The sequence below is a fragment of the Triturus cristatus genome, chromosome 5_2 (genome assembly GCF_964204655.1).
Source record: "Triturus cristatus chromosome 5_2, aTriCri1.1, whole genome shotgun sequence".
Classification (NCBI taxonomy): Eukaryota; Metazoa; Chordata; class Amphibia; order Caudata; family Salamandridae; genus Triturus; species Triturus cristatus.
Genome location: NC_140588.1, coordinates 939,764,882 through 940,341,597, shown reverse-complemented (window position 1 = coordinate 940,341,597; position 576,716 = coordinate 939,764,882). Strand labels below are relative to the sequence as shown.

The 576,716-nt window shown below is 44.2% G+C and overlaps 1 long non-coding RNA gene across 1 annotated transcript; it reads right to left on the bottom strand.

The window, feature by feature from the left end:
* Positions 1-390,353: 390,353 nt before the first annotated feature.
* On the bottom strand, positions 390,354-402,396 carry LOC146829451 (uncharacterized). The gene is made up of 2 exons (XR_014961985.1): positions 402,081-402,396; positions 390,354-390,973 (listed from the first exon to the last, which is right to left on the bottom strand). It is a non-coding gene; the product is annotated as an uncharacterized LOC146829451 (long non-coding RNA).
* Between the last annotated feature and the right edge of the window lie 174,320 nt (positions 402,397-576,716).

The window sequence follows — 576,716 nt, the reverse complement described above, 5'->3', positions numbered from 1 at the left end:
CTGCTCCGCTGCCTCCATTGTACTTGGGTGTAGGTCAGTTTGGGTGTGGGTGTTTTTTCTACTTTTATGGTGATTTTTTCAGCCTGCCAGGTGTGTGTTGCAGGCCTGGCGCTGCTTATCACTGATTTCTTCATCTCGCTTTGGCCCATTACGTTTTTTTTGGTGTTGTAGTTTTATCTCCGTGGTGGACATAGTCCACGTTGTCGGCGGACTATCGCATGGTACCGTCAAGTTGTGAATTCCACGTTGACACAGGGTTATTTTCCCAAGATGGGCTGCATTATTGGAAGTTGCGTTACGCTACTCTTGTGGTAGCTATCACACGTTCTTGTGAATATATCCCTGAGTCAGCCGAGAAAACTCAGCCATAATGGATGAAAAACACACACCCTGAAGAGTATATTACAAGCCAGCATGTGTTCGCACTTGCCAACTGATACAACCACGCAGAATCACAGTTGTGCAATGCATCGCATAACTAGGATGGAAATATAAGCTAAGAATAAATTAATTCAGAGCAAGACATATATTATCTCCCACATACAAAGAAAAAAATGAGACAATGCATGCGACACCCACACGGATGCATCTGCCAGGAATAACAATGCACAAAAGAGCTCAGTTTACAGACTAGCCAAGCTGGCAGAACAATCAGTACGAACAGTCTTAATTAGAAAGAGGCTTCATGCCTCATTGCCAGGGAGAACTTGAAACACATTCATCCACCTTTCCTATTCACAATTGTTGCATACCTGTCCATAATCAGATACACCTTTTAATAGCTTGAAGGGGCTCCTTCTCTTACAAAATCCATTGAGAAAGAGCTGAGTAAATCACCCAAATAAATACATAGATTCACTAAATGTATGCACCCAAATAGGGGAGATTGTTTCAGGGTCCTTTAAGCAAGTAGGAAGCTGTATGGTATACCAATCTGCATACGACTAATATTTCAGCATATCGCAAGCCTATGCCGGCATGCATCTTCCTAAACGCTGACTGCAGAATCGTAATGAAATGCATCAACTAGAAGGGATACAGCAGATATTCTTAAAACCGTAATGTCCCATTAAAAAGTATGCGCCTGCCAGCCTGAGGCACCTCAGCACACACCTGCAGATGTGCCTGATTAGCAAATGACGATTTCATGTATTTATTTAAGATTTCCATATAGTACTGCTCTACCCCAGTGTTGTCAAAGCACTTTACAATCAACAAATGCCCATAGTTGAGCTGATGAAAGGACATCCAGTAGAAAAGAAAAGAAATGTAAAGAGAAAACAGCTAGGAGACGCCCGCATTATGCAGAGAGTACACTGTGCCAGGTTGCACAATGGCTCACCTTTCGAAATGTGCACCTAGCACAGAACGGGAAAGTGCACCCTCATAGCATGCCCCTGCTGCCTCCAGGGCAGCTGCAAACTCGCCCCTGGACTTGGGGCAGTGCATTCAGTAAAAGAGGGGTGACTGCTTACAATCCTCTCCGTGTTTCATTGTGCACTTTAAAGGGAGGACAGAGATCCACCTGCAAGCGGGTGCAGTGAGTGACTGGTACCTTCTTTCATTCTTGCAGAATGCTGCTCTCAGGGGACACACTGGCAGTAAATCACCCCTTTGTGATGGGCTTTTAGCGCACCGCCCTAATGGCCTATTTGCCTTTGTGCTGCATCTGTAGTAGGTTGCCAACGCATAGGCAAAATGATTCCATCATTGGTCAAACATGCTCGGATGGGTGGCCGGTCATTCGAGTTCCTTGCCCCTAAGTTGTTGAGTGCCCTCCCAGAATCTTTGAGAAAGTGTCCTTCATTGACAGTCTTTCGAAGACAATTGAAGACTTGGTTGTTTTGAAGTGGGACAATCGACAGAGACCTGACCTGATGTGTTAGAGCCGGGATGGGAAACCTTAATGAGGCAGCTGAGAACTTTTTAAAACTACAAATTAATCCCCTCATTTACATGGGACCACGGCCCCATGCAAAGGAGTGAATGTCATCTCTGGATAGTGCTGGGGCTACGTGTGTGCCAGCACTATCAGTATTACAGAAGGGGACGCCCACGTGTCTTGTGGCCCCTTCTGTAATACTACAGTGACTCGAGGGCAACAAAATTGGCGCACACACCAGTTGCCTCCAAGGGATATTATTCATCATACATTCCCCGGTGTCTCATGTTTTCTGGGAGTGAATTCCTAAAACATGGCGGAGCATCAGTTAAAGATGTATATACATAGCTGTGTATGATTTTAATATTTTGATGTCCAGCTGAAAAGTTTGTTTGTTTTGAAACTTTTAGACCCATGAAAAGATAACAGAGGTAACTGAGTTATGTTAATGACTGAGGAACGTGAGTCAGGCAAGCTTGGAATGCATTGTCGCCTCGAGGGATAGACAGTGAGTGTCAGTCAGTATTGGCGTCACATGGCAAGGATTTTGGGATTTAGCTATCTACCCAGCAGCTGAGTGTAACAGAGTGCTGATTGGAGCAAGTATGTTTGAGAGCGCTCATAAGAAGGGAATCTCCATGGGGGCCAGGATGTCAGCGAGATGGTTGCTTGCTAATTGTGTTCCGCTGGCCCTCCAAGCCTGACAGCCATCGATATGAAGCCTGCCTTGAACCACATGCTTGGACCCCTCTCCGAGTTCGATGGCTGTTCCTGACACTTGCGTCTTTTTTCCTCAGCACTGACTGGGTTGTAGCTCCGTAGGAGGCAGAGGCCTGGAACTGTGCATGTCTGGAGGGCCTTGGTGGCAGCAAGGCCTGGGAGGGCAGTGCCTGGCTCAGAGGGAGTGGAGAACTCGTTTTTCAGCAGTGACCCTCGCTAGAGGGGAGAGGGGGAGCCGCATGCCTTGACATTGGAGTTGGCTGATTGAGCTCCATAATTGGGGTGACCTATTCCAGGCCCGAGGCAAGATTAAGGGTCGCACCGCAGCATGGACGAGGGTGTTGCAGCCTGGGGATGATGGTATTCTGCTGGGAGCGAAGTTGCCCTTCCCTGCAGTGGAGGGCACCCCTGGACTAACTGGCAGATGGGATTGACTCCAACTACTGTGCCCCCCCCTCCAGGAGGGGGTGTACACCCAGACCTGCATTACTGCCAGACCTTCCTCGAGGGTCCAGCGTACATGCAGAGATGCTGCGCCCTGATTGTGATGACAGTGCATCCAGCAAGCTCAAGGACCTCGAACGAAGTGACTATGCGCCTGCACCCTGGGTTGCCTTGAGTGGGAACCCTCTTCCACTTTTCAACTTTGTCAACAATATAGCAAGTGCTGCAGGGTAAGTTCCCCCCCTGAATCCTTAAATGTTTAACTGTGGGTGGGTGTTTGACACAGGGAGCTGGTAATGTCGAGGAGCAAACGCATCAGAGGACAATGCCAGGTTGACGAGTAACCAAGGACAATCATCAGGGCTGTGACTTTGCTGTGGGGAGGCGAGCGAGTGGTCACCTGTAGCAGCAGCTTTCTGTAAGTGTACCGGAAAAACAGGATTGCATGCTGGCCATGCCCCCGGGCACATACACTGTGCTGGACCGCGGCATTAGGCAACATAGGTGGAAAGACACTGTGCTAATGGTTTACTCTAGTCTGAGTTCCTTATCGTTCCTTGCTCACAGGGCCTGGTATCTGCAGTGTGGACTTGATCTGCTGTATGATGATGAAACCCAAATCTGCAAAGCTAGTGATGTCTAATGAGTTCTCTGCCACCATGACCAAGCTCTCAGCACCATGGACCCCTGTCACAGGTGGGGCCAACACTGGAAGAACACACAAGTAAATTTGACCAGATACTGCAGACTACTGATGATTCCAAAACCGTGCTGAAAACCAAGATAGATGTGGAGGCCATAGAAGATGGGTCTTATAGGAACTAGTATACAGAGTCGATAATACAGACTCCACCCTCACAGCGATGCATCCAACTGCCAAGGAGCTTCACTCTTAACTGAGGCCCTAAAGGAAGAGGTCAGAGCCCTCAGGATCAGAGCCAAAGATGTGGAAGGGCGGTCCCGCTGCAACAACATTCGAATTATCAGCCTGCCTGAAAAAAGGAAGGGCCGCTGCATGGAGCTTTCCCTGGAGAAGTAGCTCCTGGATACAGTCCTGGTAGGCAAGGTACCTAATTTCTTCTCTATTGAGAGAGCACCCTGGGTCCTAATGTATCTCACCCCCACCCCCCCTTTTTATCGGCAGACGCACAGGGATGGACAGAAGACTGAGGGTCCCACCTATGGCATATTAAATGCTTACATGGAATGCATGGGCCTTGGCTACCCGCACCAGATGGTGCTAAATTAACAGATACCTTCAAGGTCGACATGCACACAAAGCATACATGCAAGAGACAGACATGATTAATGCATATGCGTTGGAGGGGTCAATTTGTGGGTACCACATAATCCACATTTTATAGGGGGTTCATTAATATGATAACCTGAATAACAAGAAAAGGAATGCCATTCAAGTTGACCAAATATAAGAAACATACTTTCCATCAGCTCAAGACGTTGTTCACTATAGAACCTATTCTGAGACACCATGAAGTCGTTTTTAATTAATTGTAGAAATCCTCTTTCACCATCCGGGCAGTGCTATCTTAGGGAGATAAGAAGTTAGAAGAATTACATCCAGTTGCATATTGTTCATAAAGCTTGTCTAAAAACCAAAACGAATTATATACCATATATGATTGATTAAAAACAAGCCTTTACACATGGGAAGTATTATTGGACTGACCATAATAATTGTAATATTTGATTTCAATGAGATATACTAATGCTCGGCACACTAGAAAGACATTCTTCTCCTCCCGTTATTACATTCTAATTACTTATCATCCAGGCAAGAGGCATGGAAAAGCAAAAGGCATTGAAGTTACTGTGGATTCTACTAACATTCTTTGCACCAGCACAGGAATGGTCCTGATAGGTGCCACCATATCTTTGAAAATATGGTGCAGTTCTGCTCTGTTTATCTCTCTCGGGCAACGCAGTGCAGCAACTTCCTTCACTGCGTTGCGTTGCAACGCCAGGAAAATCTTAGTACATCCAGGCCTAAGAGCATAGAAAGTCAAATGTCACCTGTAGACTACAGCACTCATATTGCCATTCATTTAGCTAACAAGGAAAACATGGCTTCAGGTCTACAGTATCCTTACTTAAGTAGCTTTTAAACCTTAAGTAGCTTTTAAACCTGTATGTGAACCTATCAAAATAATCTTTTTTGTCAGGAAGGCACTGTAGCTGACAAGTTCGGGTGACTGGTATTTTAAACATGTAAAAGTGTAATGTGTGCAAGTTTCTACAGTGTCTAGACTTGAGGTAATTTTTCACTGTTAGGGTTAAAACTGGTTCTAAGGAGAAAAATCTTCATACAAAAAAGAATAATTTAGAAGTTAACAACCTAGACAGGGTCAGCCTCCTTTGCGTATCTAACCACAACTCCCTCATGGTTGGCCTGAAATTGCACCTCGGTGCCTTTCAACAGCAAACAGTGGTTTCTGATTAGCACTTCCATTTTTCTTGCCACATTTTACCTTAAAATTTAAAAAAAATCACATCCCCTGTCCCCCTCATTGGAGTTTACTCATTGTGGTGTCACTCTTCCAATTAAATTATCCTTAATTTTCGGAAATTATTAGTAGCATTTTTATTGCCTAACTGGTTTCACATTTTCACTGTTCGAGTGTTTATAAATAGTTTAGACATTTTCAGCAACGCCTGTCATCTCTGTGCCATAGCTACCAGGAGTTAAGGTGCAGAAATTGTGTTTTTGTCTTGACAGGCTTATAACTTATTACTTGGGTAGGACTCACATACTTCCCAATTTAGAACCCATTTTTGGACTTGCTATTAGGAAGGGGCGTTCCCTCCCTAATAGCTACCCCACAAGCCATGTAAAAATGATTTACGATCGCAATTGGGGTCGCAAAACACTCGCAATTTACCGTCCTCTTCAAGAGGGTGGCAATGCAATCGCAAAAGGGAAGGGGTCCCTAGAGGACCACTTCCTTCCCCTTAAAAAATGACACGAAAACGTTTCATTTTTCTTTTTTTTTAAATGCATCCTGATTTCCTTTATGGAAAACAGGCTTGCATTTTTTTAAGAAACTGCTTTATGTAAAAGCAGTCCCAGACATGGAGGTCTGCTGAGCTCAGCAGGCCACCATACTTGGGAGGGCCAGCCATTCCCAATGGGGTCGCAAATTGCGAGTGCCTCGTGAATATTGATGAGGCATGCAATTTGCGACCCCATTGAGAATCGCAAATAGTGTCTCTGACACTGTTGTACATGTCATTTTGTGAGTCGCAAATTGAGACTCGCAAGGAAGCGCAATTTGCAACTCACAAAATGACATGGTCGTACATCTGGACCTAAATGAGGGGGGTAAATATTTTAAGTTGATGAAAGGTGTACTCCATTGTGAGAGAGTACCCTTTCCGCCAACTTCTAAATCAGGCCCTAAGTCCGAAGGTAGAAATCTTGACCAGGCAAAACTTTAAAAAGTAGCCACCCAACGAGAATACTTCAGCTGTTGCAAAATTAGAATTTGTATGCTCACAGATTTTCTGGTCAAAACCAACAACTTTAATAGGACCTCATCCAAGGGCTATCCAACTTCAAGAGGACTTCCCAGACACAGCCTTTAATCTTGCACCGCTGGAAGATTTTGATCTTCATAAAAAAAGAATGTCAGAAGTTAACAACCTAGACAGGCTCAGCCTCCTTTGCGTATCTAACCACAACTCCCTCATGGTTGGCCTGAAATTGCACCTCGGTCCCTTTCAACGGCGAACAGTGGTTTCTGATTAGCACTTCCATTTTCTTGCCACATTCTACCTTAAAAGTTTAAAAATTCACATCCTCTGTCCCCCTCATTGGAGTTTACTCATTTTGGTGTTACTCTTCTTATTAAATTATCCTTAATTTTTGGAAATTAGTAGCAGAATTTTTATTGCCTAACTGGTCTGACATTTTCACTGTTCGAGTGTTTATAAATAGTTTAGACATTTTCAGTTAAGCCTGTCAGCTTTGTGCCATAGCTACCAGGAGTTAAGGTGCAGAAATTGTGTTTTTGTCTTGACAGGCTTATAATTGATTACGTGGGTAGGACTCACATACTTCCCAATTTAGAACCCATTTTTGTGCATAAGCACTTTCCACAATGTTTATAGAACTGAGGCTAGAAGCGTAAATATGTCCAAACCCAAATATGTGCCCTTTTCCCAGTGCTAACAGGGCTAGAGTTAGGATAGCAAATTTGATACCACCCTTCAAAATAGAAGCATTGTTCCCATTGTTTGGTGTACTGTAGGTATAATGGCAGCATAAATTACTATAAATATGTGGTCTTTCCCCAATGCGTCTAGCGCAGAGTTAGAATAGTACATATATCCCCCAAAGGCAAGCATTATTCCCTCGCTTAGTGTGGTCAGAGCAAGAAACCTTCACCAGTGTTTGCATGACTTTCATTAGAATAGTAAATATGCCAGCAACAAATATATGTCCCTTCCCAGTAATACCCAGTATTAGTGGGATTGGAATTAGAATAGAAAGCATGATGCCCATCTACAGGTAAGTGCTTTGCCCAAATGTTTATATTTGTAAACGCATGTTTGATGTACATATAAACAATAATATAACAACATTTTCACTGCTTCAAACTTTTAGGGCCTATTTAGGTGTATGTAAAGTAGAAATTTTGTAGCACTCTTTTATGTACTCTTAAATGGCTTTTCGATTGGACCAAAGACATATAGGGTTCTGTTCACAAAGCCATTTTGGAGGATGTAAAAAATGACTACTGTGGTAATCCTTTACGAATTCATATTTGCCTTTTTGAATTGGCCGTACAATACCAAAAACATAATTAAACTGTAAGGGGTTCATTTTGATGTAGGGCGGTGGGACTACCGCTGCGCTGGCGGTGCGTAAAAATGCCTTTTTCTGCCCGCTAGCAACAGATATCACGCCCGCCATATTAGTATGGTCAAGCATAGGCCAATTTCCAACCACCGCGGTGCAACGCGCACCGCCATCAAAGTGCGGCCGCCACCGCGGTGGTGAGAGCCAATGGAGACCCTCCGCCATGCCGAATTACATCCGCCCCGGTCCACAAATTAGGATGACTCAAGCAAGCAGACGCACCGCAACGGAGAGCCGGTCGACACCACCCGGACACGACCGCATTGGACCGAGCTCTACATGCCTTTCCGGTGCTGTACCTGCTACATCACCAGGAACTCATGAACCGCAGCGGACGATGCCGCAGGTACGCAATAACACAACACACAACACACAACCCACGGCCTGACACAGGGTCCAAATCCATATCAGACACCCTAGGGGGGATAGGGACACATCCCCAAGGGCACCCACACATCACCCACCTGCCACAAATTTACCCCGCTGCATCCTGGACACACAGCTACTGTCACCATGCAGCAATGTCCCGGTCACGTCACTGCAGCGGCAAACAAAAGCAAATACATGCGCAGTGCAGAAGGCAGGGCCAGTGCCAGGCATGGGCAGGGCACAAGGACCACAGGGACACACCCACACCCTAGCACACCCCATGAAGGCACATGCCATGTGCCCCCCCTGTGCACCCCATGCACAACAACAAGCCAGGGCAATACATACCCTGCACCACACAACAAACAATCATGGAGACACACAATGCAGGAGTGGCTGCACAGGAACAAACAACACACAGCACAGTAGCACAGGGCCAGGGAAACACACACAACACCACACTCAGGGAAAAAGCAATGAGGACAAGCAACAAATGAACACACGCAAGGAATCAACATCCAAATGGACACAAAGCCTGCGCAGTCACACATACATATCACAGACTGACACACACACACACATACACACCCCACATGCCAACAGCAATGGAGCACAACAAATAGGGAAACCAAAGTGGGCTGCACACAAATGGAAGGCTATGGAGACACACAAAAAGCATGTGTACATCACATCAACACAAGGAACAGAGCACTACACCCTCACACCATCAAAGCACACATGGCTGGCACAGTCAGTGAAATCAAACCACAGACAGCTCAGTGCAACAACACAGGGAGTCAGCAAGGCAAACCATGTATAGGCACTAGGGGTGGGCGGAATTTGCGAAATCCACTTTCGCAAATTATTGTGAAAATGTTTAAAATTATCGCAAACAAACGGAAATATCGCGAAGATGCAGAAGTTTTTTTCCCGCATGTTCGCGAGATTTTCTGCATGGTTGCGGGTCGCCAACTTACCCATCTGGTTGCTCGCGGGCGCGGCCATCTTGTTTTGAGTTGTCTCGCGGTGCATGATCGCGAGAAGAAAGACGTGATCGCGCGACGCATGACGTCACTGCGGGCGCGAACTGTCGCGAGACAGTGCAAATGGCTAAAAACAATACAACATCTCATGGAGAACGCGACCGGATCAAGAAAACTTGTTGGCGAACGCAGGGATCCAGGTAAGGCGATCGCGCGCGCGCGAGAATGGATTATTTTACAGCGCGAGCAAGAAACAAATTATCGCCAAGCTGCGGAAAGCGGAAATTTTGACATTTTCGCTCTCTCCGCGGAACGCGAAAATGTCAAATTATCGCAATTTCCACGAACGGAGCGAAATTTTAGCCCAGGCCTAATATGCACAAGGATTAAAGGAAGGCCCTGAAGTCAAACTGGGAACAGCCACACATCCATACAACTACTTCACAGGAGTACACCAGCAGCACTACACACAGGGACCATCTACACACCTCAGGACTGACAAACACCAGTAAGAATCTACACACATACCCCCCTCACACCAGCAGCACACAACACCAGTGCCAAACAAACTGAAGGCTGGCAATACTTGACAGGCAATACACACACAAACAACCACACACCCTGGGCTCAGCCACAAACATCACACACACACAGGGATGCCACCACAAATGTGGAAACAAATACAACAGACAAACACATAACCCAACTGAAACACACACAGAGCCATAACAACAACAACAAACATGCCCTGTGCAACTAAACTGGGGAAAGGCAATGGGAGCACAGACACAACAGGAGTGCACAACCTCATCACTCAGGAACAATGCACAGACAACATTTCACAACACACACAAGAAGTGCACCATAACTGAACAACACAGCCACAGCAAACAAACAACAGATGCACAGGGAGAACAATCACATAGCAAACATAGCACGACATCAGGGGATGCCCACCAGGCAATCACAAGGCAACATACACACAGCACAGCAAGCACAACAAGCTGTGTGTGCACACCAAGCATACCAGACACACACAGACATCAGTGACAGAACAGCAACCCACACAACACCATACAGCACAGCATAAAGACAACAGCACACCCAGGAAGTGAAGCAATAACACAAACAACACACATACATCCAACACAACACCCAATAGATGCACAAGTCTGGGACACAAAGGTGGAAAAAACGTGACCACAGGACAGGGCAGCATACACAGTTGAACTGCATAGCAGCAACCATGACTAACAAACAGTACCAGAACATCACACATGACCCATTGGGGAAATGCACTGAGTGACACTTTGACCCTGGACAAAGAACTGCAGCACAAAGCACAGTGGCACAAATTAAGTCATGGGGAGGCACACACACATTCAAACCAAGGGGACAGATCACACCAAAGTGAAGTGTACTGCATGTCAGTAGGAGACATGGCAGGAGTGTACCATACACAAAGAGAGGGAGTGCAGACCCACAATGGGTAGGCAGCTGAAGCACAGATAGGGGATGGCATGACAACACACACACAACATGCCACACTGGAGGCAAGAAGGCACCATGGGACAGCAAGGCAAGAGAAAACACAACCACAATGGCAGTGTGGAGCAGCAGGTCTGCACAGACCCCACAAACAGCCACCAGACACAGGGATGTGCAACAAAACACAACACTGAATTGCCAGTAACACCCTCTGCTTACTCACAAGCGACAAAAACAACAAGTAGGAGTCAGACAGAACTGCTAGGACACACCAACACACTGCACAGTGCACAACATACAACTCACACATGAGCATACAAGCACATCCACAGGGATGAACACTCAAAACAACAGGCACACAACTCCTGGATGACACATCTGTAGTTGACATTGCATAGGCATGCACACATCAACACTCCCCACAAACTCACCCCTTCACACTGCACAATACTTGGCCATCCAAGAGCACACATGGAAAGTAAGCCATGGGACTAGGATGATTGGCCATCACAAGATGATCACACACATACACCACTGGGCACACAAATAGGAAGAACACACACATGATGACCATGGACAGCCTGCCCGCAATACTGTGTGCAGAAACCCACCCTGTGCTGGCAGTGCCCCCCAACCTGACATGTGTACAATAGAGCCAACATGAACTAATCAAGTAAATGACTACTGCTAACCATTCGAAATTGACACCATTGCCACCACAAGTATCTGGGCCAAGAAGAACTGAAGACCCTGTCACCCCTGAAAAAAAAAGAACAAGTGAGCCCAAACATTGACCATGTTGAAGTGCCACACAGACCATGTGGCACAGTAAACCATTTACACACAGCAAAATAACTTTATTCAGTAAGGACACTGACAAAATATACAACTGGACAACTGTCTTTATTCACAAATTGCACAGATAGGCACCATGAGAAGAGAAGAGTAAGGCACAAAATGCAGAGCATGTCCATGAGAAGCTGCACAAGTAAGGGCAAAACAGCAGTGAACAACAAGGCCAGTGGCCAGGGCAGAGTGCAGAGTATGTCCATTGAGAAGCTGCACAGGCAAGGGCAAAATAGCAGTGAACAACAAGGCCAGTGGCCAGGGCAGAGTGCAGAGCATGTCCATGAGAAGCTGCACAGGCGAGGGCAAAACAGCAAGGCCAGTGGCCAGGGCAGAGTGCAGAGCATGTCCATGAGGAGCTGCACAGGCAAGGGCAAAACAGCAAGGCCAATGACCATGGCAGAGTTCAGAGCATGTCCATGAGAAGCTGCACAGGCAAGGGCAAAACAGCAAGGCCAGTGGCCAGGGCAGAGTGCAGAGTATGTCCATGAGAAGCTGCACAGGCAAGGGCAAAGCAGCAGTGAACAACAAGGCCAGTGGCCAGGGCAGAGTGCTGAGCATGTGCATGAGAAGCTGCACAGGCAAGGGCAACACAGCAGTGAACAACAAGGCCAGGGCAGAGTGCAGAGCTTGTCCATGAGAAGCTGCGCAGGGAAGGGTCCAACACATCAGTGAAAGGCAAGGCCAGTGGGCATGACAAACTGCAGACTGAGTCCATGAGAAGCTGCAAAGGGAATGTGTGCGACTGTACCTTTCCATGGCCAGAAACACAGTCAGGGGGCAACAATGTGCAGTACAGGCCCTCCTGTGTGAGACACAGGTGTGTGAGGGTGACTACCACTCAGACTTGGCTGTCAGGCAGACTGGGAGCTGGCTGTGCCTCGGGGACTGTCGGGGCACTTAAAGGGGGAGAGAGCGGAACAGCTGAGCGATCAGTGTCTTGGCAAGCTGGAGGGCTGCTTGGACCAGGTGGTGTAGTGGCATGTGGAGGTGGAGTCATGCAGACGAGAGTCACGGTGTGGCTGGGAGATTGTGGAGGGGTGCCCTTCCACTTCTTGGGGATCCTAAATGGCTTGACTGGCTGTGGATCAATGGGAAGTGGTGTGGGCACAACAGGCACACTCATCACCACTGCTGCATCAGGTGCAGGCACTGGCAGCCCCTCTGGTGATGTGCTGGACCCAGCGGAACGCTTTGCCTTGCTTTGCCTCTGCCCCCCCTTCCTCTGTTTGCTAGGTGTCACCCCTACAGTCCCCTCCGTCCCCTGCTTCACTGGGCTTGGAATGGGAGTCCAGGTGGTTGGTGATACTGCCTTTGAGCCCTTCCTAGGTGTACCCTTGGCATGCACCACCTCCTTGGTGGGCACAGACACTGTACGATTATCTTTGTGCGATGCTTTAGCGGCAGGAGAGTCCTTGGATGGGGATGCCACTGAGGCATGTGTGCCTGAGGTCTGCACCTTTGCTAATTGTCCATTGGTGTCGCCTGATGGACTTTTCTCCCTGCGCTCTGGGGTGCCTTTGGTCTTCTGTGGGGATGGTGTCTGTGCCCGGGACCGCTTGGGTTGCTGCTGCTGTGTGCTCCGTGTGCTGTATCATGACTTTAATGTATGTGGACTGTGGTCACTATTTTCAGACGTGGCCACTGCCTGGGTGGTGGACAAAGGGACTGGAGTATGACTGTGAGAATGTGCCTGTTGCAGGGCAGACGTCACTGTTGATGACAAAGCCTGGACTGTCCGGTGCAGCCCACCCACGTCGGAATGTATGCCCCCCATGAAAGCAACCACCTGGGCCAATTTCTTGTTGTGGTCAATGAAGGCATTTAGGAGAGCTGTCTGGCCTACACACAGCTGGCGCAAAAGGTCCACAGACTCAGCACTGATGGCAGCATCGGGGACAGGGGCAGGGGCAGCGGTGCCAGGGGTGAAAGACACTCTTCCCCTCTTACTGAGGCGGACACGGGCAGCACCAGAGGAAGTGGCTGGGAGGGTGGGCAATGGCCACTGTGTGGTGGAAGTCAATTCAGAGTCCCCGTTCCCTATGCCCTCCAACATGGATGCATCCCCGCTGGCATCGGATGATGTGGTGATTTGCGTCTCAGGATGGGATTCCTCCAGCAGACTCCTGTCCCCCTCTGATGCGCTGGTGACATCTGGGCTCCTGGGCAGCTGTGGTGCTAGTTTCAGCCCCACTGGTGTCCGTCTCCTGTCCCTCCGTAACCACAGGTGATGCTGCATGGGAGAGAGAGATGTAGGGTCAGGTCAGTGGCAAAAACAGAACAAACATATGGAAGCAATGCATGACAAAAGTTGAGCAAATCTACACGTTGCACACCACCCTGTGCAATCACATTGTGCCAACTCGCTACATAGACTCAAACAGTGCATGGAAACTGGAAACTCAGGCATGAGTGAGCCATGTGATGATCACACGGCACAACACCCTGCTTGTGTCTCTGTTCAAACAGACACACAACTAGTTCTGAGCACACCTAGGGACATGATGGGGCACCCCACGTGTTGCCAATGACAGAACTGGATGTAACAGGAGGGGACAACACAGATCCAGACTACAACATGACAGTCCACAATGGACATTAGCCCATGCCACCCACCAGGTCGTACCTTGGGGACAAGAGAATGCTGCACATTGCTGTAAGATATCTAGCCCTCCCCAATATGGGTGCATGCAATGGATGCATTGTTGTACGCACAGACAGATTGGCCACACTACCGTTCCCTCCCATGGGATTCCCAAGACTGCACCAATGCAGAAGAAACCTGAAGAGCACAACTCAGAATGTAATGTGAGGCACAGCTTCCAAATCAACTTTGTAAGTACAGGTAGGGCAAATGCATGCCACAGGCACCCAGGCCAGCAGCCACTTACATGCCAGAGCATCACACTACCAACATCACCGAGGCCAGCGCTGGCACAGGCTCTGTACACATGCAGCCACTCCCGTCCAAAGTCAGACTCCCCAAATGCTCACCCTGGCTTGCTGCTGATGCTCCTTCAAACATGCATCCAGCTCAGGCTGTGTTACCGCCAAGATGCGCCCCATTAGTGGTGTCATGCTGCGCCGTGCCAGACGCCCAGTGCAAGGAAGCAGCCCCAGGGTCATCTCCGCCACATTCTTTGCCAGCCGGCAGATGTCATCCCATCTCTTGTGGCAGTGGGTGCGCCATCGGTTTCAGACCCCCAGGGCTCGCACCTTTGCTGCAATAGTCCTCCACACGGCCTTATGCTGGTGTACCTTGAGCTGCAGGCATGGGAGACAAGAGGGAGAAATGGTCAGGTACACAGTGCCATGTACCGACATCTATCAGTATAGCAGCAAGATACAACAAAATCACATATCCAACGATAGATTAATCAGAGACTATAGTACAGCCCACATGTGACCCCTGCATGGGAAAAGCTGATGTTAAAGCATGCAGGTGTGAGGGGGAAGACAGTCCCTGCACATTTCACACACATGCAGGATGCCAGCACTGAAACCTGCCTGCCCACATCTCCAGTCAATTGTTGGGTTGAGCAACACATACATCACATATCAACCTGTGTTTGGGGGGTGACCCACTGTGTCCAAGACTGCGCAGCCCTCAATGTCCCTGCCCTGTGAATAGATAACTGTGTCATGGATGTCACATTGAGGGACATGATCTCACAAATACAAAATGCCCTTCACAAGGGCGGTCGAGTGCAATCTACAGTGCTGAGATGGCCCACAGCTGGAGTGCAATGTGAAAAGACTGATCTCATACTCTGTAAGTGAAGTGATGTGTCCTTGTCTTTGTAGACGGGAACTGTGCTGTCCAGCTGGGCTCACACTGAGATGGACTACAGGGGCACACACAGCCATCCAGTCAAGCAATCACTGTCCTGACTACAGCATGAATGACCTTCTGTGTCACTGTATGGCTGACAACACAACACAGGTCACTCATACTTACATGTGCAGGGAGGCAAAGCTGTGGCATTGGGTACACACACCCTCCCACTGGAGACAGCATGTCAGGTAGTGCATGACACTACCCCACACTCCCAGGCACATACTGCATCAGTCCACTACATGTGTCGCCCCCCTGCCCTACCACAACACTGTTTAAGACTCACCACGACATTGGAGGCAACATATAGACTTGGGTACTGTGTGAGCACCTCGTCCACCAGGACCTCCAGCTTCTCGCTCGTGAAAGGACTGGCACGGATCTTCTCTGTCCTTGCCATCACTGTGGACGTGAGACAACAGCAGGGGATTTTGGTGGCGAGGGTCCCCAGGCAGCAGTCCCTGGAGGCAGCAGCAGGTGAGGGGTGTCAGGCAGCAGTCCCTGGAATCAGCAGCAGTTGAGGGGTGTCAGGCAGCAGTCCCTGGAGGCAGCACCTGGAAGCAGCAGCAGGTGAGGGGTGTCAGGCAGCAATCCCTGGAGGCAGCAGCAGGTGAGGGGTGTCAGGCAGCAGGTCCTGGAGGCGGCAGCAGGGGAGGGGTGTCAGGCAGCAGTCCCTGGAAGCAGCACCTGGAGGCAGCAGCAGGAGAGGGGTGTCAGGCAGCAGTCCCTGGAGGCAGCAGCAGGTGAGGGGTGTCAGGCAGCAGTCCCTGGAGGCAGCAGCAGGTGAGGGGTCTCAGGCAGCAGGCTCTGTGAGCAGTGGCAATGTGAGGCTCACTCCCACATATATAGCCCCATGGGGTCGTTTCAAAGGTGCCAAGCGGCAGCAATTGGTGGTCCATGTCTGCCTCTTTCAAATGCATCCAATGAATGCCTCCTGGGTGGCGGAGCACGCATACCGCGACCTTCAAAATTGCATCATGTCACCACTATTGAGCTTCGCATTGGCTCTAGGGCGAGCTCCATGAAGGTGTAACACCGCTGGGGCACGGGGTGCGCTACCGCGATGGTGCATCTTTCAAATGCAGCCAATGACCGCCTCCGCGGTGGCAGAGCACGCCTACCATGTCCTTCAAAATTGCATCATGCCACCGCTATCGAGCTTCGCATTGGCTCTAGGGCGAGCTCCATGGCGGTGTAACACTGCTGGGGCCCGGGGTGCGCTACCGCAATTTTAGTGGCGGAGCATGCCAACCGCCATTTCCACATGTCTCCATGACTATGACTACTGCACTGGTGTGAATGGGGGTGCTGGTGACACACCGCCGGTGCCAGGCGGTAGCTACCGCAACATGGGTGCCATGCATTGACACGAGGCACCGCCATTCTGGTGGCAGAGCATGCCAACCACCATTTCCACATGTCTCCATGCCTATGACTACTGCACTGGTGTGAATGGGGGTGCTGGTGACACACAGCTGGTGCCAGGCGGTAGCTACCGCAATATGGGTGCCATGCATTGACACGAGGCACCGCCATTATTGCAGCGGAGCATGCCAACCGCCATTTCCACATGTCTCCGTGCCTATGACTACTGCACTGGTGTGAATAGGGGTGCTGGTGACACACTGCCAGTGCCACGCGGTAGCTACCGCGATATGGGTTCCATGCAATGGCGATGGCCATCTGTCAAACATCAACAGTGCATAGTGCCAACATGTTCAATGGCACATCATTTTGCACACGATGCCAATGTTCAGTTTACTCCACTGATGGCTACACATGCCATGTTTGTGTGTGTGTAACGTACATTTGTCTGTACCCACTCACATGTCACTTGAGGATTTGATGTTGGTGTAGGCAGGACAGTGTAGTCCTGGACTTTACAATGTGTACACATGTCAATGTGTTGAGGTCCAGTGACAATCACAGCAATGCTCGTTTCAATGAATGTTGATCTAATTAGCATTGCCACTCATGTCTACTCATGAACACATTCATCATTCCAGCGCCGACTGTGGTCATTGTGTGGTGGATGTGTGCCAGGTTGTAATGACGGATCAAGGTGTGACCGGTACAGCAGCTAGTTAGGAGACAGTGGTTTTGATTAGTTACACATATGCTGGATGCTAGACTCTCAGGCATGCACATGTGTACTATGGCCATATCCCTATGGTCATTCACATAGCCAAAGGTGGTGTTTGAGGTACTTGTCTTGTGTAAGTTGACACGTGTGCCCTTTGTGTAGCTGAAGGTGTCCCTCCATGTAAGCTGGTCTGTTAGTCACTCTAGATGTCAGTCATTGTTGTTGTTGTGTCATCCAGAATGTGATTTGCTGTGCACATCTCTTGGTGTATTGTATTGACATGTGTCCACTATCATCTCCAATAGGAGGAGGCCAAATTTGATTTGTCACTTGATGGTGCTGGAGGACATGGAGGATGTTGCGATCATACGCAAATGCCACCTGGACAGAGCCACCCTGAAAACCCTTTGTGATCTGTTGGAGCCCCACCTGCAGCCACGCAGGACATATCCAACAGCCTTCACCCCTACTTATAAGGTGATGGCAGCCCTGCATTTTTTTGCCACAGGATCATTCCAGGAGACTGTGGCCAGTGCTGGTGGGATGTCACAAACGATGTTCAGCATGGTGCTGTGTGATGTACAGTCTGCCATGATGCTATACAAGGACAGATACATCCATTTCCCCAGGGGTGCTGAATTGTCAGCTGTGAAGGGAGACTTCTATCCCCTTGGACACATCCCCAATGTTGTTGGGGCCATTGAATGCACCCATGTCGCTCTTGCACCACCACAGGCAAGTGAGCACATTTACCGCAATCGCAAGCATTACCACTCCATCAATGTGCAGGTGATGTGCCTGGCAGATATGACCATCTCGCAGGTGTGTGCCAAATTCCCAGGCTCGGCCCACAACTCCTACATCCTGAGGAAAAGCATAGTGCCCCAGCTGATGGCTAACCTTCTTTCAGAGTGTGCATGGATTGTGGGTGAGTATGCCTATTCGTGTGGCGTGCTGTGTGTGTGACCTGCTCCCCTGAGCCTCTGCAACATTGCAATGTCTATTTGTGTTTGTCATACCTAGGTGACTCTGCATTTCCCAACCGTCCGTGGTTGCTGAGCCCACTGCGGAATCCCAGGTCCCCGGCTGAAGTCCGCTACAATGAGGCACATGGGAGGACACGTCGTGTGGTGGAGTGCACTTTTGGCCTGCTCAAGTCACGTTTCCGGTGCCTGGACAAGACTGGAGGTGCACTGGCATACTCGCCCGGGAAGGTGTGTCAGATTGTTGTTGCATGCTGCATGCTCCACAACCTAGCCATTCGCAGGGAGATTCCCCTGCTCCTGGATGATGGTGAGGACCCAAGGCCCCAGCTTGCAAATCAAGCCGTGTCCAGTGATGAGGACAGTGGAGAGGAGGAAGGTGTTGACCTGCGTGAATAGCTCATCACCCGCTACTTCACTTGACGGTGGGTGGCAATATGCAACATACCCATTGTCTGATGAGATTGCTGTTGTCGTGAAGGGGCATGTGAGAATTGTAGCATCAGCCAGTTGTAGACTCAGTGGTGGTTGGAAATGTTTCTAGGACATGTCATTTGGGATCATCAACGGGACGTGTATGTTGACACTTGGGGGCCATTGTGACATGTGCATGTTGGGTTATCCTGGTGTTAGGGCTTGTGTGATGTCTGTGATGCCACACCCAGACCAGTGACAGTTGTTCTGTTGTGTTTCCCTAGGTGCCTTCGACTTCTCCTTGCCTACATGCAGTCCATGGTCCTGGTACATTGTGATCATGTTGAAGACTGTACACCCTGCAATAAAGACGGAGCAGACACAACAACATGTGTGTGAGGATATTTTATTTACTATGGTGAGATGCAAGGGGGGTGTAAATTTCCATTGGGGGAAGTGAGTTTACAGTCGTGGTAGATGAGATGGTCGAGTAGTCACCACAGGTGAGGTGACCCAGTCCAACAGGCAGATGCCATTCAGAAGGCAGTGTGGGGAAGGACAGTCCAAAGAGTCAATGCAGTGGTGGAGAGGGTTGCCATCATGGCTGGCTCCGTGACATGTGTCTGGCAGGTGCTTGGCCTCCAGATACTCCCAGGGTCTTCTTGGGACAGCCCCTTCATCATTTGACAGGGGGGGGCCTGCTGCAGGGCCAGTGGGTCTTAGGACTCACCCTTCTCTGTGGGCGCAGGGGAGGATGGTGAACTGTCATTGTGCAGCCCACCAGGGGGAGGCGGAGGTGTTGTCTGGGGCACATGCCTATCCCTCCGTACCGCCACTTGCTGGCCCAAGAGGTCCACAATTTGTTCCATGCATTGGTCAATGGACCTCATCAGCAGGATGAGCTCGTGGAACAGATCATCTGACCGGCCCGTTCGTCCCTGGGCCTGTTCGTAGGCACCCAGGACTCTGGTGATGTGTTCCAGGGAGTGGGTCCCAGCCTCCTGGTGTCCCTGGGTGACCCTGCCACTCCCACCTGCCCTGCTGCCACGGACCTGTTGCCTCACCACTGTGGGCACCCGAATCCTCTCCCTGCCCTCCGCCATGGGTGGTGTGTGTGGGGCATCCTCTGGGACAGGGAGGGTGTTGCAGGCAGCACTGGTGGTGGCAGTGGCCGCACAGGCCATGACAGCAGGGGTCTGCTGTGGAGTTGTTGTTGCCACAGATGTGGTGGGGGGACACTGGGGTCCTGGGACCTGGCACACCAGATTGACCTGCCTCAAGCTCATCGTCCACTGAATCCTGGGAGTGAACATCCGAGAGTCCTTGTATCGGGGGTGGATCCTGGCTCTGCAGGTTGCTGGTGTTGTCCTCGGCAGTGAGTTCTTGGTGACCTGTGGGTCAGATGGGAAATGGTCATTGCAGTGCACCCGGCAAGCTTTGGGTTAGCTGTGTGTCATTCACTTTTTGTACACTGCACAATTGACATATCATCACATTGTTGACTGTGTGCAGTACTGTGCTCCCTGACATGATACAGTGGTACAAGCGTTACTTGTCTATGGTGCGAGGTGTCAGGGCATACCATGCGAACCGTTTCCAATTGAGGTTTACTGGGACTTGTTGCCAACATGTGTTTAATTGTGGACTCATGGTTTAGTTGTCTGACCTAGCAGATGTCACATCTGGCCATGGACTGGCGATTGTCATCTCCTGCCTCCCTTTCTCCTGTCATGTGCATATCTTGATTTGTGCCACCACACATGCTTTCATATTTTGAGAATGGTCCTTGTTGCACTTGCCCCATGGTGATGCACATGTAACTAGTTGCTGTGCATGAATGTGCCCAGACTTTCTTCTACTTGTGCATTGGTGTGTCACACTTTGGTGGTTGTGACAGTTTCCTTGGCTTACCTGTGTGCACACTGTGCTTGGCAATGGTGTAGGTATGGCTCTTTGTGTAATGTGAGGGCTGGTGTTGTCATATGGCACCATTTAATTTGTGAAAAATGGGTGGGTGCATGTACTGGCTACCTACCTGTAAGTTTGTTTGATGTACTGCAATGGCTTCCAACTGCTCCTGGGTGGGGTGGGAGAGGGATCCATCCTGCTCAGGTGTGGGACAGGGGGCATGGTGGGAGTAGTAGTGCAGCCCTCCCAGACACAAACACCCTCCCAGGGAAGATGGCTACCTACCTGTAAGTTTGTTTGGTGTATTGCAATGGCTTCCAACTGCTCCTGGGTGGGGTGGGGGAGGGATCCATCCTGCTCAGGTGTGGGCCAGGGGGCCTGGTAGTTGTTGTAGTGCTGTCTGCCTGTACACATGCCCCCATGGTTATGTTGTTAGCTATGTTTGGGGTGAATGGGAGTGGGTGAATGTTGGATCTGTGAGCCATGTTTTTGTGAGTGTGTGGTGCAGATGAATGGTGTGTGTCCTAGGTGGGGTAGCTTTGTAGTTGTGCAAGGCAGTACATTGCAGAGTGGCGGTTTGTTTGTACTTATCAGCTTCCACTCCCCTGGCTACTCCTGTGAGACTCTCTGGATGCAGTATGGCAAGCACCTTCTCCTCCCATTGTGTGAATGTTTTTTGTGGAATGGGAGGTCCACCGCCAGTCCTCTGAGCCAGCTCACGGTTCTTGCTCCTCCTCTCCTTGACCACCCTCTTCAGATCATGCCACCGCTTCATGATCTCCTTTTTTGATCTTGGGGTGCTCCCTACTGTATTGACCCTTTGGACTATCCTAGCCCACATTTGTGTCCTTGTGGCTAATAGTGTCTGTTGGACCAGGGTACCAAAAAGCTGTGGTTCCACTCTGACTATCTCATCTACCATGACCTTCAACTCACTCTCAGTGAATTTGGGCATTTTCTGTGTGGCCATGGTGTGTGGTGTGCAAAGTGATTGTGGGTGCAGGAGTGTGAGTGGTGGTTGTGGTTGTGCTGTGTATGGTGTGTGTTGTGCAGGGGGTTAGTTGTGCTGGTTTGGAGGTGGTGGTGGTGCTGTGTGTGGTGTGGCTGGTGATGTTGTGTCCTTTGCCTCTCCTGTCAGCTGGGGTATGTGTCCGTTCTTGCCTGGAGTTTTGCAAGGGATTGTTGTCAGTGAAGGGGCTGGTTTTATACACAGCTATGTGGATGTGTCCAATTGGGGTGTTGCTGACAGGTGTATTGTCCTGGGATTTGTATTTTTCGTTTTGCCATGTGGTTGTGTCATTGGGGTGTGTTTTGTGTATTTGGGAGGCATGTCTAGTTTTCTGTGTGCACTTTTTGGCCTTCTTTTGGGGTTTTGGCTTCGTCCGCCATATTTTTTACGGTTCGGCTGCCGCGGTGGCTGTGCTTCTAGTCCTTATGCATGTTGTTTTTGCAATTTTTATTTTTAAATGAATTCTTCTGGTTAAATCTATAAAGCCAATTTTTAAAGGAATTCTTTTTACTTTTTCAGGTTTGGTTTGCATTGTTTAATGAATTATTTATCAGGTTTTAAAAGGAGATTGGTGTTCACTTATAGTATTTGTTTACAGTTGGAAATGCATTTTTGGGCTTATTCAAATTATATTGTATCTTTTTATATGTATATTTGCATTGAATTCATAATGCAAGTTATAGATTTCTGTTATTAAATTAAAAAAAAATATTATGTAGGTAATACACAAGTTATTATTATTTATGATATTAGGTTTGTTATGTTTTGGACTTAAATGTTGTTTAGTCATAAAAAACATTTTTTGTTTATATGCGTTATTGTCTGGAATGGTTCTTTTTTGATAATATTTTTTTGTAAAGACGTTTTGATTTACTTTTTAGTGAAGAGGGTTGGTAGGATATTTTCTTATACGTTGGATTATGTTATTGAACTAAAACGATGTAATGGAAAAAAGAAGTTTGCTGTTTACTATTGTTTACTCACGTAAACCTAGTTTCTTGTAATTGCCTTATATTAAGCTGCAGACAATAACAAGCATTTGCAATGCAATCGGTCTCGCCTTTGGGATCTTATATGTATTTAGCTATGCAGCACATTAGCCTGGGTGCTGAAATATCTACTGTTCTTTAACATGGAGGGAAAGTAAGCACCAAACTGCGTGACATGCCAGATATGGGAAACATGGAGGGAGAGAAATATTGCTTTTCAGCGGGAAATGGTATACTCCAAAGCTCTGTTGTTAATACAAAATCAGGTCCTTCGGTGGTCATATCACTGAAAATACAAGATTTGAAAAACATATTTTTTCTACGGGTGCTTGTGAAAGACAATTTCTATGGACTAGAAACTAGGGAATGCTAAAGTGATTTTTGTATTTTACTGACCTCTGCTTGTCGTTTTCTATCAAGAAAGTTAAATAGAGTCAGTTGCCAGAAAAATTTAAATAAGAAAGTCCCTCGGCAGAAAGCAATTCTGGTATTTAATGACCTCTCCTGGTCGTTTTCTATCAACACAGTTAAATAGAGGCAGTTAAACAGAAAAAAGTCCCTAAGCGGAAGCAGACAAGTCCTAGGGCTGATCTCCAGAGCCCACAAAGTACATACACATATAAGTATATACTAAAGTATATACAAAAGGTCTCAGATGCTCAACCTTAAAATGAGGTAGTGAAGGCCTTGTCTTGTGTGGCATAGTGGTAATTCAATACTTATCAATTCATTTATATGTTGAGTTTATTTGGAAAATTTGATTTTAAGTTTCTGATGTTGTTTGAATCAGATATTATGATAACTATGTTTCTTTGGTTGGATTTCTATGAATTGATACAATGTTGGGGCTTATTTTACTGTTGCTGCTTGAAAGAAATTTTGCTACCCCAAAACGAATGTTAAATGTTAAATGTTAAACAAAAGCACTGTAAAGGGAAGAGTTGTACAATCTCAGCTAGGAGAAGCCTATTTCACCAATGTTATGGAATTAGGTACTTTATTAACTGGAATGACAAGAGCAGTTTTGGTTATACAGTGGAATACAATCAGAATAGTAGTGGCTTGTGTAGAAATAGGAAGTTCAACAATGAAGTCAATTTATATTCAAGTCTAAAAAGAGGCTGAGGGGCTGATTTATAAGTTATCAAGTGGAGCAATTACTGTCACTATGGTTGAGTACTTCACTACCACCACAGCAAGGGCACTCCACAGGCTGTATTTAGAGAGGCCTGCTGCCCCTGCAAACACCTCTAGCATTTCCTGTAAATGCCTTGTAAGTTTGACTGATGGCTCCGTCAATATGACAGAGCGTACGTCACAGTTACGACTTTATTTTGGTATCAAAAATAAAATCTCAATGCAGGATTTTCTTTTAGAAACTAAAACATACTGTGATCCGCTCACCATGGGAGCATACTCCCATCATGTGGTGGCCATTGTAAAGTTTTCACTGCCCCTTACCTCATGTTTTTCATGGCGGTGATGAGCAGTGAAAACTGTCCATGTGTAAATAAAGCAGGTGGACACATAGCCAAACATCTGACGGCCCTTGCTCCCTCAGGCCATTGGAGGTGTGTGTAGGTGGCAGAGACAGAGTAGTCTCTACCCTCCATACACTGAATGTCTACCTGACTTTAAATGAGGAGGGTGGACCCTCTGGTTGACGTGAAGCTCCAATTTGGTAAGGGCCAAGATTGGAATATACCTCAGGGTTTAATCTGAGGTGTTTGTGCTCTGGCAGAGGTGGCACAGTGGTTTATGTATTTCTTCCTATCATGTCTTGATCCATTCTATCCCATCATAAATGCTGTTTAAGACGTTCAACTGTCTTTACCACATCCTACATTTGAGTGCCATTACAAAAGTACTGACAGTGTTGAAAGGTTTTTACAGGTGTTTTTCATGTCACACCAGACCATTTGACTTTTTCCTATTCAAGGGATCCTTGGTTATACATTCCTGTAGATTGGGAACACTATGTTTATCTTAAGTGCTATCAATAACGAATGAGCATCCTTTTCTTCCATCAACTGAAGAGCTTAGAAGGTAGGTAGTTCCACAAGTATTGTTTCCTCTTGTGTGGGTCAGGATAAAGCAATTGCTTCACTGTGGTGATTTCCAGGCTTGTAAGCTATTCATATTGGAATCTAAAGAAGAAAAGGGACCACTGTGCATATTGAGGATTGCAGTACTTCATTGCCTTGAGATAACTCAGGTCCTTATGGATTGTCCAGACCAACATCCTCCAGATAATGTCACCAGGTTTGCAAAGCATCCTCTTAGGCTAACAAGTCTCTTTAATGTATCATGTAATTTCACTAAGCAGGATTTTAAAGTATGAGAATAGAAGCCTACAGGATGCAGGGCTACAATACTCTGATGGCTTCTTGTCATAATAGCATGAGTGGCATGAGATGAGGTGTCAGGTACCATTATGAAAGGGAGTGAATGAGCCTGATGCCTTAGTATTGAAGCTAAAGCATAGAATCTCTGTAACTCATTGACAAAAGAACAGGTCATTCTTGTACAGGTTTAATTTTATCTGACTCCAATTGTACTCCTTGATCGGTCTGATAGAACGCCCCAAAAGATTGACAGTGTTAACCTCACACAGACGCTTCTCTGCTTTTGCCTGTGTGGAGTCGCCTCTCAGTCTCTGACAGATGTTTTTAACATGCTGTTGATATTCTTCTTTGGTTCTGGATAATAATAACATGTCATACTATAACAAAAGAGTCTAGTAGATCCCTGAAGATGTTAATTGAGTGCTAAAAAGCAGCGAGTGCATTACAGGAACAGAACAACATTAGTAGACATTCATATTGTCCATAACAGGTGTTGAAGGCTATCTTCCGTTTGTCACCTTCCTGGATGCACTCGATTATATGCACTGCATAGATCCAACTTTGCATGGACCATGGAATACCTTAGATGATCTAACAATACTGAAATAAGGGCTATTGGATACTGATTTCCGATGGTAATTTGGTTCAATGTGCAGTAGAACACACAAGTGTGAATTCCCTCCTTGGTTTGGTACAAAGAAAATTGGTGCTCCTGCCGGGGATGTAGGGTTCATTACATTCTCACCCATGTCCACTTTAATTAAGTGATCCTCTTGAGGACTTGGAGGATAAATTCTTCCATGCTGCATCTTAGCATCAGAGACCAGACCAATGGCACAATCATAGGATTGATGGAGGTGTAATGCATTGGCCTCTTATTTGTTACATGCTCCAAGAATCTGCATTGTTTACTCCGAAGGCTATTGCGTAAGGCACATCAAGTTGTGCTGTATCACAAAATTAGCACAGGGTAAGACTTTATTTTTGATGTAGGAGGGTATAAACAGAAAGTTTGCTGTTGCCATTAAAGTTGTCATTGGTGTCAATGTAAGTTTCAAATATATTTGTGACAGCAGGGAACTCCTTTAAATCAATCATTCAAATTTTGACATGTCTATGTAACGTAGCTATGATTAAGTTTTCTGTTTCCCAAGCAATCACTACAGAAGTCAATTGTTTATCTTCAATACCTATAATAAGTTCCTTTTGTTCCTCTGTCTTTTATAGTCTCTACCTTTCTCGAAAGGATTGGGCATAACACATCTTGTGGGTCCTGAATCAGTAAGGGTCAAAATTAAGAGTGAGGCCGAATGAGTGAAAAAGTGGTAGCCACCAACGAACACCAACCCTAACCTGGCAGCAGGGGAGCAAGCTGTGCCACATTTTGTCTTCACCGCACTGCTGGGGACTTAGAGTCCCATGAGCCCTTGCGCCAGCACACGCACTTAAAAAGCACCAGCAGTCCTGCGGCCAGTGTAGTCGCCAACGATCACCAACCCTAACCTGGCAGCAGGGGAGCAAGCTATGCCACATTTTGTCTTCACCGCACCGTTGGGGACTCGGAGTTCCGTGAGTCCTTGCGTCAGCACAAGCGCTTAAAAAGCACCAGCAGTCCCACAGCGAGGGACGTGCGTGGGGGCGGGCCCTTCCACGTCTGTCGGAGCCCGGAGGAGGCTTGGTCCCCCCTTCTAACAAATGGGATCTGCATATGGTACTTTTTATTATAATTGACTGCATTTGATTGAGAAATGGTTAAGTGGAAGGGGACACATGAACAAACAGGAGGAGTGGTAATAAACACTCTCAACGCAATCCTAACAAGGGCAGCAAACGTCCTTTCACATGAGATAGAACACACAGAGCAATGTCTATCACTGGAACCTCTGCATTCTGTGAAGCGATGTTCTCTAGGGGGAGATAGTTCAGATAATATCCCCAAGCATCCCTCATTGTCAGTCCCATTAGATCACTCAGCAAGTAGGGCCCCTGAAACTCCTCCTGTAACAGTCAGTAGCCTCGTAATACCTATGACAGGCCCTGTATCTCCCCCCAAGATGAGGACACATGGATAAAACTAGAAAACATGGTAACCCTGTTACTGAACCCTCTCCTCCTCAAACCAACAGAGATTGAAGGGAGATTATCTTGCCTCGAGGATCAGGGTGTAAACAACTTACACCTCTTAAACAATCCACACCCTGGGACTATTAAACAACCCCAGGCGAGGAACCAGATAGGGGAAGCTGATCCACACTGTGGAAATATGGATTTTTATGGTCGGTTATGTCCCCTATCTTGGACCCCAACGGTTTCATGTATAAGTCACAAGTACATGTATGTTCCCTCCAGTTCCAGTTATGAAGACGCAAACACATGTGCGTCCACCGTCAACATGTCCTCTTTCAGATCCGCCATGAATGGGCCGGATATTCTATTCCTAAGTATGAAAGGCCACCGGCTTTATATGGTTCATTTATCCCATTTTACAGTTCAGGCGAGTAGGCCCTGATTCTGCCATTAAGCCTTTTCCTGCCTTCTGCCTCTGAAAGCTCCAGTCTGAGCTCGCATCTGTATCCATGAACTTTGTCCCACTCCCTGCGCGGCTAACGGTGCCTGACTCGGCCTGTCTGCCTGCCAAAAACTGTATTTCACCTTCAAGATTATCTGCTCTGCTCCGCTCCTCATCCAATGCATTCCTGTCTAGTAGCTTAAGTAAACATTCTTCCAGCTACCGAGGAAAGGGCCCGGCTTCTCTGTCTTTATGCAAGTAATTCATAGCCCTGTTACTATGGAAGATTTCTGCCCTTGCATCTCATGTAGACACTTAGACGCTTGTACACGCACTCACAGTCAGTATAGTCAGTATAGAATAAGATTCTATCCTAAGAGACCTCTCTTTTTGGATAACACAGTTCTTTAAACATAGGATATTAGATATGATTTGGGATTAGGTTGACATAACCCCAGACTTTTGTCTCCACATGTAGAGCTAAATGTCAAGTCCCCTTCTCTCTCTAGTTGCACGTCAATCACACGTCATGCTGCTGCGCGCGCATCTCTGCCAAGTATTTTTGCTGACATTGCGAAATTCTTTCATGGAACCACCCATTTGTGACATCATACCTAATGACGTTCTTTAGTTACGCCTAGTTACACCCATTTTAGTTACGCATGTATGTCTTTATCTCTGTTATCAACTGTTACGCCTCCTGCATCTGTTTCACTGTAATGCCTCTTCTATAAAAATGATTACCTGTCAATAATGTATTGTCCTTCACTTCCTGAACCTTCGTGGTGATGGAATATGGAGCCCACAATTCGAATTGTTATTGGAATAAAGCCCGTTCCGAATCTCTAATACCACGGATTCTGCCTCTTATTTTACTGAGCTATTCTTATTAATTTTCCGCATCAAATTACGTACCGGTAATTAAATTATTTACCACATATATGGCGCCCGAATAGGGACACTTTCTCATCTCACGCGCCGGAGGTGCGTTGCAGGCCCGGTCTCCTGCCACAGCTGGACGGACAACAACGCGTACCCACAGGATTTCCTGTATCTCCCTCCTGCCGAGCGGGGGTAACTGAGGCTGCAATCAACACCCAGACGAGGCGGTGAGAAGTGCGAAGTATCCCGACCAGAGCCTAGCTGAGAGAGCAAGATCCGAGGTATACAGAGGCCCACCAGGTTCCGAAGTTCCGAAGTTTCGAGTCGAGTCCAGTCCGGTCCAAGTCCAGTTCAGTTCAGTTCCGAGGCCTTCCGTTCCGAGCTACCCGGTGAGTACCATTGCCGGGGAGGCGTTCTGACGTGCACATAGGTTGTGCCGGTCAAGACGGGTTTGGGTACACAAATCCGGTCTGCACTGTTTCAGCAGTGTATCTGTACTGTTTAGCAGTATATCTAGTATGTATAGTATATAATTCAGAATTACCTAGTTGGTGCCGAGTATTATGCTTAGTGACTAGTTCCCTAAATGGCCATCATTGTTGTTCATTAAATGTTAAATGTTAAATGTTTTAAATACGTTCTGCATATTGTGGTGTGAAGGACTGTTCATTATTGTGTTTTGTTGTATTAAACGTGTTCAAAATTAGGTATCAGATCAGTTCTCAATATGCCGCTCTTTTCGAAATTAAGACAGATCAAAACTAGAAAAGGGGTACTCGAAGAAGCTGTTCCCATTCCTCCTAGGGACACTCCAGGGTACTTCATGTATCATAAACATGGCCTAGACGCCATATTATTTCTTGATTTATGGGTAGACTACACCAAGGAATTACCAGAAAGTCAGAGGTGGCCCGCAGCTGGGACCTGGGATGCAGATTGCATCATGAAAATAGAGGAAGAATTATGGAAAAAGAAAGCTAGACAATCACAGAAAGATGCCATTGAATTATGGCGTAAAGAATCATATAGACGTACAGAAAAAGCACTCAGACAGGAAGAGAAAAGTAAGGAGAATTCAAATAAAGTCCGAGAAAATTTATTAATTGAAGAAGGTACCCGAGTAAAATCAGAACAAGTAGACAGACAAAGAAATGCCCTTATGAATGGTATGTATCCTCTTCTGGCCGAAGGGTTACCTAAGGCTACTCCGGAGATACCAAAAGACTTGCCACCTCCATTGTTTCCGATAAAAGCACATCCCAAAGGGCATCCCAGAACCGCAGAAGATGTTTTCCTTTCCTCTTATTTAGACGACGCAGCTCCCGAGTATGCTAATACTGCACCACATAGACCGCCTGCCGAGGGGGTTCAACGCCAAGACCCTCCGTCTGTACCTCCGCAACAACAAACTCCGACACAAGTTCCGGCAAGCACATCTGTTTCTACAGCTGTACCCACACCTATGGTTGCTATATCACGGTCGACGAATCCTTTCACATCCAGCACCCCAGGCGGTGCTACAGGAGGTACAACAAACATTTTTTCCACGCCACCCAGAGTAAATAAACTTTCCTTTCAAGAATTAGCCCACCAACGTACGCCCAAACTAGTAACTCCCGACATGCTTAAGGAACTTCTAGTAGATTGTAGATATGACCCTGTGCCCGGCAAAGAGGACGAAATGCTGCTGGCATCATTACGTATCCGACGAGCTGCAATATATTTAGGGAGGCTACCAGGAATGACTACACATTTAGAATATATATATCACTTTGTCCAGTCAGGGCGAGATTCTGAAAGTATTAATAGAGCCATGGAGTACCAGAAAGTGGAGATACAGGGGGAACTGTTACGTTTCCTCATAAATTGTGTGATCAGAAATCAAGACCGACCAGGGGTAAATCCGGAAGAAATGCGAATTCTTACCACATGGAGTCGAAATATATCAGAGGGGAGACATGATAAACTATTAAGTATAGTAGCTATGTGCCGAAAGATCCGCAAAGAAGTAGAACGAATACACGAAGAAAGATTAGCGGTAGACCAGCCTGAACAAAACGAGGAGGAGGAAGAATTAGAACTGCCCACAGGACAGTTAGAAACCATGGCCTATGTAGGTAGAGGAAGATCTTGTAATAATACTAGATGCTTTACTGATCCGATACGTCCGATACGTCCAGATAATAACAGAAATTTCCAAACCCCTATAATAAATATAAGGTCCCCCGAACATTCGTTCCAAGCCGCTGACAAATTACTCCGAGAACGAAGGGGTTATCATATACTCGATTCTATGGACGAACAAGAATTAGCCAGGTCAGCCGTTCACTGGGTTGACAGTCCCGGAAAATATAGTGATGATACACTAGCGCACACGTTTTTGAACCTCACCCCAGATGAACAGCGTTTAGCTGGTATCTACATGATTCAACAACTCCTTATATTATATAAAAGCCAACACTCCGATCCTGGTCCCCTACCTGATATATTGACTGAATTACTCACGAATAAATGGAGAGGTTCAGGTACTGAGTTAATTAGAGAAATACTAGAATCCAGAAAGCAGTACATTCTTTTTGTATGTCCCGAACATGTCTCACTGCCCATCAAAGAAAGAACGACGTATTATATGGATAGACAGAATCCCTTACGCGAAGTGCACCCGATAAAAGGTGATGACAATCAGTTTAAACGTGTGTTTGTATACACACCCATATCTAAAATGGAACTATTAGAAATGAAGAAAGTGGTACCCAGTCATGACAAAGACCCAGCGGGTTTCCACCGTGAAATTAAAGACATGTTGCTCATGGGAGAGTATACCTATCCCGACATTATGAAAATATTAAAGGTATTAATGCCTGCGGGCATTTACGAAAAACTCAAAGAAAAGGATTGGGAGGTGGGAGACCAAAAGATAGATTGGACAGCATTAGAAAACGAAGAAACAGCTCGAGGTCCAGGTTTAGGGCTTGGGGAAAAGACCAAAATACTACCAGGTTTACTAGTACAGGTACTGCCACGTTTATTAACTACGAAAAAGGTAGACTGGGGTGCAATCTCAGCCTGTAAACAAAAGCAAGATGAAGACACTAGTGATTTCTATGCCCGATTCGAAAAAGGTTTTGGTATAAATAGTGGAATAAAAGCAAGTAGCGAATCGTATCCACATCTGTTTGTGACAAAATTAGTTGAAAATGCCTTGCCCCAAGTTAAGAATAGAGTATTGAAATTCGAGAGTACCTGGAAAGGTAACACTCCGTCACAAATGTTACAAATGCTACAGTACCATCACAATAGAATTAGAGAGGAACAAGAACATGAACAAAGACGCATGAAAGACACGAAAATGAAAATGCTAGTTTCCCAGACAGTTCCAGCTGACGGTCATAAAAAGGGTATGACACAGTCCAGTGTTTCAGCAGGTTCTGTAAAAGGGACATGCAACTATTGTAAACAGCCAGGTCATTATGTACACGATTGTCCAGTTTTAAAACATAATATCGCCATAGGTAATACAAAAGAAAGACCACGGCCACTTAGACAGGATCATAACCAACAAGGAGCCCCGCAGCATGCACAGTCCATGCCAGCTCCGCAACAGTCTATGCCAGCTCCACCACCGCAGCCTATTGCTGCCACACAAACAACGACACAACAGATGTACCAGACCGCACAGTATGACTATCCTGATTATCAACGATACTCATGAAACAGCCTAGAGAGGGAAGTTGGCTTACCCCTTATCGAGGTCCCTGTAGATCAAGAAGGACCTTATGTACACAGTGAACTATTAGGCCAAGATAGAAAATTTTTACTTGATACAGGGGCAAGCCGAACAACCATAAAACGTAGTGAAGTTCCAGGGGCACCCCTCTCAGGCTCACAGAATATTTCCCTTGGTTTTTCAGGAAAACCTATCATTAACGAAGTATCACAGCCTCTTCCACTTACGATTGGTCCCTTGACACGAACTACAGATTTATTGCTTACTAAATCATGTCCAGAAAACCTGTTAGGTATAAAAACATTGAAAGCTCTAGGAGCTATAATATGTTGTTCTCCGGAAGGAGTAAGATTGTTTTTACGTGATTTCAAAGGGCACTATGTGTCCCGAGACATGGATCACCGACTGCAGACTTTACCCACACATTTATGGGCACAAGGCCCTACAGATGTTGGTTGCATGAACATTACACCATATCGAGTCACACTAAAGACAGGAGTGGTACTACCACGAATGCGACAATACAAGTTACCCCCAGATGCTGTAGTGGCTTTACTGCAAATCATTGACGAGCTTATTACCCAAGGAGTGGTTGTGGAAACCGACTCCAATGTATGTAATTCCCCGATAATTCCGATTCTTAAACGAACTGATCCAAAAGCCCCGCCAGTATATCGATTGGTTATTGATCTGCGCGAATTAAATAAATGTATTGTACCACAATACCCCGTAGTCCCAGACATTTCTTCATTACTGACAGCCATTGATTCCGAAGCAACATTCTTTACTGTAATTGATCTCAAGAATGCCTTTTTCAGCGTCCCAATAGATCCGGAAAGCCAATACTTGTTCGGATTTAGTTTAAATGGACGAAGCTTTAAATTCACACACGCACCTCAAGGATTCACAGAAAGCCCCAGCATCTATAGCCAAGCACTAAAACGAGAACTTGACAGTATCCACATGCCAGTCAACACTGCCCTGCTTCAATATGTCGATGATCTGCTGATCACCGCTAGAAGCGAACCTGAATGTGAAAAAGCCTCACTGACGGTTTTACAATCTTTGGCCGAAAAGGGGCACAAGGTGTCCCCTTCTAAGCTGCAATTCTGTGTCCAGCGAGTTGTTTACCTTGGGCACTCGCTGTCCAAGGAGGGAAGGCAGCTTACGTCAGATCGCATCCAGTTAATTGCTAACATGCCAATACCCAAGACACAAAAGGAGGTACGGGCTTTTATAGGCCTCACTTCATATTGTAGGCAGTGGATCCCTCAGTATGCATTTCTAGCAAAACCACTCATTCAGTTGACAACACAGGAGGCAGCCACATCGACTGTCCTCCCTTGGACTCAGGAACATACACAAGCTTTTGAAAGCCTAAAGAAAGCTTTATGTCAAGCACCTGTTTTAGCAACACCATGTTACAATAAACATTTTACGCTCTTTGTTACAGAACGCGAAGGTACTGCCTTGTCAGTACTCACACAGGAACAAGCAGGATCACACAAACCATGTGCTTATTTTTCTAGTACATTAGATCCCGTAGCTCAGGCTCTGCCTACGTGCCTGAAATCAGTGGCAGCAACAGCTTTAGCAATCAGACAAAGCGATGCCATAGTGTTAGGACATCCATTGACAGTACAAGTACCACACGCAGTAGAGGTTCTTGTGAACCGAACGCAAACACAACACTTGACTATAGCAAGACTCACCGGTTACGAATTAACATTGTTTCAGCCACACATAGAAATCAGACGTTGTAATACGTTAAATCCTGCCACACTTTTGCCAAAAAACGGAACAGACCCACTAGCACATGATTGTATTGAAGTTATTACTGTCACGACGAAACCCAGACAAGACTTGACAGACATCCCATTGTCAGATCCAGACCTGACGTTGTATGTAGATGGTTCATGTATGAGAACAAGTACAGGAGAGCTAGTGGCCGCGTATGCAGTCACAACAGACACTGAAGTCATTGAAACAAATTGCATAAATACCTTGTCAGCTCAAGCAGCAGAGCTCATCGCTCTGACACAAGCCTGTATTCAAGCCACAAATAAAAAAGTCAACATATACACTGATTCACGTTATGCATTCGGAGTTGTACATGACTTCGGCGTGCTGTGGCGAGAGAGAGGTTATTTAACTTCTCACGGTGCCCACATTCAGCACGGACCCCTCATTCATGCTTTATTAGATGCAATACATCTACCCACTGCAATATCAATTATGAAATGTAAAGCTCATACGAAAGTTACTGATATCATTTCCCAAGGCAATGATCTAGCTGACAGAACAGCTAAACAGACTGCTCAAACTCACACATCTGACATGACAAAGACAATAGTTCCGACACCAACACATTGCATGACGGTTAAGGATCCCGCTCTTGACGTAATTGACATACAGACACATGCTACACCAGATGAAATAAAGAAATGGACTGAATTAGGAGGGATCCAAACGGATCAAGGATGGATGACGAAGGAAAAATCTGTATGGTTCCTTCCTGACTCTATGGTTCAAGTTATCATTAATACAATACATAGTCCAGCGCACCTAGGAGAAAAAGCTATGCTAGACAGCATTCAACACATTTGGTTCAACAAACATTTACGAGCAGCAGCTAAACAAAAAGTTCGTACCTGCATGATCTGTTGTCAGTTTAACCCAGGTAAAAGCATTCCCGTAGAACAGGGTGGATTTCAGCCTCCTGATCACCCTTTTGAAGTCCTCCAGATGGATTATATCCAGATGGAACGATGTCGAGGATTCAAATATGTTCTTGTAGTTGTCTGTGCTCTTTCCCGTTGGACAGAAGCCTACCCGGTCTCAGATTACACTGCCCCGACTACTGCCAAACAGTTGGTTCGAGAATTCTTCCCACGGTACGGTTTACCACGTGTTGTCTACTCAGATAACGGCCAGCCGTTCTCATCCGAACTAATGAAACACGTTTCACTTTTGTTAGGCTATCAATGGAAATTTCACTGTGTCCGACACCCCGAGGCAGCAGGTCTCGTGGAACGACATAATCAAACTCTGAAAATTAGATTGTCCAAAATATGTAGAGAGAAAGGTGTCGATTGGGTAGTAGCCTTACCAGTTGCACTCTTTTACATGAGAATGGTAGCGCACTCTCGAACAGGGCTATCCCCTTATGAGGTGATCTTTGGCAGACCACCAAATATGTGGGGGACGCCTATACCACGCAAAATAACTGATGTTGACTGTAATATGCTGACAGATTACCTGGCTTCCTTGATGTCTGCACTACAATCTTGTCGTTCACAGGTAGCTGCAGCCTTTCCCGACAACACCGAGGTGAAACCCCATGACGTAGTTCCCGGGGACCTGGTGTTAGTGCGGAATTTTGACCGGAAGACTCAGCTGGATCCTAGGTGGAAATCGCCTCAACTTGTACTACTCACCACGAGGACGGCCGTGAAGATCGAAGGTCGCAAAGGATGGTTACATTCAAGTCATATCAAGAAATTTCATGGACTACCGTCTGATGTAAACGTTACACCTCGCGTGTCTTCACCGATTGACTCAAAGCTTCCTTTGGTTGAACGAAGCGATAAGGAACTATGCAAACTAAAATTACGGTCTAATAAGTCAGACAATTTGATTGTTTAAGTCCTCTCCAAGGTGAATCGGTCGAATTTGTCTCTGACATGTATCCTCTAGACCTGAACAGAGAAAGAAACCGAAAGATGCAGTTGAAAAAGCATGCGTACTGTAAATCACTGCGTAGTCATTGCACAGGGACGTTATTAATTTTGTTTTTCTTAAGTCTTTTAATAATCGCTGCAAGTATATTGTTGCACATATATTATCCTATTTCTAAACATGTTTACAATGTTACTGCTGAACATTCTTTTAGTGAATTACCCCCGCATGAGTTGACCTATAGATTTGCGCTGCGCAATAACACTTTCATTAGTATGCTACATCATTCCCATCAAACCAGCAATGCCACAAATTGTTGGATATGTGGCCGACTCCCTCCCTATCAGAACTATAAGGGAGTTTTGCCCCTCTTTCCATATCCGTTCACACACAATGGCTCCTGTGGAGCATGGTTTAGTTTAATTAATTCCTTAGATTCAAACTCAGTAGCTTATCAAGACAATTGGGTATGGGGAAACCTGAACCTAGTTTTACTCAAAGTCTGCTACCCTGACAAGGAGGGACTTCCCAAAAGAACAGGAACTGATCTAGAAAATGAAGTATACGGATTAGGTAATTTCACGCTTAATCTCATGATCCTGAATGTTGAATCCGAAGCTGCACCAATTTTGCCCGCTATGTCAGTATTTTCAGTTAAAGGTGAATTGTGTGTAAGAAAGAATGGTTCCATACATATGGGCCATAGTAGATGCACCACTGTAATAGAATTCAGTGATCAAGGCAAGTCCACATTTAGAGCTTCCCGTCATTCCTACTTCATATGTGGCCAGACCGCATACATACGTCTACCTTTAGATTGGGATGGTACCTGTTACATAGCATTCCTCCTACCACCTGTTTTCCTAGCTCCTCCTGATTATCATAGAAATACTCATTTAGTACACAATAGACAGCAGAGAGATCTCCCAATCGTCGATTACACTGAAACAGCATGGGAAAAATACACGGATTTCAATAAAGGTTTCTTCCCCTATATAGGTACAGTCACTAATAGTAAGTTGATACGTAGATTAACCAGAACCCTTGAAGCAGTAGTGAACGAAACTATTTCCGCCTTAGGCAATTTAACAGAAGAACAGTCTGCTATGCGGATTGTTGTGCTTCAAAATCGTCTTGTCCTTGACGTCATCCTGGCCGATAGGGGCGGAGCTTGTAGGGTCATCGGATCAAGTTGTTGCATTTTCATACCAGAAAATTCGCCGTCAGTATATAAAGCCATAACGCGCCTTCATAAGATTGTAAGCCAGATACACCAGAATCCAGGCACCTGGACTTGGTCCGGTTGGTTTTGGAGTGTATTGTCAGCCTGGGGATGGAGGGTCCTATCCTTCCTAGGTATTGGCTTTCTCATCCTATTCAGTTGCTGCTTATGCCTACAATGTGGACCAGCGATTTGTGGTCTGTGTGCCACATCGTGTATTCCACCACCAAGATTTCATTCATCCCGGAAGAAGAAAGAAGAACAAATGATGCTATATGAACAGATCGACGGATTGATGAAGATTGATATCTCTTAAGGGCCAGTAGGGGACAAGGAGGGAATGTGGAAATATGGATTTTTATGGTCGGTTATGTCCCCTATCTTGGACCCCAACGGTTTCATGTATAAGTCACAAGTACATGTATGTTCCCTCCAGTTCCAGTTATGAAGACGCAAACACATGTGCGTCCACCGTCAACATGTCCTCTTTCAGATCCGCCATGAATGGGCCGGATATTCTATTCCTAAGTATGAAAGGCCACCGGCTTTATATGGTTCATTTATCCCATTTTACAGTTCAGGCGAGTAGGCCCTGATTCTGCCATTAAGCCTTTTCCTGCCTTCTGCCTCTGAAAGCTCCAGTCTGAGCTCGCATCTGTATCCATGAACTTTGTCCTACTCCCTGCGCGGCTAACGGTGCCTGACTCGGCCTGTCTGCCTGCCAAAAACTGTATTTCACCTTCAAGATTATCTGCTCTGCTCCGCTCCTCATCCAATGCATTCCTGTCTAGTAGCTTAAGTAAACATTCTTCCAGCTACCGAGCAAAGGGCCCGGCTTCTCTGTCTTTATGCAAGTAATTCATAGCCCTGTTACTATGGAAGATTTCTGCCCTTGCATCTCATGTAGACACTTAGACGCTTGTACACGCACTCACAGTCAGTATAGTCAGTATAGAATAAGATTCTATCCTAAGAGACCTCTCTTTTTGGATAACACAGTTCTTTAAACATAGGATATTAGATATGATTTGGGATTAGGTTGACATAACCCCAGACTTTTGTCTCCACATGTAGAGCTAAATGTCAAGTCCTTTTCTCCCTCTAGTTGCACGTCAATCACACGTCATGCTGCTGCGCGCGCATCTCTGCCAAGTATTTTTGCTGACATTGCGAAATTCTTTCATGGAACCACCCATTTGTGACATCATACCTAATGACGTTCTTTAGTTACGCCTAGTTACACCCATTTTAGTTACGCATGTATGTCTTTATCTCTGTTATCAACTGTTACGCCTCCTGCATCTGTTTCACTGTAATGCCTCTTCTATAAAAATGATTACCTGTCAATAATGTATTGTCCTTCACTTCCTGAACCTTCGTGGTGATGGAATATGGAGCCCACAATTCGAATTGTTATTGGAATAAAGCCCGTTCCGAATCTCTAATACCACGGATTCTGCCTCTTATTTTACTGAGCTATTCTTATTAATTTTCCGCATCAAATTAAGTACCGGTAATTAAATTATTTACCACAACACCCCCACATAAAAATTTGGTGGAGATCTCACATCCCATTGATCTCACTGAATCAGGACCTCAGGTTCCTGCACATATGATCTCCTCCCAAGCTACAGTAGACCTTGAGAAGACAAAGGAAGACATGACGATAACTTCACACACTACCATTCCCCCAAAGAGACCGACAGTCCCAGTGATGGGGGGTTCAAGGAGGGATGAGCTTCAGAGGCGGAGTAGGGCTCTTACCCTTACCAGTCACTGAATCTCTCTTCAGTGGCTTGCCCGCTTGTATTGGTTTTGGCAAATGTTCCAATCCTGCGGGAGGATCAGCAAGATTTAACAACCCAATTAATGGACCAAGCTTACACTGGCTGTTGAGACATTTGAACCATTTTGGTGGTGGGGGGGTGGCCTTCTTCCTAAGCAGATTATCATGGCCAGGAGACTAGGGTGGATTGACTCTTCTAGAAAATCTATATCGGGAGACTGTGTAGTAATACATTTCAACAATAGGTTTGTAGTTAGATCCCTCTTAGGTCATCTACACAAAGTAGCCCTCCAGGGTACACAGATTTCTGCCTTACCTCTGGAGTATTTCTATAGCCACATCTCACCCCCGGGAAATGAACATAGAAGACATCCGATGGAAGGTCCAATAGGAGGCAGTATGGATATAAATATGGGCATCATGGGGTTGAGATTGGAAAACAGATATGCCCCCTTGACAGACCTAGAAGCATGTGAATGACTACCCTTGGGTGGTAATGATCCTGCAGAGCAATTGGAAAGCTCGGATGTTGATACTCAATGGAGTGTAAAAATTACTGACATTCAGAATACGGCACATAATGAATCTACTATATTAGCCTCACGGAATGTGGCTGGTATGGGCCAAAAGTTAGGCAATGTACATTGGCAAACACAATGGGAAACTCAAGATATTATATGCCCACACTAAACATGGGCAATGGAGTGTGTTTTTTTAATTGGTTACTGCTCATTCCAGACAGAGGCAACATCGTCATTATCAGGTAGAGCAAAGGGAGGCCTTTTAACTCTAATCCCAAACAACCTACCGATAAAAATAAAGACATTTGAATGCCTGAGTGCCCAATTCCACCTGCTCCTGGTAGAGGATGATAGTGAGGGTGCATGGCTCCTAATAAACTAATAAAATAATAATTCTGGGGGGAACATGCACTTAGTGGTAGCTGAGCTGAACAGAGAGATAGATAAATTTGCCAGGTTTGTCAACAATGGAGCACTTAGTACTATATGGGTGGGTGACTGTAATGCACAACTCTGCAAGCATAATCAAGATTGTGTTTGTGGTTTAGAAGATATACTGGGAAACCCTATCTACCACTTTGCTTACAATCAATACGGAAATAGTTTATACAGGATGCTACATACTAGGAATATGGCAGTAGCCAACAAGCCAAATTCATTAACAGGCAATTTAGGGAAAAAGTTTAGATGGAATGGTCATGAATCCACTATCAATTTTATACTAGTGTCCAACTTTTTTAGTGATAAGGTTACCCATGTAGATAATCTATTTACTAGTTTTATGATCACGCCATTTTATTTATACAGCTGAGTTTGGACAGCAGGAAAGTGATGCAGCCTCGGAAAACAAAAAACTCAATCCTGGCCAGAAAGAACGGTTACCAACTAAAGTGGACCCAAATTGATAAGTTGAAACTGATTCCAGTATTATACCAAATATACTGGAGAATATCTTCAACTGCCTAGAATTGGAGTTCAGCTCAGCATCACTACTATCACAGTTTATAGAACTGCTAGGGAAAGTAAAATTGGCCCTCACCCACTATAAACCAGTGGACAAACCCACATCCAACCGCTGGTTTGACTCCCCCTGCACAAAAGCTGAAAAAGCTCTTCATAAAGCCCTGAAAAATCAGCCTAAGAATGTCACCCAAATAAGATCATTACGCAGGGAATACAAGATAGCAAGGAAGAAAAGAGAAAGGGATGTGAGGGAGTAGACCTGGCTTGAATATGATCATGCAGCCAGTACAGGAAATGAATGCCCCCTGTTCCAAAATCCCAAAGATCCCACGCTGGACACTCATGTAGACGAAGAAGCATGGGTGGCACACTTTGAACATATCTTTGCCTCCAGTATGCCTCCTGTGATACCCCTAACCAATACAGATTCCACAACGCTGGTTAATTTATCTTTCTCACTCTTAGAAATAAGAAGAGGGCTGGCTGCTTGTATTGCTGGGAAGGCTCCGGGCCCTGATGGGCTACCAATAGATTTGTTTCAGGAAATTCAAGATCTGTGGGCCCCTTTAATAAACCAATGTCTTCAACGGTATAGCTAAGGAGGCCCTCCGCCTTTATGGAAGACCAGCGTAATTGTCCACTATACATAAAAAAGGGGACAGGGAAAACCCTCAGAACTATAGGTCTATCTCCTTGTTAGACACAACTGCTAAGCTCATGGGTCAACTGCTTCTATTTAGGCTGGAAAGGTGGGTGCAAGAGAAGAACATTTTAATGCAGGGGCAGTATGGGTTTCAAAGAGGCAAGGGCACGATAGACCAGTGCTTGAATCTATCATTAACCATAGATAAATATACCTGAGTGAAGGGTGGCAAGATCAATTTGACCTTTATGAATCTATCACCAGCATTTGACTACATGAGCCACTCTAAACTATGGTACATAATGGAGTAGATGGGGATTGACCCTGCTAAAATGAATTTTATTCACTGATTATATTCCCATGCCAACACGTGTTCGCTATGGCAAAAACCGAGAGTGCACCCACTCTTTCAAGTTTGGCAGGGGTACGTCCTTGCCCTGGTTCATTTCTCCATCTATACAAATGAGGTTGAGGCAACTCTTTTGAACTCATCTTCAGATGTTCCCGTGTTCGACACCTGCTCCCTACTAGTATTGGCCTATGCTGATGACGCAGTGCGGATTACCAGAACAGGGGTAGCCCTCCAACAACTTATAACAACATATACATATTTTATGGCATCACTGGATTTGAAATTTAACTAAACAAAATCCTTTGTCATTGTAGCAGGGGTTAATAGAGGCTGTCATTTTTAATTAATGGATCTGCCAATACCAAGGTGTCTAGTGTCTTTTGTCAAATATGACTGATTGACAGTAGGCTTGGATTGGGCTGTCTGAAACAGCTGAGACCAAGCCAAGAAATATAGATACAAGAGCCAAAAAGGCTTGAAAGGCCTTGGGGTCTCTGGAACATCGATCTGGAACAGCCATCTCTGAGATAGGAATGGTTGCAAGTACAAGTTTAGTTTGTGAGTTTTACCCTGTTTTTGTTACACCTATCAAAGAACGGGTGGAATGTGACTGTAGCATCTTAAGGGTCTCGCATTGGAGAACTGTACCTGATTGATCCTTGTAGGAAAATTGGGTTACTTGTCAAAATGGCAACTACCCACCTTGAGTAACAGACACAATCTTTCTCAGGGTACATTTTCAAAGTTACCAAATTAACTAACTGCGCTCAACCCCCTGATAGCTATGGCACAGAGAAGGCATGATTTTAACACCGGGCAATGTGTAAAGTATTTAGGCAATACCAACACAGTAATAAAACTGCAACACAACATACTAGAAATCCCAAACTGAATTTTAAAAACAAAGTATATTTTAACCCATCAAATGACAACAACATTGCAAATATTCAATAAGGAAAACTAGAGATATGGGATTATAGCAACAAAAGCACTAAGCACCAACTATGGCCACCTGGTCATGGCAATTTAAGGCTGACAGTGATGAAGCATGGTTCAGACAAAGATACCAGATTCGACCAAGTGGGAGACTTTACCTAGGACTCCAAAACGGGAGGCTAGGCAGCGGGCTGTAAATATAGAGTACTCCATGAGGTCAGACAGCCATTGGATACTGATCCAGGAAACTGGTTGTTTTTTGATAGGATAGTTCTGAGTGGACGAAATTTGAATTTTGCACCCAGGTACTTTTGGCACTTTTTTGCCCGGTCAACAATTCTACATTCACACATAGGGCCATATGTAGGTAATTTCTATTTACCGATTCCTAAATACCGAATTTTACCGATTCGGTATTTAAGAATCGGTAAATAGAATGTAGGTAAACAATCGGTAAATTTTACTGATTCGGTAATATTCGTTATTACCGAATCGGTAATAGGGGGAGCATATTCAAGGGTGGCAGGGTGTCACATTGACACCCTGTTGCACCCCTGAATCATGCATGTGTGCACATGTGGCGCAAATACATGCCCTAAGGGCATGTATGTCTGCCACATGGCACTTTTAACAAAGTACAAAATTGCTTTTGGAAAGGTATTCAATATTTACCACCAACTTGTAGTTGGTGGTAAATAACAAATCCTTAAACCAAAAATGCACTCACTTGAGTGCTCCCTACATAGGCTTTAAGGATTCGGTAATTTACCAATTCCTTAAATTAAAGAATCGGTATTTTACCGATTCCATAAAATAACCAATCGGTAAATTACCGAATCCTTAAATCCAGCCTCCTACATCACAAAGGGCTAAATACCGGTCAGTAACAGGAAATTTACCGATTTTCGTCCGTTACCGACCTGTATTAGCCCACCTACATATGGCCCAAAGTCACTTTTTCAGAGCACAAATTCCTTCATTGGGGTAAGCTGCAGGCTGTAGCCGAATATGGGCTGCACAAAGCTGAACACGGTCTCCGGGATTTTACCCTGAATCGGATTTTCTGCTGAAGACAAATGTCCAGAGGGAAAAACCTAAATCTTTAGCCCCTTTACAAAGCACCTTAGCCAGATTGGATTGGCAGACTTTATGTGCTGAGAAACATGTACGAATCCGTCAGTGCATTTCACAGTGTCTGTTTTTACATATGCATGCACATAAAAGGCACATGCAAATCAAAATGTACAAAATTAAATTTAAAAGCAGTGGACAGCATGCACATACAATAAAGTGAGAAAGAGGATTTTGAATGTGCACCTGCATGGCCAACGTATCAGTTAGACATCATAGGGTATGAGTGAGGGACGGTCCCTGTAGTCACACACTGTCAAGAGAAACAGAATCTCAGGAATCCTATTGCCGTTTGCCTGGATTTAGAATCAAATAAAATCAAAATAAGGAGACCTTCTTCACTTACTTCATCAAGGGTCTACTTCCGTAAGCATATCTACCTCTTTCCCCACAAGCGCTGCTCGAGCTGAATTGCGTTTTCCAAAAGAGTAGTTGAGAACACATGATTGCACCAGGAGCATGTGCTTTAATGCCGTAAATAGTGTAGTCAGCAATGTTACAACTCATTAACATTTGTGGTGCTTGCTCCTTGTTATGTGGCCTTGAGTCCCCCACGCTTGTAATGAGTCTATACTAAGCATCAAAATTAGGGTGGGTGCCCCGTGAATTTAGATTTAGCATGGAAACGCATGTGTACATCTTCGCCACTTGCAGTCCTATGCCTACTGACTGAAACATATCAACCTTAGATGTCTAGGGCCATCATACCCTTTGGACATCTCATTGTTTTTAATCCTGCTTAAGGGCCCTTTCAATAAATACAAAGTAGGATCCGGCAGGTAATTTTAACCACTTCTAATGCCTAGGCTCTAGGTTAAGGGATTCGCTTACAAACTCATTGAGCAACCCCACTCATACTAGGTGAGGAGGGTGTGGGTCCGATAATGAAGCAGGTCACAGGTGGGACATGTGGGTGAGGACTCAACATAGGTATCCAGGAGATGTACTGATCACACCAATTTACCAGAGTATAAATCTCTTACACTTGTGAGATGAGAATATGTCCTAAAATGGTTCTCCTTATTTCTACATAACCGCTCCCAATTCATAAAAATCTAAAACTCGATGTCCGACACCTCTCCTTCAACTCGAGGTGTCCCTCAAGGCTCAGTCCTCTCCCCCACACTTTTCCTCATTTACATGGAACCTCTCACTACCATTCTAAAACAAGCAAACATCGCCTACCACCTCTATGCTGACGACACCCAGCTGTACCTCGACAAACAAAAATCAAGAAAAAAGCAAAAAATAAACCAAGTAGCTTATGCTCAAATCGTCAACCAGGGTCAAGATAATATCCAGGCAATAGTCAGGCGGCATTGACATGCAGACCCAAGATGATTTACAGTCAATGGGTTTTCACCTAATCAGCTAGACTCTACACAAGCGATGACAAGGGAATGAACACAGTACCTCAAGAGACAGGTGCCAGTCCGCAGCAAGGTCCACAAGCCAGATGGAAGGGGAGTGGCCCTGCTCTGCCTTTTCCTGGCAATGACGGGCCAAGGGTTGTACAATCAAGCACAAGATGCTTTGGGAACAAGTGGCAGAGCTGAAGAGGGCCTGCCAGAGGCCCATGGTATTCATACATTGAGTTATCAGCGTGTTGGTGTTAATGTTGAAGGGAATTAATTGGCGGATGAAGCCACCAAGGCAAGAATCTGTACTACTGCTGTTGCTGCAATCACTCATTCTAGTACGAGCATAGATGGAACAACTATGATAGCTGTCAATGCCACGCGTAACAGCTCAGCACTGTCGAAAGGCTTTTCACTCAAGTACTCCTACAAGTTAGATGCACAAAATATTCCACATGCTCACATTCCAGGAGTGGGGGATAGAGTAATACCAAACACTGAGGCTTACAAGTACATCTTGGTGGCAGTAGATTCATGCTCTAGATTCCTATGGGTTTGTCCCTTTATCGGGACATACGCAATTGGCACAGGGTCCGGCGTTCAGCACTCAGGTTTACAAAGAAGCCCGGGTGTGGCCTTGCGGTAATCCTCCCCCTACCATCATGAGGGAAATAAGGTCACTGAGAGGAAGAACCGGGACTTAAAGCAATCCTTAACAGCTAGGGTACTAGGCTTGGGTGGCAGTCGGGTCAATCCCCTATACGTGGTCCAGAGGGCATTTAATAACATGCCAAGAAATGTTGTTTAGTTCCTATAAACCTATATACAATCTGCGTGTTTAGACAACATTTACTGTAGGATTGGAGTCAGACTGATTCTGGACACCCCTACCGAATATGTCAGCCTGTATACTAGCTAGCTCACAGTGCCACTAGAAACTCCTTTTACCAAGGAGAGAATAGTTCTTGGCAACTATTGAACATGACAACCCTTATCCCTCAGAATAGTGGAAATAGTGCCACTTCGTGCTCAGTTACTCGTGCTCACTTTGTCTCAGAGAGATACACAGAATAAACGGTGGGGAGGTGTTCCAATAAACATCTATTGAACCAGTGTCATTCTAGTGTAAAATAGGTGTGCTGAAACAACCATTAGACAGTAACAGATATAAAAGATAATAAGCACTAACAACGTAAAAGGATGGTAGATTTCTTCCATTGTGCTAAAATAATTAATACAGGCAAGTATATGAAATACATAACAGTAAAATGCGTACTCCTACGATGCCTCCCTAACTAGATGTACCTAAGTGTACCTCGCATGTATGTGTGTGTAAAGCCAGTAATCGCTCTAGGATAAACTAAACCCAATTACCTGAATTTAGAGACTGTGGGAGCCCGTCTCGGTCTTGAGTTGAACACACCGCAAGGAATATTAGACCACTGCGAGCTGGAGTGTCTGCATGCAGGAGCCTCAGCGTCTTGCACCAGTGTGTCGGCAGGGAAGTCCTTTTCTCCTCTGACTACCTGAGCAAGAGATGGCGTATATATACCCAAGTGTTAACCCCCTGGGGATATACCTAGTCATGTCGGATTGGGATGACGGAAGATATGACCCTTGTACATAGTTTTTATGCAGGAGATGGTAGGCCTGCTGTCCTGCTGTGATTCCAAGAATCAATCAATCATCAATTTGTAAAGCGCGCTACTCACCTGTGTGGTTCTCAAGGTGCTGAGGAAGGGGGGGCAGCTACTGATCGAACAGCCAGGTCTTGAGGAGTCTCCTGAAGGTCAGCTGGTCCTGGGTGTGTCGCAGGTGGGTGGGGAGGGTGTTCCATGTCTTGGCGGCGAGTTGGGAGAATGATCTGCCGCTGGCATTCATTCTGCGGATGCGTGGGCCGATGGCGAGGGCGAGGTCGGCAGAGCGAAGCTGGCCCTTCGGGGTGTAGAAGGTGAGTTGGTTGTTGAGGCATGCTGGTCCGTTGTTGTGGAGTGCCTTGTGAGCGTGGGTGAGGAGCTTGAAGGTGATCCTCTTGTTGATGGGGAGCCAGTGCAGGTCTCTCAGGTGGGCAGTGATGTGGCTGTGGCGGGGGATGTCGAGGATGAGGTGCACGGAGGCGTTCTGTATGCATTGAAGTCTTTTCTGGAGTTTGGCTGTGGTTCCCGTGTAGATGGCATTGTTGTAGTCCAGCCTGCTGGTGACGAGGGCCTGGGTGACCCTCCTTCTGGTTCCTGTGGGGATCCATCTGTAGATCTTGCGAAGCATTTGGAGGGTGGGGAAGGAGAAGGAGGACACAGCATTGACTTGCTGGGTCATAGACAGTGATGAGTCCAGGGTGAACCCCAGGTTGCGTACGTGGTCAGTGGATGGCAGCGCAGCTCTCAGCGAGGCTGGCCACCAGGAGTCGTCCCAGGTGGAGGGGGTAGAGTCGAGGATGAGGACCTCCGTCTTGTCAGAGTTCAGTTTCAGGCGGCTGCTCTTCATCCACTCGGCGACTGCCTTCATCCCTTCGTGGAAGTTGGTTTTGGCGGTGGCGGGGTCTTTGGTGAGGGAGAGGATCAGCTGGGTGTCGTCGGCGTATGAGACTATGTTGAGGTCGTGCAATCGGACGATGTTGGCGAGCGGTGTCATATAGACGTTGAAGAGGGTCAGGCTGAGGGATGATCCTTGGGGTATGCTGCAGGAGATCTTGGTGGCTTCGGATCGGAATGGAGGGAGGCGGACTCTCTGGGTTCTGTCAATGAGGAAGGAGGTGATCCAGTCCAGGGCTTTATCGTGGATCCCTGCGTTCTACAGACGTGTGCGGAGGGTGTGGTGGCAGACGGTGTCGAAGGCAGCTGAGAGGTCCAGGAGGATGAAGGATGCGGTTTCGCCGTTGTCCAGCCCTAATGTCATCGGTGGCGGTGATGAGGGCAGTTTCGGTGCTGTGGTTGCTGCGGAATCCAGATTGGGATGAGTCCAAGGTGTTGTTCTCTACAAGGAATTGGGTCAGTTGTCTGTTGACGATCTTCTCAATGACCTTCGCCGGGAACGGGAGCAGGGAGATGGGTCGGAAGTTCTTGAGGTCCTTTGGGTCTGCCTTGGGTTTCTTGAGCAGGGCGTTGATCTCTGCATTTTTCCAGCTTTCTGGGAAGGTGGCGGTCTTGAATGAGCTGTTGAGAATCTGACAGAGTTGGGGTGCGATGATGGAGCTTGCTTTGTTGAAGATGTGATGGGGCAGGGGTCTCATGGTGAGCCGGAGTGGATAGTGTTCATGGTCTTGATGGTGTGTTTGTCATTGAGGTGGTTCCAAGAGGTCAGGCAGCCGGTGTGACTGGGGGACGGTGGGTCTGGGATGTCGGCGGCTGTTGGAGGGGTCTGGGAGTAGAAACTGTTGTGGATGTCTGAGATCTGGCAGTGGAAAAAGGTTTCTAGAGAGTCACAGAGGTCTTGTGATGATGGGATGGCGTTGGAGCTGGTGTTGGAGAGTTCCTTCACGATGTTGAAGAGCTCCTTGCTGTTGTGTTCATTGTTGTCAATGCGTTCTTTGAAGGAGGTCCTTTTGGCCATTTAGATGAGTTGGTGGTGTCTGTGGCTGGCATTCTTGAGGGCTGCATGGTTGTCCGGTGTTTGCTTGTGGTGCCATTTCTATTCTAGTCTTCTGCAGGTCTGCTTGGATGTCTGGAGGTCAGCGGTGAACCAGATGGCTCTTCTGTTGGTGCATCTGTTTGAGGGTTTCTTGATCGGGCACAGGGTGTTGGATCAGTCGATGATCCATTGCCTGAGGTTGCAGGTGGCTGTGTTGGTGTCGGTGTGGTCGGTAGGTGGGTTTCGGGTGAGGGTGGTGATAAGCTGGTCTTCGGTGACCTTGTTACAGCTGCGGTGGGGGATTCTTTGCTGGTGGTTGTGTGCGGTGGTTTTCATGAAGGAGTAGTGGATGCAGTGGTGGTTGGTCCAGTGGAGTTCGGTGGTGTGGCTGACAGAGATGTGGTTGCTGGCGGAGAAAATGGGGTCGAGCGTGTGTCCGGCGGAGTGGGTGGGTGTTGTTGTGACGAGATGTTTGAGCTCGAGGTTTGCGAGGTTGTCCAGTAGTGTGGCGGAGATGCTGTCATTGGCGTTCTCGAGGTGAAAGTTTAGGTCTCCGAGGAGGATGTAATCTGTGGAGGCCAGGGTGTGCAAGTTGACTGTGCCCGGGGTCGAGGGGGTCTGTACACGAGGGTTCCTCTGAGGGTGGCGTTGGGATCAATGTGGATCTGGAAGTGCAGGTGTTTGGCGGTGCTGAGGGTGTCTTAGGTGTTGGTTAAGATTCTGAGGGTATATCTGTGGACGATGGTGATTCCCCCTCCTGGTCTGTTGATGCGGTCCCTGCGTGTGATCTTGTAGCCATCCAGGATGGCTATGGCAATGTCGGGTGCCGATGAGGTGTTCATCCAGGTCTCTGTCAGGAACGCAACGTCCGGGGAGGATGAGTCGAGCAGATCCCAGAGTTCGATGGCGTGCCTGTGGACGGAGCGGGTGTTGAGCAGTAGCATCTGAGGTGGCTGTTGCCTGCCTTGGGGGGGGGGAATAGGGCGTGCTGGTGTACGCTGGCTGGTGAAGCTGCAGTTTCGGCAAGTGAATGGTACATGGGTGTACATCAGAGTGGCCTGGAAGCAGGCGGTAGATCGGCCGGCGTTGAGTGTATGGAGGAGGTTGGCATTGTACCGGCTTCGGTTGTCTTGGCACTCGAGGGGGCCAGGGGGTCTGGCACTGGGCACGGTCCTGGCGCAAACGGGCGCAGATGGGCTTGCCATAGGTGTGCCTTCGGCACGTTAGTGGCGCAACCGTGCAACGGTCACCATAAGTAGGGGAGGGGGCAGGAGCAGAGGTCGGGAGTCGGGAGCGGGGCTGAGTAGGGGGCGGGGCCGCAAGGTCAGCAGTGGCAGGAAAACACAGGCAGAAGCGAGGGTAAAATGAGCGTTAGGGAGGGGAGGAAGAAGTAAAATTAAATTAAGCAGAAGGCAGAAGAAGGGGTAAAATTATATTAAGCAGAGGCAGTGAACAGATAGCAGGGGCAGCAGAGGGAATGGTCAGAGAGCGCGGGAGCGGGAGATGACGGATGGCACACAGGTGACCTGAGGCGCTGGGACGGGCTGCTGGCTCGAACCCTGCTCGGGGGTAAGTCTCTGTGCTGTGCTGGCGCGGTGATCAGATGGCGGAGCTGCTGGGGATGGTGCTGGCCTTGGCCCTGAGGTGAATGAGACTTAAGCTTTTCGGAGAAAACCCCATGTCATCTTTGTACATTAGCATAACTAGGTAAAAGGTCAGTACTAAGAATAGTTATGTAGTGTAATGGTAGGTGAGAATATAGGTGAAGGGTTAGGTGACAACCTGAGCCTATATTAGGGTATATTAGGGTACCTATGAGAAACATAACAGAACATCCTGGGGGATCGTACACCCTATGAGCTCCTGTTTGGGGTGAGAACCAGACCTCGATAGTGTCAGCACAGTGGCGGCTGAAACTCCATTTGACATCAATGATCGTTTTGATGTTTTAGTGGACCTGAAAGAATACAGAGCTTTACAGAGTAACGTCCAAGTTAAACACCCTCCTCACTGGGGAAGTGAAAGCAGTATTGGCAAGACATGCCTGTGTCCCAAAGATTGGGGACCTGGTCAGAGAAAAAATAGTGGACAAGGAAGAATTTGGGCCATCTTGCAGAGCGCCTGTACATGTCTTGACTGTTGAAGGTCCCACAATTGTACTTCTTCTGCGTGGCTGAGACAAAAGGGTTTTCTCCATTGACCTGATGAAAGTACACTATTTGGATGATTCTGAGCTGCAGGCCGCTTGGGCTCCTAGGTAGCCCCTGATATCCTACCTCTACCATACAGGAAGCTCAGATGGAAGCTTTAATATCAAATGAAGACTCTGAGCAAGACCTCTGACCTCTGGTCTGATACCTGCTCTCTCCCCAGCAGCTCCGCGGTGTGTGCTTCGCCTCTGAATCCATTCTGCTCCACATGGTAGGTGTTTGAGGCCGCTCATTTCCACTCCTGTTGCTATGCCTGTTTTTTAGCCTGGTCAGTGCCCCTTGTTGTGCCTTGTACTGCTGTTGTGCCTTGTGCCTTGTGCCTTGTGCCTTGTGCTGCTTTTAAATTGTTGTGCCCTGTGCTGTGAGACAGTTTTGCCACTTTCTGTGCCCCTTGCCCAGTTCTTCCCTGCCACTGCTGCCCCTGCTGCCCCTCCCCGCTGCCAATTCCTGTACCTGCCTCCCAGCTGCACGTCTGTCCCCCTCCTGTACTTAATGGTGGCTGCTGTGCAGTTGTGCAGCAGACGCGTCACTGGCATGTCGATGGCGCGCCAAAGGCAAGCCTGTCTGCACCCGTCCACGACCCGACCACGACTAGCGCCAGGGACCCTGGATCTCGGACCTTCCACCGCTACAACTCAGCTGCCCTCCTCACACTAAACCCCGGAAGGAACAACAACTGCCAGCTGGCCATACCGAACACCACCCACGGCCAATTCTCCTGCTGCCACCACTGCCAAGCCTTCACCACCGACCCAGCTGCCAACACTGCTGATGTCCTGAGGTGCATCCTTCTCAACATGCGTTCCCTGCAGAGACATTCTGTAGAGATCTAGAACCTCCTTGACACCCTCTTACCAGACCGTTGCCTTCTTTCCAGAAACCTAGACCAATGCCTCCTCTGCCCCTGACATCACCATCGCCATCCCGAATTGATATAATATCCTGAGGAAGGACCTCCCCAACCACCCGGGAGGAGGATTCGCCATTGCACCCAAAAACTCCCTCCGCCTCTCCACCTTGTGTGATGCCTTCTCTGCTTCCGAACACCTTCACTTCCAGGTCCAGACCAGCCCTAGAAACACACTCCATGGTACCCTCACCTACAGACCACCCGGCCCGCGCCCCATTCACCTACACCATCACTGACCTCATCGCACCCCACGCAATTGCCTCCATAGATTACATACTCATCGGGGACCTGAATTTCCACCTCAACAACCTGAGCGACCCCAACTCCACCACTCTGCTGGATAACCTCGCCAACATCGGACTGAAACAGATTGTCACCATACCTACCCACAAGTCAGGACACACCGCGACCCCATCTTCGTAAACAACATGCACTTCAGCCACACCACGCAAGCCCTATGGACAGACCACCACTGCGTACACTTCCTCGTCGACAAACCCAAGATGCCCAAACATGCTCCGCGCCCTACAAAGGAACTGGAGCAAAGTCACTGAGGATCAGCTCAACTCCACCTTCAACCATGGCAGTCCCACCACCATGATCGACGCCAACCTTGCAGCCAGAGAACTGCACAAATGGATCTCCAACTGAGCAGACAAGCTGGCACCCCTTCGCAACTCCGACAGACAGCGACCCAAGAAGGCCACCTGGTCCACCACCAACGTCCAAGAAGCCAGACGCACCTGCAGACACCTTGAAAAGAACTGGAGAAACAGCAAAACATCTGAAGACCACACCACCTACAAGAACGCCATGACAGAATACCACCAATGCATCAGAACCACCAAAAAGACCTTCATCCAAAACAAAATCCTTAGCAATGCCAGCAACTCCAAGGAACTCTTCAACATCATCCATGTCTTCACCACCCCCCCTAGCGAAACCATGGACATCACCCCTTCCCAGGACCCCTGCAACAAGCTTGGATCCTACTTAAATATAAAAATTAAGAGCCTCTCCAACAATTTCAGGAACCGGACTCCGCAAACACTCCCTCCTCCAGCAACGCCAGTCAGCCCCCCATCTCCATCTGGACACTGGTCACACTTGAAGAGACCGCCTCGACTATGAAAAGCATCCACTCGGGGGCCCCCACAGACCCCTGCCCACCACACATCTACCACAAAGCCGCCATTGCGCCAGAACTATGACTCACCATCAACACAACCCTCAAGTCCGGCACCTTCATCGACGACTAGAAATGCACAGAAGTCAGACCCCTGTTCAAGTCGCACTCAGCAGATCCCATGGACCTCAAGAACTACCGGACCATCTCTCTCCTCCCCTTCGTGGCAAAAGTCGCTGAGAAGACCGTCAATGCACAAATAACAAGGTTCATTAAAGACAACTCCATCCTCAACCTCTCCCAATCCAGATTCAGCAGCAACCCCAGCAACGAGACCACCCTACTCACTGCCACAGACAACATCCGCACCCTCCTTGACCAAGGACACACCATGGCCCTGATCCTACTTGACCTCTCAGCAGCTTTCGACACCGTCTCCAACTTCACACTCGCCGCCAGACTCCATGACCCCAGCATACAAGAAACCGCCCTCGACTGGATCCGCTCATTCCTCACAGAACCCAAAGAATCAGACTCCCACCCTTCCTCGCCGAACCCATGGAAATCAACTGCGGAGTACCCTAGGGATCTTCGCTCAGTCCGACCCTCTTCATTATCTACATTGTTCCCCTTGCTGCCAACATCAGACAGCACGGCCTCAGCATGGTGTCCTATGCCGACGACACTCAGCTCATCCTCTCCCTCACCAAGGACCCCACCACCACTAAACTCAACTTCCAGGAAGGAATACAGGACGTTGCATCCTGGATGAGCAACAGCTGCCTGAAGCTCAACTCAGATAAGACAGAGGTATTCATCCTTGGAACCTCTCTGTCAGAATAGGACAACACCTGGTGTCCCACCGCCCTAAGCAGCCCCCGACCCCCATGGACCACGCCCGAAACCTCAGCATCGTACTCAACTACTCCCTCTCCGTGAACCGACAGGTCAACGCCGTCACCTCCAGCTGCTTCAACACCCTCTGCATCCCCTGAAAGATCTTCAAATGGATTCCCCTGAGTCAAGGAAGGCCTTCACCCACGCACTCATAACCAGCAGACTGGACTATGGAAACGTCCTCTATGCCAAGATCAACAAGTCTCTACTCCACAAGCTCCAGACAATGCAGAACACCACAGCCAGACTCGTCCTCAGCATCCCTCGACACGAACACATCACCCAACATCTACAAAACCTCCACTGGCTCCCCGTCAAGAAGATAATCACTTTCAAGATACTCACTCACGCCTACAAATGCCTCCACAACACCGGACCCCAATACCTCAACAAGAGAATCTCCTTCCAAGTACCCAAAAGAACCCTCAGATCCACCAACCTCACCCTATCCGAAACACCGTGCATCCGCAGAGCCAGAACAGGAGGAAGAGCCTTCTCCTACATCGCAGCGAAGACCTCCCGATCAACATCAGACGCTCCCCACCCTGAACATCTTCAGGAAGACACTCAAAACCTGGCTCTTCGACCGAACGGAGTTGCTTAGCCCCCCAGAGCCTTGAAACCCTCATGGGTGAGTAGTGCACTTACAACTCCCTGATTGATTGATTGATTGATTGATTGATTGATTGATTGATTGATTGATTGATTGATTGATTGATTGATTGATTTTACAAAGAGAAGCAGTAAATAACAATGAAGTGATACTTCTCCCTATTGAAATTCCTACAACTGTACAGTCAACAAGCTCAGAAGTTTCAAGTGGGAAAATTGACGTTGTCTATGTCAACATGTCACAGATCGAGTCATCTCCCGGTACTGCAAACCCTATGAGCTGCTAAAAATAGACCAGACAACGTCTGGCTAATTTGTGAATTATAACGACTTTTCATCGGATCCAAGTGAACCTTAACTGCCAACACCGCCACTCCCTTTCAAGCTACGAGTTTATTCTCTCTATCTTTGGCTGAAAAAGACTTACCGTGTTGCTCCCTGGATACATCTCTGGGTTACAATTGGATAACTTTTTTGTAATTCTGAATGGATATTATCTCCCAGAATTCTCTGCAGTCCAACATGTGATCTTGCTTCTAAAACCACATGCATCATCCCACTGTGAACTGAGGGACCTGTCCCTGGTGAACATTATAGCAGTTCCGGTTTCTGATGGAATAGTTTGGGACTGTGTATCGTACGATGTGTATGGTCCTACTGAACATTTGCAATTTCCCTATTTGTTTAAAATTTCTTTAAATTGTATCATCACCTCTAGTACAGTCTCTGATGATTGAGACATTGAAACGGTGCATAATTTGCTTTCAGACCTAGAGCAATCAGCAGCATTTTCTAATGATACATTGTGTAATGGCACAAGTAATTGTTCTGTTAAAAACATTATGGTCACCATTTTTTTACACAAATCTAGTATCCCACCCCCGTAAGGTTGTTTAAATACATTTGCAAGAAAGTGTGCATATTTGTCTGGTTTTGACACATCAGACCCAGCCTTTTATTACTATAGGCTTGTACCTGGTTACCAGAAACTGTTCGCTCCATGGTAGGCTTGGGGGGCTTACAGCAGCACTGTGATCTAGCTGGTCAATAGGCCAACAAATCCTGTGAGGGTGTCCGGAATCATTCTTGTCACCAAGCCCTCAATCCATGTTGTCTAAAAATTGTGCAGATCCTGAGGATTGGTAAGAACTACACGAGAGGAAGAAAAATACTGTGGCGTTATCCACTTTCACCTCCCCCAGCTTGCTTACCTCCTTGGGACAGTGTCACGATCCCTGTAAGAGGCAGAAGAAAAAGGGTCTAGGACCTGTCCCCAGTGGCGGATGGCTCACCAGTACTCAATGGGCCCTCTCAACAACAAAGAATGGGGAGAGTGCACCTGCTGGTAGTAGGTCACGCAACCATGTCTCAGTATATGCCACTGCATCCGCTCCTTCTGCTCCCTCGGGCAGACCCACCACCCACACGTTCTTCCATCGGAGCAGCCCACACATCCTCCGCTCTTCTTTCTAGTGACTTCACACATGTCTAGCTGCTGTACCTCCAGGTAATAGGGTTGACTTTGTCCAGTTCTTGGCAGTGTTGTGTACCTTGTTAGTCAGCTTGCGGCCCTCAAGAGAAGTGTGTGTTTGTTTGAGGAAGGTACCTATTTTCTAGGGGTGGGCGGAATTTGCGTAATCGCGTTACGCAAATCTCCGCGAAACGGTAAAAAATCTCCGCGAACACGCAGAAATTCCGCGAACACGCGGAATTGCTTGTTCGCGATACTTTTTTCCTGTTCGTGATCGCTGTTTGCGTGCTCGGGGTGAAATAGCTCGCGAACACGCATATTGAGAACGCGAACAAGCAAAAAATTTCGCGAAATCGCGGAACGCAGGTTTTTGGGCAATTTCGCGTTCTCCGCGGAACGCGAAATTACCCAAATTCCGCAAATTCCGCGAACGGAACGAAATTTACCGGCCAGGCCTACTATTTTCTCCACAGTTGGGCATACAGAGTCTAGTTTGAAGTCCAGGTTGTATGCTGTCACCTGCCCCTGTGGCCAGTGAACCCCCAGCCACTTGGTCCGCTGATGCAGAGGAGCGGGCAGGTGTTGATGCGACCTTTTGTCAGTACAAATCGACCATACACATCCACCTCTGTCTCATCGGGTGTAAACAGGGTCTCTGGTTTAACCCAAAGTAAGGCCGCCCTAGCATAAGATGAATAGCCTGTGGCAAGTATTTGTCCTTTCCATCTCTGCTGCAACTTACGGATCTTTGGCTGCGCTATATGTGTCTCCTGTAGCAACACCACATGAATGAAATGAAATGAATGAATGAAATGAATTTTGTAAAGCGCACGTAGCTGCCCTGGGGCGTCCAAGCGCTGGGAAATACCAACTGAGGCTAAAATTGCTTGAGGGAAGAAAACCAACCTAACTATTAATTAATAAACAAAAGCGTTTTCAGCTGTTTACGGAACGAACTAAGGTCGGGGTTGGATCTTAAATGTTGGGGAAGAGCATTCCACAATTTGGCCACGTTAAAAGAAAAAGAGCGGCCTCCCGATCTTGATTTCTTTATCTTCGGAACAATAGCCAGATTGGCAGAGGATGAGCGCAGATGTCTGACAGGCTGATAAGGTGTAATAAGGGGAAAGTTAATTGCTGGGCCTGAGGACCAAAAGGCCTGATGTGCAATACAAAGTGATTTGAAATTAACTCTTTCCCTAACGGGAAGCCAATGCAGTCTCCTTAGGCCGGACTTTACTGATGATCTGCGGGGGATTTGTAGAAGAGTCCGTGCTGCGCAATTCTGTATCAACTGCAGTTTGCGTAGAGTAAAGTCCGGAGCTCCCAGAAATAAAGCATTCCCGAAATCCAACCGTGATTGGATCATGCCCAGAACCACGGTCTTTCTTGCTTCGAAAGGGAGTAGAGGAAGGACCTTCCTGATGACTCTAAGAATGCCGAAACAGATAGCAGATAGTCTTATTGCCTGCTGATCAAATGACAGGGACCTATCCAGCCAAACACCAAGGCTCTTGATGGTATCTTTAGGCACCGGGGCCGGTCCCAAACTGGGTGGCCAAAGAGTATCAATGGAAGAAGGAGCGAGACGACCTAGGAGCATGAGCTCAGTCTTGTCTCCGTTGAGCTTGAGACAAGACTTGGTCATCCAACTCTTAACCATCTCCAGACAGACTGCAAGATCCGCACACACTAAGGATCTCCCTTCCTGTGCCAGAGAGACCACCAGCTGAGTATCGTCCGCGTAGGTAATGATCTTAATGCCATACGGCTGGACGATCTCAGCTAGTGGCCTCATGTAGACGTTAAATAACGTCGGGCTCAACGATGATCCCTGTGGGACTCCACATCCCAGAGGCTTACTGGTGGAGGTGACAGTGCCCTCATATACCTGGAAGGATCTATCACTCAGGATGCGTGTTGCTTGAGATATGCATAGATTTCGTATCTACAGGCCGGCGTGTGTAACCGCCTAACATTCCAAGTGACTACATTTCTAGGTGGCATGTGTCATAGTCACAAGTTAGTGATGAGTGTAAGCGATTTGGTGCGTTGAAGGCGAGGTGGTGGTGTGGCAGTCGTTTAGTAATTGTGGATTGCATCTGCGGTATTCGTAGGCTTATGGTCGCGTCACCTCGGTCAGCGACCAAGGAACGGAACCATGTGGGGTTTAACTGAGATAGAGCAGAGGGACAACATGTGTGTGCCCAAACAACAAACAATGCCATGTAGCAACTCTCAGCTTTGCCCGCCGTGCTGACTGGAATAAGGGGGGGTGGGGTAGAGCTTGCGAGAGGTGGGCTGGCTCCAGGGCCAGTAATGCATGTATATGTGTGCGTTCTCTGCCATTGCCTATGTGTTGTGCAGTTCCCCTGCCACCGGGGAAGAGATGAAATGAACTGTCAGTGCCTGTGGCTCTTTTAACTGTAACTTGTGGCTCCCCATGAGGATTGTGCGCATATTATGCAGATCGCCATGTGCGCACATGCACGAGTATACACTTGCATGACATAGGGGTTTGGCGAGCTGTTACATTAAATCGTCTGCAGTTTGAGGTGTTAATGTTGGCTCAGCGAGGATGTATTGGCCTTTGGTTTTGAGCCAGTCCCATGCTTCCTCTGCTTTATTGAAAAAGTGAGTGGACCCATCCGCGACCAATAGTAGTCGGGATGGAAATATGAGGGAGTATTTTATGTTTACGTGCCGCATTATCCTCTTGACCGCTAGGAATGTACTCCGCTGTCTTTGTACACCCAAGGCATAGTCTGGGAAGAAGAGGACCTGAGAGTTATCCACCTGACCACTTCCATTTTTCTAACTGCTCTGAGTATCGCATCCCTATCTTTAAAGTTTAGAAGGTGGAATCGGAAGGGCACAGCACCCGGCAATGGGCGGCCCGTGGGCACTCTATGTGCTTTCTCCACTGCAAAGAAAAAGGAGAGTGAATCCGTTGGCATCAGGGATTTCAGCTAGTCATCAGTAAATGACACTGTACTGCATTCCCTCCATACCTTCCAGCAACCCGACCACTCGGGCGTTATTCCTGCAGGAGCGGCCTTTAGCATCATCCACCCTACGCTCCAGTGAACTCAGTCATGTCGTGAGCTCCCTTATTTCAGTGGTCATAGCCTTGGCGACTAGGATGCCTTCTTTTACTTCTGCCGCTAACTCATTGACTTTCCCAGCTAGCCTCCCGTCGTCCGCATGTAGAAGCGTGAAGTCTGATGTGATTTTGTCTATGTGGCCTTCCAGTGCCGTACAGCTTTGTGTCAGCGCAACTCCTATTTGCGCCACTGCTTGGAGCACAGAGTCTATTTTGGACTCCAGTGTGGAGGTTCTGGAGGATTCTGGTGCTTTGGGTGCTGATTCTTACTGTGTGGTTGCTGCACCCATGCCTGCACGCTGTCTGCCCATCTTAGGGGGTTAGCGATACTCAGTCTATGCGTATTCTTGATGGGAAACGCAATTTATAGTGCCACTTTGTCTCTTCGACTCCTGAGGAGGCTCATTCCACTTGGCTCAACAGGTGATCATTTGTGATGCTCTGGATTTCCGCGTATGGCTAGGGCCTCTGCGTTCTTCACTCGGAATTACAGCATAGACAGGCACCTTCAGCCTAGGCCAGGCCTTCTGCGCCTCCTCTTTGCTCCCCAACGGCGTGACCACTAGTGACACATGCTTCACTGTGTCGGTAGGTTTAACACCAATAGAGGTCCGATCACTTTAGCTGGGTATACTGTGCCTGCATCACCCCTCCATGTTGACTGTCTCCCAAGTGATCGGCAGGCACATCGTGGATCCCCCACGGTCGACTCCAAAGGGGGCCTTCACCCGTAGGCCTAGGCTCTGCGCGTTTCACAGTTGTGCTGCTATGGAGGCACCACAGTCCACTCCCTCTGATATGCTTCCCTCCGCAGTGGATGGCCGCACTGTCTCGTTGCGTGTTCCACTCTGTGTGTATGACGAGATCACTGCCCAGCGTCACATAAGGCGGCTTGAATGGCAACTCCTACAGTGGTGACCTGCTCAGCCTAGATTTCTTCTTCCCCCGCGCCACTCGCAGCCTCCGCTGTGGGGCGAGCCAAGGCACGAATTATGGATTCTGAGTTGTGCCGGCCCGCAATCAACAGTGGAAGCGTGATCTCAGTGACTCCAAGAACGGGTCAGCTGTCAGCTGAATAAACTCCAACCCCTCTCGCAGGCCCCGCGCCAGCTCCATGGCAGATGTCTCTGCAGGCTGCCCTCAATCAAACCGGGCCCGGCACATCCCCCGGGCCTCTCGCCAGCTATCCCAGCTCTGGGGTCTCACGGCCGCAGCTTACTTGTTTCGGTGGCGTTCCGTAGCTCACCACCCCAATTCACTCCAGACACTGCTCACTGCTTCTCTCTGCATCGTCGTGGCTGGTGTTCCGCAGTGCTGCGGTGATCCCTGGCATCTTTTGGCCACACTTGCAAGGAGCCCTCACCAGCGGGTCTGCCTCTGTGCACCAGTTTGGTCTCGGCTCGGCAGAAGTGCAGTTTCTGCGTGTATGGGGCCTCACTTTGGCCTGAATGGTCCCCGGCATCTCAAATTTCTCGGCACCTGCGCTCACGGGTTTACAGTGCTCGGTGGGCCAGGTCTGACGGCTCGATGGCAGCAGTGAACGTAGATTTAATGCCACATTACCGAGCCTTCTCCGAGTGCGTCCGCCACCATGTCTGGCTAGCCGCACCCTCCTTAGCTAATTAGCCCCTTAACACTATTCCAATCCCATATACCCCAGAAGGCTGTTATTTTACTTAGCCCCCTCCTGCAGCCTAGATTTTTAATCCTCTGAACTGACAGTAGCCAGTCATAGTGCATTGGAGGATTATTTTGTATCCACTTTATACATATTTCCCACCTAGCAAGCAAGACTAGTATAAATGGCAATCTTTTTTGTCTGTTATTTAATCGTGGTAGCCTGAATTCCACAGTGTGTTCTGCAGTGGCCCCAAAGAAATTTAGTTCTGCGCTTACCTATATGTCTTGTCTCATCACCTCGTTTAAGACCTTACCCACATTGGACCAGAACGGTTGAAGTGAAGGACACTGCCAGAACATGTGGATGTCATCAGCTCTCTCTTCTCCACATTTTGGACACATCTTTACCTCCCCACTATTCATCTTGCATAACTTTTTCAGAGTATATAGAAAAAGAGAGGAACCCCTTATTACCAAAGGAATAGGGTTTAATACAATTATGTCACACAAGCAAGTTTCCTTTGGACTGATCCGAACAACCTGCAAATAATGTCAACACCCACTATTGCCAATACATCACAAGTCTATGCACTCAAACACCATTTATTCACCATGCATACAAAGGAAGAGTAATGGTCTATGTGAGATTGTATAAGCAAAACAGAAGTAAAATATAGACACTTTTAAATTATTATTTTTTCTTTTTTTTTAATCCAAATACAAAAAGATCAATTTATAGTTTTAAAAGTCATGGAAAACCATAGTTTTCACAAATGTTAAAAAAGTTTATACTGATCACACCACAATACATGGAAAGTGCAACACTAGTATAAAACAGAACGGAGAGTACAAATAAAGACAACACAATTTGTCATGAAAAACATACACATCTGAGTTATTATAGTAGTTGATCTGGAACACTATTTGAATTTTAATACATGATCTATAGTTCCTGACACTTCACGGATTATGTTACAGACTAAAGCGTTGACGCATTTCGATGGATAAACTTATATCACCATCTTTTTCAAGACCGTATATAGTAACTCTTTGGGACATCTACACATGCCTGTGTGATAAAACATAAATGTCAATATTCATGACTAAGATTATATATATACTCCCAAGATTACTCAAACATTTTGTCTAATCCAACCATACCTAAAAATTCCTAAAGGAATAATGACAGCCTAGAAATTCCTTAAAAACATGATATTTTTCACCCTATTAAAATTAAGAACAGAAAAAACCACCTTGTAATACATATCATTGTTTATAATCGCTGTTCGCTATTGCATCTCGTAGAGACATTTTTTACAAATAGAACACTCTATAAGCAGAACATTCTCTGATCCTCCTAGAGGAAACAATCCCCTAATACATATAGATTACAGGTCCCTTGTTGCCAAACAGCAACCACACATACTCACAGTCAATTGTATCTTTCAATAAAGAAACCTACTGCGGGCTGACCCACTCGAGCCCACGTCATACCATCATTCTCATCATTTTCATTTGCCATACTGACCATTGTTCCTCACCTCGTAATTCTTATATCCGGGTGAAAGGATGTATCATATTCTTGGAATTGTATTATGGGATGCCTACCTCCGTCTTCTTCGGGTATAATTTGACTTGAAGTCTTTAGGAAGTTATTTCTAAAGCTATAATATAGTAACATGAATGATACCCTACTCTCACTAGGTATAATTTTTCTCTCTCGGAGGTTACCAACCCATATTTTTTATTACATATCCTCACTTTGGTTCTTCTTAGATATATGATAGTAGAACTAATTCACTCCAAGCATGATTCAATGTGTTACATCAATTGTCCATGTTCTCATATATTTAAAATTGTCTGTCCAGTCTGTTAAAAGATACAATCCGTTATAACTTACAGGAATATGCACTACTCTAGTAAAGGTTATTTTATAAAATATATTAAAACAAGATGAACTTCCATACCTATAAAATAGAGATAACCAAATACACTCTATGTATGTATTATTTCGCTATTTGTTCATGGCATCACCCTTCACAAATCGGGTCTGCAGGAACAAAGGAAAAGAGAACATTATCTAAATGTATTAATACAACTACTCATCTTCCTATGCCAACAGTAAAAACTTAGCTTAATACGGAAAAATAAAGACTTAATCAATATTCTCCCGACCTACAAGTCTGAGAAGTGTTTTGGGAGCCCAAACCCGGCAGCAAGACTCAAGGATAAATCATTCCATATGGCTTCGGACTTTGAGGATAGTTAAGAATGTTAGTCCTAGATAGAATCCCCCTGTCTTCTTGTTTATTTTATTTTATTTTATTGAATCTTGGAAAGGATATATGGTTCGAGTAACCAAGAGTGACAGCAGTGATATTAGGCTTCTTACGTTACTCTGAACGAGAGTCCCCAGAACGTTCCTGCCAATGCCCCACCACAGAAAAGAATTGTACAGTCTTCCTGCCCCCGGGAGGCAGATGGGGGCAATAGCCCCTTATCTGTCCTCCCGGGGAGCGGCAGAAAGCACCCTAGACACCGGTGATTTTTTTTTTTATAGGCCAGGGGAGGGGGATGCCCTGAATGGGCATGCCAGTGCCCCCACCCTTTCCACCCAAAAAAAAGTAAAAGTCTTTCTGTTGCCCCAGGAGGCAGATGGGGGCAGAAAGCCCACTGGGCACCAGGGATTTTGGGTTTTTTTGTACGTAGGCATGGGGGCTGCCCAGATTAGGCAGAAATGTTGCTACAATCTTTCTGCCCCTTAGAAAGTTCAGGAGTGGGAGCTGCCCAAAATGGGCATGGGCACCCCCCCAAAAAGCACAATCTTTCTGCCCCTCCACCAGGCAAATGGGGCAGTAGCCCCTGATCTGCCCCCTGGGGGGCAGAGAGCCCATTAGGCGCCAGTGATTATGCAGGCTTTTTTGTATGTAGATGTTGTTTCTGCCAATGCCCCCACCCCTCCCAAAAATAGCCACAGTCTTTCTGAACCCCCTTGGGGGCATATCGGGGCAATAACCCCTCGAATCTCCTTCCCCCCCAGGTCACAGAAACCCCACAAGGGCACTGACTTATTTTCACAATGTGCCTACCTGTGGATTTTGGTTCCTAGCTCAGCCGGCACCTAGGGAAACCTAGCAAACCTGTACATTTTTTAAACTTAGACTTCAAAGGGAATCCAGGATGGCGTGACCTTTGTGCCTCTCACCAGGTTCTGTTACCCAGAATCCCTTGCAAATCTCAAACTTAGTTAAAAAAAACAGATTTTCCTCACATTTCTGTGATGAAAAGTTCTAGAAGCTAAGGGGAGCAACATACTTCCACCAACCAAGCATTCCCCCAAGACTCCTGATAAAAATGGTACTGCACTTGTGTGGGTAGGCCAGGTGCCAGCAACAGAAAAACAATCCAAAACGCAATGTGGACACATCACATCTTTCCAGTGAAAACTGACCCTTTTTTGCAATATGCCTAGCTGTGGACTTTGGACCCTAGATCTGGCGGCACCTGAGAAAACCTCACACACCTATACATTTTTGAAAAACAGACACCCAGGGAAATCCAGGATGTGGTGACCTGTGTGGCTCTCACCAGGTTCAATTACCCAGAATACCGTGAAAACCTCAACTATTGTCAGAAAAAACACATTTTCCTCACATTTCTATGATGGAAAGTCCTGGAATCTACAATGAGGCACAAACTTCCACCCACCCAGCATTCACCAAAGTCTTCCAGAGGATTCTGGGAAGGAAACTGTTGGAGGATCAACGCAAGTCATACCTCCCGGGACTCCCACGGGTGTCTAGTTTTCAGAAATACCTGGGGTTTTTAGGTTCCCCTAAATGTCTGCAAACCCGGGACCAGATATACAGGTGCTCAGCTATCTATCACAAAATTACCTGGTTATTCAAGGGGGTCACCTGCGTTTTTGGTCCTGGGCTCAGCGGGCATCTAGGGAAACCCATCAAACCCAGACATTTCTGAAAACTATACAACCACGGGAGTCCAGGAATGTTTGGCTTGCATGGATGTCCCAACATTTTCCTACCCAGTAACGCCTACAAACCTTAAATTAAGCTAAAAGAAATCACATTTTTGTCACTTTTCTGTGTGGGAAAGCTGTGGGATCACCAGTCTGCCACAAATTTCCTACCACCCAGTGTTGCTCCAGTTCTCCTGGGGGGTTAGTTTGGCCTGTGGACACAAACCGGTATCAATCTAGATTCCTGGGTAACACCGAAGGTTTTTGAATCAATAGGCCTGATCAGCGATGGGTACAATAGAATACACTGGGGTAGTGACATCATATAGTGTTGGGAAGTTATGCCTAGATTGGCTATAAACCTCAACACTTTCTCTCTTGAAGCAACACTTGTCGCTCCTTTCTGATGGCATGGATCTTAGGGATTTTTATTAGCTCCCTGGAACCCACGCCAATCAATCAGGGGGTTTATATAGCACGCTACTCACCCGAGAGGGTCTTAAGGTGCTGGGTAGGTGGCTCCGGATCAGTCGAAGAGCCAGGTCTTGAGGTCCTTCCTGAACGTGTGCAGGGTCGGGGAAGTGTCTGATGTTCACAGGGAGCTCGTTCCAGGTTTTGGCTGCAATGTAGGAGAAACCTCTCGTGCCGGCTCAGTTTCTGTGGATGCGGGGGACCTCTGCCAGGGCGAGTTCGGCAGAGCGGAGTTTCCTCTTGGGTACGTGGAAGGATACTCTCTCATTGAGGTATTTGGGTCCGATGTTGTGGAGGGATATGTAGGCCTGGGTGAGGAGTTTGAAGGTGAGACTCTTCTCAACGGGGTCGCCACTGGAGGCCTCGTAGGTGTTGTTTCATGTGCTTATGGTACGGTGTCCCGAGGACGAGTCTGGCTGCGGCATTCTGGATGGTCTGGAGTCTGTGCAGAAGAGTTTGTCGATTCCAGTGTAGAGGGTGTTGCCGTAGTCCAGTTTGCTGGTAATGAGTGCGCGGGTGACAGTCTTTCTGCGGTCAGGGGGCTCCACTTGAAAGTCTTACAGAGGATGCGAAGGCAGTGGAAACTAGTGGAGGCGACAGCGTTGATCTGGTGGTTCATGGAGAGGGAGGAGTCAAGGATGATGCCAAGGTTCCGAGCACGGTTGTAGGGGTGGGTGGGCTCCCGAAGATGTAGGGCCACCAGGTGTTGTCCTATGGTGGAGGTGCAGGGCCCAAGGATGAAGACCTCGGTCTTCTCTGAGATTAGCTTCAGGCAGCTGTCCTTCATCTAGCTGCCACGTTCTTCATACCTTCCTGGAAACAAAGTCTGGTGTCTTCGGAATTCTTCATGAGCGAGAGGATGAGCTGGGTGTCATCGGCATAGGATACGATGCTGAGCCCATGCTTTCTGACGATGGTGGTGAGGGGGGCCATGCAGATATTGAAGAGCGTGGGGCTAAGTTATGATCGTACGGAATATACAACAATCTGTCAAAAGTTTCTCTACAGGAAACTGCTCAGAGATTGAGTGAGATTAACAGGGTTAATTTATAAAAGGCTTTGGCTGTGGTTGACAACGGTTTGACCACTTTATCATCCATAATTTATTTACCGGGCAAGATAGTGTCTTCTGCAATTGACATAATACAGAAAGACATGTTTATTTTACAGCATGGACAGTCATAATTACGGTCCATCGTAATACTAAGTTTGACGTTACAAACATTATGTTCTGGCCATGTGCCATGGCCTGAAATTAACATTACTAGTCTGATTTATGAATATGATTTAACAGATACACATATAAAAATGGCATGCAGAGATTCAAAATATACCATGTGGCACGTTGAAAAATTAGATCAACTACCTTTCACTGTGGCTGATACACTATCCACAGACTGCATAATTCATGGTTACATCACCCTACCTGTCACAACCTTCCAGGTCCAATACTGTCTCCAATACCAACAGGTAAGCCGATATGAAGCGCTAGGGGAAGTTTATGGGCATGAGTATTGGGAATTACCGTTCAGGTTTAGATGCAGGAATGGGGACACTGAAGTTTTTTTTAGTGACTCCGACTGTGAAGATGCTTTAAGTGGATCGTTAGTTTGCAAAGACATTTCTCTCCACGGAGCATGCAGTGCTTTGGTAGTGAACTTGTATTGTTATATGAAGGGTTCGCCAGCTGCCATGATTCATCCGGTGTTCAGGCTGCTCTCTAATGGGAGCTATTTTATGACAAATGAACAAGGTTGCTGCGGGATGGAACCGGGCATTGTTTATCTGGTGACGGTTAACTCCATAGTGACTTGTTGTATACAAGCCCTGTTTCCACCTGCCGCACAGTTAGGGAGGCAGCGCTATGGCCTTTGATAAATGTTTCCAACATGCGGTTTGATTCTCTGAGAAAACTGAAAGCCATGCTTTTTGAAAAGGATGTGGCCTTAACTTCAGCCAGAGAGACGCTTGATCTCCAGATTTCAAGGCCCTCGTCTGAGATACAGACACTACTCCACTCTAACTTCCTGCTGCATTTTGGTGAGCTGGGCCATCGAATCTTTAACATGTGTGATACGAAAGGAATAGTGCACTTTTTAAAATGTAGCGGCTCTGTTCTGGTTAGCACCTTTCAGACGATTTTTAGCGTTATGCCATCTTTCATACACTGCGTGTTGGGAAGCATTTTTAGAGGACTCCTGCTTGTCCTGCTATTTGCACGAGGATCCTGATTTAATTTTTTCTGCTCTGCAATGGACGTCCCAGTTCAATTCGGAACGGCGACAGCACAGCTTGTGCTGCATTGCCATGAGCGCATGGTACACTGCTTTGGCACACCTCGGCTTGAAGAACTGAATGAGCACTGGTTCTTATCCTTCAGGCCTGTGTGGCTTGACTGCATACAACCTGTTTTCCGCTGTCTGCTTTGCAGCCACAAATGCGTCCTGAATATATGTCTGGGATCACAATTGGTTGCACCACCGGAGATTGAGGTACTGATAGACCCCATGTGTATTGTAGTGGCCAGCGTATTCCAATGATGATGAATTAATTCTTAGAGCCACCTTGGGATGCCTCAACAACTAGTTATGTGAACAGCGTCTCTGTGGAAAACCTATGGGCTACAATGCCTCCTTGAGCGGCTGCTGTAGGAACTGGATGGAATCAAATTTGCTCCATAAACATGGTACGAGGTGTGCCTCTGGGATCGTCATCTGTAGTTGTGGGCAACAATAATGTTGCATCTACCACTCGGAACACATACAAAATTGGCTTTATTTACAAGGGATTATGTACACATGACAGGGCCACCTGGACAACTGTCAGAACCATCACACAGTGAACTTAGTAAAGGTAGAATTTAACAGAAACATAAAACACAACCAGTACTACTGGTAATCACGGCACTTAGCATCAGCCTGTAACATCAACTACATTAGGCTCAGTCTTACATTAGGTGCCAAACGCATTGTACGCCAACCTCATCAGCATAACCACATTATACAATTCTCTCACAAGTCTAAACACATTAGACCCTAACCTCCTAAGCATAACTCATTTTAGGGAATAACTTTCACTAGCATAAACCATTATATGCAACCCAACCTCATAACCATAACGCACATCTAGAGGCATCAACACAGGTGCGTAAATCATACTAAATGAATAACATTTCCGGGCACCACATCATATTTAGTACAAAAGTCACATTAGAAGTCTAACGCATTGGACACCAACATCCTAATCATTTCTCACAGTAGGCATAATCACATGAACATAAATCACATTAGGGCCTGGCACCCTACACATCTAACAATCCCCCCTTGGCCAACTGGCCATCACAAACAGGGGCTCAAATGCCCTATGTCCCGAGAGTCAGGGCTGCTGCTTAGGCAGCGAAAGTCAAGGGTGCGCCACTGTGCCAACCTAAACGTGGCAGCTGCCCACTACTTGCTGGGCAGCTGAAAAAGTGTGGGGCAAAGGAGCGCATCTGACCCCTGACTTCACAAGACCCCAAACGAATGGAGCACCTAAACGATTCAGCTGCCCACTACTTGCTGGGCAGCTGGGACTATAAAAATGAGGCACAGGCTCTCAGTGGCCCTTCAAACAAGTGTGCCCACCGGTGGAGCCATCTGGCTCTAAAACAAATACTGTGGGGCGTAGGAGCCATCTGGCTCTTAAAATAAATCTGCCCCCGTGGAGCGCACCGGCTCCGGCAATAAATATGCCTGCCTTGTTGGAGCCCCGTAGGCTCTGAAAATAAACATGTCCCCTAGCACCGGGGAAAGGACATGGGCCCCACTGGCCCTGTAAATAAGTATGGCCCACGTTGGAGTGCCGTAGCACTCAAGACAAGCAGGTCCTAACCGTTGGAGCCACCTAGGCTCTAGATCCCAAAAGAAAACATGCCCCCCTTCTCGCTGGGGCAGCCCTCTCGCAACTGGGGCCGCCCAGGCGCTGACACCGCACCTCAATATGGCCCCCGACACAGGGGCCAGCACGGGCCCCTCTGGACCCTTAAACCAGAAGAATGCCCCTTATGGTAGCCCCGGGCCTTTAAATTAACTCGCCCCATCGTTGGAGCCACCAAGGCTCGGGAAAACAAACACGTGCCCGCCTCGTTGGAGCGGCCTGCTGCCATTCAGGCCGCTCTGACAATGGACTTACCGGGACAGGCGATCTCCAGGTCTGCCGGGTCACGCTGCAGCTGCTGTGGGGCTCTCCTCACCAACATGGGAGCCCCGCCTTCCTCTGGCAGCCTTCTCTCGTCCCGCTCGATATCCTCTCGTCTCACCGGTCTCAGATCCAGCCGCTTCCTCCGCTTCGTGTGGCTTCCGCCGGTTGAGCCCCTCAGTTGACAGGCAACGCCCACGGTTGGGTCCAATCCCAGCGTGGCGGGCTTCTGAGGTCAGGGGCACAGCGAGGCAGCACTTTGGGAGACCAGGCCAGCGGCAGTGATGCGGGGTAGGCACCCGCTCTTAATTAACGCAATAGGCGGGGGGCTCCCGCCATAAAAAAATAATCATAAAGCGGGGTGGGCACCCGTATCTAGACATCAAAAGAAGCGGGGTGGGCTCCCGCCAATCCGCATAGAAATACGAACAAAGCGGGGTAGGCTCCCGTCATCATAGGCACCACAATGCGGGGTGGGCACCCGCTCCCGGAAGCATCACGGGGGAATCCCTCCAGTAGGGACTCCCTCAGGCAGCATGCAGCGGCACGCTGCAGAGCTCCAGCGCCTCTTCAGGAGCCCAACCTCAGCGCTCCCAGGGCGCACCAGCAAGAGGAAGCAACAAAGCTCTCACCAGACGCTAGAAGCAAAGCCGCCAGTCCCTAGGTACAAGGAAACAGCAACCCAAGGTCCCCAAAAAGTATTCATCCAGGCATCCAGGGGCAGGATAGGGCCCAGGGAGGCAAGCCTTCCCCTGGGCCCCAGCCGCAGCACCCCCCTGGTAGTTTCAAGTCAAGAACAAGAACATTTTCTTGGGGTCACAGCCCCTTCTTTTATACACACATTTCCCTTTGTGACACAGCACAGGTAAGGGGGGAACCAGATACAACTGGTTCAGGAGCACTTGAGCACTTTGTTTTGCTCAGCCCCTCTCTTCTATTTACAGGACAGGCCAGGGACATCAGACGCACCACGGGGGGTGGAGCCAGCATTGTGGAGGAAAGGCCCAGCCCTATTCAGGGCCCAGGTGCAACTCCTCCCTCCCATCTACATGCAGATCTCTCCATTCACCACCGGGCAGGCTCACCCTGGCTACTGGAATTCCCCAGCCCTGTCACTCAAACTCCAGACAGGCAATTCACATCAGACAGCACACAGACATGCCAACCTCTAGAAGTGGCACTTCTCCTATAGTTATAATAAATCTGCGCACATCATTGCGTAGCATTTATTCTCACGAGTTCGCACATACCAAACTCGCCCCTGCACTCCTGTCACATCAGGAACTACCATGGACACACATATCCCCGATGCATTCCTATGGGAGGGCAGGCCAGTCTCACTACATGTAACACAGAGCGCACGCACTTTACACTGGGACACAGTGCTAAAGTGCCTAGAGACCTAAAACTACTAACACTACATAGGAAAAAAGGCCGGGATAATTGCAAAAAGTTTAGGGGTGAACCTGCCAAAAGAGCCAGGTCCAACAGTGAACAAACTCTTGAAGCACACATACTCTCAGCATGTGCACACTATTCCACATTGCAGCCTTTTTGTTGTGTGTGTCTTGCACAGGCACCTGTGTTCTGCACAGGGTGTTATCATGCATACATATTTTTATGAACATGATGTCGGGCAGGGGTGAGAGTGACATACAGCAACAGATCTTTGAAATAGGTAAGTGAGCCATTAGGCCTCACTACAGTGAACCAGGGTCAAATTATTATGTACATTATGGATGTTCAATAAACATCACTATTCCAAACATACATGATCTCTGTCTTACTCTTGTCAAAGGCAGTAACCATACATCTACTGTGATGGTATGTCTTTGTGCGGCCCTCCTGGTCTTAGAAGACAGCATTACCTGACATAGGACTCTCACGTGGCACATACTCAAATGCCATTACTCCATTGGGATGATACAAGATTTGTGATCTCCTCAACTATGCACTTGTACACTCAGGGCAGACATAAGTTTTTATCCAAATTCCTCCATCACACCATGTTCAGTGAGTTAACGTGTGTACACATATGGTTTTGTCTGACTCTTGACAGGAAAAAATCACACTCTTGACAACTCTGTATTCTTCAGGTGTTGTGATGCTTGCAAAACCCATCTCCATTGCCATACTTCTCTGGGTAATTACTCACAACGTAAACTCATCTGCTCATATTATTGTGTTACAGGACTTTTAATCTCATCACATTGCTGTGCAATGCCTGTGAAATATGTATTTTGACGACTGTGGCCTAAAGTGGTATATATGACTATGAGGCAAGAAATTGACTCACATGTGTAGTGTTTTGAGGATCCCCAGACAAGCGTGAATGCATTCTGCAGAAACACATTTTTATTTTATATACATCATACTTGGCATTTGTCCATGACAACTATCACTCATGATATGTGAAGGTATGTGCAACAAAATTTGCTCCTGCAAAGTGCTGCCATTGTGCATGCTACCATATCGGTTGGATACACTACACTGAGTGGCTTGTCAGGTATGGACATATTGGCTATCATACAAGGCACACTTTGCTGCTGCAGAACACAGAAAGACTGCTAGCTGTGCAGCAATACTCTGCTCAAGAGCATAAACACAGAAATGTACTATTTAGATGTGGATATGTTGCAAGCCTAGCCTGTCCCTTACATACAGGACACTGCTTCATATTGCATTTCAGTATAAGTTGATTGAATAATACGATCCTTTGACCCCCATGTTGGTCAACGGGTCTGACATGATTGTTACATTTTGAGACTTACTTCTAGTTGAGAATATATGAATGACTTGATGTTTACAGTGACTGTGACATAAAAGCTAACACAAAGAATACGTTCAAACATTTATCTAAATGTTGCACATTTCAGTTATATTCTGACATTTGGTCCATCAAGTAAGCAGTATATTAAGATGACAAATTCTGCACAATGTGGTCACGTTGCCACCTACCAACTATTGTGTGTTGGATTTCTCCTTCATCCTCCTCCTCATCCTCCCTCTTCATAGGTTTCTGCTCCTCTTAGTCCATGTCCTATGGGACATTTGTATGAAAGCAGATGTTGTGGAGCATGGCATAAACCAGGATAATCTTGTACACCATCGGAGGCGAGTATAGCAATCTACCCCCTGACATGTCCAAGCATCGGAACCGGGAATTCAACACACCAAATGTTTGTTCCACGATATTCTCGGTCTTTCCGGCTTAGTCTAGTGATGTGCAATTGGGTCATGACCCATGGCTGCAGACAATATCCTTGGTGAGCCGAAAGTAGAAAAAATTACAACTGTTAATGATTATGCTCATTGTTACTGCATCATTCCTGTCCATGTGTGGTATAGGTACTGAATAACTCTTAAACATTTCTTACAGTATATGACGATTTGTGTGACATATACATTTGACCATTGGTTTACATATGTATCTTCCAGTTCTCTGTCTAATCGCAATTAATGAGCATGACCTCATACTTTGGACAATTCTACATGCTGTCATTCAAGTCTTGCCAGTAGCTTACTGTGATAGGTATTTTGAGCGGTTCTTGAACACTCTATGTTATATATATTCACTGCGTGTGCAAATTGACAGATTATGGATCAGAGTTTTGGCCATTCTGCCATCCTTAGGTAGGTTTTGACAGTGCTAATATGTTTGACACTCACACATACATATGTCTCTGTGATGTTGTTACTGGCCTACATGACATTGAAACAGCTTTTGATTTGTTCACTTACTTTATCATATGAATTTGGTGCATACATGTGTTCTGTTTCTAACATTAAAGATGGATAGTTGTCCAATTTGTTGTCAGCCTTCAGCTATTGCTTTGTGACAGACAAAATTGTCATGTTGCACTTGGATTGATACATAGGTTTTGCAATATGGGCCATCTTTCTATAGGACACACTTATGTTGTTACAAGTAGCAGTCGGCTACAGACCTGGACCCAATATTTTGGTTTTCACATGTATGTGTATGACTCTAACTTGTAGGGGATTGTGTACCTCTATGCCTTGATTCTGTCATCATTGCAGTGGCGATTGAATGTTGAGATTGATATCCTGAGTACACTGTGCTGCTTTGTCCAGGTTGCATGTTATTCTATGTTCATGACTGCTGTATGACATGTTTGACAGCATTGTGTTTGTGAGTTTCACATAGCTGAATTCATATGTTTTTTTATTTGGGCAACTTGCACCACAAAACTGGTGATCTATGACATTGTTTACATATGTCAATGTGGCTTGATACCTATGGGTATGTGTATACTGAGCCAATATTGACACACATGTCTGGGGTCTACACTAACATTGCATGCCACACATGGTCTTCCCAACTACTTTTTCGAGTGTTGCTCCTGAAACTTTGGTCAACATACATGTATACTCACACGTACTCATTTTCACAGTATTTGTTATGACACCATTGAATTTGTGGACCTTTGACTGATACCAAGAGTACATAAGCCGTTGAGGAGACACTCATCTCACACTTATCTATTGTGTAGCCTTTGTACTCATATTTATTTGTCTGCAATACCACATGGTTTTTGTTGTTATTCATTTACCAGTATAGATTATGTAGTTCCGTCCAGTCAAACAGAGTAAAATGGCACATTAATACTCACAGATGTTCTGTAGCTACTGCCATTGACAGATTAGTGAGGGAAAGTCCATATGGGAATTCATTAGCTACATATTACAGTACATTGTTCCCACTATGTGCACATGACACAAGGGGCCAGATATTTGGCAAAGTGGTACAGTGCAGCACAGCTACTCACCTATCTACGCTGCACTGCGTCACTGGGAAAGGGTAGTGGTGCAAAGCATTTTGGCCAGACAGCACATTCCTGTCCTTTCACCCTGCACTAGCACACAATGGACTGCCTAACACTAACACAGGCACACTTACGCCATGGTGCATTGGTGCCTGTGTTGCATGCGGGATTGTCTTTGTGCAGGAAGGGGCATCTTCCTGCACATAATGAACACTTAGAGACATAGTTGACAATGTATTTGTGCCACGGAATGCAGCCCACATTGTAAGCAGGATCGGCTTAGATGACTTGAGTTTATTATCCTTGTTAAAATCACCTGGGGAGACCTAATAATTTGACGCATTCCCAGGTTTACCTGTTGTGGTATACATGACATGCACCAATAACCAAGGGAGATGCGTGGAAACACCCACACAACGCCAATGAAACCCCTCCCTTTCACACAGTGTTGTGACACAGCATTTTGAGCAGAGTTGTATTAATCCCAATTCTTACCTTCTTCAAAGCCACAAAAAGAAGCTTTGCATGACTTAACCTATTTGACTTAGGAATTTGCATTATACATGTACCATGATGCATGGTGCAAATATGAGGCCCACTTCTCAAACGGATGCCCTTAGCTCCATTGACAAACACAAAGAGAGCTATTATGGCATACATTTCCAAATTCTTGATGGTCTGTTGAGCACTTCAGATTTCCTTACCAACAAGTAGACTATTCCCATATCGCCCATTCTGGAATTGCTTGTTAATGATGCTGTGGTTGAAGATGTAGACATCATGCGCGCTTCCCCTGTATTTTGCTAGCACATTGATGAACAACCCCAGATGGACCATGACGGCCTGGACTTTGATTGAGAAAGTGAGCTTCCGGTTCCTATATAGGTGTGATGTTTCTGCAGGGGAACCAGTTGCACATGTTTGCAATCCATGACACCTAGCACAGGGGGAAATCCTGCAATGGCATTGAAACCTTGCTTTTTCCCCAGCTGCTGTTGTTGGGTCTTGGGAAAGAGGAGGTACTGGGGAATGAAGTGGATGTGGCATCCAGGACAGAGGTAAGGAAGGCAGAAAACAATGGTTGTGATATTCCTGCCACTGTGACTGCTCTGATCTGGAAGGAACCTGATGCCAGCATTTGGAGGACTGCCATCACCTTGACCTACAGAGGGATATTATTGGGCCTGGCAGGTGGTGGCTGGAGCCTTCGTGCAATCTTGTTTAACAATTCTATGACGTAGCTTTTCCTGAGTCTATAATATCTGATGACCTCGTCCTCCCTGAGGTGAATGAGGGAAATCCACTGCCGAAAAACACGCTCTCTGCTCCTGCACTGCCGGCATGGTGGTGGTTTCCTCACGACTCCCATCTGCAGAATGACATCCTTCATGCATATTTTACTGTGTGCATACCACAGCCAGTTTTCGTGCCGCTATTTTCCTATATAGGTGTTCAAAAACAGACGTATTTGGCCATGTGGAAGCTTGTAACTATGTAGTACTGCTTGCGCCGCTATCAAATCAACATTAGTGGCACAACGGCGGTGGAAGCCTCTCATAAATATGCCCCTGAATTTGACCAGGTCCTGCGATACAGTGGGGCTGGGACCCAGAGGATCACAGATAACTGTTTCCATGAAGGAACAATTTGGATATAATTCAAGATTTCTGTGCAGTCCAATGAAATATGTTAGTGCTACTCTTTTGTTGTTCATGTTTGCTCTGTTTTTATGAGTATATCGGAAGATAGGCAGTTACCACGCCAGGCCTCCGTCATGATGCTTATGTTCTGCTCAGACTATTGTCGAGCAAGAAATACATGAGCTACAGGGATTAGCTAATTCGTATTAGTTCATTCTTGCACCTGTGTAAATGGTCTTGATGGTGGAATCATTAAACCCATAAGTAACACTCCACAAAGTTCCATAATAAGACATATATCAGTGGTTAAGAAATTGCCCACAAAATACCTGTTGTGCACACCGAATAAAAACATGACGGCCAGAAGCTGTGAGCAGAAATGCTCTAATGTGAACAAAGTCAAGCTTAACATAACTGCAGGTGTTTTAGATCATTTCGTTGTAGCTCAGGTGTTTGGCAACTACATTACATCGCAAGAACTGTGGAACTGCCTGGGATGCGAACAAATAATCATGGGCGAGTGCTGGATTTACCGCCCAGCAGGGTGCTGTGAAATTGTTCACCACCATGTTTAAAACACTGGTTAAAAATGAGTTAAGAGATTTACTTGCGCATTCAGAGTAGATAAAATGTTACAGCCATTATTCGACTGCAGCAATTAAGCGCCTGCACATCCTAATGCATGCAATTCATACTTTGTGTGGATCAATTCTGTTAATTAAAGCCATGTCATACACAGCTAGTCGCCTACGACCAAGGCGGCTGAAAGCATTGCTGAGGCATTTTAAAAGTTAAACATGAATTAATCAAACAAACAACTCCATTCTCCTTCCATAGAAGTAACTAAGTGGTCAGTATCGTTGGTATCTCAGATCAGCAAGGTTTTGCACATATAGTGGAGTGTAAGATCAGGTTAGTGCCTAACTATTCGTAGGGGCAATTTCAGTAACCAGGTGTAGCAGCCTCAGGTAAGCCAGGCATGTCGGCTCACCGAATTCAGAGGAGAGAATGTGAATGAAAGGCACCCACAGATCAGAGTAGGAGTTGTGTCTTGGGTCAATCGATAGGGACAGCTTCCCCATACCTAGGATAAATAACAGCTTGTGGAGCCAAGAGGTAGACTCGGGAGTCTTGTCAGCACCCCATAGGGAAAGACTCACCTGATCGGCTACCCCAGGGCCAAAGCTATTTGCATCCCTCTCAAAGAGCAGAGCGGGTAGGTCAGAGGTTCAGCAAGTCCGAGGATAGTGTATGCAGGGAACCTTGAGATTGAGGTGCTGAAGGCAAGATCAATGCCAGTCACGATTTGATCCCAGTAGTGAGTTAATTTTGGGTAGTGCCATAGAAGGTGGAGTAATGTTGCCATGTCCCCGCACCCCTGCCAACATTCCTTCGAATGCCCTGTGTTCTATGCCTGGAGCCTCGCTGGTGTCAAATACCAATATGACACTATTTTGTATGCAGCCACGGCGCTTGCCATATTAAGTGCTGTGTGTCAGATTCTGAAGCACATATCTTCCCACCAATTGGAAGAAAAAGTTCTACCCAGCTCAGCCTCCCATCCCAAGTGTCTTTTAGATTTAGCCGGTGGAAACCCTTTACCCAGTTGTGCAGAAAGTTCTGTGATAGGGTATTTATCGTTTGTCTTAAGGAGTATCCACTTTTCGAAGGGAGTCAAAGCCCATCTTACATGCAGCCTAATTTCAGGTTGCATTGTTCATTTTCTTATCTGGATGTACTGTATACGGTCTTTTTCTTCCAGGGACCAATCGGATTTTAGCTGTTCAAAGGGGCTGATCCCTTGGGTGTCAAAGAGGCATCCAATACATTTTCAGCCAACGTCCTGGCAGCACCAAAACCCTTCCTGCTGTGTTGCTGGGGTAAATTCTGGATAAGCCAAAATTAGAGTCATAGGGGAGAGGAAGGTCATCAAGCCTGTCCTAACCGCTATAGAGTCCCATACTTTGAATGTGGAGTTAGTCACCGGCGAGGAGTAGAAGTCCCAAGCTCTATGCTTGCGGGTGAAGCTAGGCTGCCTTCCATATGTTGGAGCCTGCTACAGCTTGGTCCATAAAGGACCAGTGCTTTTCCGAAAGCCGTTGATTCCATTCTAATAGGATTCTGAGTTAGGAGGCTTGGTAGTCGCGCAGTAGCATGGCTACTGCCATCCCTCCCTCTTGCATCGGGTGATAGAGTAGGTCTTTATGAAGGCGGGATTTCTTCCCATCCCATATAAATTTGTTAATTTCCAATCGATGGGAATGCAGAGTGTGGTGTGGCGGGGTCAAAGGGAAAGTCTGTAATATATAAAAAATGTGTGGCAGTGTTGTCATTTTAACCACTGCTATTCTGCCCATCCAGGAGAGGCGGAGGCAACTCCATGTGGACAAATCTCCACATATTTGTGAGGTGAGACTGGGACTTCTCCATATTTACTTTAAATCCAGAGACCTCTTCAAAAACTTGGAGCTCCTTTATGTGTGGGGCGCGAAGTCATCTGATCAGTCATGCACAAAATTACATGATCTGCATAAAGGCTGATAAGTTGGTGATCTCTGTCAAAGGAAATCACAGAGACTGCTGGATTGTCCCTCAGCTTTTGTGCCAGAGGCTCCATGTACAAGGCAAAAATAGGTGGGGACAGGGGACACCCTTGTCGTGCACCCCATTGGATAGGGAAGGGCCGGGATGTCACACAATTGACTGTCACTGAAGCCCACAGGTAGATGCAGTTGCCCCATCTGCAAAATCTGTCGCAGAGGCCAAATACTTGTAATGTTTCAAATATGTAGTGCCAGTGGACTCCAATAAATGCCTTTTCGGCATAGATGGAGGAAGTAAGGCTTCTCTCTGTGATCTTTGAGTCTTATGCAACAGATGCAGGATGCGTTTGATATTGTCGCCGTACTGGTGGGTGGTAATGAAGCCTGCTTGACCTAGCTCAAGCAGGCTAGGCGTTAGTGGGTTGAGGCAATGGGTCAAAATGCTTGTGAAAAATTTAGCATCTATGTCCAGGAGGGAGCTAGGCAGTGCCAAATTTGAGCCAGGGCTTTCCAGTGCTCGGCATTGGTACTTGATTGGCGTGTCCGCCACATGGAGGCGCTGCCTGTCTAATTTAAAGATAAGCACAACAGCAGTTGTTTATTAATTCACTATTCATTAAAAATTACTATTGACTGCCACCCAAGGTATTCTAATAGCTTTGGGGGCCTGGAATAGACTGAACTGTCACACTTGTAGGAGTGTGATGATTAGTAATTGTGTTGGTATGGCCATTGGCAGCACTGGGAGGGCCAATGTGTGGTGCAAGCTGCCAATGGCCCCCTGATGAGGGCCTGCAAATGAAGCACTGGCGATAGGTTTATAGGACCCACAGAGTGCTAGGTCTATAATGGGCTTCGGGATTACAGAGATTGCGGCGTCGAGCATGGAGTCAGTAAGGGAGGCTGTGTCAGCAAAAGAACTGTGAAGGAGTGTGAGCAAGGGAGCCACATCCTGGCAGAAGATTTTGCAAAATTGTAGGGAAAAGTTATCGAGCCCAGGAGACTTCATCAGTTTTAAGCAGGTGATGGTTGAGATTACCTCTTCTATTTTGATGGGCTGCTCTAGTTCCTTGGAGTCCCGGTCCTGGAGGGAAGTGAGTGTGACATTGTGTATGTAGCTGGAGGGATCTCCACCAGAACCAACAGAGGCTGCATATAGAAACCCATAGAAAGTTTGGACTGTGGACACTGTTTGTGAATCAGTGTGCACCTCTATTGATGGGGCAGCCAGTTCGTATCAACTTTACTGACCCAGAGTGGACTTTGGCTTGAAGGCGATGCGCTAACATGCATCTGTAGCTATTACTCCTCAAGTAAAATATATGTTCCAAGCACAGAATTGCATATTCCATTCAATCAAGATTTAAGCATTCGAGGAGTAGCAATACCTGTTCAAGTTTCCTCTGTACTCTGGGAGCCCCAGTCCTTTTGTGTATAGCCTCAAGTTCTGAGACTGTTGCAGGTTCTGCCTCTTTCTTGTCGGCAGTGGTTATCTGCCGCAAAGATAGCTATGTGTTCCCCCCTCACTACTAACTTGAAAGCTTCCCAGAGGTAGGCCAGAGATGTCAAGCCTGTATCATTATTGTGAAGAAAGTCTGTAATCACCTTGCAGAGAGAATCTACCGCTCCAGTTTGGTCAGAGCATTGGCCTGAGCGGTTCATGTCAGTATCCATAACTATATTTATATTGCCACCAATCAGAACGGCTGCATCAGGGGAGCGGAGTACAGGTGTTAGGGCGTTAGTAGTAAATTACTCCTGGTGTTTATTGGGTGCATGGATATTGACAAGGGTGAAATGAAAGGTACCTCCCCAAGCCTATACACTAAAAGGTGTTCCTTGACTTCAGCTACTTTAGATAGTATTTCCCCTTTGAAACCTTCTGAAAAGAGAATCACTACCCCACCCTTTTATCTGGGCTCCAAAGCCCAGATCTGGCGTGGGAACCATGGGCAATGAATTCTAGGGATGTCTTTGGAAATTAGGTGGGTTTCCTGTAAGCGGTATATGTCACTTTCCAATTGCTCTAGAAGGGAAAGGACAGCTCCTCATTAAATGGGATTGTTGATGCCTGGAACATTGAGGCTGATCACCTTAAGTTCCATGAAAGCAAGGATGAAGGGCAGAGCATGGGGGATACTTCCAAACCCAGGTGAAGGGACATAGAATATTAGAGTGGCTCAACAGTGTGCAGACCAGTGAGGTGTGTCTTAGAATGCCACAAATAGACCAGGAAAGCAGAAGAAGGGAAACCCAACAAAGAACATCCCCAAGAACCAAAAGAACAAAATTATAAACTGTAGAAGTCCAATGTTAATGGCAGGCAGCATATGGAGCATGGACCAATGTGGTCAGGGCAGGTAGTCAGAGCTCATGTTGACAGGTGGATCCCCACCTCCAGAGGCCATTTGAGATAGAGGGTGGCCCAGTCTAGTGGGAGATGATCATGCACTTACCGCTGGCAGGGAGACTCTTAAGAAGTGGCACCTCCGGTGCCCGAGGCTAAGCTGTCTAGCAGAGCTTGTAGTTCCTGAGCCCACTCCTCATGCCCAGGGTGGGAGTGTTTCCTGTATCTGCTTACCCTCTGCCATGATGATGCATGGGGCAGCAACCCCAGGGGGAGCCAAGAGTAGAGTGAAGATAGAGATCCTTTGGAAGGCCAAGAACACAGCGGGCAACTGTGAGCAAATTGAGTTGGTGGAGTTGACCCTCCAATCAAAAGACTAGTCTAGAGGGATGTCCCAGCTGTATGACAGCTCCTTGGAGAGCAATAGTCAGTTACAGTTTTAAATCCCTGTGGCGTTAAAGAATGAGAAGGGAGATCTTGAAAAAGTCCCATGGTGTGGCCACGAAACTGGATAGGTTTTTTGGTTCTCACTTTCCAAAGAATATCCTCTTTGGTCTGAAGGTCATGTACACAGGTGGCATTTGCTCCTCCTAGGTGGGCCGACCAGTTGCAGGTCAGCGTAGCCTTTGGAGTCCAGGACATATCGGAGCAGCGATTGAGTGTACTCTTGGACATTTGAGCCCTCTACTCCTGTGGGGACATTGAGTAGGTGAATGTGGTTGTGGCGGCACCAGTTTTAAAGATCCTCTACCTGGGCCTTGAGGTTGTCATGTTGATCATGAAGGCGGATGATCTTCTGGCACAACTGCTTCCCTGCTTCAGTTTCATTATCTTCCAGGGAGGAAACTCGTCCGCCTACTGAGGTCAAGTCATGTTGCAGTTCTTTCAAATCCTGTGCAAGGTCTTTCTTGAGGTCTTTGATGTATGATTTCAGGGAGTCAAAAAGGGAGGCCAAAAAGGCCTGGGTCACTGGGCCCAGGTTTGATCTGGATGAGTCTGCGATAGGGGCTGTAGGTGGGAGACAGAGTCTTTTGCAGGAGCTGGAGTGGAGTAGATGAACATCTCTTGGACCGACTGGTCACGTTTACTTTTAGCCCCAGCCACATTTGGAGGTCTTTCTGCGCATTGGGGTCTTGAGTGTCACAGGGATCGACCAGGGTCTCCCTTACAGTTTCCCCCTCAGCCAAGATATTTGATATGACCGGGGTGGAGCCTAACAACAAGCTTATGTGCAGCAGTTAAGGGTGCTGTAATGCATGGCAAAGCAAGAATCTGACAGGAGAGGCCTGGAGGCTGTGGAGCGGTGCAGCATAGTGCCTGCGGAGGCTACATATAATGGTGGACTGGTTGGACGTGGTTCACAGGCTCAGGGCCTGCCCACAGTTCAGACAAGAATGGGCCGTCTAGGACATAGGGTCTAGCCCCCAGGGCCCCTAGTGTCATACTCTCTGCGCTCGACATGAACCCACTCCTCCTGGTCAAAGTTTTTGGGTGGTAAGGTCAGTATTCATGGATCCAGGGCGTCAAAGTAGCTGGGGAGAAGCAGCGGGCCTCCCAAGGTCTCTGGGATCATCGTAGAGGGTTGTGGGATCTTGTGCAGGAGTTGCAGATCCTCCAGAGCTTTAATTTCAAAGAGTGGCCTAAGTCCCTGAAGTGGTCTATGACGTCCTGGGCCCAGGGCCCTGCACCACTGAGGAAGGGCTGCTCTGTCACTGTTCACCCCACTGTGGGTAGCTGCACTGACTCCTTTAATGATGCCAGGTGATGCAGTGGAGGAGTGTCCAAGGAAGGGCTCCCAGCACAGGGCAAGTGGTGATAGGCAGCGCTGCTGGCACCTAATGTGCTTGGCCTGCCAAATGAATGCAGTGCAGCCAGTGCCGTAACTACAGGTGATTATCCTCAGAGCAGCTTGACGTGCCTCCAGGCAGCTGCAGGTTTTTATAGGGCAAGTTAGTGAGGTATATAGAGTCCTGGGCCCCCGTAGGTTTAGGGGGCAAATCAATGTGGTATATAGAGTCCTGGGCCCTCTGACACCACCACAAAAGCCTGGGACCCTGCTGTGACACTGGGATCCTCACTCTCTGGGTTGCGCACTGAAAGATGGCGCCCCAGCATCAGGAAATCCCTCTATGACTGCAAGGGACAGTGCTGCCGTAAGGATTCGGCCCTTGGACTGGCAGCCACTTTCACCGCAAAAGTACCTACGGTGTTCTGCCGCTTTACACAGTTCCTGCAGCAGCGGCACCAGTCGTCCAAGAAATAGCAGCCAGGCAGTCACCATTTTGCGGGAAGCATTACTCAGTGCTCCGGAGAGTCGCAGGTGCCCTGGAGGCCATTTTCCACCCGTAATTGGTCTCTGTGTCTGCCAGGTATCTTAGCTACATAGGCATTAGAGCTCATCTGTAGAATTATTGGCATGGCCACCACTAATGACTGCTTTGTACGACCTGGGCTGCGGAGGAGCACGAAGTGCAACTTACACCGTCGCCATTTTGGCCATGCCTATAAATCATAATTTTTAGACAAACATTTCTTCCACAGCACCACTGTTTAATTTCTATTTCAGGGGCCATCTGGTGAATGATGTCATAATAGATCTAATAACTAAAGTAGGTAATATCAAACAAAGGAACATTCTGGAAGGCCTGTTGTTGGTGATTGTTAGAGATTACTTAATTGGTAATGAGAACTTTTTTTTCTTCACTGGACGGGCCATATTAAAAGTTCCATGCACAGCATTGGTTGAAAACAGAAATGATTGTTTTATTTGTTTGCTACAGTACTATGGCTGGCCGCACATCTATTGAACAAGGGCTATGGTTTCAATTTTCTGCCCACTTTCTACCACATGCCTGCCCATTGTCAGGTGGAAGAGCTCACCAAACCACAGCACAAAATTGTGGCTTTAGGTAAGAAAGAAAGAAAGACTGCTTGCTGAGTGGATTGTTCAATATTTCTCATGTTCAAGGAAAGGCTTTTTTAAAATATAAAATGTTGTCAAACACTTATGCTTTTCTCCCATGCCCTTGAGAGCTAGTCTGCACTTTTTAAACCTGTGCACATAAACACATATGTTAAGCATGGATGGGGCATTACCTAATGTACAATGGAAGCGTCACAAAAGCATATTCATTACGTTACACCCACCCACTCCGCTGCCATGCATATTAAGTGCCACCTATCACAACTAATGTGAATACCCCTTTGCAGCACTAGTTATACAGGCAATCACATGTTACAGAGACATCCTGACAAAAGAAGAAATGAACATGTCAGTATAATGCTCACATTACTGTCCAACAACTTCAGCAACCTCCAAAAGATCTGAGAAATCAGATGAATCAGGTCTGGTGCTATCATCAAGAGGTATATATGATGGAGATGGTAAGAGCAAAGAAGTAGAAGGCTACCAGACAAGAGGCTTGGCAAAACTACAGAGCAACTGTTCAAAACAAAATGAGTTTGCGTAATACCAGACGGGCATTTTGGTGTTCATATGCAAGGCATGAACGAATGAAAATAAATTTGTATCGCGCAAACTCAGCCCAAAGGGCATCAAGGCGCCTAACATAATATAATTGAATCACCGTGCACGGCTTAGTAATAGGCTTTCAGGAAAAACCAGGTCTTAAGAGCTCTCTTAAAGAGGGGCAAGGATGATATAGCCTTGAGTTCAGAAGGAAGAACATTCCATAGTCGGGGGGCCACTGAAGCAAAGGCTCTACCTCCCCATCTTGTCTTCTTAGTGAAGGGGATAACAAGGAGGTTCTGTTGAGAAGATCTAAGACATCTGCTGGGTGCATACTTAAAGAGTAAAGATCCCAGTCCATCGGCCGATCCTGCTGTAAGGGCCTATGGACTAGGCAGATGATTTTAAAAGAGATACGTTGCTCAATGGGCAGCCAATGGAGATTCTTCCTTGCTAATGTGGCAGAGGCAGAACAGGGAAGGTCCAGAACAAATCTCGCTGCTGCATTCTGTGTTACCTGCAAACGAAGTAACAGTCCCTTGTTAATCTCAGTATATAGAGCATTACAATAATCTAGGCGAGATCCAACCAATGCTACGATTGTTTGTTTTCTTGCCTGTGGTGATAAGTAATGAGCTATTCTACGAAGGATTTTTAGGACTCCCCAGCAGGTAGCTACCGTTCTATTAATCTGCAGATTCATGGCCAGCTCAACATCGAAGATGACCCCCAAATTTCTTGCCGACTGTGAAGGAATCGGACAGGTCCCCAGTGATGTCGGCCACCATTCACTCGACCAGGCGTCCCTGTCCTTTCCGAAAATCAGCACCTCGGTCTTATCGCCATTCAGCTTCAGAGAATTGAGGGTCATCCAGTCAGCAACCGATTGCATACAATTCCTGAAACTGAACGATGTGGTGCTGACAGACCGTGACAGGGACACCATGATCTGAGTGTCATCTGCATACGACACTACCTCCATCCCCTGAGATCTTACTAGTCTAGCAAGTGGGGCCACATAGATGTTGAATAAGGTCGGACTTAGGGCCGACCCTTGTGGCACCCCAAATTGCAAAGACTTTACAGGGGAGAGGTATTTACCCATTTTGACCCTCTGTTCCCTTAGCTCTAAAAAGGAGGATAGAAGGTCAAGGGCGGGCCCCTCCACCCCAAGCTCCCTCAGTCGAGATGTTAAGACTGAGGGAGAAAGAGTGTTGAATGCAGCGGTCAGATCCAGTAGGACCAGCATCGTGGTCTGTCCTTTATCTACATTCGTCCTAATATTGTTGGTCACAACGGTGAGTGCAGACTCAGTGCTGTGAAGTTTTCTAAAACCATGTTGAGTCTGATCAAGGAAACCAGAGGAGTCCAAGAATGCAGACAGATGATGGTTCAGATGCATCTCAAACATTTTGGCTGGGGCAGGTAGAAGGGAAATTGGTCTAAAGTTTTTTAACACTTCTGGATCCAAAGAGGATTTCTTCAATAGTGGCCTGACAATGGCCACGCCGAGGGAAATACACTGTGCTGTATAGCACTATTCATAACCTCCAAGATGTAGGGAAGAAAGGTGTCCCTACATTCCTTCAGAGTTTTGAGCGGACATGGGTCCAAGGGACAGGAGGACTTCGTCCTATTCAAAAGGAGGTTAAGATTTTCCAAAGTGACAGGAGGGAAATTATTAAAAGTCTTATCAGGATCCTTTGACCATGTTTCTAGAATTGACAGATCCATGGCTATATGTGGTCCCAGCCGCTTCATCTGTATTTCCAATTGCATGGAAATGTCTACAATTTTCGTATGGAAAAAGCTGGAAATATTATCACAGAGCTCCTGGGAGCCTATTACCGGATCAGGTGTCTGTAGTGAGCAGTTCTCTCTGGATGCTGCAAAAATAGTTTCAATGGGGAAGGCAAAGTTCAGTTCAGGACAGTGGTCTCTGCGACCCCTCTTACTCACAGTTCTGAGATGCTGGCAAATAATCCACAAGAAATGTCACTCCGGCGGGTTAGCGATGTTTTTCCTCACGCTCGGGTCACGGCCGCTCGCTAACGGGGTTAGCGTCGATTTTCCGGATGCTCAGCAGCTGTAGCGATGATTTTCGAGCCGCAAACGTGCAGGGCGATGATCAGGCCAGCGAGCCTTCAGCGGCAGCGATGCGATGATTTTCTTTACGCTCTGTAGTTGTAGCGATGATTTTCTTTACGCTCCTCGGCTGCGGCGGCTGGCTAACAGGCCTTAGCGACGAAAATGAAGTCTACTGGTCCTGAGACTTCAGTCAGGTGGCTAGATTAAAAAGTTCTCTTACAGCTCCTTTTCCCTCCTTTTTCCAGTCCAATGAAAACTACTGAAGGCCAATCCAGGGAACAGCACACAACACCAGGACAGTCCTCTCCTGCAGCTTTCTTCAGTTCCACGGACAGAGGTTGGTCTTGAGATCCAGGGGCAATAAAAATTGTAGGGGTTTCAGCACAGATATTTATACCACAAAAGTCTTTGTTCTCAGAAGCTACAAGTCACTGAACCCAGCCAGAACCAGTTCTGCCCAGCCCTTGAGCACTTTGTTTACCAGGCTGCATCCTTCCTTTCAGAAAGAGGGGGTCTGCCCTCAGACGCACAGTGGGAGGTGGAGCCAGGATTCACCTTGCCAAGCACAGCCCTATTCAAGTGCAGGAGCTACCCCTCCCCTCACTCCTAGGCAGATCTCTCTATTCAGCCTAGGTCTGACTCAGCCTGCCCTGTCCCTCCAAAACCAGACAGCCAATACACATAACAGCAGAGCACACTGGAAGGCTTAGGCAAGAAAGTACCTACTTTCTAAAAGTGGTATTTTCAAACACAGAATATAAAAATAACCTTCACTAAAAGATGTATTTTAATATTCTGAGCTCAGGCATACTAAATTCGTTTTTCTACCATGTTCTATGGGTCAGTTAAGACTATAGAATGTAATAGCCAAAACCTCCCATTCTGGCCTATGAAGAACAGGTAGCCTTACAGTAGTGAAAAACGAAATTGGGGGTAATTCACTACCAGGACATGCTACACACATCAGAGCATGTCCTACCTTACACATACAATGCACCCTACCATAGGGGTGGCTTTCATGATGCCAAGGGAAGGTTCAGGGGCTGGGAAGTGGGTGCACTTCACAGCCAAGATGGCAGTGTTAGACTGCACACAGACACTGCAGTGGCAGGTCTGAGACACACTTTACAAGCTGCTTCTGTGGGTGGCGCAAATCAGCGCTTCAGGCCCACCAGCAGCATTTGGGTTACCAGCCCTGGGCACACACAGGCCACATTACTAGGGACTAACAGGTACACCAAATAAGCCAATCAGGGATACGCCAATTCATATGTCATCTTTACACAGGGAGCATCCTCGCTGCGGCACTGAATGGCAGTGGTGCAGTGCCCCGAGCATCTATCACCAGGAAAAGAGAGGAGGCACAGTGAAAAAAATGGAACGGAGACTCACGCCAATGGTGCCAGGTCTAACACTGTTGAATACCTAATTATTATCGAAACCTACTTGACTTTGATTCTCCTTCGATCTATTCACAGCACTAAGAGACTCTGTTTCTGGGTAGAAGTAGGCATAATAAATGCACAAATCATAATAAGTGAGTCCAGTAAAGGGTGAAGAACAATGTTAGATTTAGGGGCAGGTAATTTCAGAGTTCGAGCACATAGCAGTAAAAGTTTGTTTCAAAGTTATTTCCTTTGGTGCACTTTGGATCTCAAACTGGATGATTTTGAGACAGAAGACTGGTGACCAGCTACCAGAGATTGCTAGCTTGTCCACATGGTAATCTGGAATGGTACAGCAGAGGGATTTCTATAAGATTATGCAAGATTTCAAGTTGATGAGTATTTGGCTTAAGCAATCGGTGCAAGAAGCAGAGGACTGGGGTGATATGACCATTTTGTGAGTGAGACGGGTGGTAGTGTAATGACAGCCATCATAGGGATGGATGTTTATTCACTTAATCAGTGTGGAAGAGCAACAAATCTCAAGGGGAAGTTGAAAAGAGCAGGATTTCAATTGAATTCTCCACTATTATTGTGCCCTGAAGCAGTCCATTTGTATATGGATGAAACACATTGGCTGCTTTTTCGCTGAATATATATAAAGGTGCCGATCACGATCCTGTAAAAACCGGGTACGAACCGTCGGACGGAGCAAATTCTCCGTCCGACGCGTACCCGGTCGTCAAAATTTACAAACAAGGAATTACGATTCGCACGGAACACCATTTCCGTACGATTCGTAAAAAAGCCCGACCGAACAAAATAAACCTACCAATGCGATCCGGGAAAGGGCCGACCTGACGTCGGGACGCTCGCAGCCTGCCATTCACGAACCAGGAATCACGATTCGCACCGACGTCATCCCGCACGGTGAAAATTTTCCGGCTGCCAAAAACTGCCGGGAAATCAGGACGACGCGAACAAGGACCACCAGTACGCGACGGACAGACAGGACTCCGCGATCAAGGAGGACCAGTACGCGACGGACACACAGGACGACGCAAACAAGGAGGACCCGTACGCGACGGACAGACATGGACCCGAACCTACGTGTCATCCCGGCCCTCATAGCAGTCCACCTCCTCTACAGGTTCCGACGCAGACGCCGCAGAAGGTCAGAACAACTAAGGGAGGGGGGAAAGGGGGGGGGTGGGGTGGCAGGACCAGGGCAGGCCACAAAACCCCCACCAAAGTCACACACCACACATGCCCAGGACATACCTGACACCCATGCCCTGGTCACTACGAGGGGGTGGGGGCGTGTCCAGCTAAGCCAGCGACCGCCACAACGGAAGTCCGTCACCACGCGAACCGGCAACACAACCAGACCGGTACGTCCCGTACCCACGCCTCAAGAGCGTGGGTACGAGACGTACCACGCCCACACCCACGTCACCCCAACAATGGCGGGACGGATCGTACCCACGTGGCAAAGGCCTGGGTACGGCCCGCACAAGCATCACATAGCGTGGGGACGGAGATGTACGGACCCTACCCCCACCCCCCCTATGCATGGAGCGTACACCCACCCCACCAGTGTAAGTACGACTCGTACCCTCACCCGCGTATGCATGGAGCGTACCCCCACCCCAACCGCATATGTACGTACCGTACCCCCACCCCAACAGTGTAAGTACGACCCGTACCCTCACCCTCGTATGCATGGAGCGTACCCCCACCCCAACAGTGTAAGTACGACCCGTACCCTCACCCGCGTATGCATGGAGCATACCCCCACCCCAACCGCGTATGTACGTACCGTACCCCCACCCCAACAGTGTAAGTACGACCCGTACCCTCACCCTCATATGCATGGAGCGTACCCCCACCCCAACAGTGTAAGTACGACCCGTACCCTCACCCTCATATGCATGGAGCGTACCCCCACCCCAACAGTGTAAGTACGACCCGTACCCTCACCCGCGTATGCATGGAGCGTACCCCCACCCCAACCGCGTATGTACGTACCGTACCCCCACCCCAACAGTGTAAGTACGACCCGTACCCTCACCCTCGTATGCATGGAGCGTACCCCCACCCCAACAGTGTAAGTACGACCCGTACCCTCACCCGCGTATGCATGGAGCGTACCCCCACCCCAACAGTGTAAGTATGACCCGTACCCTCACCCGCGTATGCATGGAGCGTACCCCCACCCCAACCGCGTATGTACGTACCGTACCCCCACCCCAACAGTGTAAGTACGACCCGTACCCTCACCCTCGTATGCATGGAGCGTACCCCCACCCCAACAGTGTAAGTACGACCCGTACCCTCACCCTCGTATGCATGGAGCGTACCCCCACCCCAACAGTGTAAGTATGACCCGTACCCTCACCCGCGTATGCATGGAGCGTACCCCCACCCCAACCGCATATGTACGTACCGTACCCCCACCCCAACAGTGTAAGTACGACCCGTACCCTCACCCTCGTATGCATGGAGCGTACCCCCACCCCAACAGTGTAAGTACGACCCGTACCCTCACCCGCGTATGCATGGAGCGTACCCCCACCCCAACCGCGTATGTACGTACCGTACCCCCACCCCAACAGTGTAAGTACGACCCGTACCCTCACCCTCATATGCATGGAGCGTACCCCCACCCCAACAGTGTAAGTACGACCCGTACCCTCACCCTCATATGCATGGAGCGTACCCCCACCCCAACAGTGTAAGTACGACCCGTACCCTCACCCGCGTATGCATGGAGCGTACCCCCACCCCAACCGCGTATGTACGTACCGTACCCCCACCCCAACAGTGTAAGTACGACCCGTACCCTCACCCTCGTATGCATGGAGCGTACCCCCACCCCAACAGTGTAAGTACGACCCGTACCCTCACCCGCGTATGCATGGAGCGTACCCCCACCCCAACAGTGTAAGTATGACCCGTACCCTCACCCGCGTATGCATGGAGCGTACCCCCACCCCAACCGCGTATGTACGTACCGTACCCCCACCCCAACAGTGTAAGTACGACCCGTACCCTCACCCTCGTATGCATGGAGCGTACCCCCACCCCAACAGTGTAAGTACGACCCGTACCCTCACCCTCGTATGCATGGAGCGTACCCCCACCCCAACAGTGTAAGTATGACCCGTACCCTCACCCGCGTATGCATGGAGCGTACCCCCACCCCAACCGCGTATGTACGTACCGTACCCCCACCCCAACAGTGTAAGTACGACCCGTACCCTCACCCTCGTATGCATGGAGCGTACCCCCACCCCAACAGTGTAAGTACGACCCGTACCCTCACCCGCGTATGCATGGAGCGTACCCCCACCCCAACCGCGTATGTACGTACCGTACCCCCACCCCAACAGTGTAAGTACGACCCGTACCCTCACCCGCGTATGCATGGAGCGTACCCCCACCCCAACCGCGTATGTACGTACCGTACCCCCACCCCAACAGTGTAAGTACGACCCGTACCCTCACCCGCGTATGCATGGAGCATACCCCCACCCCAACCGCGTATGTACGTACCGTACCCCCACCCCAACAGTGTAAGTACGACCCGTACCCTCACCCTCGTATGCATGGAGCGTACCCCCACCCCAACTGTGTAAGTACGACCCGTACCCTCACCCGCGTATGCATGGAGCGTACCCCCACCCCAACCGCGTATGTACGTACCGTACCCCCACCCCAACAGTGTAAGTACGACCCGTACCCTCACCTCGAATGCATGGAGCGTACCCCCACCCCAACAGTGTAAGTACGACCCGTACCCTCACCCGCGTATGCATGGAGCGTACCCCCACCCCAACAGTGTAAGTACGACCCGTACCCTCACCCTCGTATGCATGGAGTGTACCCCCACCCCAACAGTGTAAGTACGACCCATACCCTCACCTCGAATGCATGGAGCGTACCCCCACCGTGTATGTTCCAAGCGTACATATCCAGAAATAGGAGGTGTGTGTGCAGAGTCCTCCCAGCAGTGCCCTGAGACAGGAGGGGTGGGTGTGGAGTCCTCCCAGCAGTGCCCTGAGACAGGAGGGGTGGGTGTGGAGTCCTCCCAGCAGTGCCCTGAGACAGAAGGGGTGTGTGCCTATCACTCCCAGCAGTGCCCTGAGACAGGAGGTGTGCAACACATGTGTGTGAGGCTGGAAGTACCCACATGCATACTGCCTACAAGGGAACATGTCCCCATGAACTCATGTCAACAGACTCCACACACAAGTACAGTGATCACCAAGGATGCCACGAATGTTGCAGGTGGAGACATGGCCCTGCATGCATGGCCAAAGTAGAAGGGCTCCGTCACACACACAGCTCATGTAGACACAGCTCTGCGCTAAACATTGGGAACACCCTGCAGGGAAGATATCAGGGTACACAGAGGAAGGAATACACCCTGGGACAATTGCACCATGCAGTAACTGCTTACATGAACAAAGAAAGTTAGTTAACACCTTGTGATGGCACACAGATCCCAGGGTCCCCCCAATGAGCAGCACACTACTACATATCCCACACACCCAACACATAAACACCACCCAAAACCATGTAGCAGCCCCACCAACACCAATACCAGCATAGCAGTAGTGTTATAATGAAATAAAAATTAAGCTTTATTCAGCATGAGCACAATGTCCGTGGATCGCAGGCAGTTCAATATTCACAAAGCCCATAGGGCAGTCAATGAGTCTCAGCTGGATGGGGGACACAGTGGGATGCGTGTCCCCTACCTTGCCTGCACAGTTACATGCCATCGTCTTCCACAGGGGTGAGGGCATCATGGGGGGGGAAGCAACAGGCACCGCAGGGACATCAGGGCAAAGGGGAGGCGTTGTGGGTGCAGGGATGGAGGACTCCACCACAGGGGGTGGGGCAGGGCCAAAGGCGGAGGCCAGGATGGCACTACACACCTTTGCAAGGTCCTCCAGCGATTCCCCTGCACCCGAAGGATCCACAGGCCCCAAGGAGGGGGGGGGTCAGAGGGATGGGTCGCAGCGCCACCGGGGGAGGGTGTAGACAGGGGGGGAGAATCAACCACCCTGACCGAGGACTTCCTTGACCACTTGCGGGGTGGTGTCACTGTGGGGCTCAGGGACAGAGCGGCCATGAAGGAGTCCTTGGGGGAGATGTGGCCAGGAGAGCTGAGGGGAGGGGATTTGGAGGGAGTGGACTGGGTGGAATGCGGACTCCCACTATGGCTGCGTGTCACACGTTTGCCCCCCGACCCAGTGGGTGTGCCTACCTCACCCTGTGTGTGCGTGTCAGGAGGAGTGCGGTGGACCTTCCCTGCTGGTGTGGTGCCTGTGTCTGTTGATGTGGGTGCATGCCGACGTCTGGGTGTACGTGGGACAGGCATGGGAGTGGGAAGTGTGGATGGGGCAGGGGTAGGTGGGGGGAGGTCGCGCTGCAGGAGACCCACTGCTGCAGTCAGTGTGGAGTCTATGGACCTCAGCAAGTTGCGTTGGTCAGCCTGCGATGAATGAATGCCCTCCAAGTATGCCTCGATGTTGGTGAGGGTTTGCCCGTGGGCATGGAGGACATTAAGGATCGCAGCCTGACCAACCTGCAGTTGCCGCTGGATGTCCACAGACTCAGCATTGGCGGCAGCAGTGGAGACAGGGGCAGGGGGTGCGGTGCCTGGCATGAAGGAGACATGCGGTGACCGGGCACGCTGGGAAGGGACACGAGCAAGTGGGAGGCGGCTGATGGGAACTGAGGGGGCGGTGCGAGGTGTTGTTCCGCTGTCAGCTGCTGGTGCAGCCTCCGCCCACTTGGAGACATCCTCCTCGGACCTGTCAGCTTTGTATTCTGATGTGCCAGTCGACAGGTCCTCGGCCGCACTATCCTCCGCCTCTGTCCTACTCGATGTGCCAGCCCCGATGTCACGGCTGGCACTGGTGCTCGGTCCCTCCGCCTGGTCTGTGTCCATGTCTCCCTCTGTGTCCCCCGACGATGCTGTGGGCAGGGTGGAGAGACATAAATTAATCAGACACCTGTACACATCTGTCACATGAGTCCAATCTACATAGGTAACATTGCATAGCCTGAAAAGGAAGATCCCTAACATCTACTAAACAAGGTACCGATGTAGGGCATGAAACACACAGTTGGTTGAGCCACCATGCCACTGAAATACCATGGAGAGCATGAGACAATAGCTAAAGACAGGAAACGGAGTCTGACATAGCACCCAGGCCCTGGGGACAATCCAGCACTGCATCTGCACCACACAGCGTTGGCGAAAATACCGATGACCAGGGACCATATCCATGAACTTGAGACACATGCTGCATAGGTAATGCTGAAAACATGCACAACATGACTCGGTCACTGCACCTTGCGTGTGTGTCCAGACAAACATCACACACTGGCCAGACCCAGCAAGTAGAAATCTGGATTTGACATATAGGCTTTGCCCGCCCCAACCACCCCCTACACGAGGCAAATAGTTGAGACACAGGTGGCACCAACATCTCATAGTCTGGGTGATAAACACAGGGGCAGGCAAAATGCAAGATTGGACGCCAAACAGCCAAGGTGCGCCTGTACAAATAATGAGGTACCAGTGCCCATCCTCAGATGAGTATAACAAGACACACAGGCACTAGCAACTGTGAGTATGAAGAAGGACATTCAGGTCAGGCTGCACAGTGGACACCTGTACAAAATAGCACGTCTATATACATGGTGCCAGGGGACAATGGCACAGAGCACAACCTACGCTGTAGACACTGAGAGTGTCCACGTTTATGATGACACATACAACACCGATGAAAAGGTGCCCCAGGGGACAGTAGTGGCCACGCAACTCCATGCTCCTGAATGGTAATGACTGCAACACACGCCACCATCCCTGCACTATGCGTATCGCACACTCATGCACATCATGTCACAGGCCACTACATAGGACATGCGCGCTGTAAGGCATGACACATGAGAGACCAACTCCCATGTCTGGAGTCAGCATCAGTGCCAACTGACATGGAACCCACATGCAGTGAACTTGACAGGGCACAGCCAAGGTCCCAAAACCTGTTACACACCACCCCCACACATGATGCTACAGGCATAGTTCTCGTGGACAAAGCGCCAGCCTACATTACCTTGTGAAGGAGTGACTACACACAGACCAGGGAACACATTGCAAGGAGGGGAAGGGTGGCAGGGGCGCAGCGCTATACTGGGGCAAACTGGATCTGCACAGCACCTTTAAACCCTGGCAGTGAATTCATGCTACTGTGCCCTTACAAATGCCGGTGACACACAACAAACACACATGTACCTACCCCCTTCCGGCTGCTGCTTCGCCTGTAAGCGCCTATCCAAGTCTGGAAAGACCACCGGCAGCACACGCCTGTGGAGGTGGCTCAGACGGCGGCGGCCGCGGTTCTTGTGGCTCTCAGGTGAGTCCCCCAGCAGGACCCGTGCAATCCTCCGCATCCAGCACCGGATATCCTGCCAGCGTTTCCTCACCTGGGACAGGCTCCGCCTCCGACCATCCACACCCCTCACGGTGGTCAGCCAGATCTGCTCCTTGGCAGTGGCGCCTACCTGTGAGGAAGAACAAGTGACACCACATCAATACACCAGCCACATGTCACAGAGAGACATTTGATAACAAATTAGCTGGTAACAACAAGGCATGTCATGCAGCCAACGCATTGCACCTTTGTCATAGGGACATGATCCTCTGGTGAGGGAAAAAGCAGTACGTGCCATAGTGGGTACACAGGTGGAATGATGGCAATGTCACAATCAATGATCAAGGCTCACACTGTGCATCACACCCACCCCTCCTGTCTCAGGGCACTGCTGGGAGCACTCTGTACCCACCCCTCCTGTCTCAGGGCACTGCTGTTAGTGATAGGCACACACCCCTCCTGTCTCAGGGCACTGCTGGGAGCACTCTGTACCCACCCCTCCTGTCTCAGGGCACTGCTGTTAGTGATGGGCACACACCCCTCCTGTATCAGGGCACTGCTGGGAGCACTCTGTACCCACCCCTCCTGTCTCAGGGCACTGCTGGGAGCACTCTGTACCCACCCCTCCTGTCTCAGGGCACTGCTGTTAGTGATAGGCACACACCCCTCCTGTCTCAGGGCACTGCTGGGAGACATCAGGCATCCCCCCCCTGGGACCCCCCAACAGTACATGGCATGTGTGTCACACCAGGACACAATGCCAGAAGTCACAGTCACAACATAGGGACAGTCTGTGCCAGTGGCCTATGCACTCACCTGATACCCTGGTCGCCCATACAGCATGGGGTACTGTGGGAGGATCACATCCAGCAATGCCATGTTCTCCTCCAGGGTGATTGGCTGTGACCTCTCCACAGCCCTTGACATGGTTCCAGGGAATCAATAGCAGCAGCTGGGTCGACGAATTCAAAGATGTGCAGGCAAGTACTCCCTCATGGGACCTGGCTGCCTTATATGTGCCTTTCTGCCCTGTCTCATGCACAGGAGTACAGAGTGATTGGTCACTCACATTTGCATCCTATGTTTCCACCAATCCCTTCAAACCTAGCAGTCTGTGTGTACTCTATCGGTTTCATTCTCCTGCATGATGTCAGCTCCACAAACACATTGCAACAAAGTATTTTAATTCCAACTGACTTCTGCTGTTCACCTTCCATAAGAAATTCGAATTTTGAACTTGGTCTCCATGACAACCAGCATGCATGTAGGCCTTAATACTTGTCCCTCATGTGTCCCCTATGTAATTTTGAGCTCCACACACAGGTACGGTGCGTTCCGGGGCCCTAGGGCACCCCAAATGCATTGCAACGGCCCGTACACGCGTGACTACGTTCACTATCAGTATGGGTGGCCTCGCGTATGCTTACTCGTAGTGATAGGGAGCGTACAGGCGTGTGTACGGCCCGTACCACTACGAGTACGCATACGCGAGGCCACCCATACTGATAGGGAGCGTACAGGCGTGTGTACGGCCCGTACCACTATTGGGTGGCCTCGCGTATGCGTACTCATAGTGGTACGGGCCGTACACACGCCTGTACGCTCCCTATCAGTATGGGTGGCCTCGCGTATGCGTACTCGTAGTGGTACGGGCCGTACACACGCCTGTACGCTCCCTATCAGTATGGGTGGCCTCGCGTATGCGTACTCGTAGTGGTACGGGCCGTACACACGCCTGTACGCTCCCTATCACTACGAGTACGCATACGCGAGCCCACCCATACTGATAGGGAGCGTACACACGCCTGTATGCTCCCTATCAGTATGGGTGGCCTCGCGTATGCGTACTCGTAGTGGTACGGGCCGTACACACGCCTGTACGCTCCCTATCAGTATGGGTGGCCTCGCGTATGCGTACTCGTAGTGGTACGGGCCGTACACACGCCTGTACGCTCCCTATCACTACGAGTACGCATACGCGAGCCCACCCATACTGATAGGGAGCGTACACACGCCTGTACGCTCCCTATCAGTATGGGTGGCCTTGCGTATGCGTACTCGTAGTGGTACGGGCCGTACACATGCCTGTACGCTCGCCATCACGATGGGTACACATACGGCAGCACTCCCATAGTGATATGGGAACGTACACAGGCCCTCTTTGCAGCAGTACAGCGGTATTCACACATCACAGTGGTGACAGGCGGCACACAGGTAGGGATAGGGCGGACATACTTGTCCATGGATGGACATACTTGTCCATTAATTGACATCGAGGCATTGTCTGTGCATCACTACATGTGTGGGGCACAGGTGTGAAAGGCCTGTGATGTGGAACATTACTCCTGAGTCGAGAAGGTACCAGATGTATGATGAGATGTCTACAGATGTACTGTGTGATGGTGCGATGTGTGCCAGGCATGCCCTTGACTCCTTTGACATGTGTGCATGTCGTACTGCGCACTTGGGGTGAGCGTCACTGGCATGGCACGGACACCAACACACGGAAGTGTCCCCTGATGCCCGGTACAGGGGTTATGACACCTGACTTGTCACTACCCACGGTGCACAATGTGACTATGTCATGTATGTGTGGGGGCTTCCCATCAGGTTGATGTTGGAGCACCCTCAAAAGCTGCAGCCGTTGCAGCAACCAACATGTGTCTGTGTGTAGATTGTCATTGCACACTGTTCCGCACACCATGCCACATGTGGTATCGGATGTGAGGTGCACATGTATGCATGGGACACGGAGTAGCGTGACAAGGACATGTCAGCATCCTCACAAGGTATGTGTGGTGAGTCATGACATGTGCACCTTCATGGCAAGGTGTGTGGGCTGGCCTAGTGTTATGTCATGTGACCTGTGGCTCCAGTGTTCCGCTACCAATCTCTGCAATCGGCATCCTACTGCTGCTGATGTGTGGGCGTATGTCACTCCTGTGTTGCGTCTGGCTGTTCACTTGCACTGGGACACAGCTATTCCCATGGCATGGCATGGGGACGTTCTCAATCTCCGTGTGTAGCTGGGTCTTTGAAGGAGTGTCACCTTGCATCCATACGTGTCCTGGCCATGTAGCACATACCTGACTCCCTATGTAGCATGTGTGTATTGACAGATTAACATGTGCTCAGTACACATGAGTTGTTGTCGTAGTGCACTCACTCTTCCTTGTCACTTCCAAATTACTGCAGAGCGCAGCCTCTTGCCCGAAGAATTCCAGACTTGGCTGCCATGCAGGAGAATGACAGCATCCGGCTCTACCGCTTCACCCAACCGTTGATTCTGGAGTTGACGGCGAGACTGGCACCACACCTGCAACCGCAGCACAGGTATCCCACGGCACTGACACCCCAGCTGAAGGCAATGGCTGCCCTACATTTTCTTGCCACGGGTACCTTTCAAAATACCATAGCTCATGTTGGTGGCATGTCCCAGAGCACGTTCAGTGGTGTGCTGCATGATTTCTTAGAGGCCATGTTGATTCACCTGGATGACTTCATCAAGTTCCCAACCCCTGAACAGATGACTGAGGTCAAGCGTGGATTCTATGCCCTGGGAGGGATGCCCCATGTCATTGGGTCCATAGATGGGACACATGTAGCTTTGGTACCACCACACGCACGGGAGGTGGCGTACCGCAATCGGAAGCACTACCACTCCATCAATGCCCTTGTGGTGTGTCTGTCCAACATGGTGATTTCACATGTCTGTGCTCGTTTTCCAGGATCAGCACACGATGCCTACATCATGAGGCGTAGCGGGATGCCTGATATGATGATGCAGCTGCGCAACGAACGGGCATGTGTTGTTGGTGGGTACAGTCTGTCTGTCCTGTATTCAGTATAGCCTACCAGCACGACCGCTTCACCAGTTCTAACGATGACCATGTGCTTTCCATGTAGGGGACGCTGGCTATCCCAACATGCCTTGGCTGCTCACACCACTCCGCAACCCCATCACGCCGGCCCAGCTCCGCTACAACACCGCCCATGGCCGGACAAGGCGAGTGATAGAGAGGACGTTTGGCATGCTGAAGAGCCGATTCAGGTGCCTCCACAAGACCGGCGGCGCACTCCCATATGCCCCGGCGAAGGTCTGCAAGATCTTCATGGTCTGCTGCATGCTGCACAACATGGCAGTTGAAAGAGCAGTGCCACTCACAATGAATCAACATGACGAGGACCATCCACCCGTGGAGGACGAAGGGCTTGGCAATGGGGCTAGTGATGTGGAGGATGTGGAGCCGCAAGAGGACATCCGGACTCGGCTCATACGCGACTTCTTTGCATAGTGGTGAGTACCAGTGTCTGAGTGTGCACGCATTGGTCCCCGTGTGGCATGCGTTGTGATGTGTGTCTCCACCTGCATGTATGGCACGTGAGTCAGAGGTGTGTGTGGGTGTGTCACTGGAGTGATGGTGCCAGTGATGGTTGTACTTCCCCAGTCATAATTGTGACATAGCATGTTGTCATCCATACATGTGTCGAGTTCATGCACATGCAAGTGGCTGTGCTTTTTGTGGCTGACTTCTTGTGTGTCTCTCTTCCCCAGGTACCTGCGCATGCCGTCTGCTGGTTGCATTGTTGTGGCACTGCTATTCCTCATGGACATGACATCGTGGGCTGACTCAGCGTTACAGGCACGGACACGTTTGGAAGTCTCCATGGGGTAAGGGATGCATCTGGGGTGTATTGGGTGTGGCAGTTGTTCACAATGTGTGCACACTGCCCCTGTCGGTGTTTGGTTCCTCTGCAGCCATGTCGCATCCCCATGGGACACGACATGCAGCTGTGTACACCTGAATAGATGGTCTGCCTGGTTGACAGTCATCAGTGATGGGATAGGGGATTGTGATGATGGCATCAATGTGTGTGACACTGCCCTCGGACACATTCGGTTAGCATTGGCTTGACATGGTGTGGGACTTCGACATCCGCGGATCTATGGTGTATGGCAGGCTCTCCGTGTGCAGCTGTGGGTATTTAGCTGTTAGCCGACGCTTGTGTGCCAGTTCCATGGCGAACACGCATGTGTGCTGCTGAAGGGGGGTGCCAGTGTTGGACCCACATGTTACTCCACATGATGTGTTCATGTGTACTTCGAGTTGCCTCTGCAATCCCGAATACATGACTAATAAAAGTGTCCCTATGCCTCCAAGGTGCCTCTTCTCAGTCAATGCTGGTGTGTTGCCACGGTGCATCTTGCTTGTCTGGCATGGTATTCCCTGATTGTGGCTATGTGTCAATGTGTCGAGTGGCAAGATGCAAGCTGTGTGTGTGGGCTGAGACTGTGTATTGGGCATGATGTCCATGACTGTGTGGGTATTGTGACATGTGCCATCCCCATGCATCCAACGTTGGACAGGCCCCCATTCTCTGCATCCACCGGACTCAAGCTTGCAGGACATGTTTCTGCCACCTGTCTACACAGACCTGGGTGCCCCCCAGGACACTGGACTGGATCCCTGACCTCTGCGCATGACTGTTGCTGTACTCAATGTGTGTGTCAGCACGGTTGTTCTGTAACCCCCTCAGCTGGTTGGGCCCATCACGGGTGTGTATGGTGCTCCATGTCTGTCTTGCCTAATACACTGTGACCCATGTGTCCTGTGCCAGACTCAGGCCCCAGGGTGTGGGTGGTTGAAGACAAAAGATGACTCAGGCATGTTTTGACTTTACAAGACACATGTTAGGTAATAATGCTACCAGCAGGCATCTACTCTTCATAGTGTGATTTATTATTGGGGGGGGGGGGCAACAAAGTGAGTGTCTTTCCGGGAATTTGGAATCCAAAGTTCAGTAGGGGAGTTGGTGTCCTTGCCATTGGATATCCTCAGAGTCCATGCCACAGTCTTTGTCAACATTGGTCAGCCAGTGACCAGCAGGGCCATGTGGCAGAGAATGTCTCTTGATGCTGTGATGCTGTTGCTCCAGTGGGCCAGGTGCCAGGCCAGGTGTCCTGGGAGATGGTGATGTAGCGCCGACCCTCACGGTCCTATCCGTGGACGACCCGGCCTCCTGCGGGGAACCTCAGCAGCAGGCCGTGACGACATCTGGGATGCTCCGTCGGATGTTTCCTCCTCCTCCTCCTCCTCCTGATCCCTCCCTGTGGGTGGTGATGTTCTCCGCCTTCTGGCACAGGGAGGGTCGGCCATGTTGTCGGCCATCCGACGGAGTGTAGCGTGAATCCCCTGGAATGCCGTCACTTGCTCAGCCTGTCTGTCCTCCATCCTCCGTTGGTGTACCAGTAGACAGGCATGTAGCTCCGCATGTTGCTGGGCCTGCTGGGCCTTGATCCCCTCGAGGACGGACACAACCTGGGCCATGCCCGTGGTGTCCTGCCGGTATGAGTCCAGGATGTTACGGACATGGGAAAATACCGGATCCCCAGCCAACTGGTCAGGCTCGTGCCTCCGCCGTCCTCCACTCCCACCACCCCTGCCCACTTGCGCCTGGCCTGCCCTTGTGGGCACATCGGGTCTCCAGGACCCCTGAGGGGTGGCATTGGCGTTGTCGCCTGCCTCCTCCTGGGTGCCCGGGACACCGTGTCCCTCCTGGCCAGCCTGGCTGCATTGTGGTGTTGGGGCAGGGATCCTGGGTGTCTCCTGGGATGTGGCAGGAGTGGGGGTGGTGGTTGGCACAGTTGTACCTGACGCAGGTGCTGCAGGCGGTTGGACACCAGAGGGGCCAGGTCGGTCGGGGTCGTCCACAGAGTGGTGAGAGTGGTCGCTGCCGGTGGGATCGGGCTCCTGCAGATCCGGGTCCTGTGAGTCTTCCCCCCCAGTGTTGGGGGGTGCACCACGACGTTGACCTGTGTGTGAGAGAGACAATGTTAATTTTGGTCCATGCAACATCCATGTTTCATCATTTCCAAAGTTGGCACATTTCCTCTTGGAATTAGGATCTCTCTTGCATTCCACTCACAGTGCACTTGTGCATGGGTGTGTCCCTTGGGCACCACTTTGGCCCCTTTAACTATGTGTGGCACAGTCTTACTTGCTGCGTCAAGTGTGACTGCAGTCAGCAGTGGAGTGGGCAGGTGTTGCGAGCCATGCATTGGCGCCTTCCGTGTAGCACTGTACATGTGCACATGGAGTTGTTCCACACACTTATGTGATGCAGGTAGCTGTCATTGTGCTCGTGCACAGGTTGTGACATGGCCCTGTGTTTTGCCATGGAGAAGAGGGGGGGTTCTGGCACGGGCCACCCTTGGCTACATGCACGCAGTCTACCTGCTGACGAGCAGACATTCCCACACACCACATGGCTGATTTGCTCTCCCTGTGTCTCCCTCCCTCTCTGTCCCCCTCTCCCTCCCTCTCTGTCCCCCTCTCCCTCCCTCTCTGTCACCCTCTCCCTCCCTCTGTGTGTCAGCCTCCTCCCTCTGTCCGTCTCTCTGTGTCTCCCTCCCTCTCTGTCCCCCTCTCCCTCCCTCTCTGTCCCCCTCTCCCTCCCTCTCTGTCCCCCTCTCCCTCCCTCTGTGTGTCACCCTCTGTCACCTCAGCCCAGCTTCCTGGGCACACACTGTTAGCAGATCTTTGAGTGGCCCTTGGCTTGTTGATGTGAGTTTGTTTCTGATCTCCAGGCACCCATTGGGTGTGATGTGTGTCTCTGCGCTGCTGCTGTGGTGGTGTGTGCTGCCACTCTTTCACAATGTTGGCTGTTCATTAGCTGCTGTCATGTGCAAAACAGTGCCTTCACCCCCATGTGTTGATGCAAGGCGTCCGCTATTTGCTGGCAAGTCATTCCTGTGTTGGGACACACTGTTTGTCTGGCTGTGACCTAGGCCATATGGGCAGAGTGCATTGTTGTCTGCTTCGGAGTCGCACTATGTGATTTTTGGGGCCCAGCCTCCTGCCATCCGGGTTACCGTGTCATGTGTTGTTGTCTTCTGTGGCCTGTGACTTGACATTGTCCAGCTGGGTGCATGGGGCATGGTGGCAGCAGTGGCATGTGCGTGCTCATGGAGTGTGGTTGAGTAATGCGATGGCTTGTGGTGGTTGCGTGCCTGTTAGTGATTTTGGTTGTGGATGCCGTTCCCCCCATGTGAGGTGCGTTGTTTGTGTACTCACCCGGGTCTCGGAGTCCTTCTAATCCTTCGACTGCCTCCACCGGCAGTATGGCCATCACCCTCTCCTCCCAGGGATGGTACTGTACGGGTCTGCGGGAGGGCCTCCTCCGGTGGCGTTGGCCTGGTCGTGTTCCTCCTGCCTCTTGGCTCTGACCCTCCTCCGCAGATCGTACCACCTGTTCTGGCATTCCTGCCTGGTCCTTCTGGTGTCCGCAACAGCATTCACAGCAGCGACGATGGTCTGCCACATGGCTGTTTTTGCTGCCAGGCTGGTGTTTCTGACCAATGTTCCAAAGATCTGTGGCTCGACTCTGAGGATTTGATCAACAAGGACCTCCAACTCTCGGTTACTGAACTTTGGATTCTTGGTAGTGGGCATGGTGAGGGGTGTGGGTGGGGATGGTGGGGGGGTGTGTGGATGTTGGGGGGGGGAGTGTGGATGGTTGTGTGTGTGTGTGTGTGTGAATGTGACCGCCTGACGCAGGTGCTGCAGGCGGTTGGACACCAGAGGGGCCAGGTCGGTCGGGGTCGTCCACAGAGTGGTGAGAGTGGTCGCTGCCGGTGGGATCGGGCTCCTGCAGATCCGGGTCCTGTGAGTCTTCCCCCCCAGTGTTGGGGGGTGCACCACGACGTTGACCTGTGTGTGAGAGAGACAATGTTAATTTTGGTCCATGCAACATCCATGTTTCATCATTTCCAAAATTGGCACATTTCCTCTTGGAATTAGGATCTCTCTTGCATTCCACTCACAGTGCACTTGTGCATGGGTGTGTCCCTTGGGCACCACTTTGGCCCCATTAACTATGTGTGGCACAGTCTTACTTGCTGCGTCAAGTGTGACTGCAGTCAGCAGTGGAGTGGGCAGGTGTTGCGAGCCATGCATTGGCGCCTTCCGTGTAGCACTGTACATGTGCACATGGAGTTGTTCCACACACTTATGTGATGCAGGTAGCTGTCATTGTGCTCGTGCACAGGTTGTGACATGGCCCTGTGTTTTGCCATGGAGAAGAGGGGGGGTTCTGGCACGGGCCACCCTTGGCTACATGCACGCAGTCTACCTGCTGACGAGCAGACATTCCCACACACCACACGGCTGATTTGCTCTCCCTGTGTCTCCCTCCCTCTCTGTCCCCCTCTCCCTCCCTCTCTGTCCCCCTCTCCCTCCCTCTCTGTCACCCTCTCCCTCCCTCTGTGTGTCAGCCTCCTCCCTCTGTCCGTCTCCCTGTGTCTCCCTCCCTCTCTGTCCCCCTCTCCCTCCCTCTCTGTCCCCCTCTCCCTCCCTCTGTGTGTCACCCTCTGTCACCTCAGCCCAGCTTCCTGGGCACACACTGTTAGCAGATCTTTGAGTGGCCCTTGGCTTGTTGATGTGAGTTTGTTTCTGATCTCCAGGCACCCATTGGGTGTGATGTGTGTCTCTGCGCTGCTGCTGTGGTGGTGTGTGCTGCCACTCTTTCACAATGTTGGCTGTTCATTAGCTGCTGCCATGTGCAAAACAGTGCCTTCACCCCCATGTGTTGATGCAAGGCGTCCGCCATTTGCTGGCAAGTCATTCCTGTGTTGGGACACACTGTTTGTCTGGCTGTGACCTAGGCCATATGGGCAGAGTGCATTGTTGTCTGCTTCGGAGTCGCACTATGTGATTTTTGGGGCCCAGCCTCCTGCTATCCGGGTTACCGTGTCATGTGTTGTTGTCTTCTGTGGCCCGTGACTTGACATTGTCCAGCTGGGTGCATGGGGCATGGTGGCAGCAGTGGCATGTGCGTGCTCATGGAGTGTGGTTGAGTAATGCGATGGCTTGTGGTGGTTGCGTGCCTGTTAGTGATTTTGGTTGTGGATGCCGTTCCCCCCATGTGAGGTGCGTTGTTTGTGTACTCACCCGGGTCTCGGAGTCCTTCTAATCCTTCGACTGCCTCCACCGGCAGTATGGCCATCACCCTCTCCTCCCAGGGATGGTACTGTACGGGTCTGCGGGAGGGCCCTCCTCCGGTGGCGTTGGCCTGGTCGTGTTCCTCCTGCCTCTTGGCTCTGACCCTCCTCCGCAGATCGTACCACCTGTTCTGGCATTCCTGCCTGGTCCTTCTGGTGTCCGCAACTGCATTCACAGCATCGACGATGGTCTGCCACATGGCTGTTTTTGCTGCCAGGCTGGTGTTTCTGACCAATGTTCCAAAGATCTGTGGCTCGACTCTGAGGATTTGATCAACAAGGACCTCCAACTCTCGGTTACTGAACTTTGGATTCTTGGTAGTGGGCATGGTGAGGGGTGTGGGTGGGGATGGTGGGGGGGTGTGTGGATGTTGGGGGGGGTGTGTGGATGGTTGTGTGTGTGTGTGTGTGTGAATGTGATGAGGGGGTGTTTGTGAGGGTGGTTGTGTGAAGGTGTGCAAGTGTAAGGTGTGGTGTAGCTTGTTGTATGGTTCTGTGGTGTCTGGCAGCAGTGAGTCTGTTGTAAAGGTTCATGGTTTGTGTGTGTGGGCCCTTTTTATTGGTCCATGGGTGGGTGTGGCAGTGTTTGAATTTTGGGTGGGTGTGTTATAAGTAGTGGTGGTGTTTTGGCCCTCTGTTTGTCTTTGGCAGTTGCAGGTCAGTGAAGGTGTATTTGTAGTGTTTGTTGGCCATGTTTAGTGGCTTTGTGCCATTCGAATAGTGTCTTCTTGTGTTGTTTTGTTTTGTCCTGGTTGTGTACGTGCGTTTTGAGCGTGTGTACGGTGTGTACATGGGCCATTTGGTTGTACGGTGCTGTCCTTGTGTGTGGGTTGGTACGACTCGTACATGCGGTTGTGATGTTGGGGCCTGGGGTGCGCTCCGTACTTAGGAGGTTGTGTTGGGGGTAGGACCGGAACGTACTGGGGTGTACATAGACGGTGGTACGACACGTACTGGGGTGGGGGTACGACTGGAACGTACTGGGTACACGGTGGTGCGACACGTACAGGGGTGGGGGTAGGACTCGAACGTACTGGGGAGTACATAGACGGTGGTACGACACGTACTGGGGTGGGGGTACGACTGGAACGTACTGGGGTGTAGGTACATGGGGGTATGACACGTACAGGGGTGGGGGTACGACTGGAACGTACTGGGTACACGGTGGTGCGACACGTACAGGGGTGGGGGTAGGACTCGAACGTACTGGGGTGTACATAGACGGTGGTACGACACGTACTGGGGTGGGGGTACGACTGGAACGTACTGGGGTGTAGGTACATGGGGGTATGACACGTACAGGGGTGGGGGTACGACTGGAACGTACAGGGGTGGGGGTAGGACTCGTACGTACTGGGGTGTAGGTACACGGGGGTATGACACGTACTGGGGTGGGGGTATGACTGGAACGTACTGGGTACACGGTGGTGCGACACGTACAGGGGTGGGGGTAGGACTCGAACGTACTGGGGTGTACATAGACGGTGGTACGACACGTACTGGGGTGGGGGTACGACTGGAACGTACTGGGGTGTAGGTACACGGGGTATGACACGTACAGGGGTGGGGGTACGACTGGAACGTACAGGGGTGGGGGTAGGACTCGTACGTACTGGGGTGTAGGTACACGGGGGTATGACACGTACTGGGGTGGGGTTACGACTGGAACGTACTGGGTACACGGTGGTGCGACACGTACAGGGGTGGGGGTAGGACTCGAACGTACTGGGGTGTACATAGACGGTGGTACGACACGTACTGGGGTGGGGGTACGACTGGAACGTACTGGGGTGTAGGTACACGGGGGTATGACACGTACAGGGGTGGGGGTACGACTGGAACGTACATGGGTGGGGGTAGGACTCGTACGTACTGGGGTGTAGGTACACGGGGGTATGACACGTACTGGGGTGGGGGTACGACTGGAACGTACTGGGTACACGGTGGTGCGACACGTACAGGGGTGGGGGTAGGACTCGAACGTACTGGGGTGTACATAGACGGTGGTACGACACGTACTGGGGTGGGGGTACGACTGGAACGTACTGGGGTGTAGGTACACAGGGGTATGACACGTACAGGGGTGGGGGTACGACTGGAACGTACAGGGGTGGGGGTAGGACTCGTACGTACTGGGGTGTAGGTACACGGGGGTATGACACATACTGGGGTGGGGGTACGACTGGAACGTACTGGGTACACGGTGGTGCGACACGTACAGGGGTGGGGGTAGGACTCGAACGTACTGGGGTGTACATAGACGGTGGTACGACATGTACTGGGGTGGGGGTACGACTGGAACGTACTGGGGTGTAGGTACACGGGGGTATGACACGTACAGGGGTGGGGGTACGACTGGAACGTACAGGGGTGGGGGTAGGACTCGTACGTACTGGGGTGTAGGTACACGGGGGTATGACACGTACTGGGGTGGGGGTACGACTGGAACGTACTGGGTACACGGTGGAGCGACACGTACAGGGGTGGGGGTAGGACTCGAACGTACTGGGGTGTACATAGACGGTGGTACGACACGTACTGGGGTGGGGGTACGACTGGAACGTACTGGGGTGTAGGTACACGGGGGTATGACACGTACAGGGGTGGGGGTACGACTGGAACGTACAGGGGTGGGGGTAGGACTCGTACGTACTGGGGTGTAGGTACACGGGGGTATGACACGTACTGGGGTGGGGGTACGACTGGAACGTACTGGGTACACGGTGGTGCGACACGTACAGGGGTGGGGGTAGGACTCAAACGTACTGGGTGTACATAGACGGTGGTACGACACGTACTGGGGTGGGGGTACGACTGGAATGTACTGGGGTGTAGGTACACGGGGGTATGACACGTACAGGGGTGGGGGTACGACTGGAACGTACAGGGGTGGGGGTAGGACTCGTACGTACTGGGGTGTAGGTACACGGGGGTATGACACGTACTGGGGTGGGGGTACGACTGGAACGTACTGGGTACACGGTGGTGCGACACGTACAGGGGTGGGGTAGGACTCGAACGTACTGGGGTGTACATAGACGGTGGTACGACACGTACTGGGGTGGGGGTACGACTGGAACGTACTGGGGTGTAGGTACACGGGGGTATGACACGTACAGGGGTGGGGGTACGACTGGAACGTACAGGGGTGGGGGTAGGACTCGTACGTACTGGGGTGTAGGTACACGGGGGTATGACACGTACAGGGGTGGGGGTACGACTGGAACGTACTGGGTACATGGTGGTGCGACACGTACAGGGGTGGGGGTAGGACTCGAACGTACTGGGGTGTACATAGACGGTGGTACGACACGTACTGGGGTGGGGGTATGACTGGAACGTACTGGGGTGTAGGTACACGGGGGTATGACACGTACAGGGGTGGGGGTACGACTGGAACGTACAGGGGTGGGGGTAGGACTCGTACGTACTGGGGTGTAGGTACACGGGGGTATGACACGTACTGGGGTGGGGGTACGACTGGAACGTACTGGGTACACGGTGGTGCGACACGTACAGGGGTGGGGGTAGGACTCGAACGTACTGGGGTGTACATAGATGGTGGTACGACACGTACTGGGGTGGGGGTACAACTGGAAAGTACTGGGGTGTAGGTACACGGGGGTATGACACGTACAGGGGTGGGGGTACGACTGGAACGTACAGGGGTGGGGGTAGGACTCATACATACTGGGGTGTAGGTACACGGGGGTATGACACGTACTGGGGTGGGGGTACGACTGGAACGTACTGGGTACACGGTGGTGCGACACGTACAGGGGTGGGGTAGGACTCGAACGTACTGGGGTGTACATAAACGGTGGTACGACACGTACTGGGTGGGGGTACGACTGGAATGTACTGGGGTGTAGGTACACGGGGGTATGACACGTACAGGGGTGGGGGTACGACTGGAACGTACAGGGGTGGGGGTAGGACTCGTACGTACTGTGGTGTAGGTACACGGGGGTATGACACGTACTGGGGTGGGGGCACGACTGGAACGTACTGGGTACATGGTGGTGCGACACGTACAGGGGTGGGGGTAGGACTCGAACGTACTGGGGTGTACCTAGACGGGGGGGGTATACATACACGGGGGGTACGTGTCGGACGTACGGGGGCTGGGGGGAGTGTTGGGCGCGTATGCGGGCACATGTCTCCATGGTTGCTATAGGAGTTCGGTGCGGACGGTGTTTTTTCCATACGGTTGTAAGCTCGGACGCACGGGATGGATCGTGATTCCTCGGTCGGACTTGACTTTTCACGTTTGTAAGGTAAATCGTCCGAGGACGTGTCGGACACATTTTCCGACCCGAGGACGTGTGGGGAATGATTCCCAATGCGGTTCGTATGGACTTTTTACCATGCGAATCATGATTGCCAGTTCGTACGGCACTTGTACGATTCGTACGGTAAAAAGACCGGATACGAGTCGTACGGGGACATTTTTTACCGGATCGTAATTGGCACCAAAGTGTTTTAAAGAAAAAAGAGAAGAAAGAGAAGATTTATATAAATTATTAAATATTGTGGAAATATTTCTTGAATTTTGGTATTGTTGTAAAGTGGTGCACTTCTGCAAATGTATTTTTACTGATTCACCCTACAGTCAGGGTGGCACTTTGTTGGTCGGTGTCTGCAGGCCATGGACACAATCAAATACTCAATTTGATTGATTTTGGGAGATATCTGGTTAGGTGTGGTAACCTTAGTCTGCTCTCACCTTTTTGTTATATAGCATTTTGCATCTTGTCTGACCTTGATAATGTGTAGAAGATAGGGAGTAGAATGAAGGTCATTAATAAACTTGAAATAATGAGCTTTGACCATTGAGATATTTAGGACACTCTGCCAAAGAAATTAGTATACTGGATGTCGTCCAAGGTTATCCCTACCACTTATCTGCCCCAGGCTGAAAGGAATCAGCCCTCTGCCCAACCTCAGCTCAGAAATCATTTTGTAGACCAGGCTGATATTCCCCTTTATAGGGCCTTTCATCAGGTAGTCCAGGAAGATACTCTGAGAGCAGCAGACGTCTTCCGGTTTTATACTTACTAAGAGATGTTGGAGCTGTAAATATTTAAAGAATCCCAGCATGGGGAGGGAAACCATTGCTGCAAAATCCCATAGGAGTGAAGAGAGCCATCCTCAAATAATTGCCCTAATGTAAGACGTTTGGATCCTTCCGAACATTCCAGAAAGCTCTCATGAACCTGCCGAGGCAGATTGGGATTATAACACAGACATGTATATGTGTTGTTTAGTGATAACTGGTAGCAAATTTCTATGATAGGACCCAATAGAATGATGCACCCACAGAGTCTTCAACTTGATCCTTGGGAAGTCGATCATATTGATGATACCGATACAGGGCATGATCGACTCACTCCATGGTATGCACTCTGGAAACATACAACCCAGGAGCAACGACTCCCTACTGAGAAACCTGAATAACCTGGACACGAATGCCACCAGGTGGTGAAACCTGCAAACAGGGTAAAGAGAGAACCCTGCTCTCCTGCGGCAATTGAAGAGACCATATATTGGACCTAGGTTTCCGATAACTCCGGAAAAATTTCTACCAAGACACCTAAGTCTTATGAAAGAAAGCTTTATGAACATAGAGAGGTATATACACTTTAAAAGGTAATCGTAGTGAGGTGAAATGATCATTTAATAAGGTTACACCGCATGATAATTCTAAAGTGTAATCTTTTCCACTTATTAAAGGTCTCTACAGTCCTCATGAAGATTTGACCATAATTAAGCTTGATAATCTCTTCCATTTTTAACGAAGATTCAGCACCAAGATATTTTACCTAGTTAACCTAATGCCTGTCTTGTCCCAGATCAAAGACATTATTGAAGACCTGAGTCTTGTCGATGTTAAGCTTATACAGCGAGACAGAGATATATTCAGTCGCAATTGCAACTATTGCCATAAAAATGATAGCTGGGGTAGAGGTCAGAATGGCCACATCATCCGCATAAACTAGAACAATCAGCTTTAGTCTATGTATTTTCAATGGGCAAATATCCTTGGTCATTCTCAATGCTTGAATGTAGGTTCGATATGAAGTGCAAAAAGCTGGGATGAAAGAGGAAACCCCTGCTGAGTGCCCTTGCGATTATTATAGGATCCAAAAGAGCACCCAAACCAAGAACTCCGGCCTCCAAGCCTTCATACATTTGCTGAACCTGAATAATAAACCAGGGACCAAATCATGAGTCACCCAAAATTGCCCAAAGAAACACCCAGAAGACCCAGTAAAATACCTTTTCTTGAGTCAAGCAATAGCATTCCTCCATCGGTCAACCCAACTTCCAGAGCAGTGCCGAGCATATTAGTGTGTCTCGTTCCAGTATGAACCCATGCTGGTTCAGATCAACCAAGCCAGAGATTCCAGAAGATAATCTGTTGGCCAGAATTAAAGTATAAGATTTTTGAGTTGACATTAATCAATAAAATCGGTTGATATGATCGACACATTATGGGTCTCTCCCTTTCTTGGGAAAGATGAAATGCTAGTTTCTGACCAAGACTCAGGCACCTGTCAGGGAGATTTAAAAGATTTAAAGAAATTGCGGATGAGAGGTAAAGGAACACATAAAAAGGCTGCGTAAATTCAAGAGGGATTTGGTCCGTACGCTCTCCCCCTAGCTAGTTGACTTACTGCAGTCTCAACTTCAAGCAGAGTAATTGGGTCCTCCTGATTGGACCGCTGTATCCCAGTCAGTTCATGGTATCATAATACATACTGATAAATCGATTGATAGCGTCTATAGAGGCAACCCCATCTTACCAATAAATCCTTTCATAAAAGCTACAGAATTCTCTCGGATGAGGGCTTGGTCTTTGATCTGCTCTCCCTCATCATTGAGAATTTCTGAATAATATTGACACTAGCTCTATCCTTGACCCGGAAAGAGAGTATTTGCCCAAACTCTTCAATATTTTCAAAAGTAGTTAATTGATTAGCTCAGATCTTTTTTACTGACCTGTCCCAAAGTCTCTCCCTGGAAGCAGCCTCAGTGATTGTGAGTTGATCTTGGAATGATTCAAACATTCCCCAGTACTGATTAATTGCACACTGTGCTAAGTGATATTCATGGGGCCAAAGGAGGACCGTATATGAGCTCTTTCCTTGACCTGCTCCTTCTTTAATACAACAAATATTTTAGAACGCTCCCTCTTCAACTAGTTTTGAGTGCACCCCAAACTGCTAGAGTAGAGGTGGAGCTGACACTGAAGTCCCGATAATCCATCAGTTCTTTTCAGAAAATGGATATACTCATCATCATGTAGGAGCCTCCTATCGAAGGTCAGGTGCGAGGCCAATAAAGCTGAGAGGTTCGTTACTTTGAGGCAGACAGAGAAAATTTGTTATAATCAGAGATCACCCTTGGATTCAGCTGGATACAAAGAATGGATGACAAGTAACATGTCAATCCACAAAAGTGAATTATGAGGGGCCGAGAAAACGATAAATCTGGACTCCTTAGGTTACAACTCCGCCAAAGGTCTATAAGTGTGTAGGAAGCCATTAGTTGTCTCAGAGCGTCCCAAGGTGTTTCTTCACATTAGAGGTTTTGCTCTGCCCCCAAGATGTGAAGAATCAAACCAGGATGAAGAGTGACATTAAAATGACAACTGAGTAACATCGGCTCATGCCATTGATGCAAGTCGTCCAGTAAACAGTGGATCTTCACCACTAGGAAACAAATATGCACGTAGTAAATTCAACATTCGAATTAAATCTATACACTGCAATAGCTCAACTCTAATCCTGCACCAAGAGAGCTACTCCTGAGGGAAAGTGAACAGGAGATACAAAGAATTTGATAAGCCAAACAGGAAATATGCGGGTGTTGATAAAGCAATTCCTCCTTCTTTAATTTACATTTGTGGGGAGCGTTGATGCCATTTACATTCCAAGAAAGAATGTGTAAGTGCTGGTCATGACTATTAGCAATTCTAGTCAATATCATGTTCCGTCCTCACCCCGATGCACCCTGTAAAGAACCAGAAATGGAACCCAAACTCGGCCAATAACCATGCATGTGATCGCAAGACTGATGATTATCTCCAATTTTTCTTGTTCTCCCAGAAACTGCTGCAAACATATACCTTCTCATTTTAATGAAATGACAGAGAAAGGCATTTCTGATGACACATTGTGAATATGTGTTCATTTAACCTGTTTGGCCCTGTCCTTGTGCTTATTCTGCATCCATGATATTTTGGTTATGTCTGGGAAAAACCTGGGGGCATATTATCAAGAAACGGCGTTAAAATTATCGCCGCTTTAGCGGCAGAAAACTGCCGCTAAAGCGGCGATAATGGGCTTGATAATATGCCCTTGAGAATTCCCATAGAAGCCCATGTTCTGGTGTCAACATGGGCTTCTATTGTAATTCTCTGCGGCATATTATCAAGCCCATTATCGCCGTTTTAGCGTTTTCTACCGCTAAAGCGGAGATAGTTTTAATGCCGTGCTTGATAATATGCCCCTTAATTCCAGTTCATATCACTACCTAGTCTTCAATCTCAACCTACAGTACTGCTCTCTACTCCACTGTTGCTCAGTTTGTGGATGCTGTGCCATCACATCCTCCTTCTCATTGCCTATGCTAGAGTACAACGGGCTAAGAGCTTTAGCCCTCATCAAACAATGATGCCAGTTGGAAACATATCTAGATTTTTAATGGATGATGGTGATGGCTATGTTGGTGATGCAGCACATAGACAAAAAACTTCAGATGGTCAATCAATCAATCAAATAGTACTTTAAAGCATGCTAATCTCCCTGTGGGGTATCCAGGCACTGTGTTAGTTGGAGCTACTTGAACAGCCAGCTCTTGAGTCCATTTCTGAATCCGGCGAGGGAGTTAAAGGTTCAGAGGTGGAATAGGAGGTGATTTCAGACCTTGGTTGTGAGGTGGGAGAAGGAGCGTCCTCCGGCTTGGGTACGATTGATGCGGAGGGATGGAGGTGAAGGCCACGAAGGCAGACCGCTGGTGTCTGGTGGACCGGTAGAAGGTCAAGCGGTTATTCATGTATTCTCATCCATGCTGTGGAAGTCTTTGTAGGCAGGCATGAGCAGCTTGAAGTGGCATCTCTTCTTGACGGGGAGCCAGTTCAGGCTATGGAAATGGGGGCTGATGTTGGATCATCTGGGTAGGTCCAGGATGATTCTTGCTGCTGCGTTCTGGATTGTTTGGAGGTACTTGAGGAGGAGGTTGGTGGTTTTGGCATTTAGGACGTTCCCATAGTCAAGTCGATTGGTGATTAGGGTTAGAGTGACGGTTCATCTGCTGTCAGTTGGGATCCATCTGAAGGCAACCGACATGGTGAAAATCTCTTCTGAGCTCGATCAGCCCTTCACAGTAGAAGATGTGTAGAATATTACCATCTTTCGCATGATTTCCACCTAATTTTTTACTGTCTGTTTTTGGGAGCTTAGAACTCTGTGTACTTTACCTCTGCTAAACATGAGTTAAGTGCTTATGCCCCTCCTTTAAAAATGGTACATTGGCTTAGAAAATGCACCCATGGTCTGAAAGTAAATTGCCGCCAGTGGACTGAAGCACCTATTGTGCCATACTCAGAGTGGGTCTATAAAACATGGCTTCAAGCCTACCATGTGTCTCCTAACTGCAGCAGCCTAAAATCCTGCTATAAACCTGGCACAATAACCCTTTTTAACTAGTGGGAACCATTGCATTAAATATTAAGAAGTCACATATGAGCATACTTTGTTACCCACTGGGTAGGGTGCCTGATATTTAAAATTGGAACATGTGTGACTAGCTCTAAAGTTTATTCTTACTGGAAGCGATATAGCTGACTCTTAAAAAATGTCAAAATACAGATTAGAAACTTTAATCTCTAACTATTGACAGGAAATTGCTAAAATGGCTAATCAGAGTCTATTATTTAAAGTTATTAACACCCAATTAATTTATGGAATTACATGTTTAATAAATATTTAAGAAAGTTACTTTTAGAGAGTTTGCATTAGCCTGCCAGCAGCTGTCTAACAAGTGCTTGACCTTAATGAAAGAAATGCAAGCTGTGATGAGGTGTGTGAAAAAGATCATTGGAGTAATACCATCGCCAGCTCAGAAGACAGTGGTTCAAGCCTTAATTCTCTCAGGAATTGGTTAGAGCAACATCTTATATTTGGAAGCAGACAACGCAGCCATTCGATCCTGTTAGACCTTTCACCATTGGCGTGGGTCTCCATTCCATTTTGTTGCTGTTGTCTCATGTGTTTTTGCTGGTTATAGATGCTTTGGGCACTGTGCCTCTGCTGTTCAGTGCCACAGTGCAAGTGTTCCCTATGGTAAATTGATGTATGGATTAGTGACTCCATGATTGTCTTGATTGGTTTTCTTGTCAGACCCTAGTACAGTGCACTGCGTGTGCCCAGGGCTTGTAACCAATGCTGCTGGTGGGCTTGCATCACTGATTGTGCCACCTACCGGAGCAACTTGTAATGTGTGTCTCAGGTCTGCCATTGCAGAGTCTGTGAGCAGTCTGGTACTGCCATGCTGACTGGGCAAGTGCACCCACTTGCCAGTGCCTAAACCTTCCCTTTTATACATATTAGTCACCACTATGGTAGGCCCATGGGCAGGGTGCAGTGTAGGTAAAAGGTAGGACATGCCCTGGTGTGTGCGGCATGTCCTAATAGTGAATTACAGCCATTTTTGTTTTTCACTATTGCAAGGCTACCTGTTCTCCATAGGCCAGAATGGGCAGTGTGATTATTACATTTTATAATCCTAACTGACTCAGGGAACATGGTAGAAATTCGAGTTTAGTATGCCTGAACTCAGTATGATAAAATACATCTTTTAGTGAAGTTGGTTTTAACATTCTGTGTTTGAAAATGCCACTTATAGGCATTTTCTTGTCTAACCATCCAAACCTGCCTCTGCTAGGCTGTGTATTCCTTGTCGGGAGTTTGAGTGACAGTGGCTGGGGGATTCCAGGGGACAGGGTGAGTCAGCACAAGGCTGAATAGAGAGATCTGCATCTAGATGGGTGGAGGGGTTGCACCTGGGACCTGAATAGGGCTGGGCCTTCCCTTCACAATGCTGGCTCCACCTCCTGTGGTGTGTCTGATGTCCCTGCCCTGCACGGTGAAAGGAAAGTAGGAGACATGTCAACAAAGTGCTCCAGGACTGACCAGAACTGGTTTGGACTAGGCAAAGGCCTCTCTGCCTTCAGAGAACAAAGGGAAAAGCAGTATAAATATTGGGACCCAGACCCAAGAACTTTAGATCACTTCTGGGAATCAAGACAAACCTATGCTGAGGAGAAGAACCAGGAAGCTGAAAGACGAGACTACTCCTGTGCTGTGTGTTTTGGGGTTGGCCTGTAGTGGTTGCTTCATTACCAAAGAGAGGAGAAAAGGACTGAGTGTGCTTTCTATCAACTTGAAGAAGAATCTCCAAGGGCTTGAACTAGAACTTGCCTCCTGCCTGAAGTCTCAGGGATACAAGACTTCACCAACCAGCTCCCCCCCTGAATTCCTTTGCTGGGAATTGAAGTGCCTTCTGTTGTGCTGGGCCTTCTGAGAGACTGTGTGTCGCTGGGAGCTGGAAGCGCGACGCAACAACGAGAAGTGTGTCGCCGCCGCAGCCGCTGTCATCGCATCGCAGAGGAAGCGAGCCGCGGCTGCCGCTGTCATAGTCGCATCGCCGAAGCACGGCTCATCGCCGGAGAAGCGGGATGCTGCCACAGAGGTCATTGTCGCATCACTGGAGAAGCGTATCGCAGGGACTGTCGTGGCTCCAAAGATCATCCAGTCCCTGCACGGCCATCGGGCGCGCACGCATCACACCAACGCTGTTGCATCGCATCCAAGACGTCATTTTGTTGCATCGCACCGGAGAAGAGTATCGCATCAAGGTGCCAGCGTGTCGCATCGCACCGGAGAGCAGTAAGAAACCGACGCATCAACTCCCCACACAGTAAGGAAGTGAGCATCAACTCCCCTGCACAGCTGTAAGGAACCAACGCATCCACTTCCCTGCGTGTAAGGAACCGACGCATCAACTTCCCTGCGACCATTTTGTTTTCCTTGCGTTACGCATTTAAGGTACTTTGAGCATTTACAACTTTAGAGAACTAAGCTATTTTACAACATTTAGGAGACTATTTTTGAGTACAGTATTGTGGATTTTTGTCATTTGGTCTTGTGTTAAGTCCATATAAAAATACTTATTTTTATAATACAACCTGTGTGGTGTCAATTTGTAGTGTTGTCAATCAATCAATCAATCAGGGGAACTTGTAAAGCGCGTTACTTACCCGTGAGGGTCTCAAGGCGCTGGGGGTGGGGGGGGGTGCCGCTACTGCTCGAAGAGCCAGGTCTTGAGGAGTCTTCTGAAGGCGAGTAGGTCTTGGGTCTGTTGTAGGTGGGTTGGGAGGGTGTTTCAGGTTCTGGCGGCGAGGTGGGAGAAGGGTCTGCCGCTGGCGGTCGTTCGTTGGATGCGGGGGACGTCTGAGAGGGCGTGACTGGCGGAGCGGAGCTGGCGGGTGGGTGTGTCACTGTATTACTATATGTGTTCACAAATGCTTTACACACTGACTCTGAGATAAGCCTGCCTGCTTGTGCCAAGCTACCAAGGGGGTAGGCAGGGGTTATTTTAGGAGTGTAGCCCCTTACCCTGACTAGACGCAAGGGTCCCTATTTGTCACAGGTATCTACCTATGCCAACTAGAGACCCCCCAAATCTAACAGATCCCTATAGAGGTGCCGATTACGATCCGGTAAAAAAATTCCCCGTACAAGTGCCGTACAAACTGGCAATTACGATTCGCATGGGAAAAAGTCCATACGAATCGCATTGGGAATTATTCCCCACATGTCCCCGGGTCGGAAAATGTGTCCGACACGTCCACGGACGATTCACCGTACAAATGTGAAAAGTGAAGTCCGACCGCGGAATTACGATCCAGCCCGTGCGTCCGATGTTACAACCGTATGGAAAAAACACCGTCCGCACCGAACTCCCATAGCAACCATGGAGACATGTGCCCGCATACGCGCCGACCCCCCCAGCCCCCGTATGTACTCGCTGACCCCCAGCCCCCGTACGTGCGTGTCGAACCCCCCTGTGTATGTATACACCCGTGTACGTTCGAGTCGTACCCCCCGTGTATGTACACCCGTGTACGTTCGAGTCATACCCCCGTGTATGTACACCCGTGTACGTGTCGTACCCCCCCGTGTATGTACACCCGTGTACGTGTCGAACCCCCGTGTATGTATACACCTGTGTACGTTCGAGTCGTACCCCCCGTGTATGTACACCCGTGTACGTGTCGTACCCCCCGTGTATGTACGCCCGTGTACGTGTCGTACCCCCCCGTGTATGTACACCCGTGTACGTTCGAGTCGTACCCCCACCCGTGTATGGACGGTGCGTACCCCCAGCGCTACGGGGGTACGACTCGAACGTACACGGGTGTACAAACACGGGGGTACGACTCGAACGTACACGGGTGTATACATACACGGGGGGGTTCGACACGTACACGGGTGTACATACACTGGGGGTACGACTCGAACGTACACGGGTGTACATACACGGGGGGTACGACTCTAACGTACACGGGTGTATACATACACGGGGGGTTCGACACGTACACGGGTGTACATACACTGGGGGGTACGACTCGAACGTACACGGGTGTACATACACAGGGGGTACGACTCGAACGTACACGGCTGTATACATACACGGGGGGGTTCGACACATACATACGGGGGCTGGGGCGGGGGGTCGGCACGTACGTACGGGGGCTGGGGGGGTCGGCGCGTACATACGGGGGCTGGGGGAGTCTGCGCATACATACGGGGCTGGGGCGGGGGGTCGGCGCATATGTACGGGGGCTGGGGGGGGTCGGCGCATACATACGGGGGCTGGGGGGGGTCGGCGCGTACCTACGGGGGCTGGGGGGGGGGTACGGCGCGTACCGGGCCACCTACTCTGGTTGTTTCGCGCAGTACTTCGCTTTTCCGGCACTTTTTGGGTGCCGTGAAAATATCGCCGTCCGGACTGCTGTCGGTTCGAATCGTACTTCCTGGGTCGTGAAACGCTGCCTGAAAGCATCCCGACGTCACGTCGCAGCATTCCCGGATCACATTCGTATGTATATTTTCGTCGGTCAGTGTTTTTTACGATTCGTACGGAAATGGTGTTTACGTGCGAATCGTAATTCCATGTTTGTAAAGTTTTACGACCAGGTACGAGTCGGACGGAGAAAACTCTCTGACCGACGGTTCGTACCCGGTTTTTACCGGATCGTAATCGGCACCAGAGTGTCCGAAATGCCATGGCCAGGCTACTCTATTGCCTACTTAAGTGTGTTTTGGTGTCAAACCTTCTCCACAATCTTAAATGGTTGACCATGGATAAGCGAATATGGTTCAAAGCTTTGTGCTATATGCACACTTCCACATCCAGGACAAGCCAACAATATATTCAAGATCAGGAGGTGCCTTACCACCCTCTGTGCACTCTTTGTGCAGGCAATCAGTTATTCTGTAAAGTGCCTAGAATCCATCTGTTACACATTGGAAGCCATTCCTAAGCATACCTATGTCCGAAGTTATGGAACGACCTCCTGGTAGCTTCACAAAGTTGTACCTCTTCCACTGTGATCTGCAAAAATATGAAGACCTGGTTGTTTTAACTTAGGGGCCGACCTATCCTACCAGTTTCAGTGCTGAAAGCCCTGTGGGGTAGCTGTGCACTTTACAAGGTTCAATAATAATAAAATTAGTAAGGGAGTAAAGGTGTAAACACTGCAGGACAATGGCTTAGGCTTGGGTAACAGGATTGGCTGTGTGTGGGACTTATGATCCCTATTATCTTAGGAAGAACATCTTGGGAGGTTTGAAGAACTTTATTACCTTTAAAGGGCAGAGGAGATGCCTGCCCATCCATAGATTAGTGTAAGAAGAGATATGGGAGGGGAAAAGCCGTTATTCAAAGGGCCCACATAAACATGGCTGACTTCAAACCCTGTAGGATGGAAGCTACTCTCAGAGCCAGTTTGGAGTGAACACAGTGCACTTTACCTCTGCTAAATACGAGTAAAGTGCTATGCCCCCTTTAAACATGGTTCATTGGCTTAGAAAATGCACACATGGCCTAGAGGTTAAATGGCAACAGTTGACTGAAGCACCTATTGTACCAGACTCAGAGTGGGTCTATAAAAGATGGCTTCAAGACTACCATGTTTCGCCTAACACAGGGAAGGGACTGATCATTAATCTAGCAACAACTCTGTGTGGACCTATGTACTCTGCACAAGGGAGGAAGGGTAAATGCACTTTGGATTTTACGAGTAAGGTACCCTGTGGGGTTGTTAAAGGTAGGGTGGGAGAGCAAACAGGAACTGTTGAAAAAGTGGATGGTTTTTGTAAGACCTGGCACCATTGGTGTGGGTCACCCTTCCATTTTGTTGCTGTTGCCTCCTGTGTTTTTGCTATGTGTTTTGCTGGTTTAGATGCTTTGGGCAATGTGCCTCTGCTATTCAGTGCCACAGTTAAAGTGCTCCCTATTGTAAAGTGTTGTATTGGATTAGTGACTCCATGATTGGTTTATTTGATTTACTTGTCAGACCCTAGTACAGTGTACGATGTGTGCCCGGGGCATGTAAATCAAATGCTGCTGGTGGGATTGCAGCACTGGTTGTGCCATGCACAGGAGCAGCTTGTAAAGTGTGTCTCTGGCCTGCCATTGCAGAGCCTGTCTGCAGTCTGTGACTGCCATGTGGACTTGGCAAGTGCACCCACTTGCCCGTCCCTAAACCTTCCCTTTTTTACATATTAGTCACCCCTAAGGTAGGCCCAAGAGCAGGGTGCATTGTATGTAAAAGGTAGGACATGCCCTGATGTGTGTAGCATGTCCTGATAGTGAATTACAGCCAATTTCGTTTTTCTCTATTGCAAGGCTACCTGTTCCCATAGGCCAGAATGGGCAGTTTGATTATAACATCTTATAATCCTAACTGACTCAGGGAACTAGGTAGAAATTAGAGTTTAGTATGCCTGAACTCAGAATGATAAAATACATCTTTTAGTGAAGTTGGTTTTAACATTCTGTGTTTGAAAATACCACTTTTAGAAAGTAGGTATTTTCTTGCCTAACTGTCCAAGCCTGCCTCTGCTAGGTTGTGTATTCCATGTCTGGTTTGTGAGTGACAGGGGATGGAAGATTCTGCTTGTAGAGTGGTGGGAGGAGCTGCACCTGAGTCTGAAGAGGGCTGTGCCTGCCTTCCACAACGCTGGCTCCACCTCCTGTGGTGCGTCTGATATCCTCACTGTCAAAGGAAAGAAGGAGCCCTGTAAACAAAGTTCTCCAGAACTGCACAGAACTAGTTTGGACTAGGTACATACACTCTCTGCCTTCAGAGACAAAGGATTTTGATGTATAAAAGGAGGGACCCAGACCCCAGAACTTTAGATCACTTCTGGGAATCAAGACGATCCTTTGCCAAGGAGAAGAACCAAGGAAGCTGAAGGAGGAGACTGCCCCTGTGTTGTGGTGTTGGGGTTGGCCTGCAGTGGTTACTTTATTTGCCAAGAAAAAGAGAAAAGGAGCTTTTTGTGTACTTTTGCAATTTTGAAGAAGAATCTCCAAGGGCTTGAACTGAGCTTGCCTCCTGCCTGAAGTCTTCAGGATACAAGACTTCACCACCAGATCCCCTAAATTCCCTTGCTGTGGAATTCTGCCTGCAGAGAGGGGCCTACTGTTGTTTGGGCCCTCTGAGAAGACTTTGAGTTGCTGGGAGCTGGAAGCGTGACACAACAAGGAGAAGCACGTCGTCGCCGCCTCAGCAGTTGCCGTCTCATCGCCAAAGAACCATGCTGCCGCTGCAGCTGTTCGCTGTTGCATCATCTACGACTTGCGTCGCATCACCGGAGAAGCGTGTCGCCACCGCAAAGGTCACCGTCGCATCACCGGAGAAGCACGTCGTAGGGCCTGTCACGGCTCAGAAGTTACCGAGTTCGCCGCACGTCTTTCGGGCGTGCACGCATCACATCCAACGTTGTTGCACCACATCAAGACGCCATTTTCTCGCATCGCACCGGATCGTCACATCGCATCGAGGTGCCATCTTGTCGCATTGCACCGGATCACAGTAAGAAACCAACGCATCACCTCCTCTCTGGTAAGGAACCGACGTATCACCTCCCCTGCGCTGCAGTAAGGAACCGATGCATCACCTCCCCCGTAGCAAGGAACCAATGCATCACCATACCTGCGACCATTTTGTTTGTATTGCGTGACGCATCCAAGGTACTTTGAGAGTAAAGTGTTGCATTTACCATCTAAATTGAACTAAGCTATTTCTACCATTTTAGAGACTATTTTTGATTACAGTATTGTGGATTTTTGTTGTTTGTTCTTGTGTTGAGTCTAGTAAAGATTGCTTATTTTTCTAAACTGGTGTGGTGTCCATTTGTAGTGTTTTCACTGTATTACTGTATGTGTTCACAAATACTTTACACACTGCCTCTGAGATAAGCCTGTCTGCTCGTGCCAAACTACCAAGGGGGTGAGCAGGGGTTATTTTAGAAGTGTACCCCCTTATCATGACTAGAACCAAGGGTCCCTATTTTGTCAAAGGTACCTACCTCTGCCAACTAGAGACCCCCAGTTCTAACAGTTTTCTACTGGGAATGTTTACCTCATTGGTTAGGGAGAGGCCATGAGTCAACCTACCAACAGGCTTGTGCAAACCATGACGCGGGTGCCCCAATAACCATCCTAAGAACACTTGCTCGACCTGTGATAGAACAGAAGAGGACTGGACCCTGATTGGTGTAATTTGAGAGTGGCTCTGAAGGAATGGACCTGCACTGTCCTCTACCAAGGACAAAGAAGTAGACTCCAAAGGTCTGTTTTCTAATCTCTTGTGTGTCTACAGAGAAACAACAAGCTGCAAGATGTGTTTGTGTTAAATCGCTTCTGCTTCCCCTTTTCAGATTTTTGCCGTTTTTACTCTAGTTTTCTAATTCAGTTTTTTGTTGTTGTTTGGTGTTGAGGTTCAGTTCAGGTTAGTGTGCTTTACAGGTCACCCGACCACCCAGCCCAAATAATAATCTACTTTCTTAAAGGCGGTAATTGGTAATATTATAAGGCTACTATGGGAAGGAGTCTTCCATCTAAGTTTTAGAATGTTTTGATTGATGTGATGGCACAATCATCGCTGAGAAGAGCAATAGATATGTTGATGGGATGCAGTCAACTGCCTGATGGAAAGAGATTAGTACAGCAATCTTTCTGAAGAAAAAGAAAGACCGAAAATGATGTGGCTTACACCACACATATCTTTGTTCACTTCAGATGCCAAAATAAAAGGTAGAAAACTTTGAGAAATTGCTTAACTGAGAAAATTCCACGTGAACATTATCATTGAGAATTCAATATTAATTCCACAACATTGAGGATACACAAAATAATGCTGTTGTGTGCTGTGGAAGCATTAAATCGGGGTTTTAAGGCTTTTCTCTGGTTGGCACTGAGTTAAATGGTGTTTGAAGCCCATTACTTGGAGAAATTCAAGTTCTGTTTAGGACGCCCACAGAAAAGATTGTCATTATGGGGCTGAGCTCTCCATAATTTGTAATATCTCATGACAAATTACGAAGATTCCTTTTATCACCACTGCTGTTTGTTTTACATTGTTTTGGAATCTGGAGAAACCAAAGCACATCTCTCCAGAGTTTCTAAAAATTGGGGTGAAGCACATCGCTCTGTGGACGACATTGTAATCTGTATCAGCATTCCTCCTAAACTGTAGGGCCACCTGAACATGTGGCAACACTGTTTAAGCACTTCTTTAACACTTCCAGTGATAATTGCTAAACGCCAACAAGACTCAAGTCTTTGTTTGAGATCACGCCCACGGTTAAGTCTAATAGAACTGAATTATGAACCACAACAATCTGTTTCTATCATGCATAAATATAAAGTCCTCCTAGAGGAATGATGGGGTACTGTACTGTTATTAGCATATTGTTTCTCCTGAGAGTCCTTCAATTTTTAGGGCCATACCATGCTGTAGTTTTTGTTTGGATTCATTTCATTATGAGTAGTATTATAAGGTGTTATAGGAAGCTTTGTTGTTCACTTCTCACAAGCTTCTCTAAGTCGTGGGGGATGGTCTCTTTGAGATGTTACATTTAATTATTTTTTTTATTGAGATTTTTGAATCTCGGGATGGTGAGTGGTCATTATGGGGTTGTATCACATTTGCCACGCCGTTAAAGGATATTGGTTTTATTTTCCCATTAATTTTTTTTTATAGCTCAGTTTATAACCTTAGATTTTTTTTACAATTGTTGTACAGCGCTGAAATATTTTGACATCCCTAATGTAATTAACAAAGTGCTGCCATGTGACAATGCTACTCCTCCAGAAATCTTTAATGATTATTAAGCATTATGCCGGCCGCAGTCAACAATACATGGGCAAAGGCTGCTATTTTGTGTTTTCACCATGGATTCCTTCTCTGAACTTCAAAGTCGATTTTACATCTTGAGTGTGGTAGTCTTTAATTATTTACAGTAAAATAATTTTTTTTAAGGAACATTGAGCCTAGGAATTTTTTGTAAAACCTAGGGCCTTATTTACCAGAAACTGGTGCATCAGCATTAATGCGTCCGTTTCCTTGCGCCTGAAGCCCTTGCGGCACCATGGATGCGCTGTATTTACTATACAGGGCTCTATGGCAAAAGGATTTTACAGATGCGTCAGAAATTCTGACACATCTGTTGGCCCGAAACTGAAGCAACTCAAGCAATGCATGAGTTCACATAGGCAAGTCCCATTGTAAAAGCCCTTCATCAATCCTCAAGCCTGGTCGGAGCAGGCATAAGGAGTTTGAAGTAGTCAAGTCGTAGAGTAACGCAGTGAATTGTTGTTCACTACGCCACTTCTATGTAGCTTTTTTGCATGAGACTGCCCACCCTGCATTCATTATACATGGCGTGGGTATAATGTGACACAGGTCTCTATAAAGTGACACATTTGGCCCAAAGTGTTAGTTTGTAGATATGGAGCAGTGCCGGTGCTGCGTCAAAAAGAAAGTGTCGCAGTAGCGTTGCAAGGGGCTTGTAAATGGGACCCCTAGTGCTCTTTTGGGTCTCATAGCAGGTATGTGTCAAAAGTGAATGAATAGAGGATGTTATTCCTTGTTTTGGATAAAGTTGAAGGATACTTTTAGTCCACTTGATGGTGCCTGTTATATAGGCCCACTAATAGTCAGCCCTAGTCGTGTTAGAATAGCGCATTTTCCCCTAGAAACAACAGCCACCATAGCAGTCATTCACGAAGAGAAGGGGATGATTATGTGAATACTTCCATCCTACACAATGACATTATTCCCACTTCTGGTGAGGGCACTGGTGGCATTTTGGGCACTAATATAAACAACACCAAATGTGAGATCATGTTTTGGAACGTGGCTGGTTTGAAATCAAAAGTGACTAACACTGCGTGGGTGGAGTATGTAAGCAAATATGAGATATTTGGCTTACAAGAGACCTGGGCCGAGAAACCAATCCATCTGATGGGCTATAAAACACTGCATACCCCAGCAATTAGATCGGCACATGGCAGAGCGAAAGGGGGTCTTTGTACTTACATCTCCAATTATTTGAATATCAGGAAAGTCGACATGGTGGTTAATAACAGCTATTATCATATTATTAGGTTACATGTGGATAAGGCTTCCTGTGTGATTATTTTGAATTTTTAAAATAATGCCCCTGTTGAAATGGTGGAGGAGGTACTAGGAAATGTATGTAGTGATGTGAAAGACTTATTCAAGCAGACATCCAAGGATGTTTTTGTAATCTGGGGTGAGGACTTCAATTGTCCCCTATGTAACAAGGGAGATAGGGGAGTGTGTGGGATTAGTTTTGGTAAAGATACTGGTCTCCTGCACTTCTCACATTCATTGCAGGGGGATCTCCTGAACGACATTATATTCTCTTGTGATTTGGGGTTTGCAAATAGTCTGTGTTCTCCTGAGGTTCCCTTTAGCCCAACTTTTAACGGTAGAGGTGTTTTTTCAACTATTGACTACATCCTGATATCCTGTAGTTATTCAGCTCGTGTCAGGAATTTTATCACCCATGACAACGCCTCAAGTGATCATTTTCCGTTAAGGGTTGATATTTTAGTGTTTAACCAAGACTTTAATAGGAAAAATAGATCCACACAATTTCTGAATAATATCATCCTGAGTAGACAAAATGGATATACTTTGAAGTGGACGAAAGTGATACCAGAGGAATTTCTCTCTAAATTACTGATGACGTGTAAAAACAATTTCAGTGTTTGTTTAGATGAAAACTCTTTCCATTCAGTAATAATAGAGAACGTTATTACTATTACATCCCAAATTAGAAATTATCTTTGGGTAAATGCTAAAAGACGCGGCAATAATAGTGAAGGATGATTTGACTCTATCTGCACTAAGGCCTACTCTAGACTTAAATATGTTTTAAAAGCCGGAGTAAAGGATCAGAACCTAATTAGAGAAGCTAGAAGGAACCACTAGAGGGCTCTAACAAAAAGAAAAGATGAACTAAAAGAGGAAGCATGGACTGCCCTGCATAGGGCCTCGAAGAACCGCGATTCCGCTGCATTTTGGAAGGCGGTTAATGCGCCTTTCCATATTGATAAAACTAAAGCAGTCATTGATATTGCCATCCCGGAGGAGGAGTGGGTATTACATTACTCTAAACTCTACACCAAACAATCATTAAATGATCAAGCGTTGCTGGAGACAGAGGTGGACTTAGAGTTCCTTTCCTCTAGAAATAGTTTTAGAATGGATTTCACTTTGAGTGAGGTCAATACGGCCATTATGGCGAGCATGGTTGGCAAGGCACCAGGCCCGGATGGTGTCCCGGTTGATCTGTTTAAAAACAATGTGACAATATGGGGACCACTGCTTACTCAACTTTTCAATGCATGTTGTTCAATGGGTCTGCTTTCGACAATGCCCTGGAACCTACCCTAAAAAATGCCCTGAAACCTACCCTAAAAGATGCAACTCTTGACATCCCACGTGTAGGAGATCTTGGAATTCCAGTTCTCCTATACGCTGATGATGCCGTCTTGCTTTCACGTACCTGGGTGCGTCTCCAAAGATTATTGGATGCATTTGAGAATTTTATGGGTTCTTTGGACCTTAAGATTAACGCTAAAAAATCTCAAATTATGATAATGGGAAAGAGTAAAAATAGCAAACTCTCTAAGATATTCACTTGTGGGAAGCAAGAGCTGTGTAGAGTTGCCACGTTTCCCTATCTGGGGATCACATTTGATGAAAGAGGCACTTGGGGTCCCCAGATAAAAAATAGAAATATTGCCCTTGCTAGATCATCCTCAGCCCTCCAGGGATTTAGTAAAAAATTAGGAGCTAGGCCAATAGTATCAATAATAAAAATCTACAAGGCAAAATGTCTGGCTGTCGCTACATACGGAAGTGCGATTTGGGGTAACTGTCAGACAGAAAGTATACAGACCACTGAGAATAAATTTTTAAGATCTGTACTCTCTGTACCGCAGTCTTCTGCAACATATATTGTTCATACAGAACTTGGAGTAGGATATATTTCAGATCTGATCAAAGTAGCCCCTGTTCTGGCCTGGATAAAGATCTGGCTGAACAAAGAAATCCCCCTTAATCATATTATTTTAAAAGATTGTTTGCAGTTGGACAGAGCACATAAAATTCCGTGGTTAACTTATATAAAAAATTGCTTGGTGAAGGTAGGGAGATCTGAACTTTTTTCTTCCCCGGAATTGATAACTGCTAAAGATATTGGTCTGATAGAGGGGATGATGGGAGAGTTGCTAAGTGCAGAAAGGGAACAAGTAGAACTCAAAAAACCATCAGTCCGACTTAGTATTATCTTGAACACTTGTGTGGGCCCTGAATTATATTTAACCATTGTAAACCAACCTTTTCATCGTTTTCTTTTAACCCGCTTTCAGATTAACATGATCCATTTAACCCTGGGACATTTTCCTACCTGGTGCACCCCTGAAAATGCTATGCCGTGTAAATGTGACAATTTTTCGATCCAGAACACAATGCACTTTTTTATGTTTTGTGCCACTACACGGCACCTAGGAAGAAATATTTGATCCCAATTCTAAAAGAGGCAGGGTTTATACAGGTTAAACCTGCAATTCTGTACTTACAGCTTTTACAGACCCCCAGGATTATGTTTTATGTCGCTTGTTTTCTAGTGGGGGCTGTTAGGATTAAGAAAAGGATGTTGTTTAATAATTATACAAATATGGTTTTATAATGGTTAAACTGCAAATATTGTCCATAGGAATTGGCCTCACCCGGAATTGATGTATATAAATGTAATATATAAGTGATGTTAATAGAATGTTTTATTTTACTGACCTCTTTTTAAATATTTTAATATTTGAATTTTTTATGAAATGATGATTGTATGAAATTGTGTTGTAGTGTCTTCATGTCTTTTTATGATATTTATTTATCGAAATAAAAGTATTTTGACTGACTGACTGACATGGTATGAATCCATTATTGTTCATATCTTTAAAAAGGGCGATAGAACAAGTCCAGCCTGTTACCGCCCTATATCTTTATTGGATTCCACTGTCAACATAATAGGTCATGTGGTTTTAAACAGACTCCAAACGTGGACGGAGGAACAATCAGCTATCAGTGATCTCCAGTATGGTTTTCGCAAAGGTTTCGGCACTATTGATCAGTGCCGAAACCTTCATATTCTTTTAGACAAATATACGAAAGCTAAAGTGAAAGGCTGTTTTTAACTTTTGTTGATTTGACATCAGAATTTGATTGCGTTGTCCACAATAAGCTCTAGGCAATTATGGAAAGGCTGGGGGTGGATGATCATATAGTTTCCTTCCTTAGGCAGCTTTATTCAGGGGCGAGAGCGAAGGTTCGCTTTGGACAGAATGGGGACTGTACCAGGGACTTTCAAATCTCGAGAGGAGTACGGCAGGGGTGCGTCCTTGCTCCATTCTTGTTTACTTTATATATCAATGGTTTGGAAGGTATCCTACTTAAGGAGTGCAGGGATCTGCCCTCTGCTTCTGCTTGCCCAATCCCTGCACTCCTCTATGCAGACGATGCGGTTTTGCTGGCCCGCACGCCCATTGGTCTTCAAAGTGTTGTAACATCTTTCTCACAATTCATGATAAATTTGGGCCTGACAATCAACTGCTCCAAAACGTTCTCGATGAGATGTGGGCCTGGGGCAAATAAAAAGAAAAACTCAATATTTATTAATTCGAAGGCTTTGGAAAATTCTAATACATTTTCCTATTTAGGAATTCTGTTTGATCAGTCTGGCTCTCGGAGTAATGCAATTAAGACTAGAAGGCTCTTATTCTGTAAGTCACTGATGGCTTTAACAAATTTTAGGAAGAAAATGGGTAGACATTTGCCAGGGGAATTATTATGTATTTACAGGGCAACATGTGTAGTGATTGCCACCTATGGCGCAGGCATATGGGGGTATGTTAATGTTAATTCGCTACAAAAAGCTGAAAATACTTTCCTTAGGTTTCTTCTGGCAGTACCGGACAACACGTCTACACTTATCTGCCACACAGAACTTGGCTTACCTTACCTCGAGGACGTGATAAAAGCACAACCTGTCCTTCTGTGGCATAGGGTCTGGACCAATGAAGAATCTGCATTTAACCGTCTAATTTTAAAGGACGCATTGGGTACTGACGGGGTTAACAAGATAAGATGACTATGTTAAGATGTTTTTAACTCAAATAGGTCATAGGGATTATTTTAATGAACCTTTTTCTATGCGTCAGGTACCCAGAAATGATCTAAAGGATTTATGTATGTCATATTTGAGTGAACTTAGATTTACTAGTGAAATGACTAAATCCACGGTGGTGGCACATCACCTTACATTGATCACAGTCAAAATACAGCCTTACATTTTGTTAACTACTAAGGATTTTGACAGGTACCTGCTAACGCGTTTTAGACTTAACATCTTGCATAGAACCCTGAGCTTCACTGCGGTAAAGGACTGGTCTAGATCACTTTGTAATTGCCCTTGTGATGATATATCAGCCCAGTCATCTATACATATTCTGTTTTTCTGCAAATTTTATTCTATATCCAGGAAAAGATGGATAGTCCCAGTACTAAAGAGAATGGAACTGAGACGCTAGCGCCCGGCATTTCTGGCGTTACAGAACTTAGATATTGTATTTACTGTTGCTTCTGTCACTGCCTTTTTAAAAACTATTTTTAAATTTCGTAAATCAATTGTGATATGAATTCTCATTTATCTGTTTTTAGCTGTATATATCTTTTTTATCTCAATTATGGAAGTTGTCTATGATTTATAAATTGTACTTTTATGGTTACTTGTATTATTCAATAACCGAATAAAGTTTTTGATTGATTGATTGAGGTAACTTGCTGCACTCAGCGAATCGAAGGACAGCGAAAGATGGAGAAGCAGTTTAGGTGGCAGATGTGGAGGGTAGAATTTATAAAGATCACAATACAGCCAATGTCAAGATATAACATTATACATTCACCCATGACATGTATTATACTTCGCAAACTTTACATCAGTGGGTATAGGGTCAAAATTCCTGCTGGTTTAGATGTGGATCTGCTCCTCATGCTCAGACTTTGCAGTGGGTTGCAGGAACACTGGTCTCGGGTTTTCTAAGAACTCTCATTTTTCACTAACTAAAGGCTTTCTCCTCAGTGACTATTATAATTATGAAATACTCTGGAAAGACCTCTCTCCAACACGGAGGGGTTGTTTATACTGAGATTATAAGAGCCAGGTTATACATTGCTGAATGTTGGCTTCAGAAAACACCACCGTCTCTTTACTTTTGGGGCTTTTGCTATTGATTTTGGTGGAATGCAGATTGCAATTTTAGAAAATCTGGCAGAGAATAAAACAGGTTGTGCACTTTTCAAATGCTGCCTTGAGATAGTATGTTCTTGATGTGGAGGGAGCTGAGTCATGTTTTTGTGTTTTTTTTGTTTTCTCTACATTCGTCTCCTCTAATGCGTATTGTGTTGTACTTAATTTAAAAATCTATATTTATTCATTATTGTGGTGTTATGCTGACGCCTGGCATCTCTCTTATTTTGAATACTATTTCAAAATTTTGTGCCGCTTTTCCACTAGAAATATCAACAAAGGTTACCCCATTTACCCCCTTAACTTTAATTCCTAATACACATACTTGCACATCCAGCTGTGGAAAATAAAGAGACATACTTATGCATCTATTTTTAATATACCCTTTTATGCTGCATAAGTAAACTCTACCCTCTATAATAGAAAGGAAAGAAAATTTTATTTTATAACTGTACAGAGTATTTCACTGGTGCTTAGGTCTGTGCAGCATGGTTACAAGCAACCAGGGAGGCAGGATTCTGCATAGGGGAGGGAAAAAAGATATGGGGGCAGATTTACAAGCCCCGTGCGCCACTTTGCGTCACTTTTCCCATGTTAAAAATGACGCAAAAGTGGCGCAAGGGGCTTGTAAATCTGCCCCCTGGTGTCTACGGCAGAGGTACCGTCCTCGAAACCAGGAAACCAGGTTCCTGTCTCAGAAGAGGGTTCACCATCCTGTGATTCTGGGCAAACCACGTAATCTCCCTTTCCTTAAAAAAATAAGGAATGTGAAATTATGGAATGTAATTGGTTCTCCTTCAAAGCGCTAAAAAATAAAGAATGCAAAGCTGCGGAATGTAACCAGTGCTCGTGAAAAAACGTAATAGCTTCGGGTTGAGTTGGTGCTGTAAAAAAATGCCAACAAAAGAAGAAATAGTACCTCAATCACAGCACGAGCAGCGGATAGACACTAATTAACATTAATTAATCTGTACTTTGTAAATGCACTCCCAAACTAAAGGAAGTGACGAATGGCATATTAAAAGGCAGCAAAGAAGATCGTAAGTAATGGGTGGGCTAAAAGTCCCTTTTTAGAGATTTTGATTTTACTAGACTCAAGAGATCATCGCCATAGTGACTGTGCTGTTGAGTGGCATAAACCATCAACTGACCTTGCTAAGAAAATTCCCACCAGTAAAACAAGCCAGCCATTAGTGAAAATGACAAGGGATCTAGTAATGGACTTTCCGGACTGCTCAAATATGGGGGCATACTTATCAAACTTTCACGCAGCCCTATGCATAAAGCCACCTTGCTGCACTGTGCTGCGTGAAAGGGAAAGGACAGGAATGTGCCGTATTTAACATCATACTGCGCATGCCTGTCCTTTTCTAGCAGTGGCGCACCTCTTGCTGCCTAGCGCCAATGCAGACACACTTGTGTCGTTTGCAAAGGTGCCTGCATTGTAGGCAGGATTGTTTTTGTGTAGGTAGGGGCACCTTCCTGCACAAAAACAATTCTGAGAGGCTTTTTCACAGAACACATAGAAAGAGGAAATAACTGGGGGAAATATTTTTCTTCTTGTTACACCTCACCTGTGGAAGCGTAGCATTTTGACTCATTCTCAGGTCTACAACTAACGGTAAATATGGGAATGCACCAAAATATATGGGTGAATGCATGTGAACAAACCATGCTCCACTCATGGAACGCCTCCCAGCAGCAGAGTAATGCAAGTTAGCAATTTTCTCTGCCTTGCATTGCTCTAGCTTTTTTAAGCCACTCAGAGCCACCCAAGGTCGCCTTGCATGGCTTGATAAATCTCACTTAGGTTTTGCATCGCCCTTGCACCCCCTGCATGGCAAAAGGGCAAAGCAAATTCTTGATAAATATGCCCCGTAATCTATACAAGACTACCAAATCCAGTTAGAGTGATTGCAAAGGTATGTAGCCAGCTGTTGCCCCAAACCTGGAAACATAATCATGCAGCCTTGAAAAGCACTCTACTGGCTCCAACACTGGATGAAGCGACACTTATGGGCTTATGGGCTAGTTAGCCACACCTTACAAGAAAGCTAAGATACTCTGAGCCATATTTACAAGAACTGACACATCAGCATCAGTGCGTCAGATTTATTGCACCTGCCTCAAATGCCCTAACAATGTCGTTGATGCACTGTATTTACAAGACAGGGCTCCATAGCGCAAGGATACGTGGATGCGCCAGAAATTATGACCCATCTTTTGGGGCTAAAGTGATGCATTCCTTGAGTTGGTCGTAAGCCTGACGCAAATCTTGTGTTGGAAAGTGGGTTACTGGCAGTGTTAAGTACCACCTACCACTAGTAATAAGGCCATCAACACTGGTTAGCAGAGCCCAGAGTACAGTCAGAGTCACTTTCCACCAATATAATTCAGCAAAAAATATGGGGGTGAACTGGGCAAAAGGATGACTATCTAAAACCCAGCAATGCATCAAGAACACAGAGGCAGGTCCCATGGTAAAAGCCCTGAGTCAATCCTTATGCCTTGTTTGGGATCACTGACAGAATATAGAATGCCAAAATATCGACCTGCCAAAATATCGAGGAAAAAATATAGAATGCCAAAATATTGTATCCCTATCTACAAACAGGTAAGTACAAAAATATCGAATCCAAAATATCGTTGTAAAAAATATAGTTAGTCAAAATATCGAATTTTTTAATTGTATTAAAAGTAATGTAAAATTGATGAAATAATAAATATAATTAACTAAAACATACTTAAGAATACTTAAATAACTTTAAAATTAATAAATAATTAATGTAAGTTAAAAAATAAACATACATTTTTATTTTTTAATACATATATATATATTAACGTAATATTAATAAAACAATATTCAATATTTTTAGCATAGGATAGCAAGAGGGTAAAATTTACTAATACCACTCCAGTAAGTGCAACAGTAGGGAAAGCGTTGGATAGCGGGAGGGTAAAAATTACTATTCCCACTCCAGTGAGTGCAACAGTAGAGAAAGCATTGGATAGCGGGAGGGTAAAAATTACTTAGCCCAATCCAGAGAGTGCAAACGTAGGGAAAGCGATGGATAGCAGGAGGGTAAAAATTACTATTCCCACTCCAGAGAGTGCAACAGTAGGGAAAGCGTTGGATAGCATAGGGGTAAAAATTACTATTCCCACTCCAGAGAGTGCAACAGTAGGGAAAGCGTTGGATAGCGGGAGGGTAAAAATTACTATTCCCACTCCAGTGAGTGCAACAGTAGGGAAAACGTTGGATAGCGGAGGGTAAAAATTACTATTTCCACTCCTGAGAGTGCAACAGTAGGGAAAACGTTGGATAGCGGGAGGGTAAAAATTACTATTCCCACTCCAGAGAGTGCAACAGTTTGGAAAGCGTTGGATAGCGTAGGGGTAAAAATTACTGTTCCCACTCCAGAGAGTGCAACAGTAGGGAAAGCGTTGGATAGCATAGGGGTAAAAATTACTATTCCCACTCCAGAGAGTGCAACAGTAGGGAAAGTAATGAATTAATAGTTTAATAAAAATGAATGAATTATCAATACCAATAAAAAATGTATCTAAATTAATTACCAATTACAAAATATTTAATAATTATTTAATTATAAATACCAATACATATTATGTATTAAACATTAATTACCTATGAAGAATTAATTAACGAACAATTAATGTTTAATTCCGAAAATTAATAAATAATAAAAATACAAATTAATAATTAATTGACAATAAATTAATTATCAATACACAAAAATATTTTCAATAATTAATTAATTACAATTAAATTAATTCCCACCCTATTCCCCTATAAACCCACAACTTGCTACGAATAATAAATTAATACAATTAACATAATTATCAATTAATCAATTAATAAAAATTAATTACCAATTAATAAAATCAATCTCCATTGGTCTTAGGAAGCCGCAAAAACGTTTTTGATTAAACGACAGCTGCAATATGAGTATGGGGAGGCAAGTGGCAGGTGCCTCGCCCAAAAACTTAGAGCAAGAGCGGCAGCTCAAAGAATTGACAATATTTTAGATCAGAATGGAGGCTTGGTCGAGAGTGCAAGTGGTATCTTAGAAGTGTTTAGACAATTTTATAGCAGCCTTTACCAAGGTGAGGCTTACGATGATGACAAAGTCTGTAATTTCCTCCGGCAATATTGCATATTAGAGCTTTCTCAGGAGGAGGCAGCAAGATTAGATGCTCCAATTACACTTGAGGAATTGGAAATGGCAGTGAATGGGTTGGCTAAAGGCAAGGCGGCAGGTCCAGATAAATTACCACTGGAAGTGTATAAAAGCTTCTTCAGTGTATTGAAATTCGATTTGTTAGCAACAATCATAGCGGCCCAGAAGCAGGGTGCGCCTAAGTCTTGGGACGAAGTCGGGATTGTTGTGTTTCATAAAAAGGATAAGCCTAAAAATCTGCCTGGCTCTTATCGTCCCATATCACTTCTAAATGCAGATGGGAAAATCTATTCGAAGATATTGGCCGCTAGGTTGTCATCAGTCATTACCCCATTAGTTTCCAATATTCAACATGGATTTATTCCGCATCGCGGCACGACTAATCATGTCAATCGGGTAATTACACTTTTTGACCATGCTAATATATCAGGGGAGGCCTTATCTTTGATCTTATTAGATGCTGAGAAGGCCTTCGACCGAGTCTCATGGCGTTTTTTATGGGAAGTATTGAAGTTACGGGGCTTTGGCCAAGAGTTTATAGCTTCGTTGCAGACTTTATATCGTCAACCTGTGGCCCGTATCTGCACCATGGGACTCGAGTCGGAGGTAGTACAGATTCAACGTGGTACTAGACAGGGGTGCCCATGCTCCCCTTTACTTTTTTCATTATAGATCGATCCGTTTTTAAAGATGCTTGAGTCAAGTACTAAGATACAGCCAATAAACATCCAGAACTATCAGTTCAAGGTTTTTGCGTATGCGGACGATGTGGCTATTGTTTCGCCAAGACCGACGGCCGCAATGCAGGAAATAGAATATTTAGCTTCTGAATTTGGTGCAGTTTCCGGCTACAAGTTGAATGCATCCAAGACTCAGATTTTGCGTACCAACTTACCGACCTATTCTGACCCAAGGGTTTATGAAGAGGTTACTTATTTGGGTGTGAAGATCAGAGCTTTAGCAGCTGATCTTGTTTAGACAAACTGGGATGGTATTATGACTGGTGTACAGAAACAATTAGATCGAGCCGAATGTTTACACCTTTCTCTTGTAGGGAGATGTAATCTACTCAAAATGATGATTTTGCCTAAAATTCTGTATTTCTTTAGATGTCTGCCTTTAGAAATTCCTCAGGCAAGTTTGATGCAATTACAATCCATTTGTATGCGCTTCTTATGGTCCAGGGGGAAGGCTCGCCAGGCTATGAGATATATGGTCTTACCTCGGTTAGTGGGGGGCTGGTCGGTACCGGATTTTACCCTGTACTATTATGTATGCATGATACAAAGAATGAATATACTACTTACAGGTGTGGGTCCTTTAGATATGTGCCCTTCTATTTATGAAATGCTATTGGGTATTAAAGCAAAGAATTGTCTGTTTTTAAATTTGGACTGGAGCTATTACAAGCGTACTAGATTCAAGGTTTTAGGGGCAGCTTATAAAGTGTGGAAAGTCATTAGGAAAATGTATCAGTTTGGGAAAATCTCTTGGTATATACCATTAGCCGCTTCAACTTTTTTTCCAATGGTGTTTTGGGATCGGGTGGTCTAACTATGGAGAATAAAAGGCATACGGCTGGTGGGAGACCTATACTCTACAGAGGGTTTTGAATCATTTGATCAACTACGTGAGCATTATCAGTTACCTAGGGAACACATCTACAAGTATCTACAAATCAGACAGTATTTAATGCAGGTTCATGGCAATATCTCACCTAACCCCTTGCTGGAAGCAAATCGGAAAACTGTAAGAATAGGCACTTTAGTTAGTCTAATGCTTAGCACTAAGTCTGATGATCTAGAAGAGCAAAATCGAAAATGGGGGATCAGATTGGGAAGACCTGATATAAATTTAGTGGTTTCTATTAAATTGGCAATTCAATTATTTCTATCTGCCAAACTGTCGGCTCAACATTTTAAGTCACTTTTCAATCTATACTATACTCCAGACAAGGTCTCAAAGTGGAGTGGGGATTATTCAGGGGAATGCTTCCGATGTGGGCATCCCTCTGCAGACGATATACATATTTGTTTTTCTTGTTCTTCATTGGTTAGACTTTTGCAGCAGGTGCAGCAGTTCTTAACAAAAATTGTTGGTGTTCCTATACAATTAACAGTTGTTCGGATTCTATTGGGGGTGGAAATGGGTACTGTGGCAGAAGGGATACCAAAGAAGCAGGTTTTCCTAATAATTCTCGCTACTGCTGTTTTCAGGCTAAGTATAGCTTTGTATTGGCTCCAGAAAGAACCGCCCACATTTGAGGCATGGCGTGCACAGTTTTATTATGTTTATAATTTGGAGTATAGTTTGTATGCTATTAAAGGCCAGCGTAAAAAGAAGTTGGGGCGGCAAATTTGGGGTTTAGTTAGGCAATACTTGTCTTCGGATCTCTGAATACAAACCCCCATTAGTGTTTATGATTCTGTAAAAAAGCTCTTTGTTTAGGAAGTGTTGGCACTCATCCTAATTGTATATTATGCATTTATCACATACGTTATTTGGCTATTAATGATTTTAATTGTATAGCTTACTTGTATAATTTCGCTGTACATTGATTATTTGGAACCAACTGACTCATGTATTTTCAATAAAAAAAAATAATAAAAAAAAATAATAATGTTTAATTCCGAAAATTATTAAATAATAAAAATACAAATTAATAATTAATTGACAATAAATTAATTATCAATACACAAAAATATTTTCAATAATTAATTAATTACAATTAAATTAATTCCCACCCTATTCCCCTATAAACCCACAACTTGCTATGAATAATAAATTAATACAATTAACATAATTATCAATTAATCAATTATTAAAAATGAATTACCAATTAATAAAAATGAATTACCAATTAATAATTAATTAAAAATAAATTAATGATCAATACCAATAAAAAAAAAAAATATTTACTCAATTACAATTAAATTACTTCCCACCCTATTCCCCTATAAACCCACAACCCGCTACAGAACTAAAACGCAAAATTAAATTAAAAATAATTAATAATTCCTAAAAATTACTATTTAATTTATTATAATTAAATTACTTCCCACCCTATTCCCCTATTCACCCACAACCCACTACGGAATTAAATTACGCAAAAATTAAATAACATAAAAATCATTAATTTAAAAAAATTAAACATACATTACAAAAACTAATATACACTTTTAACACATATACTAACATACAAAACACTTAAACAATTAAAAAAATTCTATATTATTAAAAATTCGATATATTTTAAAGCCTATGTTATGTACTTCAATATTTTGACAGTCGATATTACTTACCTGCATTTTGATATTATTAACCACTATATTATGTCCATTCGATTTTTTGTCCATTCTATATTTTTTACTCAATATTATGTCCATTCTATATATTTTTTTCGATATTGTGTCCAGTTACCCTTGTTTGAGTAGGCATAATGATTTGACACAGTGAAGTCATAGGTGATGCAGTGAAAAGTTGTTCATTTCACTGCATCAGTTCTACGTGGCTATTAATGTGGGAACACCTACCTTGCATACTGTTATGTCTCGCAGATGTGTTCAGAATGTTAGCCTGCGTGGCAAGGTTTGATGGAGAATGTTCATGGTGTTGCTGGGTGATGGGGTCAGAAGATTCTATGTTTTTGAATAGTGCGGAGACGTTTTATGAGGGTGGATGTTTCCTGTCTCGTCTGTTGCCTCCGCTGTGTAGATTTGCCTAATAAACTACTTTCAGTGATCCCCGGCTCCCAGGCTGATTACTACAATTTGATTGGCGACGATCTACTGTCTACACGGCTGCTTCACGAACTCCACGCAAGATACCTCGTCAAGCCACGATCGTTCAGATTGAACAGAGGTGGTGACTGTGAGCTTCAGTTTATCAAGACTTTACTCCAAAGGTACACCCTTACGTAGAAAACAGCTTTAAGGTAAGGGTGTCTACAAATTTACAAGCTGAACGCCAACCGTTTGGAAGTTGGATTTAAACTTACCCCGCTTCGCATAGCTTCGTCTCACACCGGTCCCTGCTGCTGACGTCTGCCGCGGTGTGCCATCTCGGAGTCTGATGTCTTTCCGTGCGTTTTTGGGGCATGGTCGTTGTTTTCGCGTCTGGCGCGCATGCGCGAAGTGAGTGGTGTGTCCTCTTTCCACTGCGCATGCGTGAACCAGCAACGTATCTTTTATCCACTCTACGGTGACGTTCATCTCCATTTCATGTTGCCAAGCAACACAGAGCTTTCAAGGCATCGCACAAGTGAATTGCTTTTGTGATTCACACACACGCTACATTCCATTTGTCTCCCTCTGCATTGCATGTTGCCAAGCAACACAGAGCTTTCAAGTCTTCCCATCAATGGATTGCTTCTGTGATCCACACACACACGTTATCCCCTGCTTGTTGTTTCTGTGACTCGCTCACATTCTTCGCATTTGCTCAAAGTTGGCAGATTCTTCCTGTGATCTGCACACAAACTAAGTCTTGGTGCAAATTTCGACAATTACATTTTAATTTTTGTTTTTATTGATTTGTTATTTTTTTGTTCAGATTGGCCATATTTCCTACATATTTTGATACATTTTTCTTTTTGTGTGGAAAAATATTCAAAGGGTTGTGTCGCATTCGTGTGCATACTATATTTTTTTTTTGCTCCTTGAGTGTTGTTATCAATATGCCATCCGTCAGTCCACCTCCTGCCTTTTTGGAATCTGCTGGTGATCCACCAGTCAGGTGGGAACTATGGTTTGATGCCTTCCAAACCTATTTAGGTGCCATTGGAGCATCTAGATTCAGCGATGAACGTAAAAGGTTTTTACTTCTTCATTCTCTTGGTTTTGAAGGGAGATCTATTTTCAAACATCTTCCTGAAATCACTCATGTTCCGGGGGAAGATATTGATTTGTTTCAAGATGCTGTGACTAAACTTAGAACAAGGTTTCACAAGCAACCTAGTTTAATGGTTCTTCAGCATAAGTTTTTCAAGAGGCAACAGAAAGACGGAGAAGATGTTGACGCTTATATTTCTGCATTAAGAAAGCTCGCTTCGGAATGTCAGTTTGAGACATTTTTAGAGCAACTGATCAGGGATCAATTAGTCTGTCATTGCAGTGACAAGCAGATACGTCAAAAACTTCTTTCCCTCTCAAATCCAGGTTTGGATGAAACCATAAAAATCACCAAAAGCATCGAAACGTCTCAGATATCTTTAAAAGAGTTGGAAGATAAACTTCCAGACTCGGTGAATTCCGTTTCGTCCAGCTCAAGACTTAAGCGCAATGAATCTAAACCTGAAGTCAGAGATAGTGAGACTAAGAAGATTATCTCAAAGAAAAATGTTTTTCTCTCACAAGACCCCAAACACATGTGTAACAGATGTGGCAACAAACAACATCAGAAGGGAGCTAGATGTCCAGGAACAAATGTTGTGTGTAGTTATTGCAAAAAAACAGGACATTTTGCAAAAGTTTGTTTTAAAAAAAAATTTCATGAGCAAAAAAGATCTGTTGCGTGTGTGCAAGAGTCAGACTGTGAATCAGATTCCGAAATAGTTGCTGCTGTTCTAGATAATCCAGATCATGTTTTACAGATTTCTGATGAAATGGACTGCGTAGATCCCATTGTTGAGATTTTGGTGGGGGACAAGGTATTAAATTTACTTGTAGATTCTGGAGCTAGAATAACAATGTTAACCAAGGAACTGTTTAAGGAAACTTGGGGAAGTAGGAGTTTGTTACCTCCCGATCGCTCACCGGTATCTTACGAGGGTCGTAAGATAGAACTGTTGGGATATTTTGAGGATGATCTCGAATTCAATGGAAGGGTGATCAGAGGGAAAGTATATGTGGCTGTTAAAGGGTTGAATATCCTAGAATGGTATCACCAGGGGTTATTTGAGATGATCCTCAAACCAGGTTGCCGGGTGCAAGTCTTAACTGTTTCAGATGCTGTCTTTGATAGTAGTGTTAAATGGGAGCAACTTTTTCCCACGGTCTTTTCAAGGGAATTAGGAACTATTCGAGTGTTCAAACACCGGATCATTGTGAAAGAAGGTTCGTTACCGGTGAAACACAAATTAAGGGGTGTCCCTTTCAGTGTTAGGGAAGACCTTGAAGTGGAAATAAAGCGCCTGTGCCGAGAGGGAATTATTGAGGCAACAGAGTCTTCCTTGTGGCTTTCTCCGCTGGTCGTAGCACGCAAGAGATGTGGTAAGTTGTGTGTCTGTGTGGACCTCAGGTCACTCAATAAGGAAATCTGGGTGGACTCGCATCCCCTGCCAAAAATTGATGATCTATTTGCATGTGTCAGGGGTTCGAGGTATTTTTCAAAGTTAGATTTGGCGAGTGCGTATCACCAGATTGAATTGGAGGAGGAGTCTCGCCACTTTACGTCGTTTATCTCACCTCTGGGCACTTTCCGTTATAAACGTATGCCGTTTGGTTTGGCTTCGGCGGCGTCAGTATTCCAACGTGTGATGCAGAGTACGTTGGGTGAGATCAAAGGTGTACTAGTATTCCAAGATGATGTCCTCGTTCATTCCAGAGACATTAGTTCACATAATATTTTGCTGAGAAGGGTTTTTGAGACGTTCAGAGATGATGGTGTTGTTGTGAAACCTGAAAAATGTAAATTCCTATGTGATGAAGTCGAGTACTTAGGACACCACATTTCGGGCGAAGGGATTCGACCTAGACAGGGTCTGTTAGATGCCATTGTCAATGCTCCTATTCCGGTGGACAAAACAGGGATTAAATCACTGTTAGGTTTGCTGGAATATTATTCTAAATTCATTCCCAATTATGCCTCTGTAGTTAGACCAATCAGTTATTTGTTGAGAAAGGGTGTTTCGTTCAATTGGGCGGGTCAGTGTGATGCAGCTTTGGGAACTGTGAAGGTTCTATTCAAGAACAGTGAGGCGCTTAAACCGTATGATCCTACCCTTTCCACTTGCATCACGGTGGATGCAAGTCAGGTGGGTTTGGGGTGTGTGGTTACGCAGGATGCCCGGGGAGGTGAAAATACCATTGCGTTTGCATCCAGAGTTCTAAGGGATGCAGAAATACAGTACTCGGTGATCGAAAAGGAATTGTTGTCTTGTCTTTGGGCAGTTAATAAGTTTTGTTCGTATGTCTGGGGCAGACGTTTAATTTTGAGGACTGATCATAAACCATTGGTCAACATTCTTAGTGCAGGGACTAGCAAATGTTGTTCACCAAGGATTGTAAGGATGGTTTCGAGACTTATGCAATATCAGTTTGATGTGGTCCATGTTTCTGGTGGAAAGAATACGAGAGCAGATTTCTTATCTAGATTTCCTGTTGGTACAGACCAAAAGGTCTGTTCAGATGACAATGATGGTGATGATGATTCGGATGATTGTTTCATTGCTGCAGTTGATATTTCTCAGTTTAGTGTTGGAGATGAGGGAAGTTGGTTGGAAGCCATTGCTCAAGATGAGGTTCTCCAACAAGTAAGTCAATATGTGATGAATGGTTGCCCAAGAGAGAGTACTTTGCCGCATTATCTACAACCTTACTGGAAAATACAGTCAGAAATTTCCATTGAAGGGGGAGTGTTGGTTCGTGGAGAAAGGCTTATTCCTCCTCTTGGTGTGAGGAAAAATATTATTCCCAGAGCTCATGAGGGTCATCTAGGTTCAACTCTTACTAAACAAAGAGTTTGTGATGGTTTCTGGTGGCCATCTATGGATACTGATGTCACGGAGATAGTTGATGTGTGCTCCATATGTACAAACGCAGATAAAGGTTTGAAGGTAAAGACTCCACCACTGTTGCCAGTTGACTGCCCGTCAGCTCCTTGGAGTAAGCTGGGTTTAGACATCATGGGTCCTATAGAAGGTTTGCAGAATGGAGGTCGTTTTATTTTGGTGTTAATTGATTATGTTTCAAAATGGCCTGAGGTGAGAATTGTTAGGGACATCTCTTCTTCTACGGTGATAACATTTTTAAGAGAGGTGTTTATTCGAGAGGGGTTTCCTGAGACATTGGTCACAGATAACGATACCCAATTTGTCAGTGTTGAATTCGAGTCATTTCTGAGTTCTTGCAATGTCAAGCATGCACGAAGTTCACTGTATCACCCACAGTCTAATGGTCAAGTGGAGCGTATGAACAGGGTGGTGGGAGACTGTGTTAGATGGGCAAAAGGTTTGAAAGTTAATATACAAGGTTCCATCGATAGTATGCTTTGGTTTTATAGAACGACTCCCCACTCCACTACTAAGATTTCTCCTTTTGAGCTATTAAGGGAACGTAAGGCCAATACTTGCTTTAGACCAGGGTGGATGAACAAATAGATCAAGTCGTTACATGACATGAATAGTCTTATGGAAATAGTGAAGAGAAATGTTCAAAGTGCTCAAGTTAAACAAAAGCAGTGGTATGATAAGAAAAATTCCACTAAGTTGGTTGAAGTGCATGTGGGGGATCTTGTTAGGATCAAATCTTCCACACATGTCAAAAAAGGGGAGAGTAAGTTTGGATTACCTATCCGTGTCACACAAATAGGTAGGAATGCGGTTAAGGTTGAAGGGGGAAGTTGGTGGAATGTAGGTAAGATTGTTAAAGTTAGGGAAACTGGTGACACAGGGAAGGGTGGTAGCTCAAAGCCTTCCTCTTCCAAAACTGTGGATGCTGATTTTACTGGTTGTAGAACTGGTGATGTTCGTTCTCCTGTGAGAAGGAGTAGTAGGACGAGCAGAATTCCCAAACGTTTTTGTGACTGAATTTCTGTTACAGTGTTTATGTTTAACTTCATTTATTTTTGTTTTAGGTTATTATTTTTTGTACATTTTGGTTGTGCTCATTTAAAAAAAAAAAAAATGAGAAAGGGGGATATGTTATGTCTCGCAGATGTGTTCAGAATGTTAGCCTGCGTGGCAAGGTTTGATGGAGAATGTTCATGGTGTTGCTGGGTGATGGGGTCAGAAGATTCTATGTTTTTGAATAGTGCGGAGACGTTTTATGAGGGTGGATGTTTCCTGTCTCGTCTGTTGCCTCCGCTGTGTAGATTTGCCTAATAAACTACTTTCAGTGATCCCCGGCTCCCAGGCTGATTACTACACATACATTATACCTGGTGCAGGTATAATGTGATGTAGGCCTCTACAAACTGATGCATTGGGCCCAATTGGTCTGTTTGTAAATATGGATCAGTGTGGATCACGGTTTGCGCGCCACTGCGTAAAAAAATGACGCTGCTGTGGCGCTAGCTCCTTGTAAATATGCCTCTCTGATTGATGATTCTGCAATTCCGACAAAAAACGTTCAATTGACAAAAACATGGCAACAGATTATTGAGTGGCTAGAGCCGGAAACTGTGCTATGCATTAGATCAGTCCCAGAACGGTGCCTAGTCAGTCCCTTTTCAGAAATCTGCTAGAACTGAACCCTCTCAAGAGGCATCCGTCTGATCATTGGCATTCATACGAGCACCAGTAGAATGGTGTATTTTAGGGATGCCATGCTTCACCTCGCATTTGGTTGCACTTTTAACCCCTGCCTCGACCAGTCCTGCATTGGAGTCTTCAGTAAATGTAAATGTTGTAGACTTGTAAAGCGCACAGCTGCCCCAGCAACGGGGCGTCCCTGCGCTGTAGACCGCTGGGGAACCCGTCCTGGCTATCCCTGTGAGATGGTCCCTTTCTGGGTATCTCCAAGGTGAAACCAGGCATCCCCGGTGTCTGTGGGGGACCATTGTAGAGATGAGGCAAGCTTAATGCCCAGAGTTGCCGAGAGTGTTCCTGGTTAGAGTAGGTACCGAGGCGAGAATTATCGAGTCCGTTTTGACCCTGGTCCACGACCCTGCCGCGTCGGGTATTGAACCCTGGTCCCTGGCCGATTCTCTGCTTACGGGTCTGCCGCCTCTAACTAGTGAGCCACACCTCTCCACAACTAGTGAGCCACACCTCTCCTAGCCACGAGCCTACGCATCGAGCACTTTAGAAAAGCCCCAACTACATTAGGAACTGTTCACCAACACCTGATTGAACGGCTTTTTGCCTAGTTGCATCTCTTCGGATGACTATCACGACAACAATTATTCCCCTGCACATGTGCAGTGCTGACTGACACCTGCCGTGCAAGGTTCTTTAATCCTAATCAGTGGTAATAATCAGTGCACACCCTTCTGAAGAGGTTGCACCCCACATTCACAAGAACGCCATCAGAGAGTTGCGACTAGAAAGAGGTCAAGCCAAATATGGGACAGGGCACCAGACACGAAAGCAGCCTCCCTCAGAACTAAGGGTGGGAGACTGCTATATGTGCCGTCAGAGGCGCAACTAGAGCCAAATTTCGGGGGGGGGGGGGGGGTGGGGCAAAGAAAACATTTCGGGGGGGGGGGGGGGCTGAATCTTTTAAGCCATAGGCAGAGTGGAACTGCAGGGGCTCTTAGAAGGGGTGAAACAACTGCGAGGCCTCATTAACATGCAAGTGGTCTTTTAAAGACCTGTGAAGTGCTCGGGTGCAGCTGTGTGTGTGCCCGGGAAGCTGTCTCAGTCCGGGCTGCCACACACGACGGGGGGGGCTGTAGCCCTTTGAGTCCAATGGGTGTTGCGCGCCTGTCTGCCGTGCAGTGGGGCTCTCTGGGCGCCGGTGCCACTGCACGCGCTGCACTAAAGGCAGCTACCCTTTTCAGGTGGAAGCAAACTCTGTTTCTGTGACCTTACACATTATCTGAACAAGAAAAAAAACTGAAAAGCGGATATATAACTAGTTAAGATAATTTACGATTGGACCAACATAATACAAAAGGGAAGCGAGAAGCAGCTAAATATTTAACCGAGCAGCATCCTTTGCCGCAGGCTGCAGCAGGCCATGGTGTTTTTGCAGTTACCCTTGCTCCATTGACGTTGGCAGCCGCTGTTTTATGCAGCTCTGTTTTCTCAAGCAATTATTTTAGTTCCACAGCAATTGTCGTCTCCAGTGACAGCAGGAATATCAGAGTCATTCCACCTCCTGTAATCTTACCGAGCAGGCTTTTTAGTGATGGGCGCAATTTGCAATGCGCATTTCTGTGCCGGTTTTCAGTCTATTTGAAGCTCCATGTCTGAACTGCCGGCAAACCCAGCCTGGCGCTGAATACCGAGCCGCTTTACATTTTAATAGACATTATTACTAGACTTCAAATTAAAAGCTGTCAGGAGAGATAAAAGCTTTGGGATTCGAATCCAAAAGAATTTTAATTAGACTTAAAGGTCAACAATAGTAGCGAAACGTCGATGTGTCTAAATTAAGTATATACTCGTGATAAGAATATGTAAATCTTTTATGCAAAGTACTTTTTAAGAAATCCTAGGCACACGTTTCCTCTTAAACTGTTTTCTATGGAGATATTGTAACACGCGTTGATGCATGATTTATGCATGTAGAGAAGATGGAATATTTTTCTCTACAAGGGATTATTTCAGTTATTAAATAGAATTAGCGCGTCTATAAATACTCCGAACTGCACTGTTGTCCTTCGTAGAATTTGGGTACCTTTGCTTCAATTAACAGTCTGTCTTTTACTTCCGAAAACAAAATGTGCACGCCGTGTGCATGTGTGTAAAAACGGCAAATGAATGGTGCTTTAATTACACCCTTCCTGCAGATGAGCACAGATACCATATCTGCTAATATTTCTCAAAGCCATATTAAGATTCTGCTCTGTTAGTGGGAAAGCTCATTACAGACACAAAAGGCTGCCAGGATAAAAGAGGATTTACATTTGTAGAAGACCCTGTAAAATCATTGGAAGTGACAGGTTCTGTTTTTTGATACCGGAATCAAGGCTGCGCGTCTAAACCACAGTGACACCTTGGGTGAATTCTGCGGAGCCGAGAACTAATATGAAATTAATAGAGTGTAATGTAAGCCCATTGAATCGAGCATCACCCTGCTTCTTTGATGTGCAAGAACAGAAGGCCTGATTCCAGTCTTTGTTTGGTGTTCAGGACAGCCGGCTCCTCTGGCAACTGCTGCAAGCATGGCCGGGGCTGGACATGTGATGGATAGCGCCTCCGCTCCCCTTTGACAGCTCTTCTGTTCAAATACACTTTTCTGTCAGAGCCGGAACACATTTGAAGGAGCATTCCGGAATCGAATGTCTTAGCCACCATAGGCCTGTACGGGGCTATTAAGTTTTCAAAGAAAAATAATCACAAATAGGACGTCTCCCAAGCACATATACGCATTAATAATGTTCATCAAATATGCACTAGGATAAAAGAAGGAATGCTATGGAGCAAGAAGGCCTAAGTTCACTTTGGCAAACAATCTGTGAGAGTGAATGATAATGAAAGCGCTCAGTTTCATATTTCTGGCAGAGACTTTAGTTAAAAATACAGATAATTACTGACAGGTAATGTCGACCTTCAGCCAAGGTGACTTGAAACGTTAGATAGACCAAATGTTGATAAAAACAATCAACATCTTTTACTAGAGGTTTAAAATCTACAACACGTACATAGAATTCTAGATATTACCAGCCACATACAGATATGACGCTGTATTCAGTGTGACGGTGTGCAGGATGTAGCAAGCAATTTAAGAAGAGGACTGAACATTATAAAATGACCACTATTTGCAAAAGGATCGATTGTGCATTTGTGATTTTCCCATCACTGAGGGCATTCGGCTTCTCGCTCTCTCATTGGTAGACAGAGGTGGCGGTGAGACCTGCCATCATTTTGAAGAAAATCAAATTATCTCCTCGTTGACCCATGAATCAGCAACTATCCGGAGTCTTGGCACAATTCGAACCCTGCTTAATGCAGGTGCTATCTTTCTCCTAGTGCTGCTGGACCTTCTAGCAGCATTCGTCACCATCCCCATCATCCTTGAGACCTTACCTGATATTCTCACATCCAGAGTGTGCTTAGAGGGTTCAGGGCAGCATGTTTGTTTCCCTTATCACATCCAGAGCTCAATTCGTAACAAGCAAAGGCAATGCCGATAGGTCTTGCCTTTGCAACCATCCGCCAACCTATTGCCTTTGGTAGTATTTTTGGGTGTGGCTAGACAGTGCAGCTGTCACCTCACTTCATGCGATCACCAGAAAAGAGATGCAAGAAGCACTACTGAGAGGGGTTCATGTTCCTTCAGAGCACACACTAGGGACTGAATTATCCATTAGCAATTTCATTGGACTTTAAAAAAACTTTCAGTACATTAAATCTGTACCATTACAGGGGGTATCGAACAGGATGGTGTTTGCATGTGACATTCTCCAGTGGAATTCACTATTACACACAAGGGTTCCAACTGGTGGTGTGACCTCTGTCCCGTCCAGGTTGCGTAGTCGACCATGCCGGGGGAGACCCTTGTTTCCAATGCTATTCGCATTGGCGTAGTCGACCCTTGTTTCCAATGCTATTCGCATTGACGATAGAAAGCTCTGTCGTGTAGATCTGTTTTATGAAATGCATGTCACCTCACTCTGCCTTCGATCTTCTATTTCTGCAAAGTGGGCCCATGGGATATAGCAACTCAATGGAGGTCCTTGAGGCGTTTGGACAAATATCAGGCTACAAACCAAACTTGTTCTGGACCTGTGCATGCCCAAACATATTTGGAGATAGTGATGTGCCATTTGGGATCAGTAAATTAGTTGTCAATTTTTTTACGTTACGGCGGCTTTTTTTATCGCCTTATTTGCAAGTTGCCGCTAACAGCAGTTAGCGGTACTTTTCCAGTGTAAAGTGAATTTTCAAGATCGCCACTTCTGTTAGCAGGACTTAACGAAAATGAGATGCAAAGTAGGCGTTCCTGTGAAAAAACTGCCACTAAACACACTTGGCGACATTTACAAGGAAATTCCAGTACGTCGACAACCCCCCCCCCAAAACTGCCGCTAACTCAAATTAGAGGCAGTTTTTTAACTTGGAAAACAATCCTTAGCACACGTACTACTTATACAAATTAAAGGTGTAACGTGTTTTCACAGTAAAATTCAATCAAGTGTACAAAAGAAATGAATTAGTCTTTTTCTCTTCTTGGTGGTTCTTTTATTGGTTGCCGGTCTTCTCAGTGGTTCGTAACAGCCAACACGTGTTTCGTCGCTACAGGGGAATGTAGTTCCGCGACTTTGATGAGCTGAAATTCTATGACTCTAATCGCGATGGAGAGAGCTAATAACGTGCATTTAGTGAAAAAGTTCAATAAATACTATTCGAGTCCTTAATTGTGAACAACACACCCGCATTGTAAATATCAGAAGGAAGTGAGGTGGGTGTAGTTGGTGTTCATAGGTTCTAGGGAGTGTGAGTTCGCGCATTTCAAGTGGGTAAAAACTCGTGCTGCACATTGGTGCCAGACCTGTGAGTAAAACAAAGTGCATTTGATCATAGCTACCTATTCTTGGCTTGGTATATATATCTGGAAGGAATAATATCAACAATATCAGACTGACGTCAAAAGGAAAATAATCTTAAGAGTTCAGAAAATAAGAATAAATATATCATAAGTGAAAGACCTACTTAGTAAGTGGTGATAATTCCAAACCACCTATGGTTTCTGAGGTTGTGGCGTCACTTGTTATCATAGGATACTGCAATCCTTGGTGAAATCCTGTTTCCCTTTCAGTACTGTGAATAACAAGTTAAGTCCAAATTAACCCATAGCCATGGTCTTCAACCTGTTAAGCTACAGATAATTATTCAGTAATGTAATTTGTTATTCTAATCTAATGGAGCATAATATCCATGCAACGCTATTCTAACATTGTCCCATTGTAAGAAGTTGGGTAGTATAGTAGCAGTATACCGGGGGACTAAGCACGTACCGATACCATAGCGCCAATATACGTATCACGTGCGTGAAATCAGATTCTAAATACACCCCCCGGTTTATGAGCAGTCGTGTCCTGATCACAATTTGAAACTTTCCAATTCCGTTGATCTTTAATATCATAAACGCTAGAGTAACTTTGTCTCTACTGTGGATACTCGATCAGCTCAAAAATAACAGGCTACCAACATACAGACTAGTATAAATCTTCCGGAAGGCAAACTAATTACTAAGACCTCCCCTATGGTCTGTACCTTTCGGCAAGTCTCCATCCCTGCCAGACTATTGACATAATCATGAACTAAATGTCATAGCTATTACCGTATAATGGGAACAAGTTCAGTATGCAGTGCTCAGTTTCTTTAATTTAATCGAGCAGGACGTGGTTCTCACTTGGTAGAAATACACTCGGCGAGGTAACCTATTTCTATCTCTCGTTAGTGCATTCCTTAATATGAAATAAACCGCGTTTGGCAAAGCTTACCTTATTCGACTGAAAAGTGATTCGGACGTGACGCCCGTCCCTGATATTCCAGTCTCGAGTGCGTGCATGCAAGAGGTTTCCCTTCTATTTATTAAAAGTTTGGAGGTCAGGGAAGTGTGTTCCCGTGTGTGACTCGGTCTCGTCCAAACTCTCATAACGTGAATAAAAGAAGGACTACAGAAGTCTGACTAATACGGCGGCCATTTTAAAACATGCTTAGTTGTCACGTAATTCTATAGGTTTCAGCGTATAAGGTGAGAATTGAAAAAGTGCACCTATCTCGTGCTTTGTGAATATCGACAAATCTTTAAGAGCCTATTGTTCTCTCCATCTATTAGACTCAGTACATATCCATTCCATACGGTATAACGTGAAATTAAAAAACAATTATTCTCTGGTTCAGACAGTTTGAGAAAAAAGACTAAATGTCACATATGTACAAAAATACAAAAAACAAGTATTATACAACTGAGAATTGAAACGAAGGTTGCTCATTAGAAAAACAGACATGTCTAATGCATTCATGGTATAAAACCCATTCGAATCTGTCAATAGTATTTACTGAAATTCTTTTCTTTCTAACAGGAGTTACAGTAAGTAGTGATGTGCCCAGTCTGTATTGTTCTTTTGGCCCTCTGTCAGATTGGATATAATCAATAACGAACTTACATATTAATCAATCTGATAAAGTCCTACAGAACTGACAGTGGGGGTCTTATTTGCCCAAAAAATAGTGTAATTCGTGGTCCATGTTAAGACCCTGTTCCACACTGTGCATTCTTAAAATCCAGTGTGCCTCTTTCTGTCTTAGTGTGAGTTCTCTGTTCCCCCCCCCCTTGGGTTTCTTGGGACATGTTCAATTCCGTAGAATTTAAACGTGCGATTGGGTGACTGGGCAGAACAGATTGACATGTGTGCTGCCAACGGGTATCTCATGTCCCCCTGTTTGACTGCCCTATGCGTTCACGTAATGGCCTGATTGTACTACCAATGTATTGTTTTTTACACTTACACTCAATTATGTACACCACACATTTTGTTAGGCAGTTGATGTTAGAGTGTATTTTGTATCTTCTGTCTCCTGGCCCTGCGAAGTCAGTTTTACGGTCATCTGCCCATTTACAGAACTACAGTGACCACATATGTAAAAGCCCTCTGAGTGTTGTCTTAGCCAATTTGTTTTGGTTATTGGTTTTGGATAACTTGGACTGAGTAAGTTCCTCAGTGAGACTCCCCTCCTGGATGTGATGTTAGGTTTGTCTGTTATAAACTCCCTGAGAGTATTATCCGCCTTGAGTAGATGCCAGTGCCTGTTAAGGCTCTTTCTCAGGATTACTGCCCAGTTGTTATAGCCAGTGATTAGTCTGATTTTTTGGTCTTGTTCTTTATGTTTGGGTTTGTCCCTTAGGGTTTCAGTCTGTGTGATTTTGTCTATTCTCTCTTCAGCTCTGGTAAATAAAGACTTGCTGTAACCCCTCTTTTTAAATCTAGTCAGTACACCTTTTTTGTGAGTTTGGAATTCATCATCCCTGCTGCAGTTGCGTCTAGTTCTAGTTAGCTCTCCATATGGGATTGAGCGTATTTGGTGAAAGGGATGTGCGCTACTTGCATGTAATAAAGAATTACATGCTGTTGCCTTACGGTACAGTCTACTCTCTATTTTGTTGTTGTGTATGTATAGTTCTACGTCTAGAAATGAGATGTTAGTTTTGCTGTGTTCCATGGTAAATCTAATGTTGCATTCATTATCATTGAGAAATTCGAAAAAGCTTAAAAGTTTCGATTGGTGCCTGTCCAAATCATGATGCAATCGTCTATGTATCGACCCCAAAACAGTATTAAGTCGTTCCATTTGGCGCCCAGTGAGCCCCAGATTCTCATCTCCTCGAACCAACCCATGAACAGGTTGGCATACGAGGGAGAAAATCTGGAGCTCATTGCTACTCCCTGTGTTTGTCTATACCACTGTTCCTTGAAAAGGAACACATTATTGTCAAGTATTAGTTCTACCATCTCAATTAGCATCTCTGTGTGGTTCCAGGAGCTAGCAGCCCTTCTGTTTAGCATCCTCTTCACTGCTGTTATACCAATGTCCCTTTTGATACTAGTATAGAGAGCTGTTACATCCAACGTGACCATTGCCATGTTGTCATCCCAGTTTAAATCAGCTAAAGTACTCAAAATGTGTTTAGTGTCCCTTATATATGAAGCTAGGTTGGTTACTAGTGACTTCAAGAAGATATCCACATATTCTGATATCCTTTCTGTGGTTCCACCTATTCCAGATATGATGGGCCTACCAGGCGGAAAAGGAAGGTTTTTGTGTACTTTTGGTACGGTGTAAATACAGGGATATCTCGGTCGATCTACCTTCAGATAAGTTACTTCATTATCGTCAAGTAGTCCCTGTCCATGCCATTGTTTAAGTTGGTTGTTAATATAATTAGTTAGTGTCCAAATTGGGTTGCCTGATATGATCTCATAACATTCTGCATCATTCAATTGGGTCAGTATCTCATGTTCATAATCTGTGCTGCACATGATCACCATATTTCCTCCTTTATCGGCCTCCCTGATTGTTATGTTCCTGTTGGAGCTGAGTGTTCTGAGTGCTATTCTTTCTTTATGTGTGATGTTGTCTTTTTTCATACGGGAAGCAGTGTTCCTAATGTCATGTTTGTCTAGCTCAGAAGTGACCAATTTGTAAAAAAGATCTATATTGTTGCCCGTTGTTAGTGTGGGTGTCCATTTGGATTTTTCTTTGAGATTACTAGTGATAGTATAGTCCATGTTGATGTTTAAGTCTCTCATGATCATATCTGATGATACAACCTCATCTTCACAGTCTGTCAAAGACAATAACAGTCTAGTGTCTAATACATCTTGTATTGTTTGTTCGTTACATATTAATAAGCCAAGATTTTGCTGCATGTCTTTATTTGCAAGTTTGTTTAGTTCAAAATGTTTCTTTAATTTGATACGTCTCATAAATTTAAACAACTCAATTTTTGTTTCACAAATGTCCCCAATACTACTAGGACAAAAGCTCATCCCTTTAGATAACACAGACAGCATATCATCAGTAAGATCAACACCAGTTAGATTCATAACAGATAAGTCATTCACTTTCTCACATTCCACGATCTGGTCCTCACCCCGGGGCGTTCCGTTTCTCTTGCCCGCTCGTTTTCCCCTCCTTGGGGGCAAGAGAAACGGAACGCCCCGGGGTGAGGACCAGATCGTGGAATGTGAGAAAATGAATCACTTATCTGTAGTATTGGGGACATTTGTGAAACAAAAATTGACTTGTTTAAATTTATGAGACGTATCAAATTAAAGAAACATTTTGAACTAAACAAACTTGCAAATAAAGACATGCAGCAAAATCTTGGCTTATTAATATCTAACGAACAAACAATACAAGATGTATTAGACACTAGGCTGTTATTGTCTTTGAAATACTGTGAAGATGAGGTTGTATCATCAGATATGATCATGAGAGACTTAAACATCAACATGGACTATAGTATCACTAGTAATCTCAAAGAAAAATCCAAATGGACACCCACACTAACAGCGGGCAACAATATAGATCTTTTTTACAAATTGGTCACTTCTGAGCTAGACAAACATGACATTAGGAACACTGCTTCCCGTATGAAAAAAGACAACATCACACATAAAGAAAGAATAGCACTCAGAACACTCAGCTCCAACAGGAACATAACAATCAGGGAGGCCGATAAAGGAGGAAATATGGTGATCATGTGCAGCACAGATTATGAACATGAGATACTGACCCAATTGAATGATGCAGAATGTTATGAGATCATATCAGGCAACCCAATTTGGACACTAACTAATTATATTAACAACCAACTTCAACGATGGCATGGACAGGGACTACTTGACGATAATGAAGTAACTTATCTGAAGGTAGATCGACCGAGATATCCCTGTATTTACACCGTACCAAAAGTACACAAAAACCTTCCTTTTCCGCCTGGTAGGCCCATCATATCTGGAATAGGTGGACCCACAGAAAGGATATCAGAATATGTGGATATCTTCTTGAAGCCACTAGTAACCAACCTAGCTTCATATATAAGGGACACTAAACACATTTTGAGTACTTTAGCTGATTTAAACTGGGATGACAACATGGCAATGGTCACGTTGGATGTAACAGCTCTCTATACTAGTATCAAAAGGGACATTGGTATAACAGCAGTGAAGAGGATGCTAAACAGAAGGGCTGCTAGCTCCTGGAACCACACAGAGATGCTAATTGAGATGGTAGAACTAATACTTGACAATAATGTGTTCCTTTTCAAGGAACAGTGGTATAGACAAACACAGGGAGTAGCAATGGGCTCCAGATTTTCTCCCTCGTATGCCAACCTGTTCATGGGTTGGTTCGAGGAGATGAGAATCTGGGGCTCACTGGGCACCAAATGGAACGACTCAATACTGTTTTGGGGTCGATACATAGACGATTGCATCATGATTTGGACGGGCACCCAATCGAAACTTTTAAGCTTTTTCGAATTTCTCAATGATAATGAATGCAACATTAGATTTACCATGGAACACAGCAAAACTAACATCTCATTTCTAGACGTAGAACTATACATACACAACAACAAAATAGAGAGTAGACTGTACCGTAAGGCAACAGCATGTAATTCTTTATTACATGCAAGTAGCGCACACCCCTTTCACCAAATACGCTCAATCCCATATGGAGAGCTAACTAGAACTAGACGCAACTGCAGCAGGGATGATGAATTCCAAACTCACAAAAAAGGAGTACTGACTAGATTTAAAAAGAGGGGTTACAGCAAGTCTTTATTGACCAGAGCTGAAGAGAGAATAGACAAAATCACACAGACTGAAACCCTAAGGGACAAACCCAAACATAAAGAACAAGACCAAAAAATCAGACTAATCACTGGCTATAACAACTGGGCAGTAATCCTGAGAAAGAGCCTTAACAGGCACTGGCATCTACTCAAGGCGGATAATACTCTCAGGGAGTTTATAACAGACAAACCTAACATCACATTCAGGAGGGGGGTCTCACTGAGGAACTTACTCAGTCCAAGTTATCCAAAACCAATAGCCAAAACAAATTGGCTAAGCCAAAACTCAGAGGGCTTTTACATATGTGGTCACTGTAGTTCTTGTAAATGGGCAGATGACCATAAGACAGACTTCGCAGGGCCAGGAGACAGAAGATACAAAATACACTCTAACATCAACTGCCTAACAAAATTTGTGGTGTACATAATTGAGTGTAAGTGTAAAAAACAATACATTGGTAGTACAATCAGGCCATTACGTGAAGGCATAGGGGAACACACCAGGGCAGTCAAACAGGGGGACACGAGATACACGTTGGCAGCACACATGTCAATCTGTCCTGCCCAGTCACCCAATCGCACGTTTAAATTCTACGGAATTGAACATGTCCCAAGAAACCCAAGGGGGGGGGACAGAGAACTCACACTAAGACAGAAAGAGGCACACTGGATTTTAAGAATGCACAGTGTGGAACAGGGTCTTCACATTGACCACGAATTACACTATTTTTTGGGCAAATAAGACCCCCACTGTCAGTTCTGTAGGACTTTATCAGATTGATTAATATGTAAGTTCGTTATTGATTATATCCAATCTGACAGAGGGCCAAAAGAACAATACATACTGGGCACATCACTACTTACTGTAACTCCTGTTAGAAAGAATAGAATTTCAGTAAATACTATTGACAGATTCAAATGGGTTTTACACCATGAATGCATTAGACATGACTGTTTTTCTAATGAGCAACCTTCGTTTCAATCCTCAGTTGTATAATACTTTTTTTTTTGTATTTTTGTACATATGTGACATTTAGTCTTTTTTCTCAAACTGTCTCAACCAGAGAATCATTGTTTTTTAATTTCACGTTATACCGTATGGAATGGATATGTACTGAGTCTAATAGATGGAGAGAACAATAGGCTCTAAAAGATTTGTCGATATTCACAAAGCACGAGAATGGTGCACTTTTTCAATTCTCACCTTATACGCTGAAACCTATAGAATTACGTGACAACTAAGCATGTTTAAAAATGGCCGCCATATTAGTCAGACTTCTGTAGTCCTTCTTTTATTCACGTTATGAGAGTTTGGATGAGACCGAGTCACACACGGGAACACACTTCCCCGACCTCCAAACTTTTAATAAATAGAAGGGAAACCTCTTGCATGCACGCACTCGAGACCGGAATATCAGGGACGGGCGTCACGTCCGAATCACTTTTCAGTCGAATAAGGTAAGCTTTGCCAAACGCGGTTTATTTCATATTAAGGAATGCACTAACGAGAGATAGAAATAGGTTACCTCGCCGGCTGTATTTCTACCGAGTGAGAACCACGTCCTGCTCGATTAAATTAAAGAAACTGAGCACTGCATACTGAACTTGTTCCCATTATACGGTAATAGCTATGACGATTAGTTCATGATTATGTCAATAGTCTGGCAGGGATGGAGACTTGCCGAAAGGTACAGACCATAGGGGAGGTCTTAGTAATTAGTTTGCCTTCCGGAAGATTTATACTAGTCTGTATGTTGGTAGCCTGTTATTTTTGAGCTGATCGAGTATCCACAGTAGAGACAAAGTTACTCTAGCGTTTATGATATTAAAGATCAACGGAATTGGAAAGTTTCAAATTGTGATCAGGACACGACTGCTAATAAACCGGGGGGTGTATTTAGAATCTGATTTCACGCACGTGATACGTATATTGGCGCTATGGTATCGGTACGTGCTTAGTCCCCCGGTATACTGCTACTATACTACCCAACTTCTTACAATGGGACAATGTTAGAATAGCGTTGCATGGATATTATGCTCCATTAGATTAGAATAACAAATTACATTACTGAATAATTATCTGTAGCTTAACAGGTTGAAGACCATGGCTATGGGTTAATTTGGACTTAACTTGTTATTCACAGTACTGAAAGGGAAACAGGATTTCACCAAGGATTGCAGTATCCTATGATAACAAGTGACGCCACAACCTCAGAAACCATAGGTGGTTTGGAATTATCACCACTTACTAAGTAGGTCTTTCACTTATGATATATTTATTCTTATTTTCTGAACTCTTAAGATTATTTTCCTTTTGACGTCAGTCTGATATTGTTGATATTATTCCTTCCAGATATATATACCAAGCCAAGAATAGGTAGCTATGATCAAATGCACTTTGTTTTACTCACAGGTCTGGCACCAATGTACAGCACGAGTTTTTACCCACTTGAAATTCGCGAACTCACACTCCCTAGAACCTATGAACACCAACTACACCCACCTCACTTCCTTCTGATATTTACAATGCGGGTGTGTTGTTCACAATTAAGGACTCGAATAGTATTTATTGAACTTTTTCACTAAATGCACGTTATTAGCTCTCTCCATCGCGATTAGAGTCATAGAATCTCAGCTCATCTCACGAATTCACAATGTATTGTGACTATGACAATTGGTCGTAAAGTTATTTATCCAATTGGATATAGGCTTCACCCATATTCAGTTGGGGTTCGAGTTCCACTACCGTGTTGTTGTGATATTATCATTAAGTACAACATGTTTTTCTTCAGGATAGATACTTTAGTTCTTTTAATCTTTTCAGTAAACACAGCCTTGAAAAAGTCGCGAGACTACATTCCCCTGTAGCGACGAAACACGTGTTGGCTGTTACGAACCACTGAGAAGACCGGCAACCAATAAAAGAACCACCAAGAAGAGAAAAAGACTAATTCATTTCTTTTGTACACTTGATTGAATTTTACTGTGAAAACACGTTACACCTTTAATTTGTTTAAGTAGTACGTGTGCTAAGGATTGTTTTCCAAGTTGTACTGGGCCAAGGCCCATAATTCTGGGAAGTAAGGTGGTACTTCTCACCTTGTAGCACCGTCAATCAATAAGCTCAGGACAAATAATACATGTAAATTTCCCCTGTGACGCCTTTACCTAAAACCTAAAACCACCGTTTACAGCATTTCAGCAGTTTTTTAAGACCAGAAAATTGCTGGTCTTAAAATTGGTGCAAACACTTTGGTCCACATATAAGATGTCTGGGTGCTGGACAGCGCTTCAAGAAATATTGCTACGCTGACCTGAGCCACAACAAAAGGTCAGGAATGCGCCCTGTCAATGAGATAGGGCCCATTCCTGGGTCCCATTCATGAAAAGTGTTGCATCATTAAGATAAAACAGCGATTGGACATGTTTCACTGCGCCCTCCTTTCGACACCATGGCTGCGCCATATTTACTGTATGGCGCTCCATGTTGCAATCAATGACAGATACGTCAGGAATCCTGATGTATCTGTCAGCGCTAAAGTCACACATTGCTGAAGTTGTGTCACAAGCATGACCCAACTCCAGGAATGAAAGGGGCCAGCATATCCCCATGGCACTGAGGCAGGCGTAAGGGTTTAACACTGTAGTGTCCTAGAATTGTCGCAGTGAAATCTGATAGATTTCACTGTGCCACTCCTACAACACTTTGATGCATGGGAACGCACACCCTGAATACATTATACATTGTATATGTCAATTGATCCATATTGGCTGATCCTGAGCCTGATCGCTAGGATGTCATTATTATCTGTGAGGAAGGCCTACATTTTAAGGCCAATATCTTGTTTAACCCAGATTGTGAGTCCTTCCGATGGCCGACCTCTAGGGCCCTGGATTTCTGGGCTATAGAAATTAAGATATCGGGACTGGTGGATAGGCTCATTAGTCCAGGTTTCCTGGAATGCACAGATTTCATACTCGTCTATGAAATTATTCCAGTCCGGAACGACACTCCTGTGCCTCAAACCGGCAATGTTCCAGAAAAGTACCTTGATGATGCATGGCTTTGAGTTGGCACCTGGCATTTGGCCGGCCATGGGGGATGTGGGACCAGGCTTCTGTAGTGGCACACACCTAGCAATTATAGGGGAGCTAGGGTGTGTTAGGGATGTGTTAACAGATCTGAGAGCAATAGGCTCACTGGCAAGAGTTGGTTTAATGGCCTGTGGGCTTAAGGCGGGCGGCGGAGGACATCTTCAATCAATCCCTCTAAGTGGGGACCTCATAATTTGGGAGTCACGGGGATGTGTGGGGGTTAAATTGCTGCTTTTACCTGGGAGGGTGTAATTTAGGCAGATGGTAGTTGCAAAAAGGTGTTGGGTCCGAAGGTCGAAAGCCACCAGACCATCCACTAAATCACGGCGTGTCAGGGTCAGAGTGATGGAATCGGAGTCACATCCCGAAATGGTATACCTTGTTGCTCCTAGAATGTCGTCCCTTTATGATGGACTGACACCCCCTGACTCACCGAATCCATTGGATGGACTTATTGACCAAAGTCTCCTCAGATTCATTGAGTGTCATAGGTGGTAACTGGGGTACATTTGTCAGATATATTGTCCGCTTCTTCAGCAACTATATATCTGTGCTGGAGAAAATAGTATGCCCGGTTACCTGCAAATGCTGGGTACCTAGTGCAGGACCCAGCGCCTCTTACAAGCTAGGAGAGTGGTGTTAGGCCATTTGATTATGGTGTTCCCCTCCCAGGTTCGCCGGGTCTTGGTGGACTCCCTTAGAATTCCCATGTTGAGCTCTAATGTAATTGGCACCTGTAATGGCAACCCTGAGATTTCCATGTTGTATTGCGAGAATTGGCCGATCCTCCCTTAACAATTGCCTCAAAGATAGTCTGAAGGCATATGGTATTTTTAAGGGATTTAACATCTTTTAACACCCTGCTTAGGGATTCAGAGAGGTTACCTACTGCTACCTTAAGCGTTCTAATTTCCTCAGCCAGGTTTGTTATTTGCATTGGTAGCGTTTTTTGCAAATAAAATTTGCAAATAAAATTTATTGTGTGCAGGATTAATAAGGGTGGCTATTCTTTCACTAACTTGAGAGGCTTCCTTACTAGCCTGGGGGACGATACCTAAGAGGGCAAGTGCCTCCATGTCTAGATGTTTTGATGTCTTAGCTCCCCCTGTCAGTGCCTCACTTCTCGAGTTGACGGGATTATCTACTAAGTCTGCTAGGTCGCTGCACACATAGAAAAAGTGAAAAGAAGAGGATAAATGAATACATTTATCCTCATAGCACTTCCCAAATATCAACCTTGGGGTGGTATTAGATTCTGGTGCATTCTGAAGGTTTACAGTTTCTCGTAAACCTGGGAATGCTTCAGATTCCATTGGTTTGGCGTGGGAATAGCAACGCCCATTGAACTAGTGGTGGCACGTCTGCTATGGTGGAGGAGCGTTGCCCCACTGCTTTCAAGTAGCGCTAGAAGTAGAAACATAAAATGATAATAACTAAAAGTTATTTTCATTTTATGTTTGTGCTGCATTGCGGGCGGGCGGGCTGCTCTGCTCTTGAAGCAGGGCAGGGGAGGAGTAGTTTGCTGCCAAAACCAGTCATGCGCACCTATCCCCATTCTCTATGCAGGCTGCATTACAGCCTGCTTGGAGAACATACCCAGGCACCATTCCCTGTTTAAGCATCAACCAGGATGCTCAAAACCAATCACAACACTGCATTACAGCGTTGTGGTTGGTCAGTAGGGCCTGGCTGTGCTTCCTGTTCCTTGGGAAGAGTAGGAGCAGAGATACAGGATCCGGCGCCTAGCTAAGTTAGATATATATATATATTTTTATAATGGGCACCCTCCCTCCAATTGTGACCCCGCGACTCCCCCATGAGCCCCTGCACCCTCCCTCGCCTCACCACCCGCAAGCCATGCTGTCTGCCACTGCATGGAACGCCCCTTTCACACTGTTTAATGCGTGAAAGGGGCCCATATTTACAAGCGAATGCAAAGTCATATAAAGTCGCTTTGCATGGCCTTGTAAATATGCTGTGGCAAACTGTGCAACGGGAAAGTCAAACATGTGACATCACAGCATTGCGAGAGTGCTGCTAGGGCCTTGGATAATCAAAGAACTCCCACAATTCATCTTTGGCAAGGTTGGCAAGGTCAACAATGCCATGGACCTCATGCTATTGCAGCTAGGATCACCAAGGAGACCACTCCCACCACCCCTGACATGCGTCACTCACCTGGACAACTGCTCTGTTCCCTTTGGGTGACGACTGGACCTGATCCCCTCTAAGTGCTGACCTCGGTAGACCAGAACTTCTTCAACCGGAATCTGGAGACCATGGACTGCCGAAGGCCAGAGACTCTCCGGAGCTGTCTGTAACCGTGGAAGAATGAGAGACACACAACCAGTCAACATTAAATTAGGTTATCTGCCATCTGAGGAGTCACATCCGGGGGCTGCACAGACTCTGCACCAGATGACCACCTTGCAGTGGAGCCCATGTCGCTGGGGAAGCTTTCTGTCTATGAGTGTGATTTTGCATCATCTGCACCACATGCAGCTCCTTCCTCCTTTCTTGTACAACCTGCTGCAGATTGGGGGTGGCTTGTTGTTGTGGTGGTGGGGATGCCTGCTCCTCCTATCCCTCCCAGTACAACTGGCTCCACAAATAACAGCTTATTGCACAGACCCTTCACTTCCTGTCTACAGCACCTGGCGACCAGTAGATTGCAGCCAGGTCCGGCACTGGTCAGCGGCGTCAATGATTTGCGTGTCAACATCTGGGATCACATCACTTTCCGCAGTACCTCCACTCCCTGCAGCCACCCACTTCGGGTCTCATGCGCAGGCCCAGCGAGGACTCCAGGCCCTGGAGACTCTCTGCACTTCCAGGCATTGGCTGCCATGGTGTTGCAAGGATGGCGCTATGAAAAGTGCTGCATCACTGGCTTTCCCCAGCGATGCGCCATGTTTTATAAATGAGGCAATGATTCTGCATTTCCTCTTCCTCTGGGACACTAGCTGGTCATCCTGGCTTTTGGGTGGTTGTGGGGGTTGTTGACCTGTGCTGAACCTGACCCTGGCTGCTCCATTCTGCATTCCAGTGTTTTTTTTTTCTTCATTAGAGGTGTATTTCTAGGTAATTTTTGCCTCTAGAGGCTGAAAAGTGATGTTAGGCTGACTAACGTGACTTTTCTGGCCTTTCTTCACTTTTCTCTTGCTAACGTCAATTTGTTTATCACCTTGATGCTAGTGTTAGTGGCAGTTTTCACTACGGCTAGCTGATACTATCGCCATGTAGCGATGTATTGTAAATACGTTGCTAACAAGGCGAATGTTTTCGGCAATAGACCACGTAAAAAAAATTGACGGTAACTGCCACTAAAACTGGCTAGCACCATTTCTTGCAAAAATACCCCCAAGATGCTTAGGAGTCCAGATTTATTGTTCTGACCTATTAGAGCAAAAAAGGTAAGATTATGACAAATTTGAAAGGCTGCGTAGCATCTTCAAAATAGTAATGCTTCCCGTATTATAATACCTTGTTAATCTTCAAGATTTCAAATCAAGATTCGTTTCCAGGGATCTGGATACATTATTGACTGATTTTTTATGAGGAACAGAGATGCATTGGGTGGCCCTAAGTAAACTAAAATTGATGGGGGCTTCCTATGGGTGCCTGATTCGACCTGCATTTCCGAGCCTCACAGCTGTAATAGGTGGAGATGTTGATAGAATGCACCTATGCGACTACGATCGTACTCGCTACCCAAGAACTTGATAAGGGGCTCCTAAATATTTTGACAGTGGAGAGGATCCAATCCACAGGGGACAAGCCAAATTACACCGAGGGTCTGTAAAGATGTCTCAGGGATCCCACAAGGTACTGAGATCACACTAGTGGGGCTGCTTGGTGCAATGGGATATTACACAGCAGAGCTGATGACTGCTTGGATAGCAACAAGAGTAGAGGCAGTGGAAAAATGCACTATCTATGATTGTAATTAGCAGTATTGCCTCCTGCTGGAGCAATTTCTTCAGTACAGGGTGGTGAAGGGCACATTGCACAAGCTATGGGGCCTGAAAGAGACTAAGGGGCACATGCATCAAGCTAGGCAATTGCGATTCCTTAACAGCGATTATTAAGTAATTATTAAGTAATCCTGGGGCATATGTATCAAATACCGTTATTGCGATTGTCAAATAGTGATTTTTATAGAATCGCAATTTGAGAATCGCAAAACGGAATGTAACAAAAAATTCGCAAATATTTTGCGATTCCTTTGCATTCCTTAATTGTGATTAGCAAATTGCGAATCGCAATTAAGGAATACCTTCCCAGTCATTCTTATGGGCCTCGTGGGCCCATAGGAATGAATGGGAATACATTCTCAATTTGCAATTCGCAATTATAGAATCGCAAAATGAGAATGCAATTTCAAGAGTGCCAGGGTGTCAAAAGGACACCCTGTTGCCCCCCTGAAATATGTATGTGTGCACATGTGGCGCATATACATGCCCTAAGGGGCATGTATGTGTGCCACATGGCACTTTGAAAAATGCAAAAAAGTGAATTTTTTAAAGAAATTGCAAATTATCACCAACTTGAAGTTGGTGGTAATTTGCGATCCCCTATGGCCAAATCGCACTTTTTCTGTGCTTCATACATTGCATTTAAGGAATCGCAATTTGCGATTCATTAAATTCATTCACAAAATAGACAATCGCAAATTTTGCGACTCTCTAATTTGCGATGCCCTTTTGGGATGATACATCCCAAAAGGCCTTTTCCCATTCGCAAACGGGACGATTCTGAGAATCGGTCCACTTGCGAACGGGAAAAGGGCTTCATACATATGCCCACTTATTCCTTAAATGCGAATCTCTAATTGCTATTCCCAATTAAGGAATGCCTTCCCATTAAATCCTATGGGCCTAGAGGGACAGCAGTCACAATTTGCGAGTACCAAATAGGTTTTCGCAAATTGCGAATGCAATTTCAAGGGTGCTAGGGGGCCTAAAGGCCACCCTGATGCACTCCCAAAGCATGCATATGTGCCCATGTGGTGCACACACATGCCCTGAGGGCATGTGTGTGCACCACATGGCACTTTGAAACATGCAATGTTATGCATTTTTCTAAGGAATTGATCATTACCATCAACTTGAAGTTCATGGTAATTTGCTATTCCAAAATGCAAAATCGCAATTTGCGAATGCATAACGCATCACATTTAGGGAATTGCAATTTGCGTTTCCTAAATGCATTCGAAATTTAGGTAATCACAAAAAATTGCAATTACCTAATTTGAAAATGCATTTTGTTTGATGCATCACAAATTGCATTTTACTGGTCACAAGTTTGCAACCGGTAAAATGCTTGATGCATGTGCCCCAAGTCAAATGCACACAGGCTTTTATAATCATGATTGGAGAGGGTCAATATTTAGTAAGATGGTTCTATTGGGCACTACCTAATGCCAGTAAGAATAACTTGAACAGGGTGATAAATAAGTGGGAAGCGGATCTGGAGAGGAAAATGGAAATCAATGAATATCACAGGATCATTGCATAATGTCTTCAAAATATCCAGGATCTCTCAATTAAGGTAAACCCAACCCAGCTACTCACACGAGACATATCTATCTCACCGAAAAATGAGGATATTTTTCAAGACAACTGCTTACTTATTCCCCAGAAGTTGTAGGAAGGAAGGAGGTTTTTACCATGTTGTGTGGGAGTTCCCAAACACGAGGGATTTGTGGGGTGAGATCACAGAAGAACTGATTACATCTACAGCAAGAGAGGTATTATACACCCCTAACTAACATTTGCTTGCTTATATCATTTCCACTTCCAAAAACCCAAGAAGGTGGGTACTACATTTATCAGCTTGGTCTTGTTAGTGGCTAAAAGGTAATTCACAGTTCCTGAAAATCCATTACTGATGCCTCATCTGAAAGATGGTTTCAGTGGGTCAGATATGGGTGGAGGCTGAACGCATGGACCTTCTTTGGGAAGAAAGTAGAGTCATATGTAAAAATCTGAGAGTCGCTCTGTGGGATGAAGTGCCGCGCCACATCCAATGCCCCCTGATCTATGAACTTTACGCACACATGATAAAGGACAAGGCAGGATCCAATTAAGAATTACATTGAAATGCAGAAAGGAAACAATATACTATTGTACTAAAAAAAAACTCAGACACATTTACAGAAGACCGTCTCACTCATTTCTTTGTCCTTGGGGCTTTCCTTTCTCCACCTGGAAAAACATACCACAATCCATAGTAGATCTTTCTAAGATTCATGAGTCCATGACCGCAAAGATGGTGGACGTGTTCTGGCCAGTGTGTACCCAGGGGGGTGGGATGAAGTTGAAGTGGACCTGGTTCAATGGTAGTTGTCGGAGGCAAAGAAGGCCCTGATTGAGGCTACAAAATCTAAGTGTAAATCCAAAGTAAAAACAGCAAGGACCTTTTACAAAGCCAGCATTGCACTTGCAAAAACATCATGGAAAATGGACCAATGGGAAAGCCTGAAACTGGCCCTTGTGGACAAAGACATGAAAACATTTTGGAACATTGTAACCACAGATAGCAGCAATGGAAAGGCGGCTCTGGAGCCAAACATAGCGGCTAACAGCTGGACAGAGCATTTTCTAGCTCTTTATGCTTCACCGTAGGTCAAGGCTAGTAGCCAGACCCTAGCCACCTTGCAAACCCTGAATTCTAATCCAGTTGCCCCGGAGATTACCCTGGCAGACGTTACCAAAGCCCTAAGTAGAATAGCTCCCGGTAAAGCTGCCGGTTTGGACAAGATACCAGGGTATCTTTTCAGGGCCGAATCTAAAATCTGGGGTCCTACAAGGGATGGCACTCCCTGCTACTTGGGCTGGAGCTGAGATCCTCACGGGACACAAAAAGGGATCTCCTCTATTACCCACCAATTTACAGACCGATTAGTTTGACCGATGTATCGCAAAAAGTCTTTGCCAGGATCCTACTAGATCGCCTGCAATCTTGGTTGGAGGAACATAGGGTTCTGAGCCCCCTGCAAGCTGGCTTTAGAGAGAAAACATCAACTATAGATCCGATTTTTAGGCTCCAACTCCTTTATTGGAAATCAGTGTATTTGGAAGGTGGTAGTCTCTATCTGGTCTTTGTGGATCTCAAACGTGGTTCCCAGAGATGCCCTCTGGATGGTGTTGAGTGAACTGCAATACCCCATTATCTTTTGAATATGTTGAGGAGACTCCACGTTGGCAACTATGCCCAAATTAGGTATGGGAGGAAGGGGGAACTCACCTCGCCTATTTCAATCAACAGGGGAGTTAGAGATGGCTGTGTGCTCGCCCCTACCTTGTTCTGTATCTACATCAACGGACTGGTAGGCATGTTGAGTGAATTGAGGAACATAGATGCCCCCAAGCTAGCACACAAGCTTATTCCAGCAATGATGTTCGCAGATGACACCTTACTGCTTTCTAAATCCCCGATTGGCATCCAGAGAATCCTCGATGGGTTCTGTGAGTTCTGTAGGCATAGGGGTTGGAGATCCACTTACAAAAGACAAAATATATGGTCTCAACCCCGCTAGCTCAACCCGCCCTAATCCACACAAGAATGGTATTCCCCCGGAGCGGGTATCTGTCTTTAACTACTTAGGCCTCTCTCTAACCGAAAAAACGGCCTGGGGGCCCCAAACGGATAAGTCAAGATTTAAACTGGCTCAGACCGCTGGCGGCCTGGCCAAGTTTTATAGAAATTCTTTCCACAAGCCTGTAAGCCCAGTCATAGAGATCTATAAAACTCAACTCAGGAGTGCTGCTTTGTACGTGGCTGAACTCTGGGGACATTGTCTGCCCAGGGTCATTATTAAAACTGAGAACAGTTTCCTAAGGCAGCTGTTTGGCTTACCAGTGAGCTCCCCACTAGCCCCACACTGCTTGGATCTAGGGATGAGACTTATCGCAGAGGAAATAGGTTGCAGACCCCAACTATTTTAGCGGTGCTTATGGGTGACCTCTGAACTGGCCAAGTATAGGTCTGAGCTCCTAGAACTTCTGAGACTCCCTGGTATATGTAAACTGGCTTAGTTTGCACACATCAGGGAGGGTCTCAGTATTATTGGTAGAGACAACTTATGGAACAACCTGGAGTGGGCCTGTGTGGCAATTACGCACAACCGATTAATCAGTAGTTACAGGCGGGGCAAACTTGCCCAACTTCACGAAAACTCTGCCACTGGTTTCCTCACTGTTAATTTTCTGGCAATAAAGGATATGTATAACATAGAGCCATGCTTAGATGAAACACGACCGGCTCTAGCCAGGAAACTGTACGTGCAATTCAGGCATGGCTCTCTCCCTTTGCGCTTATTCACTAATAAATGGTCCAGTAGCGCTGCTCTGGGGTGCCCAGCCTGCAGTAGGGGAGAGGAGACTGAATTTCATGTATTCTTGTTCTGTCCGGGATATTACAAAATCAGACAAAGATGGTTGATCCAATTGTGCAGGAATTTAGGCACACAACACTGTAAAGAAGCATTCAGGCTCCTAAAATACAATACTGAACTCCAAATTGTTTATGCTGTATCCCGTTTTTTAAGTTCTATGTGGTGGGCACAAAAAGTTTTTTTAGGAACTAGCAATGGATCTAATATTGACTGATCTTTTAATCTTTTTAAACTAATGTCATCTATTATCCAATTCTTTTTTATATGGGTTTAAGCTTTTTTAATCTGTTTTTGTATAGATTGTATATATTTGTGTATGTTCTTTTATGGATCAATGCTTCTCAATCAATCAATCAAATAGGATTTGTAGAGGCTGCTTATCACACCTGAGGGTATCCAGCACTGCAGACTGTTGATAACATCTCCAGGAAATCCCCCATTCGTTTTCCGCACTCAGGCCTTCCATCAAATCCTGCATGGTCTCTAGATTTTCATCCTGTAGCTCAACACTTTTCACTTTTACTTTCACAGGGTATTTTTTTTTAAATTTCTTTCATATTGTACTTTATTTTTGAGAAACGTGAGCATTTCAGAAGGTATTGTTTAATTTTTGGGAACTGCTTGCAGGGTTCCCCTTGAGGGGAGAAAGTAATTTCAGATCCTGTCTATGAGAACAGGTGTGAAGAAATAGTGAAGTGCCAATCAGGAGTCACTGTTCACGTTGACAGGGACTTTGGGGCAATTTCAGTCTGACAACAACGGAAAGCAGGTCAGTTATTCCAAGCAGATTCATCCCAATCAAAGATTTTACTTCAGGCGTATCTATATTAAACAAAATTGTATTATTTTCATATAACAAAATACAAATGACATTAGCACTTTAAAAACAGAGAATCATTTATCCACTGTGGTAACATATCATACCAAGTGTAGCTATGAAGCACGCGTTCACCCGGAGGCATCTTGGCGCTGAATAACAGATGTGTATTATGGTGACCCAACTGAATGGTACTCATTTTATCAACCTGAGATGGATGAAAGGCTAAGTGGACCCACCGGGATTTCAACCTGTGACCATAAGTTCAAACATAGGCCGCTGCATTGGACACATTAGTCCACTGAGCCACCAGACCCGGCTGGTAGTACAGGACACCAGAAACAGGCAATGAGCTATGCCTAGTAGCACAAAGTAAAACAGGTTACAAATGTGCACATCTTTCAAACTTGTACAGCCTGAGTGCATACATATTAAAACATGCCATTTCTCCTCTTCAGCTAATAACTAATAAACAACAACACCCAACTCCCCCATCTTTAGTTACTCCTCACCAAGCTGTCATATATTTAGTTATTATTAATATTATTACATTCTTGTATAGCGTAAAGCTACCCATAAGGTTTCCCAGTGCTTATCATTTTTAGTGGCCAAGTGTGACCTAGAATAACTGGGTTTTTAGTTCCTTGCAGAAGGTAGACAGGGAGGTGCAGCATTTGAGCGATTCAGGGAGAGCATTTCACAGTTTAGGGCCCAGAAAAGAAAAAAAGAGTTGGCTACCTATCCAGGCGCGCCTAATTCTGGTCACTGTGAAAAGGGATTGGTTGCCCAGAGCACAAAGAGAGTGGGGGCTGGTAGGGGACAACTAGTTTTTGTGGGAACCGAAGTCCCAAGTTTGAGTTTATTTTCTACATAAAACAAAGTGCATTAAAGTAGCCTGTTTGTCCACTGTGTGCCAGTGGAGATCGCAGGAACGGCCAGATGCAGAAGAGTATTTTGAAAGCCGGTATAGGAGCATGGCTACAGAGTTCTGAACTACCTAAAGGCCTCTAATCAAAGTTTTCTTTGTGAAATGGGAGAGAAATCATAAAAATTGCTGGTCTGCATGTGTCAGCCGGACACGACAATAACTGCGATTAAACAAAGTCAGAATCCTGCAGGCAAGGTCTGCCCCCATTCTTACGAAATCCCTTCTAGTTTATAGCGCATTATTCTAAGCTGTATCAGGAGGAGCTGAACAAAAGTATTGTCAATATTAAGGACTACGCAAACTAGATATTAGTAATACAGATATGCTGGATATGGAGTTCTCAGGGATTGAGCTTAGACAGGTGATTGCAAGCCTACCTTCAGTGAAAGCACCAGAGACGGACTGCATTCCCTCAAAAGTATATAACATTTTACCACCCATAATCCTTCCATTCATGTTGGAAGTGGTAAAGGGAATTTGGATCTCTGGTGAAGTTCCTGCTGCCTGGAAGTAAGCTGTGAATACAATATTTCTTAAATGGATAAGGGCCGTACAGATTGCAGTTCGTATCGGCCGATCTCACTTCTTAACACTGATTCTAAAATATTTATGAAGCTTCCGACTAATTGGGTTAATAAGATTATATTCCAGCTTGTATCCACTGAACAACATGAGTTCATCCCATGGAAGGATACGACTTCTCACACCAATGTAATTACTGCTCTAATTGAACATGCTGAGACTTTCCAGGAGCCCCTGAGTGATACATTCCTTGATGCTGAGAAGGCATTTGATCGGGTTTCTTGGAAGTTTCTTGGGAATTACTGGTTCAATTTAATTTTAGCTCCAGATTTATTAACATAATCAAGGCTATTTACAAGGCTCCAAAAGCCCAGATTAGTATAAATCAGGAGGTAACATCTTTTATCTCTGTCTTGCATGACACTCTGCAAGGTTACCTGCTTGTTCCTGCTCTTTATGCATTATATATGGATCCATAAATTAGGCTATTTCATAGAAGCATTTCAAGAAACCCATACTTGATGTTCTCTTCTGCCCTGGCAGTCTATGCAGGCTATATTTACATTTCTTCGCAAAACTCCAAACCTAAAATGTAATACTTGGAACATTTAGCATTGGAGCTGGGCCATGTGTCAGGTTACAGACTAAAATACCCAAAAACCGCAACTCATTCTTGTAGGGGGAGCAAGTAGTTATGATCAAAGGGTGACATCTCAAGCCAAGTACTTGGGTATTATTTTGCCACCTACCAACAAGCAATGCTATGAATTTAATTATACGTGGCAGCCACAACGGATCCGGTTATTGTTGGAGAAATGGATTCATTTACCTACCTCCCTAATAGGTCGTACTAACATAATTAAAATTAATATTATGCCTAAAATACTGTACCTTTTTCGTGCATTACCTCTTTATGTTCCGTATAATTAGTTTAAAATGCTAGACTCTGTAATTTCTAAATTTATATTGAAAGGGAGGAAAGAGTGAAGATCCTTAAAAATCTAAAAACTCCAAATAAGAGAAGGTGGCTGGGCACTTCCTGACTAGCATTTTTATTACTGGGCCAGTATGACCAAGAGCTTTGTATGATGTATGAATCTCACCCAGAGAATCGGCTTAAAACTATATCATTTGTGAAGGATCCTAGTTCTAGCCGTTTTAAATTTCAAACTAGAGAATTCATCAAAATTTGAGACTCAAGACCACTTCTGCTTTGGATAAAATTCGGAGCAATATGAGGAGGTCTTTGAAAATCCCTTCCTTTCATGCTTTTACTCCTCTGCCGGATAACCCGGACCTTCCCGAGTGTTTTAGTTTGGTCTATCTTGGTACTTGGAGAAACTCGAGTATTAAGTGGCTGAGAGATCCACGGATAAGTTCAGGGTAAAAGATATTTGGGATTCGCAGACTAAATTTACTATACTGCGAGGCGATTTATTTAAGTGCTTAAAGATTAGAACATTTTTACTGAGTAGGGATACTACAATCACGTTTCCTCTGACCCAATTTGATATTGCATAAATGATGTTTGACAAGTGTGCATACAGCATTTTGCATGTATATATCGCTGTCTTATGGAGTCTAACTCAAATGATCTTGGAACATGGACCGATAGATGGACTCACAGCCTAGAAGAGTAGGCTATGAAACAAGAGATGGGCTGCATTTTAGGGTATTTCTGTAATGTCATAACTCCCACAAGGCTGAGATTTATCGTGCTTTGTTTGAGTTTATATCAGCCTGCCAACCTGAATAAATGGTATAACAGTTCGTATAGCTATGCCCGCTGTTCTGTGGAAGCTGCTGATACTGTTAATGTGTTTCTCGCATGTTCAAAATGGTCATCATGTTGGTCATTGACATTGGCAGAGTAGTAAATATTACAGGTTCCAACTTTTCGAGTGATTAATTCTCTGAAGATGAGGCTACAAGGGTATAGACTCTGCCAACTGCATCCCTTATGTTATTTCGCTGGCTAGCCTAATTATCCAAAGAAACCGGAAATCTGCCCTCCCATAAAAATGTGATGAGTGGTGGAAAAAGGTTATGATAGCGTATGAACTATAACATCGGATAGCTGAGATTAGAGGATCTATGGTGAAATACCTTCGTGTTTCGGGGGATTTAAAAGAGTATATTGAGCAACTGTAGACACTGTTGTATACTCTTCTTATGTGGACAGCTCATTGCTTAATAACTTAATTTATTTTGCTACATATTTTTCTTTGATGATTTAGATAATCTATGAGATTAATGATATATCTGAATGCTTTTATGGTTTTTCATTTTTATTTAGACTTCCAAGACTGATATTCTACGTGCTGTATATGTATTGTTTGCACTCTCAATAAAAAAATAAAAAGTTGCACAAGGCCAGATGCCTTCCTCTGAGGACCTTTTGAAATGCATATGCTGTTGTAAAGCAGCTCCAAGTGGGAGAAACCTGTTTCTCCAGACCAGGATAGTTGTGCCTTGGCCAGATCATAGTTTTTCAGAGATTGTAGGAGAATTCCATTTAGACACAGTCAAGATTCCCAGAACCTCAGGGAGAGTACTTAAGCGTCACGACTCACTCAGGAGAGAGCATCAACTGGGTCCAGTTCAGGCCCTGTTGTAACTAGCCCAGTCGCCACTTCAGGTAAAAGGCATCTTGCAGCTATTTATGTCATTTTAGCCACAAGGTGATTAGCCAACTGACCCTTTGAGTCAACTTCCTTGCCTCGGGTATACGTGGTTGCAGGGCTAGCCCGTCGGGTCTCCCCGGAGGACTCAAACTGCAGGTGCAGATCATCTTCTGTTATAGCACAGGTCCAGTAGGTGATCTAAGCAGTCTGCCTTGGTTGCCACATTTATGGTTTATACTATCTATTAGGTGTGGGTAAGTCCTGGCTCCTCCCTTACCAATTGGGTAAAAGTCCCAAGGGCAACCGTATCCACTTTTGTAGCACTTCCTGTTTCCCCTACAGTATACAATCCCACAGTGCACCTTACTTCAAAAATCCAAAATGGAGTGACACCTTCTACCTTGTACAGAGCCTGCAGGCCCACTCAGAGACATGGCTAAGGATATGAGCAGTACTCTATGGTCACTCAAAATAAACTTGTTCTGGGGCTGCTCCTACTCCACTGGTTTTAGAGCGAGCCTGGTTGGGGAAACAAAGGTTTTATGTTTTTTAGGTCTCACCTTATATTTACTTGTAAAAGGGCAGACCCCTTTACAAGTAAATGAATTTGCTGGTCACCCTAACTTGTCAATCAATCAATCAATCATTTGTAAAGCGCACTACAGACCCGCGAGGGTCTCAAGGCGCTGGGGGGGGGGGGGAGGCCGCTACTGATCAAACAGCCAGGTCTTGAGTATCCTCCTGAAGGTCAGCAGGTCTTGGGTCTGTCGTAGGCTCAGTGGGAGGGTGTTCCATGTCTTGGCGGCGAGGTGGGAGAAGGATCTCCCGCCGGTGGTTGTTCTTCGGATGCGCGGGATGGTGGCGAGTGAGAGTTTGGCGGAGCGTAGCTGGCGGTTGGGGATGTAGAAGGAGAGCGGTCTGTTGAGGTAGGTTCAGCCGCCCTTGTGGAGTGCTTTGTGTGCGTGGATGAGGAGCTTGAAGGATATCCTCTTGTTGACGGGGAGCCAGTGCAGGTTTCTCAAGTGGGGGGTGATGTGGCCGTGTTATGGTACATCGAGGATCAGTTGTGCCGAGGCGTTTTGGATGCGTTGTAGTCGTTTGATGAGCTTGGTCGGGGCTCTCGCGCAGAGGGCGTTTCCGTAGTTTCCCGCAATGGGAAGAAAAACCCCTATCCACACACAGGCCATTGTCTCTGGGCTGGGAGCAGTTTCCAATCCTCATTAAGGTCAAGCACAGGATGGGCAGTTGCTCAAGAGCTAATACAATGCGTCCTCCAAGAGCTTCAGTCATGGCAAAGGGAACTTTTTAAACATTACTTTGCCTAAACATGCAATAATAATCCAACTTTGCCACTGAACTGGTGAAATACTAAAGCAAAAACAAATATTCAAAATCATGATTTTACTATTCCTCGAGCTTGTCCCAAATTCACGCTATAAGAATAAAAATGTAATATGGCTGCCCAGTTATTCTCTATGAGCCAGCCAGTTCATCTACATTGAAATAGCTTTTTATTGCTAGTCACGGTAGGAACATTTTATACATATATTTCTACATATTTTCAAATACCATGTAAACTCCATATATAGAAGGTCTATATAAGAGTGACTTCATAATATTTCAAAGAAAAAACAAATCTCTGTCAAAAGGGTTGTTTTGAAAGGGTGGGCTGCTGGTTTAAACTGCAACAGTCAGACACCAGACATAGGCCTGTAGTCATGCTTGCCTTGTCACACTAGTGGATAGCTGTATTCCACAGGTGATATTTCTGAACCATATACTATGAACTTACTGGAACGTTAACTAAGCCTTTTAGGAGTTAGCCAAATTAACCTTATTTTACGGGTTAGTGCACAAGCATTGAGCGTAGTTAGCAGTGTCTGAGTGCAGAGAGTCAAAAAACCAATAATATCAGTCCAAAAACACGCCAGTGACCATGCAAAAATAGTACCTTTCTCACATCTATTATTCTACATTGTAGGTATGTATGTGTATACATAACATGAGGTCACTGACAGACTACTAGATCTGTCTGTAGGCTAGACATAAGAAAACACTTTGAAACCAGCTTACAAAAAGCATTTCAAGGTGCTCTGGTATTCTCATAATGTTAGGCATGCTCCCCCTGAACTCCTTCATAGCGAAGTGGCAGAGGGTTCCCCATGAATAAAAGAAGAGAGGTGGGCATTCACAGGCACTGCAATGCTGCAACATACATGGCAGCCCACCATCCACATCCACAGGTACAAGTTTTATGTTTCCAATAAAACAGCCACAGAAAAGAACCCTATAGCATCTTGGATGTGGCAGTTTAATAAATAACATTGAAACTGCACAATGACGTGAAAGTAGTCAGCAATAGGACACGAGATTAGTATACTATAAAAAGATGCAATAGGGAATGTATAAAACTGTGGCATAAACTTGCTAAATTGTGGCAGTAGAACACAGTTCAAACTAATCACATTCCTTAACACCTGGAACATATAACAAAAAAACTCTTACTGTATACCCACTAGTAATAGTGGAAAATATCCAATAGTCTTTCGGTAATCAGGGAGCAAAGCAACAGCAACACCATCTCTTGGCTGAACTTAAAAACATCTCTTTCAGAGTAGACAGTGTCCCGCATTTCTATGATGACCAGCAGTGCTAATTACACCATAGAAATAAAACATTGTGATACATGCTATGGCCTAAAACCCATTTATATGTTTGTATGCATGTATGTATATATGTAAGTACGTATGTGTATGGAATGAACCTAGCCAGAAGACGATGGATTGCCATACAGAGTCAAAGACAAGCCTAAAGTCAACAAGAGATCGAGGTAGCAGGGTTGTGGATTGTTAATGGATCATGATCCTAAATTGGAACAGCACTAGAGCAGTCCTGATGGATAAGGGGATGTTTCTCATGATCTTGGGTGCATAGTTGAAGAAGGCCAGCTGCCTTGTTTTTACTTTCTTCAATTCCTAGTCTGCAGTCAGAAGGAATGCTACTGCTGCTTTGCTGAGAAGCACCAGAGGTGGTGAGCTTGACTGCAAGATGAGCAAGAGTGCTGGCAATGTTGCTGCTGGCATGTGTTAGTGATGGCTGGAGTAAAGAGAGTATTTGCTTCACCAGCATTTGGTGAAATAACAAGCGGAAGATCTCTATTGCCTTACAGTGGAGTATCCCACTGTAGGATTTGAGCCTGTGGCTTCCTACTTTTAACCACAGACCAGTGAAGCTGTGTCCAGCCCACTGAGGTGTCTTTACAATCAACAAATGTAGTGAGGCTTTGAATTTAAACCAGGCTCTACTACTCCTGCAAACAAAGCCACATGCTGTGTATGTACTGAAAGCAACTTTTGGGATGTCTTGTCAACTAAATTATTGCTCCACTTTACGGTCTAATCACATTTCGGTGTTTTCCATGCAGGAAGAAATAAAACATTTCAGAAGTCCTGATAACTGTTAAACTAACTTCTATCATGCATTCAATAAAAGCCTGTATCATAACACAGAGGTCACAGACATGTAATTGGGCATACTAATGCAACATGATAGACATCAAAAATCCCTCATATGTTGCAATATTCTGCACCATAGACTTTGACATATTACATCCAGATATATTATAGAGTCACAAAATGCAGTTTCGGAGCCAAAGAAACCATTATGCATTACTTTGCTGGGTAAAAATGTTACTTTCACCTGCCTTGCATAAACATTTTCTGTATCATCCATTCCATCTCTGACAATAGGTGCACCAGTAAAATTATGCTTTTTGCCCCAATTTATTTCAAGTTATGAAGATCGTGCTGGCATAAGCGTGTTGTCATATGAAAGAAGTGGTCACATCCTTAGAGGATGCCATGGGGGAACATGCATGTGGGAAACCCACCAATCAAGGGCAGCAGTCTTAGTCCAACTAACTAAAGTGGTACACAGTTTGACCAACAGGAACATAGAGGTGAAACGAAATACGAAGGGTCCTCCTGGCAAAGTACAAGCAAAGGACACTCCATGCTTCGGACCTAGTCTGGAGCTGTCAGGCCAGGAATCTGCCAGTGCCTGGGAGGGGACCGGAGGTCAGCCCCACCACACCACAGGGGCTGCGTGAGCTTTTGTTAGGCCACTGCAGGAATATCCAGGGCCAGATTTATGATTGTGTTGCCCTTGTATCACCTAAGGTGACACAAGGGCCAAAAAATCCTTAAGCCAAAATTTACCAAGCTACGCAAGGCCACCTTGCACATCCCTGGGTGGCTTGGGAAATCCAAAGTAAATGAATGCATCACAAGTTGTTACCTTGCATTACTCTGCACCAGGAATGCGTTACATGGGTGGACGCGTGGGTTTTTTCACACATCCACCCAATGTACTTTGGCTTATTCCCATATTTGCCAACACTGGTAAACCTGTGAATACATCTAAATAGTATGCCTGCCCGATAGAGGAGCAACAAGGAGAACTATCTTTATTTCTCATCATTGTTTCCTCTTTCTAAGAATGCTGCATTTTCCAGCATACTTAGAAAGATGAAAACGCCTTCCGGCAGAAAAAACAATTTTGCCTGCAATGAAGACATTGGTTCCTGCATTGGCACTCGGCAGCACTCAGTGAGCCAGTGCAGTGATATAGCTGCAATAAATGTAGGGATGGGGGAATATTTCATTCCCCCTGTAGAATTGTCAGAATTTGGCGACTCCACACTGCTCTTGTAACACAGACCTTCCGCAAAATTCTGCCAATCGCAGAATGGCTGAATCTTTTCCTGCAAGTCCGATTTGGCATCCCCTAGTGCTATTTTCAAATGCAGGTGTTTGCAGTCAAAGGGCTGCATCTCGAGTAGATTTGCTGTCGCTCTAGTATATTTTCTGCTCGAGTGGCAGCAAAATCAATTTGAATGGGCACGTGCTCTTGTGCACCGCACGGTACCATTCGTTCGGATTTTTCTGAGCTGCTCGCACTACTGGCGCTAAATTGCAGCATGAGTAGCGCAACATGCATTGCTACTGCCCATTGATGGACCACCTCAAAATCTTGTTTGCTTTTTATGTAACTCTGTGAAGGACTATGGCATGAAATTCAGAGACATCCGCCCATCCATCATCAAATAATGATAAATCTGTCCACAGTATCCACCCTGGAAAATCTACACACATGGGCCTGGGTGGTGGAGAATCATCACACAGACACTACTCATTACTGTTACCAGGGAAGAAAAAGGCTGAGAACATCTTCTTGCGTGGTACTTTACTTTCACTTGTTGATGCAATTCGCACTGATTTGTAGAGGGAAAAAAACAAGACAGTAGCATGAGGGATGCAACTCTGCCCCACATTTTTAGCACTTACCCTGAGGCCCAATATCACCGGGTCCCTGCACTTAGCGAAATGAAGCACAACCTGAGCTCTGATTGTACCTACAGTAAATTGCACTTTTATCTTCTGTAGCTGTCAGAGAGCAGGCAGTCGGTTTCAGGAGGGAGTCCACAAGAGCAGCATTCACCTCTCTGGGGCTGTCAAGGAGGAGGCCGTCAGTGGTGGAAAGGAGTCATCAAGGGCAATATCTACCTTTCTTAGTACAGCAGTTTTGTACTTCTGGATAGCTCACATGGGACACCTTTGGAGGTCCATTGCCACATCCATTGAAAACGGGTGCAGTGGCTCAGTGGAAATGATTGTTATATGCTGCATGTTTATCTATCGCAAAAACTAGTGTGATGAAAGGAGCACCTTCTCACAGCCTAACACAACAAAGAGCTGTCCAGAATGGCCTTCTATCCATGTGCTGCTTTTTAACATTCAACTGCCCACCCTAGCACCTGCAGTTCTCCTTCGATGCTGAGGGCGTTACTTCTGAATGGAGTCCTTGTATAAACAAGATTGAAAGCTTTTTGGCAGACAAACATAGTGCACCCTGGTGGGGTGGAAGTTTCTAATAAAGAGAGGGGAGTGAGAAAGGCGAAGGGAGCATGGAGGGGGCCTGGTAGCAGAAAGGAAAGCTATTGATATCGCACAAAAGTCTCTAAGATGCACTGAAATATAAGGTCACATTTCATCAGGGGAAGAATACATTATTTTTCAAAAAACGTGGTGAGACTGAAATGCTTCTGGGTGGGACAAACATGAGAATGGGGAGGAAAGCCATCGAATTAGGAGCTGGGAAGTGATATAGACAGTAATAAAGAGTCAGTGCCCACTTTAGGGTGGTGCGACCAATGCCGTTGATGGAGCAGGTAGTGCAAGATTTTGTATACCTCCTCTATTTTTGCATGAAAATACTAATTATATATTCTATCAATTATAATATTATTAAACGAGTTTTTGCATGTTTACTAATCAACATTATTAATACTAAAATATACATGGGATTTGCTAGTTGCATGGCTAAATAACTCTTATAACTAAAATCTGTACGCATATTAACAATAGTATATGTGGTAACAGAATATTGCATGATATATGTTGCTTTGTGATGTTTGCGTTCCTGATTGGATCGAAAAGGTGAATATAATGGCTTTAAATGTCGCTATATGCTAGAGAAATACAAGCACATAGAGGGATTAGCAAGGGGTTAACATTAGAATCACTATTTCTATGAATTAATTATTCTTTTGTGTTTGTTTCGCTTAAGTTAGCGTTTGGGCCTCAATCCAAGATGGCCGCTGACACCACACATCGAAGTGGCCACAGTCTCATGAGGCGCGGAGTGAGCTGCGCATGTGCAAGAAATCTCCTAAACCTTGTAGCGACCTTTCCACAGACTGTCCCTGGTCAAGGATGGCAAATGGGACTTTCGCCAAGAAAGGGGAACAATCAACTTTACAGTAAACCGGAACAATCCGACACTTGGGCTAACAAGTGACATCACCCCTCGAACTGTACAGAAAATCTGGGAATAAGAATCGGGCGATCCCAACCAGCCAATCACCACCGTTCTTTGCCTAAAAATTGTATCATGTTAACCTGGCTTTTATTATAAAAATGAGGGGTGGGTTAGAAGAGGTTTGTTTGTTGGTTCGTCCGTTCATTGGGTTTGTGACGCTTTTCCTGATGATCCAGATGCTGCCCGATTGTTTGATGACTGCTAACTTTTCCAAAATCTACGGGCTATGATAGATGCTTGCACGGCTTCTGGTCCTTTGAAATCTGGGACTGTAGCGTGCAGAGCAAAGAACTTTGGACTTTGAGTTTTGAGCTGCTTTTCGGACAATTTACGACAAAGTTTGGTGATGCAGAGGCAATGAATTAGAGGACTTCAAATAGCCAGATTAGGTAAATATGATGTTCTGCGATTTATTTAAATTTATATAAAACCCAAAATTTTGACGAGACAAATGCAAATAATAATCATTATGAAAATTTAGATAAACAAATATTGATTAACAAGAAATATGAGTTTGTGGTTTCATTAAGGGAAATAAGAATTCTGAGTCTTAAATTGTGTTTTAGCTGGTTCTAAATCACCGTCAACCAATCCGACTAAAATAGTCCATTGACCAGGTGGGTGGAGTGCCTTGATGTTTGAGACTAGAGATCAATAGGCGAAGGATATTAATGTATATTTTGTAAAATAACTTTTCTCTCCCTATAGGTTATATAAGGTATTTCCTCCACATGTCCGGCGCTTGAATTACTCATCCCTCCTGTGTATGCAGACTCGTGAGAGAGATGTATGCATGTTGGTGTTATGGGCCCCACCAATGACTGCGTGAGTGAATGAGCTAGTGTGACGTCGGGTCTGCAACGCAGGGAGGGTATCGGTAAATGTTATTCCCCACTCTTCCCGGTCTTGCGCAGGATCAGTTTTTCTGGTAGCAGTATGATGGTTTTTATTGTTTTGGTGATTATTGCTTGTAAATTGCTTATTGATTATTGACTGTGGAAAGTATTGGTTTATGTATTAACACTCTATGTTGAGTTGCGTCGAGTTTTATGTTGTTTGACGGCTTCTGGGATGTAGGAAGTCGGAAGTTTGTAACGGTTCCGTAGTAGAGCAGAGATAAGCGCTGCTCTCGGGAAAGACGGAATTGTTGTTGCCCTGTAGGTACACGGGGAAAATGTGTGACGATTGGAGTCGCACAACGCATTGTCTGGGTTTGATTCGGTAACATTGTTGTGTGTTGCTATTAGGGATATTTTCTGTATGAGAGAAATGTATATTAGCGAAGGTCACCTGTGAAATTATGGTCTTAGGTACCCGGAGTCCAAAAGGCACTCTGATTACGCTTATCACTGGAAAGGTAATAGGTGTTCCCTGCGCTTGCTAGAAGGAGAAAGTAGAGGGAAGTGCTACTTTGTTAACGAGTGTTATAATTCTGTAGTAGGAGAGGTAAGCACTGCTCTCGGGAAAGTCAGAATTCTGTGTGAATGAACTACATTTTCCATATGAAAGTGCGTGAATGAAATAGCATTCAGGTTAATTGTGAAACTCTGGTTTTATTTCTCAGGAGCAGAGCATCTCCAACTAGGTGTCTTAATTCTGGAGAAACGGTTAGCTAATGCTTGCTAGAAGGGTAAAGTAGAGGGATGTGCTACTTTATCAACGGAAGTAACGATTCCGTAGTAGGGCAGAGGTAAGCGCTGCTCTAGGGAAAGACGGAATTCTTGTAAGAAAGGTCATTAACTATTCTTTTGTTAGCGAAACAGATAATGGTGGCGTTTTTATGTCGTTACTAACGAGAATTTTAGTAAAAAGGGAATGTAAAAAGTTTGCCGAAAAATGTTGTAAAGGAGGGGTCAGCAGAAGCAGGAGTAGCGAGAAAAGCTGACGTCAGAAAGACCCCACTAGGAGACTGGTTGGGTGAAAATTGACAGGATTCATCAAGAAGCTAAGGAGTCGGTACATGCTTATTATGAGAGTTAATCCTCTCCTTTAAGCAGTTTAGTGGTGATGAAAATTTGAGTGAAAAAGATTTAAGTCATTTCGTATACCGATTTGTGTATGGGCTGCGTCCAGAAATAAGTGAAATGATTAAACAGCATACAGAAGACTGGCAAAATAAGAAAATAGATGAAGTACTGAGACATGCAAAATATTTTAGTGATGAAATTGAAACCAAACAGCTTAAGTTAAAAGAAAAAGCTATGTGGGCACAGGTCAAAGTGGCAGAAAGACAGGAAGCTCAATTGATTGAACAGGCCAATGGTGCAGGTATGAAATCAAAATTTAATAATGGTAAAGGAAAGGGACAATTTAATATAGAAGAAGCCAAAAAGAAGTGACCATGTCATAATTGCGGAAGAATAGGGCATTGGAAATTCGAGTGTAAATTTCCCCCGAGTACTAATGGTGATAATGCATCATTGAATTTGCAGGTGCAGAAAGAGGTGAGTTGTCCACCACAGTGACAGCAGCAGGTTGTTGCCCAACAGAATCAGGCGGCAAAACCGCCTTTTCCACAGAGCGTAAATCCTCAGAAATACAGTAATGAGACAGGATTCTACAGCGAAGAATGGGTTACTAAGCTGCCGCGCCCTAGTGCTGTTTCGCAGTATTGGCTACAACGCGATGAGAGTGAGTCAGAAGAAAGTTATTGATGGTGCCGAGGGGAGGAAGAAGAGTGCGTACTTGGTGCAACTCTAGAAGTAGACCAGACAGGTCCTTTTGTGGTTTGAAAGGTAAATGATTAAAATATTACTTTCCTAGTAGATACTGGTGCTACTCGATCCACAGTCAGGTCAGCTGATGTTAAAAACCTTCCTCTCTCGGACGAAACAATCCAAGTAGTTGGAGTATCCAACAGACAGATTAAAACGTATCTTACAGAACCAGTAAAGGTTAACATAGGGATATGTTCTGAAATGCACCGCTTTGTCGTGTGTGATTCAAGCCCTGTAAATCTGGTAGGAAGAGATTTGTTGTGCAAAATGAATTGCACCATATTTTGCACTCCCGATGGTATAGCATTTGAGACCCCTGACGAAGATGTATTGTATAAAATGACTATGGCCAATATGGAAACCGAAATTACTGAAGCATTTTCTGTATTTAACCCTGAAGAGCTACCAAAAGAACTGAATAAGACAGTAAAGGCAGAAGTCTGGGATTTCACAGGAGAAGATGTGGGATTAATGAAAAATGTAGACCCTGTAAAAGTGACAGTGAAAGAAGGAATAAGTTACCCAAATATTCCTCAGTATAAATTGACACCCAAAATAATTGAAGGAATTACTCCCATAATAGAGAAAATGATTAAACAAGGTATTTTGAGAGAAATAATGAGTAGTCCATGTAATTCACCAATTATGGGACTGAAAATGCCTCATGGAATGTTCAGAATAGTGCAAGATTTGAGAAAAATAAACAAAATAGTTGTGTCATGTTGTCCTATTGTACCAAATCCATCAGTAATTTTGTATCAGATTCCACATGATGCAGAATGGTACACAGTGATTGACCTGTGTCATGCTTTCTTTTCCGTCCCATTGCATCAAGACAGTCAGCAGATTTTTGCGTTCCGCTTTGGCAACCGTATTTTGGCATGGTGCCGAATCCCACAGGGGTATACATAGAGCCCCTCAATATTTAACCAGATATTGAAAAAGTCCTTAGAAGATCTAGAGATGTCCGACTACACAGTACTTGGGAAACTGAGAAGACCAATTGCATATTTTTCAGCTATGCTTGACCCAGTAGCTGTAGCATTACCTGGTTGTCTGAAACCAGTGGCTGCCACTTGTAAGAGTCTGGAACAGAGTGAAGGAATTGTGATGGGATATCCTGTGCGAGTGTTTGTACCTCATGAGGTGGCAATTCTTCTCACAAGGAGCCGCACTCAGTTCATGACACATAGTCGGCTGACTAAATATGAAAAAGTCATATTAGGTGCCACAAATGTGAGCCTTGTGAGATGTCTGAATGTGAATCCTTCAACGTTATGGCCGGATGCTGAGAATGTGGAAGTCAGAGATGACGTGGATCATGACTGTTTGGATGTGCTTGGTTTCTGTACCAAACCACGTCCTGATATAAAAGACGTACCATTGACAGAAAGTGACTATGTGATGTTTGTGGATGGATCCTGCTTGAGAACAGATGAAGGAAATCTGAGTGCAGCATATGCAGTATGCACAGTTGCAGCAGTGATGGAAGCATCTTACCTAAAGGGAGTAAAATCAGCTCAGGTAGCCGAGCTCTTCGCATTAACAAGAGCATATAAATTGGGAAAGAATTTCAGAGTGACTGTGATAACTGATAGTCAGTATGGCTTTGGTGTTGTGCATGACTTTGGCCAAATTTGGTCACAGAGAGGATTTTTGACTTCAAGTGGAACCCCTATAAAGAATGCTGAAGTGGTTGGGAAATTGCTTGAGGCGATACAGCTGCCTAGGCAATTAGCTGTTGTGAAGTGTGCTGCACACTCCAAAACTGGAGATTATGTAGCAGTAGGGAACAGGTATGCAAACGATATGGCTCAATAGTGTGCGCGAAACCAGAATTCGGTGAACAGGGCAAAAGAGATGGAAATGAATTCATGTCCTTTGTTGTTTACTAACATTGTGAATACCTGGGAAGAGGTGAGGCAGTTACAGGAAGAAGCAGGAGATGAGGAAATGAGACAATGGGTCTATCGGGATGGAAGACCAGTTATGCCTGATAGCATGGTGTCAGCCATGGCCCGGATGTATCATGGACAAGCACATGTAGGGAGAGATGCCATGCTTAGACTATTTAAGCAAACATGGTACAATGCAAAATTCAGACTTGTAGATGAGAGTCTTTGTCAACGATGCCTTATATGTCAGCAGTTCAATCATGGAAGAAAAACAGTGGTAAGTCCAGAAACGATAGGTCGAGAAGGAGGGCCTTTCACCAAAATGCAAATCGATTTCATTGAGATGCCTCCCTGTAACAGGTTGAGGTATGTTTTAGTAATTGTCTGCCTGTTTTCTAGATGGGTAGAAGCATATCCCACAAGAAGAAGTAATGGAATAACAGTAGCAAAACTGCTTTTGAGGGAGTTCATCCCAAGATTCAGGTTTCCAGTCACAACTGAGTCAGATAGAAGAAAACATTTCCATAATGAAATCATGAAGCTAATTTGTGAGGCATTTAATGTACAACAAAAACTGCATTGCGCCTATCGGCCAGAGGCTTCTGGTGTGGTAGAACAGGTAAATGGTACTATTAAAAACAGATTAGGAAAGATGTGTTTAGCCACAGGACTGAAATGGCCTGATGTCTTGCCTCTGGTACTCATGACAGGTTTGAGTCCCCACGAAATTGTAATGGGGAGAGCAATGAGGCATGTATTCATTCCAGTCAACAAGTTATTGCCTATCTCTGATGACTTGGTGTTGGATTACTGTAAGGGGCTGGCTGACGCCGTACATTCTGTGTTTCATCAGGTTGGATTGGGTGCCACCACCCTTGAAAAGAAGCCAACTCATGATCTGAGCCCAGGTGACTGGGTGAGAATTAAAGTGCACAGAAGAAGGAACTGTTTGGTCCCACGTTGGGGGAAACCACGACAAGTGATTTTAACTACAACAACAGCTGTAAAGTGTGCCGGAATAAAGAACTGGATCCATGCTAGTCATACCCTGCGAATTCCAAATCCAGTAGACAACAAGGAAGGAGAGTATTTTGAAGAATCAGAATCCAGCTCTGAATCTGATACTGAAGACGATAGAACAGGCAAAACTCTGAAAAGGGGGAGTCAGAAACAAATTTGACCGTTGCCCCAGAGAACATTCCTTTGAGAAGAAAGTTGCAGATATCAGACACCAGCTCAGACTCAGAAACAGAACAAGCACAAGTACATACTGGACAAGAGAAAAACAGTGAAGAGTCAATAAAAGAGGTTCTTGATAAAGAAATTCCTGATGGAAAGTTGAGAGAAATTCCACCTGAAGTAACAGAAACAGATGGTCAGGTGCCAGATATAGAGAGTGAGGGAAAGATTTTTGCGGAAGACCCCCGAGGAGTTGTAGGGAATTCAAACATCCAGTTAGAGGAAGGGACAGTTAGTCAGCAGGAAGATTGTGTGCAAGAAACACGAGGAGGGACAGAAGTAGGGAGAATTGAAAAAGTGGTGGAAAGAAAAACAGTTGAAGGTAACAGTCAAGTTGAAACAGAATCAGAAGACAGTGATGAAGAGGTCGAGTTCTGAGGAAAAGAGCATGAGAGCTGAAAAGAATGATAAAGGAAATAAATGGAAAAGACCAGCAAAAGATGAAATTTGGCCAAACAAAATAAAGAGATTAAGATACCGATTGACACAAGTGAATTCACCTAGAGCTGAATAAGTGAATGAAGTATCTAGTCAAGAAAAGTTAAAAGACGAGAGAAAAACGACAACAGAAGAAAATAAGAGAACAAGAAAACCTAACCAGAAGTATAAGTCGTCAGAATGGTCATATGTGGTGCTGCCTGAAAAAAAAAAAGAAAAGGCGGATAGTCAAGAAAATCCAGATGTGACTAAACCAGAAGTGGTTGAGGAAGACGAAGAATCAGAAATCCTGAGAGTCATCTTGTCCGACATTGGAGAAGAAACGGATGTTCAGGAAGTTCTGTATCAAGATTGTGAAAGAAAAGTGAAAGACGATCAAATGCCGAACTGAAAAGACCAAAAGAGATACCAATGGAAAGACAATAAAATTACTGGAAGAGACATAACTGATAGAACCAAGTAGGTGCTTAGAGCCTTGGGTTAGACAAAACTAGTTGTGAAGTAGAAGAGGCTAAGTCAAAAGACACTGATCATTTTTCGAAATGGCAAACACAGAGAATAGAAAAACTAAATGTATATCTCTTAGAAGGTGGTTAAAAATGTGTTGTTGTTGTACAGGATTACTAATGCTTCTATGGAGTGTTTTGTCTTTGATGATCTCATTTAAAGTTACACTAGATACAACAGAAGGACATAGTGGGAATAAAACTAATGTAGAAAAGTTTCAGAAAGTATATCCGACTAATATAGATAGAAATTATTTACATAAAGACAGGTCTATAAATGATTTCTCTCACAATGTTTTTTCAAAACTATTATATGAATATGTAAAGAAAATGGATGTGAGGGATTGCTAGGTCTGCATGCAGTTACCTGCATCTGTATCTGAGGGAGTGACCTATCATCACCTCCCAGTAACATATGGAATAACATGTAGTGTAATAGCAAGTTTTTTTTACAAAATAGGGAAATTAGAATATTATTTTTCTCATGTAGATAACATATTTTCACAAGTACCTGTAATTAACAAATTGAATAAAGTAAAACCTGCAAAGGTATTAGGTGAATTTTTCTTAGAAACTAAAGAATTAACATTAGAGTCTATATTTAGGAATAATCTAACTTGTAGTTTAAAAAAAGAGGAGAAAGTGTTCTTGGATATAGTTGAAGAAAGGAGATTAAAAATGCAAAATAAAGTATCTGAGGTTAGAGAGGAAAGGACAGTCTGGGATGTTGAAAAGGAAAAGAATTTGAAAGGAGAAGCTAGTCCAACAATGGCTTTAGATTGGCCTCAGAAAGGAAAGTTGTGTATTAGAAGGAATCAAACTGCATATGATAATTATTTTGTAGGTAACAGTGAGTGCGATGATACATATCGAATCAAGGGTGGATGGGGATTTAAAGGAGGAAAGGATCCAGTTTTTCCTGGATTATATTTTACCTGCGGGAACAAAGCATATTATCGATTACCAGATCACTGGTTTGGCACATGTTATGTGGGCCTGGTTTTCCCAAAGATATTCCATGTGGGAAGAGGAAGAGATGGTGTACATGAGTTAGGTAGACAACTAACTCATAGAAAGAGAGAATCTTCATCAGAAATTGTGGGAGACATTTTTGGAGGATTGATACCAGCAGTGGGAATATCACTGAATGCACATAAAATTAGAAAATTATCAACAGTAGTGGATCGCTTGTCAACAAGCACCGCTGGAGGATTTTTATTGGTAAACACAGAAATGGTTGCCATGCGCGCCATGCTAATGCAAAATCAACTTGCCCTTGATATAATTTTAGCAATAGAGGGTGTAGTCTGTGGAATGTTGAAAGTTCAACATTGTTGTACTGATATTCCAGACGAAAGTCAAGATCTAAAGTCATAAATTAAAAATATAACTGATTTGCATGAGGAAATTGCACCACTGGAGGTTGAAGGTGTTTGGGAAAAGATTGGAAAGAAATTATCTTCTATTAAAGATTTCCTATTAAAATTAGGTAGTACATTTATAGGTAAAATCTTATTTCCATTAACCTGTGTAATTTTTCTAGTATTAGTTTTAAGACTAGGGTGTTTATGTTGCAAAAAAAAGAAAATACAAAACAACTTAAAAAGAGAAACACTAAGAAAGAAAGAGAATAAAAGACGAGAAAGAGAATTTGAAGAAGTAGAATTAGAAGAAATGAAAGATAGTATGTAAGTAGAAGTAGATTTTGGGAGAACAGAAATGTGAACTAAAATTCAATGAATTCATTTTCTTTTAATTAAAATTTTTTGGTTATTGTGGTGATAAAATCACCAAAGGGGGGATTGATGGAGCAGGTAGTGCAACATTTTGTATACTTCCTTTATTTTTGCATGAACATACTAATTATATAATCTATTAATTATAATATTATTAAACAAGTTTTTGCATGTTTACTAATCAACATTATTAATACTAAAATCTACATGGGATTTGCTAATAGCATGGCTAAATAACTCTTATAACTAAAATCTGTACGCATATTAACAATAGTATATGTGGTAACAGAATATTGCATGATATATGTTGCTTTGTGATGTTTGCGTTCCTGATTGGATCGAAAAGGTGAACATAATGGCTTTAAATGTCGCTATATGCTAGAGAAATACAAGCACATAGAGGGATTAGCAAGGGGTTAACATTAGAATCACCATTTCTATGAATTAATTATTCTTTTGTGTTTGTTTCGCTTAAGTTAGCATTTGGACCTAAATCCAAGATGGCCGCTGACTCCACACACCAAAGTGGCCACAGTCTCATGAGGCGCGGAGTGAGCTGGGCATGTGCAAGAAATCTCCTAAACCTCGTAGCGACCTTTGCACAGACTGTCCCTGGCAAGGATGGCAAATGGGACTTTCGCCAAGAAAGGGGAACAATCAACCTTACAGTAAACCGGAATAATCCGACACTTGGGCTAACAAGTGACATCACCCCTCGAACTGTACAGAAAATCTGGGAATAAGAATCGGACGATCCCAACCAGCCAATCATCACCGTTCTTTGCCTAAAAATTGTATCATGTTAACCTGGCTTTTATTATAAAAATGAGGGGTGGGTTAGAAGAGGTCCGTTCGTTGGTTCGTTCGTTCATTGGGTTTGTGACGCTTTTCCTGATGATCAAGATGCTGCCCGATTGTTTGATGACTGCTAACTTTTCCAAAATCTACGGGCTATGATAGATGCTTGCATGGCTTCTGGTTCTTTGAAATCTGGGACTGTAGCGTGCTGAGCAGAGAACTTTGGACTTTGAGTCTAGGCCTGCTTTTTGGACAATTTACGACAAATTTTGGTTATGCAGAGCCAATGAATTAGAGGACTTCAGCTAGACAGATTAGGTAAATATGATGTTCTGCGATTTATTTAAATTGATCTAAAACCCTAAATTTTTACGAGACAAATGCAAATAATAATCATTATGAAAATTTAGATAAACAAATATTGATTAACAAGAAATATGAGTTTGTAGTTTCATTAAGGGAAATAAGGATTCTGAGTCTTAAATTGTGTTTTAGCTGGTTCGAAATCACCATCAACCAATCCAACTAAAATGGCCCATTGACCAGGTGGGTGGAGTGACCCCTAGTCGTGCTCCCGGAACGGATAATATTCCAGGAGATGTGTTTATAAATTACAAAACCTCATGGCGTTTGTACATAAAATATTTAACAAACGCCATTGCTTGCGGGGCTCCAATCCCGGCCTCTTGGAAAGGGGCCGAGATAATACCGGTTTTTAAAAAGGGGGATAAATCCGTTGCTGCCAACTATAGACCAATAAGTCTTATAGATTCCATCCAAAAGATCATGGGTAGAATGATCTTACATAAGCTGCAGTTATGGATGGATGATGAACATATTCTTACCCCATTGCAGGCGGGTTTTCGCCCCCTTACAAGTACCATCGACCAGGTCTTCCGCTTTATTAACATCTATTGGAAAACAGTCGTTTTGGGGAAAGGAGCCCTGTACGTGGTATTTGTTGACTTGAAAGCAGCTTTTGATCTGGTGCCACGTCATAGGTTATGGGGTGTTTTAAGTGAAATGGCGATGCCTGTTGATCTGCTGTCTTTGGTCACTATAACAGTTGCTGAAAACACTTTCTTGCGTAAGGTTATCGGCGTCCCAAAAAGTACTCCCATGTGTCCATTATTGATAGACTTGAGAAGGAAAAAAATAAGGGATCTGGCCAAACTCCGCCCTTTATTATATTGGCGAAGATTGTGGTGTACAGTCGAACTTTCACATTACACAAGAGGGTTAAAAGATGTTATAGACACAGATTGTTTCCACAGGATTAAATGGCTAGGGGAGATAAGGTTGTTGCTGGTGAACCTAGGTCTGAGAGAACTTTGGGAGGATCCCCAAAATGCTTCTTTTCCCTCTAAGAAGATATTGAAGGAGAAGTATTGGGACATGATAATGGCATCATCTGGAGCACAGGGTGCAGCTAAACAATTGACAGGTCGGTTCCTTGAACTAAAGTCAAAACCTGCATTAGAACATTATTGGGATATTATAGAAAAGCCTTTAGACAGGAAGTTATACTTCCAAATGAGGATTGGTACCCTACCCGTTAGATCATTTACTGGCAACTGGGTTGGGGATACTAAGAAAATCTGCCCAAAATATTTAGATAAAGAAGAAACGGTTAGTCATTTGCTGTTTTTTTGCCCACTGTATAAAAAACCTTGTGCCATGTGGGTTATACCTATTTGTAGACTTCTGGGTTTTAGGAAGCATGATGAGGCCTTAAGAATCCTCTTAACGGATTAATCGCAGCCAATAGCAATTGCTATGGCCAAGTTTTTAGGCTGGGCTTGGTCTATCAGATCTAGGGTGTTGCCTCAGGCTATCTGATTGTATGGTCTCAGTTATGAAGACAGGTTAAACCATGTTATGAATTGTTTGGAATAATTTGAGCGTATATGTATCCTAATTTTTTTAGAACTAATTTATTCGGCAGTATTCATTGTTTAATTGTTTTTTTGAATGTTTTAGATTCAGAATATTTATTGTCTTAACACACTTGTTATAATGTACGTGTTTCGCTTTTATGACAAAACTGTCGAATAAAGCTATTGTTATGACTTGATGTTTGAGACTAGGGATCAATAGGCAAAGGATATTAATGTATATTTTGTAAAATAACTTTTCTCTCCCTATAGGTTATATAAGGTATTTCCTCCACATGTCCAGCGCTTGAATTACTCATCCCTCCTGTGTGTGCAGACTCGTGAGAGAGACGTATGAGTGTTGGTGTTATGGGCCCCACCAATGACTGTGTGAGTGAATGAGCTAGTGTGACGTTGGGTCTGCAACGCAGGGAGGGTATCAGTAAATGTTATTCCCCATTCTTCCCGGTCTTGCGCTGGATCACCGTCACACTTGGCCCCAGGAATCAAGGGGGCACCCACTGTGTGACAAGCAGAACTGTGATCAGATCAGTCTGCAAATATCTTTGTGTGTGTCGCATATTTTAGGGAAATGTTACAGCAGATTTATAACCCCTGTGATTAATGCACACGAGGGAAATATCTGTGATTTGTCTAGTCACTGTTTGACTCATTAAGTAATACCCTAGAGGGTAAGTGTACCTGCTGCAAAGCACAACATGTGACATACATATCACAGATTAGGATTTAACATTAATAGCTCAGTGGATTATTGCTTTTATCACAGAGATCCATTTGTTATTTGGAGTTCATAAATTACAATCTCTCTATTATAGTACATTGACTCATACACTAGCATCAAAGTGCTTTATGAAAATTGAAAGGCATGGATTTAGGGCCTCGTTTATGAGAAGTGACACATCGCTGCGTGAAAGCAGCAATGCGTCACTTCTCAGTGCGCCCTCCTTGCGACATGATGGATGGTCATATTTACTGTATGACGCATCATGTCGCAAGGAGTCGGTGTTTCTGATGTATCTGTAGACGCAAAAGTGACACATTGCTGGAGTGTGTCACAAAAGTGACGCAACTCCAGCAATGTGTCCTTTCACATGGGGCAAGCCCGTTGTGAAAGGGCCTGCATCAGTCTTACGCCTGTTTTGAGGCAGGCGTAAGATATTGACGCATTTGCACCCTTGAAGTGGTGCAGTGAAATCTCGTAGATTTCACTGCGTCACTTCTACGAGGCTTATTTACGTGGGGAAGCCCACCCTGCATACATTATACCTGATGCAGGTATAATGTAGCGCAGGGGTTTACAAAGTGACGCATCTGCTTAGATGCGTCACTTTGTAAATAATGCACAACAGAAGGCATGTTTTAGGCCACCAATGCGTCACAAACAGTGACGCAACGGAAGCGCAAAAGTATTGCAAGGCCTCATAAATAAGACCCCTAGTCTTTATTGTTTACCCCCTTAACCTCTTGTTATTGCTGAGAAGTGTTCTTTTGGATAGCAATACATTAGTATGACACTCCAGCCATTGTATTACATTTATGGGATGGCTATGCATCTGATTTGCATCACAAAAGTTATGCATACCTGCTGCAAATCCTGAATTGTGTTGCACAGTAGCCCTAACGTAACCAAAGTAGCACTATGTGTTTCTTTACATCAAGCAGGTATACCCTGGGTAGTACATTGACTTCCTGTGCACTCACTCATGAATTCTGATGCTAATCCCTATCTGCTAACTTTTGCAGAAAGGGATTTAGTTTTTCCTAATTCTTTTAGCTTTGTGTGTGTGCTGAACCGTACAGCACACATACTTAGTCGTAAAGTATTAAACTTAGTCAAAGCATAACATTTTGTGCTGGAAGCGTATATCCTTCCAAGATAAAGCTATGGTTGATATCATGCAAACACCCTTGCATTACGGTGCAATGGTGTGTGTATTAGCACATGATAGCCTAACTAGGACAGGACTAGAGGAGAGAGCAACAGAACCATATCTTAATAGATCTGGTGATTTTGTGCTCTCTCTCCCTCTCATTTATGTACAACACAGTGTATGGTAGCTCAGTAAATTTGGTTACTGAGCTTTAGAAAAACGTAGTTTTTTTCCAGCTTTTATTTAGAGATTTTTTCCCCAGCAAAGATAATCATATCATCTTGAAATCCACAATTATACACAACACACCATCACATAATATTTAACCCTGGGCGTAGTTTGCGAAGTAGCGCTACGCGTAGCTACGCAAAGTGCACTTCGCACTACACGAGCTACGCGTAGCACTTCGCGAACTGCGTAGTACCCTGTTCGCACTGTGCAAGATGCCGTTTTCAATGATTGCACAGTGCGGACAAGCATCCGGCACTGTGCAATCATTGAAAACGGCATCTTGCACAGTGCGAGCTGTAGTTTTTTGCCACTCGAGTAGATTTTTACTCGAGCGGAAGCTTTCTCAATACGGACTGGTAGTTTCTCATCACAAGCGGTTGCAAGCCTACGCGACCACTCGCAATGAGAAACCTGACCTCCCCGTGTTGAGAATCTCGCCGGGAGGTTTATTTTCCACGCTCGCGATCGGCAACTTGATGCTGCTGATCGTGAACGAGGAAAAAGTCTTGCCGGGATGTCATTTTGCTTGCTCGCGGTTGCCAACTTGACGTTAAGGACCGCGAGCAAGCAAAAAATGACCGCTGCACTACGCTACTCTATGCGTGTTTGCACTGTGCTACGTGCAATTCGCGTAGTGCGAAGTAGCTCAAACTTCGCAAACTTCACGAGCGTAGCGTAGTGCTTTGCCCAGGCTCAATAATATTACATTGCATACTGTACCCTGAGTACATACATGGTAGAGAAAACTCAGTTAATCTGCCCCTTCGTTTCTTCATAATAAGCCCTCTTACCATATAATGCCTACCGGTATGGATGACTAGTGATTCTTATACCTTTTTAAGTAACATTTCCTATACATTGATTTAAACTCCTGTATGCCTCATTGTCTGTGTATAACATTTTTGTGATTTAAAACGCTCTGCATTGGGATAAATAGCACTAAAAAATGAATGAATGTGAGAGAGGGGCTAAGCAGAGGTTAGGGGCATGACTGGAGAGTGGTAATGAGGAAATTCATGAAGAATGAGGTCATTGTGGAGGAACCAACAAAGATTGTTGCACCTGGTGCCACCAATTGACAGAGTAATGGGAAGACACATAGTTAGGGTAGCTGGAATTATGCAGTAAGGGAGGACCAAATTATGCGGTAGGGTTGATTGTAATATGTGGCAAGACAATGCAAAGTATGTGGTGGAATGAGGTACCTTCTGATGCAGTATTACTTCACTATTTTCTCATTTTTACACATTTAAACATTGCATGGGCAAAGGTGCTACCTTAATAATAAGGGTTTAATACCTAAATATAGCAATCAGCAAATGAAAAGTAATCAGCCTCTGTGTGAAAAAAGGCCTGCCACTGCTTGACAACACTTGTGGCAGCATTTATTTGTCACTTTTTAGCCACATAAGCAACAAAAATTGCTTCTTAAAGTCTACAAATTATACAGGAGAAGACGGATTATATAGCAAATTCATAATTATGAGGAAAAGACAGTGGCCACAGAATTAAAAAATTCCAGCGGCCCTGCCCAAAGCCCACTCTATAGCCCTATTTATGAGCGGCTCGTTAAATTCTGTCCTGTGCATAAATCCCTCTTTTGTAGATGTGTTATATTACCCAACATTCATTAAATTTAAAACATGATTAGATCAACCTCGGCACTCAAATCAATTCAATAATGTTTGATAACTTTATGCCCTTCTTTTTGTGCTTATGACTTAAAACCTTTTGCTGCCTAAATTTGATTTGTTACGGTACGCGGTGGATTGCGCACTGTTAGGGGCATATCATAGCCCTACACCTTTGTCTATCAAAATATGACCAACATTTGATTAATTTGAGAACATTGGTGCATACTTTTGTTCTGGACCAGATTACAAGTCCAAATAGAATCTTATTGTTGTGCTAAGAAGATTAGAACTCTCATGGATTAATCTTTGGGAGCTATCTACCATATATTGAAGCCTTGAAAAAGTTATTTATAACGAAACACGTGCCGGCTGCTGCTTTGATGACCGATAAGAAGAATACTTAACCAAGTCTTATAATATGGAAATTTAGTGCCATTACTTCTTAATATATGGTCTAAGTTGTATATTCCATATGTGTATTAAATTGTACAGCAAATTTAAAAAGATTTCTTTGTTCTAAGTCATAAGCACAAAAAGAAGGGCAAAAAGTTTTCAAACAATATTGAATTGATTTGAGTGCCGAGGTTGATCTAATCATGTTTTGATGTTACTACAAGGTCCTTTGGGCCTCAGTAGACCAACACCTTAGGTAGTGGGGCGTATGCTTTTTAATCTTGAGGGGCACCAAGATTATGATGTCAATAGTCAATGCACACAGAGAGTGATGTGCTACCGATGATACCACCACTACCATTTGTAAATATATTAATTAAATTTAGGCATGTCAAAGCTGCCGAAATTTAACAGGGGGAAACATATGGTATTTATCGTACCTTGCAGATTTTGCACAGTCTGAAGGTTATTCGCCATAAAATCATAATGGTGATGGTTATTGCATTCGATAAATAACTTACCCCATGGTATTGTTATTTATCAGGGGTAATAAATGATTCTTCAACTGATAGTCAGGCCCTAAGTATTGTATTGTTCAAGAATGGTCTTTGGCAACAGAGTGCTAAAGAGACCTTAATATGGACTCTTTTAAATTCTCTTTTGTACCTATTCAATTTGGCATACTCTTTAGCCTAATCCCTCTAATATGGTAGCACAAGGCTTAATCCTGCAAGATAAAAAAATTATGTCATACATAAATATTCTGAAAATATGCAACGTTACATCAAAAATCTCAAAATGGAAAATCTCTACATAAACTGAGCTATTCCTCCCTTAACCACCAGACTATTTACCTACTATTCAAGGAAGGCTTGGAGCAATCACTAAACGTTGTATGCATCATACCCTCATCCAAATATGAATATCACTTGATTCCCTCTTTGTTCAAAAAGTAAATATTGCAACAACAAAATCTCCAATGCCTTCTCCCAATTACTACTTATAAAGAAGATGAATTGATGAATTGCTCCAGTAGATTCCAGAACAGATGTTCAATTATTGATTGATTGTCATCTAGATAATAGTAATCAATGCTATAGCTTCTGAAGTACTAAAACCAATAATATCACCTCTCAAGGATATACTTCATGCGTCTGCTTGTCATGTTACATGCATTAGGAAATAATACAATATAACTCAAATCCTAATAGAGTTCCTTTTGCTACACTTGGTACTTAGCTTTCACTTCAAAATGGATTATGTAATACACAGAATCTTACACCTCCTTCTCCATTTTTACTTGAAAGACAAATTGAATGTAACTGAAGTTTAATGAGACACTAGAAGTCCATTTCACCTAATAATGGTAATTCAGAAAGGAATACTTTGAAGACAATGAATCAGTCCTGCTCACACCAATAATCAATTCTCTAGAACTGCCTTCCAGATACCATCATCAAAAATTCTTTTTTTCAGCCAGTTTGGCCATAAAAGAGTACAGAGTAAAACAGAAAAGGGAAGAAGGGGGAAGGGAAGGCAAGTAACATTTAAAATTAATTCATATACACATGGCAATTTTTTCGTACAGGCAAAAATACCCTCTCATCTGTAAAATATTTAAAAATGCGTCAGATTCCAAACACTCATTTCAAAAACATTAGAGCTAGCAGTCGATATCGATTAATTTACGCCTCTTGTACCACATAGCTAGCAAAAATTTAGAAAGTGCAAAAACAATAGGGCTCGATGTACTGGTTTTAAAAATTCTAAAAGCATTCAAGCAATGTTTAAAACCCAAATTTCTGCACAGTGGCAACAACCAATATTTTCTTGGTTTGGTATATGCTGGGCAAAAGAAGAGAACATGAAGCTCATCTTCTAAATCACCGCTGCAGCCCGGGCAGGACTTATTAGAGGAGGCCGTCCACTTACTTGTGACGGCCTTGAGGGGTAAAGTGCCATGTCGCCATTGGATAAAAAGTTTACGCGCTAAAATCGGGAAGACAACATCCATGAAGTCCTCAAAATAATAAAAAAATTTAAATTCTAAAAATGAGTTAGTGAGGGAACCTGCATTAGGGGCCGTAATTAAAAGTTCCAGCTTTTGCCCTTTGTAGATTTTAGTAAACATCTTTCGTGATATCCGGCCACATGCCCTATCTGGATCTTCCCACATAGACTGTAGTCCTAGACTTAGAAGTTCATGCTTAACGATCGCAAGCCAGGGGATTTTGCTTACACAATTAAAACTAAGGATCTGTTTAAGTTCGTCCCTATAGTTTGAAAGGTCTGGAGTGGTCCATAGTCTATGCCAGAACTTTAGGGGTTTTACTGCTAGCTCGTTTGCAATAGGCGGCAGTCCCAGATCTAACCTCAACGGTGTTAATGGAGTACCCTGAGGAAGCGATAGTAAGCGCCTTGCAAATTTAGACTCAACTTTAGTGATTTCAGGGGCAGCACAGTGACCCCAAAGCTCACCCCCATAGAGAGCAGCTGCCCTTGCTTGCGTCTTATAGACCTCCAGGGCAGGACTCACTGGTCTAAAGCTTGATGAGTCAGAAACCCTTAAGATAGCACCCGACAGCTGTGAAAGTCTCATGTGGGATTTGGCTTTTTGCGGACCCCATGACAAATTTTCATGAATTGTAACACCCAGGTACTGAAAGGACGTAACCCTTTCCAGACATATAACACCCAGTGATGGATTTGTGCGAGTATACACTGGCGGGTTAAAGATCATGAATTTTGTCTTGTCAGCGTTAATCTCAAGGCCTCTACTCCGACAGAAGTCCCCAAAGCCATTCAATATCCTCTCAATCCCCATGGGAGATTTGGAGAGTAGGAGGGTGTCGTCCGCAAACATGATCGCCGGCATCCTCCTACCAGCCAGTCTTGGTGCGTCATTATCAGGGACACTGTCCAGATGAGAGATTACCCCGTTGACATAAAGGCAGAACAGGGTCGGTGCTAAGACACAACCCTGTCTCACCCCCCTGCCAACGGGGAACCTTGGTGATAGCGTCCCATTCTTGCCACAGCGAACCTGGGCAAAGTTCCCCTCATGCAATCTTATGAGTAGCACTAAAATCTGGTGCGGGAGACCCAGATCCTGAAGGACAGCCCACAGTTTACCCCTAGGAACTAGGTCAAACGCGGACCGGAGGTCCACGAAGACCATATAGAGGCTGCCACCCTCTACCTTTACCGTCTTCCAGTACAAAAGGGTCAGTCGGAAGATTTGGTCCATAGTGGACGTATTCCTTCTGAATCCCGCCTGGAAGGGGCTCAGTACGTCGTGATCCTCCATCCACATCAACAAATGGTCCAGGACCAATCTTGCAAATATTTTTTGTTGAACGTCAATTAAGCTGATTGGCCAAGTACTGGGAATTTCCATGCCCCTCGAGATAGCGTTAAATACGACAAGGAGATAGGGGCCCCGGATCTCAGGTTGATGTCTAAAAAGATCCCCCGGTAATTTATCCAGTCCTGGGGCCTTTCCCACTGGAAGTCTGCCTATTACACTTATTACCTCCCCCAGGGTAAACTCCAGGGGCTCCTGCTTGTCTACTGGGACTCGTGAGTCGGGCAAACTACACAATGCGGCTTCCCCCTCATATAAGCCTTTAAAATGGGCCTCCCATTGTTAAATGGTAGCTGCACCTTCGGTCGATAACCTTCAAGTATTGCCCAGCGGTAATCGCCTCTTATACCATTCGATGATTAACCAACAAAAGAGGCAGGCGCCGGAGGCTGGAAGGCAGGAAACAAAGTTTTATTCCGTCGGAGCAGAACACGTCAGATCGGACAGCAAGGTATCGTTTCGAGGTGCTCTGCCCATATCTCTGAGGCCTGGCTTCTTATACACAGGTTTATTGCTTTATTACACGTGATACATTCTTGTTGAGACTTTGATGTACGGAAAGACACCCTTGGAATCCCCACTTCAAGCTTGTTCCCACCCATATCTACAGTAGAAGTCCCCACCCCACCCACAGTAGGAGATGGCTATCACACAGCTGGACATTCCACCAATTTCCGGGGGTGTGTGCGACTGGTCGGGTCTCAGGGGGTGGGGGCCTTGATCTACTGTAATCCCTTTGATGTGAGGTGGTTCCCTTACAGTAGGGGCAATAAACTGCATCCGCAGGGCTAGGTGATGGCCTGGGATCGGTTCGGACAATCGGGCTGTGGTAAATATTCTTTTTTACCTTGACTGAATTTCATGCGGAATCTAAAATAAAGTAAAATAGCTCAGAATAACAAGAGGCAGAATCCGTGGTATAAGAGATTTTCTGAATGGGCTTTATTCCAAAATGGCCGACTCGAGTGGCGGCCTTCAGGTTCCGTCACCACGAGGGTTCAGGAAGTGAAGTACAATACTTTATTGACAAGAAGTAACTTTTATAGTTCATACATTACAATGAAATGAATGCAAAAGGCGTAACAATTGATAAGAGAGATGACATAGTGGTACGTAATCGAAACTAGGCGTAATAAGGAGCAGAAAGAAACATGATTGGCTCTGATTATCATGCATAGGTGGATCTATAAGATAATACTTAACATAGATGCGCGCGCAGCAGCATGACGTGTGATTGACGTGCAACTAGGGGGTGAAGGGGACTTGACATTTAGCTCTACATGTGGAGACGAGAAGTCTGGGGGGTCAAGTCAACCTAATCCCAAATCATATCTAACATCCTATGTTTAGAGAACTATGTTATCCACAAGAAAAGACTCTCGGACAGAATCTATTCTATACTGACTGTGTGTGCGTGTACAAGCGTCTAAGTGTCTATATGAGATGCGAGGGGCAGAAAACTTTCCATGGCAACAGGGCTATGAATTACTTGCAAGAGGACGGAAAGGCCGAGTCCTTTGCTTGTGAGCTTAGAGGAAATGTTTACCTAAATCACTGGACAGGAATGCATCGGCTGAAGAGCAAAGTAGATAATTCGAAGGTGAAATACAGCTTCTTGGCAGGCAGGCAAAACTGGCCGAGGCAGGCACCGTTAGCTGCACAGGGAGTAGGACAAAGTTCATGGATACAGATGCGAGCTCAAGCTGAAGCTGTCAGAGACAGAGAGCAGGGAAGGCTTTAAGGACAGGATCGGGCCTACTTGCCTGAACTGTAAAAATGGAGTAACTGAGCCATATAAAGTCGGTGGCCTTTCATACTTAGGAAGCGAATATCCAGCCCATTGATGGCGGATCTGACAGAGAACATGTTGACGGTGGACGCACATATGTTTGCGTTTTGGAAACTGGAACTGGAGGGGACATACATGTACTTGTGACATGCACATAGAACCGTTGGGGTCCAAGATAGGGGACATAACTGATCAGGAAAATCCACACTTCCACATTCCCTCCTTGTCCCCTACTTGCCCTTCAAGAGATATCAATCTTCATCATTCCATCGATTTGCTCATGGAGCATCATTTCTTCTTCCTTCTTCTTTCGGCATTTTGAACGAGAACCTTGATATGGAATGCATGATGTGGCACACAGACCACAAATCGCTGGTCCACATTGCAGGCATAAACAACAACTGAAGAGCATAAGAAGGCCAATACCTAGGAAGGATAGAACTCTCCATCCCCAGGCTGATATCACACTCCAAAACCACCCGGACCACGTCCAAGTGCCTGGATTTTCGTGTATCTGGCTCACAATCTTATGAAGGCGTGTTATAGCTTTATATACAGATGGCGAATTTTCTGGTATGAATATGCAGCAGCTGGATCCGATGACCCTGCAAGCTCCGCCCCTATCGGCCAGGATGACGTCAAGGACAAGACGATTCTGGAGAACAACAATTCTCATTACTGATTGTTCCTCTGTCAGATTGCCTAGGGCGGCTATAGTCTCGTTTACTACAGCTTCGAGAGTCTTGGTTAGTTTACGTATCAGCTTACTATTAGATATTGTACCTATATAGGGAAAGATACCTTTATTGAAATCTACATACTTGTCCCATGCCGTCTCAGTATAATCGACAACTGGGAGATCTCTTCGCTCTCTATTGTGTACTAAATGAACATTCCGATAATAATCAGGTGGAGCTAGGAAAACAGGTGGCAGAAGGAATGCTATGTAACAGGTACCATCCCAATCTAGAGGCAGACGCATATATGCCGTCTGACCACATATAAAGTAAGAATGGCGAGAAGCTCTAAATGAAGATTTACCTTGATCACTATATTCTACTGTAGTAACGCATTGGCTATGGCCCATATGTATGGAACCAACTTTTCTTACACATAATTCACCCTTAACTGAAAATACTGACATAGTGGGCAGAATTAGTTCAACTTCGGATTTGACATTCAGAATCATAAGATTAGGTGTAAAATTACCTAATTTATACACTTCATTTTCTAGATCAGTTCCTGTTCTACTGGGGCGACCCTCCTTATTAGGATGACAGACTTTGAATAAAACTAGATTCAGATTTCCCCATATCCAATGTTGTTGATAAACTGCTGTGTCTGGGTCTATGGAATTTAGTAAACTAAACCATGCTCCACAGGAGCCGTTGTGTGTGAACGGATGTGGAAAGAAAGGCAGAACTCCTTTGTTATTCTGATAGGGAGGGAGTCGGCCACACACCCAACAATTGGTGGCATTACTAGTCTGATGGGAATGATGTAACATACTAATGAAAGTGTTATTGCGCAGCGCAAGTCTATAAGATAATTCATGTGGCGGTAGGTCGCTAAAAGAATGTTCAGCAGCAACATTATAAACATGTCTAGAAATAGGATGATATATGTGCAAAATCACACTCATAATAATTATTAAAACACTCAATAAAAACAAAATTAATAATGTCCTCATACAGTAGCTACGCAGTGATTTACAATACGCCTGTCGTTTCAACATTTCTCGGGTATTTTCTCTACTCAGGTCCAAGGGATACATGTCGGAGACAATTCAACCGCTTCACCTTGGAGAGGACTTAAACAATCAAATTGCTCGACTGCTTGGGCCTAAGCTTTAATTTATAGCACTGAGAGTCATTTTGTTCAACAAAAGGAAGTTTTGAATCAGTCTGTGAGGGAGTGCAGGGCACAGTGTCTATATCCGAGGATAGTCCATGAAATTTCTTAATATGGCTGGAGTGTATCCAGCCCTTGCGGCCCTCAACTTTCACGGCTGTTCTTGTGGTCAGCAGGACTAGCTTCGGTGCTTTCCACCTGGGCTCCAACTGGGTCTTCCGATCAAAATTTCTCACAAACACCAGATCCCCCGGAGCAACGTCATGGGGTTTCACCTCAGTGTTGTCAGGAAAAGCTGCAGTTACCTGTGAACGACAAGATTGTAGTGCAGACATCAAGGAAGCCAAGTAATCTGTCAGCATATTACAATTAACATCAGTTATTTTACGTGGTATGGGCGTCCCCCACATATTTGGTGGTCTTCCGAAGATCACCTCATACGGGGATAGCCCTGTTCGAGAGTGTGCTACCATTCTTATGTAAAATAGTGCAACTGGTAATGCTACTATCCAGTCAACACCTTTCTCCTTACATATTTTAGACAATCTGATTTTCAAAATTTGATTATGTCGTTCCACGAGACCTGCTGCCTCGGGGTGTCGGACACAGTGGAATTTCCACTGATATCCCAACAAAAGTGAGACATGTTTCATTAATTCGGATGAGAAAGGCTGGCCGTTATCTGAATATACAACACGTGGTAAACCGTACCGCGGGAAGAATTCTCGAACTAACTGTTTGGCAGTAGTCGGGGCCGTGTAATCTGATACTGGGTACGCCTCAGTCCATCGGGAGAGAGCGCAGACAACTACCAGAACATATTTGAATCCTCGACATCGTTCCATCTGGATATAATCCATTTGGAGCACTTCAAAAGGATGATCAGGAGTCTGGAATCCACCCTGTTCTACGGGAACACTTTTTCCTGGGTTGAACTGACAACATATCATACAGGTACGGACTTTTTGTTTAGCTGCTGCTCGTAAATGTTTGTTGAACCAAATGTGTTGAATGCTATCTAGCATAGCTTTCTCTCCTAAATTCGCTGGGCTGTGAATTGTAGCTATAATGGCCTGGACCATAGAGTCAGGAAGAAACCATACAGATTTCTCCTTCGTCATCCATCCCTGATCTGTCTGGATCCCTCCTAGTTCAGTCCATTTCTTTAATTCCTCTGCAGTAGCATGTGTCTGTATGTCAATTACGTCAAGTGCGGGATCCTTAATTGTCATACACTGTGTTGGTGTCTGAACTATTGGCTTTGTCATGTCTAATGTGCGATTCTGAGCAGTCTGTTTAGCTGTTCTGTCAGCTAAATCATTGCCTTGAGAAATGATATCAGTAACCTTCGTGTGTGCTTTACATTTCATAATCGATATGGCAGTTGGTAGATGTATTGCGTCTAACAAGGCATGAATGAGGGTTCCGTGCTGAATGTGGGCACCATGGGAGGTTAAATAACCTCTCTCTCGCCACAGCACGCCGAAGTCGTGTACAACTCCGAATGCATAACGTGAGTCAGTGTATACATTAACTTTCTTATTTGTGGCTTGAATACAGGCTTGTGTTAGAGCAATAAGTTCTGCTGCTTGGGCTGACAAAGTATCTATACAATTTGTCTCAATAACTTCAGTGTCTGTTGTGACTGCATACGCGGCCACTAAGTTTCCTGTACTTGCTCTCATGCACGATCCATCTACATACAACGTCAGGTCTGGATCTAACAATGGAACGTCTGTCAAGTCTTGTCTAGGTTTCGTCTTTATTTCAATAATTTCAACACAATCATGAGCTAGTGGGTCTGTTCCAATTACAGGTAATAGTGTAGCAGGATTCAATGTATTACACCGTCGGATCTCTATGTGTGGCTGAAACAATGTCAGTTCATAACCGGTAAGTCTTGCTATGGTCAAGTGTTGTGTTTGTGTTCGGTTCACAAGAACTTCTACTGCATGTGGTACTTGTACTGTCAATGGATGTCCTAACACTATGGCATCGCTTTGTCTGATTGCTAAAGCTGTTGCTGCCACTGATTTCAGGCATGCGGGCAAAGCCTGAGCTACGGGATCTAATGTACTGGAAAAATAAGCACATGGCTTGCGTGATCCTGCTTGTTCCTGTGTGAGTACTGACAAAGCAGTACCTTCGCGTTCTGTGACAAAGAGTGTAAAATGTTTGCTATAACATGGTGTTGCTAAAACAGGTGCTTGACATAAAGCTTCCTTTAAGCTTTCAAAAGCTTGTGTATGTTCCTGAGTCCAAGGGAGAACAGTCGATGTGGCTGCCTCCTGTGTGGTTAACTGAATGAGTGGTTTTGCTAGAAATGCGTACTGAGGGATCCACTGCCTACAATATGAAGTGAGGCCTATGAAAGCCCGCACCTCCTTTTGTGTCTGGGGTATTGACATGTTAGCAATTAACTGGATGCGATCTGGTGTAAGCTGCCTTCCCTCCTTGGACAGCGAGTGACCAAGATAAATAACTCGCTGGGCACAGAATTGCAGCTTAGAGGGAGACACTTTGTGCCCCTTGTCGGCTAGAAAATGTAAAACTGTCAGAGAAGCCTTTTCACATTCAGGTTCGCTTCTCGCGGTGATCAGCAGATCATCGACATATTGAAGCAGTGCAGTATTGACTGGCATGTGGATACTGTCAAGTTCTCGTTTCAGTGCTTGGCTGTAGATGCTGGGGCTTTCTGTGAATCCTTGGGGAGCGCGTGAGAATTTAAAGCTGCGCCCATTTAAACTGAATCCGAACAAATATTGGCTTTCCGGATCTATTGGGACGCTAAAAAAGGCATTCTTGAGATCAATTACAGTAAAGAATGTTGCTTCGGAATCAATTGCTGTCAATAATGATGATATATCGGGGACCACAGGAAATTGTGGCACAATGCACTTGTTTAGTTCCCGCAAATCAATAACCAATCGGTATACTGGCGGAGCAGTAGGGTCAGTTCGTTTAAGAATCGGAATTATCGGTGAATTACATACATTGGAGTCTGTTTCTACAACTACTCCTTGGGCAATTAACTCATCAATGATTTTCAGCAAAGCCACTACAGCATCTTGCGGTAACTTGTATTGTCGCATTCGTGGTAATACCACTCCTGCCTTGAGTGTAACTCGGTATGGTGTAATGTTCATGCAACCAACATCAGTAGGGCCTTGTGCCCATAGATGTGCTGGTAAAGTCTGTAGTCGGGGATCCATGTCTCTAGACACATAGTGACCTTTAAAATCACGTAAAAACAACCTTATTCCTTCCGGAGAACAACATATTATGGCTCCTAGGGCTTTCAGAGTTTTAATTCCTAACAAATTTTCTGGGCATGATTTAGTAAGCAATAAATCTGTAGTTCGTGTCAAAGGTCCTATCGTAAGTGGAAGAGGCTGTGATACTTCGTTAACAATAGGTTTTCCTGAAAAACCAAGGGAAACATTTTGAGAGCCTGAGAGGGGTGCCCCTGGAACTTCACTACGTTTTATAGTTGTACGACTTGCCCCTGTATCGAGTAAGAATTTTCTATCTTGACCTAATAATTCACTATGTACATAAGGTCCTTCTTGATCTACAGGAATCTCGATAAGCGGTAAGTCAACTTCCCTCTCTAGGCTGGTTCATGCGTAACGCTGATACTCAGGATATTCATACTGTGCAGTCTGATACATTTGTCGTGTGGTGGTTTGTGGCAGTAACAGGCAACGGTGGTGCAGCTGGCACAAACTGTATTGGCTGTTGTGCGGCTGGCATGGCCTGGGAATGTGGCATAGCTCCTTGTTCATTCTGATCTTGTCTGAGTGGCCGTGATCTTTCTTGTGTTTTACCTATGGCGATATTGTGTTTTAAAACTGGACAGTCGTGTACGTAATGACCTGGCTTTTTGCAATAATTGCATGTCCCTTTTACCGGTCCTGCTGAATCGGACTGTGTCATACCCTTTTTATGTCCTTCAGCCGGTACTGTCTGAGACACTAGCATTTTCATTTTTGTATCTTTCATACGTCTTTGTTCGTGTTCTTGTTCATCTCTAATTCTATTGTGATGATACTGTAACATTTGTAGCATTTGTGACGGAGTGTTACTTTGCCAGGTACTCTCAAATTTCAATATTCTATTCTTTACTGGAGGTAATGCATTTTCTACTAATTTTGTCACAAATAAATGTGGATACGACTCACTACTTGTTTTTATACCACTATTTATTCCAAAACATTTTTCAAATCGGGCATAATAGTCACTTGTGTCTTCATCATGCTTTTGTTTACAGGCCGTGATTGCACCCCAATCTTCCTTTTTCGTAGTTAACAAACGTGGCAGTACTTGTACTAGTAAACCTGGTAATGCTTTGACTTTATCCCCGAGCCCTGAACCTGCAGCTCGGGCCTTTTCTTCTGTTTCTAATGCTGTCCAATCTATCTTTTGGTCTCCCACTTCCCACTCTTTTTCTTTCAGTTTTTCATAAATACCAGCAGGTAAGAGCACCTTTAATATCGTCATAATATCAGGATAGGTATACTCTCCCATCAGCAACATGTCCTTAATTTCTCGGTGGAAACCCGCTGGGTCTTTGTCATGACTTGGTACTATTTTCTTCATTTCTAACAATTCAATTTTTGATATGGGTGTGTATACAAATACACGGTGAAACTCATTGTCTTCGCCTTTTATTGGGTGCACTTCTCGTAAGGGATTTTGTCTATCCATATAATACGGCGTTCTTTCTCTGCGGGGCAGCGGGAAAGAATCCGGATTTACAAAAAGGACATACTGTTTACGTGACACTAATATTTCTTTAATCAACTTGTTACTAGAACCTCTCCATCTGTTCGTGAGTAGTTCCGTTAATATATCAGGTAAAGGACCAGGGTCAGCATGTTGGCTCTTATATAATATAAGGAGTTGCTGAATCATATAGATTCCAGCTAAACGTTGTTCATCTGCACTAAAGTTAAAAAACGTGTGTGCTACGGTCTCATCACCGTATTTTTCAGGACTGTCAATCCAGTGAACGGCTGATCTGGCCAATTCTTGCTCATCCATGGAATCGAGGAGGTGGTAACCCCTTCGTTCTCGTAGTAGTTTATCTGCGGCTTGGAACAGATGTTCAGGAGATTTTAAATTTATTACAGGCGTCGGATACGTTCTGCTATTATTTGGACATACAGCGTGTATGGGATCAGAAAAACATCTAGTATTATCACCGGATCTTCCTCTGCCTACGTATGCTATGGTTTCTGACTGTCTTGCGGAATTCCCTGATTCGGAGACTTCATCTTGCTCGAACTCGTCTGTTTCCAATCTTTCTTCGTGAATGCGTTCTATTTCTCTACGGATTTTTCGGCACATGGCTATTATACAGTTTTTCTTATCGTGTCTCCCTTCTGATATATTCTGGCTCCATCTTGTAAGAATAAGCATTGTATTCGGGTCTACCCCCGGACGGTCTTGATTTCTGATCACGCAGTTTATGAGGAAACGTAACAGTTCCCCCTGTATCTCTACTTTCTGGAATTCCATAGCTCTGTTAATACATTCTGGGTCTCGCCCTGTTTGGACAAAATGATATATGTTATCTAGATGCGTAGTCATTCCTGGTAACCTCGCTAAATACTCTGCGGCTCGTCTGATACGTAATGATGCCAGGACCATTTCGTCCTCTTTACCGACCACCGGGTCATATCTACAATCTATAAGGAGTTCCTTAAGCGTACGTTCACTTACGAATTTGGGTGTACGTGAGTGCGCTGATTCTTGAAAAATAAGTTTATTTATTCTAGGTGGCGTAAAAGTATTGCTTGCACCTCCCGTGGCCCCTTCAGGGGCGTCGGGTGTGAATGGATTCGTCGAACGTGACACAGCAACTATAGGTGTCGATACCACTGTAGAATCGACTGCGGGGACAGATGCGGAAACAGACGTGCTTGCCGGAGCTCGTGTCGGGACTTGCTGTTGCACGGGGACAGATACCTGATCCTGACGTTGAACCCCTCCGCCAGACGGTCTATGTGGTGTGGGGTTAGCATACTCGGGAGCTGCGTCATCTAGATATGAGGAAAGAAAAACATCTTCTGCGGTTCTGGGATGCCCTTTTGGATGTACCTTAATTGGAAATAATGGGGGTGGCAAGTCTTTTGGCATCTCTGGAACAGCCTTAGGTAGTCCTTCGGCTAGGAGGGGATACATACCACTCATAAGAGCGTTTCTTTGTCTATCTACTTGTTCTGATTTTACTCGGATACCTTCCTCAATTAATATATTTTCTTGAACTTCCTTTGAACTCTCTTTACTCCTCTCTTCCTGTCTACGTGCTTTTTCTGTACGTCTATGAGATTCTTTACGCCATAACTCAACAGCGTCTTTCTGTGACTGTCTGACTTTTCTTTTCCATAACTCTTCTTCCACTTTCATGATGCACTCTGCATCCCAGGTTCCCGCTGCGGGCCACCTTTGACTTTCCGGCAATCCCTTGGTATAATCTACCCATAGATCAAGAAACAATATGGCATCTAAGCCATGCTTGTGATACATAAAATGCCCTGGGGTGTCCCTAGGAGGAATAGGAACTGCTTCTTCGAGCACCCCTTTTCTGGTAGTAATCTGTCTTAACTTCGAGAAGAGCGGCATCTCGGCAACTGATCTGATACTTACTCTTGAATTCACTTAATACGGAAAACACAATAATGAACGGTGAACAATGAACAATCATTCATACCACAATATGCAAGACATTTGAACACTTTAAACATTTAAACATTAAACATTTTAAAAATGACCGACGATGATGACAGTCTGCATGACTAATCACCAAGCAGAATTCTTGACAATAACTAGATACTTCGGAATACTTGATATACTGCTAAACAGTACATATACACTGCTAAACAGTGCAGACCGGATTTGTGTACCCAAATCCGTCTTGACCGGCACAACCTATGTGCTGTCAACACGCCTCCCCGGCGATGGTACTCACCGAGTAGCTCCTTGAAACGGAAGGCCTCAGAGAATGAACGGGACTCGATGACTGCGGACAGCGGACCCTCTGGACATCGGGATTTCGAAAACCTGGTGGGCCTCTGTATACCTCGGATCTTGCTCTCTCAGCTAGGCTCTGGTCGGGATACTTCGCACTTCTCACCGCCTCGTCTGGGTTGATCGCAGCCTCAGTCGCCCCCGCTTGACCGGAGGGAGCTTACAGGAAATCCTGCTGGTACGCGTTTATGGTCCGTCCAGCTGTGGCAGGAGACCGGGCCTGCAACGCACCGCCGGCGCGTGAGATGAGAAAGTGTCCCTGTTCGGGCGCCATTATGTGGTAAATATTCTTTTTTACCTTGACTGAATTTCATGCGGAATCTAAAATAAAGTAAAATAGCTCAGAATAACAAGAGGCAGAATCCGTGGTATAAGAGATTTTCTGAATGGGCTTTATTCCAAAATGGCCGACTCGAGTGGCGGCCTTCAGGTTCCGTCACCACGAGGGTTCAGGAAGTGAAGTACAATACTTTATTGACAAGAAGTAACTTTTATAGTTCATACATTACAATGAAATGAATGCAAAAGGCGTAACAATTGATAAGAGAGATGACATAGTGGTACGTAATCGAAACTAGGCGTAATAAGGAGCAGAAAGAAACATGATTGGCTCTGATTATCATGCATAGGTGGATCTATAAGATAATACTTAACATAGATGCGCGCGCAGCAGCATGACGTGTGATTGACGTGCAACTAGGGGGTGAAGGGGACTTGACATTTAGCTCTACATGTGGAGACGAGAAGTCTGGGGGGTCAAGTCAACCTAATCCCAAATCATATCTAACATCCTATGTTTAGAGAACTATGTTATCCACAAGAAAAGACTCTCGGACAGAATCTATTCTATACTGACTGTGTGTGCGTGTACAAGCGTCTAAGTGTCTATATGAGATGCGAGGGGCAGAAAACTTTCCATGGCAACAGGGCTATGAATTACTTGCAGGAGGACGGAAAGGCCGAGTCCTTTGCTTGTGAGCTTAGAGGAAATGTTTACCTAAATCACTGGACAGGAATGCATCGGCTGAAGAGCAAAGTAGATAATTCGAAGGTGAAATACAGCTTCTTGGCAGGCAGGCAAAACTGGCCGAGGCAGGCACCGTTAGCTGCACAGGGAGTAGGACAAAGTTCATGGATACAGATGCGAGCTCAAGCTGAAGCTGTCAGAGACAGAGAGCAGGGAAGGCTTTAAGGACAGGATCGGGCCTACTTGCCTGAACTGTAAAAATGGAGTAACTGAGCCATATAAAGTCGGTGGCCTTTCATACTTAGGAAGCGAATATCCAGCCCATTGATGGCGGATCTGACAGAGAACATGTTGACGGTGGACGCACATATGTTTGCGTTTTGGAAACTGGAACTGGAGGGGACATACATGTACTTGTGACATGCACATAGAACCGTTGGGGTCCAAGATAGGGGACATAACTGATCAGGAAAATCCACACTTCCACAGGGCGCAGAGGAAGGGGGTTATCAAAGGGATGTATGACCATGTATGGGATGAAAGGAGGTGTTGGTCAGGCGCGGGATGTGGTTCCATGGCAGGGTCGCGCAGAAGGAGAGGGTTTATGGCCCATGTATGAGAGAGCGGGGGTGGCCGGCGCGCGGGGGACATTTGCCGTGCCTGAGGGGCACGCTGGCGCTCGGCAATGAGACCATGGTGCCTAAAATGGCCGTCGCGCGTTTTCTGCGTGTGGCGCTTGGGGAGAGACAAGATGGCGCAGATAATGTTCAGATACAAACTAAATTTCCACAGTCCTCCCTTTTAACATATCTCGCCAGCTTGTTTAGTTCGGATCTATCCCCATAATATCACGTACTTCTATTTCGTACAGGGCTTTCATTCGTTCCGCTTCAAAGTTCAGAGTCTTAGGGCAGATGTAGTTCGTGAAAAGGGAACATAAAGGTGGCAAGCACTGAATCCCCAGGCAACATCCACATAGAATCACAATCGGCATTAGGATAAACGTAAACAACCTCCACCCCCAGTTCTTTATTGAGTCCCAAAACCAATTCCCAAGCGACCATCCTTCTTGTTCCTGATGCACCTTTGAGGAAAGTCTGTGGAGGTGTTCGATCGCCTTGTAGACGGAGGGTGAGTTGTCCGGTACGTAGGACCCAATGATGCGGCATGCTCCTCCACGATCAGCCAGAACCACATCTAGAACGAGGCGGTTCTGGAGAGCCACCAGGCGGACGGCCTGAAGCTCGGCGGTGTTGTTGGTGAGGATGCCAGCCGTAATGTTCATTGTTGTTTCGACTGCCTGGGTTAAGTGCCGGATGGCACGGCTGTTCGCCATTGGACCCCAAAGTGGGACAAGTCCTTTTACTGCATCCATGAACTGTGCTCCGGTGGAGTCGGCTTGCACAATGTCCTTGGCACGTTTCTGCCGGTGGTGGTTTGCTGGAGCCACATATGTTGGAGGAAGGATAAAAGCGATGTAACAGGTGCCTCCCCAGCCTTTCGGAAGCCAGGTGTAGGCCTTAGTACCACAGACGAAGTACATATTTGGGGAGGTAACAAAGGAGGGTGGGTCGACTGAGTCCAATGTTCGGGTGATGAGACAGGAACTGCGGCCCACCGGCTGTGTTCCCAGACCTTCGAGGCACACAAGACCTGTGATGTTGATGACGGACAGAGCCACTGTTAGGGTGGCGGCCGTTCGTTTCCGGAGGTAAGAGAAGGTGGGTCTGGCTGGGTTGTTGAACACATGCATTTCAACTCGTTCTTTGGCAGGGATGTCCATATGAAAGGAAGTGTTTGATCTTAGAGGACAGAAGGGAGCAGAAGTTTTTCCAGTTTTGTTCAGCCAGAACCCATGGTAGAAGTGTGACACAGTTTTGCTGGAAGTGGCATTGTCCTTGTAGCTTTCTTGCAGGAGGATTAGCCAAGCGAGGCAGGAGCCATGGACAGAGAAAGGTGAGGGGATGAAAGGGATAGAGTGTCCAGTGGCATGCGGTAGCAATCCACAGATCCAGCAATTAGTGGCATTGGCGGCAAGATTGTGTTGGTGGAGCAACTGCACGAAAGAGTTATTCCAGAACTCCTTACGCCTTTCTCGCAGTTGGGGAGAAAGCGAGATCAAATGGTGTTCTTTCATGGTGGTAGGTTGAACAGTGGTCAGCAATGTCTTATGAGCGGGTAAGCTCTCTTCCATGATCCAGAAGGTGGCCATGAGGAGAAGGCAAAAGAGAAGGGTAATAAAAAGCGCGATAGTCTTTGAGCTGTGCATCTTGTCAGTCTTTGGGTTTAGATAGTGGATCTTCGGACATCCGGTTGCTTCCATCACCTTCATGTCGGGCGCTTCCATCATCTTCAAGGGACTCGGTAGCGGGCAGAACCACTGGCTTTGTTTAGTTTCTCTCCTGGAAGCCTTTTGAGGTGATTAGGCTACCGATCTGGGATCTCAACTTAGTTTGTGGTCTGCTTAGCCGAAGTTCCCTCCTTTCGTCGCAGGTTGTACCCTTCTTTGGATGGCACAGTGGGGTCGGGATATTTCGTTAACTCAAGTGTCTCTGTATTCTGGTAGCAGCTCAGGGATGGTCGGTCTTTGTCTGGGGGTCCTCCTTGGCCGGTGATGTTGTCGGTTGTCGTCAGGGTCGGTGATACCTTCTTACAGTGATGTGCGTGCAGCCAGTTGCGCTTCCCCTCCACTCGAAGAGCTGTTCGGGTGGTGATCAAGACTTGCAGGGGGCCCGTCCACCGGGGCTCCAGACTCCTTGCACGCTGGAAATTACGCACTAGGACGTAATCTCCGGGTCGGATATCGTGTCCGGGACCCCTGGAAGCATCGGGAATGGCTTGCAGCACCTGCTGATGGATAACAGACAATGTTTTAGTTAGGTTGTACAAATAGTCAGACATGAGGACGTCCGGGACGTCGCGAATGGATGTTGGTTTCGGTGCAGTCCAAAGGTTCATGGGCCGCCCGAAGACGACCTCGTAGGGGGTTAAGTGGTGTTTGGTGGGAGTGGCATGCATTGATAGCAATGCTAGCGGGAGGGCGTCTGGCCACTTCAATCCTGTGGTGGCAACTATTTTGGCTATTTTGAGCTTCAATGTGGCGTTATGTCGCTCAACCAAGCCTGCAGATTGGGGGTGGAAAACCGCATGGAACTTTTGTTTTACACCCAACCCTTTTAAGATGAGTTGGATAACTTCGGCTACGAAGTGGGGGCCGTTGTCGCTCCATAAAATTCGACAAAGACCGTAACGGGGGAAGAATTCCTTCAGTAGTACTTTTGCGGTAGTCATGGCAGTGTTGTCGCGGGTTGGGTAGGCTTCCACCCATTTGCTGAAGGCGCACACAACGACAAGTACGTACTTCAGGCTCTGGCACCTTTCTAACTGGATGTAGTCCATCTGTAGGACCTCAAAGGGATGGTTAGGAACCCCAAACCCTCCCCGGGGTACAGCAGTTCCTTTACCAGGGTTGTGTTGGAGGCATACCAGGCATTGTTGGACCAGACGTTTGGCTGAGTCTGGGATCTTATCGTTGTGCCAAACTTTGGAGATGAGTTCGATCATGGGGGCAGACCCTATGTGTGCGGGGGAGTGTGTCATGATCAGCATGGGAATCAGGAATGAGTCAGGTAGCAACCATTTGTTCGTGTCTTTAGTCTGCCAGCAGCCTTCATCGTCTTTCAATCCTACCTGTCCCCATTCAGTCAATTCGTGTGGTGTGCTGGCTAATTGGATGTCCCTAATCGTTTCCCTGGCATCCTTCCATCTCTCAGTTTGTGACCTGGTCACATACATACGTGTCGTGGACCTATTCTCGGCTGTGGTTCGGGCAGTAATGTCAGCCAGAGCATTTCCCTGTCCTATAATGTCTGTCACCTTCTTGTGTGCCTGGCATTTGATCACAGCCAGCCGTGCAGGGAGGAGGACTGCTTCGGTCAGGGCAGAGACTAGATCTCCATGTAGGATGGGTGTGCCATGGGAAGTCAGGAATCCCCTCTCCTTCCATAGGAGTCCAAAGTGGTGAACCACCCCGAAGGCGTACTGACTGTCGGTGTAAATGTTTGCGGTTGTCCCTGCTGCTAGGATGCATGCTCGTGTGAGAGCAATCAGCTCAGCCGCCTGTGCGGATCGCTGTGTGACGCGGGCTGTTTCAACAACTGTTCGGGCCGTGGTGACTGCATAGGCAGCTGAGGTGGTGCCGTCGGGGAGCTTGATGCATGAGCCATCCACCCACAGTTCTCCGTCAGGGTCCGGGAAGGCAGTGTCTCAGAGGTCAACCCTACTCTTGGTCTGGTCATCGGTGAGGGTCACGCAGTCATGTATAGGGGACGCATTGGGGTCAGTGTCAGGGAGAGGCAGCAGAGTGGCAGGATTCAGGGTGGTGCATCGCTTCAGCGTGATATGGGGTGCAAGCAGAGTCAGCTCGTAACCAGTCAGTTGTGCGCTAGTCAGGTGTTGAGTCTTGGTCTGGTTCAGGAGGGTGTCAACTGCATGGGGTACTAGCACGGTGAGGGGGTTTGAAAGCACGATCCCCTCACTTTGTCGGATAGAGACAGCAATGGCGGCTACTGCTCGAAGGCAGGCGGGCAAGGCTCTGGCTACAGGGTCGAGAGTGGCAGAGAAGTAGGCGCAAGGGCGTTGCTTGGGACCTATGGACTGTGTTAGGACAGACAATGCGCACCCCTCCCTTTCGTGCGTGAAGAGGGAGAAAGGTTTAGTGTAGTCTGGGGTCCCTAGGACTGGTGCTGAACAAAGGGCATCTCGTAATTCCTTGAAGGAGGATTGGCATTCGGGCGTCCAGGGGAGGGGGAAGGGGACGTCTTTGGCCAGCAGGGAAAGCAGAGGTTTTACGATAAGACTGAAGTTTGGCAACCACTGTCGGCAGAAGGAGGTGAGGCCTACCAGGGACCGCACTTGCTTCTGAGTTTTGGGAACGGGGGCATATTTTCCACCACGCAACCCAAATGAAGAGCAACCCATATAGCCAATCCCCCAGAAGGTCTTCCTTTCCCTCCCCACCTTGCGGGTACATGATAAGTGGCAAATCCCACTCTTGAGTGTTCCTCCCTGGCCCAAGTCTCCTGGAACAAACATAAATCCATCTGGTCTCCCAGGGCACCCCACTCTGGGCAATGTAGCTTGTTTGTTATACCCGCCACGTTCCAAGACAGTATTCTAATTGAGGTCTGTGCCGTGGCTGCTTTGGTAACTGCAACACTTCCTAGTGTCTCACCTACACTCTGTGCCCCACAATCAGGTTGAGCTTGGTGCTGTAGCACCACACTTTCTTGAGTCACAAGCCCCTCTACCGTTTTAGGAACCCAGGTCTGGATAATTGGAAATGCACTTTCTGAACCACCCTCAAATTCCTCTGCACTTTCAGTAATCTTTTTAGGGACCATGGACTGGGAATTACCCACCCTCAGCTCCCTATCCACATGAAGTCAGTCCACCATTTCAATGGAACTAAACCTATTATGGGTCACAGGGTAGTTTTGGGTGATTAGGTCTTTGTGATAGCCCCTGTTTACCCTTAGACCCCGCTTTTGCATCGCCAGTGACCAATCCGATGCGCAAACTGGCGTTGCAGGTCGAGGCTAAAAGAAGGACAGGGGATATGGTTTGATCCTTGAGCCTACACTATTGTGAGTCTAATTGCAAATATGTTCTACTGTGCGTGGGTCCCTGAAATTAACCAGAACACAATCGCCTGGGATGGTTTTTCTACTGCGTCCCACCCAAGCTATCCTACGTACCATCAGTACTTCACTTTTAACATTATGCGGTAGGGGCCGATTATGATTGAGCCACTGGGTCACTTTATTTTTTAAAGACATAAATGATTCCTGGCCTGGGTTGCTAATTTCAGGAGTGCCTGTCAAAATCACCACATACGGACTGGTTTCAGGCAGTAAATCAATTCTTGTCACAACCTGAGGTGTAAAATTAGGTAGAGACTCTCCCTCCTCTGGTGCTATCGCGTCTAAAGTGTGCGTGCTCAGATTGACTGCCAATACTGCCCCTGCACCAGCTCCTGCGGCCGCAGCTGACTTATTTGCAGCTGTGATAGAAGGCGCGGCAGTAGGAGAATGAACAAGACTCGCAACCCCAGTAGGCACAGAACTGATTTGGGCTGTATCCGCCATCTGCATTTTTTCCTTTCTTTTTACCCCATTCCCAGCCATAGCCTGTTGTAGCTGGGAGAGCTGGGTTTCCATGCGAGCTAATCTCTGATCTAACGGATCAAGCGCTATCTTTAGTAAGGACCCCAGACTCTCTATAAGGATATCGTACTCGCCCTTGGCCCCACCCATGCACTGAACCTCCGGGGTCATGGGTCCTTTTGCAGCTGGAGGCGGCAGGGATAAGTCAGTGTCCGCGCCAATCGAGTTATTCAAGGTAGGACCTCCCTTGTGTTTTAAAGATGTGACACTGCTAGTCCGGCCCTTCGCTGTTCTGGTCTTCCTGTGACAATCCACTTTAGAAGCAGCCCGCTTCCTTTTGCATTTTGCCGCTCCTTGATTCCCCCTCGATGGATTTGCCGGTGATTTCACAGGCGAGGTAGGGAAAGATGAAACCTCTGGTACCACAGTTGTCACAGTTGCCTCTGGAATTGGGGAGCCTATAGTTGAAGAGATGTGACCGTCGTCCTGAGGAGCATGTACCAGGGTTGGGACACAGGTAATATTAATAAGATTGTCATGCACAGGCGTCATTGGCAAGGTGGCCCAAGGAAGATCATTTAGCCATTGCAAGGTCCTGAGACACTCTGCGCTCCATAAGGATAATACCCTGGTCAATCACTGAGTTTGCTCTAACGATAAAATTGTCTAAAGTACCAGTAACCAACCTTCTGTTGGCCATTGTATTGCTCCTTGTCCCTCGGGCAGCCATATTAATGAAATCCCCAGCAGTACTTACTGTGGCAGATGTAATACAGTCCTAGAGCCACAGGCGAAAGAGGAATGGCCCAGCCCGGCCTCTCCGGCCCCGGACGGCCACAGACGGACCCCGCCCTAGTCCCGGGCTGTTCCCGCGCACTCCTGCAACGGAAGTGCTACTGGAGTGACTAGCGTCAATAGGGGAGGCGTTGCTCTATCCCAGGAGCAGGTGTGTGCAGCAAAAAGGATTCCTGGGACTTCGAGTCCTCAATTGAGTAATTCGCCCCTTTGCGCCCCTTTGTCTTTCGTGCAGTAGACCCCCCGTGATCTCCACTGACCTCCGTGTCAGGCAGTCACCTCAACTCCTCCTCGCTGGCCTCCTAGCAAGCGTAGGGGGCACACGCTCAGACACGATCAGACACCAAGCCCACGAGGAGCCGCCCCAGACAGCAGATGGGGACCCGGAACCCGGGACCCCCACCACGACCCGAACTGCGGCGGCAACCGCAGCGACACTCCTCCACGGAGTGATACTCCTCCACGCAGGCACCTGTAGCTTTCCCTCACAGTATCTGGGGGTCTCTCTAACGTCCGGGGCCACAGTCAAGGGGTGCGTCTAATTCACTGTTGGCCGTGGGCCTCCTGAGGCTAGTACTCCCGGGAGTACTACCTGTAGATATAATGACAGTCCGAGGTGACAGGAATTCCCAGCCCCGACAGCTAGTCCAGGAAACAGAAGGTCGCAATCAGCAGGGCACAACAGGGTGCGTAGCACACCCCACCGAGCAGCAGTCGACAGAGTAGGCATACAGCAGGGGCACAAATGGCGGCCAGTGGATGAGGCAGCGCCTGCCCTGTAGTGTACAACCGGCACTGAGCGCTCTATGAGTCCAGGGTCCTCTGTGATACCAACGAGGACCGGAGCTCAGCCCAATGCTCCGTCACTCCCTCGCGCTCACCTTCTAATCAGTCCAGACCCCTCCGCAGGCCTCGCGCTATCGGCGGTCTCCCGCTGGAAACCGTGGCTCTGCACCCGCACGGCGTATGCGGGATAGGAACCCGCACGTCACATAACACTGCCACCCAAGGCGTTAGCCCGCAATTCCGCACAGCGCTGCTCCAAAGCTCTGTCCGGCACAATTCAGCAGTACATCTCAGCCAGCCTCCACTTCCGGCCGGCTGGACAGCGACGCGAGTTCGGGGATTAGCAGCCCAGCTCACTCGTCGCTCCGTCTCACTCGTAACTCCGTGTGCACAGAGCCCACACTCGCGCTGATCAGTTCCTTCAATAGCGGATCACGCCAGCCTCACGGGGCAATAATTTTCCAGCAATGAGTGCCCCAAGTTAATGCAGGATCCTTGAAGGATTGTAGGTTGAAGCACACTGTGGATCCACACCAACATCTTATCATTCTGGTAAGCCTTAAAGACAGACATCTTCACATTGTATCTTAACGTTTAACCTTTTAATTTACTCCTTTGTTAATCTGAGTCTTAGCTAGCGGCGTGCAAAATTCACATCATTTGTTTTTGTCTAATTACGTGAAATGTAGGTAAAACTGTATGAAATTGTGTGTAATTATGAGAAATGCAAACCTGGCATTTGGTGCTATTTTGTATCAGAGAATGCAACCTCTCTTTTATTTTGGACACAATAGAGCATGCTGTACTAAAATATTGTGCCAAAAACCCCAAAGCAGCTCAAACAAATGCATATAACAGGAATAATATAACATCACCAAAAGTACACTTATTACACCCATGCAACACATATTTTGCCCAGACCTAGGCTTAACAATAATTTACAATCTTCATAGTAGGCTAAAGACAGATTTGCCCAAAATGTATCTGGTTCACTCTAAGCTCTCTCATATTTTACTGTTTCAGGTTAGCATGACATACTCAATTGCTCTTGTGTCTAGATCAGTGCTAACTAAATGCTTTAAATAACACAATTAAGTTGCTTGAATTCATACCTTTACAAATAGTGATTAAGTTGTTTCTGAAAGACCCATCATACAAACATGCTAATGCTAGAGGCAGGAAGGAACATGTGTATAGCATTTAGAAGGAGATGTGGCAGAATAGCCAGGGCAGCCCACCTTGGAGCTGTAGAAACAGGTTTGAGTTTGAGCCTCAGCTCAACATTCTGTGATTTTGGACAAATCACTTAATCAACCTGTGCTAAAAAACTGTATTGTAATCTGATGCTCATGTAAGGCTCTCTATTGCACTTTGGTCAAGTTCACACTATACAGTACTGTAAAAAAGTCTACACATAGGACATTTCAGATCCTTACACTGTAGAGTTTCAATGGTGCTTAGTACACAATGAAAGAGTCTGGCAATGGTAAAGCTATTTAAAAGCAGTAAGGTCTACATAACATAACGCAATAGTTTCAAACTGCTTCTACTTTGGCAGACAGGTTGGACACAAGGTATGCACAATTGCCGGACGAGGTGTCAATTAAAATTCTATACTGAAATTATTCTTTACAAATAAACAATCAGACCCTAGTGTGTGAAATATCCCTTCAGGCTCAGGGATATTCAAAATCTACATTTTGTTACAGTTTTCAGATACTTTGAAAAATGTTGTGAATGCGTAATCAAACTGCAAATGGGAAGGGCCAAAAATGTGTAGACACTGAAGGGAAACCAAAACTGGTCCAAGAGGGCAGTAATTTAAATATGTTTTTGGCCTGACTCTGCTTTGGGCACCCACACATTTGAGGAGTATTTTTTATCAGGAGACTGTGGGGAACCCTGGGTGGTAGGAAGTTTATGTCCTGGCATGGTGATTCCTCACAGAAATGTGAAGGAAAAGTGATTTTTTAGCTAAGTTTAGGGTCTGAAGGGAATCTTGGGTAGGAAAACATTTGGGGATCCATGCAAGCCACACCTCTCTGCACTCGCCCAGGTGTCTTGTTTTCATAAATGTCTGAGTTTGGGAGGTTTCCTTAGATAGCTGCAGTGCCCAGAACTCAAAACCCAGGTGCCCACCTTGCAAAACCAAGTCATTTTGTGATAGATACTTTTGATGTCTCCGCAATACGTTTTGGGCCCTTTCCTAGTCGTGGGCACATGGTTCACCCACACAAGTGAAGTAGCATTTTTATTGGAATACCAGGGGAAAAGTTGAGTGGTTGGAAATTTGTATTGGCCCAGTGATCCCACAACTTTACAACACAGAAATGTGAGGAAAATGTAATTTTTATTTACCTAAATTTGAGGTTTGCAGGGGATTCTGGGTCAGAAAATCCAGGGGGATCCATGCAAGCCACACCTCCTTAGACTCACCTGGGTGTCTACTTGTCAGAAATGTCTGTTCTTGGTAGGTTTCCCTAGATGACCGCTGAGCCTAGGACCAAAAACCCAGGAGACCCCCTTGCAAAACCAGGTCATTTTGTGATAGATTATTTTGATGTCTCCACAATATGCTTTGGGCCCTTCCCTAATGCAGGCACTTGGCCCACTCACACAAGTGAGGTACCGTTTTTATCAGGTGACCTGGGGAAATGTTGGGTGGTAGGAAATTTGTGCCGAACCCCCATTGATCCCACAACATTCGCACACAAAAATGGGAGGAAAATTGTATTTTCTACATAAATTTGAGGTTTGCAGAGGATTCTGGTTAAGAAAACGTTGGGGGATACAAAAAGACACATGTCTGTGGACTCCCTTAGTGTCTAATTATCATAAATGCTTGGTTTTGGTAGGTTTTTCTTCATGGCTGGCGAGCCCGGGACCAAAAACGGAGGTGACCGCCTTGAAAAACCAAGTTGTTTTGGGATCGAAAACTTTGATGCCTCCAAAAACATTTTCGGCCCTTCCCTGTCACAGGTACTTGGCTCACCCACACTAGTAAGGTAACATTTATATTGGGAGACCTGGGTAAACACTGGGTGACAGGAAATTTGTCTTCCATGTGATCACACAACTTTCCCACACAAAAATGTGAGGACATTTTTATATTTTAGCTAAATTTGAGGTTTCCAGGCAACTAAGGGCAAGAAAATGTTCTGGGGTCCACGCAAAACACACATCCCTGGACTCCCCCAGGTGTTTAATTTTCAGAACTGTCTGGGTTTGGTAGGGTTCCCGAGTTGGCTGCCGAGCCAGGGATCAAAAACGCAGGCAACCCCTTTGGAAAACCAGGTCGTTTTGTGGTTGTTCCCTGTTACGGGCGATTGGAAATTTATGGATTCTGGAACAATATGGTACAGAAATGCAGGGAAAATGGCAGATTTTATTCACATTTTGAGCTTTGTAGGGCATTGTAGTTAAGAAAACTTGATGGAATCCACAAGAGGCAAACTATCCAGTACTCCCCTGGGTGTCTAGTTTACGAAAATATCTATAGCTGGTTGATGTTCCTTAGCAGAGAAGGACAAAAAATTATAATTTTATTTACAACCGTATATTCCTCAAGCACACACACATACTGGTTGGTTTTGGCACGAAGGTGAGTGAAAGCTTCAAAATTTAAATTTTATTGACAACAGATTTCAAAAAATTAAATACATTGTTAATAATTGAAAGGTCAAATAATAACTCGCAGCTCGTACTAACCGATTTACAGGCCATTCAACATCTTTCAAACGTGACACACAAAAGACCATTCCGGCTGGCGGCTGACTGAGTGTGCTGACTGGCGTTTGGCTAGCAGTGTGTGTTGTGACCAGCAGCAAGTCACTACTCACCCACCGCCAGCCAAGCGCCAGTTCATGAACACCACCAGCTTAACACCAGTTCACAAACACCGTCAGCGAAGCAGCAGTGCACGCACACCACCAGCCAAGCACCAGTTCAAGCACACCACCAGCCAAGGGCCAGTCCATGCACACCATCAGCCAAGCACCAGTCCATGCACACCGCCATCCAAGCACCAGTCCAGGCACATCGCAATCAAATTTGTTTAACAGAAATTAGAACCAATTGGAAGTAGGTACAAAACTATAACTATAAACACAACAGCTCAAACTAAAAACATCACACTATGCCAACCATGAAATCCGAACAAAAATATAAAATGATACAGACCAGTCAGTTTGCTTTTACACTTGGTTGCACCCAATAACTCTTTTGCATGTGGTACAATTTAAAACATGTGGGCATTTACAACCCAGGTTTAGAAGGAGCAGTAGATATGACTCTCCTTCTGCAAAGCACACCTCTTTGGATACAGACTCTACATCTCCTACTGGGAAAGACTTTTTTGGACTTTGGAGGAATTTAATCAGGATAGTGGTGATCTTTCCATCTAGCCTCAACCTCCACCACTCAAACTCTAAGAACATTTGCCTGTTCTGCTACAACAAGCCTGCCTATCACAGACTGCTAAATCTGCAATGAAAGTTGCTAAATGGAATAAATGGATAGCCAATTTCCTATACCAAATGTAAGCCTTTTGAATAACAGTGTAAGGTTCCAACCTCTGATCTACTCTATCTGCACCACTTATTGAAGTCTAAAATGCACACAGGGTTACACACTTCCGCAACCTTACCCCAAACAGTCACGGGTGAAGTAGTTTCATCATAGATGGTAGATAGAATGAAGACATCTCTCCTGTCTGAACATTTCTCAGCTAGACGTTCATCAGTAGGCAAGGCACTGCACTGTGCCCTCTCTAGATTCTTACAAACAAACTCTCTTGGGTAAACTTCATGGTTAGGGCAGATTGGGCCATAAGCAACAGTGCCGTCTTTGAACAATTCCTTGTGAAAAAGTCCTCTGCCAAATTCCCACACAATTTTCTCACCATCAGGATTAATAGTGGAATCCCTACATTCCCTACCTGTGTACACTCTGAATTGAAGTTCAAGTGTATTTCTTTATTTCGGCCGATTTGGCCATAAAAGATGCAATGGTACAATATCAACATAAAACATCCACTACATATAAAAATCATTACTAAAATCCATAAAATCAATATACATAGCATTTCAGATCACAAGGGACAGTTGCAATTCATTACAACAAAAATCAATCTTTAAGTGATTTGGACCTTATCCGCCAAATAGCCGTTAAAAATTTGGCAATTGCAAAGACTATGTGGGGAGTGGTACTCGTTTTCAATATTCTATACGAGTGCAGGTGACTACTTATACCCAAATTTCTGCAGAGTGGAGCTAACCAGTATTTTCTTGGTCTATTATAGGCTGGGCAGAAAAACAAAAGATGAATTTCTTCCTCATCATGGGTACAGCATCCTGGACAAATTTTATCATCCCTTTTTGTCCATTTGTAGGTAAAGGTTTTCATGGGCAGGGTCCCTAACCTCCATTGAATGAACAATTTTCTTGATATAATGGGGAAGATAATGTCCATAAACCCTTCAAACCGATATGAATCCTTGAAAACCAAAAATCAATCAGTCAGAATACCTTTATTGGATGCGGAAACGAGGGAAGCAAGACTTTTCTCCTTGTATATCCCCACAAGACATTTTCGTGAAACCCTATGGCAGCCTTGTTCAGGGAACTCCCATAGTTCAGGGAGTCCCAACCGATAGAGTTCTTTCTTTATAGAGGCCAACCATGGGATTTTATCACACTGGTTCAAACTCATTACGTGAGTGAGCTCTTGCCTGTAATGGACAAGCTCAACAGTAGACCAAAGCCTGTGCCAAAATCTTAATGGCATTAGTTCCAGATCATCTCTTATGGAGGGTAAACCCATATCTAATCTTAGGGGGAAAAGGGGTGTACCACGAGGAAGGGCAAGGAGATGCCTGAGAAAATTATTTTCTACATTAACAATTCCTACCCCCGCTTTATACCCCCATAGTTCTCCACCATAAGATGCGGCCGCTTTAGCTTGGGTTTTATACATCTCCACTGCCGGACTAATGGGTTTGTAATTGGAGGAGTTTACCACCTTCAGAATTCCCCCAGTCAATTGGGACAGCTTTAACCGGCTTCTCGCAATTTGGGGTTCCCATGATAGATTCTCGTGGAGGGTTACCCCCAAGTACTGGAAGGTTTTTACCCTCTCCAATCTTACTAAACTCAAAGATGGGTTAGGTCTAGTTTTGGATGATGGATTGAATATCATGAACTTGGTCTTCTCTGTGTTGATCTCTAGACCATATTGACTACAGAAAAGACCAAATCCATCTAAGATCCGTTGAATCCCCATCGGGGATTTTGAAAGCAGGAGGGTATCGTCCGCAAACATAATGGCTGGTACCCTCCTGCCTGCCAAGGATGGAGCATCGTTGTCCCCAATAGTGTCAAGATGTGATATGACATTATTGACATAGAGGCAAAACAGGGTTGGCGCCAAGACGCAGCCCTGTCTTACCCCTCTGAGGACTGGGAATTTTGATGACAATGCTCCCTCCCTCCCACACCTGACCTGTGCAAAGTTGTTCTCGTGGAGCCTGGTTATGGCATTGAGTAGGTGGATCGGAACGCCCAACTCCTTTAGAACCTTCCATAGTTTCTTCCGGGGAACCAGGTCGAAGGCTGACCTCAGGTCCACGAACACCATGTACAGCCTCCCCCTCTCGATACTCACGGTTTTCCAGTAAAGGAGAACGAGACGGAAGATCTGATCCATGGTGGACGTGTTTTTCCTGAAGCCAGCCTGAAGGGGGCTAAGGATTTTGTTTTCCTCCATCCACTCTAAAAGGTGGTTCAGGAGGAGGCGAGAATAGATTTTTTGGGGAACATCTATGAGACTAATCGGCCTGTAGTTGGCCGGGAGAAGAGGAGAGCCCTTTTTAAAAATAGGCACTATCTCCGCCCCCAGCCAAGTACAGGGAATCTCCATTCCTGCCGCAATAGAATTAAAGAGGATGAGGAAATAAGGGCCCCATATCTCTGGATGGAGGCGAAAAAGATCACCAGGCAATCTATCGAGACCTGGGGCCTTCCCCCTCGCCAGACCCTCTATTGCACTGACCACCTCACCAAGGGTAAATTCCAATCCAGCTACAGGGATAGATAAAACAGTGGAGGCTACAACATTGGCATATCCAAATGGTTCTTGGTACAGTTGGCCAAAGTGGGCCTCCCAAACAGATGCTGCAATATTTGGCTCCACCGCAGCTTTTGGTTCTCCTGCACCGGTATTTACCAAGGACCAGAATTTTCTCGGGTCCTTCGCTTCAAGTGCTAATGTGAGGTCCTGCCATCTATTCCAGTCCCATTCCGCTCGCGCTAGTGCCATAGCTATCCTATAGTTCCGCCTGAGCTCAGTAACCTTACCCTTATCAGAACCTGTTTTTATTGTATTTATTAGTTCTGACTTGATCTTTTTACAAGATGAATTGTACCAGGTTGGGGTTCGAGTCTTTTTTTTCCGCAGAGGTACCACTGGGTAGAAAACTTCACCTAAAGCTCCCACTAGGTCTTCATGAATTGAGGCTAACTTCTCATTGAATTCCAAGGGTATTGGCTGAGTAATTAATGTGTCCAGTTCTTTTAGCTTGGGGAGTGCTAGCTGATAAATTTTACTTATAGTCTCTTCTGAGCTTGCCAATTTCCCCCATTTGACCCTACGTCTATTAGAGCTGAGGACCAAGTTCCCAAGATCATCACTAGACTCAGCGGAGAGTGATCCAACAGCACATATGGGATGCACCATATCCAATAGAAGTGCATTGTGGTCACTGTCCATTCTTGCTGTTACTCTGAAGTCCAGGATCTTAGACCAAAGGCCGGTATCTACAAAGATATAGTCCAACCTAGATTCATGATTCTTCCTATTAAAGGTGCAAGATGAAGGAATATCAGAGGTGGTACGGCCGTTACAGGCCCTTAAAGAAAAGTTTAATGTTAGGGACATGATTTGTACAGCTAGAGGGGACCAAGATTTAACATGGGGAGATTGACATGGCGGAACACCCCAGAATTCATCTTCAGCCGTAAGGGCACCTTCCTTTAGACCTTCCAAGGGTTCAAAGTGGCAGTTAAAATCACCACCCAGCACTATCTTGTAGTCATTAGGGAGATGACCCAAAAAACACGAAAGATCGTCTAGCATGGGGGATTCCATAGCCACACTAACTGGGCGGGAATACACATTAATAATTGCTAAATTTAAAACATTAGGCCACTTGAGTAGGACACACTGTATGTCCTGCGAGAGCGTTGGTACACTCTCCGCGTTACACCCAATGTGACTGGCTACCCAAATCGCCAAACCACCAGATGGCCTCCCTCTGCCAGTCCAAATTGCATTAATTTCAAACACTGCGTATCCTACTCTACACAGCGGTTCCCTCGCCCAGGTCTCTTGAAAAAGGCAGATATCACTATTGCCTATTAGGGAGTCCCAATCACTAATTTATTAGCAATGCCTGCCACGTTCCAGGAAAGAACCTTTAGGATTTCAACTGGCGATTCTAATCCTAATCCCCCAGTTTTCTCCGGCGCAGTGACCAATGTTAGAGCCATGGGCACATGCAATGGTATTTCCAAAATAGGTGGGACAATAGGGGCAAATTTGGAAACAAGCGGGACTATCAATGTTAAATTGTTATTATTATAACCCAGTAAACTCTGAGGTGAATTAGTTACTTGACCATGGGAGCTAATAGATGTTAAATTCTCCCGTCGGAGGGCACCAAATTCTCGGATGGTGATATCTGTCTCACCTCTGACGAACCCCTGTCCCTTATAAAGTCAATCTACCTGGTCAAGACAACTATATCTATTAGGGTGTGTATAGTTGCCATAGTTGGTAAAAACATTGCAAGTGGGCCTAAATCTAGACCCATCGTCAACAAATCCCACCCGGGTCCAACCGTCATCCCTATTCATAATCGAATTACATGTGTTGGGGTAGAAATGTGACAGATGGACCACTTCAATAGGTGTAACTCCTGTATTCCCAGACCAGTTGCAGATGTAAGACACAACATTCGGGTTCTTAAAACTTACAATTATGCAGTCCCCCACGCTTTTCTTGTCGGTGTATCCAACCCATGGAACCCTTCTGACCATAAGGATTTCTCCTTTAAGATTAGGGGGTAAGGGCCTGTGAATGTTTAGCCAACTAATAACTTTATTATGTAGAGAGTCATGGGGTTCCACCATGTTACCGCGCAGCACAGGTACCCCCTTCAAGACCACAGTATAAACTGCCGCCTCCGGGGGCAAATTTACTACTTTTCGCCAGTTGTGGGGGCTAGCTTGCCTGGCTGAGCAGTTTATTACATCATTTACTTGTTTCTCCTGGCCGGATGTAGAGGCCAGGGCAACTGAATTCGACCTACTAGCGGTTACTATCAGGGGTTGTTGCCTACAAGGTATTACAGGGGCAGGTTTTGACAGGGGGACTGGAATAGTGTTTTCTAAGGGAATATCTGTTAGGAGTGCAGGGGACAGAGTAACTGGATTAGTAAGTGTGTGGGAGGTCCCAGCAATAGTCCCATGAGCTCCGTGCGTACTTGCTCTTTGGCCTGCTACTAAATCTAAAAGTCCCTTTCGCAAATCCAATAAACATATTTCCATGTTTGCCAGACGATCTTCCAGGGGAGTAAGCATTTCCCTCAATAGGGTGCGAAGGCCTGGGAAAGTGGGATCCTCCACCCCTGCAGGGATATGTTGGCTAGGAAGAATTTTTGCCGAAGTCTGGTGGGACAAGGCTCTTGTTTTACAAGACAAATTTAGCCCTTTACTGACTGGATCCGATTGGTTTCCCTCACCCCTAGAGTTGGGTTTGGAAGCCTTAGGTTTTCTACCCCCTATCGTATAGGCCCTTTTTTGCATTTTCAGAGTAGCTCCCTCCTTGTCTCCCTGTAGTAGCTGCAAGGGCTCCCTATTAATACTTATATTCATGTTAGAGACACCTCCTTCAACATTAGTCTGAGGTAAGGAAACCTTACGTGATGGAAGGGGTAATATGCTAAGCTCTACATTGCCAGAGTTATCACAATCAGTAGAGGGAGTAACAGAGCAGTTACGGTCAGGTGAGGCTGATAGCACAGACATGCCATTTACCCCCCTGCGACTACTGATGTACAATTAGGCGACTTTACGGGAGTAGTGGCATGAGCAAGGGGTCCCAGGGAAGATCTCCTAACCCAGTCAATTTCTTGCGAGATGCGCCTTTCAAGGATAGAGATCTCATCAATAAGAAGGGACCCAGCTTTGGCAAAGTACGTATCCAGAGTACCTGTTGTCCTCCCGGTCGCCAAAGTGCTCTTGCTCCTCGTTTCTCTAGCTGTCATGGTCACACACACGGCACCAGATAAGGTAAGGACTTAAGGCAAGTGATGGGGGCCCTGGCCCTAGCTCGCCCCTGCTCGAACGGCCTCAAACGGCCCGCTCTTTGCCCGGTCTGCGCCCCGGTCTGCGCCCCGGTCTGCGCCCCGGTCTGCGCCCCGCTCGCGTCCCGCTCACGCGATAGAAGGCGTGAGCTAAATAACGGGAGGAGGAGGGGCCGGGAAGAGGCACCAGGTGCGATGTGCAAGAGCGTAGCAGGGCACCCTGGGCCTCGCAGTCCCGGTGTCGATGGCAGCCTTCAGGGGTAGGTAGCGCTAGATAAAGAGTCTCAGCAACTCCTCCAAGGCTTAAGAACAATTAAAATGCAAAGTCCAAAGTCCCCGCCTGCGAGCGGCACCCTGAATTTATAGACATATCCAGTACAACTCTCAGGCAGCATATATATCTTAATTCCATACCGTGCCCTCTTGGTAGGAGAAAAAACAAACACTCTTGAACATGACCAAAGACTCATCCACAGCTATTTCTTTCCATAGGACATAGATCTCTGAAAATTGATCTACAAAGGGACCAAGGACAGGCCTAATCTTAAAAAGAAGGTCACAATAAAGGTAATCTTGTGGCAACGCTGAAGCATTATCAACAAAATGCATCTTTCGAAGAAGAAGCAAATACCGATCATGACTCATAGTTGGAGGAAATATAGCCATTGCCATCAAAAGACTAGCAGGCCAATATGAAGACAGCGATGGCTTCCTTATCAAGCCGATCAAGAAAGTTAAACACAAGAACTTCTTCAACTCGTCCATATTTATGAGAGTCCACAGGGTAGCTCTAGAGTGGGGCTTAAGTCTGGCCCTGTTGTCCCTCAAATAATGTTTAGCATACAAATTAGTCTGGTCAACAATCTCATTAAAAAAGACATTGTCCTTAAACAACCGAAAGACATTTGTAGGCAAAAAGCTTTCAGTATTCTCTCTACACCCAGCAAGATCACAGAAAGCAGGCAATGCCGTCTGCAGCATGTTTGGGGCAATCTAGAGTTCTGCTCTTCCATTCAGAAGTCTTTCACCCCCAGGCTGCAATCCAGATGCCTCTTGCTGCACTATCAGCACATCAGTGTCCTTCTCTGAAAGAGGGACTACCTCTGCACTGAGAATGGCTTCATCGTCATATGATTCCTCTCAGACCAAATTCACTGTCTTCCTCCTTTGCCTCAGATGCAGAATCAGTCTCATAATCATGGTCATAGAAAGACCTGAAAAGCATACCAACAACCTGCTGAACTGTAAGCATGCCGCAGCTAACCATAATCCTTACTATGAAAAGTAACTTGATAAATAAGTCAACAATACCCAACACTGATTAAAATAAGTAATAAAGAAAGTGGAGCTTTATCAAACACAAAGTAAAACTACTGCCAAATATCAATTGCAAGGTAAAGCCAATCAATACAAGGCATACAATGACCTACATATTGTAAGAAAATATAACTCAGTTGCCAGAGACAGCTGGACTCACCAGGACATACTCTGCACAGACAAAGCAAGCACCAAAAATATCCCACTAGAATGGAAAAACAAAAGGAAATTACACACAAGACAACACAATACATAGTGTGCACAAATCCAAGGAGAATTTCACGCACAATCAAAGAGAAGCTAAATATGCTGCTATTATTACAGCATTTACAAAAAAACACATTCAAGCAGGGCAATGAGAATCATGAGGATTAAACAATACAAAAACCTTTTTCTTACCATACACATGGAATCACACAAATGGATCTACCAGTGCCGAAACTGATAGCAAGAGTAGCAGCAAAGGAAAACAAAAGCTTTGCACTAGAATATAAAGGAGAAATAAAACATTATAATCACAAATGATGGAAGAAAGAAAAAAGATAGCAAGTGGTGTAATACTGCTACACCATTGCCACTCCATCTGCGATCATGGAGCAGGAATTAACTCTATAAAGATGCAGGTGGAAAGTAATTTTCCCTTGCGTCTGTAACCCTGCAACCCCACCTCAGGAAAGCACTCACCTAAAATGTGTCCTTTCTATGGATATGCTGGATGCAAATGGCTTCCAGGGCATCTGCAGCAGCATGTGATGATGTTGGCATGCTGTGAGCACACCAAAGTCATCAGATCACCAACCGGGGAAATGGAGGTGGCAGCGGGAGGGCTGGTGCTGCCATTCCTTGTAGGGGGTGTAAATGGGCAGCCTATGCAGGACTGCCAGTGCTTCCCCCATGAAAATGTGTGAGGATGGAACAGTTCTGTCATCATCAAACGTCCCTGTGTCTGAGGACGAAACCGTTCCATCATCAGCAAGGAATGGGTTAATGTCTTCAACAGCATAGGTATCTATATTGTGCATGATATATTAATAAGATACTTCAGTACATAATCAATCTTATCATTTTTACATTTGGCATACACTTTAGTTACTTGAAGTACGTATTACCATTGTGAAATGGTCAAAGAAAGGAAACAGACTTTCAGTTTACATAAATATCCGTACAGCATTGCATCATTTGTTGGCACACATTGATTCTTATTTTACGTTTTGGGAAAGAAGCTAATACAGATTTGAGGTGCCTGCTCTGCCCACTAGATGCCTGTTCCTGAGAAGGGTCCCCATGGCAGTGAATTAGGAGGCACGCTGTGTAAAATCCCACAACAGTGCATAAGACTTTTTGGGCACTATATGGAATGCCAATTGGCTTTGAAGTTATATTGAGAGACTTATCTCATTTTTGGAATAAATCCAATTTTTTTATGTCACCAAATTAGTCCTGGCATTAATGTCCCTTTGCAATTGTTTCATTCCTAGCAATGTTTCTGACTAACATGTGAAATACTTATTCTTCTTTACCATGATGGTAGGTAATACAACAGATTTTTTAAATGTCTACTTTGTTGAGTGCATACACTTGTTAACATAGTATGTGATGGTCATTTGAATTTGGGTGCAGGCATTCATCAAAGTAATGGCCACTTGCACCAACTAATTAATGTTTGAAATAGTTTTTGGGATGTGTTACTACTACAAGTGTGTTTGTTTCACCTTGATTACTGATCAGTGTGAGTACATATGCATCAAGCCTTATAACATTTTGGGTCAGGGAAGGGCAGAGTCTTGCGCACTACACAGCCTTTCTTTGAAGTCTCGCCACTTCAAAGGCTAAAATGGGTATAAGTACTGGAGTGCTGACACCATGTACTGGACCTGAGGAGACTGTCAGTAAGACGAGCTGCATTGCAGGAGAGACTGCCACTTTGCTAACTGCTCTGCTGTGTTGACCTGCTGTCTGCTGATTGCTGTGATGTAAGAGGGATTGCCACTCTGCAACTTGCCCTGCAGTGTTGGCCTGCCACTTTTTGACTGAGAAGGACGTGATCTACTCTCTGCATCCTCTACAAAAACAACTTAATTAACTCCAAGTGTTTTTTGGATTGCCCCCTGTTGAAGATGTATCAGGGTCATCAAAAACTTTGTTCCTACAAACAATTTTGCAGGATCTGGCTCTCCCGGAGCCCTGCCCAGCTGAGATCACTCAAAACCAGTCCAGGTCATCAAACCAGGGTTCCTGAAGAGGTTTGTCCATACGCTGCCAGAGATCCCTGCAGAGATTTTTACACCTGCCTGCCTCACCACAGCTCCACTCAACAACAGCCCAGAGCTGCTCGGCAACCCTGAGGTGAAGGGTCATCACCAGTGCGGGACCTATCGAGGGAGACTGCTGTGTCTGCCTACTTCCCCCAGACTACCAACGCTACTGCAACTGCTGCTGCAGCGCTGTGTTAGGACTACTCAGAGCAGGTCACCACACCACCTCAGACTACCCAAAGGAGGAGATCCTGACACCGCAAGCTCTGTTCAAGAGGTCTTTGACCTCACAGCTTTCCCATCAGAACATCGCTGTGTGCATTGAGACCCACAAGGTATCCGTAGTTGACTTGTGCGTTATCCCAGGCAGCTGGATGTGCCTGAATTCCAATGGTCTTGCGGGTCCTGCAGTTAACTTACTGTCTTCCTGACTATCGAAGCAACATGTTCATTCTAGCACACTGAGATTGCTTATTTACTGATCCTCAACTTGGTTCGCCACCATTTCCCCAGCTTTACAGTAAATGGCCTACTAGAATCACATATGTTTTCAACACTGTATTTGCATTCATAATTGTGTACAATCATAACTCATGAACCATTGTTGTTTTTTTTTGTCTTGCTGGTCTTGTTTCAAAGAGTAAAAAAATCACAGTTTTTCTACTATGTTGAGTCTTTTTGAAAGTGTTTTCACTGTGTTACTGTGTGTGTGTGTGTGTGTGTGTATGCGTGTGTGTGCTTGTGTGTGTGTCCCCACACAAAAACTTGACATATTGCCTCAGTTTACCCTGGCTGTTCTGTGCCAAGCTACACGAGGGTGAGCTCAGGTAAACCTTTAGTGTATACTACACTTAACCTGACTAGGACTGTGGTTGCTGCTTGGACAGGGTGCATACCTCTGCCAACCAGAAACCACATTTCTAACAGTATGCCACTCTGCAAGGGACTTATAAGTAAATGAAATATGCCAATTTGGTATAAGCCAATTTAACCATGCTTTACAGGACTGAGCACAAGATTTTTAGCAGTCGTAAATTGCACAGAGTCCTAAGGCCTAAATGGAGGATGAGAGGTTCAATGTTAGGCTGGGAGACCACCCTAAGGCTGACAGGTCTAACTGCGACACACTAGGAATCGCCATTTGAAAAATGTATGGTTTTCTAACATTAGGAATTGCGATTTCCTAATTACGATTCCTTAAGAATCGCAATTATAGATTTTTTGACATATGGCCCAAAAGCCATACACATACCGCCGAAAGCTACGAGATACAATGCAGGATATGAGAGGCCTACAAGTCGCAAAATTAGAAATGAGTCTTGCTGTTTTGTATTAGAGTCCCCTGAAGCAATCCAACAAAGTTACATGAACATGATATAAAGGAAATGAAATACTGCATGCACAGAGATTGCATGAAATATAGGAAATATAGGAATAGAGAATCTGGGGCCACCGTCACAAAAATCTTTAGTAGGACCTCGCAAGAAGTACTGTGTCAGATGTATGCAACATCCCCAGAGCAATGAAAACTGATGAAATACAGTAAGAGGGCGGGCTCCTTAAATAGTATACCACAAGTTATGTGAGGAAGCCGTAATTCCATCAGTAAAGACTGACACCACTCTTTGCGAAACGTGCCCCTTCCAGTCCCCCTGGTTACAGCCTGATGACCCTGTTTTATTTTGAATGAATGTTTACATTGGTCATTTAATCCTCTTTGGGACCCTATAAAAGGTGCTATATCAGAAATGCAATGACGTTCGGCTATTTTCCATTGCCGTCACTAAAGAAGAAATGTCAGGCTACTTGACGTGGTTAAACCATAGCAAGTGTCACATTTAAAAAAAAAGTTTCAAAACTTTGCCTACTTTCTTTTCAGAGCGAGAAGCGTTCCAGCCTGTCGGAAAGGTGATTGGTAATGCTCATTCCACCCTGAATCTATTACAGCAGATATGCCTGCGCTTCTCGGCAGCGTCAGTTTCCAATTACAAGCTGATGGTAAAAATGGGATGCAGTCTACAGACAGAATGGTTTGCTCCAGTAATATGTGTGTAGTTCCCAGAATATGGCGCCCTTCGACATCACTCATCCCTCCTCCCTCTCATCTTTCAGCACGCGGCTCGGTGCTCTTCTGCTGGTGCTCTGCGTTCCCTGCCCTCCGACCCCTCCCTGTTAGCGTGATGAATATTAAAGGCAAATAATACCGTGCCTAACTGCTTGCACAAACATCTTCTCCGGTTTGATTATCAGAAAAACACTGATGGAATTACACACGTGCATTAAATGAGGCAGTGCTTAGGTTGTAAAAGAATCAGTGCTGGCGACCCAAGCTCCGCTCATAAGCCTGGGTGCAGCGCTATAAGTGTCAGCTCACCGAATACCAAGGCTGATAGTCTTGAATTACCCTCATGCCTCTTTAATACTCTACCTGACACTTCCTGCCCTTCCTCTCACGCTTGCAGGTTCCTTCTTTCTGCCTTCGTGATGATTTTTCTGTCTTTTTCTTCCTACTTCTTTCCCCTTCTACACTTTTTTCCTCTATTGCTCTTGTTAAGTACCAATGAGGAAAAATAAGTGCTGGTCCCCAACAATGAGTGCCGGTGAGCCTCCGTGTCAACAACCGGCTAACATTAATCACTGAAGTCAAGCACAAACAGAGTGTTGGGCTAATGGACATTTACCTCTGTTCATCTTTAGAAATATTCCGTCATTCTACTCTGAAGGAAGTGGAATGCTCATCAATCAAACAGCATATGTAAAGCACAACACTGTCACCCCTAGGTGTATTTGGGCTTTGTGTCTCATTCGAAGAGCCAGGTCTTGAGTCTCTTCCTGAAGTCTTCCAGCCGGGAGGCTGTACGAAGTTGGAGGGGAAGATGGTTTCAGGTTATGGCAGAGATGTAGGAGGAGCGGCCACCCCTGTAGCTGCGATGAATGTGGGTGTGTGTGTTAGGGTGAGTGAAGAGTGTCTAGCGGGTTGGCGGAAGTTCAGTCAATGGTTGTTGTAGCCATGTCCTAGGTCGTGAAAGGCTTTGCGGGCATGTATGAGGATTTCCAACTGCCATCTCTTCTGGATGGGGAGCCAGTGGAGGTATCTCAGGTTGAGGCTGTTGTGGGTTAGTTTGGGGAGGTCCAGGATGAGTCTGGCTTCAGCGTTCTGTATGGTCTGGAGTCTTCTGAGGAGCTGGGTGGAGATGACGGCGTAGAGGGTGTTGCCATAGTCGAGGAGGCTGGTGATGAGGGCCTGAGTGACGGTCTTTCTGGTGTTGGTTGGATCCATCTGAAGATTCTGCAGAGCATCCAAAGTGTGTAAAAGCAGGAGGAAGCAACCGCACTGGCTTGTCGTTTTATGGTCAGTTGGTTGTCGAGGATGATGCAGAGGTTGCCTGCATGAACAGTCAGTGTGGGTGTAGGTCTGAGTTCTGCAGGCCACCAGTTGTTCTTGCCGAGGTGTTCTTTCCAAAGATCTGTACTCACTTTTGACAGAGTTGAGTTGCAGGCAGTTGTCTCTCATCCATTTGATTATGTTGATCATGGCGTTGCAGAAGTTGATTTTAGCATAGGAGGAGTCCTTGGTGAGCGAGAGGGTCAGTTGGGTATCATCTTTATAGGAGATTATATTGATTCCGTGAGATCTGACAATGTCTGCAAGGAGGGTCATGTAGATGTTGAACAGGGTGGGGCTGAGGGATGATCCTTGTGGTACAACTCATATGATGTCTTTGGGTGCAGAGTTGAACGGATGCAATCAGATGCTTTGTGTGCGCCCTGTATGGAAGGTGGCGATCAACTTAAGGGTATCTAACTTTATGCCTATGCTGTTGAGTCTGTTGATGAGGTTGTTGTGGGAGACGGTGTAGAACACTACAGAGGGGTTGAGGAGGATCAGGGCCACAGTTTATCTGCGATCAAGGAGTGTTCTGATGTCACCTGTGGCAGCAAGCATCACAGTCTTGTAGGTGTGGTTGGCATGGAATCCCGATTGTGAGACGTCCAGTATGTGGCTATGTTCCAGGATTCAGTGAGCTGCCGGATTATGGCTTTCTAGAGTTCTTTGGCTGGGTAGGGGAGCAGGGAGATCGGACCATAATTTTTTATATCTCTGGAGTTGGCGTAGGCTTTCTTTACGAGGGGTCTGACATCCACATGTTTCCATCAGTCCGAAAGGTTGCTGTGGAGATGGATGTGTTGAGGATGCTGATGAGTTGGTGTAGGAAGATGCCTCTTTATATACTATACCAAAGTAAGGTATAGAGTCCAGTGGATCCCCAAAGGCTTAGAGAGGTAAAAGAAGATAATACTTTACTCTCTATTTGTGGTAGTGTGGGCAAGCAGGAAGGCTTTGTCAGAGGGTAGTGTCAAGCATTTATTGTACACACTAAGGCAAGAAATGATGTCACACACTCAAAGGCTGAACTCAGACCAATTGTTTGTATAAAAAATATTTCTTTAGTTGTATTTTATTTTTATAACCAAGCAGGACTTGGAACAGGTAAGTAAAGTTGTACTTTTCAAAACAGGTTGTTAAGAATATGCAAACTGGATGAAATTGTAAAACATTTAAAGACAATAGATATTTGTAATGACTTTTTGATTACTTTTCAGATTACTCTTGAGAGTACTTTTTAGATTACTTTTCTTTCTATCACACTAGTACCTTTCCTAGACCAAGGTAAGTAAAACACTCTTGCATTAAAACAGTTGCTTCAGTTTCTATACAAGCACAACTCCACACTTAGAACTTTTTCAGAGGAAAAACAGTCAATGCAATCTGATGGAGATAAATGTGATTATGGTTTTTTAGGTAAGCAATCGCTCTTAAGTGTTGAGTTTCTGGGGTTAGAACAAGGGTTTCCCCCGGGTCAAGGATGAACTCAAAGCGCACCCTCAGTGGCACTAGGGTGGCCGGGTGGCTGGGTGCAGAGTGCTAAGGCCCAATGTTAGCCCATGGGGCCGTATTTTGGTGGCTGCTCTCGAGCAAACCATGGGAGTTGAGGAAGCATAGCTCGTAGGGTTAAGCTCAGGGCACAGCGGGATCTGAGTTAGCCCACAAGGTGCACCCACAGCAGCACAGTGGCGGCTGGGTGCAGGGTGCTAATTTGGCATCAGGTGCCCTGTTGTTGTTTTTATTGGGAGATCTCCAGTTGTAACACAGACTGCAGGTTCGGACAGAGTGGCTTCCAGGAGGTGACCATCAGTTGGAGCGGTAAGTTGGGGTGCAGGGGGATGCCTGTACACCGTCAGTTGGGCCACCCAAGGCAGTGGGGCATTGGGTGCAAGGGTGTCTTTAGGTTTTGGGTTTCCTTACCAGCTCCGGTTGCAGTCGGGGCGATCCTCCAGATAGAGGCTGAAGGCATCGGTGGGAGGCTTGAGGTAGGTCAGGGATCACCATATCCCAGGTCAGGTTCAATGGGGGACCACCTCGGGGTGTTGGGTAACTCAAACTTGGGCCATAGGCATTGGGAGCAGAGTGGTGCAGACTTGTGGATTCGGCCTGAGGCAGAGTCTGGTTCATGAGCAAGTCTGTTGCTCATGGAAGAAAGAGTCTTTTCAGGGAAGGCAGGGCAGGTCCTCTGGGTTCTGGGGGACTGCAGGCTACTGGACATGCCAGGATTCCGCTGCAGCAGGTCAAGGTCAGGACAGGCCGGTAGGGCTGGGTTTAAGACAGTTTGTGTCCTCCTCTTCTTCCTTCAGCATGGTTCTTCGGCCCTTCTTCTTTCTTGGCTGAGGAGGAAAGGTTTGGGGCAACCCGTAAATACAAAATTTAGGGGTGTTTCAGGTAGGCACTGGTCGGGACCAATGGGTCCCTCCTTGGGGTGGGTACACCCCCTATTATGCCACTCTCCAGTGGGAGGGGGGCATAAGCCTCTCTTCTGGTTGGCTGGGTTCCCCATCTTCAAGATGGTGGTGACTGAGAGTTGGGCTTCGCCTCGCCTCTTTCACCTGAGGTGTGGAGTTGGCAAAGGTGGCACCTGAGGGGTGGAGTTGGCGAAGGTGGGCACACCTCTCCTCCTATCTTGGTATTCCAGCTGATTCTCCCTCCCAAAATAGGGGTTAGAACCAGTGGGGGCAAGATGCTGGGAGCAGCAACAGGCAGGGTCAGCTAACAAAGGTGTCAAGCTTTTGAAGCTTCCCCTTCGTGGACCCTGCCCATCCTGGTGGAGGAGCCTTGGCATCTTTGCCCAGGATGTGCTTTGTTTCAGGACCCCGAGAGTGGGTGGCTCTCCACCCAGGGGTCCAGAAACATGTCTGGGATTGGCAGCTGGCAAGCAGCCACTGAGCCAGGACACTAGAGTTAGGTAGTTTTTCAGGATTCATCTCTAAGATGTCCTCTGAGTGCATTTTATATTAAATACTACACTGGCATCAGTGTGGGATTAATGGGCTGAGAAGTTTGATACCAAACTTCTCAGTCTTCACTAATTCTATCATGGAGCTTTGAGTTCGGGGTGCCAAACTCCCAGCCCATGGTCTAAAATGACTTCACTGCACTTACAATATCTGTGAATGGCACAGGTACTGTAGGGGCCAAGGGGTCATGCCACTGTGCCCTCAACACTAGTATAGTGCACCCTGCGTTAGGGCTGTAAGGCCTGCTAGAGGGGTGACTGACCTATGCCACAGGCAGTGTTTTGGTGGACATGGCACATAGGGATGTGTGTCATGTCGACTTATAGTTTTATGGTATCCCTCTGGCACACAGACTGCACCGGTAGTGTGTATGGGTCAGGGAAGGAGTCTCTGAGGGCGCCTAAATATATGCTTCAGCCCTCATAGACTTTCTCTGGCTACAAGGCCCTGGGTGCCCCAGGACCTTTTACAAGGGACTTATATCTAGGCCAGAGGAGTGCCAATGTGGGAGCAAAGGTACAGTGTTTGGGAAAGAACAAAGGGCCTAGGTACCTGATTAGCAAGAACCTACGGCATACTTAGTCAAGAAGCATCAAACATCAGGCAAAAAGTGGGGGGTAACCATGCAATAAAGGGGCACTTTCCTACAGTTGGGTGCTGATTGGGTTCCATGAGAGGTTGTAAAGGTGGTGGGGGCAGTGGTTGGTGGGCGCCCCAGAGTGGATGAAAGGCATGATGGCTGAGGTGGTCAGGGTGATGAGTGGAGACCAGGTGGTAATGATTTGGATGATGTTCTTTGGTTGGTTGAGATTGCTGGGGTTGAGGGTGGTCGGTGTGAGATTGAAAGTTTTGTAGATATTTGAGATCTTGCTGTGGAAGTAGTTAGAGATGGTGTTGCAGAGTTCTCGCGAGGGGTGGGTGTCTTGGTTCAGGAATGCTGTATTGATTACAGCCAATTAATTTAACTGTTCCATCCAATAAGGAGATGGGCCTATAGTTTTTCGGCAATGATTTGTCGCCTTTCTTATGTATTGGTACAATAATTGTCTTTTTCCCTGAGACAGGGGGGCCCAATACCCCGATTACATAGAAAACATTCGTCAAGAATGGGATACAAAGATCCAGGATTTCCAAAAAGATGTCGATCGGGCCCCGTCCAGGCCTGGGGCTGCAGTTCATTGGTTTAAACATCAACAGATAGATGTTTTCTTTCCACATCCGATTCAAATATATTTGTGTAATGGTCCACCCATGTATCCTTTCCCACATGCACACTTACAGAAGGTCCTGTGTCTTGGTTCAGGAATGCTGTATTGATTACGGCCCAAAAGTCTTTTGAATCTATTGAAAATGCGGCGAGTTGTAATTTATCCCAAGCATCTTCCTGTAGGGTTTTAAGTCTAACCCGCCTACTTTCCTTATATTAGGAGCGGAGATAAGTGACCAGTGCTTTATCTCTAGGCGTTTCCTTTAGTGCCATTTGTAGAGTACTGAGGTGCAAACAGCATCAAACCAGCATGGGACCACGGTTTGCTACTTCTTTTTCGGAGACCGTAAATTCCATTCCATGGGATTCAGCAATGAAACAAAGGCCTGCGCTATTTTTATTGGTTCACTATAAAAGTCTAAGCAGGTCAATAAATCCTGTCGAGTGAAGCCAATTATATTTGGTATTAGTAAGGCTTTATTTATCTTTGCCCATATAAAGACTACACCGTTCCTTCTTATTATGGTTGGTGCAGTGATTCTCCTATCCGACAAATTAAAACCAATTTTCCAATAAATTTGGAAAGTTATCGCAGCATGATTGCTAAATTTCATAACAAGGGTTTCTACCTGGTTAAAAGATGATTTTAAAGGTAACGCAACTAAGAAATAGTCTATCGTAGTGCCATCGATATTGTCCCCAAATGTTTTTTATCAAGGTGCCCGTAGGTTCATCGATGGGGTTGAGCATTATTAAATTCCTTGGGATCAGAAGCCTATTTAGTTCATTTTCATATGTTCATAGTTCATAGTTCATTTTAAGTGCAGTGGTACTACACCTTCTTCATCAATCAACCCACATAGTGGTGTTTCTAGCCTACAGCAACTATGAGCATTAAAAACGCCCATCCAGACTATATTCAGGGGATTGTGATGATTTGTTATAGCCCTATCGATTGCACACTCTAAGGAGTCAATTACCTGGAACATATTGCCCTCAAAGTTGTTATTATAAAAAATAATTTGCAACATGTCCTCTATGCCTGGCCCACTGCACACAATAAGGTGGTAATAAGAGAACTGCACGTCACTCCTAAAGATTTTTACACATAATGTGTATGGGATCAAGGTCAATAATCCTCCTCTCGCTCTACCTGACATTGAGAGGATTGATGGGGATTGGATTGCACGAAAACCATCAATATGGACAACATCAACTGCCCATGTTTCTTGCATTCAAACTAAATCAGAACGCTGAATTATCATGGTCCAATCATCATTATCCAGCTTAGATCTAAGCCCAGCTATATTCCAACTTAATGATTTCACCAGGTCTCTACTATCCACCACAGAATGTTTAACTATTATAGTGTTTGACACCTGCTGGACCTGGCTGTGCTGTATATGGTAGGCCTCCCTAGTGAGGCACATGATTATAGCACAGTAAGAGTTAATAAAGTAATTTAGACCGAAACCAAACCAAACCCCCTCACTGTTGTGCCTAGGTGGACACCTAGACACATCTGGAGACCAATGCTGGTGTCCAGCAGGAGGCAGGGCCCCAGAGCTGACCGCTCTCTGGCAGCACTGAAGCTGGTGGCCAGCACCCAAAGCTGAGTTATTGCAAATGGTCAACGAGCGCCCAAGAACCTGTTGCAACAAAAGTAGGAGCCCACCTGGCTACCACTCCCACAATATCCGTTCCTGCACAGAAAACCTGTGCAACCCAAGGGGAGCTACTCCCTCTTCCACCCTTGATCTTGGGAGCAAAAACCTGCCACTACTCTACAACAAGGGGCTAAACTTGCAACTAACCAACCCTGAGGAGGGTGATGCCGCGTCAGTTTTCACAAAAAGATGTCCGATCTGGCAAAGCCTTCCACCCTCTGCTCCTCTCAATGGATGAAGCCTCTGAATCCCTCTCCTTGGCCTGGGAGTCTCCGCAGGCAACACAGGGCACTGCAAATACACACCCTCCCTGGTACACCGTCAGCCAGCTGCTGTTTGGCACCAAAAGGTCACTGCTTGCAAGGGGAAATGCAGACGGACGCCCTCTCCAGCGTGTGCAGGAGAAGGTACAGCTCAGGAACTATAATGTAGAGTAAAATGCACATTAGAGAGAAGAGCAGGGTCTGGCAGCAGAGCCAGAGGCAAACATCACAGGCAGTGGAAATTGACAAGCCCTTTGATACTACAGCCAACACAACTAAGTGAGGTCTGACCTCAAACAGTGGCAAAGTCTTCAGCCAAGTAATGACAGCCCGAAAATATATTACCAAAGCTACAAAAAGCATGCAAAAGAAAATGACAAAGATAGCTGCCACCACAACCATTTAGTCTTTACAAAGTAGGAATTAAATTTAAGCCATTGACAACGGTAAAGAGAAGAAAGAATGGATATATAATATTCCCAAAAAACATCCATCTATATGTGCTGAGAGGGAAACCTGGGCAAAGTAGGAGCAAAGTAGCAAGAGCAGCCAGAGACATGACAACTACCCACTCACGGTTTGCGAAAGCATTTAGCCCCAGAGCGGAGGGAGAGATAGAGACTTTGAAGGCAGGAAAGCATAGTGGTCAAGCCTCAAACTTCCAAACGAGGGTGAAGGCAGCAGTCCAGCGGTTGCAGAAGTCAGGGATACTGGTGCCACATTCTCACACCAAATTTAGAAGCTTAAAGAAAAGTCATAAACAAACAATACCAACTCTCTGTCAGCACATAAGATGAATAGAATTTATTATAGTTTAACAAGATAAGGCAAATACGTGCAGCATAGAAACAGTCAGCATAGCCACTGTGTGTCTGAAGAGGGGAAGCTTCTGACAGCGTTTATTGACCACAGAAGGAAAGAACGTCATTATGCATGTAATACAGATTAAGCATTAAATATTTGGCCACTCAGAGGATGCCTATGCTGCTTGATACCATTTATGGTCTGAGATATCCTGTTGCTGCCAACGTGTTGTGAGTACATGACACTTTTGGGACTGTCCAACCTAATGAAATTTACCATCTTAGTACTGTTCCATAGAAATGATTGCAATATCTAGCATGTAGCAGTGTTACTTCTAAATATGAAATGCTGAAGCGCTTGTGGCCAAGCTAGCATACTGTACTGTTCGAATGTGGTTCTTGAGTAAGCCTTGATTTGCGAGAGCATATTTATTTCTGTGCCATGGAAAAGTACAAGCATTTGTCTAATGATTTTGTGCCAACTTTGTGCAGGCCTGTACATAAGACATTTGGTATCAACTCACAAAGATGGTTTCCACACTCTAAGGTCCTTGTCCATTGCCCATATTTTTCAATGTTCAATTAAATTCCGTACATCACCTACAAATGGCACCAAAATCAAATTTCATAACCATGCCGATAACACCTAGGTGGTCCTTGAAGTCTCTGGGGCTATAGAGAATGATTTTTTGGCCTAATTCAGGAATGGATAGACATAACTCATCTAAATGTAAACTGAGACAAATCAAAGTTTCTAATCATTGGTCTAGACACTGAGTGAACAAGACTAACAAGCAACTCATCTAGTTTAAGGGACAGAAGTTGCAATATTGCTGCTAAAAAGTTAAAAAGTTAAGATGCCTGGGATGATCTGTATTGACAAAATGTCCCTGACATAAAAAGTGTTCTGTGATCTGTTTTGCTAGTGTCTTTCAGTATTAAAGACAGCAGCCATTAGAAGAGACATTATGGGTGCCAAAAGTGACTGCTACAGCTCACTTTAAGTTGAGACTGTAAAATCTAACCTGTGAAAGTTCAAATAACGTCATAATGCCACAGTTATTAAGGTTATTGTTCCCATACATAGGAGATATGAAATCTCACTGACTTTGGATGTGACGTACTGGCCGCAAGCTGCAACAGGGTAATTTTAACATGCTGTCTCTCCTGTGTTGGTCTGTTAATGGGAAAGAAACAGAATATTAAAAAATAGAGCAAGGATGTACAAGATTTGGTAAGAGAATTGCAATCGCATGTCAAGTGCTCTTGTATTCACTGAAATTCCAGATCAAGCTACTATATCAAACTACATTCTCTTGTGTCCACAGCTTTGTACCAGTTTTCTTTGCTATGAAAATATGCATTTTCAAATTGGTGACATGAAATCTATCCCACACCTGTATACCCTTCATTATAAGCAAGTTATAAATAAATGATGATGATGATGATGGAGTGGTTTCCATCCAGTTTGCTGTGTGCATTTTCAATCTGGAGATGCATTGACCTTACTGCTGTCTGTGCGTACATAATGTAGATTCTTCCTTTAGTCCTACCATGTTTTCAGTCCCAGAGTCAGCTACAGCCTCCTTCATTGGAAACTGATCCCTAATGGAATTAGAAAGGACCTCTCTGTCCCTACTCCTGGGAATCCTCCACACTCTGTCCCTATGTAAATCTTACATCTGATCTCTGAACATGTGTTGCATAAAATAAAACTTTGGCATAACTGTAAAAGGGGTGCCTTCCCACCCATGGGTGACACAGGAGAACTTGGTTCAAAGCACCAGCAATGAATGTGAAAGACAAGATGATGTAGCCCCACAAAACACTATTCAAAGTGTAATTGACAAAGAAGTATTGCTTTTGTGTTACTAACAATTCCATGAAGGGATCAGAGGCGCAGTTGAAACATAAACAAACTGTACTTCTTTATTCACAGTATCACACACACTGTACTAAGAAGATTGAACACTTTTAAGTAAAAAGTATTTATTACTCCAGCAACAGTCTGTTTCTCAGTACATCAAAAATAATTACACAGAATTTCATAATTTACAGAAAGGAGACTCATTATAAATAACGAGAATAAAACAAACATTTCTAGTATAGCTTGAATATAATTAAAAATTCAATCTAGAACCTGACACCCTAATGTATACTTCTATGCGCTATACTGTGAGTTCACAGAAGACAGAGTAACTTGCAGTCTAGAGCTTCATAGGGAGAAGACACACACTGCATACATTGTTGACAGCAAAGGCTGTCTTTATCAGCGGAGGTGCAAAGACAGTGGTCCCTGTGAAGGGCAAACACACACTGCAGTAGCAGCCAGCCCGTCTTCCTCTGGGACTCGGCATTATCAATTTCAGGCTGCAGGTGAGATGTAGCATCCACAAGTGCGAAATGTGCTGGCAATGGGTGAGACCATCTCTGGTAGGATCTCTGCAATAATCTGGATGAAGGACCTCTACGTAGAAGTGGTCAAGTCATTGTCCTTATATACTAATATTTATCAGAATTTGGAATTTCTGAGATAAGTTTAAGAATGCCTAACAAAGGTCATGTACATCATGGCATGCTTCCTAGACATTTCCTTATGAACATATAAGGTACAAGGATGTCAATTCAGACTAAATTGTTTTGGTTATATGTCTGTATGTATTCTTAATTATCCTTGAAATGGTGAAAAGTAGACATTAGACCCAGACAAATGTTGCATTGATGGTCGTATCTGTGTCATTATTCAAATGACTTGACTCTTTCCCAGTTCTTAGAAAGATACGGTCAGGTGACATCTCTGTGGAATAGCGGACATGACAATGATTCAGCAAAAATCGGGCAAGCTGGAGACTCTCATTATGTGAGAGAGGGAAGATGGTGACCTCCTCTAGTCAAGATAGAGTTGGGCCTACATCAGATGGAGTCTGACCTTAGAGGCTTTATGTCACTAGTCTGTTCTGCTGTTCACTTTGCCTGTATGGGAGCACCCTCCAAGCCTAGGGAATCCAGTGACATAGACACATGCCTTGAGCACATTCTGGTTCCCACCATAGACCAGATGTGTGCTTCCCTAGAAACCTAGGACTTTAGGTGAGCTGTGTACCTGCCTGCACCAATTTTTACTATTGCTCTGGACTTCATAGACCATGCTTTTGTTGAGGTGACTGATGAGCAAGGTGGACTGTGAGGGGCCTGAAAGGACTATAAGAAACCCTTGTGAGGACATTCTTTCTGAGGGTCAGACAAATGGTTGCCCTGACATCATTAACATTTAGTTGGATTCTGTGAGTGCAAGCCCACTCACCTTGGGCGTTTAATGTCCTGTGTAGTGAGGTATCATCGTTAGCAGCCAAGCAAAGTAACCAAAACCTCACAAGTTACACTTCTTTTCTTGGAGCTAGTAAACACACTCTTCAAACTTCAACACATGTTTCCCTTCCTGTGCAGGTAATCAGATGGGCTGTCAATCAATTCCACTGTGTTTACTTTTTTCTGTGCTGCCTTAGGGTTGTAAACTAAATTTTGACAGCAGGATAGAAATCCCCTATTTAAAACATAGGTTTTGTGGTTAGCTAGAGATTTCTTTGCAAATTGTACATTACACTTTATTGAGTTAATATATTGTTTTAGGCCATTGCTATATTGTGCATTGTGTGATTTGAACTTTATATTTTTGTGCCACAATGTATACTGTCTTTAATACCTCACAAACATATACATTTATTTACATTATACATCATACTATAAACATATGTATGTGTTTGTTACTGATTATTAAATAGATGTCCACTCATGACTATGGCAAGGTGTTCCCTTCTGTATTGAACATCTGAGGCTCTTCCTACATCAGCTGCATCAGCTGCTTTGAGCTAGGTCTTGACTGTTTTTCCTTGTCTACCAGAAAGTCAAGGCGGCTGAGTGAGGCTAACATTTTATCACAGAGGTTAGGAGGGAGCCATGGCATTCTCACTTTGCGAGTGCTTGCTGGTACATGTAACTACAGATTCCAGAGAAAATTTGTGGGAAGACTTCAACCATCACGAAGTGAATAACATGAATTATAAATAATACAACAAATGATCCATGCTCATAACATGCATTATCTTTTTTGGATAAACCTGTCTTATTCTTTACTAAGGGGTCGATTTCGATGTCGGTCAAGAGCATTCCAACCGACTTGGAATGTTGTCCAACCGAATCTGATTCGGGGAGTCCAACCGACCAATTACAAAGCTTCTGAATACAATTCGGTCGGATCCCATTGACTTCAATGGAAGCCTGTGTTCCGACCAAATACACAGGTTCCCATTGAAGAAAGGGGTGGCTGGGGAAATTTTCGCACCCTTTGGCGGACACCCCTTGGCCAGAGTGTACATGGACGGAGAGGGGGATCTCATGAGAACCCCCCTGGCCCTATTTGGAAGGCTCTGGTACATGGAGGCCTGCTATGGGCCCCCAAAGTCAGATGACAACAGTCGATCCATGTCGGAGCAACTGATTCGGAAAGGCTGTCTGAATCTGAAATCGTAATCGCTCGGTCGGAAACGCGGTCTGCAGAGCTGTATGAGTCACCAACTCCATTCCTCTGAATGCCATGCAGAACCGAGTCAGAACTGACTCGGAAAGTCCGAACGCTTAATCGTAACCGGTTGGTCAGAAAGCTTTCCAAATCGGTCGGAAAGATGGGCTCCGAAGCGGATATGGCAGACCCGAATCGGATTTAGTGCCTTTCCGACCAACATCATAATCGGCCCGTAAATCTGTCTGAATAGCCTTGATTCAGGGCCACACAAGATGGCCTTGGTGACATGGTAAATCCCACACTAGGTTTTGCATCGCCCAGTGTTGCTTTGTGTGGTGCAAGGGAGCATAAAACCTTGATAAATTTGGCCCTCAGAATGGAGAGCTGACCATATGTTATAATTAGGCTCCCAGTTTTCTACCATAAATGTATGTTGACATGCTGTTATTTAAAAAGAAATTTCAACCTGTTTTTTAATTTCCCGTGCTGTCCATCTGCTCAGCTGCTGGCCTATAATTCATGAAAGACAACACGGAGAATCACTTAAAAGAAGCACAATTGTCTGTATTTATCCACTTTTAAAAATGAATGCAGACAGAAAACATATTGTTTTCTGTCTGTATTTATCTGTAAAAATCCGTAAAAACAAAAAAACAAGGATCCTTAGTTATAATGCTGGTGGCAGACGAGGCTCCTCAAATGCCTAAAGTAACTCATGAAAAACAATGCTTCAGTTGCCCGATGTTGATAAAATATATTTTTTAAGCTGAATTAATGCTTTGCAGGTACACAAACCTTAAGACCAAGCCCAAAAACATACTGCTCAGAGTGGATAAATGTGTTGCTGACCTTTTGAGAGGACACTTGTGAAATTGTATTTTGCCAGTTAACCACCTTTCAGAGAAATAGTTTTTCCTGTCGCTTGATTGTTTATCAGAATTTATTTTAACTTGTCAATCTTTATTTTGGCAAAAGGAATTGCGAGCACACGTTTCTTTCCTAGCAACCTGATGGGACTATTTCCGCCGGTTCAAGGCTAATGTAGTGCCTCTTCAATCTATCACAATGGAAGTACTCCCTTCTTTTTAGACTCTAGCTCAATTTCTTCCCCATTCAATTACTGTGGGATCCATCCTTCCAAATCATAAACTAATGCATTTATTTCTGACCCAATTTCCAAAGGAATGCTTTTTCATTTCACACCCTCATTTTCTTCCCCTCAATTCAGTATCATTGACAAGGCCCTCGGGACAGGTTTTGACAGTCAGGACTGGTTGCCAATGTTGCAGTCGCGAATACCACTGGCTGCCTGTGGGCTGGCGGTGTCACCTGGGTGGCCGGCAGGGGTGGACAGGTGAGCTAAGCAGTGGGTAACCTTACCTATTGGCCACCTTCCTGCCTGCATGGGGCTGCGGGCCGCTGATGCACCAAAAGACTGGGGGATTTCCCATGGGTCCCAGACAACTGAAGCAGTTGATGCCACAGAGGATCGTACCTGAGGGTTGGTCAAACATGAATCTGACAATGTTTGGTAGAACTGAAATAGCATTAGTTGCCAGTAATGCTGATGTTTTGTAAATAATCTGATATTTATCTTTATGGCCATGTCGGAATGTTGTGTTTATTATGGATAATAAATACAGCATGACAAGGGAATCATTTCTCTAATGCAGAACAGTGTTTATTGTATTTTATTTTATTTATTTAGAGTGTTTTTTTAAGCACAAACAATGACCACCAAGGTATCAGAGCGCTGTAGAAAAAGAGCTGAAGAGGGTTGCAGTACGGTAATGCACCTAACTCTTATGATACGATGTGTTGCAGGGATTCTGCGAAGTTACAGAACTATGCTTGGGACTATAGAATCTTAGTAGGCAGGGACTGAATTATTCTACCACCTTAGTACACATGAGGCTAGGACTGGCTAACTATAGTGTCTCACTTGCCCTCCTACTCACTCACAGGGGAACAAGTGATTAGACATCCCAGAACACAACACTCCTGACTCTCTCAGGAATTGCAGTGACAGGAAAAGAATAAAATATTTATTTTAACTATCATGCTCTAGTATGTAGTATACGTGCTACAATAAGTAAGAGAATGTCTAACACAAATACAGAAAGCATAGTAAGCAATACATAAATCATAAAAGGAGCTGTCATGGTATTAGACAGTGTAAACTAACCCCCCCCCCCCTTCTTCAGAAGCAAGGTGATTATATATCAGAAGATTTTTGGGTGTTTGTAGTTGACCCCGTATCTTAGCATGCACAGATGAAAGTTCTACATATCAGGTGTAGTCACAATCTCTTCTCTGAAAAAACTCTCTCCAAATGTGTATTTGCATGTCTGTGCACACCTATATCACAAAGAACAGCTGCATTTTTGTGTTTTGTCTAAGTGCTAGAGCCTGACCAAAACAGAATAACAAGGAGTATTGTTGCTTGACCTTGTCTACAGTGTTCAGACTAAATCCTAGGAAAGAAGAGAACGCAGAAACAACAGCAGGTTCTGTGTGAAAGTACAATGTGGCACGAAGCAAAACATGTCTGTATATGCGTTTGTATAGTAATGTGCACAAAGCAGAGAGCAGCCTGGAACTTGCTAACATATGGGAAAAACGTCAATGGACCTGGCCAGGACATATGACACCTCCCATTGGTTAGGATGGTAGCACCAATGTGATCGCAGAATTCAGGACACAAGCAAATCCAAAGCGTATGAAGCTCAGCACAGTCATTGTATTATAGAGGAAGGGCATAATAATGAAAACAAAATTATGTTGAATCATAGGAGTCAATTAAAGCGTGTTGTCGGTACCCAAAATGAGGGATGCCAATGATTCCAATAAGAGATCCGAATCTTTACAGGTACAAATATCAGTCATCCAGTTGAGAAGGACAAAGGAACAAACATGCTCTTCAGTGGCAGTTGTTGATAAAATCTTCATGTGGCAAACTGCATTGATTTCGATGAAACTGAGATCCAGAAGATGCCGTGCCATTGCACAGAGCAGAATGCTGGCCAATGGCCTTAATGCCAGATTTTGAATGAGTCACATGCCCAGGGAACAGTCCTGGTGATGAGCCACAAAAGGACTCATCAACAGTTTGAAATCTAGGGCAGCTTGTGGTGGCATAGACAGGCAGATGTCCAGAGCCCATTGAAAGGGGCACCAGATGCAATGAAACACAAGTTGCAAACAGGGAAAGTAGGTATAGCAGAAGGTTAAACAGAACTCAGCATCCAGGGCATCCAGAGCCACGACTCCAAAGAGCCGTAACATTCGCTCATGTTACAACTGCAGGGATGCCTGCCCTGGAAGGACCACATAGGGAACATCCATTGAGGAACAGCAGGAACAGAACTGTAACAGCCAAAACCAAGATCAGCGGCAGCAGGAACCCACTGAACACACTGAAAAAACTAGAATGTATGAAAGCTGGTATTATTCCAAAGATAGTTTGAAAAGTTTTTAAAAGTGTGCCAGGCCCGTAGTATCAGAAGCATTTATTATTTGGTGTATCAGTTCACCAAAATGTAGGGGGAGATTTGTGTTTAACAATGATTGTATTTCACTGGAAGTTATCACCACCTGCAATTTGAATGTTTGGTGAGCTGAAGTGAAAGTCACTTGTTGTTGAAACAATAACACTTTGAGCCTGCTAAGCTTATAGAAATCAGTTTTTTAAAGTTGGAATAGAATGCCATAACAAAGTAGCTACACTCCCTTGCGGAGTGGCAAATAGGCATTGTTGCAGTAAGTGACCAACTGAGAAACATTCCATTTGAAAGCAATGTAAGAGTGGTGATCATTGCAGGAACTGGAGTTCCTTTTAAATACCAAGCCAAATTCAGGGCAGTCACATTACAAGCACCATGAACTTTTCCATGTTGACAAACAAGGGATTGACTGGCAGTAGAGTTGCATTCCTCCCCTGTAAGATAAACTTCTCTCTCAGCCCACTGACAATTATATGTAAATGGCAGGGAACACCACTTATCATGTAGTTGCACCAAATGGGTTCATATCTACCTATTGGGAATTGTTTCATGCAGGCAGTGAACTGAAAGGTCAAAATGAGCAATGAAATAGCCCTGTGTATTAACCAGACTGCTGAAGGTGCTTCCGCTATAGTGAAAGAAAGTTGTTCAAGTTTCTCTGCATGTAACAAGGTGTACCGAGCGTCTTTCATAGCCATTGATTACTGTTTATGGGTCAAATTAAAGGGTAAGAACAAAGTGGTAGAATTAAGATAATGCCAAGGAATGCTCCTGTTCTTAAGTGTTTGGAGTGTCCAGCTAAATTGCATAACTGATCGAATTTGAGTCTGACCATGATACAATGTAGATACATCACTTTGCACAATATCAATTACAGACAATACGATATTATCTAAACTTTAAATACAAGATGACAACAGTAGTAATACTGTTGTCCACTATAGCAAGCACTTTATCCAAATTATCTTGATCAATTTGGAGAAAATGTACATCAAAAGGGGCAAAGGAGGGAATAGTAGGAGTATTTAAATCTTTAATTCTAGCCAATCCCATGCAATTAGTCTGTTTGATTGTGTCATTTAGAAAAATTATTTGTGTAGGTATTAGACATGCTCGAAATAGAGATTCTGTAATTTGGACTTGCCAGGATTTAGTGCCTCAAACTGGTTTCAAGTCAATGTTGTCCTTCTAATAATCATAGCTTTTCAGGGCTAGTTCCTTAATGAAGGACCCTGTATGGATCAGCTTGGTTTGAGTAAGCGTATATTTCTTTAAGGTAGTAAGAACCAATTTAAAATAGTATGAGTGCTGGTCTGTAGCATTATAACTGGTAAAATATGTATATTTAATTCTTTGTATTTTTGAGCTGCCCTGAGGTGGAGTTGGACAATGCTCCCATTGAGTGTAAATATATTTGGGATGCTGTCATTTTTTTGTATGCAAAAAAGAAGGTCCATAACAGAACAAATCGGCATAGTGAGCAGAATTAACATATACATCCCCAGTCCGTGAAATATAGCAATTCAGAAAACATGGAATTTACAGTATCAACATCCAAATTAGCAGAATGTAACCCGGTACTATGACATCACCCATGGAAAGTCAGAATCCATATGGTATCTGCAGGGTGTCTGAACATTGAATGGAACTTTACCCCATACAATTCCATCAGTGACTGGGACAGCTGAAATGTTAACAAGGCACTGGTCTCTTTTCATGTTATGTGAGCGAGAATGCGGGGCCAACACACCATCAACCAGTTCTGTAGCAGAGCATTCTGGGAGGGAATGGCCATAGATCAACAGGAAAAGCAACTGTCACAAATCCAATCCACATCAACAAAAATGCCATTGAAAACACAATCCAGATATAAATCCATGGTGGAACCAGATAAGTGCATTTTAACCAGGAGATGAGAACACGAATTTGCGCTGGAGGTGTGGGCAATACTGAAGACAATGAAGAACTGTCCGAAGAAAAGTTATCTTGATCGATATAGTAACCAGAGGAACTCAGCTGGAATAAAGGGGACTGTAATTCTGCATAGAGACTGGAGGCTTGCATGGCAGCAGGGACCTCAACTGAAGGATCAGAATAAACAATGTCCACTACGGAGTGTGAAGAAGGTGTAACATGTACCAGGTCTACTGAAGACACAATATCATCCTCTGGCAGCCGGGGAGAATCAGCAAGAATGGTGCTCACAGGCTATAAAGTGACATTCTGCGTGTGGACACCTCTAGGCATACTACTTATAATTGGTCATGTGGTGTAACCTGACATGTTTATATTTGTAGCCTGGAAGTGGAGACAAAATCACAGTTCGGGTAAACTGAAGACCAAGCACTTGAACAGGAGCACTGTAGGAGGGACCAAATTCTTTCTTGATCGCCATTTTTTCAACGAACGAAATCACCAACTTCAGGAAGCCAGGCAGAAATAGGAATCTGCACTGCTGCATCCGTTGGGAGAGTTTTTGTAGATCCTCTAAGACAGCACAGTGGTTATCTACGTCAAAAGTTGTGACTATCGCCACAAAGTCTACACCATCAAGTTCTGGAACATACGTCTTGATGCTAAATAGTATTTCATAAGGGGTCCGCCCACCTACAGATCTTTTAGAGAGGTTATGTAAAGCCCATTGAGCCCCATAAAGATGCATTAACCAGCCAAGATCCGTACTTAATAACCTCGCTGTTAAAGACTGCTTTACGTCACAGTTCATCTGCTCCACAACAGAATTTCCCTAAGGCCTATTTGTAGCCAAGAAATGCATCTACATCCCCAAGGGCGTCATTGAGTCACAGAATACCTTGGAGGCAAAGGTCGGAACCTGGTCTGAATGGAAAGTGCCACAGGCAAAAGTCCTGACAAAGACCTGCAAATCTTTAGTAACAGTTTGAGTGTCAACTGAGCACTGTGACTAGACCCAGAGGAATCTAGAGCAAGCATCTACTGCAACCGAAATATATTTGAATACATTATATGAAACATGGGGGCCGCAATGATCAAGATAAATATAACTGAAAGGCTGGTTTGAAATATATAGATGTGTCTGAGGTGGATGGGACACAGTAGAACACTTAATTTGTTGATACGTGTCACTACACAGGACATAACAGCGAGATTGCTGGTATTAGCCTCACCACCAATAACGCTGGTGTAGGAGTGGAACAGTGGCAGCAACTCCTGCATGCGCAGAAGCTATACCCTCATGAGCGGCCACTATTAAAAAGTTTCTGCGGTCCAAAGTTGGGTATCAAGCAATCACCAACCCAGGAATTGTGACAAAGGGAACCTTGTCAGCATTTAACTGATACGTGTACTTAGAAGGGAAACCCTGTGGAAAAGCCGTACCATCCCACGATGCGGCGATGTCAGTCAGAATGTCACCATCAATTTCCTTCATATAGCGTGTAACAGCTGCAACTATAGTTGTTGCTCCTGCACATTTGGCTGCTTCATCAGCCATTGAATTTCCAACAGCATGCTCTCCCGCACGTTGATGGCCCAATGTATGTACACCACGTGTAAGCGGTAGGCGATCTTTAAGATTAGCCACATTGAGCCAAAGCGTTTTATGCTTTATTTTGCTACCTTTAGAATCCGAGAAGTCATTTTGTTTCCAATACTGCAAGTTGTCATTAAAAGGTTGTACACAATAAAAAGAATCACACACCACAAGGGTGAGAGACTCAGGATCAGAATGCTCAAGAGCCAAAAGCAAAGATCAGTTACCAAGTGGCTGTGTATGAATCAAAGTATAGTGAAAAACTCCATCAGTCAAAGTGCCTACAACAATAGCGCATGCCACAGAATTAATCTGCTTAGAACCAATGGCAGGTTGTGCTAAACCATCAATGTAAATGATACATTTATACTGATGAAAAGGAAGAAGTGAAGAAGTCAGAGGATGAACATGTTCATAATGAGGAAACTCCTGCATTTGCAAGGAAGGGTCAAAAACAAAGGTAACATCAACGGATGTCAAAGACATAGCCCATTGAATCCAACGGAGATGAAGGGCCTTTGAATTAGGAACGCTAGCCTTTGTGACTGCCTCTAAGGCAGGCACAGGCGAAACGACAATGATGCATTTACCTGGTCATAAAGGATGGCCATCTGTACCACAGTCAATCTTTTTTTAGCGGAAGAAAAACGCCATGTATTTAGGACCAGAACTGTGTACAGCTTTGTGCAATATGCATGCAACCTTCAGTTGGATCCTAGCTTTACCTGGGAGTCAGGTGAGGGCTCTGAGTGATGGGAAAATTTGATCATAATGCCAGGTACCTGTTTAGTGTCTTGCTGTTCCATTCAATATCACTTTTAATTGAGGCTAGGCTTGTTTTAGGAATACATATGAGTGTGGCATTCCCATAGTCCTGCATTTAGAGCAGCAGAGATTGAACCCTCGTTTTGAGGTCACTAAGCGGTCTGAAATGTTTTATTTTTCTTAGGAGTAAAGATGTAGGTTAGCGCTTCTGGTTGTAGATTGTGTGTGAGCTCACATGTTTGAATTAGAGTCTTTTGTGATGCCTAGTCATTTTACAGAGTTGCAGATGGTTGCGGTGCAATTTAGCTAATTGAATTTATAGACCATAGTTGTGTTGTTGGGTTCAAAGGGATGGGGAGAAAAGAACTCAGAAATCAGTCATCAACGGATTTAGTTTTAGTGTGCCTGCCACAGCATGGAGTGATGGGTAGTTTTTTGTGATGGGTTTGTGATGGGTTTTCCACTAATGATACTGATGTTCTCATGGGGTGGGACTGGTCTCAATGTAGTCACCCACCTGTGGGATCACTGACTCCTTAAACACCCTAATTCAGTTACTCACCTTTCAAACCCCATTGAACAGGCTCCTCCATTTTATGGCCTAATTTGTTCCCTTTCCATTTAATTTCCAGGCCATCACTTCATCCATTGAAGACCCAAATTAGGTCCCTCCCTAATCAATATCCATTGATTAGTTTCACCCTTTTCTCTATTTCTTATCATAATTGAGTTCACACCTTTAACCCTCAGTCTCACACACTTGTATAAAAATAATATGGACTGCTCTATGTTATTAGATTGGACGAGAAAGGCTAGCGGTCTACAATAGAAGAAAAAGCACAGACATTAATGCTTCTACCTACAGTGCTTTCAAAGAGAAGGGCAACACTTGCCTGAATGTTAAGACTAATATATGGATAAAAGCTTAAAAATTGGAAAATTATGCACATTTCTTTGAAAATTGATTTTTAATGCAGTGTTATAAATTGAAGATCTATTTATGATGTGGCGAAGGGGTGAGTGCGATAGACTTTGTTTCTGTGCTGTTATCCTAATAATGACATTTTTCGCTCTTAATGCTGTGCTGCCTGCTGTGCCAATGGCATTCAGTGGAAAATTCATTTGCAGCCAGCTTTTTGACTCGGTATCACACTGAGATAAGCACAATTATCAAGATCGATTTTAATTCTGGAACCTTTGTCTGTATTTATTAAAATTAATGCAGTTTTGCGATTTATTCTAATATTATGATAAAGCATGGTGAAGATTTCTGAGGTTTTCTATTGAATGTAAACCTCCTGTGATTAAAGAGATGACCTAAAAAATAGTTACGTTTTTGACAAATAGAAAAACTCTCTCAAAGGGACTTGTGAGTAATAACCATAATAGTCTCTAGTTATTTCTTTTGTGGATACTCCTAACTAATTTCTTGTAAATCAAAAAATAACACCGAGAGTTGAAAAGGGCCTATGCTCAAATTACATTCCAGGCAATAAAGAAGAAACATTTAACAAATTACACATTTCGGTTTGAATTATACCGTGACTATTTCTTACTGCCCGCAAGAGCTGTTTGCAGAGTTGTGCTGTACTCGGAAACATAATTTACGACGGCTAATCAACGAGATACCTTCCGATATTTTTTTACGAGTATGCCTTTACCACGTATTGCCTTAACAACGAATATGGATGTAAAAGCATGAATGGTAAAGGTATACTGGTAGTAAAAACAATCACGTGTAAATGTAAGTATTAAAGGTAAGTCTTAACTGTATTATAAATATATATATATATATATATATACACGTTGGCTGGTGGAAGGAGCGGGTCTTCAAAACCATCCCAAGACTAAGTATTAATCACATATTCTCCATTGGTGGAGATTCATTGATGACGTGTGTGTCATTTGGAAGGGGTCATAGAAGTCCGCTTTACTATTTGTTAGCGAAATTAATAACAACAATTTGAGTCTAACATTTACTGCACACATCAGTACTAGCTGTGTCCAATTTCTAGATGTGAAGCTTTATGTTACCAACAACAGTATTGAAACTAAGCTGTCCAGAAGGAGCACTGCTGGCAATTCCATTCTGCATGCCAGCAGTGCGTACCTACCCCACCTTATTCGCAGTATTCCTTATGGCGAATTCCTGCGTATTAGAAGGATTTGCACTTCTGAGAGTGACCTCACCTTCTGTCAAACAGAAGCCTTCCAAAGGTTTTTGGTTAGGGGTTACAAGACTAAGGGCCGATACACAGAACTAACTTAAGACAAAATCCTAAACTTACTACCATTTTCGTATTCACAAAAGGCACTTACTCATTTTGGTATTCACAAAAGACACTTACTCACTTCGGTATTCACAGAAGGTAGGAGTCCTAACTTTAGGACTCCTAAATGCCTTCTGTGAATTCCGAAAGTCTTAAAATTAGAATTTTTCTCAGTTTAGGAGTCCTAAAGTTAGGACTTCTAACTTTACTACTACTAAACTGAGAAAAATCCTAGTTTTAAGGCTTTCGGTATTCATAGAAGGCATTTAGGAGTCTTAAAGTTAGGAGTCCTAACTTTACTACTACTAAATTGAGAAAAATCCTAATTTTAAGACTTTCGGTATTCACAGAAGGCATTTAGGAGTCCTAACTATACTACTACTAAACTGAGAAAAATCCTAATTTTAAGGCATTCGGTATTCACAGAAGGCATTTAGGAGTCCTGAACTTAGGACTCCTAACTTCTGTGAATACCGAAATGAGTAAGTGCCTTCTGTGAATACCAAAATGAGTAAGTGCCTTCTGTGAATACCAAAATGGTAGTACGTTTAGGATTTTGTCTTAAGTTAGTTCTGTGAATCGGGCCCATAGGACTTAGAAAAGGCCCGGGTTAGGGCCAATAACATTGACAGACAAGAGTTCCTACAGGGCCAAACAGCTGCAACTAAAGCTATTAAAAAATCCTCTGGGCAGTTATCCAACACCACTGACTCAATCAGGCTAATAACAATATACAGCTGCCAGGACAAACAGGTAAGGAAGATTATTTATAGAAACTTGCTGATCAAATAATTATCTGATTTGACAGATTGTGCCTAATCTTCCTACCCTCGATGAGGGTTGCGCTGGTTAGAACCAGCCCAGAGGTAGTGGTTTCTAACACCTGGTCGTCGCCAAGGTCTGGTTTTTTAAATGCACAAGCTGCAGAGCCTGTAGGTTTGGAAGAAATGTTACGGAATACACCACTGCCTTTGGAGATTTGACGGTTACAATTCAGGGTCACCTTACGTGACGCACCGAGTATGCAGTATATGTATTAGAGTGCACATGCCAACTCCGATACGTGGGAAGTACGAAGCTTCAGGTGTTTAACCGAACCCTTCAGCATCTGAGGGCGTTGGTCAATTCCGATCCGAACTACCCAATGGCTCGCCACTTTAAACTTGTGCATAACAATAACCTGAATGAGTTAAGTTATTTTGTAATTGGATCGGTACCTAAGTTGGTTCGAGGATGGAACAGAGAGAAATTATTGCGCAAACTAGAATCCCACTTTATTGTACTGTTGGATACTAAGATGCCGAATGGCTTGAATACAGGGTAAGAATGATATAACTTTCTTTAATGGGTTTTTTAAGCATAAAAAGAGTGTTCAAACTATACATCCTATTTTAACAACTGTTTCATGGATTTTGTATCAACATTTTTTAAGTATTTATGATATGTTTTTAGGAATTTTTTATGTAAAATCATTTTGTATGAGATTTTTGGACATAATACCCCACTGCAGGTATCCCCTGTGTGATTTCAGTTTAAGTGGATATTCCCCATGTAACATCAGCATTTGTTCCCAGTGTGATGTTCTCTAGTATACTCGGACCATCTAATGTCCCTCATTATACTGATCTGCTGAGCTGAGGATTTTAAGTCGACTGCTGTTTTAACGACTTGTATCTGAGATTTTGAAGGTTTCCCATTATTGTCTCTGATTAACATTGTGTAACTATTTTTACCATCTAACGATAGTTTATCAAATTTGAACCTTATGTTTATGCCGAGTTTGTACTCTACATCATGTGATTGTGCACTTGCACTTTACTTTTCATGACAAGCAGGAATGAGATCAGCTGCTGACATGGCTGACATTTTTTTTAAATCAGCATTTTTTGCACATATGATAACTGGCACTTTCTCTGCACTTGCACTTCATGTTTGATATTGAGTAGGATGGCAATATTAGTATTAGGGACTCCCCGTCTTGGTGCACAATGGTTGTAAATTTCATTGAGGGTACTAGACTATGTTTTATGATTTTTTGTAGGCACCTCTTAGCTTTATTAGCAGCAGCCATTATAAAGCATAAGATGCTTATTCCCCAGTGTTTCACGGCATTATAATGTATATATTATATTTGCATGTACAATACTCATATATATAATTTTTTAGCTGTGTAGGCTAAATTGTAGTGATAAAGATACGAACATTGATTGTAACATGGTTTTATGTGCCAAATGAATGGGGTTGTTCTGTTTTAACATCAAGTCTTTTTACTATTGCTATTACTCTAGGGAGTGGCTTTGCTTTTTGATTTCACTATCTTTATGTCTGTATTGGTCCATTGCGTCAGGTGAACAAGACCGCGGCAACGCGGTCGAAACACGTCAGGCTGGACACTTGTCTCTGCACTATGGGTGCTGCTTTAATTTATCTGCAATAAAAACGTCACTTTAACGAATGCGCTGTAGTCTGTTCCTGCTTTCTCGCCGAGCATTTGGGGAGCAAAGAGTTTGGTTCTTTCATATATATTTCTATATATATGCCGTTGTGCAGTCGAAACGTGTCAGGCTGGGCACTTGCTTATAATGAAATATGCACTTGCACTTTTAAATCTGCAAAAATAAAAAAAGAAATTTTTCTCCCCGCTGTGGTCCGTACCTGCTTTGGATCTAGACAAGGATCGCTCCAGGATTGTGGCTACCATATATATATATATATTCAATGAAAAAACCAAAGGTTTCACACATGTTATAGTTAGCTGGACATTTCACTCGTAAAAAAACAATGAAATTCCCCCGTTATAGTTAGTTCAGCTAACTATAACTCGCGCGCCCGCAATGCACTGCTGATGACGTCACATATTACATCACTCATGACATGGTCAGTGACATCACTCATGACATCACTGATGACATCTCAAATGACATCACTGATGACATCACTGATGACATCATCCAGTGAATGTGTGTTTTTCTGAAAATTAAATATGTTTTATATATGTATATCTAAAGGTCGATGGAAGAAAAAATGGGAATATAAGTATCTAAATGGATGATTTGTTTTTGAAAAATTGATTGTATAACTGACTGATTAAGTGTATCATAGTGAATACATGGCTTAGTAAGTAATGTTAAATATGTAAATATCTGTATCAGTCTCTCACTTTGTGTATAAGTGGCTGCATGGGTTGGTGAGTAGCTACATGGGTGTCCATAAAGGTTATTAGTTGGTTTTTTGAGTATCAGTCTGAGTGTCTGCATGGTTCGGTGGGGGGTATTACGTAGTGCATAGTTGCATGAATGAGTGACTCACTGTTTGTATATGTTGAAGACAGCATGTGTGCAGGACTGTATGGGTGGATGAGTGTGTGTATGGGTGTGTTAGTGAGTGAATGACTGTCTCAATAGTGTCTTTATGAGTAACTACATATGTTTTAAACTAGTATATGTGACTATTGGTGTATATAAGTGAGTATATGTGAGAGTGAAAGATTGAAAGAGTTCCTATATGAATAAATATGTGTTTCTATAAGTGATTGTTTAAAAGACTAAGTATGTGTACGTTTCCGTAGAAGTAAGTGTGGTGGTGTGTGTATAACTGTATATGCAAGTAAATGTATGTTTGATTCTTTATTAGCATGAGTGACTATGTGTGTGAGTAACTCTATGGATGAGTGGCATTGTGTAACAGGATGTATAGGTGTATGAGTACATATGATGAGTGAGTACATGTATGAGTGACTGTATAGGACTGTTGGTGAATGAGTGGATGTGTATGTGGATCTTAGAATTACTGAAGAGGTTGTTGTAACTGGTATTGGTATGTCCATTGTTTTGAAAATTGTAGTCTCTATTTTTGAATGTATGTATCAAAGGTTATATTAGGGTGAGAGGAGGTCTGCCACTCTATCACAAGGATGATGTCATCAGTGATGTCATCAGTGATGTCATTTGAGATGTCATCAGTGATGTCATGAGTGATGTCACTGACCATGTCATGAGTGATGTAATATGTGACGTCATCAGCAGTGCATTGCGGGTGCGCGAGTTATAGTTAGCTGAACTAACTATAACGGGGGAATTTCATTGGTTTTTTACGAGTGAAATGTCCAGCTAACTATAACATGTGTGAAACCTTTGGTTTTTTCATTGAATTTCTAAGGTTTTTTAAATGCTAATTCCTAACTATAACGTGTGTGAAACCCATGGTTTTTTCAGTGAATTTGCAAGGTTTTTTAAATGCTAATTCTTATATTTACCTTTTTTTTTTGCAATGTTTTTTACATATTTTTATTTTAATTTTATATCCTTTTTTAAAGACTATGGTTAAATTTTAAAAATTCTACAATATATTTTTTATTTTTACCTTTTTTTTAAACTAAACAGGTAAGATTTAGTAGTATAACATAGTGAATCTTTTTTTCCCTTTTCTTTTTTTTTTTTTTTAGTAGTTTTTTAACGTGCGCGTACGGTAAGCGCACGTCATGCTTTTAGTACGTTAGATTTCTACGCTGTTTGCGTTCAGTTACGCAATTTGCGTAGACGTGCGTCACGCGCACGCGGCGCGTAACGCGTACGCTGCATGCGCACGTTACGCGGAAGTGAAGGGGCCTGCCTGTTTTGCGCATGTTGGGTCATGTGATCAAGAAACAACACTTTTGATTGTTTTTTACTACTTTCAGTTCTAGAACTCTCCTACACCACACCCATTCCCCTCATTTCTGCTTGTGAACCCTTAGGAGAAGGAGCTGAGTTGTCTTTGTGATACGATGGCAGAACAGCAGACCTCTTCTGAGAGTGAGGCTAGCAGCACTACCATGAGGCAGAGAAGGAGGAAACAAAAGACCTCTTTCATATGGGAGTATTTTTCTTTTCCAGAGGGCCAGAAAAAGGTAAATGCACCTTTAGTGACTTGTAAGCTTTGTGACCGTGTACTTTCAAGAGGGAATCCTAACAAGAAGTATTCCTTCGGGAATCACACTATGTTGAGACACCTTCATGATGTACACGGTAGGACATATGCTCGACATACTGGAGGAAACCCTTCAGTAAGTCAACCAAGCACATCCACAGCAGCTCAGCCTGGTCCATCATCTGCAGGGCCGAGTCCATCTTCGGCAGGTCAGCTGAGCCCTTCATCTGTGGGGGGAGCATCTCCTTTTTCTGGTCCTCTGGAAACTAACCATCGGTTTGCGAGGGTTACAATGCGGTGCGCCACTTGTTATGGTCTAATTTGTCATAGGGAGACCAGTGTTGCCCTAGTTAACAATAAAATAGACCAGCACATTTGTCCTACCGACTAATATTCCCATTCTTTCTTTCCTCTGTCCCTGTACGAACACAACGGCTCTTTTAAGAGCCAACCTTACCTTTCAACTTTTTTTAAAATATTTTTTTTAACTTTTTTTTGATTTATTTTTTTTACTGTACGCGTACGGTACACGTAATTTATTTATTTTTTTTTTTTTTAAAAACCACTAAAAATCAATTATCACATTACAAGGTCCTTGAGAGACTACAATGAAAAACTGAAAATGTGATTGTGGAGAAGTGGAAAAAAGGGACCATGAAATTTCTGACTTACCATACCCACTCAAAAAATTATTTATTAATTAAAATATAATTTTAATTGCTAAAAAAATGGTTCAAGTTTTCGAAAATTTTCTTTCTCAATCTGAAAAAAAAGAAAAAAGTATTAATATTTAATAAAACATTTTATAATACAGTACACATATTTACATATTTTCCAAAAACAATTTTTTGCCTTTTTTTTGCTGTTTTCAGAATATATTGCATTTCACTATAAATCGTGAAAGCGATTGCATTCATCACTTAACAGCGGGCAAAAAAAAAATAACAGTCTCAAAGATTGTTTAAAAAAAGCCCAGAATCTCTTCTCAGTTAAACATAACATTATCAAAATGCAAAATATTATTCATTAAAAATATCATCTAATAACAAAAACTATTTCTAAAAAATACCGTCTGACAATTTTCTTACAGAAGCATAATCTCAAAAATAATATATCTCAAATAAATCCACTATACATCTAGTTTCCTTTCTTTTAGGCCAAATGTTAATTTTTGAAATTATTTTTTGATTAAATTTCCAACGATAATCCAATAAAATTCCAAAATTTAAATTGTACAGATGTTACCGATTCTCTCTAAAATTTTGGTTTCCGAAAGATTAATTAGGATTTAATTAAGTCCACAATACAATTGGATACCTTTCCTTTAGGCCAAATGGTAATTTTAAAAATCTTTTTTGATTAAATTTCCAACGGTAATCCAATAAAATACAAAAATTTAAATTGTACAGATGTTACCGATTCTCTCTAAAATGTTGTTTTCTGAAACATTAATTAAGAATTATATAAGTCCACAATACAATTGGTTACCTTTCCTTTAGGCCAAATGATAATTTTAAAAAAATTTAAATTTGAAAATTCCAATGGTAATCCAATAAAATGGTAAAATTGTTTTGTACAGATGTTGCCAATTCTCTCTAAAATTTAGGTTTCAGGAAGATTAGATAGGAATTTGCTAAATCAAACGGCAAACGTTGCTTAAAAACCAATTGACAATCATTACACATTGTCCAGCCTTTTTTACATTTTAGATAAACTGTGTAATGACCAGAAGTTACAGTAGGTCCATCATGGAAAATTATTGCAACTGTTACAAAAGTTTTTCCTGAAATTGATAATTTCTGTCCTGTAAACTTCTTTATTAATTTTGAACCATCAGCTCTACATCGTTGCATCATTAAAATTACATACTGTCCGTATTCCTTTAAAATTAACGTTGAAAACATGTCAAATTTACACTCACCGCATTCCATGCTATGATTAGCATCTTTAACTAATTTAGCAAAAGTGACTGTTTTACTCTCTGGCAATGTTAAATAAATAAACCTTTCAGAATCAACATTAGAGCCACATGTATTGAAACAGTTTTCACAACTATGTTCCCATTTATAAGAGAGACCAAACACATTTTCAATGTGTACACCTTCTTCTTCCAGTACCTGAAGAAAATACAACAAGAATTCCTGTGCGTCTTGCTGTACATTTTGAGAAAACTGTGTACATCCTGAACATACATCTAAAAGTTTTCTAATTTCAGTAGCACTTTCTATTTGAGTTTTATCATTACTCAGAGGAGACTCAACTCAGAACAGAATCTTTTTCTCTGATTTACTATTATCTGCTCTTGCAAACTTTCCAGATAAAATGCAACATTCAGCACTACATTAGCGTAGCAGTTGACACCAGAGCTATTTTCAAAATGACATCCTACAACCTCTTCTTCATTTTCCTTTTTCTTTTTGCTTGCAATTACATCACTCCTCTTTTTTTTCCTCCTCTCTACATCCTCATTACAGATATTCTCATTTCTCCTTTTACGAGAAACTACACGTTTCTCTAACACAGGATACTGACCTAAATGAGGAGCATAGGTACTTCTTAATCTATTGTACTCCTTTACACAATTTGCATCAGCACTAACTTTTGAATCATCAAAGTCTATCATGAATAAACCAGATAATGTTTTCACTCGTGACAAAGCTACATAAGCCATACCTTCTTTGAACACAGTTGAACCAATGTTTACAAATGCACAATCTACAGTCAATCCTTGAGACTTGTGAATAGTTACAGCATATGCTAGAGAAAACGGAAACTGTTTCCTTTGTACATATAAGTCTTTTACAAGCATGAAACGAACTGAACAACGACAAATGTCTATAACTTCTTCTATCTGATCAAATTTTATTTTTAAACATTCAATTCCATCCTTTTTCTGATAATTAATAAAACTCACAACTCTTCCCATAGCTCCATTAACTAAACCTTTTTCAACATCCAAATTTCTCCTTAAAAATACTCTACAGTTCATGCAAACATATAGATTTTTTTCTAATCCAGCAGTTTTGGAAATGTTCTTCTCTAGTGAATCCAATTTATTTTTCAGTTTGCCTGTTAATGTGATAGTAATTCTTCCATCCTGAATTTTGTCCACTGCTTCCAATTTCCTGATATCTTCCTTTTCCAATTTCAAAAGCTCCTCATTGAATATTGAGCATTCACGTAGAGTTGGCATTAAGCAGATGACACTTTTCTTTTCTGCAATGTTCTTGTATATCTTCTCTGCAACTATTTCTTCCTTTGGAAATAAATTATGTAGCAACCGACTCTGTAATGCTTTTGTGCCAGCTTCAGTGAGTAGTCCAATTCTGATATCTTTCAGAATACTTCCATATTCTTCATCGTTTGCTTGTCTCATATTAGTAGTAAGTTCCTTGTACTCAAAGAAGGACCAAATATTTGCATTACCGATGCTTCCCAATGACTTCTTTGTGTCTTCATGTGTCACAGTATTAAACACTGGTTGTCCTTTAACTGGAGTAAGCTGTAGAAGATCCCCAAAACTATGACATGTTTTCCACCAAATAACACGTCATAGTCTGTCCTTAGAGTTTGCTGCATTCTTAAATGCACAAAGGCAAGCATTAAGTTTGATACCATGCTCACCTCATCAATAATGAGAACTTGCATCTTCTTCAATACTCTTGAAACTTCCAAGCATGCTTCTCCAGTTAGCTTGTGGTATTGTATTTTGTTCTCATGCTCCACTGGTAACATTAGCAAACGATGTAAGGTGATTCCTTTTATGTTATATGCTGCTAACCCAGTTGGAGCAGTAACCACACAAGACAAAGTAGAATCCGTTTTTTGCTGTAGGTAGCTTCTGATGACTTTTATTAGGAAACTTTTTCCAGTTCCAGCTTGTCCGCTTACATACATCCTGATTGGATGAAATGATGTGCATGAGCACTCTTTTTTTTCATGTAGTAATCCGTGATCAATTTTGTTTCTGATTTCTTCATAAATTTGTTGCTGCTCTTCATTCAGCTGTCTTTCCAAATTTGGTAAGTCTATAAATTCTTCTTGAGCTTGATTCATAGCCGTTTCCACTTCATTCATGGCTATTGCAGCTTCATTTTCAACGATTGGTTGTCCTAGGGGATCTTTACTGAGTGTTCCTGAACTTTGGCTGTCTTGAGAACTGTCTCTAGCTACTTCAGCTGCAATTGTAGTTTCCTGTTCAATTTCATCATTTAACATTTCCACATAAGTTGTGAATGTACTGCATTGTATGCTGTCTTTGCAAGCATTAAATGAATCTTCATAGCTTTGAAATTCTCCCAGTAGTTCGTCCTCTGTACGCCATGGTTTAAACAGCTGTAAAAGAGCCAAGTAGTAAAATTCCTTTTTGTCAGTAGTGTCGCAACTCAGCTTCCTGTGATTAATCAAACTTCCTTTTGTTTGCTTCACCAAACACCTTTCCTCACCAATGACTTTATATTTTCCATTGTTGATGTCTTCTGCGGCTTTCCGTGAATAAATGTAGTTCTGCAGCACTTCATAGAGACACATGTTCTCCAGATGATGACTTCTCTTGGGATAATATGTGTCCAACATGTTTGATTTCAAAATACCTGTACTTTCTGGGTCATTCTCGGCCAAATATTCAATTTCTCCAACAGATTTCAGTACCCGATTTCTCATTGCTGCAAGGCCTAAACTTGCCCAAATTATTCTTCTTGATTTCGAGTAGAGACTTGCAGAAGATAACCTATCTGAACATTCGTAGGATCCAATTTCTCGATGCGATAACATCTTTAAACTGAAACTGTACAGCTTCTTACTGACAGTCTTCTCGTGAGAAATCTCTTCCCACATTTCCTTCAATTCACTTTTTTCTGATTTAGTAATGTAAGACGTTACATATCGAGCAACAGCAATGGAATTGTCAGCTACATACTGTATATCCATGTTAGCATTCCACATGGATAAAATGACTGGGTTGTAGTCATTTATATTTTTTGATTCTTCTTTTCTTTTAAGGTTGTAGGTATTCTTAGGTGATTTTCTTGTAATAGTATGTCTCACAGATGACATAAAACTGTTTACTCTTCCATTTGAAAGAACAGGTCTAGGAAATCCAAATCGACATTTAGTATAGTATTTATCTTTGCTCTTGTATTTCCGTCAACAGTATTTTCCACACCGATGACTTTGGAAACGTAAAACTTGCTCCTTTAACTTTTTCTCTTCTGTGCTTTTTGGTATAGCACATGTTGCATATTCTTCAATGAAAGATAACACTGCTTCATCAGTATCTGTTCCAAACTTTGGGGCATCCTTGATCCACAACAGCATATGAATATGAGGAGCACCTCTTGCCTGGTACTCTTTTCTCCAAAAGAAATCTTCTACAGTTCCAAGAGGTGGATTTTTTTTATTGCAGATGAAGGACATCATAGCCTCAAATCTATGATTGAAATATCTGCAAACATTAACTGGATCCAATGAGCACAGTTCTCCAGCTGTCTTGTATTCGATGTTTTTAATGTTTGAATTTGCCTCTCGTAGAAAATCCAGTAAATCATCCCAAGCGTACTCAGCACAGCTTAGAGTAAGGAACCATGTTGGTGTTCCTAAATTTCGTAACATGCATTTTAATTCACCATGGCGTCGGTACCAATATTCATTTGTCCCACGCTGACAAGCCATCAGATTGATCAGTTGTGTTTCCAAATGATCATCTCGGTGCTGCACTTTCTCCATAAAATCCTTAGCAGACACATTTTGTAAATGTACTCCATTTTTTAAAATGTGATTTACTGCATATGATAATGCAGACAAGTCGCTTTCAAATAAAAGATGGAATAAATAAGGAATACTTTGTCGAAATCTTGGATCTTCTGCATATAGTCTTGTAGTCCGATACTCAGAAGCTGGAATCTGTTCTGGACGTTCATCGTATCGTCCTCCTTTTCCTGTAGGAAACAGCTGGGGAAAACATCGAGCTTCCAAGCTCTCCTCCCATACACTCACAGGAGTTCCTTTTGCTTTCTTCATCTGAAACAGATCAATATTGTCTCCTATAACTTCTTTTGAATGAAGAGGATGTATGCTAAAATGTTCATAAACTTCTTCTTCCTTTGACTTGTCCACTTTTTCAATTTGTCCAGTTGGTGTTTCTGTGTCTTCTTGTAAATCTTCTTCTTCTTCTTCTATATAAATTGATTCATACCATTTGTTATTCCTTTTCAAATACAAATTTGCTCTTTGTACTTTCCGTACGTCTACCAGCTCCTGCCAAATCTTCTTATTATTTGTAGGTACACCATTAACCAGAATAACTAATGGTTCAGTTTCCAAAGTATCTGCATTAATAGTTTCCATATTTTTTTTCAAATCCAAGGGCAAATACACCACTCTTCCTTTTAAACCTCTTACTAAATCTGAAGGAGGTAATTTACCAGTTTTTGGCTCCATACGCACTATGGTCTGGAACGGATGAACACATTGAATAAGTATAGACTCATATGTATTTAATTCAGAAAGTTCGGCAGGAATAGCATCCAATTCTAAATTATTATGTACAGCTCTGGTCGGCATTCTATTTTCTTCTAATTTGTTGTAACAGTATTTACAAATACGCTGATCTTCACCCAATTCAAAACAATTTTCAAGAAATATATATGTGGCAAAATCCTTCCACTTATAATTATCTTCATTTTCACTTTTTCTGTAGAGATCAACATACCTGGTTTGTTTTCTATAATGAGTTCTGCGGCAACAAATACAAGTAATATTTGGTCTTTCATTAGAGATTATTGCAAATTTTGTTATGTGATCATTAAATGTCTTACTTACAGAGGGTTCTACATTCTCTTCCACTTCTTCCTCATTTACTGTGTCCTTTTCTGCACTGTCTTGTTCAGGACCAAAGTAACAAAACTGAATTTCATCAATAACCTTCTCTACATCTGATACCGATCCACGGAACAGAGCCCTATTCAATTCATCTAACTTTATTGCTGGACTTTTAGCAAAATACAACCGTCTCACAAACTTTCTCATTTCAGTATGATGAACAGCCAGCATCCTAAAATGATGAAAAACACTTTTTACACACTTTTCTAGATAGACAAGCCAGAGAATGACCCTGCAAACCAGTATTCTCTCTCACTCTGCATGGATCTAGACTTTGAAGCACCTTAATCTTCTGTTTTACACTTTTTTTACTATATTCTCTTAGAAACTCACGAAATTTATCAATAGATTCCTGACGCACAGTGCAAATACTACTACAATTCCAAGTGTACACTGGGGCTTTAGGACGTCTCCCCATAGCCTCATCCGCCATCACTTGTACCTCATCTCTTGGAACCATTTTCTCCTTCTCCATTATACAACCATTTTTCACTTCGTAAGCATGACCTCTGGTGTCAACTGCATGCAGCAAACTATTACTTTGAAAATAACTCTCTTCATTAAAAAAAGGTTCACTACTTGAACTATGCATCCATTCTCCTAAAAACACTTTACAAAAGTTTGTTCTTTTCACTTCTCTTTTCCTTTTGGTTTGTGATTTCAGTACATTAACCATTTTATCTAATGTACGCATCCTATTCAAAATTAAAATGAATAGTTTCATTTTTAATTCTAATGCCTTAGCTGCAATGGCTTCAATTTCTTTTTTTCTCTTATAAAATTTAGCCTTTTGCTTATATTTCTTCACGTCCTTTATCAAATTGGACATAACTCTTCTCTGAAACATTTTTCTACGTATCTCTTTAAACGCTGTTTTTCTGTTTAAATTAATCTTTATTGTTTCTGAAGGTATATTTGCATTAACTAAATGCTCAATTTTTTCCTGTTCTTTTCTATTTAAAACATTCTTTCCAGTACAGACATTTTGTACATTTTTCCTTTTTTTGAAGATGTTCTTTAAAAAATATTTTGTCTGCTTATCAGAAGACTTTCTCTTTTTCCCAACATGAGCATCTCCAGCTAACTGAGGTCCTCCAGTTGTCTTCAAATATAGTTTTTTTTTGTGGTTTTTCCTTAGTCTGGATTTTGTAGGCATCTTAAATTTTGTTCACTGCTCTTCAGCAATACCTGAAAAAAACTAAAAAAAAAATTTCTTTATTTTATTTAAATATATTACTACATTTTTTATGATCTTTTCAAATCTTAAAATACTAAGTACCCCTTTCCTACAAGTGAAAATCACAATAACACCTTCACAAATTAAATATCTAAAAACAATTCCTGTGTGCACACAGAGTCATGGTTTGAAATTAGGCAAAAAACGAAATTTCTTTGCCAATTGGAAAGCACACTTCCAGCTGCTTTTTGGCAAGTGATAAGTACTTTTACAAACTGACACATTTCTAATCCACTTTTCAGATTCTCAAAAAAGCACATGTCCAAACAGCTTTTTCAGACCAGAAACATCTATAACCTGGGTGACTGACTACACTCCAGCAAGGGCAACCAGCCTTAGTAATGCTGAATGTATTTGCATTACTAACTGCAACCTCAAACCCCACTCGGTTGTGAATACTGTGCATGATTCCACAGGATAAGCAGCTGGCTGTGTGCTAAGAGTCTGCTTCTGCATAAAAAAAATAGTTCCCCCTTTCCTACTAATGCAACTGTAAAATTACCAGAGCAATACGCAATAAATCTCTGTCTGTAATTCCTCTTTGCACACAGAGTCATGTTTTCATATTAGTCAGAAAACGAAATTTCTTTGCCAATTTGAAAGCACACTTACTACTCTTTTTTTTGGCAAGTGATAAGTACTTTTACAGTCTGACACATTTTGAATCCACTTTTCATATTCTTAAAAAAGCACATGTCCAAACAGCTTTTTCAGACCAGAAAAATCTGTAACCTGGGTGACTGACTACACTCCAGCAAGGGCAACCAGCCTTAGTGATGCTGAATGTATTTGCATTACTGACTGCAATCTCAAACCCCACTCGGTTGTGAATACTGTGCATGATTCCACAGGATAAGCAGCTGGCTGTGTGCTAAGAGTCTGCTTCTGCACAAAAAAAATAGTTCCCCCTTTCCTACTAATGCAACTGTAAAATTACCAGAGCAATACGCAATAAATCTCTGCCTGTAATTCCTCTTTGCACACAGAGTCATGTTTTTTTTCATATTAGTCAGAAAACGAAATTTCTTTGCTAATTTGAAAGCACACTTACTACTCTTTTTTTTGGCAAGTGATAAGTACCTTTACAGTCTGACACATTTCTAATCCACTTTTCAGATTCTCAAAAAAGCACATGTCCAAACACCTTTTTGAGACCAGCAACATGTGTAACCTGGGAGACTGACTACACTCCAGCAAGGGCAACCAGCCTTAGTAATGCTGAATGCATTTGCATTACTGACTGCAACCTCAAACCCCACTCGGTTGTGAATACTGTGCATGATTCCACAGGATAAGCAGCTGGCTGTGTGCTAAGAGTCTGCTTCTGCACAAAAAAAATAGTTCCCCCTTTCCTACTAATGCAACTGTAAAATTACCAGAGCAATACGCAATAAATCTCTGCCTGTAATTCCTCTTTGCACACAGAGTCATGTTTTCATATTAGTCAGAAAACGAAATTTCTTTGCCAATTTGAAAGCACACTTACTACTCTTTTTTTGGCAAGTGATAAGTACTTTTACAGTCTGACACATTTCTAATCCACTTTTCAGATTCTCAAAAAAGCACATGTCCAAACAGCTTTTTGAGACCAGCAACATGTGTAACCTGGGTGACTGACTACACTCCAGCAAGGGCAACCAGCCTTAGTGATGCTGAATGTATTTGCATTACTGACTGCAACCGCAAACCCCACTCGGTCGTGAATACTGTGCATGATTCCACAGGATAAGCAGCTGGCTGTGTGCTAAGAGTCTGCTTCTGCATAAAAAAATAGCTCCCCCTTTCCATCTAATGCAAATGTAAAATCACCAGAGCAATACCAAACAGCTTTCTGAGACCAGCAACATGTGTAACCTGGGTGACTGACTACACTCCAGCAAGGGCAACCAGCCTTAGTAATGCTGAATGTATTTGCATTACTGACTGCAACCTCAAACCCCACTCGGTTGTGAATACTGTGCATGATTCCACAGGATAAGCAGCTGGCTGTGTGCTAAGAGTCTGCTTCTGCACAAAAAAAATAGTTCCCCCTTTCCTACTAATGCAACTGTAAAATTACCAGAGCAATACGCAATAAATCTCTGCCTGTAATTCCTCTTTGCACACAGAGTCATGTTTTCATATTAGTCAGAAAACGAAATTTCTTTGCCAATTTGAAAGCACACTTACTACTCTTTTTTTTGGCAAGTGATAAGTACTTTTACCGTCTGACACATTTTGAATCCACTTTTCATATTCTCAAAAAAGCACATGTCCAAACAGCTTTTTGAGACCAGCAACATGTGTAACCTGGGTGACTGACTACACTTCAGCAAGGGCAACCAGCCTTAGTGAAGCTGAATGTATTTGCATTACTGACTGCAACCTCAAACCCCACTCGGTTGTGAATACTGTGCATGATTCCACAGGATAAGCAGCTGGCTGTGTGCTAAGAGTCTGCTTCTGCATAAAAAAAATAGCTCCCCCTTTCCATCTAATGCAACTGTAAAATTACCAGAGCAATACGCAATAAATCTCTGCCTGTAATTCCTCTTTGCACACAGAGTCATGTTTTCATATTAGTCAGAAAACGAAATTTCTTTGCCAATTTGAAAGCACACTTACTACACTTTTTTTTTGGCAAGTGATAAGTACTTTTACAGTCTGACACTTTTTCAATCCACTTTTCATACTCTTAAAAAAGCACATGTCCAAACAGCTTTTTCAGACCAGAAACATGTGTAACCTGGGTGACTGACTACACTCTAGCAAGGGCAACCAGCCTTAGTGATGCTGAATGTATTTGCATTACTGACTGCAACCTCAAACCCCACTCGGTTGTGAATACTGTGCATGATTCCACAGGATAAGCAGCTGGCTGTGTGCTAAGAGTCTGCTTCTGCATAAAAAAATAGCTCCCCCTTTCCATCTAATGCAAATGTAAAATAACCAGAGCAATACCAAACAGCTTTCTGAGACCAGCAACATGTGTAACCTGGGTGACTGACTACACTCCAGCAAGGGCAACCAGCCTTAGTGATGCTGAATGTATTTGCATTACTGACTGGAACCTCAAACCCTAAAAGTATTCCTTATTTATACCAGTACACCTTAATTTATGGTGAAAACATAGTCCATATTATTTTACATGTTCCTCACATTTAAATTTCTCCCAAAACACCAATTGATAAACACAACTTCAACAAAAGGAATTCCAATGCTATTATTCATTTCTTAATTTACCATATACATCCCCTCTCAAACTCTTAACTCACCTTTAAAATTAGTTAGTTGTGAAAGAAATGTGGCACTCAAACAGCAGATTATCAGAGCCAGGATCTCTGTTCTGTACACCTCTCTCCTCTCAGCAGAACCAGATAATGGCAATGTTTCCCTCTCTTTTTCCACACATATACATGTTAGTTTCAAATCTCAGTGCTTCCCCCTTTTTTTCAAATGTAATCACACATTTCTATTGGTTGAAAACCAACCCTTTTCAAAAAGTACCCTTCCCCCAACTTGACTTCTGCCTAGTACCCTTCCCCCAACTTGACTTCTGCCTGCTACCATAGCAACAGCTCATGGAACACTGCTGTGTGGAGTCAGGTCAGAAGTTCAGCAGACAATGTTTCATTTTCAAAGTGCAAGAGTGCTTGACTTTTCAAACCTAACAGCAAATCCATAGTACTGTTCTTTGGTAACACATTTTTCTTTACCAATACAAATCATGCTTCTATAAATTGACACACACAGCCTAGTTTTTAGTGTAGAATGGTATGAAACAGCCAATGAGTTCATTTTATTTTATAAAAATATGTGTGCCTCCATTTCCAAACTGTCTTTCATTTCTTTTTACCATTCTACTGAATTACACCTCCTGAGTGCATCCAGATCTCCTTGGAAGATGTTCACAGTGTGGATTGTAGGGCACAGCTATGTCTTCTGGAGTGAAAAGTATGCAGAGAAAACAGGTATGGTGAGAGACCTTGCTTTGCCAAATGTAGACATTAAATGGATTGGTCAGAGAGGGTTAAAGTGGCACCAATTGATGCCATTGGTGAAATCCTTCATGCAAATCCAACACCCTGACCTCATAATAGTGCACTGTGGTGGCAATGACCTAGGCACTTTGACTGGGGTAGGTCTAGAAATGCTTATGAAGGAGACCTTTGCACAACTGTTTTCACTTTTCCCTAAAACTGCCTTTGTGTTTTCTAACATATGGCAAAGGCAAAAATGGAACTGGTCCAATAATTTTTGTCCACAGATTGACAAAGCAAGAAAGCACGTCAACAAATCTGTTTCTGCTTTCCTCCGTGACTATGGTATGGGTTCCATTTACCACAACAACTTGCGTTACGACATGCAAGACATTTATAGAGGAGATGGTGTACACTTCACTGATGAAGGGAACAGAGTCTTCCTCTTGAACCTTAGACTCTGCATCGGTACTTACTTGTAGGTACCACTAAAAAATCACTTAATAAACACAACGGCTCTTTTTAGAGCCCCCTAATATCTAAACACTTAAATCTGCATTTCATTTCATTTTTTTTTTTTTTTTACCGTACGCGTACGGTGAGCTTACCATACGCGTACCCCGCAATTTTTTTTAAAATTAATAAATGTTTTTTTTATATTTTTCTGTCCTTCTTTGACCCCCTTTCAAATGTTAGGGGGTCTGTAACTCTCTTCCTTGCCCCCTTTTCAAATTATCACCCTTTTTTTTCTGAGTGAAACACACAAAATGGCGGCCGCCGCTTCCTGGTTTCGACTGATTCGAATGTTTACTAAGATCTAACAGCCAATCAGAATCGCGCTCGCGCACGTCACCGTACGCGTACGGTAAGCGCACCGTAAGCTGGCTCAGATATATATATTGATTTAAAGGCTATTTTCTCAGAATCTACTGAACAGATTTACACCAAACCTACAAAAGGCACTTCCTTGACCTGTAGACTACCTCTCTGCCAAATTTCAAGGAACTCTGTTCAGCCGTTCGGGCTGTAGCTGTGTCTAAAGGTCCTATGGAAAAATGCATGGGAAAAACGCGTTTTGGGACCCCCCTTTTATCTCAGCCCCCGCTTGACGAATCCCCCCGAGACTTTCAGGGTAGGAGCGGAGCGTAGCGCCCCATTAGTTTTGAAACTTTCGCGAGGATTCGTCGACCGGCGCCAAAGTTATTCCAAATAGAATGTTGCGGTTTTCCCATGGAAACAGGGTCCTAACTATAACTACCTACTGGCGACCGCCAGTAGGTAATATATATATATATATATATATATATATATATATATATAGTATATGCAGCAGCTGTGCTGAAACTGGCATCCGAGTGAGAAGGCGAGACAGAGTTTAACAGCAGCCCCTCTCCCGCCTCTTGGAGAACTTCTCCGATGCCTCTGCCATAATCAGTAGAAGAATAGGCGAAACCAACCCTTCACGGTAAGCCCACAAGCGTAACATAGGGCGCGACCGACCGGAGCTACAGCCGGAATCCTACATTGTTCGGAGGGAGCACTGAGGAGGAAGCGCGGGTCCCGTGTTCAGCTGCCGTAACTGGCAGCGAGTGCGGATGTAGCCAAATTGGGGAGGGAGGAAGTTCTGCTGAGAAGGAACACTCTCTTGTCACACAGTCTTACTGCGAGTAGTACGGCAGGACTCCAAATGCCAGTATTACAAACTTAAGACACAAGGCATAGCTCGGATTACACGCTCATGCTGACAACGTGAGCAAAGTACGGGGGTCACTAAAGTTGATGACAAACAGAATAAGCCCAGTGCAACCTGGGAAATTGAGTCTTGCTCAAAAATGGCAGAATGCAGACAACGTAGGAACCACAAAGCAAATGAGCTATTGAATGAAGATAATATGGCACCATCCCACAACCCTGAAAAGCGGGTTGAGGATGAGAACAGAACTGCAAGCATAATTATCAAGGAATTGGAAAGAGCTTGAACAGGTGAGCTAAACAAATGGTGGGAGATGACATCTTTAAGGAAGTACATAGAATATAAAAGGATACCGAGAGGACTAAGAATTTTAATCCGCTCACTCTGAATGACCTAGATGATGATCTTATCAAGACGTGGCAGGATGACACAAATGAATTATTAATCACAAAGGACATCCTTGGGGGCCAACTACCCCAGAGATTACCCACAGAGCAGGATTGTTAGGTTCTCATAGTAGGACACGCCCCCTTTGCCCACCATCCTGCAAATGCACTCCCTGGTGCACTCTTGGATGGAGATTGAAGTCCCCTTCACTGCTCGGGGTCCTTGGAGATCAACTGGCCTACCCGTTACCTCCAGGAAGCCCCACACAGTGGGATTGCTGAGAGGTGGTTGCAGGCCACGCCCCCATTCTCCACCACTCTGCAAACACGCCTCCCGGTGCGCTCTTGATTAGGGGATGAAGTGCCCTTGGCTCTTGAGAGTCCCTTGTGTGATCTCCAGTAAGCCCCACACAGTGGGATTGGTGAGAGGTGGTTGGAGGCCATAAGTATATTTAGAAAAATAATAGTGAGTGTATGTAAGGTGAAAGAAAATGTATAGCTTATAGACAGCCTGTTCGAAGGGAAAATAGAAGGCTGCTTAGATGAGAATATTAACTAAAAATACAGCGAGCCAGAAAGGAGAAAGAGGAATTGCTATACTCAATGTATATTTATTTTATTATGTTAGTATGAATTAATGCATTTTAAATTAGAGGTGGGTGTTTGCTTATGATATGTAATTTAATATTCTGTAATTTGCACATGCTTACACAGTCAGGGAGGCACTTACAGATCCACTTATACTCTCACAAAGCAGTTATGTAACCATCACTCATGTAGTCATACAGTGACTGCCACACTCACTCACACACCCAGAAGACAATTCACACACTCATTTACTCATCTCAACATCCAGGTTTGAGTACTAGTTCACCCTTAGAGCCTTGGGGTATATCCTCAGAATGCAACCTGCACCACAACATTTTTTTGAAGAAGACTACTTTGGCACTCTTCAAAAGGGAGTACAATGATTGTAGTTGACCTCAGACTCAGGGCCCCAAAGGGTAGTGGGTTTCAGAAGGAAGGAGAGGAGTGGAGAAATCAGTGGGTAAAGTTTCCTGAGGAGAGAGGGGATCCCCCAGAGAGAAACTTCTCTATTGGATACAGTGCAGGAAATACTATCTCCTCCCAAGCCCAGTACTCTGAGGATCTCAAGGACATACAGGCTGAGTGGGACCTGAGGCTGCAGCTGGCCCAGCTGGGTGCAGAGGAAGAAAAGCTGAGGCTAAGACAGCCTTGGAGTCAAAAATGGTCTTGCTGGTTGGAGAGTGAAGGAGGTAGACTTGAAGGCAAATAGCTGTTAGAGTGTTGCAAAAGTGGTGTGAGCACCACTACTGTGTCTAATGCAGAAGGAAGAGTTCATATAAACAGGGTCTTAGTGTTGGATATGGCCCTTCTTACACAGTGGAAATGAAACTCTTTGTTTATTTCCTCCTGGTGAAAGCACACACGCCCCTCCTACACATGCTAGGAAGTGGTGATTACTTGATTGATTTTGGTGTTGTACCTGTGAGGGCCCTGTGAAAAGGTACACCACATACCCAGGGCTGGTACCGCACTGGCTAATAGGGGGACACAGCACTGATTTTGCCATCCACCAGAATAGCCTGTCAAACATGGGTGCACAGCTGTGCTTATGCTCAGGTTGGTATTTCTCTCTCATTAGACAGGCCTAAGTGGGCCTTCCACTACCACTAGGGCACTCCTAGGGTAAACCCTGAGGGGCAGAGCGAGCGGTAGGCAAAAGGCAGGGTAGGTACGTAGGAGGTCAGATGTTCCCATGGAACACCACCAGGTTTTGCTGATTCTCTGCTTGTTGCCTTAGGGCCCTGTGCACTTCTCCAACTGTAAATGCAGGATGAAAGTGTGCATGTTTTTTTTCTACACTTGTTAGGAAGTGGTACTTACTTGATGTTTCTAAACATGTCTCAAGCCTGCCATTGCAGGCCCGTGCATGCACACTTGCACCTATGGTATTTTTAAACATGCCTCAAGCCTACCATTATAGGCCTGTGTGTGTGCGCACACTTGTATGTATTATGTTTTTAAAACATGTTTCAAATCTTCATTGCAGGCCTGTGTGTGCGCACTTGCACCTAAGATGTTTTTGAACATGTGTCAAACCTGCCATTGTAGGCCTGTGTGTGTGCCATTGCACTTATGCTCAGGTTGGGCTTTCTAAATCACTGGGCCATCCAGAGGGTACTTTTCACGACCACTAGAGCACCCCTAGGTTAAGTCTTAAAGGGTGAAGTGAGAGGTAGATGAAAGGCAGGGCAGGCACACATGTGGGTTACTTGCCAAGGTAGTGAAGAGTACTCATGTGTGTTTTAACTACCTATGAGGTTTGCTCTTTCCATAGGTTAACAAGGGGGAATGGTTGCCAGTACTTCAAACTGAAATAGCTGCTTACAGTGGAGCAGCCTCATTGTGTTTCCTATCATTGGATTCACAATGACAAACCCTCTCCTGTGGTAAAGCTGAATGTGTCATTAATAGTTTAGAAAAGCCATTTCTAGAAAGTGGGAATTTCTCTGCTACAAAACTCTTTTTGTGCCTTTTGGTTTGACTCCAGTCCACACTGGAGGCTGGAGGAGCACATGTGTGCATTCCCCAGTGACACCTATAAACATGGGGCATGCAACTGGAACCAAAAGACACACAATTGATGGACGGAATGCAGAACAAATCAAAACATTCACCCCCAGTCAAGATATCTGGGTTAAATCCATCATTCTTTTGCTCACCATGCCACCCCAGTTTAGAACTGGCTATATGCAAATCAGTCTTGACCCTGTGCCTCATGGGAACAGTCCAGCCTGAACTGCCAATTCGGTAAATTCCGAATACAAAAATGAGATGTAGGGGGAGTGTGTGGGTGATGTTTTGAGTCGGTATTTACCACCAACTACTAGTTGGTGGTAAATAATGTATGGATGTGTAAACGCATGTGATAGCGCTTAGAAGTGTGCAATGTGGCAGACATACATGCCCTTAAGGCATGTATGTGTGCCACATGTGCACACATGGCCGAATTAGGGGTGCAACAGGGTGTCAATGTGACACCCTGCCACCCTTGCATGTGTTCCCCCCATTACCGAATCGGTATTTACCGATTCGGTAATGAGGCATACCTTCCCATCAATGGGAAGGTATGCCTCATTACCGAATCGGTAAATACCGATTCGGTAATTACCGAATTTTACCGATTCGGTAATATTTACCGAAGGATTACCTACATACGAGTTACCACTTCTTAAATACCGATTCGGTAACGTTCGGTATTTAAGAAGTGGTAACTTGTATGCTACCTACATGAGGCCCATAGTGTGCAGTTATTTTTACTACAATCTATATGGTTGTTTTTTTCGCAACTGATCAAAGAACATTATTTCAACAGTACATCAGTTGTGGTGTATGAATGTATTACCTGAGAACAGTAGAATGGAAAATGGAACCACAGAACACATTTTCTCAGCGACAAATGTGGCATTTTGCACAGTGAGTAACCATCTCACTCATATTTTCACAGGCTTCTGGTAGTATGATTACTGCAGATGACGAGATGAAGGTTCTACTAAGAGTGCTGTGGACGTGGAAACACTAACCTCACTCCCAGCAAGTGGGATCCGTCAAACTGCTCGCTGAGAGTGGAGTTTTCATCTGTTTCCCTGCCTGCTGTCATGTGGCAGGGAAACAGATTAAGCATTTTCTCCAACACACAGGGAGCTGCATTTCTAGCAGCTCCCTGGGTGTGGGAGCAATGCTGCCTCTTGCAGAAGGTAGGGAAACATCTGGAACCACTGGGGCCTTCAGTCTTTATGACACGGTCCCCAACAATAAACACTAGTTGCCCTAGTTGAGGCCAGGTCACCAGGGTAGATGTGTCTGGGCCCAGGAGGATGAAATCTCTGGGGCCAAGATCGGCCCGGGATGGGTCCTGCACTGTCCCTCTCCCCCATTGGATTTTTCAAGGCCCCAAAGCACTGAGCTTGAGTGGAAGAAATCAGTCTGGGAGGGCATGCGGTCCTCATCCTCCCTTTTCAGAAAAGGGAAAAATAGGGCAGAAATATGAGCAGAAAAGCAGAGCAGAAAGGGAAAACATGAGGGAAAGAAAAATGAGTAGGAAAGGCAAAACAGAGGGCAGAAAAACAAGCAGAGCAAAACAGTGTGCAGAAGAAAATAGCAGAAAGGCAAACAGATGTTAGAAAAAGGCAAAACAGAGCAGAAGAGAGCAAAATAGAGGGCAGAAAAATTTGCAGAAAAGGCAAGAGAGAGCAAGAAATGAGTTGAGAAGGCACAAACAAAGGGCAGCAGGTAGACAGGTAGCAAAGGGTATCAGACTGAGGACAAGCCGGACATGAGAACTGTTGCAGGGAGAACTTACACGAGGGCCTGCTTAATTTTACAGAACTTACCCACAAAGTTTGGAGCTGAAGTCTAAGTTTAGACCTAAAGTCTAACTTTACTACTAGTAAAGTTAGACTTTTGGTCTAAGTTTAGACCAAAAGTCTAACTTAGACCAAAAGTCTAACTTTACTACTACTAAAGTTGGACCAAAAGTCTAACTTTACTACTACTAAAGTTAGACTTTTGGTCTAAACTTAGACCAAAAGTCTAACTTTAGTAGGTGTATATGCTCTATATAGGAACTGCTCTCCACCTCATTTGGAACTACTTAGAGTTCTCTGCTTCCTATTTTGAATGTATATATATATATATATATATATATATATATATATATATATATATATATATATAAACCAAACCCTCTCCTTCATGGAAAAGCAGAGCCGCACTCCCAACGGTGATGAATAATTCATTTATTTTTCATATGGCAGTCCTGGCGCATTTCGGTCACCTGTGACCTTTCTCAAAGGTTAGCCTGTGCATATATTGACATCAGTACCACAAACAAACAATTGCTTACATTTATACTTTTCGCCCCCTGGTGGGTGCCCCATTGGGTTGTCATTTGCAAAGCATGCTGGATCTTGTGGTGCATCCTACAAGGATACTCAAACCCTCCGGTGGGTAATGTCTTAATATGCTTTAATTTTTTGCTTGCTCACCGTTGTTTCATAGCAATACCACAATATAAGTATTGCTTGAATCCATACCGAAGACAGTACTCGGCGGCGCGCCACTGAACCCTTTTACGTTTTCACGGATATCAAAGAACGGTTCAATCTCGGGCAGTGAATGCGCTCTTGCTGGTGGTGCGATCCTCGCAGCAGAAGCAAGCCGCTTAACCTAAACCAAACCCTCTCCTTCACGGAAAAGCAGAGCCGCACTCCCAACGGTGATGAATAATTCATTTATTTTTCATATGGCAGTCCTGACGCGTATATAGTTGTCAGTAGGTAGTTATATTTAGTTAGTTAGTTAGTTAGTTAAATTTAGGACATAGATATATTTAGGACAGAGTTTCCATAGGAAAAGGATTTTTTGACTTGGCTATAACTTTGGTGTCATTTGACCAAGCATCATGAAATTTTCCCCAAAAAAGTAACAAAGTAGGTTCTGGTTGTCATGGAAATCTTGGGGGTGATCTGTTTAGTGGGGACCGAGAAATAGGGGTGCGATAAAATGGTTTGCTGTGATGGTAATTCCCATAGGAACGTGTTCTCCAACCAACAGCCCGAACCGCTGGACGGAATTTGGCAGAAATGTAGATGTTCTTACACAGATTTTGCTTTTTGTTATTTAGTGCAAATCTGTCCAGTAGTTTTGGGTAATTTAAGCTGAAAATTACAGATATATCTCTGGCCACAAATATTTAGCAGCGCTTTTGTGATGAACCGTGAAGGCGCATGCCAACGGGAATGCTTTGATTGGCTCGACGCTACCTGAACAGAAAGTTGCAGCTGCCATTTTATCATCAGGGAATGGTTCCTGGGGATGAAAATTTGTGGGAAAGGTAACATAAGGGGTCAGGGTGCCGATACTCTGACCCCATGTTTGAGAAATGGGTGTGATGGAGATACAAGTTATAGGCCCAAAATAGAATTTTTTTATCATGCATGATATTTGCGATGATGCTGTGACATCCAGCACATCCCCCCATGTACCGTTGCAGGGTCGTCACAAATATCACGACGTCCTTGTGAATATTGTTGGAAATATTAAAAAAAAATCACTGCGTCATTAATACACATTGTTATAGAGATATTGAGATTGTGATAAATGTTTTATTGAGTTATTTGGATATTGAGTTATATAGGGTGATGGTTAGAATGAATTACATATTTATAATTAATGAATGTGGTGCTTATTGAATTCCTTCTTTTGCTTTCCGATTTTGCGACGTAATCGTGGGAATTGAGATGACCAAGGTTATCACAATCTCTGGCCACACCGCAAAAATGGAAAATAGGATTTAGAGATGCTTGTTCTAGATATTCACTGGAAAAAACTTGAGTTTAAAGTGTACAATAATAAACCCCTAGTGTGTAAAATACTGTAATATGTGTGCATTTATGTGTTTTTCCCTTTATGGAAAAGTCACCGGAAACTGCTGTTATCTTGGTGACCCTATTGGCGTTACCACTAATAATGATGCCATAAGCATAAGTATCCTGACTGTATCCTGCTATTGTTTCCAAATTGAGGTGCTTGCTACAGGTTGCTGGGATGTACCGCACCTCACATTTCACTACGGGAGCATCCATTATGGCTGGTTTACGGCCGTAATGCATGCTCCCATAGTGAAATAGAGGCATGCGACTGAACTCTGTTCGGTCACATCCTAATGGGGCAGTTGGGTTTGGTGACTGGGTGTCTGTCAGTTCCATGACCGAGTCAGTGTCGGGCGGAAGTGATTCCACCCGACATTGTAATGACCCCCACAGTGTCTTTCTCTTAGTGCAATACTGGTGTGTGATATTATAAAGTACAATACTGTGTTTGATTTATCAATACATCTCTGAACTCTTTTTAGGGACTATTTATAACCCAGAGAGTATGACACCACTTTAATTATGTTTTGAGTGGGGTTTTGCGGGACTATAATAACCTCTTCTTTCACATTCAAGTGTTGATGAACTGAGATAAATTCAGGCATCCATAGGTCTGAAGCAAACCTTGTGGAGCTAGACCAGAGTGTTAGTTTATGCAACGGAACTTTAGATACTAATTCTATCAATTTTAGCTATCAAGTTGGAAGTATTGTCTACTAAAGGAACAACATTCCAGTTGGAGTGAACACCTTAAAGCATGGCCCAATCTCTTTTAACATGGACTCACGTGGACTGCTTAGCAGGCCTAGAAAAGACATAATTTTACTTACTATTTGTTAACAATTCATTGGGGTCACTGACGGGTGGGCGGGATGCAAATCTATTAAGTAAAAGTTAATTGCTGGTTGCTGAAAGTTCCTGTTCACATTGAACAGTGGTAAAACCTCCAATCTCCTGCTAAAGGTGCTACAAAATCACAAGGGCAGAGGAAAAGGCTTTGAATTGTCAACAGTAGAAACAGTAGAGGCTGATATAATTGGTGCAGAGCATACCTCACTAGTATGTCTGAGCTTGTGAAAGATTAGTAGGTCTTCATTCTCTAAGGATGGGAGCTCAGGAAATGCATCTAAAGATAATTAGATTGAATAGGTAGGCACTAATGCCTCTACAAGAGTTGCAGTTGTCTGAGTTGACTACGTCAGGATTTCCCGTGTGGTTCCACCCTTAAAGAGAGTCTTCAAGATAGAAATCAACATATTTAAGGGTTACTCCCATGTTGCTAATTGTGTTGTCATTAATTCCACTATTGATCTTAGGGTGTTTTAGATAGACATTATTTTGGCAGAAATAGGGGGTTCAGCAATAAGAGACTGTCGAACATTATCTCAATTAAGTGACGGGTTTCAAGCTAACAAACAAGCATGCATATTTCATTAATAATTATCCATTCTAATAATCAACTTCCTGCAAAGGAACATGTCTGTCTAAAAAGTAATTGCTTAGCGAATTAGCTTATTAATAGTTTTAGCTTGTTGAGGTTCCTGTGTATCATATCCCAAAAACTGTTCACCTAAGTGTGTCATCATGTTCTGCAGAAGAGGAGAACTTGATTTCAAAGGAAACACATTCATAGCTTCAGTTTAAGGAAGGATAGGCTCCATAGGAATCCCTGGTGGTATTTGGTGGCACACTCAAGGCGCCATCGATTAAACTGGTGGGGCATGCTACACATGGCAGTAGTAAGGACTATGAGTGTGCATTTGTTTGCACAGGCGTTTGTGGAATGCAAGGGCAACCAGTGGAAGAGTGTTTGTCTCATTGCCTAACCTTCCATATACTAGGCTTTGCTTTGGTATTTCTGCATGCTAAGAGTGTCATAAAGTGCTCTGCTCTGAAGTGACTGTAAAAAAGCATGTTAAATTTCCATAACATACCTATCCAGAGAAACAAACACTGGCATCATTCAATGGCATTCAGCTAGAATATACTCTCAGTACATATGGTCTGCAACTCTCTTCCGATCCTCTAATAGGTGTGGCCAAACTTTAAATGCAAAGTAGTAGATTTCACTCCCCCTTCTGGTCTTTAGCATCGGCCATCAAAGGGCTAGTAGACTGGGAGCTGAAGGCAGTCTACTATTCTCTGGCCATCATCACACTAACTCTTTTTGAGCTCAGGCTTGGGGAATTTGGCTTATTACCATAATTGCAATTTTTCACAGTACAGGAAGCAGACTTTCTTGGTGCAGTATGGGTTGGCTGTGAGATGGCATTTTATGGCCAATTAGGGTTTATGCACTCCAAAAGCATTGCATCAGCAACTGTGCAATACGGTTCTAAAATATTTTTTACATTAGATTTGTAAAATTACTTGAATTTCATAAAAATGTGAACCATATTCATGAGTGAGAATGGTGTTGTATCTGTCAGTAAAACAATTGAGGTGGCAGACTGAAATAACCTTTTGTGGGTTTTAGTGCAGGGCTTATTCTAATACATGTTTTGCCAAACAGGTGGTTCAGTCAGGGTAAAAAACACCAAAATCAAGGGCTAGTCTCGATAATCAGGGATATATGGATACATTACCTACGCAACACCCCACCTTGCCTTTCCAGTTATCATCACCCCTCTGAGAGCATGCAGGCAGCCTGTACACTGTAAGTCCCCTATGCTTTGTGTTTATATTTACCTTCAGTTACTGATCCAGCTTGGTTTTACCTTTGAGACTAATAGTAACAGTATCAAAGACAGGTTCCTACAAGAGGATTTTCTAGCCCGGCCTACATATACTTTACATCGTTCGCCCTGACCTGGCCATGCCAGTTTGGGCATAACTGTTGTGGACAACTCACTTTGTTGCATCTTGGACAGTGCACTTTTTCCAGTCCATGGGTTATATAATCAGTGACATTCAGAATGAGTCCAACTAGTTCAATGGAAAAATACTACACCTTCAATACCTAGAAAGCACTAGGTTGTCAGAACCATTTGTTGAAAAGAACACAAGTCCCATCCCATGGAGCTGTTATGGTATTGCATGTGCTGTGTCACAGTCCATTGACCTTCACCACTCTAGGTTTCTTAAATATGTCAAACACCTTCACGTTCTCCACAATTCATCCCAATGAATTGGGAACATACACTTTTGATGGTAAGACCACCACCAGGCACAACGTAATCAATGGACCATGAAAAGGGACTTTCAGAGCCTGGTGTTGTAAAGGTGTGGGGCCATCAATCTCTGCAGGGCATTGGGTAAGATAGCTAGGTGTGCTAATGCATCTTCTGTCTTCAGGTTATACGTCTCAGGCATTAATAATAGGGCAATCAAGTTTAAGTCTGTGAATCGGGTTTGCAGCTGGTTCGAGCTGTAGGCTTCATGGACATGGAACTCAAGGAGCATTGGCTCAGTGAGTGCATACGTGAGCGTGCCAGGGTACACCAGAGACACGTCTATGCTCTTCTGCACATTGGAGGGGCGAATAGCCAGAAGCACTGCTGGTTTTACAAGCACTATGGGCATTTCTGATTCTGTCATTTCTGGGAGACACTCCTCTAAAGATGTATGTCACTCACATCTAATATATTCTTCTGCTCAACTTTGATTGTGTAATCATTCCTGAAATCCTGATTTTCAAAGTATGCAATGTTTGTTTAAATGAATGTTATATATAAATAATCTGTGTGTAAAATATGAGGACCCTTTGCTCCTCCGCTACGAAAGCAAAGCAGCTAATTTAACATTGATGGAGCAAGGTTTTCGAAAAAAGAGACTTGCTCGGATAGACACCCCCATAATATGTACTAACAGTGTGAAGTGGTACTAACCTACAAATCAACTGAACACAAGGGAAAACGCTATGCGCATGTGTGCACTAATGTGAACTAATGCATAAAAGAACTAGGCCGCATATTACAATGTGTTTTGAAAAAAGCTGAATTAATGCATGTTTAGGCTGCATTTTACATTTCAAATCTTGCATCTTGCTTTTAAAATAATGTTGCCCTAAACTTATGCTAGGAAAATATTAACAGGCAATAGTGCAAACGTGGGTGGTAAACAGTGAAAAGTGCATTTCCATGTAATTAATGAATGTTTCTATTTAATTTGCCATAGGGAGCCAAATGGGCCTGAACGTCTCCTTAAGTTGGCCGGACAGATGAGGGGCTGGAGATGGGAGGAAGAATGACATAACAAAAACAGACAGAAGAATGAGCGCTGCAGAGAAAGAATAAAAGTTCAAGGTTCCTCAGCACAGAGAGTGCTGTTCGCCTGCCAAAGGATGAGGCTGACCGTGGGACCCAAGACTTCTTCCGGGGATGTGGCTGAAGAATTATATGTGAAAATGTTGAAACGTATCAAACACTACATTGAATAAACTGGTCAATTTTATGTAATGGGAAAGGATTTAGTACAATGGGCATGTACAAATTGTGGAATGAAGTCACCATGGCGTGACAGACCCCCTCCCGAATCCACCAATGGGCTGTCGTACATCGTGAATTGTTTCAACTAATGTGGGATGGACATGTAGGTTACAGGTTATAACTGGGGTACATTTGGGGGTGTGGTTAGACCATGTTGTCGTCGTCGATAGAGAGAGAGAGGGGTGATGCATCACTGTCCATCGGTTTGCAGAGAGGCCTAGCTAATCCTGTCCCTGTTTCGCTCCTGGGTTCTGAAGTCTTTGTTCCCTGACTCTATTTCAGGGGACCCCCACCATCTCCTATGCCAAGGGGGTGGTATTTCACAGATCCTTTGGGTTTGTATTATCCTTCTGACTCGTACTTTGCATAAGTATTTGCAGATGTATTTTTGTCTCTAAAACTGATGTCTCTTGGTCTATCCACTCCGTCATATGTAAATTGTTTCGCATTATTTTGCTGAAACTGATGTCTCTTGATCTATCCACTCCTTCATGTGCCTGTCATTTAATGATGATGAGTATGACACTGTTTGCATCAGCTGATTATTTTTATTCTCTATCTTTTGTGAATTTCATGGTTTGCATTTGTAACCGTATGCAATGAGCATTAATATTTTACATCAATTTGAGATACATTTTATTAATCTTACCGAGATAGTTAGTTTGATAGTGCTATCATTAACATCAGCTTCTCAACTAATTGGTCCGTCGACCGAGAGGAAAGAGAGTTGATATAAGGTTTATTTATATATTTAGAGATGTTAAACATGAACTTGCGAAGGAACAAATTTTTATGTCATTAGGGGCCATATGTAGGTAATTTCTATTTACCGATTCTTAAATACCGAATTTTACTGATTCGGTATTTATGAATCGGTAAATAGAATGTCGGTAATATTCGGTATTACTGATTCGGTATTAACCGAATTGGTAATAAGGAATACCTTCCTATTCATTCCTATGGGCCTCATTCCGATTCGGTAATAGGGGGAGCAGATTCAAGGGTGGCAGGGTGTCACATTGACACCCTGTTGCACCCCTGAATCATGCATGTGTGCACATGTGGCGCACATACATGCCCTAAGGGCATGTATGTCTGCCACATGGCATTTCTAGAAAAGCACAAAAGTGCTTTTTAACAGGTATTCAGTATTTACCACCAACCTGTAGTTGGTGGTAAATAACGAATCCTTGAAACAAAAAAGCACTCACTTGAGTGCTCCCTACATAGGATTTGAGGATTTGGTAATTTACCGAATCGGTATTTTACCGATTTCTTAAAATACCGATTCGGTAAATTACCGAATCCTTAAAACCTGCCTCCTACATTGGAAAGGGCTAAATACCGGTCGGTAACGGGAAAATTACCGATTTTCGGCCGTTTGCTGACCGGTATTTAGCTATCTACATATGGCCCTAAAACTTGACCTCCAGCACATCAGGGATTTGGGTGAATGTGTATCGGCCATTGAATGTTATCAAGTATTGATCCCTGATTAGGTTTTGCGCTGGATCAGCTTCTGGTGGCAGAGGACGGTTTAATTATTGATTAGTTTAGTAATGATTATTCATTATTGATTATATATTCTTAACATGAAAGTTAGTGTTGTGATCTATGTTGTCTAGAAGTACAGGTACGAAGTTACCTGAGGAATAAATTTAGCCTGGAGTAGGCAGAAGAAAGGTGTGGATAAATAAATCACACTGCAGAAGTACTTTGTCTGTAATGCCTGTAATACCGAAGCTACGGAGGGCTTTAGGTGTTATATTTAGGGACAAATTCGTATGTAAGTAGCGTGTCTGAAATAGCGAAGGGTCCACTTTCGAAACTCTGACCTTATCCCCAGGGGAGTACCAAGACCTCTTTTTATTCCAAAAAGTCCACCTGTAGCTTGTTTGAAAGGTAAAATAGCGCTGGTCGTTGTTTTACTTGCAGTGAAGGAATTTCTCTTTGGAAAGTGAAAACTATCTCTTTATTTAGTGGAACAGACAAAGTAGCATTGTTTTTGTGTTGTTACTAACAGAAATTTGATTGAGAAAACCTTAGAAATATTGCTGTATTATTTTATAAACGGAGGGTCAGTAGCAGGAGTAATACCGACGTCAGAAAAGGCTGCGCTGGCATTGGTCAGGCAGTGGGCATGAACTGAGCCTTGATTGGTTGGTTGGTGTGAGCCGCGCTGGTATTGGTTGAGATAGCAGATATGTAAAGAGCCGTGATTGGACGGTTTGCGTGAATTGCGCTGGCATTGCACAAGAACTGACAAATAGAATAGGTAAAATTTCAAAAGGGTTTCCTTGTTTGTTTGCTGAAATATATTAGCGTAGAGTCAGAAAAATGAAGTTGCTTAAGAAAATAAAGAATTTCTTTAAAAAAGATTAACCAATTGTGACTAGAGAGGGAATTCCTATTCCACCTCCAAGAATGCCTGCATCTTATATGATTTTGGAGCGAGGATACCATACGTGTATGTGGTTAGAGAATTGGGTGGAAGATACAAAGGATGATGGTGTTATAGCTTTCCCACAGTATGGTTAGTTTAATGTAAGACTATTGCAGAATTTGAGAAATCGAATGAATTCAATAGAGCCGAATCCAAGACTTACACAGTTTGAAGTCTTAGAGGAATGGAAAGTTGAGGCATTTGAAAGAGAGAAATATAGAGGCAACAGAAGATACAGAAATATGATGTTTGGATATCATTTTGAGAGCAGGGAAGATAAGTTGAAAAGGTGGAGGATAGCTGTGATAACGGAAGGTTTGTTCCCAGTTTTAGTTGCGAAAGATTAGACCGTAGGCAAATGTAAGGAGGAAAAGAAAAATATAGAGACTTCCGATGATGAGTTGTTGGAAGACATTATGACCAAAAGACCTCTGCCATATGAAGAAAATTCAGGGGAGGTGACTCCAAGTGTCCCACAATAGGAAACCCATTAACTCCACAAGTCACGGAAATAGCTAGAGTAGTTTGAGAAAATAAAATGAACTTGTTAAATAAGGCAAGAATAGAGCAGGTTCAGAAATTAAATCAGTTAAGTCTGAAAGCGGAAGCATTGACGTACCAGTAACAATTGGTCCCATAGTCCCATTGTTTGGAGAAAAACAGAATCTATCAAAAGTACATACGTTGGCAGTTCCGAGAAGTAGTGCCAGGTGTGGAATAGTGACAATAGCGAATGAGGATGGACAGGCTGACACGAATACTACATTGTTAGATCTTCCAGTCTGTGAGATGATAACAGACACCCCTAAAAGAAGTATACAAATAGACCCAAGGAGAATAGTGTCACTCCAATGACAGGGAGTTCAGCAGGTCCTTCACCAGAGGAATTAAATGATTGGATAAAGGAAATGGAGAAGCAGAAACCCCAATCAGTATAAATGTAAGCCAATTGAAAGTAGATTTGGAAGAGATGATTATTGGTAAAATAAATCCAGACAGACTAGGAACTTTCTGAGATGAAGAACTGTTGTTTTTGTGTAAAAGTATTACGTGGAGAGCGAAGAATCTTCATGAGAAAATATCAGAGGCTACTAGTTAGTATGGAATAGACATAGAAAAGTCAAAGGTGTTGCAGAAGTCGTACAGGTTGGTCTTTACTGATAAGGATTTAAAAAGTTTGAATGCGTCTGGAAAAAGGTTGCAGATAAAAGAGTTGATGAACATTTTGAAGAAATGGGGAGATGTAGAACGATGGAAAGGTAGATGGATGAGAAAGAAGGAAGAAGCAGCTGGTAAAGGAGCATCTATGTTTCCGTTGATAGAGACAGAACAAGTTGAAAGGGTGTGTCTGATGAGAGAAGTTCCAGGTGGTGGATATGTTCATGTTCCCTGGACAAGACAGTATATATTATCTTTTACAAATGATTTTCCCAGGCTAAGGGAGAAACCAGTTAAGTGGTATAAACTGGTAGAGAGGTTTGTGAAAGTTTCAAAGGTTTTGCTAAAGAATCTAAATGGTTTGTTCGAGATTGTCATTCCAGCAGATTTGTGGACAGAGTGTAAGATCACTGTCGATTGGCCAAAAGAAGAATATACTTGAGATCCTAAAACAGGTGCACTATCAGAAGAGGTAATGAAAAAGTATAATCAAGTAATCACCTTTTTGAAAGGAAAATTTCCCCTAAAGAAACAGATTGGGTTAAGATTGACAGGACAAACCAAGAACCAAAACAGTCAGTACATGCTTACTATGAAAGGTTGTTGATGGTATTTAAACAGTACAGCAAATTTGAGAATATTGGAGACAAGGATATGGGACATTTTGTGTATCGGTTTGTATTTGGATTGAAACCGGAGATTAGCAATATGATTCAACAGCATTTGATTTGTTGGCAAAGCAAAACAATTGATGAAATTTTGAGGTATGCAAAGTATTGTAATGATGATATTGAATCAAGACATAAAAGTTCAAAGAGAACATGATGTGAGCGCAAGCGACGGTAGCAGAACAGCAAGAAACAAACAGAAGTTCTCAAACAGGTTATCAGATGAATGGTGAATCAAAATGGACAAGCACCCAGTGGAGGCAGAGGAAGAAGTAAAATTAGTGAAAAGGAGGCTAGGAAGAAATTTCCCTGTCATGCGTGCAGAAAGTATGGACAGTGGAAGAACAAGTGTAGATCTGCTCAAAAGAATAATGAGGTAAATCAAAATTTAAATCCACAGATGCAGAATAAGGTGGTTGTGAATCAACAGCAGCAGCAGGTAGTTACTCCACAGTTACAGGTGCCACAAGCTCCCATGCCAAATAATGTGAATGCTCAAGTGCAGAGGTACAGCGTGAACACTGGATTTCACAGAGGTGATCAAGTTGGCAAGAATCAAAGTGTGCAAATGGTTCCACAATACTGGTTGCAATGCAATTAGAGTGATTCAGACTCATCTCAATGACGGTGCCTGAGCGGGGAGGAAGAGTGTTTACTTGGCCCATCTTTGGCAGTAAATCAGACAGGTCCATTTGTTGACGGGAAGGTGGAAGGGAATGACATTACATTCTTAGTGGACTCTGGTGCTATCCGTTCTACTGTGAGAGCAGCAGAAATTCCTAACCTATCCCTCTCGGGAGAAACTATCCAAGTTGTAGGAGTTTCGAATAAGCACATTAGAACCCCAGTCACAATTCCAATAGAAGTTCATATTGGAAGTTTCAGAGGCATGCATCATTTTGTGGTATGTGACTCGAGTCCAGTAAATCTCTTGGGTAGAGATTTATTGTGCAAAATTAATTGTACCATCTATTTTACGCCAGATAGAATTGCATTTCAGACACCTGATGTTGCATTTAAAATGATGCTAGCAAAGGAAGGGACAGAGGTGGATGAGTTGTTTTTACTTCTCACAGAAGAGAATCTGCCTTTAGAGTTAAAAAGTGCAGTACGGTCAGATTTATGGTATTTTATAGGAAAAGAAATTGGTCCAAAGGTGCTATATATCCAAACACACCTCGATACAAAATGTGTCCGGAAGTGAATATGGGAGTCACACCTGTGATTGACCAAATGAATCAACAGGGAATTTGGAAAGAAATACTGGGCAGTCCTTGAAATTCGCCTATTATAGGTATCAAAAAGCCCAGTGGAAAATACAGAATAGTTCAGGATTCAAGAAAAATAAATAAAATCAAGGTACCCTGTTGTCCAGTAGTGCCAAATCCAGCAGTGATGCTGTATCAGATTCCCTGCGATGATGAATGCTACACAGTGATTGATTTGTGCCAAGCATTTTTCTCAATTCCTTTACATCCAGAAAGGCAATATCTTTTTGCTTTCCGGTTCGGAGACTGTGTTTTGGCATGTTGCCGAGTTCCTCAAGGGTACACAGAGAGTCCTTCAATCTTTAATCAGATTCTGAAAAAAGGTTTGGAGACTTTATTCATGCCAGGAAATTCAGTTTTGGTTCAATACATTGATGACCTGTTAGTGGCATCATAGACACGAGAGGCATGTGTAACAGATACCATTGCCTTATTGAACCATTTGGCAGAAGGAGGACACAAAGTGTCACCAGGAAAAGTAACATTTTGTAAACAGGAAGTCCAGTTACTTAGAACACAAAATAGAAAAAGGAGTCAGAACAGTGGCACCGGAAAGAATTAATGTGATCAAACAAATGAGCCCGCCTAAAACACAGAAATAAGTCTGAATGGTTTTGGGAATGGTTGCATACTGTAGGCAATGAATCAGTGGTTTCTCCTTAATTGAAAAACCTCTACAGAGGCTGACACGAAAAGATGTGAAAGATCCGATTGTGTTGGATGAAGAAACTATAGAAGCTTTTACTAAATTGAGAAGAAGTCTTTGTGGAGCACCTGCATTGGGAATGACAGAATATGCAAAGGATTTTGCATTATACTACTGTGAATGAGATGGGTGTGCATTTTCAGTTTTAACTCATAAACATGGAATGGCACGATGTCCAGTAGCACAGTTTTCTGCTAAAATGAAACTTGCTCGAATTGGCATCCCCATAATAGGTACTAACAGTGTGAAGTGAAACTAACCTACAAATCACATGAACACAAGGGAAAACGCTATGCGCATGTGTGCACTATTGTGAACTAATGCATAAAAGAACTAGGTCGCATACTACAATGTGTTTTGAAAAAAACCGAAATAATGCATGTTTAGGCTGCATGTTACATTTCAAATCCTGCCGATTCAGTGGCCACAGCATTACCAGCCTGTTTAAAAGCAGTAGCTGCTACTTGCTTGAGCCTGGAACAGAGTGAAGCGATAGTGATGGAATATCCAGTCAAAGTGTATGGGCCACATTGAGTTGAGATCCTTTTGACCCAGACCAGGACACAATACATGACCTCTAGTCGACTGACTAAGTATGAAAGAGTGATCTTGGTTGCTGAAAATGTGACAGTGGTAAGGTGCACAAGTGTGAATCCGGCAACCTTATTGCCAAACTCGCATTGTGAGGAAGTGAGAGAGGAAGCGGATCACAATTGTTTGGATGTGACAGAATTGTGTACAAAACATAGGCCTGATATTGAGGATGTTTCATTGGAAGAATCAGATTGTGACATGTTTGTTGATGGATCATGTTTAAGAAATGGGAAAGGTGAACTGTGTACTGCCTATGCTGTTTGCACCATAGCAGGAGTTTTGGAAGCATCCTGTCTAAACTCCGCCCAAATTGCTTAATTGATAGCTCTGATTAGAGCGTGCAAAATTGCCAAAAGCCAGATGGTGACCATATTTACTGATAGCCAATATGGTTTCGGTTTTGTACACGACTTCGGTCAGCTATGGATGCAAAGGGGATTTCTGACTTCTTCAGAATCCCCTATAAGAAACAGCAAAACTGTAAAAGATTTATTGGATGCCTTACAATAGCCCAAAAGGATTGCAGTGGTCAAATGTTCCACACATAAATCAGGAGATGATTTTGTGACGAGGGGCAACAGATACGCTGCTCAAGTAGCGCGTTTCTGTGCATGAAAGTTTGTAGCCCTAAACAGAGGAATTGAAAAAGAAAATAACAATTGCCATCTTATGTTTTATGACAGTGTGACTGTTGCAAAGTTGATTCTGAGAGAACTGATACCTAGATTTGAATTTCCAGTCACTTTAGAAACAGATAGAGGAACCCATTATAATAATGAGATAATTTGAATGATTTGTGCAGCATTACAAATTGAACAGAAGATGCATTGTGCCTATTGACCTGAAGCATCTGGAGTAGTCAAGCAGATCAATGGCAGTATAAAATCTAGGTTAGGGAAAGTGTGTGCATCCACAACACTGAAATGGCCTGATGCTTTACCCCTTGTATTGATGAGTCTTAGAAGCATTCCTGACAAAAAGATGGCATTGAGTCCTCACGAAGTCCTAATTGGAAGAGCAATGAGAAAAGCATTTATACCAGCGAACAAACTGATGAATATATCTGATGATCTAGTGCTAGATTATTGCAGAGGATTGGCTGCTGTGGTGCGTTCTGTGTCTCACCACGTTGGAGAAAATGCCACTACAACACAGCCGAATCAAGCTTATGATCTGAGTCCTGGTGAGTGGGTTCTTGTCAAGAAACACACAAGGAAATCATGTTTAGAATGCAGGTGGAACGACCTCACTATGTGATACTGGTGACGACAACAGCAGTGAACTGTGGTGGCTTGCCAAATGGGATACATGCCAGCCATACCAGATGATTTCCAAGTCCACTTCAAAGACAAGAAGAGCAGTAGCTGGTAAACCAAAGACATAGAACAGAAGCTGAAGTGTGTGAAGCTGAAGAATCTAGAGTGACAGAATCTGAAGAACATATTGATGATGAACAGCCAAGCACAAGTCAAGTACAGTGGGCACCAGTAACTGGGTCTTGTGACTCTGCTGTTGAACCAGAAGAAAGTGAGCCTACTATTGAGCCAGAAGAAATTGAGATTACCGTTGAATCAGAAGAAAGAGAATTTTCGGAATGTCAAGAAGAAGAGCAGATAAAAGAAAGGCCACCAGCTGGCAGGAGTTGGAGCACAGAACACTTTACCCGCACGCTGTCACTTTAGTGGCACCGGGACCACATTGCCCACCAGTCTTTGCACCAGGAGGTGCCAATGCGTATCGTTCGCACCAGGCGGCGCTCCTAAGCAGCTGCGGGCTCCCGTGGGGTGGGAGCCTCTCTCACCAGTTGGCAGCAGTTGGAGTTGGAGCACAGAGCACTTTACCCGCACGCCGTCACTTTAGTGGCACCAGAACCACATTGCCCAGCAGTCTCTGCACCAGGAGGTGCCAACACTATTGTTCGCGCCAGGTGGCGCTCTTAAGCGGCTGCGGGCTCCCACGGGGCGGGAGCCCCTCTCACCAGTTGGCAGCACTTGGAGTTGGAGCACAGAGCACTTTACCCGCACGCCGTCACTTTAGTGGCACCGGGACCACATTTCCCAGCAGTCTCTGTGCCAGGAGACGCCAACGCATATCGTTCGCACCAGGCAGCGCTGTTAAGCGGCTGCGGGCTCCCGCAGTGTGGGACGCATGCAGGTGTGCCTGGGTCGTGCCTGGGCTAAGCCCAGGCCAAGGGCGGGCCCATCTGCGCCTGTCCATGACTGAACAAGGCTGGGCTGGGCCAGGTCAGGGACATCATATTGGCAAAGCTAGTCCACCTAAAGGTAAGGAGATGGGGAAGCGCAAAACCGTTATGCCCTCTGCAAAGGATCGCCCTCTTACAAGATCAATCACTAGCTTTCTGACAACAGCAATGGGGGAGATAACAAACAAAATAGAGTCTGTGGAGGAGAGACTGGGAGCAACACAAAGAGCACTACAAAGTGGCACACTGCCTGAGTTAGACCCCAAGCATGAGCACATGCTGGAGTGCAATGCTGATGGCGACAGTACAGAAAGTATTGATTACGCTGTGGGGGCCCTAGCATCGAATGAACCTGATACAGGCAGGACTGTAGCCAATACTAGTACCATACAACAGGGTTTCTTTTAGACACTTTATGTCCCCCTCCATCAAAAAAACCCAAGGCATGTTGTAAGGCCAAGAAAGACGCACTGCCCCCTACTACACAAAAGAAAACTCTGGTACCCCTCACAAGGAGAGCAGCAAGGGCTCCAGTGTTAGATACTGCCCTGGGCTCTGCAAACATCCAGCCTCTGGGGGAGTCTGTGCCACCTATACAGCTTACCAGTACACTGGAGGTCATCATGAAGTCACTCCTTGAACAATTCTGGGAGTGCTGAACAGCACTGATATGTCTATAAAAATATGAATCGGCTCCAGCGTTTCCAAGCTAAGCTCCAGCCCAGGTACTGCTTCCAATTCTACTACTAACTTAAATCAGGACATACCCAAAGTAATGTCTTCCTATCTGGTACCCCCAGCTAAAGACTGTTCCATCAATACCCCTCAGACTGTATTGCAACTAGCAACACCGCTAACAGCTGAAGTTCGAACTTTGGGTGATGGTCGGACAGGTAAAACATCCAGGCATTGGGAGACTGGAGGGTTTAACCCCACAGGGAGACAATTTAACACACGCCTAGGTGGCAATCGAAAAGACATTAAAAGAACACTTCATCTCCCGCCCGATGCTACTCCGTATGTCATCGTCCCCAAAAAGTTTCCATCCTTGCCAACTAATAATGAAGAGGACTGGAAGCAGCTCAAGCACAAAACTGTTCACTGATTGGCAAACGCTGCGGATTTGTCACGTAGCAAGGCTTATATTGCAGCATAAACAATGTCGAACGGGTCTCATGTGTGGGCTCACTGTCAGAAACAGGTGTTAATGTTAATGGTAATAATGATTTATAGAGCGCACGTACACCGGGTGGTTTCATGGCGCTATGAAGGCTCAGAGATTATCAGCAGACAACTTTAGTTATAGGCTTGTGCAAATAGTCACGTTTTAAGGGACTTCCTAAATTGCAATAGGTCAGTGCATGAGCGGTCCCAGCGGGAAGGAGTTCCACAGTCCAGGGGCGAGTGGCAAATCTGCAGCCGCCCTGTCGTACTCGTTTGAATACGGGGGTAGTAAGAAGTGAGAGATGAGCAGAGCGAAGGTTCCGAGAGAGAGTGTGCCTGAATATCAAGGTGTTAATACATTTGGGGTTGTTGCCCTGCAGGGATTTGAATATAAGGCAGCCCACCTTAAAAGCACAACATTGAGGGATTGGGAGCCAGTGCAGTTTCCTCAGCAAAGGAGTAGCTGGTTGCCATCTAGGTTGATGAAGGATCATTCTGGCTGCCTGATTTTGTGCCATGTGTAGCCATTTGAGCAAGTAGATTGGCATGCCCAAATACACAGAATTAGCGTAGTCCAGAAGAGACAGGACAGTGGCTTCTACCACTTGGATCAGAGCTTCCTGTGTAAGAAACCGATGTATCTTTTTGATCTTCCTCAGTTGAAAGAAGCATTTAGAGATGACCGTGCCAACCTGAGTTTTCAGTGACAGGTCATTGTTGAGGGTGACTCCTAATGTTTTGGCCGATGGAGAGGGGGAGGGAGAAGGGCCTACCTCTGATGGCCAGTAATGAGGGCCCCAGAATTTATGGCTGTCCCCTGTAAGAACAAGCTCCGTCATACCAGGGTTTAACTTAAGATGGTTGTGGTCCATCCATTGTTGGATATGTAGCATGGTGGCCTGAAATTCTGTGATGGAACTGTATGAGTTATCAACCGAGAAGACTAATTGCAGGTCATCTGCATAATTAAAGACCGTCACATTGCTGTCTTTAAGGGACTGGATCAAGGGGAAATATAAAGATTAAACAGATGGGGAGAGAGAGCAGATCCTTGTGGGACACCACAGTTGGTTTTGCGTGGTGGGGCCAGAAAATGGTCTTGGCGGACGGCCTGGAAACGGTCCTCCAGGAAGGAGGAGAGCCAATGAGCCACCATACCTAGAATGCCAGCTTGTTTGACACAGTCGACCAAGATAGTGTGGTCGACCGTGTCAAAGGCAGCGGAAATATCCAGTAGCGCCAGTGCTTGGGAGGAACGTTTATCCACGTTGTCACGGAGAGTGTCCAGGATTACAGTTTCAGTAGAGTGGGCTGGCCAGAAATCTGTCTGATAGGAGTTGAGGTATTTGGATTCTTTCAGGAAATGGGACAGGCATTTGGCTACGTGGGCCTCTAGCACTTTTGCCAGAAACGGGAGTAGGGAGATGGGATGGTAATTAGGTGGAAGTGTGGGATCAGCACCAGGTTTCTTCAGTAGGGGGACCACTATGGCTTTTTTAAAGGCTTTAGGGACTTGACCGGAGGTGAGTGAATCGTTCAGTAGCGTGAGTGCCGGGCCGGGTAGACTGATAAGCAGTCCTTGAGTATGTGAGGTGGGCAGCAGTCAGAGGGAGCTCCTGATTTAACTTTGACAAGGAGCTCCTGAAAGATCTCAGTACTAATGGGGGGAAGCAACTGAGAGCACAATTGTTTCTGTGCATGGTGGTGACGGGCGACATGGGGGGTGCAAAGGAATGCTGGCTTTGATGGTGATGATTTTTTCAATGAAATAATCGTTTAGAGAGTAGGACAATGCTTGAGAGGGCATGACCTTTGTGAGGACCCTGTCTGGGTTGGACAATTCATTTATAATAACAAATATTTCTTTAGAGCTTTTGTTAGAGTTGAGAATATGTGAGGAGAAGTGAGCAGCTTTCGCTGTAATGATGGCCTTCATATATTCTTTCTGGGCTGAGGTGTATGGAAATTTCTTGTCAGGGGAGTATTCCCGTCGCCACTGCCTCTCTAGTTGGCGCAAGGCCAGTTTCTGAGTTTTAAGTTCAGAGGAGAATCATCTCTGGGTGTCGGCACGTCGGGCTAATTTAACTTTTCTAAGGGGTGCGTGCTTGTTACTGGCCTCAAGAAGCCATTGGGAGAGGTTTGCTTCAGTGTCATTGATGTCAATGCCCGAAGACAGTTTGGTGTTGGTCAGGGTGTCAAGAAAGTCTTTTTTATTGGAAGTTTTCCATTTCCTGGCAAGGCCGCCTTCGACTGTGCTAATTTTACAAAAAGTCGGAAGTATGAGTGTGAATTTTAAGAGATGATGGTTGGACCAGACACAAGGGTCAATTGTAGGGGTTGAAGTGGTCATGCCACTAGTCCAAACTTGGTCTAGGATGTGCTCCTTCAAATGGGTGGGAGAGGAGACCTGCTGGGTAAAATTTAAGTTAGTAAGAAGGTCAGACAGCTCAGCAGATTGTGGTCCTTCGTGAGGGTCATTGTACCAATAGTTAAAGTCGCCTACGAGAAGGACCTTAGCGTGATCAGTGGGGAGTTTCGCCATCTGCTCGCTAAGTAAAAGGGGGCAGTGAGTCATTTGAAGTGGTGGCCTATAGACTAATACTCAGACAAAGGAGTCAGTGGTGGATTCAAGTTGTATTACTATGTTTTCCACCTCATTGAGGGAGAGACAGGGTAGGGTGCTGAACCTGAAGTTGGTGAGAATAATGGCTGCATCTCCCCCTCCCGATTTACCTGATAAACGGTTGGCATGTATGCTATAGTAGTTAGATGGTATAGCCGCCAGCAAATCATGGGCGGTGTCTGCAGTGAGCCATGTTTCTGTCTACAGTAACAAATCAGGTGTATCAGTGATCAGGAGGAGAAAGATGGCAAGCTGGTGTTTGACAAGGGAACGTGTATTGAGATAGTAGATTGATAGAGACATGGGCTGGGGTTTAGCCAGGTGAGGCGAAATATGCCTGGGGGTGGTGGAGATCTGTATATCTGGGAATGCACATCTTTTGGTAAGGATTCCTTGTTCAGGGATCAGAGACTGTTTTTCTCGGGTAAGATTTAAAAGGGGGGAGTGCATCAATTTAAGGGTATCCAAGGTGTAGGTGATAAGACGGGCATGGTGCCTGGCCCCCTTGCCCGGATGGGCGCGGAAGGGCCAGACGAGCTTGCCTTTGCTGCGCCTTCGGCTGCATTTAGTTCTGGTCCCCGCCCACAGCTCCGCCCTCTCACCGCCTGGCTGCTACAGGGAAAGTCACTCGGGGCAACAGGGAAGCCGGAGCAGGCGACTTACACGCAAGTTAAATTCAATTCAATTGTTTTAAAAACATCAGAATACACAGTAAAATGAATCTATCAGTTCAATTTTCTAAAATACAAGTTAAGGTAGCGTTTTGGCAGCCTGTAATGCGATCTGATAGCTCAAAGCCTAATAGCGATCTCCTGCGCTGCTGGCTGCTTGTAGCTCCGGTCCCCGCCCACAGCTCCGCCCTCTCATCGCCTGACTGTATTGTTGTCAATTCTAGGGATAGGTCCCTAGTGTACTGGCTCATGGATAGGCTCCTCTGGAGTAACAACGCGTGTGGCCCCATTGAGGCGGTACCACTGGGGTACTTTTATAAACCGCTAATAAATAAAGGTCCTGGGTTTGAACCTAGAGCTGTTAATACATCTTCTGCTTTTGTTATTCCAACTTTTAATCGTTACTCTCCTTTGGTTCATGTGGATTGACTGCATTCCTCGGTCTTGAATGTGTCTAGAGCTAAATGTAGCTCATCCCATACAATGCCTAATACCCAATTCTCAGTTTAAGAGTCCTAAAGTTAGGAGTCCTAACTTTACTACTCCTAAACTGAGAAAAATCCTAACTTTAAGACTTTCTGTATTCACAGAAGGCATTTAGTAGTCCTAAAGTTAGAACTCCTAACTTCTGTGAATACCGAAATGAGTAAGTGCCATCTGTGAATACCAAAATGAGTAAGTGCCTTCTGTGAATACCAAAATGGTAGTAAGTTTAGGATTTTGTCTTAAGTTAGTGAAGTTAGTTGCCTGCTCACGTTTTAGAATAAAGGCTCGTCTCGTCGCTAGAGCAGTTAAAAAATGAGCCCAAAAGTCTCCTCGTTGCAACAGTGAAATTTAAAGTACGTTTAAAAAGGGTGGCTAGAGCCCTGTGGAGTGAGTTGCCTAAGCGCCAATTTGGGGTGGCACGTCAAAGTTAATCAAGGGACCCAATTAGATCAGAAGCAAGGGGGCCTGCGACATTCACCCCTGCCACGGGTACATCCGTTAGTCTTAATGCTTATTTGAGCGAAGAGCTCCGTGTATGAGCCGTGTCCAGCGCCGTATCGTCCTGGCAGGAAAAAGTAGTTGTAATGGGTCATGCCGGGTTCGGTCTAAGTAGGGCACCCGTACAGGACTTCCGGGTTGGAAGCTGCTTCCTGTAAGATGACTAGACTGACAACCTTGTATCAAATGGCCGCCATGTTGCTGGTCTACATATCGAAGAGCTGGATGGGAATTAGTGGTGCTCTATCCGTCGAAGTGCATGTGGTATAATTAAGTAAAATATGGAATCTTATTGAAATCAAAGCAAACAGCGCTTCCATAGTTCATTTCTAAACCTAACAGAATCTTAACCAGATCCAAGCTGACAGCGCATCAGATGGACGCAAACTGTATTCAAACAAGGTGAGAGTGGGAGTAGTAAAGTTAGGACTACTAACTTTAGGACTCCTAAATGCCTTCTGTGAATACCGAAAGTCTTAAAGTCAGGATTTTTCTCAGTTTAAGAGTATTAAAGTTAGGACTCCTAACTTTAGGACTCCTATACTGAGAAAAATCCTAACTTTAAGACCTTCGGTATTCACAGAAGGCATTTAGGAGTCCTAAAGTTAGGACTCCTAACTTCTGTGAATACCGAAATGAGTAAGTGCCTTCCGTGAATACCAAAGTGAGTAAGTGCCTTCTGTGAATACCAAAATGGTAGTAAGTTTAGGATTTTGTCTTAAGTTAGTTCTGTGAATCGGGCCCATTGAGAAAGGCAAGACATACGTTGCAATTTCCCTGGATTGGTATCAGAAAGGAAAGATACGTTTGCTCAGAATGAAAACTAACTATAATAATTATTTCGTTGGTTCTAGTGAATGTGAGCATACTTTCCAAATTACTGGAGGTTGGGGATTGAAGGGTAGAACTTATCCTGTTTTCCCAGGTGTCTATTATGTGTGTGGTAAGAAAGCCTATTACAGGTTGCCTGCACATTGGTATGAGAGCTGTTATTTTGCAATTGTTTTTCCGAAGGTCTACCATGTAGACAAAAATAACAAAAGAATCAATGAAATAAAACAAGGACTTACATGTAATAAGAGAGCGAATTTTTCTGATATAGTAGGTGATTTTTTGGTGCACTGATACAATCAGATATAGTTATTGAATGTGAATTGAATTCACACAAAATTCTTGACGATTGACACAAAAATGGTTGCAATCAGTTCAATGGTTTTGCAAAATCGACTTGCCCTTGATATCTTATTGGCAAACAAGGGTGGAGTCTGTGGCATGTTGAAAATCCAACACTTCTGTACCTATATCCTTTAGAAAAGTAAAGGTATTGAGGGATATATAAAGACTATTATGAAATCACTTGAAGATTTGACCCAACTGGAGGTTGACGGTGTCTGGGAGAGACTTGGTAAGTGTTTCTCTTCTGTAAGTAAATGGTTTTCTACTTTTGGAGTTAGCTTACTAGGAAAAATAATAATGCCAATCATTTCAGTAGTCATAATAGCCTTAGTAATAATAACAACATATAAGTGTTGCGAGTGTAGATGGGGAAGAAAAGAAGTGACAGAATCCAATAAAAAAAGAAAAGCAAGAAAAATAAAAAGAGAAGAGATAGAATTAGAAGATATGAAAGGAGATTATCATGATCAAATGAAAGATTTAGACAAAAGTATGATAAAAAGAGAGAAAAACACTGAATTTTAGATAAATGAAGATGGCACTTGGTATGGTGGGTGTAGCTCCAGGAAGCCATCAAAGGGGAGATGGATGGAGCAAGGTTTTCATTGCAAAGGTGAGTGGTAAACAGTGAAAAGTGTATTTCCATGTAATTAATGAATGTTTATATTCAATTCGCCATAGTGAGCCGAATTGACCTGAAAGTCTCCTTAAATTGGCCGGATAGATGAGGGGCTGGAGATGATAGGAAGACTGACATAATAAAAACAGAAAGAAGCACTGAGCGCTGCAGAGAAAGAATAAAAGTTCAAGGTTCCTCAGCACAGAGTATTGTTTGCCTGACAAAGGATGAGCCTGACCGTGGGACCCAAGACTTTTTCCGGGGACATGGCTGAAGAATTATATGCAAAAATGTTGAAATGTATCAAACACTACATTGAATAAACTGGTTACATTTATGCAATGGGAAAGGACAATGGGCATGTACAAATTGTGAATGAAGTCACCATGGTGTGACAGAAAACCTCCTGAATCTACCAATGGGCTGTTGTATTCTGTGAATTGTTTCAACTAATGTGGGATGGACATGTAGGTTTAAGGGTATAACTGGGGTGCCTTTGAGGGTGTGGTTAGACCAGGTCGTCGTCGTTGTTGATAGAGAGAGGGGTGATGCGTTGCTGTCCGTCGGTTTGCAGAGAGGCCTAGCTGATCCTGTCCCTGTCTCGCTCTTGGGTTCTGAAGTCTTTGTTCCCTGACTCTATTTCAGGGGAACCCCACCATCTTCTATGGCAAGCAGGTGGTATTTCACAGATCCTTTGGGTTTGTATTATCCTTCTGACTCGTACTTTGCATAATTATTGGTAAATGTATTTTTGTCTCTGAAACTGATATCTCTTGATCTATCCACTCTGTCATATGTATGTTGTTTCGCATTATTTTGCTGAAACTGATGTCTCTTGATCTATCCACTCCTTCATGTGCATGTCATTTAATGATGATGAGTATGACACTGTTTGCATTAGCTGATTATGTTTTTTCTCCCCCTTTTGTGAATTTCATTGTTTGCATTTGTAAACGTATGCAATGAACATTAATATTTTACATCAATTTGATATAAATTGTATTAATCTTACAGAGAGTCTGTGAATATTTAGCTTACTAGATAGTTAGTTAGTGCTATCATTACCATCAACTTCTCAACTAATTGGTCCGTCGATCGAGAGGAAAGAGACTTGATATAAGTTTTAGTTATGTATTTAGAGATGTTAAACATGAACCTATGAAGGAACACATTTTTATGTCATTAAAACTTGACCCCCAGCATATCAGGGATTTGGGTGAATGTGTATGGGCCATTGAATGTTACTGAGTATTGATCCCTGATTAGGTGTCACGCTGGATCAACATTATAGGCTATTCTGTACAAATGTCTGATATGCCGTACCATACCACCAACATGTTTGTGAATTAATTGAGCAATATCAAATAGACCTCTATGGTTTAACTGAAACCTGGGATAAGGATTACGGGAATCCTTTTCGTGATTAACTGGTTCATGTGGGTTTTCTTGATTTTTCTTAACACAATGGACTAATGACCGAGGAGGGGCGTGGCAGTTTCAGTTCAATTATGTATTCCCATTTAGGTAGGATATTTTGAAATAGAGGGAAATATATGTGCAATGTCTTTGTCTGTAAAACAAAAAAAGACAGCATCTATTTTATTTTAATATATCATCCTTCAAATACTTCAAGAGATGTTTTAAACTCTTTAATAGCAGATTTTGGCCCAAGAATCCCCCTTCAATATCATTTGATCATCTTAGTGGACCTAAATATTTGGTTTGATATTTCTGCTGGACCTTCATTACAATTTTTAAGTGCGGTGGAAACCTTCAACCTAGGACCTTGCTTGTAAACTCCTGCAAATGCCTTTACCATACATGTCTTTACAACAAAAATGTTATATATATGTGTGTGCATGTGTGCGTGTGTATACACACCTGCCTATGGAGGAGGAGCCGAGAGACCATTTTATAAGGAGTGGTCTTTGAGTCCCAGAAACACGAACCTACCTGTGAAACCGGCACTGATGACGGCCATTTCCGGCCAGAAACGCGTCTGCCCAAGCGTTTCACGTACTGAAAGGACAGCGCTGGATTTGTGCTCAATAAATCCTTTGTTTTACCCGGAGCAAGTGTCCCGCTAATTTTTATGAAGATTAGCATTGGGTGTATATATATATATATATATATATATATATATATATATATATATATTACCTACTGGCGGTCACCAGTAGGTAGTTATAGTTAGGACCTATTTTCCATAGGAAACCCGCAACATTCTATTCCCAATAAGGCGGGCGCCGGTTGACGAATCTTCGCAAAATTTTCCAAACATTTGGCCAGCTCCGGTCTGCTCCTATCCTGAAAGTTTCGTGGTGATTCGTCAAGCGGGGGCTGAGACAAAAGGGGGGTCCCAAAACGAGTTTTCCCCATGCAATTTCCCATAGGACCTGTTGACGCAGCTACAGCCCGAACTGCTGAATGGAATTACACCAAATTTAGCAGAAAGGTAGACCTTGGTTCAGAGTCATGCCTTTTACTTAAATGGTGTAAATCTGTTCAGTAGTTCCTAAGAAAATCAAAAGTAAAATTACATATATATCTGGGCGGAGCCTAACCACACATCTCATCGTGAGATCTGATTGGCTGTAAGCACTTCATCCAAGAAGTGTTGGCAGCCATCTTGGGACCAATATACATGATAGCACCTCATTAAAAAGCATTGCAGTTAATAGAAGGTTTTAAGACTTTAGTTACATTATAAATCATTTGTTCATGGTACCATACTCATTTTAGGAATTGTGGTATGTTCTAAGGTGATTTTACCATGTGAAAAAGCCTTTTGCTGGGATATCATGAATCATGTTTCAGAGAAAACTATTTTCGCATGCTATTCCCACAGAGGTTTGGAAGGTGATCTATAAGCTAAACTGAGAGCATATTTTCTGTAAATTCACATTATCTTTCTTAGTCATGTGAGAATGAAGTCTGACATTCTCAGTAAAACATGTACATCCAACAAGGGCAGAGACTGTCAGTTGATTCCTTTGTGTTCTACTGCAGCTTCCCAGAGTGTTGCAGAGAACAACTAGAGCGCTAACACTCCTACTTATGATAAACGTATGGCACACCTGAAGCCATCTTGATTGGAATAAAGTGGTAACTCTTAAAACATTTAATTTAAAAAGGAACAAAATGAGGGGGTTCATTTTGCCATAGAATGTATGATTAGTGCTGCAGAAGGAAAAATTAGGGCACATTTTGAGTGACTTCTCAAATCCTTTTCTATTTCATTAAAAAATTCTGACATGCAGACTGAAACATGCACTTTGAATACCAGCAGCAGAATTCCCTGGTGAGCAGTAGCTTTACTACGGTGATCTAATGAGCAACTAGAGTGCTACCATTCAGAATTCATGGAAAATGTGTGACACATCTGAATGCCTTCTTGATGGAATCAAAGTAAACAAGCATTGAAAATGCAATAGGTCTCGCCCTCGTTTAAGTTAAAGCAATTCTGTTTGTAATTAGGTGGCTTTTTAGCTTTGCTTGTATTAGAGTTTTTCAAACTTTCATGTATATACCATGCATATATGTATATGTATATGTTTGCATGCATTTATATTTATATAGATATGCAGATTATATTTATATGTTTATATCGGTATATATATATATATATATATATACACATACATATATATAAATGCATATGCATATATATGCAGGGTCGGCTTTAGTGCTGGTGGCGCCCTGTGCGACTATGTTTGTTGGCGCCCCCCAATGACCACCTCCACCATGGATTCTCTCACTAGCAACCTTTAACAGTGACTCCAGGGCATATTATCAAGGACGGCGTTAAAATTATTGCCGGTTTAGCGGCAGAAAACTGCCGCTACAGCGGCGATAATGGGCTTGATAATATGCCCTGGAGAATTCCAATAGAAGCCCATGTTCACACAAGAACATGGACTTCTATTGTAATTCTCAAGGGCATATTATCAAGCCCATTATCGCTGCTTTAGGGGCAGTTTTCTGCCGCTAAACCAGTGATAATGTTTAACGCCGTCCTTGATAATAGGCCCCCAAGTCTCCATAACCACACTCTCTCAGATGCATTGAATTAGTTATATAGCCCCACTCATACCAGTGTAGGGTGTCCGAGCACTTTGCATCACACACACATTACACTGAGACAATCAATCATACCTTTGTAAATCAGTGTATAGGAAATGTTACATAAGCTAAATGACTAAGGGGCATATTAACTGGCCCCTCATAGCGGTAGAAATATTATCACCGGCTATCGCTGAAAATTATTGCCATGATAACGCTACATTCACAATACATAGCGCTATGGCGATAATATTTCAGCGATAGCGGTGTTTACCATGGAACATCGCTGGTTTTCCAGCGATGTTCCATGGAAAACAGCGATAACATTGCTGATACGACCCTCCACCTACCATTATTAGTTTGCCTTAGTCTGGAATTTAACAGATGTTAAATTCCAGCGTTAAGGCCGAGGTAGCGCGATTTTTTTTATCGCTGCACCTTCATGTTAATATCGCGAAGCTGTCTTCGCGATACTTTCATGTGTTGTTTTCACAGCCACGCCTCCTTTGCATCTCATTAGCGATGCAAGGCGAGGCTGTGAAAAAACGGGCTCTACATCAAAGAAACACCCGCGTCCTTGATGATATTGCGATATAATTATTGCCCGAAAACGGACGCTAAAGCGGCGATAATTATATCTCCAGCCCTTGCTAATATGCCCCTAAAAGTGTAGGAGTCACATGTCATCCATACTGGTAGGCAGTATAGTTTAAGAGTGCTTGGTGTGGAGAAGCACAAACTCGGAGTTGAAAAAGAAACAGCATAGTTGGGGGTTTTCTTTAATAATAAGAATCGATTTCTAGCCAAATTATCCCTTTTTGCAACATTAATCAATGATCTAATAATGTATACTTTGCAGAGTGTATGCAGTTCTAGGATGAAAGTTAATAACTCTCTATTCTATATAAGGACTTTAAGTTATAAATTGCAAATAACAAAAAAGATGTCTCTTTTGAAAGCAGTAACCTGCTGATCTGTTTACATTATATGCACTCTGTAATCTACTTGGTACACGTTCTTTGCAGCAGGCATATTAACACTCTGCACTAACTTCACCCAAGTCAAAACCTCAACTGTACAAAATGCTCATCTCTCTCCAGGAAGATAATTAATCACACAAGTCATCTTGACATTTATGTGAGGCCTGGTAATTGCTCAGGGAAAGAAATGCTGCAGCAGTTGCTTCAAAAGCATAATAAACTTTCAAACACGGCGCCCCCAGGAAGCCAGCACCTGGTGCGGTGGCACCGGTCGCACCGCCCTAAAGCCGGCCCTGCATATATATGTGCATATGTGTGCATGTACAGAGAGGTAGAGAGGTAGAGAGGTAGAGGTGTATAGGTAGAGAGGTAGAGGTAGAGAGGTAGAGGTAGAGAGGTAGAGAGTAGTGGAGAGAGAGGTAGAGAGAGGTAGAGCGAGTAATAGAGAGTAGAGAGTGAGTAGTAGAGAGTAGTAGAGAAAGTATCAGAGTGAGTAGTAGAGAGTGAGTAGTAGAGAGTGAGTAGTAGAGAGTAGTAGAGAGTGAGTAGTAGAGTGAGTAGTGGAGAGTAGTAGAGAGTAGTAGAGAGTGAGTAGTAGAGAGTGAGTAGTAGAGAGTAGTAGAGAGTGAGTAGTAGAGAGTGAGTAATAGAGAGTAGTAGAGAGTGAGTAGCAGAGAGAGAGTATTAGAGAGTAGTAGAGAGTGAGTAGTAGAGAGTGAATAGTAGAGAGTAGTAGAGTGAGTGGTAGAGAGTGAGTAGTAGAGAGTAGTAGAGAGAGAGTAGTAGAGAGTGAGAAGTAGAGAGAGAGTAGTAAAGTAGTAGAGAGTGAGTGGTAGAGAGCAGCAGAGAGTAGTAGAGTGAGTAGTAGAGAGTGAGTAGTAGAGAGTGAGTAGTAGAGAGTAGTAGAGAGTGAGTAGCAGAGAGAGAGAGTATTAGTGAGTAGTAGAGAGAGTGTAGTAGAGAGTGAGTAGTAGAGAGTAGTAGAGTGAGTAGTAGATAGTGAGTAGTAGAGAGTAGTAGAGAGAGAGTAGTAGAGAGTGAGTAGTAGAGAGAGAGTAGTAGAGTAGTAGAGAGTGAGTGGTAGAGAGCAGCAGAGAGTAGTAGAGTGAGTAGTAGAGAGTAGTAGAAAGTGAGTAGTAGAGAGTGAATAGCAGAGAGTGGTAGTAGAGAGTAGTAGAGAGAGAGAATAGTAGAGAGTGTAGTAGAGAGTGAGTAGTAGAGAGTAGTAGCGAGTGAGTAGTAGAGAGTGAGTAGTAGAGTAGTAGAGAGTGAGTGGTAGAGAGTAGTAGAAAGTAGTTGAGTGAGTAGTAGAGAGTGAGTAGTAGAGAGTGAATAGTAGAGAGTAGCAGAGAGTGAGTAGTAGAGAGAGTAGTAGTAGACAGTGAGAAGTAGAGAGTGGTAGAGCGTGAGTAGTAGAGAGTGAGTAGTAGAGAGTGAGTAGTAGAGAGTAGTAGCGAGTGAGTAGTAGAGAGTGAATAGTAGAGTAGTAGAGAGTGAGTAGTTGAGAGTGAGTAGTAGAGAGTGAGTAGTAGAGAGTAGTAGAGAGTGAGTAGTAGAGAGTGACTAGTAGAGAGAGAGTAGTAGAGAGTAGTATTGAGTCAGTAGTAGAGTAGTAGAGAGTAGTCAGTCAGTGTCAGTCAGTGTCAGTCAGTCAATCAGTGTCAGTCAATCAGTGTCAGTCAGTCAGTGTCAGTCAATCAGTGTCAGTCAGTGTCAATCAGTGTCAGTCAGTGTCAGTCAGTCAGTCAGTGTCAGTCAGTCAGTGTCAGTCAATCAGTGTCAGTCAGTGTCAGTGTCACTCAATCTGTGTCAGTCAGTGTCAATCAGTCAGTGTCAGTCAGTCAGTCAGTGTCAGTCAGTCAGTGTCAGCTAGAGCAGCTCTGCTGACCTTGTTCTCTCTCTCTAAAGCAGCTCTGCCGACCTGGTTCTCTCTCTAAAGCACCTCCGCTGACCCAGTTCTATGGCTCTGAAGCAGTACTGCTGACATGGTTCTCTGGCTCTAGAGCAGCTCTGCTGACCTGGTTCTCTCCCTCTAAAGCAGCTCTACTGACCTGGTTTCTCTGGCTCTGCAGCAGCTCTGCCGACCTGGTTCTCTGGCTCTAGAGCAGCTCTGTTGACCTGGTTCTTTGGCTCTAGAGCAGCTCTACTGACCTGGTTCTCTGGCTCTAAAGCAGCTCTGCTGACCTGGTTCTATGGCTCTAAAGCAGCTCTGCTGATTTGGCTCTCTGGCTCTACAGTAGCTCTGCTGACCTGGTTCTCTGGCTCTAAAGCAGCTCTGCTAACCTGGTTCTCTGGCTCTAAAGCAGCTCTGCTGGCCTGGTTCTCTGGCTCAAAAGCAGCTCTGCTGACCTGGTTCTCTCCCTCTAAAGCAGCTCTGCTGACCTGGCTTCTCTGGCTCTACAGCAGCTCTGCTGACCTGGTTCTCTGGCTCTAGAGCAGCTCTGCTGACTTAGTTCTTCGGCTCTAGAGCACCTCTGCTGACCTGGTTCTCTGGCTCTACAGCAGCTCTGCTGACCTGGTTTTCTACACTCACGATGCACGCACCCAACTTCACGAAAATATATTTAAAAATAATATAAGTTTATTATAAGTACAAATATATTATTTTGATGAATATCTTACATAATCTCTTGCCTTAATATGTATATTAAAGACACATACATATCATTTTGGAACATACATTTTTTTTGCGTGAGTCGTGCACCCAGCGCGCCCCAGCACGTATAGGATGTCACGGGGGACCCGCAACCGAGCAAACATCTCATACCGTAATGCGGATGTGTTGCGAATGCGCGGGAGCAGGAGTCGCAGACTGGTCGCATACCAATCGCGCATATCACGTGATATTAAATGTATTTGATGTAACTGAAAAACACGGAGCCGTCGCACACCATACGCGGATCCTTCATGACTTTTCTAAAATGGCGGCTAGAATGCGCGCACCCACCGTGATGTGTACACTTTTTGTGCGCGACTCCAAAAAAAATTGGAATTTTCTTTTAAAGAAAATAATATAAATATATTAAAATAAAAAATGAAAACAAGAAAATTAATCAATATTTCAGTTTTAATTAAAAAATGTGTTTTTTGCAATTTTCAGAAAAATATATATTATTATTTAATGAATACAATATTTATAAATAAACAGTTAAAAAACTGTAGAAAATCAGTACAAAAAAATAGATATAACTACTATCACACTTAAAAGATAGCATTTAAAAAACCTTTGAAATTCACTGTAAAAAACATAGGTTTCAGAGACGTTATAGTTAGTAATTAGCATTTAAAAAACCTTAGAAATTCACAGAAAAAACAATAGGTTTCAGGGGTGTTATAGTTAGCTGCTCATTTCACTCATACAAAACCATAGAAATTCCTCCGTTATAGTTAGTTCTGCTAACTATAACTCACGCGTCCGCAATGAACTGCTGATGATGTCACATATTGCATCATTCATGACAAGGTCAGTGACATCACTGATGAAATACTAGACACATAAGTATATGTGCTGTCTTGAAAGTTTGGGGTGATTCATCAAGCATGCGTCGATCAAAAGGGAGTCCCAAAATTAAGCTTGGGCGGAGACCTCTGCTCCGCCCGCAGAGTGTGCGGACATTTGCCTTCTCCCCGTTCCGCAGAAAAGGCAAATCTCCACACACTTCGCAGTGGAGCACAGTTGGCCAGCCCTGGCCTCCAACCCTCCGACCCCCCTATATTAACAAGTAATTCTACATTACTTAAATCCATTAAAACCACTTAACTTCACTGTGGCGCCCCCGGGCTGCCCTCCTCCTCTTCCTCGCCGTCTGGATAAACCTTGAGAAAACGTCGCATGCGCCTGCGAATGTGCATTTCTTGCAAGAATATATATATATAGATAGATCTGCTCATCTCAAATGTCTGCTTTTCTATCAAAGTCTTTGAGCATAGGATTAGCACAGTGCTATCCACGCCGAGATAGAAAAGGACAACGTTTTTTGACATTTTACAGCAGTCTTTAAGCATAGTCCTGCACAGTCCTGTCAATGCCGAGCTGTAAAATGGCAAAAGCCAATTACCACTCTAGGCACAGTATCACAGCTTTGAATTGGTAAAATACCAACCAAGCCAACCTGAAATGAGTAAAAGCAACCCCTGACACAGTGTTTCGCTCTACTTAGAGCACTTCAGAGAGGTACAGCTTGGTCCAGACACAAGGGTGCAACCAGTATAAGTCAAAACAATACCCTTTCAGGCATAGAGTGATGCATACATTATGCACAAAAAAAAGCAGGGAACTCTGGGTAGTTCCCAAGTTTAGGTGGAAAGCAGCTCCTGTATGGAGCACTCTCCACACCAGCGACACTCTAGATCTGCTCACCTCACATGTCTGCTTTCTATCAGTCTTTAAGCATAGGATTAGCACAGTGCCATCCACGCCGAGATAAAAAAGGACAAAGTCTTTTGCAATTTCTACAACAAAGTCTTTAAGCATAGAACTAGCACAGTACTGTCCATGCCGAGCTGTAAAATGACAAATGCTAATTACCACTAAAGGCACAGTATTGCAGCTTTGAATTGGTAAAATAACAACCGAGCCAACCTGAAATGAGTGAAAGCAACCCCTGACACAGTGTTTCAATCTACTTAGAGCTCTTCAGAGAGGTACAGCTTTGTTTGGATACAAGGGATCACCCAGTATAAGTCAAAACAATACCAATTCAGGCATAGAGTGAGGCATAAATTATGCACAAAAAAAAGCAGGGTACTCTGGGTAGTTCCCACGTTTAGGTGGAAAGCAACTCCTATATATATATATATATATATATATATATATATATATATATATATATATATATATATATATATATATTCGTCATCTAATTTCCTCCTGGAATTAATTGGCACGCACTCACGGGTTCTGAAATTAATATCCCAAATTTCCTTTTTATTCAGCTCGCAGCATCCAAAATTGAGGGACAAACCAACGCGTTTCGCTATCAGCCGATAGCTTGGTCACGGTTAGTGAACCTGATTCAAAACGCCCAATAAAAACAAATTGATGCATAGTCATGTGATTAGCGATGTCATGTCAACATTTCCCATGGACTTATGGTCCTCGTAGTTTGCACTAACACACAGTTTTTTTGGCCATTACTTATATGTTTTTAAAACAACTGTCTATGTGTCCTGATTTATTCCGCTACCAATCCTTTATGTGGAGCAAGTCCCAACAATCTTATTTAAAACACAAACATGTATATAACAATCAGAAACATTTTTACTTTAGCTAGTGAGAAATTATCCTCGTGTGCAACTATATATTTCTGTTGATATTGGAATTTGCACATGTGTGTGTCTAGGAACCGAGATTTTAATGGTCATGGTTAGTTTCTTTTTGTTACCAATGTTTTTTACGATGGTAATTGGGCTTTTATTCATGAGCTCATTAAACCCTATATTACTGATTCTGCTCCATGAAGGAGACAAAAAGGAGCTCCGATTTTCATTTGTCACCACCTTATATGGTTTCGAGTGATAGTGTGATTACACTTTCACCTATGGTGAGCCCGATTACAATTGTGTTGATTCGGTGGGCTTACTCTCCCTGTATATTATAGGGAATAGTTTTGAGATTTATAATGATTTGTTGGACATTTGGACCCAATTAGAAGGACACATGAATTCTTAATGAATTGACACATTACTAATATGGCGAGTGTGATGTGCATACTACATCTATTCCAACTAGCATTCTGACATCTACACCCTTCTCCCTCACTTCATAGAGAACATCATTATAATATGGACATACTAATCATCTAGAAATCGTACAGATGAACATATCATTCCTCACTTTGGTTCAAGCCCCATGGGGTATAGGTCCTAAAGTTCAGAATTTGTCGTGACTCACGACGTCTCAAGTTTTTTTTACGATCTCCTCCTCTCTCATGTGCAGAAATTGTCTCTAAAGCATAGAAACAGAGTAGTTTCCAGTCACCTCCATGGTGGCTCTCCATATGTTTAGCAACAGCGTTGCTCCTATCCTTGTTAACCGTCGCTCTTACATGTTCAAGGATCCTCTTTTTTAGCTCACACTTGGTGCTACCAATGTACTTCAGTGAGCACGGGCATTCGATTACATAAACCACAAACTGGCTTTTACAGGTGATGAGTTCTTTTATTTGCCATTTTTTATTATTGTTATCCGGGAGTGAAACCTCTGTCATGTTTCTAGCAATTTGGCAAACCTTGCATGAGTGGCACTTCTTGAATACCTTGGTTGTTAGCCATTGTGTTCCCTTCTTTTTAGTATTATCTTGATGGTGACTGTGCACTAGTTTATCTCGTAAGTTCTTAGCACGGCGAAACGTGATATTGGGGTGTTTCCCCATAATTTCACTTACCACTGGGTCTAGTTGTAAGAGCTTCCAATTCATGCGTAGGATGTCTCCTATTTGTTTTGCTTCTTTAGAGTGATCCAAAATTAGTCTTACAGGGGTCGATTGATTGGTCTCCGTGTTCTTTCCTTTGTAGTTTGGGTCCAGGATGGTCAGTCTCTTCTTATCATTGGTGCACCTCCAGCATCTTTGGATAATTCCTTTTTTATATCCACGGTGTTTAAATCTCATTGCTGAGTTTTTGCTATGTTGTTCCCACTCATGTTGTTCCGAGCAAATACGGCGTAGCCTCAGAAATTCTCCATATGGGATGTTGTCCTTAACTGCTGTCTGGTGGAAGCTATTTGCATGTATGCTGCAAGCTGAATAAAAAGGAAATTTGGGATATTAATTTCAGAACCCGTGAGTGCGTGCCAATTATTTCCAGGAGGAAATTAGATGATGAATTCATGACGGCTTGGCTCTGCTGGGTTCCGCACCGGAAAATAGAAGCGCCAGGGGTCCACAACACGGAGCCGCTTTTGTAACAACATATATATACATATATATATATATATATATATATATATAGATAGAAGAAGGAAACATCCTTGGGACATTAAAGTGGCACTTTACAGAGATGGTTAAATTGTATTCTTTTTATTATTTCTCACATCTTTTCATCAACACGTTTGGCTGACACAAACAGCCTTGTTCAAGATGAAAACATGTCCCCTATATGAATCATTTTAAAGGGGTCTCTTGTCTCAACAACAGTGAGGACAGACAAAACACCTCCTAACAGTGAGAGGCAACTTTGACAGTTTTCATCAGCACCTTCTTTGAATGTGCAAATACAGCAATTTTTAAAGGCTCACATCTTTCTCTATGTGAGCATTGCAACACATATGAGTAAAAACAATGCTATAATAACACTCAAATGAAATGAATCTACTCCTTAATTCATCATTTATTTTTGGAAAGGTTTATCAATTGTAAAAGGTGCCTTAACTTTCAAATGTATAGCAATTCTTCCTTTCGTTGTTGTTTTCTTTATCCTAATTTTAACAAGGATTAAAACATTTATGACCTATATCATTCAGCAATTGCCCCAATAAACATGCTTAAAAACACCTTGATGGTAAATATCTCATACCTTCCCTTTCAAAGACTAAAGTGCTGTAGTGTCTTATCACATGGCCTGTGCCCATAGAATAAAGTTCTTTTGTTACTAACTTTTCACTGAACTCTAGTACCCTGCAAACATACAAGGCTCAGTAAAACCAATTCTTATGCTTAGTAGATTCTACCCAAAAGTAACCTTGTGCTCCTCTTAAAAATGTAAAAGATTTTTTCGTCTTGTATTTGAGTATTCACGAGGAATACGTTCATTGGAGGAACATCCTAACTTATACGTATGTGAATAATTCTTCATCGATGTTAAAACCATTGGGATCCATGGTGTCTAATTCTAGTATATAAAAAGTTTCTAGTCTCCTTAAATCTTTCACTCTATCCCCCTCTTTTTTTCTTCAGGGTTTGTGCAATGCCACTGTTTTTCAATTATGCGGGGTTGCTTTGATGACACTTCTCAAAATGTCTAGCTATTGGATAGCTACAATCATTGTTCGATATTGTACGGATATGGTGTAATATTCTCATGTGTGCTGGTAGGGTGGTGCTCCCAACATACAGTTTTTCACAAGAACATTTAAGGATATACACAGCAAAGTTAGATTTACAGGCTTAATTGCCCTTGATTGTTATGTTCTTTTGAAAAGGCGTAATTATTGATGTCAGGTTTTCAATATTCTTACAGGATTTACATTTAGAACACTTTCTAAACCCTCCTTGGGTATTGAGCCATGTTCTATTCATTCTTCTAGAAGAGAAGTCACTTCTAAGCAAATGGTCAATCATTGACCTCGGTATTCTGTAGGTGACCTGTGGTCTTTTTGTCATAACTGTACTCAGAACTGGATCATTTTTCACTAGGTACCAATGATTTTTTCAGAATGGCTCTGACTTTAGTGTGTTCTTGATTGTATGTAGTTATAAACCTGTATGGTCCTTTCTTTAGGGAGAGTTTCCTTACAGCAGCATTGGAAGGGTCAAAAAGGTTATCTTTCCTTTTAAGGCCCTAGCCTTTTTGGATGCCACTCCCAAGACAGATTTTGGGTATCCTCTCTAAATGAATCGGTTTTTAATTTCCCCTTCTATTCTGTCAAACTCCTCCACTGTGCTGCATGCTCTTCTCGCTCGGTAAAACTCTCCAAAAGGTATACTTCTGATGAGTGGGGATGGATGAGAACTTTGAGCATATAGGATGGTATTTCCAGCTGTAGGTTTTCCAAAAACAGTGGTTTTATTTTTTCTTACCCAACCCGAACCTGAATGTCTAAGAATTCAATTCAGATTCAGATCATTAGCATTAAGGTCATGTATAAACATTCGTGCCTCTGTCTCTGTGCCCTGCCACAGCACAAAGACGTCATTTATATACCTAAGCCACATTATGATCTGTGCAGTCCACTGTCCCATTGTCGTGCCTCCGAGCTCTGAGAAACATGAAGATGTTCATAGTTAAACACCAATTCATCATTTCCAACAACATCTGGTTATGTTTTGCAAATCCTATAGGTCTCATTCGCAAAAAGTGTTGTTGTCTCCCAGGCAAGGTAGGTAACAACCTGTATTTATTAAAGCAAGCGGCTTCCCATCCCGTTTCTTGTGTCCTTTAGCCTTACGCGTTTCGGGAATTCCTTTCCCCTTCCTCTGAGGCTAGTGTGGGCAGCTTCAATTTCTGTATACGTGCCATGTCCCCTGCGTGCTCTTTATATTATATTATATTAAGGTGCTCACAACATTTTAAGGACCAATTCAAGCAGCCGTCCATTGAGCCTCCGAATGAGACTCTGCTTGCTGCTTAAATTCAATGGGGCGGTGCGTAAACTCCACGGCCTGGAGCCACCGTGAACATGTTTTCCAAAAGTTCGCTTCAGAGACGAGTCCGCACTCCCAGGCAAGGTAGGTAACAACCTGTATTGAATTGGTCCTTAAAATGTTGTGAGCACCTTAAACCCACTGGAGGGTGAAAAATACATGTAAATTACTGCAAGTCCCAGCGTGCATTGGGAATGCTCAGGAAGCGAAATGGCACACCGGTGGCCAATTGCGAATATAAAGAGCATGCAGGGGACATGGCACGCATACAGAAATATATATATATATATATTCACAGAAAAAACCATAGGTTTCAGGGGTGTTATAGTTAGCTGGCCATTTCACTCGTACAAAACCATAGAAATTCCTTCTTTATAGTTAGTTCTACTAACTATAACTCGCACGCCTGCAATGCACTGTTGATTATGTCACATATTGCATCATTCATGACATGGTCAGTGACATCACTGATGACATCTCAAATAACATCACTGATGACATCATCCAGTGAATGTGGTTTAGTTTGAAATTTAAATATGTATTATACATATACCAATCTGTATTGAAAATTGAGTGGATATATAACTGTCTGGATGGAGGATTTAGTAGCTGTCTGAATGTCTGTTTAAGTGAGTAATTAAAAGTGTCTCACTTAATACATGGATTAGTAACTAAACTATGTGAATGTGTGCAGCACTGTCTCTGTTGTTGTATAACATGCTGCATCAGTTGGTCACTACCTACATGAGTATGTATATTAGTTATTGATTAGTTGGGTGAGAATTTGTGTGGGACACTGAGTTTGTGAGTGGTTGGATGGGGTGTGTGTAACTATGCATAGATGTGTGAATGGTTGATTGACTAGGTTATAGGTGTAAGAGTACATGTGGAAACAGTTGTTTGGGTGACTGAGTGTATTTATTTGTGTGTTGGTGAGCGAATATATGTTTTAGTTGTACATCTTCAACAAAGTAAAACAATAAAAGGCATTGTATGTGAGAGTTTGTGTATATAAAAAGGTATTTGTAAGAGTCAGTGATTGTGAGAGTAACTATATGAATGAGTGCATAATTATAATGGTGATTTTTTAACATATTAGCTATGAGTTACTATGTGTTTGAATAAATGAGGTGTTGTTGGATAATTGTGTAAGTGAGTAAATGTAAGTATGATTAATTTTTTTCATGAGTGAGTAGGATGACTGCATAACCAACTAAGACTGCTGATGTGTCAATGTCTATATATGTGTATACGTGCATTTGATAGTGTTCTATTAATTAGTGACTGCATGTATAAATGATTCTGTTGTTGAATGGGTAGTTGTGTGTGTAGTCTTAGGAATCAGTGAGTGGGTATGTAGTAACTGGTATTGGTGTGTCAATGGTTTCAAATATGGTACTCTATATTTTACAGTGAGTGATGAAAGGTGATACTAGTGTATGATGAGGTGTATCAGATTGTCATGTGGATGATGTAATCAGTGATGTCATTTGAGATGTCATCAGTGGTGTTACTGACCATGTCATGAATGATGCAATATGTGACATCATCAGCAGTGCATTGCGGGCACGCGAGTTATAGATAGCAGAACTAACTGTAAAGGAGGAATTTATATGGTTTTGTACGAGTGAAATGGCCAGCTAACTATACCACCCTTGAAACCTATGTTTTTTTTCCCGTGAATTTCTAAGGTTTTTTAAATGCTAATTTCTAACTATAATGTCTCTGAAACCTATGTTTTTTTCAGTGAATTTCAAAGCTTTTTTGAACACTAATTTCTAACTATAACGTCTCTGAAACCTATGTTTTTTTTCAGTGAATTTCAAAGGTTTTTTAAATACTAATTTTTAAGTGTGATAGTAGTTATAACTATATTTTGTACTGATTTTCTACAGGTTTTCTGAAAATTCCCCAAATTTAAAAAAAAAAAAGATTCAAACTGAAATATTGATTAATTTTCTTGTTTTCATTTTTTCTTTTAATATATTTATATTACTTTCGTAAAAGAAAAAAAAACAAATAATTTTTTCGGAGTCACGCACTCAAAGCGTACACATCACGGTGGGTGCGCGCATTCTAGCCGCCATTTTAGAAAAGTCGTGAAGGATCCGCGTACGGTGTGCAATGGCTGCATGTTTTTCAGTTACATCATATACATTTAATATTACGTGATGTGCGCGATTGATATGCGACCCGTGCGCGACTCCTGCTCCCTCGCATTCATGAAACATGCGCGTTACGGTACGAGATGCTTGCGCGGTTGTGGGTTTTGCGTGACGTCATATACGTGCTGGGACGCGCTGGGTGCTTGACTCCCGCAAAAAAAAACTATGTTCCAAAATGATATGTATGTGTCTTTAATATACATATTAGGGCAAGAGATTATCTAAGATATTCATAAAAATAATATATTTGTACTTATAATAAAATTATATATTTTTTAAATATATTTTCGCGAAGTCGGGTGCATGCATTGTGAGTGCAGAGAACCAGGTCAGCAGAGCTGCTGTAGAGCCAGAGAAAACAGGTCAGCAGAGCCGTTGTAGAGACAGAGAACCAGGTCAGCAGAGCTGCTCTAAAGCCTAAGACACAGGCCAGCAGAGCTGCTCTAGAACCAGAGACCCAGGTCAGCAGAGCTGCAATAGAGCCAGAGACCCAGATCAGCAGAGCTGCTCTTGAGGCCGAGAACCAGGTCAGCAGAGCTGCTGTAGAGCCAGAGAAACCGGGTCAGCAGAGCTGCTTTATAGGGAGAGAACTCGTTCAGCAGAACTGCTTTAGAGCCAGAGAACCCGGTCAGCAGAGCTGCTCTAGAGCCAGAGAACCAGGTCAGTAGAGGTGCTTTAGAGCCATAGCACCAGGTCAGCAGAGCTGCTCTAGAGCCAGGGAAACCAGGTCAGCAGAGCTGCTTTAGAGCCAGACAACCAGGTCAGCAGAGCTGCTCTATTGCCAGAGAACCAGGTCAGCAGAGCTGCTTTAGAGCCATAGAACCAGGTCAGCATAGCTGCATTAGAGCCAGAGAACCAGGTCAGCATAGATGCTCTAGAGCCTAAGAACCGGGTCAGCAGAGCTGCTCTAGAGCCAGGGAACCAGGTCAGCAGAGCTGCTGTAGAGCCAGACAAACCAGGTCTGTAGAGCTGCTTTAGAGCAAGAGAAACAGGCCAGCAGAGCTGCTCTAGAGCCTAAGAACCACGTCAGCAGAGCTGCTGTAGAGCCAGAGAAATCAGGTCAGTAGAGCTGCTTTAGAGGGAGAGAACCAGGTCAGCAGAGCTGCTCTAGAGGGAGAGAACAAGGACAGCAGAGCTGCTCTAGAGCCAGAGAACCATGTCAGCAGAACTGCTTTAGAGCCATAGAACCGGGTCAGCAGTGCTGCTTTAGAGCCAGAGAACCAGGTCAGCAGAGCTGTTGTAGAGCCAGAGAAACAGATCAGCAGAGCTGCTCTGTAGCCTAAGATCTCAGTCAACAGAGCTGCTCTAGAGCCAGAGAACCAGGTCAGCAGACCTGCTGTAGAGCCAGAGAAACCAGGTCAGCAGAGCTGCTTTAGAGGGAGAGAACCAGGTCAGCACAGTTGCTTTAAAGCCAGAGAACCAGGTTAGCAGAGCTGCTCTAGCTGACACTGGCTGACTGACACTGACTGACACTGATTGACTGACACTGACTGACAATGATTGACTGACACTGACTGACACTGATTGACTGACACTGGCTGACTGACTGACTGACACTGACTGACACTGACTGATACTGACTGACTACTCTCTACTACTCTACTACTCACTCTCTACTACTCTCTACAACTCACTCTCTACTACTCTACTACTCTCTACTACTCACTCTCTACTACTCACTCTCTACTACTCTCTACTACTCACTCTCTACTATTCACTCTCTACTACTCACTCTCTACTGCTCTCTACAACTCTCTACTACTCTCTACCACTCACTCTCTACTACTCTACTACTCACTCTCTACTACTCACTCTCTACTACTCTCTCTACTACTCACTCTCTACTACTCTACTACTCTACTACTCACTCTCTACTACTCTCTACTACTCATTCTCTACTACTCTCTACTATTCACTCTCTACTACTCACTCTCTACTGCTCTGTACTACTTGCTACTACTCTCTACCACGCACTCTCTACTACTCTACTACTCACTCTCGACTACTCTCTCTCCACTACTCACTCTCTACTACTCTACTACTCACTCTCTACTACTCTCTACTACTCACTCTCTACTACTCTCTCTCTACTACTCACTCTCTACTACTCTACTACTCACTCTCTACTACTCTCTCTCTACTACTCACACTCTACTACTCACTCTCTACTACTCTCTACTATTTACTCTCTACTGCTCTCTACGAATCTCTACTACTTTCTACCAGTCACTCTCTACTACTCTACTACTCACTCTCTACTACACTCTCTCTCTCTACTCACTCTCTACTACTCTACTACTCACTCTCTACTACTCACTCTCTACTACTCTCTACTACTCACTCTCTACTATTCACTCGCTACTACTCTCTACTACTCACTGTCTACTACTCACTCTCTACTACTCTCTACTACTACTCTCTACTACTCACTCTCTACTACTCAATCTCTACTATTCTCTACTACTCATCCTACTACTCTCTACTACTCTACTACTCACTCTCTACTACTCTCTACTACTCACTCTCTACTACTCCCTCTCTACTACTCACTCTACTACTCTCCACTACTCACTCTCTACTACTCTCTCTCTACTACTCACTCTCTACTACTCTCCACTACTCACTCTCTACTACTCACTCTCTACTGCTCTCTACTACTCTCTACTACTTTCTACCAGTCACTCTCTACTACTCTACTACTCACTCTCTACTACTCTACTACTCACTCTCTACTACTCACTCTCTACTACTCTCTACTACTACTCTTGACTACTCACTCTCTACTACTCACTCTCTACTAGTCTCTACTACTCACTCTACTACTCTCTACTACTCTCTATCACTCACTCTCTGCTACTCTAATACTCACTCTCTAGTACTCTCTTCTACTCACTCTCTACTACTCCTTCTCTACTACTCACTCTACTACTCTCCACTACTCACTCTCTACTACTCTCTCTCTACTACTCACTCTCTACTACTCACTCTCTACTACTCTCCACTACTTGCTCTCTACCACTCACTCTCTACTACTCACTCTCTACTATTCACTCTCTACTACTCTCTCTTCTACTCTCTGCTACTCACTCTACTACTCTCTACTACTCACTCTCTACTACTCTACTAATCACTCTCTACTACTCTCTCTACTACTCTCTACTACTCACTCTACTACTCTACTACTCACTCTCTACTACTCACTCTCTACTACTCTCTCTCTACTACTCACTCTCTACTACTCTCTCTCTACTACTCACTCTCTACTGCTCTCTACTACTCTCCACTACTTTCTACCAGTCACTCGTTACTACTCTACTACTCACTCTCTACTACTCACTCTCTACTACTCTGTACTATTACTCTCGACAACTCACTCTCTACTACTCAATCTCTACTACTCTCTACTACTCACTTTACTACTCTCTACCACTCTCTACCACTCACTCTCTACTACTCTACTACTCACTCTCTAGTACTCTCTACTGCGCACTCTCTACTACTCCCTCTCTACTACTCACTCTACTACTCTCCACTACTCACTTTCTACTACTCTCTCTCTACTATTCACTCTCTACTACTCTCTTCTACTTTCTCTACTACTCTCTACTACTCTTTCTACTACTCTCTCTACTACTCACTTTCTACTACTTGCTCTCTACTACTCAGTCTCTACTACTCTCTCTACTACTCACTCTCTACTACTCACTCTTTACTACTCACTCTTTACTACTCTTTACTACTCACCCTCTACTAGTCTCTACTACTCTTTACTACTCACTCTACTACTCACTCTACTACTCACTCTCTACTACTCTCTACTACTCACTCTCTCTCTACTACTCTCTCCTACTCACTCTCTCTCTACTACTCTCTAGTACTCACTCTGCTACTCACTCTCTACTACTCACTCTACTACTCTCTACTTCTCACTCTCTACTACTCTCTACGACTCCCTACTACTCTCTCTCCCTACTACTCACTCTCTACTACTCTCTACTACTCATTCTCTACTACTCTCTCTCTACTACTCACTCTCTACTACTCACTCTCTACTACTCTCTCTCTACTACTCTCTCTCTACTACTCTTAACTACTCACTCTACTACTCTCTACTACTCAATCTCTACTACTCTACTACTCACTCTCTACTACTTTCTACTACTCTCTCTACTACTCTCTACTACTCACTCTACTACTCTCTACTACTCTCTACCACTCACTCTCTACTACTCACTCTCTACTGCTCTCTACTACTCTCTACTAATTTCTACCAGTCACTCTCCACTACTCTACTACTCACTCTCTACTACTCACTCTCTACTACTCTCTCTCTACTACTCACTCTCTACTACTCACTCTACTACTCTCTACTACTCACTCTCTACTACTCTCTCTACTACTCACTCTCTACTACTCTCTCTCTACTACTCACTCCCTACTGCTCTCTACTACTTTTCTACTACTTTCTACCAGTCACTCTCTACTACTCTACTACTCACTCTCTACTACTCACTCTATACTACTCTGTACTACTACTCTCGACAACTCACTCTCTACTACTCAATCTCTACTACTCTCTACTACTCACTTTACTACTCTCTACTACTCTACTACTCACTCTCTAGTATTCTCTACTGCTCACTCTTTACTACTCCCTCTCTACTACTCACTCTACTACTCTCCACTACTCACTTTCTACTACTCTCTCTCTACTGTTCACTCTCTACTACTCTTCTACTCTCTCTACTACTCTCTACTACTCTTTCTACTACTCTCTCTACTACTCACTCTCTACTACACACTCTCTACTACTTGCTCTCTACTACTCAGTCTCTACTACTCTCTCTACTACTCACTCTCTACTACTCCACTACTCTCTACTACTCACTCTCTACTACTCACTCTTTGCTACTCACTCTTTACTACTCTCTACTACTCACTCTCTACTACTCTCTACTACTCACTCTCTCTCTACTACTCTCTAGTACTCACTCTGCTACTCACTCTCTACTACTCACTCTACTACTCTCTACTTCTCACTCTCTACTATTCTCTACGACTCCCTACTACTCTCTCTCGCCCTACTACTCACTCTCTACTACTCTCTACTACTCACTCTCTACTACTCACTCTCTACTACTCTCTCTCTAGTACTCCTTCCCTACTACTCTTAACTACTCTCTCTACCACTCACTCTCTACTACTCTCTACTACGCACTCTCTACTACTCTCTACTACTCGCTCTCTACTACTGTCTACTAGTCACGCTCTACTACTCTCTACTACTCACTCTCTATTACCCACTCTCCACTACTCTCTACTACTCACTCTCTACTACTCTCTACTACTCACTCTCTGCTACTCACTCTCTACTACTCACTCTACTGCTCTCTAATACTCACTCTACTGCTCTCTACTACTCACTCTCTCTACTACTCTCTACTACTCACTCTCTACTCTCTATTACTCATCCTCTACTTTCAACCTCTCTACCTCTCTCTACCTCCCTCTCTACTACTCTCTACCTCTTCTGCTCTACCGCTCTACCTCTACACCTCTACCTCTCTACCTCTCTCTACCTCTCTCCACACGCACACATATATATATATATATACATTTGCATTTATATATATATTCAATGAAAAAACCAAAGGTTTCACACATGTTATAGTTAGCTGGACATTTCACTCGTAAAAAACCAATGAAATTCCCCCGTTATAGTTAGTTCAGCTAACTATAACTCGCGCGCCCGCAATGCACTACTGATGACGTCACATATTACATCACTCATGACATGGTCAGTGACATCACTCATGACATCACTGATGACATCTCAAATGACATAACTGATGACATTATCCTTGTGACAGAGTGGTAGACCTCCTCTCACCCTAATATAACCTTTGATACAAACATTCAAAAATAGAGACTGAAATTTTCAAAAAAATGGACATACCAATAACAGTTACAACAACCTATTCAGTAATTCTTTGATCCACATACACATCCACTCATCCACCAACAATCCTATACAGTCACTCATACATGTACTCACACATCATATGTACTCATACACCTAAACATCCTGTAACACAATGCCACTCATCCATAGAGTTACTCACACATAGTCACTCATGCTAATAAAGAATCAAACATCCATTTACTTGCATATACAGTTATACACACACCACCTCACTTACTTTTACAGAAATTTACACATACTTAGTCTTTTAAACAATCACTTATAGAAACACATACTTATTCATACAGGAAGTCTACCAATCTCTCACTCTCACATATACTCCCTTATAAACACCAATAGTCACATATACTAGTTTAAAACATATGTAGTTACTTATGAAGACACTATTGAGACAGTCATTCACTCACTAACACACCCATCCACCCATACAGTCCTGCACACATGCTGTCTTCAACACATACAAACAGTGAGTCACTCATTCATGCACCTATGCACTACGTAATACCCCCCACCGCACCATGAAGACACTCAGACACTCATACTGATACTCAAAAAACCAACTAATAACCTATATAGACACTCATGTAGCTACTCACCAACCCATGCAGCCACTTATATACAAAGTGAGAGACTGACACAGGTATTTACACATTTAAACATTACTCACTTAGCCATGTATTCAAAAAGATACACTTAATCAGTCAGTAATACAATCAATTTTTCAAAAACAAATCATCAATTTAGACACTTATATACTCATTTATTCTTCCATCGACCTTGAGATATACATATATAAAACATATTTAATTTTCAGAAAAACACATATTCACTGGATGATGTCATCAGTGATGTCATCAGTGATGTCATTTGAGATGTCATCAGTGATGTCATGAGTGATGTCACTGACCATGTCATGAGTGATGTAATATGTGACGTCATCAGTAGTGCATTGCGGGCGCGCGAGTTATAGTTAGCTGAACTAACTATAACGGGGGAATTTCATTGGTTTTTTACGAGTGAAATGTCCAGCTAACTATAACATGTGTGAAACCTTTGGTTTTTTTGTTGAATTTCTAAGGTTTTTTAAATGCTAATTCCTAACTATAACGTGTGTGAAACCCATGGTTTTTTCAGTGAATTTCAAAGGTTTTTTAAATGCTAATTCCTAACTATAACGTGTGTGAAACCCATGGTTTTTTCAGTGAATTTGCAAGGTTTTTTAAATGCAAATTTTTTTTTTTTTCTTCTTTTTTTTTTTTACATATTTTTATTTAAATTTTCTATCCTTTTTTAAAGACTATGGTTAAATTTTTAAAATTCTACAATATGTTTTTATTTTACATTTTTTATAAAATAAACAGGTAAAATTTAATAGCAATACATTTTTTTCCTTTTTTTTATTTTTTTTTTAGTGCGCGTACGGTAAGCTTACGGTAAGCGTACGGTTTACGCAATGTCCGTAATTTATCTACGCTGTTTGCGTATAGTTACGCAATTTGCGTAGCCGCGCGTACTCCGCGTGGGGCGCGTACGCGTGTACGCTACACGCGCACGTTACGCGGAAGTGTTGGGGAGTGACTGTTATGCGCATGCGCGCGAGCGCGTGTCTTTTTTACGCGCATGCGTACTTTTGCCGTAAGCGCACCGTAAGCGTACGGTGGGTCATGTGATCATGAAACACAACTTTTGATTGGTTGAAACTACTTTCAGTTCTAGAACTGTCCTACACCACACCCATTCCCCTCATTTCTGCTTGTGATCCCTTAGGAGAAGGAGCTGGGTTGTCTTTGTGATACGATGGCAGAACAGCAGAGCTCTTCTGAGAGTGAGGCTAGCAGCACTACCTTGAGGCAGAGAGCGAGGAAACAAAAGACCTCTTACGTATGGGAGTATTTTACTTTTCCAGAAGGCCAGCAAAAGGTAAATGCACCCTTAGTGACTTGTAAGCTGTGTAAGCGTGTACTTTCAAGAGGGAATCCTGACAGGAAGTATTCCTTTGGGAATCACACCATGATGAGACACCTTAAGGATGTACACAGAAGGACACATGCTCGACTTACTGAAGGTAACCCTTCAGTAAATCAACCAAGCACATCCACAGCAGCTCAGCCTGGACCATCATCTGCAGGGCCGAGTCCTTCTTCTGCAGGTCAGGTGAGCCCTTCATCTGTGGTGGGAGCATCTCCTTTTTCTGGTCCTCTGGAAACTAACCCTCAGTTTCTGAGGGTTGATATACGGTGCGCCACTTGTCATGATCTAATTTGTCATAGGGAGACCTGTATTTCCCTACTGAACAATAAAATAGATCAGCACATTTGTCGTAGAGACTAATATTCCCACTCTTTCTTTCCTCTGTCCCTGCATGAACACAACGGCTCTTTTAAGAGCCAACCTTACCTTTCATCTATTTTTTATATATGTTTTTAAAACTTTTTTTGGTATTTTTTTTTACCGTACGCGTACGGTACGCGTAATTTTTTTTATTTTTTTTTAAAAACACTAAAAATCAATTATCAAATTACAAGGTCCTTGAGAGACTACAAAGAAAAACTGAAAATGTGATTGTAGAGAAGAGGAAAAAAGGGACCATGATATTATTGACTTACCATACCCACTCAAAAAAAGATTTACAGACTGACACATTATGAATCCACTTTTCAGATTTTTTAAAAAGCACATGTCCAAACTGCTTTTTCAGACCAGCACCATTTGTAACCTGGGTGACTGCCTACACTCCAGCAAGGGCAAACAGCCTTAGTGATGCTGAATGTGTTTGCATTACTGACTGAAACCTCAAACCCCACTCGCTTGTGAATACTGTCCATGATTCCACATGGTAAGCAGCTGGATGTGTGCTAAGAGTCTGCTTCTGCACCAAAAATGGCTCCCCCTTTCCATCTAATGCAACTGTGAAATCACCAGAGCAATACGCAATAAATCTCTGCCTGTAATTCCTATTTGCACACAGAGTCATGTTTTCACATTAGTCACAAAACGAAATTTCTTTGCCAATTTGAAAGCACACTTACTGCTCTTTTTTTTGGCAAGTGATAATCACTTTTACAGACTGACACATTTTGAATCCACTTTTCAGATTTTTTAAAAAGCACATGTCCAAACTGCTTTTTCAGACCAGCACCATTTGTAACCTGGGTGACTGCCTACACTCCAGCAAGGGCAACCAGCCTTAGTGATGCTGAATGTATTTGCATTACTGACTGAAACCTCAAACCCCACTCGCTTGTGAATACTGTGCATGATTCCACATGGTAAGCAGCTGGCTGTGTGCTAAGAGTTTGCTTCTGCACCAAAAAATGGCTCCCCCTTTCCATCTAATGCAACTGTGAAATCACCAGAGCAATACGCAATAAATCTCTGCCTGTAATTCCTATTTGCACACAGAGTCATGTTTTCACATTAGGCCCTTAAACGAAATTTCTTTGCCAATTTGAAAGCACACTTACTGCTCTTTTTTTTGGCAAGTGATAAACACTTTTACAGACTGACACATTATGAATCCACTTTTCAGATTTTTTAAAAAGCACATGTCCAAACTGCTTTTTCAGACCAGCACCATTTGTAACCTGGGTGACTGCCTACACTCCAGCAAGGGCAAACAGCCTTAGTGATGCTGAATGTGTTTGCATTACTGACTGAAACCTCAAACCCCACTCGCTTGTGAATACTGTCCATGATTCCACATGGTAAGCAGCTGGGTGTGTGCTAAGAGTCTGCTTCTGCACCAAAAAATGGCTCCCCCTTTCCATCTAATGCAACTGTGAAATCACCAGAGCAATACGCAATAAATCTCTGCCTGTAATTCCTATTTGCACACAGAGTCATGTTTTCACATTAGTCACAAAACGAAATTTCTTTGCCAATTTGAAAGCACACTTACTGCTCTTTTTTTTGGCAAGTGATAATCACTTTTACAGACTGACACATTTTGAATCCACTTTTCAGATTTTTTAAAAAGCACATGTCCAAACTGCTTTTTCAGACCAGCACCATTTGTAACCTGGGTGACTGCCTACACTCCAGCAAGGGCAACCAGCCTTAGTGATGCTGAATGTATTTGCATTACTGACTGAAACCTCAAACCCCACTCGCTTGTGAATACTGTGCATGATTCCACATGGTAAGCAGCTGGCTGTGTGCTAAGAGTTTGCTTCTGCACCAAAAAATGGCTCCCCCTTTCCATCTAATGCAACTGTGAAATCACCAGAGCAATACGCAATAAATCTCTGCCTGTAATTCCTATTTGCACACAGAGTCATGTTTTCACATTAGGCCCTTAAACGAAATTTCTTTGCCAATTTGAAAGCACACTTACTGCTCTTTTTTTTGGCAAGTGATAAACACTTTTACAGACTGACACATTATGAATCCACTTTTCAGATTTTTTAAAAAGCACATGTCCAAACTGCTTTTTCAGACCAGCACCATTTGTAACCTGGGTGACTGCCTACACTCCAGCAAGGGCAAACAGCCTTAGTGATGCTGAATGTGTTTGCATTACTGACTGAAACCTCAAACCCCACTCGCTTGTGAATACTGTGCATGATTCCACATGGTAAGCAGCTGGGTGTGTGCTAAGAGTCTGCTTCTGCACCAAAAAATGGCTCCCCCTTTCCATCTAATGCAACTGTGAAATCACCAGAGCAATACACAATAAATCTCTGCCTGTAATTCCTATTTGCACACAGAGTCATGTTTTCACATTAGTCACAAAACGAAATTTCTTTGCCAATTTGAAAGCACACTTACTGCTCTTTTTTTTGGCAAGTGATAAACACTTTTACAGACTGACACATTATGAATCCACTTTTCAGATTTTTTAAAAAGCACATGTCCAAACTGCTTTTTCAGACCAGCACCATTTGTAACCTGGATGACTGCCTACACTCCAGCAAGGGCAACCAGCCTTAGTGATGCTGAATGTATTTGCATTACTGACTGAAACCTCAAACCCCACTCGCGTGTGAATACTGTGCATGATTCCACATGGTAAGCAGCTGGCTGTGTGCTAAGAGTCTGCTTCTGCACCAAAAAATGGCTCCCCCTTTCCATCTAATGCAACTGTGAAATCACCAGAGCAATACGCAATAAATCTCTGCCTGTAATTCCTATTTGCACACAGAGTCATATTTTCACATTAGTCACAAAACGAAATTTCTTTGCCAATTTGAAAGCACACTTACTGCTCTTTTTTTTGGCAAGTGATAAACACTTTTACAGACTGACACATTATGAATCCACTTTTCAGATTTTTTAAAAAGCACATATCCAAACTGCTTTTTCAGACCAGCACCATTTGTAACCTGGGTGACTGCCTACACTCCAGCAAGGGCAACCAGCCTTAGTGATGCTGAATGTATTTGTATTACTGACTGAAACCTCAAACCCCACTCGCTTGTGAATACTGTGCATGATTCCACATGGTAAGCAGCTGGGTGTGTGCTAAGAGTCTGTTTCTGCACCAAAAAATGGCTCCCCCTTTCCATCTAATTCAACTGTGAAATCACCAGAGCAATACGCAATAAATCTCTGCCTGTAATTCCTATTTGCACACAGAGTCATGTTTTCACATTAGTCACAAAACGAAATTTCTTTGCCAATTTGAAAGCACACTTACTGCTCTTTTTTTTGGCAAGTGATAAACATTTTTACAGACTGACACATTATGAATCCACTTTTCAGATTTTTTAAAAAGCACATGTCCAAACTGCTTTTTCAGACCAGCACCATTTGTAACCTGGGTGACTGCCTACACTCCAGCAAGGGCAACCAGCCTTAGTGATGCTGAATGTATTTGCATTACTGAGTCCAACCTCAAACCCTTAAACTATTCTTTTTTTATACCAGTACACCTTAATTTATTGTGAAAACATAGTCCATATTATTTTACTTTTTCCTCACTTAAATTTCTCCCAAAACAGAAAATAATAAACACAACTTCAACAAAAAGAATTGCATTTCTATTATTCATTTCTTAATTTACCATATACATCCCCTCTCAAACTCTAAACTCACCTTTAAAATTAGTTAGTTGTGAAAGAAATGTGGCACTCAAACAGCAGATTATCAGAGCCAGGATCTCTGTTCTTTACACCTCTCTCCTCCCAGCAGAACCTGATAATGGCAAACTTTCCCTCTCTTTTTCCACATATATACATGTTAATTTCAAATCTCAGTGCTTCCCCCTTTTTTTCAAATGTAATCACACATTTCTATTGGTTGAAAACCAACCCTTTTCCAAAAGTACCCTTCCCCCAACTTGACTTCTGCCTAGTACCCTTCCCCCAACTTCACTTCTGCCTGCTACCATAGCAACAGCTCATGGAACACTGCTGTGTGGAGTTAGGTCAGAAGTTCGCCAAACAATGTTTCAATTCCACAGAGCAAGAGTGCTTGACTTTTCAAACCTAACAGCAAATCCATAGTACTGTTCTTTGGTAACACATTTTTCTGTACCAATACAAAACATGCTTCTATTAATTTACACATACAGCCTAGTTTTTATTCTAGAATGGTATGAAACAGCCAATCAGTTCTTTTTTAATGAAAAAAATATGTATGCCTCCATTTCCAAACTGTCTTTCATTTCTTTTTACCATTCTACTGAATTACACCTCCTGAGTGCATCCAGTTCTCCTTTGAAGATGTTCACAGTGTGGATTGTAGGGCACAGCTATGTATTCTGGAGTGAAAAGTTTGCAGAGAAAACAGGTATGGTGAGAGACCTTGCTTTGCCAAATGTAGACATTAAATGGATTGGTCAGAGAGGGTTAAAGTGGCACCAATTGATGCCATTGGTGAAATCCTTCATGCAAATCCAACACCCTGACCTCATAATAGTGCACTGTGGTGGCAATGACTTAGGCACTTTGACTGGGGTAGGTCTGGAAATGCTTATGAAGGACACCTTTGCACAACTGTTTTCACTTTTCCCTAAAACTGCCTTTGTCTTTTCTAACATATGCCAAAGGCAAAAATGGAACTGGTCCAATCATTTCTGTCCGCAGATTGACAAAGCAAGAAAGCACGTCAGCAAATCTGTTTCTGCTTTCCTCCGTGACTATGGTATGGGTTCCATTTACCACAACAACTTGCGTTACGACATGCAAGACATTTATAGAGGAGATGGTGTGCACTTCAATGATGAAGGGAACAGAGTCTTCCTCTTGAACCTTATACTCTGCATCGGTACTTACTTGTAGGTACCACTAAAAAATCACTTCATAAACACAACGGCTCTTTTTAGAGCCCCCTAATATCTAAACACTTAAATCTGCATTTCATTTCTTTTTTTTTTTTTTTTTTACCGTACGCTTACCGTACGTGTACCCCGTGATTTTTTTTAAAATCAATAAATGTTTTCTTTGTACTTTTCTGTCCTTCTTTGACCCCCTTACAAATGTTAGGGGGTCTGTAACTCTCCTCCTTGCCCCCTTTTCTTGTTATCACTCTTTTTTTTCTGAGTGAAACACACGAAATGGCGGCCGCCGCTTCCTGGTTTCGACCGATTCGAATGTTTACTAAGATCTAAGAGCCAATCAAAATCGCGCTCGCGCACGCCACCGTACGCGTACGGTAAGCGCACCGTAAGCGCACCGTAAGCTGGCTCAGATATATATATTGATTTAAAGGCTATTTTCTCAGAATCTACTGAACAGATTTACACCAGACCTACAAAAGGCACTTCCTTGACCTGAGGACTACCTCTCTGCCAAATTTCTAGAAATTCTGTTCAGACGTTCGGGCTGTAGCCCTGTCTAAAGGTCCTATGGAAAAATGCATGGGAAAAACGCGTTTTGGGACCCCCCTTTTATCTCAGCCCCCGCTTGACGAATCCCCCCGAGACTTTCAGGGAAGGAGCGGAGCGGAGCGCCCCACCTATTTTGAAAAATTCGCGAGGATTCGTCGACCGGCGCCAAAGTTATTCAAAATAGAATGTTGCGGATTTTCTATGGAAACGTGGTCCTAACTATAACTACCTACTGGCGACCGCCAGTAGGTAATGTATGTGTATATATATATACATACATATATAAACATGTATATAATCTGCAAAGCTATATAAATAAAAATATAAATGCATTCATACATATACATATATGCATGCATATGCATGTTATGTATATGAAAGATTGAAAAACACGAATAAAAAGCAAAGCTAAAAAGCCACCTAATTACAAACAGAATTGCTTTAACTTAAACGAGGGCGAGACCTATTGCACCTTCAGTGCTTGTTTACTTTGGTTCCATCAAGAAGGCATTCAGATGTGTCACACATTTGCCATAAATTCTGAATGGTAGTACTCTAGTTGCTCATTAGATCACTGTAGGAAAGCTACTGCTCACCAGGGAAGTCTGCTGTTGGTATTCAATGTGAATGTTTCAGTCTGCATGTCAGAATTTGGTAATGAAATAGAAGAGGATTTGAGAAGTCCAAATGTGCCCTAATTTTTCTTTCTGCAGCACTAATCATAATTTCTATGACAAAATGAACCCCCTCATTTTGTTCCTTTGCAAATTAAATGTTTTAAGTGTTACCATTTTATTCCAATCAAGATGGCTTCAGGTGTGCCATACTTTTGTCATAAGGAAGACTGTTAGGGCTCTAGTTGTTGTTTAGAACACGCTGGGACATTCTGTCATTGAGCTATACTTGGGCTACATCCGGGTAATATTTGTGCTACATTTGGTCTCTTTTGTCTCTGGTGGCCATCTTGGGAACTTATTTGTTATGAAGTTTCCTAATTTCCTCATTTACTACAGTCTCCTCAGTAGGAATACTTTCAGTTTTTTACTCACCAGGGAAGTCTGCTGCTGGTATTGAAAGTGCATGTTTCAGTCTGCATGTCAGAATGTTTTAATACAATAAAAGAGGGGTTGAGAAGTCACTCAAAATGTGCCCTAATTTTTCTTTCTGCAGCACTAATCATACTTTCTATGGCAAAATGAACCCCCTCATTTTGTTCCTTTTTAAATTAAATCTTTTAAGAGTTACCACTTTATTCCAATCAAGATCGCTTCAGGTGTGCCATACGTTTGTCATAACTCGGACTGTTAGCGCTCTAGTTGTTCTTTGGAACACTCTGGGAAGCTGCAGTAGAACACAAAGGAATCAACTGACAGTCTCTGCCCTTGTTGGATGTACATGTTTTACTGAGATTGTCAGACTTCATTCTCACATGACTGAGAAAGATAATGTGAATTTACAGAAAATATGCTCTCAGTTTAGCTTATAGATCATCTTCCAAACCTCTGTGCGAAAAGCATGAGAAAATAGTTTTCTCTCAAACATGATTCTTGATATGACAGCAGAAGGCTTTTTCACATGGTAAAATCACCTTAGAACACACCACAATTCCTAAAATGAGTATGGTATCATCAACAAATGATTTATAGTGTAACTAAAGTCTTAAAACCTTCTATTAACTGCGATGCTTTTTAATGAGGTGCTATCATGTATATTGTTCCTAAGATGGCTGCCAACACTTCTTGGATGAAGTGCTGACAGCCAATCAGATCTCACGATGAGATGTGTGGTTAGGCTCCGCCCAGATATATACAAGATTTTACTTTTGATTTTCTCAGGAACTACTGAACGGATTTACACCATTTAAGCAAAAGGCACGACTCTGAACGAAGGTCTACCTTTCTGCCAAATTTGGTGTAATTCCGTTCAGCAGTTCGGGCTGTAGCTGCAACTAAATATCCCTATGGAAAATTGCATGGGGAAAAGATGTTTTGGGACCCCCCTTTTTTCTCGGCCCCCGCTTGACGAATCACACCGAGACTTTCAGGATAGGAGTGGACCGGAGCGGGCCACGAGTTTTGAAAATATCGTGAAGATTCGTCAACCAGTGCCAAAGGTATTCTAAATAGAATGTTGCGGATTTCCTATGGATAATAGGTCCTAACTATAAATAGCTACTGGCGACCGCCAGTAGGTAATATATATATATATTTTTCTAATTTTAGAAAACCAGTGATATTTATTGTTTTTAATCTTATTTATTATGATGAGATTTTTAAGCATAACTGGTCTTTTCGAAAATGGACTTGTCATTAAATGGCCGTATACAACTTAATGTGTTTTTGCATAAACCCATTTCCTCAATGCCTAGCAATATTGGTTGGGAATGTATAACAACTATTCTCTGTGCATTCTATGAGTGGTACTACACATTCCTCATAATATATAACAAAAGACATGTCTAGTATGTTTTCTATGTCTATGACCCAACAAATTTCACCTGCATGTCACTTTAAGAAAAAGTCTAAAAAATGACATTTAAAGGTACCTCACGGTGTGCATGCGCGTCATGTGATCAAGATCCTTGGAGGATCGAAATGCATCATGCTGGTGGTGTTTCTGTGGCTGAATAAAACATAATAGCTACACTAATCCTGTGGTCCGCGCTCCGTTCTTTGGCAGAAGCGACAATGGCTGCTCATGGAGACAAAGCGTCATATATATATATATATATATATATATATATTCACTGAAAAAACCATAGGTTTCACACATGTTATAGTTAGCGGAAATTTTACTGATAAAAAACCAATGAAATTCCCCCGTTATAGTTAGTGCAGGCAACTATAACTCACGCGACCGCAATCCTCTGCTGATGCTAATACTGTATTTAGACACTTATTTGCCCATGTCTTCTTCCATACATTTTTAGCTATACATATATTACAAATATTTTTTTTTCATAAAGACACATATGTCATCAGCAGAAGATTGCGGTCGCGTGAGTTATAGTTGCCTGCACTAACTATAATGGGGGAATTTCATTGGTTTTTTATCAGTAAAATTTCCGCTAACTATAACATGTGTGAAACCTATGGTTTTTTCAGTGAATTTGCAAGGTTTTTTAAATGCTAATTCCTAACTATAACGTGTGTGAAACCTATGGTTTTTTCAGTGAATTTGTACGGTTTTTTAAATGCTAAGTTACTTTACGCCATTCGTGGCGTGCGCGCCCACTTAACGCAGTTCGTTCCGTGCGCGCACGGTGCGCTTCGCGCACCGTGCGCGCACAGTGAGCACGCGGTGCGCTTCGCGCACCGCGCGCCCACTTTACGCAGTTAGTGCCGTGCACGCACGGTGGGCACGCGGTGCGATGACAAAGCAAGAAAGCACGTCAACAAATCTGTTTCTGCTTTCCTCCGTGACTATGGTATGGGTGCCATTTACCACAACAACTTGCGTTATGACATGCAAGACATTTATAGAGGAGATGGTGTGCACTTCAATGATGAAGGGAACAGAGTCTTCCTCTTGAACCTTAGACTCTGCATCGGTACTTACTTGTAGGTACCACTAAAAAATCATTTCATAAACACAACGGCTCTTTTTAGAGCCCCCTAATATCTAAACACTTAAATCTGATTTTCATTTTTTTTTTTTTTTTTTTTTTTCCTACCGTACGCTTACCGTAAGCTTACCGTACGCGTACCCCGTGATTTTTTTTAAAATCAATAAATGTTTTCTTTGTACTTTTCTGTCCTTCTTTGACCCCCTTACAAATGTTAGGGGGTCTGTAACTCTCCTCATTGCCCCCTTTCCTTGTTTTCACTCTTTTTTTTCAGAGTGAAATACACAAAATGGCGGCCGCCGCTTCCTGGTTTCGGCCGATTCGAATGTTTACTAAGATCTAAGAGCCAATCAGAATCGCGCTCGCGCACGCCACCGTACGCTTACCGTAAGCGTACGGTAAGCGTACCGTAAGCGGGCTCAGATATATATATTGATTTAAAGGCTATTTTCTCAGAATCTACTGAACAGATTTACACCAAACCTACAAAAGGCACTTCCTTGACCTAGGGACTACCTCTCTGCCAAATTTTGAGTAATTCTGTTCAGCCGTTCGGGCTGTAGCTCGTTCTAAAGGTCCTATGGAAAAATGCATGGGAAAAACGCGTTTTGGGACCCCCCTTTTATCTCAGCCCCCGCTTGACGGATCCCCCCGAGACTTTCAGGGTAGGAGCGGAGCGTAGCGCCCCACCTATTTTGAGAAATTCGCGAGGATTCGTCGACCGGCGCCAAAGTTATTCAAAATAGAATGTTGAGGTTTTCCTATGGAAACGTGGTCCTAACTATAACTACCTACTGGCGACCGCCAGTAGGTAATATATATATATATTACCTACTGGCGGTCGCCAGTAGGTAGCTATAGTTAGGACCCCTTTTCCATAGGAAATCCGCAACATTCTATTTTGAATAACTTTGGCGCCGGTCGATGAATCCTCGCGAATTTCTCAAAATAGGTGGGGCGCTACGCTCCGCTCCTACCCTGAAAGTCTCGGGGGGATTCGTCAAGCGGGGGCTGAGATAAAAGGGGGGTCCCAAAACGCGTTTTTCCCATGCATTTTTCCATAGGACCTTTAGACAGAGCTACAGCCCGAACGGCTGAACAGAATTACTAGAAATTTGGCAGAGAGGTAGTCCCTATGTCAAGGAAGTGCCTTTTGTAGGTTTGGTGTAAATCTGTTCAGTAGATTCTGAGAAAATAGCCTTTAAATCAATATATATATCTGAGCCCGCTTACGGTACGCTTACCGTACGCTTACCGTACGCGTACGGTGGCGTGCGCGAGCGCGATTCTGATTGGCTCTTAGATCTTAGTAAACATTCGAATCGGCCGAAACCAGGAAGCGGCGTCTGCCATTTTGTCTCTCGCACTGAGTGTTATTTATCAAACATGATGCCCAAAAACATGTTACGGGGCTGTTTTGACAACTCCCTCCCACATAGTCATGTTGAGGGAGTCCCCAAACATCCCCCAAGAGCAAAAACGGTTTTATTTTTTTTTCGGCAATTTCGCCGAGTACGCTTACCGTACGCTTACCGTAAGCGTACGGTAAAAAATAGAAATAAAAAAACACTATCCACACTTACCCCACCCCCTGTGCTTTTGGTGGCCGTAGGCCACCAAATGTACAGGGCTTATTACATCAGTAAAAAAACTATATTTTGGCAACATGAAATTATAAAATCGAAATAAAAAAAACACTATCCACATTGACCCCACCCCCTGTGCTTTTGGTGGCCGAAGGCCACCAAATGTACAGGGCTTATTAAAGTTGATAAAAACCGTGCACGGAACGCACTGCGTTAAGTGGGCGCGCACGCCTCGAATGGCGTAAAGTAACTTAGCATTTAAAAAACCGTACAAATTCACTGAAAAAACCATAGGTTTCACACACGTTATAGTTAGGAATTAGCATTTAAAAAACCTTGCAAATTCACTGAAAAAACCATAGGTTTCACACATGTTATAGTTAGCGGAAATTTTACTGATAAAAAACCAATGAAATTGCCCCGTTATAGTTAGTGCTGGCAACTATAACTCACGCGACCGCAATCTTCTGCTGATGACATATGTGTCTTTATAAAAAAAAATATTTGTAATATATGTATAGCTAAAAATGTATGGAAGAAGACATGGGCAAATAAGTGTCTAAATACAGTATTAGCATCAGCAGAGGATTGCGGTCGCGTGAGTTATAGTTGCCAGCACTAACTATAACGGGGCAATTTCATTGTTTTTTTATCAGTAAAATTTCCGCTAACTATAACATGTGTGAAACCTATGGTTTTTTCAGTGAATATATATATATATACACACACAGATCCATTCTGACGCCCATACATATGATCTCGTACACACTGTGACACCCAAACTGAAGACACTCCCACATACAGTCAGACACCCAATAACTCTCACACTCACTTTGATGCCCATAGAAACACTCTCATACTCAGTGACGCACACAGACACTCTCTCACCCACTGTGATGCCTTTACAGACACTCTCACACTTACACACACACTCAAACTCTCATACCCATTCACATATACAGACAGACACACTCACACCCTTTCTGACACCCATACAGACATACTCACACCAACGGTGACACTCAAACAGATACTCTCAACCCCAGTCAGACACCCATAGAGACATTCTCACACTCTCTTTGATGCAAACAAACAGCCATACACAGTGACACACAAAGACACTCGCAAAAGCACTCTGGTGCCTACATAGGTACTCTCATACCCACTCACACAACCAAACAGGCACTCTCACACTTATTCTGATGCCCATACACTCTCACAACCATGAAATATAGACATACACCCTCACAACCACTGTGGTTCCCAAACACTCTCACATCTACTCTCACACACAGAGACTCTCATACCCATTGTGATGCATATACAGACACTCTCACACCCACTCACACACACAGTCTCACACCTACTCATACACACAGACAGAAACTCTTAAACCCATTCTGATGCCTGTAAAGACACTCCCACACCCACTCACACATAGACAGATACTCTAACACCCACTCAAGCACACACAGACAGAAACTCTCACACCCATTCTGATGCCCAAACATTCTCACACCCACTCACTCACACACACAGACACTCTCACATCCACTCACACACAGACATTCTCACTCTCACCCTGATGCCCATACAAACACTCTCACATATAGTGATACACCCAGTCGACACTCTCATACCCACTGACACACTCAAACACTCTCACATCCACTCATGCACCCAGACACTCTCACTTGTACTCTGATGCCCATACAAACACTCTCACATACAGTGACACACCCCATTAGACATTTACTGCCACACCAACTTTGAAGCCTATTCAGACACTCTCACACCCACTCAGTCACACAAATAGGCACACTCAAACCCACTGTGACACCCAAATTGACACCGTCACACCCACCCACACACACAGACAGTCTCACACCCACTGTGACACCTATACAGACACTCTGGGCCCGATTCACAGAACTAACTTAAGACAAAATCCTAAACGTACTACCATTTTGGTATTCACAGAAGGCACGTACTCATTTTGGTATTCACAGAAGTTAGGAGTCCTAACTTTAGGACTCCTAAATGCCTTCTGTTAATACCGAAAGTCTTAAAGTTAGGATTTCTCTCAGTTTAGGAGTAGTAGAGTTAGAAATCCTAAATTTAGGACTCCTAAATGACTTCTGTGAATACCGAAAGTCTTAAAGTTAGGATTTTTCTCAGTTTAGGAGTAGTAAAGTTAGGACTCCTAACTTTAGGACTCCTAAATGCCTTCTGTGAATACCGAAAGACTTAAAGTTAGGATTTTTCTCAGTTTAAGAGTCCTAAAGTTAGGAGTCCTAACTTTACTACTCCTAAACTGAGAAAAATCCTAACTTTAAGACTTTCTGTATTCACAGAAGGCATTTAGTAGTCCTAAAGTTAGAACTCCTAACTTCTGTGAATACCGAAATGAGTAAGTGCCATCTGTGAATACCAAAATGAGTAAGTGCCTTCTGTGAATACCAAAATGGTAGTAAGTTTAGGATTTTGTCTTAAGTTAGTGGGCCTCGCTAAGCCCTACTCTGTTCAACGTTTTCGTGTCTTCCCTGGCTGGAATCGGCAGAAAATGGGGTGTTGAAATCTGTTCCTATGCGGATGACACCCAACTCACTGTAATCCTGGACGAAAAGAACAACCCCAAGGACAGGCTTCTAAACTGTCTCTCTGAGTTGGCTGAATGGATGCACAAGCACTACCTTAAGCCAAATGCAGACAAATCAGAGATACTGCTGTTCGGAGGCCACACTCAACTGTGGAACGACACCAGGTGGCCCGAAGCCCTGGGCATCCCTCCTGCCCCGACATCAACAGCAAGGAATCTTGGAATAACTATTGACACCTCTCTCTCCATGAAAACTCATGTAGCCGCTATATGCGGTAAAGGCTTTGCAACTCTGAAGATGCTTAAAAGAGTCTTTCCATGGATTCCATTAGAGTGCAGAAGGATCCTAGTTCAGTCTCTCCTGATGAGTAGGCTGGACTATGGAAACTCCCTGTTCGTAGGCATGGCAGAGTACCTATTCATCAAACTCCAAATGGTGCAGAACGCAGCAGCCAAGGCTATCTGCATGAAAAGAAAATTCGACTCGGCCACAAATTGTCTGCGTGATCTACACTGGTTGCCAATGAAGCAAAGAGCAACTTTTAAAATGTTGTGCATCACTCATAGAGCACTGCACAAGACAGGCCCTCTCATCCTTAGAAACAGGATTCAGTTCTACACTCCCACCAGAAACCTCCGCTCACAAATCTCGGCGCAAGCCAGCATCTCCTGGGTAAAGAGAGCCAGGATGGGTGAACGAGCCTTTTCCCACGTCACTGCAAGGAAGTGGAACGAACTTCCCGTGGCCCTCCGACTCACAGAATGCCACCTGGCATTCAGGAAACAACTAAAAACCTTCCTTTTCCCCCACTCCGACTAAACCACCCAACTATGCCCACTGCACCCACACTTTAGCAATCTCAGCGCCGTGATATCCCTTTGGGATGATTGTTAGCGCTCTATAAGAAACCTAAATAAATAAATTAGTTAAGTTAGTTGCCTGCTCACGTTTTAGAATAAAGGCTCGTCTCGTCGCTAGCGCAGTTAAAAAATGAGCCCAACAGTCTCCTCGTTGCAACAGTGAAATTTAAAGTAAGTTTAAAAAGGGTGGCTAGAGCCCTGTGGAGTGAGTTGCCTAAGCGCCAATTTGGGGTGGCACGTCAAAGTTAATCAAGGGACCCAGTTAGATCAGAAGAAAGGGGGCCTGCGACATTCACCCCTGCCACGGGTACATCCGTTAGTCTTACTGCTTATTTGAGCGAAGAGCTCCGTGTATGAGCCGTATCCAGCGCCGTATCGTCCTGGCAGGAAAAAGTAGTTGTAATGGGTCATGCCAGGTTCGGTCTAAGTAGGGCACCCATACAGGACTTCCGGGTTGGAAGCTGCTTCCTGTAAGATGACTAGACTGACAACCTTGTATCAAATGGCCGCCATGTTGCTGGTCTACATATCGAAGAGCTGGATGGGAATTAGTGGTGCTCTATCCGTCGAAGTGCATGTGGTATAATTAAGTAAAATATGGAATCTTTTTTAAATCAAAGCAAACCGCGCTTCCGTAGTTCATTTCTAAACCTAACGGAATCTTAACCAGATCCAAGCTGACAGCGCATCAGATGGACGCGAACTATATTCAAACAAGGTGAGAGTGGGAGCGTGTAATAAAACGTAAAGTAGCAGATACTACGGGAATTGTATTTTGTCACGCCTAAGTGATAAGGGAATATGGTAGGATATATAATGAATATCACTGAAGGTACAAGTAAAAGTTCAGTACCATAGCGGCCATCTAAAAAGGAACTGTGTTTTATCACGCATAAAGGAGTTTTACTAAAGGCAGGAGCAGACAATAGAGTACCATAGCGGCAATTATACACGGATCCTTGTTATTCCGCGCATTAGTGTAATATACTGTGGCGCAGACAGGAGAAAGGTTGTAGCGTTAAGGAGAAAAGGTGACATTAGTGACATTAATCAATTCTGAACAAAAAATGTTTTTTAGGACACACAGTTTGTTACGTTACAAAGAATCAGAAACATCCTGTGTCAGAAAACAGTCTAGTGTTGGTTTAGCGACGTCATATCACAGGTTGTTGCATTACAAGGAATAGGTACACTTCCTGTATCAGAAAACAGTCTAGTATTGGTTTAGCGACGTCATATCACATTTTCATTACATTAGAGAAGGGTACCATTGGATTCCATAAGCTCAGCACAGCACTCGGAGAGCAATTGATATGTACAAAGGGTATGTTATACAGTCAACTCAGGGGTTTATACATTCCATGGATAGCAGGGACAAATTTCTAGGGACAAGGGCAAACACACAGTCATTGTGGAATGTGACACCATTGGTTTTAGGGGAAAGGACACATAGATCTGAAAACGCCCAGCACTAAAATATCAGAGGCTGGGCTGTGTGTAAACACATCTCAAGGACATTGTGAGTATATTGCAACATCATAGGGAGATCCCAGTGTGGTGTAAACAGATAACTGTCATGTGGGGATTCTAATGCTAAATGAAAAGCACAACTACTACAAAAAGTAGTGCATCTCATTATCGTTGTTGAGACCCAGAGTGGAAGGCTTCAAGTTGTCTCAGATTCATTTCTCTATTTCCGCCCCATTTACTAGGCAACGCCACATCAATGCCATGAAAGCGAAATTTGGATCTGTCAATCCCATCCCTGCAGTCATGTGAGACTAGGGCATATGAAATGTCTCCATTCACGACTGGTCTGCGGTGTTCCTGGATGCGGGTTTTAAGTAGTCTTACAGTGCTTCCAACATATATATTTCCGCAACTGCAAATCAGTATGTATACCACAAAGCTAGTGAGACAGTTGATAAATTGACGTATCCTGTGATGTGTGCCAGTGTAGTATCTAAAGGTGGTGGTTTTGTTGCATCCAAGATTACAAATGTTACATGTGCTGCTGGTGTAAAATCCTAGAGGTTTGTGCAGCCAGCCTTGTTAATGTGGTGTTTTACAAAGTGTATAGCTGGGACACAGAGAGTCCCTGATAGTTTTGCTCTTTCTGAAAGTCATGGATGGTCTTTGAATAATGATGTTGTTTACTCCTGGTGCCCCCTTCAATAGTGGCCAGTGTTTAATTATGATCTTGAACACCTCATGATTGAGCCTAGAGTGTGTTGTAATAAGCGATAGTCTCTCATTTCCCATTCTGCTGTCTTTACACCTACTCTTAAGTGAGTCCTTTCTCTTCAGGTTCCTAGCCCTATCTCTGGCTCTGCACAGAACACTTTGTTCGTAACCCCTTCTACTCAGTCTCTCCATAGTGAGTTTGATCTGTGTTTCAAAGTTGTCATCCTCACTACAATTTCTACGAATGCGTACCATTTCCCCATATGGAATAGCCTTCTTGGTTGATGTTGGGTGGTAGCTGGTGTAGTGTAAGTCACTATTGACTACAGTATCTTTTCTATACAATGTACTGTGTACTTTGTTGTTCCGGACATATAGCTCAAGGTCAAAGAAATGTATTGCTGACTGTGACATCTCAAGGGTAAAGGTGACATTAAGAGTGTTTTGATTGAGAAAGTTAAAGTATTCTGTCAGCTCAATTCCCATACCAGTCCATATGATGATGATGTCGTCAATGTAGCGGCCCCAGAACTGGACGTGTCCAGTCCATTCTGAGGCCGCTCGTTACCATGCGTGGGTATGCTCCACCCACCCCATGAAGAGGTTCACGTACGATGGAGCAAATTTGGATCCCATCGCGGTACCCTGTTCCTGTTTAAACCAAGTATGGTTGAACATGAAAAAGTTGTTGTCCAAGACGATGTCAATCATTGTCAACCGCATGGAATTGTGATCAAACAAGGTTGCCTGTCTTTTTGAGAGAAAGAAGTCAATAGCTATTTTTCCTAGGTCCTTCCTGATGCATGTATATAGTGATTCCACACCAAGTGTGGCAAACCACATTCCGTCCTCCAAATCTAGATCCTCAAATTTATTAAGTATGTCAGTGCTGTCCCTGACATATGATGGCGGGTTGATCACTAGGGGCTGTAGAAAAGAATCTACAAACTTGGACATTGCTTCAGTCATGGATCCAATGCCTGAAATGATTGGACGTCCAGGTGGAAAGTGTTGTTTCTTATGTATCTTCGGTAGAAGATAGATACAAGGATACCTTGGATTCAGGATGGAGTTGTACTCGGTGTCGGACAGAAGGCCCACTTCCTTCCAATGTAGGAGCTGGCCACTAATCAAAGTAGTGGCTGCAGGGCACTGGTTGTTGATGAGTCTGGTGTAGTCTGTACTGTTGTTAAGTTGTCTCAGTACCTCGCCATCGTATTCTTCCCTATTCATCACCATTACGTTGCACCATTTGTCTGACTCTCTGATCACTATTGAATCATTGTTGCTAAGGCTGTAGATTGCTTTTCTCTCTTCCCAAGTGAAATTATCCTTAGTGTATTTCTTAGTTTTCCTCTGTAGTCTGTCTTCAAGACAGTGTAGATCTTTTGTCACCAGATCATAAAACACCTCAATGCTGTTGAGATGTGAGCCTTGTGGAGTAAGTTTGCTACGTGTGTGTAGTCCACTATCACAGGAGTAGTCTTGTGTGATATTGAGAAGTCTGCAAGCACGCTACTAAGTGAGGACTCATTGTCCCCATCTAGAGATATTAGTGTGGCAACATTTTTAACATGTGATACAGTGATGTCAGTTCGAGTTACAGGCAGATTGGCTACATGGTGTTCAAAGTTACTCACAGAAAAATGACATTTTAGCTTGGCAGTTCACACAAATTTGTACAAATCTATGTGTAGTTCAGAAAAAAGACCCTGAGATACAGGGCAGTATCCAAGTCTTTTATTGAGTACATTCTTCTCATGCACAGATAACGGGTAACTTGACAAGTTAATAACCAGATCAACAACAAATGCAGGTACAGTCATGTTAATCGTATCAGCATACAATCCATCCACTAACATTTGTTCAGTTGACTCTTTTGGTAGCGCGTCAGGACCCTGTTCTTTTCTGCCATTTTTCCTCCTCCCCCCTCTCCATACACTCTCACATGTACTCTGATGTCCATACAAACACTCTCATACCCAGTGGCACATACAGACAGACACTGTCACACACACTCTGACACCCATACAAACATTCTGACACCCACTCACACACACAAACAGACAGTGAGATACCCTCTCACAGTCTGACAGAAACAGTCAGACATCCACTCAGAGATCCACTCAGATTCTCACATGCCTACTCACAGACCCAGACACACCCATAAACATCTACTCTCACACACTCAAATTCACTTGCACACCTAGTGTTAGAGTGACACACCACAAATATATCCAATAAGACATTCTGTAGTGTTACTGGTGTGTATTGGATGAGCGCCTTTGGTTTGTGAGTCCTCAACAGATCTGCAGATCCACTAAGATTTAAGAAGTTGGAATTGAAAATAAAAAAATGTTGTCTTTAGGGAAAGGGTTTGTGCTGAAAAGAGCTTTTGTGTTTATGATGTATAGGTGATAACTACACATAATACAGGATGCAGTATTTGAAGTTCTTGAGAAACACCCTGTTACCTTTCTTTGACAAGTGAATGCCATAATTTCTATATACACCATTCATGCCAAAGCGTAAAATCTTGTTATAGATGGACCCCATGTTGTTTTCTGTGAGGAATACAGAAACAGTTTTATTTATAAGTTCCTGGCTTTGTTAATCTATGGACAGAATGTGTTTGAACACTTCCATGTCTGCCTTTGGGAAACGTTAGAGAACACCAGTGCAGTGTCAAGGAAAAGTGCCATTAATTGACCAAAGGTATCCTTCATTAGGATTCCCAGTCCTACCCCAGTCGTTTGCCTAGTTCATAACCACCACAGTGCACAATCATGAGGTCTAGATGTTGGCAATGCACAATGTTTTCAACCAAGGGAAGCAATTGATGCCACTTTAACCCTCTCTGGCTAGCCCAAGTAATATCTATGTTAGGCAAACTCAAGTCCTTGACAATACCACTCTTTCTAGCACACTCTCTAGCACAAACTTAACGCCATGACCCACAATTCACACTATAACCACTTTGAAGGAAAGGAGGAGTAGCACTCAGGAGAAAGCTAGAGGTGAATGAGACAATTTTCAAAATGGCACCTAATCTAAAAAAATGTCATTAAAAACTAAATTGATTAGATGGTGTCAATATGCAGGTAGCTAACAGTAGGTTGAGATTTTGAGTAAAAAGCAGCTAGATATGTGATTGGCTCTGGTAAAATTAAAACATGTTCTGTTATTTGGAATAGGCTTATATTTCCAAACAGTTAACCACTCCTGCTAGATATGAAATTAAAGCTAGTATGCTGCTTACAGAAAGTGTTTTGAACTTTTCACTTACTGGTACAAGAGAGTGTTCCAAAGGTGATTGCTATGGAAACTGAGCTAAAGCACTGTGGAGGGAAGGGTTCTGAAGAGACTGTGCTTTGAAACAAAAATATAGAGTGGTTTAGATACATTTCTTATTACAGAGGAGTTATTTTAGAATTCAGTACTATCTTATAAAGTTAAATGAAAATGCAAACATATAGTAGTTTAGGTTAAATGGTATACCGGACTCCCACATAGATTCCCAAATCCACCGCAGAATTATATGGGGTGCAGTGCTTGGAATGCAGAGGATTCGCAGATTTGCGTGAAAAATATCCCAACCAAATTGGTCTTCTTCCCAGGAAACATAGAAAAGGTTAAAGAAATACTGACCCTTTAGAAGTGGTATAGCAAAAAAGAAAGAGGAAAGGAAGCCTTTGATTTGTTAACTTGAGCGGCATAAGTAAGAGCACATGGTGAAGGGTAGCCATTTTACCTGCTTTTCTACTGAGAAAAGAGGTGGTTTGCAGGAGTTCTGACTGGAGGTTTCAAATGAAAACAAATGCTAGCAGACAGAGAAATAAAACTGAGAGAACAGCACAGAGCTTTTACAGGTATGTTAGTTGGGTTGTAGAATATTTAGGTACATTTAGCAAAAGAATAGTGAGTATATGTAAGCTGAAAGAAAATGTGTAGCTTCTAGACACTATACTAGAAAGGAAAATAGAAGGGTGCCTAGATGAGAACATTAACTAAAAATGCAGTCAGCAGGAAAAGAGAAAGAGGAATTGGTATTTTGAATAAATATTAATTTTGTTATGACAGTATATATGAATGTGTATAAAATTAGATGTTGGTGCTTGCCTATATTAAGTAATTTAACAGTATGTAATTTGCACACGCTCATAAAGTCAGGCAGGCACTTACAGACCCGGTTACACTCCCACAAAAGGGCTTATGTACCCATCAGTCATATAGCCGGAAGTAACTGCCACAGTCACTCACACCCACATACGACCATTCACACACCCATTTACTCACCTGTACCTTCAAGTTTGAGTACTAGGATGCCCTGGTAGTCTGGGAGGCAATGCACAGAATGCAATGATCACCACAGGAAGAGTTTTAGGAAGGTTACTTCAGTACTCTTGAGAAGGTAGAATCCTGATTGTAGTTGAACTTAGAATCAGGGACCCTAAGGGTACTGGCTTCGAGAAGGAGGGACAGTAGTAGAGAAATTATTGGTCAAAGGTTTCAGAGGAGAGAGGGGATCCCCCACTGAGAGAGTGTTCCCTATGGGATTCGAGACAGGAAGAAGTGTCTCGTCTCAAACTGAGTACCCTGAGGAGTCCAAGGACAGACAGGCTGACAGGAACCTGAGGCTACAGCTGGCTCAGGTGGCTACAGAGGAGAGAAATGCTGAGGCTGGGAGAGCCTTGGAGGAGAAAACGGTCTTGTTGGCTCATGAAGTGCCTGTGAAGGAGGTGGACTTGAAGGCAAAATAGCTGTCAGAGCCTAGCAAAAATGATGGGAGCAATGAAGGACATCATACTTTCCAATCTGTGTTTAAAGAACCTGCAATCATTTGACAGATGCAAACAGCAAAGTTCTCCTTGTGTCTTAAATTTGATGCCTTAATGATACAGCTTGTTTGTGTGAAAAAGTCACTTATGTCATCCCATTGATACTCTACACAGCTCAGACTTAGAATCCAAGTTTGTTTGGAACAATCTTTATGATTGTTTTTCCCCACTGTTCATCGATGATTTTTTCGAAACAGTTTAGAATCTGAGAACATAAAGTGTATTTGTAAAGTGCAGGTTCACTCATGGTTATCTTGGTGCTGAATAACAGATGTTAATTGTTACCCAACTAAATGGTACTGATTTTATAGACCTCAGAAGGATCAATGGCTGAGTAGACCTGCCAGGATTTGAACCTGTGACTATGAGGTAGAACACAAGCCCCTACAGTGGATGCATTCATCCACTAAGCCACCAGATTAGTAAAAAGAGGAAATGCACCCACAGAAGATCATTGTACGGTGACAAGCACATGGCATTTTGCACAGTGAGTAAGCATCTCATTTACATTTTTGAAAGCACATGCTTTTATAATGACTCCAGCTGATGGTGGTTCTCTCAAGGGTGGTGTACAGGTGGACTGCCCTGCTGCACTTACTTTGTCCCACATAATTTAGCTGTGGCCTCTTTCTGGAATTGTTTGTAAGTGCTTCTGCATGGAAGTTATCCAATGTAAAATATTCTTTGTAGTGCCCCAGGATAAATTTTTCCGCAAATATTACAGTTCAGATATTTATATGTAACTTTCTTTTACCTTGCAGGTATTGTAAGATGCTTCAAAACATCACTTTCTTTTGTGCTTCCTGATTGTTTTGTTTACATTGTTTAGTAATGTGTAAATAATATGTATTTGTAAAGCTTTAAAAAGGTGTATTAGTAACTTTAGTTATGGGTCACAAACACACCCATTCAGTTACTCATACATGAGCTCGCACACCTATAGAGTCATTTACAAAGGGACTGACACACTCACAAATACACTCTTGCAACAATTCAGAATCCTATACAGTCATTCACATACCCATTTACACAAGCAAACTGCTAATTAGAGAGACTCATACACCCATACAGCCATCACCACTCACACACTCATACAATCACACACCAAGCCACACACTGATATAGTGACTCATATACCCAGTTATACACTAATACACGCACTCACATACCCAAACACATACACCAGTACAGCTACTCACATATCCAGTCATACACTGTTAAAACCAGACACCGACTGACACATCCGTGCACAGAATGATGCAGCCACTGAGAGACCCAGGCTCACACTGATACAACCTCTGGCACACCCATGGACACACCACTACAGCCACTGACATAACCCAGACACATACTGTTACAACTACTGATATACCCAGCCACACTCTGATACAGAAACAGACACACCCAGACACACACATGTGCAGCCTATGACACACCCAGTTACATATTGATACAGCTACTTAAACATTGATCCAAGCACTTACACAGCCTCTCAAACATCCATACAAATACAGATACAGCCGGTGACACAGCCAAGCACACACTAATACAATCACTAACACTCCCAGACAAACATTAATTCATCCAATGAGACACCCATGTGCACATTGATGCACAAACCAATACTCCAAGGCATACACTGATCCATAGACTAATATACCCAGACATACAGCATTACAGACACTGGCACACCCAGCCAAACACTAATGTATCCAATAACACACTTAGGCACACACTGACACATACACTGACAGACCCAGGCATACGGTAATGCAGACACTGACACACAAGCATACACCAAAGCAGAAAATGACACACCCAGCCAAACACTAATGCATCCACTTACACACCCAGGCATACACTGTAACATACACTGAAACAACCAGGCATAAACCTGTTAGAATAGCAATGTTGCTGTTTGCACATTGTCCTATGTAAGTTAACATTCTCTGCACCATTTTTTCATCCGGCGCCATTTTAGGCTGTTCGAAACTGATCTACATCAATTCCGAGAAATGCTCCACTGTAAATTTTGTTGCTACATTAGACTTGTTCCCGTAATGAGAACACTGTTCCTAGTAGTACATACTTTTCTCACTAGATAGAGGCCCTCTCCCACTAGTCTGGTGGCGGGCCCGAATGGAACGACCAGGGAATTGAGATATTTTGTAAATGATAGAAGCGCTGAAACAGTTTTTTTTATTTTTACTGTTTAGCTGCACCTGCCTGGAAAATTCCACTGTATGCGTGTTCTAACCCAGTTACAAAATGTACATAATGTATCTTTATGGTTGTTGATTTCAGCCCTCCCTGCAGCACTCCTAGGGATTGGGCAGACCGAGCTCCGCTCTGAGTGTATATTAATAAACAGTTATTGGTTTGTATTCTCCACTGTCTGACCGACTCCTCATTTGGCACAGAAGGCCGAGTGTTGGTTATTAGTGACCCTAATCGGGCCACTTCCTTCACACCGATACATACACTTACCCAGCCAGGCATACAACAATGTAGAAACTGACACTCTCAGACACACACTGATGCACACACTGACATGCAGGCATACACTGGTGCATAGACTGACATACCTAGGTGTGTAGCAATGCAGACACTGGCACACCCAGCCAAACACTAATTCATACGATAACACACTTAGCACACATTGACACATACACTGACATACCAACTCTCACACTGAAACAGTCACTGACACATTAAAAACACAGAGTTAGCTTTTTGTTTGACCAGATGGTAGTTCTAAAAATGACAATCTTTTTCTAGACGGGTTTTTTAACAGTTTTTTTTTGTTTTCTTGTTTTTTACTTTGAACAGAAAAGTAAACAGGGTACCGAAAAGTATAAAGTTGGGAAAATGCAAAGAAGCAGCTGGCTTCAGTAACAACTAACTAAGTAACAACTAGCAGCAATGCTTCTTCACTGTGTCCAAGAATGCAGCCACAGAAGACATTATTACAGCAACAAGCATGTGGCATATCTCACAGTAAATTACCATGTCACTCAATTCTTTGCTGGCAGATAGTATTTTAATGACTGCATCTGATGACAGTTCTCCCAAGGCTGCTGTAGAGGTTGACTGTCCTGCTGCACATGCTTTCTCCCACATCATCCAGTTTTAGACTCTATAATGAATTGTTTTTAGGTGCTTTCCCATATGAATACTTCTTTCCAGTGCCTCTTGATAACTGCTTAACGTAAATATTGCACTGCTTATATTTTGAGGTTACTCTCTTTTTTCTAGAAGGTATAGAAAATTGCTTTCAGACATCACTTTCTTTTCTTCAAGGTGGTGTTTCTTCCTCCTCATTGTCAACAGGTAGTGGATGGTCATCCTGGAGGTTAGATGTAGCTTCAGCCTTTGTGCAAAAGCAGAGCACCAATGCTTCTCAATCCTCCTTCTAGAGACTTCACTGGAGAAGTAACTGGTTTTAGGTGTGGTGTTGCAAGTGCATGGGTGGGGTCAACATATATCCAATCAGAAGACAGGGACCATGTGTAGTTTTGCGAATCCAGCACGTAGAATTGTGGATTCCAGAAAGTTGTAAAATGGGTAATTTTGCTGAAAAAGCGATATAAGGTGGTTTATTTTTACATGTAAATATGTTCACACTGATGTCATTAATGACAATGGAGTGGTGTACATATTTGAAATAATTTACGAAATATATGGCAAATCTGCTGTTTTGGACTTGTGGATTCATTCCGATCGGGATTAAAAACCATAGAGTATTAGTATAAGAGTATTAGTCCTGTCTATTCTCACAGAACTACGGAGGTACCACAGTATTCAAACAAATTAAAAACAAAATAAAATTGAATAACAAAATATGAATTTGTGTTTCTATGTATGATGTCATTTGAGATGTCATCAGTGATCTCACTGACCTTGTCATGAGTGATGTAATATGTTAGGTATTCAGGCGTGCATTGAGGGGGCATAAGTTATAGTTAGCTAACTATAACTGATGAATGTCAATGGCTTTGTGTGAGTGAAACCTGAGCCTAACGCTAATGTCCCTGTAACCTTTGTTTTTTTCAGTGAATATATATAAATATACATACATGCACACACCCTTACCACCAAAATACCCACACTCACCCTAAACCCTAAAATCACTCTTGCCTTCAAAAACCCACACCAAACCCAAAAAATATCCTTGCCACTCAAATACCTACAACCACCCTTGCAACCCAAAAACCCACACCAACCCTACACCCTAAAATTCCCTTTATTTATTTATTTAGCCATTTGACATTGCGAGTGGCTTGATCCCAAAGGAGCATCTCGATGCTGCACTGCACGAGAGGAAAAAAATACAGTCTAAAACAGTCTGGTTATAAGCCCATTCTTGATGAAAGGGAAGTTTGTGCAAGAATAAAGACCAAAAGGAAGTTTGTTCCAGTGATAGGAGGAAGTGTAGGAGACAGATCTGCCTCCATCTCTTGAGGTGCAGATGCGTGGAATCTCCAAAAGCTCCATATCCGATGTTCTCAAACATCTAGAAGGAGAGTAGGATTTAGCCAAAATAACAGATAAGCTGGCCATGACTTAAAAAGAGCTTTGTGTGTCAAACAACAACGTTTAAAGACTACAAGCTTCCTAATAGGCAACCAGTGAAGCTTTCTAAGGATCGGAGAAAAAGGCAAGTGCGAAGGAAGGTTACAGAATAGTTACGCACCAGTATTCTACACCACCTGCAGCTTCGACAACAGGGTATCATTTACTGAGATCAGTAGGGCTATTCCATAGTACAGGCGACTGGTGATTAGTACCTCGACAAGAGTCTTCTTGGCAGTGTCTGGAAGCCAAGGCAGGGTATTTTTTAAGTGTCTCACGGTAGCAAAACATATGCCGCATGTGGAACTGACTTGATCTTTCATGGAGAGCAATTGATCTAGCCTCATGCCATTATTTTTTTACCTGCTTACGAGTTGGAGCCGAACCAAGTTGCATGGGCCACCAATCGGCTGACCATATCTTGGTTGCTTTACCAAAAAGCATTATCTCTGTCTTGTCGCTGATTAATTGGAGACAGTTGTTACTCATCCAGACAGCTACTTTCATCTTGCAGTTTATGAATTTGCCATTCACCTTGTCAGGATCAGAACCAAAGAACAGTAGTTGAGTGTCATCTGCATATGACATGTTTTCCACACTGCAGGCTCTAACGATTTGGGCTAATGGTGCTATATACATGGTAAACAAAGTAGGGCTCATGCATGATTCCTGGGGGACTCCCTTATCCATATACATCAGTTGAGACTTGGAAAAATCCTAGCAGACTTGTTGTGTTCGGTGGGCAAAGAAGCACCCTGCCATACAAAACCCCAAAACAAACACGCACCATAAACCTTAAAATTACCCTTGCCAACTCAAAACCCATACCCAGCCTAAACCGTAAAAATACCCTTCCCTCCCAAAAACCACAACTACCCTAAAACCTAAAATTACTCTTGCCACCCAAAAAACGATATCCACCCTGAACCCTAAAAATACCCTAGCCACTCAAAAACCCATAACCATTCAAAACCCCAAAATACCCTAATACCTATACCCAACCTAAACCCTAAATTACCCTTGCCACCAAAAACCCATACCCACACTAAACCCTAAAAAACCCTTGCCAGCCAAAAACTCATAAACACCCTAATCCCTAAAAACACCCTTGCTACCCAAAAGCCCACACCCACCCTAAACCCTAGACATCAACATTGCCTATCCCAAATGTCGCATCACTACGTTTTGGGCCCTTGCCTGCCGCGGGTACTTGGGCCTCCCACACAAGTGAGGCACCATTTTTACCGGGAGACCTGGGGGAACGCTGGGTGGTGGTAAATTTGTGTGAGCACGGTGATGACACAACTTTCCCACCCCAAAATGTGTGAAAAAAGTGATTTTTTCTGCTAAAATTGAGGTTTGCAGGGGATTCTGGGTAAGGAAACGTTGGGGGATCCACGCAAGCCATACCTCCCTGGAAGCCGCCGGGTGTCTAGTTTTCAGAAATGCATGGGTTTGGTAGGTTTCCCTAGGTGCCGGCAGAGCTAAGGTTAAAAAACTACAGCTCGTCACTTTGCCAAAAAAGGGTCATTTTTCACTGCAAAATTGAGGTGTGACCACGTTGCATTTTGCGCCGTTTCCTGTCGCGGGCACTATGCCGACCCGCACAAGTGAGGTACCATTTTTCTCGTAGGACTTTGGGGAACGCGGGGTGGGTGGAAATTTGTGGATCCACGCAGATTCCAGAACTTTCCATAACAGAAATGTGGGGAAAATGTGTTTTTTTGTCAATTTTTTACGTTTGCAAGGGATTCTGGGTAACAGACCATGGTGGGAGGCAGTCAAGTCACCCCATCCTGGATTCCCCTGGGTGTCTAGTTTTCAAAAATGTATAGGTGTTCTAGGTTTCCCTAGGTGCCGGCAGGGCTAGGGTTCAAAAACTACAGCTCGTCACTTTGCCAAAAAAGGGTCATTTTTCACTGCAAAATTGAGGTGTGACCACGTTGCGTTTTGCGCCGTTTCCTGTCGCGGGCACTATGCCGACCCGCACAAGTGAGGTACCATTTTTCTCGTAGGACTTTGGGGAACACGGGGTGGGTGGAAATTTGTGGATCCACGCAGATTCCAGAACTTTCCATCACAGAAATGTGGAGAAAATTTGTTTTTTATGTCAAGTTTTTACGTTTGCAAGGGATTCTGGGTAACAGACCATGGTGGGAGGGACTCAAGTCACCCCATCCTGGATTCCCCTGGGTGTCTAGTTTTCAAAAATGTATAGGTTTGCTAGGTTTCCCTAGGTGCCGGCAGGGCTAGGGTTCAAAAACTACAGCTAGTCACTTTGCCAAATAAGGGTCATTTTTCACTGCAAAATTGAGGTGTGACCACGTTGCGTTTTGTGCCGTTTCCTGTCACGGGCACTATGCCGACCCGCACAAGTGAGGTACCATTTTTATCGTAGGACTTTGGGGAACGTGGGGTGGGTGGAAATTTGTGGATCCCCACAGATTCCAGAACTTTCCATCACAGAAATATGGGGAAAATGTGTTTTTTTGTCAATTTTTTACGTTTGCAAGGGATTCTGGGTAACAGACCATGGTGGGAGGCAATCAAGTCACCCCATCCTGTATTCCTCTGGGTGTCTAGTTTTCAAAAATGTATAGGTTTGCTAGGTTTCCCTAGGTGCCGGCAGGGCTAGGGGTCAAAAACTACAGCTAGTCACTTTGCCAAAAAAGGGTCATTTTTTAAAGCAAAATTGAGGTGTGACCACGTTGCGTTTTGCGCCGTTTCCTGTCGCGGGCACTATGCCGACCCGCACAAGTGAGGTACCATTTTTCTTGTAGGACTTTGGGGAACGCGGGGTGGGTGGAAATTTGTGGATCCACGCAGATTCCAGAACTTTCCATCACAGAAATATGAGGAAAATTTGTTTTTTTTGTCAATTTTTTACGTTTGCAAGGGATTCTGGGTAGCAGACCATGGTGGGAGGCAGTCAAGTCACCCCATCCTGGATTCCCCTGGGTGTCTAGTTTTCAAAAATGTATAGGTTTGCTAGGTTTCCCTAGGTGCCGGTAGGGCTAGGGTTCAAAAACTACAGCTCGTCACTTTGCCAAAAAAGGGTCATTTTTCACTGCAAAATTGAGGTGTGACCACGTTGCGTTTTGCGCCGTTTCCTGTCACGGGCACTATGCCGACCCACACAAGTGAGGTACCATTTTTCTTGTAGGTCTTTGGGGAACGCGGGGTGGGTGGAAATTTGTGGATCCACGCAGATTCCAGAACTTTTCATCACAGAAATGTGGAGAAAATGTGTTTTTTTTGTCAAGTTTTTACGTTTGCAAGGGATTCTGGGTAACAGACCATGGTGGGAGGCACTCAAGTCACACCATCCTGGATTCCCCTGGGTGTCTACTTTTCAAAAATGTATAGGTTTGCTAGGTTTCCCTAGGTGCCGGCAGGGCTAGGGTTCAAAAACTACAGCTAGTCACTTTGCCAAATAAGGGTCATTTTTCGCTGCAAAATTGAGGTGTGACCACGTTGCGTTTTGCGCCATTTCCTGTCGCGGCCACTATGCCGACCCGCACAAGTGAGGTACCATTTTTCTCGTAAGACTTTGGAGAACGTTGGGTGGGTGGAAATTTGTGGATCCACACAGATTCCAGAACTTTCCATCACAGAAATGTGGTGAAAATGTGTTTTTTTTGTCAATTTAATTACGTTTACAAGGGATTCTGGGTAACAGACCATGGTGGGAGGCAGTCAAGTCACCCCATCCTGGATTCCCCTGGTTCTCTAGTTTTCAAAAATGTATAGGTTTGCTAGGTTTCCCTAGGTGCCGGCAGGGCTAGGGTTCAAAAACGACAGCTCGTCACTTTGCCAAAAAAGGGTAATTTTTCACTGCAAAATTGAGGTGTGACCACGTTGCGTTTTGCGCCGTTTCCTGTCGCGGGCACTAGGCCGACCCACACTAGTGAGGTACCATTTTTCTCGTAGGACTTTGGGGAACGCGGGGTGGGTGGAAATTTGTGGATCCACGCAGATTCCAGAACTTTCCATCACAGAAATGTGGGGAAAATGTGTTTTTTTTGTCAATTTTTTACGTTTGCAAGGGATTCTGGGTAACAGACCATGGTGGGAGGCAGTCAAGTCACCCCATCCTGGATTCCCTTGGGTGTCTAGTTTTAAAAAATGTATAGGTTTGCTAGGTTTCCCTAGGTGCCGGCAGGGCTAGGGGTCAAAAACTACAGCTAGTCACTTTGCCAAAAAAGGGTCATTTTTTAAAGCAAAATTGAGGTGTGACCACGTTGCGTTTTGCGCCGTTTCCTGTCGCGGGCACTATGCCGACCCGCACAAGTGAGGTACCATTTTTCTTGTAGGACTTTGGGGAACGCGGGGTGGGTGGAAATTTGTGGATCCACGCAGATTCCAGAACTTTCCATCACAGAAATATGAGGAAAATTTGTTTTTTTTGTCAATTTTTTACGTTTGCAAGGGATTCTGGGTAGCAGACCATGGTGGGAGGCAGTCAAGTCACCCCATCCTGGATTCCCCTGGGTGTCTAGTTTTCAAAAATGTATAGGTTTGCTAGGTTTCCCTAGGTGCCGGTAGGGCTAGGGTTCAAAAACTACAGCTCGTCACTTTGCCAAAAAAGGGTCATTTTTCACTGCAAAATTGAGGTGTGACCACGTTGCGTTTTGCGCCGTTTCCTGTCACGGGCACTATGCCGACCCACACAAGTGAGGTACCATTTTTCTTGTAGGTCTTTGGGGAACGCGGGGTGGGTGGAAATTTGTGGATCCACGCAGATTCCAGAACTTTTCATCACAGAAATGTGGAGAAAATGTGTTTTTTTTGTCAAGTTTTTACGTTTGCAAGGGATTCTGGGTAACAGACCATGGTGGGAGGCACTCAAGTCACACCATCCTGGATTCCCCTGGGTGTCTACTTTTCAAAAATGTATAGGTTTGCTAGGTTTCCCTAGGTGCCGGCAGGGCTAGGGTTCAAAAACTACAGCTAGTCACTTTGCCAAATAAGGGTCATTTTTCACTGCAAAATTGAGGTGTGACCACGTTGCGTTTTGCGCCATTTCCTGTCGCGGCCACTATGCCGACCCGCACAAGTGAGGTACCATTTTTCTCGTAGGACTTTGGGGAACGCGGGGTGGGTGGAAATTTGTGGATCCACGCAGATTCCAGAACTTTCCATCACAGAAATGTGGGGAAAATGTGTTTTTTTTGTCAATTTTTTACGTTTGCAAGGGATTCTGGGTAACAGACCATGGTGGGAGGCAGTCAAGTCACCCCATCCTGGATTCCCTTGGGTGTCTAGTTTTAAAAAATGTATAGGTTTGCTAGGTTTCCCTAGGTGCCGGCAGGGCTAGGGTTCAAAAACTACAGCTCGTCACTTTGCCAAAAAAGGGTCATTTTTCACTGCAAAATTGAGGTGTGACCACGTTGCGTTTTGCGCCGTTTCCTGTCGCGGGCACTAGGCCGACCCGCACAAGCGAGGTACCATTTTTCTCGTAGGACTTTGGGGAACGTGGGGTGGGTGGAAATTTGTGGATCCACGCAGATTCCAGAACTTTCCAACATAGAAATGTGGGGAAAATTAGTTTTTTTTGTCAATTTTTTACGTTTGCAAGGGATTCTGGGTAACAGACCATGGTGGGAGGCAGTCAGCTCACCCCATCCTGGATTCCCCTGGGTGTCTAGTTTTCAAAAATGTATTGGTTTGCTAGGTTTCCCTAGGTGCCGGCAGAGCTAGGGTTCAAAAGCTACAGCTAGTCACTTTGCCAAAAAAGGGTCATTTTTCACTGCAAAATTGAGGTGTGACCACGTTGCGTTTTGTGCCGTTTCCTGTCGCGGGCACTATGCCGACCCGCACAAGTGAGGTACCATTTTTCTTGTAGGACTTTGGGGAACGCGGGGTGGGTGGAAATTTGTGGATCCACGCAGATTCCAGAACTTTCCATCACAGAAATATGGGGAAAATGTGTTTTTTTTGTCAATTGTTTACGTTTGCAAGGGATTCTGGGTAGCAGACCATGGTGGGAGGCAGTCAAGTCACCCCATCCTGGATTCCCCTGGGTGTCTAGTTTTCAAAAATGTATAGGTTTGCTAGGTTTCCGTAGGTGCCGGCAGGGCTAGGGTTCAAAAACTACAGCTAGACTCTTCGCAAAAAAAGTGTAAATTTTCAGTGTGAAAATGTGGTGTGTTCACATTAGGTTTTGAGCCACTTCCTGTCGTGGGCACTATGCCTACCCACACAAGTGAGGTACCATTTTTATCGGGAGACTTAGGGTAGTTCAGATTTGTAAAGCAACTGTTATTACCTATTGATTTTTGATGCCTTTCTCCCTTCCAAATGAAAGACATTGTGTAAAAAAAAAGTCATTTTGAAAAATGACCAATAATTGTCATGCAAGTATGAGTATTCCCAATTTCGAAAATGTCCAAATATGCACTGTTTCTAAACTCTGTAATTTGTTCCCATTTCAGAAATACATAGGTGTCTTTTATACCAATTTTTCCATGTATACAATTTCCCACAATAATTGCTATATACCCGGAACAAAAAAAAAACCCATTACAAAATGCTGCTCAGTTTTTTACTCTGGGTACGTTGGGCTCTTGGTGAACCTACAAGTCCTATATATCCCCACAACCAGGAAGGTCCACCGGATGTAACGGTACATTGATTTCAAAGAGATGTCATAATTCGAAGAAGTTACAGGTGAAAACGTTGACTCAAAAGGCTGCTTTATTCAACAAATTTTTTATTTTTCCTATATTTACCTGTTAGTTTCTATAAAGAAACCTTGATGGATCTACACAAATGACCCCTTGCTGAATTCAGAGTTTTGTCTACTTTTCAAAAATGTATAGCTTTCCAGGATCCATTATTGCTTTTCTACCCATTTTTACCATTATCTGGAAGGAGGTTGAAAGCACAAAAAATAGCAAAAATAGGGTATGTCCCAGAAAAATGTCAAAACTGTGTAAAAAAATGTTGGATTTCTGACAAAAATCTGTCATTCCCTAAAAGCTGGAGAAATTGTGATTTCAGCCCCACAAACCCTTTTTTGATATCATTTGCAGAGAAAATCCCAGATGCTTTCATTTGCAGCCACTTTTCCCCATATTTTGCTGTATTTTGACTAATTTCTGGGAACCCTCTAGGAGAATCCACAAACTCTGGGTACCTTTAGAATCCCCATGATGTTGGAAGAAAAGGACGCAAATTTGGCGTGGATACCTAATGTGGTCAAAAAGTTACAGGGGCCTAAGCGCGCACTACCCCAAATAGCCCAAAAAAGGCTTAGCACAGGAGGGGAAAAGGCCTAGCAGCGAAGGGGTTAAACTACATTTGAGGTATCCTAAACGCAGATGGTGGAGATCTTACAACCTCCACTTTTAGGACAGGCTACTCACATTAGTTGAAATTCTGTCAAGGAGAGAATACCTAAGAGGGCATATCATTCTGAGTGGATAGTAAAAACCCTCAATGTTTCTAAATAACCTTTTAGGACTCTCAACAAACTTCAGTCACCTGTAAGTTGCTCCCCTACAAAGATACCATCTTTAGATTTTGTGAAAATGCAGCTGCTTTTTATTAGAACAAAATACATACCTTTAGAACAGGCACTGATTTAGAACACATATTGAATTCTAATTGCCTAAGCAACCTTTTGGCAAACGTTAGGCTGACCTAATCATGTAACCAATTTCTGCCAATCACCACTCAACAATAGGTATAATAGCTAATGCAATGCATGCCTCTGATATTCCCGATGACATATGGCTAGCCAGTTGCATGAAAAGACTTCTGCTAAGTACCCTTGGTATATATTTTCACACCTTCAACATCTCTTTGGAATAAGGAATAGTCCCTTTGGGCTTGGAGATGGGAATAATGAAGCCTTTCCTGAAGAAGGCCAATCAATCTTGATGCTGAAATGCGGACCAACTATTGTGGCATCTCTTTGCTTCTGTCGTCATCACCCTGGCAAGAGGTGATTCGGAGGAATCTGACCAATCTATAGATGACCACTCCCTGCGCTTTGAACATTTCATATGTCTCATTCAAAAGCCTTTTACGGAAGACCATAAAAAAGCAGTCAGCAAAAACGACATCTTTACACTGAAATCCAAGTCAACATCCAATCAGTCAGTCATTCTTTATTCGTTGATTAAAAAACACCATAAAAGCACATATATACAAACAGTTAAAATACAATTAAATCTTTTTCAAGACCCTGACTGCTATTACATACAAAGTTAAAAGAGGAATTAGAAAAAATGATTCATTATGATGATGACAATCCCGCTTACTCTCTTGTTACCCTCAATCGCACCGCAACTTTAATAAAATTCATAATACAGCATAATGTCAAGGGGTCAACCGCTTTTGCAAAAAAATTAGAGCCTCTTTGGCATGTTTAAATTTAGCTTGTTTTAAAATTCCTACCAAAAATCTGCGACTAGGCATTGAGTAAAAGGAACATAGGAGTACAAAATGAAGGGTGTCCTGCGGAGATCTATTGTCGCAGCCGCAGGCACCCTTCTGCTCAATTGGGAGTGTAAAACCTGGGGGATCAGCCAGTAAATAAGGTAAAAGATTGAGCCTAAAACGAGACATTAAAAATCTATCCTGGGCATTATGCATGAGATAAAGATACGGCTCCATTCCCTCGGTATTTTTTACAAAGCTATAGGCACTCACAGTACATTTGATCCCTACAGCCTCTGCTCTGTTTGTGGTTATCTGGGCCAAAAAGGATCTCTTGATGGAAAACCTTTCTTGAGATACAATTGTTATAGGATTTGAAAAAAGATCCTTGCGGCCAAGGCTTTCCAAGCTGGTCAACACATATTTCAGCCATGGTATGCTCATTCTTTTGTCCCTTCCCATGCAGTCGCCTAAAATTTGTCTGCTTAAAGTAGCCTCGGGATTTGACCAGATTTTTAGCCATGCCAAAATAGGTCTAAATTTAACCAAGTCTTCTAAGTATGGCCTCCCTAATTCTCTATGGGCTTTTACAGCTGGGGTGCTCTGCGGTATTTTCAGGATTGAGCGTAAAAATTTGTTTTCCTCCCGCTGTAATTGCTGGATGTTAGCAAAGCCCCATACTTCTGCACCATAGATGGCCTTGGAACAACAGATAGAGCCATAAAGATTCATTGTTTGTTCAGGGGACCATCGGCCCACTCTCCGCCCATAGCCTGCAATAGCACCATTGGAGGATATCAATTTACAGCAGCGTTCCTCCACCAGGGGCTTAAATTGTAAAGAGCCATCAAATAGTAAGCCCAGATACGAGAAGGACTGTACCTTTTCTAGTGTGTGGCTTCCTATCTTGTAAGAGAAGCTGGTGCAAGGTTTATTGCCTGTCAACATCACATATGATTTACCCAAATTGACCGACAGGTCTAAAATTTCCATAAACTTTACAAATCCGTCTATTAGAATCTGTAGGCTCTTAGGGGTACGTGCAAGTAGGACCGCGTCATCCGCGTATAAAAGTACCGGGATGGGACGCGATCCTACACTTGGGCAATCAGTTTTTAAATTAATCAGGGACATCTCCAAGTTATTGTTGTAGAGTGAGAACAAAAAGGGGGCCAGAATACAACCTTGTCTCACCCCGCTAGTGCATGGGAAAGGTTCAGTCAGCCCCCCATCCATGTTGTAGCGTACCTTTGCAGTGTTGTCCCTGTGTAACTCCCTCAAGATATTAATCAATCCCAGATCTATCCCCAAATGAGTCATCATAGTCCAAAGTTTATCCCTGTTCACGTGGTCAAAGGCAGCTGCCAGGTCCATAAACCCCAAATAAACAGCTTCATTACTGGCTTTAGTGTATTTCGCTACCAGCATATACAGGTTCAAGCATTGGTCACTTGTGGATCTACCTGTTCTAAAGCCGTACTGGATGTCTGAGATAATATTGTTCTCCTCAGTCCACTCAGTAAGGCGATTTAGAATTACCCGGCCCAGTATCTTAGCTGACACATCAATAAGTGAGATTGGTCGATAGCATTGTGGATTGTCCCTGTTCCTCTTTTTAAAAATTGGGACAATTATGGCCGAGGACCAAGTTTGAGGTAAGCCACACCTAATGGCGGCATTTATCACTCTGGTGAGTATTGGGGCCCATAGCTCAACATTACTCAAGAACAGATCCGGTGGTGTCCCATCGGGGCCAGGGGCCTTGTTTTTTGTCAAACCCTCAATTCCCACAATGATTTCGTTTAGGGTAAAATCCACTGCCTGCCCCTGCTTTACTGTCTCCCCCTCCTCTGGTGCGGAAACTATTCTGTGATTATACAGACCCTTGAAATGTGTGAGCCACTGTTCCGGGAGAATTTTTGTCCCAATCTCAGGGACATTACTGTCCTGGAAGCAAAGTTTATTAATTATTCTCCAGAACTTCGTAATGTCTCTCCTTTCTGCAGCCTCCCTTAAATCGGACCATGCTTCTCCCTGTAGGATAGCTTTCCTTCTCTTAATCTCCTTCTTATATGTGAGTCTACACTGGGCTACTTTTTGTTTGTCCCTTGGCCTTTTTTTTAAGACTACATTTAAGTTCCCTTAGAGCACGTGAACAGTCCCTGTCAAACCATCTCGGGCAATTATTTTTCCTTATTGAGCACTTGATTTTAGAAGCCCGTCTACCAGGCTAGTTATTTGCCCGAATGAGTCAAGTAATAGTGGCCCCTCTACTGTAGTATCAAGGCACTCATCAAATGCAGTTTTCCCTATGTCCATGAGAGATTTATAAAAATTTTCCCCATCTATTTTTGACCACCTAAGCCGCCTCCCCTGGTCTGTTACACTCTAAGAGGTGCCACCCAGCTGTTCCCTCCTGCACTGGGTCAGGTGAAGAAGCTCCATTACAACGGGGTTGTGGTCACTGAATGGGCTCCACTCAATCCCTACAGATATGATCCTCTTTTTTAGGGAACTGGATATTACAATATAATCGATAAATGACGAGCACCCTCGCCCCGTGGGGGGGAGCATCCCGTCCTTCTCCAGGTCCATCATGTTCATCGTGTGCACCAAATCATGATTGTCTAAAAATTTGGTGAAGGCCATGCCTTCTTGTGTGTGGTCAAAGTGGGGTCCATTCTTGACTGGGCAATGTGACCATTCAGCATCAGTAGGAAGTAAAGCTGGGCAAAGATGGCAATTAAAATCGCCCATGACTATAATAGTAGGAGCTGGTGCCCCCTTGCTAGCTTCCATCTCTTGGTTTAATCTGTAGTCCATTTCCTGGAGGAATTGGTTATATTCTCCTGATATCCCCGTGTCATAAATATTAAACACAGTCAGCCTTAGCCCTTTGCCCTAAACCTCGCGGCCTGAAAGTTCTAGGAGGACCAGGTCATTGTCCATGTGCCTTGAAGATTTAAATCAACATATATGGACAGACCTCCCCTAGCTCTGCCTGATCTTGACTTTTGTGCGGGAACAAAAAAACATTTATACCCTGGCATATGGAAGGGACTATTATCAACCTCCCAGGTCTCCTGTAGGCTAATTATCTGGTACTGGTTTATATATTGCCGCCACTCACAGTTATTGAATTTATTTGCCAGTCCGGCTATATTCCAGGAGATGAGTTGTAAGCCTTCCGCAGAGTTATGTGTGCCAACTATGCCAGCAGGGATAGATATTGTGTTAGACAGTCCTTCCATGATTCCTATATGCCCTGATACTAACCCACTGCTCAATAATATTTGGTCATTTCCCCTATCCCTTATCTCACTCTGATCTAGGATATCTCCCCCCTCTGATATAGTTATATGTACTGGAATTTTAACTGTGCTCTCCCCCATACATTTTCGTGGTGTGTCAACCTCCTCCATAGGCCAAGGAACTTGGGGAGCATTGTTTTGTGGTGTATCTATCCCTACCTCTTTCAATTCCTGAGAGATCGTATTCCTCCCTTCTCTTCTTTGGCAAGAATCTGCTGGGGATGAGGAGCTAATAAGTCAATCATTCTCCTCTAGCATTGCCAGGGGACTGAACCTATTTCTCCAACTTGGTAGTCCAAGGTTCCTCGATATGGGACCATCACAAGCATGCCCTTGGACCCTATGTGAGTTAGGTCTCTCCATAAATCTCCCAGATTGGGATGGAGCATCATAAGGTACCGGGTGTCTGGGGTAAAAATATCCCAATGGCAGTGATTTTATGCGGCTGATATGATTAACAGACCCACATGCCGTTATGTGTTCCACTACTCTCTTGTCCCTGAAATTGACTATGATACAATTGCCCACAATATCTTTACGTCTAGTACCTACCCAATTTACCCTTCTGACATGTAATATTTCCCCATTTCCGTTTTCATTACCAGTCAAGGGTTTGTTATTATTAAGCCAATGTGTGACCTTATTATGTAGTTCCAGATGTGTCTCATTCTGATCTCCTTTTAATTCAGGTGCTCCTGCAAGGACTACTACGTAGGGGCACGCTTCCGGTGGTAAATTAATTGTGGGCAAAACATTAGACAATGTCCTGGGGACATCAGTATCAGACTGATTTGTTGATTTCTCCTTTGGGATTAGGGGCTGTTTTGTTAATTGTGATACAGGTAACAATTGCTCAGATGAGCCCTGACCGATCTGTGGTACCCTTACACTTGAAGTCGTGGCTCTGTCCTGGTGCACAGGGTGACCTAGTGCTTCGGGGATCTGTCTCCCTGAGAATTGCCCATCATTCTGCCCCCTCAGTTGAGTAGCCGTCTGAGGGCCTATATTAATATCAGGGGTAGCTATAGTGTTATGCGACTCCACTGTTGTTCCCAGGGTCCTGCCTCTATTCTTTACCTCGTTCAGGATTTTATCTAGCCTACTAGTCAATGGTTTTATTTGACTTACTAAAAATGATTCAAGATGGGTTTGTAAATCTAGCACTATTTGAGTCACCCATGTGGGCGTGACTGATACCAGGGGCACCTTATCTGCTCACCCCTCCCTTGATCTGCTTCTTATTTTACCTTGGGGGTTACTGGATCTACTTTTCCTCACATTCGGCTTTTTTAAACAGACATTCCGTTTCCTATTCCTTTGAGGTGGATTACTAAGGACCGATACCCCCATGTTTAGCCCAATATCCGGCTGCGCACAAGGAAGATCTTGATTCAAATTTTCTGGCGAGCAGAAAGGTGAGTTAATCGTTACTTCACTTGGTGGACCTAACGTTGAGGCAGGTGACTCCAACGGTGGTATTAGGGACAGGCGTCTCTCGGTGCGCTCAATCTCGCATGATACCGCCCCAATTGCTTTCTGTAACATGCGATCGATTGCCGTTGGCTTTGAGACTAGGTGCGGGTCTATGCTTTTATCTGGTGATTGTACCTGTCGCAAAGAGGGTGAGTTAGGCTTTGCTCTAACCGAGCGAGTTTTAACCTTGCGTACCATACTGTTGACACAAATGGTAAAACAGAAAAGCGAGAAAAAATAAAAAAGCACATAAAAGCAATCTATCCCCAAGTCAATAAATCACTTGCGTTTTTTTGTGGGTCCCAAGTTTCAATACACAAGATCAAATGTCCTCCTCCTTTCTCACAGGCAGTGGTAAATTCATGTCCCCTACTTGATGATATAGCCACCAAGGGGGGCCCGGCTCGGCCTCCTTCGGTCCCTGACGGCCACAGACGGCCCGCCCTTTGCCCGGGCTTAGCCCGGCTCACGCCCGCGCGCGTCCCGTGTTGCGGGAGGCGCGAGGCGCTGATAAACAGTTCCCAGTGTCAGAGGGCGGGGCCTCCAATGCTCTCTGTGCCCCTAGGGCTCCTGGGGCTAGTAGTCCTTAGTTGTGGCACTCTCTCTTGTCCCACAGTGCTGCGAAGCACGTCCCGCGAAGCGGGAGGCGCGAGGCGCTGATAAATAGTCTCCGGTGTCAGGGGGCGGGGCCTCCAATGCTCTCTGTGCCCCTCGGGCTCCTGGGGCTAGTAGTCCTTAGTTGTGGCACTCTCTCTGGCCCCACGGTGCTGCGAAGCGCTTCCCGCAAAGCGGGAGGCACGAGGCACTGATAAACAGTCCCCGGTGTCAGGGGGCGGGGCCACTCTCTCTGGCCCCACAGTGCTGCAAAGCGCTCCATTCAAAAGAAATACTCCGTGCTCTGTGCTCTCTGCAATCCGGTGAAATGCCAGCTCCCCACTCTCTACTCCACCCGGTGAAATGGCCGGTAATGTCAGCTGAAGCAAACTGGTTTTCCAATGGCCGCAGCTTCCCTTATAGCAATGGCACCACAAAGCAATTCCCCCCCAAAAAGTTTAAAAAAAAATACCGCTCTGTCTGCTTCATGCAAATCTGCCATCGATTCTGGATGCCCCCGTCCGTCCGCGTCTGACTCCAAGGGCTGCCACAGGCTCTTCCACCAAGGAGAAACTGCTTTGAAGCCCGACATACGCCTCAAATCTTCAAGCGTGCCTGGAAGGTTGCGGGCAGCCGAGAAACCAAGAAAACAGAGGATTCCTCTCAACGTGGTCATCTGCACGCCAGCCAGGTACGTCATCACCCTGGCAAGAGGTGATTCGGAGGAATCTGACCAATCTATAGATGACCACTCCCTGCGCTTTGAACATTTCATATGTCTCATTCAAAAGCCTTTTACGGAAGACCATAAAAAAGCAGTCAGCAAAAACGACATCTTTACACTGAAATCCAAGTCAACATCCAGTCAGTTTATAGTAGTGACCTATGGTGAGGTGAATGCGCAAACTTATCTGCAAGTGTCTTTGTCAACATCCTATAAATTAAGGGGCATATTATCAAGGAGGGCGTTAAAGTTATCGCCGGTTTAGCGGCAGAAAACTGCCGCTAAAGCGGCAATAATGGGCTTGATAATATGCACTAGAGAATTCCAATAAAAGCCCATGTTGACACCAGAACATGGACTTCTATTGGGATTCTTTGCGGCATATTATCAAGCCCATTATCGCTGCTTTAGCGACAGTTTTCTGTCGCTAAACCGGCGATCACTTTAACGCCCTTTCTTGATAATATGCCCCAAAGACTTTAAAGTCTAAGGGGCATATTATCAAGGACGGCGTTAAAATTATCGCCGCTTTAGAGGCAGGAAACTGCCGCTAAAAGCGGCGATAATGGGCTTGATAATATGCCGCAGAGAACTCCAATAGAAGTCCATCTTCTGGTGTGAACCTGGGCTTCTATGGGAATTCTCAAGGGCATAATATCAAGCCCATTACCACCGCTTTAGCGGCGATTATTTTAATGCGTCCTTGATAATATGCCCCTAAGAAAGGGCCTTTCGATGAGGCAGAACTAGTTGAAAGATGAAAATTCCCTGCCGCTTCTGCCCCTACCTGAAGGAATCACTGGCTCGGGTATTGTGCTCCTGCTCCGGGTTGGAATAGGAAAGACAATTTTGGCTTAAACTATTATTTTAGGAACTGAACATTTGCTTATGTCCGGATGTGATCGAGCATTGTTTTCAGGCAGGGCTCACAGGTAGACAGTGCGTTGTGTGAGTGAAGTTTATGGACGCGTTGGCCACAGGAAGGGCCTTATTACCAAACGGTGTGATCCCTGAAATGTAGCATAGCAGAGACTTCTGAAAAAATATACTCAGCCTCCCACCGTGGTTAACATTTTATTCATTTGACTCCTATACAGTTCCAGTTGCGCAACCTCTCAATAAGAGTTGGATTGCTTTCGAAGCCATGATTACAAGGCTTAGAACTGTTTAGTAAAACTTACTTGAGAAATTCTCTTTTTATAATTGTACTAAAGTATTACATTCAGCACATGCCTGTCATCTGACCATTCCCAAAACATGACTTTGCAATTTTAATGACATGGCTATTTCAGTCGTGGCAGCAGAGGTATGGAACTCCTTTCTCTGTGCTTTGTGCTTTAATACCAATATAACATATTTTAGGATTGCACTAAATGCACTAAATGTGTATATAATTTAATATTCTTTAGGAGTATCAGGGCTTTGGGGGTTACCAGTGTCATGATCCTTAGCCAAATGAGCGATTTACAAGTGTTTTCCATATACCATAGACCATAATGCTTACTTTGTGCTGACTGTTACAAGGGGTAGACACCAACACTGATTCTTGGGAGCTGGGAGTTATTTTTCCTTAGATTTTTCAACAGACTTTGGTCTTGAGTGAGAGAGAGAAAATACAAAATGAGAGACAGAATGAGAAAGAAAGAAAATAGCGACAGAGAGAGAGTCAACAAAGGAAGACAAGAGGTGGAATCAACTCACGTGGTAGCACCAGTCTCAGGATTCTCCAAAAAGTCCTCAGACTCCTGGACTTAATTTATCTTTTTTACAAGTTAAACAGGGCATGATTTTGAGTTTGATGGACAAGTTACTCCATCACAAACATGATGAATATCCCAACTGCCATATTACAAGTGGCCTGAAAAGCCCTATCTAACCCAGCTGTCACCATTACCTGCCACCATTTACCGCAGACTCAGAGCCGGAATGAGATGTGAATAGCGGCACAGCAGGAAAATGCAGGGAGAATACCACCTGAGAGCCCTGTGTCACCTCTGCTGTTGCCGTCAATCGAATTTGGAGCAAGCCCAGAGGCCGAGGGTGAGTGAAGTGAGTTCTCCCTTTGTGGCTCTCCTGTGCACACCTCTCCTGGTGTTCCCATGTACTTCTGAGCTCGGCGGCCTTACTGGTCTGCTGCTGAGTGTGAGCTCAGATCCCTGTGGAGGCGGCCCAGTCAGTTCTCGGTGCGTCTTGCAGGGGGTCTGGTGAGCTCCCGATCGGATAGCTCCTTACAGCTCCCTATGGCTCCCCCATAGCTCCTTACAACACAGCATTTTTCTTAGTACCTTTGTGATAACTTGTGATAATCTCCCAGCCTCTGCACCAGCTATTGCGATTATATCAGCCTGTTAGCTACGACAGTCACTTCAGCTATACCAGCCACCGTGCCTGTTGCAATACTAAGGTGGTGGTCATTACCTCACTCAAATCCACCCAGCACAAGACTACAGGGATGAGATCTGGAAGAGAGCAGGGAAAGGTGCAAGCCACCATCAAAAGAAGATGGGAGAGGGAACTTACATTAGGTGATCCAACTGTAAAGTGGAGACCACAAAGGAAAGCAAGTAGTCCCGATACTGGTCCCCAGTCCCCCTTGAGGTCAAATAGCCTCACTTATGATTCTGAACTAGATCCAGTGATAGTGTTTAGCCCAAAGGAGCTACCCAGTTTCACCTCTGGCAGCAATGTGGAGACACTTCAGCACACAGTGAAACATAAGAATAAAGATAAGAATAAAGAAGACATGGAGTAGGTGGATCAGGTGGATTAGGCTAAATCAACCAAGATAACAGCTTGGTTTTGCAAGATGGGCAAACACATCGGTGCTCCCCAATCAATCACAAATGATAAGTCCTGTTCAGAGAATGGGAAGGAAAAGGAGTGATTTAGTCCGGAGTGGGAAAGTTTCCTATGTTCCCCTCCATTTCTCAATCTATCGACTTCCCAAAATCTAATATTACCTAACTGGTTATCTCGTCATGAGCCCAGGGATATGGAGCCGGACAGCATGATAGCCGCAGACCCAGGGAGAAGGTTACAGGAAGGTGCGCATTTCCTGAATTTGTACCAAATGCTGTTGTGGTCCCCATATTGCCAGACCTACCTAAAATGGACACTCAGGAAGCTACTGTGAATGAAGAGCTAGTAAAGAAGGCACAGAAAATTGATCTTGGTGAGAACACTTCAAAGTTGTGATCCACCATTCTGAACTCAATGCAAGCAACAGTATTGGCCCTAACTCACCATTCTAATAAAATGGACATTCAGGTCGACCTGCTTAACAGCATGGCAATCTTCATGTCAGGAATTGACAAGAAATTAGAAAAGCTAAAGGCTCTTGTTGCAAGGGTTCAATTCAACCACCTTAATGATTACAAAATATGTTCTTGCAAAGAGGTAATAGACAAATTAGCACAGCTTCCAGTAATTATGGAAAGAATCCAGGGTGTAGTTAAAAATAGTCCAAGTCCTGAGGCCCGGTCTGGGTCTACTGGTTCTACTATAAGAGAAGAGCCAAACAGATTGAGGATAGTATCCTCTGGGGGTCAAAGAGACCCTAATAAAGTGTTGGCAGTTTGTGAAGGTGGAGTATTGGAGGAGCACAATATAAAAACCCAACGTAGGGAAAAGAAGCGTGCAAGGAAAAAAAGGAATAAACTTTATCCTGGCCATACAGAGATTGTTCTTCCCTCATCTACAATCCAACAGGTGGATTTGATCTATGCTGGGAAGGTCCCAGTGGACTGGAGTCCTCGTGGCATGGCTTCGAGATTCGGTCATGACATTGCACATGACTAACCAACATCTCCAGTATCATTGAAGGCAACTCTTACCACATACAGTGTGCCTCCTGGGACAGGTAGCCTCCTGATTGAGAGAGCATTTGGTGCACAACAAACTACCGGACAGACTTCCACACCAAGGCCTGAGAACTTGCAAGTCAAAGCGCTCAAGGAGGAGGAAACCCAAACTCAACCTATAGATAATCGGAGCCTCCCGGTCCCTCAATTGCTGGTACTAATAAACCAACCACTAATCCTAACATAGTAATGCCAAGAGACCATTTTAGTGTCAGCGACCATCTAAGTGGCCTGAGCAGCACCAGTCAGAACGTGCTATGGATCCCAGAATTTAAATCAAGAGGTCCCCCAAGACATTTTAAATCATTCAAATATCCTACAATTGATCAAAGCCTTGCCAGGCATGGAGCATGTCAAGTCTGGCGGCATTTCATCAATCAAGTTCATGCCAGCTAGAGGGCGCCAGCTTACGGATCCTGCCTTGGCTACTTTTTTTTCCTCGGTGCTTCCGGTCCAGATCATGGAAAAGCAAAAGCATTTAAAAGCCTGGAGTGTTGAGGTAATCAACTTCCAGGGAGATCGGTACCCTCATGTGCTCCTAGCAGGGCCAATACTAGGTGACCAATCAGCGATCAACTCGTCAGTATTAAGAGGTGCAAGTGGTGGACCCTTGCAAAGGTGGTAATTAGAGTCACCAAAGAAGCTGATTCAGGCCTGCAGTGAAGACTGGTTACAAATAATGAGCATCAAGACCCTTGGGGATGGCTTCCAAGAGCCCTGTCCTCGAACTGGGAATAATCAGGATTGAGTGGAGGGGCACCCACCAGTAACAGACCAGGGTGGTCTTTCTGTCTGCTCTTGGAACATCAGTGGCATTCAGACAAAAGCCATGGATCCAGAGTTAACAGGATTTCTGGGTTCATTGATGTCCTAATGTTCTTGGGCACCAACCAGTATCCCTCTCATTGGATACAAAGCATGCATAAAACCGGCAGAAAGAAGGAGCGTCTATGGAAGAATCAAAGGCCGCCTGGCAACCTACATTAGCACTAATCTAGCAAGTGAAACCGAAGTAGTGAATGTGGATGACCCAAATATGCTGGTATTGAAAATGGAAAGTGAATCTAATAATCAATCGGTCCTTTTTACAAATGTATACATTGATTCAAAGAAAAGAGCTGTTTTATCTAGAAGAATGCCCCCCCCCCCAGTTCCTCCATCTGAAAGAAAGCCATCCCTCGTTGCACTGGCTAGTCACAGGAGATTTCAATCATCATTTATTCCATCAGACATTGGAGGAACACATTAAGGCAGTGAGTCCCCTTCCAGAGCAGGCACTGCCATTGAAAATCTGGAATGATACACTTGGGGAGGAATTTATAAAAGACTGTGAGCTAATGGGCCTGCTGGTTTGAATGGACGGAAACCAGCAGATACCCCTCCCGTCTGGACAAGAGTCAGGGGCAATGCAGTCTCAATTATAGACTACACACTAGTCTCGATATCTTTATACAATATGGTCTGTAACTATACTATAGTTCATCGCATTGAGAGTTACCACTAGCCTCAGGCTATCACATTTACCGCAGCTATGAGTAATCACGAGGCATTTGTATGTTACAGGGGGAGACTCGTACAGAACATCTTAAACAACTGAAATGGACCTCTGTTAACCGCATAGCTGAGGATGCGGTTGCAGGCTTGCAGGACCTAGCCCTAACAGGCCCAAATCCACTCGCAGTGTGGGAAATATTCCCCGATAACATGACCAAAAGCCAGAAAGAGAACAGCTAAAAGGGATCATGACCTGCCTACTGTAAAATGATAACTATGTCCATCCATGTTCAAAAAATAAGAAGGGAAGTAGGTAAACTTTCCCGAACAATCAGGTCAAAACCAGGGCGACTTAGAACTTCTGCAACAATTCCGCAACTGGAGACGGCACCTAAAAAAAGTTATCTGGGTGCATAAACAAGCTAAACACGAAACATAATGGGTCCAGCTGCTCTACGCCACCAAAAGAAATGATTCGAAAAGATTCTGACAAATTATCAATAAGAGCGAGAAAGGCCCCGCAGCAGCAAATAATGTGAACATCAGCGAGATGGAATTGGTACAATTTCTGAAATTACATTTCAAGGGACATTCGGTGGTTACAACTTGCCCTCTTAGCCTCGAAAAAGATAAAGCTGCCAAGTTGAAAATGACATTGGCGGAGGTTGAGAGTATCATTAAAATATCTTGGGCTGACTGTGCCCTTGGCCCAAATAGGCTTCCCCAAGCACAGTTTAAGCACTTTTTATCGCATTGGGCTGGTTTCCTGGCATCAAAGTTCAACTACATTCTTGAAAATGATGTGATTCCAGACAGTTGGAGGGGTTCAATACTTCACCCCATTTTTAAAAAGGGTCAGGCAAGTTCACCTAGTAACTACTGATTAATCGCTCTGATGGACATGGAATTGAAATACTTCTCCACGCTACTACTTCATAACTTGGAATTCTGGTTATATCAAACAGGCTTTTTAAGGGGTCAAGTCACTTTAACCAACCTCATTGCCCTGAGCCTAATCACAACTAGGGATTCCTCTCTACATGTGTTTTGTATATTTTAAGGCAGCTTTTGACTATGTGCCCTGGAACAGGTTATGGGTCAAACTTCAGAGATGGGCCATTTCTCCCAAAACCCTTCGCGCAATCAGGCAGGTTTATTTGGGTACATGGGTCACGATAAAAATTGTTGATGGCATGCACGTATCAAGGTAAGTTCAAACAACATCTGGCGTAAAACAGGGCTGCATGCTTGACCCCCTTCTTTTTAACTTGTACCTGGTGGATCTTTCAGTTGAATTGGATGGGCAGATAGCTCATGCTTCCAGCATCAGAGGACAACCAATGTCCCATATTTTATATGCGGATGATCTTCTGCTGTTTAGCAATACTCAAATAGGCCTCCAAAGGCTGCTTAATTCCCTTGGCACTCATGCAGAGAAGAATGGCCTGGAAGTAAACTACAACAAAAGTAGCATGTTGGTTTGCAATTGAGGCCCCAACAAAAGTCAGAAATGGCATCTTAATGGAGTTAAAATTGAGGAAGTTGCAACGTATGTTTATTTGGGGGTCAAATTAGATGCAAAAATTGCTACCAACCGTCATATATAGATCAGAGTTAATGCTAGGTATGAGGCTCCTCTGCTCGATAAACTGGTAATTAAAGCCTATAAACAAATCTTTAGGCTACCCAGGTTGGCCTCACATGGTCAACTCCAGTTAGAATTTTAAACTATAAAACAGTCATTTGCCAGGCCAGCAGCATTTGTAAAGCTTTGTCATAAATTGCATGCAGCGGCTGATAACACAATGGCAAAGCTAGTCTGGTCATAGATCAATCTACAACGGGGAAACGGCTCCCAAAAACAGTAGCATCAGGTCATTGGAGTTGGGCGACCTTTGGAACTCGAAGATCACTGGTCAAACCTTTAAGAAAGCAGTAAATACGTTGATCAGACATCAAAGCTGGACCGCAGGCAAGGAAACATTGTCCAAACGTCTTCACATGTGGCTGGTGCTTAAATCGTATTCATCTCATGTTAGACTGTATCCAAAAATGGAGGATGGGTGGTCCTTTCGAAGCCCGGACCTGACGTTTGTGCAATCAGGAGACTTTGGTCCACATTATATGCATCTGCCCAATGTAGATCGACCAACGTAGATGTCTATTAAGGCATGAATTTCTTGACTGGGGAATCAGATCCTCTAGGACTGCATTCATGGAATAAAATGAACCCAATTAACACAAAGTTGATCATTAGACTAGTGCAGTTTTTGGCTATTTTTAAAAATCGTGTCACTGATTATTATAGTGTAATGAGTGAGCTTGGGGGGAGAGGGTCCTGGCACCTGATTCTAGGCCCTGGTAATTCAGGTATTTTTTAGGCAAAGCTATACAAGCTGGTAAACTGCAAGGTCATGCTGCTAGGGTTTCCTTTAGTCCCTACCCTGTCATGTTAAGGTAACAATTTACTCAACTTGGCACCTTTGTCTTGCATATTTTTGCCACCGGGTCACTAATGACCACCTCTCAGCCTTCTGTACCAAATGAAGAGTCAGTGAGACAGTAGCGAACACAAACCAATAACTGTTTCTTCATATGCACTCGGAGTGGAGCCCCATCTGCACAGTCACTAGAAGTGCTACAAAGGGAACTGAAATCAACAAGTACAGACATACATTAGTACATTTCATTGCCGGGCAAAAAAACGCTCACAGTGGAATTCTCCAAGCAGGTGCAGCTGGGCAGTGAATTACAAAAAAAAGGTTTCAGCACTCATATCTTACACAAACTTGCATAGTCCAAGGTCGTTCCATCCTGTACCTGCCACCAGAAAAGTGGGAGAACGCCTCTATCTAGTGGGAAAGCTATGCGCTGACATGAACAGTGTGCTCCTTACTGAAACAAAACCTAATGTTCAAAAACAAAACTTAGGAGAGGACATTTTTCGGAATTGAAAAAAAACAGCTTCGAACAGCCTAAAATGTCACCTTTAAGGAAAATGATGCCGCAAATGTCAACTTACATATGACACTATGTGAGCACAAACAGGTCCATTCTAACAAGTATTAAAGCATAGTCTTGTATATAGGTACCATATTCCATTGAAAACCTTTGTCCACTTAGCATAGTACCTATTTGCGCTGCTTGAATTTGCATTCAAGCCTTTTAACACCTATAAAAGTGTCTTGATGAGAACGTCAGTGCTATAAATTTGTTGCTGCTAGTGTCCACTTTAGTGGCTGTAACCTACCTCGTCTTGTTAAGACAATCATTTAACTTAACTTTGCACTTTCGTCTTGCACATTGGCTTTTATCAAAGTGCAGTCTCGTATTTGTGTACCATATTTGACTGAAAACCATTGTCTACTTAGCACAGCACCTACTACCGTTGCTTGAGTTTGCACTTGAGCACTTTTACACCCATAGTGGTGTTTTTAGGAGAAAGTTAATCAGCAGTACTACAAACTTGTTGTGGCTTGATCAAGCCATTGCGAGACATTTTATTTCCAGGATTGCACACTTTTATTTCAACAGAAAAAGGGCTGAAGGAAAATGTAAAGGCCCATAGACATGAGGTTTTCTGGCTGAAGTAGACCTATGATGCTTTTGTATGTTGTCTTCTTATTGTTTGATGTTGTGTATTGTGCTATGTGTATGGTTTTAATTGACTAATAAACAATATTAACAAAAAAAAGTGAGAATGTATACAATGGACTTGTAACACGGCGAACGGAATGTCCATAGCATTTGTGATGGAGTAACTCATCCCCTGAACTCTAAATCAACCTCTAATGTGTATTCCTCACACTAAGGACAAGTGAGAAAAAATCAATTACTAGATGGGTCATTAGGGATTGTCCACACTTTGGAAGCATGCAATCTTAATATAGTCAAAGACTTTGGGGCGTATTACGATGGCGGGCGGACCTGAATCCGCACGCATCCAGGGCCCTTAACATTGCGGACGTTGCTGCTGGCTGCAGCACCATTCGCAATGGGAAAATGACAGGTCTTGCATTTCCCTGCACTATCTGGCAGGCACCATGCGATGCCTGCCACTTTGTGCAGGGAAATGCAGAGGGTACCATGGGTACCCCTCAGTGCACAACCACCCTCCCCCGAAACAGAGGGGGCCCGCCGTGGGCCCCCAAATCCATTCTCCGCCAGCCTTTCCATGGCGGTTTCCCCACCATGGAAAGGCTGGCCGAGGCCAGCATTGTGATTTGGCTGGCGGTGCCTGCTAGGCACCGCCACCATTCACCTCCATCTGTCCGCTCCACCAGGAAATCGTAATGATTGCCTGTGGGGAAGCATGGTGGGCGGTCTTTGCGCCCACCACGCTTGCGGACCGATTCCCCCCACCATCGTAATGTGATGGGGGAAATTGCCAGTCAGATGGTGGAGGGCCCGCCACCTCATGGCTGGCAGTGGCGGGCCTTCCGCCATCATAATCAGCCCCTTTGTGTGTGCCTGAGTGCAGCTTAATTTACAATGTGCTTTGTTGGTAAATATGACATGTGTCCGCTTCCTTCCCTGGGCTTCCCTGAGCTGGTTTCTGCCTTTTTGTAGTAATACTGTTTTCAATAGACATTGTTCTGTAAAGAATATCTCCAGTGATTCAAGTTTGACTTGCAGTCATCAGTGGGAGCATATGGGTGGAACATCTTTCAAGGACCAGCACTGATGACACATCTGGGCTGGGCTGCCTGCAAATCTGTGATTACTGCATGCTACACAAGTCAGTATTTTATGACCATCCACTGCAATTGTCCCGATGTTTTATAGCTCAGAAGACATCTGATACATCATAAAATAATCAGTTTCCCCAAAGAAAACATTTATAGATGCAGGCATAGATGCAGATGATGGTTCCTAGTCCACTTGCATTTATCCAGTTTCCCGCTTAATATACCTCTGCATTATACAGATCTTCTTTTGATCCTACCCTATAACGGTACAATGATCTATGCAATATTGTTTACTTGTGCTCTCTCCCAGAAGGTGATCCAGAATATACTTTACTAACAAGCTTCTCATAAATAAGTTTGAGCCCATGATCTCCATCGTTTGACCAACATATTTCTACGGGCTATGCTTTAATTTTTTTTTTAACTTAGTAGTGGTGTGGTTCCCCCTCCCATTTTGTCCTTATCAATTTTGCTAGATTTCCTACTCTGTGCACATTACCTCTCCCAAACTGGAGTAAAGTCCCTGTGCTCCCCCTTTAAGGCTGGTTAAATTGGCTTTCCCCTAATTCACTTATTTAACGTGCCTAAAAGAGCTTAGCATGTGGTGCAGAAAATGTACCCAGGGCCTGGAAGTTTAATGCCTCTTGAGGATTACTCCACCTATTGTGTAATCCAAAGAGTGGGTCTGTAACACATGGATTCAGGTCTACCAGCCTAAACACCTACAGTCAAACCTTTCAAATACCCATTTTTGACAGCGGGAAGCCCTGCTTTCAGTACATTTCCTACTCGAGCAGCATTTTTCTGACTGCAAACGGTCGTGACTGCCCAAGTTAGAAAAAACTCACCGGATGTCCTCCTAGCAACCACAAATCGTGTTAGGGGATGCCAAAACTTTTTTGCGCTTGCCAGCTTAAGGTTTGAGAGCCACGCATGAGAAAACATTCTTCCACGTGGCGATTGGTGGAATTTGACCAGAACTCTGCATTACAGAGTGATGCAGAGTCACATAAATTCCACCAATTTCAGGGACGGAACGCAATATCTCACCCACCCCTAATAAATGCTTCATTCTATGTAAATTATAACTAAATTATGTTATTAATTCTTCCACAAGATTACAAGTTTAAAGATCCTTCAATAAAAACAACTTTATTAAAAATGTTTGAAATCCTCCAAATTTAGTTGCAGATTGTCTCACGATAGTCCAACTTGTAAAGTACATATTATGAGGCTTGCATGTGTATAGCAACTCAAACTGGAGAGTTGAAGCTCAAACCACTTTAGCAGATACTATCACTTTAACTTCATCAGGTTTTGCCAGACAATGTATCTGCCAGAAAGAGTTTAAGAAAAATAGGGATTATGTGGCCGGATACTTCCTGTCTGGGTCACTACTTTTTCTTGTGAGCTAACCATGCACTGCCAGATTTGTTCGGCTTTCCCAATTCACATCAGCGCCCACTTTGATAACCGGTAGCTTGCTCACTGCAGTCCCCGACTTGATGAATACATTAGGTGAGCACAATGGAGTCTGTGCAGGAGCAAGATTTAGAGATGACAAGATTAAAGGTGCACATGCATGAAGACATAAGTTTGACAATGCTGCAGTTATTTGGGGAACAGAGTATGGTGTTTACAATGAAAACCTAGGATGTTGGGTGAGGGTGGTGTGAGCCCTTCTAAATCAACAGCCACAAACCTTGTCAGGGTGAATCACAAAGAGCCACTAAATTAACCTGCGCTTATCCCTCCGGGGACTTGGCACAAAAGCTGTCAGGGTTGACTTAGAGTCAATGTGGAAAGTATTCATGCAGCACTTAAACAGCAATAACAGAACACAAGAAAAAATCCCACACTAATTGAGAAAAATTGTGTCAAATGTAACACATAACATCAAAATGACAAAAAATTCTATCAGTTTACCTGGAGGTATGCAATTTCAAAGATATAAGTTAAATATCGCGCCTAAAAACACAGAAGGCCATTTGCAGCTATGTAGTCGTGCAAGCCTGGATGAAAGTCTCAAGTTCAGGCCAACCACAATGGAGCATGGCCTGGATGCAGGGACCAAGTTGTCCCTCTGAAAGAGATGCATTCATAAAGTCCGGCTCAAAGAGTCTAATTTGCAGTGGAGGAGGCCGCGAGGTGCAGGGAGTGTATTGTTTATGGTCTTCGCTGAAGCATGAAGAGCAGGGGAGGCATCGCAGATGGTCATTGCTGTAGCTTGAAGATCCTTTCAGGTAATGCAAACGGTCATTGGCTATTACCATGAGCTATCTATGCTGTAACCTGAAGTGCAAATCTTGCACTGCAATACGTAGCTGGCAGTCGCTGTAGCCCAAAGAGTCGGGTCCACCAGAGCTTTGCTTTGGCAGTCATTGTGGTCGGCAAGATCTTGGCACGAATGGGCCGTTCATAATCGCGAAGATCCCAAAATGACAGGATTTCTCTTTCTTCTTAAGAGTAGTGCACTCTAATGCCAGGTCCTGGGAAGGTGCCTCTTGGGAATCAGGTACTCACCAGCAGGGCTCAGGCAGGTCCAATTACATGTCCAGCCAGGTCCAGTTGCTACTGGTCAGTTTGGCAGTTGCAGGAAGGCCTCTGGAGCTTGGTATGTCCCTTTAGCTCTGAACAGGTCAGTCACTTTACTTGGAGCCACTTCAGGTAGTCTGGGATGAAGAGTGCAGGTCCAGTCTTCCTTCTCAGACAGTACGACAGGCCTCAGGCAGCAGGGCAGTCCTTCTGTAGTATCCATTGATCCAGGAGCATATTGAGGAGTGGATCTGAGTGTCCAATCTGTATGCCTGGTGTCAGCATTTCAGAGTAAGAAACTTCTAGACTTCATCCTACATCCTGCTCTCTACTGGTGAAGGACTGAATCCAGAAATAAGTGTCTTGTGATATCCCTGATTTGGTTGGTATTGCCTAAATGTTAATATTACATCTCAATTAGTGATATATTCATAATGTTTGATTTTTCTCTGAATTCTGAAATACTAGTATAAAGTTTATGTTTATGGTATGATTTGGGAGATTTTTTATTTTCTTTACATTTGAAAGTTGATTGCATTTATACTGCTTTTTTATAATTTAATTTATTTTTAATTATCATAGTCAATGTCTTGCATTTTTAATTAATTTAATGAAACTGAATGTAAATATTGAATATAATGTGGGTCTTATTTATGAGAGCACTGTGTCACTTTTTTACCATGTAAGGTGGTACGGTACATGTGTGACATAGTGCTCTCAATCCGATTCATGCAGCCACGCAAAACCACACTGGCTGGCTTTGAGTGGCCTCACAAATTTTGAGTAAGGCAAAGCAGCGCAAATTGCTTGGTCACCTTACTCCATGCCCGGGACACATGCAACGCCCACCCACGCAACACCCATGGGTTTTGAACCACCCACGCAACACCCATGGGTTTTGGCACTGCCCCAGATATACACAATCTTGTAAACTTGGGGAAGTGCCAAATCCAACGCCTCCTGAGGTGAGGCATAACAAGGAGAATTGTGTTTATTCCTCCTCGTTATTTTCTCTTTCTATTCTTCAGCACACATAGACAGAGGAAAATGCCTCTTCGGAAGTTGTTCTTTCCTGCACAAAAACAATCCTGCATGCCACAGAAGCACAATTGCACAATGGGGTAAAGGTGCCTATTTTTGTGCTAGGCTGCCGAAACGGTGCCAGTGCAGGGAGAAAGGAGCAGAATGCACCACATTGCATAAATACGGCACATTCCTGCCCTTTCACTTTGGCGTAGAGCAGCGCAGCAAGGTGCCGTGCTGTGCTGCCCTACAGCAAAATCCCATAAATGAGGGCCTTAGTTTGTAGTGTATATTTGTTATTTTTGTTTGTTTGTTAAGTACTTCCTCGACATGCATTTTCTCTGGGGAATGTATTGTTGATCAGGTCAGACTAACAAGGATGAAACCATGTTGTACTCATTGTGCAGCATCTTTGTTTTTCACAAACTATTAGTTTCCATATAAAGTGTGATGTTTGCAACAACAAAATACATTAAAAAACAGGTGTGGGTGAAGATGTATGGGAAGCCGTTCATGTCAAAATTACAGATCCCCATATAAGCCACCTCCTGAAATGCATAGCATGCTACAAAATGAATATGACACACACCAGAATAAATGTAATATGTGTCGAAATAATTATGATACCTAGCAGAGTGAATCTGACTTGAATCAAAACAAATATGAAACCTGGCAGAGTGAATATGCTACTTTGTGATTAATATGAATAACACACACTCCAAATTAAATAAGAGATATACCTAAATATATATCAATCATACTGAAATGAATATGGCCCTCACTATAAACAATATAGCAATCACTGACACGAATACAATATGCTTCAAACAGAATGGGACATTTCTTGAAATGACTCACATTTGCCAAGAGGTATATGACATACATTGAAATGAATATAACAGATTTAAATAAATATATTATATTCTGAAAAGAATGCAATGCACATTGAAAATATTATAACTTGCACTAAAATGAACATTAGACATGTTGCAATGAACATGAATTGCGTTGAAATTATTGTTACCCAGATTGCAATGAATATGAGAATTTCAGAAATGAATAGAAGTTGATTTAAAATGAATATGGCTTGTGTTGAAATTAATATAAGCCCCATTGAACTGAATTTGACATGTCTTAAAATAGGTATGACCAAAGCTGAAATTCTCACGACATTTGTCAAAATTAATATAGCATGCATTGAAATGAATATGATACATATTCAAATGAATATGATACATGTTAAAATAGATATGTTGCATCTTAAAATTAATAAGACTAGTATTAATATGAATATGACATCCATTGAAATAAATATAACATTGATTGAAAGGAATATATAATATGTAAAAAGGAATATGACATGCATTGAAATTAATATGACATTTATCAAAGTGAATACGGGTTGCATTTAAAGTAATATGGTACACATTGACATGATTATGATACGTGTTGAAATGGTTATGATTCATGTTAAAATGAATATAAGATGTGTTAATGTGAATGAGACATCTATTGAAAGGAATATGGCATGTGCTAAGATGAATACGACATGCTTTGAAATGAATATGATACATATTCAAATGAATATGATACATGTTAAAATAGATACGTTGCATCTTAAAATTAATAAGACTAGTATTAATATGAATATGACATCCATTGAAATAAATATAACATTGATTGAAAGGAATATGTAATATGTAAAAAGGAATATGACATGCATTGAAATGAATATGACATTTATCAAAGTTAATACGGTTTGCATTTAAAGTAATATGATACACATTGACATGATTATGATACGTGTTGAAATGGTTATGATTCATGTTAAAATGAATATAAGATGTGTTAATGTGAATGAGACATCTATTGAAATGAATATGGCTTGTGCTAAGATGAATACGACATGCTTTGAAATGAATATGAGCCACATTGTAATAATGCAACATGCCTTAAAATTAATATGACCAATGCTGAAATTAAAATGAAACTTGTCAAAATGAATGTTATGTTTTGAAATTAATTTGATACACATCAAAATGAATATTGCATGTATGGAAATGAATATAACCTATATTGAAACGAATATGACCCATGTCAAAATTATGACAGTTGTTAAGGTGAATAAGACATTATTGAAATGAATATGACATTCATTGAAAGGAATATGACAAATAAGTGATGGAGAGTGAGTAAAAAAAGAGTGGGAGATAAAGAGATGGAATAAGGGATGAGGGATGTGGAGGGACAACTCAGGGGTGAGGGATGAAACATAAAAAGTCTATTGAGTGAGTGATGTGAAGTGATTATTGGAATTCAGAAGTTAGAGATGACTTGTATATGGGAAATAGAGGATGGCTGATGGATGGTGAGAAATGAGGAGTGAGGGTAGAGGAGGAAGTAGGACATTTAGGTCCTCCTTTATATTTTGTCGGTCGGCCCGTCCTCGACCAGAGTGACGGAGTAAATTACCACATCACCCTGATGGAGGTGCAGACCGCCACATTTTGAAATATCCATTGGCCTGATGGACATTTCAAGCATTGGCAGGTACCATAGTTCCATCTCCACCAAAAATTTTAAGTAGGCCCTAAGCGTGACAGAAGAGAAGGATATATAATGGATCAGGACTGATGAGCGAGCGCTGAGGAGTGAGAAGGGATACATGAGGAGTAAAGGATGTGGAGAGGCATGTGTTGTGTGTGGAACACAGATTGTATACCTACAGTGAAGACCTGGCTGTATGATATACTGAAACGACCAACTGGAACTCTACTATTCCACCATTTCCCAGGTTCTGTGGCCCAAGAACATCTGGGGTCCCTTGAAAGAATATCTGTTGATTCATGATATAAACTGCATCAACCGGTTAAAGCTTGTGCTAAACATGCAGAATGGGGGAGGGATGGCAGAATGATGGGAATGTGTATACTGACTAGTTCCTTAACAACAGCTTCAAATGCCATGGCACCTGAAGCCCTCTTGCAGCCCCACTTTAGCTGTGATTAATGCCACTGTACTATAGAGGTGCCATCTTGAAGTGAAGAAAAGATTTCTGTGACAAGGGCGACACTGCTGGACTGTTTATGTATAATACACAGGGCCACTGGAATTATGCAGCAGAGAGAGGAAGGCCAAATTGTATGGCAGGGTTGACTAAATTATGCGTCAAGAAAGGCAAATTATGCAGCATAATGCAGCACATATTATTATTGCATTATTTTGTTATCTATTCCCAGGTTACCGTCCTCCAGGACCACGTCCAGCCTTCTGCAACTTCATCGCCCCCCTCGCCATAGACTCCAATAACTACATTTTCTTCGGTGACCTCAACTTCCATCTCGACGACCACAATGACAATCACTACCAACCTCCTCGACAGCATGAACAACATCGAACTCACCCAACTTGACCATGGCCCCACAAACACCACAGACCCCACACTAGAACCCACATATATCTCCAGCGACTGCATCAGGTACAGCCTCACCACAGAACTCACCTGGATGACAACTCCATCATTCACTTCAACATCACCAACTCACAAACCTCTGCCCCCAGTCTGCCCAACGCCCCCCACCGCAGCTGGATCTAAGTCTCATTGGACGAATTAATCAACTCCATCAACACCATCCACCCCATCTCCTCCAACAACCTATACCAGAACGCCAGAAACTTCAACGATTAGATCACCGACTGCGCTGACAGCGTCACTCCCATCGGCAACAACACCCACAGAAGGTCCAGCAAGAAGGCTACTTGGTACACTGAAAACCTAAGAACCACTATACGACACTGTAAATAACTGGAAAGGAGATGGCGCAATAGTTAGGACACAACCGACTTCAAGACAGCCCTGAACCTCTACCACAGAAAGTTGAGAGAATCAAAGAAAAAGTCCTTAGCCTCAAGCATCAAATCAAGCTCCAATAACAGCAAAGAACTCTTCAACATTATCAATGTATTTCCAACCTCTCAGCCACGACAAACAACGTTACCCCCTCACAGGAACTCTGAGACAACAGTGCAGGCTTCTTCCACAACAAGATCCCCAACAGCTACAGAAACTTCAAATCCGAGCCCAAGGACACAGACTTCTTCAAGCAGCACAACGACCCCGCTACCACCACAGACATCTGACTAACTGAATGGAGACAGCTTGCCCCACAGGACATCACCTCCATCATGAGCTCGGTCCACTTAAGGGCCTCAACCGACCCATGCCATCACCACATCTTCAACCACATACTCACCACCTTCATCAACTCCTCAATTGCCATGGCCACCTTGCCCGGGGACTGAAAACATGCAGAAGTCAATGTCCTACTAAAGAAACCATCGGCAGACCCCAGCGAACTCAACAACTACTGACTGATGTCCCTGCTCCTGGCCAAGGTATAAAAAAAAAAGAAATCAACCAACTCTCCTCACATCTGGAATGGAACTTACTACTCGACTCCTCTCAAACGGAATCTGCAGATACCACAGCACCAACACAACCCTTATCGCAGCTACCAAACCCTACTTGACGGAGGAGGGACTGCAGCTCTGATCCTCCTAGACCTCTCAGCAGCCTTTGATATGGTCTCCCACACACATTCATCACAAGGCTGCACAACACAGGCATCCAAGGTGCCGCTCTCAGCGTGCCATGGCAAGCCTGTCTGTCCCTGGACTGCGCCCAGTGCAAGGAACTCTGGTCCTCCCCTTACCGACCATGTTCCTCAGCATGCTCAACCCCTATCCCCACTGACCGCACTGCTCCACACTCCACAAAGGGAGTCTTCACTTGCACCTCCCTCAAGCCCTCATGCACCCATCCACTTTCACCGCTCCCGTACCCAGAACCCCACATGCAAACTAACCAACCACCAACCACACAGTAACCCACCCGCTCATGAATGGTCACTCAACCAAAACACGCCAGAGCCTTCATTTCTCTTCCTGGATCCAGCAAGAATCTGAAAACCTTGCTTTTCTACTCACCATCCTGCCCTGTCCTAGGCATGGCAAAGCACACTCATCAACTCAGTGCCAGGATGTCCTCCTGATAGTTTGCTTTACAAATACACATAACATAACAGGTGTACCCAAATGTTTGTGGTGTAGATTTGTATTGAAGACGGAGCAACATTACAGTCTATTAAACAAAAAACAAGTGCTTACTGGATAGCGTACATCCTGATTGCTCCGATTTGAAGGCTCTCTCAAATGCGATAATGAAGAAAAAGGAGTCTTGCATGGGATTACACAATTTTGTCAAGCAGGGAAGCCATGATTTCTTGTTTTGCACTATACAATTCAGCCACTAGCTATGTATCTTCTGTTCTCGTCTGTTTTACATCAAACGTTTTTCATCAAATGTTTGTCTTCATTTCTTGGTGCATGAGGTGGCAGCCTGAGTGGCTTGCAGCAAGTACCCACATGAAAGCTTGGTTAGTTTTGGGCTCCAGGGACCAAGAGGACGTCGAGCTGAGCTAGAGCCATCATCTGCTTGAGCCTGGCTTGAGTTTTCAGTGGCTCACCTACCTCTAGTACAAAAAACTCATGTCTTATTTCGTAACCTAAAATGTTGCTCAAGCCATAATTAGAATCTAGTCCACATTACTCTATACTATATAGTCAGGACCACTGGAATTGTGTTAGAATAACACCAAGTCAAGCAGCAGGGATGACTAAATTATGCAGCAAAAAAGGCAAATTATGCTGCTTAATATGGCACATTTTTTGATATTGTTACTTCACTGTTTTGTAACTTTTACACATGGTAATAATGTCTGGGCAAATATTTCACCTCTGTAGTAGCAGTTACACAACCAAATACATAAAGAAAATATGCAAAAGATGGCCAGTTAAACTTTGCAAAGGGCCTTGCACTGCACATAAACCCACGTCACCATATTTGTCATAACTTTTCATCCTTTTGAGCTAAAAACTATTTTGTTTGTTCAAATCTGCAGATTATACAGCAGGTGTTGGATTATGTGGCAAATCCATTAATATTTTTTTTAAAGCTGCAGCTGTTGAATCACATTATTCCAGTGGCCCTGTATATAGGGTATCCATAACTGACTTACCTTTAAGTTCACTGATCGTGTTGTCATGAGGTTTTTCAGTGTATGTTTAAAAACCCTTATTTTAAATACTTCTGTGATGTACTAAGGTATGAAGCTTCAGAGTGTTAACGAAATCCACTTTTTCTTATTTTGAACATCTTATATTATAAAATATTTGTGGCATAATTTACGTGGCAGTTATTCTGAAGCCTCGGCTCGTGCATGGAATCTTTGAGCCAGACTCCACTCTTGACTTTGCACTACATGATAATTTGCTGTACATCGCATATGCTGAGCTTAAGTATTTCAAGGTGCTTCGTATGTACTAGTGAGATCACTAACACATGAGTGTCTTGAAATACGCTTGTTCAGGATGTGCGCTGTACAAATAGGGATTCCCTAACAAAATAGCTCACATGGCTCAATGACATTGAGTACTAGCCTATCAAATTAATTTCTGATTAAATCAATCGAGATTGCTTTGCATGTTCCATACACTATTCTAACCAGTCCTGTGAGAAAATGTTTCAGGAGCTCTTAGCCAGTCCCAGTCCTAACTACAACAGGGGGACTGCACCTCAGCAGCTAACATCAGTTGCCCCTCAGGATACAGGCATAAAGGCAGGGTAAAGTGTGCTGTGGTCAGGTAGTTGCACGAAGGCTCACTTGTGGTTGCTCACAGTAATAAACGACCAAACTGCAGACATGAGGGAGAAACAGAGTACACACTTCTGCAGCCAGATAATATATTTAACACTGGTTGACTGGAGGGAGGGAGGCCTCGTGGTTACTGGAGGATTGAGACTGCCGCCTCCTTTCATTCGCTAACCTTATTATGGGTCAGCCAAGAAGAGGAAACTGCAGTCCCTTACTCGTCACAAAGTGGGATGTGGTCAGTAGGACTGCTAACTCCAACCCACCCACTCAGGGACGAGGCTTCACTGATGAACAGTCAGCTCTGGGCACTTCAGGGCATAAAACTGAAGCGCCTGTGTCTATATGTGAGGCAGCCACTCGTCATGAGGGGGAAGGGCCTCCAGTGCTTTGCCGGGCTGAAGAGCTTACACCCACAATGCTCTGAAACCTTTATCATGGCAAATTTAATCTCAGACAGCCAGGCACCGGTGCATTTAGCACATGTACAGCGCCTAGCTGCCTGACCTGAACATGAAGTGTGTCAGACTGAATTTTGCTCAGCCTGACACACTTCATATGATGGAAAAAGTTGGTGGGGGGGTGGCGCCCTTAAGAACGGACCACACCAGTGCCAGAGATAGCCATGACGAGACTAAGACAGCACAGCATCTTAGTTTCACGCACAGTTTGGCTGAAAAGGACATATACAGTAATACACCTTCAAACTGTATTCAGCACCACGCATGACACTACAATGCATCTAGAATTACAACGTGGTAAGTTACAATATGCAAAACTGTGCCCAGGGCGGAATGTGCCACATCAGAGACTGCACACAAGGTAGACTGTGTTGCGGTCTACGGCCCAATTCCCATGTCTCATTCAACTCCAGCAACAGGTTCAGAGGCCAGCGTCTTCACTGGAATCCGTACACCTCTAAGCACTGCGGTGGAGGCCTCAGCTGCTACCTGCTGTGTCCTCTGCACAAATGTGGGAAAAAACTCCTGTCAGCATGTCACCTCTAGGAAGAGGAAGCAGCATGTAATGGCAAGTAACGTGTGGCAGGGCTTTCTTTTCTGATGACGCATGCATGTTACTCGGTCACGTGTGTACGTGCTAGGCTTAGGGTCTAGAAAACAAATGGTTTTAATTGTGATAATACTTAACGGAGCGTGCAAGATGGTTATATCATTTTTTAAGCAGTTTGGCATTATTCACACCAACAAAAATAACAGCAATGCAGCAGAGGAAACGTCCATTCAGCTGTTCAGAGAGCTATGTGTAGGGTGCAGCATTACAAGGTCATCCAACCCAGGACAGTGCAAATGTGATAGCATATTTCGATACACTTGCTTACCATTCAGATATGCCTCTAACTGAGGCATTGCTTGTTCTGTGGTACAGATACTTGAGACTGAACTACAACTTTCCCACCCTTTTCTATAGAGAATTATTGAGGAGAAAGATATAAAGAGACTTATGAATTTGGGAGGGGAAGACAAGAGGACTGGTTGGTAGGGGGGAAATGCTAGTGACCAACTGCAAGCTTTTAAAGGTATTCAGTGGTACGATATGAATTGGAGGTAAAATAGTTATGGACAATACTAATCATACACCAAAATAAAGAGGCTAATATTATCCATATTGGCGCTAGGTATGACTTAAGCCAATTCATTATTAATAGTAGGGATGCGAGATGAGATTATTTTTTCTAACTTTCTTTTTATTTTATAGTATGACTGCTGAAATTATTATAATATATATTCCCTTATTCTGATACACAAGGTTTGTGTGCCGATTGTACATATGACATAACTTAGTATCAGAAAACACCAATAATTGTGTATGTCGACTGCTTTCAGGGGCAGGTTGAGAGTTCACACACCTACAAATATTCCTTGCAAATAAAAGTTTATCTGGTAGGACTGTTTGACTCTTAAAACTCTGGATCTAGACGAGACTAACTCATTGCAGAGAAGTATGAGAGACTCCTGCCTTTTTTACTGTTCTCTGAAGGTAGTGTAATAACTAAGACCCATGGAGCCAGATGAATCTTTGTGGGTGTGCCCTGCAATTTGGAGGTTCACGACACGGTGCAGTAGGTCCCTGCTGACCACTCGTGGTGGGCTGAGCCAATTCCACTGTGATGGGCACGGTCACACAGGTCTGCTTGAGATAACTTAGTGCATAACCTATTCAAAAAGGTGATCAGCACCTGACCTGTTACTGGGCCTTTAGAGCTCAAATCCAGAAGAATGGAAACACCTGGAAGAGAAGGACTAGGATGCAAGGCACAGTAGCTCAGTAAAATAATTGTACCTATAGCTTGTTCTGTGAAACATTAAGTTTTACATTTTTGTATAAAATTATTTTTCCTAAGCAAAGTAAAGCAATGTGTTGGACGATCAGTTACTGTGCTGCAGGCCAGTTGAGTTCGGAGTTTTCACACCTTCACACTTCCTCCCTGAGAAGCCTGTGACTGTTTGCCGTTGTTACAACTGAAGTCAAGTGTTAAAGAGATTGTACTTAGCCCAGTTTGCAGAGCCATAGGCGACTGTACCCCTGTACACCAGAGGTAAATGACTGCAGGCCCAGTAGCCCTTGCTTGCCTTGTGGCCACCAAAACAGGGTCTGACACTGACACAAGAAACACAAAAAAGATGAAAACGAGAACTGTCAATCTGAAGAACATCTATTTATTGACAACCGATGTAGAATGTATTGGTATAGGTAGTTTAGGAAAAAACTTTATTGATTATACCAGCAACAAACATTGACAAAGTTTCAGGAAAAAAAAGTTTGTTCAGTAGTCTTTTCTAATATGCCATGATAAACGAGCGAGGAAGGGAAAGGAATGTGCTATTCTAATGGCACAGAGCCCTGCACCATGCTACTAGATGATTTTCCGGAAGCCTAAGGCCCTTGAATTTCACGAGTTTCCACAAGACTCCCACACCTTCCTAGACAGCAGCGTGGTCAATCCTCTGTATCTATAACTACTTCGTAATATATGCATGCATTCTACCCATCATCTAAATATGATGACTAGGCCTGTCCATATCCAGGTGAATCCAGTATCCCAAAGTAATTTGTTTTAAATGGTTCATAGGATATTGAAAAGGGAGGGGCGGAACACATTTCCACAGGTGTTTGCCTCTGAAAACAGACATTTGGACGTGGCTATCGTATGCATGCAGAAACTCTTTTGATGGTTGATGATTAAAGCCAAATGGTGGAACTGTGCTCGTACCAGTCACAAAACACAATGTCTTAATCTGGCTTCACATGCAAGCTCTAAAAGAAGAAGAAACAAATATTTGAGTCAAACGATTACTGCAACAATTGTGAATGTTTTTATTCCATCTGCTAAATGAAGACAGTAATGACTGTTCCATGAATAATGAAAACCCCTGATGATTTGCTATGTATCATTTCACAAAAAAACACATCAAACTTAGATTATCTGCTGTTAATAACAGTGAACACTTCTAGTCCTGGTGTGAAAGTATGTTACCATCGCCACAATACTGCTCGCCTTCCCACTGTTGAACATGGAGTAAGCATGACAGGTGTTGAGGAAAGCATGTCAGACGTTCGGGCATCATAGGTATACTCCAGAACCAGCCCAACAAGCAGAACGTGCTGTTGGGAGAGTGTTTAGGATAGAGTGTATATAAACTCCACCAGCTAGCACACCGGTCTACCTGGAGTATTGAAATATGCGTTATGGTAGAGAAACTGACCATAAAGTAGAGGTGTAATTGCAGAGAGCACGTGAGCAGAATGACAACATAGACAAAAGCAAATTACTTAACTAGAAATGCAGTGAGAATGGGGGAGTACCAACACGGCTACTCTGGACTGCATTCGCACAATCCACATGCGGTGGCCGTTTGCTTTTCACATTAGTGTGTTTGTTACTTTGGTCTGGGAAAAGAGGAGATTTGTGATGTTCCCAAGAAGTGTGGCAGCTGGGAAGGTTCCCGTTTGGCTGGGAAATCTTGATTGGCTGAGGATACTGCAACTCACTCTCTTACGCTCCTCCTTTTTCTTCCCTAGGGCCTCACTAGAGGTGAGGAGGTGCTGTGATGGGCACATATAACAGAAGATTCTGAGTGTCCTCACCTGAGCCAACTGAAATAGATTTTCAAAAGCTCAGGTTGGCTGCTGACAATGGCATCAGCGAAGCAGCCAAGTTTTCCATCTGCCTGTATTTCAACATGCTAGACATTTCATTTCATCTCCGTTTGTGTGTCACTTATCGCCCATAAGTAACACTTTATAGGGAGGAGTTTGCATCAGTTATGCCCAAGTAATAAAATACATTACTATGTTTTGTGCAATCTAATGGTCTTAAAGCATGCAGTGATTTGAAAGATCTTAAGAAAGCTGTCATACATGCGAAGTTAAAACCATATATAGGTGGGACGTTTCCATGTTCCGCATGCGGATTATTCACTCTGACTGGCTCTGGCTTAGTGGCTGCCAAGCAGCACAAATGACAGGACTCAGTGCTATGGAGAAGATTACAATTGCCATGCAAATGATGCAGTAAAACTGAAATTAGGTAATATATTGTGACTTTGTATTGTGCAGGAGACGTTAGTGTTTGCTTTGCCACACATTAGAGACTATAGTATTGTTACCACTTTACCACTGTCACACAATTTCAAGGAATTGAGCTTTGCTTTTGGAAAAATTCAAGTTGCTTGCATCTTAGGCCTGGTGAGAAAAGGGATTTTTTCCTTTTCTTTTTTGATTAAAAAAAAATCTACTTGACTATGGTCCGATTTCAAATCAAGTTGGATTGTGTACCACTTACACTCCGTTTCCATGATTTCATACATTGAACTTTCTTGCATACTAAGTCAACTAAGTATTTGGCCTCAGTCTGGCTCAACATACCAAAGAATTCCCCACATTTAACTAATAACGTTGTCACCAATTTAGTTTCTATTTTTATTTCACATGTTTTACTTAATCTTGCATTCCCTAATGGGGAGTTAGCTATATCCAAGATCAATCAATCAATCAGGGGTTTGTAAAGCGCTAGCTACTTACCGCAAGCGGGTATCAGGGTGCTGAAGGAAGGGGGGGGGGGGGGGTCCGCAGTTCATGGAGGTTCATTGAGTTCCATCAAAGAGCTAGGTCTTGAGAACCTTTAGGTACTTGGGAAGCATTGCCGTCTGTCAGAGGTGTAGAGGGAGGGAGTTCCAAGCCTTGGGCACGAGGAGGGAGAAGGAGCGCCCTCCTGTTCTGCTTTTCTTGATCCTAGGTACTGCTGCGAGGGAGTGCTGCGCCGAGCGGAGAGAGCGCCGGGGAGCATGGAACACAAGGCGGTGGTTCAGGTTGGCGGGTCCGGATTTGTGGTGGGCCTTGTGTGCGTGAGTGAGAAGCTTGAAGGGTCGGTAGGTGCTGGCTGATGTGGCAATGGCACGGTAGGTTGAGGACTAGTCTGGCTGTGGCGTTCTAGAGTTTGTGGGTGAGGCTTTTGCTGACCCTGGAGTAGAGTGCGTTGCCGTAGTCAAGTCTGCTACTGATGAGAGCTTGTGTGACGTTTTTCCTGTTTTCGGGGGGGGGTCCACTTGAAGGTCTTGCGGAGGAGGCGGAGGGTGTGGTAGCAGGAGGAGGTGATGGCTTTGACCTGGCGGTCCATTTTGAGCTTGGAGTCCAGAATTATTCTGAGGTTGCGTGTGTGGTCTGTGGAGGGTCCCCGAGGGCAGGGGTCCACCAGGTGTCGTTCCAGGCATCGGGGTGTGCGCTCATGTAGAGTATCTCTGTTTTGTACGTGTTGAGTTGGCGGCAGCTGTTCTTCATCCATCTGGTGACGGCTTCCATTCCATCTTGAAAGTTGTGTTTGAGGAGGGTGGGTTTGTTGAATAGGGAGAGGATGAGCTGGGTGGTATCTGCGTACGATGTGATGTTGAGTCCATGTGCTCTGACGACGGATGCGAGCGAGCCACATAGATGTTTTTCCCCGTAGCATTACACTTATACAGTGGATAATTCGAATTGAGTACCCTCCGGATTTTTATTACTGGTCATGGTTTAGAGCTCAGAAGTGCAAGTTTCTCACAGTGCCTGCCAGGGAGTCAAAACGGTGTTAAAGTACATGGTCATTTAAACCTATGTAGAGCGCACAGAGCAATGGGCATGTATTTCAGTTCCAATTGTGTTTCTGTGCAACTGTGTGAAGTGGGTATACAGTTGTCAAAATATTGACAAGATGAAAGTAAAGGAAAATGCAGTGTTACAGGTGAGTAGGTGTGTTGTGTTGGGAATGAAGTGAAGGAGATGCAAGTGCATTTCAGGAAACAATGAAAAGAGGATGCTGAAGAGGAAAGAGGAGGTGTGTGATATGCAGATGGAAAAAGATATGTTGTAATTGTACCTAGATAGCGCTTACTACCCCTGCCAAGACAAAGTGCTTTTCAGCGAGTAGCACGCTGCTCCGGAACCCAAAGATGATTAGTGGTGGGTTAGTGTAGGAAAATATGTGTTAATTTGAGTGGTGGACATGTCAGTCTGTTAGTTGGATTGAATAGGATAATGGAGAGATAGAAGAGGGGTGAGTCTAGAAAGTGTTATTTAGGATGTCATAGTTGTAAAAGGAGCCTTGGGAGTAGCACCGTAGCATTGCGTAGTGCAGCGGTCATTTTTTGCTTGCTCGCGGTCCTCAACGTCACGTTGGCGACCGCGAGCAAGCAAAATGACATCCCGGCGAGACTTTTTCCTCGTTCGCGATCAGCAACATCAAGTTGGCGATCGCGAGCGTGGAAAATAAACCTCCCGGCGAGATTCTCAACACGGGGAGGTCAGGGTTCTCATTGCGAGTGGTCGCGTATGCTTAAGACCGCTCACGATGAGTAACTACCAGTCCGCGTTGAGAAAGCTGCCGCTCGAGTAAAAATCTACTCAAGCGGCAGAAAACTACAGCTCGCACTGTGCAAGATGGTGTTTTCAATGATTGCACATTGCCGGATGCTTGTCCGCACTGTGCAATCATTGAAAACGGCATCTTGCACAGTGCAAACAGGGTATTACACAGTTCGTGAAGTGCTACGCGTAGCTCGCATAGTGCGAAGTGCACTTTGCGTAGCTACGCGTAGCGCTACTTCGCGAACTACACCCAGGGTTATTTAAAATCTGCCTTCGACCTGATACCGAGGGACAAATTATGGGATATTTTAACAGACATGGGAATACCAGAATATCTGTGCCAGCAGCTAAAACGTCTACATGAGGGTAATTTTGCCTGAATTAGATATGGCAAAAACGGCGAACTCACTGCCCCTTTGCCCGTAGAGAGAGGGGTTCGCCAGGGTTGCGTGCTCGCACCAACACTCTTCTCCCTTTTTATGAATGGCCTAATAGACTCATTGATTGCAGGGAAGAACATCGATGCCCCTAGGCTGGTGCAGCGCAAAGTCCCAGCCCTGATGTTTGCAGATAATACGCTCCTCCTCGCAAGATCCCCATGGGAATCCAGAGGACCCTCGACAACTTCAGTGCCTTCTGCAAGCACCGGGGACTGGAGATTAACCTGCAAAAACAAAGCATATGGCCTTTAATGTAGGCAATTCCACCCGCCCCAATCCTTGCTTGGTTGGTAGACCCCTGGAGAGGGTAACCATCTTTGAGTATTTAGGACTGAAGCTGGCAGAAAGAATGGATTGGGGTGCTCAAATTAACAAAGCAGGGCTGAGATTAACCCAAACAACGGCGGGCATTTTAAAACTATATAGGAGCTGCACTGAAAAATTGGTCTCCCCAGTAGTGGAAATCTATAAAGTCCAGGCTAGGAGCGCTGCTCTTTATGGAGCAGAACTTTGGGGACACTGTGCATCGGGCTCGCTAGTCCGTACTGAGAATTATTCAGAAACCTCATGGGCCTTCCTAGTAGTACCCCCCTAACACCACTCTGCCTGGATCTTGGGGTTAGACCCATGGCAGATGAGGTTGCTCTCAGACCTCTTCTCTATTGGTGCCGTCTTTGGAGCACCCCAGAACTAGCAGCATATAGGGACGAATTGACTGATGTTATGGGCCTGCGAGGTTCAGGGCAGATTCCATGGCTGGTTTACATTAAAAGTATTTGGGTAGGGGTAATCTATGGAGAAATGCAGGAGAAACCTCCCAAACAACCTCTAGAAGGACCCTGGTAGAGAGCTATAGAGCAGAAACCAAAGGAAATGATGGACGGAGTGTTGAACATTGCAAGCACTCACCCCCAGTCAACTGATCTGGGTTTAATCCATCACCGTTCTTTAGCCAACTCTGCCACCCCAGTTCAGACATGGCCATATGCAAGTCAGTCTGACCCTGTGCCTCATGGGAACAGTCCAGCCCGAACTGCCAAGCCATGTCTTCCCTGGACCGGAAACAAGCTTCCTAGGACCGGTTTCTGGCATTTCAGCCGTCTTTTCCTTTGGTTTTTGCTTTGTTCGCCATAAGTTGGCAGGGTATGCTCAGACGTGAGTCCCTTGCTCACTTTGCCACTGGATTCAAGCAAGGCTGGCTGAAGACGGCTGAAATGCCAGAAACCGGTCCTAGGAAGCTTGTTTCCGGTCCAGGGAAGACATGGCTTGGCAGTTCGGGCTGGACTGTTCCCATGAGGCACAGGGTCAGACTGATTTGCATATGGCCATGTCTGAACTGGGGTGGCAGAGTGGGCTAAAGAACGGTGATGGATTAAACCCAGATCATTTGACTGGGGGTGAGTGCTTGCAATGTTCAACACTCCGTCCATCATTTCCTTTGGTTTTTGCAGAGAGCTATAGAGAACATAAGCTCAGGGAGCTCAAAAGGAGGTCCACCATTGGCCGCCTGACGGTGGAATTCCTGACAGTAAAAAACAGATACAGCTTAGAACTGGTGCTGGACGATATCCAGCCACTCCTCGCCAAAAAACTTTACGTACAATTTAGACATGGAGTACTCCCGTTGCGCTCTTTTACTAATAAACGGGAGGGCGCCACTAATGGGGGGTGTCCGGCATGTAACATCACTGAGGAAACGGAACTCCGCGTGCTATTTTTCTGTAAGGGTTACAGGAGGGCTAGGTCGCGCTGGTTACTCCAACTTTGTAGGAACATGGGGTCTAGACACTGTAGCGAAGTATACAGGCTACTGAAATCTGACACACAAATGCATATTGTCTTCTCCATTTCACGGTTCCTATTCACCATGTTGTGCACCCGTAGGGCCATCCTAAAAAAGATGGCCCATTAGAATGGCATTGTAGAAATTCTCTGATTGATCTCCACAACGTACCTCCCTGGACACAATTTGGGCTAATGAGCGAGTGGCTACAAAATAAATTGGATACCGATTCTTTTTATGTCAAATTTTAACCGTGAAAATTTTATGAACCTAATGTATTATATTGGGTGATTTTAATGATGCTTTTATGGCCTTGTGTGCCGAAATAAAGTTTTTATGAAGTGAAGTATCTGTTTTCTTCGTCTAAAGTAGGAGTAAAGTAATACATCTATAGAGATACATAACTACATAGAAAGGATATACATTTTTTTACTGTAGGAATTAAGTAATTAACATATAGACACATATACTAAATAGAAGGGGTATACAGTAACGTAATTTCCACTCTTATCAAAGCCAACCAAGTTTGAAAATATAAGCAGACTGTCACCAAGCTTACAGTTTGTAGACTTTTTCTATTTGCGATGGCAAAAATGCACTGAATTGTGTTTGTAAGTTTACCTTTTGTGACAAACTGTTGCAAAAAGTCACATTCTTTACACAAATGTGTGGAAAGGATGCCTCTTAACTATAATGTGAAGTTGCAAAGTTTTAGATAGTCCTATCAACCATGACTTGCCTATTTTTGATAATACCTACATCATAATCTTTCTGCATGTTGTTTCATTCAGATACAATGATATGCTGAAGGCAGGTCTGATAGCTCAATGCATTCGCTCCAGGAATTTGTGTTTGACTTCATGGTCACAGGTTTAAACTCCGCTGGACTGACTGCCATTCAGTTGCGTGATCATGTCCGCAATGTGTTGACCTGGATTTGTTTCTCTTTCGATTGCTTTGTTGGCCTGTTGCATTGTAATCTGTTTTTATAGAAGAATAAAGTACCCCAAGTACCAGTTCCTACATTTCATGGCATTGCTTAGTCCCCACACAACCACCAGTACCCCCTTTCTGCAGCTCAACTGTGCATTTTTCTTGCAATTACTGCCAGTGCCAGCTTCCTGCTCTGCCCATGTACTGCCAACAAATACCAGTTTGTCACACACTGTTTACCCGTTCCAGCTTCTCACAAGGTTAACCAGTGCCAGCTTCCTCAATAACCATCAATGCCAGTTTCTTACACTGCCTACTAATGTCATTTTCACATACTGACCTTTAAGTGCTGAATCCTCAAACTGCCCACTGGTGCTTACATCTTACAATGTTAAACAGTGTCAACTTTCCACACTGCCCATCAGTGTTAGCAACCTCCTACTGAATTCCAGTGCCAGCTTCTTACACTGGTTGCTAGGGTCTTCTGCTCATAGTGGCTATAAGCGCTGGGTGCTTGTACTGCCCACCGGTGCCAGCATCTAACACTCCTACTGCCCACTGCTCATGCTGATCCCACTGATAATTTGCTTCTGTGCTCCACATACAAATGTGCGAGGAACGGTCGAATCTATGTGAAATAAAGGCAAAATTGGTCATAGACACCTGCGTGAAATCAGCACAGGTGGAAAGAGTTGCTTGGGGTACGCTTCCCGTTTTAATCTTGGACAGATCCTTAGATTGGGGCCAGACGTGACTTTCACAGAGATGCGATCAGGGAGAGCGAAAGCATCGATTTCACTAAAGTTTATGAAGTGCAGCTTTTCAACCAGCAGTTAACATAGAAACACCTCTGGACGGCGGGGTATGGGATAGGTGGTGAAGCAAGTTGTAGCCGTGATGGAACAACTGGTTCTCGTTTCTGCTGTTCACCACCCCCTTCACAACTCCTCAGTGGACAGAACAAAGAACTGCAGTCTATGAATATGGCCTGCCTGCTCCTGTTGTGCTACCTGCCACACACATACAAACATTAAGCTTAGCACAGCTAGAGGTGGAAGAAAGAGGGGGTGCATGAGGAGAGGGTGGCTGCAAGAGTCTGTCATGCCGCTGACCTAGGGAGGGAGGGAGATGCAAGGCAGTGTAGAGTCACTGGTAATCTCAGGTTTGGACTAGGTAAGCACGAGGGCAGCACAACTGAATTCACCAGCAATGGAAACCGTATTACCTTGTCAGAGCCAAACCCATAATGTGCAAATCACACCAAAGATTAAGGATGTTTAACTCACTGAGACATCATTCCGGCATCTGAGACCACGCAGGTGTGAGGCAACTGGTTACTGTAGCCGGAAGGAAGACAAGGTAGAGCATAATGTCCAGTACGACAGGTAACACTTGCAGGTCTGCGGTCACACCCGAGTACTGTGTGCTGTTCTGCTGGCCATATCCAAGTTCAGAGTACTTGTCTAGTTCTGCAGGCTGTTGCAGTAGTATTGCGGCCTAAAGGCCACGCCGGAGCAGAGTCTGACTGGCCTATAGGTAAATCTTGCAGTGTTTAAAGAGCTGCTCCGAGAGGCCGGTCTGTGGGCCTGTTTTGCAGTCTTGTGGGCCAGGTTTAATGTTAACTCTCCTAATATCACAAATATTGCCTCCAGCAAGGACAAATGCATGCAGACCCCCATACTTTGCAAAACATTTATACAATGTTTTTTATATGTTCAAAACGACCTAATTTGAAAATCTGGGTTACATTTTTAACTACCTGCTAAAGGGGCCACTTTTATTTTGGTGCCCGAGCCTCTTTTCTCTCCAAGTCGAACACTTTGCCTAAGATTTGAGTACTGTGTCCAGTTCAGCAAGATGCACATTGTATTTAGCGCTGCAGGCCACTCCGGAGAATACTTAGGGCCAGTCTGGAGTATTGCATCCAGTCCTGAGGGCCAAAGCTGTGCCCAGTTGCTTGAGCATGTGTCTCCTCCCAAGTATTATGTCTAGTTCTGCAACTCGCACCCAAGTATAACGTCCATTTCTGTTGGCCACACCGGAGTACTGAGCCAGATCTGTAGGCCACGCCCACATTATTGTGTACAGTTCTGCAGGGCACCTTGTGAGTATTGTATCCTGTTCTAACATTCTACAGAATGTCGCCTAACTGTAAATGAACATCTACAATATGGTGACGATCATTGTGTCCAGTACTGCAGGCAGCATTGGGAGTAGGGCAGGGCTTTAAGTGGGCTGAACACATTTGGGGGGTCTCTTATAGGGGCGTCACTGATGTAATTAAGGGAGTGGCTTAAAACACTTCAGCTAAAAATCTGCACTTAGTATAGTGTGCTGCCAGACTGGTATTTTAATGCTTCTGTCCATTCATCCAGATATACAACACAAGAAGCAACATTACACCAAAAACAAGCCAGGACTATTGGCTTTGTCAATGGTTGTAAATTGCATAAAATAAATGAACAACAATTATGACTTCGTTGTATATCATTTTGAAAATGTTTCAGTTCTTGTGCTCAAGGTTGTGGCGTAAGGCTGGAGCCGTCGACTTTCAAGCTGAGAAAGTAGTTTTGAGCTTGCGGTTGGCTCAACATCCTGTGATTCAACAAATTAATATGTTTTTATGTAATGTAGCTGGTGCTCATGTAAAGCGTTGCATGTTTGTGCAGTATAAAACTAAAACACGAGATTCTTTGAAGTTACATCAAAGGCAGTGACGGATGGTACTATTAGAAAGTTTTTTATCACCCCAAGTGTAAAAATGGCCAGATAGGGACCTGTCTAGTTACCTGCTTTTAACAACTGCAGCTGCTGAGCACCGATAGGACCCAGCCACTTAAAGCCCTGGAGTAGGGAGTCCTGCAGTAATATCCTGAAGTATGGCATACATCTAGCATATGGCGGACAGTTATGGGCGACACATTAAAGCACTGTGTGCAGTTCTGCAGACCCTATTGGGAGTATGGTGTCCTGCTCTAACATTCTATAGAGTATGGCACCCAATTGCAAGTAAACATCTTGATTAGAATATTGGGCCAGTCATGGGTTCCACATCTGGAAATCTGTACATTGTTCCGCAGAGCAGTATTTTGTCATTTTTTAACATTCTGGAGTATGGTGTCCTAACTTTAAGTGCTCATCTGGCATATGACGGTAAGTCGCGGCTGCCAGATTTAGATCATTGTGTCCTGCAGGCTGCATCAGGAGTATGATGGCCTGTTCTAATTCTGAAGCACGGAGACCAGCTTTAATTACACATTTGAAATATGGTGGCCATTTGTAGGGAGCAGAGACAGTATTTCGTGCACTTATGGAACAATATTTGGACTTGTGTGGTCATGCCTTGAACTCACATCTGGAGCACTTTGCTCCGTTCTGCGGACCGCGTCTTTGGGAGCAGCCAAGCAGATTAGACTCAGTCTGGAACAGGGCTGTTGAGACGGGCATTTTGTTTAAGCAGCACACCAGGGAAACAATGAGGTTGGGACATGATAAAAGAGGGACATTTATATGTCTTGAGGGCATGCATGCATTCAGATGCCAGCATGTTCCAGGATCCTTTGGCGCACGTAGCTAACACATACACCTTGCCGACATGCACGTGAGGGGTATTCAGAGCAGAAAATAAAAACACAAAACAGGCTGGTACAAATATATTAAATGCAGGTACGTCCGTTCCCGTTCCGCTGAAAACAGTGCTAGAAAAAAATAAAACTGAATAGAGAGAGGTGGACAAACATAATTCGCCAGGGATGTAAGCATCAAAGAAAAGTTCACGTCAACCCGGTAGCAGCACAGGGGGTTAGATTAATTAAAGGAGATTAATTAAAGGCTGTCCAACTCTCACCTTCCGCTTGGGCTGAAAGGATTTCATTTATTTCTACATTGACAGTAGAAGCATAACTGACAGTGGAAGGAAACGGTATGCAAAAATTTCTTCATTCTTAGGTTAAACGGGAAACTAAATTCCCGGGCAGTGTGGAGCGGCCCTTCAGTTCCCCTCCCCTGCTGCGGGCACATAGGAATCATGCGGCCTACCCTGCAGCCTCTTCCCCGTCCTTTCCCAGCCTCCCCTACCCGCATCCTGTCTGGCTTACCTCGCTGGTACTTCCGGAGCATGCCGCGCTCGGGGAGGGTGAGCCCTGCGGCATCACCAGTGCCATGGTGAGCTGAGCGCTGGCCATGGAATTACCTTTCAGAGGCTGGGGGCCAGACAGGGCCGCTTGGGGGCCTCCATCTGCAGAAGCTCACACCGGCGCGTGCTGCGGCTTCCTCACTCCCCTACCTGAGGGTTTGTGAGTTAATTCTCTACTTTCTGCCATCCCCCCCTCCTGCTTGGAGGTTGCCCGCTGACCTAACAACTCACCTTCCACGATACTTTAGATGTGCGCCTTGGGACAGGACACAATACACAATGTTGTCAGAGGGAGGTGCGGGGCTTAGGAGTCAGGCTGGGTGCTCGGCTTGCTGACTTGAGTAGCTTCTCGGCACTGGCAGGCACCGAATCAGTGTCACTGTCCACCAAAAGCCTCTCAGGCACCCTTAGCGAGGACATATGGCTGGAAGTGCTTCACCAGGAGAGTGCTGCCCGAGAAGGTATGGGCGGGGGCAAGCCAACATACACGGCCGTCATTGGTAGACTTTCAGCTCTATGAGATTGACGGCCTTGTGATCCAAACAGCACAGCAGGGAAGGGTGTGGCTGGACTCTGTGCTGCCTGTTTCTACACGTGTTTTTCAATGTGTTCCTGTCCACAATCCCTCCTCTTCCTGAGCAGCCCCGTTCAGTGTCCGAGTGAGCTCTGCAACTTGCATTGAACTCCACTGTGATTGGCTGTCAGTGTCATGTGCTTTTCAGTATGTGTTATACACATAATTCACCATATCCAATTCATTCACATCCTTATCCAGTGCATTCAATATTCTATACAACACAATGTGATTCATATCCGTTTTCAGTGGTGTCCCTATTCATATCGAGAACAGTGTTATTTGCCTCACTGTTAGTTATATCAACTTCAAAATGTGTCTTATTGAAACCATCCTATTGGCTAGTCGTTCAAATGTATGTGTTCGTAGAAACTTGCTTTTGTTTGGTTTATGACCTTTATTTGTCCCACATTTTACCTCTGGTTGCGCACTATTTTTTTTTTTTTGCAGAGTGCAGGATTTTGTAAAGAATATTCAATTTTGGTCTCTTTAGTTACATAACCCTGTGCGTCATGTATTGTACGCTAATACCACTATTTTGACTTACATATACATAGTCTAGTATAGTGCGCACTTTTTGTAGATAAAATCCTTTTTATCCATGTTATTTAAAAGAACTTTCACGCGGTAATTCAAAGCCTATTAGCCGATGACAAGCATTATTTGTTATTTGTGAACGGGACCACTGTTGCAGACTCCATTTTTGTTCTCGCAATGTTCCTTTATTTTTGGATTTGTAAATGTATGCAATACCCTTATTCCAGATGCAACATTTTACTTAGTTTAATTAGGTGAATTTATATTTTTTGTATTTTTTGCTTTCTGGTTGTGCCTCTTTTATTTATGTGCAGGCTTGACACATTTTTTGCGGATGTTCCTTTAGGATGTGTAGTGATGTCACTGGGTTACTGTATGTGTTCACAAATGCTTTACACACTGCCTCTGAGATAAGCCTGTCTGCTCGTGCCTATCTACTAAGGGGGGGAGCAGGGGTTATTTTAGGAGTGTACCCTCTTACCCTGACTAGACACAAGGGTCTCTATTTGGTCAAAGGTTCCTACCTCTGCCAACTAGAGACCCCCAAATCTAACACTGCCCATATGGTTCATTCAGCTTTCATCAGGGCTTCTCTACCTTCCTGACTACGGGTAAGTATTCAGGGTATACCAATAACATTTTTAACTGAATCCCTGCAACTGTCCAGAAAAAGGTCATCTACAAACTCTCACTTGGTTGACTGAGCATTAGGGTTAGGAAGGGAGGAAAAGAAAGAGCTGCAGTCTTCCAAGTTCCCAGGAGCAGGTTGTCATGAGAAGCATGCGGCATGGCCTAGAGTGGCGCTCCCCCATCCCTCAACCCTCGGATCAGGCTGGGGAGCTTCTGTCTCAATATCAGTAGTCCTGGGACAAACAAGGATGGAGGACATCAGGTGCAATTCTAAAGTGTCTGCCTCAATCAGAAGTTTCACAGTATTTAGTGTACAGAAAGTATTTTAAACTTGTTAGCTCGTAGGGCAAATATTGATTAGCTCAGTCTACGTTGCTTGAACCCTCCTCTGGGACAGGAGGCTCATGCGGTGACACAAACAGTCTTTTAGTTTTTGATGCATTTCTGCACAAAAGGTGCAGTGCTTTGAGAAGCAAGGAAAAGGTAGGGCCTGTTGCAATGCATGATCTTAAGAAGCACTGGATACAGCATTGCACAGTGTATTCCAGCTTGGCACAGTTTTCAGTTAATGTCAAACACCCACACCGGGCCACTTGGACTGTTAGCGTGAAATCCAGAAAGATGGAAAGAGTGATGTTCTCGTGTGTCAGAACGTCACTGTCTACTTTTCTCAGGACAGGCGGCGATTATTCTAGAGATAATTGAGCCCCATGTGAGTGGCTAGGACCCAGGGATCTGTAAGCCCTTTCCACAGCGAACAATGCGAAAAGCTGTCAGCTCCACAAAGGTATTTGAGAAGCCATATTGCCTGTGTTTGTTGCCTCAGGCATAACTATGACTCATAGGTTGTTGCATTATGATCTGGCTCCAAGTGCTCGCTCTTCACATTTATGACATTTAGTACTTAAATGATGTTTACTATTTATTTCATTGTAGTCAGCTGTGTTGCGCTACTTTCAGCTATAGCAATCCATTTTTCTTGCTTGCTGAGAGCAGTGGTTAGCGTGTCCACTCTGGAGTAAAGCATTTCAATCGTGTTATCTATAGATGTCAAGCTTTACTGGATATGTACTAGGTGCAAATTCATTTTGTCGTCATCCGTTTCCATGATGGGTCCCTGAGAGGATAATGCTTGTTCCGATGAGTGAGCTATGTCTGTCCTCTTGGTTTCAAAGTCCAATTTAGCTTGCATGGTGTCATCCTTCCCCATCATGCATACAAGGGTATAGGCAATTGGGCACTGCATGAAGCTCCCAGATGCACAGTAGAGGTAGGATATATGATCATTGGTGGATGCTGTGGCTGCTGGGGGAGCTCAGCTGTGAATAGAGGGCACACGCCCTACAGTACATATGCTGCAGATCTCAACATTCTCAATGCAGTCCACTTCTCTCCAGATCACCCCAACGTCGCTAGGGCGAGGGACTGGACACCCGACAGAATTTTACACAATGAAGGCATTGAAGTCTATGTTCACTTTTGCTCCTGGCACTTGAAATACAGCAGGCTACCCTCAAGGTTAGTCCCAGTAATGATGCACAGCAGCCAATCAATTTGCTGTAGGGTTTCAAGGGGGCCAAATGCAATGCAAGAGCCCATCCCAGGCCAAGCAATTGCAGTGGGGCCAAGCTGTGCTGTGTAGCACCTGTACATACCACAGGGGTACTTTAAAAGGATATATAGGCCTCAGTGGTGGGCATCAGTAACATGCCGAGATGAGGGCGGTCCTGTCCTGACCCAAGGCACCCCAAGGCCAAGCAGGCCCGTCTCGAACTCACAGGGCGCTCACTTGTCCCCATGGACCGGCTTCTATATACTCCTCAGTGCCTGCTGTCCGGACCACTGTCTGCCATAACTACAGAGGTGGCAAAGTGAGGCCACTGTAGGAGAGTAGGATCTGCTTACTATGGTTACCCCCACTTTTTTGCTGGTGTTTCACTGTTTTTCGAATTTAGTCTGTCTGGGGCCCTGCTATACAGGACCCCAGCCTAGCTGCTTCCTCTCTAAATTGATTTCATGTACTATAGGTACACTCCAGTTTGGTTACTTGGGTACCCTTGTGAGTCGCTAGTATATGGTACACTAGGTACTAAGGGCATAGGTACCCCAAAGGCCTACCAGGGGCTGCAGTACGTATTATGCCACCCCTGAGAAGCCTTCCAAAATGACACCACAGGACTGCTACTGCAGCCTGGGTAAGGTGGTGCATGCACCCCTTACTAAGATATAGGTTACCTATATCTACCTTTAATCACTGCAAATATAAACCTATCAGTCACTTCTATAGCAGGCCTCATCAATCCTGAAGGCAGAGTGATTGGTGTTGTGTGAGAGGGTGCCCATGCATGAGCTTGTTCCCCATTGCAGCTTTTGGAGCCTATTCTCTGAGGCTGTTCAGTGATGCAGCCAGACCATATACTCTTAAGTGCATTATAACCTCGCGGTTAATGCTAACTTTGGAATGGCTGCATGGAAACATGTAGTGTTTGGTGTCAAACACTTTGGAATCCTACCCCACCCCCGCCAGTCCTGACAGCGGGGGTAGAATTCCACCCTTCTAGGGGGAGAGACATGTACACACTGGTCTCACCGGTAATTGTTTAAAAGAGCCCTGGCATCACAAAATGGATGTTGCAGCCACAGACACGAGTCTGGCCTCCTGCTGCTGACCGAACCTCCGGCAGGGGAGGCCTGGACAATAGGTTTCCTGTCACAGGGAGGTGTAACCACCTCCCGGACAGGCTTTAGTGTATTGGGGCTGGGTGGGTGCACTCTGAGAGTGCTTGAAGCCAGCACTGGGGGCACATTTGGTGTCCCTGTGCATAGGCCAGTTCAAACCGGTTGCAGGGGCTACCAACCCCTGCTCTGGCTCAAAACTGGACAAAGGAAATGGGTGTAGCCACACCTCTTTCTAGACCCTCCCATAGGTGGGTCCCCAGAGTATGTCCAACCCCTTTCTTTAGTATAAGTAAGGAACCCCTATCAACAGGACTTTAGATTACACCTGGACGAAACTCTGAAACTGAATTCTGGAACTTCGATGCTCGACTAGAGGATGGAAGAATCTCCCTTGGGGTCAAGGAGTGACTCCCCTGCTTGGCAGGCACCAATGAAGCATCTTGCTGGTCTGCATTTCTGAAGCTCCTGCCGGACTCCGAACTATTTGCAACACAGGAAGAGGATTTCCAGACTTCTCAGAGGCCAACACCGAGTTCCCAGCAAAGCTGAGACCCGCAGCTCTTGTGAGTGACGTGGAACCGGAACTACTGGACACCGTGCACATTTGCAAGTGCATTAACTTCTCGACGTTTCTTGAAGTTGTGCTTTAGGTTACTTGTAGCTTAAGCCTCAAGCATTATCTGCACTAAAGACTGTGGGCCTACACTCCACGAGTGCTCCGTGAGCACGCTTCTTGCATTTCCGCTCAAGGCTCCTTCGCGATCCCTGGTCCGTTGACTGGTGGGTCCCTATGAAGGCAACTCTGATTTTCCTTGGACTTCCCTGGTTGCTCCAGACGTGCCCTAACTCCCCACTGAGTGGTGAGTCCCTCGAACCTTGCTGGTCCACACCAAAGCATTTCTTTGATTCCTGTGTGGGTTGCTGTTGCCAAGGCTTGTTGGGTCTAATCCGGACACCGACACTGCAGTACTCGACATCCTTTGTGTGACAGCTCGATTCCAGATCCTGGTCATTGTTGACACCTCCTGGTCCTCGTGGCTGAAGAGTCAAGCTTCACCTCTTTCACCTGAAAGCCCCCGACATCGGTGGGCATTCGACTATCGCGCCCCTGGTCACTGGCAAGTGACCCAGACTCTGTCCCCTCTGCTTTCAAGTTCTTCTCATCTTCGATCCAGGCTTGGATCACAGCAGACACTTTCCACTTGGACGGCAGCAGCGCTTTGAAGCAGATCGCCATTGAAAACGACGACGATTCCCGACACCAAAAGACGCCTATGCACCCGGCTTCCCTGGGTGAGGTAACTCGAGAACTCCGGTGCTCCCGTGGGTGTTGGCCCTAGAACCCCTTAAGTCTAAAGGGGTTTGCTCCTAGTCCTCTCCTAAGTGTCCTTTATCTTTAATTTCCAACCGCGACTTTCCCCATAGAAGCTAATGGTGATTCGTGGCTGTGTTCTCACACTGCACGCATCCTCCGTGGGTCCCCTGTGTCACTACTTTGGGTGGTTCCTTGTGGCCCCAGCGATTCTACAGGCTCTAGGCCTTTTGTCTAGTCAAGTCGTGGTTCTTATACCACTTTCTTAACATATGGTTTGGTACGCCCCTAGGGCTCAGCGTATATTGTGCTAATTTACTGTGTGCTATTAAGTTTACCGTATGTACTTTTGCCTCTAGCCTCATAAAGAGACTAGTGGGATGAGTTTAGAATAAATACATATATTTTATATATATACCTGGTGTGGTTCTCCTTTCATTTGGTTATTCACGAGATTATAGACTGGTAAAACAAGCTGCTTTACATTCCTCCAAGACTACCACTAGGATAGCTTTCTATAAAGGTTGTCTTTAACCTACCATCAATAAGGGTCGTTTGGACTGGTGCAAGGTGCCCACTAGAATAGTAGACAGCATATGCCAGGCCAACTTCTCACAGCCACCCAGCCTTTTTACACTGAACCCCATGGAGAGGATGGGCCAGGGCAGGCCTCACCAACTGACATTGCAGTCACCGCACCGCCGTCACCAGCGCTCCTCATTCAGGTTAGGGCGCTGATTTCAGAGCGTTTCAGGGTCCACCATCGTGGACCTAGTTAGGCTGGATGTCTATTCTATTATTTCTTACCCTTCAACCTAATGTTCTCATTCATCATCTTTTAATCCTCATCTTTTACTCCTCATTTCCCATGTCTCACTCCAGAAACTTCAGCTGTTATTCCTAATGCCTTACTAACCAGTCCTTGTCCCTCACTCCTCCTTCCTCCCTTATCATCCATCACCCCAATCACATACTCATCATCCCTCGCTTCTAATGTCTTCATTTATCATCCTTAAATTACTTCTTCATGACACAGTTTTCATACCTCATGTCCTATCCCTCATTTTGCATCTCCCATTTCTTATTCCGCACTTCACAGCACACACTCCTCATTTTTAATTTCTCGCTACTCATCCTTTACTCCTCATTTTACTCCTTATCCTTCTTACCTCATTCCTTATCCCACACTCATCAGCTCTGGCTCCTGAGTATTCACCGCTCAATTCTCATCCTTCCCCCTCATTTATTACTTTCATGATTAACTCATGTCTCACCTTAGTTCTTATCCATCAGCATTCATCCCTCATCTCTCCACATCTTCTGCTCCTCGTGTATCCCCTCTCACCCATCTCTCCTTAACACTTGCCAGAGCACTGGGCTGATCTTACCATTTATCCTGCCATGAATCTTTTTGGTTGCCTGAGAGGTAAAGGAAAGTTAACATCAATCAAAAAATGTCAATTGCAGTGTAGGCCATTTGGCCACACAATGAGAACCGAGAATCAGTAAGTATGGTTAAGTATGTTTTATTACAAATTAAGGGCCAAATTGATGTATATAAATCTTAAGAACCTGTTGTTTGTCTCTAATACATAGTAGGCCTTTCACTAACTATGAGATCATATGAAAACCCCTGCAAAAGAAGAAACATTGCAGCACAAGCAAAACTTTCACATTGAAGGGTTAAACTTAGGAGGCCAAATGCTTAAGGTCATTGAATTGGGCTAACTTTGTAAGACAGTCAATGTGCACTTCAAATGCATAATTATATGTACACATTTGATTACAAAATAAATGCAAACATTAATAAATGAAGACATGAGTACATAAGAAATGCAATTTCAGTAAAGCAGTATAATTTGAAATAGACAAATATGTGTGAATGAGAACTACAATATGTGACATTACAATAAACATTAAAGCACACACTTATATAAATTCCTAATTTCCATACTGAATACATTCCAGTAGTATGTTTGGTGCTTCACTTGACATTAATAAGGTTAAAGCACATAGCAAATATATTGTGCTAATACATGTAAATATAGCACTTCTGTGACATATAGGGGTAGAGCTTAAATTGTGCCTCTCAATTCTCCCTCACCAGTCCTTATCCATTACACATCCTACCTCACTCCTGACTTCTAATTCATCAGCCCTTCCCTTCTTCTTCACTCCTCATTCTCTGCTTCTTTTCTATTATGCTTAGGGTCCAATTTAAATGTTGGCAGAGAGGGAACGGTGGTTCTTGTCAATGCTTGAAATGTCCATTGGCCGGTAGACATTTTAAAATTTGGCAGTCAGCGCCTCTGTCAGGGCAATGGAGTAATTTACTCCAAATATAAATAAGGCCAAAATGTCCTACGTAAGGTTATCACTTTTTATCCCCACTCCTCCCTCCTCTACCCTCACTGCTAATCTCTCATTAATCAGCCATCCTCCATTCCCCATACACAAGTCATCTCTCACCATTGAACTCTTTCACATCCCTCACTCTGCATCACTCCAAATATTTTTAAATGTTTCATCCCTCCCCCCTCATCCCGCAGTTGTCCCTCCACATCCCTCATCCCTTATTCCATCTCTTTATTTCCCACTCTTCCACTCACTCCTCATCACTTGTCACACCTTATTCCACATCTCTGCTTAATTTTCTTCCCTCATTTCTCCTAGCTCATACCCCCACCTTAGAAATGAGTGAAATGGCCGAATGGTGATACCCTAAAATATATATCACACTGCCAGTTTTAGGACACGCTGATCACTTACATCTCATGCCTCACTTCTCTTTCCTCATTCCATACCCACTTGCCCTCACTCCTCATTCTTTGCTTCTCATAACTTTTTAATCACTATCATTCCTCATTAATATCCAGTAGTCCTCAATGCTCAACCCTGATATCTAACTCCTCATCCTTCATTTCTCATTTGTTAACTCTCATCCCTCACTTTTAATTACTCCTTCTTTCAGTCTAACTACTCATCTTTTATCTCATCCATCACTCGCCTTGTCCTTCACCCTCACTCCTCATCCTCATGACTCAGTCCTCATCTCTTACTCCTCTCACCTATTTTCTCACTAACTCACCAACTTCCCTCACTCTTCATCCCTCATTAAACAATCTTGACCCTTGATTTCCTACTCTACAGCCCTCATCCATCAATGCTCACTCCTCCTCTCTTCAACAGTGACACAGGAACTGGACAAAAGATGTTTTCCCTAAAATGTCTACTACCCTGACCATTTTAGGATATCCTTATTCCTCCCTCCTCATGACACAGATCTCAATATTCACCCCATGTTTCACTGTTTTTGCCTGAGTTAGGCCTACGTAGCAACGCAGCACATTCTCTTACATTGCCCTTTTTCTGCACAATAACATTTCACTGTAACCTTTTGCACATATTTGCGTGCATTACAATGTTGGATTTGTTTCGCTGAAACTGCTTTCCTTATACCATCTGCTTTGCGCAACATTATCATGATGCCTCAAACACCATGTACAAGGCCTTTCACACTGTTCAAATGTCATCCTATCTTCATACATGGGGCGACAGGGCTATCTGCAAACCCATTACTTCTAATCTGTATACACATCGCAAGGATGCTTTTTATCATAAATAAATAAACATTTCTGGGGGTTAGGCAGTGGAGACACTTCTGCTGACATCGAGAGGTCCCTGCATGCGGAGGCTTCACAAAGCAGCTACCTAAAATCTCCATGAGTGGTTTCTAGTTCGTGACCAAGACGTGATCCTACATTCTGTCCCGCCAGGTAAATGGGTTGGATCATCCCTCAGGCGGATTCTTGGCTATACACTTATATACACACTCCAGATGCTCATAGAGTAGGGATTGCATAGTAGAAGTACGCCTGATTACTATCCTGTTTTATATGTTTGAATACATTTAGCACCAATGATGGAACAGTACCTGCTATTTACTCTTTTGGTGCTCGTAATCACTTTTATATGCTTCTACTGATTATCGCAGCACATGTATTCTATACAAGAACAACGTTGGTTCAATAAATATATTGAAAAAAGTCCCATTGTATATTCTTTGTTTATTTCTCTGAGAACAAGAGTGCATGAGTGCTTGAGCGAGAGGGTTTTCTAGATCCGTTACCACGATCCCTGAGGGGTCAGGGTTGTGCTGTTTAGTGGTCGCCAGAAACCATTTGCTCTCTGTTTGGGTTAGGGGGGCTTAGGGAGGCACTGTGACCTATCTGGTCTCTACGCCAACATATACTAAGGGGTGCATGGAATCAGTGTGAGCATCTTACCCAAAGTTTATGTTGCCCACAAACGCACAGATCCTATGGAATAGTCGGAACTGCATGACATCACACTCATCATGCCTCTCTGTTCCCTCATTCTTCATCTCTCACTGAAGCCTCACCAATCAGCCTTTAGTCCTCAGCCCTCACACTTCATCTCTCATTCTTTACTTAGCATCTCTCAATCCTCATCCATCATTCCTCACTTGTCACTCTTCAAACGTGCCTTACCAAATCCCTCATTACTCACTCATGATCCCTCAGTCATCATCCCTCACGCTTCAGCTCTCATCCCAAAAACCTTATCTGTTATACATCACTCCTTACTCCTTGAGTCTCTTCTTCCACTCCCATTCCTTAAATTCCTTACCTCCAGTCCCTCACCCTTAGTAGTTACTCCTTATCGCTTCTGCCTCATCCTTCTTTCCTCACACTCCCTTTATTCTTCCTTACCTCTTACCCCTAATTGCTCATTCTGTGTCTCTTGGATTTCACCTTTTCTTTTTGCTTTACATGATAAATGAAATTGACAAACAATGTCCCAAAATGGTCAACAGCCTGTCCATTTTAGGACAATCTACTATCTCACACATCTGTTTTTATTCCTCATTCCTTATCACTCATCCCTATCTCCAATTTCCTTTGTCCTCAAGGCTCAGTGATCACCCCTCATTCATCAAACCTCCCCCCTCATTCTCCACTTATCACCCCTCATTTCTTATTTATCAATTCTAATTCCTTACCCCTAATTATTTATCCCACACTCTTCTACTCTTACACTTATTACCTCACTCTTCATCTCTCATTCCTCATCTCTCACTCCACATTCTTTTAATTTTCAGCTCTTTATTGTTTATCCCTTACTTCAGATTTTCATCCCTCAATATTCATCTCCTATTCCTCAATTCTCATTCTGTCCTCATTGTTCTTAATTCCTTGCTTCCTTTTCCTAACCCCTCATTTCTACTTTTTCACTTCTCATTCTTCATCCCCCATCTTTCCTTCCTTATACCTCATCGCTCACACCTCACGCCCTACTTTTCGTGCCAGATTCTTTATCCCTCACTCTTCAGATTTTTCACTGCTTGGGCCTCAACCCTTGGTCATGACCCCTCTCTTACCAACCCTCACACCTCATTATTTACCTCTCTTCTCTTGCTGCTTGTCCTATAATTCTCCTCTCTTACTCTTCATCCTTTAATCCTCACTCATTATCCCTTGTCCCTCGATCACCTTTCACACCTCTGTCTTACTCTCCCACTCACCATTTCTCACTCTGTAACTCTCATCCCTTACTCCTTATTCCTCATTCCTCTTCCCTCACCCTTCAACTTTGGTTTTGTATTTTTACTCTTAATAATAATAAATAATAACCTTGAATTTGTAAAGTGCACAGCTACTTCTGAAGTGGTTTACCGGCGCTGGGGGCCCTGGGGAAGATTAAGCAAGCTATTGCCCAGAGTCACATGGTGCTGGGCTGACCTGCTGCCGGCGCCGGCGATTGAACCGTGAACCCCATGGTCCGGAGTCAGGGACCCTAGCCCCTGCGCCACACCTCTTCCACTCTTCAGTCTTCATTTCTCAACCTTCACTCACTTCCCATCTTTAACTACTCATTTCTTGCTCCTCATACCTCATGCAGCACTCCTCATCTCAGACTACTTACTCTTCATGCCTTAGTCTCAGTCCTTATTCACGTCCATCACCTCTTCATTTCTGATTTCTGTCTATCATCCCTCATTTATCTTTCACTACTCTTCCCTAGCATTTCATGGGCACAATGTGCATATAGGTTCCATGATGAATTATTGAGTGTTGTATTCCTTTAAACATTTTTTATATGGTTGGATATTATAATGCATGCAAATACAACACATGCCATTATCATCACACGTATAATACAACACACTGACCTTTAAACACAGTGTGTGGCATACATTATGGACCTCAGCCACACATTGTTGCAGCTTTTATATATGTGTGTGTGTGTGTGTGTGTATGTATATATATAACTGTTTCACAGCTCACTGACTCTTGCACTTCAATTTTAATTAAAACCACTTGTACCATACCCGTGCAGTGTCATATCCATTCTTATGGGGAGTGGAGTATTGGATTTTATATTTTGGGCCAGTCTTGCTGGCATTAGCTACCGAAACGCCTTCTCGATTAGGAACAATGCATCAGCCGGCAAAAGTGGACGTTGTAGGAAAATACAAATGGGTTGTCCCCCGGCGGACAGAGTACTTTGGCAGAAACATCACCGCATTGGGGAGAGAGGAGTAGTATGTTACTACTGAAAAGGGACTATATTTGTGGATTGAACAACAAGAAAACCTATGAGCCAGCTGCAGAGGAGGTTGTGCAGTCCGCGGGCCAACAATGATAGGGGCACCATTGTGTGCACGGATGCCACATTACTTAATGGGCTTTCTCAGCGGACCACAGCAAACCGACGTAAATTGGCTGGGTGAGAGGCGGACGGTGTATCCTTTGGATGGGACACTGCATCTTTAAACATAAAGTAAGCTAGGACTGTGATCCATTTGGAGTAAGGACTGCCGTATTTAACTAATCCTCTGGTGTAATGACCCCCATTGTGAAACCGGCACTGAAGAAAGCTAATCACTGAAACGCATCTGCGATGACGTTTCACAGCTCACTGACTCTTGCGCTTCAAATTTTATTAAAACCACTTGTACCATACCCTTGAAGTGTCATACCCATTCTTATAGGGAGTAGAGTATTGGATTCGATGTTTTGGGCTAGTCTTGCTGGCACTGGTTACCGACACGCCCTCTCAATTAGGAGCAACGCGTCAGCCAGCAAAAATGGACGTTCTAGGAAAATACAAATGCGTTGCCCCCTCATCGGACTGAGTAGTTTGGCAGAAAAATCACCGCATTGGGGAGAGGAGTAGTATTTTACTACTGAAAGGGGACTATACTCGTGGATTGAACAACAAGAAAACCCGTGAGACAGCTGCAGAGGAGGTTGTGCAGTCCGCGGGCCAACAATGATTGGGGCACCATTGTGTGCACGGATGCTGCATTACTTAATGGGCTTTCGCAGCGGACCACAGCAAACCAAAGTAATTTGGTTGGGTGAGAGGTGGACGGTGTAGCCTGTGGATGGGACACTGCATCTTTAAACATAAAGGTGGGGCTAGGACTGTGCTCCAATGGGAGTAAGGACTGCCGTATTTAACTAATCCCCAGGTGTAATTACCCCTATTGTGAAACAGGCACTAAAAACTGAGGTACTGCTTTTTGGGACTGAAACCTCCTTCTGGAACGCATCTTGGTGGCCCCAGGAGTTGGGGGATCTACCTAAGCCAGTTCTGAAAGCTAAAAATCTGGGAGTCATCTCTGCCCCTTTTCCGTCTTTGATCCACTCAGCACTAAGACACCTTCGGGTATTGCGCGCTTTACAAAATCATCTCATTCATTCATTCAACTCAAGAAAGCTAATCGCTGAAACGCATCTGCCATGGTGTTTCACAGCTCACTGACTCTTGCACCTCAAATTTTATTAAAATCACTTGTACCATACCCGTGCAGTGTCATGCCCATGCTTATGGGGAGGGGAGTATTGGTTCCGATATATATATCACAAAGTCCAAATATGAATAAGCACGCGCTCTCAGAAGTCCATAGAAGGATATTTATTTAAAGGTCCAGGTTACGCGTTTCGGAAGCAATACTTCCTGTGAGCAAGGAAGTATTGCTTCCGAAACGCGTAACCTGAACCTCTAAATAAATATCCTTCTATGGACTTCTGAGAGCGCGTGCTTATTCATATTTGGACTTTGCGATTTATGCCAGCTTTGCTCTACTGGCTTCACGCGCCACTGATCTACGGGCGGAGTTCTCAGGAAGGGCGCCTACACTACATATATATATATATATATATGTATATATATATATACACACACATAGATATATATATGTATGTACACATAGATATATATATTTTCACTGAAAAAACCATAGGTTTCACACACGTTATAGTTAGGTGGATATTTCACTATAACTCGCGCGCCCGCAATCCACTACTGATGACGTCACATATTACATCACTCATGACATGGTCAGTGGCATCACTCATGACATCACTGATGACATCATCCTTGTGATAGAGTGGCGGCCGCGCGAGTTATAGTTATCTGAACTAACTATAACGGGGGAATTTCATTGGTTTTTTTACGAGTGAAATATCCACCTAACTATAACGTGTGTGAAACCTATGGTTTTTTCAGTGAATTTGTACGTTTTTTTAAATGCTAAGTTATGTATGTATTATTATTTTTTTTATATATTTATTTTACAATAAACTACGTATTAAAAAAAATAGTAAATTTTTTTTTTTGGGGGGGGGGGTTTCACCGTGCGCGCACCCCCGCGATTTAAAAAAAAAAGTTTTTTTCTGCCTTCGGGGACCTTCAGGGACCCCCTGACAAAGGCTAGGGGGTCAGGAACTCTCTACCCTGCCCCCTTTTCACGGTCGCCACCTTCCTTTTTCACTCTCGCACTGAAAACAAACAAAATGGCGGCCGACACTTCCTGATTTCGACCGATTCGAGCGTTTACTAACATGTAACCACCAATCAGAATTACGCTCGCGCACGTTAGGGTGCTCGCACGGTGCGCGGCTATAGATACGTATGTGCTTTTAACTGCAATTTTCTCAGGAACTACTGAACAGATTGACTCCATATATGCAAAAGGCACATCCCTGAGCTAAGGACTACCTCTCTGCCAAATTTCAAGTAATTCTGTTCAGCCGTTCGGGCTGTACCTTGGACTAAAGGTCCCTACGGAAAATTGCATGGGGAAAACGTGTTTTGGGACCCCCCTTTTTTCTCAGCCCCCGCTTGACGAATCCCCCCGAGACTTTCAGGGTAGGAGCGGAGCGGAGTGCCCCACCTATTTTGAAAATTTCGCGAGGATTCGTCAACCGGCGCCAAAGTTATTCCAAATAGAATGTTGCGGATTTCCTATGGAAACACGCTCCTAACTATAACTATCTACTGGCGACCGCCAGTAGATAATATATAGATATATATATGTACACATAGATATATGTATATATACACATAGATATATATATATAGATATATAAATATGTGTTCATGTATATATATTTATTTATGTATGCATATATATATGTGTTTGTGTGTGTGTGTGACATATACTGTGTGCTCCCTTATGTCTGGACAAAGCTATACATCTCTGGAGTGCTATAATAAGATAGAAACATGTGCCAGGGGTTGCTTTTATTGATTCCAGGTTGCCTTGGATGATATTTTCCTAATTCAAAGCTGTGATACATTGCCTGGAGTGGTAAAAAGCTTTTGTTATTTTTTTGCTCAGCAAGGATGGCAGTAGCTAATACTATGTTTAAAGACTTTACTTTAAAAATGGGAAAACACTTAGGGCCCCCTTACGATGTCTGGCAGAAGGCCTTCCGACAGCACGTCGGTAGCGTTCCACTCGACATCTGAGGCATCAGTCCGACCGCCATATTAGGATACAGGCAGTCCAACTGATGCCTGCGGCAGGAATCTACTCCTCCTCCGACAGGCTCAAGGAGCCCGTTGGGGCTGATGGCAGATCGTAATCTCCAAAATGGAGGAGGTGGGGATTACGATGCACATTTCTGACAGTCTTCCTATGGGGGTCCGACTGCCATAGAAAGGCTGTCGGAAATGGACTCTGGGGGCCCCTAGCAGGGCCCCCGTCTTTCCGCAGCCTTCGCAATGAGGCCTGGGGGGCACCTGTGGTGCCTCCTCAAACATAAATGCATCATGTGGCAGGCACCGCAGGGTGTGGATGTTTAAAAAGTGTAATTCTCCTATTGCGGCTTCTGCTGCAGCCCGCAGGACAAGCCGCAATAGGAAATATGGAATTTCCGTGAAGGCAGTCACCCGCTAATTAGGGAAGTGGGACCGCGACTCCTTCTCAGGCGGGCCCGTTTCCGACATGATGCCGGTCGGACACTCGTCCAACTGGCATCGTAAAGAGGCCCTTGTCACTTTCTAGCTTGGTGTGGATGGAACTGTACAAATCCTATGCTTAAAAACGTTGCTATTGGATAGAAGCCCTAGCCTCCCCACATGGGGCGGCCATTGCAATGAGCCTTCACCTCATCCAGTTTAAATATCTCCACAGGGTGTATTTTACTAGAGTCAGGCTGTACAGGGCGGGTTTGGTGGCTTCCCCGGTGTGTCATCGCTGCATTCATGAAGAGGGCACCCTGCTTCACACCATATGGGACTGTTCGGTGCTGGCGCAGTTCTGGCGGGGAGTAATGACCTGCCTGTCGGAGGTTCTGTGTTGGGATCTCCCCCGTTCACCTAAGCTGGTTCTCCTGCACATCATGGACGATATCGGGGGCAATGTTTACAAACGTCATCTTATGCTCTTGGGTTTTACCTTGGCCAAACGTGACATTGCTAGGGCCTGGAAGGCTACAGTGGCGCCCTCAGTTTCTGTTTGGAAGAAAGGCCTAGACTTTTGTATGGGCTTAGAGGCTCCCATCTTTGTTACGAGGGGGTGCCCTCGTAAACACTACAAAATATAGAAACGCTGGACGGACTATCAGGCCTGGAATTGGAGCCTGTTCCAGTCCAGTGCCAAGACCGGCTCCGGTTTCTCCCCTTTTCCCTGAGGTGTCCTGTGTATACACTTGGTGGGATAGACGCTTCTTGGTAGTGAACCGTAGTGAGCGTAGGATTGTGGCTTTGACTGTACATATTATTCTTGCATGGTCGACAATGCAATGGGGAAGGGGGGTAGGAGGGTGTTGTATGTTTTTCCTTTTTGTTTTGATTTAAGTGCAATTCCGTTTAACATTCTCTTATGTATACAAGAAAAGTGTCAAAGTCATAATAATGTATATTGATACTGCAGAAGTCTCTGGGTCACAGAGCTCCGCTCTCTACGTGCTTTTGACAAATAAAATATGTTTTATTAGGTGAGCAGATTCCGTGGTCGGTGGTGTTGTAGAGTGTGCCATAGAAAGAGCTGCTCTCCACCTAAACTTGGGAACTACCCAGAGTTCCCTGCTTCCTTTTATGCATAATTTATGCAGCACTCTAATCCTGAAACGATAAAGATATATACATATTTGTGTGCACACACGGATGTATATGAAAATATATATATATATATATATATATATATATACACACACACATATTATATATATATATATATGTCCAAGGAAAATTCTCCAACCAAAGGGAGCCCCCATCCTGCAGGGCGGCTTCACAGAAAGGGGCATGGAGCATTCCATGATTTGGCACACCAAAGAAAAAGAGAAGTGAAGCCCAACTCGGTAAATCACTGGCTTTATTGTGTCTCAAGGGTGGCAGAGCATCAACCCTTACGCGTTTCGGTTGTTGGTCATGACCTTGCTCACAGGTGAGGAAATTCTCATTGAATAAACTCGCACCATTTAAATCACAATGATCACGTGACCCGGTGCAATCCTACATTTCCCAAAATGCACGGGGTGTTATTGCAAACTGTGGTAGATGTACAATAATGCTGAATAGCATCTTGATGCCACAGTCTGATTAAAATCATTGCCCTGTGCTTGGACTGTGATGTAATGTAGATCTTGCTGGATAGCGTCCCAAATCGCAGTTTAAAAGTCTGCGTGCAATGTAATGTTCAAAAAATGAAATGTCACATATAAATTGTGTAGCGTTTACCTTCCATGTTTAAAGTCCTCATGATGTACTGCCCATGGTATCACCATATCTTTGAACATAATGCCAGAGAGTCCAAGTTGGCAAGAAGAGACATAACTCCTCTAGTACTCCCTTTCGCACTGCCGTGCAAAAATACCTGGGAAATCCTTTTTGTCTACATGTAGGCATACGGGACATAAATTTATATATCTATGCATATATATAAATATATATGTGTGTGTGTGTTTATTTTTTAATAGAGAACCCCCTTTTTTCATTCTTTACCTGCCTTTGCCTCTACTCACTTCCTACAACCAAAAATTATCCTCACCTCCCTTTACTTCTAACCACCTTTAAACCCTAAAATCATCCTTACCTCCCTTTATCTCTGTGTGCACATAAAAAATTATCTTATTTACAAAAATACTTACCTGCCTGATAAATTGCTGTGTGACAAATGTAGAAATACTTAATTGTGTGGCACATCGATGCATGTAATTGATGCGTGGTAAAGGCTGGTTCCTGTGTGTAATATTCATTTTAGTTACTTCATTTTTAGTCCTTATCATATCCTTTCAGAATATGTAATATTAATTTTAATATGTAATATTAATTTTACAGCTGCTCAACATAAGTTTAATGCAAGCCATATTCATTTAAACAGGGGTCATACTCATTTAAACATGGCTTGTGTTCATTTCGATATGTGGTTTATTCATTTCAAAGCATGCTACATTTATCTCACATAGTTTCATATTTATTTCAAAAGGTGTCATATTAATTTTAATAAATGTCATGTTAATTTTGATGTGGGCCATATTATTTTCACCAGGCGTCATATTCATTTCAAAGTGGTTCATATTCATCTTAGCATGTGTCCTATTCCTTTCAAGGAATTTCATATTTATTTCAATGGATGTCATATTCACCTTAACACCTGCCATAATAATTTCAACATGGGTAATATCCATTTCAACATAGGTCATATTCATTCCAGTACATGCAATATTTGTTTAGATGTGCATCAGATTAATTTCAAAGCATTATATATTCATTTTGACAAGTTTCATTTTAATTTCAGCATTGGTCATACTCTTTTTAAGACATGTTGAATATATTTCAATGGGGCTCATATTAATTTCATTGCATGTCATAGTCATCTTAGCATGTATCAAACTCCTTTCAATGGATGTCTCATTCATATTAACGCATCCTATATTCATTCTAACATGAAACATATCCATTTCAACAGGTATCATAATCATGTTAATGTGCATCATATTACTTTCAATGTAACCCGTCTTCATTTTGATAAATACCATGTTCATTTTAACGTTATTTGTATTAATTTTAAAACATGTCAAATTAATTTCAATGAAGCTCATATTAATTTAAACACATTTTGTATTCATTTTAGCATGTGTTATATTCCTTTCAATCAATGTTATATTTATTTCAATGGATACCATATGCATATTAACGCTTGTCATATTAATTTTAGGATGCAACTTTTCCATTTTAGCACATATCATATTCACTTCAATATGTGTCATTCATTTCAATGCAAGCCATATTCATTGTGACAAATGCCATGAGAATTTCAGCTTTGGTCATACTCTTTTTAAGGCATGCCAACTTCAATTCAATGGGGCTTATAATAATTTCAACACAAGCCAGATTCATTTTAAATCATCTTCTATTTATTTCTGTATATCTCATATTCATTGGAATCTGGGTAACATTCATTTCACCACAATTCATATTCATTGCAACATGTGTAATGCTTATTTCAGTTTATGTTATATTATTTTCAATGTGCATTATATTCTTTTCAGGCTACAATATATTCATTTCAGTAACTTACATTCATTTCAATCTGTCATATTCATTTCAATGCATGTCGTATACCTCTTGGCATATGTCAGTCATTTCAAGAAATGTCCCATTCTGTATGATGCATATTGTATACATTTCAGTGATAGCTATATTATTTACGGTGAGGGCCATATTTATTTTAGCATGATTGATATGTATTTCAGTATTGCTCTTATTCAGTTTGGACTGCGTTTTATTCATATCAATCACTAAGTAGCATATACAATCTGCCAGGTTTCATATTTGTTTTGATTCAAGTCAGATTCACTCTGCCAGGTATCATAATTATTTTGACACATATTACATTCATTCTGGTGTGTGTCATATTCATTTTGCAACAGGCTATGGATTTCAGAAGGTGTCCTATATAGGGATCTGTAATTTTGACATGAACGGCTTCCCATATTTAAACCCTAAAATCATCCTTACCTCCCTTTATCTCTGTGTGCACATAAAAAATTATCTTATTTACTAAAATACTTACCTGCCTGATAAATTGCTGTGTGACAAATGTAGAAATACTTAATTGTGTGGCACATCGATGCATGTAATTGATGCGTGGTAAAGGCTGGTTCCTGTGTGTAATATTCATTTTAGTTACTTCATTTTTAGTCCTTATCATATCCTTTCAGAATATGTAATATTAATTTTAATATGTAATATTAATTTTACAGCTGCTCAACATAAGTTCAATGCAAGCCATATTCATTTAAACAGGGGTCATACTCATTTAAACATGGCTTGTGTTCATTTCGATATGTGGTTTATTCATTTCAAAGCATGCTACATTTATCTCACATAGTTTCATATTTATTTCAAAAGGTGTCATATTAATTTTAATAAATGTCATGTTAATTTTGATGTGGGCCATATTATTTTCACCAGGCGTCATATTCATTTCAAAGTGGTTCATATTCATCTTAGCATGTGTCCTATTCCTTTCAAGGAATTTCATATTTATTTCAATGGATGTCATATTCACCTTAACACCTGCCATAATAATTTCAACATGGGTAATATCCATTTCAACATAGGTCATATTCATTCCAGTACATGCAATATTTGTTTAGATGTGCATCAGATTAATTTCAAAGCATTATATATTCATTTTGACAAGTTTCATTTTAATTTCAGCATTGGTCATACTCTTTTTAAGACATGTTGAATATATTTCAATGGGGCTCATATTAATTTCATTGCATGTCATAGTCATCTTAGCATGTATCAAACTCCTTTCAATGGATGTCTCATTCATATTAACGCATCCTATATTCATTCTAACATGAAACATATCCATTTCAACAGGTATCATAATCATGTTAATGTGCATCATATTACTTTCAATGTAACCCGTCTTCATTTTGATAAATACCATGTTCATTTTAACGTTATTTGTATTAATTTTAAAACATGTCAAATTAATTTCAATGAAGCTCATATTAATTTAAACACATTTTGTATTCATTTTAGCATGTGTTATATTCCTTTCAATCAATGTTATATTTATTTCAATGGATACCATATGCATATTAACGCTTGTCATATTAATTTTAGGATGCAACTTTTCCATTTTAGCACATATCATATTCACTTCAATATGTGTCATTCATTTCAATGCAAGCCATATTCATTGTGACAAATGCCATGAGAATTTCAGCTTTGGTCATACTCTTTTTAAGGCATGCCAACTTCAATTCAATGGGGCTTATAATCATTTCAACACAAGCCAGATTCATTTTAAATCATCTTCTATTTATTTCTGTATATCTCATATTCATTGGAATCTGGGTAACATTCATTTCACCACAATTCATATTCATTGCAACATGTGTAATGCTTATTTCAGTTTATGTTATATTATTTTCAATGTGCATTATATTCTTTTCAGGCTACAATATATTCATTTCAGTAACTTACATTCATTTCAATCTGTCATATTCATTTCAATGCATGTCGTATACCTCTTGGCATATGTCAGTCATTTCAAGAAATGTCCCATTCTGTATGATGCATATTGTATACATTTCAGTGATAGCTATATTATTTACGGTGAGGGCCATATTTATTTTAGCATGATTGATATGTATTTCAGTATTGCTCTTATTCAGTTTGGACTGCGTTTTATTCATATCAATCACTAAGTAGCATATACAATCTGCCAGGTTTCATATTTGTTTTGATTCAAGTCAGATTCACTCTGCCAGGTATCATAATTATTTTGACACATATTACATTCATTCTGGTGTGTGTCATATTCATTTTGCAACAGGCTATGGATTTCAGAAGGTGTCCTATATAGGGATCTGTAATTTTGACATGAACGGCTTCCCATAAAGATGACCCTTAGGAAATAGGGCCCGATGACACAAGTGATTTGATGATTTTATCAATGTTCTACAAATGATTTTTAGGTTGAGGAATTAAATCTAAATCTTATGTTTCCAATTGAACAATTGTTGGAGGAACAATTTGCATAAATACTCTCTGTAAACTTTTACTGAAATGAGTTTCAAAAGTTCTCTTTGAAATGTGGACATGGTTTGCAATTCCACCCAACACGGTTATCAAAGAATCTAGCAGAAAGGTCTGCACATTTTGCACGTGCACTTGTGCGTTTCTACGAGCTTACATGACAATTATGAATGTGTCATCCTTGCTATGCTGTGCATAGGTTAACTTCATTAATATATTGAATTTTAGACAGGGGCAGAGCATGCGGTTGGATTCCTGAAATTAAAAATACATATAGATTGCACTGCACCCATTTTGGAACTTAATGGTTGGTACTCTGCCTTCAGCTGAGTCTGCAGGCCCCTGCTCTGCATTACCTGTGGCCCCCATCTTGGACGGCCATGGTAGATTTTGGATAAACTCTTTGAGCAATTATTTTTACCGATGGGTGCAAGGCAGAGGGGGCAATGACATCGAGTGGTTTTTGCTCCCATAATTCGGTAAGCAACCTATTTTCCGCCATTTGGGTGAAAAGTTAAAGGGCATCTTTTACTGCCCCTACACATGTTGCCACGGCTGCTATCCAGGACATTCGTTTTTGAGTTAGTCAGGCATCGGGAGCATATGAACATACCATTGATTCATTTGTTCTGTCTCCACGTCTGCATTTGCAGTTTTGAGCCTTGACTTGCCTATCGCATCTTAAGTTGCAAGCATGAAATAAAAAGACTATTTTTATATGAATAGCCGGTGACGCTCAATCAAATTCAGTGTAGGTACATGGAGGCGTAAATGCATTATGCAAAGGCAGGTTGGTCATGCCTTAATCTCCTGCAGAGCAGCTATTAATGAACAAGTGATCTTTCCCCAGGAGGACTTACCTTGATTTGGGGGCAGTGTTTTTTACGTAGGCGTGTTCCTTGAGCTCTTAATCTAAAGTCGCATTTTCCACTGAGAGTGTGGCTTTAAGCTTATAATTCTATCATCAAGAATCTTTAGCAATCTTTAGATTTCCATTTAAAATATCCAGATGCTTCCACTCTTTCAAACACATTGCAAAGCAGATAAACTATAATGGTTTAATACATCAGGGCTGACAGACTTAAATGGAAAACACCGAGGCTGGGTTTGGAGTTTTCAGAATACCGAAAAATATGATTCCTGTCCTTTGGCGCCTCCAGTACCATTCATCAAGGATGTAAAGCAAGGTTTGAAACAGCTTTTAAGATCCCGGCTGTCATATATAAATATTTCTCTACATGAGTGGATAAAGAAGTAAGAAAGAGGGCGTATAAGAGATGGTGTGCCGAGAAATATGATTATTTAGAGAATGCACTTGTACAGTGCTAAGGTGTGTGCATGGCGCACGGCTACTTAGGTGCAAGGGAAAAGGGAGGAAAGAGCCATATCTCTGAAGATATGGGGCTCTCCTGCTCCCTCCCTGTCGTGCAACGCAGCGCTGCCTGGAGGGGGGGGCGGGGGGGGGGGTGATGCGCTGCCTTTTTTGAAAACTTCCCCGCCTAGTATGTTAATACAAACTGAAATCATTATACACCACCAGACACAAACAGTTTCAAGAAGAATTCAAGTACAAAATTGTAAAAAAACAAGTGGAGTACAATGCCTCTTACTCTGCACTTTTACACGTTTTTCTTTGTGAATGGTAAAAAAGTGTTTGTTCGAGAGCAAGCAATAATGCAGCGGACCACTGCCAACTCTCAAGCTAAGTTAAAAAAAAGTTTCTTATTTTTCTAAAGTAGCACATTTTCCTTGAAGGAAATCGGGCTACCTGTTATTAACATAGGTCACCTTATTAAATGGCGATAGCAGACATGGTGGTCTGCTGACCATAGCAGGCCACAACCCCTGTAATTGTCACCAACTGGAGCGAGTTGCAAATTACGTCCTACCGTAACACTATTCATGTGGCTGTCAGATTATGACCCAATCTGATTTGGAATTTTATGAACTGACCTATCAATTCATAGGCACGTTCCTAAAATTCTATCATGGACGGACACAAAAATACTTGTTGAAAATTGCTATCAGTATTTTGTGACCAGTCAGTTGGCTGTATTTTAGTGGTTCTCTCCACACTTATAGTGGAGAAATACCCAGCAATAAATCAAAATCACGTGTCAGAAATACATTTAAGAATTCCTGACTATCCTAAATGAGTTGTTATTGGGAATTAATGTAAATTAATGACCAAAAATAACTTTGTAAATTGTGACCAAAATGACAGCAAATGGATCTAAAAAAACGTATTCTGTCTAGTCAGCCATATTTTGAAGTAGTGATTCCAGATTGTGATGCATTTATGGTATCTGCAAGTGTTGATAATCTTTTTTTTGGTGAACTGTGGAGACACCTGGTCACAAAAGCAGAGTCTTAGTGAATGAGCCTCTGACCAGCCACATGGAGATGCTAGCAGCTGATGTAATAGGTTAAACCTGAATCTAGTAAGAAAAAATTCTTAACAATTGTTAGTTACAATTATTAGATAGGGTTCAGTTGACTGGACTGCCTCTGACATATTATATATCCATATACCGTGGGTTTCTGTAATACCTCTCTGTTCTCTGTCCATTAATCTACGTCTCATAAAATGCACTCTCACCCAATTGCAATCCGCCTTAACCATTCCCTCCGGGTTGGTAAGTAAATAAATAAATACAACTATTTTCCTTGCTCTTGATGCAGCCAGAGAAAGGTAAATCGTTTTATTCATTTATTTACTTACTTTACTCCTGGTCGTCATACATCCGACTCCACTACCCCCCCACACTGACCGTCCCCTGCCCAGCCCTACCCCACCGCCCACAGCACTCCCTCTGCGAGCTGCCACTGTCTAGATGTCAACCCAGCATAAAAGTGGACGAAAAGCCAAGGCATCAGAGAGATAACTAAATCAATTCGGAGTGTAAATGTCACTCCTATATAAAACTTTAGAGACACATTTGGCTGATACACCAGGGTCAGTGCTCTAATTGGTTTTCTACCCATGCCGCTGCAATGGGTCTCGTGAATTCAGCTTTTTCCCTCATAACAGGGGATTCCAGCTGATGTCTGAATCAAATAAGATACCCAGTTATTGCAATGCCCTCACCTTGGATAAAATGTGAGTCCCTACATTAAAGCTTTTTGATTTGGTAAAATGGGGACCGCCGAACATTACAAAGGATTTGTCGACACTGATTGTTAAGTCAAGTTCCTCTATGAATGAGTTTGCAGGCCCACTGCTGTCTTGGCCATGAAAACGAGTTTTAAGAAAAACAAGGGTACCCCAATACGTGAACCTGGGGTGAAATATGCGGTAAAAAAACAATGGTTCGGGTGTGGCCAAAAGGTCCAATAATAAAGTGATCCTAAGGAGAGCACTTGTGGTTAGAGAGTTGAAGATTAATTATTTTAAAGGAGCAAAAAAATTAATAATGTACTTAGGGACATAAGTCAGTTAATTTATTTCCACAACAATAGAATTCAGGTACTCACACAATAAGTGAAAGAGGCGTGATGTGCAGAGTGATGGTGAAGTTTAAAATAACGGCATCGCATTGACAACAATAGTGTAAAACTCCTCAAGCAACTTTAAAGAATAGGAAGAGTTTTGTTGTAAAGGGTCAACTGTTCGAGATCACCATCGGGACATATAACGGGTGAGCAAGCTGAATCTAAAATGAGGAAAAACGGGCAAATAAATAAGCTACAGTTTGATCCCTACATGTAGTATAATTAATACAATCAGAGGCTCCTTTTTATAAAAAACATAATGACATATATAAATATATATCACTCCTGAATTATTCTGTATAACATGGCTAGGGGTCAAGGTAGGTGTGGAAATACATGAATTAAGGCAAATACAGAAGCGAAAGACATGATTTAAAGGCAATTCGGAAGCAAAAGTCAACGATGTAAATTACAAGTGGTGAAAGTATTTAAATGGTGGGAAAGAGAAGATAAATAGTAGCGATTCAGCAGCAAAAGACCAGTAATGGTGAACATGCTTCATGTGAATACACAAGCATAGGTGGGAGTACATGTAATAACTTGCGCTAGTAGGATGGTAGAGTTGAGAGCGCAGATGAAGCTGGGTAGCAACCCGCTAAATGAGAGAAGGGGGGGAGAGGGAGAACACTCACAGTAGACTTACTGATGCAATTATTCGTAGTGCAAGGAAGAGCAATTGAGGGCTTCAGAAAACAGCTGAGGGTAGATGAGTTCACCCAGATTAATTCGCTGAAGGTACGAGCGTGAGAATATCACGTGCTGTAAAGGAGTTAGAGCAGTAATGAGAAACTGGTGTGCATCCGTGAAGGGCGCTTGCAAGGAAAGTGGTGAAAGGAAACACTTACTGTGTAAACTTGAAAGGCAGGGTCAGCTGTATAAATTGCGCTTAATGAATTGCTGCCAATAAGTTTCTGTTAAGAGCAAAAGGAGGGTGGGGGGTCAGAAACTCCAAGGTAAAGATTAAATGATGGTAATAGTGTATGCGCAGTCATAGTACTTACAGTTAAAGTCACTCCCAGTTCATATTTGGAAAGTCTTGGGAGAGGAGCTCAGCGCGTCATGCTGCTTGGGCTGTTCACGTTTAGTGAGAGAGGGAGACAGAGTGAGCCAGGAAGTACTTAAGGGCTGTGTCAGCTGTGAAACCAGCAGCAGGGCGGAGCTAATTAGCACACACCTGTGAACGGTTGTGTGCAAGGGAGCATGCTGAAGGGAAATGGCTGTCAGTAGGAATCAAGTAAGGGAACGAGGGAAAAGTACTAACTCAGCAGAGTAAGAAAAGAGAAGAAAGTCACCGGAAAAAATAAATCAATGTGTGTGCAACAACTGTTTCAGGCACATGATAGCAGAATTAATTCTTAGGCAACCTAATGTGTTGTACCTACTGAGGTAGTTGCTATATGAATTAAAAAAACAACCATAAAATCAGTTAAGGCATATAGTCTAGCAATGTACTCACTGATATTCAATTACTGTGGCAACATAAAAACCAGACATGAACCAATGGGTAGCACATGAACCAATGGGTAGCAAGAGGTTCAGACATAAGGAAGTGTGTATACATCTGTTAGGAAAACACTAAGCAAGAAGTACATAGTGGTATCAGGTGGCTGAGGTCAAAATGTGCTGATATGAATAATCAAATGTTTATAGTATGGCATTCCCTTCATCAATCGGGTTGAGACCATGTTCAATAGTGTGGCAATTAAAATCCATTTGCATTCCAATCGGTTGAGGATCTGTTGTTGGTTTCCTCCCCTAACATTGGAGTGAAGGGTTTCAATGACCTGCCAAGTGAAGTCTGTTTCAGAGTGTCCTTTTGATATAAAGTGTTCCACGAGGGACGCCGTCGTGATCTTACATCGGATTCTGCTCCTGTGTTGGGCGATTCTTACCTTGATCTTTTGTGTGGTTTGGCCGATGTACCTCAGTTTGCATGGACACTCAATACAGTAGATTACATTTTGTGAATTGCAAGCCTGTAAAGTATCCTTAGAGTTCTCAAATTCATATACTTTGGTGTTAGTAGTGGACTTGCATGCCATGTAGTTGTTACATTTGTAGTGCCCTTGCAGTGGAGGAAGATTGAGGTAGGGGTGTATAGTCTGATCTCTTTTTGTAGGTTTGTAGGCCCTAACCAAATGGTCTTTTATGTTGCGACCTCTTTTGAATGAAAAAAGTGGGGTGCCTGTTGGGAGATTTAGTGGCGCTAGGACTGTCCAATGTTTTTTGATCATTTTCATCAGTTTGGTACTCACAGGACAAAATGTGGTCACACATGTAATTCTGGATAATGGCGTTTTGACTTTGGGCTGAAGCAGGTGTTCACGGTGTGAGTACCAGGCCCGTTTCATTGAACGTTTTACTAGGCGTTTGGGATAGCCTCTGTCAGTGAGCTTCTTGCATAGTGTGTTGGCTTCTAAGAAGAAATCTTCTTTGAATTTACAGTTTCTTCTGATTCTGAGGAACTGGGCACACGGTAGTCCATCTCTCAGTGCCCTGGGATGTGCACTGCTGTATTGGAGGAGGGTATTTCTTTCAGTAGGCTTTCTGAACAAGGTGGTATAAAGTTCGCCATTGTGATTTTTGATGGTGACATCCAAGTAGTCAATATTGGTATTGTCATAACTGTAGGTGAATTTAAGGTCAGGTTGTGCATTGTTGAGCCAGGAGCAAAAGGCTTCAAGGTCAGAGTTAGTGCCATCCCAGATCATGAACACATCGTCTATGTATCTGCGTCATACACGAATGTTTTGAAGGAATGGGTTCATCATATTGAGGATGATATTAGTCTCAATGTCGTCTACAAACAGAATGGCAAAATTGGGGGCGAAAACTGCCCCCATAGATGTACCTTTGCATTGTCTGTAATATTTCTCTTGGAAAAGGAAGTTTTAGTCAATGCTATTTCCAGGAGTGATGTGATGAAGTCTATAGGTACCTGATGTGGGGAAAGACGGAGGTTGAGATGCTTTTTGATGACTTCTATGCCACTATCTTGAGGGATGTTCATGTATAATGATTCAATGTCAAGAGTAACCAAGAGTTCTGATTGAGGATTAAAGGGTTGTGATTCTATCAAATTGATGAAGTGAGTGGTATTCTTTACATATGTGGTGGTGTCTTGTACCATACAATTTATGAAGTAGTCAATGTATCTACCAAGGGGCTCTAGAATTGAGCCGCAGCCAGATAGAATAGGCCTACCTGGTGGTACCTCTAGATTTTTGTGTATTTTGGGAAGGGTGTGCAGTACTGGTGCCTGTGGGGTTTTATTATTGAGGAACAAGAATTCATTCTTGCTAATGTAGCCTTCATCTAAACCCTTTTTGGTCACATTAAGAATCAGGTCGCTGATTTCTCTCAAAGGGTTGCGTGCCAGGGGTTCGTAGTGTGAGGTGTTGCTATGGATCTCGCTGTCGTATGAGGTTTTGTCCTGTAAGACTATACCTCCTCCTTTGTCACATGGTTTTATAACAATATCATCCATTTCTTTGAGTCTCTTGAGACTGTTTTTTCATCTAGGCTCACATTGAAAGGGGTAAACCTGTATTATTCTTGTATTTTATGTAGGTCTTTTAGTACAAGGTGTTCAAAAGTAATGACTTCAGGGGGCATTGATCCACTGGGGGGATTGAAAGTAGATTTGGGACGTAGTCCTTTCGCATCAGTTTTGGGAGGAGTATCTTTGTTATGAAAAAAGGCATTCAGTCTAACTTTTCTGAAAAACTGGAAGATCTCACATTGTATTGGGAACCAGTTGGGTTTTTCCGTTATTACATATGAAAGACCTCTGCTCAGTAGGGTGATATCTGTGGAAGCCATTTGGTGTTTTGACAGATTGAAAATAGGCATGAGGTCTGCTTCCTGTGTTGTGGAGAAAGGTACCATGTCTAGTACTGGTACCCCCATTGGTAGAATTTGCGTCTTGTCTGGCGCTCGCCTGGTGGAAAGTTGCACCTGGTCCTCCCTCTGCCCCTGCCCCTCGGCCTGTCCCCTCCAAATGGTTGGCCTCTCCCTATAAAATTGGGGTTGTTGGAAGAGGTACTAGGGCCTGCGCCGGGGTCTGAAGAGTCTGAGTCTAAAGAGGAGTCAGAGAAAGTAACTGGTTGTCTGTTTCTAAATTTACCCCAGGTGCTAGTGGTGTTTCTTTGTTCTGGGGTGTTTGAGGTGAAAAAATCGTCTTGGAGGTAAGGGTAAGTTTTATCTTTGTTGTAGTTTCTTATGTCCTTTGCCACCTAATTGGATTTTTTGTGACGTTCAAAAGCTTGGAAGTCTAGGATAGTGCATTCTAGCTTCTCTAAAGCTGCTTTTGCATCTGCTAGGCTTTTCAGCTCTAGGATGGCTTTTTCCAGTTCTGGAATCGCCTCCAATTCCTTTTTACTGTGTTCTAGGGCTGTGTCAATTCCTAACACCATCCAATGGTGGGAACAGGTGGTACCAATGTGTGAAAAGCCTGTCTTGAATTTTTTGTCTTGCAGAAAAATCGCGGGTATATTGCACACTTGTAGGCCCACCGGAATAATATCTGCCTTGAGATATTCGGTGAGCATGCGAGCATGAAGTTCTGTGTGTATATGTTTGTTTTTCAATCTTTCTAGAGCTATCAATTTTTCACTGGCTACGTCTGTAGTTGTTGCTACTCGGTACTGGTGTATGAAAGAGTGAAGGTCCGCTAATGATTCTGGCAATATATTTCTCTGTATAAGTGGGAATATTAGACATAGACATATTATGGTATCTAGTACTTAAGGGTATGATGTCTACCCTATGTCTATTCTGGTATGCATAAATAATTTATAGGATAATCAATATAGCCACTTGTTTAAGTGAAACCCTTGCAGTGTAGCCACTGCGCTTAACAAGTTTTAAGAAAAACAAGGGTACCCCAATACGTGAACCTGGGGTGAAATATGCGGTAAAAAAACAATGGTTCGGGTGTGGCCAAAAGGTCCAATAATAAAGTGATCCAAAGGAGAGCACTTATGGTTAGAGAGCTGAAGATTAATTATTTTAAAGAAGCAATAAAATTAATAATGTACATAGGGGCATAAGTCAGTTCATGTGAAACATTTATTTCCAATAAAAGGAAAACAGCCATGAAAACAGCATCATCCACATAAAGCAGCAATGGAAGGGAGCATGTTCCTATCTGTTAGCATTCTACTTAGGTGTCCACTAAAACCTGTTCAAGGTATATATAATGTACATTAAAAAGGTACCAGGCTACATCCTTGTCTAACCCCCTTTCCTGTTATAAAGTACAGCCCGAGTTCTTTGTGTATCTAACTGACGCAACAGTGTTAGCATGGAGGTACCTCAAAAAATAAACAGTATTCAGTTCCATTTCTATTGTCAAATTATGCACCATAATTTGTCTGGATTTACCCAGTCAAAGGCTGAGATAAAGTCCATAAAAGCTATGTGAATAGAACCCGAATGGGCCACTGTGTATTTGCTTATGACCATGTATAGGTTCAGGCACTGTCTATAGTAGATCTGCCGGGTCTGAATTCATACAAATGATCTTATAAAATGCTGTGTTTTTCTGCCCAGGTGGTTAGTCTATTTAAAAGAAACCATCCCATGATCTTAACTACCAAGTCGATCAAGGATATTGGCCTGTAACATTGGGGGTTATCCTTATCCCCTTTCTTAAAGACTGGAACAAATACGGAGGTAGCCCAGGAATGAGGGGGTCCCTCCCTGACTGAGGCATTTGGAGTGTGAGATCTTAAAATCTGGTGGGATCCTGTCTGGGGCAGAAGCCTTGTTTTTGGTCGATCCCCGAATGCCCTTTCTTACTTTAAGGTCCCTACCATGATCTGTCTGCTCTCATGATCTGCAGGGGGATTGCACTATTTTATATCCCCTCAAAATTTGATTCCCAACTATCAACAGTGATAGGATGACATAATGAATCTGCATCATCAGAAGTGAAGCACAGCTGTTTAAAAATACTCCAAAATGTAGCACCTTTCTTCATACAACTAGCAACTTAAAGTGTTTTCCAAGCTGTGTTTCTTAGGTCATTCTTGTGTCTGCTGACCTCGCACTTATACATCCTTGGTCAGGTGCTAATACAAGTAGGGTCTCTTGCCTTAGTTTTCAGGGCACTCTTTCGATTTTTAAGTGCCTGAGAGCACCCTCTATCAAACCATTTGAGTGTAGGTGTGGTCTTTGGTTATGCTGGAAGAACAATATGTCACTGATACCCTATGCGAAATGCTGTTAAAGGCCCCAATTCCACTCCTTGTTAATGAACACTATCTAAGCAGATAGAAAACCTGTCCGCACAACATGCAATGAAGGTTTGTTTAAAATTCTCCGGCACCACCTGTGTCCTCCTAAGCCTCCTGCCCTGACCGGTCACCTTCCAGACTACATTGTCCTCTTGTTTACTCACTCTATCTGGCTGTGACCCACAGGAAGATAAAGAAACTGGATTATGGTTGCTAAAGGGGCTGTTTGGGATATTATGTCAGAGATCATAAGGAAGATAAAGGCTGAAACAAAATTAAAATCCACAATGGATGCACAGACCTTCCCTTTAAAAGTAGGAATGACATCAGATAAGCCAGAAAAAAATAAGCTTGTCAAGAGAAAATATAAGAACAAATTCATTCAGAATTGAGTTCAGCAGAAACCGTTCTGTAGTATGTTCCATGTGTAGTCCCTCCAGAGACATACATCTCTGTATTATATTACTTACATCTATCTTGATCTATCATAGATGGACATTAAAATCCCCTCGCACAATTGTGTTAGGTCCACATTTTTTGACCCCTCAAGCTTTCTCATAAGGGAACACAGAGAATGAGGGTTAGGTATGTTACAAATTGGGGGATTTGGTAGTATAAAAAAATCAACAATGTTAACTTTAATACTCCCGAGAAAGAAAAAGTTAATGCCTGTAGGGAAGGGACACCTGTGGAGAGTTCCACAGTCATTCCATTGATTGCTAAAGATACAAACATGATCTGGGTGTAAGTAAGGTCAATGATGACTCCTGTATTTATATTAAACAAATTCTTCCCACCAACGATAACAGGGTGCTTTGATGGCATAGATTCAGAGCCATTCTTCCTCGAATTCTTTGACAGGGAATTACCCCTTCTCCTGCTTTTAGGTTGTCTGGTATGCTGGTTACACTGGTCGAAAGCTAAGTGAGGTTTTATCTCTACCTCCGATTGGCCTAGCTCGACTAGCCTCCGTGCAGGCTCCTTGGCAGAAATCTCCATGCTTGTGACTACCTGTGCTGCCTCTCTACAGGGCACCGGGATGTCATGTTGAATCCGGTCTTGTATGTTGCCTGTCCTACTCATTACCGCCACTTACTGTTCAAGGGTACCCAGCCAGCTATCGAGGTTGTCATAAAAACCCTTCACAAGACACTCAGTTTTAACATAGAATTTATCCAGTAGTTCCTCAACATCTTTGATGTTCTCTGACTCCGTGGGAGGTTTGTGGTAGTGATGCGATTGATGTAAGCGGTGAAGGGTTGGTTTGTTTTAGATGCAGCCTGCTCCTTTTTTGTCACTTAGGGGCTGGGGGTTAGGGGTGAGAGGTTAACTCCTCATGGCACAAGGTTAAGTAGGGTGATGGTTGATGAACTATCGCCTGAGTATGTATTGTACTGAGGTTACAGTGAGACGCCTTGTCATTGTTGTTTAATACACACGAAACGTCAACTGGGTTTAGTACAGCCCGATTAAGATTATCATGTCCCCCATTTCCATGCAGGGCTGGTTCCTTCTCAACATTAAGAATCAATGAGGACCCCCACCGCTGAGGAAAAAAAAAGACAGCATGCTGGACTTACTCTGGCCGGCTTTAGGTAATAGCTGGGTCTTTCGATGGTAAAAAAATCAGAAGGGTTAGCTGCCTTCTGTTTTCCCATTATCTCTGTTTTCACAGCAAGGAGAAATTTATAACATAAGAGGGATGGCCCAGTCAGGTCTCACCGGGGCTCAGATGGGCCTGCTCTTGCCCAGTCTTCACCTGGGCTTGTGCCCGGGTGCATCCTTCACTGCAGGGGAATAGTAAGTTATTTGTAGCACCAGGCCAGTGCTGTTTTTCCCTCTGTCTTCACTCAAACAGGGCTTCTGGGGCTTGCAGTCATGTCCTTCCCTAACGTCTCTTCTCCGGGGCATCCCGCGCCGTGGGGGAGAAGCAGGCTATTTGTAGCTTGTGACCAGTGCTGATTCACTTGCCGCATTCACACAAACGGTGCTTCTCGAGCTTGCAGTCCTGCTCCTCCCCAGCATCTTCTTTCCTGCGTCTCCCCTGTGTGTTGATAATCAACAGCATACCAAGCCTCATTATCTTGATTACAAAAAAAGAATTGATAATATCCAAATAACCGCCAACCCCTACAATTCCTAGTCCTTTCCTGCGGTGAAAGAGTCATCCCTTCTCAGTCTTTAGCTGTGTCGTCGCTCTCACATACTACTAATAAGTAATTTCTGTCATTGGTTTTTTGAATATTCTAATGACATTCTAGAAAACATAAATTCACATAGCGCATATAGGGAAGGCAGGTAAGAAGAGGAATCATGTTGCCCTTGTATTGCTGTGGCAGCTCAGCATGTCTTTGTTCCAATCTCAGAAGATGCCTCCTACAGTCAGAATGATAACAGCATTTGTCAAAGATATAGGGCCTCATGTAGGTAAATAAATTTTACCGGTTCATAAATACCGAGCCGTACCGAATCGGTAAATTAGAATCGGTAAGTTATATGTAGGTAAAAATTCGGTAACAGTTACCGATTCGGTAACATTCGGTAAATACGAATCGGAATTCACCGATTCGGTAAATACCGAGGTGATAATTACCGAATCGGAAAATACCGAGGTGGTATCTACCGATTCGGAAAATACCGAGGTGGTATCTACCGAATCGGAAAATACCGAATCGGTATGTACGGATTCGGTAAATAACATCACATGACTTGACGAAACAGCTAATCCTGTGCAACGACAGCCCACCCAACCAGGAACTGCCCACACCCAGGCAGGTGTACACAATTAGCCGACGTGGCCACACCCAGGCAGGTGTACATAATTAGCCGACCCTGGAGAGGCTTGGAGTGCAGAGGAGAGGCAGGGAGCAGTTGCATGTGCGAGCGGGAAACGAACAGCATGTCCAGCCAGAGAACACAGAAAGACGGAGGGGAAAGGAGGAGGAAGCTCAAATTCAGCCCCAAGGAACTCCAGGTGCTGGTGGAGGAGGTGGTGAAGCAGCACCAGAAGCTGTTTGGGAGGCAATCCCTGCAAGTGCCTGAGGCCGAAAAGCGCAACATATGGCTGGCCATCCAGGCGCAGGTCAATGCTGTGGGAGTGACCCACAGGGACATTGAGGTCCTCAAAAAGCGCTGGTATGACCTGAGGATTGTGACCAAGAGGAAGATGGGCGACATCCAGAAGGAGGCCAGCCAGACCGGAGGTGGAACCAACAGGGCACCTGCCCTCACCGAACTGGAGGAGCTGGTGGCGGCCACAATCGAGCAAGAGAGCGTCGTGGGTCTTGGGGACGCCGACAGCTCTGCCACAACCGCAACACACCAAGGTAAGACGAAAGCACAGCAATGTAGCCCCCCCTACCCCTATCCCACATCCCCCATTGTGAAACGAGAATCACACTGCAGTCCACACGTGTCAGTGCAGACAGGCAATGCATTCCGGGAGATGTAGTCAGGGCAACACTAACCATGACGTAAATGTCACAGGGCAACAAGGCATGTCACGCACTCGAGGCACAAGGAGACAGAGGACAGATTGGAATGTGAAATGATTTATTGTGACGCTTGCAATGCAGCCCTTCGGGGACACTGAGCCAATGTTGTTTTTCTGTCCACAGATGTGACATCATGCAGTACAGGGCATGCTGCAGGGGAGACGGCACACCGGCCACAAAAATCACCTCTAGCCAGCACGAGTTCAGACCAGGGAGCAGGCCCACTGGCAGCCGCACCACCAACACAGCCAGCCTCGCCGCACACAGAGCCAGCATCACCTCACCGAGAGCCAGCATCACCACAACCACAGCCAGCATCGCCACTCATGTTCGAATCACCGGCCACATCTCCGCTTGCAGGTGTGAGAATGAGGAGGCGTCCAGCAGCCAGGCTACGAGCCTTCGACACCTCGTCAGACGACAGCATGGGCCCAGAAGACCGCACCGGGCACCAGGAAGGGAGCCATCCCACTGTGCCCCACACCTCACAGGCAGCACAGACGGGAGCAAGAGGGCGCCGCAGGTCGCGTGTCCAGAGTCCACCAGCACCCACTGACGGCCATGGTGTCTTCTTGGGGCTCGAGGGCCAAATGTTGAAGCAACAGCGCCTGCAATCAAAGGCAGTTATGTCAGTCCAGAGGCACATGCGGGTGATGAAGACAAGCTTAGTCAACATGGACACAAACATTGGCGGCATGGCTGCGGGCATTCGGGACATGTCCCAGTCAATCCAGCAGTTGTGCAGCAAATTAGATGCTGACATCGAAGCACGGCGCCGGGAACGCCAGAGAAGGGACACTACCAGCAGGGCACTCAACCGTCTGGCAACTGCGACTTCCCTACTTTGCCGGCGCTCTGTGACGATGCAGGAGGGCCTAACACAGTGCTGCAGCGACCTGTCTCGGGGGATGGTGCAGGTGACATGTGCACTAGGGGTGCTATTGACTAGTCAGGCGTCGACAACTGCTGCAGGGGATGCTGCGGAGAGCATCGACACCAGCAGCAGCATCACACCCCCCGTCCCCGAAGCACGCAGGAGCAGCAGGCGGCTTGGGGTTGGCTCTAGTGAGGATGCACAGGCCGTGCAATCCACCACTGCAGCGCGTATGCGCAAACATTGATGTGGCCCTGCTTAGCCACTTCCCATTGGGTGACGTAACCCTGGACATACTCCTTGTATAGATGGTATATTGCCAGATTGGCCTGTTCATGTGTTCATGGCGTGGTGCCACATTAAACTACGTCATGACTTCTCACAACTAGCTGTGTCCCCTCACTTACTCAGAAATAGTTGCATGTGATCTCTGCCCGTCTCTCTCTCCCATCGATTGCAGTTGGCACTCTAGCTGCGCTGCCCTCTGGCTGGCCTGACTCATCCTCGTTGTCCTCAAAATATGTTAGTTCCACATCTGTACCTTTTTTCGTGGCAAGGTTGTGCAGCATTGCACAAGTGGCAATAATCTTGCAGCAGGTGATGGGTTTGTACTGGCGTGCGCCTCCGCTCTTGTGGAGGCAGCGGAACCTGCTCTTCAGTAGTCCAAACGTGCGCTCCACCACATTGCGTGTTGTTTTGTGGGCCACGTTGTATCGTCTCTCACTCTGGGTTGCTGGGTGTAGGTAGGGAGTGAGGATGAATGAACGGCATGCATATGCACTGTCGCCTGGATGAGTAAAAGGGAACCATCAGTTACATGCCTCTATACACTCTGATTTGCAGGTTTCAAGGGGCGTCACTGTTACTTACCCAGCAGGTATCCCTCTCCGAATTCGCCGGCACTCAGTCGTGTGTAGATCCCACTATTCTGGAAGATGTAAGAGTCGTGGGTGCTCCCAGGAAACTTTGCAACAATATCTGTGATGATGTTCCCTGCATCACAGATCACCTGCACATTGATGGAGTGGGTGGACTTCCTGTTCCTGTAGATGTGCTCTGTATCAGCTGGTGGACAGATTGGGATGTGTGTACCATCAATACAGCCGATGACATGGGGGAACTGTGCCATGTGATAAAAGTCTGTTTTTGTTTTCTGCAGTGCAGCCTGTGTGTTTGGGAAGCTTATGTAGTGGTGCATTCTCTGCATCATGGCATCCAGGAACTTCCTGAAGAAACGGGACAGGCAACTCTGGGATACACCACCCACCGCAGCTATCACCACCTGATAACTGCCGGATGCCAGTAGATGTAGGCTGCAGAGCACCTGCACATGTGGTGGTATGGCGTGCGCCCTTCTTGTTGGCTGGTCCAGGAGTGGGTGCAGGTCCCTTATCAGGTCCATGATGGTTTCGGGGTGTAGCCTGTACCTCTCATGTATCTCTGCATCAGTCAGCTGTAATAGTGTGATGCGCTGTCTGTAGATTTGTTCCTCCCGTCGCCACACCCTCAGTCCTGCTGCCTGTAGACGTAGGCGCCTTGCAATGACGTACATGGCGGCCATGTTGTCCACGCTGTTGCATTTTGGGATTGCTTATGTGCATTGTTGATGGTTACCACCTGCTTTCAATCCGTGTTAATTACCGACTCTTATTTACCGATTTTCCTGGATTTCTTAATTACCGACTGCTCCTACATGTCATTTTAAATTTTTACCACTTCATATTTACCACTTCATATTTACCGATTCGTTAATTATGTATTCGGTAAATATGAATCGGTATTTTAGAATTCGGTAACTATGAATCGGTATTTACCGCCTCATATTTACCGAAAAGTGGTTTTTGGACTCCTACATCTCACTTCTCTGAATACCGGTCGGTAACGGCATATTTACCGAAAATCGGCCGTTACCGACCGGTATTTCGCTACCTACATGAGGCCCATAGAGTGCAGAGTTAGAGCAGGAATTTGTGCAAGGTGGAAGGAGGGAGTGGCAGGCATAAGACATATCAAGTTTCATTTTCACACACAGAAAAGGTATTGACTAGGCATCATCAGTCCATCTCACCTCATGCACAACCAGAACAGGCATCACATTCACACACAGAACATATGCAGAACAGATGCTACATGAGCAAAAGCTCAACAAGATGCCCCTGTTCTCAATGATGTAGTTGCACTTGTGATACTACGCACATGGGCATTTGCATGTGTGTTGGAATATATATACCCTTCCTTAATTCTTGAGTTTTAGGGATTTACAGTTGCAGAAGGCGTGAGAAGAGTCCTCAGTGCATTCAGTGGCGGGTATTCAAGTCAGCAGGCATGGTCTTCAGGAAAGAAGAATGTGGAGAAATAGCCACAGTCATCAGACATTACCACATCAGCACTGCCTGCCCAGGGAGCGAGTATGAATCCTAGTGACCCTGTATATGGTATGCAGCAAGGGTGGCAGGCAGATGTTGGACTCGTTGAATTACAATCAAAATAACCCAGATATTTCCACTAGAAAATTTCGAGATGTTGTAGCAATCAATGACTGATGCGACATTTACAAATAATATATAGGCGAGGCACACCTCATAGTTCTTTTTTATGTTTAATAAGCTTTATTGAGTCATAAAATATCAATACAATACAACATAGGCCTAAAGGATTACAATGTAAAGGATAACTTGTAAGCAAAGTAGAGTAGGCAACAAAAGCATAGTAGTAAGCTGTTTACATTTTAGGGATAATATGGGAAAGGAGAAGGGAGAGAGGAAAAGCAAGGGTAGACAAAATATATTTTACAAACATTGACTAAATAGTGATAGTATTATGCTCAAGATACAGTAAGCTATAATGAACAAGTTAACTACTAAGTAAAATTCTGCCAAATATTAAAAGAAGAAGAAAGAGAATAAAGAGGAAAAAATTCAAGGGGGTTGGAAATTTTCAGAACGATGATGAGAGACAATGTTGATTGAAATCTTATTTAAATAAGTAGTTAATGGCAACCAAAATATCTCTATTTACATGTGGATTACATTGGGAGGCAGAAGCTACATCTAATCTGTGGTATTGGCACACAGTATTCCACCATGACTTAGTTGAAAGTTTGGTCAAACATTTCCAGTTCATCGTAATTTGTTGAAAAGCTAAAGCTAACATGAGATCAAACAACCCTTTTTCATGGGATGATAAAGTGATGGATTCTTCCTATAAAGAGAAGAAGACTGGCCATGGGAGTATGGATCATGAAAATATTGGATAAGCGAGCCCAGATTTGTAGACAAAAAGAAACTACTGGTGGGCATAAAAAGAGAAAATGTGAAAGATCTGCTGAGGGAAAATCATAGGACCAGCATTTCTCATTATCTGTGTGTGTGAAATGAGCTATAGAAATGGGAGTGAAATATAATCTATGGTTTAGAAAAAACATTGATTGAGTGGTGGAAGCAGATCTCAAAATCCTCAGCGATCGAGCCAAAATCGTATTCCACATATTAGTGCTCCATTGAAAATCCAAGTCTGATTCCCAAGCGAGTTCCACCTTAGTTTTAATGCATTTTGGAGTCGTGGAATAGAAGAATTCATAAATTAAGGAAGGTTTTGGAAGTGACACCAAGATTTTAAGAAGTGAGTCCTGTGTAGTTGAAGATTCATCAGAAGAAAGGGAATAGAAAATACTAAGAATCGTTTCCATAAGTATTGAAAATTTGTAAAAAAAAGAGCGAGGACAGTTGAATGTAGCTTGAAAAACCGGAAAGGAACAGGGAGAAGTACCATCAAACAAGTCCTTCTTAACCCAGATAATACCCTTTGTTCTCCATGAGGACCAGTACAGAGGTCTATTATTAATGGTGATAAGACTATTATTCCAAAGAGGATAATGTATAAAAGCATTTCTGGAAACTATCTTTGGTTGAAAATAAGGATTTACCAGTGAGCAGCTGTGTTTAAAGTGGAAAGGATGTGAGGGCAATCTTGGCAGTAAAAGAGAGAATTTCCGTAGTTGAAAAAGGGTGAATAGACAGCGTTCTATAAAGGAGTAAAAGGAGAGGGTTCCACATGAAGCCAATGAGAAGCTTGTTTTAAGCAAAAAGCCTTATGATATATCCGAAAGTCTGGAAAATTTACTCCACCAACAAGTCGCAATTTCCTGAGATGAAATAAACAAATTCTAGATTTTTTATTTTTCTATTAAAATTTGGAAATAAGAGAGTCTATTTTTTTTTTAAAAGGTGACGGACTACGGACCGGAATCACTGAAAAGTAATACAGTAGGATTGGAGTAATCATCATTTTGATGGAGTCAAGACGACCCCACCAGGAAAGAAAAAGAGGGTTCCAGGAAGAGGAAGGTTTGGAAATACTAGAGCAACATTCATGTTTATTTCAACCGATTCCGTGATACAGTTGGAAAACCAAATACCGAGATATTTGATTTTAGAATTATTCCAATGAAAACCAGTAGACTCAAATTGTTGTTAAAAACAAAATTTGGTAATTGGTAAAACGTCTGTCTTATCAGAGTTAAATTTTATAACCTGACACCGCTGAGAATTATGAGATTTCTTGTAATAATGAAGGGATAGAGGAGCCTGGATTGTAGATGAAAAGTAAAATATCATCGGCATAAGCAGATAGTTTCAGGTGATGGTTTCCATATGGGAAGCCAGAAATAGAGGAGTTTTGATGAATACAAGAAAGAAAAGGCTCAAGAGATAGAACAAATAAAAGGGGAGATAATGGACAACCCTGCCTGACACCTCGATAAAGTGAAAAATGAGACTTGACCGTTAACATTGGTGAAAGCGGAAGGAGCAGAATAAAGGAGGGAAATAAGGGAGATGAATTTAGCTCCAAAACCATGCCATCGAAGAGATTTAAACAAAGAGGACCAATCCACCCTATCAAAAGCTTTTTCTGCGTCAATGGAAATCGCCGCAAGAGGATTTGATAAAATAGAAGCCTTATTTAAAACATAAAAAAATAGACGAGAATTGTAAGAAGTTAGCCCACCCTTGACCAATCCACATTGTTCTGGGTCTATTAAATGAGGGAGAAAAGATTCAAGTTGTAATGCTATTAATTTGGCAAAAATCTTATAATCAACATTTATCAAGGAGATGGGGCGATAATTCTTGCAAAATTTGGGGTTTTGCCATCTTTATGAATAAGACAAATAGAAGCCTTTAGGAAAGTACCGCTTGTTGCGCCTGTGGAACAAAAATGTTAAAAAAGTGTAAAGAGGTTTGGTAACAGCAGATTGGAGAAATAAAGATAAAATTCTACCGAAAAATCGTCAGGACCAGGGGATTTATTTTTCTTTAAAGAGTTTAGAGAAGAGGAGATTTCCTGGAGTGAAAGATCTATATCCAAAGAGGCGAAATCTAGATCTGAAGAAGAATGAGGATGAATAGTACTGAGATAATCATCAATGAGCGAAGCAGATGGAGTTGACTTAGGAGTGTATAATTCACTATAAAACTTAGTAAACTCGTCTAATATATCCTGATCCTTGAAAAGGTGTTTACCTTCCGTTGATTGAATTGAGTCGATTAGTGTTCACTCTTTTCTAGATTTTAAATAATTAGCAAGGAGTGAGCCAACTTTATTTCTACCCCCATAATATCTGGCACTACTACAGAGTAATGTGAAGGATGCATTATCAGTAGATATTTTATTAAACTCCATCTTTGCACGAATAAGTTCCTACGAATTGGAATCCGATGACAAGGTATAAAACTGATGTTCTAAGTGTTTGATGGAGGACAATAAAACTTTATGTTTATTGGAGGTTTGTTTCTTTTTCTTAGAGACAAAATCTATAATAAAACCTCGAGCAGTGGCCTTAAAACTATCCCACTCCGAAACAGGGGAAATAAAAGGATCTTCATTAATAGAAAATAATTGGTCAATAAAAGAGGTGAAGGACGAGGAAAAAACTGAATCCTGTAAAAGATAATTATTAAATCTCCACCTGGAAGATTAAGAGCGGGGATGGAGTAAGTCAAAGTCCACAACCACCAGAGCATGATCCAAAATCAAAATGGGCTCTATCGAGGAGGAAACAAGATTCTGGGCCAAAGATTTAGAAAGGAATATATAATCAATCCGGGAGAGGGATCCATGTGGAGGGGAAAAAAAGAGAATTCTGATTGATCTGGATTACATAGTTTGCAGGCATCGACAAGATGAGCCTTTGTGATAGTGTTGAGAAATTGTTTGCGGGTTTTATGGGGAATAAAGCATACCTGGGATTTGCGGTCAATAAAAGGATCCATAACTTGATTGCAATCTCCTCCAAGTATAAAAAAATCATCTTTATATTGAAAAAACGTATCTGTGACGGTAGGCCAAAAAGTGGGATTGGGTTGAGTTGGGCCATAAAGATTAAATACAGTGAGAGGAATATTGTTAATTAGTAGATTGACCAAAATCCACCTACCATCAGAATCTACATCGTGTGTTACTACAGAGCATTTCCATTTTTTATGGCATAAAATAACAACCCCATTCTTTTTTGTATCTGTAGGAGATACCAATACAGAGCCAACCCAATTTCGCTTAAGCTTAAGAGCTTCAGCCACAGAAAAATTAGTTTCTTGTAGTAAAGCTAAATCAGGTTTATAGGAGGCCAGATGTGAGAGAATTCTCTGCCTCTTTATAGGATTATAAATTCCATGTAATAACTCTGAATGGAAAAGAATAACATTATATATGCAGCGGTACAAGTTAAAAAAGCAAGTGAGCTTAAAATCGAGAATGAACATATGGAATAGTGAGTAAAAGGGATAATAGAGAGAAAGCCATAGAATACAGAAAATAGATGTGAAGGAAAGGATGTAGACAAGGGAGGGAAGTAAAGAGAAATGTACAATCATCAAGCAGCAAAAAGGGGAGAGAGCATAAAGAACAGGAAATGCAATAGCAAAAAAAAGAAACAAGAGACAAATGTTTATAGGGAGAGAAAGCAAAGAAAGGAAAATGGGAGATCAATTAGAAGAGAAGGAGACAATATATCTGCTAGAAGACAGTAAAGAAGAAGGGAAAGAAGGAAAGAAGAGAGCCAAGAAGAGACAGTACATATCCAAAAAGGATGACTGAAAAAACATACCTGAGGGGGACAAAAACGGAAAGACACTGGGGGAATGATGGCACATGAAAAGATGAAACACCCGAATCTGGGAAGACCGGACCACACCAGGACATGATGGAATGTGATGACGAATCGAACAAGTTAACAATGACATATAGAACCTGTAGGGATAAGGGAAAAAGATTTTAAAAAATCATATATATCTGAAAAATTACACGCTTAACAACATAAGAGATATAAAAAGACGAATACGAACTATACAAATAAACCGTAAACCAACAATAATGAGAAAAGGTGACAATAAGTGGATAATAAAAGTCTACTTATAGCTAGACAAAATTTTAAAAAATTGCAATGCTAAACAAACATACGAAATGTGAAACAAATATGAATTATGCAAGTGAAGCACATTACAATTGTATTACATATCAACCAATAGAGGAAGAACCAGCAGTATCCATTGCACTCGTGGTATGAGCGTGAATGAATTTCTTAAGTTCCACAGGATCCTCAAAAGACCAAGTCCGGTTTTGAAAAGTCACCTTAAAAATGCAAGGGTGAAAAAGACCGTATCGAGCTCCAAGAGAGCGGAGTGGTACTCGGAGATTAAGAAACTCCTTTCTTCTAGCTGCGGTAGTGTTGGAGACATCTTGAGAGAGGAATACTCTCTGACCAGGCCAAGAAATTTGTCATTTGGCTCTAGCTGCAAAGAGGATGGAGAGTAAGTCAGTAAATTTCAGGAATAGAATAATGACTCCTCTTGGTTTGACCAGAGATGTAGAAAGTGAAGGGGAAGGACCGAGCCTATGAGCTCTCTGAATGTTGAGGGACGTAGAAGGAGACATGTCTAAGAGCTTCGGCAAAAAGGAGGAAAAAAAGGAGACAGGGTCATCACCTTCCAAAGCTTCAGGCAGTCCATACATTTTTCCTCCTGCTTTGATTTTCCAAATCCTCAGTATGTTGCTGAAATCTGCGAACCTCTTTTTCTAGAGAGGAAAGTCTCTGAGAATCACCCTGGACCTCCCTGAGCTGTTCCACTGTGGAGATTCTACTTTCCATGGTAGACCATTTTTCCTCTAGGAATTGCATTTTACTGTTTGTTTCCTCCACAAACGGACGTAAAGCGCAAATTTCCTCCAACAGTAATTCCAAGTAAATGGAAGACGTCACCTTGTCAGGAGAGGGAGGGTCATGCTTTGATCGTTTAGAAGCCAAAGAAGGTGAGGAGGATTTATTTGCAGTAGGTGGTGATGAAAAAGTGCGAGCTGAAGTAACTCCAGTCATTGCCCCAGTGACCTGAGAAGAATTTGATGGTGATGAAGAAGGTGGAGTGTTCAATGAGGTAAGCCCTTTGGGAACAAAGAAAACTTTTGGAGTGCACAATTTTCCCATAAGGTAGAGCCAACCAGGTAGAACTGCACCGTTGAGCAAGGAAAACTTCAAAGGTAGGCTAGAAAGTAGCTATGATATCCAAATGTCTCTCAAGGTGAGCAATATAGAACAACCAATTGAAGTGGCTTAAGGCATTGCAGATAGAAACACCAGACGTGAACAAACAGCAGTAATGCTTTAGAGGTACGTAATAAATTAGGGCAAAAGTAGCTATGATATCCAAATGTCTCTCAAGGTGAGCAATATAGAACAACCAATTGAAGTGGCTTAAGGCATTGCAGATAGAAACACCAGACGTGAACAAACAGCAGTAATGCTTTTGAGGTACGTAATAAATTAGGGCAAAAGTGAAGCTCTTTTGATCAAAAATGCCATAAAAAATAAAAAATAAATAAGGTGCAACAGGAAGAGCACTGTCAAAATTATGGCAAAAGGGGGTAAATATAGGAATATCCAAGTAAAATATCATGAGGGTTCCGTATATGACGTGGAGATATGATAAGGACTTCAAGAGAAATGCTTTTTTACTCATGTTGCATGAAACCATCTGACAGAGTAGTGCAGACAAAATGGTGAGCGCTCTGAGGCGAGCGAGACGGTAGAAAAATAAAATTCGCAATGTAGAGTTAGAGTAAAGCATCATATTATCAAAGTGCACTGCTGAAGGAGAACTCCATGACTAAATGTCAATTGCTGGAAAAAGCATAGTTGGTAATGAGCCATTCGCGCCACACAGAAGATGAAAGCATAGCCATAGAAAATGGCGCTCGCACTGAGGAGAACTCGGCTGCGGCAAAAATGAAGAGTTGCGCGACGAGTCACATGTCTCAAAGCAGCTCACTGTGATTCCGGCATGTTCCGATTGATGAAGAGTGAACGTCCGATGAAAATAGGTGCGATATCACGCACCCGGCAGCCTCTGAAGAGTCCCGATGTGACGGAGCTCCCCGGTCAGTCGGCCATCTTGACGGGTGCCAAAACCACACCCTCTACACCTCCATGCTCTAAGTGGATCAGAGGACCTCCGTGAGACATCTAACATTGTCAAAAATTTACAGCTCAGTAACAAATTCTAAATTGGCACCTCCCCTCTTTCCATCAGCGAGAACTCAATGTCTAATAAACTAATCCCATTGGGAGTAAAAACACATTTCTATTTATGTCTTACTATTAGAGCAAGATCATCTCCACCAGGCTATAAACAGTATTCTAAACAATGCATCTTCATGGGTGGGACTGTGCCATATAGGCCTGAAACACAAGACCATCCCTATCCAGAAAAACCAATTGCAGGCTCCCAGGTGATTTCCTATTCCCACCCTCCTATTCCCAAACAAAATCTTGGTAAGAGAGGTTACCAGACATTATCAGGAATACAGATGAGAACTTTATTCGCATGATTATTAGTATGCTTTGAGACCTTTTATGGGTGCAGAATCAACTCTGACAGATATAAATCAACATTGATAAAGGCCTTGATGCAGCTGACCTAAACATTGTCCAAAAGGGGATTAAGAATTGAGCAGGAGTAGCCCTCGATTAGATTCAATCACACCTCCACAACTGGAGACAGGAGATAAATATAGGCTGTTCTACATCTCTCTCTCATATAGTGCAGTGTGGAGTACCGGAGGGATCATACATCTTCATTGATTCTACTGAAGCTTGAACTACAGCAAATACAGAGGGAATGTTACCACTGCTCGAATGGATAAAATACGGAAGGCTTAATCACTGGATATATTATGGAATTGAGTCACGCCCTTTTGAATGGCTTACTAGTTTTGGTCCCCTGCTGACTACCTCACAACAGACCAGAGATATGAAGCTCACATTTGAAATGTTTTCATTTTGCTTGTTACAGTATAAAAGAAGTGACATCCACATTTAGATAGCATGTGATTCTCTTATATCATATTTATCATAGTATACAGTCCTTCTGGTGTGATATAACTGCAATGAGACAGTCCATCGTGACTGGCCTTCACAACCAGGTCCACCTGAACTAATTCCACCCCTCTTTGGTCGGGCCGGGTATATGGACAATAGCAGGAGGAAACTTCAAGATAGTGCATCACATTCCTAACATCCTAGACCATTGTGCTCTCTCCGTTTGCTACATACTCTGTCAAGGTTTTGGGTATCCTCTGAAGATGTAGAGCACTTTTTCTGTTTCATACACATGTCCATGCCTATCAGCCATTGTCATTTAATTGGCAATTGTGGTCTGTCCACAGCATACCAATGTCCCTCTTCACTAGCATCAATCCTAGATTACTGAAGAGGAGGTGAGCTTGCATGAGCTCAACATCGCACAGTTCCCCCAACAGGATGAATTGGGCATTCAAGGGATGGCCACATCAAGGATTGCTTCCATATCTTCGATGATGGTGGTCCACTACCTGGCACTAATGGGGCATTCAATTTTGGGTTCTGGCCCATTTTGTACAATCAACCTTAGTAGTTTCTGTGAAGGATTTTCAGCTGGATTACTCAGTTTAGATTTAAGGGCTTTTTCTTTAGATTTGAATCAAGGCCGCATCCCAGTCCACATCCTCTGTGGGCAAAGTCTCGCTTCAAGGTCGCCCTAAGTTTTGTAAGCATGTTGGGTTTGTTATTTACTAATGTGAGACTACTTTACTGATCATCTCTTCTTCAAGTATCCTGCTCTTCAGGGGACTACTATAAATGTTGGATGGGTCTGTCGAGCACTCTGTTGTTCTGGCACTGCCAGATGAGCTAGCTTGAATTGGTCAGTGTGTAGTAAATTTTCGTTTGGTCCTATTGACTGTGACAGAATTAAAAATCAATGGTCTACACACTGGCCCCTTCAAGCTGGATCAGGGTGAGAGAGTGCCTGACAGACAAGTCCAACACTGGCCACTATCAGAAAGGAAATAGTGGTGTCAAAGACTAACCACTAAGCAGGGTTGGCTATCTAGGAGTGGAGAGGATCAGCTGGCAGAACAAATCACTGCTTTTACTTGTCTTTATATAGTTAACGAGGCCAAAGATGCCTTCTCCTATTCATCCCCAGTGAGCCCTTAAAGAGATGCACACCTATTACCATGGTAGAGAGCAACAGCTTGGACCCTGTCACAGGAAAGCGGAACTCACCTAAAATTAAGAGTGGATTGAAAGCTGAAGACAGGCCTGCCAGGTGACATAAGAGTTCTGCCATTTTGACCCAGGGGATTCTGGGTAATTTTGAATTAAGGTGAAGAGGAAGTGCTATGAAACGAGGTGCACATAGGGTAACAAGTAGCCAGGATTTGGTATGATAAATTCTCCAATCGCTGCATAGTGTACAGGATAAGACTAGCAACTGACCGCCACCTTCTCAAAACAATCCGGTGCCTGGAAGCATACCTGACTTCTGCTGGCATCCAGAGACTGGAAGCCCTCTCCAAGGATCAGGTGGTTAGACTCCTACACGCATGATTCAGAGACACCAATAGCTGAAGAATTCCTGAATGAAGGTGACCCAGAGAATTTCACGCTGCGGGAGACCTGTCTTGAAAGCGATCTTCCATGAGGAACTAGGGCATGAAGGAATGACCATCATGAACTTTCCCAGCAGTTGGCAGAAAGTTGGACTTAGTACATGTTTTTTACCTTAGGAGGACCGGGACAAAGTTCTCAGGCTTGCCCAAGGAGGTCGCACCAAAAGCAGGCTAGAAAACCTGGTTTCTCCAATTCGGAGCTTTTCGTTGCATTGGAAACCAGCTCAGTGGGACCTTGTGGTGAAGCTTTCTATGCTTGTGAAGCCCAGTCCAACTATATCTTTCGGCCTTGCGTTACTGGAGGACTATGAGAACCATAAAAATTACTGAGTCTGAAGGTAAATCCATGGATGATGGCAAGTCTGCAAATCTATTGAATCCGCCTAATCACCTGAGCCTTTGAATGTGGCCCACTGAAGGATTTTGAATACCAACTCAAAGCTTAACTCAACAGTGAAAGCCTTGACCTGGAGAGACCCAGTTGGTGTATCTGACTTCCTCTCCACCATGGCCAGCCTGAAATCTTGACTATGTTCCAATCAACTGCAAATTGTTGTTTTTTAATGGCACTTTATTTTCTCATGGCGACTTTTTGCATTAAAACACCACAAATTCATATCCCTCAATTTCCCTATCTACTGTTGATGATCCTGAATCTCATTAAATATTTCCGTATTTTTGTTAAAAGGGAATGATATACTACTATGTTCTTTGATTTACAATTGTTGATATTGCTTATAATTTGCATACTTTTTCCTGGGAAATTGCCTGCTTCTTGTGCCGTAGCTACCAGCGACTGAGCAGAGACTACCTAAGAACAGAATTTTGGCCTTACCAGTTTGTGTATATCAGTTGGTAGTCTCCCATCCCTAGTTTATAACCTAAATTCTGACAATAGGTACATCCATTTACTTACTCAGAGGCTGATACACAGGAATCGTTTTTTTAATACCTCCCTTTCCATAGTTAGCAATGTATTCTTATAAATGTAAGGGGCCTTATTATAAACTGCATATCGTAGTGCATAAAGCAGTACAAAAATAATAATAATCATGGACTACAAATGCTATTCACACACCTGCTGGAAAATGGGGCATAGTTACGCATACATTGGAAATGTTTAAGGATGTTTAAGCAGGGGTTTAGAAAGGGACATACTAATAGAACACACACATCCGCAAACTACACGCTTCAAGTAAATCCATTCCTAAAAGTGATAACGTGGGCCTAAATGTACTTCAGCCTAACCGTGGAGTAAGTCAACTGCCACACATCGCCATTCACAAGTACTTCACATCATTCCTGAGAGGTGCTGCTGGAGTCCAAGTATTTTTATTTTATTGTGATCACACAGCAAAGCTGGTGCGTTTTGACTCTAATCTCATATCTTTTTTGAAACAGGTAGGTTCCATACAACTTTTTTGTAATACTAGTGCCCTTCAAGTTAAAAAGGCAGCGATATCCTTAAAAATATAGAAATATATCAACTCACAGTGGAAAATCCATCCTTATGAAAAAATGGCCTATATCGTTTCCCACAATTGAGTGATGCATTTTTATTCAGCAAGAGAATGTTCCCTCAACTTCTCAATTGAGCAAAATATGGGTCAAATTTATCAAAAAGTCATGCAATGCAACTCAATGCAGCATGACAACTTGCTGTGCCGCATTGTATCACAGGGAAATAGCAGAAATGTGCCATATCTACTAAGATGATGAATTTCTGCTCTCTCCCTTTGCTGGTGGAATGCAGGCTGCCTTACGCCAGGGTTCCTGTGTTTTAGGCAGGATTTCTTAGCAGGGAGGGAGGCCTTCCCCCATAAAATCAATAGTTAGAGTAATTTTCCTGCATAATAGAGAACACGTAGAGGACTTCCTTCTGTTGGAAATAAGCACCATTTTGACTGGTTTACAACCCTTAGGATATCTGGGATTGTGTCAAAATTCATCAGTGGATGCATGGAAACGCCCATGCTCCACACATGGAACGCCTTCCCAATGCATGGCAACAATTTACGCTACCTTCCATCACTCTGGATTTACTACGCCAGGCAAAGACACGCAGGGTAACTTCGAGTGGTTTAGTATATCTCATTTAAGCCCTTCCATTGCGTGCTTATTATAAGGGCAACACAAGGGGTTCGTAAATCTGGCCCATATTTTTCATATATCTGTGATCAACTAGCAAATAGTGCCTATCTGTGCAAACGAAAAGATAAAAAAAGACCAGCACATCCTAGCAATATTTAATAAAGCAGCAGCTATCTAGAACAATTACTAAGACAACAACAGATGACTTTTTGCTAAATTCACATGGACGTATTTTACAGGACAAACAATAATAAACATTTCTTAGCTCTTGTTGAACCTGGCCCTTCCTGCAGGGTCATCCCCAGACTTCTTGCTTGTTTCTTCTACTTTTTTGCTGAAATTCGTTTTTGTTGGCCTTACGAGTCTGCACTCTTTACCACTACTAATCAGTGGTAAAGTGCTTGTGCTCGCTGCTCAAAACATGGTAATATTGGCCTATACCCAATTGACATATTACATTTACTTATAAGTCTCTAGTAAAGTGCATTTGGTCCCAGGGCCTTTACATTACATGCTACTAGTGAGCCTGTAGCATTGATTGTTCTACCCACTTAATTGGCCCTTTAAACCTGGCCCAAGCCTGCCAGTGCAGAGTCTCTGTGGCAGTTTAACCTGCCATTTAGACCTGGCAACATTTTGCTTGGCCTAAACCTCCCTTTTTCTCTGGTCACAGGAAAGGGTGTGTTTGGCAGTTGGGCTTTGTGTAATCCTCCTAGACAGTCACACACAATGGGAGCTTAGGACTGATTGGATGGGCCATTGGATGGGCCATCACTGGCAGGGAGGAGCTGGACCCAGCCTCACTTACACCTGAATCGGCTGTGTCCTGTTTCCACACAAAGGGCTGCATAGCCCCTGTAGTTAGTCTGGAGTTAGGACAGGGAAGGCAGGGCATCTGTGTACTTCAAAGGCATGCCTCTAGAAGCTTACCTCACTTCAAAGGGAAAGACCTCAGACACCACCACTACTGTACACTTCTGGACCTGTGCATACTCTGTCAGGAAGAAGGACTGCTGTGCTGATACAAGGACTGCCACTCTGCTGGACTGATGCGCTGAAGGAACTGTTGCCCTACTGTGCTGACCTGGCATCTGCTGACCTCTTGCCTGGGTAAGACGGACTGGACCTGCATCTCTTGAATGCAGAATGACTCCAAGGGCTAGTTGGCTGGCCTTCTGATCTGAAGCCTCAGGGACATAAGAGGCTTCCAACAACCATGCATCTGCACCTGGACTCTGCCCTCTGTGAGTCTACCTTGCCAAGTGGTGCCAACCCAGTCCTGGAAATTGGAAGTGGGCTTTAGGTGTTATGTCAGCCTCTGTGGATCCAGCAGAACTGATGCATCTCACCTGCTGCACAACGCAACCCCGAGCAGAGCTGATGCATCTACGCTGCTGTGTGGATTGGCACTTTGCCAAAGCCTCACATTGCTGCCGCAGCCTGCACCGCCTTTGGAACCGCCACTGTGCAACGTATCCTTGGCGCAGACCCTCACATCTCTTATCGATGGTAGCCTTGACAATGACATCTGACTCCTCATCGCAGTTTCACAGCTATTCGGAACCGACAAATCACCCGGATCCGCGGCGCATCCTCGATGCCAGACTTAGCTTTGAAAGCCCCGTCGATAGGAGCCTCAATGACAACATAGGCCATCACATCGTAGCATTGCACAGCACCAGCACATTGCCTCAGCTGCACAACGCATCTTTGACGCAGACCAACGCAATGCTCCACAAGCCAGGATTTAAGGCATTTTGTTCAGCGAGCCTAACTGGGTCCCTGTAGCTAGCCCACGCTTCATAGCAGTCAGACTGAACGTGTGACTTTGTCCCAGTCCGGCACGACCAGATAGCCACAGTAGGCACTTTTGCTGCTACTTTGTCTAAAATCTTTACAATTCATATCTCTGGTTATCCTTATTGGATTTTTGTAATTCCTTCATTCATTATTTTTAATGAGTGGATGTCAGTGGTCGGACATGTGTAGCTGACTTATTACTGCTCCATTTTGACTGTAATAACTTACACTCATAAATGTGGCTCCACCCCTTGAAATATGGAGTGGAGGCATGTAAGCCTACACTTTTAAGTAACTTTACAATAGTAAATGGTGAACAGCCAAAAGTAGCAAATTTACTCACAGATCTAAGTCATATTTTTGGATAGCCCCAATAATCTTCAACTGAAAACACAGATGGCGCATGTTGCAAATTCAACCACTAATCTTAAGAACAGATTGCTCTATTTCAATTTACACTTGGTGGTTATACTGAAAGGTGCTGGGGGTAACAAACCAGTGCAACATTTTGGACCATATTTTGCACTCGCAAATGGGAAATCGGCCTGTTTGCGAGAGCAAAATAGGTCAGCCCTAATTAAAAACCCTATCCTGCGAGTCAGTATCCTATTACTGACTTGCAAAATAGAGTTTGCGACTTGCTATTAGGAAGGGGCATGCCAAGGGCATCCCTTCCTAATTGCGACTCGCATTAAAAAGTAAGATTGTTTTGCGGCCGCATTTACGGCCTCAAAACACTTGCAGTTTACCACCCATTTCAAATGGGTGATAAACCACTTGCCAATGGCACGGGATCCCTAGGGGACCCCTTCCCTTTTGTGACTGGCAGTTAAAATATTTTTTAAGAAAAACAGGCTGGATGTAAAAAAAACGGATATATTTCAAATAAATTCACAGACATGGGGGTCTGCTGACCCCAGCAGGGCACCATCCCTGTGAGTGCTGAACATTCGAAATGGGGTCACAAATAGCACCTGCCTCATGAATATGAATGAGGCAGGCAATTTGGACCCCATTAGGAATCGCAAACAGTGTCTGAGACACTGATGTACATTCCAGTTTGCGAATCGCAAATTAGAAGGGTCGTACATCTGGCCCTTCATGTCTAAATTGACAGGCGACACTGGAGCATATTGATAATTGGAAATCCGGTCATAAAGAGGTTTACCAGCATATGTATCTTTTTTTATGCCTGTGAAGAATTCTCAAAGGCATTCCCTGTAGGCATTTATGCATTTACAAGTGTGGATTTCTCCATCATGAGTGCAAAGAAACCTGCACTAGTAAAGCTAACTCAACTGCTGGGAAATGGGTGTTTCAAGGTTTGGATTGAGTTAGGGGTTGAGAACGCCCATGGACATGTATGTTTATGGGAATTCCCTAACCCATCTCCATACCATTTCCACCCTGGGAATAGTACTGCAGCAAAGGACTGAAGTAATTTCTGCTCCAGGGTTGGAAGGGGAATGGAGCAGCCCAAATTTGGTGGTGGGGGACAGAGTAAGTGGTTTAAACTTGTGGAAAACTGTTCACCATGCAAAAAAAGTTTTTGTTTGTACTGGAACCTCCTTTTCCCATGAGTGGACATACGAGGGAAATATTAGTTCTTTTGGATTGTCACATGGCATTCACAAACATACCCTTAGAAAGCTGTGTGGGCACGTATTTTAAAATTTGTTTTTTTATTTCAGAAAAGTTTTTATTTGTTTACCATAACAAAAATGACCTAGGGAAGCAATGATGGCATTTGTACAACTGTTTTTTGAGAACACAGATTAGGAATACAATTAAAAAGTATATAATTATCCTAAAAAAATAAGTCAAATAATTCTCCAGTGAACAAGGTAGATATATAGGAGATTTTAAAATTAACTTTGAATAGATGCAATTAAAATGTTTGCACTGTATTTCAACGTGACAATGATTTAACGATGACAGGAGTAGGATTTATTGTGCCTATGAAACCTTGCACATCACACACATTTTAAAATGGAAGTTTTACTCCTTCTGTTTCTGTACACCAAAAACCTTCAACTTCAGTCTATTAATTTTTTTGTATGAAATTCGGTTTGCTTTAGGTCCTGCTTGCAATGCATCAACAAAATGTTTCTCTTCCAATGATGTTCTTGAAGGAAGGAACGTTTGTCTGTATACAATTGAAGGCCATTTGATTTGGCCGAATGAAGGTGCTGTTTATATTTTGAATCTGCTTCTATTTTCTGTTGTAGAGTATAATGCAGGTCTAGTCATTAGAGGTGGATCATCTTAACATGCGATATGTTTTCTGTTTTACTATTGTGTCTGTGTATATATTAGGGTGAACCACATCGACCATTTGATTTTCTCTATCTAAAGCATATAACAAGGTGTAATTTGAGATGCGAGCCAGAAGTTCCTTTCGCTTAGAAAGAAGACTCCATGTTAGTCTGTTTATTAAACAATATTTTTTTCTTTGTGCTTGATCATTGGCAGTTTGAATAGATTAGGGCTCAACTTCTACTGCCATTACATTTATTTTGTATTTACATATTTTGCAAATGCCTTCTGTAATAGCGTTTTATCTACTGTAATGATTATTACATTTTAAATAAAACCTCATAGCTTATACTCTGATTATTGCCTTGTGTGGATGTTCTTATGTGGGATGCAATATTGTATTTGTGCCTAGGGCTCTCATCTTTAAAGACTCACACATGTCCTCATCCATCAATCAGCCCTTTTAATACTGAAAAGTGGCCACAGTGCATGAGATGCAGCATTGCAGTATACGTCTTGGAATGTTTGTGAACTTTAAAAAAGTAATACATCTGCATCTCAATGTAGATATACATCTATGGGTGCAGATTTACTCCTTTCCTCATAAATCTGGCCCACCACCTCTTTAAACATCTCTGCACTCCCAAAGCACTTATTGGTTGTCAGGGCACATAGGATAACATTTCAGAAGCCAACATGCAATAAACCAGAACTGTTATTGTCCTTTTCCAGAACTGCAAGATACCAGACCAAGTCCTTGAGAAATCCCAAACAATTAAATCCATTCAAGCCCTTGCTGGAAACTCCTTACAGGTGTCCCGGATGTTTCCATCAAGTCCCAGTAGACGGGAAAGGAAATGCAAAGTCTGACCCTCCCTTTGAAATTATGACTTTCTACTCTTTGAGATGCCAACAAGAAGGAGGCTTTACTACAGGAAATCATAATATAAGAAAACATTTTTTTTTCTCATTGGATTACAACAACCCGAACAGCCATCGTATTGCTCATCACATCGCAATTTAAACTCCAATGCCTTCAAGTTTTCCTAATTACCTTTCTTTCTCGTTTCTCTGGATGTCTTCGTTCCTCCTTTTCCTACTATGGGAGGCTTCATGGGTGAAACCGTGGCCCTTTTCTATGCCTCACAGTGCACAGCAGCTGGCACCTGTGGGGCTTCTTGCTCGAGTCGTGGGTATGGGGAGGAGGGCGGGACTCTCCAATGAGAAAGGGCAGGGACATCTGCACATTTTTACACAGTTTGAGGATACATGTTAAGACATAAACAATCTAGCTGCCAGGAAGTTTGTCCTAATAACATAGCAGCCTTGTCATGCTTTTACTTGTACATTGAACGGATTACCAATGAAGAGGAAGAGAAAACTGTGTAGGATTATTTGAACGGTCTGTGGCAGCTCTAACACGGATTCAGGTGACCCACCGTTTTTATGCGGGCACGCACGAGCTCATCCCCTGCCACTGTCTCTTGCTTCTGCTTCTTGCTCCCAATAGAAGATGCAGGAGCATATGGCATGTTAACTGCTCTTTATGTGTTTTTAGTACATTTATCCCTTGACAAGGTGGGGGAAGGTAATTGTTCCATCCGCTATCTTCACCATTGGGTAAGGCAGGTTTAGACATTATAAACCAATCTCTATGCCCCTGGACAAGGTGTGCCGAGGCAAAGTCCTGGAATACTTCCCTACTCGTGAAGGGAGGTTATGATAACTCCACTCAACCTGGCAGCATTTTTTTATGTTTGCAAACATCCTGAGTGTGTCTTAAATGCCCCTCCAATGTCTGGGTTCATTTTTTGTGTGTAAAATCTTTACTGATATTTGTGAACATTGGAAGTGTTTTTTTTTTTTTTAAATGTCAAATTCGAGAGATTTGACTTGCATTCTATTTTAAAAATCAAGGGGCAGATTTACGTTCCCTGGCGCATCCCTGCAAATCAGCAGGGATGCGCCAGGGAAGATGCGTCACACAAGTTTGCCCTTGCGCCACTGCAGATGCGCCGCATTTACAATGCGGTGCATCATGGCGCAAGGACAAGCAGATGCGTGACGCATCTGCCTGTGTAAGGTTGGCGCAGTGCTGAAGTTGTGTCGCAAGCGCGACGCAACTCCAGCACTGCTCCAACCTGCCCGATCCCTAACATGGTGCGTCACGCCCTACGCCTGCTTGAAGCAGGCGCAAGGATTTGACGCACCAGCGTCAGAAAAGTGACTGCGTGAAATCTCATAGATTTCACTGCGTCACTTTTCCGAGGCTTTTTCCGACGTAATGCCCACCCTGCATACATTAAACCTGACGCAGGTTTAATGTGGCGCAGGGTTTTACAACGTGACGCATCTCCCTAGATGCGTCACGTTGTAAATCTGCCGCAGCATGGCGCTAGCTTTGCGCCGCCGCTGCGTCACAAAAGTGACGCAACGGCGGCGCAAAAGTGGTGCACAGGGCTTGTAAATCTTCCCCCAAGTCTATAGGTTGGGACAATGTTAAAGGCTTTGGAGCACACATATGGTCTGCAGGAGACTTGACGGGCACACACAGCGGATGCTTGGGGGCTAGGCCATCACACTGAAGGGTTGCAGGATGGGCCAATGTGCATACAATGAAAATGAATGGGTAGGGCAGAGTGGCACATGGGAATTACAGGGGAGAAAATGGGCTCACAGGAATGCAGCCCAGGAATGGATTGCCACCACTCGGGGGTCGCAGGAGCACCAAGACTCGCTTCAGTGAACTGGGGATGCACAGAGAAGATGTCGTTAACACAAGAGGTCTGCCTTGAGTGGTAGGTAGGCACATAGAGGAGCTGCAGCTGCCAAATGTCAGTGTTGTGCTTTATAAACATAAATTAGAATGAGAGTGTTCAGATACTACTGCATTTTACCTTAGAGAGGCTGCATTCCACTGAAATCGGACTGGCATCTCTAGTGGCAAAGTCTTCCCAATCTAGTTACTTTGAGTATTTATCTATCGATCGATCTCTCTGTCTGTCTGTCTGTCTGTCTGTCTATCTATCTATCTATCTATCTATCTATCTATCTATCTATCTATCTATCTATCTATCTATCTATCTATCTATCTATCTATCTATCTATCTATCTATCTATCTATCTATCTATCTATCTATCTATGCCCCTCCAATGTCTGGGTTCATTTTTTGTGTGTAAAATCTTTACTGATATTTGTGAACATTGGAAGTGTTTTTTTTTTTTTAAATGTCAATTTCGAGAGATTTGACTTGCATTCTATTTTAAAAATCAAGGGGCAGATTTACGTTCCCTGGCGCATCCCTGCAAATCAGCAGGGATGCGCCGGGGAAGATGCGTCACGCAAGTTTGCCCTTGCGCCACTGCAGATGCGCCGCATTTACAATGCGGTGCATCATGGCGCAAGGACAAGCAGATGCGTGACGCATCTGCCTGTGTAAGGTTGGCGCAGTGCTGAAGTTGTGTCGCAAGTGCGACGCAACTCCAGCACTGTTCCAACCTGCCCGATCCCTAACATGGTGCGTCACGCCCTACGCCTGCTTGAAGCAGGCGCAAGGATTTGACGCACCAGCGTCGGAAAAGTGACTGCGTGAAATCTCATAGATTTCACTGCGTCACTTTTCCGAGGCTTTTTCCGACGTAATGCCCACCCTGCATACATTAGACCTGACGCAGGTTTAATGTGGCGCAGGGCTTTACAACGTGACGCATCTCCCTAGATGCGTCACGTTGTAAATCTGCGGCAGCATGGCGCTTGCTTTGCGCCGCCGCTGCGTCACAAAAGTGATGCAACGGCGGCACAAAAGTGGTGCACAGGGCTTGTAAATCTGCCCCCAAGTATATAGGTTGGGACAATGTTAAAGGCTTTGGAGCACACATATGGTCTGCAGGAGACTTGACGGGCACACACAGCGGATGCTTGGGGGCTAGGCCATCACACTGGAGGGTTGCAGGATGGGCCAATGTGCATACAATGAAAATGAATGGGTAGGGCAGAGTGGCACATGGGAATTACAGGGGAGAAAATGGGCTCACAGGAATGCAGCCCAGGAATGGATTGCCACCACTCGGGGGTCGCAGGAGCACCAAGACTCGCTTCAGTGAACTGGGGATGCACAGAGAAGATGTCGTTAACACAAGAGGTCTGCCTTGAGTGGTAGGTAGGCACATAGAGGAGCTGCAGCTGCCAAATGTCAGTGTTGTGCTTTATAAACATAAATTAGAATGAGAGTGTTCAGATACTACTGCATTTTACATTAGAGAGGCTGCATTCCACTGAAATCGGACTGGCATCTCTAGTGGCAAAGTCTTCCCAATCTAGTTACTTTGAGTATCTATCTATCGATCGATCGATCGATCGATCTGTCTGTCTGTCTGTCTGTCTGTCTGTCTGTCTGTCTGTCTATCTATCTATCTATCGGTCTACATCAGATTAGTATCCATGTATCTGCGCAAACATATATATGTACATATATAAAGAATATATATATATATATATATATATATACACATATATATGTGTAACAGATATATATGCTGCTCTCAAATCTAAATCTCCATATTGCATCCGTAATTTCCAGTGTTTTACTTCTAAAAAGACTTTAAAATGTCTCAAATAAAATGCATATTCCCACTTAGTCTAGTGGAAAATCTTTTATTAATGGTTTAATTTCTTTTATTCCCTCAACCGGATTTAAAGGTCCAATTACATTAAAAACATGCTCGGACCACTGCGTTGTTGCCTTTCAGCGCTTAATCTTTAGCGAAAGCCCCATCACTTATCGAAAACGGAAGAAGGGCAAGGTAACGAGAAAGAGTAATGAGTTGCAGCAGAACACATCAGTCAAAGTTCCCGAAAAGCATCTTTTCCTTGGAAAAAAACAATCGGAGTCAGTGATATTTTATACAATCATTTATTGCACATTAACTGCGTTCCGGTGACGCGTCTCTATTCTATGGTGCCTGCTTCAGAAGCCGTGACTTAAGCCGCGCACACTGACCACTGATTAATAAACAATCCGTGCGATTCCTTCTACAGCAATAATTTGAGAACCCAGACTGAATGAATGTGAAATCTTGAATTTAAAGTTTCACTGTATTTAAGGTACATTTTTTTTACTTTTTCCCCAAATATATTCAGAAAATGTGATTACGCAACCAGTGCACCACTTGTCGCAAATCTTTCTATTTTTGCGCGTGTTGTTACTGCCTCCCTACACGTTCGTGGTTACATGTTTTCCATATTTAGCGTGCTTAGCCGAACTTCCCTTTACTTACCTGCACCTCCCTCCTAATCGGTAAGAGAAAGGTCAAGTAGAAGCTGCTACAGATCGGGAGTGATGGAGCAGAGGCGCGGGTGGATCAGGGAATGAAAAATAAAACTTCCCTGGACTGGCCAACACCTCTCCTCCATCGTCTTCTTCCTGTCTCCGTCAGCAGCAGGAAGTAGCAGGAAGCACCCAGGCTCCCAGGGTCCCTAAAGCCAATCACAACACTGCAATTCAGCGTTGTAATTGGTCTGAGCGCCGTGGTTCTGCTCTCAGATGGGGACTACGAGGCTTTGCTTGTTCCTCACCAGGCCGTGTAAAGCAAGCCTGGTGGGAAAGATGCAAAGTGTGCATGACTCTTTGGCCAGCCCAAAAGGGACGGCTAATCAGTCATGCACATATAAGGTTGCAAACCACTCCTCTCCCTGTCTGGCCAGCCCCGCCACTCTCCGAGAGCCCGTGACTTCAATAGGAAAAATAAACTGATAATAACAATACTTTATTATCAGTTTTGTTTTCCTATTGAGCAGTGGGGTGAGGCTCCTCTGCCTTAGCGGGAGGAGGAGCAGCCACTGCGCTCATGGGGTTCCCAAATATGCTATTTGCTGAAATAAAAATAATGAATATAAGTAGGAAAAAAGGAAAAAATTGCAATGTTTTCACTTGTAAATGTTCGCTCCCTAAGGGCCAGTTCACAAAAGTAATATACTGTGACGTCCATCAGAATTGTTCAGTTATTAAGGTGTATTAATTGTTCAATGTTAAAAACATGCGTTACCCTGAGCCATCTACTGAGCTTTAGCTAATAGTAATTTTTTTTCAGTTTTAGCAATATGGCAGGTAAAATCTAATGTATGAAAAACTGTATGAAGGACAGATAAATCTCAGTTTAGGAAAGTTCAACTCTGAATTTGTGGTTACTCATAATAGCATGTGATCCTGAATGTAATAGAAAACAAAAGTTATAGCATTCAGAATTCTCATACATTTGTTAAATAAAGCAGTACTCTGCATGTGTGAGTTTGACAATCACACTTGACAGGAAAGGCCCTCATAACAAATGGTAACATCAAGATTTTTGATGTGAAATAAATTGAATCCTAGGATGGGGTTGGTCCAGTATTTTGACCTTGTGTTGGTAGGGGTCTACTGTACCCTTGACTGAATCACAAATTAGTAGTCAAACTTAGAACCATCAAAATATCTCTACTTTTTATATCATTTAACCTTGTGTATTTGGTTTTTATTGTGCAAAAAACACCAAACACTTTCTCACCAATCTACATAAAGATCACTAATGGGTCACTTGACTTTACCTCATCCACGTTTCATGAAAGTCTGTTAGTTACTGCTATGGGCTTGACAGTTATTTCTCAATCACAATTGACACATTCCTGGCTGTACATCTGTTTCTTCACTTTTTATACACCTGTAACTTCTGTCTCCCTGGGCAGAGCTTAAAGAAGCTCACTAGAATCACTGAATCCAAGGGCCTGATTAGGATGTTGGGCGAAAAACCTCCGATAGCAGTCGGAGTTTAAACCTGCGGGGTGATTCCGATGTGGTTCCAATGGGCTTAAGGAGCCTGTTGGTCAGTCGGAAAGTCTGCATATGGGCAATAGTGCAATCAGAAGATTCCTTTCCGCAATGGTGTTGTTTGTCTGACATCGTAATAAGGCGCTGATTTGAGAAGGTTGCTGCAATTCGATCAAAGGAGCAAAATCCAGTCAAGATTCAAAAATGCATTTCCAATGGATATTGCGATGTAATCATAAGTTATCAAATATGTATTGTGACATTCCTTGATGCATGTACATTGACAAAACAATAAATCAAAATAAATTGCTTATGATTTGCATATTCAATTTGTCTAAATCACTTCTAACAAAATACCAAAGAAAAATAAAAAAATATGTGAATTGTAGCATTGTACCATGATATGTCTTACTTAACATGTATTACCTACTGGCGGTCGCCAGTAGGTAGTTATAGTTAGGACCTATTATTCATAGGAAAATCGTAACATCCCCCGGGGCTTTGCACAAAGATTTGCGGGGGGCACACGGCCCCCCACTGCCTCGGGGACCGCCACCCCCTGGGGCTCTTTTAAAAAAAACGTATTCCTGTGTGGGGGGCCTCGAGCCCCCCATACACCCCGGGGACCGCCACCTCCCCGGGGCTCTAATTATTAATATTGGGGGGTTTGTGACGGACCCCCAAGCCCCAGGGACCACCACCCCCTGGGGCTTTGCAAATGGTGGGAGGGGGCTGCGAGGCCCCTCTCCTGGAATCCTTGATGGCCCTGGGGACCGCCACCCCCCAGGGCCGGCTCCTGCAGTGTCCCGGGGTGCCCACCACTGGGACACTGCTGTTTGCTATGGCAGGGCGGGAGTATCACGGCCCCGCTCTGTCATAGCAAACTCTGCTTTGGTTTTTGGAAGAGAGAGAAGGGAAGCCTGCTTTCTCTTCCAAAAACCAAAGCCGATTGCTTTTCCACACGGGGAGCTGCATCTTAGCAGCCCCCCATGTGGAAAAGCAATGCCGACTACCGCAGGAGGCGGGGAGCTGGCGGGACCGTCGGGGTATTGGGGACCCCTCCATGGTCCCCAACGGAGAGGGCCAGCCCCGGGGATGGGGTCCCTGGGGCTAGAAGTGGCCCGGGACGGGGGCCACATAGCCCCCATCCTCAAACAAACAAAAAAAAAAACAAAGGCCGGCCCCGGGGGATGGGGTCCTAGGGGCCATAAATGGCTTGAGGAGGGGGAAAATGGTGCCCCCCTCCAAACAAATTAAAAAGAAAAACTGGCCATGCCCCGGGGGATGGGGTCCCCGGGGCCGATTATGGCCTCGGGAGGGGGGCCCCCTTCCAATTTAAAAAATAAATAAATAATAAAATAGGGTTCAGGCCCTGGAGGATGGGGTCCCCAGGGCCAATAGAATAGGAAAAGAAGGGGGCCACACAGCCCCCAGTCTTAAAAACTAAAAATAAATAAAAAGAAAGACATCGCACCGGAGGCCCTTCCCTGCAGCACTCTGCAAACGCGCCCCCTGGCATGTTTGCAGATGGGGAACTAATTCCCCTTGAATACTGGGGGTCCCTGGGGGCCAACTAGCCCACCAGGTACCTCCAGTATGAGCTGCATTGCAGAGAGGTGTTCAGAGGCCACGCCCCTTTTTACACCTTTCTACAGCGCAGCTCTGTGGCGCTTAATGGAGGTACCTGGTGGGCTAGATGCACCCCAGGGACCCTCAGGATTCAAGGGGAGTTAATCCCCCAACTTAAAACACGCCACAGTTTTTAGATACTTTGGGTACTTTGCTACCGCTAATCAGTGTCAAAGTATAAGGGTTCCCTATGTAAAGTGTAGTGGTAATTGGTTGGCCATGATTAGTATGTTGGCCTTACTAGTAAAGTCCCTAGTGATGTGCACTGTGTGTGCAGAGGCCAGTAATGCCAAGGGTGTAGAGAAGGGAACTCAGGCCTTCAGTGCAGGGCCTGCACGCAGAGTTCTAAGTTGGCATGTTGTCCTGACAAGTGCAACCACTTGTCAGGCCTTACTTTCCCTTTTGCATACACATGGGGCACCCCTGTGGTAGGTCCCAGGCAACCCCTGGGCAGGGTGCAGAGTAGGTAAAAGGCAGGACATTTACTGAGGTGTGTGTTATGTCCGGACTGAGAAAAACACTAAAAAAAAAATAATTCACTGGTGAAAGGCCATTCTACCCATAGGATAGAATGGGGGAAGCTGGGTACTGTGTTTTGGTAGCCTAGTTTCCTGTAAGTTTATAATGGACAGGGGTAGTTTTAAATGGCAAAGGCTTTGGCCTCTTTCTTGATCAAGAAGAACCTCTGCCACGGAAGGAGTTGCTGAAGAGACTGCTGGATAGGACTGACCCTTGCTTCATAATCTGGGGCTGGCTGGCAGTTGGTAGCTTTTACTAAGGAAGAGACGGAAGGGACATTGCAGTGGGTAGTGTCCCCTCTTCTTGAACAGGACTGTGCTTCGTGCTGTGTCCTGAACCCAAAGAACATAAAAGTTTGCAGAGAAGTCCCAAGCAATGCGGTGTGCGTGTGCTTTTGCAGCTTGAGACCCTCAGAAGTCGTGCCTTGTGATCGTGGGCACACAGGAGTAAACTGAGTCACGGATGTGCAAGGAGAGTGTTGGGGTGCAGCCAGAGCGTTGGTGAGGAGTGCCTGGTGGTTATGTGCACCGGGAGTGAGAGGGTGAAACTCGGCAGCACAAGGAGCGTGTCGTGGTGCAAGCCAGGGCGTTGGTGAGAAACACCTGGTTGTTGTGTGCACCGGAAGAATAGAGGAGACTCGGATACGCAGGGTGCATGTCGTGGTGCAGCCAGGGCATTGGTGAGGAGCACCTGGTCGTTGTGTGCACCTGGAGAAGAAGTGAGAATCGGACACGCTTGGTGCGTGTCGTGGTGCAGCCAGGGTGTTGGTGAAGAGCGCCTGGTCATTGTGTGCACCGGGAGAAGCAGTGAGTCTCGGACGCGCATGGTGCATGTCGAGGTACAAGCTGAGGCATTGGCGAAGACCGCCTGGTCATCGTGTGCACCAGAGAATAGGCAAGTCTCAGACGCACAGAGTGCGTGTCGCGGGCAACCCCAGGCACTGGTGAGGAGTGCCTGGCTAGTGTGTGTACCAATATCAAAGTAGGTCTCCACAGTGCTGAGGGTGGGTCTCAGTGTCTACTGAGAATGCCGGAAAAAGGGCCAGGTTATCGGGCCCTCGGAGTGAAGCAGTAGCGGCCCGGACAGGCAGCCCCGGAGGAGCTGAGCCGCCGGCCCGAGCTTGCCGTGCCCATTTGACAGAATTCTGGATCAAGGCCCAAGCCGCTGAAGGAGGAGAGGAGAGTGGGGTCGCGCCCCCCAGGTAACGTGGATCACCACCTGGGGTGGGGTGAGGGCCTGGTGGGACACTCTCTCTGCCTCTTGCTTCTGTCAGCTGCACAAGCCTGTTGCTTCGGCTCAGATCTAGGCCCGTGCTGACCCAAGGAGGGGCAGTACTGGGGCCGGAGTGAGAGCGGTGCTTTTGCGTCATCATTGATCCATGATTGGGGGCAACTGTTAACGGAGCACCTAAACTTTCGTATTAAACTTTGCATTACTGCTGCTAACAAACTATTGAACTGTCGTATGATGCCTAACTCTAAGTGTCAAACAACATGCTGGGTGCACTACGCACTGCGTAATTTTACCCTTGCAGAGTACATGATTGTAATGTGGCGCATTGCATTATTTCTTCATCGCACAGTCCAGGATTATTACGTTGCGCCTTGCAGTGTTTTTCCATTGCACAAGTACATGATTGTAGCGTGACGCATTGCTTTGTTTCTTCCTTACACAGGGCATGCTGGTAGTGATACGCATTGCACTATTCCTTCTGTTGCAAAGTACATGATTGTGGTGCTACGTATGACATTGTTTCTCTAGTGCACAGCACAGGGGTATATCGTTACGCTTTGCAGTATTTCTTTTCTTTTGCAACGTGTGTAATTCTAGCAATACGACCTGCCTAACCTTTTGGGAATGGTTTGAAGTAACATTAACTGTTGGTTAGAAGTGGTGGTTGGGATTACAACCTACCAATCCAACGGAAGGAATATTACCCATTATTATATGTTGATTTTGTATCGTGTGGTCATATTGTATTTCTTCTTATATAAAGATTATACTCGTTTTATAAAAACTTGTTTGGTGTCTATTTGTGGTGACACCAGTGGGTTGCTGTGAGTATAGTTGCACATACTGTACACGTATGCCTTGGAGATAAGCCTGGCAGCTCGTGTCAAGCTACTAAGGGGGTGAGCAGGGCTATCTCAGATGGTGTCCTTACTTAGCTTAGCGTTGAAACGAGGGGTCCGAATATCGCACCTGGCAACAGCGGTGTGGGACAGGGACTCCCGCCTCCAGCATTTGGTGGCGGTGGTGAGAGACTAGGACCCCCACCTCCAACAAGGCAAAATAGAGGTAAAAAATAAGCAGAAAAAGGCAAAATAATGGGCAGCAATGTGCAGGAAGAGGCAAAACAGAAATCAGAAACGAGCAGATTGAGGAAAAGTAGAAGTCAGAAACAAGAAGAAGGAGGCAAAATAAAGGTCAGAAATAAGCAGAATGAGGCAGAATGAGGACCAGCAATGAGCAGAAGGCCATATAGAGATACGAATGATACGAACGAGCAGAAAGAGGCAAAATAGAGGTAAAAAAACAAGCAGAAAGAGGCAAAATAAAGCCAGCAAAGAGCAGAAAGAGGCAAAGTAGAGATTTGAAATTAGCAGACAGTGGCAAAATAAAGTTCCTAAATAAGGAGAAAGAGGCAAAGTAGAGATCCTAAAATAAGCAGAAAGAGGCAAAATTAAGATCAGAAACAAGCAGAAAGAGGCTAAATAGAGGACAGAAACGAGCAGAAAGAGGCAAAATAAAGTTAGAAATTAGCAGAAAGAGGCAAAATCAAGGCCAGCAACGATCAGAAAGAGGCAAAACTAAGCTAAAAAATGAGTAGAATGAGGCAAAATAGAGGTCAGAAACGAGCAGAAAGAGGCAAAATAAAGGTCAGCAATAAGCAGAAAGAGGAAAGAGATAGGTGAGAAATGAGCGGAAAGAGGTAAAATACATGTCAGAAATGAGCACAAAGAGGCAAAATAAATGTCAGAAACTAGTAAAAGGAGCACCCACTCACAGACCGACCCACTCAGACATTCATGCACCCACTCACACAACCAGTGAGACACTTATGCAGCCACTCCCAGGCCTACTCAGACACTTGCACACCCACTGACACACAGTGAGACACTCACACACTTACTCTAAAAGGTTGCAGGTTATAGTCAGGAAATAACATTTTAAAAAACCTTAGAAATTCACCTAAAAAAACAGAGGTTATAGGTAGAAAATTGTCACTGAAAAAACAATGGTTGCAGGGATGTTATAGTTAGAAAATTGATTTTTTTTCTTAGAAATTCACTGGAAGAACCAAAGGCTACAGGGATGTTATAGTCAGGCTGAGATTTCACTCATACAAAACCAGCAAAATTTATATATATCTCTATAATATATATATATATATACATATATATATATATATATATTATCTACTGGCGGTCGCCAGTAGATAGTTATAGTTACAACCTAGTTTCCATAGTAAATCTCAAAATTCTATTTTGAATAACTTTGGCGCCAGTTGACGAATCCTCGCGAAATTTTCAAAACTAATGGGGCGCTCCGTTCAGCTCCTACCCTGAAAGTCTTGGGGTGATTCATCAAGCGGGGGCCGAGAAAAAGGGGGGGTTCCAAAACGCGTTTTCCCCATGCATTTTTCCATAGGACCTTTAGTCGCAGCTACAGCCCGAACGGCTGAACAGAATTACGTGAAATTTGGCAGAGAGGTAGCCATAAGGTCAAGGAAGTGCCTTTTGTAGGTCTGGTGTAAATCTGTTCAGTATTTCCTGAGAAAATAGCATTTAAAAGCATATCAATATCTATGCCGTGCGCGAGCGCAATTCTGATTGGTTGTTAGATGTCGGTAAACATTCGAATCGGTCGAAACCAGGAAGTGTCGGCCGACATTTTGTCTCTCGTAGTCTGAGGGGGTGAAAAAAAAAGGTGGAGAACGTGAAAAGGGGGCAGAGTGGACAGTTCCTGACCCCCTAGCCTTGGTCAGGGGGCCACAGAAGGACCCCCAAGGGCGAAAAAATCAATGTTTTTTTTTTTTTTAAATTCGCGAGGTGCGCGCACGTTGAGCGCACAGCGAATTGTGGGTGCTCGGAGCGCGAAGCGCACCGAGCGACCACAGCGCGCGCACGGTGCGCGAAGCTCACCGTGCGCTGATGACTTCAGATATTACATCACTGATGACATATGTGTCTTTATGAAAAATAAATATTTGTAATATATGTATAGCTAAAGATTAATGGAAGAAGACATGGGTAAATAAGTGTCTAAATACAGTGATGTAATATCTGACGTCATCAGCAGAGGATTGCGGTCGCGTGAGTTATAGTTGCCTGCACTAACTATAACGGGGGAATTTCATTGTTTTTTTACGAGTGAAATGTCCAGCTAACTATAACATGTGTGAAACCTATGGTTTTTTAAGTGAATATATATATATATATATATATATATATATATATATATATATATATATATATGTGCAGGATCCCACAGTAAAACCACGCCGGGTCAAACAACAGGCACAGACTCTGTTGCGAAAAGATATGTATTTATTTCGGAAGCTTGTCAAGATGACGCATTTCGACCGCAAGCCTGCGGTCTTGCTCACATAATGCGCTGCAGTGATTGACAGGGTTTATATATACATATAGTTAGTGACTCTTCCATTTTTACCATACGTTAAGCATTGGTGACGTGGCTCACATAGTTGCTGTAAAATAAGTGAGTCATTCCCAAGGGATGACAGCGTGAAAGGCCTCAAAGCAGTGAGATAACAGACATGAATGAAAGACTGAAAGGTATAAATGTTTAAAACTGCCCCACCATTCAAAATAGTATGAGCAGCACAAAATATATACATACACAGATGGCACAAAATTTGAAATAGTTCAATATAAAAATGTAAATGCGCTCAAATGTAAACCTGCATCGAAAATGTACTTTTACAGACCCAGATGGTAAGGAGATATGTCACCTATATTGTGAGTGAAAATGTTATACCTCGTCAGAGCACAGTAATTGAAGATCAGTTAGGGATAGCGAGATCTCGACGAGTCAAAGGATAGACAGACTCGAAAAGAAGGTAATGTTATGTCAAACAAGTGTCAACACGGAAAACAGTAGTGGGAATGCAAATTACAAAGCTCTAGTATCTCGGGTCAAGATAGCTGGGTCCACAAAGAAAGTGGGTGCCGGGAGTTGGGAGAATAAAGGGGATCAGGTTGAGGATGTAGTCAATCGTTACAGGTGTATTGTCTGCTGCAATGCACAAAACTCGGTTAGCCAAATGCGAGCAGGCAAAAGGTGCCAAGTGGTGAGGCATTGGTGAGCTATCAGTGCAAGGGTCACTACCCGGTCAGGGATCTGTCAGATTGAACATTAAAGGGGTGCGGGAAGATAAGTGGAGTGCTGGAGTGTCGAGTATGTGCAGATTGATGGTGCTCTATAGTTAGGGATAGAAACCTAACTAACAATTCATATATGCGTGTTTGAGTGAAAGTGCCATGTAAGAGTGAAATTAAAACAATCACCGGTACATTTGAATCCTCGATGTATGATAATGGCGTATGGCCATAATACTGAGGGCCAAAACGATACAGTTGACCTCAAAATGAAAAGTACGAATACAGTATAAACAAAAGAGTACAGTACATACACTATATACAGTTGGTGCCGAAGCATGAACATACATTGTGGCAATAAACTTGCTGGACCTATAGGAAGTTATGAAGATCTTCGCTCGTGTTGAGCCCAGCAGGTGTCTTGGTGTTGAGCTCAAGAATGTATCTAGACTCTAGTCGGTGCAGTAATTTCTCTCTGTTGCCGCCCCTTCTGAGTGGTGGCACGCGGTCTATGATAACGTTTTTAAGGTGTTCCAGGTTGTTACTGTGGATCTCCTTAAAGTGTCGTGCCACAGGGTATGTGGCATCATTGTTAACTACGGCCCTGAGGTGTTGCAGAATGCGGAGATGCACCTGCAGTTTGGTGCTACCCACGTATCCGAGGCCACAATTACACTTGAACACGTAGAGTACTCAGTCCTGCAGGTGAGTCTATATTTGATTTTGAGGGGTTCAGCATGAAAAGGGGCTGTGACCTGACTCATGTTGATTCCAAATTTGCAGGCTCTGCAGCGGGTGCATTTGAAAAACCCTTTGATGCCTGATAGCCAGTTGGTTTTGGAGGACACCTCTATATATATATGTATCCTGAAAGCATTAGAAAAGAATAATTGAAGCGAACTGACAAAGTGGTGGGAAATGAAATCCCTTAAAAAATACCATGAGGCTGGAAGAATTCCAAGAGGCCTGCGTATTATACTTGCATCAAGTTTTGAGAGCCCTAAACCTCTCATGCTCAAGGAATGGGCGGAGAGCAATTTGGACGCCTCTATGAGACCCGTATATCTGCTGATTAAATATGCCAGAATTGATTGCGTGGTCAATATTTCAGAAATTGAACGTATTAATAAGGAACTTGATAAACCTGAACATCAATCTATTAAAGACATCTTTGAGAAAAGCCTTAAACAGCTTAAAAAACAAGAAGAAACGATCAAATCCAGAAAGGAATTTAAATTTTGACGCAACAAAAATGATTACGAGTCCGGCCAAGTATGTACATTGATCAGAAATTCGATTCAATTCGCCGACCAAAGGGTGCTAAAGCAATGATGGGTAACCACAACAAAAAGGGCTCATTGAGCATTGTCTCCAATGCATCCACATCTGATGTAATCACAATTCATAGCGAAACAGATTCAGATGATGGTGGAGAAGCAATAAATGCGCAAAGGGAAGACCTTGGCAACCTCACACTAGATGAAGAGCTGGATTTTTTAAAGAGAGAGAGGAAACAATTGTTGAGACCAAGGAATCCAAACGTTCAACAAAACAAAGGAGGATTCACAGAAGGCACCAAAGAACAAAGTGCCTCAAACATAAGAGGCAAAAGGCAGCAGAATTGCAGGTGGAAGAAACACTAAAAGAAAGTAATGAGACTGTCATTAACCTTACTGACATCCAACTTAGCCAAGCAGAGAGTAGACATGTATAAATTCATAAGGAAGTTAAAACTAACGAAATATTACAGGATCAAGCAATCAACCAGTGAGACCACGGCGGACAAGCCGACAATAGGATTGACAAATCTTATTAACCTTCAAGTATCAGATGTTTCTCTACTACACACCTTACATGAATTATCTGATGGTGACAGTGACACTAGCGACTCTCAAATGGAAACACAGTCAATCTTAGGTGCTGAAGGCATAAATCTTGCAATGCCAAGTCGAAGCCCTTGTAAACCACAGTCTCCATTTGTCCGTCTGATGCTGATGGATGCTGTTGACATATTTCAAGAAGGTGTCGCTGAGGAGATCAAAAAGCTCAATCGCCGCAGCAAGACACAACACGTCAAACACAAATATCATATGAGGTAGTACTTCAACCTTATGACTAAATTAAGAAACAACTCTTCATTTGTCATTAAAAAGTCTGCCAAGGGAGGCGATGTAGTGTTATAGCACAAAGATGAAAACAAGCTGGAGGCATATAGGCATCTTGATGATATTTCCTGCCACAAAAAAACTAACAAGGCACAAATTCAGAAAACAAATAAAAATTTCAAAGATGAACTGGTTGGCTGGAAGAGGGATGGGCTATTATCCAAATATTAATATGCCTTTCTTAACAATGAGTTTCCAACCAAACTAACAATGTACTTTATTCCCAGAGTCCATAAAAATGTGTCACCAATCCCAGGTCGTCCTATTATGTTGACCACGACTTACAGGATTTTGTTGTGAGCCTTCTGGCATATATTTGTGACACCACCGACTTTCTAAATAAACTGGCTAATCAATCAAGGTCCAATTAATTTTTGTTTCTGACTATTGACATCACTAGGCTATACACCAGAATCGAGCACTGTGATGGACTAAAGGCTGTTGAATATTACTTGTGGAATCAAAGTTTCGAATTGTATAGCCATAACAAAATTATTCTAAGAAGCATACACTAGTGCCTGTATAACAATTTTTTCATATTTGATAACACAATTTTCCAACAGTTTAGCAGTGTGGCCATTGGGGTTTACTTCTTCCCCAACTATGCATGTTTACATGTGGGCAGGTGGGAGGAGCGGTCCTCAGAGTGGAGCACCATTTAGATTGGGTTACCCTTGTGGTACAATGGTGGTGCATATAGATGATGTGTTTGTTTTTTGGCATGGCATATCTACATAAGCTACAGAATTTGCTACAAAAATCAAGACAAATAAATTAAATCTTGAATTTACAGCACATATCGTTACTGTCACTACCAATATTTTAGATGTCCACATATGTAGAAAACGGTAAGATAGAGACATGCTTATTCCATAAACCAACAGCAGGCAATTCCGTATTGCATGCGACTAGCTTTCACCCAAGACACCTCATTAATTGTACCCCCTATGGGGAATTTCTCAGGATACATAGGGCCTGCAGCTCTGATCAGGATTTGAGCAAGTACCGGCAGGAAGCCAAACAGAGATTCCTGGTGAGGGGCTACAAGAAGAGCTCTTTAGAAAAAGCCATAATGTAAGCATATAGTAAAGAAAGAAAATAATTGCTCAACCCAACTGATGCAGTTGACCTGGCTGCAAGTACTTCTCAGGTTAACAGAGCTGATGTCATGGATACTACAGTTAGGCTCATTTTATTTTGAAGGTTTTATATAGCGCGAACAACACCCTTACGGGTATTAGAGCGCTTTACAATGTAAATATAGGAAACAAACAGGCATATAGTAAATAACATAATGTTCCATACAAATCAGGCATCGTATAGCGCACATGAACCTGACTCGTGAATTTAGCCATGAGGAGAGATTTCACTTCTTTTTTGAAAGATGCAATAGAGGGATTCAGCCTAATTTCTGGGGCAGTGCATTCCAGATCCTGGGCGCCATCCCAGAGAAGGCTCGGTTGTATGTTTTCTTCTTGATGAATCTTTGTGGTTTCAGTACAAGGTTACCGGCACTTCTGAAGGATCTGTTGCCACATGAAGTCACCAATTTCTGTGCCAGATAGCTAGGCGTGTTGTGATGTATGGCTTTATGCGTCAAACATGCGATTTTTAGTTGAATGCTGGCTTCAAAAGGTAGCCAGTTAAGGGATCTGAGGTCCGGAGAGATGTGAGAGTTTCTTTTGGAGCCAGTAATAAGTCTAGCTGCTGCATTGATTGAAGCTTTTAGAGGGGCCTTCGAGGATCTGGGAAGACCGCAAAGAGAGACACTCCTATATACCACTCTTGGGATAACTAGTGCTTGTACTGCCAGTTTGAAGTCCTTTGCGGGCAGGAAGGGTTTTAGTTTTTTCACGATGTTCATCTGAAAGTTTGCTCCTTTTGTTGCGGGCCTGATGGGTTTCTGCATATTTAGATTTCTGTCCAGAGTTACTGCCAGCGATTTCGCTGAGTCGATAATAAGAGGTTGGCAGATGAGTGCCGTTATATGTTTCAGCCAGTCTTGAATTATTGTTATTTGGGAGGGCGGAGTGATTAGTAGGAATTCGGTTTTGAGGGTATTTAGTTTTAGATGGTTTTCAGCCAGCCAGGTCTGAGTTTTTTCCAGTTTTGAGTTGAGAGATTTGATGTCTTCTAGTGAGTGGGTCTTTAGATATACAGCCTCATGCATCAACCCAAAATCCAGTCGGTAAAATACCGATTCGCTAATAGCTCCCGGTATTAAGTAAAAAATACCCAATCCCAATGCATCAACCCAAAAGCAGAAATCGCTATTTAAGAAATCCTTAAATAGCGATTCTTTAAATAGGGATTCCTTAAATACCGATTCCTTAAATAGGGATTCCTTAAATACCGATTCCTTAAATAGCGATTGCATTTAAGGAATCCCAAAGTGAGATTCCTTAAATGCAATGCATCAAAGTTAAAAAATTAGCGATTTCGCTAATAGGGGGAGCAAATTACCATGAAGATGAACTGCATGGTAATTTGCAAAAACTTTGAAAAATGCACTTTTGTGCATTTTTCTAAGTTTCATGTTGCGCACACACATGCCCTTAGAGCATGTGTTTGTGCAACATATGTGCACCTATCATTTTCAGGGGTGCTATAGGGTGTCATTTTGACACCCTTGCACCCTTGAAATTGCATGAGCAATTAGCGAGAACCTACTGGTACTCGCTATTTGCTCATGCAATCTCCGAATCATTCCTATGGGCCTGGAGGCCCATAGGAATGATTGGGACGGCATTCCTTAATTGCTACTCGCTATTTGCTAGTAGCAATTAAGGAAAGTTAAGGAATCGCTATTTGAATAGCGATTCCTACATGCATAGCCTTTTGCTATTCCTTATTAGCGAATCCTTATTTTTCGCTAATAAGGAATCGCAAATGCTAATGTTGATGCATATGCCCCATAGTTGTGTATCATCTGCGTACATTTGATGCTGTACATTAGAGGATTTGAGAATTTTGGTGAGTAGTTACATGAATAAAGTGTAGAAGAGAGGGATGAACCCTGTGGAACTCCTAAAGTGACTGGGGTGGGTTTGGACAGGGATTGATTAACCTTGAATCGTTGCGATCTGTTTTGCAGGAACGAGGTGAACCAGTTTAGAACAGATCCAGATAGGCCCATTCTGTGTTTTAGTAGGTCTAGCAGGTTGTCTTGTTTGACGGTGTCAAAAGCCGAAGAAAGGTCGAGGAAGATTAGCAAACAAGCTTCGTTTTGGTCAAGGATTTGTAGTGCATCATCTATTATGTGGGTCATGGCTGATTTAGTACTGTGCCCTGCCCGAAGCCGGATTGGTATTGGCTGAGAAGGTTGAAATGGTCTATGTGTTGCCAAGCTGAATGTGTACACATTTTTCTAGGAGTTTGGCCAGGGTTGAGATGTTGGATATTGGGCGGTAATTATTCATGTCCGCGGGGTTAACCGTTGGCTTCTTTAGGATGGGGGATACCTGCCCAGATTTAAGGATTTCAGGGATGATTCCTTGAAGAAGAGAGGTGTTTATAATCTTGGTCCAAAGATACAGTAGCAGTGGAATGAAGTCTTATATGCAGTTTCCGGGAAGAGGGTCTGTGAAGTGATTTGCGGGAGCCAAGGCCATGAGCATTTTGAGTATAGCTTCTTCACTGTAAGTATTGAATGATGACCAGGAGGCATTATTTTTGAGGTCAAACTTTGGCGATCTTCAGGGTGGGACTCCTGGAAGGGATGAGGAAGTGTCCATGTGTGTGTCAGTATGCGTTATTAGATCGTTGAGTAGGTCCTTCTTTATGTTTTCGGTCTTCAGATTGAAGAAGGAGGCAAACGCTTCACAATTGGGTAGTGAGCCTGTGTTAGCATGGGGTGGGCTGAGGTGCATCCTTATATTGTGTTTTGATTAGATCGAATAGTTTTTGGGACGATTCTTGGCTTGGTCCAATTGATTACTGAAACACTCTCTTAAGTTATAGGGGTACGACCTTGTCTAATACCATGTTCATGGAGTCGAAGTAGTGGTTGGTGAGATCTTGAACATCGGATAGTCCTACTGGGGGAAGAAGGATGTTGGAGCTGTAGGTTGCGATTAGGTCAGCATCGATATTTTTCAGATCCCTCTTCCATATTTTAGTTCTCGTGGGTTGAGCAGAGTTAAGTTTTACTGTTTCGTTGATGAAGAAGGTGATGATGTGATGGTTAGACCAATCACATGGTAGGATCGTATCGATCTGAATGGCTTTGACCTTAGAGATGACTAAGTCAAGGATTGAGCCTTTATCATGTGTTGAGCTGTTACAGATTTGGGTGAGGTCAACGTCCGAGAGGAAGGCTTTAAGGCTATTGACCGCTGAATCATTAGGGTCATTCCAGTGGAGATTAAGGTCTCCGAGAAATATTAGGGTGTTTTGTCTGGCATTAGGGGAAGCAATGTCCATGAGGTGTTCGATGAAGGTGAGATTATTACCTGGTGGATGATAGAGAGTGTGCAGAGAACAAACTGGTTTGTTATTACTAGTGATGTCTAAGCATAGGTATTCACAAGAGGGGAGTACTGGAGATTGGGAGCGGTTCGCTGAGAGAATTTTCCGGTGTATGCAGGCAATACCACCCCCTGGCTTATCAATTCTGTCTAGTCTGATGATATCATGGTTTGGGGGTGCCAGTATGTATAGTATGGGCGTAGAAGTTTCATTTAACAAGGTTTCGGTCAGAATTAGTAGGTCAGGTTCATGCATAAGTATGAGGTCAGCTAAATCAGCTGCATGTCTTGAGGCAGATCTACAATTTAGAAGAATGCATTTAAGACGAGGCTTGATGAGGGTCATGTTGGGTTCCTGTGTGAGTGGGACTCGCCTAAGGTTGTTTTCAACTGTACCTCTAGGACTATGTCTTGTAAGCCTGTGATTATTGGAAGGGATAGTTTGGATTAGGGAATGTTTGTGCAGGTTGTCTGAGTGCACTGTGTTCAGGGTGGGATGCGGGAGATCATAGGAGCGTAGTAGGGAGAATAAGACTTTATCCGATAGAGGATTTGTCCTTCGGATTGGGCGGGTTGTGGAATTGAGGTAAGGCACTGATCTCCACCTTGGGGGCAGCTGTTTTGGGGGTGAGTGTGCAGCTGTTGGGTGAGTTTAAGAGTAGTTAGTGTGGAAGTCTGTCCTAGTTTCTTGATCAGATCTGTTGGTCAAGGGTTGGTGAAGAATCAATTCACATAGAATTTGGAGGTCCTCTTTGACTTGTCGTAAAAAAAGTAAAATCTCGTCAAGTCTAGGGTCTATTGTAGGTGGGTGGTAACATGATTAATGATTGGATTGTGGGTAAGGGTGGTGTGCTTACATCAAGTAGGTAGTATGAGTAGGGTGAGACATAGTCTGGGTCATTGTGTTGCGTTCTGCCTGGCTGCTTATCCGAAGCAGGGGGTGGACTGGTAGGGGAGTATATGTATGATCATAGGGATGTGAGGTGTGGTTGGAACCGTGGTAATGTTGGTGTTGCAAGGGTAAGAGTTGGAGTTGGGGGATCTATGTCCATTCCAGGGGAGTTGGGAGTAGCACTGGGGTTGGGTGTAAATGCTGATAGTGTCATTTGATGAGAGTGTCTAGAATGACAATCAGGAGGGGAGTTAGGAAGTGTGCTGGGGTGGGAACCACTTGGGAGGGATGAGGGGAAAGAAGTTATCCAGTAGGTTTAAGCTACGGTCCGATGATTGCATGAGGATGTTCCCATTGTGGTAAATGGTGATTGTAGCTGCAGCTTTGTAGATTGGGGAGGGGGAGATTGAAATTGTGAGACCATGCGCTGTTTTCCCAGTTGGGGACATTGCGAACAGGGTGAGAAAGGCTTTCTTCCATTGTGCTCTTCTTTTGGTGTAAAAAATAATGTTGGTGGTTATGTATCGCTTGTTTGTAGAGAAGTAAGGGTCTGAAATAGGGGTTTCGGAGTGTGATTTTAGCATATTGTGTTTAAAGCATTTTGCAGCTTTTTTCTAAATGTTGGGGATAATTAATGGTATAAGTGTGTAGGCCTGTGCACTCCATAGTGGGGTTGGCGCTTGTTAGTGGGGGTAGAGAGGTATGGAGCGGTATGCGTGATTGTGAAATTAGGCCAGTTATGGGGGGCATGTGTTGTGAAGGGATGCTGGGAAAGGATAGATTCAAGGTAGGCGTGTGATGAGGTGGGGTTGTTAGAACAAAGGGGGTGCAGGCGTCGGCTTAATGTATGTGGGGAAGGAGAAGGGGGTGGAATAGGGGCTGTCTCAAGTCTGAGAGGCTAATGCCAAAAGATAAAAGCATGTAATAGATGTGGGGCTAGGATTGAAGAAAAAATTCTCACCTATGTACTTGTGTAGAGGCAAACCGATGAGTGTTGTCTAGAACATCTAGGGGCTAATCCATTGTGAGGGAGTTAGTGCAAGTTAGCCCCACCATTTGTAGCAGTTATCAGAACCTGAAAGGAAGTCCTATAGCACTTTCAATTAGCTGGGCTACTAAAGGAGTAGGCCTATTTCAGTTTCTATAAGCGATGTGAATGCTTTAACCTTTTCCACTTCCTCTGTGGTGTGTTTCTGGGGAAGATCCATGTCTCTTCCTGCATAGCAATAGGCTGAAAGCAGGCCATTAAAAATTGGAAAAGATATGGCAGCCATTTTGCCAAGCATTGGGGAACTGCCATCTGTCGGCTTATCAAGAAAAGGAATCCCAAAGTGAGTTCCCCATCATGTAGATGCTAGTCTCTAGATTATGGGCACTGTCAGCCTATGTTAGTGAGCAAGCGGCATGGCCAGCGAGAGAGAAACCCCCATGTCCAGGGAATGTCACCGCTTACCCAGTCAAGTTGTTGCAGGGATTCTGCTCATGCATAGAACTATGCGCAGGAAACCAGGACCTCGGTGTATTGTTGTGTACCAAAAAAGCCACCTCAGTGCCTAGAACCCCAATCCGACTAACATTAGTGTCGCAATCGTTCTCTGTACTACAGCAAAGCTACCAATGATTAGACAACCTAGAACATGCAACTTAGTAAACTCTCAGGAATAGTGGGAAACAAGAACACTCTTTCGTTCACACTCATACTTGTCCACAACGTGAGTAAACAGACACTGTATAGTTTAAAATGTTTATTTTTAACTAACGTGCTCTAAGATGCCGTACTCTAGCCGATATGAGCAGCATAATGCATAAAAACAATATAATTAGCATTGTTACAATTCCATAAAGCACAAAAGAGGAAATCATATTATAATGACAGTGGAAACAGGACTGTAGCTCCTTTTACCACCCTCCCCGTGCTCATGATCTAGTTTAGAATAATTATAGAAGACCTCTGGGCTTTGTCAGCGAGACCCCATACTTACGAGATCAGATGCAGTGAATTACATCTCAGGATCAGCACAGCTCTTTTATGTTGGAAAGGTTTTCTCCAAGTGCCTCCTCATGCATGTAATGCCATATTAAAAGCACCCGAGTTTCATTTGGGCCGCTGAGCTTCATGTTATGTCTAGGTACGTGGGACTGGCCAAAGTGAATCAACAGCATACATTGTTATTCGACCTTGAACAGGTTGTACAGACAGAGATCGTGGTGCCCCGCTGGATATGTGAAAAGGTAGACAGTTCTCATGTGAAGCAGCACCAGCAAAGTATTTCACGAGAACAGAGCCATGTCATGTCGTGCGCAAACGCGGCAGAATGGCAGCCAAGCTTATACTACTCATGCTAACTTAGCAATATCAGCTGTTAACCCCATTTCCTCACTACAAAGTCACAAACAAATTTCAAAACGAGTTTCAAAACAAAAACATGAGTGGAAAAAAGACATAAGCAGAACATAAGCCAAGCGCTCACGGTCTTGTACGAGCGGCTGCTTCATTCCAGTTCCCTTTCCGATCACCACATATAGTAAACAGGCGAATAACATCAGAACTATTATTAATCAGCAATGGCCCATAGTTCTCACAGATGCTTCACTCAAACAAACGTTACCTGATAGGCCAGTGTTCACATTCCGTAGAGCTCCAGCTATGCAAAATGAACTAGTGAAGAGTAGTCCAGAAACAGATATCAAGACTAGTTAGCTAATGCCCAAGCACAGCATCTTTAAATGTAGCAATTGCCGTGCGTGTAAATTTGGGATTAATACCTCCTCCTATAGCACAGCCTTTTCAACCAAAACCATTGAACTGAAAGGACATTATACATGCAGAACTGACTATGCAGTGTATGTCCTTCACTGCAGTTGTGGCTTACGCTATATGGAGTGTACAAAATTACAGGTACATGCCAGATTCCTGCAACATCTGCGAGCCATAGTAAATTCTGACCCAACATACCCAGTAGCAAGACACTTTAAATCCACACTCAATAACAACTTAAACTGCATTCAATACTTTGTTATAGAGGCTGTACAGGCTTGTAAAATACGGAGGTCCTCATCCTCAGGACCAACCCTTCAGCCTGGGACGATTCCTGGTGGCCGACGGCACTGGGAGCAGCCCCGACACCCACCGACCACGCACGCAACCTGGGAATCATCATCGACTCAACGCTCTCAATGACCAAGCAGGTCAACCCCATCTCCTCCTCCTGCTGCTTCAACACCCTCTGCATGCTCCACAAGATCTACAGATGGATCCCGACAGACACAAGAAAGGCACACATCACCCCCCACCTGAGGGACCTGCACTGGCTCCCCATCAGCAAGAGGCTATCCTTCAAGCTCCTCATCCACGCACACAAGGCACTCCACAAGACCAGCCCAGCCTACCTCAACAGACGACTCTCCTTCTACATCCCCAACCGCCAGCTATGCTCCGCTGACCTCTCACTAGCCATCGTCCCGCATATCCAAAGAACAACCACCGGCAGGAGATCCTTCTCCCACCTCACCGCCAAGACATGGAACACCCTCCCACTGAGCCTAGGACAGACCCAAGAACTGCTGACCTTCAGGAGGATGCTCAAGACCTGGCTGTTTGATCAGTAGCGCCCCCCCCCCCCCCAGCGCCTTGAGACCCTCCCGGGTATGTAGTGCGCTTTACAAATGACTGATTGATTGATTGATTAGAAAAGACTACAGCCCAAACTGCTGAATGGAATTACACCAAATTTGGCAGAGACATAGCTGTTGGCTCAGAAAGCATACTTTTGTTATTTTGATGTAAATCTGTACAGCAGATTTGGAGATAGTAAAGTTAATCCAAATTTGTATATCTAGAGGCGCAAACTCTTTGTGACGCATACGTAGAACGTTGTAAATCCATGTGCCAGCAGCAGTGCTGAATCGGCTGGCCGCAACTTGTTTATGAATTTGCGGCCACCATTATATAAAGTGCGACACAGAACAAGGGGATGGAAATAAAGCTTTAAAAGTGCAGAAGGGGTCAGGGTTGGGGTACCAGGACGCCATGGGTATACTGTAGAGTTGTTTTAGGAGCCCCTTATGAGTTTTAAAAACTTGCAAACAGTTTTGTTTTAACAGTGATGGTGTCACGGACCCATCACAATGCTCAGCACAGCCCCCCTCCCAGTGTTGCATCATGGTAAAGTTGTATACCTTGCTGAAAAAATGTAGAAACAAATATTTATTCACACACTCATTTGCACTTTAATGCATGCAGTCACAGAACCACTCAGAGACACACACAGCTACTCACAGACCCATTCAGAGACTCATGCATCCAATCACAGACCCACTTAGACACTCGGACACTCATGTAACCAATCATACTGTCAAGCACTCACTCACAAACCCACACATAAACTCATGCATCCACTCACAGACCCATTCAGATGCTGCTTAGAAAAAACGTTTTTTTTTTTAATAAGGATTGAACATGAAAATTATTTGGTGGTTGGTAATATGGTAGTTCTTTGAAGATATGATGATTACTACATATAAAACAGGATGCAGTCTTTCAAGTTGTTAATGAATATCCTGTTGCCTTTCTCAGATAACTGTACTCCATCACTTCTATGTATATGCTTCATGGCAAAGTTCAAGTTGTTGCTGTGGATGGAGCCATTGTTTTGGTCTTTAAGGAATAGAGAAACAGTTTTCTTAACAGGTTTTCTGACTTTGTCTATTTGGGGAAAGAATTCATCGGACCATTTCCATTCCTGCCTTTGGCAAATGTTGGAATGCAAGGAAAAGGTGCCAATAATTAGACAAAGGTCTCCTTCATTGCGATTTCTAATCCTACCCCACTAAGAGTTTCTAGGTCATTGCCACCACAGTGCACAACCAAGAGGTCTGGATGTTGGCAATCTTCAATGCCCTCAACCAAAGGAAGCAATTGCTGCCAAGTTAACCCTCTCTAGACAAACCAAGTAATGTCCAAAGTGGCAAAACCAGGTCCCTGTCACTGCCACTCTTTCTAGCACACTCTCTGATTCAACACCACAGCTGTGGCCCACACTCTAACCATTTTTTAAGGAAGGAGCAGAACACACAGCAGAAGGTGGTAGCTAAATGTGAGACGTGGTAGAATTAAAATCAGTTAAAATGGAGGCGTGGACAGGGTTTAATAAAAGGATGTATTTGATTGGGTGGTGTAATTAATTTGGCAGCTAAAAATAGGTAGTGATTTAATAGTTTTAGTAAGTAGATCTGTGATTGGCTCTGGATAAATGTAAGACTTGTTATGCGATTGTAGATATGCTTCCATTTTCAAGCAGTTCACCGCCCTTGCTACGGATGAACTTGAAGCTGGTATGCCCCGGTTAGAAAGTGCTGTGAACTTTTGACTTACTGGTGCAGCAGAGTGTTTCAAAGGAGCTTGCTATAGCAAATGAAGTAAAGTAGTGTGGGCGGAGGGTTCCAAATACATTGCACTTTGAAAGTAAAAAGCAGAGTAGTTTAGAGATACCTTGCATTGTGAAATACCAATTTTCTAATTCAGTACGGTCACTGGATATGAAATGCAGAATTATAGCACTATCAATCTAAACGCTTTAACCTACTCCTGTGTGGATTGGTGACTCTGTTGTGAAGTTACTCAGGGGTCAGTGCAGGGCGTTGCAGTGAAGTTACGAATAAACCCTCTAACACTATCAGATTCTTATAAGGAGAATAACAAAGGGTTACAGAAAGCCTGACCAATTAAACCTGAAATAAGAACAGTAAAAAATTATGGAAACGTTTAGATTTGCTAACTACATCAGTTTCACTGGAAAAAGAGAGGGAAAAATACCAGTACTGGTTCTTTCTGTGAGAAGAAATTTGAAGTGAAAGTATGTTAAAATTTGGGGATCAGCAAAGCGTATTCACAGGTATGTTAATAATAGGGACAATGATAATTTATATATATACATATAGTGAGTTATATATGGCAGATAATGTACAAAAGTTGGAATATTAGTTACATATCCTGTAATATGCCTTAAAAAGCCTAAAATAATTGATTATATATGAACTGAATTGCTTGTGGAGCTAGTCAACCATTTAACCATTTAGAGCATGTATATTGCGTTTCCCTGTTAGGCCAAGTTAACAAAGCCATGTTTTTAAGCCTGAAACGTCTCTTCCCCTACATATTAGTCACTCCTGAGATAGGCTGTAAGTGGGCTACAGGGCAGGGAGCTAAAAGCTTAAAAGATAAGACATGATGTTTCAAGTCAGATTGAGTTACGTGTGCACTTCCAGACCTATACATCCAGTTATAGATCCACTCTCCTACCCATGTTGCAACTCACATACCTGAATGCAAAAGGATAGAGCCACTAATACACCAAGGGTAAGAGGCTGTCTCTCTATATAGTGTACTAAAATGAGGGACACTGTGCAGAGAGTCTAGTGGATCCCTTACTGGTACACAGAGGTTAAAGTAGATAATACTAGTACTCTTTTTGTGGAAGTGTGGGAGAGCAGTTAGGCTTTTCAGAGGGTAGTGCTAAGCATTAGTTGTACTAAATACATGGGACGCACACTCAAGAATAAATCTGAGACCAATTTACAAAAATACGATTGACTTTTATGTATTTTTTAAGACCAAGAACTAAATCTACAGTAATTAGTTTTGGAGTTATGATTTTTGAGAGTTTGGAAACTATATCACTTTTGTGCACAATCCTGCACTTTAGGAGTCAATGGGGAAAAGCAGAAAAATGCATATAAAAACAGGCAATGCTTTCACAACAGTAACCCTCTTGTTTTAGGTCGATAGCAGGACGAGGTCCAAAGTTACTGCAACAAAAGATCAGTAGTATCCCAGATTCAGACAGAAGCAGGGTGCTGAAGGTGTTGATAGCTGGTGCTTGAAGAAGGGGGCTACATGTAAAAACACTGCACAGGAGGACTTAGGGATAAGTCTAGTGGGACCCACTGGAGGGAGGAGGTCACAAGGGTTACAAGACCACGGCAGAACATCTGGTTTGTCGTTACTAGGGCCGAGTGCAGAGCAGATAGGTCAACCTGGCATCATGCATCGGAAGTCCTCACGTCTGGAGCAGGCAACTAAGAGAGGCGATTTCAAGACACCTGGGCCATACAGGGGTCTGGACATCCCTTGGCGGGTGCTTGCTTCTGGTTTCAGTAGAGTCTGCCATAGACTCTTTGTATTGCTGTTTGCTGTAGGGGGTCTGGTATCCCGGGTATTGGAACAGTGCTGTTCCGGTAGGTCCTTGTGAGAGATCTGACCCATCGGAGCTTATGTGCCTCTTTTAGTGCAGATGTTACATTGAAGTTATCGGGGAGCAGGACGTTGACAAACAGGACTCAGCAGGATCAGCGTCAGCGGTATGCAGGGGAATGATACCTTAACTCCAAGGGAGCTTCTCTGTGATTTCTTGAAGGATGGAGGTACTCCAGGGTTCTTGGAGTCCTTTCAGGTTTCAGGACGACACAAAAGCAGCGATTGTAGAGTTCTTCTCACAGCTGGTAGGTTTTGGTGCCTTTCCTTTCTACAGCAGGGATTCAGTTCTCATGCAGCGGGTCTTCTTTTGTCCTGCTCTTCTTTGGTCCAATGAATCTGAGGTGCAGATCTCAGAGTGCCTTCTAAATACTGCATTTAGGCATGTTGCAAGGGGAGACAGGTAGAAGCAAATGGGCTTCATACCTTAAGGGTGCCTACACCCTCTAGTGACCACTTCTTGTGAGAAGAAGCACTATCCTAGCACTGATTATAGGTTTTCTAACCATATCAAAATGGTGAAATTTCAGGAAAGGGGTTCACCTTGCCTGGCTGAGGGGTGACCCTCCTCCTCATCTAAATAATGTTCCAACCTTTCCTCCCACCAAAAGTGGAGCAGGAAAGGGGGCTTTTTCCACCCACACTATCTGGAGGTTCCTGGGTTGGATTTCAAAGGTGGCATTGCCTTTGAATCTTCCCACCTGGTAAGGCCATTCTGTCATGGAGCAGGTGCAAAACACTCCCACCTAGAGCAAGTATTGCTTCTGTGCACAGAGTGCTGTCTCTCATCCCATGAGGTCAGGAACATGCCTCTTGGTGGTAGTCTAGTTAAAACCAGACAAAGACCCCACTAGTGGGTGGTTAGGATTCAGAGGACCCTCTGAAAGGGTCTCCTGTATTAATTTATTAAGAAATGCAACACTGGCACCAGTGAGGATTTATTATGACAAGATGTTTGGTACCAAACACATTAGAAATCAGTGAAGCCATCACAGAGCTACGTAATTCGTGTTGACAAGTATCCAGTCCATGTACTCTTTTTGGCTTCCCTTTTCAATTACAACATCACAGAATGGACTGGACATAGTAGGGGCATATCTGTTCATGCTGCTATGCCCACACATAGGATATAGTGTACCCTGTCTTAGGGCTAATGGCCTGCAGTAGGGGTTACTTACCTATATCTTATGCAGTATCTGGGTGGTGTGGCACACATGGCTGTGTGCCATGTCGACTCTTCCAATTTTCCTGCACCAAGACAGACAGCCTGCAGTGCATAGCCTTGGTGAGGGAGCCCTTGGGTAGCACAACCAGTGCTGCAACCCCAAAGAACCCTCTTGAGTACACATGCCCTAGGTACCAGGGGTACCGTTGCAAAGTTATCCTGTGTGCCCTGTGTATCCCCATTTTTTGCTGACTGGTACTGGTGGTAAGTGACTTGGACTGTGTCCTGGGCTCTGCTAGTCAGGCACATGACCAGTCCTATGTATGTCAAAACACAAACATGCATTAGGGTACACTATGTAGTTAGGTACACATATAATTGGCATGACCTACCCTATAAGTACCTAGTTGATAAAAAGGCAAGGGGAATAACACTACCTTTAAGTCCCTAGTATATTATAGGGCATGCCAGTTTATAGGCCATGTTGGACTTGGCCCTTTCCTGCAGGTTCACCCCTGAACTTTTTGCCTTAAGCTCTGACATAGTGGTAGTGGTTTTAGGCCTCTGGGCACTTTAGCACTGTGGCCCAGTGTAAAGTGCACGCGCTCTCTGAGTGCATGTGGTGAGATTGGCCTGCCCTCCCATTGTAATGAATGGGGGATATGTGTGTCCATGGAAATTCCTGGTATGAGAGGAGTGCAGGGTCGAGTTTAGTATGTACGAACTCGTGAGGATAAATGCTGTGCAATGGTGTGCGCAGATTTATGGTGACTGGTGGAGAGATGCCACTTTTAGAAATTGGCATTGCTGTGTATCTGCCTGCCTGATGTGAATTGCATGTCTGGCTTATGATTGACAGGAGCTGAGAGGTGTGGGTGGCTCCAGGAGGGGCAGGGTGAGTCAGCTAGGCTGAATGGGACACCTGGAGGAAGAGTGGTGGGAGGAATAATCCCCTGACTCTGAATGGGATGGTGCTTCCTTAATACAATGCTGGCTCTGCCCCCTGTGGTGTGTCTGATCACTGAGCCCCCACCTGAGAAAGGGAAGAGGAGCTGGGCAAACCAAAGTGCTCCAAATCCCCCATAAAACAGTCCTGACTGGTATCCCCAAGCCCTGTGCTGTGACACAAAGGAAATGTTAGTAGAAATATAGGGGCTGTGACCCGATGAAAATGTTCCTGTTCTGGTGTGCTGTTCCTGACGGAGGGGGCTTGCTGCTGCTGGGGCCCAGGAGGAACCGCCATGGGGGCTGCCTCCCTGCTGGAGGGCCCTGTGTGCTGGCCCCTGGGCCCAGCTATGCCCATGGACTTTTCCTAAAAGGACCTCCAGCACCTTTGCTGCATCTTTTTGCGCATTGTGAGCGCTTTATTTTCATTTTGCCAGGAGAGAGGAGCTGGTGTTTGCAGCCTGCACTGCAGGAGGAGAATGAGGGAATCCCCAGCACAGGGATTCCCCCGCAGTGTGCACGCCGAGCGGGTGCCCACCCCGCTTATACTGTAATTCAATGATGGGAGCCCACCCCGCTTCAAGCCTTTCAAAATGCGGGTGCCCATCCCGCTCTATAGTTGAGATTTGGAGGGAGCCTACCCCTCATGGTCCGTGTTGTATTTGTAATTAAATACGGGTGCACACCCCGCGTTATACTTTTATGGGAAGTACCACCGCAGCCCGATTGCCCGAAGAGGAAGCCCGGCGCCCGCCTGACTGTGGGCGGGGCACCAGGCAGAAGTGCGGCTGGAATCAAAGGAGAGCATGGCGGTATGCGGAGAGGAGGACGGGAGCCTACCCCGCCTCCACGAGTTCTGGGGAGCGAAGTCCCGGGTCCCAGGAGGGGGCCCGGGCGAAGAATAAAGGCGGCCGAGGCTGCCGATGGCAGCGCGGGGCTCCCAGGAGTGAAGGGAAGCCCCGCGCCGCAAGAGAAGTGCTGCCCAGCCTCGTGTGCAGAGATGCTTCTCCAGTGCGGGACCGGGAGAAGCAGGAGACCGTGGTGAGGAGACAGAGTCTCCCGCCACCTGGAGAGCCTGGTGAGTATGGGCTTCTCCGTTGTGTGTGCCGGTCGAGGCAGAGAGTCACTGCCTATGTGCTGAGCGGCCCTTGCCTGATAGGGGGGCTGCTCCAACGTTGGGGACATTTCTTTGTCCTAAGAGCCCCGGAGTGGGACTCCTACGGCATATGTAGTGCCCACGCCATTTTTCTCCAATGTGGGGCATGATTTGTTTTCAAGGGCCAGTGTCCCTACCAGTTTGGCCCTATTTTTAGCTGCCCCTTTTGCAGAGGGCAGCTGCACCAATGGAGATTTTGTACAGAGCCCCAGTAAGGCCCAGAGGGCACAGTTGTGCCAGGGCCTATTTGTGTATTCACCAGCCGCGGTCGGTAGTAGGAGTAACTGCAGGGCAGTGACGTGGGGAGGGGGAGGGGCAGGGTGGGGGGTAGTAAACTATGGATTACGGAGGTTTACAGGTAAGTTAACATATAAATTAATAAAACGAATTTCGTTGCGTGCACTGCATCCCCAAATGTGATGCAGTGCATGCAACAACATTCGTTTTATTAATTTATGTTAACTTACCTGTAAACCTCCGTAATCCATAGTTTACTACCCCCCACCCTGCCCCTCCCCCTCCCCACGTCACCGCCCTGCAGTTACTCCTACTACCGACCGCGGCTGGTATTCACAGCTGCCCCATCAGACAGAGGGCAGCTGCAACGTTCTGGACATGGGTTCAGAGGGCACAGTGAGTGCCAGGCCATCATGGGAGATTTACAGCTGAGCAGCAATTAGTGCCAGCTGCACCGTTTAGGCTATTCTTTCTTTGGGGGCATGTTTTGAGTTAGGAGTGGGATGCACTCCTCTGCCCCATACTTTCCCAGCTGCCCAGCAAGTAGTGGGCAGCTGCTACATTTAGGTTTGCGCAGTGGCGCACTCTGGATTCCACTGCTTGGCAGCAGTCCTGATATTCTGGACACAGGGCAGTTGAGCCCCTTTGGAGATGGCCAGTTAGCCAAGGGGACGGGGAGGTTAGTGGGGCGCAAGGCCCTAATGTGAATAACGCCTCTACTATGGTCTTTATTAGGAGACTATGTGCTAAAGGTGATTTATGTGATGCTAGGAAATGTGATTCATGTAGTATGATTTACGCACCCTGTTTTATACCTCTAAATGTGGTTTGTATGTATGAGGTTATTTGCGTAATATGGCTTATGCTTGGGAGGTTATCCTCCACTGAGATTTATGCCCCTTAGGTGAGTTATGCTTAGGAGGTGAGGGTCTATTGCGTTTAGACCTATGAGATGATTGCATAATGTGTTCATGCTGGTGAGGTTGGCGCAGAAGGTAATTCGCGCCTAATGTGATACTGTGCATAATGTAGTTTATGTTACAGGCGGATGCTGAATACAGTGTTTACCAGTGGTTACTGGTTGTGCGTTTATGATATGTTTTACTTTTACTAAGTTCACTCTGTGATGGTTCTGACAGCAGTCCAGTGGGCCCTGTCAGGTGTATATACTCCCTTGTAAATATGACCTAGTGCCGGGTGGCACCATGTATATTATGTGACTACTATTCTAATGTGTTTTATGAGGTGGGCAGGGGTTATCTTTGGCGTGTAACTCCCTTGCCCTGACTAGAGTGGTGGTCTCTGCCTGGCTTTGGCGCAAACCTTAGCCAACCAGAGATCCCATTTCTTACAGGCCATCAGCCTTTGTTGTACTTGCATGTGTGCACTGGTGGAAGCCTGAGGTCATTTTAAAAGCAGCCCTGTTTTGCAGCCCTGCTTTAAAATTTAAATTATGCCTAAACTTGACTTTGGTGGTAGGTGCACTTAAAAAATGATAATCTACATTATTTTACATATTAGGTACCCTCGGGTCACCCCTAGATGTCCCAGGGGTGGGGGGCATGCAATTATAAGCAGGGTCCTTATAAAAGATGTTGTATGTGCCCTTGGGATAGATAAATTGCACATTTTACTGCCCACATTGTAGTGAAGTCCCTCCCAAAATAGATTTTGGTTCTAGGAGCACTGTGGAGAAAGGATAAGCACTATTTATGCATATTCAGGACTCCAAAGGTCTCTCGTAGGTGTCCAGGAGTGGAGAGTCATGTAACCATAAGCAGGGCCTTTATTAAATAAGCTTTATATGGCCTGGTGATAAAGAAATGTCGTTTTCCCCCCTGTAGATACCTAGCACCATAGGATTACATTGCTATAATTTATGAATGCATAAAGATTGCTAGAAGTTGAATAAGATATCATTCAAGGACTTAAGAGAATAGTATTGATGAATCCAGCCATCTGCTATTACTGAATGTATCCTCAATAGTAAAGAAAATGAGTTATTAGACTTTCTTGTGTGTAATTCAAAATACAGCATTCTTGAAGTCCTCCCTCATTGGTCAGAGATAATATGATTAGCCAGGCTGCTTTGATCAAATGATAAATGGCTCACGAGGAGAGAGGTTATCTGCTGGAGAGGGCTTGGCTACACAGGAATGCCAGAGCCATGGGTAACGGTCATAAAGCATGAGGCTTCAAGGGAGAAACAGGACAGGCAGTGAATGCCAGGTCTGCCAAATCCCCATCCCCTCTGACTCAGCCAGATGGCAGGCCTAAAGAATGAATCTGCAGAGGTTAGGGGGAGGAGAGCTATGGTAATGACCCACAATGGAGGTTGGTTTAGCTAGTCCTTGCTCCACTGCTGAGATTTCAGCCATCTTGAATTTCGGAGGAATAGTGCTTTCTGGATATGCTACACTTTGGAGGAAGTGGTCATGCTCTGTGGTGTTGCCTTGTACCTCATTGGACAGGAGTGCTCTTCTGGTTGACCCCAGAGAACACTGAATAAATATGTGAGACGTACAGAGCCTCTTAGATCTGCTGCTTAAAAAGGATTAAATAATGGACACCCTGCAAGCTACAGATTAACAGAGCTCACCTGCATCATCTCAACCAATAGTCACCAGCCTGGAGTGCATCCAGTGGACATTTAAGGACTTGACAAGGTGCATTGAGGGAATTGTGGTCCCAACCTTCCAAGGACATCAAGGAGACTTCAGACCCTTAGATCTGTGTAGTGGACACTTTGAACCCACAAGGAGACCGTCAGGAAACACCTCCTGATGTTTGGAGAAGTTTGGAGAAAATTTGAGATAAAGCTCCAGAGCGGGACTGACTCGACCAGGGGAGCAAAGCCGGCCTCCTTCAACCGCAACACGGCCTGGACTGCTGGTTCCTCCCCACGAAAAGCTCCAGCACTCCAACTTCCAGGATTTGACCGGGGCCTCATGGAATCTCAAGCTGGCAAACCCTCTCCGAATCTGGTCTGGTGAAGAGCGGTGAGGGGGTTCCGATGAAAAAGAATAGAAAAAGTGTGAAGGTAATATTTTGAATTGGGCCCTTTTACTTATTGCATCTGGCCAGGGCCCCATCATGGTCAGTCGAAAACTTTGACTTTGTCCCGATCGAGCATGACCAGATTTCCCAAAGTGGCTTTGAAGTACTATAAAATGGTTATTCTTTAACAATTCATATCTCTGGTTTCCTACATTGGAATGTTGTCGTTTTGGTGTCATTTTAAAGATAAACATATATCCTATTTCTATAAACTGGTGTGTGATTTTTGGAAGTGATGTGGTTTACTGAATTGTTGTTTTTAAATGCTTTACATACCTGTCTCTCAAGTTAAGCCTGCCTGCTCGCAGCCAAGCTAACAAGGGTTGAGCATGGGAATAATTTATGGAGACCTGTACTGAGCCCTAGACCATAAAAGTAGCCTTACTGGAAGTAGTAGATGCATATTTACCACTACTAACAACCCACTTTCCAACAGGTATCACTTACTAGGGACTTACAGGAGTAGGTGAAGTTGCTGCTATCATGGCACAGTGTTTTGGGAAAGAGATTTGACAGTGGGAATCTGGTTGGCAGTGACCCAGTGCACATAGGTAAAAGGTGGGAGCTAACTATAAAAAAAGGCATCTCCGTACATTTTGATTCTTAGCAGAATGAGAACACTGGATAATGCAATGTTTTCAATGAAGTGAAGAAGCCAAGAGAAAAGACTAGTGAATAGAAGTAATTTCTGTAAAGTTTTCACTGGCAAATGGGAGCATACTTCCAGTACTGAGCCTTTCTTTCTTAAAGAAAGTTACTTGCAAGAGAACTCATTAGTGCATGCAGTTGAAACAAATGGTTGGTGTTATGAGGTGAACGATGGAACTCCTCCTCCAAAAATAAGATGGTTCCTAGAAATGTAGAAGAAGTGACATCTGAAGAGGTACAGGGAAGACGTAGACAGACCCCTGTGTACACAGCTTTTATTAATATTGGAAGTACAGTATTTAAAGAAGGTGTGTCATATGTAGTATTATCCAGAGTTAGAACATTGTCTGGTTTGTTTTTAGTTGAATTTGATAAGAAGAAAGTTAGTGTTGATGCAAGCTGTGCAAATGAGTGTACAATCAGTTAAGAAGTCTATGTGCTCCTCATTTAGGTCAGTACCCTATTAATGAAAAATGGGTAATCTGTCCAAAATGGAAGCCTACAAAAGAGTCAATTGATGTTCTGGAAAAGAAAGGACACCAAGACAAGCTAGAAGGTGTTAAGAAGAAAAAGCTGGAAAATTAGGGAGATATTGTAGGATAGCAGTTGGAAAACATTTCAGGTGTCAATTGCTAAGCAAATGTTGTTCTCAATGTACTATTTCCTTTACCGCATCTTGTAAATCAAATTGAACAAATATCAGATAGGTTCTGCAATGTATCATTTGCTCAAACATTTACTGAGTGGCAGATCTGTATTACATTCTGCTTCAGGCATTCAAGCACTTTTAGATATATGCAGCTGTTCACTAATATTTACTCTCAACAATCAAAAAGACACACAAAAATGTATAATGGTCATGCTTGGAGTTTTAGAAGAAGAAGAAATAGATATTGATTACTTATTTGGACTGAGTTACAAATGGAACCATGGCTGCGAAGAGTGCTTATTTACATACACCACTCAAATAGATTTTTCGCGATTTCTTTACTTAACACTAACAGATTGCAAAATTGTGCCTTTTGACAGACTATTTGTACTGCCCAAATTGTCGATCAGATATTATGGCTACGTTGTATCTACAAAGAACTGGGAAGTCCCTTATATTAATGTTACAACAATGTAGAGCAGATGGATCTATACTGGAAACCACAATTACAAACGTCAAAGCTGGACAAATATTAATTTGTTTAAGAACTTATAGTATCATAGGTATTATCTTTCCCAAAAGAGTTAATATAACATCTGGACACTACACTATCTATTTAAATAGTGAAAGTGGTAGGACAAAACGCAATAACAGCAAACTTAAAGTCAAGCCAAAACTTCCTTTCAAACTCTGAAATTCTAAACTCTTGTTTCTTCAACCAAAGTTCTAAAGAGTATTTTGGGGGAAAAGTAATAAACAGTGCTTCTTGTATATGGATCGTCAATTTTTTAAACATCATTCGGCCTTTCATGGGTGATGCCTTGAAAAGTTCTCCAAAATTCAACAGTCATTTTGTCTTTCACAAAGGAGTTAATATAGCATGTGGATACTACACTCTCCAATAAAAGACTGCAAAAGGATGGGCACAATGAAATCACAGCAACCTTCAATTGACACCAAAACTACCTTTCAAATGACGAAACTGTCACCTTTTGTTTCTTCAACCAAACTTTTATGTACTAGTGCTAGGAAAAAAAGTAATGTATTGCATATTGTCTACATGGCTATCAGTATTCTAGACATCACTCAATCTCCTAGGGATGATGTTTTGAAAAGGATCTCCAAAATACAAGTATGGTTTGGAAGTTGTGTACCAGATATAATAAAAATAAAGGGAAAAATTTCAAGGTACATTTGTTTACATTAGTATATTAAGTGTAGCCAAACAACTGTTTATCAAATTGAAGTGTGTGCAGTGTATAGTGTAACATATTTGCAGTGGTGTACTGTGCAGTGACGTTTTTTTTTTCAATAATTCATACAATTCTTTTTCCCCACTGTTCAAGTATGAAACTTTATATAGTAGATTGTTTATGTTGTAAAAGTATGAAAGCTGAGCACAATAATGGGAAAATTAAAAGTTTACTATATTGTCATATACGGTTACAGAATGACCAATGTGTATTGTTATGTTTCTCAAATTTTATAAGTCAAATACTAACTTATATTTCTATTCTTTTTCTTTTATAAAAGGTTTTCAAGTAACTAGTTCCTCAGAAAAATATCTTCACCATGCTCGTGAAGATGCTCTTTATGCATAAAGAACACTTGATATCCTTTCCCACCAGTTTCTTTTACCAGGAGGAGATGCATGAAAACACTCATGGAATTGATTATTGACCTTTTTAAATCTGATAACTGATCCTACCTCTCTCATACAGCCACTCACACAGCCACTCAGTCATCCACTGAGTTACTCATATACTCACTCACTCACTCACTCACTCACTCACTCACTCACTCACCAATGCAGCCATTAATGCAACCTCTAATTTACCCATATACCCACTCATGCATCCATTCACTCACCCATACACTCACTCATGCACCCTTTCAATCACTCATACAACCACTTGTACAGCCACTCACACACCCATACAGCCATTCAACACCACTCATATACCCATGCAGGTACACATGCTCCCTCTCACTCACCTAAATAGCCAGTCATGCAGCCACTCCCTCACACATATAATGACTCCTACACCCTCTCATATAATGATACAACCACTTACACATGTAGTCACCCATACAGGCACTCATGCACTCTCTGATTCACCCATACCTCCTTTCACACACCCACTGACTCACCCATTTATCCATTCACATGCCCGCTCATACACCCATCCACTCATTCACCTATAATGCCAGTCATGCACCCTCTCACTCACTCATAGAGCCACTAACACACCCACTCAGTTACCCATACAGATACTCAGCCACCCACTCACTTACTCATACAGATACTAAGACATTAACGTATCCACCTATATAGTCACTGATACAACCACTCATTGACCCATGCAACCACTCACACATTCACCCATATAGGCAGTCCCACACCCACCCACTAAGCCATGCAGACAGTCACTTATGTACTCACTCACCCATACAGCCACTTACTCACTTAATCTCTCACTCATGCTCTTACTCACAGATATCGTCATTTATTCACCCTTTCATTCACTCATATAGCCATTCAGAGATCCACTTAGGCCCCTATACAGTCATTCATGCACCCTTTCACTCACTCTTACAGCCACTTAAACAGCCACTTGCACACCCATAGAGCTACTCACATATCCACTCATTCACCCATGCAGCCACTCATGCACCCTCTTACTCACCCATATAGCACTCATTCAGCTACTCATTCCAGTCACCCATAGTCACTCACACACCCATTCACTCACTCATACAGCCACTCACACACCAACTCACTCACCCATTGAGTTACTTAGACAGCCACTTACTCACTGACAGGAAACCTGGGTTCTTACCCAATCATCAGCTATCCCGGCTAGTTCCCTAGGATTAGACAGCTTAGAGTCAACTAGGTACTGGCATAACTTCTCTTGCACACCATGGTTCAAAATATGTTCTTTCATAAACAAATTATACAACCCCACATATGTGTGTACTTGGTTATCATCAATCCAGCCTCCTAGAGCCTTCTCTGAGAGATTCAAATAGTCCACAGAGGACTGCATGTTCACTCTATGGGTATCCCTGAATTTCACCCTGTACTGCTCTGGGGGTGAAACCAAATTTCTCAGCTATGTATTGCCTCATGTGAGAGTAGGATTTTGCATCCTCCCCCAGCAAGTTCAGGAGCCTATCCCTCCAGCTACTGGAATCATTTCCCACAAAAGTGAACCCCAATGCTTGGGGTAGACCCCGTACATCTCAAGGGCCCTCTCAAATGCCATGAGCCATTTGTCAATGCCATCCTCCTCTGTTTACCTAGGCTATATTCCTTTGGGGAGCTTGGGGTTAAACCCACCACCCCAGGACACCTCAACCTCTTCATCGTTATCACTGCTATTTCTTATGTCTCTCTCTTCTTTCTCCCACTTCTTCTCAGGTAGGATCAACTTCCTTTCTCTTAGGGCTAGCTCCCTTTCTTCAAGGGACCACAGGCTGCCCTCCACATGAGAGTCCATCCTCCCCCCATCCACATGAAGCATACATCTGGTGCTAGAGGAAAGGGAGAGCATAATCCACCCCCTGGAGGTGGTTGGAGGGGGTCACCCTCCCCATCAGGTTCTGGAGCTCACCTTTCCCAGGCCTTAAGGAACCTAACAAACACTGCCTTCCTAATCTTGCTGGTATCAGGTAGCCTACTGGCCTTACACAAAACCCTAAGCTCAGCCACTCTGAATTTAGGCAGTTTAGTCAGATCCAGCTCCCTGGCATCCCTAGTTTTGAGTCACAACAACTACCAATCAAAATGAGAGCACATTTAGAAAAATGAAAACAATGGATTAAAAATAAGTTTAGTCCAAATTTTACAAATCCAAACGTCCACATTGTTGTTCTAGGTAATTTAGAGGCTTTTTACAGATCTCACTTACTTTATTGTAAGGCGTCCTTTAAAAACAAGTCCTCATCCATACCGCAGAGGACCAAATGTTGGAAGGTAGGTTATTAGAAGGGATAGGTAGGGCCTTAACTGCAGTAAAGAGGCCAAAAACATGGTACTAGGTCCTAAATAGGGTCCCTATAAATGTGTCCCTTTCTCAACCCTTAATAGCTGATGCTGAGCAATAAGGCCTAACTTAGGAGATAGCAAAACACACAAGATGATGGACGGAATATTGCACAATGGCAAAACATTCACCCCCAGTCACATATCTGGGTTTAATCCATCGTTATTTTGCTCACCACACCACCCCAGTTCAGACATGGCAATATGCAAATCAGTCTTGACCCTGTGCCTCATGGGAACAGTCCAGCCCAAACTGCCAAGCCATGTCTTCCTTGGACCGGAATCAAGCATCCTAGGACCGGTTTCTGGCTATCAGCCGTCATCAGCCAGGATAGCTTGATTCCAGTGGCGTAGTGAGCACGGGACCCACGTCTGGGCATACCCTTCCCACATAGGGTGAACAGCAAAACACACAAGATGATGGACGGAATATTGCACAATGGCAAAACATTCACCCCCAGTCACAGATCTGGGTTTAATCCATCGTTATTTTGCTCACCACACCACCCCAGTTCAGACATGGCAATATGCAAATCAGTCTTGACCCTGTGCCTCATGGGAACAGTCCAGCCCGAACTGCCAAGCCATCACCACCCCCTTTTGTACCGCTTTGTTCGCCATAAGTTGGCAGGGTATGCTCAGAGGTGAGTTCCTTGCTCACTTTGCCACTGGATTCAAGCAAGCCTGGCTGAAGACGGCTGAAATGCCAGAAACCGGTCCTAGGAAGCTTGTTTCCGGTACAGGGAAGGCATGGCTTGGCAGTTTGGGCTGGACTGTTCCCATGAGGCACAGGGTCAGACTGATTTGCATATGGCCATGTCTGAACTGGGGTGGCAGAGTGGGCTAAAAAACGTTGATCGATCAAACCCAGATCTGTTGACTGGGTGTGAGTGTTTGATTGGTTCTGATGCTCCGTCCATCACCACCCCCTTTTGTATAACTTAGGAGATAGGCATGTAAAGCATTTAAAAACACCAATACAGTAACTAGGTAAGACACAACACACAATAAAAATCCCTCGCCCATTTATACACGTATGTTATATTTTTATCTTTAAAGTGACACCAACACCAACAAATCCCAATGTAGGGGACCAGGGGTATGATTTTTTTTTCAAAAGAACCATGTTTTAGTGCTTAATAATCAATAGTGCCACTTCTGGACATCTGATTGCATTTGACTAGGAAAAAGTTAAAATTTGTGGCAAACAGCGATGGAGCCCTGCTTAGATTCCCCAAATAGTAGGCCTTGGTCAAAATATTACCTTAGCACTTAGAAACTTTTCTGGAGCTTTTTCTGCCAGGGGCCCTTGATGCTATCCACCAGTCTAGATTCGGTGAGGGTTTGCCAGCTTGACTTTCCACAAACTACCAGTCAAACTCCGGAAGTCGGACCTCCAGAGCTCTTCATTGTGACAAACCTGGAATCTGGGTAGGGTCATGGTTGAAGGTGGCCAGCGTGGCCCTTGCGATTGAGTCGGTCCCCTTATGGAGCTTGTCCAAAATGTTTCCCAAACTTTGCCAAACTTCTGGAAGTTCTTCCAGAAGGCCTTTTTGTGGATTCCATGTCGAAAACACAAAATCAAGGGTCTAGAATATCCTAAATGGTACTTGGCAGTCCTGGACTTCACTTCCCACAATGCACTTGGTCAATAGCTTAAACCTTTACTGCATGCAATCCATAGGGGGTCTCTGGCTGGAGAAGGTTCAGCTAAACTCTGTTAACCTGTAGCTGCAGGGAGTCCACTCCTTACTCCTTGAGACAAGTCAAAATCCTCCAAGCTGTAGTCCCAGATAGTGCAACAGGTGCAGGCTTCACCAGGCAGGCCCTTGGGTGCAGATCTGGATTCTAGGAGGACATTCCTCCTACTTCTTGTAGTTTCAGGCAGCAGACCTGAAATTTCTCAAATATCTATCCAGTGTTCTCTGGCAACAAGCAGGGGAGCACACCTCTCCAATGAGGATCCGTGAAAAACAGCAAAGCATGACAACTACCTCTAAAGTGTGTCATAGTTTTGACCCAGAAAGCACTATTCTCTTTAAATCCATCATGGCTGAAATTTCAGCAGAGCAGCAAGAGCTAACTAAACTAAACTCAGAATATGGCTTATTTCCATAAACTCCCCCCACTCACATCTTTGAATTCCTTCCTTATGCCTCCCATCTGGTAGGGGAAGGGAATGGCACTGGCTGACATGCTTGCTTTATTGCACAACATCCTGCTCTGGCATTCTTGTGCCCCACAGAGCTTTCTCCATAAGATAGCATCTGCCCCGTAAGGCCACTTATCACCTAATCAAGGCAGTTTGGCTAATCCTTTCAGGGCTAACCAATCAGGGAAGAGTGCTTGAAGCGGGATTTTAGCTTACAGAAAAGAATGTCTTATAACTTCCTTTTCTGTGCAATTTATTATAAATTCAACAATGCCAAGTTGCTTGATTTATCAATATCATTCTGTTCAGTCTTTATATATTATATTTTCCATAATCTGCTAGCAATAGTTATGCGTCCATAACATATTGCCATGTTAGCCTCTGAGGCTAACTGGCTTCCATGGGAAAAATGAAATGTGAAATTTCTTCCTCACCAGGGTTTAGAAGCCTTCTTTCATAAAGCCCCTGCTCATACCTACAGGACCCTCCCACCCCTGGAACAACCAGGAGAGACCTTGGGGCTCTTAATATGCAGAAATTATTTTGGTTATTACTTCACAGTGCTGTCGACTTTGTAGTGAATTTCCTACACTGGAGATACATAAACTGGGCATCTTTCACTCACCAGGGTTTATAAAACATCTTTTATAGTGACCCTGCTTATAGGTGCATGACCTCCACCCCTGGAACACCTAGGGGAGACCTCGGGGGTACCCAAAATGCACAAATACAATAGATTATCACTTTCACCGTGCGCATGCCACCAAAGTTGAGTTTACAGTGGAATTACTTTTTAAAACAGTGCTGCAACACAAGGCTGCTTTTAAAATGACCTCAGTCTCTCAGCAGTGTACACATGCAAGGGCAACAAATGCTGGTGGCTTTTAAACTGCCCTGCCCTATTATTTAGAAGAGACTAATAGGTAGTTTTCATCTCCTAGCTCTATTATCTACTAGGAACTTATAGGGTAGGTCATTCCAAATATAAGTGTATCTCAAAGTATGTTTTTGCATTTAACATAGCACTGGCCAAGGGCCACACTAGCAGAACCGACAGCACAGTCTGAGTCAGCTACCACCAGTGTCAGTATGCACAAAAATTAGGGGAGAGCAGACCAAAAAGGGTGACTTTCCAACACTCACTGATATAGCTACTCATGTAGCCTCATACTTACAATACACTAATTCATGCATCCTTTCACACACTCATTGAGTTATTCACACACTCACTCGTTCACTCATGCAGCCACTGATGCACCTTCTCACTCACCCATATAGCCACTCATGTACCCACTCACTCACCCATACACCCACTCATGCATCCTGACACTCACTCATACAGCTACTCAAACACCCATTCACTCACCCATACAACCCCTCAACAACCACTCACTCACACAGGCACTCATAAACCCGCTCACTCATCTGTATAGCCACTCATGCAGCTACTCACTCACCTGTACAACTCATGCACCAGCTCATATACTCATACAGACACACATGCAGCCTCTCACTCACTCATATAACCAGTCATACAGCCACTCACTCACCCACACAGCCACTCATATACCTTCTCATATACTGTCTAGCGACTCACACACACTGACACACCCATACAGGCACTCATGCACTTTCTCACTCACCTACACAAACTCTCACACACCCACTGACTCACCCATATTCCTACTCACATACCCACTCACTCACCCACACATTTACTCAGACATCCACTCACTCACCTAAAAAGACAGGCAACCTCTCAGTCACTCATGGAGCCACTAACATACCCATTTAGTCACCCACACAGATACCCAGAAACTCACTCACTTACTCATACAGATAATAGGACATGTACTCATCACCACCACCGATGACATCAGGGCCCTGCTGGACACTGGTGAAACCGCAGCCCTCATCCTCCTGGACCTATCAGCCGACTTCGACAAAGTCTGCCACCACACCCTACGCACACGCCTCCACAACACAGGGATACGAGACAAGGCTCTGGAATGGATCACATCCTTCCTCTCCGGCAGAACCCAGAGCATCCGCCTCCCCCCTTTCCGTTTCTACATGGCCCCACTCGCCCACGTCGCCAGACTGCACGACCTCAACATCAACTCCTATGCCGACGACATACAGCTGATCCTCTCCCTCACCAAGGACCCCCTCACCGCCAAGACCAACCTCCACGAAGGAATGAAAGCCATCGCCAAATGGATGAAGAACAGCTGTCTAAAGCTGAACTCGGACAAGACAGAGGTCCTCACCCTCGGCTCCACCCCCTCAGCCTGGGATGACTCCTGGTGGCCGACCGCCCTGGGAGCAGCACCAACGCCCACCGACCACGCACGCAACCTGGGGTTCGTCCTCGACTCAACACTCTCCATGACCAAGCAAGTCCTCCTGCTTCAGCACCCTCCGCATGCTCCACAAGATCTACAGGTGGATCCCCACCGGCACAAGAACAACTGTCACCCAGGCCCTCGTCAGCAGCAGGCTGGACTACAGAGACGCCCTCTACGAGGGAGACCCGGCCAAACAGCTGAAACGACTGCAACGCATACAGAACGCCTCGGCCCACCTGATCCTTGACATCTCTCGACACAAACACATCACACCCCACCTGAGAGACCTGCACTGGCTGCCTGCCAACAAGAGGATCACCTTCAAGCTCCTCACCCACGCACACAAGGCACTCCACGACACCGGACCAGCATAACTCAACAGACGACTCACCTCTACAACCCAAACCGCCAGCTCCACTCTGCTGACTGCACCCTCACCTCCATCCCCCGCATCCAAAGAGCGACCTCCGGTAGCAGATCATTCCCCTACCTCGCTGCCAAGTCCTGGAACACCCTCCCCATCCTCCTATGGCAGACCCAAGACCTACTAACCTTCAGGAGGCTACTCAAGACCTGGCTATTCGAGCAGTAACAGCACCCCCCAGCACCTTGTGAACCTCACGGGTGAGTAGTGCGCTCTACAAATTCCCTGATTGATTGATTGATTCATCTATACAGTCACTGACATAACCACTCATTCAAGCATTCAACCACTAATCTACTCACACATTCATCCATATAGCCACTCATACAACCTCCAACCTCTCACTCACTCTATCAGTCATATACCCACTCACTCACTCATACCACCTGTGTTCAGTCACTCACTCACCCATTCAGTTACTCACATACTCACTCACTCATGCAGCCCTTCACATACCCTGCCACTCATTCATACAGGCACATATGCACCCTCTCTTTATCCTTACACATAATCATGTACCCTGTTTCTCTCTTTCATACAACCACTCACATAGCTACTCACTCACCCATACATCTACCCAACACTCACTCATTCACCCATACAGGTATTCATGCATGTTCTCACTCACCCATATAGCAGTCATGCAGCTACTCACTCACCCATATAGCCAAATAACACAGCCACTCATTCACCCATACAGCTACTTATCTACCCTCCCACTCATCCACATAATCACTCGCATAGTCGCGCACTCATTCATACAGTCAATTACGCACCCAGTCACACAATCATTTATGCACCCATGTAGCCACATAACAACCACTCACTCACCCATACAGGCACTCATGCATCCTCTTACTCGTCCATATTGCCACTCATCTGCCTCTTACCCACCCATATAGCCACTCATATAACCTCTCACATACCAATACAGCCACTCATACACCCACTCATTCATCCATACTGCCAGACACCCATACTCCCACTCACACATACAGCCATTCATACAATATCTCACTCACTCAGTCACCCTCTCATTTCACTCATACCTCCCTCACACATCCACTCACTCACCCATTCAGTTACTCATAAACTCACTCACTTATGCAGCCACTTGCGTACCCTCTCACTCATTCATATAGGTACTTATGCATTCACTTTTAATCCATACGTATGTACCCTATCTCTCTCATACAACCACTCATATACCCACTCACTCAACCGTACAGCCACACAACACCTGCTATTCACCCATCCAAACACTCATGCACCTTCTCACTCACTCATATAGCAGTTACCTAGCTACTCACTCACCCATATAGCCAATAACACACCCACTCATCCACCCATACAGTCACTTATCTAAACTCTCATTCATCCATATAGCCACTCATACAGCCTCTCAGTCACTCATACGGTCAGTCACATACCTACTAACTCACTTATATAGCCACTCACATACCTACTCACTAACCAATACAGCTACTAAACAGCTACTCACTTACCCATGCAGGCATTCATGCAACCTCTCATTCACACATATAGCCAGTTATTGAGTCACTTAGTCACCCATACACCCACACATACACATCCCATATATCCATACAGACACTGTTAAACCAACTCATTCACTCATACAGCCACTCATCCCCCTCTTACTCACCCATATAGCCACTCATACAGCCTCATATTTACTCATAGTCACTCACATACCTACTCACTCTCTTACTCACTCATACAGCCACTCGCACAGCCACTCATTCACCCATTGTGTTACTCACCAACTCACTCTCTCATGCATGAAGTCACTCAAGTAACCTCTCACTCACTTATATAGGCACTCATGCACCCACTCTTTATCCATATACCCACTCATGAACCCTGTCACTCACTACTACAACCACTCACACATCCACTCACAGACCCATATAGCCAGTCAAAAGCCACGCACTCACCCTTACAGGTACCCATGTACCTTTTCACTCAGCTATATAGCAGTCATGTAGCCATTCACTCACTCACCCATCAAGTTACTCACACACTCACTCACTCAACCAAGCAGCCAATAATGCACCCTCTCACTCACCTATATAGCTACTCATACACTCACTCACCAATATACCCACTCATATACCCTGTTTTTTATTCATACAACCACTCACACACCCACTCACTCACCCATACAGGCACTCATATAGGCACTCATGCACCCACTCTTTATCCATAAACTCACTCATGCACCCTGCCACTCACTCATACAGCCACTTACATACTGAATCACCCATACATCCACTCAACACCCATTCACTCACCCATGCAGGCACTCATGCATCCTCCCACACCCCATTTAGTAATCACACCACCATTTACTAACACATATAGCCATTCACACAGTGTAGGAAGGTGTCTCTCTGTATAGTTTATTAAAATAAATGATACTCTGCAGAGAGTCCATAGAATTCCCAAATGGTAAACAGAGGTAAAAGAAGCTAATGTGGGTGAGCAGTTAGTCTCATCAGAAGGTAGTTCTAAGCATTTGTTGAGCTAAGTGGGGACCTTCCTCCTAATATAACTAATTTTTCCATCTTTCCTCCCACCAAAAGAAGAGCAGGAAAGGGGGCTTGGCTTCCCCCACTATCTGGAGCTTCCTAGGTTGGATTTCAAAGACAGCATCGCCTTTGAAGTTTCCCACCCAAGAAGACCATCCTGTTCTGGAGAAGGTCTGAAGCACCTCCGCCTCAAGTAGACTTTGTCTCTGTCCTCTGGGAGCACTGGCTCTCACCCTGAGGTCAGAAACATGTCAAATAGTGGCAGGGTGGCAAAAACAAGTCAGAGACTATGCCAGTATTTGGTAGGTTTTCAAGGGGCCTTCTAAAAGGGTCTCTTGTGTGAATATATTAATACATCCAACACTGGCATTAGTGAGGATTTATGAAGACAGGATGTTTGGTGTCAAACATCTTAGAAATCAGTAAAGCCATCATGGAGTTAGAAAACTCATTTTGACAAGTGTCCAGCCCATTAACTCTGTTATGGCTTCCCTGTGCACTTACAATATCTCAGATTAGACTGTACATTGTAGGACCATATTTGCTTATGCTGACATGTCCTCACATAGGATATAGTGAGCCCTGCCTTAGGGGTAAATGCCTGTAGTCTGCCATGGCCACGTGCATAGACATGGTGGGGGGGTCAATGGGGGTGGCACAATTAGTGCTGCAGCCCCATAGGACTCTTTCCATTACCCATGCGGTAAGACCCAGGGGTACCATTTACTAGGAACTTACAAGGGTAGCTGAAGTTATGCCAATCATGGTACAGTGTTTGATAACAAGATATGGCCCTGAGAACCTGGTTAGCAGGAACCCAATGCACTTAAAGTTTGAAATCACATCAAAAATTAGACAAAAAGTAGGGGCTAAACATGTAAAAAGAAGCATGTTCCTACACATACCCACTCACTCAACCATAGAGCTACTCACACACTCCCTCACTGACTCACACATACACCCACTTATGCACACTGTTACTTAATCATACAACCACTCACATACCCACTCACTGACCCAGATAGCCACTCAACAACCACTCACTCATTTATACAGGCACACATGGACACTCACATTCATACATATAGCCAATCATGCAGTCACTAACTCATCCCTACAGGTATTCATACACCCTTTTTACACCCATGCAGCCACTCACACAGTGACTCACTCATGCAGCTACTCATGTACCCTCTATCTCACTCATATAGGCACTCATCGACCCACTCTTCATCTATATGCCTATTCATTCACCCTGTCACTTACTCATGTAACCACTCACACACCCTCTCATTTACACATCCACTCAACACCCACTCACTCACCCATACAGGCCCTCATTCACCCTCTCACTCACCCACATAGCAGTCACACTGCCACTTACTCACAATACAGCCACTCATATAGCCACTCCCATACCTACTCACTAACCAATACAGCTACTAAACAGCTACTCACTTACCCATGCAGGCATTCATGCAACCTCTCATTCACACAAATAGCCAGTTATTCAGTCAATTAGTCACCCATACACCCACACATACACCATCTCATATAAGCATACACACACTGCTAAACCAACTCATTCACTCATACAGCCATTCATCCCCCTCTCACTCACGCATATAGCCACTCATACAGCCTCATATTTACTCATACAGTCACACACACACCTACTCACTCTCTCACTCACTCATACAGCCACTCGCACAGCCACTCATTCACCCATTGTGTTACTCACTGACTCACTCTCTCATGCATGAAGTCACTCAAGTAACCTCTCACTCACTTATATAGGCACTCATGCACCCACTCTTCATCCATATACCCACTCATGCACCCTGTCACTCACTACTACAACCCTTCACACATCCACTCACAGACCCATATCGCCATTCAAAAGCCACTCACTCACCCTTACAGGTACCATGTACCTTCTCACTCACCTATATAGCAGTCATGTAGCCATTCACTCACTCACCCATCGAGTTACTCAGACACTCACTCACCCAAGCAGCTAATAATGCACCCTCTCACTCACCTATATAGCTACTCATACACTCACTCACCAATATACCCACTCATATACCCTGTTTTTATTCATGCAACCACTCACACACACCCTCACTCACCCATACAGCCACTCAACACCCACTCACTCACCCATACAGGCACTCATATAGGCACTCATGCACCCACTCTTTATCCATAAACTCACTCATGTACCCTGCCACTCACTCATACAGCCACTTACATACTGAATCACCCATACATCCACTCAACACCCATTCACTCACCCATGCAGGCACTCATGCATCCTCCCACATCCCATTTAGTAATCACACCACCATTTACTAACACATATAGCCATTCACACAGTGTAGGAAACTGTCTCTCTGTATAGTTTATTAAAATAAATTATACTCTGCAGAGAGTCCATAGAATTCCCAAATGGTAAACAGAGGTAAAAGAAGCTAATGTGGGCGAGCAGTTAGTCTTATCAGAAGGTAGTTCTAAGCATTTGTTGTATTCGCGGAGGCAATAAATGAGACACACACTCCAGATTAAATACGAGACCAATTTATGAAAATAACATAATTTTTTAATGTATTTTTGAAGACCAAGAGCACAGTTCTAAGGGAAGTACTTTCAAAGTTATGACTTTGCATAGTTTGGCAAGTAAATCACTTTTGCGCACGATTACGCACCATTAGAAACAATAAGGAAAAAGCAGAAAAATGCATAGAAAATCAGGCAATGTTTCACGGAGTTCACCTTCTTGTTTTATGTCGGTGTCGGGATCAGGTCCAAAGTTCCAGCAGGAGAAGTTTGGGAGTGTCCCAAATCAGCTGGGAACAGAGTGCTGAGGGTCTTGGAAGGTGGTGTGCAAAGACATAGGGGGCTACTTTAAAAGACACTACACAGGAGGACTTAAAGGTAAGTCTGGTGGGGCTCCTTCGAGGGAGGAGGTCACACAGGCTTGGAAACAATGGGAACACAGCTGGTTGGTCAGTGCCAGGGTGGTGGGGCTGGGTGCAGAGTAAACAGGTCAGATGGGCATTGTGTGTCTTGAGGTTCTCACAGTCAGGAGCAGGCAACTTAGAGAGGTGATCTCTGGGACAGCTGGACCACTCAGGAAGTGGTTCTCAGGTGTTTAAATGTCCCTTAACTGGTGCTTGCTTCTGGTGCATTGGGAGTCCTGTGAGGACTTTTCTTCTTGGTGTTTGCCAGTGAGGGTGGAGTACCCTGGGTATTGGCACATCGCACCTCCGGTAGGTCCTGGTGCGTTCAAACAAGGTAGAGAGGCAGATCTAACCCTTCAGAGCTGGTTTACACTTTCTTGCTTTAGAGCTGTGTCGAGGTCATAAGCGAGCAGCAGATCAAAAAACTGGACTTCATGGTATTAGTACCTGTGGAGTGCAGTCGAGTGATGCCTTCACTCCAAGGAAGTTTCACAGTAATTTCTTGAAGGCTGGAGGTGCTCTGGGGTTCCTGGAGTCCTTTCAGGTTCAGGATGAAACAGCAGGTGGCGATTGTCATGTCCTGGGAGCAGAAAGCAGGGTTTAGTTCATTTTTCTTCTACAGCAGAGCTTCAGTTCTCATGTTGTGGTTATTCTTTGTCCTGGCCTTCTCGTGTCCATCATATTTGATGTTCAGGTCTTGGAGATCCTTCTAATGACTGAATTTAGGTGTGTTACAAGCAAAGACCGGTAGCAGCCAATGGGCTACTTACCGTTAGGTTGTCTACAACCTCTAGTGACCACTTCCTGAGGGAAGGGGTACTACCCTAGCCCTGATAAGTGGTTTCTCTACCATACTAAGATGGAGAATTTTCAGGAGAGGAGTTCAAGTCACCTGCCCCACCCTTGAAGTTGTGTGAGCTAAGTGGGGACCTTCCTCCTAATATAACTAATTTTTCCACCTTTCCTCCCACCAAAAGTAAAGCAGGAAAGGGGGCTTGGCTTCCCCCACTATCTGGAATTTCCTAGGTTGGATTTCAAAGACCGCATCACCTTTGAAGTTTCCCACCCAAGAAGACCATCCTGTTCTGGAGAAGGTCTGAAGCACCTACGCCTCAAGCAGACTTTGTCTCTGTCCTCTGGGAGCACTGGCTCTCACCCTGAGGTCAGAAACATGTCAAATAGTGGTAGGGTGGCAGAAAAAAGTCAGAGACTATGCCAGTATTTGGTAGGTTTTCAGGGGGCCTTCTAAACATGTCTCTTGTATGAATATATTAATACATCCAACACTGGCATTAGTGAGGATTTATGAAGACAGGATGTTTGGTGTCAAACATCTTAGAAGTCAGTGAAGCCATCATGGAGTTAGAAAACTCATTTTGAAAAGTGTCCAGCCCATGTACTCTGTTATGGCTTCCCTGTGCACTTACAATATCTCAGATTAGTCTGTACATTGTAGGACCATATTTGCTTATGCTAAAATGTCCTCACATAGGATATAGTGAGCCCTGCCTTAGGAGTAAAGGCCTGTAGTCTGCCATGGCCAAGTGCCTAGACATGGTGGGGGGTCACTGGGGGTGGCACAATTAGTGCTGCAGCCCCATAGGACTCTTTCCATTACCCATGCGGTAAGACCCAGGGGTAAAATTTACTAGGAACTTACAAGGGTAGCTGAAGTTATGCCAATCATGGTACAGTGTTTGAGAAAAAGATATAGCCCTGGGAACCTGGTTGGCAGGAACCCAGTACACTTAAAGTTTGAAATCACATCAAAAATTAGACAAAAAGTAGGGGCTAAACATGTAAAAAGAGGCACGTTCCTACACATACCCACTCACTCAACCATAGAACTACTCACACACTCCCTCACTGACTCACCCATACACCCACTTATGCACTGTTACTTAATCATACAACCACTCACATACCCACTCAGTGACCCAGATAGCCACTCAACAACCACTCACTCATTTATACAGGCACACATGGACCCTCACACTCATACATATAGCCAATCATGCAGTCACTAACTCACCCCTACAGGTATTCATACACCCTTTTTTACACCCATGCAGCTACTCACACAGTGACTCACTCATGCAGCTACTCATATACCCTCTATCCCACTCATATAGGCACTCATCAACCCACTCTTCATCTAGATGCCTACTCATTCACCCTGTCACTTACTCATGTTACCACTCACACACCCTCTCATCTACACATCCACTCAACACCCACTCACTCACCCATACAGGCACTCATAAACCCTCTCACTGACCCACATAGCAGTCGCACAGCCACTTACTCACAATACAGCCACTAATATAGCCACTTACACATCCATACAGTTACTCATATGCCCACTTACTCACCTATGCAGGCAGTCCTTTGCCATCTCACTCACCTATATAGCTACTCATGCATCCACTCACACCCCCTCTCCCCCACTCATATAGGCACTCATCAACCAACTCTTCATCCATATGCCCACTCATGCACTCTGTCACTCACTCATATGACCACTCACACTCACTCATTTGCCCATACATCCACTCAACACCCACTCACTCACCCATTCAGGTACTCATATATCCTCTGCTCACCCATAACACAATCATGCAGCCACTGACTCACACATACAACCATTCATGCAGTCACTCACTCATCCATAGTTATTCACATACTGATTCACCCATGTAGCCAGTCATGTACCCTCTTACTCACCTACATAGCTACTCATGCACCCACTTACTTCCCCCTATACCCACCCATGTACCTAATCACTCACACAACCACTCGCACACTCAGTCACCTATACAGCCACTCAACACCCACTCACTCACCTAAACAGGCACTCATGCTCCCTCTCACTCACCCATATAGACAGTCATATATCCTCTCACTGACCCCTACAGATACTCATACACCATGAGACTTGCACATCTATTCATTCACAAATACAGCCACGTATCCACCCACTGAGTCATCCATATCACCACTCATCCAGCTTCTCACTCACCCATACATTCACTCATGTACCCTCTCACTCACATATATAGCCAGTCATGCATCCACTCACCCAGACAGTCACTCATTCACCCACTCACTCATGCAGCCACTCACACAGCCACTCACTCACCCATTGAGCTATGCATAAATACACCTACTCATGCAGCCTCTCACACACTGATATAGGCACTCATGTACCCACACTTTATCCATGCACCTACTCATGCATCCATTCACATACCTACTCACTCACACATAAAGCCACTCAACACCCACTCACTCACCCATACAGGCACTCATGCACCCTCTCACTCACCCATATAACAGTCACAGAGCCACTCAGTAACACATACATACACTCACTCACCCATGCAGCCAGTCATGTACCCTCTCACTCACCAAAATAGCTTCTCATACACCCACTGACACACCCACACAACTACTCACATACCCGTTTACAGATCCGTAAAAGTACTCACACAGCCACAAACCCACTCACCCATATAGCTACTCATGCAACCAGTCACACACTGATACAGAAACTCACCAAGCCACACACTCACCCATACACCTACTCACATACTCACATACACACTTATTCATCTATACAGCCACTCACACCCCCACACATTCACCCATACAGCCTCTCAACACAGCCACTCACTCACCCATATAATCACTCACAGACCCACACAACCACTTACATACCCATTCACTCAGCCATACAAGCACTGATACATCCACTAACTCACCCATACAACCATTCACACATACACTCCTCTCCAATACAGCAATTCACTTAACCAAACACCCACTCCAACATGCACTCACTCACCCATAAAGCAACTTGCACACCCAGTCACACATTCATATAACCACTCCCACTCCCTCACTCATACAACCACTCATACACCCATACAGGCTTTCAAATACCCACTCACAAATTGATAGGCACAGCCAAGCTCCCACTCAGATAGAACGTTATAAATACTATCACTCATTAATAATACATCTACTATATTATTTCAACTTTTTGTAGTAGCTTAGTATTTATGTTCAGCAATCATAAACTCTTAGAAAACACTTTCACTCACTGGATGATGTCATCAGTGATGTTATTTGAGTTGTCATCAGTGAAGTCATCAACGATGTCACCAACCATGCCATGAGTGACGTAATATGTAATATGTGAGGTCATAAGCAGTGCATTGCAGAGGCATAAGTTATAATTACCTCAGGAATTTCAATGGTTTACTACGAGTAAAATGTGAGCTTACCTATAACGTCCCTGTAACCTTTGTGTTTTTTCTGTGAATTTCTAAAGTTTTTTAAAATTCAATTTCCAAACTATAACGACCCTGTAACCTTTGTTTTTTCAGTGAATATACATTAGTCTGAAATCTGGCGTGGGTCTGGCCCTCCTGGAACTATTCTGGGTGCTTCTTTCCTATTGGGTCTGATGCACACAGAGGAGGCCAGCCGAATGTGCATAAGCACATTTTTTTTCATTTCTTTGGAGAAAATATTTTACCTAGTGGAGAAAGATTTTACCCTATACACAAAAAGTCCAAGGAAAATCCTCCCCCCTTCCATCCTGAAATGGGAGCTTCTTCAACCATTGGCCGTATCCGCTGTACAAAGAGCTATTTCCAGGATACAAAGGTGTTGTCTTTCATACTGTAAATGGTAGTAAATTAACATGTTTGTGGGTGTTCAATCATAGTAGGTCAACCATACCTTTTTTGACCACCTCCTTCTTTTTGCATAATATTTACTCATGTGGATGTCCCACACTTGCTGGGGGAAAATCTTCAGTAGCGAAATCATTTACACCTCTCTGGAATTCTTTTATGGATTCTTTCCAGCCATTAATGAAAGCAGTACTGCCTGTAAATGTAAGTTCATGTCTAAAAATGCTTTTATGATTCGGGCCCATAGTCAGCTGATCCTGAAATTTCATACTTTTTGTTTAATTATGTTATTTTGTTGTGAAGCGCAAACATGGAAACTTTTGTAATCAGTCCACAGTATAAACTTTGGGGTCTATTTCTGAGCTGGTTTGCATCACTCTTGCACCACGTAAAGTGCAAGAGTGATGCAAACCTTACATGTCATTTATGCAGTCACACAAGACCTGTTTGCTTGGCTCTGAGTGGCTCCATAAATATGGAATAAGGCAATGCAGCTCAATTCGCTGCATTGCCCTACTCTGCGCTGGGAAGGCATTCAATGGGCATTGCGTGTGTGCTTCGACATAAGGTCCGTGGTTTTTTAAGCATTCCCAGACCTACAAGAACTGGTAGAATGTGCTATAAAGATACACCCTCTCAGGTGATGTGTAACAAGCAGAAACATTCTATATATCTTCTTGTTACTTTGTCTTTCTATGTGTGCTGCATTCTTTATTCTGGGAGAAATAGACTACTCGTGGGCAATAGGCTGATTCATGTCCTAACCTTTTTTTTTCCAAAATGTTACTGAGACCTAAAAAAGCAGTTACAGTGGTACATTATCATAGAACAGTGTGCACAGTCATGAATCGGTTACTAAGCATCTACCAGGTCTGTAACATAGAGATATATCAAGAAGCCCAGGGGCTTAATAAATGCATACAGCCATCAATGTTTGACCCATAACTAACAGAGCCTTTGGTGTAAATAATTCCAAAACATACAATGGTTGACTGGTCGGGCTTCAGCCCAAACTGCAGTGCAATATCTCAGCCAAACTAATGCCGTCAAGTGAGGCCATCACCCTCAGTCTCCCCCGTCTCCTTCCCAACCAAGTAGTGCTGATACAGACCCTAAAAGCTTTTATTGTGGATCTGGGGCGGTAATAAATCATTATACATTTCTGATTGTGTACTGCAATAAACCATATCTTTTGACCAGTCTACAACAGATGACGCCAGCCCTAGAGCCAAGCGCAACGCAATCCTGCACTTTGCAAGCAATAGTCCCATAGCTATTAATCGGTGCGTGTCTTTCTGCAATCACCTTGTGTAACCCAGTAGGGCCAACAGCGGGTCCAATGGCAGCAGAAGTCCAGAGATTTCGCTCAACGTTCGAAAAATTTGCTCCCAGTACTTCATGATCGCTGGGCACGACCTGGCAATATGCAAGAATGCAGCCGGGCTAGCTCTGCAGCACTCACACTCCGCGGTATCTTGAAGGCCATATCGATGCAACCTCTCTGGCATATAATAGACTCAATTAAGGAATTTAAAATGTATGAGATGGTGTCTTTCATTCGTATGAGATGGTGTCTTTCATTCAAGGAGACATGTTGCATGACCTCACAACAATACCATCAAATGGTGTAATCGAGAGCCACCCCACGATCATTCTGCCATTCCAACCTAGCCTTGGTGAAATTATTCCTACTGTAATCCTGCGACATGTTATAAATAATGGAAACAATCTTACTAGGGGAAGACGTGCGCAATAGGAAAGAAAAGGAAACTAACTCATGTGGTTCCAACATGTCCTTCCCAAGTATCTCATGAAGAGCATGCCTCATCCTATGAACATGAAACTGTGCCATGGTGTACAGGCGTGACCTTCAACCTTAATCTCAGCCCACCAGTGGGCTTTTCCCTCAGAGAACAGATCCCCAATTTTAGTGATGAAAAGTGTTGCAAGGGCATGGACCACTTTCCTTTCTCTGCATACCGGCAACCAGTGGCACCATTCCACCGGAGTTAAGGGGGAATATAGGACAGTGCCCGCCTGCCTCTTTAACAGATTCTGACATGAATGAGTTGTAGAGTTGACAAAATCCAAAATACCAGCCCACCTAGTAGGAGCATGAAACAACAGCAACAGGAGAGGAGAGGGCACCGCCACCACCTTTTCAATCTGCAAATGTGGGAGGCCAGTCTGCTGTTGTACCTAGTGGTATGCATGTGAGCTTTGCGCCGCACGATAATATAATTCTAAATCTGGGGCCTGAGGCACCTCATGTAGTAGGGCAATGTGAGAGTGTCCCATTTAACACGCAAGTGTTTCCCCGCCCAGGCCAGCTTCACTAATAGGGAACGAATGACCTTGTAAATGTGCACATGGAGCACCATTGGAATGTTTAAAAACAAGAATAAAAAGCTTCGAAGGACCACCATATTCATAAGGGAAATGCGGCCCAATGGAGACAAAGGCAGGGGGATCCATCATTCCACATCCTCCTCTAGCTTAGCAATCACTTTACTATAGTTCTTGCTGAGGACCAACTCCGAATCTGTATGAACTTGTACACCTAAGTAGCACACCGGATCAGATGTCCACAAGAGGGGGTAAACTAATTCAATAGGCTCCATGGCAGGAGACAAAGGGAAAATAGTTGACTTAGCCCAATTCATTATAAGGCCAGAGAGCTCCCTGTAATTCACCACCTCATCCAGCACCGGAGACAGACTGGACTCCGGGTCCATGATGTACACAAGCATATCATCAGCATAGGATGACACAAGAAGATTGTATTTAGGGGAGCGGATCCCCCTGTGTCTATAGTATTCCCTCAAGGCGCATGCCAGGGGATCCACCACCAGGGCGTATAGGAGAGGCGATAATTGGCAACCCAGACGATTGCCCCTCGAGATCTTGATATGGGCAGTGACCATGTCACCAACTCTTATCCTGGTTGTAGGAGAATTGTATAGGACTGCCACCAGCTGAAGGAAAACCTCTCCCACCACCATCCATCTCAACACACCGTGCATAAAGGCCCACTCAACAGAGTCAAAGGCCTTTTCTGCATCGAGAAAGACCGCAGCAGCCCTGATCTCCAGCTTTATATGCTGTATTGTCCCACACACAGTCCTTAGATTATATGACAAATTGCACTCTGGCACAAACCTCGACTGATCCGGTCCTACCAAGAGCGGAACCAGCGGGGCAAGCCGGTTAGCTAAGATTTTAGCAAAAAGCTTTGTGTATACATTAAGAAGTGACCGAGGCCTGAAAGACGAACATTCATTAGGGGGTTTACCTGGTTTCAATAATGCAACTATTAAGGCTTCTCTCATTGAGGGGGGCATCTTCCCATCCACCCCATCTCCTCAAAAAATGTAATCAGGTGTGGAATAAGCAGCTCCTTAAACTCTTTATAGAAAGCAACAGTAAGGCCATCCTGCCCAGGAGCACTTCCAACACGCATTGCATTAAGCGCAGTAAGTACTTCACTAGAGTCCAACAGCCTCATTGGGTGCTTCCTATGTTCATCAGTCAACCACAGCATCTGAATGTGTTCTAAATATTCTCAGATTGCTGCCACATCAGCTACCACGCTAGAGCGACACAGATCAGAGTAGTACTGGCTGAATCTATCAGCTAATCCAGCTGGATCCCTCAGTAGTTCACTCCCAGCAGCACGCAACTCAGTCACACCGCCCAATTCCCACCTATCTCGCAGCAGAGCCACCAGCACTGCACCCAGCCTCTCTCCTTCCCCATATGTTTTAGCAACTGCGTATTTCCCCATTCACCTCACTGTCAGCAGTTTTATGATATTCCTCCAATGCGTTTTTCAAATCTTGCGCAGCCCAGGTATCTCTGGCTGCCAAGACAGCTGGCTCCGGAACGGCCAATCGATCCTCAAGAGTAGCCAATCGCCTCCTGATAGAGTGAAGGACCCCAGAGTGCTTAGACATGGCTATCCCCCTAATAAAAATGTTAAAAGTCTCCCATAGAGTGGGGAACTGCCGAACAGAGCCAATATTCATTTACAAAAACGCTCTATGGCCTCGCCTATCTCAGATTTAAAAAACACTGTCTAGCAGGGAATATGGTGGAACCGCCATGTAAAGGGAGCCAGCCTCTTCTGCGGGCTCTCAATGTCCAATATTATTGGGTAGTAGTGGAAAAAGAGCGGGGAGAATCGAGCAGGCACATATCTGAGGTAATAGAGATCTAGAGATAAACCAATAATTGATTCTCTAGTATGGAGGTCATGTGAGGCTGAGTAATGGGTGAAGACCCCCACCGCCGAAGAGTGCGTCCACCAGACATCTAACAAGTCTAATGGAGTAGCAGCATCACAAATAGCTCTGGCCACAGCCGAAGGGCGCTGAGCTGGACCCCTGGAATGGTCCAATGCCGGATCCAGCACACAGTTAAGATCCCCTCCCCATAGTTCTGGCAGAGTAGTCTCCCCAATTATACGTCCAAGCAGATCATGGTAAAATTGTGGCTTGTCATAGTTAGGCCCGTAAATATTTACTATATGCAGGTCTACACCCTGCCCCTGGCACTTAGAAATAATATACCTGCCTCCTGGGTCCGCCTCAAGCGACTCCAGTGTAATCCCTGATCCAGGATTAACCCAAGTGAGCACCCCCCTGGCATGTGTAGTGAACCCCGCAGCCAGAATGAGACCACGTAAATGCCTGCGCGTGAGCATTTTTCTATCCATGGGCAGATGGGTCTCCTGCAGCAGAGCGTTATCAATCTTGTGTTGTGTAAGATAAGCATCCACCTTATGCAGTTTTCTAAAATTGTTAAGGCCCCTGATATTCCATGTTAGAAAGTGAACTCTGTTACACTGGCCCTGCGCCATTCCGAGCTACAATTGCTAGATCTGCGCTATCTATAACAACCATATGTCTCCGACTCTCTCCCGGGTAGCGATGCATTGTTCGAGGGGCATGTAGGTACCATATATGCACTTCACTAACAGAAATTACGATATTTACCCCCCCCCACCCATGCTATGCAATGCCCAACTTGGCATAGTCAATGTTTCACCCTTCCCCCATATCCAATAATGCTCCAACAAAGATTACAGCATCAAAAAGAAAACAATTCTGGCATATCGCCATACAGTGGGTAACACACAGGGGCGGATGTTACCAGCTTAGCACGTAGATTCCCACAAACTCAGAAATAAGACATAGCCATCTAAACAAAATATACACATCCTGAGAATAGTATATAACTGGACCTATAAATAGTTGAGGTAGTCACTGGCCTGCCATCTATAAGGCCTCCCAGCAAGAATGAAGTGAGCCAGTAGAGATCAATGGTGTGCATAATGTCACAATATATGTACCAAACACTGCTGTCCTCGACATTGAACAAACACGTTGAAGCAACCCCCCATGCTCCAGGCATCAGACATATCCAGTCCACCTTTAGTTAGTCTCGATCAACAAACCCTTTACAACATTCCTATACGGATAAGTGAAAGAGGACCAGATTACAATGCTATCAGTCTTGCTCTTCCAAGTCGCTGCCAGCCGCACCGGCCAGCTCCTCCATATGTTTTTTCCACCCATCAGCTTTGGTGTATTCCTTAAGCGCCTTCTACAGGGACTGAGGGTCCATGAATATCCCTGATTTGCCATTCATGATGACCCTTAGTCTGGTCGGATACAGCATTACATAGTCCAGGCTCTGCTCCCACAGCCTATGTTTCAGAAGTGCAACCTGCCACCTTGCCTCCTGTACCTTCATGGTAAAGTCCGGGAAGAGCAAGAGCGAAGAACCCTCAAACTGGAGGTCCTGTAACTCCCTGGCTCGCTTCAGTGTGGCGTCCCTGTCCTCACAGTTTAATAATTTAGCAATCACAGGAAGTGGGGGAGCACCGGGGGGGCCGGGGCCAAGGGAGCGATGGGCATGTTCAACAACAAACATAGCAGAGAATGTGTTGCGATCCAGAAGTATCACCAAGAGCTGCTCAACAAACACCTGCAGATTGCCCATGGCTGCAGATTCAGGAAGGCCCAAGATGCGGATAGTACAGCACCTCGATATAGCCTCCAAATCCTCTGCCTTGTCCTGCAGAGCACTCAAGAGCTTACCCATCTGTTTCTGGGTGTTGTCTGTCTCCATCTGGGCATCCTCTACCTCAAACACCAGCCTCACCGCAATATCCAGGTGCTCGGCATGCTTATCAATGCGCTTGGACATGCGGTCCATCCAATAGGCCAGGGAGTCAATTTTACCATCAATGTTGGACAAGCTTTTTTGCATGGCTGTCAAAATTTGGCGAATGTCCCCTTCAGATTCCTCAGCAATGTCCTTCTGCCCCTCAAGGGCCATGTCAATGCCTCCCTCCTTATGCCTAGACTTGGCTGCTTGAACTGCAGCTTAGAGTGGGATGTATCCACATTGCTCATGCTCTCAAAGGGTCCAGGCCACACCGCAGATACCACAAGCTCCCCGATCGGCACACATAGGCAAGGGGCTCCAAATCAGTCCACCATGCACATCAACACGTACCCCAGGACAAAGCGGGGATCCACTATGAAGTCAGAGTCGACATGCAGTGGCTCAGCAGGAGATCGAACAGGAAGATGGGGTGGGGCAACCCACAGGCCACATATTGGGTATGAGCACCCCCTGGCAATCCTCAGGTATCGGGATGCCAGCAGATCCCACCTTTAGCAGTGCAGCCCAAATGTGCCCCTTATCTCTTCACCGGAGCACAATGCCCGCATTCACCGGACCCTGCCTGCCCCACAGGGCCTCACTGCATGACTCACTGCTGAGTCAATAGTGCCAGTTCTCCGGAGATTTCACCACTAACCCCCAGGTGAGGTAGATGATGCAGCTAGGTTCTCACAGACAGTGTCCTACAGTCATTACTTTGGAAGCGCACAGAAGCGCTCACAGCAGGGCAATGCGACATCACTTCTCCAGGGTCATCCTCCCGTACCTTGCCCGGCCACCGAGGAATTGGGCACAGTTCTCCCTGCTGTCTGCTAGTAACGCCGGGAACACACTCCCAACCCCAGCAGGTGTAAGGCCACTGCCCCGGGACTCAGGGCCACCACTCATGGCCAAGGCAAGGCTGCGTTGCTTCTTCCGGGCCGTCCGCCCGTAACTCAGCTGGCTGCCGAGGAATTTGTTGCAGTTCACTCTGCAGTCTGTTTGTGGGGTTGGGAACGCACTCCCTACCCCAGTGGGCGTAAGGCCAAGGCCCCGGGACTCAGGGCCACCACAGTTTGTATCATCACACTGCTGCTAATGGCAGGCCGCACCGCAGGTCCCAGCCAGGCCCCTTGAGGCCGCACCCCAGCACCGACCACCAGTAGTCTGGACAGCCATGATAGGGGCACCAACGGGTAGCACTTTCAGAGTTCTCTCTAGGGCGGCAAAGAGCATATAGTTTAATGCTCAGATGTTGCAGGATTCCTGTCCGATAGATTAGATGGCTTACGGAGCTCGCTTAGGCAGCGGCCATCTTGAGGCCAGGCAAGCTCTGCCCCCATGTCCGAACCTTTTTTTCAGTGTGTGACTGTGTGAGCTACTACATTTTTACAGAGGCTTTCTAGTTTTTCCATAGGTCAACAACCAGTACATCTACTCTACAATATTCTTCTGCAAAAGACATTCAAGATGAAAACAATTAGTGCCAAGAGAATAAAATGGTATGCAACCTCTAAAAAATTACTATATAAATAAACACATTTTGCTTTTAAACCCACCAGCTTAGAGCAGGTGGTTTTATAGTGCCATGTCTGGCCAACATGGAAGACATCAAAGGTTCCATAAAAAGGTGGAAAAGGGTTTAATGGTATTTCTCCACATATTATTCCCACAATTTCCTCAATATCATTGCACGTTTCCGTTTAAAAAGCCACATCAGCACAGCAGCATAGAGGGTATGAATAAGAGTAAAAACAACAATTCCCAACCTATTTTTCCTCTCTTAATAATCACAGATTTTGCACTACGTATCAGAGTACAAATGAGGCCTAAGTGAGTTACTAAGTGCTTTTGCGCCAACATCTGTTTTAATGCTCTTTAAGATCTGACAATCTCTAGGCACTGACATAGGGGCATATTATCAAGGACGGCGTTAAAAATTATCACCAGTTTAGCGGCAGAAAACTGCTTTTAAAGCAGCAATAATGGGCTTGATAATATGCCCTTGAGAATTCCAATAGAAGTCCATGTTCTGGTAAGAACATGGCCTTCTATTGGAATTCTCCAGGGCATATTAGCAAGCCCATTATCACCGCTTTAGCGGCAGTTTTCTGCCGCTAAACCGGCGATAATTTCAACGCCGTCCTTGATAATATGCCCCATAGTGCTTTGCCATTTTTGCCCTTATTCTGATGGTGGTCCGACATCCATGGTACAAACTCCGCTTGACTAATTACAAAGAAGGCAGTACGAGTTTAAACCGGCTAGTCAAACTGATTGGCTTATAACGGGCTCAAGGAGCCTATAGGCCAGTCGTAAACTGCACATAATCCCGAACAGAGAGCGTTTTGTTGACAAGATAATGATGTTGGTTCCTGACAGGCTTTCCATGCCAGGCTTTGCGACAAGAAAAGTCTGTCGGAAAACGACTTTGGGGGCCTCTGCGGCCTCCAGTTGATGGCTGGGGGTGCCCCCCTTAAAAGCCCTAGCCCTTATATCAGCCACTGCGAGGTGCCTGCCATATGGTGCAGGTATTCACACCAACGTCAATTTCTCTACGGGAGCTTGTGCTGCGGGTGGTTTTCACCCCATCACAAGCTCCCTTAGGGAAATGGGAGTTTGTGACCCCGAACATGTGCGGTCGCATCATAATTTCAGTTTCGGACCGCCTACCCAAGGTTGGTTGGCTCAGAAACTGCAGAAATGTCAGTCGGATGCAACTCCGACTGACATCATAATTGGCCTCTATACGTTTTACCTGGAGTACAAAATTTAAGCGAAGGGGAGCAGGTTTTCATTTAAACTGTAAGCGTGTCTCAATAACATCTGAAATCTACAGGGGTGTGTGAATTTCCAATGTATTTTCCCACATACTTTCTTTATTTCTTCAAAAATACTGCCATATTATGTGTAGTATGCAACATTTTTTTTAAATGTTTAACCACATTATAACCAGCAACTTCCACAGCTCAAAAAGTTGTTTTAGAAAACATCACCAAAGACTATTCACTCTCATAGTCGGAGGGAGCAGTTCTAAAGGTAATAACTTTCCAGAAAATGGCATACCAACTTTCATTGCCAACTAGCATCCTTAAGGATATATTGTGATTTTGTAAGAGCTATTGGTAGGCCAGTAATCTACTTCTACACTAGTACTCTCCAAACGTCTTTGAACCATGGCTCAATATTGAGAACAACTTATTTTGCGACCCACCTAGCTCCTTTAATGGACATGTGACAGATGTTTTTTGTTAATGTAACTGAAGCTTCTTGTGGTAGCACACTATCCTTCCCAGACAGCATATTTTCCATTGAAATGGCGACTAGATTTGCACAAACATACAGTTTTAATGATAAAGTTATTTTGCACACAAATGATGATGTGTGGAAATGAGGTTTCAGTGAATATAATTTCTGCATCAAGTAAAGTGTAAAGTTTCTTGATTTGTTGTGCTCCCGTTTTTGTCACACTTCAGAATCATATAAAAACGTGTTCCATTTTTGCCTCCCTAACTACTGAATGTGTACTGTTCATTTATAGGTATTTACCTTTTTTTGTGTGTTACAAACAAATTACATCCTACAACCTTTTCTTTCACGCTCCCTGTACACCAGCAACATTGTCACACAATTCTCTTTATGTTTCTTTCTCTGACTGCAAAGTAAGAAGAGTTTGTAATCACCAAACCCCAATGTTTAAAAATAAGCAGTAATTTGTCAGAAGATATAACCTGCCATGTTACCTCTTTGTTTGAAGGCAGCTAATGTGACACAATAAATACAGAATTTAAAGGCATCTTTATTTATTGCTTGGACTTTCCGCCCCATTAAAAAATAGCTCATCCACAGTTTGAGAAAGACTTATTTACACAATACTTTGCTCAATTCAATAAATTGCATTAAAAAGAACTTGGGAAAAGTCTATGGCTGTGTTGTGAATACCTGCCCTGTGTCAGAGCAGAGCGCTGCAGATGTTTTATTTTAAGTTTTACAGTGGCATCTCCTCCGCTATGGCAGAGGAGCGTCGCCCCTTTGCCAGCCTCAAAATGTGAAAAATAAAACGGCTTTACTATAGTTTTATCCTTCAGGTTCTGAGGGCTAGTAGAGTCTTGGGGTGGGGCCATCGCATGGGCAATATAAGAGGGAGTGGTTGCACTGCGATCACTACGCATGTCAATTTGGAGGGCCAAACCGACATGCGCACTGAGCAGTCTTGAACCCAGCTGCATTGTTGGGTTGGAGACAGCAAAGCACAGGCTTCTAGTCTCTCTGGGAGCGCAAATTCACAGCGCTCAGGCCAATCCTGATGCTGCTTTCAAACATGAGAGCAGAGTCAGGACTGGCCGCAGGGGAGCCTGGGAACCTGTGCCTCGGCTAGGACACGGAGAAGAGTGGCGGATGGCAGAGATGGTTATTTTCATTTTTTTGATGTTTTCTTGTTGTCCATTTTCCTTTACTCCCCCCCAATTCCCTTTCGTCTATCACCCCCAGCACTACCACTACGCCCGCACAGCAGCCGCCACTGTACATTGCAAACATGTCACTTGAAATATCTCCGAGTTAATGCATGCATTGCAGACAGCAATGTCTTGAAATAGAGGAAATTACTATTTCCCAGTGATGCTGCCTGCAGTCCTGCACTAACTTAAAGAAAATTAAAATTAAAAGAATGCGGTGTCGACAGTGCACACACAACATAAAACACCCTTAGCTGTTCTCTGAGCCAGCGCAGATGTTCGTGAAACAGCTCCCGATAGGGAGGTTTTTATCATCATTCACAGAAACTAGAATAACCTTTTAAAACTCGGAAAAATATCATAGCCTGACAGAGCTGTGCGTTGTGTTTCTGATCCCGGTAAGTAGCGCTTCTGTCAATTACACCTGCATTAAAAACCAGGGGCTGGGAGCAGCTGGCTGTATGTTAGAAAGGTTTATGACTTGTTTGTTTAGGATTCTCTCTTCCTAGAATGCAGATAATCTGGGATTGCCATGCTTATCAAAAACCTAAAAGCTGCAAGTAGTTTAGAAGAAAGAAGCTTTCTGTACGTTCAAAAGATCTGCTTTTGCTCTTGGCCATGGTATATATTTTTTTGCCTCATATTAATCCAATAATTTACTAATTGTATTAATTACAGTAATTTCTAAAATAGATTAGATTTAGAAATCATTAATTTCTAAAATAGATTAGCTAAATTCAATGAAAATTGCCATTAGCGTTGTAGATTATCCAACAAGCATTGCTTCACATCTGACAGCATTCCTAAAACTGTTACTGACAGCATTCCTAAAACTGTTACTGACAGCATTCCTAAAACTGTTACTTGTCAGCTGGATATGATGCCCCATGTTGGTGATAAGTGTTCTTAAGTGAACCATAACAAGAGACACCATTCCACTGTCCCATTGTTGGAAAATAATATTCACATCTATATTTGACATTTTTAGATTGGTGTGTATACTTTTATGCAAAGAATTCAAATGTATTACTGCCCGAGTCACAGAAGAATTTGAAGCCACATTTGCTGCCTGGATTTTTGCCTGCCAGTGATTTACAGAACGGGTCCTTGCAGGCATAAATGCGTTAACCACTGCCGATTTCTTGAGCCAACGTGTGGAGTAATCCCAGTAGTTAAGGATGGGAAGTGGCTTTAGCAAGGTAAGGGTTGCCATGCATGTTTGTGAATACGTTATCAAACTCAAGTCTAACCCTTTCTCACTCTGGAGATGGTTAGAACTTCAAACAATTCAAGAGCTTTCTGTGTTGGGAAAGGCAATAAATCAGTCCCAGATTAGATGTGGGTGTATAGAAAGTTCTTGCTCCATATGGGAACATGTTTTGCCACAGTGAAAAAAGCATGAATGTGCATTTGAACAGTTAGCTCCATCCCCACTGTGCTTAAATCTGCACTATGTAGAGTGATGCCTGTTGGAGATGGCAAAAGACATTCTCAGTCGTATACTTACATGATTAACAAACCCTCTGACACCGGAAACAATTCACTCCTTATTATGCATGAATCAACAAAAATGTTAATGTTGTTGGGGACTCCACCCCACTTGTGCTTCTATAAAACATGCACATTCTTGTGCATAAAGACCCTAGACCCACTTCCAGTCTAACAGCACACAGCATGCCAACATCTTCCCTCCTTATACATAAATAATGTATACAAAAATAGACCAATTCGGCTGGCATATATGTTTACTAACATGCATTTTTTTTTTTGCTTCCTTTAAATCTGAGCTTACCTAGTTTCGGTTGATCAGCTGGCCCCATCTGCTCTGAGGGGGTGGGGGGGCGCTTCCCTGTAGACACACTCTTGGGAATAATATAAATGAATAAATACTTGAGTTTTCTATATTTGCTCTCTTTTGTGCAGTGTATCAAAGAAATAAATGAGTATATTTTAGTAGCTATAATATTTCTTCAAATTTCTCCTACTGTGTTTCTCAACCCCAAAATAGGGGATAACTTGCAGATTATATGCCCTGTCTATATATATAGTTTCGGTTGTGGGATACTTGGGGTTCTTGTAGATCTTCATATCGCAGTCAACTCAACAATCTGTACTCCATGTAAAGGATACTGCTTATGAGGACTTGTTAAAAGCAAGTGGGTATCATTTCACATGTGCAAAAAGAGATTGTTTCTTAATTGAAACACATTTTTCATAGGATATATTCACCACATGCCTGAAACAGCATATTCGGTTACTAGTATGCGATGATTGTTTGTCGTTATACATAGGCCTGAGCTAAATTTACGTTCTGCTCGTGGAAATTGCGATAATCTGACATTTTCGCGTTCCGCGGAGAGCGCGAAAATGTCAAAATTTCCGCATTCGGCAGCTTAGCGATAATTTGTTTCTTGCTCGCCCTGTAAAATAATACATTCTTGCGCGCGCTCGATCGCCTTACCTGAATCCCTGCGTTCGCCGACAAGTTTTCCCGATCCGGTTGCGTTCTCCACGAGATGTTGGATTGTTGGTAGCCATTTGCGCTGTCTCGCGACAGTTCGAGCCCGCAGTAATGTCATTGGTTGCGCGATCACGTCTTTTTTCTCGCGATCATGCACCGCGAGAAGAGTGAAAACAAGATGGCCGCGCCCGCGAGCAACCGCATGGGTAAGTTGGCGAGCCGCGACCACGCAGAAAATACCGCGAACGGGCGGGAAAAAAACTTCCGCATCTTCGCGATATTTCCGCGTGTTTGCGGAGGTTTTTAACATTTTCGTGATAATTTGCGAAAGTCACTTTCGCAAATTCCGCCCACCCCTAGTTATACACTGGGGTGCGTCACACTATCAACTCACGGTCATGTTAGTTTGCCAACCTGTGGTGTAAGCAGCGCCCTCTTGCGGTGATCTTGTTTAGGCATGATTCTTTTTCAATCTCATCTCATCTATGGACTCTAAGTCATAAGGAGACACATGCCATTTTGTTACCAAACTTCTTCTCATGATCGTATTGTTTTGTCAAGCATTGTGGTTATCGTATCAAGACTTGACCACATCACAATCAATTCCTTTTGTGAATGGATTTAAGAAAATTCACCAATGAAGGCACAGATATTGCCACATTTGCCTGTTAGGCGCGGCTTACACATACACAGCAATCACGCTCACAGACGTACACTTGTTCGCATTTCATTACTGCCCCTTCTTGCTTTCACTGACCAGCCGCCCCCATACTAATCACTAAGGTAAAAGGAGGTACCTAGAGTTTGATAATGTATTCACAAGCATACAAGGCAAACCACACCTTGCAAGATCCACTTTCCTTCATTTGCAGTGGCATTTACTATCGGGGATTTCTCTGTACGTTATCTGAAGAGATCTGCAGCAGTGGATGCATGAGTGCCTGCAAAGACTGCCTCTGTAAATCACTTGTAGGAACAAATGGAAGCACAAAGTCAGCTGCAGATTCCCTTGTGAGTCAGGTAGTAATAATTTAGAATTGCTTGCATACACATATACACATCTTTGGAAATGCTGAAGCTATAGTTGAATATTACTTTCCAACAGAGGGACAGTGGGATTGTTTCTATTGTTCAGGTTCAATTGAGAAATAATATCACCAACATGAGGCATCATATCCTACCGACAAGGAACAGCTTTATGAATGCTGTCAGGTTTGAAATACGCTAATGACAATCGTCATTGAATTATCCTCATCTATTTTTCGGAATTTCTTTATTACATCAGCTGGTGACAACATCCAGGAAATTAATGGACTAAGATAAGAAGGAAAAAACATATCATATCATAGCCAAGAGCAAAACCTGAACATACAGAACGCTACTTGCCTCAAAACAGGTTCAAATGTTATGATTAGAATGGCAATTCCAGGATATTTGCGCCTGCTAGGAACAGAGGATCCTGAACAAACAAGTCATGCACCATTCTAACATCCAACCACCTACTTTCAGACACTGTTCCCGGATTTTGATTCAGGTGTAATTGACTGAAGCGCTAGTTCCGGGCATACAGAAAATATCACAGAGCTTTGTCATTCCATAATTTTTTTGGGAGTTTTAACCCTTTCGCCGCGGCAGGAATTCCGCCGCGGCGCTGGGGGGGTTTGGGGGCAGTTGCGGTGGCGCTGTGCTCGTGACGGAACCACTCCGTCACGAGTCACGGGTGAGCTGTGCTCATGACGGAGTGGTTCCGTCACGTCTCCGCCCACTGCGCTAATCGCCCGCACAGGCGGGGAATTAGCGCCGCGTGGGCGGAGCGGCCGCCAACGGCCGCAGCATGACGGAACCACTCCGTCATGAGCACACGGCACCCGTGGCTCATGACGGAGTGGTTCCGTCATGAGCACGGAAAGGGTTAAAAGGTTGTTCTTGTTTTTGTGAATGATAATGAAACTTCCAGTGGCGGCTGCTCCAGGGCAGTAGTAGTGGGCGGGGAGAGGGGTAAAAAAAAAGAAAAGAAAAGATCACTTACCTGCTGGCCGGCTGGCTGGCCAGCGCCTCTCCCCAATCTTCTCCAACCTCTGCTTGTGTGTGAACCGGAAACGCAAAGTCTCCCAGACTCCTCAAAGTCAATCGTAACGCTGCTGTCACAATGACAGCAGCTTCCTGATTGGTCTGAGTGCTGTGATTCGTTACTCAGACAGGGACTGGGAGCCTGTGCAAGTCCTCCCCAAAGTCTGTGGAGAACATTCTAAGTGCGTATACTGCTTGACCGTCCCAAGACATCCGGCCAAACCATCATGTGCACATAGAAAGTGCCCAAACCCCTCCTCCTCCTGCTCTGTGAGCAGCCCAGCACCGCCCCACCCTGCCGAACTGGCTTATCATGGAAAAATACAATTATAATAACAGTTTATTATTATTAATTTCTTCTTTTTTGTTTGCAGTGCTGAAAATCAGTGGGGGGGGGGGGACGCTCCTCCTTAATAGCCAAGTTCATATAATTGTGCTGCAGGAATTTGGAAGGATGGTGGAAAACCAACTATAAAGAGGAGGCAGTGTTTAATATGTGCCACTTACTTGTAAACGCTGACATGTAATTCATCACATGGGGGTCCTGCATGTGTATTTTTAGCAGCGTTACTATTTAATAAACATTAACAAATGATAAAGTTAGGACTTAAAACTTGAATTTAAAGTGACAACTGAGTGATGCCTGCTGCAATTGACTCATGTGAAATACCTTAGGCCTTGGCAATTTACTGATAAATTAGGCACTGCAAGGAGGACTTTCTTAAAGGTAATAAAGATTATCAGTAAGTAATGCATTCATTATCCCTATATCTGTACCCCTTGATATGGTACTCACATTTGAGGATGTGCCAAAGCTAGAAAATAGGCAGACACAAATATATTCTGCTCAAAATATATTTTCATACAGTAATTACTTCATTGCTGTTTTTACACAGACTTTTGAACAATATTTGAAATGAAATCCAATCTATTGTGAGACAGAAAGGGTTTGAGTTCGCCCATGTGGCTAGACTGCATGTTTCCTGAACTGATATAACCCCACTACTGCCCATGAAGTGACAATATCCCTGGTTGAGCTGGCTAAAATCTTCTCTGTCAATTTTACCCCTATAGAGAGATACGACTGAGTTTTTGCCTGCCTTTCCCATGTACTGATTGTAGCTATTGCTGTCTTCTTACTCTTATTTACAGCCTAATATGAGCCAAAGTGCGATTGTGACATTCTGAAACTCCTAGACCTCTTAATCAGACTGTCCTCACATCAAGAGATGGTGGATCACTTTCTGAGGACTGAAACACCCGAAGAACTATTTCCTGGGAGAAATGGAGCCAAGATTGGACTTTGACTTGATCTTCCGTTCGGGCTAATTCAAAATTATTAAGCAGGTTAGTTCCCCTAGTCTCCTCGTTGAGGTTATTGCCACCAAGATTGGCACTTTATATAACACTCAGGGCATTAGTGCTTGGTCTAAAGGTTCGAAAATTCCCTTTGCAAACATTTCAATAACATTACAGTTACCATGAAGTAAAGGGATTAGAAACCTATGGTTTCCTTAACCTAAAAATCTTTTGGAATTTTTGATAGTAAAAGAAACTATTTCTGATAGGTCACATCTAGACGCCCTACAAGAGCTAATTGCTGCATTTTTATTTTTTTATTTATTTATAAAGTTTTATATAGCGCGAACAAGATCCCAGGGGATATCAGAGCGCTTTACAATCCAACTAGAACAGGAAACAACCACAGGAAAAAAACAAAACAAAACAAAAAGAAAACACAAATTAACCATAAATTGCACGAAAGTTCGCATTGAAGTTAAGTTAAACAAAGTACAGTGTAAGGACAGCAGAACAAAGAATGTCAATGGAGGAAGGAACAATGTCAATGGGCCAAGGTGAATAGCCCAATTACTGAAGGAGTTTGTTCATCAGGAATCTTTTGACTTCCAGTTTGAACACCGTTGTACTGGTGATTCTGCATTGTCAAAGTAGAGAGAACTAAACCTTTAGAAAAAGCTCACCTACACAGTCTAGTATATTGAAAGGATCACCAGACATTGGATCACAGTCTGCCTCCTTACACCAGATACAAAACATTCCTGCACTGCTTAGTATATGTAAACAGAGTATAATCATTCATAAAGGTTTGTATGTCACAGGTGTCCTCCCTTAACTAACCTAACTGATACAATCCAGCCCTCTCAATCTTCAGGCTCATGAAAGTGCTTGGATGTTAAGATTGGAAATTTTAAGAGTTTTGGGTTGGAAGAGAAGAGCGAGATGGGGATTCATTGCCGACTGACTCAACAGAGGAAACCGCAAGCTCCTGCATCAAAAAGGACCCATGTGGATCACGATTGCGAACTACCTTCAAAGCACCCTGGTGAGTAAAACACTGGGTAAGCCTGGTTAAGCAGCTGCATGCTTTATAAGTTTGATTATGGAGGGGAATTAGGGGAAAGGTGTACAAGACTTACGGCTATGGGACGGTGTTGGAATGTGTGTTATTGGTAGGGGTAAGTATGCACCTACCACTAGTAATAAGTCAACTATCTCGGTACAAGCAGTCAGTCCTAACTTAGGAGAAAGGAGTGTAAAGCGTATAAAATACCAATATGTCAAATAAGTAAGACACAACACACAATAAAAAATCCACACCGATTTATAAAAATAGTAAATATTTTCAAGAACAAATAGACACCAAAACTCCAAAAATCCAATGTAGGGAACTGGAGATATGAATTCTTAAAGATTAATCACTCTATAGTGTTTAAACACATATATCGCCACTCTGGGACATCTGGTCGTGCTTGACAGGGACAAAGTCAAAGTTTGAGGCTAACCACGATGGCACCCTGATCAAACACACTAGGCCCCAGTCAAAACTTTACCTTCACACTTAGAAACTTTTCTGGAGCTTTTTATTCCAATGGCCCTTAACTCTCCTCAGGCCGGATTCAGAAAGGGTTCACCGGTTAGATTTTGCGCGAGGCCCCGGTCAAATCCTGGAAGTTTGAATCTCCGAAGGTTTCAGTGGGATAAATCTGAAATCCCGGCCGGGTCGCAGTTGAATGTATTCGGCTTGCCTCTCGTGGTCATGTCAGTCCCCTAATGTAGCTTCTTCCGAAAAGTTATCCAAAGTTTTCCAAACTTCAGGAGATGCTTTCTGAAGGACTCCTTCTGGGTTCAAAGTGTCCAAAATACAAATCCAATAGTCTGGAATCTACTGCATGGTCTCTGGTAGGTCTGGACCACAATTCCCACAAAGAACCTGTTCAAATCCTTAAAAGTCCACTGGACACACTCCAGGCTGGGGATTCTAGGTGAAGATGATGTAGGTGGCCTCTGTTAACCTGTAGTTGTCCTTAATCCTTCTTGAAGCAAGGCACAGTGCCCAGGGCTGTAATACCAAATTTTGCAGCAGGTGCAGTCATTCAGATCAGGTATTTGGGTGTAAAGTCTGATTTCAGCAGGGTAGTCCTTCATACCCAGTTCTGGGCATCAAGAGAGGGACACCACCGACGAATGGGATGCAGGTTGCCACCCAGGAATATAACCACTTCCTTTACAGTGTGTCATCTTCTTGTCCCAGAAAGCACTATTCCTACAAAATCCATAATGGCTGAAATCTCAGCAGAGCACTAATACCAACATACATTGTGGCTCATTTCCATATTCTACCCCACCTAACATCTGCATATTCCTCCTCTAAGTATGGTATCTGACAGGAAGAGGGGGCAGGTCTGTATGGCATTCTAGCCTGTCTTGTCCTTCTTTGAAGCTCATGCTTTATGGACCATCCCCCTACTCGGGCATTCCTTTGAAGCTGCGGAGCTATCAGATTACCTCTGCTCAGCCAAGGCACTTATCACCTAATCAAGACAGTCTGGCTAATCATTTTAGAGCTGACCAGTCAGGGACAACTGTAGGAAGGGTGTATTTTGGCTCACAGAAAGTCTTATACCTTATTTTCTGTACAGTGTACAGTGCAATGTTAACCTATGGGCCTAGTGTCTACAAAAAGGAAAAATAAAATGGGCAGATTTCCCTCACCAGGGTTTATAAAATATCTTTTATAAGGACCCTGCTTATAGGTACAGGACCACCGCCACCCCACCCCTGGGACACCAAGGGGAGACCTTGGGGGTACCTAACATGTAAAACTAATGTGGAGCCCATAGCATCAAAATCGAGTTTGCAGTAAATTTACTTTTAAAAACAGTACTGCAGGGCTGCTTTTAAATTTTAAAATGACCTTAGGCACTTAGCAGTGCGCGCATGAGAGTGCAAAAAAGACAGCTGTCCTCTAAACTTCCATGCCATTTTATATACTAAGGTCTTATAGGCAGTTTCAATGCCCCTTCCCTATTATCTACTAGGGATTTATAGGGTAGGCCATGCCAATCATAAGATTTTACTTTTAAAGGCAGACAGCCACTCAGCAGTGCACACATGCAAAGTGCCTAACATCTGCTGGGCTTCTAAACCTCCATGCTCTATTATATACTAGAGCTTACAGGTAGATAATTAATCCGTCTTGCCCTATTACCTGCTAGAGACTTATAGGGTCTGTCAGGTCAATTGTAAGTGCACCCTAATACATAAGGCACTCTATACATGTGTTGTGTTAAAGACTTTGAACTATCTCTTGGGAGGCTGGAAGCTCCTTATGATAGCTATGAGATGATGGAGATCAATCAGCTAGAAGTTTTAGATAGTGTTGAGAACATGGTACTACTGCTGTACATGAGGACATCAGGCCCTGAATCCTCCACCATTGCTGCACAGTGGCAGATTGAGCATGTATTAGCTGCTGTAACTGCGACTGAAGATTTAGTCTTCTTGTTTCTGGTAGAAAGGCTTCTGCTTTTTCTGTGTCGAACAGGGTTCCTTTAAAGCTCTTATTAGAAGTAGCTGAGACATCTCCCTGTTCAGAGGAAGCATCAAGGAGTCCAAAATATCACATACGAGGCTGGACTGGCCTTACCGGGCTTCAGGTATTTCCCCAGGAGGCTGAGAGGGTAGGGGCGCTTTTGTTACTGGGGGCCAGTTCTGTAGCAGTGCATCAGTTTTAAAAGCACTTCAGAGTTTCTTGTATATCCAACACTTTTCAGGCAATAATTAAAGTGTTAAGAAAACTCTGAGGAATAATGTAACCGCTGATCGGCGATTTGTCTCATCTAAGGTAGCAAAGAGGGTTAATATGCTTGCTGCAATGATTGTGTACTACGCAGATCGCACAAGAGTATTTTAAGTGCATAGTTCCCCCTTGTTGTAGTCAGGCTTGCTTGCTTCGCTCACTTGCTATGCACAGTATGGCAATGGTCTTACAAAATTTGCCAGGGCTGCTTTGTGTTCCCATTCCAGCCCTGGCCACATACGAGCTTCGCATCTTCTCCCACGTTAAAAAAGGATTATGCAAAAATGAACCAGCCTTTCAGATAAGGGAATTAGTGAATACCAAGAAGTGGCAGTCAGCATTTTAGACAATGGCTGGAACACAATATTATTTTTTGCAATTCTTTTAAACCTTTTATTCTTCCCCCATCAAAATTGAATAATTGCATTTGTTTTTGCTGATGGGTTTGGGGCTGTTGTGGCTGGCTTTTCCTACTGTATTTTTTTGATAAACCTGAAGCACACCCTTCCTTTTTCGCGGGTTCCATTTATTTTCTCAATGTTGGCGTGCATGCACTCTTGTTGCGCCCCGTCCCAATCGCACAAAGTAGGAAATCATCAAAAGGTAGTGAAAGGCAGTTTTCTGAATCACAGAAGAGTTGCACAGCCGGATACACATTTGTGAATCTAGTAAACACGTAATCCCTTGTATATCAAAAATTTTATCCATTTATTTGCACAGCTTCATTTTTCTTGTCCGTCACGTCAAAGATTCATATTTCCATTATTTCACACATTTAGTTGCACAAGAATTGCCCATCCAGGCCTATTCACAGGCATGTTTAAGAAACTTGCTTCCTCCTTCTTAATCAATCCACCCAATGCATTTCGGTCATCCAATGACCTTCGTCAGGGGTATCTATAGACAGATAAAAATATATGCATCAACTTCATGTTAATCTTGCACAAAAGACATATATATTCTCACCCTACAATTATAAATCCTATCCCCTTAACGTAATTAGTGCTTACTAGATTCACAAATGTGTATCCGGCTGTGCAACTCTTTTGTGATTCGGAAAACTGCGTTTCACTACCTTTTGATGGCTTTTCCTACTGGCATGGCTCCCTTGCCTCAAACCTAACCTCAAAAGGCTGTTAAAACTTTCTCTGATGTTTATTTGGGTGACAAATTAGTTTTTCAAACCAATGATTTTAAAGATGCATATGACGGTAACTGATGAATTAATTATTTTGCAATGAAACTGATATAATGATTTCATTTCGAATTGTGATTAATAAGGTAGCATAGTTATTCCACATTTTAATCTGAGACACATTATTTTCAAATGGATGTAGTTTCAGGTATTCTGCTAATCTTACTCCTGTTCATTCCCCCTCCAAATCAGCTACCCGCTGCTAGTCTTCCCATTCCACAGTTTCCGTGGAACACACAGAGCTATGATGTAAATAGATTGCAGTGTTAGAAAGCATGTATTGTGAATATAACATTCCTTTGTGTATCTGATGTATGCTTTTGAAGGATTTCCATTGCTAGTTCCAATGTAGGTGTGAAGAAGAATTTATTTTGCTAACGTTAAGAAAATGTTTCATATTGTGTTGTACATCTTCCGAGTGCAGTTGCTGAGGAAGCAAGCAGAAGATTTCTTTTACCTTAAGAAATGGTTTAGTGTTAAGAACCTTTCAAATTTGCATAAAGTGTGTATAAAAACGTCTGGTTCTGAAAAATCAGTGACAACTTTCCATTTCCCTCCCGAAATTAAAAAAACATAAGGTAGCATTTAGGGTGATCAAACAGACAAAATGGTAATTTCCAGTGAGGGTCAGCATATAAAGGGAACCTAATTAAAGGAAAAAGATGCATTGTCACAAATACCAGGTTTTGCTAGAGGCAAAACATTGAAAACATATTGATGAATGGAAATACAGGTTGAAGGAGCACCTTTTAATGCCCTCCAAGAACTATCTACATATTGTACTCAGATTGGTGATGTACCTAAAAAAGGAAGGGACACAAAAAAGAATGTTTAACTGTTGTGGAGGGCCGCAGGGAATGCAGCAGCTGATTAACAACAATAAGTCTCCTGGATCAATAAATTCATAACCCCATGAGAATTTACCATATTTTTAAAGCACTCCGAGCTGGAGCGCTATGCTGTTTGGTTGGAGTGCAAGGCCCTCTTGTGGTTGCTTGCATTATTGCAAGTTGTGGGCTGACAAATGTCATGCTTCATCATAGGGGTCTTCCCGTCCCTCTACGGGACGGGGCGTGCTGCGACCAACGTTTGCGTGGGAGCACTGTTGTTGTGAGACAACTATGTGTTGTGTAGGGATGTGAGAGGAAGGGTCAGGAGTGGATGGGAAAGTGAATTAAAAAATGGCTCCGTTCGGGGAGGTCGCACGAGGCAGGGCATTGTCCCAGGAGTCATAGTCTATCAGGCACTCCATCCACCCGTTCAAAGGCTCATGGTGCATTAGCCATACAAACTTCAAGTTAACGACTAAAAAGACCCATTGAGGCTTCATAACTACATGCAGTAATTTCTCCTGCAGTATTTTCCTTACACCTTATATTTATCACTATTATGATGAATAGATAACACATCACTGTGAGTATAGGAATGGATCCTTATGGTCCTGAAGAAGAAGCTTGGGGAGCTTTGAAACATGTCAGCAGATATAGGAGGCATAGTTCATTGAGGCATACATAACATAACATAACATAACATAACAATCTGGGAGGACTTGACGTACATACATAACTGTGGGTGGATCCCTATATTTATAAACTTAAGTTGGGGAGGATGTATCCACCTTCACTACTCATGTTGAGTGGTACCTCTCTACTCCCCATTTTGGTCCTTTTTGGGTCAATCAGAGTACTCACTCCTGCAGGACTCTCACCAGATACACAAATATATTTTAACTTTAATTCCACAAAGAATACACACTTACACCAAATCACAAAAAGCATGCTTACTGGACCAAGATTTAGAACCCTGCAAAAATGTATTTCTAAAATATGTGGAGATTTTTTATTTTGGACTCTCCCTTTTTCTCAATCATCACTTGATGGGTCAGCCCAAAACTTTCCAGGGGGGGGTTACTAATAAAAAGCTATTTTTTGGAAAGTTTTGTGATGGTTGTGTAGGAAAGACATTTCCTATTGAAACATAGAAATAACTATAACTACCCTGCAGCAACTTCCAATGCATCATGTCACAGAAGTACCTGTATTGCGGTCATTTTAGTTTTTGTGCAGGAAGGTGAAACCTGTTGGACAGCTGTACAAGAAAGCAAAGAGGAAAAAAGTAGGAGAAATAAAGATATTTCTCTTTATTACGCCAACCTCGGGTAGGCGCACTATTTTATCGATAACGCATGTTTGCAAGTATTTGCAAGTAAGGGTTTGCATCAAAATACATTGATGGATGCACAGAGAACCCCATGTTTTTTTACATGGCCATGCAAATCAGACTTTGCATGGATTTGGAAATTAAAAAATAGATTTTTGTGTTGGGGCTGCAACAAAAAAGTGACACAACCCCAATGTAAAATCTTAGTAAATCTAGGCCTGAATATATGGCCCAAAGATGTAAATCTTGTGGGAGGTTGGCCAATGCCAAAGAAAACTGAAATGGGCAGGCACTGAGGCCACACTCTCAATATTTGCTCTAATGGACTTGTTCCAAAAAAGTTTCCATAGAATGGGATGTGTGTTAAGAGCTTCATGTCGGGCAGGGTCCTATGGTGGAGTTTCTGTCAGGTGTAGGAAATGATCATTGTAAATCTAAATCAAAATCAAAAAGAAATCATTACTTTTGGCCCATGAAAGGGGCATTAGCTACATTGAATTGCTCTTGCCAATAGCATCACTTGCAAGTCTATCACATTTGATTTGCTTCTGAGAATGTTTCCTTACTTACATGTGTCAGTGTTAATGAACAGTCCTTTTCTGCTTGATTACCAAATAATAATGAGAAAGGAGCCGTAGATATTTTTTATTTAACAATATTGCTCTAGTGGTTATTCTACTTGAACTGATCACATAGCAATTCAACTTCTGTAATGCTTCATGTTAGTTTAGGTGCTTTACCTCTAAATGTTTTGAAGACAAATTGTCAAAAGAAATGTTCATTCACAGATTATTATTTGGGAAGAGTGACTGCAAACCTCAAGGAATAATATCACTTCTTGCCAAGGTGAACTCTCAAAGTGACTAAGCTAACCTTGTTGTAAATTGAAACCACAATGTGATTAAGCATTTACTAAAGACATGAATTCTCCTTCCTTAGAACATGTCTCTTTCGTTATTTTGACTAAAGTCTGGACTCCATTTTGTATTATTATGTCTCCACGTGCTCAACACGAGAAGAGTCCTATCTTCGTGTTAGTTGCTCTTGTAATCTGCCTAGTAACAGTCTATAAATAGTTCCTTTGTCCGCCTGGCGCATGCCCAGGCTTGACCACATCTGTTATCAGTTAGTCCTTGCTTGACCATGTTTTCGCGGGCTCAAGGAGTATGTCAGCTCCGCCCACATATTGATCTTGTATCGAAAATGTCCATAAAAGGTAACATTCCTTGCCTCATGTTGTATCCACCCACTTATGAGCCCCTCTGTTGTGTATAAAAGGGGACTGTGTACGCAAGTTCTTTGTGCTACTCTATGCAATACTGAAGGGTATTGTATGGATTGTAGGACCACCCTTAAGGGTTAATAAACTTTGTCTTTGTACTTTGCAGTTTCCGTGCCAACTTCCTTATAGATTCCATTGCAGGAGAGCGAACCCTTGTGTCCTGCGGGCCTAGCTGGGGCCTGTATTCATCAATTGGCGCCCGTCACGTGGGGCTCATCGACGACTCGGATGCTCGAAGGATTGGTCGCGACGAAGGTGAGGAATTTGGCCGGGGATGTGATCACTGCCAGAGGCACTTTAGTCCTGGCATCCCGAGGTTTTTCTTCCTTCCCTTCCGAGCTGACCATCTGGGTGGCGCCGGTCCTCGACTGAGACCTCTTCTGTCGGTCCTGCCGTGACAGCCGTTTGGGCGAATTTTGGAGCTTGGCAGTTGGAATCTGGACTCTTGATTGGTAAGAACCGTTGTACGGTACTTGCTCCGAGTTTTTTTGAAGCCTGGTTTGGCTATTTGAGTTTGATTTGTGATGACCGGTCATATCTTGTATTGGCTATTGTGAGAATATATGCGTTGCAACACATATAGGCAGGTAATGTGGAGATATTTCTCCGGAACTGTGTAACTTTGAACGGCACAACGTTTAAGTGCCATTTTTTTGATAATACTGCATATTTTGCATTATTTTTGAGCATGCCTGCTTTTAGCGCACTCCGTAAGTGGTGCTGCTGTTTTGGAAACCGGTTAAACCTCGAGGAATCTGCTCCAGCCCCCCCTGAGGGGACTCCTAATAGGGATATGTATGTGAAGCATGGTCTTTCCTCCATAATGTACAGCACAGTATGGAGGAAATATACCAGAAAGGATCCTGAGTTACGGTGGCCGTTGTATGGGTCGTTTGATATGCGTAAGATTGAGTATGTGGAACAGTGTATGTGTAAGCGGCGTGCTCGTCAAGACATGTTTGAATGTGTGCGATTATGGGTGAAGGAAGTGCGTGAGCGAGAGAAACGTGAGAAAGCGCTGTTTGATAAAGAGCAACGGAAGAATGATCATGTGAGAGCACAGGAAGCAAAGCGTCGGGAGGAAAGAGAACAGACGGAGAGGCAAGAGAAAGAGCGTAGGTTGCAAGTCTCGGGTCAATATGCTGTTCGTCAGTCACTTTATCCTGTCCTTAATAATCATGAAGATGATTTTTATTTATTAGATCGTTCTCTGCCTCCTTATGTCGGCGCGTCTGCCCCGAGGCCACAAGATTCTGGATCGGGTTCGGGTAAGGTAGACACGCGGTCCATGTTATCGACTGAGCGAATGGGTGAGCTTCGGCAAGTTTCCTATCGTGCACTTAAGGGCAAGTTATCCCTTGCTGAGTTGTTGAATTCCTGGGAGTTGTGGCAGGATAGAGAAAAGTTGTATTTTTTGGGCCACTTTTCTGAGGAAGTGATTGCTGCTTTCCGGAAATATTCCAGTGTCTTTGAGCCTGACGATGTGGACTTAGATGCTAAAGCATTGCGTAATGGTGTTTTCTCTCCCTCTAAGGCGCCTGATGCGGTTCGGCGGCTGTTTGCGTTGCGGGACGCGGTGAGGGACCTTAAAGAGAAAGCACGCCAACAAGCTGAGGAGGAGAAGCAGTCGGATTCGCATACCGGAGATGGCCACTCATCCACCTCTCAGTCAGATAAGAGCGACCTAGTGCATGCTAAACCAATGCGAGAGGCGGCGCCTTTGTATGTTCCTCCTAAAGGAGCGGGGACTAGCTCGGATATTACCTCCGCCGATGCTAAGGGATATTTTGTGTATAATTGGGTTTATACTCCCTGGCACAGGGCTGACGTCATGGCATTAAAGAATGCGTTGCCTGATCCCCGCAAGAATCCAGCGGCCTTTTACGAAGAAGTCGAGGGGGCCTTGAATTCTTGTACTATGACTTTAGCAGATATAGATTTGTTCTTTGGGCTTATTTTACCACCAGATATGTGGCGATCTGTGCGGAAGGTGGACGATGTTGCCGCTTTTAAGGCTCGGTGGTCTGAGCTTGAGGATGAGGATAGGGAGAGGAAGCCCACGCAGAAACCACCTCAGCTTATCTTAGATCTCCCTGCTGCTATTCTGACTAAGTTGAAGACAATCATTCCCCCTAAATAGATTGACTGGAATATGCTAGCCTCGTGTAAGCAGAAAGTTGATGAATCAGTTGCAGATTTCTTTACGCGCTTTGAGGAGACGTTTCATGATTTTAGTGGTCAGTCACTTACGGATGATACGGGTCGACACCTCTTTGCTGATAAATATGTGGCGAATTTACTACCGGCGATCGCAGCCCGCCTAAAAGCGAGTGAAAGTTCTTGGTCCACTGCGACCCCGACAGCCCTCCTGACTATAGCTCAGTACTATGAGCGCCAGGAGCAAGAAGCGAAGGGGCAGGAGGAGAAGAAATCGAAGGATTTAAAAACGAAGGTGATGTTAGCGCAAGTATATGGTCCGCCCCGCCGGGGTGTCAATAGAGGTAGGGGAGGATTTTATGGTCCTCCCTCGGGCCGATCTGATTTGAACAGGAATCAATGTGCGTATTGTAAGCAATCGGGACACTGGGCCAGAGATTGCCCGGCGTTGCATGCTTCGCGTCAGGGACACAATCAGGGTGGCCCGAGAGGTAGAGGGGGTTTCTCGAATCTTAGAGGGAATTCTAACGATCACGCTCGTTTTGACCCTGCCGGGCAGCAACGAGATAGGCCTAATGTTTTCGATCGACAAAACCAGTATCAAGGGTCGGGGATTGACCGTTCTGGGTACCATGATTCTCAGCATGCATAGGAATGCGTTGGATGGGGGTTAGAATCAGTTGAGGTGCCGGTTGATCAGAAGGGTCCTTACGTATCAGCTGAGGTTTTGGGTTCTACTGATCAGTTCCTAGTGGATACAGGAGCGACTCGTAGTGCACTGTCTAAACAATTGGTTCCGAGGGCTCCCCCATCTGGCTTAATGGTTACATCGGTAGGGTTTGATGGTACACTCTCCCGAAGCCCTCTTTCGCGGCCCCTCACATTTCAGGTTGATTCTTTTTCTGCACCCTGTCCGTTTCTGCTTGCCCCGAACACGCCGGACAACATTATGGGCCTTGATATGTTGAAGCACTTCAGAGCTACGATCCGCTGCTCCCCTGCTGGAGTGCGGGTGATATTAAATGACAATTACCCCCGGTCTGAACGGATGTGTGTGGTTGCAGAAGATGCTGTGTTAGCTACCCTCCCTTGTGCTTTGTGGGCCACTTCGGATACTGATGTGGGACAGATGGTGATTCCGCCTGTTCACATTAGTGTCCAGGAGGGGGCGGTGTTACCACGCCTTCCACAGTATCGTATTTCGCAGGAGGGGGAAGAGGCTCTTATACAGATTGTGCAGGATTTGATTAAGGTGGGAGTAGTGGAGGAAGTTCCCTACAACGTCTGTAATAGCCCGATTCTACCCGTTTTGAAAAAGGATACGGATGCTAAAGTCTATCGGTCTATAATTGACTTGAGAGAAGTGAACAAGATCGTGATACCTCAGTACCCAGTGGTTTCTGATATCACGACGTTGCTTACTTTGGTCCCGCCTACGGCGACCACGTTTTCAGTTATTGATTTGAAAAATGCCTTCTTTTCAATTCCTATTCATCCCGATAGTCGATACCTTTTTGGTTTCACTCTAAATAATAGGTCTTACCGATTTTGTAGAATCCCTCAGGGCTACACGGAAAGCCCTAGCATTTACAGTCAAGCTTTGAAAAGACAATTGGACTCCTTTGTTCTGCCCGAGGGTGTCGCCCTCATTCAATATGTCGATGACATCTTGCTGGCGGCCGACACTCCGGAGTTGTGTGAAACGAGTACGTTGTCTTTGCTTTCCTTTTTGGCATCCCACAATCACAAGGTATCACGGAAAAAGTTACAGTTCTGTAGACCAAAGGTGACTTATCTGGGTCACCTTTTGTCTAAGGAGGGGCGTGCACTCACACCAGATCGTGTCCAAGTAATTCTGGACACGCCGACGCCGTCCACGCAGAAGGACGTGCGTGTGTTTTTGGGTCTTGTTTCGTTTTGTAGGCAATGGATACTAGGGTTTTCACACATAGCTAAGCCATTGTTAGCCCTTTTGACAAAAGATACACCTATTCCGCTTCCTTGGTCGAATGAGTGTGACACTGCCTTCCAGAAATTGCGACAGGCCCTCTGTTCAGCACCAGTGTTAGGGACTCCTGATTATACCAAACCTTTTTCGCTGTATGTGCATGAGAAAGATGGATGTGCATTATCAGTTTTAGTGCAGATGCACGGCGACAAGCAGCGCCCTTGTGCATATTTTTCGGCTGTACTTGATCCTGTTGCCCGAGCATTGCCTGGTTGTTTTCGCTCGGTTGCGGCGACAGCTGTGTCAATACGCCAAAGCGAGGGAATTGTGTTATCTCATAAGCTGTTGGTATTAGTCCCCCATGCTGTTGATGCCCTGCTTAATCAGACAAAGACGCAGCATTTGACCAGTGCCCGTTTAACGGGATATGAGCTGACGCTTTTGGCTCCTCATATTACGTTAAAGAGGTGCGTAACGTTAAATCCGGCCACATTGTTGCCATACCCCGAGACTCAGTCTGAAGCACGGAAAGCACATGATTGTATTCTTGTGACTGAGGAACAAACAAAGGGTCGTATTGATCTCCAGGATACGCCCTTTCCAGATGTAGATGGAGAACTGTGGGTGGACGGGTCATGCCTGAAGCTACCAGATGGTACGACTTCAGCAGCGTATGCAATTACCACATTGCAAACAATAGTGGAGACAGCACGCATACCACAGAAATCAGCTCAAGCAGCGGAGCTGATAGCATTAACACGAGCATGTGAGCTCAGTACAGGATTGTGTGTGAATGTTTATACAGATAGCCGGTATGCCTTCGGAGTAGCGCACGATTTCGGCCTGCTCTGGAAGGAGAGAGGGTTTTTAACGTCACATGGAGTACAAATAATGCATGGGGAGTTAGTTCATAATCTTTTAACTGCATTGACATATCAGAAGAAAATTGCCATCGTTAAATGTAGCGCCCATAGGAAAGTAGTCGATAAAGTTGGAGAAGGGAATGCGTTAGCAGACCGGGTGGCACGGGAGACTGCGATGCAGCCCGGTGCTACTGCCATGTATGTAGTGAAGACGCAAGTAGAAAGATGGCACGATGCGAAGGAAGAAGTGCGAGAAATACAGAGGACCGCTTCTGATAAAGAACGGGAGCAATGGTCCAGTGAGGGAGAATTGGATGATGAGGGTTGCTGGAGAAATAAGCAGATGGATAGATGGAAATTACCCACGGCTTTTGTACAACCTATGGTTCAGATGGCACATGGGCTAGCACATGTTGGAGCTTCCGCAATTGTAAAATTGCTTACCCAAGTCTGGGAGCATCCAGAGATTGCTAGCACGGCAAAGAGAGTGGTGCAGACCTGTATGATCTGCCTGAGGTACAACCCAGGAAAGGGTACTCGAACTCCAGCAGGAGGATTTGTAACACCTACTGCACCCTTTGAGGTTTTGCAGATGGATTACATCCAGCTTGAGCGCTGTAACAATTTGAAGTATGTTCTAGTAGTGGTTTGTGCCTTTAGCAAATGGGTTGAGGCATACCCTACGAAAGACAATACTGCAATGACTACCGCCAAGATGCTGTTGAAGGAGTTCTTCCCTCGATATGGCGTTTGTAGACTTCTGTGGAGTGATAACGGACCCCACTTTATAGCGGATGTTATAAAGTATGTTTTGAAGGGTCTGGGCATCACCCAGAAGTTCCACGCAGTGTTTCACCCTCAATCCGCGGGACTAGTCGAGAAGTATAATGGTACACTGAAGCTCAAGATCGCTAAAATCCAAGCTTCGACGTCTTTGACTTGGCCAGATGCTTTACCGCTGGCGTTATTGTCAATTAGATCGGTACCGCACTCTCGAACCGGTCTTACACCGTACGAGATTGTCTTTGGACGCCCAATGAATATTTGGGGTCCACCAAAACCTAAGACTGCGTATGATGTACCTTGTGTAATGATGAATGATTATCTGGCGCAGTTAATGGATAACTTGGTTTCTATTCATCAACAGGTCCGGGAGGCGCTCCCTGATCGGTCCACCGGTGAAGGACATAGTCTCCGGCCTGGCGACTATGTCATGGTAAAAATCTTTGACAGGACGAACAGCTTGGAGCCGAGATGGGTTGGTTCTGAGCAGGTCCTACTTGCAACGAGGACGGCTGTGCGAGTTTCCAACAGAAAGAATTGGATCCATTCCCTGCACTGCCGCAAAGTACCGCCCGGATTGGTGGAGTCTGCTGTATTGACCGATCAACGAGAAATTCTGGCTGCAGAGAAAGGCCGTGCTGGGGAACCGAACGACACTGAGGAGCTCTTTCCGGACCACGCGACTCCTGGAGGAAAGCGATATCATCTCAGGCCAAGGAAGTGAATTCTTTAGTATCGGGACATGTTGTCAGAACGGCCCTTGGGTTAGTGAAACGGAGAGCCAATGAGGCAAGGGGGGGGATCAGCCCTGCATTAGTGTAGCGACACCCGTCTTGGCCCGTTGGTGAAGAAATCGACCGCTGCCCAAGGGGAAGAGTTCTGACAAACCTTTTAGTTTCAGGAAGATATTGATTTTTTATTCTGACATGGAGAAAAAGAAAATCCTTTGTGCAACAGGTTTTATGCTCACAGTAGCTATTGTTGGGATAACCACATGGTTTGTGGAGGATGTGACTCCTGCTCGAGAGTTACTTGTGTTGACCACTCCAGTGCCTGAGGAGCACTACTTCTATACCCTTCCGTATCAAGAATTGAAGCATCGTCAGTCTTATTTGAATAACACTTTCATCCAGATGTTGCATCACACCCACGTTGCCACGAATGCTACGAACTGTTGGATATGTGGTATGATGCCAGCTCATCAGAAGAAAGGAGGAACGCCATTCATACCTCTTCCTTTCTCTCATAATGGCTCTTGTAGAGCATGGTACACTTTGCTTTTTGCCACCCGGAAACCCACAGTGGGACGATTACTCTTCAGACTCAATAAAGAATGTCATCAGGATAAAGATGGATATCCGCAAGCGAATGGGACAATTTGGGAATGGGAAGAGTATCGACCAGACAATGAATCGATTCCTTATATTTTCACGAACACCAGAGACACTGTGGGAAAAGACAGATTTGTGATTCAAGTGGCACAAGCTCAAGCGGACCTGTGTGTCCAGAGTGTGGGTTATATTCCTGTTGGTGTTAGTGATTGCATTACCATATTAAACATCGACGGGTTGAATAACAGTACTTTCTTAGCATCCCACAATACATACTTCGTATGTGGAAATAAAGGTTATTACCGTTTGCCAGCCGGTTGGTCTGGAGTATGTTATGTAGCATTTCTATTGCCTCCTGTATTTTTGGCACCTGCATCCTATCATAAGGATTTGAAGTTGTTAAATAATGTGACTGTAAATAGGCATAAACGTACTCTATCAATTGATGATGTGGATCAGACTGACACCAGTCTGCAGCAGTACATTGATTTTAATTTAGGATTGTTTTTCTTCGTTGGAGCTGCCCTAAATAGTAGGAAAGTTCGAAGGTTAACAAGAGTGGTAGAGGCTGTGACAAACCAAACCGCTGCTGCTCTTGGGAATCTTACGGAAGAATTGCAGATTACTAGAATTGTTGCATTGCAGAATCGTATGGTGTTAGATGTTATGTTAGCTGACCGAGGTGGAGCTTGTAAAATTATCGGAAGTAGTTCCTGTGTGTTTATCCCTGACCACACGCCGTCAGTCTATAATGCTATCAACAGGTTGCATAAAATTGCAGCTGAAATCCATACAGAAAACGGCACTTGGTCCTTTTATGGATGGTTTTGGGCATTGATCACTGCTTGGGGTTGGAAGGTTTTAACTGGTCTCTGTATAATTGTAGCAGTTCTGTTTTCTTGTTGCATCTGTGTCCAATGTGGTCCCTTGCTCTGTTCCTTATGTGTATCATTCTGTATTCCCGATAAGAAAGCTATTGCCAATGTCACTTATCAGAAACGTTTAGCTAAAGAAGTAGAAGAAATGATGACAATTGACATATACGATGATTATCCTAACAAACCGGATGTCTTCAGTAAATGCTGAAAGGGTCGTCTGTTGTAAATTGAAACCACGATGTGATTAAGCATTTACTAAAGACATGAATTCTCCTTCCTTAGAACATGTCTCTTTCGTTATGTTGACTAAAGTCTGGACTCCATTTTGTATTGTTATGTCTCCACGTGCTCAACACGAGAAGAGTCCTATCTTCGTGTTAGTTGCTCTTGTAATCTGCCTAGTAACAGTCTATAAATAGTTCCTTTGTCCGCCTGGCGCATGCCCAGGCTTGACCACATCTGTTATCAGTTAGTCCTTGCTTGACCATGTTTTCGCGGGCTCAAGGAGTATGTCAGCTCCGCCCACATATTGATCTTGTATCGAAAATGTCCATAAAAGGTAACATTCCTTGCCTCATGTTGTATCCACCCACTTATGAGCCCCTCTGTTGTGTATAAAAGGGGACTGTGTACGCAAGTTCTTTGTGCTACTCTATGCAATACTGAAGGGTATTGTATGGATTGTAGGACCACCCTTAAGGGTTAATAAACTTTGTCTTTGTACTTTGCAGTTTCCGTGCCAACTTCCTTATAGATTCCATTGCAGGAGAGCGAACCCTTGTGTCCTGCGGGCCTAGCTGGGGCCTGTATTCATCAATCTGAGTTCAAACCCCTGGTAGCTATGGCACATAATAGACAGGCTAAGGCAATGTGTTATCTAGCACAAACAAACAGGTTGAAGGCAATATGTAAAATAGGCTCTACCACAACTTTAATAAAGCTAAAACACCAAGCAATAACAATTTCACATCAATTTAGAAGAATAGAGTATGATTTAGTAACTAAAATGATGCAAACATGACAACAATCTAATCAGCAGAATTAAAGATATGGCATTTATACCAAATGGATTGGTCCAGGTGAAAGCCTGGAACCCAAAATGTTTTAAGAAGTTCCTAAATCCTAGCCTAGAAAGGGACTTTACCACTTTTTAAAAATGAAATTCGTCTCTGCGCGGGGCATGGTACCTTCAACCACTGCTGTGGCACTGAAATCCAGATACCTGAAGCAAGTTGGTCCCTCTGACACTCTGGAGCTTTTGAGATTTCTTGCTGAAAATCTTCTATGTCCCAACTCAGAATGAGACTTTGTGATTTTTTGCAGGTGCAGAGATTTCAATCTGGGATATAACTGAAATTCAATCTGATGCATGCATTTCTATGGCTCCTGGCCTCAAGACCTCATCAGAAAGCACTTAGAGACTTCCAGGGTGTGAATTAGAGGTCAGCAGCTGACCACTTCAGGGTAAAAGGTTCTTCAAACTTATTGTGTCCCTGTTGTCGCACAAGAGGTCCTCCAACTGACCTTTGGAGTCCACTTCTTTTTCCTGGGTTTAACAAGTAGCAGATATAGTCCTTCAGGGCTCCTCTCTAGTTACAGCCAGCAGGCCCAGTCCTAGTATGATCTTCCACTGGTCCAGAAAGTGATCTGAGGATGGCACCCTGGGGTGCCACGCTTTTAGTTGGCAATAGCTTGTGGGCATGCCTTAACCAATGGAGCACATGTTCCCAGTTCCCAGTCCCTGAACTATCTACATTTTCATTGCCCATTCAGGTCAACCTATCAAGTAAAGCGGTCTCCGGTATGGCCCCTGGAAAGAACTTCTCATCTTATTAAAGGCTGCACAGGCTGGGCTGCTCCTGTAGAGGTAATGCAAATTACCTTCCGTGAACTTCAGGCAGGGTAAACGTAAGTCATTTTAGTTAAAGGTTTCAAATGAATTGTTTGACTGAGAAAGAAACATAATAATTCAAAGTAATCAAGTACCTGCCTGTTCCCTGCTGTTGCAGTCTCAACTATTCCATATTCTTTTGCAGCGCTCACACTAACCACTCATCAAAATACTTTCTGGGGTATCTGGAATATATGTTCCATATTATTCAAGAATATCCTTAAGCTTGCATTCTTTGTGAACATTAGGGGTGGGCGGAATTTGCGAAATTCACTTTCGCAAATTATCGCGAAAATGTTAAAAATCTCTGCAAACACGCGGAAATATCGCGAAGATGCGGAAGTTTTTTTCCCGCCCGTTCGCGGTATTTTCTGCATGGTCGCGGCTCGCCAACTTACCCATGTGGTTGCTCGCGGGCGCGGCCATCTTGTTTTCACTTGTCTCGCGGTTCATGATCACGAGAAGAAAGACGTGATCGTGCGACGAATGACGTCACTGCGGGCGCGAACTGTCGCGAGACAGCGCAAATGGCTACCAACAATCCAACATCTCATGGAGAACGCGACTGGATCGGGAAAACTTGTCGGTGAACGCGGGGATTCAGATAAGGCGATCGCGTGCACGCGAGAATGTATTATTTTACAGCGCGAGCAAGCAAAAAATTTCCGGTAAAATGCGGATTGCGGAAATTTTGACATTTTCGTGCTCTTCGCGGAACGCGAAAATGTCAAATTATCGCAATTTCCGCGACCGGCACGGAATTTTAGCCCAGGCCTAGTGAGCATCCTCTTAGTTAGATTCATCCCTTGTAAGAGATGCTGACTTCACGCTCAGATGGGCAACTTGAAGGTACTGTTGAGAATCTCTTAGATGTGCTCTGTAATGACCTCATACTCAGTAACTGTCACATAAGTAATACATCTTTGTTTGCAGCACTTATTACCCACCCTGTAGGGACACTACTGGAAACATCTTATTAGTACTTCATAACATTTTCCTTCATTCTATCAGTATTGCTCAATCAAATCTCCCAAAATTGATGAACTAGCATACGCAACATGCCTTCACTGACGTTTGTGTCCTGATCTGTACACATTAGTAAGCAAGCAACATTACTTTCACATGTGCTAGCACTGATCACACAAAGTGAGCAACTAATCCATTGTTATTGTCCAATGAGTATTAAAACTATTATGTTTTATCAGTCTATCTCGTACTGAGGACCAGCACCATCCTGTCATGATCAATATGGAGTCACCTGAAACTGCTGTTATCTTGGTGGCCCTATTGGCGTTACAATTAGTAACAATGATACCATAAGCATTCTTGGTATCCTGACTGTATCCTGCCATGGCTACCTAATTAGAAGTGTGTTCAGTACCAAGAAAGAAATGCTACAGAGGCTATCATGCTGAAATTCAAATGTGCCCTAGTAGCAAATGTATGAGATGACAAACCTATTTTTCAGGTAATAACAAACTGCAAGAATCTTCAAAAAAGTATACTGATGTGAGGGGGCGTGTCTTGCGGCATCAAGATGGCGGTCTGACCGCTCTGTCATCCACCTCTATCCACTTTGAGGTCCTGCCTTTTGTGAGCCAGCAAAGCTCGGCAGAGGTCCCACACCTTTTCTGTCCCTGAGGGCGGCATCCGGTTGATCAGCGAGATGGCAGGGGTCTGTGCAGCTGAGCCCTGGATGGCACCCAAGATGGTGGAGCTGCTTCATACTGGGTCATCCACAGACACCTCCTGAAAGTCTGCAAATCCATATAGGAAATAACGGTGGGTGGTTGCCACCAGCGATAAAGTCTCTGACGCACCTGCTTTGGTGAAGACCAGGCACAATGCATGAATGACGGTCTGGATGGAGTGAGTGCTTCTTTTCTGGTAGGCACTGGAGGCTCTCGGATAAAGGCACCCACATTCGGCACGAGGGCCCCAGCTTTGCATATTCTAATGTCCCAATCGACTGGCCACTGTGGGAGCCTCCAAGGCCACCTGGCTAGTGTGGTCCCTCATTTCCCGGCTGACGGTCTGGGCAGCAAAGCCAGTGCAACCACTGATCAATCAATCAATCAGGGAAATTGTAAGCACGCTACTCATCTGTAAGGGTATCAAGGCACTGGGGGGGTCTACCGAGCTGAAGAGCCAGGTCTTGAGAGTCTCCCTGAAGGTGTTCAGGGAGGGGGCTCATCTGATGTCTGCCGGTAGCTTGTTCCAGGTCTTGTCTGCAATGTGAGAGAAGGATCTTCCACCTGCTCTAGCCCTGAGGATGCACGGGGTTTCGGCCAATGTGAGGTTGGCAGATCGGAGGTTTCTTTTGGGTACGTGGAAGTTGATTCTGTCATTGAGGTATTTGGGTCCGTTGTGTAGGCATTTGTAGGCATGGGTGAGGATTTTGAAGGTGACTCTTTTCTCCACGGGGAGCCAGTGGAGTTTACGAAGGTGTTGGCTGATGTGTTCATGCCGTGGGATGCTGAGGACGAGTCTGGCGGCAGTGGCTGAGTAGGGGTTTGTTGATGCAGGCGTAGAGGGCGTTTCCGTAGTCCAGTCTGCTGGTGATGAGTGCGTGGGTGACTGTATTCCTTGAGTCAGGGGGATCCATTCGAAGGTCTTGCGAAGGATGCGGAGGGTGTTGAAGCAGCTGGAGGTGACGGTGTTGATCTGTCAGTTCATGGTGACTGATGAGCCGATTACGATGCTGAGATTTTGGGCGTGGTCTGAGGGGGTAGGTGGGCTTCCGAGGGCAGTTGGCCACCAGGTGTTGTCCCATGTTGAAGGGGTGGTTCCAAGGACGAGGACTTCTGTCTTCTCGGCATTGAGCTTGAGGCAACTGTTGGTCATCCAAATTGCGACGTCCTGCATTCCTTTCTGAAAGTTGAGTTTGGCGGTGGTGGGGTCTCAGGTGAGGGAGAGGATAAGTTGGGTATTGTCAGTGTAGGAAACGATGTTGAGACAGTGTTGTCGGACGAAGGCTGCGAGGGGAGCCATGTAGATGTTGAAGAGGGCCAGGCTCAGTGATGACCCCTGTGGATTTTTGTGGGGTCGGAGAGGAAGGGTGGCAGTCTGATCCTTTGGCTTCTTCTGGTGAGGAATGATCGGATCCAGTCCAAGGCTTGTAAGCCGGTGTTGTGTAGTCTGGCTACTAGTGTGTGGTGAGAGATGGTGTCGAAGGCCGCTGACAGGTCGAGTAGGATGACGGCGGCAGAGTGCCCTTGGTCCAGGAGTGTGCGGATGTCATCTGTAGCCGCGAGTAGGGCGGTCTGGGTGCTGTGGTTGCTTCGGAATCCAGATTGGGACAGGTCGAGGACGGTGTTCTCTTCGATTAATCGAGTTAGCTCCCTGTTAACTGTTTTCTCTGAAACTCTGGCTGCCAAGGGGAGGAGCGAGATAGGCCGGTAGTTCTTGAGGTCAGTGAGGTCAGCTGTGGGCTTCTTGAGCAGGGGCCTGACTTCTGCACGCTTTCAGTCATCGGGGAAGGTGCCTGTTTTGAAGGTGGTGTTGATGGGCATTGCAGTTTGGGTGCAATGGCAGCCACGGCTCTGTTGCAGATGTGAGGAGGGCAGGGGTCTGTGGGGGCCCATGGTTGAGGTGGTGTCTTCGGTCGTGATCAGTGTCCAGCTGGAGATGCTGGGCTGGCTGGTGTCTTTGGGGGGCATGGAGCCGGCTGTGACGTCTGGTGGATGATCGACAAAGTTGTCGCAGAGGGTTTTGATCTTGAGGTGGGAGTAGGTCCCAAGCTTGTCGCAGAGGTCTTGGGACGGGGTGATGTCTGTGGCTTCACAGTGTGGATTGGTGAATTCCTGAATGACACTGAAGAGTTCTTTGGAGTTGGCGAGGTTTTCGTGGTGGGTGAAGTTCCTCTTGGTGGTTCTGATTTTGTTGTGGTAGTCCGTCATGGCGTCCTTGTAGGTGGAGTAGTTTTTGTTTGTTTTGGTTTTTCTCCAGTTCTTCTACAGGCGTCTGCAGGTGTGTCTGGCTTCTTGGAGATCGGCAGGGAACCAGGTGGCTTTTCTGAGGCGTTGTTTGTCGGGATTGCATAGCGGTGCAAGCTTGTCTGCGCAGTTGGAGATCCATGTGTGGAGCTCTCTGGCTGCTATGTTTGTGTTGGATGTACAGGTGTGGTTGTCTCGACTCTCTCTAATGAGGGTGGAGTTGAGTTGCTAGTTGATAACTTTGCTCCAGTTTCTAAGTGGTGGGCGTGGGGCTGGTTTGGTTGCCTTAGGTTTGTTGATGGCAAATTGTACGCAGTGGTGGTCGTTGTGTGGCTTAAGTGAACGCTGTTTCCTGCAGCGAAGATGGGTTCGAGGGTGTGTCCTGCTCTGTGGGTTGGTGTGGTGACGAGTTGTTTGAGACCGATGTTGGAGAGGATGTCACAAAGGATGGTGGAGTTGGGTTTGTTGGAGTTGTTGAGGTGGAAGTTCAGGTCTCCTATGAGTATGTAGTTTGTTGATGCGATGGCGTGGGGTGTGATGAAGTCAGTGATGGTGGTGGTGAAGGGCGCCCGGGGCCCAGGGGGTCTCTAGAAGTGGGTTCCTCAGAGTGTGGCGTTGGGGATGGTCTAGAGCTAGAAGTGCAGGTGTTCGGCGGAGGGGAAGGTTTCGCTGGAGGTGATGAGGCAGATAGTGCTCTTGTGGGCGATGGCGAGGCCTCCTCCTGGGTGGTTGGGGTAGTCCTTCCTTTGGATCTTGTATCCATCCGGTGGAGGAGGCATTGGTCCAGGTCTCCGTGAGGAAGGCGAGAGAGATTCGAGTAGGTTCCAGACTTCAGTGTTGTGTTTGTGTATGGAGCACTTGTTGCGGAGGATGCATCTTAGGGTGTTGCGGGTGCTGGCGTTGGTAGTTTTGGAGGTCAGGGTGGTGGTGAGGGTCTGGCGGGGGAGACATCTGTTACATCGTGGTCTTCACACCGCAATACGTTTACAACACAGGCATTACCACTCGATGGTGCTATACTCTAAGGATTAGTATGATTTACTATTCAAACACCTTCCCTACTGTTACATAGGCTGGAGTTCGAATAGTAAATCATACTATTCCTAAGTCCAGCTCCCTCCAGCGCAAGTCGTTGTAATGACTTGCATTGAAATGCCTGCGTTGTAAAAGAATCGCGGTGTGAAGACCGAGATGTAACGTCATATATTCGTCTGACGGCAGTGGAGGCAGGAGAACTGGTTGTGGGTCGTGTTCGGCAAGGCCTCTTGGCAGTCTCTGAGTCTTCCGGGGTTAAGTGCGAGGAGGGCAGCGGAGTCATAGCGGTGGAAGGTCGTAGATTAAGGTTTCCTGGAGGTGGTCGGGTTGCGGATGGACGCAGAAGTGCTTGCCTTAGGCGTGACGTTGGTGCGCCAGCTGCGTGCCTGCGTGCCCGCCGCTGTGCTGCTATTAAGTAGGGATGGGGGGCAGTCAGCTGGGAGGCGGGAATGTGCATGGGCTAGGGGAGGGGCTGCAGGAGCAGCAGAGGTGGGAAGAGGGAAGTGGGATAAGGGGCACAGAATAACAATACTACAAGGGGACACGATCAGAACCAGGCGGGCACAAGAAAACAATTACTGGGGGCACGATGAGCACATAATAAACTGTTACAAGGGGGCATGATGAGCACAGAAAACAATTACCAGGGGACACAATGAGCAACTACTGACGGTCCCCCTCTGCAGAGTCCTTAGCCCTTGCTCAGCCCTCTGACCTACACTGGAGACCTGGGCCCTAGGCTGCTATCTAGCAGGGGTGGTGATCAACCCTCTGGATGCCAGTTGGACCCACCATGAAAACCAACGTGGTTCCTTGGATTTCCTGACCAGCTGCTGCCCCGTGCTCCTGGAGATCAAGAAGCCGGATCAGTATCTCCTCGAGTGAGAAATAAAGCCCCAAAAGGGCATTCAGGTGAAGGTGTGGAGCACAGTCGTGGGTGGGGAGTTGACTTTGAGTCCTGGCTTAGCCACCATGGCATGTGTGTTGCCCCCCAGACGAGGTCAATGAGGCACAGTACTAAAGCCCAGCGCCTGGTGGAGGGTTTACTCCAGGCCTGATTGTGTAGGACCTTATACTATTCATCTCCTCGTGATGAGGTACTGCCCCTCACAGAGGCCATTTGAGTTCCCCCTCTCCTTCAATCCCGGTGGCTACTGGGATACCTGGTTTACTCGAGTACAGACCTGGAAGGGCCTCCTCTTTTACTCCCCTTGGACATAAATCATTTCCTGCTGCTCATTTTCTGGCACCTAAAAGGGGTTGTAGTTGAATTGTGGCCTGACACTGCTGTACACCTCTATTATTCTTCCACCATGGTGCTTTCTCTGACCAGATAGATGGTGCATAGGCTTGCTGACAATGCTTGAGGGGACCATGGGCTCAGAGGCTCACAAATCGAGAAATCAATGACCCCCTCCTTGCCTGACAGGGACCCACTTTCTCTCCATTGCAGGGATGCCACCTTTCAGCCAGACGCTGTGCTCCTCGGTCTCTCAGCTCTCTATACATCCCAGCACAGACCCACCCAGTACTTGGCTGCCCGTGCTGTTACAGACCGTGGCAAGTGGGCCAGACCCTAGTCACAACTACCTGACTCATGATACAACAAGAACGGGGAAAGACAAGGCCACAAAACCCCACCCCTCCCATCTGTGCATCAACCAGTTCACTACCACACAGCTGAAGCAACAAGTGGGGACCCCTTGAATAAAACTGCCCCAATGGAAGGGGATCTTGATTACATTTTGCAAGCCACAGTCAGCAGGTGAGATGAAAATAGTGGAGGTACAGGAGGACGTGGCACTCCTCCATCAAAACTTACAGAATGCAGCCAGATGCCTCACCGAAGCAGATGAATGCCTCTCTATTGTTGAAGATGAGGTTGCCTACCTCATGACCAAGGTTGCTCGCCTTCTCACTCGTACAAAAGAATTCCACCATAGGGCAGAAGATGCCAAAAACGTCTCAAAACACAACCATTTTTGTGGGCTTTCCGGAAGATGCAGAACATACACGACCAGCTGAATTCCTGGAGGAATAGCTCAAATCTTATACTCTCACCCCGCCCACAGAGCACTTATTTCTAAACCTCCTTCTGGTGCTTCATGCCGGCCTATGACAGTTAGGTTCTTCAACTTCAAGTACAGAGACTCTATCTTGCATGAATCTTGTGTACACCCAGCTCTCCACAATCAAAACTCAAACATCTTATTCCTTCGTTATTACCCATGAGAGGTACAGGCCCGACGCAGGTCTTACAAACTCTGTCAAGCAGAAACTCTGGGTCCTCCAACTGTCTTACGCATTCTAGTTCCCAGCACACCTCAAAGTGATATATGCAGGTAAGGTCAATTTTTCGAGACCCCTGAGTCAGCATGAGACTGGTTAATGGAAGAAAAACAGTTACACCGGCCAGTCCATTTTCACCCTCCATTGACTAACCAGACGTCCAAGGATGGTGCAGAAATATGTAGTCGCCCTGAAGTGAGTCCACACCAGGTCTCGCAGTGGGAGGCGCAACACGTGGACTGCATCCCCCTCACTGAGCCCTGGATCCTCATTGCCACCATCGCTGCAAAGAAAAGATCAGTCCCAAAGACTGGAGGAGACCCTCACACTTCACCACCTAGCAGCAACATAGGAAGCACTTTTGGTTCCTGGGTAGGCTTGGGTGGAGTTTGCGGATGTCCCTGTGACTTAAAAACTCTGCCACGCAATGTGAAGTTTCGCAAGCGGTGGAGTGCATTGGGTTGTGCCGTTCATGCTTATTTTTAGCGCAGGGTGTTTTTACCATGCTGGAAAATCAGCACAAATGGCGGCATGCGCAGCTCAAGAGGGCGCTGATTCTTTCTGCAGCTCGAGTAGATGTTCTACTCGAGCAGAAGCTTTCTCAATGTAAACTTAAGGTTTTTCAATGCGAGTGGTAGTGGCTATCCGTGCACTCCGGCATTGAGAAATCTCGCCAGGAGGTGGTCTTGGGTAAGATTATCTCAGCTTGTGTTTGCCAATTTAATGTTGGTGAGCAAGAGCAAGGAAAAAACAGTTTTTCAGGACTCGCTATGCTCAACGCTGAGAGGGAAAAACTCGGTGAGCGGAATTTCATGCCCAAGCCTATTCCTGACTACTGAAATACTCAATAGCTCCTGATTGCTGGCCAAAGGCATTCATTGAACTGTATTGATCCTGCACTTTGGGGTGGTCCACCCCTCTACACCTATGTGAGATAAACTGGTTTTAAGTTGAGGAATGTGGGTCATAATCTCGCCCTTGCGGGTACAATCGTGGGCAATCCCTTGAACATTCTCTGCCTCTACACTCCCCCACAGTACTCGAGTCCTTCTTAGCCACACACCTTGAAGTCCTGGCTCAAATGTCTCCATGTCTAACTATTCTAGGGGGTGACTTTAATGCCATCCAAGCTCCGGCGACGGATTCTACTGGTTCCCCATCAAAAGCTCGCAGCCAATGGGCTAACTTCCTAAAAAAAATGGGTGACCACTCTGGGCTTGTATGATGCATGGAGAACCTGGAATCCTAGGCAGAAGCAATGCACACATACTTCTGCAGCACACCATGCACATGCACGCATTGATATGCTTCTTATGCCAGCCACCAATGTCTTGCTGGTTTTACAGGTGCACATATTCTCACGTGGAATCTCTGATCACACCCCTTTGCTTCTTAGCATCGGTACACCAGACTGCACCAGACGTCCCGCGTGGCGGCTCAACGCCTTGCCTTTTCAAGATGCAACATGCACTCAAGATGTAATGTGCAAAATAGTGGCTTATTTCCACACAAATACAGGGTCCATGGGTATACTCTGGGCGGCATGTAATGCTACTATTCGGGGACATGTGAAAACCATCTTTCAACAGAAAGAAAATGTAAAACACGATTGAGTCACCCAGCTTGAAGCTCATGCCCTACCCTTAGAGACACAGCTCTCTGGCACCAACCACAGCACTATCATGAGGGAATTGACCTTGCTTCGACACAAGATTTGGGCCCACTAGCTAGAAGCAGCAAAGCAAATCTGTCATGCCTTTACTACATGTGTATCTGGGGGGGGAAATAGCAAATTGTTATATTGGCTAACCTTTTGACCCTCGGCCGGACAAATCATAACTGAGATCACTAGGGCTGCATGCACAGTTCCTCCCTAGATATCGCCCAGGTGTTTGTGGAATGCTACCTAACCCTGTACAGGGCCATCCCAATTCTGAAACAGCCACTCCCCTCCTTGATGAGAAACCCTTGCCCAGCCTTTCTAGCACTGAATGGCGAGAGCTGGAACAGCCAAATACCCTCCCAGAAATTGTTGACATAATCTCAGCTATGACATCTGGGAAAACACCTTGCCCAGATGGATAACCCATGAATGTTACACTTCATAATAAGAAATCCTGGTGCCTCACTTATTGGGCCTTTATAAGGAGGCTCCTTCCCCTGGGACCTCGATCAAGCCACTATAGTGGTCATACCAAAGATGCACCCACCATCCATCTCCTGTGCCAATTACGGCCTATCTCTCGTATTAACTGGAAAGAGAAGATCTTGGCAATTGTGTTGCCCAACCGCCTACTACAAGTCCTCCAGTCTTTACACATGCACTGACCCACTGTCACAGGCTTTCATCTCAACTGGCTTTACTTTTGACAGACTTCAAGAAAGCCTTTGATACGGTGGACTGAAACAGCCTGACCTATATGCTTGACCTGGCAGAATTTGGGGCCCACTTCCCTAGACTTGTGCAGACCCTATACTGCAACCCAACGGCCCGAGTGCAAATAAAAGAGGTGGTTTCTGATTGCCCCAGTTCCCCTCTCCTTTTTACGTTGGCCATCGAGCCCCTTGCTTGGTTTATTTGGTGCGACACACGGATCAGAAAATGGCAATAGGACACGGAACATGAAGACTGCATTGTACTTTACGCAGATGATGTGTTGCTGTTATCTTTTGAACCCATCAGATAGTGGCCCACGGTGTCTCTGCCTCTTGCAGCTCTTTCCGGAGGCTTCGAGATTGACAGTGAACCCAGTCAAATCAATCAATTAATCAATCAATCAATCAATCAATCAATCAATCAAGCATTTGTAGGGCGCACTACTTACCCGTGAGGGTCTCAAGGCGCTAAGGGGTGGGGGAATGCTGCTACTGTTCGAAGAGCAAGGTTTTGAGGAGTCTTCTGAAGGACAGTAGGTCTTGGGTCTGCCGTAGGCGGATGGGGAGGGTATTCCATGTCATGGCAGAGAGGTGGGAGAATGATCTGCTGCCGGCGGTCACTCTTCGGATGCGGGGGACAGTGGCGAGGGCATGGTCGGCTGAACGGAGCTGGTGGGTGGGGGTGTAGAAGCTGAGTCGGCTGTTGAGGTACACTGGTCCGGTGTTGTAGAGTGCTTTGTGTGCGTGGGTGAGGAGCTTGAAGGTTATCCTCTTGTTGACGGGGAGCCAGTGCAGGTCTCTCAGGTGGAGTGTGATGTGGCTGCAGCGAGGGATGTCAAGGTTCTGGCATGCGGAGGTGTTCTGGATGCGTTGGAGCCGTTTCAGGAGTTTTGCCGAGGCTCCTGCGTAGAGGGCATTTCCGAAGTTCAGTCTGCTGGTGACGAGGGCCTGGGTGACCGTCCTTCTCGTTTCGGTGGGGATCCACTTGTAGATCCTGCGGAGCATGCGGAGGGTGTTAAAGCAGGAGGAAGAGTCGGCGTTGACCTGCTTTGTCATTGAGAGGGTGGAGTCGAGGATGACGCCTAGGTTGCGTACATGGTCGGTGGGCGTAGGAGCTGTTCCTAGTGCGGTCGGCCACCAGGAGTCTTCCCAGGCTGAGGGGGTGGATCCGAGGATGAGGACCTCCGTCTTGTCCGAGTTCAGCTTCAGTCGGGTGTTTCTCATCCAGTCGGCAACGGCCTTCATTCCCTCGTGGAGGTTGGTTTTGTCGGTCTTTGGCGAGGGAGAGTAGACATGTTGAACAGCGTTGGGCTGAGGGATGAGCCCTGGGGTACGCCGCAGATGATCTCGGTGGCTTCGGAGCAGAAGGGGGGGGGACGCTCAGTGTTCTGCCGGAGAGGAAGGAGGTGGTCCAGTCTAGGGCCTTCTCTTGGATCCCGGCGTCATGGAGGCGTGTTCGTAGTGTGCGGTGGCAGACTGTGTCGAAGGCGGCTGACAGGTCCAGGAGGATGAGGGCCACGGTTTCTCTGTTGTCTAGCAGGGTCCTGATGTCATCGGTGGTGGCGATGAGGGCAGTTTTGGTGCTGTGGTTGCTGCGGAACCCGGACTGGGACGGGTCCAGGATGCTGTTCTCCTCGAGGAATCTGGTCAGTTGTTTGTTGATGGCCTTCTCGATGACTTTCGCCGGGAACGGGAGCAGGGAGATGGGTCGGAAGTTCTTGAGGTCCTTGGGGTCCGCCTTGGGTTTCTTGAGTAAGGCGTTGATCTTGGCGTACTTCCAGCTCTCCGGGAAGGCTGCTGTCTCGAAGGAGATGTTGATGGCTTTCCGGAGATGGGGTGTGATGGCTGTGCTGGCTTTGTTGAAGATGTGGTGTGGGCATGGGTCTGAAGGGGATGCGGAGTGGACTGAGTTCATGATCTTGATGGTGGTCCATGAGATCAGGCGGTTGGTGCAGGTGGTGGTCGTGGGGGTGGAGGTCTCGGTGGTTGCCATGGATGTCACGGTGTTGAAGTTGTCGTGGATGTCTGCGATCTTGCGGTGGAAGAAGGTGGCCAGCGAGTTGCACAGGTCTTACGAGGGTGGGAAGTCGTTGGTGTTGGAGCCGGGGATGGAGAGTTCCTTCACGATTTTGAAGAGCTCTTTGCTGTTGTGTGCGTTGTTGTCTAGGCGGTCTTTGAAGGAGGTCCTTTTGGCGGATCTGATGAGGTGGTGGTGTCTGCAGGTGGCGTTCTTGTGGACGGCATAGCTTTCTGGTGTTCGTTCACGGATCCAGTTATTCTCAAGCTTACGGCAGGTTTGCTTGGAGGCCTGGAGCTCTTTGGAGAACCAGCTCGCTTTCTTTCTGGTGTGGCTGTTGGAGGGTTTCTTGAGAGGGGCAAGGGTGTTGGTGCAATTGTCAATCCACTGTCTGAGGTTGCAGGCTGCGGCATCGGGGTCGGTTGGGTCTGTGGGTGGGCTTCGGGCGAGGGTGGTGGTTAGCTGGTCTTCGGTGACTTTGCTCCAGTGGCGGCGAGGCATCTGCTGGGTGCGGTGGTGTGTGGTGGGTTTCCGGAAGGTGAAGTGGATGCAGCGGTGGTCGGTCCAGTGGGGTTCGGTGGTGTGGTTGAAGAAGACGTGGGAGCTTGCTGAGAAGATGGGGTCCAGCGTGTGGCTGGCGGACTGGGTGGGTGTTGTGACGAGTTGTCTGAGTCCAAGGTTGGCGAGGTTGTCGATCAGGGTGGAAGAGTTGGGGTCGTTGTTGTTCTTGAGGTGAAAGTTCAAGTCACTGAGGAGGATGTAGTCCGTGGAGGCGAGGGCGTATGTGCTGATGAAGTCGGCGATGGAGTCGCTGAACTGTGGTCGGGGTCCGGGGGATCTGTAGACGAGGGTTCCTCTGAGGGCGGTGTTGGGGTTGGTGTGGATCTGGAAGTGCATGTGTTCGGCGGTGCTGAGGGTGTCGTCGGTGTTGGTCGAGATTCTGAGAGTGTTCCTGTGGACGAAGGCAATTCCTCCTCCAACTCCGTTGGAGCGGTCCTTGCGGGTGATCTTGTAGCCTTCCGGGATGGCTATGGCGATGTCGGGTCCCGAGGAGGGGTTCAGCCAGGTCTCCGTCAGGAAGGCGACGTCTGGGGAGGTTGAGTCGAGTAGGTCCCAGAGTTCAACGGCGTGTTTGCGGGCAGAGCGGGTGTTGAGAAGGATGCATCTGAGGTGGTTGGGTTCTTTGGTAGGTCAAATCGATTTGTGTACCACTTATGTCCTCGCTGGACCCAGTAGATTGCCAGTCAACTATCCCAATCCGTATTCTTAGCTTCCGGTATCTGGGCATCCAGGTGGCTCTTGACCAAGCCCTAACCTGATCCAATAACATCACCCCTTCACTCGCAAGATCAAAGTGGGCCTTAAGAAGTGGCAGGCTTTACCACTGAATGTCATGGGAAGAATATCACTCTACAAAATGATGGTACTGCGTCAATTTGTATACCTCTTCCAAAATTTCCCCCATAGTATTTCTCATCACTGGTTAAGAGAGATGGATTCAATGCCTGTTGCCTTTAAGTGGCACAATCCCAGACCTCATTTAGCCATCTCTGTCTATCAACATGTGGTAGAAATGGAGGTCTTTCATTAGCAGAGGTATGCACCTTTGTCCAAGCATGGAGTTACACCCTTTATATAACCCCTGCTCATGCCCTTGTAGCTTGGCACAAGCAGATAGGCTTATCCCCAAAGGCAATGTGTAAAGTAGTTGTACTCCAAATACTCAGTAACACAGTGAAAGCACCACAAATGAGCAACACACCATTTAGAAATATAAAGTATCTTTATCTAAACCACACAAGACCAAAAAGACAAAAACCCAACAAACATGTATCAAGTTATCACTTTAAAATGGTTACTTCAAAAATATAACTGCAGAAACAAAATAGCTCTACCTTGGGCTATTAAGACATCGTGACAGGCACAAATACAATGTACGGCGCAGACCGTGACGTGCGCTTGTCGGGCACGGAGTCACACAGACCCCCAAAGATCAGTACCTTAAAAAACAAAGTGAACAGATGATGTTGTGGATGTGAGGCATTGCTGCCAACGTGAAGCCAGTTCCCTTCTGCCACGGGAGAGGCAAAGTGTCAAGTCCATGAGGAGCTGAGGCGTCAAGTCCAGGACAGGGTAGTTAGGGGGCGTCAGCAGTGAGGCATCGGTTCAGGTGAGGCGATGCAACATCAAAGAGTTTGTCACCCTTGTTGGTTATCAGCTCCTCGACAACATGATGCTGGTGCTGGCAGTGAACACCGATAACTGCAGGCAGCGAAGTGTGTCAGAGCTGCGGGACAGGTGGGGCGGTGCGTCGGGCACATCACAAGCAGTGCCCCCAGCCTGAGTGCAGGTCGTTGCATCACTGGTGGCTTCGCTGATGCGCTGGAGTTCTTGCTTTGCAGCACCAACCACACAATTTTCACGGCCCAGGAACTGGACTGGAATTGTCTCTCTTTAAAATACAGGAGTCCACCGAGGAGCCCAGGTGCTGGTCAGCGGGTGCAGGTGAAGTGTTTGTGGCCCTGAGACTTCAGAACAGGAGGCAAGCACACACAAGCCCTTGGAGATTCTTCTTCAAGCAGGTTCACAGAAAAGTTCAAGTCTTTGTCCTCTCTTTGGCAGCAACTGCAGGCCAACCCAGCAAAAGCACACACAGCAGAGGGGCAGTACTCCGCCTTATAGCTCTCCAGTTCTTCTCCTTGGTAGAGGTTCCTCTTGAGTCTAGAAGTGATCTAATTCTCTGAGGTTTAAAGGTTCATTACTTATACCCCATTTTCTCTTTTTTCTCTTTGGGGCAAGCTCAGTCCAAACCAGTTCTGTCCTCTCTGGTGCAGCATTACCATAGGAGGGGGAGAGAGCATTGTGCAAAGGAGACACTGCCTATTTAGGTGCAAGTGAAACTCCTCCCACCACTCTAAATGAAGACAGGTCTATTCAGCCCAGCTATGAGTCACCCAGGAAAGTCAAGACACACCTCAACCCCCTTTTGGGATTGTCTACAGTGAATGCACATTCCCAGCTCCTGCCACTTCAAAACCAGACAGTCAATACACAAACAGCAGAGGCACACAATGGTTAAGCAAGAAAATGCCTACGTGGCATTTTCAAACACACAATTTAAAAATCATCTTCCTAAAAAGATGTGTTGTTAAATTATTAGTTCAGAGAGCCTAAACTTTATTTTTCTATCTTGTCCCAAGGAAAGTTATACTTGTAATATGTTACAAAGCAAGTCCCATGTTAACCTTTTGGACAGATAGCATTTCAATAGTGATAAATGATATATACAGTATTTTACTATCAGAAAATGTAACACACATCAGCACATGTCCTGCCTTGCACATACACTGCACCCTGCCCATAGAGGTACCTTGCAACTACCCGAGGGCTGCCTTACATGTAAGAAAAGTGAAAATTGGGGCCTGGCAAGTGGGTGCACTTGTCAGGTCAACATGGTAGTTTTAAACTACATGTGCAGACACTACAGTGGTAGGTCTGAGACTGATTTACAGGGCTACTTATATGGGTGGCACAATCAGTCCTGCTAGCCCACTAGTACCATTTGATTCACAGAACCTGGCACACTGTGTGTACTTTACTAGGGACTTACCAGTAAATCAAATATGCCAATCATGGATAACCAATCATAATTACAATTTACACAGGGAGTACTTGCACGTTAACACTGTTTGGCAGTGGCAAAGTGCCCTAAGCATCTAAGCTAGCAAAAACTAAATCCATCACACAGTCAAAAATGCAGGAGGAAAAGGCACAAGGTCAGAGGAAACCACACAAAGGATACCAAGTCAAACAACATTCTACTTATGATGGGTGCCTGGGTATGGTTAACTTATATTTTTACTATTTGGCATCCCACCTCTCGCTTATCGGCAACTGACACAGTGGAGGGTGGATAGAACGTGCCACACTTTGTATTTTTCTGTCACTCCTCACCAACTTTTACCTGGAAGTGACAGACAGAAAAAAGTACATTACCCTGTCCAAGCTAAATAGAGCAGGAATATAATACCCTTACTCCGATGGCCCCCACTTCATCGGGCCCTCAATGGAAAGCTAGCCATCTGCCCAACATGTGCCCGACTCTAGTGAGGTGAGCAGACCAAGGATTTGGTAGACAGAGTAAACCATCAAGTTTGTGACAGAGAACTCTGTCTACCAAACTCTAAAATATCCCCTTAGTTTCGAAAGCCCTGAAGTAGAAAATCATGGTGGCTTTGGTTACTGGGACGTAGTAAGATTTTCGATATACTGGAATAAAGTTATAATCCTAGAAACAGATGTATATAAGGAATTTTAAAAAGTCAGTAAGAAAAATGTAGTTATTTATTAATTAAAATGTTGATAAATAAACAATACATGCACATCATTAGGAGTTGTTAAACATGTTTTAAGATTATTAATACCTGTGCAAAGTAGAGAAAGGACCACCAGCAAATAGTCTTTATTTAGTTCTTTTCAAAGCTCAGTTCTCTCATGCAAGATCCCATTGGAAATGTGGCCTGGTGTAGACTTAAATTATGTCAACTTGATAATTGCAGTAAAATAATATACTAGTTTGCACTGGCAGAGACAGAAACATATTTGCTGTCTTTCAATTGAAATAGAAGTATTTGAGGACGGAGTCATTGGTGCAGCATAATTTTGCCAACCTTTACACATCACGAAAAATGTCACTGGAGACTTAACTGACACTTGGAACATGTTCACACACGGTATAAAGGAATTCATGTAATTGTTGCACTTGACATTATTAAAGAGTGCCTTCAATGCAGGATTAGAAAACGTACTCACATAAATGTTTTACCAGAACTAAGGGCCTGATTAGGATCCTATATCCTACAGAACTCGTAATACAGCAGACAGGATATTCGTTACATTTGTGACAGAGTATCCCATCTCCCAAGATCATAATCAGGCCCTAAGTGTGATTAATATAGAACCATACTCATTTATTAGAAAATGCACTCACCATTGAGTTGATATGTGACTTTTCTGATGTGTCTGCTACTTTAGGGGAGTAACATTTAATGAATTGAAAATGTGATTAAAACCATCTTCATATTTGTAAATGTAATCCCACAACAAACAATGAAAGATTTATGTAATGTGTGCATTAATACTCCATTCTCAGTCATACATACAGTTCAATACTTTAATTCCCTATTGAATATTACATGTAGTATGAAATGTAATGCATTAGAAATGTATATTCATTTATGTTTAAATGTGCAAACGTACAGGGGCCTTGAGAGATAAAGCATTTAGGGACAGTATATTCACAACTATTGTGAAATACTTTAACCATAACGTAGGCACTGTAGATTAATACCCAACGGTATGGGAAGCCTTCACAGTACTAGTAAGAGGGGAAGGCATAGCCAGGCAGGCTGGGATCTCGCGCTCCATACATGGGGAGCTGAGGCGTCTTGAGGGAGAGATTCATGACCTTGAGCTCAAATTTTAAGCTGATGGGAGTGCCAGTGTATTGAGCTGAATATGCAGTAATATTAGTGAATTTGAGGAGAAACAGCAGCAGGAGATCTACTATCTGGGTAGAAAGACACAAGCTTGGCGGTATGGAGAGGAAGATCAGCCTTGGGCTAGTGACTATATTGCAGAGCTCAAAACCGAGGAGAATGAGGTTCTAGTCGACCTAGAGGCGGTACAGGAAGAAATGAATACATTCTACAGGTCACTTTATAACACAAGTCAGACACAGAACCTCCCCTTTTTTGACACAATCCAACTGCTCTTGCTAGAGGACGGCCACTGTCACTTCTTAGATGAACCTTTTAATGTTCAGGACATTATTCAACTTATTGGGGCTCTTCCGGGGGGACAAAGCACCTGGCTCAGATGGGCTCTCAGCAGCATTTTCTAAGGAGTTTGTGGCCCTTTTGCACCCCACCTGAATAATATATGTAGTGAATCCCTGGAAACAGGTAATTTACCCCCTCACTGAAATAAGCTCTTGCAGTTATGATTCTTAATCAGGCAAGGGCCTACAATGCTGCAAGTGGTATAGACCCTTATCCTTAATGAGCGTGGATAACAAAATTCTGGCGAAATTGATTGCTTCTCCCTCTGCTACCCCTCATAACTCACCCAACCAATCAGGATTTGTGCCTAGCAGTGCAATCACGAATAAACTGCATACCTTTTTTGCAGGTCTTCAAGATATAGAGCCCTCCTTGAGTGCAGCAGCGATCTTTATTGACGCCACCAAGGTGTTTGATTCACTTGAATGCCCATATTTGTTCAAGCTGCTTGCTCACCTGTGGCTCAGCACTACATGTATTCAACTAATAGGCCTGCTGTACTCTAAACCTCTGGTGGGTCTCCGGATAAATGGAGTTATATCCATTCCGTTCTCTTTCTGAGGTGCACAAGGCAGGGCTGCCCACTTTCACCCATTATTTTTGCAATGGTCATGGAACCATTGGCTGCCTGCCTTAGACAGCTTCATACACATCAGGGACTGGCCTTCGCCCCCAGAGTGGTGCTAGTTTCTATGTATGCAGACAATGTGACCCTGTTTGTAAAACAGCCGGAGTAGAAATTGAACCCACTCATCAGGAAGTTTACTAGGTTTGGAAGGCCTTCTGTAATCCCCATCAACTGTGCAAAATCAGTGATTTTTCCACTTACTGTGGCCACGGCGGAGTTTGTTTCAGAATTACCACTTCACTGGGACACTGGTCTGGTTAAATATCTCGGGATCTTGATGAGCTGAAAATGGAATGAGCTCTAATGGGCCAACAATGGCTGCCTGGTGGAGTGGTTGAAGAGCCAGCTGGCTCGCTGGACAAGCCTTCTGCATTCCATGGCTGGCAGGATAGCAATTGAAAAGATGGTCATACTCCCCAAGTTTATTTATTTATCTTTCTCAGAGTATTTGGCGTAGGTTGAGGTCGTGCCGGGTGGCGCTGACATGGGCGGGGAAGCAGCCCAGTATTGCTTGGGAGATCCTCACTTTGCCGTTTGAGCAGGAGGGCTTGGGGCCTTGGATATTGATCTCTATTATGACGGTGCGCAGGCACAATTTGCATTTATTGGTTCTTTCCCATGTAATGGCACACACAGCACCTTAACATGACCAGGCGATGCCCTACCCTCTCCACGTGCTGGCATGTAATACTGCATAGGTGGCCACAAGATCATTGGACACTGTCGGCTGCACGGTTTGGGCATGGCATGAACTGCACCGGAGAGCTAAAGCTAATTACTTACATACCACCATGATAACCTTGATAAAACACCCAGCATTGCCCATCTTTCCAAGACGGATCTTTCGTTGAGTCACAGCAAGCTTTGGAAGCTGCCCACATAGCCCCACTTGATAGCTTGACATATTACCAATTACACTCATCCCTGCAAGTGCACCGTGCTTCATTTCCTGCTGCACCTCATGCAATGAGGGCTCTTGAGAATCTTTCACCACGCAAGCTTCTGCCAAGTAGCAATTTGGCAGAAAGATGTGGGTCTTCAAACATGTGTTTAGCTTGCACAATGGCACAGGATCACTAAGAACAATGGTTGTTTGGCATTTTTTCATTATGGGACATTTTTTTATTTTTTTTTAAATGATTTTTATTGATTTCTTGGCAATCCATTAGGACAAATAATACAATTTATCATACATAAATAATGTGCTGGATCCAAACATGGTACGTCAACAACAAAAGAAAAAATCAAGGAAAAAGAGACCCCCACAGACATACATAGAAAGGATTCAACGATTTAAATTATGGCAACAAATATAATAATGATCTACCACAATCCGGAAGTAGATTTAGTCAAAATAAGATTCCCAGATTTTGGTGAATTTACGCAGTGCCCCAGTCCTTTGAGCAAAAATAAATTCAGATTTCCTAACTTTCTTAATTTTTTGATAACATTCATCAACAGTTGGAACTATTTCTGTCTTCCAGTATTGGAGAATCAGTGATCTAGCCACTGCGGTTAAAATATACAAATGTTGCGCCATAGAATCGGCCAATTTTAACTCTGAATCCAATCCAAATATAATTAGGTTTTCATATCTAGTAATCGAGAAATGTAAATGAAGAGAAAACAAAGAAAACATTCCTTTCCAAAATATCTTAATTTTAGGGCATAAAGCCATTATATGGGACCAGTTAGCCAAGTCCGATTGGGTGCATCTGAAACAAGTAGGCGGCGTAGTGCTATACATTTTAGCCAAAGTTGCAGGAGTGTAATATAAGAGCCATTTACTAAAGAAAAGCATTCGTCGCCAATTGGCACCTCTCAAAACCGTAAAATTAAATTTATTTAAAGTATTCCAAAACTTTTCAGTTATTTTAATGCCTTCCTGCTTCTGCCACTTTTTTATTGCTTTGGCGCTCACATCCTCCTCCCTACTTTGTGCTAAGCTTTTCCTCCATTTTCCAGGATTTTTGAAAAGTGAGGACCAGAAAAGGTCATTTGTTAAATGTGATAGTTGACTATTTTGTGCTAAATTGAATTGAACCAAAGATTTATACAATAAACCATATGAACCCATAAGAAGAAAGTTCCCACAAATTAAGGTGGACATCTCATCAATAGTCAACCATGCTCCTTCTTTCACAAAGTTCGATAAAGTTGTAAACCCAAATCTGGCCCAGTTATATATAACTTCTGGCCCGATATTAATTCCGAATCCCAGGACAGCATCACTCAGGGGAGTTATTAAGCTCAAAAAGGGAAGCGAGTACCTTTTCAGCATGACGTCACGTTTTTTAAAAAACCAGCTCAGAACCTTATATCTGACTAATTTGGGTGATTTAAGTATCGAAAGAGGAGAGGGAATTTTGGTGTCTTTACAAATTAAGTCGAAAAAAAAGTTTATAAACAAAACAACTCTAGGTATTGAATGTTTAAATCTTGAGAGATACTGTGAAAAGTATGCATAATAGTAGTCCTTCAGATTTGGCAGACCAAGACCACCTTGTTCCTTATTTACATATAAAGTACTAGTAGCTATTCAAGGTTTTTTTTTTGCCCAGACAAAAGCTGAAAATACAGATTCAACTTTTGAAAAAAAGAAACCTGGGAGTGAACAGGAAATAGTAGAAAACAGAAAATTAAATAAAGGGAGTACTGACATTTTAATTAAAGCTACCCGACCCAAAATGGATAATGGTGGTGAATTCCATCGTAGAAGCATATTACGAACTTTTTGAAACAGAGGCTCGAAATTCAATGTGTACAAATCACGTACTAAAGGTGAGAAAAGAATGCCCAAATACTTTTTGGGTCTATTGTTAACACAGCTCTGAATATCTAAATGCAATTCAGGATTATTCTTACCACAAATCAAAATTTCAGTTTTTTTCTTATTTATTCGATACCCCCCCAATGCTTCGAATTCTGTAAAAACCGAAAAAGCCTGTATTTGCGTATGTATCTCAGGTTTCAGCAGCAACATAATATCGCCTGCGTATAATTTAATTTTGTCTATACAAGGAATTGGCGGAAGAATATCCTTACTTTTTCGAATTGCTACTGCTAAATCCTCGATAAAAAAAGCAAAAAGAACGGGGGATAATGGACATCCTTGCCTCGTCCCTCTTTGCACTGAAATCGAGCCTACAATTAATGAGTTAACCAGAATATGAGCTTTTGCCCCCTGATATAAATTCCTAATTAGGGTAATGATTTGAGAGGGAATACCAAAATGCTGTAAAATAGAAAAAAGTGTATCCCAAACCACCAAATCAAAAGCCTTTTCTGCATCTAAAAGGAGAACCAAAGCCGGGACCCTACGTGTTTCAAAATAATCTAATGCCTCAATCAGATAGTGTGTGTTAGTAATTAGCTGGTGGCCTGCAATAAAGCCGTTCTGATCTGCATGAATCAATTGCGAAGCAGCATGGTTAAAACGAATAGAAAGCAATTTTGTAATAATTTTATAATCTGAGTTGAGTAGTGGTATGGGCCTATATGAGTTGGGGTCTTGGGCTAGTTTCCCTTTTTTCAAGAAACTAACCACCGTTCCATCGTAGAAAGATGCAGGAATTGGGCCGCCATCGAGCATAGAATTTACTAATAAAAGAAGGAGCGGAGAAAAAGAACTGAAAAACGTAACAAAAAATTCCGCGGGAAGTCCATCTGGACCACAGGCCTTACCGTGAGGAAGGCTTTTAACAACAGACTCCAATTCATCAAACCAAAATGATGACACCATTACTTCTTGGTCCAGTTGAGGGAGAGTAGGGAGCCGATATTTACCTAAGAAATTGTTCAATCTCTCCTGATCCATAATGTGGCATGAGGTATAAATATTCTCACAATGGGACAGCATAATTGAACCAATCTCTCCCTGATCTAAAGTATCCACGCCACTAACTGGGGATTTAAGAGATCGAATTACAGTAGCTGCAGCTCGTTCTCTGACCTGCCATGCCAAAAATGTACCCGTAAATTACTATGCTCGTAAATTTTTTGGGCTTGTCTACAAAAAATGTCCTCACTTCTAGCAAAATAATGTGCATTCAACTCCCGTTTTGCGGCATTCAATTGAATCTGTATCTTAGGAGATGGATTATGATACATTTGATTTACTAAAACCTGTATATTTTGTTGCAATTGATTCTTTGTATCCCTATAGATGACTGATTCCTTTGCGTCCCTTCCTATAACTGCCCCCCGTATAAATGCCTTCAATGAGTCCCATACGACATGAATGGGGGCTGTCCCCATGTTTCGCTCAATATACTCCTTAATCTCCTTTTTAAGAGAAATAACCCATATTTCATCCGAAAGATAAGATTTATTAAAAATCCATCGTTTCTGAGTATTCGTGCTTTCCTCCAGCACAAATTCAGCCACTAACATCGCATGGTCGGAAAAGCCATTGTGTAACATCCGATAATGCTGGATTTTAAATTTTGAAGAAACCAAAAGAAAATCAATACGAGAAAATGACTTATGCCTTCCCGACCAACAGGTATATTCTCTTTTATAAGGATTTAAAAAGCGCCATGGATCAACAAGATCAAAGATCCCTACATTATTCATAATTGTCTGAAGTGATTTAGGCTTCAACTGCTTTTTCCCACCGGTAGTGGAATCCAAGTTTGGTTTCATGAGAATATTGAAGTCCCCTCCAATCACAATATCCCCACCCACCATCAGTAGGGACTGGAACATCTCATCATATGTTGCAGGGCGATCATTCAAGGGGGCATAGAAACTTACAAAGGTAATATACGATGGTCTATTATTTAATTTACACGTAGCCCAACAGCACCTACCCTGAGTATCCATATTAGTTTGAATCAGCTCCGCCTCTAATCTCTTATTGAGAAAGAGTGCGACTCCTCTCTCTGACAGAGAAAAAGAGGAAAAACCCCGGTAAGAGGCCCACCCCTTGAACATAGAGAAACTGTCAGTTTTGAGAATAGGAATATGAGTTTCTTGCAAAAATATAACTGCGGGATTTTCAGACAGAATCCAAGTCTCTATTGCCCGCATCTTCTTTTTATTATTTAGACCATTCACATTAAAAGAGATAATTTTCATATTTATTTTAGTCATAATTAGAGCCCAAACTTAGAGCCCATCCCACAAAATTTCCCTTAGTATCCAATTTTACTTAAACAATCAATACCTTCATCAATGTACATCGGAAAATCAAGCACAAAGACCATGTTAACCTCCAGCAGTTGTCCAAACAACAGTGAAGAAAAAGAAAGGGAAGAAAAAAAAAAAAAAAAGAACAAGCATAAAAGATTTTGCCAAGAACTTCATTTTGATTTTTTGAACCCACACACCCCCCTCTACAACCTGTGGCACCCTCCATACACTACCTACTTCTTCCCACGCGCACCACAGGGACCTACCCCTCAGCATTGGGGTGTCCTGAATTTACACCCCTTAGCCCCGAGACTGTGTCCCCCCCCCTTAACTAATAAGAATGCACAAAGACAAAAAATGAAAAAACAATTTAGCGCATAATCTAGATTATCAGCAGAAGCGATCAAATACAAGTCATAAGTCCAGACTAGCTAATTTGAATTCCATCGAGCAGTGCTTGTGCTTCCTCCACATCCGATAACATGTAGAATTTCCCTTTAATCAGCACTCTAAGCTTAGATTGTTGTACGATCATTGCTTGGGCCCCATTAGCTTTAAATAGATGTAGAAGTTTAACGAACTCCTTCCTACGTCTCGCCGCAGCTGCGGACATATCAGAAAAAATACGGCATTTCGCCGCTTCAGTTACAGGGAACTGCCTTTGTTGAATTGCCTTGGAAAGAATTCGCTCCTTAACCCTAATATCAGCAAAGTTTAACAGAATAGTTCGTGGGAGAGTTGAGTTCAGAAATGGGCGAGCAGGGACCCGATGTGCTCTAGTGATGGTGAGGTCGTCTTTATGGTCCGGGATTACCGCCTGATGGAGAAACTTGGTCACCCAGACAAGCATATCTGTCCCCTCAATTCCTTCAGGAACACCTACTAAACATAGATTGGACCGTCTATTATAGTTCTCCAAATCGTCCAGTTTAATCTCAAGAACCTTTGTACGTTTGGAAACATGTTTGGACTCTTGCTTCACCGAAACCATTTGGTCCTCTAGAGAGGAAATCCTCTCCTTTGCCTCAAGTAAACGAGCTGGAAAAGAGGAAACTAATTCCTCGATTTTATCCATTTTGTCCAGTCGCTGATGAATCGCAGATAGCTCGGCGTTTTGGGACCTCTTGATGTCTCTCACCTCATCCAGAATTAAATTCAGCATGTCCTTCACGGACATCTTCATCTCCCCCTCCGTCTCTGTGTCCATTTCTAACAGAGGGCCTAAGGGGTCTGTCACCTTCCTATCACTTCCCCTATCAAAGACCTCAAGGGGCAGTGTTGTTGCACCCCTTACGTCTTCTTTTCCAGCATCAGCAGCATCAGCAGCATCCGATATTATCTTTTTTCCCTTAGGATCAGACGTAGAAACACCAATAGGGAAAGGGTTTGTAGAGATGTTGGCCACCGAACATGACCCATTCATGCCAACCTGCTGAGTCAAGCCTAACTCCAGGTTTGGAGACCCCAAGGAGGTCGCATTGTTAGGCGAAGGAAGAAGTGGCTTTTTAGTGAACAGAGGAAATTGCTTAGACGGTGGATGCGATGAGGGAGACTGAGTAGATACAAGAGTCTTAGAATGATCCTCAATATGTAAATCATTACATTCATCCCCTGTATTCAGTGAAACTAGATTTTCAATTAAAGTATCCTCGGCCCCAGAGCTCTCCGGTGAGCGTATCGAATCGCCTTCCTTAGAAACAGTTCCGTCTAAAAACCTAGCCGCAGCCGCTGCCTCTTTTGCCTGCTGTCGACGTTGCTTAGCTTTGACGCGAGCATTTAAAAGAAAGAAATTTTTTTGAGACAGTCAAAAGCTAAACTCCATCCAATCCACAAGAACAGAATAGATTCATAGCTGTAGCAGCCAGCCACCACCTCCCCTACTCACTTCACTGACTTTAGTGCTTGCCGCATCCATATTCCATATTCAGTGACAGCCGAGCAAAACAACAGCCAACAGGAAGCAGAGAGTGGACAGCTGGGCCTCGTCTCCCTCGTCTGCCTCAGCACACCAAATGCCTTCAACAACTCCGAGGGGCATCGCACAGGCAAAAAAAAACAGACCGGCGCAGAAGTAAGAATGTCCAGAAATCTGCAAGAGCTCGTGGCGCTGACTTCAAGGCCAAGGAGTACAGACGGGAAGGAGGAGAAACAAAGACAGCCTTAGCTACGGCATTAACCGCCACGGACCAGCAAATGCCCAGCGGCCGCCGCCGCCATCATTGACCACGAGAAGGGGGAGGGGCAGCAACAGCTCTCAGGTGTTACGAGGAGGCGTGGATCTCCATCGTCTCATTATGGGACATTCAATTTGAGAATTATTGAACAGTTAAGGAGGAAAGATTTCAGGGGAGAGTTAAGAAACCCATGTGCACATGTATGCATACTAGATGAGATTCACAACAGAAAACCTGAAGAATTGATATGATTGAGGGAGCTAAACTATACCCTGCAATAACAAAAGAAGAAGGGAAAGGCAAATACATGGAGAAGCAGAAGACTATAGAGACAGATAACACATAGAGTGAAGCTGAGGACAGTGATAGTGAAGTAAATGACGACTTTATAACTTAATTACTGTTGAATCGTCCACCTCCATACAATGATACCCAGACTGGTGAAGTGAGTAACATACCTATGAGTGAACACTTTGATGTGCCTATGGTACCAGTAAATATGAATCCTAACCAACTAGGAGGGAATTCAGGAAAGCTCCTTTGACTTCACATGCTCTAACTGCCCCAAATGCGCTGATCTTTCCTGTCACAATTGGTCCTGTAGTTCCTTTGTAAAAGTCTGGAGCAACAGTAAATACTATACATACCTTGTCTTTTCCTACTAGAATACATTCGGTAGCTAGCAATTCAGTCTGCTGGGCAATGTGACTCATCCCTCAGACTCCTATGGTTGTGACACACAAAAATACCCCATGTACTGTAAGTGCTGACCCTACATAAAATCAGACAGGATTTGACTTGTCAAGGAGAGTTCCTCAGAGAGCGTCACCCTTTTTCATGCCCAACACAAATGCACCACCAATGATGAATTGCATTATCCCTAGGATGGAAGTGCCTATGGGAACACCAACTTCTGATATGTCCCTCTTGCATTCATTGCCTGATGTGAGTAGTGGTATCTACAGTGGGGAGATAATCCTTAACACCCCAGCAAAACAACCAGGTCTTACTGCCGAAAACATGATGACTGGTTTAAAGGTATAGATACCCCAAAAGGAAGTGGAAATCCTGGGACATGTGAACCGGATGCTCAGGTTCCAGAAAGAGAAAGGACAATGGATGTTGTTAGATTGAAAGTAGAATTAGAAGAAATTATAATTTGGACTCTTGATTTGTCCCGTTTGAATGCCTGTCAAGAAGATGAACTATTGTTCCTGTGTACAGACATTACTAAACGTGATGGACAGGCTCATGAAAGGTTATCTGAACTTTCCCAAAGACATGGAATTGACATACAAAGATCCAAGGTATTACAGAAAAGTTAAATGATGAGTTTTAGTGACAGAGATGTTTCAAACATGCATCCACCTGGAATTACAGATCAAGGAATTAATTGCACTTGTTTGAAAATCGATTGCATTTGGTAAATGGGAAAGCAGACGGTCAAAGTACAAGCATTTGCAATGCGATCGGTCTCGCCTTTGGGACCTTATAAGTATTTAGCTATGCAGCACATTACTGTGGGAACAGCAACATTAACTCTTATAGTGTGCACTAGGCAGTAAAAGGGTGCAGTACCACAGTCTGTCACTAGGTGTAAATTGTGTTTTGTTTTGGCCTGTTTCTGGTAGTTCTCACTGACCTGCTTTTCTGCCAGACACAGTAAGAGCAACAGGGGCGGCCTCCGTCTGACCCTGCTCACTGTCCAATCTTACTGCCCGCCACTGCAACCACCACGTGGGACCCCCTACCTGCCTCTGTTTCTGCTCGCTATTACTATCCTATCTCACTGCCAGCCACTGTCCACTTGGCAATGCTATCTACAGTAAGCATGCAGAGACCCTTATCTTGCCCATACTCTCCGTCACTTACTGTCCCACTGCCAGCTAATGTCACCGTTAACCTGCCCCTGCTCTCCATGACTGCCCTGTGCTACTGGCAGCTGTTGTAAGTAGACCCATTTATAATGCAAAAGAGGGAGCTATTACAGTTCGAAGTGGCCTTTACTGAAAGCGCTGAGCCGGAGCGAAGCCTAGGACAGTAACTCGGTGCAGTTGCTGCCTGAGATGCACAGATCTAATTCCAGAGGAGCGCAGGAGGAAGTACGGTTAGAGTCAGGGGTTAGCATTGGGCACCGAAGGCAGGCTTGGGGCTGAGAGTATCCCCCTGGCGCCAGAGGGAGCACGGTTAAGCATTATGTTGCTCCGCCCACCCTCCCACCCCATTACCGGACGGGCATCTCCTTACCAGTGGACGGAAGACTATTAAAAGGTGCCTAGTGGTCGTAAAGTGCATACTGACTGGGGTCCTGGACCAGGAACATGCTGGTGTTCAGCCTACAACCGCGATGGCACGCGCACAAATCTACGAGTGCACGGATGCTTCCGTCAGGCTTAGCTTCACGCGAGCAACAGAGCTGCAGGCAGCTTCCAGGTCAGCCAGGGAATCCATGAGCGCGCAGACTTTTGGCGCATATAAGGCAGCGCACGCATGTTAATGCACACTATTTTAAAAATAAGCATTTGCAATGCAATAGAAATCGCATTTACGCGAGTTCTATTGCATTTTAAACGGGAGTACGGGCGAGCAAAAAGGCAGAAACTGGAGTGCAGGGGGAACTGTGAAAGGGGAGGGGATGAGCCACAGACAAAATTGTTTTTAAAGTAAAGGGGCTGATAGCCTTGGAAGTGTACAAATTCCACCCCATTCAGTGACAGTACCTGGTTCAGTAATCTAGCCCAGAGAGTCACATGAGCCATCCTTAAGAGAAGGAGTGAGGTCAGTCATCTTTACCTGCTTCAGAACACGCTGCGACACTAGGGACTGATGTCAGCCATCCTTATCTGACCTATAACTCTAATAAGTGATGTCCCCTCCCAGGCAGTGATGTCGGCCATCCTTATTTGATCCGGCACCATCTACTCCGTAAAGGGTGAAGTTAGCTATTCTTTCCCGATCTAAAGCACCCTCTGCCTCCCTTATGAGTGACAGTGTTGTTTTTTACTTGGGCATGTGTCATCCTCAGGGCATAACACCTGCCCAGATGGTAGCATCAGCCATTTTACCAGGTCCGGTCCCCACAGAAGAGGCGTCACGTGACGTCAGCCATCCTCACCTGACCAATACCTCATCCTCGCCACACAAGTGACGTCAGCCACCCTTACCTGCCTCAGTACCTACTCCCTCAGAAAGTGAGATCAGCCAACCTTACCTGGCCAGTAACTCCTGATCCCCACACAAGTGACATCCGCCATCCTTACCTGCCTCAGTACGCACTCCCTCAGAAAGTGAGATCAGCTGTCCGTACCTGGCCAGTCACTCCTACTCCCACACAAGTGACATCAGCCACCCTTACCTGCCTCAGTACGCACTCCCTCAGAAAGTGACGTCAGCTGCCCTTACCTGCCTACATACTCCCTCAGAAAGTGAGATCAGCCATCCTTACCTGGCTAGTAACTCCTGATCCCCACACAAGTAACGTCAGCCATCCTTACCTGGCCCAGGGCGCTCTCCATTCAGGGAGTGAGATCAGCCATCTGTACCTGCCTCAGTACCTCCTCCGCACAGAATAGATTTCATGTCAGCCATCCGTACCTGGTTAGCTCTCCTCCCCCCTCACTCCCCCAAGTGACATCAACAATTCTTACCAGACATCTGGTTATTGGGGAGGGAGCAGCGAGGGCAGCCTGTCAGCAGTGAAGCCATTCTGTAAACATTGAGGGGTGGCCATTTACAGGAGCAGAGGGGGCTGTAGGGGGCGCCGGCGCTTGCTCGATGGCGGGACCTGAGGTGAAAAGAACACAAGTGATTTATTCAGGCAATGGATTATCGTGGTGTGGGGGAGAGACTGCTGCTGGAAGCTAAAGTGCGGAGGGGTTGGGACTCCTCAGGTAGTTTGAGCTACGAATCTATGAGACGAGACTTTAGCCAAACCTGACAATCCTAAGAAAAGACTTAATTGGCACACCCTAAGTGATATGAATTTTCAGTTCCACATTAGTTTAAATTGCTCGCTATATCCAAGTCACATATGCTTGGCAAAAGAGAAGATGAGGAAAAGCAGTTCCATTGGTTGATTGTCCTGTTTGATAACAAATCCGAAACCCCTTCAAATTCAGTCGCTTGTCATCTTTATTGTTTAGACTTGAAAATTCCAATACACGAACCAGCCAACACGTGTTTCGTCTTACAAAGACTTTTTCAAGGCACAAATTGCATGATGGTTGTATTGATGGTATTTACAGCGATCTGTAGAAATTCAAACACAAGACGTCCAATATATCCAAGGTCCCTCTTACTC